At 38.6% G+C, this 476,113-nt stretch overlaps 7 protein-coding genes and 1 long non-coding RNA gene across 21 annotated transcripts; 2 read left to right on the top strand and 6 right to left on the bottom strand.

Annotated features, from left to right (window-relative positions):
* Positions 1–46,330: 46,330 nt before the first annotated feature.
* On the bottom strand, positions 46,331–59,163 carry LOC105711597 (uncharacterized). Its single transcript, XR_010340257.1, has 3 exons — positions 58,966–59,163; positions 54,324–54,467; positions 46,331–46,688 (listed from the first exon to the last, which is right to left on the bottom strand). It is a non-coding gene; the product is annotated as an uncharacterized LOC105711597 (long non-coding RNA).
* A 932-nt stretch (positions 59,164–60,095) lies between these two features.
* On the top strand, positions 60,096–85,375 carry ATP1B1 (ATPase Na+/K+ transporting subunit beta 1). Its single transcript, XM_012444462.3, has 6 exons — positions 60,096–60,332; positions 64,751–64,879; positions 77,772–77,927; positions 80,175–80,359; positions 82,954–83,034; positions 83,938–85,375. Exons 1-6 carry the CDS (start codon positions 60,236–60,238, stop codon positions 84,199–84,201), a joined length of 912 nt encoding a protein of 303 aa, XP_012299885.1. The 5' UTR covers positions 60,096–60,235; the 3' UTR covers positions 84,202–85,375.
* Positions 84,151–231,521, bottom strand: NME7 (NME/NM23 family member 7). 4 transcript variants are annotated; one of them, XM_064370572.1, is made up of 12 exons: positions 231,448–231,521; positions 204,828–204,904; positions 203,541–203,707; positions 192,621–192,731; positions 185,413–185,463; positions 180,299–180,506; positions 176,976–177,081; positions 172,074–172,138; positions 169,603–169,671; positions 165,312–165,413; positions 122,154–122,261; positions 84,151–85,472 (listed from the first exon to the last, which is right to left on the bottom strand). In XM_064370572.1, the coding sequence occupies exons 1-12, from the start codon at positions 231,482–231,484 to the stop codon at positions 85,440–85,442; spliced, it is 1,134 nt and encodes a 377-aa protein (XP_064226642.1). In that variant the 5' UTR covers positions 231,485–231,521; the 3' UTR covers positions 84,151–85,439. The 4 variants fall into 4 exon arrangements, with proteins under 4 accessions (XP_064226642.1, XP_064226644.1, XP_064226645.1 ...); XM_064370574.1 differs by having other exon boundaries at positions 204,828–204,935; positions 231,448–231,513; XM_064370575.1 differs by having other exon boundaries at positions 231,412–231,506.
* Positions 231,522–231,756: 235 nt separating this feature from the next.
* BLZF1 (basic leucine zipper nuclear factor 1) lies at positions 231,757–252,541 on the top strand. Of its 4 annotated transcripts, none has more exons than XM_012444471.2 (7): positions 231,758–232,045; positions 233,205–233,282; positions 239,176–239,615; positions 240,965–241,164; positions 243,131–243,259; positions 244,696–244,915; positions 248,849–249,761. In XM_012444471.2, exons 2-7 carry the CDS (start codon positions 233,252–233,254, stop codon positions 249,017–249,019), a joined length of 1,191 nt encoding a protein of 396 aa, XP_012299894.1. In that variant the 5' UTR covers positions 231,758–232,045; positions 233,205–233,251; the 3' UTR covers positions 249,020–249,761. The 4 variants fall into 4 exon arrangements, with proteins under 4 accessions (XP_064226617.1, XP_012299894.1, XP_064226616.1 ...); XM_064370546.1 differs by having other exon boundaries at positions 231,761–232,065; positions 249,604–252,541; XM_012444470.2 differs by having other exon boundaries at positions 231,762–232,045; positions 249,604–252,541.
* Positions 238,792–292,783, bottom strand: CCDC181 (coiled-coil domain containing 181). 5 transcript variants are annotated; one of them, XR_001106111.3, is made up of 7 exons: positions 286,715–286,834; positions 283,299–284,249; positions 279,103–279,249; positions 261,410–261,564; positions 256,124–256,169; positions 253,712–253,980; positions 238,792–241,223 (listed from the first exon to the last, which is right to left on the bottom strand). XR_001106111.3 is itself a non-coding variant. In XM_064370545.1 (6 exons), the coding sequence occupies exons 2-6, from the start codon at positions 286,829–286,831 to the stop codon at positions 259,159–259,161; spliced, it is 1,527 nt and encodes a 508-aa protein (XP_064226615.1). In that variant the 5' UTR covers positions 286,832–286,834; positions 292,602–292,783; the 3' UTR covers positions 257,721–259,158. The 5 variants fall into 5 exon arrangements, 4 of the variants coding, with proteins under 4 accessions (XP_064226615.1, XP_012299890.2, XP_012299889.2 ...); XM_064370545.1 differs by lacking the exons at positions 238,792–241,223; positions 253,712–253,980; positions 256,124–256,169 and adding exons at positions 257,721–259,318; positions 292,602–292,783 and having other exon boundaries at positions 261,410–261,561; XM_012444467.3 differs by lacking the exons at positions 238,792–241,223; positions 253,712–253,980; positions 256,124–256,169 and adding exons at positions 257,721–259,318; positions 292,602–292,783.
* A 15,944-nt stretch (positions 292,784–308,727) lies between these two features.
* Positions 308,728–331,411, bottom strand: SLC19A2 (solute carrier family 19 member 2). 2 transcript variants are annotated; one of them, XM_021668043.2, is made up of 6 exons: positions 330,975–331,411; positions 320,662–321,264; positions 315,104–315,326; positions 313,794–313,986; positions 313,260–313,401; positions 308,728–311,104 (listed from the first exon to the last, which is right to left on the bottom strand). In XM_021668043.2, exons 1-6 carry the CDS (start codon positions 331,179–331,181, stop codon positions 310,976–310,978), a joined length of 1,497 nt encoding a protein of 498 aa, XP_021523718.2. In that variant the 5' UTR covers positions 331,182–331,411; the 3' UTR covers positions 308,728–310,975. The 2 variants fall into 2 exon arrangements, with proteins under 2 accessions (XP_021523718.2, XP_021523719.2); XM_021668044.2 differs by lacking the exon at positions 330,975–331,411 and adding an exon at positions 323,388–323,468.
* A 26,661-nt stretch (positions 331,412–358,072) lies between these two features.
* F5 (coagulation factor V) lies at positions 358,073–429,652 on the bottom strand. The gene is made up of 25 exons (XM_064370684.1): positions 429,327–429,652; positions 425,241–425,332; positions 417,354–417,476; positions 407,189–407,401; positions 405,791–405,934; positions 402,887–403,108; positions 401,441–401,606; positions 399,100–399,277; positions 396,833–396,932; positions 396,244–396,455; positions 392,770–392,920; positions 390,594–390,806; positions 385,929–389,157; positions 382,462–382,636; positions 375,553–375,789; positions 374,383–374,593; positions 372,784–372,963; positions 370,881–370,997; positions 369,830–369,901; positions 368,808–368,911; positions 368,210–368,365; positions 365,219–365,363; positions 363,131–363,282; positions 360,160–360,342; positions 358,073–358,511 (listed from the first exon to the last, which is right to left on the bottom strand). Exons 1-25 carry the CDS (start codon positions 429,482–429,484, stop codon positions 358,365–358,367), a joined length of 7,080 nt encoding a protein of 2,359 aa, XP_064226754.1. The 5' UTR covers positions 429,485–429,652; the 3' UTR covers positions 358,073–358,364.
* Positions 429,653–431,193: 1,541 nt separating this feature from the next.
* On the bottom strand, positions 431,194–475,812 carry SELP (selectin P). Of its 3 annotated transcripts, none has more exons than XM_012444715.2 (17): positions 475,760–475,812; positions 465,492–465,582; positions 463,411–463,797; positions 459,919–460,026; positions 459,260–459,445; positions 458,551–458,736; positions 457,822–458,007; positions 455,926–456,111; positions 453,406–453,591; positions 449,392–449,577; positions 443,227–443,412; positions 442,133–442,342; positions 440,902–441,087; positions 439,817–439,936; positions 437,408–437,438; positions 436,143–436,198; positions 431,194–432,326 (listed from the first exon to the last, which is right to left on the bottom strand). In XM_012444715.2, exons 1-16 carry the CDS (start codon positions 475,760–475,762, stop codon positions 436,144–436,146), a joined length of 2,493 nt encoding a protein of 830 aa, XP_012300138.2. In that variant the 5' UTR covers positions 475,763–475,812; the 3' UTR covers positions 431,194–432,326; position 436,143. The 3 variants fall into 3 exon arrangements, with proteins under 3 accessions (XP_012300138.2, XP_064226447.1, XP_012300139.2); XM_064370377.1 differs by having other exon boundaries at positions 439,817–439,933; positions 475,760–475,811; XM_012444716.2 differs by lacking the exon at positions 457,822–458,007 and having other exon boundaries at positions 475,760–475,811.
* Positions 475,813–476,113: the final 301 nt, after the last annotated feature.

A 476,113-nucleotide genomic window follows, 5' to 3' on the forward strand; every position in this document is an offset into this window, starting at 1 on the left:
AATATGGAATCAGTGTAAGTGCCTATCAGTGGATGAATGGATAAAGCAAATACGGCATATGCAAACAACGGGATGTTATTCAGTCATAAAAAAAAATCCTGTCATGTTGTTGCAGCAACATGGAAGGATATGGAGGTCATTACGTTAAGTGAAATAAGCCAAGCACAGAAAGATGAAAAATCACATGTTCTCAGTCACATGTGTCAGCTAAAACCTGTATCTCATGAAGATAGAGAGTAGATTGGTGATTGCCACAGGCAGGAAAGGTTGGAGTGGGAGAGGAAAGATGAAAAGAAGTTAATTAATAGGTATAAATATATACAGTTTGAGAGAAGAAATAAGACCTAGTGTTAAACAGATCAGCGGAGTGACTATAGTTTACAATAATCTATTGTATATTTCAAAATAGCAAGAAGAGAAGAATTTGAATGATTCTAGCATAAAGAAAAGGCAAACATTTAAGGTGATAGATATTCCAAGTACCACTGATTTGATCTTTACAAATTACATGAAGGTATTAAATTATCACATGTACCCTGAAACCATGTTCATCTATGAGGCATCAATAAAAAATTAAAATGGAAAATTTTTTTAATTAGCTCTAAAATGTATAAGAAGAAATCTAAGTCAAGTTATCTCCCCTTGTTGAGCCCACATCTGGGAAGCAGCACGGAGAAATGAAATGAACAGGAACAACACTGGAAAGAGAATGGGCTCTGGAATCAAGCAAGCCTTGATGTGAAGGGCAATGGGACCTCAGACCAACACATAAGTGTCAGACACTGAGCTTTCTCAACTGCAAGACACAGAAAACAATATTCACCTCATGGGTCTATTGTAAGCATTAGCCATGATATATTTATCGTGCCTGGCACAGAGTAGGTGCCAAAAATTGGTAGTTATTAATAGACAATTCACTTCACTCTGAGCTTAGTTTTCTTATGTCTAACAGGAAGACAATGATTCCTATGAGAGAATAGATATAAAAAGGATTTCTGAGCTTTAAAATTCTCTGTCAAGTCAAAATTATTATCAATAACTGGGAAGTCAATATATGTAGATATAGGGCATTTGCTAATACATAGATTACATAAAAGTGTATGATTTCGATCTCTGAAAATATTGTAAACCAGGGCTGCAGGGAAGAGGGGAAGCGGCAGGTTGTAGTATTAAAAACAGTGGTCAGACAGGCACATGTATGTTCACTGCAGCACTATTCACAATAGCAAAGACATGGAATCAACCTAGATGCCCATCAATGATGGACTGGATTAAAAAAAAATGTGGTACATATACACCAGGGAATACTACGCAGCCATAAAAAAAGAATAAAATCACGTCCTTGGCAGCAACATGGATGCAGCTAGAGGCTGTTACCCAAAGCAAACTAATACAGGAAAAGAAAACCAAATACCACATGTTCTCATTTATAAATGGGAGCTAAACATTGAGTACATGTGGACACAAAGAATGAAATTACAGATCCTGGGGCCTATTTGTGGGTGGAGGGTAAGGGTTGAAAAACTACCTATCATTGCCTGGTTTACAAAATTATCTGTACACGAAACCCCTGTAAGATGCAATTTACCCATGTAACAAACATGCACATGTACTCCCTGAACCTAAAATACAAGTTGGAAAGAAAAAAAAAAATAGTAGTCAGGATGGGCCTCATTAAGAAGGCAAAACTTGCACACAAACTCGTGGGAGGTGCGTGAGTATCTGCAGGAGGGGACTCCTGAGAGAGAGAAAGGTTAGCGCCAACGCCCTACAATGGGAGCAGGCTTGAGTGTTGAGTTGCTCCAGGCTCTCATGGCTAGAGCAGCACCAGTATAAGGAAGAGTTGATGGGCAAAAACTCAAAGAGGAAACAGCAGTCAGATGATGCTCGGCCCTAGTGCACACGTTAAGGACTTTGACTTTGACTCTCATTGAAAACTACGATAGGGTTTTGAGCAGAGGAATAACATGATCTACTGTTTTAGAAGAATTACTCTGAGAATAAAATTTCCAGTGGCAAGTAGAGAAGCAGGCTAACCTGAGCCAAAGCTACTACAGGGATCCAGGTGGCAGAGAATGGCTGAAAGCCAAATGAGAAAGAGTTGAAGAGAATAAATGGCACAACTAAGAGATAAGCACAACTCTTGACTACAAAGCCGCAAACACAAAATTCAGTGCAGAGCCTGGAGAGTGCTCGTGTGAGTGAGAGGCCCTGAAGCTTAAGTTCTGCCATCAGCCCTGCACACCCACCTCTTTACCAGCCAAGGTCCCTAGTCTTGTGGGTTGGGTGGATGGTGAGGTGCTTACCAAGTTGGGTACCCAGGAGGAGATGACAGTTTGCAAGCAGGAAGAAGACAGATCATGCGTTTCATTGTGAGATTTTTGAGATTCAGGTGTCAGTGCAATGCCCAAGTGAAAATGGGTCTGGCTTTCCCTGCTCCTAACGATACTGCCCAGAGGTACCAGAATGACCTTTCCGGTTTTTTGTTTTGTCTTTTGTTTTTTTTGTTTTTTTGAGACAGAGTCTTGCTCTGTCACCAGGCTGGAGTGCAGTGGCGTGATCTCGGCTAACTGCAACCTCCACCTTCCAGGTTCAAGCGATTCCCCTGCCTCCGCCTCCCTAGTAGCTAGGACTACAGGTGCATGCCACCACACCCAGCTAATTTTTTGTATTTTAGTAGAGACAGGTTTTCACCATGTTGGTCAGGATGGTATCGATCTCCTGATCTTGTGATCTACCTGCCTCCGCCTCCTAAAGTGCTGGGATTACAGGTATGAGCCTCCACACCTGGCCAGGATGACCTCATCTGATCAAATCACTTTCTGGCTTAAAAACCTCAGTGCTTCCCTTTGCCCATATTTCTTTAAAAAGAAATGGTTACTTACAGTCTAGCCCTGGCCTGTCTTTCCAGCTCTGTCTTCCTCCATTCCATCCCTGTCACACTGTTCTGTCTGACTTGCAACTCCCTGTCTACAATGTCCTGCTCCAACTACTGAACTCCTCCACTCCCTACACTGCCCTGATCTAGCTTCTTGAAACCATGTCCCCTCCTTGCACCTCCTCAAAGGCAGAACTAACCACTTCCTCCTCTGCAGACTCAAAGCCCTCTGCACACAGTTCCATGAAACCTGCACCCAGAAACGAGAACCCATAAGCCTGAGAGGCAGGGTCGGCAATGGAGCAATCACGGACTTTAGAATTAGATTGACCTGGGCTAAAACACACACACTTGCTTGCTATATATAACTTTAAGCATGTTATCTAATTTCTCTAAGCTCAGCTTCTTATAAAAGTCATGCCTATTTTGTAGAATTGGTGTCAGGATTAAATGAGATAATTTAAGTAAATCACCCCAAATAGGACCTGGCACACAACGGGTCTCCAAAAATTATCATTTCCCTCCAGACCCTGTTCCTCTTGGAAGGAACATGTTTTATTTATATTCTATATATGCCCCATTGTCACTGGTCACCGGCACATAGGAGGTGCTTGGTAGACGTTAACCTGAGTGAATGGACCCTGTCTTCTCAGAAACATTTACATCTACATTTTAGAAGTAAATGAGTTCAGAGATTAGGATAGAAATTGTAAAGTGGACCCTGGCATGTAAATCCCCTTGGGTCTAATATCAAACCAACTGCTTCCCCTTGGCAGCCACGGCAGAGCCCTTGTCTGTCTCTGGGGGGCATCCGGCCATCCCGCCTGTGAAGATCTCCCTCACTGCTCTTTGGAGCTCGCGTTTCGCCGCGCTTTTCTCACCTCCGTCTCAGTTGTGCTCCCACTCCTCAGCCTTGTTGGTTTTGTTTTCTTCTGCCATTTTCACCACACGCCATATGGCCCCTTCCTTGCCTGCCTGAAGCCTGGAACTTCACAGCCTTCTCCGGGCTTCCCCAGGACAACCTGGGCCCTCTGGGCCTGCTGACCACCCCCTTTAACTAGCAGCTCTGCCCTGACGCTGACTTTGAAACCCAACACTGTTCTAAGGAGAGGCAGGACACAGCCTTTCAGTAAATTCACTTCAGGTGCTGGGTCTGCCAGTTAACTATGAGCCTCGAGTGTTTTGAACAGGTGGTGGTCTTCCAAACACAATATGATCATGTGTTTAATCTTAGAATCGTGAGAGGCTAGTAGGGCAAATACAGAAAAACGCAATTTTACCGATTTTTTTCAACCTCCTCCAGCATCCAGTGAGGCAGCCTCCTGGTGCAGAGGATCCAGTACAAACTCTGGACCTTAGTTTCTTCATTTGGGAAACAGATAATAATACATGTCACACAGAGTTACTAGTTGATGTCATGCCTGTATTTGTTATCTAGCAATGCATAACAAATCGGCCCAAAACTTTCAGCCTTACCAAAGCAATGTTGTTTATTAGCTCTTGCAGGTTTTGTGGGCCAGGAATTTGAGAGCAGCTGAGCTGAGCTGGCCTGACTCGGGGTCTCCCAAGAGATTGAGGCAAGTCTGGTGAGTGGCTACAGCTGGGGTCAATTTCAAGGGTTCTTCATTCACACTTCTTGTTCCTGGGCTGGGAAGACAAACAGCGAGCAGGGGCTGGAGTAGCTGTGGCTCCCCAGGCACCTCCCTCTATCCCTTTGGGCCCCTCCACAGTGTCCCTCCAAATGGACCCTTCAGGGTCTCTGGATTTCTTATGAGGCAGCTCAGGGCTCCAAAGGCACATCTCACTTGAGAGAGAAACAGGTGAAACCGTATCATCTTTTCTGGCCTGGCTGGAAAGTCACACAGTAGTATCACTTCCATTGCCTTTTATTTGTTAGAAGCAAGTCACTACCACCAAACTATATTCTAGGGGAGAGGAATTACACCCCTCCTTCTTTTGAAAGAGTGCTGAAAAATTGTGGACATCCTTTAAAAACACCGTAGTATACACGTCCAGTCCTCAATAAGTAGCAATTTTTTGTATCAGATGAGTTGAAAACTAAGACAAAAAAAGCCTCTGTGCCCTATCATTCCTATCTTCACTTTTCACAAACACACTCACCATGAAACAATGTGAAAGTACTTAGCAATTTAGACAAAAAGATAAAAGGAAGCATAAAAAGGGGAAGCAAAAACAATGATCATTGACATTTACTGATCACTTGCTCTGTGGCAAGCCCAGTGTTAAATGCCTTACATACGTTATCTATTTCAATCTCAGAACAATCCCAGGGGTTTTATCATCAACCCCCTTTTATGGAGGAGAACTCTAGAGTCTACCAATGTTATGTGCATTGTCCAAGATTAGACAGTTTATAGTAAAGACATAACAAGGAGTGGAACGCAGGCGAGCTGACCCCAGAGGCTGTGTGCCCAATCACTGTGCACACTGCTACGATCATCTCAGCTCAGATAAGCAGCTGGGAAACCTTTGGCTTAAATTTTCCCTCCCTTGGAAACTCCAATTTGAGAGGCAGGGTATCTGAGGGAGCAGGTGGAATATAGAATCCAAGAATTCAAAAGGTTCTTGAGTCTGGAAAGAGAAATGCCAGGTTGTTGTTGATGAGGAGCACAAGAAGTATAGGAACCCTGCCAGACAGCCAGATAGGAGGGAGGCCTGGCCCCACTCAGCCACTTACTGGGCTCTCCCCACGTGCTTAACAGACAAGGCCTTGAACAGTCTAACAAGGGTCTCTTCCACCACCACTGTGCCAGCTTAGCTATCTCAAGCTTGTGCAGTTTAGCACCACCTCCTTCTTCTCCTCCCACCAGGAATAATTCAGGGGATTCCCCACAGCCTCTCCTTCAGGATGTGGAAACCGCCCCAGGTGTCCTGAAACTTTGCTGGGTGATTAAACAGGAAGAGATCATTGAACAGGGACTGAAAAAAATTTTGTCATCAGATTCCATCCTCCTAGTAAGGCCTTGGGTGGGGCACTAAGGGGATGGAGCACAGTTCTCTCCAGGGGCCACAAGAACGTCCTGTGGCCCACGTCCCGGACCCAGGCCCACGGAGGTGCTGGCACAGGTAGAGATGAGCTGTGGTCTCACTCGGGGCTCCTGAGACTTAGAGCAGTGCCTATTGCAGTTGGCCACACTTAGGTCCCCACCCTTGCCTCCTCCAGCATCTCGTTCCTTGGATGACTTCTGAGATCCACCCCTGGGTGTCCAGGGCCCTGTCTTCATTTATTACTCTCTATCCCTGTTGTCTGAACTTATTTTAGACTGTAGTTGCCCTCAGTAACTATAGAGACTTTCTTCTCTCCTACTATAGAATAGCCTTCAAAGTATTCCTAACTCAATATATTCAAAGACCATCATTCAAAAAATGTTTATGAAGCACATACTATGTGCCAGACATAGTTCTAGATACTGGGGATTCCACAAGGAACAGGACAGGCAAAGTCCCTGGCCTCCCTGAGCTTACAGTCCAGGGAGCTTTAACAAAAGGAGAATTTAGATTTCACCAAAATATAGCCCAGGTAAGTGGAGGCAACACAGGAGAAACATTCTAAATAATGTCAGTAATTTTCCTTTCACACCTAAGTGCAGCCTGCCAGAGTTTGTGAAGCATGATGGAAGTGAGACACCATGTCTGGCACTGAACGATGACCTGCAGCAAGTCACCTGGCCTCTCAGCCATCCTTCAAGGGTCACCTGTGCAGCCTGGGAATTCACCTATACAGACCTCACCTGTGGCAGGAATGTAGTCCGTGCTTGGCTTCTGTCATCACTCCCTGCCTGCACTTTCCAGACAGAGGATTTGTAGGAGAGGAAAGCTGCCACATCCACCCAAGGTGCTTCCTTTTGCTTCGACCTCTCCCCTGTTTACAACAGTGATCTCACGGACCTTTGCAAGCTCTGTCCACAGATTGCTTCTAGGAGCAGGTGTTTGGCTGTTTGATATCACAGCCTCACTTTAAATTGATCATTTGCATGGTGGGAAGAGCTAAATAATTGAACTGTTAAGTAGGTAAAAGAGTTTTACATTGAGAACAAGACATTTTAAAAACTAGAATGAAAATTTCACATGAATTTCAAAGTTAAGATCATAGGAAGTCAAATAAATTTCAGCTTTCTGGCTGGCAGCTTTAGACTTTGCCTCCACACCCCAACCAGTTCTGCAGGGGATTTACTTTCCCTCTCCTCTGCCCTACGTTACAGATCGCTTTGGAAAGTTCTGATAAGAGATATGCACTCTGATGGTGCCCTTATCTTTGGGATAACCTCTCCCAGATACTCTCTAAGCAGGGATAGGCAGGTGGGAGCTAAAGAGGCAGCTTCGCTCAGCTGTTAGCATACTGTTATAGCAGCAAACCCAACTACGAGTGGCCCTGAGCAACAAGGGCAAATTATTATCTCTCACAATAACAGCTTCCATAGTAAAGAAGCTCCAAGGTTTGCTTAAATGAGAAGCTCAAAAATGTCATCAGGGACCCAGATTTTGTTCCATTTTCTCTCTCTGCCATTCTCAGCTTGTTGATGTTTGTTCTTGTAGTATCCAGACATTCAAGCATCATATACACGCACAATGATAAGGGGAGCAGGAAGAGAGGCAGCACTCCTACTCCAAGTCCTTTATAGAAAACAAGAACTTCCCCAGTAGGTCCTGCCACCCTAGCAGATTTCCCCTGGTATGTATCTCGTTGGACAGAATCATAGCACAAAATTACATGCAGGAGGAATAGAATTTCTGTAACTGGCTTATCTAATCCAGATTCTTCCACCTCCTGAGGTGTCTCTCCCTGAAGAGTGTGGCCACTGATACTGGAGCCAAATCAAGGTTCAGCCAGCAAGGCGGAGTGCAGGGAATGGCTGTCAGCAGCCTTGCAGCCACCGAAATGTGACCTCAACACCTTCATCTCCCCATCACCCACCATCACAAAGAGCCCTGTGGGAAAGCAGGGTGATTAATGGGGGAAAAACGAATGTCAAGTGGCTTTCAGTTCCTGAGATGAAAGAGCTTTGTTATGCTTTTGTTTTTAGTCATCTGGTGTATGCAACACTTCATTAGGCAAATCCAGTAGGTTGCTTTCCCAATTTGGAAAAGTTTTATCAACTTTGTCAACTTGGAAGAAAGCAGCAGAACAAGGTCTGCTGAGCCTGACCTCTTCCACTGAGTGGGCTATGGATATGCCTCCCCACTGAGTGGCTGTGGCACACACTTGTATGCCAGGGTCACTGGGAAGTGTCATCAGAAGCACAGAACAAGAAGGCTGGGTCTTAGTGCTCATCCACTCTCCTGAATGCTATGCATCTAATTACACAGAGAAGCAGGTGGAAGAGCAGACAGGAAAGGGCTTGCTCAGGGTCAGGCAGCAGAGTGGCAGAGGCAAGAGGGGAGCCCCATGTGGCGTTCATCTGCTTTCACAAAGCCTCTTAGCTCCAGCTCAGGCCCACCTGGCTAAACAGCCTTCTTACAATTCTATAAATACCTTCAAATAACCAGAGTCCCAGATCGCAGACCACAAGAATAGGACATGAAGCTGAGAGGCAGATGGGGGAAAGGGAATTGGGGTGACCTTCCTGATGTATAAACATTCCCCAAAACATATAGACAGTGGGCATATCTAATGTTGGAGCTGAATAGAAGGAGCTAGTTCATCTTCTTTAGCTGAATTGGATAAGTTGCAAGACACCAAAGGAAGGAAAGAAGTGAAAAGAGAATTTTTTTTAACCATCCAGTTAAAAATAAATATGATACTAGATCCCAACAGACAAACATGAGTTTAACTACAGAAAAAGAAAAGGCCTTTGTTCTTCCTCCACAGTCTCCATAGACCTAGACAAAGCTGCCCAAATATCTCATAGGCTCTAAAAACTTCCTTTCAGAAGTCCTACTTTTTATTATATCAAGCATATTAAGATACACACATATCACACATTAAAAATAATCAATATACAACACAGTAAGAGTTGTGTTGCAGTTGACTAACTGAAAAGAAATATTTCATAGACATTAACTTAAACATTCATTTCTTTTATATTGCAGTTTTCTTTACATGTTTTGTGTTTACATTTTCACCATGTCTCACACGTTGCAAATATTTTAACAGACCCTTGAAAAGATGTAAATCCTAGACCCTATGCTTACAGCATTAAATGGATAAAATGAGAAACCATGGATCTTTAGACCCTGCCACTCCATAGAGAGGGACTGGTGGGAGTTGAGTTGAGCCAGGCACTCTTAACATCTGTCACCTACCTTAGCAGTATGCCTAACAGGACTGATTCGCATCTGTGCAATACTTTGTACCTTACCCAGATCTCTTGTGTATTTGCTTTCATTTGATTCTCATCAACAGCTTAGGATATAGACACTACGTTAGTTGTATTTATAAGAAAATTTTCATTTACAGTGATTAACTTGTTCAGCATCATGCAACTAGTAAGTGAAGAAACCCAAGTTTAAAGGTCTTACTGCTCTAATGATCGTCTGCATTGGATCACAACAAGCTGCCTTCAATTCTACATTGGCAAACATCTCCTGAGTCTTCCCTATATGACTGAGAAGGAATGAGCCATCTCAGGGTCTGATCCCTTTGGATAAGGTGCACTGGAGGAGGAAGCCTGAAGGAGAGAGAGCAATGCCTGGGATAACCAGCAGGCCCACTAAAGGATTAAGGAGGATCCTATCTTGGTTTGTTTGAGCTGCTATAACAAAATACTACAGGTTGGGTAACGTATAAACAACCGAAATTTATTTCTCTTTGTTCTGGAAGCTGGGAAGTCCAGGATCAAGACACAGCAGGATTAGTGTCTGGTGAGGGCTGCTCTCTGCTTCCAAGATGGTGCCTTGTTGCTACACCCACCAGTGGGGAGAAACACTGTGTCCTCACATGGCAGAAGGGTAAGAACAGGCACCTTTCAACCTTTAGCCCTCTCTTAAGGGCTAAATTACTAAATCTTAGTAATTGCATTCATGAGGGGAGAACCCTTGTGACTTAATTACTTCCCAAAGGCCATATACCTCTTAATATTATTGTATTGGGGATTAAATTTCAAAGTGAATTTTGGAAGGGACACCACCAAATAACAGTAACTCCTAACATGAACCAAAGAAAGGATCCTCTTCTTGATGGTATTTTTAACATGCCAGTAGGTGAGTGGTTAGAAACACAACTCAACACTCTGACCCCCTTCCTGGGGTTCAAGGCTTGAACCCCAGGAAGCATGAAGCCATTTAAAAGAGCTGATCTAAGAGAGTGCTTGAGGTAATCAACCTGTTTTCTGTAATGGCTATGTTGATTCCTAAAAGTGATAAGGCCTGTGTCTGTGACAGTGTCTTGGCACATAATAACCACCCAATCCATACCTGTGGAATAAAAAACTGAATCATGGGTAAATCAAACAGGGGACTTCTCCCAGTCCATCAATTCCACTCCCAGATGCTGCCATTACCTATAATACCAACCATTCCAGTGCCCATTCTAGTGAAAACCAAACCAAAGAAAAATGTAAGGAAATCTATTGTGCATGTTAGAGGCTGGGAAAGGAATTTAGGAACATACCACTAGACTTTTCTTTAGCTAAAGACATGACTGAACCCTATATAATCTCTAACAAGATAGCTGGGATCTTTGTGACATGTCTTATGTTATTGGGCAAAATGGAATCCCACCAAAAGGAGTTTGAGCCCCTTACTTCCAGGAGAAACAGGGTCAACTAGTTGGAATGGGACGTTATTGGTTGGTATTCATCAAGTCCAACCTGTTCATTCCAATAGAATAAAATCAAACAACTTGCTCAAGATGAAAGGCTCAGACTCTGAATTCTGTAATGCTAGCCTACAATCTCAGAGGCATTTAAGCCTGAGCACCTAAGTTTTCTCTACACAAGTTCTATGGAACCCTCTTTTCCTTCCTATTCCATGCTTTGTATCAAAAAGGGGAACTATGACATTGGGGACAGGCCCCACCTCATGGTAATTTCAAAGTTTGGGAAATTACCATGGTATCCAGGGGTTCCAATATTTACTGTACAAGTTTACTGCCAATGATAGAAGCATAGGAGAACAGAACAAACTATCCTGGCTGCCTGTTCTATTCAGGTGCCTAGAATAATCCTGTGCGAAAAATAACGTATAACACATTATAGGTAATGTGTAAGGAGAATCTCAGCATTCTTGTTCACCTCTTTGCTTGGCCAAGCCTCATTAATGACTCCTAAATTATCCTTCCAATTCTCATCCCTTGATCAGATTGAATTCTGTGTGTGATATGCCAATTAGAAATCCAAAGTGGTGGTTATATGCAATTCGAGTGATTGTGCTGGTGTACTCTTTCTACCATTCCTACTATATTTTAAAGTCCTTGAGGACAGAGGCCATCTATATGTTTTTGAAGCCACCACATCTATCACAGTGTTAGGCATGGAATACACACTCAATAAAGATGTACTTATTTTGACCCTGTGTCACTTTGGTTGTATCACTAAGGAAGTTAGGTGGGAAACTGAGTCAAATCTGAAGGTTTCACAATTACTTCAATCAGAACTTCCTTTTAAAACACTGGTTCATCAAGTTCTCTTTTGAAGGGCAATTTATTATATTAATTGTGCTAATCTTGATATTGAAAATCACATACTTGACATGGCATTGTTTATAGTCAGGCACAGTTCTTTCAAAAGCCTGGTGATTTCATAGGAAACCAAATATTCCTCCCTTATCATTCCCCACAAAAGCATTCTTCCCTGTACTCTAGAAATGATATTACGTAGTTTTTAAAAAGTGGTAGCAGGGTGGGGGAGCTGCCATTGCAGCAAGGTTGACTTCCCAGCTTCAACATCACAAGCTCAAGTAGTCCTCCCACCTAGCTCCAGCCTCCCAAGTGTCTGGGACTGCAGGCATGTGCTACAGCGGCCAGCTAATTTTTGCATTTTTTGCAGAAATGGGGTTTCAATATGTTGCCTAGGCTGGTCTCGAACTCCCAGACTCAAGGGATCTTCCTGCCTTGGCTTCCCAAGGTGCTGGGATAACAGGTGTAAGTGACCACATCCAGCTCCAATTTCATTTTCAAATACTCTCCCTCCCCTCAATATTCCAGACACATGACCTGACTTTTAATTCTTTGAACACTCAAGTCTGTTCTTACCACAGTGTCTCAAAGTACAGTATATACCCCTCCTAGAAAGATTTTTCACAACTGATTCCTTGATCCTCAGGTCTTGTTTTAATGTGACCTCCTTCCTTGACCATAAAAGTAAAGTAGGTTTGTCCCTCCACTTTTTGCCTCTTATTATCCAGGTTTCATCCTTTGAAGCACTTATTTGAATTTATAATTGAATATTTTATCACCTTCTCTGTCTTTTTCAGACTATAAACTCCTAAGAGCAGAGATATTTATCTTGTTCATGACAGCATCTCTAGTGTCTATCACACAGCATAGCACCAAGTAGGACCTCAATAACATTTTGTGGTTTTTTTTGAGACAGCATTGCTCCATCGCCCAGGCTGGAGTGCAATGGCACAGTCTAAGCTCTCTGCAACCTCTGCTTCATGGGTTCAAGCAATTCTCATGCTGCAGCCTCCTGAGTAGCAGTTAATAAATATTTTTTGAATGAATGAATGAACAAATGCTTTAAGAGAGATTTATCCTTTGCTGACTTGCTTTCTTATTTGCCCATTTTAAGTTCTTCCTGGAGGCTGAGGAGCATTGTCTTCCATTCAGAGGATTCTTTTAGCAAATACAGAAAAATTAGTTTGGTGGGGGTGGAGGTGGGAGAGAAATTGGGTAGCTAATTGGTTCCTACCTACAGGATAAGGTATGAAATGTACCAAGAATGAAAAAAAATGTGCAGAATACAAGTTGGAGGTCAGGGTGAATTCAAGAACCCAGTTCCAGGGAGTAGAAATCTATCCTTACAATCTAAAGGAACTACTCATTTTGGAGCTGTCCATAGCTCTGTAGGTGAAAGATTATAATCCCTATCAAATGTAGGTCACACGTCATCCCTGGGTAAGACCAATCATGGGTTGTATCATTTTGAAAAGATTACATAAGCCCTACCTAGCAGAAGAGAGTTCCTGAGTCCATCAGGAGAAGACAGTGTAGACCAGGAACTGCCTTCCCCATACTCCTCAGTCTATCCGAGCCCAAAGTAGGGTACCAAGCAGCCCCCTGGCATTCATTGAGTATTGCTGATAATACCTTATTTAGATAGTATGTTTGGGGAGACCGAGCCCCTGGTTTGATTTTGACTTTCCATGGAATTCTAACATCAGGTGTTTCACTACCAAATGTCCCAAATCTCAGCTCAGCATATGTGTACAGAAGAAAGCTGCCACCCTACCACAGTTTATTTTCCCTCTAAGATTCCTATTTTCTTTCTTTCATTTTTTTTTTAAATTTGAGACAGGATTTTGCTGGGTCACCCAGGCTGGAGTGCAGTGATGTCATCATAGATCACTGCAGTCTCTAACTCCTGGGCTCAGGTAATCTGCCCACCTCAGCCTTCCGAGTAGCTGGGACTACAGGTGCTCACCACCATACCTGGCTACTTTTTTTTCTTTGAAATGAGGTTGTAAGTATGTTTCCCAGGCTGGTCTCAAACTCAGATTCCTAGTGTCAATTGTTTTAGGCACTGCACAACTGTCTGGCAGCGATATCACTGGGCTCTGTGGTTTCTAGCAACGCTAAGGGAATGTTTATGAAACACTCTCCATCCCTGGCTAGATCCTTACCTCACAAAGTTGGCAAGATGAGAGTCACACTTTGAAATCACGTTTGTGCAAAAATTGCTGCAATCAGTTAATGACTTCCTGGCTTGAATCCCTTCTTGGTATCCAGAAAGTCATCAACAATGAATCCTGTCTCCTGTCAAATGGGAAGAGACCTTTCTTTGCTACCTATTGAATGTATTCTCTTTTTGAACCAGCTCAATCTTAGGAAATAGTCTTCCCATCAGTAGCAGGTCTCTGAAGAACATTAGCAGAGAAGCTTCTTCAGGAGACAGACCAACCAGAACTGCTAGCCAAACATGCCTTCTTTTTCCTTTCGTATGTGAGAAAGGAAGGAGTTTTTTTGATTTGGTGCTATGGTTTGGATATCTGTTGCTTCCAAAAGTCATATTAAAATTTGAACACCAATGTTGGAAATGGGGAATAATGGAAGGTGTTTGGGTCATGGGGGTGGATTCCTCATGAATAGAGCAACGCCCTCCCTAGGAGGTGAGTGAGTTCTCACTCTATTAGTTCCCATGAGAGTTTTTTGTTTAAAAGACACTGGCACCACCAACCTTTCTCTTGCGTTCTCTCTCACCATGGGATCTCTGCACATGCTGGCTCCCCTTCACTTTCCACCATGACTGGAAGCTGCCTGGGGCCCTCACTAGATGCAAACGCCCAATCTTGAGCTCTTCAGTCATCAGAATTGTGACCCAAATGAATCTTTTTTCTTTATAAACTACCTAGTTTCTGATATTCCTTTATAGCAACACAAAATGGACCAAGACACTCAGCTTCCCAGGCAATGTCAACTTTCCAAACAAAGTCCGTGTAAGATGATTTGGGTAGCAAATTATAGAAGACCTAACCAAAAGTAGCTTAAACAATAAGGACATTTATTATTGTGCATAACATGAAGTGTGGAGGTAGAGCAATTTCAAGGTGGATTAATTCACTGACATAGATACAGCATGGATCCAGCCCAGCTATTCTGCAGTTTTCCTGCACAGTCCTAAGATCTTCTGTGGGTCAGGTCTCATATGCTATCAACAACCTTCAGAGGCAGAAAAAGAGAATGTCCCAATCTTGTGTCCCTCCATCAGATGTCCCCCTATCTTTCCTTGTCAAGAATCAGCATAGCTTACCCCTGATTAAACAATCACCAGACAAGGAAAGGCCACCATAAATTAGCCTAAACCAATGAAGATTTACCTTCTATGGTTGGGTAGAGACCAATTCTTAAAAAGAACATGACTCCTCAAAGGAGGGTTACTAAAATCAGGGTGTTAGAAAGGTAGAAAGGGGGAAATTACTCCCTGGTGGGCAACCAACAGTGTCTGCAACAGAGGAGGTTGGACATGTTGACCTCTAAGTAGCAGGTAATGAGTAAAATTACCAATTTTATGCTTAGCAAAATAAGCCAATGTAAGACAAGGACGCTTCTTAATCAGAGCTACGATTTGGTTGCAGAGAGAAAGCCTTTTCAAAAGCATTAGCTTAGGATGACTTTATAATCATTACCCATACAGGCTGCAACAGAAGCAAAGCACTACCAAAATCTTCTAGTACAGAAGAGGTTAAAGTAGGCTCACCAGTGCAAAACAAACAAAATCTTCTTGTAATGCTAGGTCACAAGGTTTGTACACATCCTAATTCCAGATAAATGTCAAGAGTGAAATGGTAATATTTGGCCTCAATTTCAGTCTCTGTTACAAAATTGACCAATGCCTCCCTCTGGAGAATACAATAGTTTTTTAATGGACAAAAACACACAATTCACAACTTCCGTGGAGACTCTGCTAAGGTTTTATAAAGATTTAGTTTTTTTCTTTTTTTTTTTTAACTTGAAAACTTCTAATTCCTTGCAAAAGAAATAAATAGGTAAGAGAACTGTATGGCCCTGAAGACATGCCAATAAGTTTCCCTTGCCAAGATTTATATTAAACACGAAATTTGATGATCAAATTGTTGTTCACTGGTGACTCATTATTCATTTACGTAACTTTAGGTTGGCCATTCTCTCTCCCCTTCATGCTCTCAGAGGTCTGGCAGGACCAGAGGTGCTAAAAGCTTAGGTCTCCACTGCTTGGTATTCTCAGAAGGGCTGAAAGGGAGTCCTTTGGGCTGAATTATGTTCCCCTTAAGAGTCACATGTTGATGATCTAACCACTGGGACCTCAGAATGTGACTATATTTGGAGTGAGGGTCCTTTAAAAGGTGATTGAGTTAAAATGAGGTCATTAGATTGGGCCCTAATCCATTTTGACTATTGTCCTTATAAGAAGAGGAAATTGGGACACAAAAAGAGACACCAAGGGCACACAACTGAGACACCATGTGAAAACAGGGAGAAGGCCATGATCTGCAAGTCAAAGAGAGAGGCCTCAAGAGAAACCAAACCTCAAGACACCTTGGTGTTGGTCTTCCAGCCCCCAATATTGTAAGACAATACATTTCTGTTGTTCAAGCCAACCAGGCTGTGTATTTTGTTATGGCAGCTCCAGAAAATGAACACAGGGAGCAAAGGGGCATAACCTCAGGAAGCTTCCTTTAATTTCCCTACCTCCTCCATCCCAGGAAGTCTCACCATTCAGTCTTACCTTTACACTGCTGCTGGCCTTCCACCAGCTGCGGGGCCTTCTGCCCGTGACGAATGCAAACTGACGCTCGGTTCCTCAGCGATGAACACTGAACACTGTCCACATTACAAAATCTCTTCCTTCCGTGACTCTGCTTCTCTCCAGAGAAGACTAGGGTGTGTTCTGGACTCAGGCCACGGAAGCAAATTTACCCTATAAGAGCCCGGAAAAGAAGCAGTAAGTCACGGAGCTGCAGTTAAGTTACAAGCAAACTCACCTGAGAAAGCAGCAAGGAGTTTTCACAGGGCAAGCCAATTACCTAAAGCACGTCTCCACTCTGTGTTGTCTAAGAGAATGAGGCTCCTGCCCCTCAGTAAGAGCTGGCTGGAAACAGAGGGATCAGGTAAGTAAATCTTCAGGAGCACTGAGTTTCAAATGTGGGTCCCTGCCAGACAGGGACTGCATGTCCTCAAAGATATTCCTCCCTGTGACCCACGATATCAGCAGCGGGTGGCCCTTTTACAGGGAGAAGTGGAAATACCTATCTACAATTAGGAACTGGGGATTACTATGAGAGAAGGGAGGAAGAAACACACAGTGTCTAAAAGTTAGCAGACTGCCAGACTTAAAGTCCTGCTCCATCATCTACTAACTACACAGCTTGAACACATTTTTCAACATCTCTAAACCACCAACCACTCATTTTAAAAAATGGGAATACGGCCGGGCATGGTGGCTCGTGCCTGTAATCCCAGCACTTTGGGAGGCCAAGGTGGCAGATCACGAGGTCAGGGGTTTGAGACTATCCTGGCCAACATAGTAAAATCCCATCTCTACTAAAAAAAATACCAAAAAATAGCTGGGTGTGGTGGCGAGCGCCTGTAATTCCAGCTACTTGGGAGACTGAGGCAGAAGAATCACCTGAACCCAGGAGGCGGAAGTTGCAGTGAGCCGAGACTGCACCACTGCACTCCAGCCTGGGCGACGGTGCAAAACTCCGTCTCAAAAAAAAAAAAAAAAAAAAGGGAATACTAGTAGCTATCTCAACAAACTGTTGGGTGGAATTATTATAGTAAAGCTAGCAGATTATAGGGTACATAGGCAAGTGAATGGCAGCAGCAACATCAGCAATAGTGTTGATAGTTATTAATAAAACGAATAATCAAGCAGAACTTAGCATTTCAAGAGCTCTGACCACAGGGCTGAGCTCTGCACTTCTTGGTGATAGTAGAAGTAGAAAGGAAGAAGTCAAGACGTGGGTGAGGAAGCTGGGGGCCAGGTCAGAAGGTCCTTCTGGAGTGGAGAATGTTGAGTGGAGCCAGGGTTAGATAAGACCTTCAGATAGAGGGGGAGGTTGTAGGGAACCCTTCTTGTGGTACAGGAGTTTCTCTCCTCTTTTAGCTTAGTATGTTAATGAAATGAGTTAATGCTCTCCCCATTAGAAACAGTCAAGTTACTTCGTCTCAGAAATACTCTTCCACAGGAACAATCACACTTAGAATCTTAACAGTAAAACTACCTCAGACACACGCCACGACAATAGCCCAAGACACAGAGCTCTCAAAAGTACCAGAGCCTGCGATTTTGAGTAGATTGAAAAGTAGGAGCCCCTCTAAATTAGGCCAACAATCAGGCCCCGAGTCGCAGAGTCCTTCTAGCCAAGAAAGTCCATCTGGAAAGCAAGCCACCCAGAGAAAGTAAGCCAGCCAGACACTCGCTGACCAGCCCAGCAACAGCAGTGTGCTTGGTTGCTTCTCGGACTGAAAGCTGGACTAGGGAGACCAGTGCTAGAAAATGAATCATAAAGCATGAAGCACATTTTCTTCTCCATTCACAGAACATTCACACAGTCCCTAGTATCTATAAAAGTCAGCAGCTGTCAGTAAAGAAACGATTATCCAACAAAAAAAAATTACAGTGAAACCATTTACTAGGGAAAAAATTCAAATTTGAACCTCATTATAAATCTGTATTAAATGATCTCCATATGGATTAAGGATTTAATATTTCTATAAAGAAAGAAAAGGGGAGGAGGAGGAGGGAAAGGAGGGGCAGGAGGAGGCAGAGGGGCATAAACAAGCTATAAGAAAATATAAGTGTACATTTAACTTATCTTGGGCTGCTGTGGCAATTTTAAAATATGGCCACAGATTCCATGCTATACCATATTCCATGAAACCTATTTGAATGTGAGTAGGCTTGAGACTGCTTTCACCAACAGAGTAGCTGACGTCCAAGGCTTTGTCACAAAAGGCCTTACAGCTTCCTCTTTGTTTCCTAGAACACTTGCTTTTGGAGCCCTGGGCTGCCAAGTAAAGGTTCTAACTACCCCAAGATCACTGGATGAGCCACCATCCCCACCAAGGTTCCAGACACGTGAGCTACTCCACCTTGGACTCTCCAAACTAGCCCATCCACCAGCTAATTAACATTGAATGACTTCTGTCAACACCACAAGTAATGCAGAAAACCCACCAGCCGAGCCCTGCCCAAATCCTTAACCTACAAAAATTATAAAATATAATAAAGTAGTTGTTGTTTTAAACTATTACATTTTGAGGTCACTTGATATGTAGTAATAGATAAAACTGGACTGGTACAGAAGGACTCCCTAAGCCCAAAAGCTCTTTAGTAATCCAAGGAAAGAATAATAGATTTGAAATTGTAAACTGCTCTATGTCAAAAGTAATCATCACGTACAAAATTAAAAGGCAATGACAAACTTGAGAACCATCCTTGTAATACATCTAACAAACAAGTAGAAAAGCACAACAGGAAAAAAATGTACAAATAACAAAAAGCAGTTATCAGAAAAAAGTTAAAAAGACAAAAATAGAGAAATGATATTTAATTTTAATAGCAATTACTAATAAAATAAATATGAATTAGATAATATGATACCTTTTTGCCTTCAAATTTGTGAAGATTTTTTAAATGATAACATTCAGTACCTACAAGAGTGCACTGTAGCAGAAATTTACATACCACTGGTGGGAATGTGAATTGGCAATCTTTCTGGAGAATAATCTAATTATAAAATCAAATCAAAAGCCTTAAATGCCTTTGGCTCAAGTAATCCGAGTTCTAAACTTAATGAGACATGTGGCCAAACGTTTCTTACATTCTCATCACAGCACTATTTATAATAATGAAAAGTTATGAACAACAAAACATTTAACAGTAGAACTGTTGCTAAATTTCACATAATGAGATACAATGAAGCTATCAAAAGTCATGCTCTCTCCAAAATATTCATTGCCAGGGGAATACATTTATGATATAATTAAAGAGGAAAAAGTAGTTAAAAGTATGCAAAAAGAATAGCCACAGTGTCATTTATATACATGATAGACAGATTTTTTAAATGAATGGAAGGAACATGCTAAAATATTAACAGTAGTCTCTGGATAAAGGGTTTAAATATGATTTCCTTCTTTCTCCTTGTCTGTGTTTTCCTAATTTTCCAACAGGAAACTATATTAATTTTATAATCAGAAGAGCAGTTTTCTTTTCAGTAAATAATTTTTTTGAGTTTTGCCATACCCCAACAAACTTGAACACAGGATTTCAAGCACTTAAGTTTTCCCAGAAGCCAGGAATGCTCCCTCCAGAGACCTGCTGTAGTCTGTTTTAGAGGTGTCTGATTTCTAAGCCATGCCGCATGGATCCCCAAGTTCCAATGTTATCTCTCTATTCTCTCTCCCTTTTTCCCACGATACCTCCTGACCATATCCCCCTACACAAGTAAAGATTCTGATTCCTTAAATGCCCTTCTGTTAGCATGAAAATCACAAAAAGACACCCTTAAGCCAAATAGGGTCTATAAATCTTTCTTTGATGCCCCTTTCCAAAATGTGCTAATTTTCGTCTTACTAGTTGTCAATATTAAAAAATAAGGAGAGATTTTCACTTCCAGGAAGATGGAATTGACATACTTTTACCCTATTCCTGTCACTGAGGGCAACTAAAAATCCTGGACATTATATTTAAAATAAAAATGACTCCAAAATGTAAAGAGAAGAAGCCAGATTAGATAGGGACTTAGGACCTGAGAAACGGCACATTAGTGAGTTCCATGGGTTTTCTTTTTGACTCATACATCCCAGACTTGGAACTGAAGAAGCCCACAGCCCAGAAACATCAACTGGAGCAGACAAAAATAGGGCCAAGAAAAGTGTGCTATCCCGAGCCAGAAAAACAGGAAAAAGCAACCTAGCAAAACAAAACTTATAGACAATAACGGCTCTCTCCAGCCAAACGCTAGGGGGGTAGTGGGGGGAAACGCGGCCCCACTTCACCCACAACAGAAAGCCCACTACAGAACTTCAACTTCCAACATCAGGAGGCTGTATCACAAGGCACCCCAACCACCTGATCGGGGTGGTGTCAGTGAAAGCCAAGGAATGAGCCAGGATTTTCATCCACTATGACCAGGAGGCAGCTCTTGGGCCAAATAAGGGTCTATAGATCTCTGTTCTCTGATGCCCCTTTCCAAAATGTGTTAATTTTCTTCCCAATGTGGGGAGCCTGGAGCTTCACCCCTATGCAGCAGTAAGGAGGCACATGTCTCACTCTCCAATGGGAATGTGTGAGAGGAAGCCTCATGGAGTATAAGAACTTTCACCGCTAGCCAGCAGTAACGAAGACACCCCCACCACTGGAGTCCCCATCCCACCAGCAGTGATAAGGACACCATTTGAGCAGGGTAAGAGGGGTCTGCCACCTTATAACTTTCAGGTCAGGGTAGAAGTCCAGGCTCACCACTTGGCCTTTGACAGGTGGTGAGGGGTCAAATGAGTCCTTATATCAGAACTATAAGTGAGTTTGGCAAGGTCTCAGGATTCGAAATAAACATGCAAAAACCAATTGTATTTCTAGACACTAGCAATAAACATACGGACTCTAAAATTAAAAATATAATATCATTTACAATCGCATAAAAATGAAATAGGTAAAACTCTAAGAAAACATATATAGAGGTTGTATTTGGAAAACTACACAACTCTGATAAAAAGATATCAAAGAAGACCTAAATAAATGGAGTTGGCAAAAGGATAGACTCACATATTAAAGAAACGGAATGGAGAATCCAGAAGGAGACCCACTCAAATATGCCCAATATATTTTTGATAAATGTGCTAAAGCAGTTCAGTGGAGAAAAGACTTTCAACAAGTGATTCTGAAGTAAACAAACATCCATAAGCAAAAAAGATGACTCTGCCTAGGACTCATACCTTGTATAAAAATTTGCTCAAATGGATCATGAACTTAAGTGCAAAATGTAAAACTATAAAACCATTAAAAACAGAAAAGTTTCAGAAACTAAGACTTGGTGAAAAGTTTTAGATTTGATAACAAAAGTCAAAAAAAAAAAGGAAAAGTTAATAAACTGACTTCATCACAGTTTTTTTTTTTTAATTTGCTTCCCTATAAATTCTGTTAAGGGAATAAAAGGACAAGTTACAGAGTGGTAGAAAAAATTTACAGATCACACGTCTGACCAAGGATGAGCACCTAGAATAAATTTTAAAAACTCCAAAATCTCAAAATAATTAGAAATGGTGCACACCTGTAATCCCAGCACTTTGGGAGGCTGAATTGCTTGAGCCCAGGAGTTTGAGACCAGCCTGAGCAACATGGCAAAACCCTGTCTCTACAAAAACTTCAAAACACAAAGATCAGCCAGACACAGTGGCACGTGCCTATATTCCCAGCTACTCAGGAGACTGAGGTGGGAGAATCTGAGCCCAGGAGATCAAGACTGCAGTGAGCCATGATCATGCCACTGCACTCCAGTCTGGGCGCTGGAGTAAGACCCTGTCTCAAGAAAACAAAAAGAAAAACAGTTTTCTCCTGCTATACTCTCAACACTGATCACTTCTAGTTATCAAGATGTGGGGGGTAGGTTTTCTCCACACACCAAGCAATTCTCCAGTCCTATGATTCCATTCAATTCTGACACTATCTACCTGGACATAACATCAGCTTCCACAAGTTAAGGACTAGGTTCTACAGGGCTGTCGGCATTTCAGCTGCCACATTTCAGTCCAAGGTTGTTTATCTGTGCTTCTGACTGACCAACAATAAATCAGAGGTTTCCACAACCTCCCTACAGATTCCATCATTTGCTAAAATGACCCACAAAACTCAGGGAGATACTTTACTTTCATTTACTCAGTTATTATAAAAGGATACAATTCAGGAACAGCCAGATGGAAGATGCATAGAGCAGGATGTGGGGCAAGAGTGTGAAGCTTCTAAGCCCTCTCTGGGCACACCTCCCTCCTGGCACCCCCAGCATGTTCAGCAACCTAGAAATTCTGTGAACTCTGTCCTTTCTGTTGTTATGGAAGTTCAATATGAAGACATGATTAATTAAATTCTTCATAGTTGGTAATAAAGTCAACCTTCAGCTACTTTCCTTTCCCCAGAGGTTGGGATGATGGGACTAAAAGTTCCAATCCTCTAATCACAGGTTGGTTCCCCTGGCACCCAACTCCCATCCTGAGGCTATCCAAAAGTCCCTAGCCATCAGCTATCTTACTACCATACAAAAAGACACATCACTTTGAAGAGACCAAGCGTTTTAGGAGGTGTGTGCCAGGAAAAGAGGAGAAAGACCAAATGCATATTTCTTATTTAAATCACAATATCAAACTTGCTATTGAGGTAAACTGGGTAAGGGTATAAGGCACCTCTCTGTATTACTTCATACAACTGCATGTGAATCTACAATATTCTCAAAATAGAAGGTTTAATGTGATTTCACATAAAAATCTAAATCTCTACCTTCTCTGAAAAAAAAATTGCATTCCAATAATCCACTTCCAAATATGGCTAAAGCATGCTGGAGAGGAGCAGCAGTTGCACCTCAAGCCTGGGCCAGTTCACCCTTTTGCCGGGTCATCCCAGTCCTCATCATTCCCTATTGTCTATCAGCTAGGCTTAGGTTTCTCTGCTATTTATCATGCACCTTGCCATGCTATTTCTCTTACATCCACTCAGAGTCCCCTCCTTGGCCCCCATGGGCATTTGAGTTTTTCACTTTTGTAGAGTCAGATTCCTTACACCAGCAAAGCACAGCTAAGTCATGCTGAGGTGTTAGATCATAGAAACATCTTAACACCTTATGTCTAAAAATGCATACCTGAGACATGATAGAGTGGAAATCCTTACAATTCAGAAAGAACAGAGTTATAATCATGGTTTTTCCCACCTAACGAGCAAACTACTTGAATTTCCACACTTTAACTTATAAAATGATAACAATAATACGTAACTCAATCCAACCCAAACTCCCACCACCGTAGAGAAGGCACTCATGAATGTGTTTTCCTGACAACAGCAGGATGCCTCTCTCTCATGGCTTTGTGATTTCCTCCTTAGTAACCAACAACTTATGCTAAAAGAGATTGGTTCCCACTGGAGTTTTACACATATATTTACCACTGATTGGCAATTAAGGTGCCACTTTGCTAAGCATCTCTCTAGAACTATCTCACAATCCTCACAATAATCCTATGAAGCAGTCACTCAAGTGTGTCATGCCCATCTTACAAATGAGAAATTGGAGGCATAGAATTATTTGGTTATCTGAGCTTCACCCAGTAAGTCTGAATCTAGAACCTATCTATAAAATTACTTTTCCACAACCTCTCATAGTTTCAGGCTTTGGCAGAGCTTGGTAGAGCAAAAGACTTTCCAGACTCTCTCTGGGGACCAACCCGCGCCTTCTGTATCTCTTTGCCTATTACTAAGGTAAGGTCAGGAATGATAACTTCCTGGTCAGCCTCATGTTACATCCTTGGGAAGACTTTGAGAATAGGCATCTTTGTTTCATCTTCCTTCCCTGGATGTCTTTTGGGATGTGTGTGTAACTCAGGGACCTGCGGGCTACACTATGTTTGAAGATTTTCAGATAACATGTGCCAAGCACAGAGTATTATTGAGGATATTTGTCTATACAGCTTTTTTGGCACCTCCTTCACGAGCCAATGATATTTTATTGGCACTAACTTATACTGGCAAAAGGAAGAGGACAAAAAACACAAGAAACAGGCTGAGTGAAATACCAGCTCTCCCCTGAGGACTGGTTGCTGGCTGAGCTGCTCAAGCCTGTCACTCACCGGAGATGAAGATACTCAAGAACAACAAGATACTCCCTGCTTCTTGACAGAGTGTCCAGGACCTTCCCAGGAAATGAAACCAGAGAAACATCTTAGCTTACTTCTCAGTGGTTACAAGCTTGGACTCTTCAGGAAGACAGAACTGGATTTGATTCCTGGCTCCTCTACATCTTGGCTGTGTGAATTTGGCCAAGGTTCATAATCTCTCTTGCTAAGGCTTCCTTTTCATTTTGTGAAATGGAGGTGATAATCATAATAATGCCTTCGTTACAAGGTCTTTGTAGAAAATAAATGAAGCGATGCAGGAAATGTGCTTACTACATTGCCTTATACACAGTAAGCACTCAATAAATGCTGGTGTGTTATGTTAGTGGTGGGATTTGAAGTAAGCCTGGGGTACAAAGAGGATGGTGGTGATATTGCTGCTTCTGGTAGAAGTGGTGATGGTGATGGTAGTGGTGATATCTTAGCAATCATCAACAAAAAAGCAGGAAAAAAAGAATAGACTTCAAAGTACTCCACGGAAGCTCACATCCCACAAAAGCTGTATTCCAGAGAGCTTCTCTGGATTTGAATATTTAAAAATTAAACATTGTTTTTCTATTAGATTCCTTTATAATTCCAGAAACATATTCTGTTTGATTTTGGCAAATTTAACTCTTTAAACAATGTCCTTGTGTCACCTCTTTCTAGTTTTGTGTCATTAGGAAACATTATTCACTTTTTTTTTTTTTTTGAAACAGAGTCTCACTCTGTCACCCAGGCTGTAGTGCAGTGACTCGACCTCAGCTCCCTGAAGCCTCCACCTCCCTGGTTCAAGTGATTCTCCCACCTCAGCCTCCTAAGTAGCTGGGACCACAGGTGCTGCCAGACCCACTATTTTTTTTTTTTTTCCCTAGTAGAGATAGAGTGCCTAGGCTGGTCTTGAACTCCCGCCATCAAGTGATCCTCCCACCCCCCACCTCAGCCTCCCAAAGTGCTGGAATTATACCCCATGCCCAGCCTATTCACTAATTAAAATGTGAACTTTCTTTATCCGTAACATTAGGCTGTGGAATCACCTGAGATAATGTCCATGATAAAATTCATTTTTCATAGAATTTTGTCAGAGAAAGGCAGAGCAATAGATAGATATAGAACAGAAAAGTTTTCTACCAAGTTATCACAGAATCAGTCTCCTCAGTCTCTCCTAGATTTCAGACAGCTGGCCAAATATCACCAAATTAATTATGCTAACAATTGGTTTTCATCTTATTTCTCCCCTACTCAAGAATGCCCAGGGGTCCCTTATTATCCACATGGAAAGCTCCAGTCCCACAGCTGGGCATTTCAGTGTCTCACTTTATGACTCCGCCCCACGCCACTCCCCTTCTCTGCCTGGGCCCTGCCTCCCTCTGTAATGTGCATCCTCCACTGCGCTCCAGCTCTATTGTCTCCTGCTCAGTGTGCACTTCTCTCCTACCACAAACATTTGCTCACCTGGTTGTTTTTTCCGATACTTGTTCGCCTATTTTATTCCTACATACCCCGGTTAATTTTTTTCTTTCTGCACATCTACATTGTCTTCATTTTCTGTAATATTCGTTATTTAAATCCTAGTCGTTCCTAAGGTCCAGCTCCAAATATTCCTTCCCCCAAAGCCCTGGGTGGCGTGGATCACTCAGTGCTGGGATTACCCCTGCACCTACTGGAGCTCTTAGCTTTCCTGTGGGTGGATCTGTCTTCCCGACCAGATTGTTCCTGCTCTAGGGCCAGGGCTAGCCCTTTTATTTCTTGTGCATTGTGTTTTGTTTGTTCTGTGATCCTTTCCAGAAAGGCCTGAGGGCAACTTACAACAAACACACACAGACACACACACACACACACACACACACACACAAGCACACATGCAGGAATGGCAAGATATAAATAATAATACATAGGAGAGGAGGACAAAGAAGGTAATTAAGACTGACTTCCTCCAGGTTCTCTCAGCCACAGATACTCTATCTAAAGACACTCAAACTTAGCAAGGAAAGAACAGGAAGAAAACCAAACACAAGTGAAAAGAACAGAAGTTGCAACAGAAAGAATCCTAGACTTTAAATTTCTCATTCATTCATTTATTCCTTTTTTGCAAAAAAAGTTTTTAAAGCATCTATTGTGTACAACGTACTGGTTATATAACTAGTGCTGTAACTTAGGTGCATCTCTTTATCTATCTAGCCTCATTTGTTAAATAAGAACAATTAAAAATTGAAACGGGGGGTTAAACTTGTTTTCTTTCCCTAATGAATGCACAATAAATTTAAAAGAAAGCATAATTTCCATAGATAACATTGAAAGCCAGGACAGGTCCATGTCTTGAAATCTAAACTAGTTTGAAAATTAAACTTTAATTCCAAAAGAGATCTAGTGTTTTCAGACTTTTTAAATATTTCATTTCTACTTATGAAGAGAATGAAATAAATCTGATTATCAATAAATGCATAAAAATTAGTCAACCTTACTGGTAATCAAGTAATTGAAAATGTACCATTTTGAAGATAATGTAAAGCCACAGTGAAGGCCAGGCTCGGTGGCTTACAGCTGTAATCCCAGCACTGGAGGCCAGGAGTTTGAGACCAGCAAGGTCAGCATGGTGAAACCCCACCTCTACTAAAAATACGAAAAATGAGCTGGGTATGGTAGCGCACACCTGTAATCCCAGCTACTTGGGAGGCTGAGAGTTTCTTGAACCCAGGAGGCGGAGGTTGCAGTGAGCTGAGATTGCACAACTGCACTCCAGCCTGAGTGACAGAGCAAGACCCTGTCTCAAACAAAACAAAACAAAAAACTCACACATACAATGAAATCCCACTATAGACCCACTAGAATGTCTAAAATGGAATATATTTACAACATTTATATTGGAGAGGATGTACAATAAATGGGACTCTGATCAGTGTGTACATTGGTATATAACACTTTATTTTTTTGAGATGGAGTCTCACTCTGTTGCCCAGGCTGGAGTGCAGTGGTATGATCTCAGCTCCCTGCAGCCTCCATCTCCCAGGTTCAGGTGATTCTCCTGCCTCAGCTTCCCAAGTAGTTGGGATTATGGGTGCCCACCACCATGCCTGGCTAAGTTTTGTATTTTTAGTAGAGATGGGGTTTCACTATATTGGGCAGGCTGGTCTCAAATTCCTGACTTCAAGTGATCCACCTGCCTTGGCCTCCCAAAGTGCTGGGATTACAGGCCTGGCAAACATGGTGAAACCCCATCTCTACTAAAAAAGTACAAAAATTAGCCAGGCATGGTGGTGTGTGCCTGTAATCCAGCTACTCAGGAAGCTGAGGCAGGAGAATCACTTGAACCCAGGAGGTGGATGTTGCAGTGAGCCAAGATCGAGACACCGTACTCCACCTTGGGTGACAGAGTGAGACTCCATCTCAAAAAAAAAAAGTTAAGATGAACAAATGGCTATGTACCCTGTGACCCGGGAATTCCAGTCCTAGCTATTTATCAAATATATATGTCTGCAAAAAGCCTTGTATAAGAATGTTCATAGCAGCTTTATTCATCATAGCTAAAATTGGAAATAATCCAGATATTCATCAACAGGATAAACAAACTGTTATATAATCATACAATAGAGTAATAGCAATAAAAAGGTAACAAATTCCTGATACATGAAATAACTTGGATAAGTCTCAAAAAGATTAATTAGAATGAAAGCATATAGTATATGGTTCCATTTATGTGAAATTCTAGAATCTACTAGAACTCATCAGTGGCTGCTTCTGGGGTGGACAGTGAGAGGGGTTGATTGGGAAGAGACAAAGAAGCTTTCATGGATGACTGAAAGGCCCCATGTCTTGACGTGCATTCCTCAAAACCAACTTAAAATCTTACCATTTTACTCTATTCAATTATATCACAGTAAGACAAACTTTAAGAGATAATGCTGAGGGAAATTTTGGAAGATGAACATGCTTTAAAGCTGAATTGTGGTGATGGTTATACAACTGTATGCATTTATTAGAAGTTATTGAACTGTTCACTTGCAGTGAGTGAATTTTGTAATTTGTCCTTTGTATCTCAAAAGTGAAGATAATGCACATAGCTATTGGAATGTGGAGAAAAATAATTACTCACAGATTTGGGGTACAGCTTTTCTTCAGGGCAGTGTGATGATGCGTATCAAGTGTTTTAAAGTAAGTGCTTCCTCTGGCCAAGCAATTCCACTTCAAAAATTTACCAGAAGAAAATAATCAAGGACATGCACAGAGATTTAGTTTTAAAGGTGTACATTGAAGTAAAGTGTTGTTTTTAATAGATAAAAACTGAAAGCAACTTTAATGTCTACCAGTTGCATTTGTGAAATGTGTATGAATGTCTGCATAAATTATAGCTATTATAATATTATGTTAGTATTTATCAACATGGACAACTATTCATAACATATTAATACAAAAAAGCAGATTGAAGAAAATATGCAGAAAGTAATACAATTAGTATTATTTTATGTTATGTAGTACTTTTAGTATTACATAATAGTGTTATTACATATATAGGTCTGTGAGGATATGTAGCAACGTGGTAACGTGGTAGGATTGGGGAGTAATTTTTTACTCTTTCACAATAATTACATGTGCCTTTTACAAAAGATATATATATGTTAATTTTAATCTTCAAAATAATATTTAAAATGACTTAATAATGGGAGAAGACAGAAATCACCAGAACTGTGGTTCATATGTGGTAAATATGGGATAAGGAGGGTCATATACTATATGACCCTAATGAGTTCTAAAAATTTGGTGCAACAGATGTGTGTAAATTGAATTGCATTTTTCCATCATGCTAATGAAAAAATCTGCAAGCAAAGCAAAGAATCATTTGAGAATGGGAATAACTAGTTGTTGGAAGTTCATATCATTTCAACTTTTTGATTTCCTTAAACCAGAAAACAACCAAATAATTATTTTTTGTAATATCCTGATCAAATCATTAATCTCAATCATATTAAGAAAGACCTTGTTCTGTGTTGTATTTTTGCTTTCCACATTTGCAGGTTTCAGTCACCTTCTCCACAATTTTGGGAATAGACTAAAAGGGAAGAATTCACATTTTTAAAGAATCTGAATTGTTAAACAAAAATTAGAGAAGATCATTTTTTTGGACTAAGCTCCTGCACTAAGTCCCAACAGACCAAATGAAAAATCAAAATGGAGTCACCCATGCCAAAATTCCACATCACAAATCTAAAAGTTGTTACTGCCCTTCCAAGAAATCAGAAGAGTTAACAGCCAATTTCCCAAACTGGCCAGTTTCAATCTTTAATTGTCCTGACAATAAAGTTACCTGTACTTTAATTCTTACATAAAAAGGGAGCCTGAAGTAACCTTATGGTAACCAATCAGTTATCTTTCTATTGTTCTGTCTTCTTGTCTCTTCTTTATAACGAAACTTTTAAATAACCAGTCTACCTTTTGTTCTTTGTTTCTGCTTTCTTCAGCCCCTTCTCTCTCTCAAACCAGCCTCCTCTTCTAGACTCATGAGAACACATTCTATTTAATGGAAAAAAGTCTTGCCTGATTCTAGAATTGCAATAAAGTCAGTTGAGATTTTTAAATTTGTTGTAATTTTGTCTTTTAACAGGTTGATTTCTAAAACTACTGACACTTGTATAAAGAGGATCTAACAGACTCTGATGAAGAAACAAAGCAATTTCCACGTCCACAAGAAAAGCAAAGAAAGCAGGCATGTTTCCGTAAAGTTTACAAGAGAGCGTCCTTCCAGGAAACTCACATGAAATAGCATCTAGAGTGTACCTTTCTCCAGAAAGTTTGAGTTCTAGAGAGTGGTCACTTTGGCCCATCCCAGCCCCATCTGAAGAGACTAAAACTCAAGCATAGAGAGGGTGACTTGCCCAAAGTCATGTGGAAAATCAGTAGTGAGGCTTTGATTAGAACCCATTGTCTTCCAAAGTGTCAGAGGCTCTAGTAAATAAAAGAGACAGTGTATAATAAAAAAAAGCACTGGACAGGGAGTCAGGAAACCCAGGTCTTGACGTTGGCTTTGTCACTTAATCAGCCATGTGTCCTTGGGCAGACACCTATCCTTTCAGGAACTATGCCTTCTTACCTGTAACATGAACAGGTTCTAGTTGAAAACAACTAAGGGCTCCTGCAGATCAAACAGTCCATGGTTCTAAGAAGCCTATATCCTTCCCTTCCCTTTGCCCTCATGTGGAGTGCTAGCTGGCATTCTTTAAAAAAAAAAAAAGAAATTAATCCTAAATGCTAGTTGATATGTGACGGGTAGACATTCCTGCCACCCTACCCTCCCTCCATCCATGGTTCCCCTGGGCACAACTGTTCTGTGATCTCCAAGCTATAGAAGCATAAAGGGATGTCCCATGAGCCACCAAGCAAGTGCTGAAATGCTTCCCTTGTTATTGCTACTGTTTAGCTAGATCCATGTTAATCTTTCTTTTTTCTGCACAACTGGATTAACTAGGCACACAGCTGTCTATAGAGAGAACAACAGTGAATATACTTTGAAGAGTAAATAGAAGATTAATTTTTCTTAAACAGACATTAAGTGCCTGTGGATATGTGAAGCCAACAAGAATGATTTTCTCAGGCAGCCTGCCTCTTCCTGGAGCTGGGGTTGCCCAGGTCCCGACCAGGAAAGGAAGAAGAGCTTGGGCATAGAGAGGTAGGTCTTGCCACATTCAGCCAGACCAAATCACAACCCAGTGAAAGGAGAGACACAGGGAACTAGGTTGTGCTATTAATTCAGTTTTGAACTTCAGTTAATTTTATTGGCCTCACAAGGTAGACACGCTGCCAAAATCAGTACAGTAGGTCTGTATGCTAAGGCAGGTTTTGGTGCTAATGGAGGTTTTTATGCCAGACAGTCTGTCCTCTGAATGTTTTCCAATGTCCTTCTGGGTCTTCAGCTGCTACATGTTATAGTTATGATCTTGCTACTGAAGGGCATAGGATTAAATTTTAGCTCCCCAACCCAACTTTCGATAAGGGTCTCCTCTCCTGAAAGCCCTTTACACTATTTGGAAAATCCTTGTGAACTTTTGTATTTTCATTTTATTTAACACATAATGTACAATGAAGAAAATAAACAAATGTTTTCAAATAGGATATTGTTAAAATAGTTCACTTCCTAGGCAGGTTCTAAAAGTAAAAAAAAAGACACTAAAAAAACTGTCTAAAATTTTCTTATCAAATATCTTAATATTTGCATTTCTAGCAAACATCTAGTTAAGCTATTAATACCTAGAATCTTTCTATTAATACAAAGCATTTCCAGCCTTTGGAGAAACAGGGGAATTACTGTTTTCTGATTGGACAAGGTTTTGTTTCATAATCTTAGGGGCACAGAGATGCACCACATTACTGTCACCAAAGCCCAGTCTGAGCTGCTAGACCAAGAAGCATGTGTAGACAATGGATAAAATTAGATCACAGTTGGGTGCCTGTAGTCCCAGCTACTTGAGGGGCTGAGGTGGAAGGATCATTTGAGCCAGGAGTTGGAAACTAGTCTGTCTCAAAAATAATAATAATAATGAGGTCATGAGCAAGTCATGACTGCGGCTAGTAAGTATATGGTAATAGCTTAATGTTTAAGCCAATATTTGTTTTAATGGTGGTGAGAGTAGAAATATAACATGTATTTCAGATACACCACAGGTATGGCATAAGCCTATCACTCTGGAGTTTTTGTTGTTGTTGCTTGGTTGACTGGTTGGTTTTGGGGGTTTTATTTGTTCGTTTTTGTTTTTGACACAGGGTCACTCTCTGTGGCCCAGCTGGAGTGCAGTGGTACAATCATAGCTCACTGTAGCCTCAAACTCCTGGGCCCAAGTGATCCTTCTACCTCAGCTTCCTGAGTAGCTGGGACTACAGATACATGCCACCATGCTCAGCTAGGTTTTTTTATTTTTTGTAGAGACAAGGTCTTGCTATGTTGCCCCAGCTATTCTCAAACTCGTGGGCTCAAGCAGTCCTCTCACCTCAGCCTCCCAGTCTACCATTTTGGAGCACATGACCTATGGTTAAAGTATCACCCTTACATAGTAGCAGCATGCACTAATAATAGAGTTATTTTTCTGTGAGATTCCCATATTATACGACTGACTGAATGCATTGGTACCTATAAAATCTAGAATAGTTAAGCTGTATGGAACATACTAGATCAGCTAGTATAATTCTCATTTTACAAAAACTGAGATTCAGATATTTTTGTTTTCAAGTTTTGCTTGAGCTCAACATGTAACATCAACGGCGATACTAGAATTCAGGTCTCTTGACTCTGGAACAGTTCATGTTCCATCATGCCAGGTCTCCCTGCATACTTGGATTCTGTACTTTGCCCTCAACACATTTACATGAAACTTAAAATGCAAGTCTATAAAGAGGCCAATGTCCACCAACAATAAATCAACCTGTAAATCTGAACCTATTTTTCAATTTCTCACCAGCAATTTGCTTCTTCATTCTAATAGTCTTTCTAAGGAACAGCGGTGGTTTATTCTCTTCTCTTTTTTTCTTTCCTTTTTTGATTAAAGATATTCTGCAATTTAATTTAAAGGCCTAAGGAGGACCCAACACCTTCTTTATCCTGTAGTTGTTTAATAAGCATTCCCAAAGGAGAGTCATTGTTATTACTAACAAACACAACATCAGCTTTCTGAGACAGAAGATATTTATATATCTATCCAATATTAGATAAGAGTTTGTTAAAATAGTTCACTTCCTAGGCAGGTTTTAGAATTAAAATGTCACTCTAAAAACCTCCAAAAATTTCTTTATCAAAAAGTCTTGCAATAGTGTTTTAGATAGACATAGATGTAGACATTTTCTTTCTTGCCTTATAAAGATTGGAGTCGGTCTTCAAAAGTCATGCTTTTCAAAATGACTCTTCATAGCTGGTGAAAGTGGAATAGGAGAACAGACTTGTTGGCGAGTATATGACACAAATAATCAAGCTCTGGCTTTTTACTCTTTTTCTTTTTTTAACTGCCTTTTTAAAAAATTTGACTTGGCCGGGCGCGGTGGCTCACGCCTATAATCCCAGCACTTTGGGAGGCCGAGGCGGGTGGATCACGAGGTCAAGAGATCGAGACCACATTGGTCAACACGGTGAAACCCCGTCTCTACTAAAAACACAAAAAAATTAGCTGGGCATGGTGGCGCGCGCCTGTAATCCCAGCTACTCAGGAGGCTGAGGCAGGAGAATTGCCTGAACCCAGGAGGCGGAGGTTGCGGTGAGCCGAGATCGCGCCATTGCACTCCAGCCTGGGTAACAAGAGCGAAACTCCGTCTCAAAAAAAAAAAAAAAAAAAAAAAAAAAAAAAAAAAAATTTGACTTAATTATTTTGAGATCCATTCATGTTGTTGCATGTATCATGGGTATTTTTTTTTAACTGACTTTGTTTTTTTTTAACTGCAGCCAGGTTGAAAGCAACCAGCCAAGCCCTACACTCAGGGGTGCTGGGGAATTCTGGATGCTCCTCAGCTTCTCATTCACAAAGACTCTGAGCAGCTCTGAGACAGGGCTCCTCTAGAGGACTTTTTCCTTTCCAGTCAAAGGTTTTAGAGAAGTAACAAGTTCCCCAAGTCAACATTTTAAATATGTCTGTACACTTTAGGTGTTTTTCTGTTTGGAGTCTTTACTAGTTTTAACAGCGTCCAAATTAAGGAACTGGGATGAAATTGAGGAAGATTAATCAGCTGGGATCTTCATTTCCTAAAATATCAGGAGCTGTTAGCCAGAAGAACAGCACATCATACTTTGATTAGGAAATTAAAATATTCTCCTAATAAATTATATTTGTAAAACACATTCCAAATTGAATTCCAGTTGCAGAAATATTTTTGGCAAGTAAACAGCAGGGGGCTGAGAGCCTGGTCTGTGCCAGCCTTGCTGACTCCAGCAACCGGGATGGAAATGTCTGACCTATGGGTAAGCAAAAGCCCATGCAAGAAAGGGAAATGCCTGCTGGGCCCTCCAGCCTGCTCCCTCCATTCCAAGGCATAGAGTATTGTGACACTGAGAGGTGAATGTTGGAGACAGGCAGCTGGGGGAGAGAGAAAGAGGTATTAGATGCTAAGGCCATTTATAAGCTACTTCTTAGTCCCCGTGAATCTGAAAGCGGCACAGTAGGGGAATGAGCCTGGGTCAGCCAGAACCGTGCTAAGGGCCACTCTGAGCCAGCCTTTAGAGAAGCGCTGTCTCAGAGCTGCTCAGAGTCTTTGTGAATGAGATGCTGAGGAGCATCTGGAATTCCCTAGCACCCCTGAGTGTAGGGCTTGGCTGGTTGTTCTCAACCTGGCTACAGTAAAAAAAGAAAAAGAAAAGGTTGAGTTTAAAAGAAAATGTCCATGATATATGCAACAACACGGATGGATTCCAAAATAATTATGTCAAGTAAAAAAGAAGGCAGATTATTTGAATGAGTATGCATACTCGTGATTCCGTTAATGTAAAACTCTAGAAAATGCAAATTAACCTTTAGTGACAGAGAGCGGATCACTGGTTGCTGGGGGGTGTGAGGTCAGAGGAAAGGATTACAAAACAACACAAAAACTTTGGAAAGTTTTGGGTGTGATGGATATGTTTACTATCTTGATTGCAGTAATGGTTTCGTGGGTGGTTTACATATATCAAACTTACCAAATTGTATACTTTATGTGCAATTTATTATATGTCAATTATACCGTAATGAAAAAGATCCCTATACAAGCCTAACTCCCAGAGATTCTGATTCAGTTGGTCCAGAGTGGGATCTGGACATCAAAATCTTTCTTCTGAAATGAAAGCCAAGTGCCATGGCATGTGGCTGTAGTCCCAGCTACTTGGGAGGCTGAGGTGGAAGGATCATGTGAGTCCAGGAGTTCAAGACCAGCCTGGACAATACAGTGAGACCCCACTGCTATGAAAAAAAAAAAAATCTCACCAAATAATTAAGAATGTGAAATCAGGCTGGGCACGGTGGCTCATGCCTGTAATCCCCAGCACTTTGGGAGGCCGAGGCAGGCAGATCACAAGGTCAACAGATCAAGAATGTGAAACCAGGGTTAAGGTGTAGAACCTTGCAGATTGTAGATCTGCAATAAGATTGAAAGCCATTTAACATTGCAAAAAATTCAAATCAAAGCTTTCCTGCCAGCCGCAGTGACTTTTGAGAATATAGGCCCCTTATAGGCAAGCAGTTACAAATGCAACTTTCATGTACTCTGCTGAAAAGTCTGCAGAGCCGTTTCTACAATGAAGTATATCACACAGTTCTGAAATAAGTGGGAGTTTGTGCTATTCCACGTTTCAATTATCTTATTATGTCTTACTATGTCTAGTGATGGCATTTGTGGTGGGGGGGTCTCTTTTATGTTCTGGGGAAACCTATCACATTTGGACATGGGTCTGTTTGTTTACTGCCAGGTAGGAAACTGGCTTTCAATTGTCAACCCAATCAAGATTCCTACTTTGCTCACTGTTTTTAGGTTTAAGAAGCTCACAGATTATGCGTATACCAACATCTGCCACTCTCACATTCTCCTCAGACTTCTTTAAGGACTCCTCAGTCAATCTCCTTTCCTCTACAAATCATAACCCTCAGTTCCAGGAGCAAGTTGAATTATAAGATTCATTCTTCATGGAAGCGATAAGTGTATTCTAATCCTAATATACATTCATTAGGAATGAGGCAGCAGACCAGTGTTCAGAACCGTATTGTGCCAGGATGGCTGTTCATTCACATGGTGGCTTGGGCTTTGGAGTTCACTGGATCCAAATTAAAATCCCAGCTCTAGTATTAATTAGCTCTGCGACTTGGAGCAAATTACTGAACCTCTCTTAGCTTCAGTTTCTTTATTTATAACATGGAAATACATCTCCCTTACAGTTGCAATAAGAGTTAAATGAGATATCCCTTAACTTATCTGTTTTCAAATATGTATAGTGAGAAAAAGAAAGTAGCCCTTGACATCTGGGAGCTGCCCTGGTACCACTGCTAGGCCCTGGTGTTCTACCAGCTGGCCCAGCACTCATCGATAGGTCTTTGTGTTCTGTTAAACAGAAACAACCTCACACAGCAGTAGAAACTCTGTGACCACAATGCAGCAAGACAAAAACAAGAACACTCCGATCTTGTATGAACAGACGAAAATGTGAACACTGTTCAAATCTCAAAAATGCTAAACATTCTCCTAGTCGGACTAATAGATGAATGACTGCTACTTCTTTGACAGTCACAGCTTTAGCCTCATTCTAGTCTTCACTCCGTATAGTCTGCATTCCTCATAGTCAGTTATCCCTGCTTTCTGATAGCATCCAATTCAGAGCAGAGCCTGCTTCTTTAAACCATACCCAAAATAACCTAACGCAAGCCCAATCCTTTACTAAGTCCTCTGGTCCCTTTTTACTGAGACACCGCATGGTTGCCCATGGTGTGCATTCTACCTCATTACAATGAGTAATAAGGCCAACTTGTTTACTGACAGGTGTGCTCCTGGTTATCTTTAACTGGAGGGCTAAGTGACAATAATGTCTGTCCTTTGCCAAGAAAAATGCTGACTTCTGGGCTTTGCCCTGCTCTCAGGAAGCTCACAGTCTAATGGAGGAGACCATGGAGCAGCAAGTAGAATTATCCCAAGAGTCATAAAGAGTCAGACAAAATCCAACAGAGTGTCATGTGTAGTAGCCCTAAGACTGTAGGATCCTAAGAATATAAGAGAATGGAAAATACCATCAAGGCCAAATGTATTTATTATTAACAAGAAGATAATGTACACAAATCTTATGATACCATCAAGTTACTTGTAAATATATTGACAAATCTTAAAGGACAAGGAAATACAAAATCCAGTGAAGTGATCAATAAGAATGGGAACTACAGACTTCCACTGCATAAACAGAGAATCAGATGGAGCGACAAAGGCCCTGGGAAATCAACCTCTTTAGTGTGAAAGTCTATGACTCTATAAGCATTAAATGAGGTTAAGTTCCACCATGTGACACCATGTGTCACATGACACATGACACATGGTCACTAAGAAGACCACCTTCTGGACAAAACTAACTTCATTTACCTGTGATGGCAAATGCCTTCCCTGAGGTAGGTACTTGTTTCCTATCAACAGGAAGATTGAGAATTAACTATGGAGATTTGAAAGAACCAAATCATAGTATTGATAATTTTCTATTAAGAAGAAAATTGTATATAGTTGCTACTTTTTATACTTGCAATTTTTAATAGAATCAGATCTATTAGAATGATAGCCTTGTAATGCCGATTTAAATTATAATTCTAGCCAAAGGAATCAGGCAAAAAAAAGAAACAAAGGGTATTCAATTAGGAAAAAAGGAAGTCAAATTGTCTCTATTTGTAGATGACATGATTGTACATTTAGAAGACCCTACTGACTCAGCCCCAAATCTCCTTAAGCTGAAAAGCAATTTCAGCAAAGTCCTAGAATACAAAATCAATGTGCAGAAATCACAAGCATTCCCATACACCAATAATAGATAAACAGAGAGCCAAATCATGAGCAAACTCCCATTCACAATTGCTACAAAGAGAATAAAATACTTAGGAATACAACTAACAAAGGATGTAAAAGACCTTTTCAAGGAGAACTACAAACCACTGCTCAAGGAAATAAGAGAGGACACAAACAGATGGAAAAACATTCCATGCTCGTGGTTAGGAAGAATAAACATCGTGAAAATGGCCATACTACCCAAAGTAATTTATAGATTCAATGCTATCCTCATCAAGCTACCATTGACCTTTTTCACAGAACTGGAAAAAACCACCTTGAACTTCATATGGAACCAAAAGAGAGCCCTAATAGCCAAGACAATCCTAAGCAAAAAAGAACAAAGCCAGAGGCATCATGCTACCTGACTTCAAACTATACTACAAGGCTACAGTAATCAAAACAGCATAGTACTGGTACCAAAACAGATATATAGACCAATGGAACAGAACAGAGGCCTCAGAAGTAATGCCACATGTCTACAGCCATCTGATCTTTGACAAATCTGACAAAAATAAGCAATGGGGAAAGGATTCCCTATTCAATAAATTGTGTCGGGAAAACTGGCTAGCCATGTGCAAAAAGCTGAAACTGGACCCCTTCCTTACACCATACACCAAAATTAACTCCAAATGGATTAAAGATTTAAACATAAGACCTAACACCATAAAAACCCTAGAAGAAAACCTAGGCAAAACCATTCAGGGCATAGGCATAGGCAAGGACTTCATGACTAAAACACCAAAGCAATGGCAACAAAAGCCAAAATAGACAAATGGGATCTAATTAAACTTAAGAGTTTCTACACAGCAAAAAACAACAACAACAACAACAACAATCATTAGAGTGAATCGGCAACCAACAGAACAGAAAAAATTTTTTACAATCTACCCATCAGACAAAGGGCAAATATCCAGAATCTACAAAGAACTAAAGCAGATTTACAAGAAAAAAACAAACAAACCCATTCAAAAGTGGGTGAAGGAGATGAATAGACACTTTTCAAAAGAAGACATTTATGAGGCCAACAAACATATGAAAAATGGTCATCATCTCTGGTCTTTAGAGAAATGCAAATAAAAACGACATTGAGATACCATATCACACCAGTTAGAATGACAATCATTAAAAAATCTGGAGACAACAGATGCTGGAGAGGATGTGGAGAAATAGGAACACTTTTACATTGTTGGTGGGAGTGTAAATTAATTCAACCATTGTGGAAGACAGTGTGGCGATTCCTCAAGGACCTAATCTCTAGAAATAGAGATTCCATTTGACCCAGCAATCCCATTACTGGGTATATACCCAAAGGACTATAAATCATTCTACTATAAAAACACATGCACACATATGTTCACTGCAGCACTGTTTACAATAGCAAAGACCTGGAACCAACCCAAATGCCCATCAATGATATGCTGGACAGGGAAAATGTTGGCACATATACACCATGGAATACTATGCAGCCATAAAAAACGATGAGTCCATTTCCTTTGTAGGGACATGGATGAATCTAGAAACCATCATTCTCAGCAAACTGACACAAGAACAGAAAACCAAACACCGTATGTTCTCACTCATAGGCAGGTGTTGAACAATGAGATCACATGGACACAGGGAGTGGAACATCACACACAGGGGTATGTTGGGGGGACAGGGGGGTAGGGGAGGGCCAACAGGGGGTGGGAAGGTTGGGGAGGGATAACACAGGGAGAAATGGCTGATGCGGGTGACGGGGGGATGGAGACAGCAAACCATCATGGCAAGTGTGTACCTATGCAATAATACTGCAAGATCTGCACATGTACCCCAGAACTTAAAGTACAATAAAAAAGAAATATAATTGAGTAATTAATGTGAAATTTTATGGTTTTGAGTTTTTAAGTTTATTGGAACATATAAGAGAACCTTAGAACCTTATATTCATACATTTAAGGGCTTAAATGTATATGAGTATTAACGTACCCCAAAAAGTTTTGTTTGTTAATACAGACAAATGCATAAAGGGAGAGAAGTAGATGGAGATTATAACTAATAATCATAGCTTAAAATATTTGTAAGTAATTAACTTTATTCATAGGCCCTTTAGAAGTGATTGCTAAACTCTGTTAGACTAAAAATAGTAACAAACCTGCACATCCTGCACATGTACCCCTGAACTTAAACACTGGGGAAAAAATAAAATAAAATAATTACACATATAAGTTGAGCCCAAATAAACTATGATTTTAATTCTATCTTTAAATGCTGTTTCCAACAAACCTGCAAAAGCCACTTTCAGTGACATCTAGAAACTCCTATTGAAATAAGCAATTGCCATACTGTGTGATAAGTGCTGTAATGAGAAAAAGATAAAATACTATATAGGAACCAGTGGGAGAGATGGAATTTCAGAGTGTCTGAGGGACACCTTAAGGAGGAGGACTGGGAAGGCCAAGAAAAAGGTTTGCGGATGCCAGGGGGAGGGGACAGCCAAAGGGAGTTCAGGGAGTTCATTCCTTTACAAATTCTGACTGTGTGCCAGGCACAAAACCAGGGGTTGGAGGGAGAGTGATAAACCACACAGGGCTTCTTCCCACTTGGAGCTCAAGGCCAGAGGGTAAGAGGGAGCTTGGCATCTTGGAGGAAGAGAAAGAGCTTCAGTGTGAGGGTGCAGCCTACCCTCCCAGAGTAGGCTCCAGGCGCTGGTGAGCCTCCAGGTGCTGGCAAATGTAAGGCAAGTCCATAAGATGGTGCAGGACCCAGAAGGCCCTACAACAACTGCTCCTCTTCTTCAGGGGTTCTTTGCTTAATTTATTTTTGCTTTGGGGGTCAGAAGCCTGTTTGTAAAGCATTTAAACTTTGCCGGGACTCAACTACTCAAACTATCAGCCCCTTAGTCCAGTGTCTTCTGAAGCCTAAATAGGCAAAGGCAAGAGAGAAGCTCATCTCTGTATTGAGCCTGAGGTCATGGGCTGCAGGAACTGGTGGGATTTGTTTAGTCAAGACCACTGAAGACCCGCATGAGGAAAGATCTTATCTCAGTGTTGCCATGGGGACTGCTGGCCGGATTGACTGAATGCTCGGCAAATAATGACTCTTTTTTAGAAGAGAAAATAGTTGCTATTTTCTAAAAGCTAAATGTGGAGTGAGGTGGCAGTGAGGGGGGAAACAGAAGGCCTATGAGGGTAAGAAGTGGGGAGCAAGGCCAACTCTGGCTGAAGAATGGAGACAGGCCTATCCAGGACTCAGGAGCTTGAGAGTCATGCTAAACTCCTCCTAGAGTTCAGGCCTCCACCAGAGGATGTGGCTCTATTCACACAAGAATTTTACACAGAAAATAGTAGATCTGAGATTTGCAAAACTCATTTTCAATTTCATAGGCTACAGCCTTCAAATAACTGCAAGTAATATCACATGTCTAATAGTTGTCTCAGAAAGAAGTACCCAAAAGAAATTTTCTCCAAAGGTCCTTCAGAAACTGTGAAATGGGCTCTATTTGAAGAAAACTGTTTCCATCAACATGTGCAGAGCCTCTGCATAAGTGTGCAGCACAGCTGAGCCTCTCATCCCTGGGAACGCAGTCTGGGATTGCCTGGTGGATATCTGGTTATAAGGACTTTGGACATTATCCCCAACTCCCCATGGAAGAATTATCCCTGTATTTCCTACCAACAATCCTGAGCCAAACTGCCTTTGATGTCCCCAGAGTTATCTGATCACCTAGTTGACACTGAACAGAGCAAGATGACTGGGAGACAGCAGCTCAGCCCTGACATCTGCTCAAGGCCAGCAGCAAGAGTTCCAGGAGTTATATGAGCCACTAGGTCGATCCAATCTACCATCTGTCACTGGATTACCTTGCCACCTTGGGTCACTGACTTCCCCACTCTGTGCCATCTGTGAAATGTGCATAATAGCACACCAAGTCCTTCTGTCCCTCCTCCCTCTTCTCCTGTTCTCTCTCCCTCCCTGCTTCCCTCTCTCCTTTCCTCCTGCCTCCCTCTCTCCCTTTCTCTCTCTACCTCTCTTCTTCTCCCCCTCTCTCTCCTTCTCTCTCTTCCCTATAAAAGAGAGATGATGTGTTTGTAAAGTGCTTTGAGCTCCTTGGAGATAGAGGGTCTATAAATACAAGCTGTTATCACTGTTACCATGGAAACACACACAGACAACTGTGCTCTGTTTCTGCATTTGCTGAGCATAATTCTGGCCTTCCTGCCCTGCCGGCTGTTAAACAATCAATGGTTTTACAAAGCTCTACAGCCAGGTAATAGGTGGGGCCTCAAGGCTGAACTTGTTTGCTATTCAGCTCTTCTTCATGTGAATTTTCAAAACCTGTGTTTCTGTTTGCTAAGGTAGAGGATGGTATAAGGTTGGCCAAAGCCAGCTGTTAAAGCAGGGATACAAATAATGACAGGCATAGGTATGCCACCCAACCTGGGGCCCTGATCTGTAACAAGGCTCAGGTAAGGGAGAATTCCAATGAGCTGAGAAGTAATATTCCACCCATTTCCTAAATTTGCTCCAACTCCTAACTCCTCAACTTTAGAACCAGAGCTGGCAAAATGTTGGAATAAAGAGAGTTACGAATTTGCACCTTTCTGCCACTTTGTGACCATCTGAAAAGCAGGGGCTACGTCTTTTTTATTGTCTTCACAGGGCCTAGCACAGTGTCTGCACATAGCAGACATAGCACAGTGCCTAGCACAGTGTCTGCACATAGCAGATGCTGCACAGAGGCTTGTGGAGAAAAAATGAATCACCAAGTGAATAAATGGCTGTTGTTTTCTAGAACACAGGTAAAAGTGTTGCAGAGTGAGGTATGCCATTGAATGTTGGCTTGGACCTCAGGACCTCAGAGCACATCAGTGAGAACAACGATATACTTCTAGTTTTATGGATGGTCCTGGGAAAGTTGCTCTATAACTGAAAGCCCAACATATAATGTCATAGCCTAGTTGTTAACCACACAACGGAAAGATCCAGTGCAAAAAGCGAAGGTGTGAAAACCATAGGAAAAGTCCTTATTCCTTTCAGGCAATGCTGCGATCTCAGGGGTAAGTTTTCCAGGCCTCAGTTAGGAATGTAGTGAAATGGGAATGGGCTTTGGACTCAAACACATTATAACTCAACGTGTGAGCTCTGCCACTTACCGGCATTCCATTTGTAAAACAGAATGGTAGCACTCTCTCATAGGTTTGAGGTGGCTGTTAAACAAAACCAGTACATAAACTATAGCTCAGTGGCTGGCACCAGTCCATGATTAATGCATGTTCATTCCATTAGTTTGCCAATACGCATGAATATTCATTTATTTTGAAGGCTTCACTTACTAGCTTATTCTAAAGGTCTGATAGATGTTTCAGATCCCACTAAGATGAGGGTGTGTGACGGCTCTGCTTTTGGGAAGGGGAATTGGAGAATGTGAAGGGAGAGAGAAACTGCTCAAACACAGACAGGGAGTGGGGTCCAGCTACATAATTTGCAGAGCCCAGTGCAAAATGAAAATGTGGGGCACTTGCTAAAAAAAATTATTAAGAATTTCAAGAAGATGACAACTGAGCATTAACACAAGCAGGGAGTTCCACTCAGCTGAGGGCCCGATGTAACTGCATAGATTGCACACCAATGAAGCCAGCCCTAGAGTCAGGGCAGAGGCAAACTGGTTTCCAGGCTTGGTACAGAAGATCAGACTGATGATATAAGTACAATCAGCGATGCAGTTTCATGGTGTTACCCAAATGCTGTTTTTGTCCTCATGTAGATCTAATACAATCACAGAGGACACAGGTATTTTCCTACAAAAACGCTTGAATACATGGAATTCATATTTTAAGCTAAACCTAACTGATAGTAAAGGTCATTTCAGGAGGAAAACACTCATAAAAACAAGTAAACTCCCATCGTAGTGACTAATGATTGCATAAAACATGTAATAATTGTGTTCAGAGGTTCAAATTGTTCCTGTATCCTTGTTCACAGAGGGTATGGGGGAGAAGTCAAATTATAAAGCATGTAAATATGCATTTGCTATTTATTAAACCCCCTACTGTATACAAGGTATGGTGCTAGGTCATGTAAGGGAAACAGAAAAAAGTTATCGTCAGCCACAATATGATCTTTAATGCTCCTGTCAGGTCTAACAATTTAGGATTCCTTGATAAAGACATAAGGCCTACCTTTAAGAAACTTAAATCTAGTGAAGTAGCAGAAATTAAAATGGGCCAGGAGCCATGGCTCATGCTTACAATCCCAACCCTTTGGAAGGCTGAGGTGGGTGGATCACTTGAGGACAGAAGTTTGAGACCAGACCGGCCAACACAGCAAAACACTGTCTCTACAAAAAATACAAAAATTAGCTGGATGTGGTGACAGCACCTGTAATGTCATCTACTTGGGAGGCTGTGGCACAAGAATTGCTTCAGCTCAAGAGGAGGAGGTTACAGTGAGCTGAAATTACACCACTGCACTCCAGCCTTGGTGACAGAGTGAGAGAGACTCTGTCTCAAAAAAAAAAATTAAAGTGAAGTTGCTCTGTATGGGATATTTATAACTGATTGTATAAGTAAGCATATAAATATTATTTATGTTGTTATATTACAATATTGTATTAGTATAAATATATAACATTTTAATTGTTATTTTGTATAACTTATATAAACTTATATAAATAATTTAAATAAAAACAATTTATATAAAAATCCTAGGATAAAAAAGAAATCTAGGCAAAAGACCATATAAAAATCTAGATCTCTACTAAGCCCTTCAAACACTGGGAACATTGTCTTATTTAAAAAAAAAAAAATCTGACACTAAAACTAAGTCACAGAGTAGACAATGGGTTCTTCCGGAGTCAAGCAACAAAGCTGTGGCAAAACATAGTCCCCTGTCGATAAATCACTGAATTTATTCACAGTGGTCCTCCATTCCCCTTCCATCCTTGGTCCACTAATAAAGAATATGATTTAAATAGGCGATATGCCTCTCCTTTTTCCCAAGGTATAATCATTAATGGCGTTAATAAAAGGTTCTACATAAATGTGTTGACACCGATTTGGGAGCACAGGCTTGGAAAGTCAGATACCTTTGATTAGATTTCAAGTGTACCACTTCTTAGGTATTAGTAACTTGGGTAAATTACATAATCTATTTTCTCATAAATTGCCATATTAATTTCTCTCCAGTTTTGTTTTGTTTTAAGGATTAAAAGCGTCTAGCAGTGGCTGGCACACAGTGGCCATTCACCTGGTAATGTGCTCACTCCCTACCCCCACCTTCTTACCTTCCTTCTGTAAGACCTGCTGTAAACAGAGTATCATGGGGCTGTAATGTCATTTCACTGAGAATTATGGAATACCAAGATGCAGCCCATGGAAGAGTCAACTAACCAGAGATAGAGTCAAGAAACCCAGGATGAATAAGATCAAGACAGGTGTTGAGCTGATTAAAGACAAATGTTGACTTTATTTTCAACTTTGAATATGCTAAATCCCATCATTGTGGGTTTCTTCTGATTCCCCTGGGTGCATTATAATCCCTTATTGAATGTGCCATGAGCAATCCTGGCATTTTATCTGATCCAGGCATTTAAACAGCAGAGTCAAAACAGTCAACTTAAAAAGAGGAGGAGAGGTAAACAAGGCTGGAGAGAGAAGAGATCTAAGAGTTCTACCTGGGTTTTTTTTGCCTCCGGGAAATAGAACGCTGAACTTCCCGAAGTATTTCTGCATTGCTATACAAAAAACCCATTGGGAATTGTAAATGAGAGATTGAACCTAAAGGAAGAAGAAAGATGTTACTTCTCTCGCAGTCTGTTATACTAGAATGTGGACAGAGAGCGCTGCTGCAACATGGCCGAAGGACCCTGCCTGGGTGCTATTTGCAGGGCACCAAAAGCCCCTAATAAACTAAATGGACTGAAAATTCCCCATGACTAGAGTTTCGCATTAAAGAAGGCACTGATCCCCAAGGAGTCTCTCGTGCCTGTGCACACAACAGAACACAGAATTTTGACAGAATGAACATGGGACGTGGGAGTTCTGATGGCAGGGATCCCACTGGCTGAAAATGCAGAAAGAGGATGAAAGCTGCCAAAGACAAGTTAACACACTCCATGGCTTTGCCTGGGCTTGGGGCTCTCATGGAGGTTACAGAGTGTTCAAGACAGCTCAGAACTGCTGTGTGGGGGAAATTCTCAGCCAACCTCATCTTACGACCATCCTTGTCGTCAGGACTGCACAATCCTTCTCACTTAGTGCTTGTGTTTAGTGATTGCTCTGAGCAATTTCAACATTTACTAAGGTAAGAGGGATTTGAGGTACGCTGTTCTAATCTGCAGCATTTGGTTACAAAGAACAAGTTCCCATTCAGGCTAATTCAAGTAAAGAGGGTTTTAATATAGAAATCTCATAGGAATCCAAGGATAGAGCTCCTGGTACAGTGGGCCCCATGAGAAGAGGAGCTGAGAAGATGTTCAGAATTCTGGCAGAAGCTGCTAGCTGTCTTCCAGTGTTCATTCTTCTTTTTTTCTTCTTAGTAATAGAATCCTGTGTGCTCTATGTGGGCACATGGCTGCCGGTTGCACACTACAGTTCCCAGCCTGCGTTGCAGCGAGGTATGACTATGTGAGTAATGAGGTATAAATGGAAGTGAGATGTACAAATTTGGCATCATCTTCTTAAAGACAAAGCCACTTGTCCTGGATTTTCTCCTTGCAGTAAGACGGAATGCAGTTGTAATGTTGACTCGGGCTCAGTCAAGCAAAGGAGGCCACCACCACTGGGGATGTGAGAGTAACAAGACAGGAGAGCAGGCTCTTTCAATAAACACACAGCAGAGCCACCATTCCAGCCTGGATTATTCACCTCCAGGCTGCTACGAAAGAAAGAAAGAACTGTTCTATTCTTTGATTCACTGTATTTTGGGGTCTCTAAATGTAAGCAGCACGGTTTACGTCTTGCCTAACAGAAGAATTGAGGGCTAGATTACAGACAGAGCTGCCCTTGAGTCAGCGCCCACCCCAGTCCACTCTGCTATGGCTGGGTGGACGGGACACCGTGGTACAAACAGCAGTTTAGGTAATGCTTCTGGCACATGTCTGTAGATAATATCAGGAGGCCAGTTTGCTGAAGACGCATTTTAACACAGAATCTGTCAGGTTCCTGAAAATCCTCTACTAGGAGGATATTAACTCTGGAAGCATCATATTCTAAAATCCCAGTGATTATGTTTTCTCAGTGCAAGTCATCAATTCTGTGGCATCCAGTGCTCAGATCATGTCTAATTACAGCACTGGGGAGTTTTATATATACCTGTAGTTCTGATTCTCAAACTCTGACACATAATCAACTGACACTCACCCCTAGAATTTTTCACTCAGTAGTTCTAGATTGGGGCCTGTGAATTTACATTTCTGATAAATTCCCAGGTCATGCTGATGTGCCTAGTCTTGGGACCACACTGTAAGACCCACATATACACTGCATGTACTACTGCCCCATGTGATGTAGGGAAGGCACACAGCTGCCACTGGCATAGTATATAACATCTTTAAGCCAGATGCTAATAGGAACACCAGACATTTTACTATTTTACAATATTCAAAATACAAGGATGCATCTCCAGTCTGTGACTTGGTAAGTAAACAAAAATGTAATTTATTTAACAAATATTTTAAGTACTTATTCTGTATCAGGCACTGGAAGCCTGACAAAAATATCAGGCACTATACAGCTTAAATTCAAGAGGGAAAAGCTATCATTTATTGATTTCTATTAGGTGTTAAGGCCTTAACTGTCTTAAGTTCCCACGATGACAATAAAATATAGATGGTGTTATTTCCATTTCCAAGATAAGAACATGGAGCCTCATATAGTTAGGTAACTTTCACAGCCTCAGATGGCTGTGCCTCTGAAACCCATGCACTTTCCACAACACCACAGTGAAATATAGCTGGCTAACTCTACAAAGGGGCTCTTAGATAAAATTCCCTATATTTTTTCAGCAAAGAATCTCTTTTTTTACTACGATAACCCAGAAAGATCCCTGAAAAGTTGAGGATCTTGAAGTGTAAGGTCTCAAGGCCTGTGATGGGAGGATTATGGATTTCAAGGAGGGAACACTTTATAACTCTTGCCCACAACCCACTTTCTGAACCATCTGGCCAGGTAAGTTGCTTCTAGATTGCGATAAACTTTCAGGGTTCAGAAGAAGTTTACTCTGAATATCAACCTTACATTAAATTATCAAGTCCCTGTTTAAAACTGGAGATTCCTCCTTCAATGATTCATTCAAGATATAATTCTTGAAACTCTTACATTCCAGGCACTGTGCTAGGAACTGTGGATAATTCACAGGTAGGTAATACTTATGTCTCTGTTCTTAAGAAGTTCACAGTTTGAATATAGACCTTTTTCTTAGTTGTTCTCCCTATACTGTGCTTGAGTCCTTCTTAGGGATATTTTATGTTTTGAATACTTCATGGTTTGAATTTTTAATCTTTCTTCATAATCCCAATTCACATATCAGCTCCTGCTGTTTTCCTTTTAGTGGGGCTATTAATGTATAAGAGTTGGCTATTTGGCAAGGTAACATAACGATTTACTTTTAAAAGAGAAATGACAATGGGTATTCAAAACTTTCTTAAAATTATTAAAAAGAGGAGGTAAACCCTCGGGCAATGGGAGAAAGGAAAGAAGCCTTGGAAGAATCTATGATCCTGAAAGAAAGGTAGGAACCTGCCCTCAAGATGAGAGAAAGAAGGAAAGAATCTTAGAAGAAGAGGAGACTTTTGGCGTTGAGTTAAAAAAGCGACTGGGTGGGCAGAAAGAAATGAAGACCAAGCGTTCAGTATAACTCTTGTTTTAAAGGCTTTTCACATCATTTGTTGTTAAATTGCATGTTTAGACCTCACTAAGTGTGGTTGGCCATGTGGATTTTCAACTTCAGAACAAGTATACTCCAATTTTTTTTTTTTAATTTTAAAGAAAACAAGGATGAAAGTTCATCACCTCACAGGTTTTGATAACCTTTAATAGGTGACCATATGTGTGATTAAATTTGGAGGCTGAAAATCAGACTCAAGTTTCCATGGAGGACTTAGGTTTTGTTTCAGAAGTCCCTCAGCAAGAATTTCCTGTCACCACTCCACCTGGGAGAGGAGTTGGTAGTGGGGTGAGGGCAGAGAGAGCGCTACTGGTGACAATCAAGTCTTGGTTTCTTTCTTTAAAATTGTCTGTGCACAGGTGCTACTGTGAACACTGTTTTATTTCCACATAATCTGGACTCCCTAAGCTCAATTAACAGCTGTCTCCAAATTTTCCTTGGCATTTTCAAATCTCAAAGAGCAAAGTTGTTTTATAAGTTTCTTCTCTCTAAATGTAAGCAGACCGAGGTAGCTCTTGAACACAACAGTCTTCTCCTTAAGGCTCGTTCCTGTGCATAGCATGGGCCTCTCGATAATACCTATACTGCACTGTCTTCCCAGTTGCAATGGGCTTCTCAGACACCGTGGTGTGTGCAAATTACCTGGGAAGCTTGTTCACAGGAGGATCCCAGGCCCCCCTCAGATACCCTGATTCAGTAGGGTTGGGATGAAGTCCAGGAATCTGCATTTTAGTGGAGCTAAGCTGGTAAATCTGATATAGACAGTTCACATCAACATATTGAGAAACTCTATAATTGCATTAGGGTTGGAGACAAATGTGCAGGTGCAGCCACATCATGGATTCACCCAAATTTATTGAGTGCATACCACGTACCCATCACCTTACTAGACACGGGGGATACCAAAGATGGTGACAGCTAGTTCTCATAAAATTAAAGTCTCAGCAAATAATTACATGAATGTAAAATCATTATCTGTGATGAATGGCACATGGAAGAGTTAGGCAATGACAGGAAAACCTGTGGCTAAGGGATTTTTTTCTTAGAAGTCAAGAAAATCTTCCCTAAAGACTTCAGAGGTCTTATCTGGCCAAAAGGGGAAAGATAAACATCCCAGACTCAGAGGAACTAGCATGTGCAAAGGTCTTGGGGCCACAGGGAGTTTGCAGAGTCTGAGAAGTAACCTAGTGTCCTTAATAATGTGTAGTCCAATGCTGGTCAACTCTAATACAAGCTTCCCAGTGTCACTGTGACATTCCATCCTTCTGGAAGGCTGGTGAAATTGAAGGACTAATGATCTGCTGAAAGTAGCTATTAATTTACAGCAAAATGGGAACCGCACTAAGCCCTATTGTCAATTAACATGCTGAAACTGGCAGCCAGCTGGCATGCTGGGGCTGAGTAACCACAACCTGCCCTGCCACAACTTGTACTAAGAATGGGCAATAGTTGTCTGAATTCCACAAGCCCCCAAAGAGGCTGGTAGAGATTACAGCCATGATTGCAACAGGAAGTGGAGAAGGGTGGTGGGCGGGCAGAATATTAGCAGAGCCAGCCCTTGCCAGCTGCGCAAGGTCATAGACTGCGCCACGGCATTGTATGCATCTGTTTCGGTGCACTCTTTCTTTAAAAAATATTTTCTCCAGCTCTACACCCTTGTCATTTCCACAGCCGTGTCTCCTGACCCCAGTGGCCTGAACTCTTCTAATTGTTTGCTCTTTGAATGGCTTGTTTCCTTACCACAAAAGAAAGAGATTTGATCTTCTCATTGTAGAATAAAATATGAGATAATGGGCCCCCTCCCAGGATTCATCTTTGAGAAAGCCTTCAACAATATGAACACAAAAGAGCACATCAATACGTGTCAGGTTTCTCTGCATCACTGCGGCAGAGGCACTGACAGAACTTCTAATTTTTAACTGGGCACAGGTGCCGAGAGAAGACTGTATTTCCGAACATTCCATATGGCTAAGGGTTGTCCTGAGGCCAAGTTCTGACCAATGAGATAGGAGCAGAAGTGGCCTGTGACAGTTTTCTAGGATAGATGTTTCCACAAAGGGCGGTTGGCACTTCTGTTTTTTCCTCCTCCAGCCTGGATGTGATGACTGATGTCCATGAGTGCAAGGGCCATGTAGCAGGGATGTGAAAAGATAAGCTGGAAGGGGCCTGGCTCCCTGAGGACTTACTGGAATAAAGCCATCATCCCAGTCCTGGACTACCTACCTCTGGACTTGTAAGTCAGAGAGAAATAGAATATCATGATGTTGAAGCTGCTGTTATTTTGGGTTTCTATTACAGACAAACCTAACCCTAACTGATAAATCTATCCTGTGGATTTTTCTTTCTTTTCTCTTTTTCTTTTTTGATGGAGGATCACAGTGAAGTTTTTTCTTAGAATTCCTCAAATGTAGGCGGTGATATTCTCCATCTTCGTGTGTGGCTGCTTCTTCAGTTTAACCCAGCAGAATCACGAGATGGAAAATGAACATGGACTGGAAGAATGAGGCCTCTGCATGCATCTGTTTATGTACTCTTTTAAAGAGTCAGAGACCAGCCCTGCCCCAATCTCACCAGCCACTTTCCACTCTGAGTTTCCACTTTCTCATCTGAAACATTGCCTCTAAGTTTTCCTAAAAATCTGATCATTTCGAAGACTTGGCATGCTCAGTTTCACCCAACCCCTGCACCAATCTGCCAATGAAGGGAAATTATTATTGGGATGAAGAGTTTGCATCTCATCAATAGGCTATGCTTTAAAAATCCATGCATTACCTGGATTTTTAAAGAAGAACAAGAAGAAAAAAGAAAGGTCTAGGGAGTATATACTTAGGGCAACTTGAATCTATGCTCCCAGGTAAAAAAGTAAAAATTTAAAAAAGAAAAGAAGTGAAGGAAGGAAGAGAAAGACAAAGGGCAGTCTTGGCCCTGTACTTTTAAGTCTTATCTTTTCTCTATTAAAAAAGAAATAGGCCTGGCACAGTGGTTCACACCTATAATCCCACTACTTTGGGAGGCTGAGGTGGGAGGATCACTTGAGGCCAGTAATTTGAGACCAGCCTGGGCAAAATAGTGAGACCTCATCTCCACAAAAAATAAAAAAATTTGCTCGGTGTGGTGGTGTGTGCCTGTGGTCCCAGTTACTCTAGAGGCTCATGTGGGAGGATCACTGACCCCAGGAGGTTGAGGCTCCAGTGAACCATGATCATGCTACTGCACTCCAGCCTGGGCAATAGAGACCCTGTCTCAAAAACAATGACTGCAAAAGCAAACCCTCTTTGTCCCAATCAAAGGCGTTCTCTCATTTTACCCTGATGAAACATATCCTGTGTTTCTGTGTATTTACACATGCTTCCCCTCTGCCCACACTTTTCCTCTCACTTCCTCACACAGTCTAATTCTTCCTTGTTCAGATGTCCCCATCTTTAGGAAGTCACTCCAACTCTCAGGAGGGGATAAGTCTTGTGTGCTCTCCTAGCACCCTGGGCAAATCTCAGGCTGTCCTCACATGAGAGAATAAACTGCTTGACCATCTTGACTCTCTAGTGACCAGCAAAGTGACCAGCACACTGTGAGATTCATCAATATTCAATAAATTAGAAAACAAATATTCCTTCCTTTCTGGTATCATCTCAGGCACTATCAATATTCCTGTTCAGGATTTTCACTTCTTGTACAAAGGGTATCTCTTCTCTAAATTCACACTGTATCTCTTGTTTGTGGTATTCATTGTGAAACACAATCATTTAGCACCTTGCACTGTTGTTCACTCATTTCTGTGTATTGTGCTCCTCAACAGGAATGTGTGCTGCTTAAATGTCCAGACCATATCTCAGATGTCAACTCCTTTGTTATTCCCGCAGTTTCTAATATAATACTATACACACAGTAGGCAATCGACAAATGATTGGTGGATGAGTGCATGAATCAAAAAAATGCTTCTTTAAATTGTGACCCCCATGAAGATTTACATGATTTTGGAGAGATTTTAACATAAAAAAAACCAAACAGCCTTTACATGACAGAACCCATTTGGTGCCATGAGCTATGCTTGCACTTTCTACGAGTATACATTTTCCTCTGGCAGTGGCAGTTACATCTAGTGGATCTGAGCCTGGTCTCTGGAGCTAAACTGTCTGGGTTTGAAGGTAGCCTCCCTTCTTGCTAGTCTTAGTCTATAAGAGACTTGGCTGCTTCATTTGTAAAATGAAGATGATGCTAATAGGACCTACCTCATTAAGTTGTAAGAAATGTAATATAAAGCAGAAAACAGGGGAGAGGGGAAGGTAATCCACATTAAATACTTGGCATACTGTCCGGCTTCCAGTAAGTGTCTGATAAATGCCGTTATCAGTGTGGTTTCTAAGATGATGACAGAAGGTTTAAATGGAACAAAAACTCTTAGAGAAGCCAGGGCTCAATCATCCTGGTCTTTTCCTCATTCCACTTATTTACGTGGGCAGTGTCCTTGGTGGTATCATTGTAAGGAAAGGTATAGCAATGACTTTTAGAACCAAGAAGTCAAGTTCCCCGGTGGGAAGTGTCATGCTACGTAACTGGACAGGAGGCCCATCAGGTACGCAGAATGCATTTCAGTAACATCTTAGTAAAGGGCGTGTGCCTTCTGCTGGGATGACTGGGTGCAATGCCATGTGCATGATAGGTATGAAAGACTGAATGTTATCATTTATTCATCAAAAACATGCTGTTAGCCAGAATACAGATTTTGCAAACAGCCAGTTTTCCTAAAGGATTTGCTCCTTCAGATCATAAAACCTCCTCATTACTCAGCACAGAGACGAGTATAAATTAAGTTGTAAGCTAGTTCATGCAAATTATTTTACATTTTCCTGCCTCCCGGCTCCTCCCAAAAGTAAAATAAATGCAAAACAGTCTTTTTTCATTTCTTCTCTTTGTTTTGATCGCTACAAACTAGCCATGATATTTCCAAAAGGATGTGGAAAGGTACAGTGCCCCACAAAGAAGAAAAGTTGGCATATTTTATGGGGTATAAAAGGTTCTTTATTCTGTGTTTGTTTGCCTACCTGTCAGCCTGCTTATCTGAGAGTGCCTGTCTGCCTTGCACCAGGCAACGACCAAGCAGCCATTTAATCCTGCATGACTCCCTCCTCTGTACCTTGACCACATTGCAGGGAGGAATCTACACCAAGGCAGTCAGGCTTAGGTTTCCCAGCAACCTGTGACCTGGCTGGAAAATGTGAATGTGTCAATCCGATTCCCTCTGCCTGGAATCCAGACTAGAAGCAAAGTAAGCTTTGCCAGTTAGCCACGGGAACCGCAGCTGCAGGATCATGAGGAAGGCAGGACCATAACAACCTCAGCCTTCCTTCCTTCCTGAAGGAAGAAGCAGCATTCAGAGTTCAGTTGAGTAATTTCAATGGGTAAATGCTAGAATGTCCAGAACCAAGATCTCTGCACCCTGGCCCAGGACCATCCCAGGACAGTCCTCGTGAGGACAGTGTTTATACGACCTTGCCCTGGAGATCAGGGATGGCTGGTCCCCTGCCCTTATTGCTTCATGGGTATCCATATCACTTGTGTTAGGTTTTGAGGGAGGGAGTACCTCTGTTTTTTTGCAAGGACAAGAGATTTTTCTAAAACACTTACCTGATGTCACTGTTAGAGAGGCGTTGGCTCAAAAAAGCCATTAAGGCATAGCTTTGTGATAACAGTAGTTGGCAAGACGAGAGTGTCCAGATCATACATAAACATGAGCTCCGCTGAACTCTGATCTCCTCAGAACCAGGGTACCTGTTTTAAAGAGGACATGAGCAAATGAGAAGTCATGCAGATGAAGGCAGCAAGTATAATGAGAGGGTTGGAAAGTTTCTCATACAAGTACTGAAGAAATAGGAGATTTTTTTTACTTGGAAAAGTAAAAATTAGGGAGACAAAGGATGTTTCTAATATATGTAGAGCTTCCACGTGGAAGATACACCAAGCTTGCATTTTGTTCCTCTAAAGGCAAGAATTAGGATTGGACAGAAGTTACAAGGAGCTAGGATTCAGTCCAGAGTTTCCCAACAATGGAATAAGAGCTGCAAGATAGGGAGTACACAGCCTCTGGGGGGTGTTCAACGAGAGAGCAGTTGACCAGCTACCTTGTCCCAGGAGAGGGGAGTTTGGACTAGAGAATATCTGACAGTATCTCCAGTGTTATGCACAATGGATTTATCTACAATGACTAAACATTACCTCTACGCTCTCAACGAAAGCTGCAGAAAGAAGCTGAAGATTAAGCAGACCATAAAATAGACTTCCTTTTTATCTCTAGAAGACTCCAAGTGGTCCAGCAAGAGAAGAGTCATGAAATATCTCACACCCTCTCTTATCTACATTTGTGTCTGGGGCTGATGAGACCATGCCTCTGCCAGGGGAATGATGTTGTGGGATCTCCTGTTACTGAGATTAGCCTCTTAGAAGGGTGTTTGCTCATTGCCTTTTAAGCAGATGGAAAATTCTGGAAAGGAACTTTATTTTTTAAAGCTTAGAGGATGTGCTGGTTGGTGCCAGACAATTTTCCAAGGAAAAAACCCAAATCCAACCAATTTACCCCCACACCCCGGGGCGGGGTACAAAAAAGCAGGCAAGCTAATTCTGAAAGCTCTCACCATAGTTGAGCACCATTTATCCACGGGTCTTCAGTGCTACCACCTACTAATCATGCAAGTAAGTCCAGATGATTGCAGAGACCAGATACCTCTGCAGTCCTGCTAGAACAGACCAAACAAAATCCTTCTCTGTGTGTCTTCTTTTCTGTGTCTGCCTTGGTCACCTCCACTATCCACATGTTTAATAATTTGGCAAAGGACATGGCAGGTGGAGAGAAATCCCAGTATGTCTCTCTATACCAGGGGTGCTTTCTGGACTTCCTCTTAGGAAACAGGAAACAGCATAGCAGAAAACAACTTCTGGGAGTTTGCTAGTCAAGGCCTGGCAGCCAAGGTGATGAGTGGGTAAGCTACCACTCCCACTGATGACAGGATAGTCCACTTACCAACATCCCTAGCCAAAAAAAAAAAAAGTTATTTTTTTTATTTCCATACTATGTCCTCACACAAGACAAGGATTCGATTCCAGAACCAGTAAAATAGAAACATGCCAGAATAGAATGCCTTCAAATGAAAGTAGTCTGTCGTCATCCAGGGTTTAAACTGAAGTAGAGCTAAACTATTGTTAGAAACCAGAACCACTTCGGAGAACGATTTGGTTTTCCGTCAAACATGCCAGGCCATTGTGGAGCACAGAATGAAGCCCTGGAGCAATCAATCCAGCATCCTTCCGTGATGGGTAGGTAAGGCCCTCAGCCCAGCCCCATGTTAGATGCTACGCAGGCATCTACGCCTGTCCTGGCCAAGGTGGCAAGTCTGGCAGCATTTCCCAGTGCTCGCCCTCTCCCAGCCCTCTTTGTCGTCCATTGCAGAGCTGTGCATTCCACTGCAAACAGAGCCTACCATTGAGCCATTTTTCTCTGCACTGCACATAGTTTCTGCTGCCAGGATGAGTCACCATGCAACACATACCCTCATCCCCTCCACGCTGTACTTAAAATACTCCAGGGCTGGTCAAACAGAACCCCACTGTGAGTGAGCACGTGTGTGAAGGTGGGATTGGCAGCTCAGCCCTGTGGAACCCTCTGCAGAGCAGTCTGCATTGTGTTTGGCAGAGAGATTCAGAGCCAGTATTTGGGGAGGGGCGGAGAGAGGAAGGTCTGTTTTTCAAATCTGGTTCCACCTCATGCAGCCTGCCAAGTTGCACCATCTCTTTTGCAGGCACCCTCACTTTAGCTTCTCTAATATTGAACAGAAGGATCTTACTGCTGGGGGTTGATTTGTCCTGCCTCTTCTCCCAGCCTAGCTTCTGACTGGCCATCTTGCTACAAACAGAACTGCCCTGTCCTGCTTTTACCTGCCAGCCTGTCTCTGCCTCCAGCATGGATTTTTTCTTCAATCACAACAGCATCTAGTCATTTCCTGAGTTAGAACTTGTCATCCTTACTGGGATGGAGGTCCCTCACCACTCTCCTGCCATTCCTGCTCTCTGCTTCCCCTCATCCACCCACACACAGCACTAACCTTGGGCAGAACCATTCCTCTTCCTCAGCCTGCACTGAAAAAAAGGGATTAAACATTGTTCTCTTCCTCCTGAGCCTTTAAACTGAACTGAATAATTTCTTTCTCTTTTCTGCAGAGAAACACTGGATTTCCATAGGCATTGACTGAAAAGCTGTCTTAGCTACCCATGGTCCCCACCCTCCTCCACACCCAGCCACACACTCCACCTGCCAGGGGCACCCCGCCCTTTGGAGAACTACACACGTTCCGCTTTCAACCTGCTGCTACAGCACCCTTCACAGAAGGGGCCTTGGAACAAAAGCCCAGATCAGCACAGCCCAAAGGGACAGGATGTGCTTGAGTTATTCATTACTTGAGTTGGAAGAGGTCACAGAGCAGGAAGTACACTGGAAAGCAAGGGGAAAGGTGGCAGAGAGGGTGGGGAATAAGTCAGGGTGACCTTCTAGGGGCTGATGGGAACTCAAGAGTCCTGGTAGGGGGTGGGTATCAGAGTGGGAAGGTGACAAAGTCATAGCAACAGCCCGAAGGTTAGCCAAGGTCAAATGGAAACAGCTGATTATAATTAAGCTAGCTACTTAGTAGCTCCTGCTATGCACTAGGCATGGTGCTTAACACTTTCCCACATCTCCCCTTTTATCCTTGCAATAATGTATCACTTCAATTTTATAACTGAGGGAACAGCCCTGGAGAGAACAAGTGACTTGCCCAAGGTCACCCAGCCAGCATGTTCTGAAGCCGGGAATGTGAATGCAGGTCTGTCTTGCTTTTTACCAGCTTGCTCTGTGTGGTGAAGTGGTTAGATGGGTGGTCTAGTGTGGCTGGGCAAGTGGAGTCTGAGATGAGCTACTGGGAGAAATCTGGTTTCAATTGGGCTGAGATCATGTTCTCCAGCAACAATCCCAGTTCTGGGTGGAAACGCTGAGGTTTTCAGGAAGCCTGGGGGAAGCTGGCTTAGGATGGAGCTGCTGCATTGGCTACGCAGATGTGACCCTCAGGACTTCATCAGTACCTGTGAAGAGTTTCCATGCAGGAAAATGGGGAGAGTAGAGCGAGGGACCTAAAATTTGAGAGAGGAAGATATTCCCCAGAGGAAGACAGTACATCCAAGACTAGGGACCAGGAGGTGCGGATGCCTCATCGGTCTACTGGGTGTTTGCTACACCTCTGAGACCTAAGGTAGGACACTTTTTTAGGAAAAAAGAAAATCTGTCACTGGAGACTCGCTTTACATACTTTGTTTTACCACATGCTTCTTCTGGAAGTGGGGTTGGGAACCAAGGGTGAGGTATAGGAATGGGGTGGGCACAGCCGAGGGCACTCCCCGAACCGCCTCATCCCTTCCCATGGTACCCTTCCCCCACTCATCTCTTTTTCCTGATTCTACCCACAGGTTTTCCTTCCTCTTACAGTAGTGGGCACTCAACAACACATACCCTTCGCAGCAACCTGTCCTGCTGGAAACTCCTCCATAAGGTAACTTCTGCCTGAAGGGGACCAGGGCATCATATCTGCAGGTGCAGCTCTCATACCACCAAGCTGGGGCTTTTCCAACATAAACATTGTAGGGGCTAAGCAAGAGGTGGCTTCCTTTCTCAATAAGTTGTTCTCTCTCGCAGTTGCCCTTGACAGAGCCCTGCGGCCTCCCCCACTGAGGCTGGGTGGATAGGTGGCTGCTTCTCCCCTGAACTTCAGGAATGTTCAGGTTTGCACAGGTCCTGCAGGCGAGCCTGGAGAAGGATTAGTAGGAAAATGCTCATTCTTCATTAGTTCGGGCTTATTTTTAGGCCTGCGAGGTTGACCTTGGGGACAGAGGGATGGCCGGGACAAGCATCCTGGTATTGGGAAATTCTCTGACATGGGGCTGGGACGTCAAGATGGGCCATGGTGGCCCCTAGGGATGGGGCTTCTCTGCTGTGGAAGCAGAAGCATCCCGGCGTTTTCTGCTGTGTCACTGCCCTCAGAGGGATGTATAAAGCTGCTCCGGGGTTCATAGGAAGGGGATGAAACCAAGAGTTTGGCTTTTCAGCGACAGCGGATAAAGGGTGGGAAGATTTTGTCCTGTGAGCTAGGCTTTCCCAAAGGTCCTTTGGCTCCAATAATTTTACAGCAGAACAAAGGGATCGATACACCCAAGGGGGCATAAAAGCATGCCAACGAGAATACCCGTCGCCGACCTGGCATCAAAGAAAGTCCTCGGTGGCTGGGTCACGTGCAGACATTGTCGCCTGGGGTCTAGACTGGCGAAAGTTGCAGCCGGTTTCGATGGGACAGCTCACGGAGGGCTACCCCTCCCGAGCCCTGGCTCCGTGCTACCGCTCCGGGTGGGTTTGGCCATGGTCCAGCTCGAGGTGGTTCGGGCCGCCCACAAGGAGCACAGCCGGGCAGTCAGGAACCGGGGCTGCCGGCTGGGCCGGAACTGCAACCGCAGTGGCGGGGAGTGCGAGGGGGCGGCAGGTGCAGGAGCGGGAGGCGGGGCGGAGCTGGGCAGAGTCCTCGCCCGTCCGGCGTCCCAAAGTGACCTTCCCCCACCCCGCCAGGGCCCAGGAGGGGTGGACCCACAGCCCAGGGAGGCCGGGAGCGCGGGCGGGCGGGGGGTGGTGGTGGCTGGGCCGGGAACGCCGGGCCTGAGTCCTCGGGGTTCCGGGCGACCCAGGTGTAGACCACCCCGCTACGGAAGGGGCGGTTCGCGCCCAGCCGGGGGCGGGGAGGGGGCCGCAAGGCGCTGCCTCAGCGTCCCTCGCCGCCTCCCCCGCCTCCCCCGCCTCCCCCACGCCCCGCGCTCCTGACGGCCCCTCTCGCCCCGGCGGCTCCTTTGTGACAGCCCCGCGCCCGCCCCCTCGGGCCGAGGCCCCGCCTCCCGCGCCGGTGATTGGCCGCCCGGGCCGCTAGTGGGCGGGGCGCGCGGCCGCCGGGGCGCGGTATATAGTAAAGGTAGGGCGGGCGCCCTCAGCCAATTCCTCGGCTGGTGGCGGGCGCGCCGATGCCGGCCCGCAGTCCGCTCGTCCGTCCTGCCCTGTGACTCTCCTGCCCCTGGCCTGTCTCTGCAGCGGTCACGGGAGGCGGGGGCTCAGCACACGTCCCCAGTGGCAGCGGGAGCGCAGCTGCGGGTTCGCGGAGCCCCCGAGCCCCCAGGGGCTAGAAGAGCGCTCGGCAGACCAAAGAAAGCCTGCGAGCGGCCGCGCGCCCACCAATAGGTGCGGGGCTCGGAGCCGCGCAGCCTGCGCCGTCCCTCCCTCCGCCCCCGCCCCGCCGCCGCCTCCCCCTCCTCCCGCTCCTGCCTCGGCTCCTCCGCCGCGCGTCTCGCACTCCGAGAGCCGCAGCGGCCGCGGCGCGTCCTGCCTGCGGAGAGCCAGGCCGGAGACGCGGAGCGGCGCAGAGGACGCCAGGGCGCGCGCCGCAGCCACCCACCCTCCGGACCGCGGCAGCTGCTGACCCGCCGTCGCCATGGCCCGCGGGAAAGCCAAGGAGGAGGGCAGCTGGAAGAAATTCATCTGGAACTCAGAGAAGAAGGAGTTTTTGGGCAGGACCGGTGGCAGTTGGTGTAAGTACGGGGTCCGCAGCTCCCGGCCGCCGCGTCCCGTCTTTCCCGGGAGGCGCATCCCCTGCGCAGGCTCCGCGGCCAGTTCCGCACCCGCCGCGCTGGCCGGGGTGGAGGGGGCGAGGGTGGTGGGCGCTGCTAGGTCGCGCCGGCCTGGCCTGGCCATCCTGTGCGGAAATGCGGAGTCCCCAGAATGGGGCGCATGGTCGGGGCTGGAACGCGACAGGCAGAAGGTTATGCGTATTGTAGCGATCTTGGCTTGGTAATTTGCAGTCTTTCCTACCGTGCCTCGGTGGAGCCCTTTCCTCCTGGGAATGGCCAGGCTCTGCGAGACTACATCTGTCTCTCCTGTATCCTGAGTCCTTAAAGAAATGAGATCTGGGGTCGTGAGAACCTCAAGAGGCAATGGGATCTAATGCAGGCGAGGTTGTGTGTTACAGCATCTTTCTTCTAGTCTAAATACGTAACTCAAAAGAGAGAGGAAAGGGAAGGGTGGAGAGGAATCCATCCACACTGCAGTATTTCACAGCGATGGCTAAGGGTTTCCCTCCGTGACCTCCCCTGGAGTCATCGCCACCCAGAAATGGCTCAGTAAGCTTCATGTCAGGACTCCGATTCTTAGCCTTGGCCCGAAACCTGGCAAAGTCTGGTTGTTTTCAAGGTCTACCCAGACAGATGTGGATCAGTCAGTAGCTTGGGCTGATTATGGTGAAGGGCTAGTCTAATATAAATGCAGAAGCAGCTCATCTTAAAATATTTTGTGCAGCCTGTTGCTTGGTTGGATGGACGTTTCCCATCGAAAATTAGATTCCTTGTTTTCAGCCTCTCTACTCCGGAAGGGTGACTTTTTTTTTTTTTTTTTTTTTTGAAAAAGGTCATTTTGAAGGGCAGAGTTGTAGGCGAATCTATAAGAGTCGTGACTGTGTGAGCGAGCGAGGGAGGGAGGGAGGGAACTCCTCCTGCTACATCACTGCCCCCTGCTCCTCCAACATCATCATCATCATCATCATCATGATCATCATGACTATCGCCAACACCACTAGCACCACCACTGCAGTCATTCACGGAGTCCTCAACAGAGGCCGATTGGTGTTCCTGTTTGAGAGGATCTGTGGGAATCGGCAGGAGAATGAGTCAGGGAAAGAGTGCTTAGCTGACATTTTGAAATGGAAGAAGCTGGAATATATGAATTTTTGTAAAGAAAAAAAAAACGCAGCCTGTGAGTCTCTCTTGATTGAAAAGTAAAGGGTTAATAATGCATCACATTTCAAGGTTAGTCAAGGTGAAGCCTCTTTCTAAGGTGTTACTGGGAAGCATAGGTATCCCTGAACCATGGAAAATGTACCTCTTTAATGGGTTTTAGCTTTTTAAAAAATATTTTGTTTTGTTTTGGGGAGACTGTGTTCTTCATGGAGATTATTGTCATAGTGTCTGAGGCATAAAGGTAGTTTCCTGTGTTTTCTTAATGTGGAAAGGAAAACCTGAAGAACTCTGGGGTGTGTGTAGACAGCTTCCTGGCAGCTCCTTGTAACTTGAGGGAGGCCTGGGAGGTGCACTGCGGTATGAGCACCCTTCTTCCCAGGTTAGCTGGGGCTTCCTTAGCTGGTGTCTGACCCTGCTGCGTCACGGGGCAGGGGCTGCACTGACTCCAGGGACATTGTGAAATTTTCCTTCTTCTCCTTTTCCCCGTCATAAAACATTTATCTTTCCTCATTCCACTTTCATGCTTCTTAGAATAATATTTGCTTTAGAGAGTAAGGCAGTATGGACTGACTCATTCTTTAAGCCGACATTTAATGGGCAGCACCTCCATGAAGGAGAGAAAGAGAGACCGTGTGTGTCAGTATTTATGTCTTGGTATCCTGTCCGGCAAGCAGTCAGTATGCTGATTTATGAATGTGGACCCGAGGGCTGCTGTTCTTGCCTCCCCTTCCCTTCCATGGTACAGGTACGGGGCTAAAAAAAACCCTTTTTGTTTTGTACTAATATGTCTGCCTCTTTCTGGCAATGTAAGAACTGTCAGAGCCTCTCTTAGGTAGAGAAGGTGGCAGCAATTACTGGCTCTTACAGAGAAAATGCCCCTTTTCCAGCGCTGGGCCCAACATGGATGCCCTTGGGGCGAGGGCAGGATGCCCTTGGCTCGGTTTCGCTTCTAGGTAGATTTTCACCAAGATGGACGCAGGAGACTCTCCTGTCACCTGCTGGAGAAATCACAGTGTGCACATCACTTTGTGCTTTCCACCTTTTTATTACAGACATTGGTAGGTTCTTATATTTATAGCTAGGCCTAGATGCCTGCCTGTGACCCTTTGAAGGGTACAAACTTTTTTTTTCCCCAAAAAACCCTCTGTGTTGCTTTTTTTTAAAGTAAGAAAAATTGCATGAAAGGAGAAGCCTCTAGAGCCTGCCCACTCCCCTCATAGTGCCACCGCAGCTAGTTGGTGTGACTTATCTAGCCTTGTTTTTGGGTAGCCCCTGGTGGCCTGTGTCTGGGTGAGCCACTGCATAGGCCCTTCTAGTCCCGAATGCTCCACTCTTTCCCAGTGACCTCACGGCAGTAACTAGGGAGATTTTATCAAGTAACAGGTCAGGGCAAAAAAGGAAAATTCTTCACTTTTCTTAGGATATTGTGTGGGTAGATGGAAAGGCTGTATGTTTCTGAGCTTAATCGGCATACTTGCAAAACGACTTATTTTTCCATTGCTCTATTTGTATTTTAAACTGTAGCATCAGTTATGTGCCCTCCTATGCTGTTAGAATTAGGTATCTGGAGTCCAGGGAATGAGTGTAGAGGTGTTCCAGTTGTTCGAAGGACATGTCGGTAAGCTGAGAGCACCAAGATGAGGTGCGGGTGGGGGACAACGAGAGGAAACTTGAATCAAGGCTACAACAGCTGTCTTGCTGACGGTTACACCAACTCTTGCACCTCTTAGGAGCATTCACTGGAAAAATTTTCCAGATCTCTTGACGTCACAGCCTTGCCATTTGCCTACTGCTGCTTGGATACGGAATGCAGCACTTAACCCTTGTCCTGCGGGTGGGAGTGATTGAGTTGAGCTGTCGTTCTGGATCACACCAGGTTTTGTTTCTTCCTCAGCTTCGCTTCTTGTCGTTGCCTTTTTCTTTGTTCTTTGCTTTTGATAGAGGAGAAAAAGGATTATGATTAAGCCTTTTGGTTCGGGTTTTGTGTGTTTTGCTTGTTTTCACAGCCCTGTTAACTATTTAGTGCCTGATAGGAAAGTTGGGCTTTCAAAGGTAGGGAGTGGGCGATAAGGCTAATTCCTGCAACTGTGTGCCCACTCCCCGCCGGCCTCCTCCTACCACATAGACTTCTTTTCAATGATACTGGTTTTCAGTGGCTTTTCCTCAAGTACCATGGCGTGTAATGCATGAGATCTGGACCTTTTTAGCAGTAACCTAAGGCTCTTTTGTGCAGTCATGTTTCTGACTCGATAACCTTACAGTTCACTTGCTCCCTGTTTTGCATTCACATTGAGTTGTTTGGCTGGCGCGGGGCTGCCAGGCAATGCCTAGTACAGCCTGTTACTACTCAGCTAATCGGGGAGATAATCCTTGTAAACCAGTAACTGATAGCCATCCTCATTCCCATGTTTGTGTCCAGTTGTGTTTTGCTTTTGCAGCTATTTCAGCCTCCATCCTGTTATCTTGTTAACTATGGGAAAAAGAAAACGCAGCCCAACGAGTCAGTCATTCTGGTTCCAGTCAGAAGATGAAATTAAAATGTGCTGGTCATTTTCGCTATACACATTTTCTTCTTTTTTCCCTTGTCTTGTCCTCCGAGGGGAAAGACTGTGCTTAGTCAGTAATACAAACCAAAGGTGGGGTGAGTAAAGAACCGGAGAACATCATCACTGGGTTTCTCAGCATTCATTGCTCTGCCACAGCAAAATAACCCTCAGGCATCTGAGCATTTGGAGAAGCAGCAGAGCTTGGATTGTAGTATTTGAATGTCAAGGGATATGCAAGCAAAGAAAACACAGGTCTCTAAGGGAGTATATTGTCATATTTTAAATTCATTGCATAAGCATCCAACCATAGCTTTAGATTTTATTGGTGATCTTCATTTTTTTTTTTTTTAAATTTTGAGAATAAAAAATACGGATACTTTGTTTTTAATTTAGGGAATAAAAAAAATAAGGATCCTAATTCTAGCTGAACATTCCTCCTACCCTTAACCACCTCCCATACACACTGTAAGTGGAGGGCTGCCCAGCCTCTCGAATTTTACCCTGTGTCAATGGGGGTGAGGTTCACTCACTTGACATTCGAGAAGGAAGAATCCATGCAGGGGGCTGGGGAGGGGGGGACCAGGAAGGAAGTTTATTCATCCATGGGAAGATTAAACTTTCATTCTGAGCATATGACTGCATCACAGCTTTTTGTTTCTATTCTCCTTGCAGTTAAGATCCTTCTATTCTACGTAATATTTTATGGCTGCCTGGCCGGCATCTTCATCGGAACCATCCAAGTGATGCTTCTCACCATCAGTGAACTTAAGCCCACATATCAGGACCGAGTGGCCCCACCAGGTAAAATCAACATGAATAGCTTCAGTTCCTTCAGAGATCGCATAAGTGTCACTTTTTCTGTTGAGAAAAAATTCTTTGGAAAATTACTCTGTAACGTAGTTTTAAACCAAGCATGGAAAGGAAAAAGAGGAACATCTCTCGGCTGCAGCCAGATGTCCTACCCGCATTGCAGGCAGAGCTCCCAGGAGTTGCAGACATCTTATTTGCACAGTTCTAGCGTGAGGGTGAAGAGTCCTGGTGCTTGGCCCAGCCTGCTACCCACCAGCTATGTGACTGAACAGATTGAGTTCAGATGGGGGCCCCAGTCTTCTCATCATTCATATTCTAGGGTTTGGTTAGTGGGATTCTTTCTAGACCTTTTCAACTCTAACAGATATTTTTACTTCTTGAAGGGGACTATGATTCAGATAAATCCTTTAAAAAAAGTTACCTGGGCTCCTGTTTTAAAAGGTTAACTTATTTTTAGAGATGATAAGCTGTGGAATGGGCAGCTACTCACAGGGAGAGGAGGTATAACTTTAGGGGTCTGTTATCCCACCTGCTGTTAATTTGCAGTTTGACCTTGAGCAAAGTCATTCTCTCTTTCACTACTCAATATTTATACCCATTGGTTTAATAAGCATCTCATTTGCCAGCGTTCTGGTCCCATTTTGTAGTTTAATTAACTGTCTCCTTTAGCTCTTAAAAACTTGGGTGAACAAAAAGATTATCATAAGAAAATGTAACCTGACACATGCGTCCCTGCTGTGATTTGGGTACCATCAGTGTACAGCTATACATGTCCACCACCAGTCAGGAAACGCCATGAAAGTCTCACCACCATCATGCCTGATGCTGAACAGGACAAGGCAGTAGAACAGCCACAGAAGTGAATTTACCATCTGACTGTTGTAAAAATCCTTGTCTGGAGAACCTAGAGAGAAAGTGTTGCATAACTTCCGGGTTCTCACTTATGAATGACCTTCAGGCTGCTGCCGAAGGGTGGCAATGACTTGTCCCTTCTCTGCTTTCCCTTGGCAAAGGTTTAGTAACAGCTGTATTTAGGTGACAATCTTCAGATGATCTACGTGGCCCTGAGCAGCCTAGATCAAGGGCCACTGTCTGCCACAGACTTTTCATGCTTACCTAAAGCGTGGGAAGGATTCACAGAGAAAGATTTTCAGAATACAGAGGTGGCAAGCATTGTCGTGTAGCCCTAAGTCAAATAGTTCTCCACTGTAAGAAAAACTCAAAAAATTTCCAGATAAATTTAGATCTGGGGGATTGGGGAAGTGGAAAAAAAAAAATCATGTAAGTAAGTAAAATGAGTTAAACCTGCTTAATAATCCAGTTTCCAGCAACTGTTTTCCACAAGAGGTGGGTCTGAGGAAAGGTCGAAGCAAGAATTCCGAAGTACGCAGGGAAGCTGAAACATGTTTTACGTCGGCCTCGGTGATAGGGAAGCATGGTGTCTTTTCACGTCTCCTCCTACAACATTTATGGTACCATTAGTAGTAGTAATTTTAATTGGTGCAGATCTTTTATTTGTTTTTGTTCTTTGTTTTGCCATTTAAAAGCTATTCCATCATGATGCTATTTTATAAGTCTTTTTTATTTTTTGAGGTATAGTCTTGCTCTGTCACCCAGGCTGTGGCATGATCTCGGCTTCCCTGGTTCAAGCGATTCTCCTGCCTCAGTCTCCCAAGTAGTTGATATTACAGGCGTGCGCCACCACGCCTGGCAAATTTTTGTATTTTTAGTGGAGACGGAGTTTCGCCATGTTGGCCAGGCTTGTCTCGAACTCCTGACCTTGGGTGATCCCACCTACTTTGGCCTCCCAGAGTGCTGGGAGGTGTGAGCATGAGCTACCGCGCCTGGCCTGCTATTTTGGAATTCTTATGCTCAAAGCCAAATATGACTACAAAGTCAAATATTTTCTTTAATTTTCTAGATTTTAAAAAAATGGTCCTTGACTATCAAAACTCTGAGGCGTCAGCCTTTAATAAAACTAAAAATTCTCTTCGTACTCTTTGCAGAAAGGAAAGTTTCACTTTGTAAAAGAAATAGCCAAAGTGCCCGACCTTGTAAGTAAGGACTTGGAAATGACCTTGCCTGTAACTGGCTGAAGTGCTCAGTCCTTTCCATCTCCCTCCCACCCTGCCTCCCTCCCCTTCCTTCCATCCCCTTCCTAAAAGACATGTTCTTAGTACCTATATTTAGTGTGCTCACAGAAGTTGGACTGATCTGACAAACTCTGACTTCTCCAAAGGAATGCTGGTGGCTCATCTTGGAAAAATGCATTCCTGTCCTGTGGTCTGAGTCACAGGAAAAGTCCTCAGTCCTCCATCTTCCCTATTCTTTTGACCCTTCTTTTCCTCATCCCTTCCCCCATCACCTTTCAGGAGAGTCTAGTCCAGGCCCCTCCTCTTCACCTGCCTTACCCTGTGGGGTTTTTTGGTGCCTTTCCCAAGGGACATGACATTCATATGAAAATGATGGTAACCTTGAGCAGGCCAGGCCGCAAAGTGCATCCCCTGGGCCACTCTGATGGCCCTGTGTTGCCTGAAGGGTTTTAACTGGATGCTCCTTGGCATTTTTCAGAATAGATGTTAGAAATTTGTATTTTGCTTAGGAAATAACCAACTCCTTAAGTATGCAGACTACACAGATGTGCTTAAGAATACCCTGACAATTTTTTGACTTCATATCAGTATCTTTAAAGCCTCCATTTTCATGTTGGTTAAAGAGAGAAAATTGTAAATTTAAGTTAGATACACCTAGTGAGTGTGAAAGTTTGTATATGATTTAAAGATATAAAGACTTACTAATAATATTATCAGCTGAATTTGAGGCATGAATGCAAATCCAACATGACTGGGTATTGACTGCCCTTTGTACACCAGAATAGCTTGTAATTGGATTTCTTCTGAATAACGTGTGAATGTGGCCGTATCAAGCAGTGGCAATTGTGCAGTGAGTGTATTTGGGCCTGTATGCCGATAATATTGGATAAGCCAAGAGGCCAAACATGGTATCTCAGAGGAAGGACTGAACTACAGAATGGAAGCAAAATTTAAGAAAAAATGGTGAATGTATGCAGCTTGTTGGCCCTGAGCAATGGTGGCTGTTTAATGCATGTGATATTCTTTACAAACTCTTGTTGCAGCTGGGTCTGGTAGCTCATGCCTGTAATCCCAGCATTTTGGGAGACTGAGGAGGAGGATCCTTTGAAGCCAGGCATTCAAGACCAGCCTGGGCGACAGAGCAAGACGCTATATCTACACACAAAAATTTTTTAAAGTAAGAAAAAAACAGGGGGAATCATATAATCTATGAGAACTAAATGAGATGATAAATATATGTGAAGCAAATAATACTTTATGGTGGCAAAACCAATGGTATTACATGTAGGGTGGCTGTTGAGAGCAACTTCTGTTTTTTTGTTTTTGAGAGGGAGTCTTGCTCTGTTGCCCAGGCTGCAGTGCAGTGGTACAATCTCGGCTCACTGCAACCTCCGCCCCCTGGGTTCAAGTGATTCTCCTGCCTCAGCCTCCTGAGTATCTGGGACTACAGATTTATACCACCATGCCTGGCTAATTTTTGTATTTTTAGTGGAGACCCCCATGTTGGCCAGGTTGGTCTTGAACTTCTGACCTCAAATACAGGCGTGAGCCACCACACCCAGCCCAGCCTCTGTTTTTATAGCCCTGTCTCTCTACTAGAAGCAGCAGTTTCTTCTTTTTGGATGCTGAATTTCCAGGCTCTGTGAGCTTTGAATGATATGATAGGGATGCTTTGCACACTTAAAACCTTAGCTTTCCATGAAAACGTTTAAGAGACATTTGGGAAACATGTTTTTAAAAATTTTTAAATGAATTTAAATGGCATTGTATTTGTGTGCAGTCTCTCCCTTCAGCGAACCCACACTTGTTGGGTTAGCCCCTGCCAAGCTTTTCTCCAGAGGACACCCCCTTAGGCAGTTCTGCAGTGCTGGTCTGCAGCATCGCTTCTCATCTGTTGATGCAGTTGGATCTGGGGAGAGCCACAGCAGTTAGCTGTGCTCAGAGGGCTGAGCAGGCACAGGCACGCACACACACACGCACGCGCATGGATATGCACACATGCGCACGCACACACATACACGCTCATGAATACACACACACGCTCAGGCTCACCAAGCCCTGTCCCTGATTTGACCCTGCTTGCCTTGCTGCCTGTGTATAGTGGTGTAATGGAAAAGTCTCTTCTTCACCTCGCCGCTGCCCTTCCCCCACCGCAGGCTCACTTAGCAACAGTGGAATGAAATGAAGGGCACTGTGTGCAATCGGTGGGTCCGGGAGATTCCCAGCTGGCTTGCTTCCTGGCAGGCAGGTATGAATGTATGCTGCTGTGTTTTCTTTTCAGGTTGTAGGTGGTTTTTTGTTTAGCTCTGCAGTATAGATGGCTCAGTGCTAGCAGACACATTTTCAAAGGGTCATATTCTTGGCTTGTTGGTAACTGGAATCGGGCAGGAGAAGTGGGGTGGATGCAGACCAGCTGACCACACTGGCACCACCAGCAGTTTCAGTTTCATCTTGATTGTGAAGAGGAAATATCTAATATTCAAACCCATTAGGGGCCTGGCGCAGTGGCTCCTGCCTGTAATCCCAGCACTTTGGGAGGCTGAAGTGGGCAGATCACCTGAGGTTAGCATTTCAAGACTGGCCTGGCCAACACGGCGAAACCCTGTCTCTACTAAAAATACAAAACTTAGCTGGGCATGATGGCAGGCACTTGTAATCTCAGCTACTCAGGCTGAGACAGGGGAATCGCTTGAACCCTGGGGGTGGAGGTTGCAGCGAGCCAAGATCGTGCCACTGGACTCCAGCCTGTGGAGCAAGACTCCCATCTCAAAAAAACAAACAAAAAACCCATTAGAGTTCAAGCCATTATTATTCAAATCTCAGCTTGATTAAGTAAAATTCCTGAGAAGTCATTATGTCAGTCTCAGAATAATTCCCCGCAACTACCTCATACTTGTATTACTGTCTCTCACTCACATTTCAAAGGGGAAATTAGAAACTTGTACTTAGGAGGGGATTGTTAGTGCAAAGTGCCAGTAAGGTGTTTCCAGTTAGAATACACTGCTTTGTAATCTCTCAGCTGACAGGATGTATCTGTATACACCCAACTGCCTCTCCCTTGCCCTCTCCTCCTCTCTTCCCACCCTCAAATGCATCCGGTCTACCTGGTCCCAGAATTTGAGGCTGTAGATGCGTTAGCACTGATGGCAATCAGATGTCCAAAAGCTACTCCCCAGCCTTATGAACTTGGTAAAGGATTTGTGGGGGGAACTGTGTTTGGCTTCAACAGCTCAACTACTCAAGTAGTGATTATTTCTAAAGACAAGGGTACAACAGTAAGTCATCTCTTGGGTACACAGGAAACCTAATGATTTACTTTACAATGTTCTTGGAGCCACAGAAAAACAGATCTTACTCTGTATGCCCACTGTACGATGAGTAAGCAGAACAGAGACCTGATAGGTAGGACCAGGTAACAAATCTGTGGGAGTGATAGTGAAAAAAAAAATGCTGGATCTGTGAAGCTTCATTTAATAATTTTTTGCTGCATTCACCCAAGGGTCATAGAAGTAACCTAATGGGTTCATGTGTATCATAAAATCTGATGGGGTTATTGGACTGTTGGTCAGTGCTCTCATGCTAGTAATCTGATGACCAGCTGGTCTGTCTGATGCAGCCAAGACAAGTGAGAAGCTGGGGAGATGAAGGGAACAGGGATGTATCATCCAGTAGCTTTTTCCCCGCATACATGCATGAGTAGATCTTATCAAATGTCATGTAGAATACAGTGTCTTATTTCAGGATATTACTTAACAACTGTTATGTTTTATATCTAGATAAGTCAAATATACTGTATGTACTTGTTCTTCAGTTTGACTTTGAGTGTAATTCATGTAAAATACTAGGATTTATCGATTTATGTTGTTCCTTTATGAAAGTGGCACCTTTCCTTTATGGTACTGAGAATAAGCACAATCATGAGCTATACAAAATACATACCAAGGATTTGTCCCTCTGGAATATGCACTTTTAAAGATAGATTATCCGAACTAAGTAACTCTCTGCTTTCCTGAAGGTAAATCCACAACCATGGGAAGAAGAGGGTGGATCAGAGAAGGGCCCCGGAGTCTATGGCATTTAGCTTAGACAGGAGGAACGATTTCTGTGCCCTGAGTGTTAGTAAACAGTAAACATTCAGATAATCCAGAGATTCAACTTCCAAAGATTTTGTAAAGGGAGCAGATTCTGGGTGTGGGGAGGGTGTGACTGTGGCCCTGCCTGCAGGCGGGGAGATTTATTCCTTGCTAATCTCAGAGCCTGAGTTTAAGGTGGAGCCGGAGGCAGAAGGTGAGTGCAGCTAGTTACAGAAAGTGCAAAGGCACCTTTTTTCCTGTGCCTCTCTCCTTATTTTGCTAGGTAAGTTGATACCAACCCACAGATGTGAAACAAAACAAAACAAAAACCCAGAAATATCTTAGGTCTTACAGAATGGCACTTAAAGGAGAAGTTTCTATCATATATATGATGCATGCAGTGTGTATGCATGCGTATGTATGTGTCTCTGTGTCTATCATATATATGATGCATGCGGTGTGTATGCATGCGTATGTATGTGTCTCTGTGTCTATGAGTGTGTGTGTGAATTCATACGCCTCTGTATTTTTTTTAATTGGAAATTCCTTTTTAACTTGAAATATATAGGAAATGTGTAGGAGGCACACATGATATGTGTGTTTTGTGTGCAGCTACATTTAAAAGTGTTTCTTTGCCTCCTGCGCCCTTCTCAGTCATATGGTTACCTTCCTGGAGGTTTCTGTGGGAAATGATTCCTAGTTAGAGATTTGATCTAGTGATTCATCAGATGTATTAAATGACAGGTGCAAGCAGCTGTGTATTTGAATAACTGTTACAAGGTTGAAATGGCTGCATTCTAGTTTAAATACTTTGAACTCACATGTAGAGTGAGAAATGATGAACTTGCGACATCATGAACCTGATTGGAAACAGAATCCTTCCCTCAAACCTTTTTCCTCTTGTGCTGTCAACACTTACTACAGCCAAACATGGATCTTCCTTATTTCTCAAGAGATGGGGACCAAGGAAAGGTAAATGTGCCTTTGAAAAGCGAGTGGGAAGCCAAAAGTTATTTTTAATCCGAATCTTATGTAAAGTTGAAATACTCATTGAAAACCAAATGTTAAAATTTTACACACCCAGATTATGATTCCTGCCTCTTCGGGTGGCTTTATTAAATAATGATATGTAGCTTAAGGCAAATATCATTATTTATCAGAACGAAGCTGTCTATAGAGCTTGGGGTGGTTAATGTAAATTCCAGTTTAGAAGACTGGAGAGGCCAAAGGTTAATTTGTTTCCTAGAATATAACTGGAAATTGCGTGCCAGCAATTGGGTATTTCTGCCGTCTTTGGCCCTCTGGGAGTTTCCACTGCAAACAGAGCTCATCCTTGTCCAGAGTCATAACTAACAACTTTCGGAAGTGGGCACATGTCGAGAGAAAGTGTCCAGTCTAGTATGAAAATGTGACCCGTGAGAACTCCAGTCATCGTGCAACCCTTGGAGAATGTCATGGTTGGAGAATCAAAATACAGATGCTCTTCGATTTAGGATGTGGTTATGTTCCAATACCCCATTGTAAGTGGAAAATATCCTGAATCAAAAATGCATTTACTAACGCTGTTAAGCCCATTGTGTAGGTGAAAAATCATAACAAACATTGTAAGTTGGGAACCATCTGTAATGAGGTTACCAAATCCAATCCCATTGCTTTCTATCTCTTCTTAACAGTCTGATAATTCTCAAGTAAATGATTTAAAGGATTTGGACATCCTTTCAAAGGTCTTTCATCTTTCTCTTGTGAGTATTTAGTTGTTTTAGAGAAGTAACTTGAGAAGAGGAATTTTTCTAATGGTTTGGAGAAGACCTCATCAAAAACTGTCCTAATTAAGACTATCCAGAACAGAAGAGACCTGGGGGCTGATCTGTGGTGATTTCCAGGAGAAGTTCTCAGGCCATCAGGCTTTAGATAAAGAAAAGAAAGGAGGCAGAGATAGTGGGTGATGAAGTGAGAGAGACCTTGCAGAAATCTGAGGAAAGAGCAGAAGAGCTACCAAGGAGGCAGCAGCCACTAGACTGTGGCGTGGCCTCCCGGACGTTCGTTTATGTACGTAGTAGTGGCGTGGCCTCCCGGACGTTCGTTTATGTATGTAGTGGTGGCGTGGCCTCCCAGACGTTCGTTTATGTATGTAGTGGTGGCGTGGCCTCCCGGATGTTTGTTTATGTATGTAGTAAGTATATGTGAGCTGATTGTGTGACCTAAACCCAGGACATCTGCTTTTTCAGTGGAAGTGACGTTTGGATCAAAAGTTCCGTGTCTTAAAAAGATAGTCATTAAGGCTTATATTAGTTACCACCGTCTAAAACCCCTCAGACTCCAGAAGGAAACCTTAGCTCACAAAAGAGAATAGGACATGACTGAGCTTCCTGGGGTTTATGTCATTCATTCCTCAGTTCTCTCTACGAAGATTCTGTGTTACTTAAGATGGAAGGACAGGGCAGAGGCTTTGGCCTAAGATCTAGTCCAGCTGGGCAAGTCACAGGGTCCTAAGACCCAAAGCTTAGCTGTCCATTTCACCCCTTGAATTCTTGGTTTCATTAGTTTCTGATGCTTCTGTAAGAGCAAAGTCAAGATTCTTCAAGCAGCCTGCATCTATATTTCTCTCACAAAGTAATTTTAAACTTGACTGGGTTTAGATCACGAGCTATGCTTACTGAAAAATCTGGACTTTCAGGTAGAAAGGGATGTGGTTCCATTACTTGGTTTTCATTATTTCTTATTTGCCCCATCTAGAGCGACACAAGGCCAATTGTGTATATAACTCTTCTGGGCCAGTCATACCACTGCATGTAGATTTTCATTTTCTTGGTTTTTTTGTTTGTTTGTTTGAGACAGTCTCACTCTGTTGCCCCAGCTGGAGTGCAGTGGCGCGCTCTCTGCTCACTGCAGCCTCTGCCTCTTGGTTCAAGCGATTCTCGTGCCTCAGCCTCCTGAGTAGCTAGGATTACAGGCATGCGCTACCATGCCTGGCTAATTTTGTATTTTTAGTAGAGATGGGGGTTTCACCATATTGGCCAGGCTGGTCTCGAACTCCTGGTCTCAAGTGATCTACCCAACTCGTCCTCCCAAAGTTCTGGGATTACAAGCATTAGCCACTATGCCCAGCCAGATCCTGGATGATCGACGACAGAGGCACTTACAGGAAAGGTCTGTTACAGGTCTGTGAGTAAACATGAACTGAGTTTTGGTCATGGCCCCTAGGCTCCTGGGGAATGCACTAGCAATATCATTTTGTTAGTAAAGCGCCCAGAGGACTGAGTGCGAGTTGCTGATGTTTTAGGTCTGATACGTGTCCCCTGGTCACTGTTAATAGTGGAGACCATGGACTTGACATCATGAAGGAGTGAAAAGCACTCAGCATAATACCTCCTCCTCCTCTTACTCTTCATTTTTTTGTGTGTGGGAGAATCTGAGAAATGACATCACCATTCCTCATACTCATATTAAAATAATGGAACCTTGAGCAGCCACTGGAAGAGAGAATGCAGGCAGCCCGAAAGTGAGAGGTAAACCACTGGAGAGGCTCCCAAAGCCAGGCCAGGGAGGACAAGGGTGTTTGTGACACTCATTTGCAATCCACGTCCTACCATGTTTACCCTCAGCATGACCTTCTAGGGTCACTCCTCCTTTCAGCTTGTTGGGTGAGACTCTCCAAATCTCAGTATCAGGCTTGTTTATGTTTTGGCTTTTGCTGCATTCCCCGCCTTTACTTGCATAATTGTTGCTTATCACACCAATGTCCCCAATGTCCCTTTAGTCCCCTGGCTGTGGTTCTTCCTGCCCCTCCACCCCACCCTGCAGCCCACCTTTCCTGAAGGTCAGATGAGATCTCTCCTTGGTTTCTGACATTTGATCTCCTTCTGCACCCTTCTAGCCACTCGTCACCCTCCTGCCTTGTCTTTCCCAGGCCTGGAAACACTCTTTAACCTTGTATACCTGAGTCCATTTTTGTCCTTGACCCCCAAACATGATACAGAATACCTGGAGGAGGTTCCTGCAGACCTCCTGCCTGAGTGATAGACAGGCATTCGCCTCTCTCTGTGGCTGCCTGTGGGCTGGCTTTTCTGGTGCCCCTCAGCACGACCATCCCTCAAGGCTCTGTTCTCTCCTGACTCCAGGATTCTCCCATTCTCATGAGTTTTTCTGAGTCTCTGGCTTTGGGCCTGCCTGTGTACTTCCCCAGGTCCAAACAAGTCACCTTGACTTAAATGTCTTATTTGCACCTCAAACCAGGAATGACCCTCCCTGTTGACTTCCAGCATTTCACTGGGGAACTCTGTTTACCACTGCTGTCTCAAGCGTTAACTATCCGTGGAAGCTTCTGCTCACCTCGATTTGTGGGTATCTCTTCTGTTCCCCATACTACTGCTTTACATCATAAATGGTCACAGTGCCAATTTGAACATAGAAAAAGACTGTTCAGAGTATATTTAAATTGCTTTAGAAATACTAAAAATTTTCTATGGCTTGTAGGCATTTTTACAAAATTTTGTAAATTGTAACCTGTGTTTATTTTAAACTGAAGATTTTTATGAGCAAGTTCTGCTACTTCCCCTTCGATTCATTTCCATCACTGTTGAAATTTTTGTCCCCAAGAGTTTTTCAGTCTCCATATCATCCTTTTCAGAATGATTTGTTTGTTTGTTTAATTGTGATAGGATCTCAATAGGTTGCCTGGGCTGGTCTTGAACTCCTGGGCTCAAGCGATCCTTCCACCTTGGCCTCCCAGAGTGCTGTGATTACAGGTATGAGCACTGCACCTGGCCTGAAGATGATTGTTACTGTCCGAAAGTCCTTTGCCCTGGGCACCGTGCCTTGCTCCAGTGATAACTTGTCTTCCTCTGTATCCTTTCCATTCCTCTAGGGAACTGCATGTGTGGAAAAGCATCCTATACAACCCCCAGCCCCAGCCCACCTCATCATGTAACCACTTTTAAAGCATCCTCAGTCACTAGAAACAACTACAGCACGTAGTCTAGCCCTACTGATGCCTGGTTCTCAAGCCCTCCAAATGGTGCTGCTAAACAGTTAATATACTCTAGTTATCAGTTCCACTTCAGTTTAATGTCATTGTCTTCATAGCTGAGTCTCTGTTGTCACTCTCAGATTCTAATTCTCTAGAGAAGCAGTTCTCAGCCAAGGGTGTTAAAGATCTTTTTAGGCTTATTTAACAGATTCTCAAATCTCTTTCTTAGAGATTAGGATTTGGTAGGCCTGGAGGGGAGCTGGTGAGACTGCATGTTTGACAAGCCCCTAAATGATAGTGACATAGGTGCTTTCCTGACCTGCTGGGAGGTGAAGGGGGGAAGCCAGGGCAGAGTCACTCATCAAGGATTGTGATGAGGTGCCTCCTTCTGGGCCCTACACAGTGAGGGGAGATCTGGGAGTGAGGATTAGAATCGGGTTGCCAGATTTAATAAACAAAAATACAGGGTGCCCACTTAAGTTTGAATTTTAGATAAACTATATCTATATATTTTTTGTTTTTGAGACAGAATCTCGCTCTGCCACCTAGGCTGGAGTGCAGTGGCATGATCTCGGCTCACTGCAACCTCTGCCTCCTGAGTTCAAGTGATTCTCCTGCCTCAGTCTCCTGAATAGCTGGAATTATAGGTGTGCACCACCACACCTGGCTAAATTTTTGTATTTTTAGTAGAGACGGGGTTTCACCATGTTGGCCAGGCTGGTCTTAAACTCTGGACCCCAGGTGATCCACCCACCTCAGCCTCACAAAGTGTTGGGGTGACAGGCGTGAGCCACCATGCCCGGCCTTAGATAAACAATAATATTTTAATGTAAGTATGTCCCTTGTAGCGTTGGAGACAAACTTATATTAACAAAAAGTTCGTTGCTTATCTGAAATTCAGATGTAACCAGGCATCTTTTATTTGGCAGTCCTAGAATAAAATGCAGTTGTGATGGATTTTAGAACCCTTGCTCCTGAGTAGTGCTGTGTAGTGTGGTTCACATATCCATCTAGGAAGTCTCATGAAAGCAGAGGCTTTTGGATTTTCAAGACTAAACTTTAGAGAGTGCACACCTAAGGAAGATGGACTTGGAATTTTATCTGCCATTGACATGCTCGACTTTTGGGTTGGGAAGCATTTGTGGTTACCATACGTATGTCCCAAATCTTCCAGCGGAGGTTAAAAGATCCAAAGAAATATCTCTATTAGGTAGGCTTGAGAATTTGGAATGGTTATACATCTACTGACAAGAAGGATTATAAAAGAAGATCACTGCCCAAGGCTTACATGCAATTAGGGAGGGTGAAGCCACCTGCATGCAATGTTAACTAGCAGGGCATTTTAAAAAACTGCGCGTTGGGGTACTAGATACGTAATGGGCTTTGGAGTATAGCACACCTGGGTTGGAATTCCGGTTCTACCACCTTGTGTGCAACCTTGGGCCAGGTGCTTAGCCTTTCAGTGCAAGCAGTGTTTTCATTCACAAAATGGAGGTGATGCCTACCATGAAGTATTGCTGGGGAAATTCACTGATCTGTGATATTAAAGCACAGTCACTGGTACTTGGGGTTGCCTAATCCAAATGCCAGAGGAGTGATTTCATAAGGGCGGCGAGACCCTTTCTTTTTAGCCAGGTGGAGTTAGCAAAGTATGCTCTGAATGTGGAAAGTACTTTTGAATTAATTATCTTGGTTGCTGCCTTCCTACTAATAATTTTCTCTCTGATTTTTCTCTCTACCTGGTCTAGGATTAACACAGATTCCTCAGATCCAGAAGACTGAAATTGCCTTTCGTCCTAATGATCCCAAGAGCTATGAGGCATATGTGCTGAACATAGTTAGGTTCCTGGAAAAGTACAAAGATTCAGCCCAGAAGGAAGAGATGATTTTTGAAGATTGTGGCAGTAAGTAGACTCATTGTAGATGTTTGAGGCTAGTTTTCTTTCTCCTTATTTCTTTAAAGAATTAAAAAATTTCTTTAATTCTTGTTTCCCTCTTTTTTTATTTAATGTTCGAGAGATAATCCTGAAATAATGAAAGATTGTACTCTGGCCATATTTAGACACTTTTTTTTAAAAAAAGAAAGAAGACACAATGAAAAACATGGCCTCAAGTATGACTATTTTCTGCATTGGAAAGGTGTCTTTACTTTAAAACACTCCTAGGCACTATTTTTACTATTCAGACCCGAAGACAACAGTTATGGTTTTCTTTCTCTTGCGCCCACTGAGAAGTACAACTACTTACTTCTTCATCTTCCTCCCAGAAGTCCTCCCTTTAGAAGAGTACACAGGGCCTTCTCCCATCAGAAAGATCTTTTGATATGATTAGCTGTTACTGCACTGGCATTCATGAAGGAGGATGTATGGTCAGTATACTTTTATTGATCCTGTGAAATACATGTTGGGCAGCTGGTCATTTTGGATAAGGAAATGACTTATGAAGGGTAAAGAGAGGCTGTTAGTTTCATTAAGTCATTGACATGAATACATGTCCTCCCTCTTACTAACTGGACTGTGAATTTTCCTGTCCATGTTCTCATTCCTTCCACACACACACACACACACATACACACACAAAAAAAAAAAAAAAAAAAAAAAAAACTCTTGCTGGGTACAGTGGCTCGTGCATGTAATCCCAGCACTTTGGGAGACTGAGGAGGGAGAATTGCTTGAGCCCAAGAGTTCGAGAGCAGCCTGGGCAACACAGTGAGACCCCATCTTTAAAAAAAATACTAAGACAAATTAGCTGAGTGTGGTGGTGTGTTGCTGTGGTCCCAGCTACTCCGGAGGCTGAGGTGGGAGGAGGCTGCAGTAAGGCATGCTCATGCCACAGCACTCCAGCCTGGGCACTAGTGTGAGACCCTGTCTCAAAAAAGTTAAAATTAAAAAGCAAAACAAACATAAAACCTCTTTCTGAGTTTTAATAGGTGATATCAGCCCTTCTGATTCAATTCAAGTATTTACCAACTCCAGTTCTTTATAAGGCAGACTGAGACTTGGTCAGAGTATGAGGTGAATTGTCATTTTAAGTTATTTTGGAAATAATAATTTATAAATATTTTCACTGTGAATTTTTCATATTAGAATTTAAATGAGGTTTTCCTTTTACTTTGCCGTAATTAAAAGGCCCTAGGGATAATCAGGGTAAATCACTTCACATGAGATAGTCTAAATACAGACTCTTCACCATGTGAAGGGAAAATAGTTAATTTGTGAACTTAAAAACTATACATGAATTAACGGTATTTGCATTCTTTTCCTCCAGCATGCTATGCATTAACTTTGAATTCTGTATTCACTTGGTCTTTTTCTGACTTTTATATAAGGAATGAATTAAAAATTCCAGAAGAAAATTTCTCAGTCCAGCAAATGAAATGCTTGATGCATAGCTTTAAAAGGCAAAAACTCAAATCAAAAAAGCCCGGGCAACGTAGCAGAACCACAATCTCTACAAAATTAAAAAAAAACTAGCCACAGGGTGGCGCACGCTTGTAGTCCCAGCTACTCCTACTCAGGATGCCGAGGTGGGAGGATCTTTAGAGCCCAGGAGGTTGAGACTGCAGTGGGCCATGATCATGCTGCCGCACTCCAGTTTGGGCCATGGAGTGAGACCCTGTCTCAAAAAAGAACCTTAAATGGTGGTTGAAAAGGAAAATAGCAGTTATTTCCTATTCCTTCTTTACTGTTTAACATGCTAATTAGGGGCATAGCCCCAGAAAATTCTGACCAAATAAAAACCTTCCAGTTCTGAGAACTGTTGATAGTCCTTTTGTGTTCTGATTATAATATCCCTGTTACTGAGCTAGGCCACTGTTGGCAGTGTAAATGATCCTTTCAGTCTTCTCAGTAGCTGAGTAATCCATTATTTAAATGAAGGGAAATACTGCCCGAGACTAGATGTCCCGTGCCAATCAAGTACTATGTAGCTTCGGTGTGGGGTCATGTACCAGTATTGCATGTCTTTTCATGTGAGTGAAGAGATGGGAGATGGTTTTTCTGGAGATCTTGCTTAATTCAGATCATGCATTAAATGCAGAATAGCACGCTCTCAAAATAGGTAACTATGACAAGGAAGAAAGTTCCTTTTTCTTTCTCAGAACTGCTAAGGGAATTGCTGGTGCAATATAAAAATTGTGTTTTTATTTTTAGATGTGCCCAGTGAACCCAAAGAACGAGGAGACCTTAATCATGAACAAGGAGAGCGAAAGGTCTGCAGATTCAAGCTTGAGTGGCTGGGAAATTGCTCTGGATTAAATGACGAAACTTACGGCTACAAAGAGGGCAAACCATGTATTATTATAAAGCTCAACCGAGTTCTCGGCTTCAAACCTAAGGCAAGTAGTATTTTAGACGATAAAATTTACATGAGTCATTCACACTAAGAATTGATCTGAGAAGACAATGTAAGATAGTTTTAAAGTATACTCAGTGCTGATTTTGAAACCCAGTCAGTAGAGTAACACCAAAAACTTCTGTATGCAGCCTGCAATTCCTGTAGTTAGGGCATTAATTTAATTTTCTAAAGTTAAAAGAATTCTGCGAGGCAAAGCTAAATTCTGAAGTGAGTCTGTGGCCCTGTTCTTATACTCCTGCTCAGTATCCAGATAATACTTTCTATAACATAAACTCTTTAAAAGTAAAAATAGAAAAAGATATTTTTTTCCCTGGTGGTCTAGTGGTTAGACAAAATAAAAAGATGTTTTTTTATTCCATAAAGAATGGATTATTTTAAAAATATATATTTTTAAATTTTTTTAACAAAATTCCATAGACATATTTAAAAAAAAATTTAAACCACCTGCAGGTACAGTCTTTGGTCCTCTTGAAGCCACAAGAACATTAAAAAAAAAGTGATAATCAGAAAAAATACTTGTTTTTTGAATTTTATTGCAAAAGTAGAAGTTTAACATCGTGCAGGCTGAACTTCGCTAGCCATGCTCTTGGCTTCTGTGTTATTGCAGCTTAGAATGGACAAACATTGCTCTGGATCACTTAAAAAAGGCAAATTGCCATTTGGTGAGATTATACTGATTCTTCATAAGAATGGAAAATTGATTGGTGTTTGCTTTTGTAAAGCTCTCCTCCAGATCATGAATTAATGCTGTCCTTTTCCCCTTAAGCCTGGCTGCTTCTGATGGGTTTTCCCCAGTCACCCATATATAAGCATTGCCATTATGAGTGTTGTTTTTAATTTTGATAGAAATTGACTGCAATATATTGAGTTATGTGAACAAACTCATTTCCTTTCTGAAGTGGCTCTTATGTTTATTAATTTTCTACTGAATGCTATTAATTTATTTCTATAATACTTGTTACCCATGAAAAATATTTTCAAAAGAAAATCAACATAGAGATAAAAAGTTTTGTTAACTGAAGGATGCTTCAAAGCTCCTTTATTGCCACCAGAGGCAAAAATGAGTAGGTGGGGTTGGATGGTTTCCTGGCTGGCTGGGTTGATGGATCGCTGGCAGAAATTAATGTACCTCTCAACAGGATTTTAAGCTTCTTTCCACATAGACAGGATATAGTGGAAGAAAAACGGCGAGAACCGTTATGCCACAATGTATTTGATACTCATATTGCTAGGGAAGACTTCACTGACATCAGTCAGCGATTTAGCAGCAAAAGGAGTTGGTGTGGTGTGGCCAAGAGAAGACTGAGCCCATGCTTTCTGGAATACCTTGCTTTTGACATTCCTCATCGTAGACGTTGAGTGGCATTTGAACATCACAGAGGCAGTCTATTGTGATCCCACATCTTTAGAGATAATTGGTTCAGTGATAAATTCAGCTATTGTTTCTTTTCAGTCCTTTTTCTCCTTTTTCCTTCGGTCTCTACTTGGTTATCCATTGCCACTGGCTAAATTCATCACCTTCACCCAAATCTCCAACTATTTTGAAATTGCTTTTTTTCAGAGATCGTAGTATCCCCAGCATCTCACTATCCTCACCTTTTGAGGATAGCTTCTGGGAACTTCTTTTATCAGTCAGCATTTTCTCTACATATTTTTAAAGATAAATATATTGCTGGCAGAAACATCCAAGAGAGTCAAATCTAGATGATCATTTTCTTGCATTCAACACAGAGAAGTACAAAAATAGTAGTTCCTTCCTGATGTGGAACTGATATTTCATCTGACTTTAATTAGACTGTGTATGTGTTACACCTCACATCAAGACTCACTTGCTGATCTGAGTAAGCAGGTGACTGTCTTCCGGCAATTTACGTTCATCACAGTTCTGAGGTAGAGTTGAGCCGTGGACATGGGAGAGGAGGCTCTGGATATTTCACAGCAGCAGTAACGCTCAGACTGTACTCTGCGTCCTTTCAGTGAACTTACCCCCTCAAGACAACCCTTCCTCTTAAGGCAGTGACATCTCTTCCTGTTTCATACATTGGACTTTCCTAAGAAAATTGCAAAGAAACACTCCTTAAATGGCAGTCTCCCCCACTGGAGATTAAAACAACAAAAAAGGAAAGCTTACTTGAAGGCATTCTTGAGAGAAAAGGATGGCATTATTTATTCATGACTCCGGAGGAAAGCCCATGCTTTATAAAAACAAATGTCAGTCATCTTTCCCATATAATCTAATCTTAGCAAATAAAGAACATTATATTTTGGGTTGGCTTTTAGTTTTCAGTGTCTTTAAGCAAAGCTTATAATGGGCGACTATTAAAAAGTTCCATTTAGTATTGGATTGCATCACAGCTTAATTGTAATGGTTCTAAAATTCGGGCACTTATTTTTATTTCAACAAAATCACAAACATGACCTTAATTGGTTAGGGGAGTCATTCATTCTGCTATCCTGATGTCTGTTGTTATTTTGTGACCAGTTTGTACTTGTTTGGACTACAGACTAGTTGTATTTTTCAGAAACTTAAGAAATCATTTACAATCTACTGATCATAATGGGTTTCATTTTTAGCCTCCCAAGAATGAGTCCTTGGAGACTTACCCAGTGATGAAGTATAACCCGTATGTCCTTCCCGTTCAGTGCACTGGCAAGGTAAAGACAAATTTAGGGTTACTGGGGTGGTGGGAGGAAGGACAGGGGAAGAGGGGCGAATGAATGAGACTGTTTAAGTGACAGGTGAAGTTTTAATATAAGAAATAAGAAACATTGCTTTCAAGTATAAGTCTCAGTGACTTGAATTGTAGCTATACTAGGTAAAACCTTTTAAAAGAAAAGAAAGATGTAATCAGAATAAGACTGATGTCAGTTTCTCCATTGGCATAAGAATCTCAAATATCTGAATTTAATACATTGGAATATTTGCTTACAGAACTGAGAGGTGAATTAGCCCACAGAAGTCTTTCTTTCTGGCCCGCAGCATGTATTAAAAATTTGGGGCCAACATTTAAAAAAAAAAATTAATGTCACATAAAATTTGTGTTTTGGGCTTCTCTTTAAAAATATTGAAAGACTAACCATTAGTGCATGTTTCCTTTGGATCTAAAAACTAATGAACAGTTTAGAGAGAAAGGCAGAACGAAGAAAGGGAGTCCCCAAACAGTGCTAGCCCCCAGAAATGAAACAGAGATTGATTTCTCAACAAGAAAATGAGAGGCAAACAGCAAACTTTGGAGATAATATCACTGGTAATATCATCGACGGGGCCAACAGCAAGGTGTTTCTGACTTGCAGTCTTGTTGACCTTGTTTCCAGGAGGCTGCGTTGGCCTGAAGAAATGCTTATTTGGCCCTTGACTCAGCTTCCCCATCCATTTGCACATTGAGAATAGTCTCGTATGGCCATTTCTCAAGGCTGCAATGGAATAGATTGAGTTGATGTTCTGTCCTCTCTCAGAAGTTTGCAAACTACTCTGTAGACTGAATCTTGTTTATTTTTGAGTACACATAGTGATCTATGATGTGAGCCATTAAAATTGCATTTCATTCTGGATTTCAGCGAGATGAAGATAAGGAAAAAATTGGAAATGTGGAGTATTTTGGACTGGGCAACTACCCTGGTTTTCCTCTGCAGTATTATCCCTACTATGGCAAACTCCTGCAGCCCAAATACCTGCAGCCCCTGCTGGCCGTACAGTTCACCAACCTCACCATGGACACTGAAATTCGCATAGAGTGTAAGGCATACGGTGAGAACATTGGGTACAGTGAGAAAGACCGTTTTCAGGGACGTTTTGATGTAAAAATTGAAGTTAAGAGCTGATCACAAGCACAAATCTTTCCCACTAGCCATTTAATAAGTAAAAAAGATACAGAAACAAAAACCTACTAGTCTTGAACAAACTGTCATACGTATGGGACCTACACTTAATCTATATGCTTTACACTAGCTTTCTGCATTTAATAGGTTAGAATGTAAATTAAAGTGTAGCAATAGCAACAAAATATTTATTCTACTGTAAATGACAAAAAAGAAAAAGAAAAATTGAGCCTTGGGACGTGCCCATTTTTACTGTAAATTATGATTCCATAACTGACTTGTAGTAAGCAGTGTTTCTGGCCCCTAAGTATTGCTGCCTTGTGTATTTTATTTAGTGTACAGTACTACAGGTGCATACTCTGGTCATTTTTCAAGCCATGTTTTATCGTATGTTTTCTACTTTATGTGAGCAAGGTTTGCTGTCCAAGGTGTAAATATTCAACGGGAATAAAACTGGCATGGTACTTTTTCTTTTTTTTTTCTTTTTTTTTTTTTTTTGGCTCTTTCAAAGATAATGGCCCATCAATGAACGTTTTTAACAAACATACTCCATAGTCTTTTCCTGTGGTGTTAGGTCTTTATGATTTTTTTTTTTTCCTGGGGCTGGGGCGGGGGGTTGTCATGGGGGAACTGCCCTTTACAATTTAAGTGACACTACAGAGAAACACACAAAGGTGATCGGTTGTGTTGTGCTTGTATTGAATGCTGTCTTGACATCTCTTCCCCTGTCCTCTGGTATGTTCTAAAGCTGTGTCTGAGATCTGGATCTGCCCGTCACTTTGGCTAGCGACGGGGCTAATTAATTTGCTTTATACATTTTATTTTACTTTCCTTTCTTCCTTTCTGGAGGCATCACACGCTGGTGCTGTGTCTTTATGAATGTTTTAACCATTTTCATGGTGGAAGAATTTTATATTTATGCAGTTGTACAATTTTATTTTTTTCTGCAAGAAAAAGTGTAATGTATGAAATAAACCAAAGTCACTTGTTTGAAAATAAATCTTTATTTTGAACTTTATAAAAAGCAATGCAGTACCCCATAGACTGGTGTTAAATGTTGTCTACAGTGCAAAATCCATGTTCTAACATATGTAATAATTGCCAGGAGTACAGTGCTCTTGTTGATCTTGTATTCAGTCAGGTTAAAACAATGGACAATAAAAGAATGAATACATTCCTCATGTGTGTGATTCGCTCTTGTCTAAATGTCCCAACCTGTGACTTCTTTACTTTCCACACCACTAGTTATCCAAAATCTTGAAGAAGTATTGAACCTGAAAGACAAACACACGATTTCTTTAGTTCAGACAAATTTGGCCTTTTCCACTTAACAGAGACTAGAGGTTGGTCAGGACTCCAGACACTGGAATACCAAGGCACACCCGCTCCCAAAGACACTAAGTTAATCAGAGGCAGAGAATCAGTGAAGCTCCAGTTTGAAGTTCCATTTTTAAAATATTTTGCACTTCACTCAGTTTAGAAAACAACATGAAAAGTTGGTTCCTGCTGTTGCTTCACTAGACATGTCTATTGAAAAGTTACCACTTCAGTTTTTAAGAAATGAGGTTAGGTTTGAGGTTCAATAAATTAAGAAGGTTCAGACCTTGCTTTTTGATTCAGGGATTGGCCTAAGTCCTTACTTAGCTGTATTTAAAAATTAGCCATAGTGTGAAAGAAGACAAAAATCAGCTTTCCAAAAAACATTTTCCAGGTATAATTGAAGATTTAGTATCATTTAACCAACATGAGAAATACCCATACTAAAATCAGAACATAGTATTTCTGAAATGGAAACCTTCCACAAAGTCTGTGCGGCCAGAGCTCAGACACATCCTTGACGTGGCACCGCTGCGTTCTTACAGAGACAGACTCAGGCCGTGGTACTTTTGGTGAGAAATACCAGAAACAGCTTCAGTTCCCACCTCTTGCTCCATATTTATAATCACACTGATCTATTTCTCTTGTTTTGCTATTTCTAGAGCAACAAATTGTGTGACATTAGTACCGGAGGAACAGTGACTCCACTTAACCAAAAAAATAGCAAGGGAACTATGAAAAATGGCCTAACTGCTTAACTTTAATAGTTGAAGTCTTTAGGAGAGTTCAATAGTTGAAGTGACAGAAAAATCCTCAAACTAACATAATTACATGAACCTGGGTTTCTCAAAAAGTAACCCACACTGATGGAAATAGAAGTCTGTCTTGCAGAAACGTCAGCTCATTTTGTAAGGTGTATGTGAGTCATAAATTTGTGATGCTTGTGAATAAGAAGGGGAATGGGGCTTTAGGTCTGAGGAAAGAGGAGCATTCATTCAAATTGGAGGGTAGTTTGCATTTTTAAGGCTGCTGTAAGGTCATGATCTTGGTGACTCACTTAACCTGTTTTCATATGTACTGTGTACCCTCTGTTAAGCCACTGTGTGTGTCTGCCTGTTAACTTTCTCCAAGATTCTCTCCAGATTGTGCCAATCTACTTCCCACTCCTGATCTTTAGCGCTATATCACCACTAGGGGACTGGGGAATGTGGTTTGTGTTCTTAGACTCAGCAGACCCCTACCATATACCAAGTACTCTTCTAACAGCTACGGATAGATCCATCAGTGAACAAAACAGGCAGAACTCCACCTTCTTTCCTCTGCTGCTCATGTTCTAGTATTAAGTACTTGCATATTTCTCACACTCTTCAATACATTCATTATTTCTTTTTAATCAGTTTATCCTGACCCTTAGTAGATGACATATTTCTTGGGTGTAGGGACAGTGTCATCTGTCTCCCTTGGGGTGTTCTTACATCCAAGAAAAGGGTTTTCACACAAGCCCTGTCAAATACTTAATTCCTTACACAGAATGTGAAGGGATTGAGTTTTTTCTTTTTTTTTTTTTATTGTATTTTAGGTTTTGGGGTACACGTGAAAAACATGCAAGATCGTTGCATAGGTGCACACGTGGCAGTGTGATTTGCTGCCTTCCTCCCCTTCACCTATATCTGGCATTTCTCCCCATGATATCTCTCCCCCACTCCTCACCAAAGGCAGGCTGACTACTGCTTGGAATGAAAAGCATTTAAATAGTTACTGAAGAGAGAAAAAGGATTCTCTTTTCAACCCTTCATATTCTCGGAAGGAAAAAAACACCGAGTTAGTATGTCCTCAACCCTGGTTAATTTCCCTTGCAAATAAAAGGGGACAGGCCTTGGGCTCAGAAGCTTTGCCATGAGATATTACCTAGCTAGGATTTTTTAAACTTGTTTTCATTGTATTTATTTTATTACCTTCAATTAAGGCTAAGTAGTAAAACAAGTAGTTTAAATCAGAGTAATTTAAAACAAGTAGTTTTCCATTTATGGCAGTAAAATAAATTTGTTCAAATATAGCATTGAATGAATTTAAAGAAAAATAGTAAAATTTCAGTTGGTAAATATGATAAAAAGCATGGAAGTGATAAATGGTTGACTAAAATTTAGGACTCTGCTTGAATGCTTGAAAGTATAGCATTGGCCAGGCACAGTGGCTCATGCCTGTAATCCTAGCACTTTTGAGAGACCGAGGTTGGAGATCACTTGAGCCCAGGAGTTCAAGATCACCCTAGATAACATAAGGAGACCCTGTCTCTGCAAAAAAAAAAAAAAAAAAAACTAGCCGGACATGGTGGTGCACGCCTGTGATCTCAGGTACTTGGAGGTCTGAGGTGGGAGGACAGCTTGAGCCCAGGAGGTTCAAGGCTTCGGTAAGCCTGGGTAACAGAGTGAGACCCTGTCTTGAAAAAAAACAAAAAAACTAACCAAAAACAGCATTACCAGAACCTACCTACTTTGGAACAACAGCATGCCCTGTCTGCTCCGGCTGCACCTAATAGCAGAGGGAACGGTTCTAACTCCAAATTAAAAATGTTATCAGTGATCAGAAACGAAAGTTCAGTTATCAGAATCTTTCAAAGCTCAGTAATAGCTTAAACTCCTAGCTCCTTAAAGGATTAGTAACACTTTGATATCTGTGTATATTTGGCTCACAGAGGAGAACCCAATGACGTTACCTTGAAAATCTAGGACTAAGGGACCTTCTGAATACAGAGGGAAACTATCCAAGGAACAGTCAAGGGCAGTCTTAATTGAGTGAGTAAAGTGATCTTGGTTTCAAATTCAACTGAGAAAACACGACTTTCTCTTTTCTTCTTTCAGAGGGGGCTAGTGTTAACCAGACGTTATCTGTAGTCCTCTGGGCTCTATATTGGGAAGGCTGATCAAGAAATAGATAAGCCTGTTATTCTTCCAACTGATGGTTCCAATTAGCACCCATATCCTACTCATGTGAAACAAAGAGGGTGGAAACAAGGCGGGTACCTTGGTTTACGCTTTAATTCTCTATTTTTCTCCAAGGGACTTTCAGCATCAGTCCTTTCTGAGGGATTAAGTATCTTATTAAGGTGTTGACTCTTACTGACTACAGAATCCAACTCTTTCACTTAGTCACAGAGGGAACCTATATCCTAAGAGAATGCCCATATTGTAATGAAACTGGAACACACTATCTATAGCTAGCTTTATCACAAAGCCTTTAAAACACTTGGATTTCATAAAATCAGGAGTCTCATAGCCAGCCCATAAGGGCTGTCTTTTCCACAGAAACATATGTATTTCCCCTTAGTGTTGACCCTATACAGCCCAGGTAGGAAGTGACACAGGTTAATTTAAAACTCACATATTCAGGCCGGGCGCGGTGGCTCAAGCCTGTAATCCCAGCACTTTGGGAGGCCGAGGCGGGTGGATCAAGAGGTCAAGAGATCGAGACCATCCTGGTCAACCAGGTGAAACCCCGTCTCTACTAATACAAAAAATTAGCTGGGCATGGTGGCACGTGCCTGTAATCCCAGCTACTCAGGAGGCTGAGGCAGGAGAATTGCCTGAACCCAGGAGGCGGAGGTTGCGGTGAGCCGAGATCGCGCCATTGCGCTCCAGCCTGGGTAACAAGAGCGAAACGCCGTCTCAAAAAAAAAAAAAAAAAAAAAAAACTCACATATTCAGCCAGCCACAGTGCCTGAAATAGTCACTACTGGGTATGTCTTTTGGTGTGTTTCAAGGATCAACTATTCCATTCCTGTGAATGAAACATTACCTACGAAAGGTGGCCCTTTTGTGCCCATAACTTGTTATAAGAATTTGATGTTACTTAACAAGTAAAGGAGGAGTATGGAACAGTCTTGCAGGAATAGGACATAGGATCCATTCCTTTTGATAAGGAGCAGGGGTTCTGAAATAGCCAGGAGGTAAAGATTAGGCCTTGGGGAGGTTCTGATGAGTCTGCATCGAAGCCTCTGGACAGCAAGAGAATAGTATAATAGTATATATACTACAGCTCAGGCTGTACTGCAGAAAGTGAAACATAATAGATGGAGAAGTCCAAGCCTACCATAAACCTTTGAAACCTTTGCCTAAAGCAGGCCTTCCTTTTCTTTCATTTGCAAATTTCTCCTGAGCCACCTACTACGTACCCAGCACCGGACTATGAACTGGTAGGGTGGGGTGGGGGTGGGGGGCCAGGGGAGAGTGTCCAAACACACAAGGTCCTCAAGAAATTTTTGCTTTTGTTCTTCTAAACGTCTTACGTGGTCTAAACCATTCTCATCGACACCACTCCTTCCCCTCCTGCCATTCATTTAACATCTTCAGCACATCCAACAGGTAATGATACTTGACCACCTATAGATTAATTTGAAGGCTTGTTCTGTCTTTAGCACTGTCAGTAATTTACATTTACTACTTTGTAGTGCATAGTCTAATTTCATACATAAATCTCATTTCCTTCCCAATAGCTTTGTGAAGCTTGTTATATTCTTTAATTTGTGTATCAGACACTTTAGAGGTGGAATGGAGGCATCTATTTGCCAGTGGTTTTTACTGTCGATTATCAGAAATGCCTGTGGAGTTACATTTTGTTTTAAATAAAGAGTACAGATGAGCTTGAACACTTAGAGAATCTATCCCACTGTTGTGGAGTTCCAGCACCAAAGTAAAATGTGTGTGCCTGTGTTATTATCCTAATCTAGTCAGTTTGATTGAAATGCAATTTTGTCAGTGTTCCAATAATACGATAACTGAGTTTTAAATGTATCAGTGTATTTAGATGACCAACCTTCAACTCACTTGGGCCTCCTACAGCCAAGACTGGCTCCATGGGCCTGCAGCCTGTGCATGGGGCCACGTGCCTAGAAGAGCCCTGTGCTTGGTTTAATGCTCTGCTGTTGCTGTCTTGAAATTCTTAATGAATTTTGAAAAAAGGGCCCGACATTTTTATTCTGCAGCAGTTCTGCTTATAGCCAAGGGCCTCTACACTAGGGTTGCTTTAGCATGGTTGTCCTAATGGCTGAATGAAAAATACGGTTGCAAAGGCTGCTTTTAAAATAAGCAATGAAGAGATCAATGGTGCTAGTTGGGCAGGCTGGGGAAGGTGCCGGGTGAGGCAGATTCTGGAAGGTGTGAGCTGGCAGATCAGCAGGCGTGGAGCAGAGGCCCTGGGATGGTGCCCTGCAGACTTGGGCTGGGGTGGGGAGGAGAGAGGCAGCTCCTAGCAGGGGATGCACAGGTGAGCCTTGAATGAACCTTTGCTGGGCTCCCTTCCTTTTTGTCTTCCCTCTCCAAATCACTACTTACTTCCAGCTCCCGAAATTGGGGCTCAGAAGCGGACAATTTGAGGAAAGGAGCGGTAACTGAAAGAGGTCTAGGGCTCTCTGGGTGGAACGACTCAGAGGAAACATTCACACCTTGATAGAAAGGAGATGAAAAATCCATCCTTGCCTACAGTTCTGGCTTCAGAGCCCCAAGCCCTCGGGCTGCAGATGTACCCCCACAAATCTATTCATAGTCTAGTTAAAAAATTAAGTTGAACTTAGTCATAACAGTATCTTCTTCAGATACTGTTTTCTGCTTACCTTCTCCTTAGGTTTAGTGGACATATTCGAAATGTTTTAAGACTAAATGAGCCGGGTGCAATGGCTCACACTGTAATCCCAGAATTTTGGGAGGCCTAGGCGGGCAGATCACCTGAGGTCAGGAGTTCGAGACCAGCCTGGCCAACATGGCAAAACCACGTCTCTACTAAAAATACAAAAATTAGATGGGTGTGGTAGTGCACGCCTGTAATCCCAGCTATTAAGGAGACTGAGGCAGGAGAACTGCTTGAACCCAGAGGGCGGAGGATGCAGTGAGCCAAGATTGCACCACTGCACTCCAGCCTGGGTAACAGAGCGAGACTCTGTCTCAAAAATAAATAAATAAATAAATAAGACTAAATGAAAATATCACATTGAAATGACTATACATTTTACTAATTCTGGAGACCCAATGTCTTCAGAGTTCTCTTTTAAAAACCTCAAGGCCAGGTGCAGTGGCTCATGCCTGTAATCCCAGCATTTCAGGAGGCCAAGGCAGGAGGATCACTTGAGCCCCGAAGTTCGAAACCAGCCTGGGCAACATAGAAAGACTCTGTCTCTACAAAAAAATTAACAACAAAAAAATTAGGTGGCTGTGGTAGTGCACAGCTGTAGTCTCAGCTACTTGGGAGGCTGAGGCTGGGGGAATCACTTGAGCCTGGGAGGTCAAGGCTAAGATCTTGCCATTACACTCTAGCCTGGGTGACAGAGCAAGAGCTTGTCTCTAAAACATAGATATGTACATATGAAATAAAAACTAAAAAGCTAAAAACCTCTTGATTCCTCTGACTGCCACCCACTACCTGGAAGGTAATTATACCTCAGCCCAGCGTAGAGTGGTGCTGACTTTTCTCTTTATGGAAAATATTTACCGTCTTTGCTAATATAACTAAGGCTGTAACGTTCCATAAATCCATCCTAAAGTTGTGTTTCCTGACTCGTCATTATCTAGCCTCTTTTGTCTTGAGGACGGTTTTGGTTGTAAATGGTCTTCCCCAGTCTCCCAAAATCTGATCAGGTGTCTCTTGCCTTTGTTCCCTTCTCCTGCCTGTAAGGATTTAAAAAGTATTCTCTGAGAGTTTTTTCATCTCAGTGTGAGTCACAGTCGATTTTTCCATGTTTATATTTTAAATTTTACTCTTAAAAAATGAAGTTCTTGCTACATACCAAATGCTTTAACAGACTGTGTGTAATCCTTACAACTACCTTTACGAAGTTGGTATTATTTATCCCATTTTTCAGTTCACGAGACTCAAGTTTTTTGAGCTAATATTAACTTGCCTAAAGGCATATAACTCTGTTAAATGTCTCTGGTTTAGCCTGTGCTGGTTCAGAGCTCACACTAGGGATGCAGCCTGGCTGTTGGAATTTGACTCCTGGCCCTGCCATCTCCTGGTCAGATAACCTTGAGCAAGTTCCTTTCTTGTTCTATAATGTAACAATACCTACTACATAGGTTTGTTGTGAAGCTTAAATGAAATGAATTATTATATGGAAGGCATTTAAAATAGTGTCCAGCATAAATACTGCATAATAAATACCATTATTACTGGTTTCCAAATATTCTCCTATTGTTATGGCCCATTCTGCTGTATGGAAGTGAAACCAAGTATTTCTGAATAACTCCATCATGTGCTGACAGCCAGAACTGTCAATTCCTGCTCATCAGATGATAGCATATGTAATTATTCAGGTCATGAACAGCAGAGGCAGACTAAGGAAACTTCGAAGACTAACATAGTAAACAGACGTGAGAACCACATACAATATGCGAGCCCTGATTGGATCCTGAACACAATTTTTTTTCTTTTGCCACAGAAGACATTTGTGGGTAAAAAATAAAGGTCCGTACCTTGATAATAGTATTGTATTAATGTTAACTTGATTCGTAATCACTTCCTGTGGTGACTGCAGGTCATATCAGTGTTTTTAGGAAACATACACTGAAGTATTGAGAGATAAAGGGGAATTATATCTATAACATATTGTCAAATATTAATTGCAAATAATTAAATTCGTATGTACAGAAGGACAGAAGAAAGGATGAGTAACATGGTGAAAGTGTTAACGTTTGGCAAATACAGGTAAAGGGCTTGCGGAAAGTTTATTTTTTTTTGAAACTTTTCTGTAAGTCTGAAATTATTTCACAATGGAATGATAAAAATATTAATCAGTAGAAAGAAAAGAAAGAGTACTAGATTTGGACTTGGATGAACTGAGTTTGAGTCTAGCCACTATTTCCCGGTGCTCTTAGGCAAATCATTCAAACTCTCTGAGCCGGTTTCCTAGTCTAAAAATTGAAGATAATAAAACCTACCTCATTGGGTTGAGTGGGCATGTAAGTTTCTGGGTGGATTTACAAAGCTTAGCACATTATACAAATAATACTTTTAAAAAAAGGACATATGGCCCCATGTTCCCACTCTGAAATTAGCAGCTGAGGATGGGCTCTGCTACACATTGGCTACAGTGAAGCTTAAGGGATAGGTTTCCTCAGTTCTGAATGCCAAGCAAGCAGAGAGGAAAAACTCAGGTGACCTCGACACTTCCTCTTGGAAATTCATTTTTGCGACTCCGAGAAAAGGAAGGATTTTGACAGGGAACATTCTATCCTTAAATATAAATATACATTTCAAATAAAGGAAATTGTAGTTATCATGACCAGTTCTCAAGATTGGTGATTTTCAACCTGGTTGTACATCAGAATCACCCTATGGATGTTTAAAAAAACAAAAAGTAGATGCTTACACCCGACCCCTGGAGACTCTGATTCATTAGGTCTTGGGTAGGTCCTAGACATCCACATTTTCAAAGCGCTCCACAGACACTTCTGATGTCCAATGGGGTTTAAAACCACTGCCCTAGTACTGTTTATAAGGACTAAAGAAGCTCCTTTATGCATAGTGCTCAACAAACATTAACCCTAATCTGGTCTTTTCCTTTCTCTGTGCCTCAGAGGAGTGACAAACTGAAGTTAGAAATGCAGACCTTGTTGACAATGACTTACAATAAAGTTTCTGAATGACAAAAAAAAGAAAAAAGAAACAGAAAACCACTGCCCTAGATAGTTTAGTCAAAGTAGATGCCTCAGAAATCAGAGCCTGAACCCAGCCCATCTGATACCATTCTAGTGATCTGAGGGAAGAACAGAACCCCGACAATTTGGCATTTACTCTATCCACAGTACCCTGGAGGCACTTAACACGGCGAATGTGCCAAGGAGAAAGGTAGGCCTCACAAGAGGAAATGGGGAATATGGGCAGAAAAGCAGAGTAAACTTTAACAGGGTCACCCTGGGTATGGATAAGAAAAGCAATCAAAGCAGGTTTACAAGATGAGTTTTATAAACAATAAAGTGACTCAGAAAAGGGATCTTGGAGTATGTCCTGGTCATTCCCTGAATACTTGGGCCAAGACTGCTGTCTGGGAGCCCATCAATGCTGAGATGCTGAGTGTCCTCATAAAGGATGCTGTCAGTTAAACCCAAGGAATTATAGTACTCTTTACAAGAAAAACAAACCACAGAATATTTTATTTCCTGGGAAGTTCTTATTGCTATACACATTTCAGTTAGAGAAGCTCCAGGACTAAAATAATAGGGTTAGAAAATACAAACAAAAATTATTTAGAAGACGGAATGCCTTTTTTTTTTATAAGAGCAGTTGAAAAAAGTAAAAAAGCTCTTAGATGGATAAAACCTGAGGGAATATATAATCAGAACTCATGAGATAATGAGGGAATAGCTGGGATGGACTTTGCCACTTACAGTTGGAAAGAATTGGCGAGAGCAAATGCTGAGGTAATTCAAGACTTAAGAGAAAGTTACTTCATATATTGCTTCATTTAGTTTTTGCTGTGAACTGTCAGTATTTCTAGTCTGCAAGTGGATAAAATGAGTCTGAGAAAGGTAATTTTCCTAAATCATGACATTGGTAGGAGGAGAAGCTGGGGATTTAAACTCAGACCACCTGACTCCAGAGCCTATGCCCAGAATCACTATACTCCTGGACCTCCCTTATACTTCAGATTTTCAAGAAGGCTAAGGAAAGTCCATGTGGCATAGTAAGATTCAAGTTCAACTTTAAAGTTTTGATCTACCTTTGAACTCAAGTTCAAATTAAGTAAAAGTCATTAAGAGCTCAGCTAACTTATCTTTTGATTCATCACTTCTGTATGCTCACAGACTTTGGACTGATTTTGAAATAGAAATGCTGGTCTTGCAATATTTTCAGCTAAGCCAGAATAAGATAAGATGTGTTGTTTTCCTAGGAATTCATTTCTCTATTTGTAGTCTTCAAGTTTGAGTAAAACGATGCTTGATGACTTAGAGCAATAAATTCTTAACTGGCAATCAGAAAAAAATAAACTGTACTTCTGTTCATAGAGGAAAGAAAAAGAAGCACTTTTATTAAATTATACTGCTTACAAAGGATATAGAGACTGTATGGCAAACTAGAAAAACCCAGGATTGCTGCTTAGGAGAGTCATGTTCTAAACACTGAGCCAGGCAGTCTTGGGTGAGCCACTTTCCTTCTCTGGGCAACACTTCTCTCAATGGTAAAACCAAAGGTGTTGGATTAGAATTTGATTTCCTCAAAACCTAAAATCCTGGAATGTGAGTTCAGGAAAGGGTTAGAGAAGGGCCTCTCAATCTTTGTCACCTCATGGTGCACCTAGAAAAAGCTCATTCTCACACGGCATCCTGGAGCCAGCACAGGAAGCAGTTAAGGATTGGAGCTGCTGCCTCCACGTCTCAGAGGATCAATTATCCAGCTTGTTTGTGGGGGAGTCCGAGCTTCAAGAACCATAAGTTCAGCCTCATCATTTTTCATATGGAGAAACTAATGCACAGACACATTTTATGAATTTATAACAATCCATAAAATTAAGTAGATGGTATCAATGTATTTTCAGGTTGTTACACTATTATTTAATAAATCTATCCCAAGCTGTCCCCCCTCTTCAGTCCATTTTCCACATGGTAACTGGGGAGATCTCTTAAAATATATAAACCTGACTATGTCACTGCCCATTCCCCTCAAGGGTTGCCTCCTGATGTTTTTAAAATGAAGATCCATATTCTTAAAATAGCCCACAAAGCCCTGCATGACCCAATCTCTATTTCTCTAGTATCATCTCAGGCTTTTTTTTTTTTTTCGTTTTATATTTCTTCTTTCCTTTCCTAAAACATAACAACCACTGCCCTGCATAAGGGCTTTAGCAAGTGCTATTCTCTCAGCCTGGAGTCCTTTACCTTCTTCCTTGGCTGACACTCATTTCAGGCCTCAGTTCAAATGCCATTTGCTAAAGAAAACCTTTCCTAATGCCCCATCTACACCAGGTTCCTCTATTACAACTCATCCTTCTTTTACTACACAGCAATAGTCAGAGTTTGTACTTGTCCATTTCTTTTTTGTGATTATCTGATCAATGTCTGCCTTGCTCACTAGACTCCGAGCCCTGAATAGGATGTGTGTCTGAAAAGGAGCTCTTATTTATTACTGTCTCCTCAGTGCCTACTACAGTTTTGGGTGTATAGGAAAAGTTCAGTGACATATTCCATGAATGAATTTATGGTTTAGTTTTGGTTACAGAAGTCTTCCTGGCAACTTCCATTCATTGCACTGACACAGTTCTGTACATCACATTTCTTGTAATATGGAACATGGATATATGGTAATGCTTTACTTCACTCTAATTAGTGAAGAGTATGGCCATTTACTTAAACTTTTCACTGCAAATATTCTTTTTTCTTGTTTTTTTTTTTCATTTTTAAAAATTTTTTCTTTTTTAATTTTTATTTTTTATTTATTTTTGTTGCAAATATTCTTAACAATTTTTTTTTTTTTTTTTTACTGTGGACCACTTTGAGATCTAATGAAAAAGCTACAGACTATTTTTCCCAAAGAAATGAATACATCCACAACATTTTGCAAACAATTTTAGCCAGTCAGTCCATGGACTAATCCTGTGAATAAATTTCAAACTCCTAAATTTGGCATAAAATAATCATTGGCTCGAGCCTTAGCTACCTTTTCATGCTCATCTGCAATTCTCTAATGTCTTTTTAAACTCTTAATATATCAAATTCCATGTAGCTTCTCAGCATACACACTATTTCCTCAGCCTGGAATACTATTCTATGTTGTACTTTTTAAGCTGTCCTCCAATACTTGGAGCAGATTTCCTGTCTACCAGGAGGCTCATCTGATTCTTGTGCGGAAACCCAGTAAGGATCAACCTCCCAGCATTTACTTTCTGATGGGAAAATGACCTATTTTGATAACAATTTTTCCTAGAGAACATTAAATTCTTTGAGAATGAAGAGTGTGTCTTATTTAGCCACAGTGCCTGGAACAGTGAATGGCACAAACAGGCCTTCAATAAATGTATGTCAAACTGAGAAGTACCAAAAGTATCAACATAGAAGAAGCCAGGCCCTGTGGCGTTCTCCTGCCATCCCAACTACTGGGGGCTGAGGCAGGGGGACTGCTTGAGCCCAGGAGTTTCAGGCTGTAGTACTATGATTGCTCCTGTGAATAGCTACTGCACTCTAGTCTGGGCAATATAGTGAGACTCCATCTCAGAAAACAAGGACGAAAACAAAAAAGCAAGGTAAAGCACTAAGAGAATGCATACATAATATCCCTCAAATGAGAAGACAAACTGAAATACCAGTAAATACAATTGAATACTGGCAATGTGTAATTATCCACAAGGCCATTATATACTATACAACAAAGTTATTTTTTACCCCTAATAAAATGACTAAAAAATATGTAAGATATCAATGTCAATATAGGTTTCTGTTACAGAAAATCATCATGTAAACAATAGAACAGTGAGTTCTTTATTAAAACAATATGAAGGCAATACTCAGAAAATGTACCATTATGATGACTTTATGGAACAATTCAAAGCTACGCTGTGTGCTACTATTGTATAATGTTTTATAGTTCTCTCTGCCTTGTGAATAGTAAGCAGCAGATCTCAGCTCTCGAATGGTGATTGCAGAGTAACCAACAAGTTAATAGGTAATGAGCAAAGTGGAGAACTTTGCACGGAAGGATATGTACACTGATATTCCAAGCAAAGAAATTATTTTTGCTGTTTAAACCTGTGGTTTTTATTCATTTACTCAACAGATTAAGCTATTTCTAACTCTAAGGTTGTTATCAAAAGGGACCAGTATTTATCATGAGAAGAATTACCATTCATTACACAATGGAATATAAGCATAACGCATAATGGACTTTTACAGTGTGACTGGGTAGAATCCAATGGCATGGCCAATTCACACAATTCTGTTTCACTTCCTCTGGCGCTCTTCTCTCTTATGCCAGATTCATTTGTTGTCATAAGGCCAGTTACAGCAGCACAGTGGGAGGTAGGGTGGAGGTGGGGACACATTATCAGAAGCTTCCATGGAAGCACAGTTTTTAAAACTACCCACCAAGAATCCATATGTAGCCTCATTCCAGCCCCTACTCTTGCTCAGACCACAGTGGTAATGACAGAATGAGAGATATCACTCACTAATAGCGTAGACTGTATTCTGCAAGATGACAGGGTCAGTAAAACCAGTAAACAAGACTGTGCTTACAATAAAGATGAAAGTCATCATGTATGCTGACCTGAATTTAAAAACAAAAAATAGAATTTTGGAGGAAAATCAAATTTTTATAACCCTTAGAAACAAAAACAGCATCCAGCACAATTGTGAGTGCACGGTGCATACCACGAGAGATGCGAGCTAAATGAGGTGTAATATGAGAGTATAGTAGGCCTGGGAGAAGAAAGTAAAAAGTGGACGACACAGCATTTCAGAGGGTACGTGTGTAGGTCTGTTGCAGAGACATATTGTGTGATGGTGAGGTTTGGGCTTCTAGTGTACCTGTAACCCTAATACTGAAGATTGTACTCAATAGGCAATTTTTCAGTGTTCATCCCCTTCCCACCCTCACCACTTTTAAAGTCCCCAGTGTCTATTATTTCCCTGTGTATGGCCACGTGTAACCATTGTTTAGCTCCCACTTACAAGTGAGAACACAGCACTTAATATTATTGGAGGGGGAAAAGACCCCATACTGCACATTTGTCTCAAATAATAAATACATATGTGGTTTTCCAAAGAATAACCCATAATTTCCAAGGCAGACTTCCTAGTCCATAGCTATAGCATGAGATGGACATTTAGATGCTACAGTGATTTGGGGTGATTCACATAAGCATTCTGTATAAATTAAGCAAAAATGAATGCATTTATCAATAATTACAGATAGACTCTCCAAGAGTACATCCAAAGCCCTTTGGAGTATGACATAATTTTGCAATAAAATCAGGTGGTCTACCTAAGGGACAGACTATAACATACACACTGTTTGAATCCCAGTGACCTCGTTCCAGGGCTTAAATTAGAGGAATCATATCGAATCCAAGAAATATCATCTTCAAATATATTTCAAAAGTCTCAAATGATGAAACTCAATGAACTTTTAACAAATGTAAAACAGAAACACAAGGGTACCAGCTCTAGGTCTGCCTTTCTGCCTCACTCCTTCCTTCCTTCCACAGCCATTTGTCAATGACCAACTAAGTTAGTGATAACCAGATGCTAGATTCTTGGGCTACAAAGGTAAGACATGGCCCCTGTCCTCAAGGAGTTCACACTAAGGGGAGAACTACATAGAAACAAATACTTACTTTACAGTACACCACATACATTAACAGAAGTATGTATAAGGACACTGGGGACAAAGAGGAGAAAGTATTTGCGACACATTACCATTAACAAGAGAGATGATAATTATGTACTTAGTCATTCACCAAATATTGATTATGCCTCTATTATGGGTAAGCACAGTGAAATCACAGTGAGATAAGAATAATTCTTTGGAATTTCAGGGGCGCCAGACCTTCCCTCATCCCCCTCAGGAACTCAAAGGTCTCCTGCTGCTGACGATGCAGCAGTCTGATAGTTCAGAGTATTTTAGGAAATAAATAACTTTATATTTTTAATCTAAAACTGAGTTGGACAAGTTTATGAATAAAAATATCAGTTAAAAAGGATAAAACATAAGTAGATATCTAATCATTCTAATTACTTTTGAGGGAGGCCAAATATTCTGACTCAATTTCCTATCATATCTTCCCCCATGCTTCATTTTTCTACTCTCACTCCCCATCCTATCATGAACTCTAGAGAAATAATACTTGTCACATTTAAGATCACACAGAAAGGCAGTGAGGTTAGAGAGTGTAAATTCTGGACCCAGACTGCCAGGGCTCAAGTCTGTGCTCTGCTACGTCCTAGCTGTATGACTTCGGGAAAGTTGCTTAACTCTTCCATGTTTCAGTTACTCATCTGTAAATGGAGTAATCAATTAATGCATACAAAACACTCAGACCAATGCTTGGCTTGTGGCTAGGACTCCCTACAAGCTAGTTACTATTCCTACCAAATACATAAAAATACAAAATCCATAAGCAAATGGTATGAAGGAGTTAATGCAAATAAATTTCACAGAAGAGCTATCTTTTAAAATTCATCAAAAACATGACTGTATCAAGTTCCTAACTATATCAAGTAAGCATTTGCCCAATATGAGATTTAAAATTAATGACTATAGTAGTTTAGACTTCATCTATGCTTAAGAAAAGAAAGTGTGACTTTGCTATGGATAAGACACTTTCAAGATGTTGTCTTGTTGCTATCTTTGTGGCTAAATTAACGTTCAGATTAAAGGTGAGAAGGATATAGCAATTGTTATAACTTCTTTCACACTTAGCTCACAGAAAATTGCTTACATAATATTAGCATCTACATAGTAGTGGAAGTATTTGACATTTGACAAAATTTCTTTCAACTTTCTTCTTCTTTTTTTGAGACAGAGTCTCGCTCTGTTGCCCAGGCTGGAGTGCAGTGTTTCAATTGATCTCTGCTCACTGTAACCCCGCCTCCTGGGTTTAAGCGATTCTCTTGCCTCAGCCTCCTGAGTATCTGGGACTACAGGTGCACATCACCACACCTGGCTAACTTTTGTATTTTTTTGTAGAGCCAAGGTTTTGCCATATTGGCCAGGCAATATGGCCATTGAACTACTGACAAGTGATCCACCTGCCTTGGCCTCCCCAAGTGCTGGGATTACAGGTGTGAGCCACTGTGCCTGGCCTTGTTTCTTTAAACGCTTTCTATAACCTGCAAAACCTTCTCAATACATGTGCTCTTGAAAACATTGAGCCTGATATTTTCCTGTTAGACTAGTCCTCTGTTTCCTGTTGTTAAAATAGGACGGCCCATAACTGTCTAAAGGACAAGGAACAGTAGTGGGTTTAACAATTTTCACCCTAAAGCCAAAGTAGTAGTAGCTGTAATATTTTGTGAATGAAAAACAGGATGAATTCGATTAGTGCAACAATATTTTAGACTCCTTTCTAAGTCACCTCCTAGAATTTTTAATCACTCACCTGCGAGTTACTTATTAACTCAAAAACTGCTGAGTCACTGACTGAAAAATGAGGCAGGGAGTAGATCAAAGTCAAGAGTTCAGGGTCACACTGCAGAGAGCAAAGCACAATGACTGGACTGGTTTCATGTTTCTCCTCAGTCTTCCAGAGCCAGGAGAATGAAGGGACTGGACAGTGTTGGTGGTTGGTAATGTGAACACAATACCAGCTGGTTAGGTGAAGAGACACAAAAGTCACAGGTTAAAAAGGGCACTTTGTCTCCCTTCCTTGGTATGTGGATCAGAGCCACGTGCCCGTACATGTGTGGTCCTTAGCATCTTTTCTCAGTTGTTCTCTTTCACAAGATGCCCACACACACAATACATTCTAGACCAATGCTCTTCTGGAAGTTCTTTCAACTTAAGATTACTAAAAATAAGAGCACTAGTGAGCCTATCTATTTGTTAGTTTTAAGTAATATTTAACTGGCTGGGTGCGATGGCTCACGCATGTAATCCTAGCACTTTGGGAGGCTGAGGTGGGTAGATCACCTGAGGTCAGGAGTTTAAGACCAGCCTGACTAACATGGTGAAACCCTGTCTCTGCTAAAAATACAAACAATAGCCGAGTGTGGTGGCACATACTGTAGTCCTAGCTACTTGGGAGGCCGAGGCAGGAGAACTGCTCGAACCTGGGAGGTGGAGGTTGCAGGGAGCTGAGATCTTGCCACTGCACTCCAGCCTGGGTAACAGAGTGAGACTCCATCTCAAAATAAAATAAAATAAAAATAAAAATAAATATTTAACTAAGAGAGGTTAATATTTTAGTTACACATTTCTGTCTACTGCTAGAGGATTATATTTGGTTATTAGAATATTCCCCCAGTGGGTACCTGAAACCACATATAGTATCAAACCCTACATACACTATGTTTTTTCTTATACAGACATACCTATGATAAAGTTTAATTTATAAATTAGGCACAAAGTTAAGAGATCAAAATAGTAACTAATAATAAAATAGAACAGTTATAACAATATACTGTAATTAAAGTAATGCTGTGAATGTGGTCTTTCTCTGAAAACATCTTAAGTACTGTATTCACCCTTCTGGTGATGAAGAAGGGACAAAGCAGACAGCATAAGATTGCATCATGCTACACAGAATGGTGTGCAATTTAAAACATGAATTGTTTACTTCTGGAATATTCCATTTAATATTTTTGAACTACAGATGATTGAGAGTAAATGAGACCAATGAAAAGCAAAACTGCAGATAAGGGGAGACTACTGTGGTACTGACTTACTGAACCAGGACTTTATAGTTCTGATGTGAGCCAGTCTTTTAACATCTTTATATTTTATGACTCTGGGTCCCTTCATGACTCTGAATCACCTTCATTCAATTATATAATACTTATTTTATCAGTTGGGCATGGTGGTGCATGCCTGTAGTCCCAGCTACTCGGAAGGCTGAGAGCAAAGGGCTGCCTGAGCACAGGAGTTCAAGGCTGCATTGAGCTATAATCGTACCACTGCACTCTAGCATGAGTGACAGAGCAAGACTCTGTCTCTAGTTTACAATATGTAGATATACTGTCTCTAATTTACTCTGTGTGCGTGTATGTGTGTGCATATTGAGCCCGTAACAAATATTTTTGTGCTCTATAAAAAGACAGTTGAGAAAAATATATTTAGGAGTCTAAGGGCAAGCTAGTCTATCTGGATACTTGTTATCAAAAAGGTAAGATGTACTGTGGTGAATAGATTGCAATTAATGGAAAAATGGTTGCTAGTATCTCTTTGGATTTCAAGGACCCTTGCTAACCCCTTAACTTCTCCATTATGATAAAAGATCAGTAATTGGCCAAACTCACTTAATACATTAACCTTACTGAAGATCGTCATAGTAAAGGCCTACAAAATAGAGACAAGCTTGCTCAGTGGTGATGAAAATGACATTTTGATTTTGTTTAACAGTAGGCAAAGGGATGTTTTGCTTGTCTAGATAAAACATGTATTCTCACTTCCTATTAGCCAGCTAGCTTTTGGCTCTCAAACTTCAGCTACAAAAGGGAATCATCCATGAGTTTAATTTTACTGCCAGGTGACAGACAGACAAGAGAGTTTATGTGATGAGAGGAGAGGCTGGAAAAGGAAAAAAAAAAAAAGAGGAGCAAGTCCCGATAGGCAAGGTGCTGAGGCTGGCACCTAGGTACTGACCTTTGAATTTCTTGCAAGGGAATATAATTTGCTCTTCAAGCATAAAAGGCTACACTAAAATAATAAAAGCCTTTTCCTCTACCCCGCCATGTTCCTATAAAACTTTATTGATGGACATTAAAATTTGCATGTCATATACTCTTCAGGTATCACAAAATATTATTCTACTTTTTACGGTTTTCAACCATTTAAACATGTAAAAGCCATTCTTAGCTCATGGGCCGCTCAAAAACAGGTAGCAAGGGATTGGCCCTTAGACCAACAATGGCTGACTGCTGGATGGGAGCATTAGAGCTTGGGTGTGGGTCCCATCCCAGGGCTTCTAGGAGAGGGGGGGCCCAGGCTGATGCCACTTCCACCCCCATTGCTCTAGGGGAGAAAGCAGAGCTGGTGCTGTATGAGGTGTGGCTGCAGATTTTGGGCCGGCCCTTCACCAAGGTCTTGAAAGACAAAACCAGCCCTGAGTCCCGGGTGCTTCAGGGGCAGCTGATGAGATGAGCAAAGTGGCAGGATGGAGTAGGAGATCAGGGAAGAGGCCTTGAGGGGATGGAGGATGACTGCACGAGGCTTTGGTAGGACTGTGACCCTCTTAACCTCTACAGAACTTGACCTACTGCTGGTGGAGTGAGTCCAGGGTGGCCCTGCGTGACCCAGGGCTCAGAGATGGACTCAGGTTGAGGGCAGGAGGCTGGAAGAGATATCTCCCCTACTCTCCCAAGGCTGTCCAGCTCTCTAAGCCTGTGATGATTCTTTCACCGGGCCAGACCCACTGACCGCCAGAGTGGGTGCCACTTTCTTCAGGGCTGTGCCAGCCCAGGCACTCATGTGGGAATGAGTGCACCAGTGTCTGGACACCCTGTGGGAGGCAGAGGGCCTCTTGGTAGAGATGGTCATTCCAGACCTTGGTCAGTACCTTCTTCTCTCTGCAGACCCCCTCCCTCTGCCTGTGTCCTCTGTCCATCTGCCTCCTCCCTCGGGTTCACTGCCCCTGCATGACCTGATCTGAAGCCTGCCTCCCCATGGGAGCCCCCCCAATGTAAAGCTTTTTAAATTAACCTTAAAAAATACATTTTTTGAAACTAGATTTGTTAAAGCCTATAATCAGTTGAAAAGAAAAACAAAATTCAGATTTGTGTGGGTTTTGTGTTTGGTGAAAAGATAAGTAGCTTCTGGTAGTGCAATTATACTTGGGAGTTTTAACTTAGCTGGGATATCATTTATAAAAGAGCCTAACAGGTCTGACACAAAACAGGCATGCCATAGAAGTTATAGACTTTCCTTTGACTCTACTATATTTATTTTCTAATGGACAAGTTAAGTATAGAATGGTGAAGATGATAATAATTTAAAAAGATAACAGTAACCAATAATTAATTGAATACTTCCTATTTTTATTGATTTACATATATCACCTAATTTATTTCTTGCTGCTGCTCTCTGAGATAAGTACTATTATTATCCCCACCATAAAGATGAGGTAATTCAGGCACAAGAGTTTAACCAGCTTGCTTAGATAGCTAGAAAGTGGCAGAGCTAGAATTCAAACCCAGGTAGTCTGATTCCGCATGCATTTGCTATACTCAAAGTACTTAACCCAGTCTGGGCATAAAGTGAGTGCTTTCTGTTACTATTACTGCTTTTACTATTACTGGATTTAAGAAAAATATATGGAGTGCCTACCCACTGGGGAATCGAGCAATGATCAAAACATAAAAGGTCATCGTTCTCATGGAGCTTAGAGGTCAGTGGAGGAGATAGCTACTATTCAAAGAATTGTGTCTTGAGAGTCAAAATAGATCACTTGAAGTAGAAGAAAATATCTGAATGGTCTAATTTTAGACCACCAGGTCCTTAAGACTTGCTACTGGATGATCGGAGCATATGCTTCCATTACTCCTATTATCTACTCACCTCAAATTCTGCTGCTTGGTTAAAGCTTTGGAAACTTTACTTTATCAAGTCACTGCCCTGTTCAAAAATCTCTGATGGCTTCCAGTTTTCTAGAGCCTAAGTAGTCACTGTGTGTCACACATACCAAGAAACTCTCATCCCGCATTTACAGCAAACATCAGCAATCCATCATGGTGATTTTTTTTCTATTTTGCTGTGGTTGTATCAATAAATCAAAAGTTGGCACTTGAATTGAAACATGTTTGTCATCCTTGACCTAGTTTGCTGTATAAAAGCATTGGTTTTGGACTTAGACAAACTTGGGTTCGAATTTCAGCTCTCTGCCACTTATTGGTGGAGCGATCTTGGCCAAGTCATTTCACCTATGGGAGGTTCACTGTCTTTACATATAAAATGGAGATAACAGAAACTATTCAATAGAGCTTTTAGGTAATACAGGTAAACAACTCAGCATAGCACCTGGTATATATTGCTTAGTAAATTAAAGTTATTATTTTTATCACCATTATCATAGTGTTCATTATTACCATCAGAAAGCTTTCCAAATTCTCTACAGTCGAGCTCTAATTTACATTTCCAAATTTATCTCCCATACTCTGCCAAAGAACCCTCCACTTCAACCAGAGGAATTCAATGTCTCCAAAACTAGCCTGCCATGCCATGCTCTTTTTCTGTGTGTATAAAAATCTGCCTTATTCTTCAGATGCCATTTCATTAAATTCGTGAAATTTCCCTGACCCCCTCCAGCCACAGTCATACTGCTCTCCATTAAACTCTCACACTTACTGTTTCCAACACTTCATCACATAGTAACTATCTGGCAACATTCTCTTATGCTGGTGTTTAATTTTGTATTACAATTTAGTTTTACATGTTTTTTTGACCTTTTCCATCTAAACCCTCAATTCTTTTTTTTTTTTTTTGAGACAAAGTCTCATTCTGTCTCCCAGGTCAGAGTGTAGTGACATGGCTCACTGCAGCCTTAAACCCCCCAGCCTCCTGACTAGCTGAGACTTTAAGCACATGACACCATGCTTGGCTAATTTTTTTATTTTTATTTGTATTTTTTGTAGAGATATCTCCCTATGTTGCCCAGGCTGGTCTTGAACTCCTGGGCTCAAGTGATCTTACCTCGGTATCTCAAAGTGTTGGAATTATAGGTGTGAGCCATTGCGCCCAGCCAAATAGGGATAATAACTTTTTATTTTTTGAGACAGAATCTCACTCTGTCACCCAGGCTGGAGTACAGTGGCATGATCATAGCTCATGGAAACCTTGACCTCCTAGGCTCAAGCAATCCTTCTGCCTCAGCCTCTGGAGTGGCTGAGACTACAGGTACATGCCACCATGCCTGGCTTATTTTTGTATTTCTTTAGAGACTGGGTCTTGCCATGTTGCCCAGGCTGGTCTCAAACTCCTATGCTCAAGTGATTGCCTCCCAGAGTGTTGGGATTATAGGTGTGAGCCACTGTGCTGGGCAGAAATGTGCATCTTCAAACACCACCTGGTGAAATGACTGCATATTCTTATCAATTAATGAATGAAATTTAAATAAAACAACACGTGGTAGTTAAAATTAAGCCATAGATTAGATAAAATTAAGTTTTGAGATAAAAATCATTTTTAATTCCTCATGTTATGTCAAAGAACTCAGTATTATGAAAAAATCTCTGGCTTTTTACTTTGCATTTGAAAATTAGAATTCTCTACCTTTGTCCATTAGTTCTAGTTAAATATTTTTAAAAATATTTGTGCTTATATATGTGTTAGACTCTATTTCTCCAAATAATTATAAACGATTTTTTAATTTTTCATATATGTTTTCAAAATTTGTATAATTAAAAAAATTTTTGTTTAAAGATAGAGACAGGTCTTGCTGTGTTGCCCTATCTGGTCTTGAACTCCTGGGCTCAAGCAATCCTTCTGCCTCAGCCTCCCAAAGTGCTGGGATTACCAAAAGCAGCTGGCCCAATTTTCTTTAACATAGATAAAATCATCACTCTTGGGACTCAAGTAGTTTACATTCCTTTTTGACCTATGAAATGCGATATATGCTTTCCATATCAAGTTTGAATAAAATTAAGAATCAAAGACTCCATAAGCACGTGTAACTTAGCCCAGCTGCTCCCAACCACCAGATGGTGAGGGTCCAGGATGACACTTCACCGCTTTTTGGCAAAATGGGAAAAATTAGGACAACAAACCAGTGATGAGCCAAGAGTTGGCAGGAGTAGTCCACCCTGGGGAAGGGGAAGTCTTTTCTCACTGACATTGTTTGGAACTGCCTGTTTATGGTGATAATGAAAAGCAGACAAACTATTAGTGGATTCTATTATTGTTTTAAAATGATCTACAGAAGATGCAACTCTGTTTTGCCTGTACCTAAAGCAGATTGCTTCGACCATCATGCCTTTGACATGCCATAGCAATAAAGTGAGCTTCAGATAAAGCTGAATTTATTCAGTTGAAGACACCGTCCATTATCTTACAATGTTCATGATTAAATATCCTTTTAAAACAAAATAATGATGATGGGAAACGAATTTTTCTAATGTCTTCACTTGTTAAATTTTAAAAAGTTTATCATTATGTCTATTCCCAAAGTGGGTTTTGTTGCTATTGTTTATTGCTTAGTTTTTGTTTTTTTTTTTTGAAATGTTCCAGGTCTGTGAAATCCCGAATCTTATGACAGCTTGACAAACATTAATCAACAGAACAACGTGACTTAATGGGAAGTGCACAGTGTTTTTTTGGCTTAGAGCAATGGCTCTCTAAGTGTGGTACTCCAAACCAACAGCAACAGCACTAACTGGGAACTTCCTGGAATGCAAATTCTCAGGCCCTATCTCATATCTACTGAACTAGACACTCTGGAGTAGAGCCCAGCAATCTGTATTTTTAAATAGTCCAGCCACACACGGTGGCTCATGCCTGTAATCTCAACACTTTGAGAGGCCAAGGTGGGAGGACTGCTTGATTCCAGGAGTTCTACAGCAGCCTGGGCAACACAGGGATACCCTGTCTCTACAATAAAATAAAATAAAATAATAAAATAAAATTAGCCGGGCATGATGGTGCATGCCTGTGGTCCCAGCTACTAGGAAGGCTAAGGGGGGATCACTTGAGCCTGGGAGGTCAAGGCTGCAGTGACCTGTGATCATGTCACTGCATTCCAGCCTGGCTGACAGAGTGAGACCCTGTCTCAAAAATACATATTTTTTTAATTTAAAAAGTCCTCCAGGGAATTCTGCTACTGTTTGAGAACCATTTCCTAGGGAACAGGCAGAGAAGATGCAAAAAGTACTGAGATAAAATGCCTGGAGATTCTTAAATGCCCCCTTTAAGGTCACTTTTAGTCCAATGATTCTGTGTCTATTTGTTTTATATGGATTTTCCATAGTTATTCATTAACCAATTTATCCAAAATAAATTAATCTAAAATAATCCTAGAGTCTTCCGTGAATGATTTTATAAGTGCCTATATAAAGTGGGATAAATAATATTAAATATAGTCCTTAAGTTATTAAGCTTGTTGCTTTTTAGATTCAGAAGGCAGCCCCCCTAAAGAAAGGTGGAGCTGGGACTGTACTTGAGAAATGGAAAGATCTACGAACCTGTAACTCCCTCTGAATCTAGCAATGAACATATGCCCCACTATGACGGGATATAGGAGGGAACATGAAATTGCTCCTTATCCAAGATTCCTTTACTTGAGAAAACAGCAAATGCTGATGAAATACTAATTGGGCCATAAAGAATTACACTTTGATAGCTTAATGCCTCTTATATTTTCTTGATGTTTTTAAGATGAATGTAGACTTTTGAAATACAGGTTTGAGAATGAAGAAAATAAATCCATGCAAACTATCTGCTTTCCACATGCACATATTTCAGGTTTTATTTGAATAAACAGCAATGAAAAAAGATGTTGGTGGAAGTGGCCTTTTTAATTGACACATAACAATTGTTCACATTTTTGGGATGCTGTAGTAGACTTTTCTGGCAACTAGCAGGTGGAGGGAATAGTGAGATGTGGTACTTGAAAGGGGCTCACTCTCATCAGGTCATTTGACATTTCAGCCATATAAAAAAAAAAGAGCGGGGATGAAGGTACACTGTCCCCATTCATGATATATTCCCCCATGCAGTTACTCAACAAACTGAAAGCCTGCAATATGTGAGCACCTGGAGATAAAAGTCCATGATAACCCTGGGCCCTCAAAGCACTTACACAACCCACAGGGAGAGACAAGACTTGGTCCCCTGTACAACTCTGAGCCACATGACCATGCTAAATGCTAAGTGCGGATTTGATGAACCTGAAATAACTATTTTAAGCTGCAAGAGAGCCTGGGCCTCTGCCCTTGTTAGCCTCGGCATTCATTCAATGCATGCAAATACATACATATCTCAGGCCTCTTCTCCCTGGGAAGGCAAATGGCAGCCTCAACACTGACTTCCCCCCAAAAATCTGGGTAATCAATTAGGTCATGGTTGGCTCCTTCCAGAGAAGTCAAAGATTGCCTCATTCAGAGACTGGAACTCTCTTGGAAGTGTAACAACCCTTGGCTACAGATCCCTTCAAAGTTAAGAAACTGCTGCTGTTTCCAACTCTCAGCAAGTCCTGAAAGCAAAACAATCCCTTTACTGGCCTGCTCACAGGGTCTACGCTTTCCTCAAAAGCAGAACCAAAGCTGACTTCTATAAAGTCTGATGTATGTCTTCTTTTGAGAACTGTCTGTTCATGTCCTGTGGCCACTTTCTAATGGAGTTTTTTGGTTGTGTTTTGGTAAATTTAAGTTCCTTCTAAATGCTGGATATTAGACCTTTGTCAGATGCATAGTTCGCAAAACATTTCTCCCATTCTGTAGGTTGTCTGTTTACTATGTTGATAGGTTGTTTTACAAGTTAAAAAAAAGTCTGGTGTGCCCTCAACTCACTGGGACAGTGGTTTCTAAATGCCACTTTAACTATCAGCCATATCAGACTATCAGAATCACCTGCAGCATGAAATACAGTAGGGCCCCCTTCTAAGTGGGGAATATGTTCCAGTTCCCTCAGTGGATGCCTGAAACCATAGATAGAACTGAACTCTATCTATACTATGTTTCTCCATATATATATGATAAAGTTTAATTTATAAATTAGGCACAGTAAGAGATTAACAATCAAATAGCATAATTACAACAATATACTGTAATATTTCATCATATACTCAGAACGGCATACAATTTAAAACTTTTTTTAAATTTTTATAACCCTGCTCTTTAAGGTACCATACAATTTAAAAATCATAAATTGTTTATTTCTGGATTTTTCCATTTGATATGTTTGGACTATGGTTGACCACAGGTAACTGAAACCCTGGAAAGTGAAACCATGAATAAGGGGCACTACTCTATCATACCAGACCTATTTAACCAGAATCTTCTATAACAGGGCTCTAGGCTTACACAGTTTTAAAAAACTCTATCAGTGATTTTAATGTATGCCATTGACTGGGAACCGCTGCACTAGGACAGTAGTTCTCACATTTTATGGGCATCAGAAGCACCTGGAGGGCTTGTTAAAGCACAGACTCCCGGGTTGAATCCCCAGCGTTTCTGAGTCAGCTGGCCTACGGTGGAGCCGGGGAATTTCATTTCCCGTAAGTTCTCAGGTGATGCAGATGTTCTAGAGCAGGAGAGGACATGTCAGAATCACCACACTAGGGATCAAATGGGGCCAGTTCTATTGGAAACCTGTTTCCTAGATAAATGCTGCTTGTTGCTGGCCTGGGGAAGATACTCCTATTTACCTACCCAACATTCATTCTCTCTTTCTTCCTTCTAATAGTATCCTGATTTCTGCTAGATAGAGCAATGTTCGCAACTAACAGAACTACATTTACTCACTTCCTTTCTAAAAAGGGTGGCCACAGGACTAAATCTCAACCAAAAAAAAAAATCATAACCAGAAGGTGTTGGGTGAGGGTTCTTCTGGTTTTTGGAAAAGCTTAAAGGTGGGTGAGGGAGGAAGTGTTAGCTCAGCCGGTATTCTTTGCCTTTTGCCCTCACTCTTCTTCCTTTATGTCTGGAAAAAAGAGGTGATAACTCAAGTTCTGACAACCATTCTGTGGCAACAAGACAAAAAGCACATACTAAAGGTGATGGCAGTGCCAAGGACGAGGAGACTGGGTGACTGATGGTATTATGGAGCTGCCATACCAGTCCCACGTGCCTACCTTCAGATCTCAAATGACAGGGCAGAAAAGTAAAAGTTCTAATTTTTAAAGATTATTTTATGATCTCTATTTACTAGTGACCAGAAAATTAATTACTAATTTGTCACACCCCAACCCACCAACATGGAGGCCATTCTGTTCACTTATTTTCTCCCATCCTGCTATTCTCACATGGCTCTGAGATTCTTCTTCCCTTCCCATTTCTAACTACTCCTATTCCTCCTTCAGAACTTCAGAATCATTGTAAACTCCTTTGAAACTTGAATCTCCTCATAGGCCTCTTAGCCTTAAATGAAACCTGGATATCCTCTAAGGGCATCAATTCCTTGGGGTCCTCAGGCAAAGCTTCTCTGGCCAGGAGGGTAGGAGTAGTTCTATCCTTTGCCCCAGGGCTACTTTTTTTTTTTTTTTTTTTTGAGATAGAGTCTGGCTCTGTCGCCAGGCGCCAGGCTGGAGTGCAGTGGCGCAGTCTCGGCTCACTGCAACCTCCGCCTCCAGCGTTCAAGCAATTCTCCTGCCTCAGCCTCCCGAGTAGCTGGGACTACAGGCGTGTGCCACCATGCCCAGCTAATTTGTTTTATTTTTAGTAGAGATGGGGTTTCACTATGTTGGCCAGGATGGTCTCGATCTCTTGACCTCGTGACCTGACCATCTCAGCCTGCCAAAGTGCTGGGATTACAGGCGTGAGCCACTGCGCCCGGCCGCCCCAGGGCTACTTTAAGACCTCCTCCCTTCATATATGAGCTCCTGACTCTTTGAGGCTTATGCCATCTGGCTAAATCTTTTTTCCTTGTCGCTGTCACATCTTCCTTTGGTTCACTTCCCCCATCTGTGAAAGACTTCAGACTTTGAGTCACCATTTTCCTCTCCACCCTGCCTCCTAGCTGTGATCCTAGGTGATTTCAATGCCACTCAACATGAAAGCTTCTCTCGGTTCCTAAAATTACGTATCTCTAGTGACTGATGCTGATCTCTACTCCACACTGGCTACTTCTTTCCATGGCCATACCCTGAACCATGTCATCCATTACTACAGAAAGCTCCACTTCTGCAATGTACCATGACAGCTCCCTCCCTGTTCTTCCTGGGATCTCTGTAGGTACCTCAGAGAAGCATTCAGTTCCTTGGCCCATCTACTTTCTTCTCCCTTTCTTCAAGCACCTCCTGCCATCACATCTTTCCTTGTTTATAACTTCAACCACCGTTGCTAACATCCTCAATTATCTTTCCTCATTGTACCCTCCTGTAAAAACTTCACCCCTGGGTCAAACTGTTCATCAGAAAATAATACCATAATACATGTAATCTCCTAAATCAATTGAATTATAAATACAACCCATAAATATATATTCTGTGATCAGCACTTTCTCCACAGCCACTTCAAAGCTTGTCTACTGTCTGTTATTCGAGACTCCTGGTGCCAGATGTTTTGGAAATTTCAATAATAATCTGGAATATATAGTATATATTATACAATAGTCCAAGGGGTCTGGGAAGTCACTCATCATCAAATACATTAATATTTTTGCAGCAAGGTGAATAGTCACATTAAATAGGTTAAATAAAAATGATACACATGGAATGTTTTGTCAAGCTACTGAAAAAAATTGTTTAATGATATACAACTTGATATAAGATCGGGTTAGGCTTTACCATTAAACTATGAAAACACTTTTGTTTGCAGATATTTATCAATTTTTAGATTTTGGTATCACAGATAAAGGTAGTACTATCGTGTTTGCTTGGGGACAGGCGTTAATCTGGATTCATTACCACAGGTTACCCTTCACATCCAATTAGTCTCTGAGAATGTCTGTTCTATCCCACTAAATGTCTTTTGAAGCTCACTGCCTCTGGCTATCCCTTCTGCCATAGTAATTCAGGCAACCAGAATTTTCTCCTGATTTATCTGAATAGCCTTCTACCTAGTCTTTGTCCTCCTAGACTCCACCCACCTGTTTCCCCTGCCCCACCCCAGGCCTCTTTGATCTGTTCTCTACACTGCAGCCAGAGTGATCTCTATAACACAGATATGATTGTGCTATTCCCCTGTGTAAAGCACTTATTTGGATACCTAATGCCCTCAAGATAAAGTTCAGATGTCTTAATATGACTTTACAAGGCCCCTGCTGACTTCTCCAGCTTTATCTCGTCATTTTCCACCTCCTAGTCAAAGCCCCAGTCCTGATGCACTATTCTTAGATCTCAAAGAGAAAGCTGTTTGCTTTTGTATTTGTACAAGTTGTTCCCTTTGACGATGTACCAGTAAAAATCACAACTCTTCTTCCTTCAAGATAGAAACTAAAACTAAAGATAAATTATGAGTGTCAGTATGTGCAGGGGCCTGCGTTAATCACGGCCAAGAAATTGGGGCCTGTCCAATCATCTTAGTCACCATGCACCTAAGTTTATTTCTTGATTCATTATTTTCCCCCCAGTGTACTACAATAAGAATCCATGCAGAAATAATTATGTATCCAAATTCAGATTTGTTTTGATCAACTACTTATGAAACTGACTTTGCAAAGCTTATGACAGTGAGAGAATCTAACATGGCTGACTCCATCTTGCTTCTAGCCTCACAGGCTGGCTGTCTTCATCATTCCTGGATGTCGGCCAAGCTCACCATGAGAGGAATTTAGTCTGCAGTTTAACTTGAAAACTACCTTTGTAAAACTAATGAAAAGCCACAAGATTAAGATTATGGGAGAGGCCTGAACTCTGCTAAAATGTAGATGTCATTTCTATAATGCTTTACTTCTCAGGGCTCATGTGGCCAGAGGTCACAAGATTTGTGATTTCCCCAGTTGATCCTATAGGTAACATCACTATTGTAAAACCTAAGACTGGTCTTTTGAGATGATTTTTAGATGTCTATTCTGGCAACCGATGGACCTCACCTGGACCCTGACTCATGACTCAACTGATCCTGTGGCCCCACCCAGAGGCAGATTCAGGACAAGAGGACCACTTTCTACACCTCTATGATTTCATCCCCAATCAGTCAGCAGTACCCATTCCCTAACCCTTGGCCACCAAATTATCGATAAAAACCTTAATCTTTGATCCTTTGGGGAGACTGATTTGAGTAATAACTCCATCTCCCATGTGGTTGGCCTTTTGTCAATTAAACTACTAACTTCAATGCTGCAGTCTCGGTGAATTGATTTTGGCTGTGCAGGGGGCAGGAAGAACCCATTGGGCAATTACACTTATACATACAATGAAATATTTTATATGCGTCTTAAAAGTTTATAATCACAAAAGTGATATCACCAAGTTACAGAACATTTAGGGAAAAAATAAAACAGGAAAGACCCATGTTTTCATCATCCTGTAAAATATTTGCTGTACATGCCTGTCTCCTGAAAGGTAAGCTCTGTGAGGATAAGAGCCACATGTATTCTGTTTACTGGTATGTCCCCAGTGAAGTGTTTTAATGTTTAAAAAATATAAATACAGGCCAGGCATGGTGATTCTTGCCTGTAATCCCAGCAAGTTGGGAGGCTGAGGCTGGAGGATTTCTTGAACCCAGCAGTTCAAGACCAGCCTGGGCAACATGATGAGACCCCATCTTTACAAAAAAAAATTATCTGGGCATGGTGGCATAGCCTATAGTCCCAGCCTCTAGGGAGGCTGAGGCTGGAGGATCGCTTGAGCCCAGGAGGTGAAGGCTGCAGTGAGCCATGATCACAATACTGCAATCCAGCCTGGGAGACAGAATGAGACCCTGTCTCAAAATAATAATAATAATAAAGTACCTAAATGAATGACTGACCTATCATTTTGGTATACAGAATTAAAATTCAAACATACTTGAATTTTCTACCATATACCCATTCGGCAACATTGAGGTTTTCAATTTCAGTAAATGCAGTTTTGGTTGTTCCTGTATGAGAAAATCAGAAAAAGAAGGTCCTTGGAAAAGACCACAGGTATAGAGGTGAAGTGAAAGGCAAATAGGTAGATATTTTTTCCCTTCATACAATGATTCCTAAAGATATGTTTTTCAACAAATCCTGGGGAAAGATGAAGTGAGGAGAAAGTAAAACTGACTTTCAGAAGTATCATTGGTGACATGGGTGAGATGACAACACTGAAGTGGAGAAGAGGAGAGGCATACTCGAGGCCGAGTCACAACATCACAAAAGCATCATTCATTTTCACAGACAACGGGGAGTCAACAAATGACTTCGCCTGTGAGTAATATATGCCATACAGCAAAATAAATTTGTCAGTACCTTGTTAGAACTGTAGATGGAAGCCATCTAGAAAAATTTCTGATGAGCAAAGGGATAAATGGATCAATTAAATTAGAATCTCTGCTTGTTATCTTTAAAGGTGTTAAGGTAATGAAAGTCAAGGAAAAATGTAGACGCTGATCTAGATTGAAAGAGACTAAGGAGAAAACTAAATGCAATGCATGGTCCTCACCTGGATCCTTTTGCTATCAAAGAACCTTATTGAGACAATTGGTGAAATCTGAATGCAGTCTAAGGATTAGATGGTAGTAATAAATCAATGTTAATTTCCTTATTTGGAAGCTTGTAATGTGATTACGTAAAAAAATGCTCTTTTATGTTAAAAATACACACTAAAGGATTCAGAAGTATACCCATCATGGTATGTTGTGGTGACTTACTCTCAAATGTTCGTTAAAAAAAAAGTTTATTGTATTGTGCCTGCAACTTTTCTAAAAGTTTAAAATTGTTTTAAAAATGGCTCACACTTGTAATCTCAGCACTTTGGGAGGCCAAGGTGGGTGTATCACAAGGTCAGGAGATTGGCACCATCCTGGCTAACACAGTGAAACTCTGTCTCTATTAAAAATACAAAAAATTAGCTGGGCATGGTGGCACATATCTGTAGTCCCAGCTACTCGGTAGGCTGAGGCAGAAGAATCGCTTGAACCTAGGACGCAGAGGTTGCAGTGAGCCGAGATCGCACCACTGCACTCCAACCTGGGTGACAGAGTGAGCCTCCGTCTCAAAAAAAAAAAAAAAAATTAGAATCTCTGGGGGTGAGTCGGGACATCAGTATTTTACAAACTGGCTAAGTGATTCTAAGTGCAACAAAGGCTAGGAAACACTATTACAGAGTCTTCATTATCATCATCAAAGAAGAAAGGTGACATACTTTTTCACTGAGTGCAATAAGCATAATTTATTTAACTAAACGCTTCCCTTTTCTTACTTTCAAAAACCACTTATTGAAGAGATTTTATATGCCAGGCAAGAAAAATATATCTTCCCTATGTGTATTCACAGTCTCACTGAGCAAACAGACACTATACTGTAATAGTAATAATAATATAACTATTATCATTTGTTGAGCAATTACTATTTGCTAGGCACAATGCTATTTGATAGGGTAGGTACTGTTATCCTCATTTTACGGAGTGAGGACGCTACGCACGGTGAGATGAGTAACTTGCCCAGGTGTATAGAGCTATTTTGGCTCAGCTACACCACTACAGTATAGGAAGGCAAAGCGCTATGAAAAACACACATATGGACTGATGCAGACTATGGGTGCCATGGAAGGTTTCTTAGATGAGGGAAGGCAGGATGTATCGGTAGACATGCATATTATTTCCATTTTTAATGACCACAAATACTCTTTCCATGAACATCTGTGCAGATAACTTTCCATTTTGTAGTCCTGCTGCCACTCTCTTCCTTTGCTTAGATTCTAAGTAGAATTCTGGGACAAAAGTTATGGAAAAACTCTAAGGCTTTCAATATTTTTTGCCCATAATTGTCACCAGCTATATGAGGGTATCTACTTTACCGTAGCATTGCCAGCAGTGGGCATTATTACTTCAAAAACTCTTTGCCATTAATAGAAAAACTAGCATTTCTTTGATTACTCGGCTGAACATTTTCCCATCAATGCTGTCTTTAACATACAAATTTAAGATCTTTATAGTTATAGCCATCAGAGTATAAGAGAACATTAATAGTGAAAGAACATTCTAAAATATCTCATAAATGTCATAATTTATTCCTACAATCACAAAATCAACTGGGTCACAATTAGCAATATTCAAAGAAAACAAATTTCTATGTTCATGCTAAGATATCTGACCTCTCAAACTTCCTATGAGCTCTGGGAGAACAGTAGAAATGAATTGTTTGATCCTATCACAATCCAGCAAGTAAAACATGTTATATAATTGTTTGCTATAAAAATAAATAAAATCATGAAAAATGACAAAATATAAATGGAAGACATACTTTCTGAGCTCTATGCTCATGACACAGAACTCAGTAAACATCACATTAGGGAAAGATTAAAGAGAAGTAGCATGTTCCCCTCTTTCTCTTCTTGCCATATAAATAGGGTAACAACATACTCCAGTTTGCCTGTGATAGTTCTGGTTTATGCCTCTTGTCCTAACATCTTGTCTGATTAGAGCTGCCTTTCCAAGGGTGTTTAATTAGGCAATACATTTTATGGTCACTCTGCATCTAAAGGATGTTCCCTTAATGAAGAGCTGATCTTAGGAACAAAGTACTCACTAACCAGACAACTTGTCTTTTTGTCACTTGGATTTTTACTTTGAAGACTTACAGGCAGATACCTCATTTGGCCTTTACATGTTTTCATAATATTTTACTATCTGAAGCCAAATAATAATCTGAAAATGGTTAATTGCTAAGGGCATCCTTGACTATATCAGCACTCTTTATTTCATTTTATTGATAAAAGAAGTGAGGCATGGAAAGAAAATGTGACTTATTCAAGGTCACATCAAGTAAAATCATCAGCCATGATGATTTAGAGCCATGAAGCTCTAATTTTTGATTTTTGATTCTCTAAACCACAGTCATTAACATGCGATGAAATCTGAAGCTACTGAAGCTCAAATTTTTGATTTTTGATTCTCTAAACCACAGTCATTAACATGCGATGAAATCTCCAGTGTAGTATATCAGAAAAATTTCAATCATTTAGTAAGTGGCTTTCCAAACTGCAGGCAGTAATAATCTATTTCAAACAATATGAGCAAAATCATAGGCATACCTTAGATTATATTTTTTCCTTTTTCTTTTTTTTTCCTCAGGCCCTCTTGGATAATATTTTTTAATGGCTATAAATTTCATGGTTAATAACATTTCATTTTCATTGAGTAAAAGTCTCCGTTCAAACCTAGTTGCTAGGTACAAGCTATCAGAAGGTGAGGATATATTTATTTATAAAATAAGTGAAAATTTAAAATAAACATTTAATCTTTTTGGTTATTAAAAAATAAAGCTTGCTACATTTTTACATTTCACAAATATGTCTACATTTCATACAAAGATGCATAATAGGTAAGATTTTACAAATATCTCGGATTATATCAGAAAATCTTAATGGAGCTAACGAAGTCACTTTCTATAACAACAAAGAAACTTACGAGGATAAATTTAATAGACTATGACTAAGAATCATATGAAAAAAAGTGACTCTACTGCTTGCATAAAAGGAGAGGCATACCATATATGGAGTTGGAGAAACTCACTACTACGGATATGTCATTTCCATATAATTTATAAACATATTGTAATGTCACTCAAGGTCCCTTTTGCATCCTGTAGAGGTGGAGTAAAGACCTTGGTATAAAGTCATTTAAAGTTCATTTGGAGGTTGGCCAGGTGTGGTGGCTCATGCCTGTTAATCCCAGCACTTTGGGAAGCTGAGGTGGGTGGATCGCCTGAGGTCAGGAGTTCGAGACCAGCCTGGACAACATAGTAAAACCTCATGTCTACTAAAAATGCAAAAAATTAGCTGGGCATGGTGGCACACACCTGTAATCCCAGCTATGCAGGAGACTGAGGCAAAAGAATTGCTTGAACTCAGGAGACCGAGGTTGCAGTGAGCTGAGATCGCACCACTGCACTACAGCCTGGGCAACACAGTGAGACTCCCTCTCAAAAAATAAATAGATAAAAAAAATAAAGTTCATTTGGAGGAATACATTTTAGAACACTTTTGTAAAGTATAAATAAGCTACAATAATAAAAACAGTATTTTGCTGGCACAGATCAATGGAATAAAATAGGAAGTTCAGAAACAGGCAAGGGTGTAATGTAAGTATTCAATAAATAAGAAAGATCAATTAAAGGATGGAAGAATTTAACCCATTTAGCCATGGATGTAGCCATTTAAATAAAATACATTGTTTACTATTAATAAACCATATTGTGATAGCTGGCTAAATCCATACCTCACACTATATGTCTAATAAATTCCAGGTGGATTGAACATTTCAATGTATGAAAATGAGAACAAAATATTTCAGGAAGGCTTTTCTATGTACAACTTCCAGGACATAATTTTTTTTAAAAGATTAATAGATTTGATCACATAAAAAATACTCATTAAAATAAGTATGTATTAAGGATATCAACCATTTTTGTCATTTATAACATAATCACTTAATTTCTTTTTAAATTTCATTTAGCTTATTTTGACACAAAAATTTAAAAATATCTAAGAAGTTAAAAAAATAAAATTTCTATGTAAAGTTTTCTTCTTGGATCTTGGCCTACAAATGACATTCTTAACCTTAAACCAGACCCATTTTCACTTATATTTTCTCAGAATTCTGTCATTGTTTCTTGTTTTATGTTAATTTAAAAGATAAGCAGTCAAATATGGCTCTGTCTCATATTAGTTGTCTGGTTTGGGGATGTTACTTAACCTCTCTGAGTCTTAATTTCAGTTTCCTAAAAAAACACATATAATGAACGGAGTTGCTATGGCAATTAAAAGAAATAATTTATACAACGCATGTGTCATCGTAGAATCTGGTTAATAACAGTGCCCAAAATGTTAGCTATCACTTTTAGTGCTATTGTTACAGTGGGTAGATAGTCGGGTATGAGCAGGGCAGGAAAGAGCTCCCCTATCTCACACGAGGAGTGTCGGGAGACCATCAGGTGATGGTCAGGTGGTCGTTAACTGTCTCGCTGAAGTAATAATTGGTCACAGCTGGCACCAGGGAACGGCCAGCTCCTAATAGATAGAAAACACCTAAAACTGGTGATGAGCGGCTTCCCAGTAAGATCCCAGGAGCTGGGTGAGTGGGCAGAAGTAACGCAAGACCCCGGAGGCATGCCAACATATAAAAACTCCAAGTCAAAAGGTCAAGCCACACACTTGTCTTTCCAGTCACCTGCTTAGCCCTTTTCCAGGTGTACTTTCCTTTCTTTTGTTCCTGCTGTAAAGTTTCTAAGTAAACTTTCACTCCTGCTCTAAAACTTGCCTCGGTCTCTCTTTCACCTTATGCCACCTCGGTTGAATTCTTTCTTCTGAAAAGGCAAGTACTGCGGTTGCTGCAGACCCATATGAATTTGCCATGGATAACACTATCACATCGTATATTAGACTCCTCCCCATGCTTTTTAGACACAAAGTCTTTCTATGATGTCCAGGCTGCTGTGCAGGGGCTATTCACAAACACAATCATAGCACAATGTGGCCTCGAACTCCTGGCCTCAAGCAATCCTCCCACTTCAGGCTCCCAAGTAGCTGGGACTCCAGGCGCATGCCACTAAGCCTGGCTGCACTTCTTAATTTCATTGGAAAACAGTTGACCCTTGAACAGTGTGGAGATAAGGGGTACCTACCCCCTGCACAGTGGAAAAATCTACATATAACTTTTGACTCCCCAAAAGCTTAACTACTAATGCTGTTGATTGGGAGCTTCACTGATAACATAGAAAGTCAATATACTTACAAATAAACTAGTATCTGCATGTATTTTATGCACTCATAATGTACCTTTTTTTTCTTTTTTTTTGATATTTCTAGGCTACAAAGTTAATCCATGAGTTTTTTTCAAATTGTCACAAATCTCCAAAAACCTTTCTAATATATTTATTGAATAAATGAGTATGTAAGTGGATCAGCACAGTTCAAACATTGTTCAAGGGTCAACTGTATATATTTTAATGATCAACAATTTATGGTGATGGGATAGTCACCTGATTTAAAAACAAATTTCACACAATTTAATTATTTTAAAATCATAATGTATGCCAACTAGAAAAAAAATCTTAATTCTTTGAAGGCTGCACAGCATGGTACAATTTGGTCTTTTAAAGTTGCAGTCCAAAATCATCAGGCGGCCAAGTAAGAGAGTCTTCCAAGAATATTAAATGTTTTCTTACACATCAGAACTGCTGAGATAATTTATGAGCTTGAAATATAAATAGGATGTTTACCTTCTTTATCTTACCTCTAATAGGCCATCCTCTGGCAGATCAGTACAGTGAACAGCATTCTGGATCTTAGTTTTACCGAAGATTGCTCTGAGAGTTCCGGGGCGTAAATGCCGGGCAATTTCCTAGTAAATATATATTCACATATAGATTAAAGTTAGTCATATGGTGTAAATAAGAAAAACACTAGCTATATGAAACACTAACTTATTTATGAAATACATGTTATATATAGATGGTGCTAATTTTTCCTAGAAATAGCATAAATGTATAAAAAAAAAACCATGAATGTACAAAAACAAAACATTGAGCACTGAGAAGTTTCAGTTCACTCAAGGGTTTTTCTGTGGCCCAATGTAAAGTCTGCTGTCATCTACATATGGGGGGAAATAATAATTGCATTTCTTTTTATCAATAAATTATGGGAATCACACAACATGTGAAACTAGTTCATTATGGTGAAAGATTTGTATTTTATAAAGACAATAGAGATCTTAACAACTTCCATTTAAAATGAATCAATCTGATGGTATTGATTTCAAAAGATTTTTTACAAATGTTAGTTTTATCAACTTAGTGGTAGTTCATCTTGAGGGGGAAAAAATGGTCACAAATAGCCGTGAATTTAATGAGGGTTAGAGAGAGACAAGGTAATGATAATCAGGTATAAAAAGATTTAAGTAAGACAGGAAGAGAGGACCTAGGGGATAAAGAGGTAATAGACACGAAAAGGTGAATCAATAAATCTGAACTCCTAGGGGGATGCGATAATTATTGAGATCAGTATGTTAGAGAAAGGGAGCTGGAAATTTAAAAGATAGTTGAGATGCAGATTACTGTGGGTGGGAGAAGACGGGGCTACAGTGATTGATAATGATCAGTTTTAAGGCATAACCATGGCTGAGGTTAGTTTGAGGGCAAGAATGTTAGAAGAAAGAAAAGCAACAGATTGAGAGGCCAAGGTATTAAATCTTGAGCACTGAGAAGTTTCAGTTCAATGAAGGGTTTTTCTGCGGCCCAATGTAAAGTCTGCTGTCATCTACATCTGGGGGAAAATAATAATTGCATTGCTTTTTATCAACAGATTATGGGAATAACACAAAATGTGAAATTTCATAGAGGATCACCTCTATGAAATAAAGAAAGAATCATTCTTCAAAAAGAATCATGATAGGTATAGCTTAGGGTGCAAAGATTCTGAGCAGCATTCACATTTGTGTTTCCATCACTTAAGGATGTTTTAAAGGCATGTGTTTATTTAATTACTTAAGTTTTATTTCCCAGGTTTCCATCAAATATCAGCTATAAATGTATTATGTTTAGGAAAAACATTTTGACAAAGTAGAAAATAAGGACGTCTTTATATTTTATTTCATATTTATTACCTTCATTCTGTTCTCCATAAATTTTTTAGCAAGTAAGTATACAATATTAAAGACCTATGCAGCCAGCCATGGTGGCTCATGCCTGTAATATCAGCACTTTCAGAGGTGGAAGTGGGTGGAACATTTGAGGTCAGGAGTTGGAGACCAGCCTGGCCAACACGGTGAAGCCCTGTCTCAACATGGTGAAACCCTGTCTCTATAAAAATTAGCTAGGCTTGGTGGTGCATGTCTGTAATCCCAGAAACTCAGGAGGCTGAGGCAGGAGAATCACTCTTGCAGTGAGCCAAGACTGTGTAATGCACTCCAGCCTGGGTGACAGATCAGACTCCATCTCAAAAAACAAACAAACAAAAGACCTACTCTTCTTACATAGTGATAAGCTGCCATTTTGTGACATAAGATGTAATTTATAAAATTATGAAAGGTGAGTACTTATGTTCTTTTTCTTATTTCTGGTCAGGGAAAAACACTTTTAAATTACTCAGTTTCAGTAGACTGTTTTATTAGAACCCATTCTCTCTCAAATTTCGTTTGATGGCCAGGCTCATACCCATAATTGGCACTTTGGGAGGAGTTCGAGACCAGCCTTGGCAACACAGAGAGACCCCATCGCTACAAAAAATACAAAAATTAGCTGGGTGCAGTGGCGCACACCTGCAGTCCCAGCTACTGGGAGACAGAGTGGGAGGATGGCTTTAGCCTGTAAGGGTGGGGCTGAAGTGAACTGAGATGATACCACTGCACTCCAGCCTGGGCGACAGAGCAAGACCCTGCATCAAAAAAAAGAAAATTTTATTTGACTTGTACTACATTCATTAAAATATTACTTTCATATAAGTGTCTGCCACATGCACAGCACTTGGAATCTGAAGACATTTGTGTGTGTGTGTGTGTTTGTGAATATAAATAGGATTAGTTGGTGGTTCCTGGGGTTGTTGTTAATATCTGATCATATTGTATCATGGTCAGAAAATATGGTTTCTTCCATCTGTCTTCGAAGGAATTTTGTATACTAATACATAATGAATGTTAGTGAGTATCCCATGGTGTTTAAAAACATTGTCACAGTTTGCATTCCCTGGGAAACCAACTCTGAAGTGGAGATATGTTGGCAAAAAGTTTAGTGGTTGTGGCCTTAGGATCTACACTTGCAGGGGAGTGAGGAAAACAGGATGGCCTCGGACAATCCTACACACAGCTCTGGAGCTGCAATGGCCCTTCAGAGTTGTCCTGATGGAGACAAAGGGGTCAGGCATTTATCCTCCAAAGTGATAAATTACTAGATGTGGGTCATTCCAGGGAAGGAGACATGACCTTGGGCAAGGTAACTTTCTTCAGCAGACGACAATTCCTGGAGAGAGATTTTCTAGATTACTGTCAGCTCCTAACACTCCCAGCAGCTAAGGTATGAGCGTTTCAGTTCTAAAGGGCACAGGGACATCTGAGTGGCTCTCCACAGAACCACTATGCACACATGTACACACATATACATATATAGCACTTTAGACACTATGGCACTTCAGACTACTACAATCTGATTACCATTCCCTTTAGGTAACTATTTTTATTTTTCTTTCTGGAAGGTTTTCTACTATCTCTTTAACTAGGCCTTTGTCATTTACTGATCATTCTGTTCCCTACTCAATGGTTCAATTTAATCTAAGATATACATCTTCAGTCAGCTTCCACTATTTATTTTTCTCCTCAATTTTATCTCTTCTTGCCTTTATTTCTGTAAGAAGGATGTTGAGATTTCTTGTGTTAACTCTCCTTTCTCTTTTACAGTTTCCATGTAATTATCTTTTCGTGTTATACTCTTGGAGAATAACTCCATTTGATCTGCTACCTCACTAATTTGCTTTTAACTAGGTTCACTGTGCTATTTTATTAATTTATTATGTATTATAAAAACTTCAACAAATAGGTTTTTAATTTCCAGTATCTATACATTTTTTTCCCCATGGATCCAATAATCTCTTAAGTCTTTCTAAGGAAACTGACTCGCCTATTTTACAGTCTGTTTTTGTTAGCTCTATTAATTTGTTTTCTTTAGGTTTAGGTTCTGTTGGTTGAGTTTTGTGTCTTCTTTATGATATTAGAAAACTTCAAATGGTTGGTAATTCCTGGCTGTTTTTCTTTTTTGAGTTCTCTATTTGCTTGTCATAGATGCCGGGGACATGCTGCTAGATATGGCAGTCTGGTTGCCTTTTTTTCAGAAGTGGGTACTACCACTTTTCCTGAGTGTCATTAGCTGCCTTCCCATTGCTCTGCCTCTTTAGCTCAAGCCCCACGTTCAGTGCCTTAGGCTGTGGCTAAGCAGCTGCCTTCTGCTTGATGTAAGCAAGTGTGAAGGCGCTGATGTACTCTGTCGCTCCTCTTGCAGCCCTCCAACTAACCACCCTTCTTACAGTCCCATGCCCCTCCTCCACTTTGCATCCACATGCCTGATGTGTGTCCACCCAGCACCCCATGCCTTCTGGAGCAGTTCTCTCTTGCATGTTTTAGAGTGTCGGTCTTCCCCAACAACCCAATCCTATCTGCTTTGAGTCTTTTAAAGTTTATGGCCTGTAACAAAACTAAAAAAAAGAAAACCCACAAAAACATATATATATATATGAGTATATGAGGTACTCTTTCTTATTTTCCAGCATCATTGGAGACTCACTCTTTAAAACAACACAAAGTAAAACAGTACTTCCTGCAAATTCCTGTAAGAACTTGGGCAGCAAGGAGATGATGGGCACATATAGTCTTCCGTCATCTTGATGAAGTTTCATCTTACTGATGATCTCTATTTCTCCAACCCAACAAACCATCTTTAATTCATTTTTCATACTGCTGTAATTTTGTACCTAAATGCCAATATGATCATGTTATTCACTTGTTCAAAAAATCTTTGAAGGCTCATAATTGCCTATGGCCAAATGTCTAAAGTCTTCAGTGTGGCATTCGAGGTCCTCCTGACTCTTGTCTAAATCTACTTCACTCACACCTGCCCTGAAAGCTTACACATCCCAATGAAAACACTGTTTCCTCTAAGAAAATAAAGCCTTCCCAATCAGAGTAATCCTTCCTTCTTCAATGTTCCTGCAGTGGATTACACTTCCAATATAGGCCTTCTTGATTCACAATTTATATAGTTGTTTTGTGAGCCTATTTTATTAAGATTCCATTAGATTTCAATCCCTGAACACAATATAAAACTTCCTTTATATTCTTTATCTCACTAACAAACACACAGTAAATGTTTGGTAAATATTTGTTGACTGACATAAAATGACAACACTTCTATTCAGAGTGCCAGGATGGAGTAGCAAATAAGAGCGGGGGCTGTGGAAAACGGCTCTCTGGATTTGAATTCTGCCTCTGCCACGTAATAGTTGTGTGACCGCACCACATTATTTAATCTCTCTGTGCTTGTTTTAATGTTCTTATTTGTAAAACAAGGATAAAATAGGATCTCTTTAAGGAGATTAAGATAATTCTTAAAGAGACAAAAAGGCATATTTTGACAAATGTCAAAGATAATCTAACCAATATTATGTTATCTTTAAATAAACATATAACATCTCTTAAGAGTTTTAATCATCATAGTTTTAGAATAAAGGCATAAGTTTAGATTATATCATAATCTAATTATGATCTAATTATTCATTAATAAACCTCAGAAAACATGAAGTATTTTTACTGATATAAAATGTTTTATTTAGGTAAATGATAACAATGAAACCTAAAGATATAAAATAATAGGTGTTTTCTTCATAGCTGCTCTTAAAAATCTAGGCTTTCATTTTAGATCCTCTTTTAAAAAGTATTGATAAATTAATTTTAGTTTTGATTACTATGAAGTATCACATATGCTTATAAAGTAAAAAATACTGAAATACTAAAAAATACAAAAACACTAAAAATGAGAGTGGAATAATAACAGCACGTCCCTCCTCCATTTCCTGGTGGATTTCCCCTAATTTTTTCTAACAGATTTACATTTCTCTTGCTGCTTAAACTCTGGTGAAAACCATACTACATGCATAGTCCCCCTCCCTTCAAGGAGCAGAGATAATTATCAGATCACAAAAGCAACACGAAGTACCAACATACAATTTCATCTAATACCATAAATAATTGTTATTGCAGTATTTATAAATGACAAGTTATGCTTAGAAAATCAGACTCATTACTTAGAGGGTGAGCAGTTGTTCAAACTCCACATAATTCCAGGCATATTCATCCTCCCCTAAAACCTTGCATGCTGAGTCCCATCAAGTCAAATTTAGTTATGTTAGAGCTCATCATAAGTACTAAAAATTCTGCTCACGTAATCCTGCAGTGGGAGGAAGAATTCTGGCTTATAGAATGACCTCTAAATCTAAGACATCAAAAAATGCACCAAATATAGAATAGTGATTGACAAAATACTGAAAACAAAGAAGAGAATGTTTATGTAATGATTCTATGGTGGTGTCATTGTAAAGAATGTCACTGTTTATTGAATAGGTCTATCAGATTGATAAAATATGTCTGGACAAAGAATAAATTACTTTCATAATAAAGCCACTCAGTTTCAGCTCTCCACAATATAGAAAAGCTATCTAAGAATAAAAATGCCCTTCCATTTAAGAAACAAACTAGGAAAAGATTTTTGAAACTTACTATTTATAGAAAAATATCAATTATAGAATATATTCAGATACAGTCATGCATTGCTTAACAACAGGGATATATTTTAAGAAATGCATCATTAGGTGATTTCCTCATTGTGTAAACATCGTAGAGTGTACTTACACAAACCTAGATGATACAGCCTACTTCACCTCTAGGCTATATAATTTTCTCCTAGGCTACAAACTTGTATAACATGTTGCTATACTGAATACTGTAGGCAACTGTAACACAATGATAAATATTTGTGTATCTACACATATCTAAACAGAAAAGGTACAGTAAAAATATGGTCAAAAATGATGTAGACCTATAGATGGCACTTACCATGAAAGGAGCTTGCAAGACTGGAAGCTGTTCTGGGTGAGTCAGTGAGTGAGTGGTGAGTGAGTGTGAGGGCCTAGGGCATTACTGTACACTCCTGCAGACTTTATAAAACACTGTACATGTCAACTACACTAAATTTATAAAACTATTTTTATTTCTTCAATAGTAAATTAACCTTAGCTTACTGTAATTAGTTCACTTTAGAAACTTTTTAATTTTTTTTAACTTTTTGACTCTTTTGCAATAACACAGCTTAAAACACAAACACACTGTACGAGTATACAAAATATTTTCTTTCTTTACATCATTATTCCATAAGCTGTTTCTGTTTTTTAATTTTAATATTTTTCTTTTGAAATCTTTTTGCTAAAAACAAAGACATAAACACACACACACTAGCCTAGGCTTACGCATGGTCAGAATCATCAATATCCCTGTTTCCCACCTCCATATCTTGTCCCACTGGAAGGTCTTTAGGGACAGTAACACAGAGCTGTCATCTCCTCTGATAAAATGCCTCGTTCTGGAATACCTCCTGAAGGACCTGCCTCAGGCTCTTTTACATTTAACTTTTTTTTTTAATAAATAGAAAAAGCATACTCTAAAACAATGATAAAAAGTATAGTAAATATGTAAACCAACATAATTATCATTACCAAGTATTATGTACTATACATAATTGTATATATTATACTTTGATACAACTGGCAGCACAGATTTTTTATGCCAGCATCACCACAAACGTGATTAATGCATTGTGTGACTACGTCACAACAGGAATTTTTCAGCTCCGTTATAATCTTATGGGATCAGCATCCTGTATGTAGTCAGATGTTGATGGAAATGTCATTATGCAGTGCATGCCTGTAATGAGTAGCACATGGTGGTTAATCACTAGGTCACTAACCTAATTCCAGGAAAATCTAAGTACAAGTAAAAAAATATTTTGTAGACTATAGGATAACCATGTTAGCAATGGATAAATATTAAAAGAGGAGCTAGTATAGCTCAAGTCCTGGTAACCCTAAAACAGCTGTGAAGCAATGTTATAATCATTGCCCTCCTTTCACAGGCAATAAGCGTAATAAAACTTAGTAGCAAATGCCAGTGAAGCCACCATCATAACTAAAACAACAAATACTCTCATTTGTATCCATTACTGGTATTCTCCTGCAACAACTCTTGTAATATTAAACAACACATGCTAACTGCTCTCCTTGACTCCTCTGGCACTTCAAAAATAATATCTTACTAAAACTGACCCATCAAACAGCTTTTCCCAGTAGTATGCAACTTTGTACTAACCAAAACAGTTATGCAGTTTTATATTCCTGGGAGATAAGCAATGTCAGACTAATTCAAACTAAAACTAGATAATGAAACATGGGGAAGGAATTGGAGGTAGAAAAGGAAGCCAGCGGAGCGACCCAGAGGCTACTTTCTGCTAAGTCAAAGGATCCTTCTAGAACCTATGCATCAGCTTTAGAAAAAGTAATTGGAAAATTAACCTCAACTACTTATTTATATAATACTAATCTCATTGAAAGAGCCACCTGCGGGTTCACGGAAAATACACTTACTGGCACTGGAAAATACACGACTTGTTTATATATGAGGAATCATTAAAACATCTGGCTTGTGAACTATGACAGGCTTCACATCTCACTTTTCATTAGATAAAAATTAGAGAACCTGAAGAGGGTCACAATTAAATGTTATTTCAGGTGAAATATTTAGACAATTCAATCCTGTCTTTTTCATTAGTTTTCAACAGACCACGTGGCATCGTAACCATTGCCTCTTACTGCGCTGCTGGCGGTTTCAGCCCACAATAGGAACTGGCTGAAGTGAAAATGAAGTCTTATTTGACATAGGTGTTACTTTTAAAAGTAAAATAATGATAACTTGGTTCTCCTCTTTTTAAAAGAATTGGGCATTCTGCGGAAGGATGAGCTCAGCTAAAATAAGAGAAAAGAATCAGGCAACTCTCTTAACTCACTTTTATATAAATTACTTAGTATTTTAGCAAAAACTATGAAGATTCACTTATATAAGTAAAATCTAATAACATAAACATTAGCATAGAGGGTTAGGGTTAGGGTTTTTTGGTAGATATTTTCCTATTTCTGTTTTTCTAAATACATTTTACGAGATTTAACATCTGATGTATACTCACATTACTACTAAAAAATTTAAGAGGCATTTATTTTTAATACCATGGACCTGAAGGCAAGAGAGCCATTCTTAATCTCTCCCCACAAAAGAATCATTCCACAATCTACTCCATCCAGATAAAATAATTACTATCCAGACTTTAAATACCATTTTCAAGAAACCTACAATTCAATGTTCAGAAACCTCCCCAAAGGAATAAAATAATGAAATAGCTGGGACCCACTCTTGGCACTTCTAACGCCCAATTCTTACCAAGTCCTGTCAATACAACTACCAGTATATGGCCTGTATCTAGTACATAAATGTATCAGTCTGCTTCTACATCTAGTCTGGCACCATATTCTCCTGCAGAGAATATTGGGTTTTTAGATTTTATACCTGCTGGTCTATCTGGTTTCCTAGATACCACTACTCCTAGTAAACATATTGTCCAAAAAGCAGTCAGAATAAGCTTTAAAAAAACATAAGTTGAATCACACCACTTCCCCGCCCAAGATCCTCTGATGCTTTCCTTCTTAAGAGAAAATGCAAAATTCTCAGGCTGGGCACGGTGGCTCATGCCTATAACCCCAACTCTTTGGGAGGCCGAGATGGAAGGATTGCTTAAGGCCAGGTGTCCTAGATAACCTGGCCAACATAGCAAGACCCCATCTCTTAAAGAAAAAATTCTCAATATGACCTGACCTATAGTCCTGCATGCTGTGGCTCCTGCTTACCTCCCCACACGCACCTGAAATGATCTAGTCACATCAATCCCTTCCAACTTTTCAAAGGCACCAGGCTCTTTCCTACCTCAAGCATGAAAACACACACTATTTCCCTTGGGCATCCTGGCTCAGAAATTCTCTTCTCTTTCTTAAGAAGTTCATATGCCTTTCAAATGGTTTACAATAAGCAACAGAAATCAGATGTCATAGATTCTACAGAGTGACTCTCTCAACTCTTTATTCTATCCTCCTTCTAGATGGAAATTAGATATCTAAAAATTACATTCCGCAGACACATTTTTGGCTAGGGTTCTTGCAAGGTTGAAGTTCTAAATGAGATTTGGAAGACAGGACAAAGCAGAAGCCATCTTCCTGCTGATGTTGCCGCAGGCAGACAAGGTGGGAGACACAAGTGTTTGGGTAGTGCAGACTCAATGCCTAAGTCGCTGCTGTGACAGGAGCAGTGGAGGCAGCAGCACCTTCAGGATTCTAGGTATGGCAAGGTACTCTTTGAAATCAGTAGCTCCAGTGGCAACTCCTGACTCAGGGCCCTGGAACACTTAAGAAAGGAAGTTTGTAAATAGCTACTTCCTTGAATCGAACTCCTTTGAAAAGAAGTCCCTAGGCTGGTTTCTGTTTCTTGAGCTGAACTCCCAGTGATACTCTGAGGTTCCATCTTTCTTCCTCTCTGTTTTCCCTGTTCGCAACTACTAAGTACCTTTTTGCTATCTGGCTTTCACCTTTACCACTCTATTGAAATGGCTCCCTCCAAAGTCACCTATAATCAATGAGACTTCTAACTTAAAGCTCTTTTCTTTTCTTTCTTTTTTTTTTTTGAGATGGAGTCTTGCTCTGTCATCCAGGCTGGAGTGGCACAATCTCAGCTCACTGCAACCTCCACCTCCTGGGTTCAAGCGATTCTCTTGCCTCAGTCTCCTGAATAGCTGGGATTACAGGCATGTACTGCCATGTCCGGCTAATTTTTGTATTTTTAGTAGAGGTGGGGTTTTGCCATGTTGGCCAGGCTGGTCTTGAACTCCTGACTTCAGATAATCGCCCACCTCAGCCTCCCAAGGTGCTGGGATTACAGGTGTGAGCCACTGCGCCTGGCCTAAAGCCTCTTGTATAAAAGTACCATCAGAAATAGTGGATCTAATACATGTGGCCAATAAACATGAAATAAAGCTCAGCATCACTGATCATTAGAGAAATACAAATCAAAACCACAATGAGATACCATCTCACACCAGTCAGAATGGCTAATAATAAAAAGCCAAAAACAACAGATGCTGGTGAGGTTGCAGAGAAAAAGGAATGCTTTTACACTGTTGGTGGGAGCATAAATTAGTTCAACCATTGTGGAAGACAGTGTGGTGATTCCTCAAAGACCTAGAGGCAGAAATACTGTTTGGCCCAGCATTCCCATTACTGGGTATATACCCAAAGGAATATAAATTGTTCTTATTATAATGACATATGCACGTGTAGGTTCATTGCAGCACTATTCACGATAGCAAAGACATGGAATCAACCTAAATGCCCATCAGTGATAAACTGGATAAAGAAAATGTGTTGTATATGCAGTCATAAAAAGGAATTTGATCATGTCCTTTACAGGGACATGGATGAAGCTAGAGGCCATTATCCTTAACAAACTAATGCAGGAACAGAAAACCAAATACTCATTTATAAGTGAGAGATAAATGATGAAAACATGTGGACATACGGAGGGTAACAACACACAATGGGGCCTGTCAGCGGCCCAGGGCTGGGAGGAGGGAGAAGATCAGGAAGGATGGCTGGTGGATGGATTTAATACTGGGGTGGTGGGATGATCTATGCAGCAAGCCACCATGGAACACATTTACCACATGTACCCGAACTTAAAAGTCGGAAAATAGAGAGGCGTGTCAGCCAAAAAAGAAACAGTGAGTCTAACAAATTGGTCTTAGTACAGTACAGGTATATCCAATTTATAAAATAACACAGAGAATTTTTATAAAATTTAGGTTTACTTGTCCTAGAGTAGCAACATTAATCTCAGCAGTTAGTAGAAATATTTTGGTGCCTTCAAAGGCATAGCTTCAGCTTATCAGGCTGAATTAAATGAGACACTGCCCATAAAATGTCTAATAGTGTCTGGCCAAACTGGAGGCATTCAGAAGACATAATCATTGTCTTCATGATATTATAAATAAACTCATAGCTAACAACAAGGCACTGAAATTGTACTTGTGTTTTTAAAAGGATGTACTATTTCACAGGAATCTCACAAATCCCCTATTATGCCGACAAGGCCGACAGTTTTTGCCTTTTACAGATGTGGATAACTTGATTCTATGGACAACACTGAAGAAAAAGTATATCCAAAGATCCAATCACTTGGGGCAAACTCGCTTTGAAGGTTAATTTCCTAAACTGCCCAGGTCCTCTATGATTCCCTTTAAAGCTGCAGTAAGCAGCTAAGGTTCCAGACCAAGGTGAGCATTTTTTGAAATCATCTAATCTTCTCTTATAATTACCAATAGCAATGTTGTCCAAAAGAAATGTAATGTGAGCCATGTATGTAATTTTAAATTGTCTAGTGGCCACATTAGTAAGAAATAAAATTAATTTTAATAAAATAATGTAACCCTATATATTCAAAATATTATTTCTGTAGGTAATTAATAAAAATTATTAGTGAGCTACTTTGCATTTTTAATTTGTGCTAAGTTTTTAAGTCCTGGGTGTATATTTCATTTACAATACACCTCAGTTAGAAGCAGCCATGTTTCAGGTGGCTAACAGCCACTATATTGGACAGTAGAGACATAGAGAATAGTAGCTCTCTCCTATGACTCAAGTTTAACTTCTCAGCAACCTTCTATGTAAGGGCTGAGCCAAGACTAATATCTGCAATATTAACCTCTCCTATGCTAATGGAAACCTTGAACACAAGCTTGAGGGCAGTCAATCTAGCCATGCTTCTCATGCTGCCATCCTAGGCTATAATCCTATCTATCTCTCTATCTATCCATCCATCCACCCATCCATCTATCCATCCAACCCACTATAATTTATCATGTCTGTTGCCCGCTTATCCGCCACAGCTGGCATTGCAAATGTTCACCATTATCATTAAGGCTCCATCCTCAATTAAATATTTTCTCTCAGCAATTTTGTTTTCTGCTTCACAGAAAAAAAAATTGAGACTAATATCAAGAGATTAATCTCCCTCAAATTCCTACACACACACACACACACGTTATCCTTCCATTCTCTCCTTTCATTCAGTGCCAAAGAAAGTGCCATTCTTCTTCTTTTAATAGTTAACCCTTCCATCTCTTTGCAACGTCTAGGTTAGGAAACTTCCTTCATTATAATTACCTTTCTCCTTGTTTTTAACCTTTCTCTTTTCAATAGTTTATTCTATACATCCTATCAAAATGTTCATGTCTCTCCCATCACTTACTTAAAAAATAGACAATTTTAATTACTGTCCCACCTCTTACCCTCCCCTTTTAGAAGTCTTAATAATCTCCACTTTCTCATTTACTCTTCAGCCTTCTGCCTCACAACACTATCTCAATCGCTTTGGCAAAGGACACTGATACTCTTCTAACTGCCCACAGATTCTCTCCATTTGTGACTTGTCTTCAGCATTTATCACTCTGGACCATCCCCTTATTCCTGAAGCTCTCCATTTACTCGCCCACACGATACCACAATCCAAGTTATCCTCCTGACAGTTCCTCTCGGGCTCCTTTATTTTCACCTTCTTACTGCCTAGGGTCCACTCCATATTCTCCTCTTACCTTCTGGCTCTCCCTGGGGAATTTCATTCACTACTATCATGTCTCAATAGATGACTCTTTAACTGCTGCCCAGTTCTCTTTCCTAAGTTCCAGGCTGGACTATACAACTGCCTAATGCTCACTGTAGCCTTGAATTCCTGGGCTCAAGTGATCTTCCTGCCTCAGCTTCCAGAGTAGCTCAGACTACAGGTGCATGCCACCATGACTTGCTAATTTTTTAAAAAAACTTTTCTGTAGAGATAAAGTCTCTGTATTAACCAGGCTAGTCTCAAAGTCCTGGCCTCAAGAGATCTCCAGCCTTGGCCTCCCAAACTGCTGGGATTACAGGCATGAGCTATAATGTGCCTAGCCCCCACAGGGCTCTTATACTCAGCTTGTCCAAAACTAACCTCATTGTCTTTCTCCCAAAATTCCCCCTCTTTGTAAATTCCCTCTCTTCATAAATGGCACCACTATTCAACTAAGTTATGTAGACCAATAGCTTGGGAGTCATCCCAAGACTCCTCTCTCTCCGCTTTGGGCCCCACATCCAATTTATCACCAAATCACATAGATGCTATTTCTTTAGCACAGCATTCTTTCCTTACTTTCCAAGTCTACCCCTACTGTCACAGTTCACCTTCTCATCTTGTTTAGGTTATAGTGGTCTAACAGGCTATATTACCTCTACCATTAAAAATGTACTGTTTGTTTACCCTTCTGTCTTAACTCCTTAAAAACAGGACTATGACCTTTTTATATTCAACACACAGAATCCTCATGAAAGATTCATTGCATAAAATATTAATGATTTAGTGGATAAGTAAATGGATGAATGGAATTACTAACATGCCCAAATTTATACACCCCATTAACTTTGTTAATGATACGGTAGAGAAACTAGACCTCTCGGTTACCAACCGTCTGAGCTCCTTAGGCTATATTAGATCCTTCAGAAGTGCCTATTTTAAGGAACTCCGAAGAATATCTTTTTGAAATCTAAGTAATCACCATTTATCTATTTTGTGAGTTGGTGGTTTTGTAGATCAGATATTCTCAAACTAGGACACACCTGTCTGAGAATAGAATCGAGAACTCTAAACTCTAATCCATACCTCTGAAAGTAACTTGCTCTGTGACTTTGATTGAGGATAATATTACTGTTTCATCAGAGATACAAAATGCCATGTGACAAATATGTGGAATCAGACCAATCCACAAGAATAGCATTAAATTTATAACTGCACGCTCATAAATGACTTTTCCAGTTGAGATATTAAGACTACATCTGAATTTCCCAAAGAACTATTTAATCTTCTGGTGACTATTCACAGCACAGAAAAGACCAATTCACACTAAACATTAGAAATCCCACATAATAAATAATCTTTCATCTTATTTGTTAGACTTGTCTATTACTATTATCTATTTTTAAATATATACACCTCTATAAAACAATAACTCACATATTTATATATGATCTTGAGGCAAGACTCCCATTTATAAAGAAAAGAATAAACTCTGTTCACTATACTTGCAAGTCAAGTGTATTTTCTTAGTTATACAAGTATATTTTCTTGGTTATATATTTCTTAAGAAAAGCCCTATGTGTACAGATTATACTGCATTATTCTATTAATGAGAACATTTAATAAATCAGAATATGCCATTTCTTAGATAAAGTTACTGCCTTCAGAAAGTATATTGTTTTCCTTCCCTAATACTTTGCTGTAAAAATATTTTTTTTTATGTTCTAACTATAATAGCTTTTTGAAAAGAAGAACTTTTTTTTAGGAGTTATATTCTAAAAGGTAACTTTATCCTCCCCCAAAATTCATTTTTTTCTTCCTAATAGAACTGTAAACTGTGACTATGATCTTGAAACACACCTACATTGTTTAAAAAAAAAAAAATTCAATATCCTTAGTCATTCTCTTCTAGATTATCTGATCTCTGCTTTTCCCTGCAAACATAGTGTTCAGAATGCATTATAAAAATGCAATTTTCTTATACTATTGAAATGAAGCAATCTTTTAAAAAATGAGTAACCTTGAACTTCAACTAGTCTGTATAGTTGAGTATTTTTCCTCAAAAAATACTCAACTATTTGTAAAATTCTGTGATTATCACAGGAAAAGTAATTTCAAAACTGTCATTTGATAGTAACTGGAATGAACACTGGGCATCTCTAATCCTGGTCTTTTGATAGCACCTCAAACACAACATGACCCAAATCAAAACAATTATATTCCCCTACGATGTTCAGGCTAGATAACATAGGGCTATTTCCAACCACTTCATTCATTGCCCACAACCAATTGGTCACTACCTAATTTGTTGATTTCATTTGTTAATCTGTCCCTCTATGTATTCAGTAAGTATTTATCGATACCTATAATTTGTGAGGTACTGGGCTAGAAATAAGGAAATGAAAATAAAATAGTATTTTTATTCTAAATGATCACAGTCTTACAAGAATTCAGACATGTTAATAAACAGTCTATGATGTGCTAGTAACTGTTTAACAGTTTTAAAAAACAAACAACAATAAAAAACTGATTTGTATTTTTTGCTCATTTTCTTGGTGTAAATATTCCTACTATGGCAGAACATAGAATTGGGAAGTGATACCAACAACTGGATCTTGCAAACTGGTGCAAGCTGACTCCAACACACCATTGTAAAAGCACTCACACTGTCACAAGAGTTCTACAAGAGATGTATGCAAAGTGCTATATGGGAGCACAAAAGGAGGAACTCTAGGGTATCCATACAATGTTTCACAGGATCCTCTTGTTCCGTGAACTTCTTTCCATTCTTCGTAGCTACTTTAGTTTAGCAAAATGCAATGAAAGTCAGTATGATACAATTTCTCCCTGATTCAAACACCTCTGATGGCCCTCCACTGTTTATAAAATAAGTCCAAACTGGCCATGCATGGGGGTTCATACCTGTAATCCCAGCAGTTTGGGAGGCTGAGGTGGGTGGATCACTAGGTCAAGAGATCGAGGCCATAATGGCCAACACGGTGAAACCCCATTTCTACTAAAAATACAACTGGGTATGGTGGCACGCACCTGTAGTCCCAGCTACTCGGGAGGCTGAGGCAGGAGAATCACTCGAACCAGGGAGGTGGAGGTTGCAGTGAGCTGAGATCATGCTATTGCACGTCAGCCTGGCAACAGAGCAAGACTCCATCTCAAAAAAAAAAAAAAAATCCAAACTTATAAGACACAACAATTCAAGGAACTTTTTCACCTTGCTTTGAGCTACTCTTTCAGCCTCATTCCTTCATACACTGCTACATGATTTATGCTTTAGAAAATATTTAGAAGTGAAAAAGGCAGAAGAAAGAAAAACAAAAATTTGTAATTGACCCAGGATAAAAAGAGAACATACATATTGGTCATGACAGTAAACCTCTTTACACAACTTGCATTGGGTCTTGTGTATTCTCTCTGTGATACTCAAAATCCCTGTCACACAATATGGGGTGAAGCTTATTAATACTTTTGCATCTTGCCATAATATGTTCATCCTGTTCCTTCCCTTAGCATGTTTCTCCTCTTCTTATCTGGTCAATGAAACTCTACACTTCTAGAAAAAGTGTCACTTCTATGAAACATTTCTCAATCCCTAGCTAGAGTTAATAACTCTTTGTGCTACAAAGGGTATTTACCACAGTGACTTATATTGAAACTAAAATTTTATGTTGTCTATCACTCTGTAAGAGCGCAGATCAGAACTGTCTTGTTCCCCACTATGTCCAGATGCTAAGAGCAGTGCCAAATACATAATAGGTGTTGATTTGTTCAATTAATATTTATTTAGCATGTAAAAACTTAATTGTGAATGTCTCTTCCTAGAGTTGATAAATACATTGGAATTAGAGACTGTGCCTTACTCATCTTAGTATCCCTTACAGCCTTCAGTACATCTCACACAGGGAAGTACTTAATATGTGACGTTTGCATCGGACTGAATCTTCTCTAGGCCTTTCAATTTTTTAAGTATTCAAGAACTATACACCAGTATTTATGAAATATATGTATTTCTAAAAATATATAAGTAGAAATGCATCAAACAGACTGAATTGCAAAAGGGGTAAAGATGAACTCTGGGCAATACAGGAACACGAAACAGAATTTACAGTGGGGAATCGTAATACAATTAGACTACTTCTACTTCAAAAGGGAAGAGATGTGGCCACTTCTCTAGTTGTCGCTTTTAAGCAGTACTTCATTAGGTTGAGAACTGAAACCTGACACCCACACAAATAAGAAAATAGTACCACAGACAGAACTGCAGGCTCTAGACACTATTTTGCAACTCATTTGGAAAGGCTTCATAAGAACACACAGGGTAAGGATCTGAATACTGTATTGCTCTGAGGGGCTTGACTGTGTATAATACATTTCATCCTTAAGATTCATTTAAATACCTAAAGGTATATTTTGTAAAAAGTTCATCTTGGAGAGTATATCAGAAATAACAAGCTTCAAAGACAAATGTCTATGAGTATTTTACTGATGGTTTTTGTTTTGCTTTGCTTGAATGTGTGAGTGTTTTATTTTATGGCATGGGGCAAGAATCTGATCTCACGTGCTTGTTTATTTTATAAATTTCAGGCTAAAGCTGTATATATAATCACGATTTATACCACAAAGCTTTGGAAATGTGATCGTTCAATCACTTCTATGTAGCAAATTCTTGGAAATGAATCCAGGTCCTGCCTGTGGGTACTCCCTCATTAACCGTATCCATCCATTTAACTGAATGTCCATGCTATTCTCAATCTTCACAAGAAGCACACCTGGCTTGGCTAAGAGGCGAAGCACACTGCTCTGCATTTGCAAGGGGACATACAATAACCACATTCCAGCTATTTTTCAGAAAGTTTAACTTTGAACCAACCTATTGTCGTTCAGTATTAATCAAAAGCTTGACTTAAAGAACACGTATAGAGGATTGCTTAAGGGAATACAACAAACACTTCATTTCCTTTAGAACTCTATTCCTATATTGCACTAGCTGTGGGATCAGATCATTTTGACTTCTCATATAACTCGTATCACTGGGGTGTTAACATAAGCATCTTAAAAGGAATAATCTAAGAAACTGGTTGTTACTGAGGACATTGAGTGTTGGATCACATAGAAGGTTCATTTGAGATTCATTAGAGAATTTTCTATTAGGTATCAGGAAAAGTTGGCTTTTTGTGAGCAACTCATCTGCTTATGTCACGGATACTGTCAGTCACATAATTTGATTGGGTGTTAAGTCTAAATGCTGAGTCATAATGTGGCTTCCCATAACAAAAGTACAGGGTTACATGTCACACATTTTATTATTTAGAGCCTCATTTGCTCTCTGTCCTGATTTCCTTGTTCACTTTATCTTATTATATTGTATAAATTTTATAAATGGCCTTACATTTTTACTCAAAAAGGAAGTTTAAAATAAATAAATGAGCATAACAATGACAATGCTGTAAGCTTTTACGAAAACACAGAGTTAACTTATACATATTAGCAGGTTATTTTAACTATTATAGTGACAAGTAACTACAGATACTTTTTGTTACAGGCACTCTTAAACAATGAATGTTTAATAATCACAAAATCACCATTTTATGCACTATTTCAATTTGCTATTTAAACTTATAGAATACTGGTAAAATTTTTTGCTTTATTTAATAAGCTATTATTATCAATGCAAGTCCTACTTTAAAATCCCTGCCATGGGCTCATGTAATTCACTTAATTTAAAAAATAGTCCTTTTTCTATTGAATTCTGCTTTTACAAGATAAAAAGCAGGTTTTGAAATACAACAAATTAACATACTATCAAGATTTGTCAGCCCTAGTATTTCTTAAACTACTATAGATAGAAACAGTTAACCAGTTTTGCTTTTCTTGTATTATTTTTGATTGGCCTGACTCTCAGTATAGTATGCTTAACAAACAAAATTCTCTGCATAAGAAAAAAAAATTAAAAAGACAAATTACTGTCTTGGCAAATATTCATTCTCAATTAAAATTCATGTGAGTTGCTTTCTGTACTGTTTGTACAACTAATGTCTCAAATGTGACATGACCATAACAGAATATGGCAGTGTAAGCTGGTAAGTCAAACTGATAAATTCTGTTCATTGCAATGCCTACTGTTTATGAGCTCCTCAGGCTAATTCATGTTCCAAATATTAAGTAACCCCTTTGTATACTAATGTATGTCAGGAGCCAACAAAAGTTTTGCTATTCAGAGAAAATAATTTTCAAAAGAAACTACAAAATAATGTAAGCCAAAGTCTAGTAAACTACTTCTGTAGTTTTAGAAGGTCAAGACAAGACAAATTATAAATGCACATCTTTTATCCTCTGACCTAGCAATTTTACCTCTAGAAATTAATTCCAAGTTTAAAAACTTATACAACCATTTACGTATATGTCTGGTCTCTGCAATATCCTCTTACATAAAAATTAGAAAAAAAAAAAAAAAAACAGTAGGGGAATGGTTAATCCATATGCTGGAACACCATGCAGCTGTTAGCAACCATGTTATGGGAGTATGTTTAATGATATTAGAGAAGACTACAATCTATTTTTTAATTTAAAAAGGATGTTACAAAGTAGTAATTATTATATTATCTCAATTTTATTTTTATAATATACATAAAAAAGACAATGGCGTGAGGCCAAAATGTTTAGTGTTTATTTCTGAGAAGTTGGCAAACAAGAATAGTTTCAAAATTTTTAGTCTATTATGTCTTGATTGTTTTTTATAATTTTCCTTTTTTTTTTGGAGGTGGGGCAGGGGTGATAAACATGGACTACTTTAGTAATTGGGAAGAAAACAATGAAAGTGTTATTTTTAAAACTTATATTTAAAAATGTTTTACTTCAATACTCGTGGAACAGAGATGTCTTCTTTAGTTTGCCTAAATTCACTTGTGAGAAATTGGAGACTTGGGGACCTGGGGAGAAAGGTATAGGCCAGGTTGACTCATACTAAAAACTATGGCTCTTATCACAGGAAAGAAGCAAGTGAACTGTTTCTAACAAAACCACCAGAAAAATGAAGTCCTAATCAGACCCTTCAGTGTTGGCAATCAAGCTCTGAAGTAAGCATAATTTTCCAGGATATGCCTTAATGCATTTTCTGTTTGCGGATACAAAGGGAAGCAACAATGCACTCTCCCCCTGCAATAAGGAGCATGGGTTTGTTCGTTGCCATTAAAGCCTGAGGACTCAGACTCATGGCTTGTTGATAACTCTTACTGGTCCATTTTTTGAGTTCCATCAAACAAGAGAAGGAAAGTCTTTACAGGGTTTATATTGAGCACATGCATAATTCTTGACCCTGAAATGTGTTACCTATAGAATCTGAGAGTTTACTGGGAAAACCATCTTCTCCTCAAACCTAGGTGTCCCAAATAGGAGCAGAAGTTAGAAAATGACTATATTATTTACATGACTAAAAATGTATTATAAAGACGTTTGCTTTTCAGCCTGAATCTAGTGAAAACAGAAGTAGAAGTTATTCACAGAGAATCTCATCCAGTCTGGTATTAATTAAAATGGATAAGCTAAAGTCCATTCCTATTGATCAGATAGAGGAATCAGAAAAAAAGACATCTAACATCTTCAGTCATTCCATCAACACCTCAGTTCATTTCTTAGTGCTATTTGCATGTTGCAGAAAAGGCAGCATTTAACAAATTTAAATCTTTTACTCTTTTTCTGGAAAAAAAAAAAAGGCATTATCAACAGACATTTGCTGAAGGTTTGCCAGACACTGGTCACTCAGAGTGTGGTCTGTGGACCAGCTGCATCACATCACATGGGAGTCTGTCATAAATGTAGAATCTCAGGCCCCACCCCAGACCAAATGAATCCCAATTTTCAGTTCAACAAGATCCCCAGGTGTTTTCTATGTACAGTACATGGAAGTTTGAGAAGCACTGTTTTAGAGCATTTTTCAAGTAATGGAGATACCAAAAAGGTGTAAGGATACTCCTTTAGTTAGTTCCTAGACTGGGAAGTAAGGAATATACATAAAAGATACATACATACAAGGAGCATATGCCAACTGCCAGATGAGAGGTGTAGACAATTAATGGCATAGGAGTTTAAAGGAGGGCAAAAGTGATTCAAGGTTGGAGCAGTTAGAGACGTCTTAAAGGAAACACAGTATAGTTGGTCCTCTGTATCCACAGATTCTGTATTCATGAACTCAAACAATCTGGGATCAAAAAATATTTGGAAAAAAACTGGAACTGTACTGAACATATACAGACTTTCTTCTCATCAGTATTCCCTGAACAATACAGTATAACAAAATTCACATAGTATTTACATTGTACTAGGTATAAGTAAACTAGAGATGATAAAGGAGGGTGTGCATAGGTCATGTGCAAATACTACGCTATTTTATATCGGGGACTTGAACATCTCAGATTTCAGTATCTGAGTGGTCCTAAAACCAATCCCCCTCAAATACCAAGGAGTACTTTACTTGGAAAATAAGAAAAAAGGGAATATGGTATACTCAACCCTCCTTTGCATAAGTTTACTCTCTAACAGTTTTGAAATTCTATATACCTAGAGCTCTGGGTATAGTGATGGTGCTGAGAGGAACTATTTGGTCTGAACAACTTAGTTATGGTAACTTGAAAACAGCATGAACAAGGTACAAATATACAAGCTTCTGTGAATGAGGGCAGGCTCTTTTTCCCAAACTGTGCGTATTTCATTTTTTACAAAAAATATATTAAATTTAGGATTTATTAAGAATGTAAGAAAACTCTTTTGTGAAGCACTCCTGAAAGGAATTCTTTTGGAAAATATAGAATTCTTTTATAATATAAATAGTCAATTCCTGAATTACATATACTGTGAGTTAATATTTTCATTATATTTCAATTAAGTGCTTTTAAAAAGATCATGCTTGGCCAGGTGCAGTTGTTCATACCTGTAATTCCAACATTTTGGGAGGCTGAGGTGGAAGGATCACTTCAGGCCAGGAGTTTGAGACCAGCCTGGGCAATACAGCGAGACCCATCTCCACAAATAATAATAATAAAGATTATGCTTGTACTTACTTACTATATGGAATCAATGGTTATTGTTTTGCTATCTAGTGTCACTAAACAAAAATCAACATACAAAGATGAAAAGGTGGCACATGTCTGCATGATTACACTTAAGGGCCCCCAAAGTCTCTCTTTTTGTCCTTGCAAGAGGTAGGATTGTTTCACTGGGATATAAATAAAATGTCTTAGTAACAACATCCTGAGAACACCATGGCTCAGTACTACTCGTGCCAACTTAACTGATCCTGGTCTGAAACATGGCACTGGCGTCAGTGGCTTTTACTTATTGATGGATTTGTAAGGTGACAGACTCTTCCATGTCCAAAAGCGGTTGTTTCCCAGGGTCTCAAGGTTTAAAAATATTTTCCTTCCATCACAACACAAAGCCTCCTGTCTTTAAGCAATGCCACTGAGGGGTGACATTTGAAACTGACAAGCAGCACATGTGCATTACGGAGATAAGGCCTGGCACATGTTGCTGTGGCCTCCTGGGATTTTGAAATGCTAGCAGCTCCAGCTGGTGGCTATGCCCCATTCCTAATGTGCACTTTTTAGAGAAACTTGAGCCCCTCCTTCTGACTGTGATAGGGACATGTCTGATTGGAAAAGGATTGCTTTTTAAGATATTCAGAACAACAAATCTATTTGTTCTATGAATAGAAACAGAGTAGAAAGAAAGAAAAAAGGTAAAATGTTAAGCTAAGAAATTTTAAAGAAAACAGTATCCTTTGTTAAAAAAAAAAGAAAAATAGTGAATGCAGCCAAAGAATAGTAAAGAAAAAAAAAATCGCTAGGGAGGAATATTTTTAAAAAGAAAAAAAAAGTAACTGAAAGGCAAACTTTTTATGAGAATCGTTCAGATAAACATATTGAAAAACAGTGAGACAAACAACACTGATACGAGGAGGAAATGAAAATGAGTGAAGGAATGGGGAACAAAAGCCAGCTGAATTCTAAAGTTAAATAAAAACATAGAGACAAAAAAAAAAAACGGTAAACTATGGAAGAAGGTAGCTATCAGAATTTCTCGATCCCCATGGGGGCTAAGGTGGCACCCATGGAATGACAGGCAAGGGACAAGAAGATGAGTTTGGGAGTAGGGAGGGCGACAGAGTCCTGTTTAAATAATATTTACAGGAGGCCACTGGTCTGCACTGAGCTCCTGCAAGAAGCCCAACAGACCAAACCAAAATGGAGTCACAGATGGTAAAGTTCCACGTTACCAAGCCAAAACTAAGTTTACCTGACCTTCTGAGAGATCAGGAGAGTGAGAGATGATAGCAAAATCTCCAAGTTTAAGCGGGCATGATGAGAAAATCCTCTCTGCTTCAACCTTTACAAGGAAAGTAATTTCGAAATGACCAACCCACTTTTTGTTTTCAGTTTCTGCTCTCCTCAGTCCTATTGTGACTATAAAACCAACTGCTCGGCTTATTGCAGCACTCATTCCATTTTACAGAATGAGGTGTCGCCCAATTCTAGAATCACAAATAAAAGTCAATTATATTATTTAAACCAACTTTATTGTAATTTTGTCTTCTGACAGTCTTTAGTCATAATAGAAGATGCTAAGGCCAGAAAAACAGGCAAAGTTAAAACTAAATTCAAAATGTTAGGAGAAGACTCAGAAAAAGTAAGAAATCCAAAAGGATACTTAGGCAAATATCCTCAAAGAGTTAAAATTCCATGGGTGACAGTTTCATGATTGGTTACTGAAGTGAACTGGAATATTGTATAACTAATCTTTTGAGGTTGGTGTTTAGAATGTTACCACTCTCATCTACAACATATATATTAGTACTATTATCACAGAGAGAAATTGTGCAGGACAGACCAGAGACTAACTCAGTCAGAGAATTATATTTTTAAATGCTTTAAGGCCATTGAAAACATGTTTCTTGCATTATACGTAATTATAATTTGGAAATATACTCTTGACATTTTGAATCACAGACAATTCAAGATGGAAACAGGTAGAACAGAGTTAAGATCCTGGCTTTACTTTGTAATAAGACTATATCTTTTGGAAACAATAAAAAGATACTTTTTATATTATTTAATTTTATTTTAGAGAGAAGAGTCTTGCTCTGTCACCCAGGCTTCAGTGCAGTGACACAATCATAGCTCACTGCAGCCTCAAGCTCCTGAGCTCAAAGGATCCTCCCACCTCAGCTTCCTGAGTCGCTGGGACTACAGGCATGTGCCACCCCACCTGGTTTATTTATTTACTTATTTATTTATTTTTATATTTATTTTTCCCAGCTGGTTTTGAATTCCTGGCCTCAAGTGATCCTCCCATCTCAGCCTTCCGAAGTACTGGGATTACAGGCGTGAGCCACTATGTCTGGTCGAAAGATAGTTTTTAAAAGAGTTTTTAAAATTAAGTTATTTGAGCCTCATTTCTTCAACTATAAGATGAACATCAGAAAATTTACCTTGAAAGGAATTGAGGATTAGAGCAAATGGAGTTATCAAGTTTCTAGGTCATTAACTGGATATAGCAGTCATAACAAACAGTTCATGAGAGGTGTATTTAAACAATACAAAATGTATATTTAATTCATCTTTTACTAACATTCATTCTTTCAAAAATATATACTGAGTTCTTACTATGTACCAGACACTTTTCTGAATATATCAGTGAAAAATCAAAAGTCCCTTCCTTCCAAGAGCTTGCATGCTAATGAAAGGAAACAAAAAATCAAGTGTTCAATAGTAAATGGTATAGTATGTTTAGAAACTAATACTTGTTACAGAAGAAGGTAAAACCAAACACAGGAGGGTAAGTAATTGAGTGTTAGGCTGGTACAACTCTGTGGGTGGGGAAAGGTAGGCTTTGATCTCTTTGAGAATGAGACATTCAAGCACAAATACTACTAAGCACAAATAACGGAGGTAACTAAGTACCAATTTGGATTTCTGCAAATAAATTGTGAATGATATATGGATGGTGTGTCACTGTTGTTACTGTTATCCAAAGGCATGAGAAAGCTAAATTTGCTGTAAGAATCTTATCTTGAAATGTTCTCACAACTATATTCCATTCTCCACGCTATTCTTAACTTCTCTTCTGCCTATCACAGAAGAGTATTTGTTTAAAGCACAACCATTTCTTTTGAACATGTAGCAGCAGCACTTGCTACGGCCATGTTCAAGGTTATCAGGCTTCAGACAGGCTTCCTTCTCAAAGCACTCCCCATCTCTCATATTGCTTCCTTATTCTCACAGTACTTATTTAACTCATTTGTAGTCTGCTTTCCCATTAGAACAAAAACTTTGTGAGAAAAGAGATTTTTGTCTGTTTTTTTCTTTTTGTTTCTGTTTTGCCATCGTGTAGTATTCCCATGGCTTGGCATTGTATGACACATAAAAAGCACTTGATACATGGTTGAATAAATAAAAGCAATAAGAACTATTTTTAGAAAGGAACCACAGTTTAGAAAGTCATTAGGATAGTTTCACAATTAGTAAAGGCTTGAAATTTAGAGATTTAATATTTGCAACTTCAACTACTTAAGAGAAATTCTAAAGGTATGTGATGTACACTAATTTGTAATACTGCAGAGGCTGGTGAGTGGGAGCAAATCACTTAGCTAGTGAGTACACCCTACCAAGTTGCTCACATAACATGGGGCTTTGTCACTCTCTGCTGATGACTGAGCACATCGCTACGCAGCAAGTTATTTTCTAGAATGGTATGAAAACTGGAGATTCAAGGTATCAGGATGCAGTCCTCTTGTATATAAGAGCATCTGATATAATTAGAGAAAATATTTGACATATTAAGATGCTGATTCCTAATTTAACAGTAAAGAGGTAGCCTGATAGAGTAGCCAGAGTACAGAAAGGGGTTAGAAGATTTGTGCAGATTTGTCTTAAGCTGAGTTAGTGACCTGGACAGACCACTTCATGTTTTCAAGCTTCTGTTTCCTCATAGATAAAATGAGGTTACAATAATATAAGTAAATAAGGGTACCTATATTTCCCCAAATTAGCCTTAGGACCAAAATGAAGTACTCTATATTTAACTGCTTTATAAACTGAAAAAGAATTTCAGAAAAATATACTACTCGTCAAAATAAAAACTATGCTTTTAGATTTTATTTAGAAAAATTTCAGGTTTATAGAATACCAGAAATTTCTATTCATATTCATAATTAAATGTGTAATTCTGGATGGATCATTTCTGATGTCTATTTAGCTCTATAATTATGACCAAAAATTGTGTATTAAAAACCATTGTGTGTGTGTGTGTGTGTGTGTGTGTATTCTTAGATGTCAACATTCTCCAGGAGAAAAATAAGACAAAACAAGAAAATATCTAAAAATTAGAGGTACAAATGGCACAGTGATAGACATACGGATTAATGAAATAGAACTGAGAGCCCAGAAATAAACATATACATCTACTTTCAACTGATTTTCAACAAAGTTGCCAAGGCCAACCAATGGGGGAAATAATAATCTTTTCAATGAATTATGTTTCAACAGCTGGATAGCAATGAGCAAAAGAATACTTAATATGTGTTAGCTAACATTGTTGTCACTCTTGTAATAGTGACAATATTGTTAATATTAATAATAGTGTTAATATTAATTGGTAATTATAAAATATAATTATCATCACTATTTAATGATACTTGGCACTCTTCCAGTATGATACTGGCCAAGGTTTCAAGGTTCAGTGGCATTATTTTTGAGAAATGAAAAATAGACATAATAAGATGTAGACACATTTAGCTTTAAGTACTTTTTAAGTATTATTACTGTTAGTCACATTTTATGAAATAAAAATAAAGTCAATGAAAGAACATCTTTTTTGTTTTATAATTACCTAGGTGGCCTGTCTGGTAAATTAATTCTTTCAGAGAAGTCTTTTTAAAAAGGGAAATAGGAAAATCTTTGTGTAAAAGTTGAGCGAGGTCTATACACGTGATTTTTAACAGCTTTACTGATACATAATTCATATGCCAATATGAGTCACCTGTTCTAGGGAGTTTACATAAATTATCTCACTTATTCTTTAGAATAGTAATTCCATGAGGTAGATATCATTATTATTACAATTTTACAAATAAAAAAATTAAGGTTTTCAAAGGATACCACACTTGCCAAGACCAAAGCTACTGAGTGGTGAAGGTAGGATTTGAACTTAAGACAGATAAGAGAACCCAGAGTCTTTATTATTTTTTTTTAAATTTTTTAAATTGAGATGGAGCCTCACTATGTTGCCCAGGCTGGTCTCAAACTCCTGGGCTCAGGTGTTCCTCCCATATCAGCCTCCCAAGTAGCTGAGACTAAAGGTATATGTCACCGTGCCCAACAGCACCCAGGGTCTTAACCACTTTGCTATACTTCTTGGTTCCTATTGTCTATAATAATAAAAATCATGTATCACATTTCCCAGTGCTGCAACTTTTAAAACTGCATATTATACCTCTAACCCATACAAAGGTAAGAGGAAAAGGTATAATTCACCAGAAGTACTAAAAGTTTTCCTCAGTTAAAATTCAGAATTTTAGATTTGGAAGGAGAAGCATAAATCATTTAGTTTGATGACAACTTAGTGCAAGTGATACAGTCTTTCAGACTTTGGCCTGAAAGACTTTTTATCATTAATGTTTTAGGAAATAAAGGAAATTCAATGATGATGAGATTTCCAAGAGTATGATTGATATAGAACTTATTAATTCATCATTAATTCATTCACTTATTCATTAGTCATTTTTCATCTCAGTTGACAAATGTATACTGAAAGTCAACTAAACACCAAGCACCCTGCTAGGCTACAGACTCCAGAAATTAAAAAATGAGTATGATGATCCCAATCCCCAAGGGGTTTACAGTCTGGACTTGAGGGCGTGGAGGAACAGGTGTAAAGTAAGAATTACTATATAATGTGATAAGCAATACTCAATAAACATGACAGGGAGTTACAATTCTGTTGGAAACATCAAGGAGGCCTTTACCAAGAATATCATTAAATTAAGAGATAAGCAATTATTTCCAGGAAGACATCTTCCCTCCAGGAAGAGAGTAGGGGAATTTAGCATTGTGTGGTTGGATATTCAAGTCATTTAGAATTGCCTGGAGCACAGCCAGTGAGAGTAAGAGACAGTATTAAGCTCATCTTTTTATTCTGATGTTTTGACATCTGGGCCCTTACTGATCCTGAGGAGACTTTCCCTCCCAAGGTCAGCCAGCTCCTAGAGATAATAAAGTGCTCCCCTGTGAGATTGCCTTTCATATACAAAGCAACCAAGCCAGACCCCATCACCTCAACCTCCTCTATCACACTCTTACAATCTGGATCAACATTCCCCTGCCCTAATCTTCTCAGGGACAGAGTCAAACAACTTAGAGCAGCCCTGTACACCCCACATTTCACTGAAATCATTCGAACTACACAATCCTGAACTTGCTTGCCCTTCCTTGCCCATTTCTTCCAAAGGAAATCACAATAGAAGCTCTTGCCCATATTTCCACCTATTCTTCTGTTTTCTGACCCACCCTCATATTTCCTTGTGTGGCCCTGCATAGTGCAGTATGCACTCTCCTCTTGGGGATTGTAACTATCTTTTCAATGGCAATAGTCTGATCCGTTGGCTTCACCATCCCTGAATGATAATGAAACTGACATTTTAAAACAAAGATTCAAGCCTGGGTGCCACGGCTCACACCTTGGAAGGCTGAGACAGGAGGATCCCTTGAACTCAGGAGTTTGAGACCAGCCTGGGCAACATAGAGAGACCCTATCTCTACAAAAATTTAAAACATGGGCCAGGTACGGCGGCACACTCTTGTAGTCCCAGCTACTTGGCAGGCTGAGGCAGGAGGATCACTTGAGTCTAAGATGTGGAGCTATAGCAACCTATGATAACATCACTGCACTCCAGCCTGGGTGACAGAGACAGACTGTCAGTGAATGAATGAATGAATAAATGAATAAATCAGATTCAGTAAGTGCCGCTACATAGAGAGAAAGGGGCAAGACCATGTAAAGTGTTGTCTGCTTTGCTGAGGAGTTTTAACTACTCAGTAGACATTGGAAGCCATAAAACAGTGTTAAGCAGGGGCATAATATGACCAGATTTACATTTTAAAAAGATCACTCAGGCAGCAGTGTGGTTACAGAATTGCAGGGAAGTAATTCTGAAGGTATAAAGACCAGTCAGGAGGTTCCGGTATAAAACAGTCAGGAAGTGATGAAAATCTCAATTAAAGTAGGGGAACTAGAGATGGACAGAAAGGAGTATTTATGGGATGGTAAGAAGGTATCTTGAAGGGCTTGACTGACTATGATAATGGTTGGGGAAAGGCAACAGTAAAGACACACTTCAAGGTTTCTGGCTGAGCTGGCTGTGGCTGGCAATGAATTTATGGAGATAAGAAAAGAAGCACAGAAGCAAGTCTGCAAGGAAAGAGAAAGAGACCTTCTTGCCTGTAGGACTGTTCTTGTAGGGCTGCTAACAGCCAGTTAGAAACATGGATCTGGTGCTCGGGAGGTGTTCTTAGACTGGAAACAAGATTTGAGAATTACCAGCCTACTGGTGGGGGTTAAAGTCTTAAAAGTGGATAGACTTACCAAAGGAAGACATGCAGAAAAACATCCAAGTTCAGGTTGAAAACAGAATTCCTAGAACCACAACTTAAAAGAGAGGTAGGGAAAAAGTGTTTGCAAAGGAAAATGGAGGTGCTAAAATAATCTGGGGAGTCTAGCAGCATTATCAGCAACAATGACATAATCATCACCATCACCACCAGATGGCTAATATTTCTTCAGCATTACTGTTTCCCACATCATGCCAGGCGTTTTACATGTATTGTTGATTTGCTGCACATAGTAATCAATAGTTTGGATATCTGTCCCTGCCCAAATCTCATGTTGAATTGTAATCTCCAGTGCTGGAGGTGGGGCCTGGTGGGAGGTGTTTGAATCATGCGGGCAGATCCCTCATGAATGGTTTGGGCTATCTTCTTGGTGATAAGTGTGCTCTCACTCTGAGTTCAAAGGCGATCTGGTGGGTTAACAGTGTGTGGTACCCCACCCCCAACTCCTTTGCTTGCTTTTGCCATGTGACATGCCTGCTCTTGTTTTGCCTTCTGCCATGACAGTAAGCTTCCTGAGGCCTCCTATAAAACCATGAGCTAATTACATCTCTTCTTTTTCAAATACCCAGTCTCACGTATCTGTTTATAGCAATATAAGAAGAGTGTAACACAGTAACTCAGTGAGGTTTAAGAGATGATGACATAGGCCTACAGAAGTAAAGGAAGGCCTATAAAATTGTTCTCCTTTACAATATCTCTGAAGCATGGCTTCTTAAACTGACATAATGTGTCTGGTGAAGAATGATGAGGTTCATAACTTTGAAAAGGAGAGCTTATTTCTCATAAAAGGTTGTTGCCTGAAAGGTGGCCATTCCAACAGGCTAGGAAGCATAACCTCTGGCCAGAAGCCAGAAACAGGCACTTGGAGGGAGGGGTAAAGGAAACACAAATTTATGCTGAGCAGTTTGGCTAAGTACAAATATTCAAAGGGTTATAGGAGGAGCCATGGATATTTATGAAGGGAAGGCATAGGTATGCACAGTAGGCCAATGTGCACGTAACATGTGTCCCATTGAGAGAAGAGAAAGGAAGAAGCCTGTCACGCAGGCAGGCAGGCAGGGTGGGCCCTTAGTTGAATTCTTTCAAACAAAAGAACAGCAAGCAGGCACAGATAAGGGAAGCACAGGGTGGCTTGCCTAAGACATGCCCACAGCCACACAGATAAGAAAGGCTACACAGGTGACTTGCCCAGACATGCCTGCAATGGAAAATTTCATCCCCTGACGCACGTGCAGTAAGAGGAAAAAGCAATATGGAGTAACTCAAGCTAAAGCCTGCATGCACATTAGGAGAATGGGGTGGAGCTATCAGAAATTCATGCCTTATGCAAATGAGACACTCAGTCCTCATTGGTTTCTTATAAAAGTCTTTGCATTCAATGGTAAAAACAGCAACCCTCTTCCAGGCCCTCACTCCATAGCAGAGAGCTTTCTTCTTTTGCTTATTAAACTTTCATTCCAGCCTCACTCTTTGTGTTCATGCTCCTTAATTCTCTTGGTTGTGAGACAAAGAATTCTGGGTGATACCTCACAACGAGAAACTACTACATTGTGGTGCACTAGCGAGACTGCAACACCATGTTCACTCTAGGGTAAGGTTGTAACATTTAAATGTATTACAATTTGGCTTTATAAATCAAAAGGTAAAGCAGAGGACATAAAGGCCCTCTGTGCACACTCTATGTAGAATGGCCAGAACCACTCTGTGGTTAGTGGTCTCTAATCAGGAAGGAATACTGGTCAGTTGCCCTGTCAAAACCACAAAAGGGATGGCAGTAATGGTTGATGTGGTTGATATCAGCAGTGGAGTAAGTTTTTCAAAGAGCTAGTTTCTCTTTAACCCCTAGGGAAGGCTAAAGGTGGTTAGCAAAGGGGTGGGTATAATGAGATATATCTGACCCCTCATCCCATCATGGCTGAGATCTTCTTTATTTTTGTTTTTTGTTTTTGAGACAGGGTCTTGCTCTGTCACCCAGAGGTCAAGGCTGCACTGACCTTTGGTCAAACCATTGCACTGGTGACTACCGATATGCACCAACATGCCTGGTTAATTTTTTAATTTTTTGTAGAGACAAGATCTCACTACATTGCCCAGGTTTGTCTCAACCTCCTGGCTTCAAGCAATCCTCCCACCTAAGCATCCCAAAGTGCTGGGATTCCAGGAGTCACCATACCAGGCCAGGGAACTTAGTTTTTAAGGTTTCTCTGGGGTCCCCTTGACCAAGGGGGGATCTGTTTAGTTGTACAGGGTTTGGGGTTTTATTTTTACTTTCCAAATGCCTCAGTACTATCTGCCTCTCCTCCTAAACTTTCACTCAGTCCATACGACATATTGTCACGTAACTCTTACTCTGATCATATGACACTGCTACTTTGTCAGTAACCTTCAATGGTTTTTCATGTTTATTAAATAACAAAATTCCCACTCTGGGACTCATTATGATGCGAATATCTCTCTAGCATTATTGTCTACTATTATACTCTATCCAATGCTTCAAATTAAATTACTCAACCTGGCCATCTCTGTATCTATGTGAGATAATCTGTCATTTTAAAAGTACAGATTCTCATTTTAGATCATAGAAATTCTACGCATTCCACAGGGTTCACCTTCTTTCAGATATCATACTCTCCGTGAAACCTTATGCACTTACTCCAGAGATGTCAGCACTCCTTTCTTTGAAAATCCTGTTCACCACTTGTGCCTCTCTTAAAGCATTTATCTTACTCTCAGATTTATTTTACCATTGTCTATAAACTTATCTTTTCTTATAACAGTTTGCAAGCAAAATCTAGTAATGCCTTGATTACCATTCCATCTCAACAAACAATTATTGACTTGATTTTATTCAATTTTGAACTATATCAAAGCCCTCAAATTTGATATTTGTATTCCTTGGGTAAGCTTACTGTCCTTACAGCTGGTGTAATTCCATTGGAAGTTTCTTTTCTTTCTTAAAGGTCATAAAACAAGGATGGCCAAGATCTCATACTGAAAACAGTTTTCCATCTAATTTTGTTATCAACTCTAAGACCAAAGCAGGAAACCTATGAATATATATTTACTATTGTCACACTAATAATTAGTCTAGCAAAATAGTATGCTTATGTTATCGTTCTTTAGGATAAACTGACAATGTAATGTTGGAGTTTACTTAAAAAACAATAATTACTATAACCACATTTTTAGTTTTTTCATTTATTAATTCCCTACTTTGTATGATCAGAGTCAGTGTCAATTGATTTCTCATGATCTTATGTAATTTTAGCTTTAGCACCATCATAACATATATGTATGAAAAGAATACGGTTCCAGATCTCAAGGCAACATCTGGTGCTTTCTTTCCTCAATTACTCTCCTAAAATCAAGACATAGGAACAAGGTTCCCCAAAACTCATTCAAGTCTTTCCATCTTGCCCACTATGTGTCAAATAGCTGTGTGCTGCTCTAACAGCATGTATCCTCGCCTCTGAGAAAAGTAAGAAAAACCCATATTTATGGAATATTCTAAGAAGTTTGCCCACATTAGTGGATGTAATCCTCACATCAGTTTTATTCTTTTTCCATGTTATTGGTGAAGAAACAGATTATATTTTACAGATGAAGAATCTTAGGCAGCCTGGCTCCAGAGCCCAGTGAGAACTCACTCATTACCCTGAGAATGGCACCAAGCCATTCATGAGGGATCTGCCCCCAGGACCCAAATGCTTCCCACTAGGCTCTGCCTCCAATGCTGAGAATCACATTTTAATATGAGATCTGGGGGAGTTAAGCAAACCAAATTATAGCACCCCTGAATTCTATTCCCAAAAGCCATAGAGGTCTATAGACATCAGGATAAAAACCCTGCTCTAAGATTAGTCTCAGGGTATACCCAAGGGAGAAGAGGATCAAAATTAACTACACCTTCACTATCACAGCAGCAAGAGGAAAAAAAGAGACAATGAAGAAAAACAAAACAAAATGATTTTTCCAAATTCCTTTAACGAAAGACAATCTTTTTCACCGTATAATTAGAAAATAGTCTGAAAAACGCAAGTATTTGTGAGCTTTGGTTTATCAGGATGAATAACTTTTAATAACAAGACAATGTTACTTTCTAACACTGATGAGAAATTCAAAAGCAGGAAAGCTATAGGAGCCTCCAAATCACTGCAAAGATCTAATGCAGAGGGGAAGGGAGAGTGGTGGAGTGAATAGGCTGGAAATAAAGAAAACAAAATAATGAAGGCTAGATTTATGTAGTCCTGTTTATCTTTTTCTCTTCCCTAAAAGGTAAAAGCTATGTTTCAGAGTTCTTTATGTTCTCTTCAAGGTCCCTGAAAGCAGCTTAGCAAGAATTATGGTCAGGAATTCCTCCTCATCCTGGTTGTCATCTGTAACTTTTGGCAACAAAATTGGAAAATACTTCATACCGGATGCCTTCTTTTGGAGACTCACAATGCATGTCAGCATTTGAAATGTTCTAGAGTCCTGTAGTACACAAATCTGCTTAACTTCATTTAACCCAGTATTTCTCAATCTTATTTGAACATACATTTTTTTCCATTTAATATATATGTCTATCATGGCAATTATAAGACTTTATTGCAATTATTGACTATACAATTTTTTTCTTCAACTAGGACATAAATTCTTCTGGCTCAGCAAAGGCGTGTTGTTCATGTTTTCATTGCTAGTACTAAAAACTATTAATACTTCATGCACTTACAAAGTCTGTAAATATTTGGTTGGATAGTGGTTGGTGGGTTGGCTGACTAAATAAATGAATAAGTCGGAGACGAAAATGCTTCAGGCCAACTTTACTGTGTATATTATCTCCGTAACATGTAAGGAACCTTTAGAAGCCTTTTGAATTAAGTTTAATAGTGAAAAGGATAACAAAGAAAAAATGGCTATTATTGGTTAACTCCCCAGTGGAAATCTACATACATAGTTATATTTTAATCAAAATAATAGTAAAACCTTACTGAAGAAAAGGAAGGTACATTTCTAGTCTAATCACTTCTGTAGCTCTGAAAGTAGAGATTATGGTGTTAATAATTCAAACAGCCATTTCATTTGCATTCTGTGTAGTATTAAGTGTAACATTTCAGCAAGTATCGCAATTCTTAGCAATAAATTGTTAATTGGTAAAAAGGCTTAAAAGTCAAAACTGGAAATAATCCCAAATAGTCTCTAAATGTTACCTTTAATTACATAGATCAAATTTATGGGTGGTAATAAAGTAATACAAAGATCCATAGATTTACAGGTTTGGAAAATATACATATTGGTTGGATTTCAATCCTGTAAGGTTATAAAGAATGTGTTTCCATAATCCATCTGTTTTTAGATTTTAATCAATTAATTCCATTCACATATGAATTTCCACAGCAGAACTAACAAGAAAGCAACATCTGGTGGTTATAGCAAGGTGAAATATAGTATTTTTTTGTTTTTACAAAACTTGAGTTTTGGAAAATCCACAAAATTAACACTGAAAAAGCAGCATAAGACCTCATTATGCTTTAAGAACAAAACCAGACACACTTCAGACCTTTTTCATCAAAGACCAGGAGGCTCCAAATTTACTAAAACCTGATAGATGCCAAAGTTAAAACAGTTTAAATTCAAGATTACATGCATTTTTGCTATTTCTACCTCCTACTTTTGCGAGTAAAAGCTATTTATATGTACGTAACATTTAAAACTCTGGAAAAGCTCCAGAAAAACATTTAAACAATGAATAAAGGCTTTGGTGTTTTAATTGCTGTTTCTGTATATATTCCAAAATAAAACAGTCATTTCTAATTTCTTCATCTATAGTAAATAAACTATCTACTTGCTCATGCCCATGTCCAAATTAACAAGTTCTTCTCCAGTTTTCCTTCCAAAATATATTTCAAAACCTTCCACTGTTACCATCCAAACCCAAGGCCCCATTTCTCTAGCCCAATTTACTTTATTCTCCTCCAACAAATTTTCCACATAATAGTAGCAGAGCTTTTTTAAAATACAAACTAGATGTCATTAATCCTTTATTTTAATTTTCTGTGGAGCTTCCTGTTGCATGTAGAGTAAACATAAACTAGTTAATGTGGCCTTCACACTCTGGCCCAAACAATGTCTAGCTACCTGGTAGGCTACTTTCCTCTTTGCATTGTAGGCTACAGCCAAACCAGCCTTCCTTGAATTCCTAGAATATGCTAGGTTCTCCCCAGATTTAGGGCCTCTACCGGCTTCGGAATAAATAAAAATCTTTCAGGAATTTCTCTACCTCAACTAAGCTAGAGCCTCCTGCTATTAATACAATTTCTTACACAATTACCATATTCGTCTAAAAGACTTAGCATAGTGGTAATATATACAACTATGTAATCATTTTTTTAATAATAATATTCCTCACTAGACTATAAATTCCCTGTAGGCAGAGCCAATGTCTCTCATGCCCAGTCCTGAATACTCAACACCCACAATGTATTTAATAATTTTAGTTAAATAAAACAGACTAAATCCCAATCTAACAAAAATGCAGGTAAAGGGGAAAAAATCCCTTAAAGTGAAATTTATTTCTAGTTTATCCAGTCTGTATACCATAGGGAATCTCTTGAGAGTTTTAGTCATAAGACTTTTCTATATTCTCCACTACACTAGAAGATATGCCTGAATATATGAAAGTATTGTTGATATTATTCTAATTATTGCTTCCATTCCACAAATGAATGTGCCAACCTAGAACCTAGAGAGTATCCCAACGCTTGGTTCCTAAGTGAGGTAATAGTAAACACTACTGTGACAAAATAATTCTGTATCAAATGTGTTGGTGCCCCCTGGGGGTTGGAACATTGGTATTCATCTAAAAACTATGAAGTTTGTTCTTTAGATAGTCCTTCTGTGGTAGGTTCAAATGCTCTAGAACAGATCACTCTTAATATTTAAATACACACACACACACACACACACACACACTCTCCAACACAATAAAAGAGTACGCTGTAAATGCAATGTGCCAAAACAAAAACGACACGTTACTACAAAATAATAGACTTGGCCAGTTACATCCTAATCACAAATAAAATGGGGGAAAGGAAAGAGGGGGATGGGGAGGAGGTTCTGTAATCATGGGCAATATGATACCTCTAGAGAATCACACGTTGAACAAGCTACCCTGCCCCAATCATTCTCCCGTTTCTGCTTAGTTCCCTGGCCACATTGGGGCTTCCTTCCCCTTTGCTTGCAGGCCACATTAAGACTTTTAGGTCTATTCCAGGTCACAGGACTATCTCTTATTCCTACCCTGTTCTACTGACTCCCTCATCTAGATCATAAGTTCTTTTCTTTGTCATTTTACTTTTGCAAGCTCCAGTTCAGCTCTATATCATCAGTTCTTTCAGATCAAAGAATCTCATGTTTTCCCTTTTTTTAAAAATTCCAGTTTATCAAAGCATAATGCATTGGTTAGAAGACTATATGAGAGGATAAAATTTCCATATTTGGTGGACTGTATGATGAAGTAATGTTTAAAATAAATCTGGATACATAATAAACATTTTTGTAAAATAATTTACCACAGCACTATTCATCAAGTATCTGTTAACACTGCTGTTTAAATGGTTTTTTATGGGAAAACATTATTTTGTTCCTACATACACAATATGTCATATCGAAGAAGCTGAGATGGTATAAAGTTCCTTTTGCCTTTAATCCAATTAGCTAGTGTTTTCTTGGGTTTTGACTTTCTATCCATAACATAAGTAATTATGATACAGGTAATATGAGGTAAAAACTGTCATCTATTTTATTGCTTTTGGATCAGCTTACAGCTAAATCACCTAGAAAAAATTTCTTAGCAACCTCTACTTTTAAAACTTAACAGAGAAAAAGTATTTCTTAATCTAATTTTAAAAAGTCATTAGATTTGCACGTTTTATGCCCTGGTAATACTGGGATAGGGTCATGAACATGGAATAAAACAGCATGACGTAATGGCTAAACACATGGAGTCAAGAGCAACAATGTCAAGGTTTGAATCCCAGTTATGAAACTTAATGGCAGGAACAACCAAAAAACGAGAAAAATCTTCATGTAAAGTTAATTTAGTTAAAAAATCCACACATTACAAGAAAAGGATATGTAAAATTCCAAACCTCTGACTTGTGAATTTGAATCACATCTGCTTTTTCAGGAAAATATTGCTGTTGATTCACTATTATTATATTCGAATAAAATTTTAATTTTCATAGAAAAGTATGATACAATATTTTTTCATTCCGTAGTTTAATGTCAACTGCTGTTTATTACTCTCCTATTAGGATGCATTGTTACTTCTTTTTATATTCACAAAGAGAGTAATTATTTTCAATAAATGTAGAGATTGAACATTATTTAACACCAAAGCAAAAGAAATCCAAGACACATAGCTATTCTGAAATGTAAGTATTTTCCAGTATGTAATTTGCACTAATTTTATTAAACCCCTTTCAGCCATCTACTCTTCAAGAGAAATTCTTTTCTTTAGCCAGAATATTTTATTAAGGGAAAATGTTTATTTTAAAAATGAATTGCTATTTATTTTGCTATTTAATTAAATTTGTTTTACATAACAAGTTTACTTAATAAATTATTTAATAAATTGCTATTAATTTTTTAAAAAGTCATTTAAATATAATACATGAATAGACTGGCACACCTGCAGTTTAAGGTGAGATTACTATTTAATGATCAGTTCTATCTCATCCTAGAGCTAGATCATACATTCTTCAAAAAACAAACCTGTATTGGTTTGATCATTAATATAAACCTAGCAGCACCTGGCAGTTACTAGCATGCAGTAAGCATTCAATATCCATTTGTTAGAGAGGTGGAGAGAAAAGGGGGAAAGAAAAGAATGGAGAAAAAGAGTCAAATGAATTTAAAAATTCTGAGACCAAAGGGAAAGAGCCATTTTATTGTCCTCAAAACATAGTTTGTCTGTAACTACTATAGTATTTCTTCTGATTTGAAAATACCCATCAAAATCATACAGTCCTGCTTGACATCCTGGATCTCCGCTTAGAAACAGAATATAACTCAGGAGTCTGAGACACAAGAGGAGAATCAGTTCTTATATGTATAGGCCTCCTCATTTAAAAGTTCATTAACTTTCAGGTTTTAAGATAAAAAGTATTTTTCTTATCATAACGGTAATATAAGTACTTTAAAGAAATTTTCCATAATATAGGAAACAGAACTAAAACACTGTCATGTTTCCAGCCCCGAAAGACAACCACTGTTAACATTTTCAGTTCCAAATTTCAAAATCCCTGTGGTGCAACTTTCTACAATGCTATGAGGAACTTACAAACAACGAGAATGAACAAAAAAAAAATAGTAGAGAAATGGCTTCCATGCTTAATGAGACAAGATTCAGGGCCCTGAAAGAGTTTTGAGATTGAGCTATCATGAGGTTATGAGGTCCCTAAGGAAAAATAACGTGTTCTAGTCATCTTTATTGTGCCCCAGCAATAGGACCCAGGAGTGAGCCTTAGCACATACTATTTACTCAGTAAATGTTCATTGAATAAATACCTAGGAAAAAAATGGGAATCATCATTTTTTTCTTTTTGGGACTCTTCTTTCTATGATCATGCACCTGCTCACACCCAACTCCTCCCCAATGACCCCATCGTTTATCATTCCTTGCACTGTACTTTAGTTCCAGCAGGAATAAAGAGCTTGCTGTGGCCCCAAAGTTATATTGTTTTAAGCATTCAAAACTTTAACCATATCATTTCCCACCTTCATCACTAAGCTAAGTTCTAATTCCTTACAATTCAGCTCAGAAGCCATGTCTCCCCGGACCTTTACCACATATCTTAGTCATTTTCTTTTGCTATAATTAAATACCTGAGACTAGGCAAATTATAGAGAAAATAAATGTATTTCTGCTGGGAGAGAGCATCTGAAAATATTTTTTAAAAGCTATTTCTGTAAGAAATAACTGTAAGTGCTGAAGGCTGGAAGATCCGAGAGCATGGCACTAGCATTTGGTGAAGGCCTCACTGTGTCACAACATGAGGAATGATATCACATGGCAATAGGGCAAGAGTGTGCATATCAGCTCAGGCCTCTCTTCCTCTTCTCATAAAGCCACTAGTCTCACCATGGGGGCCTCACCATGGTGACCTTATCTAACCCTATTACCTCCCAAAGGCCTCACTTCCAAATAGCATCAACATTTACATATGGAGATTAAGTTTCCAACACATGAACTTTTGGAGGAAACATTCAAACCACTGTGTCACCCATCCCCAGGCTGAGCTAAGTGCTATAATTCTGGGTTCTCACAGCACCTGCAAATATCTAACAATGCAATTGCCATATTATGGTAATTAGCCACTTATAGTTGTCTACTCACAGACTTAGCTCTTTGAGGCTTTATATATATATATATATATAATAGACGTTTCATATACATATATATAACTTTATGTAAAATATATAACAAAAATAAAGATTAAAAAATAATTATATAAGGGTGTATATGTATATATAATTTTATATTTATATATTTATATTTATTACACATAAATATCATTCATATATATGTGTGTGTCTGTGTGTATGTATCTGTGTGTGTGTGTGTGTGTGTGTGTATATATATATAATTTTATAGCGGTAGGGTCTTACCATATTGCCCAGGCTGGTCTCCAACTCCTGGTCTCAACCAATTCTCTTGCCTTATCCTCCCAAAATGCTGAGATTACAGGTGTGTGGCACCATGCCCAGCCTGGGCTTCTATTTTTATATTCACAAATACTGACATGGGCTCAATAAATATTTATTGAATTAATGAGAGAACAAAACAATGAATCATCTTATTTCTTTCCTTTTTTGGTTTTAGTTTTTGTCTCTTTAATTTACTCCTGCTTATTAGATCAAGCTGATCACTCTCAGTTTTACTTACCTTAAAATAAAAGTACAAAAACCCCTCTTGGCCATCAAACAGAAATCAGAAATTTAAAATGTCAAAAATGGCAAAAACTGAGTTATGTTTATTCATCTAGCCAAAAAATAATCCCTTTCTAATGTCCTATGATTAATTTTCAATAAACAGCATCAGTACCACTATCCTTCAATGTCCTCTGCAACACAGTCACTTTGTAGTCATTACTCTATCACAACCACACGTATTATTTAAGTTTCTATTCTTTGTCCCTGAAAAGATATAAAGGAGGTCCTGCCAACTTTGTCTATTGATGTCTGCATCTTTCTATTTCTAGATCTTCTGTCTTAAATCTCTTCCAATTTAGTTTGATCTAGTTACATCAAACTAACAATTCAGTACAGTCAAAATTAAGCTGCATACAAGGAATTCCAATTTCCTATGATATGAGATTCAAACTAAATAGAATTACAATTTTTAACCTGGCTTCTAAGGCTAAAATCACACTCATCCCTAGCAGAATTCGCTACCATATTTCATCTATCTAAGAAAATGTATCTCCTTGTGCTTCCAGCTCTGGACTTCCCACTGAAGACAAGAAAATATTCCTGCTGTATACGATAGTAAATTTGCAAATTCCTTCATTGGCATTTTTGTACATGCTTTAGATCTTTTTCCATTCTCTTTGTGCCCTAATTTGTCTTTTAAACCCCTGTTTATATCTCTCTTCCTCTAAGTTTTCTTAGCTACCTCCAGGTCATATTAACGGCTCCTTGACAATTCAACATTTGGATTTTACTGAAACAACAATATCCTTTTTTATATGTAGCACTGTAAGTTTTCTAAAAGATTTTTATGTATATACTTTTAAATCATTGACAACAGGAGTATGGTTCTCCCCTACTGGGCTTAATCTAGCAGCACTTTCACACAAGATGATTTCCTAATAGGTGCTCTGGATTTATTGTCTTACATCTAAGGGTGTTCAATAAATGGCTGGGCATGGTGGCTAACGCCTGTAATCCCAGCACTTTGGGAGGCCAGGACTGGCGGATCACCTGAGGTTGGGAGTTGGAGACCAGCCTGGCCAACGTGATGAAACGCTTTCTCTATTAAAAATACAAATTAGCCAGGTGTGGTGGCGGGCACCTATAGTCCCGGGTACTCAGGAGGCTGAGGCAAGATAATCACTTTTCAAGCCTAGGAGGTGGAGGTTGCCCTGAGTCGAGATTGCACCACTGCACTCCAGCCTGGGCGACAGAGCAAGACTCTGTCTAAACAATAAATAAATAAATAAAAATAAAAATAAAAAATAAATAATGTCCTGAATAAAATTAAATTGAATTGGCTGCTCATCTTCATAAACTATTTATAAATAATAGTAAAATAAAGGAAACAGTACATTTAAACTAAGGTTAGTGTTTAAATCAGTAATACTTCCCATAATCCTACCTAGTTTCTAATATTTGCATGGAGCTTTATCATACTGCTCTAATGTTATTTCTGCTTTTCACCCTCCCACACCTATACACACATACATACACACACTGTTAAATGTCCATAGGAAGAAAACTCAAAGCAAATTGAAAAGTATACTAGTGAATACCAAGTTTCACCTAAGTCTCATTGCCCATATTTATTTATGTATTGGTATGCTGCCACTGTATTATAACAGCTTTATTTATGGCCCCCCTATGTTAAAGGATATATAATACCTTATATAATTTCTATTATGAAGCTTGCAAAATGTATTTATCTGGACAATTTAGCAAGAAGAAAGAAAAAATGCTATAGTAAATGCTTCTGCCTATTCTATACTGTCACTAAGTTAATTTAAAAAAATCTCTTTCTTGGAATGTTATGTAAAAATAAATTATGTAGGCCAGGCACGGTGGCTCATGCCTCTAATCCCAGCACTTTGAGAGGCTGAGGTGGGCGGATCACGAGTTCAGGAGATAGAGACCATCCTGGCTAACACGGTGAAACCCCGTCTCTACTAAAAATACAAAATATTAGCCGGGTGTGGTGGCACACACCTGTAGTCCCAGCTACCGGGGAGGCTGAGGCAGGAGAATTGCTTGAACCTGGGAGGCAGACACACACCTGTGGTGGCACACACCTGTAATCCCTGCATTTTGGGAGGGTAAGGCAGGAGGATTGCTTGAAACCAGGAGTTAGAGACCAGTCTGGGCAATATTTTTTAGATATATCCTCTCTTCTCCATTCCTATCACCATTTTAATGTAATGCTTTATCATCTGACACTTTCAGTATTTAGAATTATCTTCTAGTGTATCTTCCTTGCAAAGGCCTTCTTGCAGTGAGCCAAGATTGCACCACTGCACTCCAGCTTGCTGACAGAGTGAGACTCCCTCTCAAAAAAATAAATAATGTAAAGTGCCATTTTTAATAAAAACTTTGTATATTATATTCACTTTTATATTATTTACTTTAAGGAACAAACTAAAAATTTTAAACCTGTGAAAATAGTGAATAGATAACATACACTCGGTTAATATTTTAAACAACAACTTACAGGATCAGCAGGTCCACAAAATTCTCGAAATGTCTTTGTAGCATCATTCTGTTGAATCTCCATTGCTACGCAAGGGCCAGAATACATTTCTGTCACCATGTCCTATGATATGTAATATAAAAGAATGAAAAGAATTTAACAATCTTTACCACTCCTCTTTTAATTGTGTCACCATTCCACTAATGTCCTTAAAGTCATCTGTGACTTCTTCCCCACTTATATCCCACACAACAAGCAGTTCCCAAATTCTGTCCATTTTTCCTTGAAGAATATGCTTTCTCTTCTCCATTACTATCACCATTTTAATGTAATCCTTTATCATCTGACACTTCCTTTATTTGGAATTATCTTTTAGTATACCTTCCTTGCAAAGGCCTTCTTGAATACAATGTTGTCAAGTTCACATTCATATATATATAAATCTATAAATTTCAAAGATTTTCTCCTGAAAAACCTTTTAAAAATCATAATGCCTTCTAGCAATAAGAAATAATAGAGCCAGATTTATTCTCCCACATTAAACATCTAGAAACTAGACAAAATATATGAAACAATAGTTTTCATACACTGAATGATGGGCAGCACAGGACTACGACCTCTGAGAATATGGAAACAGATGAGGTGAGCTGTATAATTGCTCTGTCTTACTGTCTAGAGGCAGTTTCCAGACCTGTAGACCAGGTAGAGGAAACACAACAGAGCCCAGTATTCTCTGAGTTGAATAGACAAAGACTGGACTTCGGGGAGGCCAATGCAGCTCTTGTTTTCAGAAAAGAATACTGGAAAAACAAGGGAATATGCAGAGAATAAGCTACAAGATCTGCCAAGGAGTTCCCATGAGTCTTTGGCTACTAATCTGTTGCATGTGTAGAGAAAACTACTTGAGGCTGGAATTGCCAGAAAGTAGATCAAACAAATCAGAGAGAGCCCAACGCTGAGAAGAGTTTTTCTACCAGCCAGAGTGAAACGCCCTTTCATATGATACATGGAACATCAGGGAGAGTCCTCAGAAGGGTACCATAGTAGTCGGCCTAAATTAGCCCTAGATTATAAGATGTTCTGTACCCATCCCACAAAGCTTAAAAGCAAGACTCAAAAGTCTCAAACTGATTCCAAGTGATTTAACTAAGTGCCAGAACAAAATTGAGCACTCTTTACAAATCTACCATGTAACACTGTAAATTTTACAATATATAGCATCCAATAAATAATTACTAGGTAGGCAAAGATGTAGGAAAATACTAACCATTACCAGAAGAAAACTCAATAAATAGACCCAGCAATTAAATACATGATATAATAACATAAGGATATTAAAACAGCTATTATAAGCTCCACATTCTCAAATTATACAAGGAAATATGAACATGATGAGGAGAAAATAAAAAATATTAAAAAGACCCAAATAGAACTTCTAGAGGTATAATCTAAGACATCTAAATTGAAAAATACACTGAATGGGGTGAACAGGGTAAGACACTGCAGAAGAGCAATACATTTGAAGATATTCAATAGAAACTATTCCAAAATAATCATAGGGAGAAAGAAAAATGAACAAGAAGAAGAAAGACCTGCTGTGCAACCATGTTAAGCTATTATATGTGTAATTAGGATCTCAGAAGAAAAGATGATAAACAGAAAAAATATTTTTTTAAAATAAGTGCTAAAAACTTTACAAATTTGCTGAAACCCATAAACCTATAGATCCAACAGAACCCAAGAATAATAAATGTAAAGAGAAGTACACTAGGATGTATCATGACAAAATTAGCTAAAAACAAAAAACCTTATAAGCTGCCAGGGGGTTAGGGGAAGGACATTATATAACAGCAGGAAAAGGACATTATATAACAACCGAAAAATGTCAATCTGTATTCTATACCCAGGTGAGAAAATGTTTTTCAAAAATGAAGAAAAAATAGAGTTTTTTAGACAAAAAAAGACCTGAGACAATTCACCATCAGAAGCATTATATCATAAGAAATATTAAAGGAAGTTCTTTAGGCAGAAGGAAAAAAGTACCAGACAAAAATATAAATCTATACTAAGCAACAGTAAACATGTTGAGTATAAATATAAAATGCATTTTATTTTTTAGTTGCTTTATTTTTTTTTGAGACAGAGTTTTGCTCCGTTGCCCAGGTGGAGCACAGTGGCGTGATCTCCACTCACTGCAACCTCAGCCTCCTGGGTTCAAGCTATTCTTGTGCCTCAGCCTCCTGAGTAGCTGGGACTATAGGCACCTGCCACCACATCCGGCTAATTTTTGTATTTTTAGTTGCTTTCAAAGATAATTGTTCAAAGCAAAAATATTAGTGTTGTATTGTAGGGTTTATAGCATATATAGATGTAAAATATATGAGAACAACAGCACACAGAATATTAAGGGAAAAACAGAAGTATACGTTTTAAGATTCTTAGATCTCTATATAAAGTGGTATAATGAAAAACATGGTCAAAGAAAAATGCCTCTCACAGTGTCCAGAACACTCAAAAAATAATTTTTTCACCCTCCTGAATAGGAAACAACATTTTAGGCAGAAGTGAAAATAGATATGAAGACTGAGGCAGAAGTACAGTAGGGATATATGAAGATCAGCTAAGAGGCTAGGAGCCGAGTGAGACTATGGGAAAGTAGTAAGAGATGAGGCCAAATCGTGTAGGATCATGTGAACCATTTTAACGACTTTGGAGGGTTTATAATACACAACACCAAAGTAAAATAATGTATTACTGAATATATTTGAATATTGATGTAGAAGCAGTCATCTTACCTAATAGAAACTACAGAAGCTAAAAGAGGAGGAAAAGAACTTCATAACTGAAATGGTACTCATAACTCTACCCATCGGAGTTCCTGAGTATATCCCCCAAAGTCATTTTGCTATTTCACAAAGATCATGTGTAATTGAATTTTTATGGATAATTATGTTGAGTCTGATTTTCTGCCTCATGATATTGAAGAACCGCCTACACATAAATGTCAAGAGCCAAATTTTCAGGAGGAGCAGAAGGCATAAACAAGTTTTCCAAAAAGAGAAGAGTAAATTTCGTGTTTTTCTCCCTCCCTTCCTTGTTTCCTTCCTTTCCCTCTCCCTCGTTTCTTTCCTTTGTTTCTTCCTTTCTTCTTTTTCTCCCTCCCTCCTTCTCTTTTTTCTTTGTCTCTCTCACTTACTCTCTTTCAGTGTTGATTACAGATACAATTGAAAATAGACATACAAGGCTATTTCAAAATGTATAAAATGAAAAAAAGCATGTTAAGCAAGTAACTTCATCAAAAGCATAACATGTTCCTTTAAAAACTGACTCAAATTTTTTAAGTCACCCTAGTTTTTAATTAAGTTGCAAATTTTTTAAACATGAAAGAACCTTTTTGTTTCCTTTACAGCCCTTTGACTGCTTAGGTAGCTTTGACTCCTTAAGTAGCTATGAGTAGGATCATTTGAGTTAATGTCTATCTTCCTTAGAGAATAAACTCCATAAATGCAGGCAGTATGTTTTTTGTTCATTACTGATTATTTGTCATATATCAGATAATATATGTAATAAATGGATCATAGTAACCCTATGAGATAGGAATTATCACCTCTTTATGACTGTAAATGTTGAAGCAGAAAATATAGGTGTAAATGATCAACATGGACTCTACTGCCAAATAATTATGTCAGACTAAATAATAATAAAAACAGTAATAATAGCAGGTAATATTTACTGAGTACTTTTAATATGTGAAACTGCTTTACATAATTTTCATTTAATTCTCACAACAATCTCATGAGGTAGGTAATAGCATTATTCTCATTTTATAAATGGATTAATCAAGGTTTAAAGAGGGTAAATAAATTGTCCATGGTCACATAATAGAGGATTTCGGATCTGAACCTATTATCTGACTCCACAGAATGGGGAAGAAAAAAGAAGAGAACTGAGTTTAGAAAGCTGCAGGCTTGGTGCAGTGAATTTTGGGAGGTATGGAAAGTATATGGAAATAACTGACTGATCAACATCAGGTTACCTCAGATTACTTTTTGTCATATTGATGAAAGGCAGAGATAACTTTATTATTAAGCCAAATAAAATTAGCCTGTTTGGGAAATTTGGCTTGCTCTCTCCTGATTTCTCAGAATGTCAGATAACAACTTAGTTTGGTGACACAGAACTTTAGCATGAATGACTGTATTGATTTTTAGTCTGGTCAGTTGGGACCTAGTACAGGGGCTTAGTCCAAAACACTGTATCCTGTACTTTTTATTTAACAGTACATATGCTTTACATTTACTTTTATACTTACATGATATTCAGTCACTACTCCTTTATAAACTTCATAGAATTCTTCAACATTAACCCGATCCATATTGAACTATATTAAAAAACAAAACAAAACAAAACCATAAACCAACCAACAAAAGAAAAATGAGCCACACTTAGCACTTAACACTTGTAATCTCTTTACTCTAAATTGTAAACTTTACATAAATTTTTCTTTAAAGAAAAAGTGTTATTAAAGATCAGCTCATCAAGAATAATAATGGATAACACCACCATTCTAGGTTCTGAATGTGCATCATCTCATTTAGTCCTCACAACAACCCCACTGCATAGGTAATATTAATAGCTCCAACTTACAGATGACACTACTACGACTCAGAGGGGTTATATAACCTCCTCAAACTAGCACCCTATCTCAAACAGTCTGACCTCATTGATCATATTCTTACCTACTACACTACCCCTATCTCTGAATAAAAACTCATCGTTGATACAAAAGAAGATTTATACGCAATATTAATTGTACTATTGATAGATTAGTGGTACAAGAAAGAAATACTAAAGAAAAGTAGTTCAGATTTTGTAGAGGGGAAAGAAAATAATACAATTTTTCTCCCAAGCATTCAGAAAAATCCCTAGTTAGTCTAGTTCGTGATAAAGCACTTATACAAGTCATGTGGACTTCCTGCTACTCTTCAAAAAGAATTGTAAGAGTATGCTTACAAAATAAGTCTAGAAGGACTTATTCTTATCAAGGCTGAATTTAAATTTGGTTAGAAATAAAATTTCATTAAGTTCCAAGGTTCTCAAAAACTAAGACCTTATTTTTTTAGAAAATAGCCTCAGAATTCCCAATTTCATTTTCCCTCCATTTTGCTTTTTTAATGTTGCCAGGATTGAAGAACACTGAGAACTTGCTGCCTATACAGACAATAATTTAAGCTGTGAGGATTTATTTTTATGGGCAACATTACTATAATAGGGAGGAAATTCTGTTGAATTTCAGTGTTTTATCCTACATTCACATATCTTTTGTTAAACGCAACAAAATACTAACAGAAGATATCATTTATTAAATACTTAGTAATTTGAGCCAGAAATTATTATTTTGTTTAATCTGCAGAATAAGCCATTTAGGCAAATAATACTGCTTTCATCGCCTAGATTGGAAAATGGAGAATAAGAATGTTTGACATTTGGCCAAGACCACATGCCTAGAAAGCTGCTGACCCAAGATTCAGAAATAGATCTTTCTGACTCCAAAAGCCAATGGTTGTGCTTGCCACTACACTACCATGCCTCACCTATAGGCTCAATTAATCATTTTTAAAATTATTTTTTTCATTAAGTACAAACTATACCCAATCACCAATCACTGTGCTAAGTTGCAGATCTAGAATTAGGTCAGTGTTTAAAACTAACATTTCTATATTTTTAAAAATAGCCTTATATGTCATCCTACAATCTCGTTAATATATTAACAAGCTAATACTTTACTTTTAGAAAGTTTGGCTGACAATGACTTTATAATTCTAATAACATTCTTCAAATATCAATTTTCTCATCAATCTTCAAGGTTTGCTCGATGACTTTGAAAACTATTTCCTTTTTTTTTTTTTTTGGCTTATTGACACAAAATAGACAGAACCCGTTTGTGTCCTGATCCTTGATTTTGGGTAATCTTAAGACTTTGCAGAAAGCTGTTTCTTTTCAGAAAAAGAAAATACAAATAACACTGGTAAGGAAATTCTCAGCTTCAAAATGGCTATTTTGGTGTTTCTCTATCAAAAAATCATAAACTTGCTGGGTTTCAAACACTGTAAAAAACAAATTATTGATCTAATTTGTATAATAATCTGTTACCCAATTTCTAGTCAAATGTACGGATGAGTATAGCACAAAGGTATGACCTCTACCAAAGCGAGTGTTGTTTCTCACTGAAAGGTTTCCGAGAAAGGTATGAGCAGCACAATTGTGAACAAGTGTGGGCTCTGAAGGTCCAGTGGTACAAGTGCCAACAGCGTTGCAGGAATACACTAACTCCAAAGAAGGTCTTAAGGGAAAGTCCAAAAACCAGCAAAAGGTACTGGTTGGGGAAAAAAGTCTGAACTTACTCTCTCCCTTCATTATCTGTTTCGTTAAGAATCCAGAAGACAGAAGACTCATCACAGTTTCTCACTTTGTTTCTATTTTTTGCTTACAGTTTTTGGTCCTTATGTATTTTGCAACTAAAGTTTCAAGAATTGTATAAACTTACCTTATACGCTTAAATTAGGTGTATCATTTGAATATTACTTCTCTCAGTAAAACATTATATAGGAAAAATCACATCAAAAAACATTTTTGACTATAGGAAGGTTACTGAGTTCAGTAAGTGTGTCTTTTATTTTTAATGTGGTTCATGAATACACAGGGAACATTCAATGTAAAGCATTTTACAACTCTTTTTGAAAAAATCCTCACAAATATTATGGTTCATTGTAAACTACCTACCATCTGCATAGCTGAGATTTCAAAACCTGCATCTCGGATAGCCATCAGGATCTTTCCCAAAAGTCCTGAAAATGAAAGACAATGAGTGAAAAAATACAAAATTTTAAGACATTTTAGTTTCTTAGAAATGCAAGTTTTTTACAGCAAAGTACTTTATACTCCATATTTTAAAAAAATCATATATTTTGCAAGAGAAACTAAATCCCTAATACCGAGCATTAAATCTAATTATTTGATTTCCTTAGTAAGTGCTTCGAGAATATCATCAATGGTTCTGAGGATTACGCAAAAAACTTTTAAGATACTATTTTGCCTTTAAAGCCCTGAAGTCTAGGGATGTAGAGAACATAAAAATCAAACAATTGTAAATGGCATTATTTAATACAGAGAAATGAAATGCCAAAGTAGCAGATACAAAAGGAATTCAAACAAAGAGTTCAAAGAAGGAGAACAATCAAATGACAACTGAAGAGATAGGAAGAAGCTTCAAGGGGAAATGAAAGCATGAATGGTCCCTAAAGGCTGTGGACAGATGGGCTTATATTCAGAGGAGAGAAGGCATACATCTCGGAAAGTGTGAGCATGTTTACATGACAGTAAGAAGACAGAAAAGAAAAACAAATTGAAAAGGAAAATGGATTCAATTCAAATTGATAAAGGCCTTGGATGTCAACATGAGGAATACAGTCTTTATCCTATAGATGAGTGATTTTTTATATTGGAGTCTCTAGTCTCTAGAGGGTATGGGGCTGAGTTTGAGATTCCATTTGTTTCCTATAAAAGTCTAAGGTTTTGTTTTTTTTTTCAAGTCAACTAAAATTCTGTCTCTGACTCTGTTTCTCTCTGTCTCTTACACATACATGCACATAGGCACATATATGTATATACAAACACACACTTATACCATATTTTGGATCATCTGGATCTTATCCAGTAACCCTATATCACCATGTACTATTAGTATCTGAATGTGCATTTGTATTTACTATCTTACTATAGCCAAGAAGTGCTATTTTAATTGTAGCAGGCTGAGGGGTGAGAAAAAGAGGTGGATCTGTTTCTCAAATGATACATCTGTAACAAATGAAGGTCAAATTATATCATAGCATGCTGTAGAAACAAAGGTTTCTCAGAAGCTTGTAGACAGAAAAGTGGTGGATGAATTGAGTCACTGCAGTAGAACAGGTTCGTGCCTATCTCAGAGTCTGTACTATATTCATGTTAAGCTTGTTTTTATGGCAAATAATATCTTTTGTCATGTTAATGCTATTAAGTTAAATTCTGTTTTATAGTTTTGCTTGCTATGAATCTGCAAATTATTTTAGCTATACAGTTGTATGAGCAAAAGTTTGTATTTAGTTTTATATTTGGACATATTTAGGTTATATTACTAAAAATTAAAATAATTTACGTCAGCCCTGAGAGTCCATGAGAATAATTTTCCTTCAAAAAGAAACACTGCCAAAAGAAACAAGAAGTCACTAAAAATGGTGAGTGAGAAAATGCAAAATAAAAGTAGTATTTTAGGAAGATCACTAATGCAACAGTGATGAGCAAACTGGTCTGAAGAAAAGAGTAAGTAGTGGAAACAACAGCAAAGGCTTTTGAAATCATTTAGAATGCTGGTTGGAAAAAATAGGCCATGATATCTTCAAATACTTTCCTCTTATTTTGAATTTCAAAGCTGGGATGGCAGCAGTAGAGAAAGAAGGAGGTAATGAATATAAGATATTTCCAAACAAGAAGCAATAGGATTAAACTGAATACAGGGTATGAAGATGAAAGAAGGGTAAAAGATGATTTCAAGATTTTGAATCCAAGTGAATGGAAGAATGACATCACCTTTAAGAAGAAAACAAGTAATGATGAAACCAAATTAACAAGGGGAAAGACACTGAATTATTTTGGACATAGAAACCCAAAACATACTACATAGCATTTATAGAGTAGAAAACTGATCAGAACTTGAGGATGCAGCATATCCTCAAGTAAAATAAACTCCCTGCCCAAAATTAGTGATACAGGATTGCATATCAATAGATAGTTACAAAGATAGAAAAAGAGGTACAGAGAGGTTAGAACTGAAATGATGCCAAGAGGCATTTGGAGACAGTACTTTAATAAAAAGAGCTGGAGAAGAATACATATTCAAGGCAAAAGGAGCATTGAGCAAAGGTGCGGCTGGAAAACAAGTATCTTCATCTTACTGAATAATAGAGTGGAGAGGAAATGAGACAGAAGAGAAGGTAGGAGAGGTGGCAGAAGCCATGACAGAAGGACTTATAGACCATATACAGAGGATCTTTAATTCATCTTGAGTTAATTTTTGTATATGGTGTAAGGAAGGGGTTCAGTTTCAATTTTCTATGTGGCTCCAAATTTTCCCAGCTATACATGCAATTATTAAGGTACACAACTGGTATTTATTCTAGTTTCATTTCATTTTATTTCAGTCTTCTTGCAACATATTTTTCCTTAGAAAGGATTAAATCAGATAAACTACGTTGAATAAGACATTTTAAGGTGAAAAGGATAAGCTTTTAAAATGTTGGTGCCTATAAACAAGAACTTTTTCAAAACGTGAGTATACTGTGTGTGCACGTATATATGTATATGTACATAAATATACATGGGGGTATGTGTGTGCATGTGTGTGTGCACAGACTGAATATTCCTTACAGAAATGCTTGTGACACGAAGTGTTTTGGATTTCAATTTTTTTTATTTTGAAATATCTGCAGATACATATTTGTTAAGCACCCCTAATTCAAAAATCCAATAAATATAAGCCAGTGGTTGAAAATGCTACAATGACCATTTCCTTTGAGCTTCATGTCTGTGCTCAAAAAGTTTTAGAGTTTGGAGCAATTTGGGTTTAGATTTTTGGATTAGGAATACTAAACCTGTATAGACATTCACACACACACACACACACACACAATCTCCCCAGTTAAGAAAAAATGACTGAAACATAAAATCCCAGTTTTTTTTCCATAAATTTTCAATACCAGTCATTTCAAATATTACTATTACTTCCTATGGAATTGTTACTAACCAGGTGCCATGTGACTTTTTTGTGGCTACTGCTATTGGGGCAATAGAGTATAGAGGGAAGAGCACAGAGATTAAAAACAAACAAACAAACAAACAAACAGGGTTTGCATCCTCAATTTCCACTCTAAATTAGGAGAAACAACTTAATCTCACGGAGCCTTAGCTTGCCTATCTTGAAAAGAGCAATGAATTTACCTACTTGACATACTTGTCAAGATTAAAGATAATGTATAAGGAACCAGTCTGTTACCTGGCACATAGTGGTAAATTCTTTATAAGTGTTTGTTACCCACGCTGCATGTTAGTTCCGTATAATTATGGTCCTAAGGATTTACAATATATTAAAATACTTCCTAAATAATTAAACAAGTATTAGTTATGCAGCAAGATCTTTAAGGCTCATATCCTTCCAATAAGTAATTCTATTTCTAGGAAACTAGCCAGAGGAAAAGATTAGAAATATCATCAAATATTTACGTATAACGATACTCTTCGAAGTTTTAATTTTAATATCAAAAAAACTGAAAACAACCTAAGTATCCAAATATATACTACATCTATACAATTGCTGTTAAATATTAAATATTAAAATATTAATGAGGACTTAAGCCAGAAATGCTTACAAAAATTATATTTAAACAACGGCCTATAGACCTGTATCTCACCCATTACATTCATGTACATCAGTGTACACACATGCACATACAAATGCAGAAAAAAAGGATTTGGAGGAAATGCATCAAAATATTAACAAAGACTATCTTCAGGTGATGGGAATACAGTAATTTTTTACTTCATTTTTTAATGGTTTCCTATTTTCCAATTTTTCTACTATATATATGAATTACTTTGATACTTGACATAAAATTTTAAAATCCATTCATTTCTGTATACTATTTAGTATATTCTAGTTTTTTAAGGGTGATCTTTTTAATCATACTCTATCTTACTTCCAAAAAGATTTGAGATACCTAAAAAAAATACATACACCAGTCTAAAATAAATAAAATGAAGAAACTGAGATAAAAGAAAAGAACTTGCAAATTCTCTCTCTCTATATATGTACATATGCAAATGTGTATATACATGCGTATGTCAAAGAACTGTTTGAGATACAAAGAACTGAAGGAAATTTCTCCACCTTTCTCAGGAAGGGTATACTGGAGTTATGGCAGACATTGTTTTAAATTGTACAACAGAAGTGCTACTAGCCGGGCACAGTGGCTCATGCCTGTAATCCCAGCACTCTGGGAGGCTCAGGTGGGTGGATCATCTGAGGTCAGGAGTTCAAAACCAACCTGACCAAAATGGTGAAACTCCGGCTCTACCAAAAATAAAAAAAATTAGCCAGGTGTGGTGGTGTGTGCCTATACTCGGGAGGCTGAGGTGGGAGAACTGCTTGAACCTGGGATGCTGAGGTTGCAGTAAGCAAAGATCGTGCCACTGCACTCCAGCCTGGACAACAGAGTGAGACTCCATCTTAAAAAAAAAAAAAAAAAAAAGAACAAGTATTTAAGTGAATTAAGTGAATCACTGTTTGTGATTGGCAAGTCAGGAGGCTGACTAAAAGTCAATGAACCAAGACCTGTAACAGTATAAATGAGCCTGAGCATGATCAGCAACTCACAGAACACCTCCTAAAAATGCACAAAGAAAAAGACAAATAGAGATTTAGATAAATTTTCCCTTATATTTTGTCACCTTTATTCAAGTGCCTTCCAAGAAAAAAATAAACGAAAATACTAAAAGTATACATTAATTTCTACACATAAAGTACATCAAGAAAATAAACATTGCTCTCCTATTAACAAAATGTGTTGGATAAAGTGTATTCAACATAGCACTTACCTTCACTGACAGCATGGGGTTTAACAATGCAACAAGTACAATTCGTAAATTTAGCAGTGTTTGCCGGCCCACAACCTCCACTTGAAGGAAAAAACAACTCCATTTCCTAAAGACAGAGAGAAATGACCTTGACAAATGTGATCTCTTATCTTGAACTTACAAGATATTTCTGTGGGGGAGGAGAATCATGCAATTACTTTTAGAGTTTCATCGTATAAATTCTTTGTTTCAAATTTTCTAAAAATGAGTTTTACAAGGACAAACTGATTAAATTAACCCTGTTTCAACACTTAAAACCGGAAGAACATATAAAGAAGTATCAATCAAAGTAATGAGAATATGTGGCATTCTGTTCCAGGATTATAATGAACAGAGTTTTAATAAATTTTGAATATTGGAAATATGAATATAAAGTTCTTATTTTCCCCAAAGCATTAGTCAGTTAGACACAAATTTAATTTTAACTTTTTCATTAAAATATGTAAAATAAGATTAAAAACTAGGAAATTTTATAGGAACAGAGATTAATATCAGGAATCTTGAGAACCACAGCTACTTAAAACCAACTATAGACCTAGTACAAAATCAAATCAAATGAACCATGTTTTATAAACAAATTCAGTCTGTATTATTCACTTTGCATGTGGTTCACTAAAATGACAACCCAACAATTTCAACTAGCCACAAAGATGGTCATGCTTTTAATTCCTTAAAGGCTTTTCTGCCTCTAAACTTTCACTGCTATTATTTCTACTATTCCCTGTAAAATCCTCTAACCCAAGCTCCAAAGAACCTTAGCAATGTGTAAAGAGCCACTTCAAATACCACTTATCATTAGGAGGCATTTCCCGATGCCTCCTGTCAGCAACCTGGACTCCCCAAAGTTACGGTTATTTGGGTATTTGTCTTTCATCAAATTATACATTTGAAAAAAAGGAACTAAGTTGCATAACTTTACAGGACCCATAGCAACTAAAACAATGCCTGGCTCAATGCAAATAGCCCTTGGTATACACAAGAGATTGGTTCCAGGACCCCTGTGTGTACCCACATCCATTCATACTCAAATCCCGCAGTCAGCCCTGTGGAATCTGCTTATAAGAAAGTCGAATCTGTAGATGTGGGTTTCACATCCTGCAAATACTGTATTTTCAATCGTTCTGTTGAAAAAAAATCCACATTATAAGTAGACCCGTGCAGTTCAAACCTGTGTTGTTTATGGGTCAACTGTATTTATTTTTCATTAAATTTAAAATGAAAAGATTACAGAATGTGTTAATATGCCACATTGATCAGCATTTTTTAAACACAAGGGCAATGAGGAATTATTCAAATATTAGTGTATATACTTGAGCATTTCCAGTGGTAAGACACTAGAATAAAAAGTGTCCTACTCCTGAGATATCAAGTGCCTTTCTATCATATTGCTGCCATTATTTATTACTCCTCTTGATCAATAACAACAGCAAATACCACTTTTAGTCCTTTATCAGATGCTTTGATTGCATGGTCCAAGAGAACCTTTACAGTAGAGATGAAAATTCAAATACCTACAGGGATCTACATCCTAGTCTTTGCTATTGTAAACAGTGCTGCAATGAACATATGTGTGCATGTGTCTTTATAACAGAATGATTTATAATTCTTTGGGTATATACCCAGTAATGGGATTGCTGGGTCAAATGGTATTTCTATCTCTAGATCCTTCAGGAATAGCCACAGTGTCTTTCACCATGGTTGAACTAATTTACATTCCCACCAACATGTAAAAGCGTTCCTATTTCTCCACATCCTCTCCAGCATCTATTGTCTCCTGGTTTTTCTTTTTCTTTTTTTTTTTTTTGAGACAGAGTCTCACTCTGTCACCCAGGCTGGAGTGCAGTGGTGTGATCTCGGCTCACTGCAACCTCCACCTCCTAGGTTCAAGCAGTTCTCCTGCCTCAGCCTCCCGAGTAGCTGAGACCTCATGATCCACCTGCCTCAGCCTCCCAAAGTGCTGGGATTACACGCCTGAGCCATTGTGTCCGGCCTCTATAATCATTCTTAAGGCAACAGCCAGAATGATTCTTTTAAATGGCAAGTGAAACATATCAGTCCTTTGCTCAAAACCCTAAAATGGCTCTATATTTTTTCAAAGAAAAATCTGAAAGTACAACTACGGCCTATAAGACCATATAATCTTTCCCCTAATTACCTCTGTAACTTCATCCCCCTCTTCCTCCCTCTCTCATTCCTATCCAACCACACTGTCCTCTTTGCTGTTATTTTACTATTTCATACAGATATATGCTCTTCAAGGAAAAGCAAGATAGTTAATGTGGCTGGAACACAGTGATTAAGATAGAGACTGATCAAAGATACAGTTAGAGATATACAGGGGCCAGACCAGATAGAGCATTGGAGGCTACAATAAAGACTTCAGATTTTATTCTAGAAGAGACAGAAATTCACTGAAGAGTTTTTGGCAGGTGAATGTTAATCTGATTTGTCTTTAAAATATCACTAGGCATAGTTGATTTTACTTGGGCAAGGTAAAATTTTCATAAATTGAGTGAAAGGAAAGAGGAAAAAGGAATTTGGAGGCTACTGTAGCAGTCCTGGCAAAATATAATAGTGATTTAGATCACAATGGTCAGATTCAGGGTTTATTTTGAAAGTAGAGCTGAAGAGACTTACTGAAGAAATTGTAAGAAAAAGAAATAAGTCAACTATTATAAAATTGTCTAATATTGTTTCATTGCAAACATGACCAGATCAAAAAGTATCTTAAGTGAGACACTTCTCACAATGCTAAAAATAAACTTATACTTCATTAATTCAACCTCAGCATAAATCCAATATGATGCTTTATTTATATGGATTTAAAAATAAGGAGTAGTCGTAGAGAAACTTTCATAAATACAAGCTATGTATAGGAAAATAATAGGATGTCAAGCTTGAAAGTACAGTGTTAGGTCTGAATCAAAAAGTACTATCTCAAAATGAGTCTTCTTTTTAATATCTACTAGCCATAAACTGGTATTCTTACATGAATTTGATAATTCAAACATTTAGGAGTCTCAGTAATTTAAGTCTTTGGAACAGGAGACAGGATGAGAAGTGTTTTAATTGGAGAAAAGTTACGTTGATTATGATCAGATCACCAGTTGACAAAGGAGATATACTGAAACACTGTTTAATACTAGTCAAAATGTCAAAGGCTTTTTCTACTACTAGATCAGTTGCATAAATCCACCCTAAGTCACCAGTTACAGAAATGCCTTACTTTGATAAAATATGTAACAGAACTAGAAGACAATTAAAATATTTTTAAAACACCTTACTCTGGCAGCAGAAGCAAAAGAATCAGGGCCATGTGCTGCATTTCTTATGCCATCTGTTCCAAAGAGGGCTCTAATGCTTCCAGAAGCATCTGTGCGTGCCACCCCAGAGTTTGCAGGTCCCAGTAGTCTTTTCCATTCACATATAGCATCATCTCTTAAAATTTCCATGGCAATAACAGGACCAGTTGTAATAAACTGGATCAGCTCACTACAAAACAGATAGAAGATTAGTTTGCTTCTTTCTTTGGTCAGCCTAGGTATCTGTCTTAACAACAAGAATATATTTAAATTGGGTTTTTTCAACATAGAAAAGAATATTATACTCTCAGAACCATTGAGCATAGTTAATTTAATATGGGCAGGAAAAACTTTTCATAAATTGAGTGTCTTCCAGTGGCTCAATTCACTTCAAATCACTAGTAATGTCAAACTACTGTTGGCATAAAAATCACTGTTCTGTTGAATTAAGACTATTTCATTGACTTAAAATGCATATTGTTGGCCTATGCTTTTCCCAGTGCTCTAACAGGTACAGTGGATTTTCCTTTTTATTTTCATGTGTTTACCACTGCCGTCAAGTACAATTTCACAATATGTAAATTGATAAGAGGGATGGATGCCTTGTAACTTACAGTAAGAATTTATTTCTTTTTGTGTAAAACTATTAGAATTCAAAGACTGACAAAGAACTCTCTCAATCAATAAACACTGAGTTGGTTTGGTGATTTAAAAAATCTCAGCACTTTGGGAGGTTGGGGTGGGTGGATCACAAGGTCAGGAGTTAGACACCAGCTTAGCCAATATGGTGAAACCTGGTATCTTCTAAAAATACAAAAAAAAAAAAAAAATTAGCCAGGTGTGGTGGCGGGTGCCTGTAGTCCCACATACTCCAGAGGCTGAGGCAAGATAATTGCTTGAACCAGGGAGGCAGAGGTTGCAGTGAGCCGATACTGCACCACTGCACTCCAGCCTGGGCAAAAGAGTGAGAGTATTAGTATAAAAAACTACTCTGGGTTATTCCTATATTAAATTACTAAAGCATACACATAGGTTCTTGATTAAAAATCCAGCACTGCGTCACAGTCCCCCAAGATATAAAAAACAATACCTCATTCTATTTTCCACTACTATATGTGTACTGGATGCAATGACAAGTTTAACTATGAAATAAGTGACATTGTCTTTCTAACTGTGTTAACCAGGGACAAAGTACTTTTTAGAGTAACCCCATGTTTTTCTCTCCTCCACAGTACAGAGAAGAGACCCTCCTGGAGGAGGAACATGGTGTGACAGGCTCATTTGTGCTCACTAACTTACGACTAGTTTTTACATACTTCCTTCCACCCTGCACCATGTTATGTAAGTCAACTCTCCTCAGTACTTCCTTTTTAAATTGCTCCCATTCATTTTGAAGAATATTTCTAAGAAATAGCATGTACAAAGAAGTATTCATATCTTCTACCCTAAGAGGTGTATAATACCTCCTCATACATTTTCTGCCAGATCTTTGCTGCCAAAACAAACAAAACCCCCAAGACCAACCATTAGATTAAAAAAACCCAAATCAAGGGACCAAACCATGTTTAGTCATTCAACAAGCATTTATTGATTACCTACAACATATCAGTATCTGTGCCATAAAACAAGATCCCTCCTTCAAGACACTGACAATTTAATGCCCTATTAATACAGAATTCTCAAAACACACAACAGAATAAGCCTATGAAAACTGCATGTAATAATACAGGGAATGATGTGCCTGATCATAGATACTGCCTCATGAAACTCTTTCTAATTACTTCACCGAGTCTTTTGTTACATTGTTCTCATTAACAGGCAACTAGTTAATTCATTCCTTTAAGAAAATTTACTACATGCAAATCACATATAAATCATTAAATTAGGAGTTGTAATTCAATACTATAAACATATACAAAGTTTACACTAAAAGATAATTTCCACAAATTTTCTAGAAAATTGTATATAGCTATTCTAACAAGGCTTGGGAATATTTTATAATGCTTGATTTGAAATAATCTAAAGCATAATAATTTTCTTATATAAAACTTTTTTTTAAAACCCACTACTCAGTACAGGATACCAAATAACATGTCTACTGTGGCCATTTGGTTTGGCTAATATACCACTCTTTCTTATTAGAAATGTAAATACTCTGTTATCAGTAATAGTAATACGAGTATGCAAAATATTCACTTAAATTTTATTACTTCTCAACCATTTAGAATATATAGATTCAGTGTAACATATATTATTTCTTATAGGTCAAGGAACAAAATATATATCAAACTATTTAGCTAAAATAGAAAGGTTACATGAACATTGCTTTATATATACAAGACTACCAAAATAGTTTAAAAGTACAACAGGCTACAGTAACCAAAACGGCATGGTTCTGGTACAAAAACAGACACATACCTAAATCACTGGAACATAATAGAGAACCCAGAAATAAAGCCACACATCTACAGCCATCTGAACTTTGACAAAGTCAACAAAAATAATCAATGGGGAAAGGATTCTCTATTAAATAAATGGCACTGGGATAGCTGTTTAGCCATAAGCAGAAGAATGAAACTGGCTCCCCAACTTTAACCACATACAAAACTTCAAGATGGATTAAAGACTTATAAGTAAGACCTCGAACTGTAAGAATCTTAGAAGAAAACCTAGGAAACACCATTCTGGACATTGGCCTTGGGAAAGAAATTATGACTAAGTCCTCAAAAGTAATGGCAACAAAAACAAAAATTGACAAATGGGACCTAATTAAAGAGCTTCTGCACTGTGAAAGCTTCTGCACTATCAACAGAGTAAAAAGACAACCTACAGAATGGGAGAAAATATTCACAAACTATGCATTCAACAAAGTACTAATATACAGAATCTATAACTAACTTAAACAATCGAACAAGCACAAAACAAATAACCCCACCAAAAATTGAGCAAAAGACATGAATAGACACTTCTCAAAAGACTATACAGCCGGACATGGTGGCTCACATCTGTAATTGCAGCACTTTGGGAGGCAGAGGCAGGCAGATCACGACGTAAGGAGTTCGAGACCAGCCTAACCAACATGGCGAAACCCTGTCTCTACTAAAAATACAAAAATTAACTGGGTGTGGTGGCATGCACCTGTAATCTCAGCTACGCAGGGGGCTGAGGCAAGAGAATCGCTTGAACCTGGCAGGCAGAGATTGCAGTGAGCTGAGATCACACCACTGCATTCCAGCCTAGGTGACAGAGAGAGACTCCGTCTCAAAAAAAAAAAACATCAACAGCCAATAAACATGAAAAAACGCTCAGTATCACTCATCATCAGAAAAATGCAAATCAAAACCATAATGAGATACCATCTCACACCAGTCAGAATGCCTATTATTAAAAAGTCAAAAAATAATATGCTGGCAAGGCTGTAGAGAAAAGGGAGTGCTTATACTCTGTTGGTGGGAATGTTAATTACTCCAGCCATGTGGAAAGCAGTGTAGATATTTCTCAAAGAATTTAAAACAGAGCTACCATTTGACCTAGAAATTCCGTTACTGTGTAAATACCCAGAGGAAAAGAAATTCTACCAAAAAGACATGTGCACTCATACTCTCATTGCTGTGCTATTCATAAGAGCAAATACATGGAATCAACTCAAGTGCCCATCAATGGTATATGGGATAAAGAAAATGTGGTACATACACACAAAGAATTCTACACAGCCATAATAAAAAATAAAATCACATCCTTGGCAACAATATAAACAGAGTTGGAGGCCATAATTCTAAGCAAATTAATGCAGAAACAGAAAACCAAATACTATATGTTCTCGCCTACAAGTAGAAGCCAAACATTAAACACACATGGACACAAATATGGGGATAGTAGCCACTGAGGACCACTAGAGGGGAGATGGAGGTGGTTTGAGTAACTACCTATTGGGTACTATACTCAACTACCTGGAGGATAGGATCCATACTCAGCATTACACAATATTCCCATGTAACAAATCTGTGTATGTACCTCCTGTATCTATAATAAAAGTTGAATTTATTTTTTAAAAAGTTCAAAAAAACAACAGATGCTGGCAAGGCTGTAGAGAGAGGGAACACATACACTGTTGATGGGAATGCAAATTAGTACCTCAACCACTGCAGAAAACAGTTTGGAGATTTTTCAAAGGACATAAAACAGAACTACCATTTGACACTGAAATCCCATTACTGATATATATCCAAAAAAAAACAAATCTTTCTGCCAAAAAGATACATGCACTTGCCTGTTCACTGCAGCACTACACAACAGCAAAGATATGGAATTAACCTAGGAACCCATCCGAGGTGAACGGGATAAAGAAAATGGTACATATACACCATGGAATACCATGCTGCCATTAAAAAAGAATGAAATCATGGCCTCTGCAGCAACACGGATGGAGATGGAGGCCATTATCCTAAGCAAATTAATGCAGAACAGAAAACCAAATACCACATGTTCTTACTTATAAGTGGGAACTAAATAATGGGTACACATGGACAATAATATCTACTGATGGCAACCATAGATACTGGGAACTATTAGAGTAGGAGGGAGGGAAGGGAGCAAGAGTTGAAAAACTATTGGGTATTATGCTCAGTACCTGGGTAATAGGATCATTTGAACCCAAAACCTCAGCATCACACAATATACACGGGTAGCAAACCAGCACATGTACCCCCTGAACCTAAAGTAAAAGTTGACATGAAAAATAAAAATTAAATAAATTAAAACCCCACAAACACAAAGGCACAACAAAAATATTCAACATCAAATATAATTATCACTCCATTTTTAATCAACCAAAAATTTTAAAAAGTTATCCTTCTTGTAATGTAAACAAATGCTCCTATTTGCAACTGATTAAAGATTTTTAATGACAAAATATAGGAATTCTTAATAAAAAGACAGAGAATATGATTCTTTGAAAAGATTTCCGTGCAATTGTAAGATGCTGCTATGGTCCTTTTGACAGATTATTCTCACATGATACATTTTTTAAATGTAACTCCTTAGTTTTCTAGGATATCCCCCTTTATATACCACTAATCCCCAAATTAAGGACCTACTTGTAAAAGGGCCTTGACTGATGATCTACGTGAAAATCCAATGCTTCTTTCCTATAAAATAATCAAAATGAGAATAGTTAAGAATTATAAAAGAAAATCATTATTATTTTAGTTTATATTAATAAAATAAAATAAAGATAAAATCCTCTCGATTTATACTTATTTATATTTGAATAATTTTTTACCAAAATATTCTGTCAAAGTCTCTCTTTTTAAATATTTTGGAAGTATGAGTAACATCTATGTAAATTAAAATGAATGTAAAAAGCAGTATTTACTTTTCTACTTATGTTACATATCATTTATCACCTTTTTTTTTTTTTTTTAGATGGAGTCACCCAGGCTGGAGTGCAGTGGCATGATCTCAGCACTCACTACAACCTCCGCCTCCTGGGTTCAAGAAGTTCTCTTGCCTCAGCCTCCCCACTAGCTGGAATTACAGGCATGTGCCACCACGCCCAGCTAATCTTTGTACTTTTAGTAGATACGGGGTTTCACCATGTTGGCCAGGCTGGTCGCTAACTCCTGATCTCAAGTGATCTACCTGCCTTGGCCTCTCAAAGTGCTGGGATTACAGGAGTGAGCCACCATGCCTGGCCTCATCTACCTTCTTTTTCACAGCATCCTGAACATTCTAGAAATGAATTTGACCAACAAGAATATTTTTTCTTTAAAGTCTAAACAAGTTGCATCAAAAAATGCAAAGCTATCTTCTAATCGAAAATTTGTCACTTTCTCCCACATTAAGAGTTTAGGCGAGAATTTTAATTTCATGTTTATAGCTTTTTTTCTTAGCTAGGTATCTCCAAAGGAAAGACTATGCAGTTCTGCTTTTAAAAGCTGCCTGAGAAATTATGTGTATTAATTTGTTTTTAATTTATTGCTTGCTAATGCTTTAACTGATATCACTAAAAAAGGGGGTGAATATGGAAACATTTAGATCTCAGAGTTTATTAATGGTAACAGGGATTCACTTTTTACATTTATATTACCACTAAAGAATATCTACAGAGGCAATAAAAGAATAATGGACTTTAAGCTGATTAGCTAAAAGTCTAAAAACCTTTTTATTAAGGCAAACCAGGTGTCTCTCTTAAAATTTTGCAGTTTTCTTAAAGGCTTTGAACTGAGTTCACAGTATGTGACAAATATACGTAAATATCAACTACTTTTAACACTGGAAAGTGTTCCCTAGCAAAGAATCAATCTTTCAGTCTTGAGACTTAATTTGGTATGCAATGCTTTTAAGATTTTATCAGCATATTACAAAATGAATTTATATAACAAGTTATATCAGACGTACTCTCATTCTAACCAAATGTACTTAAACATTCCTTTGGCTGTGAAGAGATTATGAAATCTGTAATGACAATACAGAGAATAAAATTCCTCCCAAGACATGAGGAGGAGAAAAAAATCAATTTTTTTCTAGAGTCGATTATGGCCATGATTAAATTATTATATTTATTCCTTACAATGGTATATTGAAATAGGTGTGATCACCTTCATTTTACGTATGAAAAGAATAAAGTCCAGCATAGTTATATAATTTGTCCAAGTCACAAAGCTAGTAAGCACGAGACAAGAAGATTTGAACCCAATTGCAAATCTCTCACTGCTTATGCTTTCTACTACTAACTGCAGAACAACATTCTAGAGGGTAAACAGAAAACTCACAAAAAAAGAGATACGTATATATTGCATTATAGTGTAAAACGGGGTAAAACTGAATGGCTGAAAAACTCACATAGAGAGTAAACTGGAAGAGTTAGCAGAATACCAAAATAATCAATTCTAAACTTTTCAAACACAAAAAAAACTGAACTACAAGAAAGGAAAAAACAACCGTAATTTTTAATATCATTGAAAAGAAAAACCCCACTCCATTACTAAAAATGTTTCATTGTTTTTATCCAACGTGTCCCTGATTCCACAGTTATCTCCATTCCAAATCTAAAATTGAAAGCAGGATGAGAGTTCATCAGTGTTTTTCCCATCATTCTTACCTAATTCTTCGCTTAAAAGGTTTAGAAGGAGATAGGTATTAATAAGTGAATCACTATCTAGAGAAGTTTTTTGTTATTGTTTTGTTTTTATGAAGAAACAAACCATTATTTCACAAAGATCTACCCATTAACTCTTTCCAAAAATATTTGCTTAATGCCTACCTTGACTGAGGCACCGCTCCAAGGACTAGAAATACAAACTTATACAGAACTCAGCAGCTGACTTCTGGATATTGTCATCATGGAGGAACTGACATTTGAACAAACAATTTTAGAAAAGATTCACACATTGTGAGAAATTCCTCCATGTGAGTTTCTCGCACCCTTCTAACTTGTCTTACCGGGTATGCAAAGAATATAAGGACCTGACTGTTCTTTATCGTTGTCATTTCTCAGGGTCGTGTTTGCAACAAGCAACCTTGAGGGATAAGGTAAATTCTCTATTCAGTAAAAAGAGTACACTTGTTTATTGCTTGCTAATGGATAGCCCCGGCTGGTAACCCAGGTTGACTCCTCCTCAGTTGTGATGCAACACAACCCTCTATGTACACAGTATACAACTGGGCCTAAGTCATTTTATTCCTACAGGATATGGAGGCAAGGGAAACCGCTATACACTCAATGCTCATGCTACTTGCTCTACCATAATAAAGTCCTTTGTCTCTGACCCAGAAGTCTCATGTCATCTACTAACATCCAAGGAAGAGTTATAGGCTAACTTCCTAGCTTATAAATTGGATGAAACCCCAAACTCAACATACTAATAAAAATATATGAAGTGTATGAATGAATAGATAAGCAGTTAAGTTTTCTCAGGAATTAATTTCCATGAGATATTTGAGTTGGTTCTGAATGATGAATAGGAAGGGACTAGGCAGAAGACAAGGCAGAGCATTCAAAACAGTTCAAAATTATGTACAAGAGAACTGAGATGTGACAAAGCTCAGCATATTCAGGGAACTGAAACCTAAGTATCCTCTTCAGCCATCACAGTAGGTGAATCCAGATGACTTAAGAGTCTTTTATACTCCATCAAAGAGCTTGCCTGCTTGTCCATTTTTTCCTGCAGATGGTGTGGGGATCACCCCAGCGTTGAGACCCCTAAGTGTCTCCGCCATAATGGAGTTTGAGCCCAGACATGTTTCTCCCTGCTGGAGGCAGTCGAGCTGAGGGAAAGAAGGAACTGAAAGGAGTTTGATATTGCAAAAGTCTATCTCTGGCTCATTGACCTAATATTATGGCTGGGTGAAGGCTGTGTGGTTTTATTAGACATTGTGTTTCTTGAAGTTTTTGTACTGGGCTAGTTTTATCACTTTGTTTACCAAGTATTCACTGAAGCTTGTGACTATTCGCATGCCATTTGAAATTGTTGTCCTCAAGATTTATCGCTTGCTTAGACAGTTGTAAAATGTTATCTTATTCCCTAAGTAGAAAAGGTCATCTGTTTGTTTTATAATTTTTTGGATCAATCTTTATATACTAGTTTTATCTTGATCCCCAGGCTTGCAATGTTCTGTTCCCCTTTGTTGTAATGATTTGACATCAGCCACTGCGGGCTGAAAAGTATATAATGAGACCCTGCGCACGAAATAAACGGCTGACTGGGGTATTGCCTCGTCAGTCCTCCAGACCCCATCTTTCTATCATTCTTTTCTTCCGTGCACTCTCTCTTCCAGGTATTGGGACCCTCTTGCAGGTCAAGAGACCCTGGTAGACGTGCCGTTCTCACAGACCCCAACATCTGGCGACCATGAAGAGATGGAAGCCAACATCATGGGAAACCAGTGATGGATTTAAGGAAGGGAATGGTAGCATGTCCAAATTTTCATTGTGTAAGGTTCATTCTAATGGCAATAAGAAAATGGCATGGAACAATCCTGAGGTAGGAAATGACCCATCAAGGAATAGAAGGTAGTAAGTCTAGAAGTAGACAGTCAGTAGCTTATTTTGATACTCTGAGAGCCTGACTATGAGCCTGTAAAATGCCTAAACTAAGGGGCTGAAACAGGAATTATAAGGAGAGAATGGCTCCCAGAGATATACAGAAAACAGAAGTAAAAAGACTTACATATCAGGCAGGTATGAGGAATGGGGGAGCAGCAAGATGACTCTAGGATCACTTTCAGATTGACAGTGGTAGAGAGAAGTCAAGGCTGAGATGTATTTGGAATTCACCTATAAGTAAGTGGTAGGTGATGACTGGACATGGGTGGCACTACTCAGGTAAAGTTATAAAGAAAAGAACATACACAAGCTGGATGCAGTGGCTCATGCCTGTAATTTGAGCACATTGGGAGTACAAGGCAGGAGACTCACTTGAGGCCAATTTGAGACTAGCCTGGGCAACATAGCAAGACCACGATTCTTAAAAAACAAAAAAAAAAAGGCACACAATCTGGAGGAATACCTAATTGAAATCATGGTGACAGTCACTGAGATGGGGAAGAAAACGGTCTATAGAGCTAGAGCCCTGGATGATCACTCACAGAGATGTTGAAGAAGTCATCCCAACTGTCAGGAGACAGTGGAGTAGAAAGAGACTATAAACAAGTGCCCAAATCTTTAACAAATGTGGAGTTTGTGAACTGGAGAATGGAAGAGGCTCAGTGATGGTAGTACAGCTAAATATCACGAATTTCCAAGGATGAGGAAGAGTAGAGATTTTTAGGAGCGAACTAAAACACTGACACCGTATAATGATCCTGTGACACAGAAACATTTAGGAGTGAGCAGCCTTCAGGGCTAAAAGAAAAGGTAAGTCCCTAGAGAAGGGTCAGATTTCAACTAAAGTAAAAATGTAGGGGCGAGGATACACTCTGTTAAGACACTGTGGACACAGGGATATTTCTTCACAATGAAACGTGATTTCCAGAGGGGCCAGGGAAAATGGTTTGGTAAGAGATTTGTGGTCAGAAGACTATGAGAAAAGGAAGCGCATAACAAAAAATGAATAGGTGTGTGGACGAGTAATTAGAAGTGCTTGCATCTGTGGTACTCCAAAGAATGAAATGTTTCATAAGTTAGCATGGATGGAATTAACAAGACTTAAGGTTCAAAGAAACTAGCAAATGTACATCCTATGGTACTCTTGAAGTGTTCACTGGTTTTAGCATCTTTCTTCATGTGCTACAGGGCCATTATGAAAAACAAGTAGCCTCTTTACCACAGGAAGTTGGACACCAAGTTATCAAACACTGGAAGTATAGAGACACTAAACTCACGTAACCCTCACAACAACTTTATGAGATAGATACTATTATAACTCCCATTTTGCAAATGAAGAAATAAGCACAGTGGTAAATTGTTCAGTCACACACCTAGTAAGTGGCAGTTACAAGCAATCTGGTCTAGATGCTGTGCTCTGAAATGTAAGCCACCTGTCTCTCTAGAAAATAGGTAAACTAGGAGATCATACATAAGGGAAAAATTCTAATTAAACATGTCATTGTCAGGGTAAAATGGAGGGTGTTTTGTTAGTTTCTCAGAATCGGATGTATTGAAGCTGACTTGAATGTCTACTGCTCCCCATTGTCTGTGCTTTCACAGAAACAAAAATGCAACGGACCAGAAATGAATAAATCAAGAAATGAATGATTTCTTGAAGCATAAAGACATCTGACCAAAAACAAACAAAAACTAGTGAAGAAACATAAGAACACTGTTGGAGCCAGATCTGCCTAACTCGTGTCCCTAGAGACACTCTGGGCTACTGTGTTACACTCAGCCAACCAGAGTGTGACCCCAGGAAACAAAGTCCTCTGCCCTATACTCATCTCCCTTCTTCATCTTCCAGAATGTTTCAGTCTTTGCTTTGTCTACTTGGTAGGTAATTTTTTAAAACAAGTGTCCAATATCATGGAAAAATCATTAGGTTTTTTTCCCAAAGGATCTATTAAAAAAACTGAAGAGAAGGTTTTCCCTATCTTCTATTCTTCATCTGTACATTGTTAATATTCTCCTTGCCATTCTCACAATAGAAATACAATTTTAGCCTGGGGTTAGAGTTACTTACTTCATGATAGAAAGGGCTAAATTGAATGTGTAAGTCTCATTTTCACTAAATAACTTAGAAAATATCTGGTCAAATAGATTGGATTGCTTTTTAGAAAGGTATATTTAAAAAATAAATAAATAAGCATATTTACCTATTATTTGTAATAAGAAGAGCTAAATGTAAACATTTCCAAATACATCATCTTTGGAAATCTCAACATCTTCTTGTCAAATAGAAATAATCAGACATTCATTTTCTCTATTAATTTTATACAGTGTGTTATACTTCTATATTAAGAAGAGATCATAATTATTAGGCATTGGTGTTATAAAAGCAGATGAGGTTTTGAAAGACAATAAATAGTTAAATGAGGCATGCATAATTTGACGACTCCTAATTACTTAGGCTTCAGTGGTTATTTATGCATCTGATTACTTGTCTTATTGTTCTTTTCTTTCTTCTTCTTCTTTTTGTTGCCTGGTGTAATGCCTACATCACAGCTGAATTTCTATCCTGTCCTAATTCTGCTTATCTTTAAGAAACAGCACTTCTGCAATAAAAAGTTCCCTTTACAACCAGACCAGTTGAGACTGGTGAGAACCAAGATGGGCAACCAAATTACATCAAAAAGACCTCGGGCTTCATTATAATTTGATTTTCATGCCATATGACATTCCCACCAGCACTATGACTGTTGCGAATTGCCATGACAATGACCGGAAGAGGTCACAAAAAGACAAAAAGGAAGGCAGCACTCTGATTCACCACCAATTATGAAACTAGTGGAAGTTCACCACCAATTTCCAGAAAAGACATCATATTGCTCCTCTTGCTTTTAATGTCCTTTATTAGAGAAATCTTTTATTTTAACCCCCTCACCCCTCACTAGTTGAGAAGTTGATTTGTGAGCCATGCTCCTGTTTCTCAATTCCATGGGCACTGAATGAAGCCTGCACTGCCTGATACTCACTTTCGATTTTGTGTATGGGTTTCATAACACTGAACAGGGAAAAATCCCATCTTTTGGGGAGCCAGTTTTGTCAGTAACATTTTAGATAAACTCCTATCAGTTCTCATTTTGATAAGGTTCATATTCTATTCTCTGTCATTCAGTAGGAGGTTTTTTTATTTTAAACAATGACATGAAAGATAGAAAATGATTTTTTTAAAAGGAATCAAACATTACATAACTGAAAATGATAAATTACCTTGAAAGCATCATCATTTTGAGTTTCGTTATAGTAAATCCAGCTTTGTTTATTATTTCAATTATTTCTCCAGCCTTTGATATTGCATCTGGTTTAATTAGGGCTAGCGTTCTATAAGAAAACAAAGAATAGGTTTGCAAATCAAAATAGTTCAATAGTTTTTATTTATAATTCCCAAGCAGTGGCAGTTACCTCAACAATTATCCCAGATCATCAAAATTCGAAGTTAATTATATAGAGAAGATTATTAAAGACATCTCTTAAAGGCTTATACAAAGCTTAGTATTTTTCCCATGAACATCAAAATTAGATACCAAACTTGGGAGAGGGAGAAGCTTAGGGGAAAAAAAGCAGTGTTATTTTTAATATGCCCAAATGAGAAAACACAGGCATTTAGAATTTCCGTTTCTTAGAATACATTTTATACAAAGGACTAATCTCCAAAAAGTTGCATTTAATATATTATGAGCCTGGTTTTCAGTCTCTTAGACTTCAATATCTGTATGCTATATAGTCAGTTCAACATTGATTTGGAAATAATTATAAATTTTTCTATTGACTATTTATTCATAACATGGGTGATTGCATGAAGAACCAAATGTCTTCTTATACAGCAATGTATATGAACAGATAATATGCTCACTTTTAAAATCATGTTCTTCTCCAAGAGATCAGAACAATGCATTCTCCCACTCTGAAGATTCAGAAGTAAGAGAAATTTGGAAATGAAGGTCACCTGAGTGTCCTCATTTTACTGAGGAAAGTAGGCCTACCAAGGTAACATGCCAAAGGTCACACAGCCGGTCAGCAGCATTTTAATACTGTTAAAAGGGGGCATCATCACCAAATCCTCAAGAATAATATTTGCAAATGCAGCATAAAAACCATATTAGCTGGAGTAATTCACCTTTTTTAATAAAGAATTGCTGTCACTTTCTCCTCTGCATTTGCAACATTCTGATAACAATGGCATTAATTCAAGGATTCCATAAAAGGAGAATAGTTGGTCTTTTCATTGTTGGATTTTTTTTTTTCACCAATAAGACAAACTTAGCTCAGGATAACATTCATACATCCTTACTTAAATTGGATACAGCTTACAGCTGAGAATTAAAACTGTAATAACAAAAATTGTTCATCTTAGTGTGTTTATTACAAATTAGACCAGATAATCTTTTTCTTTATTTTAAAGCAGATAAGTCAGTTATATTACTTTATATTGTCTGGCTTCATTGAAAACATACTTAAAACTCTTCACTTTTTAATTCATATTATTTAAATACTTTAAGACAAACTAACCTATAAACTGTTTATGGTAAACTCTGGAAGAACATTTCACTAACCACATCTCTTAAAGAAGTATAAAACATAGCAGTAGTCATCAATGTCTATAAACAAGAAGCAATGTGAAAAGTCTAAAATTGACAAACAACTTAAAATGTAATTTCATTTTTTCTTAAATACCTACAAGAGACAAAGTGTTGATTATATGATTAATAACGCAAAATAAATTCCTCTGTCATGTCTTTGCTACTTAATATTTCAGTAAGTAATAAGTAAATTGCATTTTGGAGGGAAAATAAGATATTGGGCATCATCTGTGTTAATTTAAAAATAAAGATAGCACATGAAGAAACAAGAGGACAAAGATATATCAATAGTGCCTCTGTTATCTGTAACTGCATAACAAACCGTCTAAATATGTAGTGGTGTAAAACAACAATTTCTCAAGGTTCTGTAGGTAGGCTGTTCACCTAGGATCATTCATACAGCCATATTCAGCTGGTGGGTCAGCTGGGGGCTGTACTTAGCTGAGACAACTAGGCTTTTCTTTCCTGTGGTCCTTAAGGAGGCTAGACCGGGCCCCTTCAAATACCACCACACAGCAAGCAATGTACAGGCAATTATCAAGTATCCCCTTGAGTTATGTTTTCTGACATCTCTTTGGCCAATACAAGTCACATGGTCAAGCTCAGGGTCATTGTGAGAGAAGACCACGAGGCATGATTTATTGAGAGCCATCAGTGTAACAGTCTACCACTTAGTAATTCTCTTGCCTGCACTGAGGCAAGCGCTATAAGATGCAGCATGAGATACTCTCAAAAGAAAACAAAAAATTATAAAAACCATTATTTAAGATTAAAATTTCTTAGCAATACACAGTAACTACTTCTTGTGAAAAAAGAGTTTGGCCACCCTTCACAAACTCAGGATACAGATTTTCAGAAAATAACAATTATCACAGAGCTAGGCAATAAATGTCTTCATATACCATCAGGTTCTGAGCAAAAATCACTGCAAATGTTTCTGAGAAAGATGACAGATTGCTGTACAATAAATGTCCAAGATAGTATAGTGCTATTGCTATATAATAAAGTCTTAGATAATACAGTGCTATTAAACATCTTAGATAGTACAGTGCTATGGACTCTTTAAATGCCATTGACGAAAAAGAATAAATGTGTAAACTTTAATTTATATAAGTATTCTAAAAGGTATTCATTATTTGTGTTAAGTATATAAAAACCTATTCTAAACACCAAGGCTAAATTTATAGTTTTTCTCATGCCTTCCTTACAAGCATAAAGTGTGTGTTTGCCCCATGGATAAAGGAAAACTGTCTCAAATGAGGCACCTGTAATTTGGAGGAAAATTCAGTGAGTCAAGACTTTTGCTTGGCAATAATAGCAAAATTATTCAGAACAATTCTTACACCCAAAACTAAAAACACTGATATTTTTAAAAATCTTTTTAAAACTGAAGATAAATTGACTAGATCATAAATAATTACTGAGACAAAAGTAAAAAAAACGGGGACCTAGAAAAGTAAGAATGAAAGTTGTTTTTGACTTTACAGCATTGTCTATCTGGAAAATCTGAACTTTGATTTGTAATACATCATTGGGAAAAGGGAACAGTACCCAAGAGATGATCCTTCCTAAAACAATTTGGGTCCAAAGGCTATACCCCCTTAGGGCGAATCAGAAAGAACCAGGTCTTGAATGGCAATAGAAGTTCACATCATCTAGGCAGTCTCAAAACTTACAGTTTTTGAACTTGGGTAATGGTCATACAGACTGCTAATGCCTCCAGGAAAAAGACAGAAGCAAAGACAATTAATTCCTTCCTAGAAGTAATGTCATCCTGTACCTCAAATAATTCATATGAAAATGCATATCACACATATATTATGTTTATACATGCAATACACCCACACATACACACATGGCAATCATACTCACACAAAATTAACTACACACACATACACACATATAGGGAAAAGGCCAACATGAGAGAAAACCAGGAAAAACAATAGAAGAGAGACCCACAAATACTTCAGACACTAGGATAATCAGATAAAGACTGTAAAATATCCATGCAAACTATGGCTAAAGGACTAAAAGACAAGCTACAAAATATCAGGCAATAGAAAACTAGAAGCTATAAAACTGAAAAGTAGATCTGAAAAAGAACATATTAGAATATCTTATGATGAAAATACAGTAACGTAAATAAGAACTAGATAAAGGGTTTGACAGAGAAAGAATTCTGAGCAAATTTGGAATGAAGCACAGAAAAACAAAAAGATACAACAGAGATAAGACAATACTTTCATGAATATAAGTGAAATAAAGACATTTTCAGATGATTGCAAAGTGAAAGAGTTTTCTATCAGTAAACATACTCAAAAGGAAATTATTTTTAAAAAATGTAACTTAAGCAAAGGTAAAATAATCCCAAACAGAATGTCTGAGATGATAAAAAGGATAAAAAGTGAAGAAATCTAAATGAATACTGATTATAGTAAACAGTAATAGTAAATCATTGGGTTCATGGGAAAAAAAAACAAAAAAATAACAGCAAAAACAGCATATAATTCAGCAAAAATCCTAGCAAAAATTGAGCTAAAGTCTTCTGAGATTCTTAGATTTTCAAAAAGGAAGATGAAAGTATTAATTAGATTTAAGCTTCACCAAGTTAAGTACACATAATGTAGTTTCTAGCGTAAATACTAACTGTATATAGAAAAAAATGATTTAAAAAATCCAAAAGCAATCCAAACAACCGAAAGTAAGATAATAAAACAGGCAGAAGATGAAAGCGCAAGACAAGACGGGAGGGAGAGTTAAACGTAAGCATATCAGTAGTTACATTACAAATAAGTTCTCTACAGTAGATGCAGGTTATAAAACTGTATTTCTAAAAAAAATTTTTTTAAAGGATAATCTGATTGGATTTTAAAACCTAGATGACGGGTTGATAGCTGCAGCAAACCACCATGGCACATGTATACCTATGTAACAAATCTGCATATTCTGTACATGTATCCAGGAACTTAAAGTTTTTTTAAAAAGATATAAAAAACAAACAAAAAAGCCAACAACTAATGAAAGGCACACTTAGAATAGAATACTGCAAATCTAAAGTAAAAAGAATGGAAAAAGTATACCATGAGAATGTTAACTAAAAGAAAGCCAGTACAGCCAAATTAATATCAGAGAAAGCAGGCTTTAAAGTAAAAAGCATTGGTAGAGATAAAGATAGTCTCTTCATAATAATAAAAGGTTCAATTTACCAAGAAGATATAACAATTTAAATCATCTAGTAACATACCCTTAAAATTATAAAGGCTAACATAACTACAAGAGGAAATAGACAAATGATAATTACATTAGGAAATTTTAACAAAACCTTGGCAATTGATAGAATAAGCTGCCCCAAAATCGGTAAACGTGAAAGATTTGAACATCTCAATTCACAGACTTGACCTAATGGACGAATATATAAACTACACAAAACAACTGCAGATTAAACATTCTTTTTTCTTTTCTTTTTTTTCGAGATGAGAGTCTCACTGGGTTGCCCAGGCTGAAGTGCAGTGGCGCCATCTCAGCTCACTGCAACCTCCACCTCCTGGGTTCAAGCAACTCTCACACCTTAGCCTCTGAGGAGCTGGGACAACATGCGCACGCCACCATGCCTGGCTAATTTTTGTATTTTTTAGTAGAGACAAGGTTTCACCATGTTGACCAGGAAAACAGTAAAATAGAAATATATATAAAAATACCAATAATCACAGCATATGTAAATGTACATGTACTAACTTTACCAATGAAAACATAAGGGTTCCAGATTAATTTTTCTAAAAAAAACCTATATACTATTTACAAGAGACATAAGACATATCTAAAGCATAATAGGGCAAGCCTAAAAGAGATGGCAAAAAGATATTAATTAACCCAAATACACTATCAATCAAACCCTTTCTAAAGAAAGATGGCTCAAGCTAGAGCTAAAAAGGAAATTCAAGTCTAATCTGTTAAATGACCAAGAACCATATGATTGAGAATTATAGAATGGAAAGGCAGAATTTCATCTTATTTTAAAGAAAAAAAAAATCTCAATTTCTCCCAAATTCAATACTGGGAAAGCATTTTTCAATATATTATTTGGGAGGCAGTTACGCTGTTGTTGGGTCTATCGTATAATCAACAGCATGCCATCTTGGACAATGATACTATAGATAAGTAAAGATGAGAAAAAGATTAGGGGTGAGTTTTTAGCAAGGCCTTTGTTACTGAACTAAGGTATTCTTCTAATGCATTACGATGCCTTTCAGCAGCCAAAACTCAACTATTTACCACCGGTCCTAGGACAATATACAAAGTAACAGTAATTGGTATTGAGGGAATGGTTTCTTCAAGGTGACAGCAAGACCGTATTCATCTGGTCTCTTCCCCAAGAAGCAGCCATATTCTACTAGAGCGTGGCAGCCAATTGGCTTAAAGGTGTAAAACCCAGAAAACCACCAGGAATGTGTTCCCTTGCTCCTCATGAGTAAAGTGACTTCTACTCCGTTCCTATGAGAAAGTGCTCTCTCTCTCTCTCTACTCTTCCATTTGTTCTTCCACATCTGGCCCTATTTAAGAGTTTTCGGTTATATGTGGCCCTACCTCTTTTCTCTCAGACCTGCAGGCCTTCAAGTAAGAGAGAGTATATTGTTCCCCTGCTTTCACATGTGAAGCACATCTGAGTCAGAGTGCAGCACTCTCTAGTGCTCTCTCTCCTGTGCTCCATGGGCTGGGAGGCAGGAGGAGAGCTCTGGGCAAGTATGCTCTCAGTTTGTTCTGTAGATCCACCTGTCCCTCAGGCAGGCCTCAAGTTCCAGATCAGTGTAATTGATAAAGAAAATAGGAACAGAAAGAAAACCTCAACTATTCTCAAACACAGTTTTCACAAGACAGCCTAAGTAAAATTAATACTTAATATTTTGATATACTTCTGTCTCCTGTGTTAGTTCTTCATCAGTTAGTAATTTGGAGGGAAGAATGGAGACTAATTGAGCTCAATAAATGACAAGAAGCTGTTTTAAGGAAGAGTGAAAAAGATAATAAAAGAGAAGAGAAATAAGAGATTTATGAAGGAGACAAGTAAATTGGTAAGATTAGGTCCCCATGTGGATTTAGGGATAAAATAAATATGGAACTCAAGGATAGCTACCAATTTTCTAAGTATGTGATTAGGTGAATGTTGTGTTAGTGAATACAGAAGTAGGCTTTTCAATGAAAGAGAATTAATTTAATTTTAGATTTGTTAATTAATTCAATTTTGGATTTTTCAGTGCCTGTGAAAAATCGACATGGAAAGGTTCAGGAAAAAGCTTAAACATATGGTTTTACAGCTAGGCTGATGACACAAATTTGGAAAGCAACGCATCGTTGAAGTCATGGAGTACATAGAATCCCCTGGGAGAGAATATATAATGAGAAAAAAAGGGCCATGAACAGAACCCTGGGGAATACCAGCAGTCTTTTTTGCCTCTGAGAAGAAATAGCCAGATGGGGGTAGAGGTGGTGAAGTGCCATAAGAACCAGGGGAAGACAGAAGAATAATTTTTAAAGTTTTCTAAACTTCATTTATCCCAGTTGGGATAGAAGAAGGGAAGAGATACATTTTTAGCATTTATTAAAATTTTTGTGTATTTAATTCATTCATACATTAATTTTGATATTTCAATACTGTAATCCTGCTAAAGTATATAATACCTGAACCCTGAGGTTGTTTCAAACTCGATACAACCAAGATTTTATGACATTTTCTCCCAATAAAATTTCTTCAACTATATATATGATGATATTACCAAGTCTTCACATAGAAAAAATGTATAGTTCATATGAGTCAAATTCTAATATTAGAAAATGTATGTTCATCCATAAGAATTGTTAAACCACATAAGTCTAGAAAATATATAAAGTATTATTTCAGTACCTTTAAAAAAATTATCAATTAAGCAAATTCTTAGAATTATTAGGCTGTATTTAAAAACTCAAAAGGTGATTTAGGTCAATCTCCCTACCTCCAAAGAGAAGTATTCTTAAGCCCCTTCTAAGCACAGGTCTCACCTAAAATATGGCCTTTTACTCACATACCATTTCAGTACGTCTCCAAGAGGACAGGAAAATGCATACTGTGCTGAGTTCCTGCTGTTACGGAGCCTCAAATATCTTGGACTTAGACCTTGGGATCACAGATTTTACATCATTGACTTCATAATTTTTCTTATAAAAAATAGCAGTGTCTTCCTTTCACTGAAAGTTAAAAGATGGGCTCAAGAATCTCATGTATTTAGCATGTACTATAATGTTGTTCACCTAACCTAGTAATGCCCTTTCTCCCTTTGATTAGATGGTTTGCTTTCTGGCTGAGACTCAGAAGGAATGGGACTGCTGAATGTAAATATGTGGCTCAGTACTTAAAATTAAAGAATTTTTAAATAGGATACTGGCATTATTTTTCATTAATTTTTATAAACTTCTTACTATAGCTATAAAGCTGTCAAAGTAAACATTTAACACCTCATTTATCACATGGGGAATAGCTTCCTATTCATATAAAATTCCCCTATCATTCATGCACACACATACATATATATATTGACTCTTTATATGAAAACTTTTTAATTATTTCTGGTTTGAGGTAATACATTTTTAGAAAGACACAAATTGTATTGTGTCTCTACATCTAAACAACAGAGTCATAAAGCATCAATTGATTACTAGCTAAAATTAAAATCAAAGACTGACTCATTGACAACTTGTAACCTTTATCCATTTGATTAGAGGATCTTTATGTAGAGAGGCTAGAAATGTGAACCAAATGTCAGATTTCTACAGTCAAAGGGAATTGGAAAGCTGAAGCTAGCTCATGAGTTAAACTGAATTATATTAAGTTATCTGGATAACGGCTCCCCAGTTAGCTGATAAGCTCCATGGGATCAATTTCACTCATCCTCCTCACTATCAGCTTTATTACAGAAAGAAAAGACTTTAACATGTAATTAGTTCATAAATTTTCCTCAACACTGTACACAACTGAGAACTAGACTAAATCAGTTATTATACAGAAGGTGTTTCTGTAGAATGCTGATAGACATATACATATATTTCCATATCCTTACTTTTTGCCATTTAAATAAAACAATACATTTTTGAAACTCTTGGGTTTCGAAGAAATTTATTTAAATCACCCAAATGGCTGCTGGATTTTTCTAACCCATATGGAGTTAAGAAAGAGTAAGAAGAGAAAATGGTGACTCAATTTGAGTCAGTAAAATATATACTGTATATATTTTCATTAACTATATGAAGCCCAAATACTTCAAATTTGTCTTTATATTAAAATAGAATTCTTCTGTTTCTCCATTTTAAAATCAGTCCTATTCGACAGCATTTGCCCTATTAATTAGAGGTTTAGTAGAAAGAGAATGAATTTTGGAGAAAAAATATGGTTTCCCTTTACTTTCCATGTGTGACTATGGACAAGTTACTTACCCATTCTATAAAACAGATTTAACAACATACACTTCTGTCAAATCAGAATTAAAATATATACATAGTAATTTTAATGGCTATAATTTTATTTTTATTAGGTCAGACTCTTAACCCTGCCTCCCTAAGTCACTTATCTTGCTAGTTTAAATAAATATTTAAAGTAGTCTTCCAGTGTAAGCAAGATGGCAAAACCCCATCTCTACCAAAATACCAAAAAATTAGCCAGGCATAGTGGTGCAGGGCTGTAGATCCACCTACCCAGGAGACTGACCTGGGAGGATCACTTGAGCCTGGGAAGTCAAGGCTACAGTGAGCTATGATCATGCCACTTCACTTCAGCCTGAGTGACAGAGCCAGCAGACCCTGCCTCAAAAATAATAATAATAAAATAAAGTAGTCTTGAACTGAGGTGTAAGTAAAGTGTGTATTGTAATGACTGGCATATAGTATGTGCTCCATAAACGAATGCTACATACATTTATTAGTTTTAAATAAAGGAATTATGGTTGGCATTTCTGTAATCCCATAGACTTTTACATAAGATCTCATAACATTAAAAGATCCCTATTTAATATCTGAAATTTTTGTCCTATATCAAAAGGAGTCTTTGGTCTTCCTTTTTTATGAGGCATTCACCGCCCCTCTGATCCATCACCATTTGTGTACTAACAGCCACACTGAGAATCCAATCACCTCAAGAATTCTAAAGCGCTCGTATAGAAAAACTATGGAAGCCACAGAAAGAGATACCATGTTACTATGAGAGTGACTCAGATGTTATGCAATCAGCTAATCATTTGAGTAGTAGATTTCAAAAAATAGTTTGATTGATTTGTTTTCCCTATTGAATTAAATCATTTTTGGAGCCTTTCATACAGTCTTAACTTCGACTAATAATCCCTATTTTAATTACAATACAATCACTCTGCAGGAAAAAAAAATCTCCCCAAACTATATAAAATATAAGCTACAGCAATCAGAGCCAAGAAAGATGACAAAGGAATTAAAACTTCATTTCAAATATAATTAATTCTAGTCTCAGAAACTTGAAACTCATAAATGTAGAGGCTGAAAATTAAAATGCCATTGTGCTAATACTGAAAATCAATATTCGGAAGAAAAACATTATCAAAAGTCCTAGTTTTCTGTAAGTCTAACTTTCAATTGCATCTCCAAATTGTTCTCTCTTCAATTTTTTTTCTTAGCCTCTTTTACAGATGACTGTATCTCTTCTAAATCAAAACTGAGAAAATGAATGATGAATGCAGCTTTGACAAACAACAGAAGAATAGAGACACAGGTGGAGGCATCATGCTACAGTTTCTCTTTCACAGAACGAGCCACATGCAGTGGGAGGAAGAGAAGGAGGCGGGATGCCAGCCATTGGGAAACTCTTCCTTCAACATACCATACCTCCAGACATTTCGATGACATCAATTTATTCACTCATTTATTTAAGAAACTTTCGTGGGTCACACTCTGTGAATAATTTACTGTTTGAGGTATCGCTATAACAGCTTTTAGGGATACAGTTACAAACAAGATAGATCAGTCTCCCTGTATCACAATTTCTTTATATGGTTTCTTTCCTTTTTCCTTTTTACAACACTCATATTGTCATTTTTCAATTGATCAGTTGATCAACATTTATTAGATATATATGTCTGTTAACAAAACTCAAGAACAGACAGCATTAGTTACAAAATATCTGGACAAAAACTTCCTGGTCAACTATATCAAAGATCATCATTTGAAAACAGGGAGAAAATGAAAAAAGGAAAGAATAAATAATAGATTTTAAATTGTGATTTATTAATTCATTCAGCTAATACAGAGAAGGTGCTTGCATTATGGAAGGAGATGTGCTAAGTGCCACAGGAGACATAAATATGAATTAAGTCAGAGGAGACATAAACAACTATGATATTATCAATTTTTTTTCAATTAAAAAAAAAAAAAGACAGAATGAAGACAACCATTTTCCAGGTCCTATCTGTCCTCATATGGTTAAACACTCCCAGTCTTAATTCTGCTTGATTTTGGGCCTAAAGTCAGAGAATGGAAAAAGATTATATAATTATTTTCTTACTTTTCTTTCCTACTTCCCAGCTGGCGAGCTGTATATTGATCTCCATAGTCAATTAATACCAATTGTCGAGAAAAGACGTTCACTTTGTTGCCTATAAATAAATCTTCCAAGTGCAGGTTATCATATTTGGTCCGCTTTAAAAAGGTGCGATGATTCTTTACATCATGCTAGAACCAGAAACAACAATATAATGAACAAAAAAAAATTATTAATAAGGAAAGTTAATCTTATCATAAGGTAGAAATAATTCTTAATGCTGTCTTATCAAATATAGGTTATATTCTATTTTTTGTTACAAATATAAATCATAATTTTTTATAACTTCCATATTTCCAAATCCAATCCGGTAATGACATAAAAGCTTCTTATTACAAATTTAATACTTTAAAAAACCTGAATAGAGATTTGTTTATTACCAAATCATTTCAGTAGAGTAGTCCTTACAAAATGCTAAAGAAAGAGTCATACACCCAAATTTCTGCTTTCTTGTGTACACAAAATCCCAATACCGAAAAGATTCGCTTGTTAAAAGTGTTCCCAATGAAGGGACACAAAGAAATAAACAAAACCCTCTTAGCCTGATCCTCTTTAATTTGACTTTTTGTAGCAATAACAGCTTTCAATAATGAGGACATATTTATGACCATGATAATGCTTATTTATAATCACTTATTGGTTTTTCCTTATCCAAACCATGAATAATCTCACTTCAGTCTTTTTTTTTTTTTTTTTGAAACAGAATTTCATTCTGTCACCCAGGCTGGGGTGCAGTAGTGTGATCTCAGCTCACTGCAATCTCCACCTCCTGAGTCCAAATGATTCTCTTGCCTCAGCTTCCCGAGTAGCTGGGATTACAGGTACATGCCACCACGCACAGCTGATTTTTTGTATTTTTAGTAGAGATGGGGTTTCACCATGTTGGCCAGGCTGGTCTCGAACTCCTGACCTCAAGTAATCCACCCACCTCGGCCTCCCAAAGCGCTGGAATTACAGGCGTGACCCACCGCACCCAGCCCCCACTTCAGTCTTTTGACAAAAAAAAAAATCCTGTTCTTGACATTAAAAATAAAGGCACAAGTTAGCTCCTTATATTGGAATTACAACGAATATTTTAAAAAAGAATTTCCATATATATATACATATATACACACATACACACACACACACACACACACACAAATATAAATGTGTTTTTAAAAAGCAATTATATAAAAGGCAATGCTATTCCTCTCCCTATCCCACACTCACCCCCTTTGCCAACATTCAAACAAAGAAAGGCTAATTTACCATTTCAACAGATCCATCCCCTGGGTAAAATAAAAGTTCATAACGTCGAAGAAGTGAAGCATTTGGATCATACCACTCTGCAATGAAAACGAATCTTTCACTATGATTCTGCAAAGAAAGAAGAATTTTAACACTAACATATAAAGAACAAGCACTCTTCTATAAGTCACACAAAATGAGAGCAAGAATTCCCAATTTGCAAGAAACAAACTTACTTCGACCTATTATATTGATTTTTTCTGCTTTTCAACAAAATATCAGTTATTGACACATACTCAGAAATATTTCCTTTTAGTTTCTCACTAAATATCCTTAGACATCTCAAAGACGACTATGGATTGCTTATTAATGTACAGCCATCTAATCATCCTGAGTGAATTAACATTTTCTGAGAAAATGAGCTCCTGATTTTACTATTGTAACAGTCCTTCTGAAAGCAAGTTTACATACGATTAATAAACTAATATAAGAATAAATTTCTGAGGATAGCTCTCAATTTCATGAAGTTTTGACTTTCCTAAATTTTAGAATCTAGTAATATAAGAATATTGTCATTAAAATTACAGCAAACATCTTTTTTCTCCTTAGTAATTTCATATGATAGTATCTTTTTATAGAAATAATGTGTTAGTCTAGGACCTCTGAGAAACAAATGCAAAGACAAGATTGAACATGCAAGAATTTCATTAAGGAAAAATTCCTGTAATAGAAAATGAGGAGGGAGTCAAAAAGACTAGAAAAGGCAACAGAAACAACGTAAATTTGACACAGTGGTGGAGAGAGGCAAGGAATGTTAGGTGGGAGCATCCTGGATTGCTATACCCTAGAAAGAAGGCTTAGTAAGCCTATCAAGAAGTGCTAGGGCCAGGTGACTCGCAAGGATAGGGAGGGGCCCCCTTTAGTATCCCTGCTCCTCTCAGTCACTGGCTGGTAGCAGTCTTCGGAAAGCAAGTTCTCAGCACAAAAGCAGCAGTGGATTGCAGAGAACAGCAGCTGGAACCCTTGGTCACTTAAGTTGCCTGCAGTTGGAGGCACTAAGAATGTGAAGTACATTCTTAGGGCTACCACAGAAAGCAGAATGAAAAAAATAAGTCAAAGATGGGTTCTTTTTCCTTGACTATTAAGCAGGATTTCCCATCATATATGTTAGTAAAAATACCCCCACCCCAAAGGTCCTTCATTATAATAAGCAAATAAAAGCATAGGGAAGAAGGGAATCTAGGAGTTTCATTGCTAATTCTGGATTTGCCATCTGATGCTCTGGTTAGGGTAAATTTGGGGGTTCTTCTTCATGTTAATAATTGACTTACAGATGGTAGAAGTTCTCTGTCTAATTATGCTTATGATATATCCACAAACTATAATGTAGTGAGTAGTTTTTAAGACACTTATTTTTCCCACAATTGTCCAAAGACACATTTAAACCATGCTGATAATGGAAGAGAAAATATATTTAAAATAAGAGACATACTATGACATTTGTAAAAGCCTTTCATCATATATATTTTTCATATTGATTATAACAATACAGCTTTTTTGAGTGTAGGTTTCACTGTGCATTCTAGTATTGTATTCATCTATAAATAAAAATTTAAATATTAGGTTATCAGATTTTTTATTATTCATACTAACATATTTATTTAAATATTTAATTAAAATATTGCCTTCAGCCTTCGACAAAGTTCAACAGCCCTTTATGCTAAAAACTCTCAATAAACTAGGTAAAGGAACGTATGTCAAAATAATAAAAGCTATTTATGACAAACCCACAGCCAATATCTACTGAATGGGCAAAAACTGGAAGCATTCCCTTTGAAATCTGGCACTAGGCAAGGAAGCCCTCTCTCACCACTCCAGTTCAATATAGTATTGGAAGTTCTAGCCAGAGCAATCAGGCAAGAAAAAGAAATAAAGGGTATTCAATTAGGAAAGGAGGAAGTCAAATTGTCTCTATTTGCAGAGGACATAATTGTATAATCGGAAGACCCCATTGTCTCAGCCCAAAATCTCCTTAAATTGATAAGCAACTTCAACAAAGTCTCAGTATACAAAATCAATGTGCAGAAATCACAAGCATTCCTATACACCAATAACAGACTTAAAGAGAGACAAATCAAGAACGAACTGCTATTCACAATTGCTACAAAGAGAATAAAATACCTAGGAATACAACCAACAAAGGATATAAAAGACCTCTTCAAGGAGAATTACGAACCACTGCTCAAAGAAATAAAAGAGGACAAACAGATGGAAAAACATCCCATGCTCATGGTTAGGAAGAATCAATATTGTGAAAATGGCCATACTGCCCAAAGTAATTTACAGATTCACCACTATCCCCATCAAGCTACCATCGACCTTCACAGAACTGGAAAAAAACACATTAAACTTCATATGGAACCAAAAGAGAGCCCACATAGCCAAGACAATAGTAAGCAAAAAGAACAAAGATGGCGGCATCACGCTACCAGACTTCATATTATACTAGAAGGCTACAGTAATCAAAACAGCATGGTACTGGTACCAAAACAGATATAGACCAATGGAACAGAACAGAGGTCTCAGAAGCAACGCCACACATCTACAACCATCTGATCTTTGACAAAACTGACAAAAATAGGCAATGGGGAAAGGATTCCCTGTTCAATAAATAGTGTCGGGAAAACTGGCTAGCCATGTGCAGAAAGCTAAAATTGGTCTGCTTCCTGATACCTTACACTAAAATTAACTCCACATGGATTAAAGACATAAACATAAGACCTAACACCATAAAAAACCTAGAAGAAAACCTAAGCAATACCATTCAGGTCATAGGCGTAGGCAAGGACTTCATGACTAAAACACCAAAAGCACTGGCAACAAAAGCCAAAATAGACAAATGGGATCTAATTAAACTTCAGAGTTTCTGCACAGCAAAAGAAACAATCATTAAAGCGAACTAGCAACCAACAGACTGGGAAAAAATTTTTGTAATCCACCCATCTGAAAAATGGCTAATATCCAGAATCTGTATACAAAGAACTAAAGCAGATTTACAAGAAAAAAACAACCCCATCAAAAAGTGGGCAAAGGATATGAACAGACACTTCTGAAAAGAAGACATTTATGTGACCAAAAAACATATGAAAAAATGCTCAACATCACTGATCATTAGGGAAATGCAAATCAAAACCACATTGAGATACCATCTCATGCCAGTTAGAATGGCAATCATTAAAAAATCTGGAGACAACAGAAGCTGGAGAGGATGTGGAGAAAAAGGAACACTTTTACACTGTTGGTGGGAGCGTAAAGTAGTTCAACCATTGAGGAAGACAGTGTGGCGATTCCTCAAGGATCTAGAAATAGATAATCCTTTTGATCCAGCAATTCCATTATTAGGTATATACCCAAAGGATTATAAATCATTCTGTTATAAAGACACATGCACATGTATGTTCATTGCGGCACTGTTTACAATAGCAAAGACCTGGAACCAACCCAAATGCCCACCAGTGATAGATTTGACAAAGAAAATGTGGCACATATACACCATGGAATACTATGCAGCCATAAAAAACAACGAGTTTGTGTCCTTTGTAGGGACATGGATGAATCTGGAAACCATCATTCTCAGCAAACTGATAGAGAAACAGAAAGCCAAACACCACATGTTCTCACTCATAGGCAGATGTTGAACAATGAGAACACGTGGGCACAGGGAGAGGAACATCACATACTGGAGTAGGTTGGGGGGTGGGGGGCAAGGGGAGGGACAGCAAGGGGTGGGGAGGCTGGGGAGGGAAAACACTGGGAGAAATGCCTGACATAGGCAATGTCGTGACAGAGACTGCAAACCACCATAGCATATGCATACCTATGCAACAACCCTGCGGGATGTACACATGTACCCCAGAGCTTAAAGTACAATAAACAACAACAAAAAAACATTTAAATTTTAATAAACTTCTAAAATAAATAAATGCTCTAAACGGAAAGGAGAAAAAGAGTTCTCTGGTAAAATTATGAAATTCTCAGACAGAAGCTATATCATTTATTTCTATGGAAACTCCAATGTGGTTCTTCTAGTTCTGGGACTTTAAAATACTCAAATAAATACTTAACAAAATAAAGATCTAAAGGAGTAAATAAATGTGCACAGCAATTGATCTTGATAAAATGGCAAAAATCCACTCTTTCATATTCAAAAAACTCTCCCCAAAACTCCAATAATTCGTAAGTCTGTTTACTTATATTTCCAGAAAGATTCTCAAAGAGGACATCTTTTCTTACTTTTTTGGATAAATATGGCTTCTCTGACTAGCATCTTAAAAGAATATACTTGATAAAGTAGTAAGTAACTTCAGGACAAGAGTTATCCGTCAGAGATTACTTGCCAGCAATTAACTGAACTGCATTCCAAAAAGAGAGATGGCTCTTAATCAGTAAATAAATTCTGCATCTAACTATAGTGGCATAAAAATATTTAAGCAATTATAAACTTCTCACTTAATATTCAGTTAGAAAATTGACTTTATTATTGAGCTAGAAATCATCTGATAACACAGAAAATAACAATATAAATGCTATCTTTGAGTTTTTCCAAACAAACAACTGTTGGTTAGGTCACAAGCGCACTGAGCCAAGTCTTGTTATTCCTTTATCCCATAGCTATTGCACCACTCAGCCTAAAGTGGATGTGCTAGACATTTTCCATTTGTCACTCCGGACCTTCACTCTGCTCTCTCCATCCTGTTCTAAGCCTGGTCAGCTGACCTGCATGAACTTCATCAAAGCATCCCCTTGCCTTTGGACTTTTACATGGGTTTGGCCAGTAGGAGCTAGTGGCTACAAATCAAAGAAAGAACAAAGAGGCCAAGATATTTATTCTACTTCCTCCTCCTCCTCACTTTGGTTAAGTTTCTCCTCTGCAATGAAGACCACAGCTCATGTCAGACAGTCTTTCCATTATAGCTGCTTTCTGGTAATTCTCTCCCTTTTCCCTGATAGATCAAGAAATAGTAAAGGCTCCACGTTGTCACTAACCCCAACTTCTTCTTCCTGTACCATCCCTTGTTAGTTTCTCTTAACTCTGCCCATACCTTTGTAACTAGTCCCTTTAGTAAACTCTTCAGTTATCCCATTTAAGTATTGACATGGTTTAGTTCTGGGTCCCCAGCCAAATCTCATCTTGAATTATAATCCCCGTGTGTCAAAAGAGATAACTGGTGGCAGGTGATTGGATCACAGGGGCAGTTTCCCCCATGCTGCTCTTGTGATAGCAAGTTCTCAGGAGATCTGATGGTTTTAAAGGTGGCAGTTTCCCCTGCATTCTCTCTCTCCTGCCACCTTGTGAAGAAGGTGCCTGCTTCCCCTTTGCCTTCTGCCATGATTGTTAACTTTCCTGAGGCCTCCCCAGCCATGAAGAACCGTGAGTCAATTAAACCTTTTCCTTCATAAATTACTCAGTTTCAGGTATTCTTTAAAGCATTGTGAAAATAGACTAATTCAGAGAATTGGTACCAGCAGAGTTGGGTACTGCTATCAAAATAACCTGACAATATGGAAGCATCTTTGGAACCTGGTAACAGGCAGTGGCTGGAAAAGTTTGGAAGGATCAGAAGAAGACAAGAAGATGTGGGAAAGTTGTGAACTTCCTAGAGACTTGTTGAATGGTTTTGACTGAAATCCTGATAGTGATATGGACAATGGCGTCCAGGCTGAGGTGGTCTCAGATGAAGATGAGAAACTTACTGGAAAGTGGAGTACATGTCACTCATGCTATGCTTTAGCAAAGAGACTAGTGGCATTTTGCCTCTGCCTTAGAGATCTGTGGAACTTTGAACTTGAGAGAGATGATTTAGGGTACTGGCAGAAGAAATTTATAAGCAGAAAAGCATTCAAGAGGTGACCTGGCATTTTGTGAAAGCATTCAGTCAGATATGTTCAAAAAGAGATAGTTTGAAATTGGAACTTATGTTTAAAAAAGCAGCAGAGAATAAAGGTTTGGAAAATTTGCAGGCTGACCATGTGGTAGAAAAGAAAAACACATTTTCTAGGGAGGAATTCAAGCTAGCTGAAGAAATTTGCATAAAAGATGAGGAGCTAAATGTTAACAGCCAAGATAATGGGGAAAATATCTCCATGGCATGTCAGAGATCTTCGTGGCCACCCCTTCTATCACAGGCCTGGGGTCCTAGAAGAGAAAAATGGCTTTGTGGGCAGGGCCTGGGGCCCCACTGTTCTGTGTGGCTCTGAGGCATGGTGTTCTGAGTCTCAGCCACTCCAGCTCCAGCCAAGGCTAAAAGGGGTCAGGGTATAGCTCGGGCCATTGCTTTAAAGGGTGCAAGACCCAAGCCTTGGTGGCTTACATGTGGTGTTGGGCTTCCAGCTATGCAAAAGATAAGAGTTGAGCTTTGGGAACCTCCACCTAGATTTCAGAGGATGTATGAAAACATGTGGATGTCCAGGCAAAAGTCTGCTGCAGGGGAAGAGCCCTCATGGAAAGCCTCTACTTGGGAAATGAAGAGGGGAAATGTGGGGTCAGAGCCCCCACAGGGGCACTGCCTGGTGGAGCTGTGAGAAGAGGGCCAATGTCCTCAAGACCCCAGAATGGTAGATCCACTGACAGCTTGCACCATGTGCCTGGAAAAGTCACAGGCACTCAATTGCAACCTGTAAAAGCAGCAATGGGGGCTGTCCCCTACAGAGCCACAGGGAAGAAGCTGCCCAATGCCTTGGGAGCCCATACTTGCATCAGCATGCCCTGGATATGAGATATGGAATCAAACGAGATCATTTTGGAGATTTAAGATTTAACGAGTTAAAAACAAAACTTTAACAAGTGCCCTGCCAGGTTTTGGACTTGCATAGGGCCTATGGTCCCTTTGTTTGGCCAACTTCTCCCATTTGGAATGGCAACATTTACCCAATGCCTGTGCCTCCACTTCTAAGATACAGAAGTAACTAACTTACTTTTGATTTTAAAGGCTCACAGGTGGAGAAGACCTGCCTTGTCTCAAATGAGACTTTGGACTTTAACTTTTGAGTTAATGCTGGAATAGGTTAAGGCTCTGGGGGACTACTGGGAAAACATGATTGGTTTTGAAATGTGTAAAGGACCTGAGATTTAGGAGAAGCAGGGGTGGAATAATATGGTTTGGCTCTGTATCCCCATCCATATTTCATTTCGAATTATAATCCCTACATGTTGAGAAAGGGACCGGGTGGGAAAAGATTGAATCATGGGGGCAGTCTCCCCCCTGAGTGAGGGAGGACTCATGAGATCTAATGGTTTCAAATGTTTCCCCTGCATGTTCTCTCTCTCCTGCCACTTTGTGAAAAAGGTGCCTGCTTCCCCTTTGCCTTCTGGCATGATTGTAAGTTTCCAGAGGCCTCCGAATACATGTGGAACTGTGAGTCAATTAAACTTCTTTTCTTTATAAATTATCCAGTCTCAGGTAGTACCTTTACAGCTGTGTGAAAATGGACTAATACAAATATATATATATATATATCTGTGTCCTGCTAGGACCCAGAATGATCCTTTGGGATATAGGTCCTTCCTGTCTCACATTGCCAGTTCCACACCATTTTTGTTTGGGAGGAAATGGGAACCTTTGGTCACTTGTGTTTTGGTGTCATATCTAAGAAGGCTTCACCTGACCCAAGGATACAGAGATATATTTCTATACTTTCTTCTCAGAGCTTTATAGTTTTAGCCCTTACATTTAGATCTATAATCACTTTGAATTCCTTTTCATGCTGTGAGATTAGTCTAAATTTATCTTTCTACATGTAGATATCTAATTGCCCTAGCACCATCTGTTGAAAAGACTACTTTTTCCTCATTGAATGGTGTTGGCATTTTTGTCAAAAATCAATTTGCCATGAAGGGTTTATTTCTAGACTCTCAATTCTGTTCCACTAATCTATATGTCTATCCCTACACCATTACGTTGTCCTTTTTTTTGAGACGGAGTTTTGCTCTTGTTGCCCAGGCTAGAGTGCAATGGTGCGATCTTAGCTCACTGCAACCTCTGCCTCCTGAGTTCAAGTAATTCTCCTGCCTCAGCTTCTCAAGTAGCTGGGACTCCAGGTGCATGCCACCATGCCCAGCAATTTTTTTTGTATTTTTAGTAGAGACAGGGTTTCACCGTGTTGGCCAGGCTGGTCTCAAACTCTTGACCTCAAATCCACCTGCCTCAGCCTCCTAAAGTGCTGGGATTACAGGCGTGAGCCACTGACTCTGGCTCACATTGTCTCGATTACTGTAGCTTTACAGTAAGTTTTGAAACCAGAAATTATAAGTCTTCTAGTTTTGTCATTCTTTTTCAAAACATCTTGGCTAATCTGGGCCCTTCACATTTCCATATCAAATTTAGGACCAGCTCATCAATTTCTGCAAAAATGCCCACAAAGCCCTCTAAGATCTGGCCTCCAGTGATCCAAATGACCTAATCTCCCGCAACTGTCACTCTTGCTTACTTTGCCTTAGCCATACTGTTTCTTGAACACGTTGCATGCTCCGGCCTAAGAATCTGTCCACTGACTGTCCTATTTCCTGGAATACTTTTCTCCAATATTTATATGGCTTATCCTTTCTTACCCTCAAGACTTTGCTCAGGTATCAGCTTCTTCTCCACAAGACTAACTCTGGCCACCTCCCTTTAAATTATATTCAACGCCACTATCAATACTCCCAGCATTCATTATCCTGTTCATTTTTTCCCATAGCACTTATTTACCTTCAAATATAATGTATACTATACTTAATATGTTTATTGCTTATTGCATATCTGCCCCAATAGAATGCAAGCCTTTTAGGGCAGAGATTTTTGTCTGATTCATGGATGCATCCCAAGGCACTAGGTATATGCACTGCATATAGTAGATATCTATTAAGTATTTGTTGAATGGATAAATTTAAAAAGCAGAATTCTACTGGCTATCATGAATTGAAATGCTATGCATTAAAAGTTGAATTTATTCATGCCTTCATTCATTCAACGTATTGAATGGCTTCTCTTTGCCAAGCACTGCAAGAGACATGGGGGATATTCAAGACAGAAGACAGACAAGGTCCTGTTGATATGGAGCTTACTTACTAATTTTCTGTCTCCCTTTATAGAATGTAAAAATAAAAAAATATATATAATTCTTGTAATAATATGTTATAGCCAGGCATGATAGCCCATGCCTGTAATCGCAGCTTCTCAGGAAGCTGAGACAGGAAGATCACTTGAGCCCAGGAGGTGGAGTTATGACTGTACCACTGCACTACAGCCTGAGCGACACAGTGAGACATCTCTGTGTCTCTTATAAGTGTGTATATATATATATATATATATATAAGCATATATATATTTATATATATAAGCATATATATAAATATATATACTTATATTTTTAGAGACATCTCTAAAAATTTAAGTATATAAATAAATAGTGTTACAAAAACAATAGAATAAATAAGTAAACATGCCAATTATTAGGGGCAGTGAGCTAGGGAGTACTCCTTCAACTAGAATAAACAACTACACTCAATCTGAGATGTCAAAACAAGATGAGGAAAAGCCAGTCATGCAGAAACCTGGGGTAAAAAAAAAAAATTCCAGGTAGACAAAAAATATAAAGCTCTGGGAGGAAGATGGACCTTGGCAAGTTTAACAAACAACAAAGACAGTATGATTTGAAGGTGAAGTCTGAGGAGATACAGTAGGACGGGATTCTACGGTATCCATCCATTGTGGAGGCCCTAAACCTGCCTAACATTTGTAGTAAATTAGATGCATCCTGGAATAGTATTTTTATATCACCTTCTCTCTCCTGTGCTCCCTCCTCTCATATTCTTTTTTCTTTCAAGAATAAGAGTCAATGGCATAGATGAGCAGTATCACTGCTAAGAAATCTGAAAAGACTATTCTTTAGTCCATCTAGTACTCTTGTGCAAACAGAAAAAGTGCCTTCCTCAGAACATCTTATTGCTACCTATTAGAAAAATATGTAATAAATAAGAATATCAGCAACTGACTCATAATTGTACAATGTCCTAGATGCAGTATATAGCAGCCCTGGTTGCAGAGAGAGAGAAAAGTAGCTCTATGCAAAATATGCAAACCAAACTGTTTCCATTTATTCCTGTATGGCATATACCAAATGCTGCAGATGCTACATATACATATATATTTACATGCATTGCAAATTATGACTATTCCCCATTAGCTACTGTTGGCTACTGATTCTGACAGCATTTTCCTCATGAGAGAAAGAATGAGTCTTTTTGGATATTAGTCAATGGAGAAAATATTGTGTTTACAGTAAAGTGATACAGATTTAAGTGGCTGTAACCACGAATGTAACATTAGGAAAGTGGTAAAAGTCGTGACTACATCCTCAAGTGTTAGAAACAGTGATCATTATACGGTCTATCCGAAGACGATATTAGGACAGTGTTTTCTTTGGAATGCATTTGCCTATATTACCTCATGTAATTCAAACATTATTTTTATTTTGTAGTTTCCTGTTTATGTTTTTTAAATAAGTTAAAGGATATTTTGGTAAAGTAACAGATTCCAAAAATTTTTAAAAGTCCACATTTTCACGCTTTTTCAAGCTTAATCCCAAAGATTAGTTTCATCATTTAGCCTAAAGTTTTCTAATTTAGGAAAGGAATAATATGTGTCTTTGACTTTAAGAGAAATCATCTGTGATACTGTGTACATCTGTGATTTCTAGATGAATAGCATTCGAATGCCACATCAGTATGATTAAAATTAATAAGCAACTAATAAAATCCATAAAGGCTAGCTTTTCCTAGAGGTGTGCAATGATGGAAGAGTGCCACCTAGCGTTCATGTGGATTCAACATATCCTGGCCAAAAAGCCATTTCACAAATACCCTCAATTTTTGCCTTGTAGTTATTCATTAAATCATAATAATTTTGTAGAGGCCCTAATCAAGTATCAAAATATGAATTATGAACTCCTAAAAAATGTATATCGCCCATATACTCTAGAAACTGAGTTTTCAAAAAGGAAGTTAAACTTCTATCTATAGCTACATAAAAGCAGAAAAAGAGTTACTAAAAAAAAAAAAAATACTAAAAATTTTAAACATCATGACCCTAAGTAGTAGGCTAGGAAGAACATAAGGCTCTAGGCTTAATAGGTTCAAATTTGGGCCCTATCACCTTCTAGCAGTACAATCTTGAGTGTTTTTAAAAACTGAGGTTGTCCTTATATGAAAAGAATTTAATATATACAGTAGGCATTCAATAAATGATAGATATTAACTATTAAGAAAAAGAGCTTTCACATTCTGACTCATAAGTTAATAAGCTTCTTTTTTTAAAGAAAAGTGAAAGCAGGTTCATTAAGAAAGGAATAAAAGAATGGCTACTCCATAGGCAGAGCATCCTCCTCGTTTTTAATATATCCCCTCCAGTCATCAGAACTTTAGGAAACATTTTAACGCAAGGACAGCTTATGCCAGGTTAATAATTTCATTTCTCTTTAATTCCTTGCATAAAAGAGGACCTAATCTTAGGGGTTTCTTTTTATCCTTTGTCCAGTCAGCCCCAAGTAGGTTTAAAGTTCTTAACTTATTGATGAAATTATCAGATTCAAACAGCCACTCTTATGAAAAATGAGTGGCATTCAGAGAATTCTCTTCCATTGCTTTCTAACATCTAATAAATTCTCTTCACTTGCTAACACCTAACAAATTATATAACAGTATTTTAAGTGATTAAAAGCATTAATTTTAAAAAAGCTATTAAATCATTTCAAGAATATCTTCCTCATGACATTTTTAAAAACATTTAATCTAAAGTGTGCATCTATTTAGTATATATGTGTGTTGTATGTATTTTAAAAAACCCTCTTTTTTTAAAGCCTTGGATTCATTTTATCAAGCCCCTTAAAAATTTTCTAAAATTAAGTCTCTTTTTAGCTTTATCCTGTCTTTAAGGCTACAGATTTCTTGTTTGTATTAGTAGGAATGTAACCATATAACAGGAACAATATCTCAAAAGCTCAGTCTATTAATTAGGATAGTTTTCTAAGCAAACTATTACTAAGGGACTACAAAGGAGAGTATGAAATAAGCCCTGCTTTCCACAGTGGCTCACAGCTGTAATCCCAGCACTTTAGGAGGCCAAGGCAGGTGGATCACCTGAGGTCAGGAGTTCGAGACCAGTCTGGCCAACATAGTAAAACCCCATATCTACTAAAAATACAAAAAATTAGCTGGGCATGGTGGCAAGTGCCTGTAATACCAGCTACTCAGGAGGCTGAGGCAGGAGACTCTCTTGAACCCGGGAGGTGGAGGTTGCAGTGAGCTGAGATGGTGCCATTGCACTCCAGCCTGGGCAACAAGAGTAAAACTCAGTCTACAAAAAAAAAAAAAAGAAGGAAATGAAGGAAATGAAGGAGGGAAGGGGAGGAGAGGGGAAGAGAGGGGAGGGGAGGGAAGGGGAAGGGAGGGGAAGGGAGGGGAAGGGAGGGGAAGGGAGGGAAAGGGAGAGGAAGGGAGGGAAGGGGAGAAAGCCTGCTCTCAAGGAGCTTACTCTCCTCAATACATTACTGAGTCCCAACTCAGAGAGCCAGACGGCAGGATACAGAGGTATTAATAAATGCCCAATCCATGTCTTTGAAAGAAGATGAACTCATTCTCCACGAGCACTGCCTTCCCAGAAGACTATAGCCTGTGCAAAAGGCAGAGGGGATCTTGAAGAAAGCAGGAGTGACAGGGGCACAGATGCCTCTATTTCTCCTTGGCCCTAGATGTTTCTCTCTTTTGTCTCCTAGATTTTGGATGTCTGTCCCTCTCCCTCTTTATTGGTCCTGGATTTCTTTCTCTCCCTCTCTCTAGCTTCACTTTGTATATCTTTCTTTCCTAGAGAACTAGAAGGATATTTAAGAAAAGAGAGGAAAAAAAGGAAGATAAGACAATCAGAGACGAGGTTAAAAAAACAGAAGTGAAGTGAGCACTTATTGATATGGTATTAAATAAATAAACTTTGCAATTTCTTTCCTTCGTTTGGAAATTAGAACTACGTCAGTGTGGAACAGTCACACACACATACAGACATTCACATCACATCTAGATGGGAGCACGACACTTAAGGGAGAAGACGTGGGCCTTTCAGTATTTCCCAACTAGTTTCTTCACCTATAAATTTGGGAATAAGACTAGATAAATAGTTCATAAACATTTTACTGTTCCCTTTTCATTTCTTAACCTATAGTAAGAACCAGTTTCCATTAGGACCAATACACATCCACACCCACACACAACCACACACACACATACCCCACCACTGGAAAAAGTTCTCAAAAACAATTCTTATTCTCAGTATGTGAAGTATACTGATATTTTTATACCTTTTTTTAAAAGCTGTCTATTATTTGCAATTTAGAGCTTACAATCCACTAACACATCACAACCTCAATTTCAGAATCACTGCTCTTAACAAAAATCAAGTCTCTTTCAGCTCTAAGACTTTGTGACTTGAATGACGAGTGGATCAATGAAGAAATTAAAAAGAAAATTGAAAATTTTCTTGATACAAATGATAATGGAAACACAATACACTATTAGCTATGGGATGTTACTAGCTAGGGAATTCAGTGAAAGCAGTCTTAAGAAAAAAATTTATAGCTCTAAGTGCCTACATCAAAAGAGAGAGAGAGAAACTTCAAATAAACAGCCTAATGATGCACCTTAGAAAATTACAAAACCTGGAGCAAACTGAACCCAAAATTAGTAGAAGAAAAGAAATAGTAAGATCAGAGCAGAAATAAATGAATTTGAAATTTTAAAAAACATGAAAGATATATGAAACAAAAAGTTGATTCCTTGAAAAGATAAACACAATTGATAATCCTTTAGCCAGTGTAAGAAAAATAGAGAGAAGGCCCAAACAAATAAAATCAGAGATGAAAAAGGAAACATTACAAATGATATTACAGAAATTCAAAAGATCATTCATGGCCACTATGCCAATAAATTGGTAAATCTATTAAAAAATGATAAAACTTAGCAAGATGGAACTAGGAAGAAATCCAAAACATGAAGAGACCAATAACAAGTAATGAGATCAAAGCCACAATAAAAAGTCTCCCAGTAAAGAAAAGCCCAGGACCTGATTGATGGTTTCACTATTGAATTCTACTAAACATATACAGAACTAATACCAATCTTATTCAAGCTATTCCAAAAAATACAGGAAGAGGGAATATTCCCAAGCTCATTCTATGAGCTCAGTATTACCCTGATACCAAAACCAGACAATAACACCTCAAAAAAAAAAAAAAGAAAGAAAGAAAGAAAAGAAAAGTACAGGTCAGTATATTTAATACTGATGTAAAAATCTTCAAAAATATTAGCAAACTGAATTCAGTAACACATTAAAAATATCATTCATCATGACCAAGTGGGATTTATCCCTGAGATGCAAGGATGGTTCAACACATGCAAATCAATCAATGTGATACATCATATCAACAGAATAAAGAACAGAAACCATATGATCATTTCAACTGATGCTGAAAAAGCATTTGATGAAATTCAACATCACTTCTTCACAAAAGCATTAAAAAACTGGATATAGAAGGAACATATCTCAACATAATAAAAGCCACATATGACAACCCCACAGCTAGTATCATACTGAAAGGGGAAAAACTGAGAACATTTCCTCTCAGATCTGGAACACGACAAGGGTACACACTTTCACCACTGTTAATCAACATAGGAGGTCCTAGCTAGGGCAATCAGATAAGAGAAAGGGCATCCAAATTTGAAAGGAAGAAGTCAAAGTATCCCTGTCTGGAGATGATATAATCTTACATTTGGAAAAACTTGAAGACTACACCAAAAGATTCTTAGAACTGATTAATTCAGTAAAGTTGCAGGATACAAAATCATACCAATATCAGTAGCATTTCTATATGTCAACAGTGAACAATCTGAAAAAAAATTTTTTTAAAGTTATCCTATTTACAACAGCCACAAACAAAATAAAATACATAGGAATTAACAAAAGAAGTAAAATATTTATATGATGAAAACTTTAAAACATGGATAAAAGAAATTGAATAAAACACTAAAAAATTAAAAGATATTCTATTCTATGTTCATGGAAAGAATCAATATTGTTAAAATGTCCACACTACCTAAAGCAATCTACAGATTTAATACAATCTCTATCAAAATGTCAATGACATTCTTCAAAGAGTAGAAATAGAAAAGACAATCCTAAAATTAATACAGAACCACAGAAGACTCAGAATAGCCAAAACCATCCTAAGTAAAATGATAAAAACTGAAAAAAAAATCACATTACCTGACTGCAAATTATACTACAGAGCTATAGTAACCAAAACAGCATGGTACAGACACATAGACTAATGGAACAGAATAGAGAACCCAGAAACAAATCAATACACCTACAATAAACTCATTTTCAACAAAGGTTCCAAGAACATATGTTGGAGAAAAGACAGCCTCTTCAGTAAATGGTGCTGGAAAAACTGGGTATCTATATGCAGAAGAATGGAACTAGATCCCTTTCTCTGGCCATATACAAACATAAAATCAAAATGGATTTGGATTAAAACTTAAATCTAAAACCTCTAACTATGACACTACTAAAAGAAAACATTGAGGAAAATCCCCAAGACATCGGTTTGGGCAAAAATTTCTTGAACACCACCACACAGGCACAGGCAACCAAAGCAATAATAGATAAAATGGAGCACATCAAGTTAAAAAGCTTCTGCACAGCAAAGGAAACAATCAACAAAGTGAAGAGACAACCCACAGAATGGGAGAAAATATTTGCAAACCACCCATCTGACAAGACATTAATAATCAGAATACACAAGGAGCTCAAACAACTCTACAGGAAAAAATCTAATAATCTGACTAAAAAATGAGCAAAAGATCTCAATAGATATTTCTCAAAAGAAGACATACCAGTGGCAAACAGGGATATGAAAAGGTGCTCAATATCATTGATCATGAGAAAATGCAAATCAAAACTACAATGAGGTATCATCTCACCCCAATTTAAAAAACTTTTATCCAAATTGCAAGCAGTAACAAACAGCAAGGATGTGTAGAAAAGGGAACACTCATACACTGTTGCTGGGAATATAAAATTAGTACAACCACTATAGACAACAGTTTAGAGCTTCAAAAAACTAAAATAGAGCTACCTTATAATCCAACAATCCCACTATGGGGGAAAAAGAAATCAGTATATCAAAGAGATATCTGCACTCCCATGTTTATTGCAGCACTATTGACAATAGCCAAGATTTAGAAGCAACCTAAGTGTCCATCAAAACAATAGATAAAGAAAATGTGGTACATATACCCAATGAAGTACTATTCAGCCATAAAGAACAATGCGATTCTGTCATTTGCAAGAACATAATGGAATTAAAGGTCATTATATTAAGTGAAATAAGCCAGGCACAAAAAAACAAACATTGCATGTTCTAACTTACTTGTGAGATGTGAAAATCAAAACAACTAAACTCATGGAGATAGAGAGTAGAAGGCTGGAGAGGTTGTGTAGGAGGTGAGGATGGTTAATGGGCACAAAAAAACCAGAAAGACTGAATAAGACCTAGTATTCAACATCATAACAGGGTGACTACAGTCAATAATAATTTAATTATACATTTTTAAATAACTAGAAGAGCATAATTCGATTGCTAACCCAAAGGATAAATACTTGAGGAAATGGATACTCAATTTTCCATGATATATTTATTATGCATTGCATACCTGTACCAAAATATCTCATGTACATACTTAGATATTAAAGTATTAAATATATATTTATATATTATGTATAGTGGGTGTATATAAATGTATATATATGCACACACCCCTAATATATCATGGGTGTATATATATTATATATATATATATATATATATATATATATATATATACACACACATAGATATAATACACACACACACACACACCCCTGCTATATAACCACAAAAATTTTGTTTTTTTTTAAAAGACTGATTTCATGCCACATAAGGCTTGTATGATCTGGTCTCAGGCTACTTCATCTGTCTCACCTGCCTTTGCCACCCTCTCCCTCACTTTCTCTGCTCCAGTTACACTGGCCTTCTCACTGGTTAATCAATAAACCAAGCAGGCTCCTGCCTCCGGGTCATTGCATCCTGCTAAGATTCCCAGGGCTTTCCATGTCATCACTTCATTCAGGTCACCACTCATATGTCAGCAATGTAAGGAGGCTTTTCTGACCAGCCAACTAAATACCAATTTCTCCACCCTCCGTCTTGTTTGATTTTTTTTCCATAACACTTATCAAAACCTCACATTATACTACGTTTGTTTATTCTGTGTCAACTCAGAAATTTTAGCTCCATAAGCATGGGACTTTGTCACTGATTGCCCAGAAGAGTGCCTGGCACTCAAGAGAAACTGAAAAATAATTGATTAAATGAAGCCAGAGCTCTCTCTTGGAATAAAAGAGTCCATTATTTTTGACCCAGAATTCTAGACTTTTTTCTAAAGGTGAATAGCCCTTGATCAAAACTCGTTGTCCACTCCTGGTCTCTACCAAGTAACTAGCAGGGAAATTCAGTGGAAAGTTACCTTCCTTGCTTTTCAACTATCTTTGTAGAGGATTAGCCTTCTTCCTTGGATGTCTGTGTCTTTCTGCTCCCTGATGATATTGATATCTCTTCCCTGTAAATACAGTACCTGCTTCCAAGGACAGTATCAATTAGTTAAGAATCTTAAATGCCTTTAAAAATAGAAAACATTCTCTAAGTGGCATGCACTATCATTATTAAAATAGCAGCTTTGCAAAGGTTTTGTCAGGTGCTAAAATGAAAAAAGAAGAAGATGAAGAGCGTAGGGGGACATAGAGCAACTAGAGGTGTTACTTTAGTATGGTGGACAAGGAAGTCCTCTCTGATGAGGCGGCATCTGAACATAGTTCTGAAAAAAAGTGGAGGAGGATTTCAGGCAAATGGAATAGCAAGTGCGGCTGAAGTGTATGTAAAACTGGGGGGAAAAAAGATGTAAACCAAAAAGAATTGCTTAAAAATTATACAAACAAGAACTACCTCAAGTACTTCTGAATAGTCACCAACTTTGTATATACTGTGTCCACTCAAAATCACCCAAAGGGACATCTGGGTCAATGAACAAAAATGTTTAAAAGAAAGTGGGGTGGGAGAAGCATCTATTAAGTTCTTAATTGTACAGGACACTAGGCTGAACCCTGAACAATGAACCACAATGACAGAATTTCCTACTTAATCTCCAAATGCCTTCCAGTACGTTTAGGGAATCAATGTTGGCATTAATATGCATAAGTTTAATTTTGGATTTATGCATATTCACGTTAAAGAAAACCTGAAGCTCGGTGAATGAAAAATAGCACAGAGAAAAGCTGTAAAGTCAAATAATCTTGTTTTTAATTCGCATTCTTTCTATCATTAGTCTCTCTTCTGTGTTCCCACATTCAGTAGGTCTCTATCTTAACACTTGGAAATAACAGCAGGAGCAACAGTAATAACAGCCAACATTTATTGGAAGCTGTGTATAAAGCATGGTAGTCTCTCTTCTGTGTTCCCACATTCAGTAGGTCTCTATCTTAACACTTGGAAATAACAGCAGGAGCAACAGTAATAACAGCCAACATTTATTGGAAGCTGTGTATAAAGCATGGGGCTAAACAATTTATCATTTAGCTATAATAAGATCCCTATTAGGGAACTAGTACTATTACTATCCTCATTTTATAAATGAAGAAACTGAATTTCTCTAAGTTAGTATTACAATGTTACGTGTATCATGTATTTCTCTTCCTCTCTTTTTTCTCTTCCTCCAAGACTGTGAGCTTTTTAAGAAAGAAATCTAGTCTTGTTCATCTTTGTATCTTGGATATATGTAATGTTGCAAGAACTCAAAAGTAGGGCAGAAAGATTCGTTCAAAAGCTTCTGTTCTGTATCTGAATATAAATGCTTATTATTTCAAGTTTGATTTCAAAAGTGTTCTAATAATGCATGCCTCAATGTACGTGTTAAGCATATTGGGAGACAAGATAAAATCATAAGGCCAATACTAATTTTTATGTGGAAATGCTACAAAAAAAGGGATCATATTATTACAGAAGTCATTCTTTCTTTGGATAAAAACTTGAAAATTTTTAATTATGAAAAATATTCAGATAGCTAAGATATACAGATATTCACCTTTCAGAGATTTCAGTGCATACAGTAAAATCCAATAAGGTTCCTAAAAAGCAATATGGTTTAACATAAATGGTAAAACTGTACTTCCCACTAGATGAAGGGATTTTCAGTTTTTCTAGACCTAAATTTCTGAGCCTAAGTGGCAAGAAACAGCTGGGTCTGAATGGTCTCGTTGCACTTTCACAGTCAAATTATGGAATAATAAAATCTCACATGACCAGCAATAAAAGTAAATGTTCCCAGCTAATCCATTTAAGCTGAGTAGAAATTCAGGAATCTCACAGCTAATACCTGCTAAATACATATCAGACATGTTTAGCTGTCCCTACCCCCAAAAAATACATGACCATTATTGAAATTGGTCGCAAAATTCATCTGTGCCATTTCCCATGCTTCCCTCCCTTTTCACCAGTTTTTTCTTGTTTCCATTAGGAAAATGAATCTATAAGAGAAATTTAGGAAGAGGAAATTTAATATATAAGAGTAAATTTTTCGACATCCACAAAGTTGCATTAACACCATTAACCTCAAATATTTATTTCTGAAGGCTGTTTTATATTTTAATCTCTTCCATTTTCCTCAACTATCTTCTCGTTAGGCAGCAATCTGGTTAATATGAAAATAATACATTTCATATGTATATTACAGTTTATAAATTACTTTCATATCAACTTACTTGATTTTCACAAAAAATGCTTTAAGGTAATCTAAACAGAAAGTATTATTTTGATTTTATGGATGAGAAAATAACTATCCAGGGGGAAAGATTACATAACACATAGCTCATAAGTGCTTAAGCCAGGACTGGAATAAAGATTGAAATTTTAGATTTCTAGCTCTACATCAGTTCGTTTGTACTTCAACGTACCGCATCTTGAAAATAAGTACACAAGAGAAGACTGGAAAATCTGCTACAAGTAATAGTTAAAGAAAGGCTAACTTATTCTTCACTACAGGCAAATAATACATCTTGAATTTTAACAATTTATGAGAGATATAAAACAATAATTACAAAGAAATATTGTAGGTATTAACAGTGCCTTTCATCTACAGAACATACAGTAATTTTTAACATTTCTCTCAATATTCTGAGCAAAGCAGATGACAGTTTTATTAAAAGTTCAAATCTATTGTTGGACATATATATGTAATATATAGAAATACCAGTTTAGAGTTTAGAAGAAAAAGGCACCATGGTACACTGCTATCAGGGTATTCATTGGCAAAACTATTTTGAGAGTAGTCTCGCAATGTATATTGAAACCCTTAAAAATGTACATGACCTCTCACACCCCAGTTATTATTCCCTTTTTAATTTATTGTAAGGAAATAATTATGGATGTCTATAAAAATGTGTTCACAAAAATATGTTAGTTATCGTGTTAACAGAACAAATTAATAAATGGATTGGTTAAGTCACAGTAAATGAAAGAATAAAATGTAAAATTGTCCTTCAGTATTTGCAGGTGATTGGTTCCAGGACTCTTGCAGATACCAGAATCCTCAGATGCTCAAGTCCCTTACATAAAATGACATCCATTTGTATGTAACCTATGTATATCCTCCAGTATATTTTAATTCATCTCTAAATTACTTACAACACCTAATACAATGCAAATGCTACGTAAATAGTTGTTATAATGCATTGATTTTATTTGTACTTTTCATCATTGTAATTTTTTATTTTTACTTTTTTCAAATATTTTCAATCCTCAATTGGTTGAATCTGGATACAGAACCCATGGATATCGAGGGCTGACTGTAGTTCTTAAAACTGATCTGGAAAAATGTACAAGATATGTTAAGTGGGAAAAAACAGATTTCTAAACAATGAATATAATAGAATCATATTTTAAGGGATAGATATGTGTGTGTGTCTTTATATATATGACTATATATGTAACAAGGATACTACATCAAAATATTAATAGTGATTCTATACAAGCAGTGTTATTATAAATTTAATTTTATTATTTCTACTTCTATAATTTCTAATTCCTAAAAATGACTAGTTATCCTATAGTTCTACAACAGAATAAGTTAAATATCTTTATAAATAAATATAAAACATATATAGCATATAGATTTACCTTGTATATATTGGAACTATGGAAAACAAAAGATAAAAGTTAAATTTACATCTATCGGAGAGCTCTAGAGCCATTATGTGTGGATATGAAAATACATTTTAAAGTGTCTAAAAATATGAAGAAGGCACAGTATACAAGATGAGTCAGTGAAGAGAACAATAGCAACTTAATAAGGCAAAGTGTCTAGCATCAGAAAATAAATGTGAATTAAGCAGTACATTTTAATAGCTACAGTTTCTCACATATAATTTACAGAGAGTTATAAAATATTGACAACTTTGGAAGTAAAGTAGTTTAGACAGTTTTTGAAAAGAAGTTAATACAAAGTTCATTGGGAATGCTGGAGGTATTTCTGGAAAATAAGATACTTCAATCATATGCTCTAGCACAATGAAGAAAGATACCAGGTGAGGATCACAGCGGCAAACATAATTCCCACACTGAAACTATAATGCATACACACCTGGAATATATAGTTCTGCTTGCCACACCTTAGAATAGATATCATAGAAACAAACAAGAAAAAGTCCAGAAAACGGAAAATAAAGTATGAAATGCCAACTGTAAGGGATGAAATTAGGAGTCTCTGAGGTTCAAAGACAAGAGCAGGTCAGAAAAATATTTCCCAAAGTTTATAAGATCATAAATGTTACCGATAAGATAAAAATAAGCACCAATAGATCAAATTAATATGGCTAAAGTTTAAATAAGGCAGATCCAAGGAAAATAAAATATTTTGATGGAATAGGTAAATATACAAGATACATAATCCTACTGCATTTAGAATAAAATCTAAAATCCTTCCCAAGTTCCGTAAGTCTCAGTATTCCTGGCTCCTTCCTGCCTCTCAGGTCTCTTCTCCTCCAGCCATCCTTTCATTCTATAGCCCCAGCCACACTAGCTCCCTCCTACTCTTCTAAGGCACTTCTGGGCTTGCTATTGACTCTTCCTGGAATACTCTTCTTCTAGGTTTCCCCACCTGGCAAGCTCCTTTTAATCACTGAGATCTCAGCTTAAAAGTCACATCCTCATGAGGACCTTCCCTGATTGTCCTACTCAAGGCTACTCGCTCTTGGAACCAACTAATATTGCATTACTTAGCTAAATTTCCCTCATAGTACTTATCATCATATGAGGTGATCATTTATTTATTCATGCAAATTTTCTCCAAAACTAAAAAATAAAAAGAATTAAAAAGTTTTATCATCAAGGAGGCTTTCCCTGATCACCCCAGGCTAGTTCAGATCACTCTATTTTATTACTAATTTCCACCTCACCTTGTCATTTTTCTCTTGTCATTTTTCTAACCCAACTCACACTTGTAATTTGTTTTCCAATATCTGTTTTTCTCCATAAATTCCATGAGGTAGGAGCCACTGTGTGCTATCTTATTAATCAATGTATAGCCACCAGTTACCAGCATACGGAAAGCACTCAATAAATACTTTCTTCAATAGATGAATAACTGGTGAATGAGAAAGAATTGGGAATAAAAAGGCAGAAAAAGGAAAGCAAAAAATAAAAAGCTACATGTAAGGAAAATTATGGCATTATATTAACCACTTACTATTCAGTTCTGCAAATATCACTGTTTCCTATTAAACAAGAATATAACAGGCTCTAAACTGCATTTGTAATACAAAATACAGGAAAATAAACTTTTTTAAAGTTTCATATCTGCAATTTATGCCCTATACGTTCTGATTCATTTCTAGTAAATGAAATCCTGTGGATCTTTGGAACTGCAATTCTCCCAAATCAGCAATTCAAGTAACAAAAGGAATTCTGGATGAATAAAAAGCAGATGCTAGCTGGGTGCCATGGCTCATGCCTGTAATCCCAGCACTTTGGGAGGCCAAGGTGGGTGGATCACCTGAAGTCATGAGTTAGAGACAATCCTGGCCAAAATGGCAAAAACCTGTCTCTACTTAAAATACAAAAGTTAGCCAGGCATGGTGGCATGCACCTGTGGTCCCAGCTACTTGGGAGGCTGAGGCATGAGAATTGCTTCAACCCAGGAGGTGGAGGTTGCAGTGAACCAAAATCGCACCACTGCACTCCACAGCCAGGGCGACAGAGCAAGACTCTGTCAATTAAAAAAAAAAAAAAAAAAAAAAAAGCTATTAGGAGAAAGTATTATAAAGTTGGAAACTGAAAAACATTTCATAGGAAGACAGTCTGAAGACTCCTACAAATTCACCCCCAACCAATCAGCAGTGCCAACTCCCTACCCTCCTGCCCACAAAATTATCCTTAAAAACCATAGCCCAGGCAGGTGTGGTGGCTCACACCTGTAATCCCAGAACTTTGGGAGGCTGAGGTGAGCACATCACCTGAGGTCAAGAGTTCAAGACCAGCCTAACCAACATGGAGAAACCCTGTCTATACTAAAAACACAAAATTGGCCAGGTGTGGTGGCCTATGCCTGTAATCCCATCTACTCAGGAGGCTGAGGCAGGAGAATTGCTTGAACCTAGGAGGCGGAGGCTGCAGTGAGCCAAGATCACGCCATTGCACTCCAACCTGGGCAAAAAGAGTGAAACTCCATCTCAAAAAAAAAAAAAAAAAGAAAAGAAAACCATAAAACTATAACCTCCAAGCTGTCAGGGAGGTGGATTTGAAAAATATATCCCTTCCTTCCACTCAGCTGCCTTGCCTCCATTAAACTCTCTCTGCTGCAACTCCTGCATTCTCAATGCTTGGCCTTTCGAGGAAGTGGGAAAGAAGTACCCATTGGCCTGTAACAGGAGAGTAAATAAGAGTCTGGCAAGCAACAAGGTGGTGCAGGTATTCTGTGCAGGGGGAATTGCAAGTGCAAAGTAGAGAGAGGAGACATACTACCAGTTTGAAGTTGCTTGGTATGTTCAATGAAAGGCTAAGTAGCCAAAAGGCAAGAAAATTAAAAAAATATATATATATATGGGAAGGGAAAGGCAAAAGTTAGACAGAAAAGTGCTTGTTCATAGAGGAACTTGCGTGCCATTCTAGACATTTTACTGTAGGAAATGGGGAATCTAGAGTTTTAAAGAAGTGAGTAAATCAACAGGTTGGGTTTTTAAAAATTCCTTCTTGTGGCAGAGAAAATAGTGGGTTGGAGAATTTCCAGACCAGACTTTACAAGACACTAATAAAATAATCAAGAAATGAGGAGATGACAAACTAAAATACGATCTAGTAACCAACTGAATATGGGAAGAATAAAAGAGGGAGGAATGTAGGATAACTCTTATTTCTAGTTTAGGTTATAATATATAGTATCATTATTTAACTTGGTGTAAATAGGAGAAACGAGGAGGAAAAATAGCAAATTCAGTTTTGGTCATATTAAGTTTGAGGGACCTTTGAGACAGACATGTTCAGGAAGCAGTTGAGTTAGGCACTAGTAGATCTGAGAGAAAAATTGATATTTAGAAGCAAAATCAAAGGCATTAGTAGAATTTATGTGAGCGGACAAAATCACACCAAAGGAAAATGTATAAACTAAGAAATGAAAGTAATTAAGAGTGAATTTTCAAGGAATGACATTCAAAAGCCAGGCACAACCAGTGAAAGGAATTAATTCTATAACCCTCAGTTGTCACAAAGAGACTAAGCAATATAAATTTTGAGAAGTAATTACTGGATTTGGCATATAAAAGGCCATTAGAAACTTAAGAACAACTTTTCTGAAGCCATTAAAGAAGCCAGGTAAAAGACTTTTCTCTGTTTGATATAAGTAAAAACACTACGCTTTCAAGAAGTTTGTTGATAGATAGGAGGATTGGGAAATAACTGAATAAACACAGGATGAAGGACATGCTTTTGCTTTATTTAATTTTCATAAGATGTGTGACTTGAGCACTGAGGAGAAGAAACTGAAGAAGAAGAGGCTGAAAGCACAGGAAAGAAAAAAGACAACTGGAAGCAAAATGTTTTGTAACAGACGGGAGCAAATGAGATCAAGAGTAAAGACAGATGGATTATCCTTTAATATCTCTTTCTCTATAATAGAAATACAAGACTAAAGTCTGGGCAAAAATATAGATTAATGTGTAGGCTGGGAGCATGAGGTTGAAGAAATGGCCTATTATACTCCATCATGTTTAGAAAGGAGAAATGAGGAGGACAAGGGACAAGGTTTTATAAAGGGAAGGTTTGAAAATGTCTTTCAGAAAATGTGCAGGGGAAAACTCGGGAAACAAAAAGGATTGCTGAGCAGTATGAAGAAAAAAGGGGTGGTGGGTGGGGCTCTGTTTCTAAATTCATAGCTGTAACTATCTAAAGATCTTTCTATCCTCCAGTCCATTATCCACAAGCGCTTAAAAGATACGGTAGTTAAGTGAATTAACTAGAACCCTGGTACTCTCAAACATGTGGGTGAATTAAAATCACCTGTAGGTTTATTTAAAATGCGAATACCGAGTCCTATTCCTATTCATTCAGAATTTCTGGGGCTGAAGCTCAAACAGTGAATTCCAGAAGCTCTCCAAGCAATCCCAGGGAAATTTCTGTTTAAAAAAAAAAAAAGAAGAAGAAGGAGAAAGAGGAGGAGGAGGAGGAAAGGAGAGGGTATGGGAGGGGAGGGGAGGGGAGGAGAAGAGAAGAAGGAAAAGGAGAGGAGAAGAGACGAGAGGAGAGGAGAGAGGAGGGGAAGGGAAGGGAAGGGAAGGGAAGGGAAGGGAAGGGAGGGGAAGGGAGGGAAGGGAAGGGAAGGGAAGGGAGGGGAAGGGAGGGGAGGGAAAGGGAGCAAACAAGCACAGACCTAGAAGGTAACCAACTGGATAGAAGACAGCTGATCCAATATATACCTGTTAATGGCCCTCGTACGAGCGTGGGGGAGTGCTCTGCTACTCAGAAAAGCAAAGACTTCAAGATCTAGGGAGATTCAGATCAGTCTTGAGTCTCACCACCCAATACTCTTAATAAAGCGCGTTAATGATACTCTGAGCTTGAAGAATGCCATGATGAACAATGCAAACACAAAATGTTTGTTCGAAATACTGTCTCACCTTAGGTTACGAGACTCAATGCCTTATCCTAAATTTTCTGTTTCATTACTCTGGAGATTTAGTATCACTAGTGGAATTCAGGGTGCTGCAAGAAATACGGAGAGCGAGGAGACTGCAGGAACAACCCGTGGGAAGAGGGAAAGAGATAATGGGGAGAAAGTGGGAAGGACAGGACAACTCTTAAGTGCCCATCCGCCCAAAGACTTGGAACGCTACGTAACTAGGACCCCAGAGCCGTTCTTCTGGCCTCCCCGGGCACTCACCATTGTCTCAGGATCTCGGCACTAGAAAAAACGTACCGTAGAGACAGGAAGACACCACCACCACCACCATCATCCGGTTACTCAGGCAACAGAGCCCCGCCCACTGCCGCAAAGTGCGTGGGACGCCACCGCCCCACCTCTTCGTCCTTAGTAGCTGACAGGAATCTCAGCTGCGTCCATCCAATCGCCAGACCCGCCCCTCCATGCTGTTGCCGGGGCTACGTGACGCCGTTTTCCTGTTTCCGGCAATTTTACTTCCGTTTGTTTGACATAAGACCCGGAAGTTTAACTGAATATTACGCTTGGGCTCCAAAAGTTGCAGTACGGTATTTTATTTTAAAGTACACATCTGTCCGCTCTTCATTTACGCAGGCCTTACACTGTGTGTTCTGTGTTACTTGAGTTTAAACTCACTGCAGAATGTGTTTACCCTTCTCTGTTGGAAACGTATTCCGGAAGCGAAACCCTGAGTAATCGGAAGTGGTTAGAAGTGAGAGAGCCGCTGGATATGTGGAGGGACTGGGCGGGTCGGCTTCTGAATGGAAGAGGTCTGTGAGAAGTTAACCTGGTGATATCGATCCGAAGAGCCTGTCAAGTGAAGCCACCTGAAATAGGGATAATAAGAATCTTAGAGGTAAATCCAAGAACAAGCAGGTATAACTAAGAGAATGTTGGAAAGGGTCGGAAGTCTGGGTTGGAGCTTGGTGGCCAGTAGCTGTAGATTTAGGGAAAGATTGTTCCGGAAAGGCTTTTTCAGACAGGGATGGAACTCCGGTTTCGACTTCCCGGGACAGCAAAAGTTGACAGCCTCGTCGCTTCCCGGCCTATCGCTTTCATACCTGCCCACTCCCCCTACTTACTTCTTCACCCCCTCCCCTTCATTTGGCATTTGCCGGCAGGCACTCATTGTGCCTGTATGTTTCACAGAGCAACTATCAAGGGCAGTTTCAGGGATCGTTACTCTTACGAAGGGTTACTTGGAGACCTCTTTTCGGAGCAATAGACTTTAAGTGTAGAAAAGTTTGTGACTGTTAAGGAAGTTAGTCGTCGGGTTCACTAACTGAGCTGACTTGTTTCTAGTACTGGCGATCTTTTTTTTTGTGGTGAAACCAGTTTTCATCTAGTGTACAGCTTGTCATATTTATATCACTGCAGTAGCATCACCTTCTTTCTCATATGTTCTCTGGTAAATCTGAGTCTGTACTTTAAGGCAATGCATACATTTCTGAAAGCATGTGCTCAATGTATGTTTCTCTTTTTACTTTAGAAGCTACACTATTTTAACTTTTTATTACCAAAAAAGTATAAATTATGCTATCTTGAGTAATATTTTTGTCGCTTGTTAAACATCTAAACAGAAGCTCCTTTTGGGGTGGGTGGGTGTGTGTGTGTGTGTACAAATTGCGTCAGTATGTCTCCTAAGAAAATAATTACTTTAAAATTCCTCTTGTCATATGGATATGAATTACACAAAGCCACCACAGTAACTTCATTGCCATTGCTCGCTAAAATTCAGGACACACCTCTGACAATTAAGAGTGTATTGGTGAGGATGGTGAAATGGAGTATTTGGAAGTAAACCACCCCTACTTTTTTTTTTTTTTTTTTTTGAGACTTTTGGAAGACATAACAATGTCTTCTGTGAGAATGGGATGTAAGGGATATTTCCTTTTCTAAATGCATGTGTACTAAATATAGAAGCAATTAAAATATCATAACTTTTAAATTAGAGGTACTCAATGAATGTGTTTATATGATACTGTTTAAATTCTTTCATATGCATACATTTCTAGGTTGTTCAGAAGTCTTGGAGTGCATTTTCAGTGGTTAAGGGAAAAAAATGACTACTCTTGAAAGTTTAGAAACCAAAGGTAAGTGGTTTTTTTATGATAATTGTTTTTAAAACATGAAATTTATGATGATGTGAAAGGAATGTTTTAGCCAAATAAGTTGATCTCATGGAAGCCTTGTACTTTAAATATATAAGTGAAATTTAACATCATTAGTTAGAATTTGTTAGGTGACTACTCTTAAACATTTAATGTTAATATAGAGTTTTTAACAACTTTATTCCCTATACACTAGAAGATTAATATTTAAATAAGAATATACATTTTTTAAGATTTCAGTAGATAGACAAAGCAACTAGCATGTATCAAATGTTTCTTTCATGTTGTGTTAGTTTGCTAGGGTTGCCGTAACAAAGTACCACAAACTGTGTGGCTTGAACAACAAAAATGTATTGTCTCATAGTTCTGGAAGCTAGAAGTCCAAGATCAAAATGTCAAGGCTATGCTCCTTCAGAAGGCATTAGGGAAAGATCCATTCCAGGACTCTCTCCTAGCTTCCAGTGGTTTGCTGGCACTTTTTGGTGCTCCTTGTCTTGTAAACACCCTTATCTCTGCCCTCGTGTTCACATCGTGTTCTCTCTGCGTGCATGTTTCTGTGTCAAAATTTACCATTGTTATTTATAAAGGCAGCAGTTACATTGAAAAAGGAACCCAGCCTACTCCTGTATGATTTCATCTTAACTAAGTACATCTGCAGTGATCCTGTTTCCAAATGAAGTCTCATTCTGAGGTAGTGGGGGTTAGTGCTACAACATATAAAGATTTGGGGGACACAATTGAATGCATAAATTGCTAAATACAATAGTCACTTTTTAGTCCTACCTGGCTTATCCTCTCTAATATTTGATACTGTTGACCATTCCCTGCCTTTTGAGATACTTTCTTTTGATGACGACCATGACATCACTTTTATTTTCAGCCTACTCTGTAGCCTTTCACTGTCCAATGCAGTAATTACATGCATCTATTTGAATTTAAATTCATATTTTTAAAAAACTAAAAATTCAGTTTCTCAATAACACTTGCCAAACCTCAAGTGCTCAATAGGCAATACGGCTAGTGGCTGTTTCCATCATTGAAGAAAATTCTTTTGGACAGCTCTGCTGTAGCTGTATCTTCTGTTTCTTTTTCAGCCTCCTCTCCTTCTTATCTTTTAAGTATTAGTGCTTTTCAGCATTCTCTCTGTTCTACTCTCATGGCTTCGGTAATTATCTATAGGAATGACTTCCAAATCTATAGCCCTGAACTCTTTCCTTCTGATTCATACCCTTATAAACTACTGCCTACTGACCATCTTCACATAGCTATAGGCAACAATTTTAACATGTCCCAAAGTGAACTTCTCCTGGCCCAGCTTATTCTTTGGATGGGGTGAGTTCCACATGCTAGAACCATCAGCAAAAGATGGAAAACTGTTTTCTAGATGCCAATTTTGCAGCAAGCTGACTTCAGCAGCAAGCCTTCTCTAAAAGCAGGTTGAAATAAGTTTAGGAAACAAGGCAGAAAGATCATACCAATAAATATTTAATTGAATTTAATTCAGCTGTGCTGTTAACAGCATTTCATAGGTCACCAGAAGGCTTTTATACTATTAGATAAGCAAGTTGGAGACTGTAATGAAAGTAATAAACTGGAGATTAATAGTAAATAAAAGCAATTAAATAACTAATGTGAAAGCAACCAACATGGGCTTGTCAAAAAGCAAAAACTAAATACAATATTATGATTAGTCATTAAAAGTACTGGCAAGTCCTCTTCAAAATTAAATTACTTTTTAATATTTATTATTACTTGTTTTTAATTAGAATTAGAGTTATAAGGCACTTACACAAACATTATTTTATTTGATCTTAATTATCCAGTAAGGAAAATAATTCTGTTAGCCATATTTCTATTTAATATATTATCTGTTGTTAGTGAACAAAAGTTACTTGTATTGCCTGGTCTGTGAAAAGGTGTACTTGGTTGACATTTGTCAGTTGTCTGTACTTCCTGTAACTGCCTCAGGAGAGAAGTACAGTTGTTTGGTATAGCAACAGAACTTCCTCGCAGAAGACATTTGAGCAGTCATCATAAGATGGATGTATCATGACTGCTAGGGCTGTTTCTGAAAGGGAAACACACAGTAAATGGTAACAACTAGGAAGTTAAATTAAAATCCAAAGCTTTTCTTGGATGTGGTATTAAAATTAAAAATAAAGCTATTAAAGTCAAATAGTTTGGTAAGAATAGACCAAATAGAAAGGTCTGTTTAAGACATTTAAATATTTCTGATTCCATAAAATAGTATCACATTAGTTCTGTAGAAGAATAGGTATTAGGCAAAAAAGGTATTCCATGAGCAGATAAATTTGAGAAATGCTGTATTAAAGAGAGGTTATACTATAGGACCTTTCAGAGTCTTATAGTATAACTTTAATACTAATGTACACTGAAATTCCATAAACATACGGTATGCAACATTGCCCACACTTATTTGACCAGGGAACTCTATCCATAGAGCCTGCGGCAAGAAGAATGTTTAGATTCCACTTCAGGAAATCTTGATGTAACTCCTAAGTCCATTGTATGTAACTTATTTTACTAATTTAATAGTAACTAAACTTTATTAGGTGATATGGGTGACATTTAAAAGACTCTTGATTTAAAATTACCACATGACAATCCCTAATTTGTTTTACTGTTTCATAGCTGAATTTGTGTATGTTCTGGAAAGTCTGTCAGACTATAACCAAGTTAGGAATTAATGATTTAGGGTAGAGGAAAAAAAAATAAAGCAGTTCTTAAGTGGGTTAGTTTTTGGATGTTAAAATAAAACACTCTAGGTAGTGTATTAACTGATTAGTGAAATTTAGTAAGCATTTATTCATTTTCTGTGTGACAAGGACCATTTTATTAGCTCATGATACAAAGATTAGGAGGCAGTCCATACCCTGAAGAGCTCCCAGCAGTCTAGTCTACAAGAGAAATAAATTATTTTTTAAAATATATACTACCGTGTTTGCATTACTCTGAAAGCACTAAGGGATGGGAGGAGGATGAGGTTAAGTGCTTTGTCCGAGGTCACACAGTGCATGCCAGTGGGGACTTAAGTTATTTTAACTCAGACTCTGGTGAGTTAGAGTTCTTTTCAGTACTCCATTCTGCTGACTTAGAATACCTCTCATCATAGATTGATGATCTTATGAATAAAAGAGAGATATTTGTTCAATGACAGACTGTAAAATATTTTTTTGCCCCAATATTCTATAGCAAGGGTTGGCAAATTGTGGCCCTCAGTCTCCTGATAATGTTTGCAAACAATTTGATAATATGTGGGTATTAACACTACTTAAGCCAAACATTATCCTGAATAAAAAAAAAAAAAAATCTGTTCTTCCCTTTATCAGACCTATGTTATCAAAAAACTGTATTCAGTTATTTTTATTGTAGTTTGAATTTCATCAATAAAGTTTTTTTTCTCTTATTATATAAATAGTTATATGGTATCCTCAATTTCAGCTTTTGGTCCACAAAGCCTAAAATATTTACTGTCTGGTCTTTACAGAAAAAGTTTGCCAGCTCCCATTCTAGCATGTTAGAATAGTGACCTTATTTGTTCTTTCCCTGTATTTCACCAATCCTGAGAGGCAATAAGAATGAGCAAACCTTAGATATGTTTTAATTCATTGATAATTGATCACAGGTGGAAGTGATGGTGATGAATAATTTAAGGATTGTTTTGTTGGTTCCCTTCAAATAGTGGGGAAGAATAAGGATTGATGTTTTTCTTTACTTAAGCATTACTTATAATTATGGAGTTAGTACCATAGGTCCTTGTCTTCCCACTTGAGATGAGGTAATTATTCATAAGTATGTCACTATTCATAGTGCCTAGTGCATTTGTAATAAAGGTTTCTATGTGTGTCACAAGGAAAAATAGAATTATGAAAGTTAACAGGAGAGAAAATGTAAAGCCCTGGCTCTTAGTGCCTGCTTACCTATGCACATTAGCTGGAATCCTAGTTATTACTGAGAGGGAGCTCTCATAGATGCTTGAGTAAGTAGAAGAGTTTAAATAAAGAGTAAATTGGGGTTGAAACAAGTTGGTTGAACTTCTTGATTTTCCAAAAAGGTATTTTGTTCAAAAAGAGATTTCTGTTAAATACCTTTTTTTTAAAATTTATATATATATATATTTTTTATTGCATTTTAGGTTTTGGGGTAATGTTTCTTTGCCTTTTAAATTTAACATTAATCATTTTGTAATTTGTTCTTGAATCTCCGTTACTTAAAATTCCAACTCAAAAATGTTACAGCTTGCCTAGAAATCTTATTTGAGCATAATGGAAGTAACACATCTGTTTTTTATTTCCTCAGCCTCAGTGGGCCTGAACCATGGCTCTAGTGTATATTTTTATTGTTGATTATTTTTATTAATTTATAGTTAATACATGATTCTACGTTACTTCTTAAATGCCAGAATGTCTTACTGACAAAATTAGACAAGTTAGTTAAGTTTAGAAAAACTTAAAATCAGATTTTAAGAATATGGGTAGATGGGGGTGATGGCTCACACCTGTAATCGAAGCACTTTGGGAGGCTGAGGCCAGAGAATTGCTTGAGCCCAGGAGTTCAAGGCCATTCTGGACAACATGATGAAACCCTGTCTCTACAAAAAAAAAAAATAAAATACAAAAAATTACTTGGTCATGGTAACACATGCCTATAGTCTCAGCTACTTGGGATTCCGAGGTGGGAAGATCACCTGAGCTCTCGAGGTCCAGGCTGCAATGAGGTGTTATCGTGCCACTGCACTCTAGCCTTGGCGATTCTGAGACCCTGTCTCAAAAAAAAAGCATACAGGAACAGTCCTTTATTTTTTAAATGACTCAGTGGAAATTATCCTTGTGAGTGCTACTGTGCTTTTTTTGTTGTTGTTATTGTTGTTATTGTTTTATTGCATTTTAGGTTTGGGGGTACATGTGAAGAACATGTAAGATTGTACACACAAGATAGGTACACACATGGCAGTGTGATTTGCTGCCTTCCTCCCCATCACCTATATCTGGTATTTCTCCCCATGCTATCTCTCCCCAACTCCCCACCCCCTGCTGTCCCTTCCCTATTTCTCCCCGCCACCGCCGGACCCCAGTGTGTGATGCTCCTCTCCCTGTGTCCATGTATATGGCACTTTATTGGGAATACAGTACACTCACAATAAGTTGAAAGCCACTAGAGGGAATGAGAGAACAATAAAATAATTTGGGAATGATATGGTGAAAGTGAGGTGTAAGGATGTTTAATCTGCCAATCCAGTGTAGTTTCACTTGTGTAAGCAGGACATAAATTGTTAGGCCTAAGAATAGGATTGAATCTTTACTTAATAAATGTTTCAGTGTAACGTATGTGTTACTTCCTCTTACTCCTATGCAAAGCATTCTTTGCCAAGAGTTCACAAAAACGGATGACTCTCTTATGATGTATGTAGATGGTTTCAAATATGCATATATATATATAGCTGACATTTATTTTTAAATAACATTATTGAGTGTCTACAGTATGCCAAGCATTTGATCTTATTACAGTTTTTCTTACCAAAATTCTGTAGCAAAGTTGTTACGATCTCCAGTTTGCAAATTAGGAAGTAAAGAATCATGGAAGATTAAATTATTTACCCAGGGTTATACTGGGAAGTAAAAGTCAGAACCAAATACTCTGATTCCAAATCTTTTGTCTACTGAAGGAAAGTTTAAACATGTAAGACTTTATTCATCCTTTGTTGACACTTGATTGTTTTGAAAATTACTTTTTCTCTGATTTTTTTGCATTCTTTTTAGTGCCAGTAATTTTGAATATAGGGTATAGCATGTCTTAGCATTTTCTTGGCATTTTTTCTTGGTAAGTAGTTTTTGTTTTGTTTCTTTTTTGTTAGTCACCCTTACTTCATCCCCAATCCGAGGAGCAGGAGATGGAATGGAAACTGAGGAGCCACCTAAATCTGTTGAAGTTATCTCTGGAGTCCAATCTAGAAAGCATCATAGTCTTCAGAGTCCGTGGAAGAAAGCAGTTCCATCAGAGAGCCCAGGAGTTCTTCAGCTAGGGAAAATGCTCTCTGAAAAAGCAGTGGAAGTTGAAGCTGTAAGAATATTGGTTCCCAAAGCTGCTATAACTCATGATATCCCCAACAAAAATATAAAGGTTAAGTCTCTGGGACATCATAAAGGAGAATTCTGTGGTCAGTCAGAGGGAGTTATAGAACCTAATAAGGAACTCTCAGAGGTAAAGAATGTATTGGAAAAGCTCAAGAATTCTGAAAGAAGGTTACTACAGGACAAAGAAGGTCTTTCAAACCAGCTCCGTGTACAGACAGAGGTAAGAAGTCTTAATTGATACAAGGAGTACTACTGTTTACATCTGGACCTTTTAAACCTGCAGGTTAGAAAACTACATTTCTTTATTTCATCATAGCTTGTCATTTCCCTAAAATGCTTCCTCTTAAATTTCTCATTCTCTCTCAGAGCCTCTAGAGAGACTTCATGTTGGGAACTTATACTCTAAAACCTCATTGAAGATGGAGGTGTGAGGTGCTTTGCACAAAACCACCAATCAGTTGTAAAAATTGGTTACAATTATAAACTGCCAGACCAAAGACTAACCAAGTCAGGCATAGTAATTGACCAGTTAGCAGTCTTTGTTTTAAGGATCCATAAATTCCAAGTAGTTTTTCCTGTGTATGCAGGATACTTGGAATAAAGAGAATGGTGGTTTAAGTTACCATGTCTTCACTGTAAATGAAAAAAATCTGTAGTGATTGTGTTGCTTTAATCTTTGCATCTTAGTAAAAATTGCCTTGCCACTTCCCTTGTTTCTCTGTGAGACCATATATCTTTTGGCTAGAGACAAGTCTTCATAAGTGACACCACGGTTAGTGGTTCTTATCCAAATAAATTTTTAAATAACTAATTTATCATTACAAAATGTAGTACAAATTTATGTGTAAAAATTGTAGATAATACAGAAAAACTCAATGAAAATAGTGCCACCTGAATCATTCCATCCAGCTAGACCTGCATAACCATATACATTTAGTTCACTTTGTATTATAACCCACTTTTTTCAGGTATTAATGTTCTGCTATGTCACTGAATATAGTAATTACAATGTCATTAATAGCAATAGTGTTCTTCAGTAGCTATACCAAGTACCAATATCTGTTATTGGATATCTGTTTTAGTTTTTTGGTCTTTTCAATAACGAGGTAAAGAATATAAAAACATACTTAGAAACATACTGGATTACTTCCTTTGTTTAATTTTTTAAAAGCAAATTCTTAGGATGCAATAGACTAACCTATAAAGTTGAATAAAAACATAATACATTCTCTGTCATATTTTTTATCAAAATGTATTGGTTTTGTTTTCTTTTTTTTCCTTTAAGTGTTGACTGGAAGCAATTCATTATTTTCCTAATTATTTTTACTCTTATTACAAGAGGCTCAGTTTATTACCACATGGACTGTAGATATAGATGTATAGAGAGAAGTAGAGAGATATGGTTTGTATATTGGATAGAACTTAAATATGTAATTTTACTTTTTGATAAAAGCTTTAAGTCATGGAAGTCCAAATTACACAGAAACACAGTGTATTTTGGTTAATTTTGTTACATTAAAGTTAGTGATATTACTTTGAGCTTGTTGCATTGATTATGTTCTCTTCTAGGTAAATCGTGAGTTAAAAAAGTTACTAGTGGCTTCTGTTGGGGACGATCTTCAGTATCACTTTGAACGTCTAGCCCGTGAGAAAAATCACCTTATTCTAGAAAATGAAGCCCTCAGTGGAAACACAGCTCAGCTTTCTGAACAGTTAGAACGTATGTCAATACAGTGTGATGTATGGCGAAGTAAATTCCTTGCAAGCAGGTATTTTCTACAGCAAATAGTATTTCATTTCCTGGTGTTTGCTCCATCAGGCTTTTGATCTGTAACACAAGAAAGTAGACTGTAATGTGAAAATTTCTGATTAAGATCATGAAAGTACTTCATTTAAGATGTGAACTCTCTCTCCCCTGGATGGTCACACAGTCTCCCTAAATGAAGAAGTGATAAAAGGATCATCCCTAATTACTGAGTTCTAGGTTACTGTTTAGTAAAAATACAATGTTTAAGACCGAAACTAAACTGTAAACTCAGACATCTAGTAAACATTAAAATCACAAAAAGCCAAACTAAATTATTTTTCCCCATTTAAATATGTGGACTCCCCAAGATAATATTATTCATTCTGAAGGCTCTCTTTTGATAGTTCTTTTGACTATATAATAAAGCATCCCAACCTTTTTCTCTCTATGCACAAATAGAAAATTATAACATTTTTATGACATACTGGATGTGGCTACTCTCCAATGGCAGCGAAAACTCTGGGGTCTTCTTCCAGGCCTCTCGACACACTGGTGGTTGGGAAACTCTGCTATGTAGTATGATTCTTTGTCTCTTTATCCCCTCCCCACCTCAACTTACTAGTTACTGGAGAACAAGATCTGGATGTTGTGTATTTCTGGTACTTAGCAAAATACTTTACAGAGAGTATGTTTTATAACTGTTGATTTAAACTGCATCATCTGGAGATTTCTCACACAACAGCCAAAGGTTTCCAGGCTGTATTTAAAGAACCATTGATCATGATGAATACATTTTTAGGAAAATGTTTTTTCTTGTCTTAATATCTGTGACACTTTCTAGTAGTTGTTTACTCTCTTTAACAGTCTTTTATTTATCTTTTAATTGTGCTAGTTTAGTATGCTATTTGGAAAAATGGAACTATTCTTAGAATGAAACTTAATTTAGTCAATTCTTATTGAACATTTTCTAAGAGGCAAATCATTTATATATTATACAAATTACTTCAGTATGCAATCCTGATCAACACCAATAGTAACATTTCATTAAATTTTGAAACAAAAATTAAATAGGACTTTATTGATATTTTAATTAATGTAATCTTCCAATGTCAAAATTGTTTTCATTTTAAGGAACTTGGTAGTAACTGCAGTCTCAGACTTAAATTTTAATATTCTTAGACTTAAATTTTAATATTTTTTTTTAGCTGATTAACCATACTGGAACATTTTGCTTCAGTTCCATCAACAGAAAACTGGTTAAATAAAATTTTATATATCCAATCAGTGGAAAACATGATGCTAATTTTTGAAAAAAGGGAATGAGATAGCTCTTTATGTGTGTGCTAATATGGAAAAATCTTTAAAATACATTATTAAATGAAAAAGTAAGATTTAGAAAAGTTTGTATTCAGTATCTCTTTTTGTATATGTTGTATCACATATGTATATGTTAAAATATACATAAATTTTTTTTGAGAAGTGTAAAAAACACTTTGTTGATTGCATATAAAAGGAGGATAAGGATCCCGGGCATAAGGAAAGACTTTATATAAGTCTATATTAACATTTTTCTGAGGGCAAGGAGGCAATTGAATGGTAAGAAAATAATTCAGTTTTCTTTGCCTCTTTAAGTTTTTCTGTATTTAAAAATGTTTAATAATTTTCTTTCAAATTTTGTTCAATCTAAAGTAAGATTGAGATGCACTCAAAAAGTCATTATATAAGACAGTTAAATGATTTTTGCCTTTTCATTGTATAAATGAATATTTTAACTGAATCCCTTTAATGAACTCTAAGCTCATAAACATTTTTAATGTTCTTTAGTCAAAATTTAAAAACTGTGAAGTAACTATACTATGTATTCCAGGCTATATACGATGTTAAATCTTCCTTAGCTTTTGAAAGTGACAGTCACAAAGTAATATATTCAGTTCTTTACACTATATGATTGTCAGCAAATTTATACGTAAGATTTTAATCTTTTTCAGGGTAATGGCAGATGAGTTAACCAACTCAAGAGCAGTTTTACAGCGTCAAAACCGTGATGCACATGGGGCTATACAAGATCTCCTAAGTGAACGGGAACAGTTTCGTCAAGAAATGATAGCTACCCATAAGTATGGCACTTGTTTACATTCTGAACTCTTCTGCTTTTTCCTGCAATTTATGTTATTGTAGTTTTGTTTTGTTTTAAGTTTGTCTACTTTTGATAACTTACTGGGCATATACTTTTAGTAGCAATTTAAAATAGATGCTCTGGGAAGGGGGAGGACTGAAAAAATAGAAGGCATGCTTTTCACATTCTTAATGGGGGAAATAATTAGTTACATCTCTAGTAGAAAGAGTCTCTGGATTTAAAAGCACTTTTATTATAGTTGTAGTCGTATAGTTTTTGGTAGAAGCCAAGCAGTGTACTTGTCTCTCCTACGGAAGGAGATCTTTTGGAAGACTTCCTGCAGTATTCAAGCTTGTTTTCATGTCCATATCCTCCAGAACTATCAAAAGTGATGGTCTTCCTTAAAAGCTTTTTGCATTTTTATATAGTTGATTTATTACAGTTAGAATCAGTGTCAAAGAGCAAATTATAGGAGAAATTAGAAGAATGAAAACACAAGAAACCTCTAGCCAGTTTAATCAGGAAAAAAGAGAAGATGTACATTACCAGTATCAGGAATGAATGTGAGTACACTATAGACTCTATACACATAAAAAATATAATACAGAAATGTTATGAACAAATCCATGTCAATAAATTCAGTAATTTAGATGAAATGGACAAACTCCATGAAAGACAAACTACCAAAGGTTCCTCAAGAACAAATAGATAACCTGAATAGCTTTAACCTATTAAAGCAATATAATTTATAGTTAAAAATTAAATATTTTCCACTAAAGGAAATTCCAGGGCAGGTCTAGATGGATTCACTGATGAATGCTAGTAAACATCTAAGGAAGACATAAAACCAAATTTACAAAAATTCTTCTAGAAAATAGAAGAGAAGGAAACAATTTCCAACTCATTTTATGAGGCGAGCATTGTCTTGATACCAGAACCTGAAGCGTTAGCTGAAAACCACAAACTATTATCTCTAATGAACATAAATGCAAAAATCCTTAACAGAATTTTGGTGAATCAAAACCATCAATATAGAAAAAGGTTTGTGCATTATGACCAAGTAAAGTGAATCCCAGGAATTGTAGATTGGTTTAGCATTCAAAAATCAATTAATGTAACTCACCAAAAAAGAAAAACCATATGAATATCCCCATAGTTGCACAATTCATATAAGCAGTTCCTATACTAAAAGGTGAAAACTACAAAAAGTACTATTTGTTAAATGATTTTTCAGACAACGACCTAGTAGTTTAATGTATGCTTTCCATAATCTAACATACTTGACCAGACATCCTAATTTATGGAACTCTCAGAGAGAAAGGTATCAGAGAAAGATATTACATAATTTCAGAAATATTTTTCATACTTATTTACTATTACTGATGTTTACATTTTGCTCTCTTACTAATGTTCAATGTTCATGTGTGTTCTATGCAGATTATTGGAGGAGCTCTTAGTCTCCTTGCAATGGGGAAGACAGCAGACTTACTCCCCTAGTGTACAACCCCACAGCACAACAGAGCTAGCATTAACAAATCACAAGTTGGCAAAAGCAGTAAATTCTCATCTTCTGGGAAATGTTGGCATTAGTAATCAAAAAAAGATTCCATCAACAGTTGAAGTCTGCAGCACCCCAGCTGAGAAAATGGCTGAAACGGTAAAATATTTTCTCTTTTGTAATCTGTGGAACTTCTAAGACTGTCTTCTTACTGAAAAGTGACTATATTATCTTGGAAAGTGTTTGGCATTAGGAATTAGGAAATGTGGGATCAAACCACTCATGCCATTGAGTGTGTTATCTTGGAAAAAGTTATTTCCTCTTCTGAGCTTTATTATTTTCTAACATTACTGTGTTATTAAGGACAAAAAAGTAATTGTTTGGAAAGAGGTCCTATGTTTTAGCTATTGAGTCATTGATAGTCCTTTTCTTGAGTTCATTTTGATATAAAAACCACTGGGTAGTAGAATTTTAAATGTAGTAGATTAAATTAATAGATTAGTAGATTAGATTACTTCTGATCTAAGAAGTTACTTAATTCCCACATATAGATGGAAATATGTCAAATACTACAGAACAGATAGTATAGTCCTGGATGAATTCAGGGTCCATGCAGCTGGCTTGTCAAACACTCATCTCACATTTCTGTGACAACAACCAAGTTCACCTGCGTTACAACTCCCATGTCTCCATCTGGGTCCCTGCCAGTCACCATAACTCTTGCACTATTAAAATCTTCAATGCAACATCTCTCTCTCTGCAATCTATGATCTCAACTTTTTTCCTTTCCACTCTGATTCTTCATTCTGGCTCCCTGGATGTGAACACATCTTTGATCACATAAGTGTTTTTATTCCCTTGATCCCTATGTTTGTTTATCTCATCAGCTCACTCTTCTAGTTTCTCTTCCTGCTGTAGCTTGCCTAGACTCTATTTGTAAGTGCCTTACTGCCTTATCTTCCTCTCCAAGTATGCTGAAAACCCCAGTCCTGTGTCAGTTCAGTTGTTTGCCTTTTTGTTTCAGTGCCCATCAAATACTACCTCACATTCAGCAGATGACTTTCCTTCCTAATCCACAGAAGAAAAAGAGGACAGAGGCAGCAAACTGCCTGAAGGTCCCACTTGATATCTAGAAGCCTATCTGCGTGGCAGTTATCTCTCAGAGGAAAAGGTGTTCTTCTTCTCCTAAGCCTCTCCCCTCTAGGCTCTGGCTTCCCCCGCAACAGTTATTCCTTCTCTCTGTTGGCTCTTTCCTTTTGTCTTAAGAACATGTCCAGGTGTAATTCATCTAAAAAAGAAAAATCTTCCCTCTATTATAAGATCTCTGGATATGGCTTTATCACTTTCCTTTCACATCCAAGAATCTTGGACAAGTTGTCCATACACTTTTGTACTTAACACACCATCCATTCCTCAATTCCTACCATCACTTACATCTGTAGACTTTGCCCCACTGTTCTCAGTAAGTACTCTTAAAAAGGTCAAGAACATTTACTATCATGTTATATTGTCTCAGCATTCCTTCCTTGAAACTCCCTTGACCTTTGTGACATCACTGTTTCTTGGTCCTGATGCTACCTCTCTGAGGTCTTCTTCATAGACTTTTTTCCTCCTTTAGATGTTTATGTTTCATAGGAATCTATGTTCCCCTTTTCAAACTCCCTTCGTTTCCTAAACACCATCCTCTGGCAGCGATTCGCTATTTTTGTGACCTTTGTTTCTAAGTTTTTGAGGGGGTGGGACATCCTCTTCCTGTGACTCCTCTTGAGCTTTCTTTACATAACATACTTTCTGTATTCTCTAGGTGTTATTCTGTTACGATAGCTTTATGCTTGTGACTTCCATCAGAGACTTTTTTCTGAGTCTGAGAGATTTATGTCCAGCCAGGCACTTCTATCTGCTTGTTCCACAGAGAGCTAAAAATAGAACCTCTGTTCTCCTTGCTTTTGCATTTGTACAGCGCCCCCCGCCCCCCACAAAAATCTGCTTTTCCCGTACTCCCTCTCTTAATCTATAGTGCTGTTTTCAGGATTCCATAAAAAACACATATAAAGCCTGTAGCAGTTTCCAATGTATTATAATTTCTCAGTAAGTGGTAGCTATCATTTTTTACCATTTCCTTCATTCTCCTACTCCTGTTGATTTTACAAATCACCAGGTTTTTTCTAATTTATCCCCTCCCAAGTTCAAACACCTGACTTTCAGCCTAGCCCATTTCAATAGCCCCCTCACTGATATCCCTGCCTTGCTTTGTACTGCTCCTGCCCACCCACTGCTGCCAGAGAGTTATTTCAGAAAGCCAGTTCAGTCATCAAATAGCTCCCAGTCTCACTCTTTATTGAATCAGAATTCATCATAATCTTTTTTCCATCTCCTCAAGGATCATTTCCCAAGTGTCACTATCCCCTGCACTTCACATTCCAGCAGGGTTTAACCACTTTTCATGATGCACACAGGCCACTGTATCTCATGCCTGTGCACATACGTTTTCTAGTCTAGACTGCCCTCCCCGCACCTCTTTTGTTGCCCAACCTCTATACCACCTTTAAGAACCTGCCTTCTCTGAATCTTGCTGACAATCTGAAGTGTTCCTTCTCCAGCCTTCCATTGTACTTTGCACTTATATCTATAATTGCTCTTTACCATATTCAATTGGAATAGTTTGATTCTCCATCCCCTTCCCAAACTGTAAGCTCCTTAAGGGCTGGGGACTTTGTATTTGTATGTTTCCTCAAGGTCTGGCATAATCCTTTGCATATAGTAAGTGCTCAGCTATTTACTGAATGAGTCAGTACCTAAAATTAATCACTTCTATTCAAAACTTTGTTTCTCCTCTTCTCTTCTCTGTTGTGAAATTATGTCACTGCCTACTTAGTTGCTGCCAGTAGCATTTGGTGTAGTTGACCACTCTCTCTTTCTTAAACTACTCTTTCAGCCGGGCACAGTGGCTCATGCCTGTAATCCCAGCACTTTGGGAGGCCGAGGTGGGCAGATCTCGAGATCAGGAGTTCAAGGCCAGCCTGGCCAACATAGTGAAACCCCATCTCTACTTAAAATACAAAAATTAGTCGGGCATGGTGGCATGTGCCTGTGGTCCCAACTTCTCATGAGGCTGAGGCAGGAGAATTGATTGAACCCAGGGGGTAGACGTTGCAGTGAGCTAAGATCGCGCCACTGCACTCCAGCTTGGGCAACAGAGTGAGACTTCGTCTCAAAAAAAAAAAAAGAGAAATACTCTTTCCTAAGTTTATATAACCTTACACTTTACTGGCTTTTCTCTTTTATCCAACCATTTTATTTCACTATAAAATGTTAGGTATCCTAAGGGCATGATTTAGATCCCCTTCTTCTCCCAGTCCTTTATCCACCACATTCTCCTATTTAACAAAACTGACAGCCCTTCTTCCTTCCTTAGTGTCTCTTAAAATTTTCAGTCCCATTGCTTCAAGGTGCCATCATTTCTTAGCTAGATTATTACAATAACCTCTCTTTTTCTGTTCTTCTTATGTCTGCTTATACCTACTGCTTCCCCCGTCCCCCACACTGTGTATAGAATGATCTCTCTGAAAGGCACCTTGCTTAAAATCCTTCCCCATCACTTTCAGGCTAAAATACAGAAGCCTTTCTGTTCATACTAGTGTGTCAGTTTCCTGCTCCTGAATTCCCTTAGCAATTTGTTTATCTCTCTAAAGACTCATAATGTAATAACATCTTTATAGTATTTGGGAACTTATTTTCTCTTCTAAATTTATAAGCAACGTTAAGGTAAGCCTTCATCTTTGCTTATCCTCTAACACCAAACCAAATTCCATAAAAATAGAAGGATCTCAAAAATTGGAAAAGCAGTCTAGTTGAAAAATAGATGTGCTAAGTAGGTTAATGGCTCTTAAATGATGCTAGGACATTCTTAGAGTAGTGATGGCTCTCTGGGTTTGGTGGTAACTTACAAGGAAAAGAAAAAAATCTGCAAGACAACATGAGTGCTGGGGAAACAGGCATCACTAGCCATTCCAGAAATCTGCTTTGAACAAGTCGTATGTAAGAAAGAGAGAGAGCACTTTTCCCAATTCTCACAATTCTTTCCAATTGCAGGGCTTGCTACCTTGGTACCATAACCCAAACACATCATGTGTTGATGACTGGGAAAATGTGGACATGAGAATCAACAGCTGTGGGCCAGACATGTTATCCCTACCCTTAACTGGAGAATGTTTTTCAGCTCAAGAGTTCCTATTTTGGGTCTCAGTAAAGGAGACAGATTAGGAAAAATCAGAGCAGATGAAGAATTAGGAGAGCATTGTCTTGTGGAACCCAAGAAACAAAAACCATGGCTGTAATCATAAAATATTGCATATAAATTAGAAAAGATAAATGAAAAGCCATTGATACTACAAATAAAAACTGATCAAGGACTTTGAAATATCATTTCTATAGAAAAATAAAAACAAAATCCTGATTCTGAGCAGCTGAATGAAAGATTAAGAGGGGAAGTAGTAAGTCCATTTTGGTTAAGGAAAAAAAAAATGACATCACTTAATGATATAATTGACATACTAAAAAACTGACATCTCAATGATATAACCTCATTTTCTTCTGTTTTCATGCTTTCCTACCAATATCTATAAAACATTAATTTCATCATTTAAGAAAATAGGTAAGCTAGATAATAATTAGATATTATTTAAGGAAAGAGATAAGTTCTTTTCAATTATATTCATCGTTCAGATTTTTTTATGATAGTTACATATTACTGAAGTGAAACTTTATAGGTAGGCATGCATCAATTAAATCACAGGCTTTTGCCATCTATACTGCATACATCTGACATTATATCTTATTTTCCTTAGGTTCTACGAATTTTAGATCCAGTTACCTGTACAGAGAGCTCACTTGATAATCCATTTTTTGAGTCTTCAGCAACCACCTTACTTGCTACAAAGAAAAATATTGGACGATTTCATCCCTATACGAGATATGAAAATATAACTTTCAATTGCTGTAATCACTGCCAGGGAGAACTCATTGCCCTTTAACAGTCAATATGTTGGAGGCATGCTACAGGTATTTGCTTATTACCCAAGAGTCATTATTATTTGGGAGCTGGGGTTCTTACAACGCTAGAAGTAATATCACTTCCTATTTACATAATGTATATACCCAAAGATGTTTTATGTACTAGACTCCAGATTAGCCTTTCTTAATAAACATCTCAGGGTAAGAAAAGAATGAAACTATATAGATATATTTAAAATAGAGAATACCTTCCAAGCAATATATGATAGTTTTCCTAAAAGACTATAAAAGAAAAAGATTCTGTAACTCTCTTTTAAGCACTAAATTATTGTTTATCTTACTGGATATTTTATATGAACAGTGTTAATTCAGGTGCTCTAAAGCAAGGGTAGGCAAACTACAACCATGAGTCAAATATGGCCACACCCCTTCATTTACTATTGTCTACGTTGGTGTTACACTACAACTGCAGAGTTAAATAGATGCAGCAGGGCTTGTATGGCCTGCAGACACTAAAATATTTACTATTTGATCCTTTACAGAAAACGTTTTCTCACTCCAATTCTAAAGTAATTGTAGTAGGAAGCTGCAGAGTTTTCTTTCCCTTTATGGTAATTTTTTGAGCTACAAATGAGCCTTGCAAAAATGGGGGTAGGGATTAATCTTTTAAAAATAAATGCTATATATTAGGAATATAAAAAATATTTTAGAACCAAATTAACAAGTACTTCAGCAAAACATGTTAGTTTTATGCAGGCGATTCTGTATTCTGAATGGAGACAATCTGACATGTATAAAAGAAACAGATTCTTAACTATTGACTCTTATTTAGCAAACGCAACACACAAGAATATCCAACTTGATATTTATAAAAGGTAGACTTTTTCTAAAATATTGTATAAGCTCAAAGAAAAAATGCAATTAATTACTATATAGTATGTAATATATAATATTGTATATTTATGATGAGCCATCATAAATGCCCATTGCTTAGCCCTTATGAATAATCAATACTTATATCAAATTATACAAATTTGTTGCAGAAGTGCCTGTCGATAGAGAAATCTTCAAAAGACAGATCTGGTCAAATAACACTAATTGTAATGTCAGTGATTTCTTTGGCTGATTTATCTGAGTTATATTTAGTTTTCAAGTGGCAATAAATTTCTCTACTTTCTTTATAGTGAATATTCCTTTTTCCCCCCAGAATTATTTGCTTTGGTTCAGGTCTTTGTCTAGCTTAACTACTTGCAATTGATTCTTCAGCCTTTTCATTTAGGATTACTTACTATAAAACTCTCAGGAGAAAACATGAGGGGAAAGCTTCACAACATTATATTTGGCAATGATTTCTTGGATATGACACCAGAAGCACAGGCAACAAAAGAAAACATAGATAAATTGAACATCAAAATTTCAAACTTCTGTGCATCAAAAGATGCAGTGAAAAGGCAACACAGAGAATGGGAGAAAATATCTGCAAATCATATATCTGATAAGGGTTTAGTGTTCAGAATATATAAAGCACTCCTACAACTCAGCAACCAAAAAAAACAATAAAAATTAGCAAAGGGGCTGGGCATGGTGGCTCATGCCTGTAATCCCAGCAGTTTGGGAGGCTGAGGCAGGCAGATCACCTGAGGCCAGGAGTTCAAGACCAGCCTAGCCAACATGGCAAAACCCTGTCTCTACTAAGAATATAAAAAATTAGCCATGCATGGTGGTGGGTGCCTATAATCCCAGCTACTTGGGAGACTGAGGCAGGCTTGAACCTGGGAAGCAGAGGCTGCAATGAGCCAAGATCACACCATTGTACTCCAGCCTGGGCAACAAGAGTGAAACTCCATCATCTCAAATCAAAAACAAAAAAATTTAGCAAAGGACCTGAATAGACAGTTCTCCAAAAAGGATATACAGATGGCCAATAAGCACATGAAAAGATGCTCAACATAACTACTCATTAAGAAAATGCAAATTAATACCACTTCACATCCATTAGGATGGCAATTATCAAAAAAGCAAATTACAAATGTTGGCAAAGATGTGGCAAAATTGGAACCCTTATGCATTGTTTGTGGGAATGTAAAATGTTAAAAACAGTGTGGCAGATCCTCAAAAAATTAATTTAGATTAATTTCCTTAATCTAAATGGGTCCAGGTGCTGGGGTGATTACTCTTATCTCCTGCTAAATCACAGAGGTTTAGGGAGTTCCTTCCTTCAGACCCCCATACAGTTACCATGTGGCCTGACATTTCTGTTTCTAGGTAGATTCCCAAAAGAATTGAAAGCAGAAACTGGAATAGAGATTTGTACAACAGTGTTCACAACTGCATTATTCACAATAGCCAAGAAGTGGTTATAACCCAGTGTCCATTGATGGATGAATAGATAAATGAAATGTGGTATATACATGTAAATAAATACTATTCGGCCTTAAAAAGGAATGAAATTTGATGCTACAACGTAGATGAACCTTTAGAATATTACACTGAGTGAAATAAGTCAGACACAAGAAGTCAAATATCAAATGATTCCATTTATATGAGTTTCTAGAAGAGTCAAACTTGTAGAATCAGAAAGCAGAATAGTGGTTATCAGGGACTGGAGAGAGAGTATAGAATGGGGAGTTTTTATTTAGTTGGTATAGAATTATAGATTGGGATGACAAAAAAGTTCTGGAGATAAACAGTGATCGTGGTTGTACAACAGTGTCAGTCTACATAGTGCTACTGCATTGTACATTTAAAAAACAATTAAAATGGTAAATTTTACATATATGTTGCCACAATTATTAAAAAATGAAAAAAAATTTTTTAAATGTATATATACTATTGTAACCACAAACTAGAGGCACAGTTCTGCAACTGTTGGTTTAACAGTGTCAGTAACAATAATAAAGATAAGAGAGCTAAATTTAAAAAATAAAAAAGATCTCAACTGAGCAATCTAACATAACACCTTAAGGAAACAGAAAAAGAAGAACAAACTAAATCCAATGTGAGCAGAAGGAAGAAAATTAAGATTAGAGTACAGACAAACAAAATAGAGAACAGAAAAACGAGATAATCAAAGAAGTCAGAAGTTAGTTCTTTACAAAGAAAGACCAAACTGGCAAATCGATAGCCATACTGACTAAGAAAAATAAAACACATAAAACTAAAATCAGAAATGAAAGTGGGGACATTATTAGTAACCTTACATAGATAAAGAAAAACTGCATACTAATAAACTAGGTAAAATCCTAGAAAGACATGTATTAGTCCATTCTCACAATGCTATGAAGAAATACCTGAGTAATTTATAAAGGAAAGAGGTTTTCAAAAAGGGAGAATTATTCTGAGGCTAGACTGTGTGATGCTTTATACAGTGCACTTAAAATTTTTTTTTCCACACAAGACATTTCTAAGTGTCTAATTTACACTTTTTCTTAAAAAACCACAGTAGCTTCTGTTGGCAATAGCTATTAATGAAGAAAGCAGAATTCAATTAATCGAGAAGAAAAAACTTTTGCTCAAAAAGAAAAGGTCCTAGGAGAGAGATAAAAACATGAATGCCTTTTAGGTATAAACATGCACACATACATATACATATCTTGGATGTTAGCTTTTAATTAAGCTGAATTTTAACGATTGAGCTCCTAAAAACTATATTTTCCTTCCCAGAGGCCTGTCAGCAGCAATGGACCCAGGACCTCCCATTTTCTAGTTTACATGGTATCAAAAGGAGTAAGACAGATACACTAGAAGTGGAGACAAATTTTGGACAACATAAGGGGGAGTGTTTTGAGTCAGGAAAAACAGACTCAAAACCTTATCTCAACCAAAGTGCAGAGCGATTGTATGACCAAGCCTCATAGCTTCCCTTGGCAGTACTGGACAAATGGCTTAACTAGCCCAGATAGGAAAATAGTAGGCTCCTGGCATAAGATTCGGTTAACTCACCCTTTAAGCGTGTCCGCTCCTGATTGCCGTTCTTCCCCAATAGTGAAAGGGACATGCACTTCTGAGCCCAGGACAGCCTTCAAGAGGGTCCCCAGGAAGTCTCAGCTGCAGCTGCTGGGATCCTCCTGAAGACTGTCTCCTCACAAGCTGCTGGCCGCTGCATGTAGCACCATCCTGGTCACTCCTGGCTGGTGCACCAAATCTTGTTCCCAGACTAAACTGAGGGTCAGGCTGCTGTTTCTCGTGGCCCAATAACGAGTGCAAATGACCTGGGGAGGAAGAGAGTTTTTATTTCTGCAACTGATTACAGGGAGAAGGCCTGGAAATTATTGCCAGACCAACTGAAAATTACAAAGTTTTCCAGAGCTTATATACCTTCTAAGCCATATGTCTATGTGTAAGTGTGCATTCATCTAAGGACATAAGTGATTAACTTCTTTTAACCTATTAATAAGTTCTGAGTCCTGAAGATCTTCCTCTGGAACCTCAGTAAATTTCCTTAATCTAAATGGGTCCAGGTGCTAGGATGATTACCCTTGTCTCCTGCTAAATCACGGAGGTTTGGGGATTTCCTTCAGACACCCCAATAAACTTGTTTGTGGAGACCTGGGGAGTTCCTTCAGCCCCACAGTAAAACTTGTTTAATCCAATATGGGTCTTGTTAAGAATTCCTTCATTATTTTGTCATGCTTTAAGGCCCAAGAAAGGCCTAGGCAAAACTATTGATGGGCTTTTGTTACATCCCAGCCTTTGTATAAGGGGCCTGGCTTTTAATATTTAACTTAACCCCTCAGTCAGTAGTGAAACAGTTGTTATGGAGACCTGCATTAGTGAGACCTGGCCTGCCACAATCCTGTGTTCAAGTATTGAAAGACTATATTATTAAGATGGCAGTACTACCCAAAGCAGTCTACAGATTCACTGAAAGCCCTTATCAGAATTCCAACAGCCTTTTTGCAAAAATGGAAAAGCTGACCATCAAACTCATATGGGATTTATAAATGCCCTGAATATCCAGAACAATACGGAAAAGGCCAAAGTTGGAGGACTGACACTTCCCAGTTGCAAAACTTACTATAAAGCTACAGTGATCTAAACAGTGGGCTACTGGCGTAAGTACAGATCATACTAACATACAGATCACTAGAATAGAATCGAGGTTTCAGAAATAAACCCATATTCTATGGCCAACTAACTTTCAACGAATGATGCTGGAATAACTGGATATAAACATTAAAAAAAAAACTTGAACCTCTATGTGATATTGTGATAGAAGCAGAAATACGGATTTTGGTCTTGTACCAGTTTCCTGGTACATAGCTCCTAAAACCCTTGGAACATCCCAAGTCCCCAAGTCGTGTCTTTGTATGCTAATGAAATGACTAATGGCTGGGGGATCTGGAATGGGGAGGGTAGTTGCCAGGAGGAGCCAACCAAGTAATTAGAGAGACCTCCAAGAAGCAGGACATCTGAAGGTTAAGCTGATCACCAGTAGCCAGTGATTTAACCAATCATGCCTTCATAATGAAGCCCCTCACTCCAATAAAAACCCAAAAGGACGGGGTTTAGACAGCTTTCTAGGTTGCTGAAAATGTGCAGGTACCCCAAGATCATGGAAGCTCCACGACCCTTCCTCCATACCTTGCCCCGTGAAGCTCTTCAATTTGGCTATTCCTGAGTTGTATCCTTTTTAAAAGAGATAAATGTTAAGTGTTTCTCTGAGTTCTGTGAGCCATTCTAGCAAATTACTATGGGAACTGTAACCTGGGGACCTACTATTTGTGACTAATGTCTGAAATGGGGGGGCAGTTTCATGGGACTGAGCCTTTAACCTGTAGGATCTGCATTTACTCTGGTTAGTGTCAGAATTGAACTGCAGAATACCCAGTTGGTGTCTGCAGAGAACTGGGAAATTGCTTGGTCTTGGGGAAAACCACCTAAACTTCTGGTATCAGAAGTAATGTACTGAGTATTGGGAGTACAGAAGGAAAAAGTTTGTTTTTTCTTACTCTACCTCATACCATATATAAAAATTAAGTAAAAATGTATCAAACCAGCGGGATGCAATGGCTCATGCCTATAATCCCAGCACTTTGGAAGGCTGAGGTGGGTGGATCACCTGAGGTCAGGAGTTCGAAACCAGCCTGACCAACATGGTGAAACCCCATCTCTACTAAAAATACAAAAATTAACAGCATGGTGGCGGGTGCCTGTAATCCCAGCTACTCAGGAAGCTGAGGCAGGAGAATCGCTTGAACTCGGGAGACGGGGGTTGCAGTGAGCCAAGATCACGCCATTGCACTCCAGCCTGGGCAACAGAGCAAGACTCTGTCTCAAAAAAAAAAATGTATCAAACCTAGATATAAAAGCTGACACAATAGTACTCTTAAAAGAAAACACAGGGATACTGACCTTCAGTTTGGCAATGGTTTCTTAGCTATGATACCAAAAGAAGGAGCTACAAAAGAAAACATAAATTAGACTTCATCAAAATTAAAAATTTTGTACATAAAAGATATTATCAAGAAAGTGAAAATACAACATACAGAAAGGGATAAAATATTTATAAATCATATATTCTATAAGGGTCAAGTGTAAAGAATATATAGAGAACTCACAACAACACAAAGACAATGCAGTCTAAAAAAAGGTAGCCAACGGATTTGAATAAACATTTCTCCAAAGAAGATATACAAATGGGCAAAAAGTACTAAGATCAGTTATTAGGGAGATGCAAAGCAGAACAATATGATGCCACTTCACACGCATTAAGATGGTTAATATAAAAAAAAATAAGAAAAACAAGTAATGGAGAAATTGGAACCTCTGTGCACTGTCGGTGAGACTGTAAAGTGGTGTAACTGCTGTGGAACACAGTTTGGCAGTTTCTCAAATAGCTTATCATAGACTCACCGTGTTACCCAGCAATTCCACTCCTAGGTGTATATGCAAGAGAATTGAAAACAGATACTCAAATACTTGTGCATTAATGTTCATAGCTGCACTATTCACTATAGCTAAAAGTTGGAAACAGTCTCAATGTCCATTACCTGATGAATGGATAAACATAATGTGGTACATATACATATTACTTTATTCCATAAAAAGGAATGAAGTACTATACCATAAAAAGTACTTTATACCATAAAAAGGAATGATACATGCTACTAATACTAATGAAGTACTGATACATGGATAAACCTCCAAAACATTATGCTAAGTGAAAAAAAGATCCAAAAAAAATCACATAATTGCATGATTTCATATATATATGAAATATACAGAATAAGAAATCCATAGAGATAAAAAAAAAAAAAAAACCATAGTATTTGCCAAGGGTTGGGCATGAGAGAAATAGGGAGTGACTGCCTACAGGTATGGGGCTTTCTTTTCAGGCAATGGAAATGTTTAGGTAGAGGTGGTGATTATGCAACATCATGAAAAAATGTCATTTAACTATACACTTTAAAATGGTTATTTTTCAATTATGTCCATTTCACCTCAGTTGTAAAAAAAAAAATCTGAGGACAAAAGTTTTGTCCACTAAATCGAGATTTCTATTCATCATTTCTTACAGCTATCCTACTATACTGTAATAGTTATATCCTGTCAAATGTACATTAATATTTCTATCATTTAGAAACACTACTTCATTGTCCATTCTAACAGCCTGCCTCATCCAGCTCCCAAATCTTTCCTGACTGGATTTCTTACTGTTGCTCAGTTCTGTAGCCTTGCATCCTTTCTGAAATCATTTAGTTATAAGTAATGCTCAGTACTATATTAAGTGTTCTGGTCTATATATTTTAATGTCAAATTGGCTGTTATCCTTAAGGATAACTATAAACAACACAAGACCAATTATAATGAAATGTTAAAGTGCCTGGTATAGTTCAAAGTGCTGTAACAAGTAGAGAAAAGACTGAATAGCTCTCTCTAATTTCTAAATTAGGGTCAAGTGATTAAGATACAGATAACCAGTTGATAAGAACTTTTTTTTTTTTTGAAACAGGGTCTCACTCTGTCACCCAGGCTGGAGTGCAGTGGTTCAATCTTGGCCCACCGTAACCTCCACTTCCGGGGTTCAAGTGATTCTAATGCTTCAGCCTCCTGAGTAGCTGGGACTATAGGCACGTGCCACCATGCCCAGCTAATTTTTGTATTTTTAGTAAAGATAGGGTTTCACCATGTTGGCCAGGCTGGTCTCAAACTCCTGGCCTGAAGTAATCCTCCTGCCTCAACCTCCTGAGGTGCTGGGATTATAGGCATGAGCCACCATCCCCAGCCAGAACTTTGTCTTTTAAAGCTTTGCCAGAATGCTTACAGTGACTGTCCATTCTCCATCACACTTGTATGCTTACCTTTGTCCCCCACCCCTTACAGGCTCTTACACATATCAGAAGTACTATTCCTCTACACACTGGATTCTTGTATACTCTTAAATCTCACATATTCTACGAAGGAATGTAATCTTTATAATAAAACTAAGAGAAAGGATTTTGCAACCATACAAATCAAAGTCTATGTGAACCATACAAACAAAGTCTTCAGGAGGAAACTACACTTTAGTTTCCTCCTCTGCAGAATGACACTAATAGGGTTGTCATAGGATTACATTGTTTATGTAAAGCATTTATAATACATTTTAATATGTTTTAAGCTCTCGATAAGTTGGCTACTTTTGTAACATACCTAAAATAGTATTACACATAATTGCTATTTTATCATTTCAAGTTTTATTTCAGATTCAAAGATACATACATACGTTTGTGACGTGGGTTTGTTGCATGTTGCTCAGGGTCTGGGTATGATTGATCCCATCAACCAGGTAGAGAGCATAGTACCCAATGGTTAGTTTTTCAACCTTTGCTCCCTTTCCTCACACATAGGGGTCCCCAGTATCTACTGGGGACATCTTTATGTCCATGAGTACCCAATGTTTAGCTGTTGCATATAGGGTGTGTTTTTTTAAGGTACTAACAGATGGAATTAGGCCTACCCTATTGCTTAGCTTGCCATGATTATTCAAATCTAAAGTTGACATAAATTGGACTTTAAGGCCTTAAACCAGGCTTGTTTAAGGAGTCACTCCTTCAGCCTTATGAAATGTTCTGTTGTAATTTTTTAACAATAATAGGAAGTGTGAATAGAAATCTGTACTTTCTTGTGTTTTCAGCTAGAAATGTTAATAAAATAATTTAGAAGTAGAAGAACATAGAATTAATTTGTTGTTCAATGTGTTGCACAGACTAAGAGATGGCACAATACATTACAACACTGTGAGAAAAAAATTTATTTTGTTCTAGTATTAAAAAAAACAAATTTACTGTCAATGAAAGATAAATACCATTTCCATAATTTAGACTACAACCAAAGTACACAGACCATAAGAAAATATATCCAAAATTTTGGTAGCAGCTTCCCACTGAAATGTTTAATAGAAACTTTCAGTTATAATGATCAGTAAAACGAAAAGATTTGGCTTCTGACATATATAGGTGGTGCTGTAACTGTTTAGCACGCTTAGCTTCTAGTCGGAGCTGTCTAGTTCTCTCTCTGACAGCTTGTTGCTCTGCTATTTTTTCAATCCGTTTCCTTCTTAGCCATCTGTAGAAAGAGGCATGATCAGATTTGGTGCGTATCAACCTGAATACACTCTTCATGCTATAAAGTTACTGCTATAGACAAAATAGATGCACATTTTTTACAATGAAATACTGTCACAACACAAGTATTAACTGAAAAATGTAAAGCTTACACCCCAGGCTCATACAAGAAAGGACAGTTAGATTTGGAGTCAAATGTTGGAAATTGTCTTATGATGAAACTGCCAACTTAATTGGCTTTTTAATAATAAACACTATTTTACATGTGGTTTGGTCCTATTCTTTTTTTATAAATAGGATTTCTTACTGTGGTAGATTCCAAATAACTTATTCTTTGTAACTAGCTGTATTCTAAAACATTACTTAGCTAGGTTAAGAATGCTATCATGCAGAAATGCTGCTTTAGTCTTCTTACAGGTAAATTGTAGAGCTTTTAAGTCCACAAAATAGTGCTTTCTTAAAATGAAAAATAAGCCAAACATGAAAACATCAAAAGTAGGAAAGGAAAAGTCCACATTCTAACAAATTCAAGTCTTGTTTAAATAACAGCAGAAAATAACTGCATACACACATATAGCTGGTATGTAAGTATGTATTTGTATGTTTGTGTATATGTATGTATACATGTGTATATATATATATATATACATGTGTGTGTGTATATATATATATATATATATGCACACACATACATATGGGTTTTTTTCAGAAATCTAAAGACCTAAATAACTGTATTAGAATAAAAGAGACTTAACTAAATACCATAATCTGATGATATATGGTCCTGAATTGGATACTAGTTTAAGTAAATAAACTGAAATCATTTATGGGTCAATTGGGGAATAAATGAATATGGGCTGGATATTAGGTACGATCGTTAATAAAAAGCAGATTGCAGAATAACATATACAGCATGATCTCAACATTTTGCAATTGTAAATATATGTACAGAGAAATACTTAGACAATATGCATACTGGTGCTAATAGTCATAATTTCTGGGTGATGAAAATGTAACTTGAAACTTCTCCATTTCTACAATGTACATTTACTGTTTCTGTCATAATAAAAGAGTATGTTAGACAAAAAAAAAGAAAAAGGAGGCTGGGAATGGTGGCTCACATCTGTAATCCCAGCACTTTGTGAGGCCAAGATAGGTGGATCACTTGAGGTCTGGAGTTTGAGACCAGCCTGAGCAACATGGTAAAACCCCATCTCTACCGAAAAATAGAAAAATTAGCCAGGTGTGGTGGCACAAACCCGTGGTCCCAGCTACTCAGAAGGCTGAGGTGGGAGATCACTTGAACCCAGGAGGGTGAGATTGCAGTGAGCTGAGATCGTGCCACTGCACTCCAGTCTGGGTGACAGGAAAAAAAAAAAAGGAAAAAGGAAGGAAAAAGAAAAGAAGGAAAGAGCAAAAGAGATGAAAGAAGGAAATGAATTTCAAACAACTGGACTCAATATTCACTTTGACCCCCAACTCTCCCCACGCTTGCCAGCAAAAATATGAAGCCACACCCATATTCTCAGATTTAGGCAAAGCAGTGTCTTACCCAAATAACTAAAAACATCAGGTTTGCCTTAAATTATCAAAATATGTACCCAAGTCTCCTTTTTCTTTGGTCTATACAGATTTTCCTCCTCAGTCCACCTGCCCTTCTTTTACTGGTAAATGCAACTTTTATTGGTTGCATTTATTGGTTGCATTTATTGGTAAATCAGTTTTTCTGAGGGCTATGTAGGAGAAGCTGTAATCAATCTTCAGCCCTTTTCTCACAAAAATAAACAAGTACACAATAAATGATGCATCAAAGGTTATCACACTGGTGCCATAAGAAATAATTTAAGTACTGAAAAGTATCTTGAAGAAAAATTGGTGTGCATATATATATATAACTTCATATATATATTATATATATAATGGAATTAAAGATTTATACATTTTCAAAAGCATGAATTTAAAATTGAATAGGTAGGTACTGTAAGAGAAAACATTTTGAGGTCTTTTTTTTTCAATCTTGATTGATGATATAACTCTTTTAAAATGACCACGAGGAAGAAGGGCAGGGGGAAATGCCCTGCCTTTAACTTACTGTTTAAAGGCCCTTTCAGGGCCTTCTGCTCCTTTAAGGAAGAATAAGCATTCCTCTTGCTTTCTTAGTTCTTCTGTCTGTCTTTCTTTCATCTGCTCTTGGTGCTTTTTTTTAAGCCATAATCGAAAAGCCTGTTGTGGATCTCTGTTTTCCTGCTGATTAGAAAAACAAGTTTTACTTAATTTAGATAAACCAGAACTACCTTTTGAAGCCCTGCCTATAGGACTCTACAAGAACACATGTTCTACTCTTCAATTTTTCGTAATAATGCCAGCCTTAATACCTACATTCCTAGTATCCAAACCAAGTACAACACATTTAAGTTTTAAGAATATCTTTCAGAAGTTACTTACCTGCTAAGCCCATTTTTCAAAACTGTAATTACAATTGTACAGGGTAGCCATAAGAATTTTTAGTCATAAGAATTTTCTTACAAGGATAACACCATGGTATGTAAAGATGTCACTGCATAAGTTCATAGCAAATAACTTTCAACAGTGGAGGGAACCAAAATAAGAAATTAGAAATAAAAATTATAAAGATAACCAAAATAAGAAATTAGAAATAAAAATTATAAAGATAACCAAAATAAGAAATTAGAAATAAAAATTATAAAGATAAAATATGAATTATACAAATAATTATTAATGGATTAAATTATCTGATTATGAAAAAGGATAAATGACTGAATTGGAGACTTTTGCATCCATTCATGATAGAGTAATTGGTATCAGATTAACCCTTCTGCCCTAATTAGCCATAAAACTAGACAAAATGTACGCGGGAGCGTGGTTACTGAGAGAAAGAAAAATACATGATATAACCCCCATATTCACCCTGGCTCTGTACTTGGTGGCACTTTCCTCACCACAGTATAGGAAGGAGAAGCCATAGCATCAAGCAGTCAATAGTCTCACTGGGCTCAAGAAACAGAGATAGGAGTCTGGTGCTGCTGAGACAGCTGAATTTCCAGGGCAGGGTACCCGATATGAAGGAATCATGTGTAGGCATGCTCCATAAGTCTGTGTGGGGGTTTCCCTTGGGCCTTGGCAAGGACGGGGCTGTGTATGTGTAGAGTGAGGCTCTGTAAGGTCTAACAGAGAGTAGCTGCTGTTAATGAAGAAGATACCAAAGGTTACACAGTTTTGGAGACGTTGGAATTCCAATCCAACCAGAGTGAAAATACTTTATTGCTTACCTTGATCACCCACTTAGAACCCTAAAAGGGCCATGCTTTGGAAGTAAGGGTCATGTCCTAGCATAAGGACCATGCTCTAGGAATAAGGACAAAACCAAAATAAACCCATCCTAATAAAGCATAAATCCCAGTCTGACAGGATCGAGAGGATTCAATACTGATTTAACTGCCTACCAGAACCAAATTCAATACCCTTTAAAGGAAAACAGCATATTTTAGATTTTCTTGCAACTTTTTTATTGGGTAAAGATCCACAGTCTATTATCCAATAAAAAAAATCACTGGATATCTAAGGAAAGAGGAAAATGTGACCCCTAATCAAGAGGAAGAGGCCTTTAATAGTAACAGATGCTAAGATGACATGGATATTGGCATTTATATACAAACAGGTCTAATATTTAAGAAATGAAAATGTGAATATAATGAATAAACAGAGAATCTCAGTAAAGAAATGGAAACTTAAAAAAAAAAAAAAAAAAACCACACACACTAATTCCCTGAATGGGCTTAACAGTTGAATGAACACTGCAGAAGTACTGATGCCTAAAGATGGACCAATAGGAATTATGTAAACTGAACAAAGGAAAAAAATTTTCAGTAAGCAGAAGTTTAGTAACAAGTGAGATAATAGCAAGTGTTCTAACATGCGTAAAATTATATTTCCAGAAGAAGAAGAGAAAGAAGATGAGGCAGGAAAAAAAAAAAAGTGGCTGAGAATTTCTCAAATCTGGTACAAAACATCAACATAAAGATCCAAGAAGCTCAGCAAAACCCAGGTTAGGTATATTCACAGCAAATCACACACGTAATAAACTTCTAAAAGCCAAAGCAAAAAAAATGTTAAAGCAACCAGAGGAAAAGAACATATTACATACACAAGAACCATAACAAGAATGATGTAGCTGACCTCTGAATAGAAACAATGGACGTTCAAAAAATTGAACACCATCTTTAAAATGGGGGAAAACTACCTGTCAGCCTCAAATTTCATAGCTAGTAAAAGGAAAAAAATATTCAAAGGTAATTTTTCACACATTCAGTATATATAATATGATCAGAGCGATGCTTTTTGAAAAGCATGCAGAAGCATAGCTAAAAAGTATATAGAAAATAAAGAAAATATAAAGGACTATTTTTTAAACACGTGATTAATTTACAAAAAGGCAGAAAAGGATAAGTAATTGAACAAATAACAAATATCAAGATGATACAATTAAAACCTACCAGATCAATAATTATAATTAAATAAGAGGGAGGCTGGCAAGATGGCCAAAAAAAGCTCCTGTCTGCAGCTCCCAGCAAGATCAATGCAGAAGGCAGGTGATTTCTGCATCTCCAGCAAAGGTACCCAGCTCGTCCCATTGGGACTGGTTAGAAAGTGGGTGCAGCCCACAGAGTACGAGCTGAGGCAAAGTGGGGCATTGCCTCACCCGGGAAGTGAAAGGGGCCAGAGAACTCTCTCCTCTAGCCAAGGGAAGCCATGAAAAATGGTGCATTCTGGCCCAGATACTATGCTTTTCCAGTGGTCTTCACAACCTGCAGATCAGGAGATTCCCTCAGGTACATACACCACCAGGGCCCTGGGTTTCAAGCACAAAACTGGGCAGCCATTTGGCCAGACACTGAGCTAGCTGCAGGATTATTTTTTCATACCCAGTAACACCTGGAACGCCACAGAGACAGAAGGCTTCACTCCCCTAGAAAGGAGGGTGAAGCCATGGAGCCAAGTGGTCTAGCTCAGCGGATCTCAACCCCATGGACCCCAGCAAGCTAAGATCCCCTGGCTTGAAATTCTCACTGCCAGCACAACATCTGAAGTTAACCTGGGGAGCTCCAGCTTGGTGTGGGGAGGGGCATCTGCCATAACTAAGGCTTGAATGGGCAGTTTTTCCCTCACAATGTAAACAAAGCTGCCAGGGAGTTAGAACTGGGCAGAGCCCACCACAGCTCAGCAAAGCCAGACTGCCTCTCTAGATTCCTCCTCTCTGAGAAGGGCATCTCTGAAAGAAAGGGAGCAGCCCAAATCAGGGGCTGATAGATAAAACTCTCATCTCCCTGGGACAGAGCACCTGGGGGAAGGGGCAGCTATGGGTGCAGCTTCAGCAGACTTAAATGTTCCTACCTGCGAGCTCTGAAGAAAGCAGCAGATCTCCCAGAACAGCATTCGAGCTCTGTTAAGGGACACACTGCCTCCTCAAGTGGGTCCCTGACCCCTGTGCCTCCTGACTGGGAGACACCTCCCAGCAGAGGTTGACAGACACCTCATACAGGAGAGCTCTGGCTGGCATCTGATGGGTTCCCCTCTGGAACAAAGCTTCCAGAGAAAGAAACAGGCAGCAATCTTTGCAGTTCCTTAGCTATTGCTGGTGATACCCAGAAAAATAGCGTCTGGAGTGGACCTCCAGCAAACTCCAGCAGACCTGCAGCAGAGGTGCCTGTTAGAAGGAAAACTAACAAACAGAAAGAAATAGCATCAACATCAACAAAAAGAACGTCCACACAAAAACCCCATCTGAATGTCACCAACATCTAAGATCAAAGGTAGATAAATCCATGAAAACAAGGAAAACCCAGTGCAGAAAGGCTGAAAATTCCAAAAACAAGAACACCTCTTCTCTTCTAAAGGATCACAACTCCTTACCAGCAAGGGAACAAAACTGAATGGAGAAGGAGTTTGATGAATTGACAGAAGTAGGCTTCAGAAGGTGGGTAATAACAAAATCCTCCGAGCTAAAGGAGAATGTTCTAACCCAATGCAAGGAAGCTAAGAACCTTGAAAAAAAAAAAGGTTAGAGGAATTGTTAACTAGAATAACCAGTTTAGAAAAGAACATAAGTGATCTGATTGAGCTGAAAAACACAACACGAGAACTTCGTGAAGCATACACAAGTATTGATAGCTGAATCAATCAAGGAAAAGAAAGTGTATCAGAGATTGAAAATCAACTTAATGAAATAAAACATGAAGTCAAGATTAGAGAAAAAAGAATGAAAAGGAACAAACAAAGCCTTCACGAAATATGGGACTATGTGAAAAGACCAAACCTACATTTGATTGGTGTACCTGAAAGTGATGGAGAGAATGGAACCAAGTTGGAAAACACTCTTCAGGATATTATCCAGGAGAACTTCCCCAACCTAGCAAGACAGGCCAACATATAAATTCAGGAAATACAGAGAACACCACAAAGATACTCCTTGAGAAAAGCAACCTCAAGACACATAATCATCAGAGTCACCAAGGTTAAAATGAAGGAAAAAATGTTAAGGGCAGCCAGAGACAAAGGTAAGGTCACCCACAAAGGGAAGCCCATCTGACTAACAGTGAATCTCTCTACAGAAACCCTACAAACCAGAAGAGAGTGGGGGCCAATACTCAACATTCTTAAAGAAAATAATTTTCAACCCAGAATTTCATATCCAGCCAAACTAAGCTTCAGAAGCGAAGGAGAAATAAAATCCTTTACAGAGAAGCAAATGCTACGGGATTTTGTCACCACCAGGCCTGCCTTACAAGAGCTCTTAAAGGAAGCACTAAATATGAAAATGAAAAACCGGTACAAGCCACTGAATAAAACACACCAAATTGTAAAGACCATAGACACTATGGCAACTATTGGGCAAAATAACCAACTAGAATAATAATGACAGAATCACATTCACATATAACAATATTAACCTTAAATGTAAACAGACTAAATGCCTCAATTAAAAGACAAAGACTGGCAAATTGGATAAAGAGTCAAGACCAACTGGTGTGCTGTATTCAGAAGACCCATCTCACATGCAAAGAGACACATAGGATCCAAAAAAAAAGGGATGGAGGAATATTTACCAAACAAATGGAAAACAAAACAAAAAAAGCAAGGGTTGCAATCCTGGTCTCTGATAAAACAGACTTTAAACCAACAAAGATAAAAAAAGACAATGAAGGGCATTACATAATGACATACTATCCTAAATATATATACACCCAATACAGGAGCACCCAGATACATAAAGCAAGTTCTTAGAGACCTACAAAGAGACTTAGACTCCCACACAATAATAGTGGGAAACGTTAACACCCCACTGTCAATATTAGACAGGTCAACAAGACAGAAAATTAACGAGGATATCTAGGACTTGAACTCAAATCTTGACCAAGCAGACCTAATAGACATCTACAGAACTCTACCCCAAATCAACAGAATATACATTCTTCTCAGCACCACATCACACTTATTTTAAAATTGACCACATAACTGGAAGTAAAACACTCCTCAGCAAATGCAAAAGGACAGAAATCATAACAAACGGTCTCTCAGACCACAGTGTAATCGATTTAGAACTCAGGATTAAGAAACTAACCCAAAACCACACAACTACATGGAAACTGAACAACCTGCTCCTTAATGATTACTGGGTAAATAACTAAATGAAGGGAGAAATAAGTAAGTTCTTTGAAATCAGTGAGAACAAAAACACAACATATCAGAATCTCTGGGACAAACCTAAAGCAGTGTTTAGAAGGAAATGTATAGTCCACAAGATAAAGCAGGAAAGATCTAAAATCGACACCCTAATATCACAATTAAAAGAACTAGAGAAGCAAGAGCAAACAAATTCAAAAGCAAGCAGATGACAAGAAATAACTAAGATCAGAGCAGAACTGAAGGAGATAGAGACACGAAAATCTCTTCAAAAAATCAATGAATCCATGAGCTGGTGTTTAAAAAAAAAAAATAGACCACAGATCAGACTAACAGAGAAGAAAAGAGAGAAGAATCAAATAGAAACAATAAAAAATGATAAAGAGTATATTACCATTGATCCCACAGAAATACAAACTATCATCAGAGAATACTATAAACACCTCTATACAAATAAACCAGTAAATCTAGAAGAAATGGATAAATTCCTGGACACATACACCTTCTTAAGACTAAAACAGGAAGAAGTCTAATCCCTGAATAGACCAATAACACGTTCTGAAATTGAGGCAGTAATAGCCTATCAACCAAAAGAAGCCCAGAACCAGACGGATTCACAGCCAAATTCGACCAGAGGTACAAAAAACAGCTGGTACCATTCCTTCTGAAACTATTCTAAACAATAGAAAAAGAGAGACTCCTCTCTAACTCATTTTATGAGGCAAGCATCACCCTGATACCAAAACTTGGCAGAGACACAACAAAAAAAGAAAATTTCAGGCCACTATCCCTGATGAACATCGATGTGAAAATCCTCAATAAAATACTGGCAAACCAAATCTAGCAGCACATCTACAAGCTTATCCACCACGACAAAGTTGGTTTCATCCCAGGGATGCAAGGCTGGTTTAACATACTCAAATCAAAAAATGAAATCCAGCACATAAATAGAATGAATGATAAAAACCACGATTATCTCAATAGATGCAGAAAATGCCTTTGATAAAATGCAATATCCCTTCTTGTTAAAAACTCTCCATAAACTAGGTATTGATGGAATGTATCTCAAAATAATAAGAGCTATTTATGACAAACCCACAGCCAATATTATACTGAATGGGCAAAAACTGGAAGCATTCCCTTTGAAAACCAGCACTAGACAAGGAATTCCTCTGTCACCACTCTTATTCAACATAGTATTGGAAGTTCTGGCCAGGGCAATCAGGCAAGAGAAAGAAGTAAAGGGTATTCAAATAGGAAGGGAGGAAGTCAAATTGTCTGTTTGCAGATGACATGATTGTATATTTAGAAAACCCCATTACCTCAGCCCCAAATCTCCTTAAGATGATAAGCAACTTCAGCAAAGTCTCAGGATACAAAATCAATGTGCAAAAATCACAAGCATTCCCATACACCAATAACAGATAAACAGAAAGCCAAATCATGAGCAAACTCCCATTCACAATTGCTACAAAGAGAATCAAATATTTAGGAATACAACTTACAAGGGATGTGAAGGACCTCTTCAAGGAGAACTACAAACCACTGCCCAAGGAAATAAGAGAAGACACAAACAAATGGAAAAACATCCCATGCTCAAGGATAGGAAGAATCAATATCATGAAAATGACCATACTGCCCAAAGTAATTTACAGGTTAAATGCTATCCCCATCAAGCTACCATTGACTTTCTTCACAGAATTAGAAAAAAATTACTTTAAATTTCATATAGAACCAAAAAAGAGCCTGCATAGCTAAGACAATCCTAAGCAAAAAGAACAAAGCTGGAGGCATCACGCTACCTGACTTCAAACTATACTACAAGTCTACAGTAACCAAAACAACATGGTACAGGTACCAAAACAGATATATAGACTAATGGAACAGAACAGAGGCCTCAGAAATAATACCACACATCTACAACCATCTGATCTTTGAAAAACCTGACAAAAACAAGCAATGGGGAAAGGATTCCCTATTTAATAAACGGTGCTGGGAAAACTGGCTAGCCATATGCAGAAAACTGAAACAGGACCCCTTCCTTATACCCTATACAAAAATTAACTCAAGATGGATTAAAGACTTAAACGTAAGATCTAAAACCGTAAAAACCCTAGGAAAAAACCTAGACAATACTATTCAGAACACAGGCATGGGCAACAACTTCATGACTAAAACACCAAAAGCAATGGCAACAAAGCCAAAATTGACAAATGGGATCTAATTAAAGAGCTTCTGCACAGAAAAAGAAAGCATCATCAGAGTGAGCAGGCAACCTACAGAATGGGAGAATATTTTTGCAAACTATCCATCTGACATAGGGCTAATATACAGAATCTACAAGGAACTTAAACAAATTTACAAGAAAAAAAACATCGAAAAGTGGGCAAAGAATATGAACAGACATTTCTCAATAGAAGACATTTATGCAGCCAAAAAACTTGAAAAAATCTCATCACTACTGGTGATCAGAGAAATGCAAAGCAAAAGCACAATGAGATACCATCTCATGCCAGTTATAATGGCAATCATTAAAATGTCAGAAAACAATAGATGCTGGCGAGACTGCGGAGACGTAGAAACACTTTTACACTGTTGATGGTAATGTAAATTAGTTCAACCATTGTGGAAGACAGTATGGCAATTCCTCAAGGATCTAAAACCAGAAATACCATTTGACCCAGCAATCCCATTACTGGGTATATACTCAAGGGAATATAAATCATCTACTATAAAGACACATGCACATGTATGTTTACTGTAGCACTATTTACAATGGCAAAGTCATGGAACCAAGCCAAATGCCCACCAATGATAGACTGGATAAAGAAAATGTGGCACATATACACCATAGAACACTATGCAGTTATAAAAAGGAGTGAGATCATGTCTTTTGCAGGGACATGGATGAAGCTGGAAACCATCATTCTCAGCAAACTAACACAGGAACAGAAAACCAAATACCACGTGTTCTCACTTATAAGTGGGAGTTGAACAGTGAGAACACATGGACACAGCAAGGGGAACATCACACACCAGGCCCTGTTGTGGGGTGGGAATGAGGGGGAGGGAACTTAGAGGACGGGTCAATAAGTGTAGCCAACCGTGATGGCACATATATACCTATGTAACAAACCCGCACATTCTACACATGTATCCCTTTTTTTTTAGAAGAAATAAAGGAGGAAAAAATGAAAGGAGGTACAAATATTAGCAAAGCATTAGCAAAGTGGCCTTTTACATCATATACAAATATTTATAGTCTTCTTATATTCTGCCAATAACCTTACAGAAAATATTAGAGGAGAAAGAATATAGGAATATGTAGAAGAGTACGCTGAGCTAAACAGGAATGTTTAAGACTATATGGAGATATCCCCTTTATCATTTTTTATTGTATCTATTCATTCTCTCTTTTCTTTTTTATTAGTCTGGCTAGTGGTCTATATTGATCTTTTCACAAAACCAGCTCCTGGTTTTTTGAAGGGTTTTTTGGTGTCTCTATCTCCTTCAGTTCTCCTCTGATCTTAGGTATTTCTTGTCTTCTGCTAGCTTTTGAATTTGTTTGATCTTGCTCCTCTAGCTCTTTTAATTGTGACGATAGGGTGTCGATTTGGATTTTTCCTTGTTTCTCACATGGGCATTTAGTGATAAAGGGGATATCACCACCGATTCCACCGAAATACAAACTACCATCAGATATTACTACAAACAACTCTATGCACATAAACCAGTAAATCTAGAAGAAATGGATAAATTCCTGGACACTTACAACCTCCCAAGACTAAACCAGGAAGAAGTTGAATCCCTGAATAGACCAAAAACAAGGTCTGAAGTCGAGGCAGCAATTAATAGCCTACCAACCAAAAAAAGTCCAGGTTCAGAGGGGTTCACAGCTGAATTCTACCAGATGTACAAAGAGGAGCTGGTACCATTCCTTCTGAAACTATTCCAAATAATACACAAAGAGGGAATCCTCCCTAACTCATTTTATGAGACCAACATCATCCTGATACCAAAACCTGACAGAGACACAACTAAAAAAGAAAATTTCAGGCCAATATCCATGATGAATATCGATGCAAAAATATTCAATAAAATACTAGCAAACTGAATGCAACAGCACATGAAAAAGCTTATCCATCATAATCAAGTAAGCTTCATCCCAGGGATGCAAGGCTGGTTCAACATATGCCAACCTATAAATATAATCCATCACATAAACAGAACCAAAGACAAAAACGACGATTATCTCAAGATGCAGAGAAGGCCTTAGACAAAATTCAACAGCCCTTTATGCTAGAAACTCTCAATAAACTAGGTATCGATGGAACATATCTCAAAATAATAAAAGCTATTTATGGCAAACCCACGGCCAGTATCATACTGAATGGGCAAAAACTGGAAGCATTCCCTTAGAAATCTGGCACTAGACAAGGGTGCCCTCTCTCCACTCCTATTCAATATAGTATTGGAAGTTCTAGCCAGAGCAATCAGGCAAGAAAAAGAAATAAAGGGTATTCAATTAGGAAAAGAGGAAGTCAAATTGTCTCTATTTGCAGATGACATGATTGCGTATTTAGAAGACCCCATCATCTCAGCCTAAAACCTCCTTAAGATGATAAGCAACTTCAGCAAAGTCTCAGGATACAAAATCAGTGTGCAAAAATCACAAGCATTCCTATACACCAATAACAGACAGAGAGCCAAATCATGAGCGAACTCCCATTCACAACTGATACAAAGAGAATAAAATACCTAGGGATACACTAACAGGATGTGAAGGACCTCTTCAAGGAGAACTACAAACCACTGCTCAAGGAAATAAGAGAGGACACAAACAGAAAAACATCCCATGCTCATGGTTAGGAAGAATCAATATTGTGAAAATGGCCATACTGCCCAAAGTTATCCTCAATGCTATCCCCATCAAGCTACCATCAACCTTCTTCACAGAACTGGAAAAAAACACTAAATTTCATAAGGAACCAAAAGAAAGCCCGCATAGCCAAGACAATTCTAAGCAAAAAGAACAAAGGCGGAGGCATCACGCTACCAGACTTCATATTATACTACAAGGCTACAGTAATCAAAACAGCATAGTACTGGTACCAAAACAGAGATATAGACCAATGGAACAGAACAGAGGTCTCAGAAGCAACACCACACATCTACAACCATCTGATCTTTGACAAAACTGACAAAAACAGGCAATGGGGAAAGGATTCCCTGTTCAATAAATGTTATCAGGAAAACTGGCTAGCCAAAAAAAAAAAAAGAAAACTGGCTAGCCATGTGCAGAAAGCTAAGATTGGACCCCTTCCTAACACCTTACACTAAAATTAACTCCAGATGGATTAAAGATTTAAGCATAAGACCTAACACCATAAAAACTCTAGAAGAAAACCTATACCATTCAGGTCATAGGCAAGGACTTCATGACTAAAACACCAAAAGCATTGGCAACAAAAGCCAAAACAGACAAATGGGATCTAATTAAACTTCAGTTTCTGCACAGCAAAAGAAACAATCATCGAAGTGAACTAGCAACCAACAGACTGGGAAAAAAATTTTGCAATCCATCCATCTGACAAAGAGCTAATATCCAGAATCTACAAATAACTAAAGCAGATTTACAAGAAAAAAAAAAACAAATAACCCCAACAAAAAGTGGGTGAAGGATATGAACAGACACTTTTCAAAAGATGTTTATGCAGCCAACAAACATATGAAAAAATGTTCAATGTCACTGGTCATTAGAGAAATGCAAATCAAAACCACATTGGTGAGTTAGGCTATAGCTATAGCAGTAGAGAGAGAGAAAGATTAGAGATATGTTTTGGTGTATTAATTGAAGGAACTTGATAATTGATTAGATAATGTGTGTAAGGTAGAATGAGATGTAAAGAGAATACACCAGGTTGAGCAACGTGGTGGATGTTGGTGCCGGTCTATGAAGTAGTAGAGAAGATACTGATTTAGGGGAAATTATCATTTCCATATTTAAATTGTTGAGTTTCAGGTACCCACAAAATATCCAGGTGAAGATACTGAAGATTAATTGGAGAAATTTGTCTAGTGTTCAGGAGAAAAATTGAGACTGGAGATATGAATTAGGAGATTAATGATTTCAGGGATGGAGTAGTTTTTGCAATAAGGATATGGCCCAGAAGTATGTGGCAAGTGTACTGGAGAAAGACACAGAAGGTGAGAGAATCAAAGGTCTGTGGGGCTGGTTGTTCAATGGCTCTTCTATGTAGTTATAAATATACCTTGGGGCTGGGATGGAGAGGAACATTTAGCCTGGAGTGACCAGAGGTGGTTAGATAACTAGCTTTAATAGAGCCAAGTGATACAAATATCAAAGGAGCATGGGTTTTCTCAGGAAAGTAGAGAAATACAATTCAGAAGAGGTATGGGGGAATGAAGAGAATATTAATTTATTTGACCACCAAAGTAACTGCTTCTGTTTCAAAGAAGATGTGGCTTGGGGAAGAATCAGAATTTGCTTAAGAGGAAATTTAGGGCCAGATCCCTTTCAGTGACTTGGGAGGATGGAGGATATTTGGGAGTTTTTATATCATTGAATGGGAAAGAGAACTAGCAAGGCTTATGAAGGATGGGAGAAATTTGGGATTGGGTAAAGGAGAAGCACAGCATATTGCTGTAGTGATCAGAGGTGTAAGAGGGGACAAGAGGAGTTTATGTTTCAGTCAGTGACCATGGAAAACACAGCTATGACCATACTGCTGATAGCTTCTTGGATGATGACAGGCCTTCAGGCATCATGGCATTCAGGCTATTATAATTTTTTAAATGGGATATTTGCAAAAATAAATGTACAGTATGTTCTATCGTGCTGTAATCTTGGATTGTATTCTCAGAAAACATGAGTCATACTGAATATAATTTATTTTAAAAATTTTAGGCTGGGTGTGGTGGCTCATGCCTGTAATCCAAGCACTTTGGAGGCCAAGGCGGGCGGATCACCTGAGGTTGGGAGTTCAAGACCAGCCTGACCAACATGGTGAAACCCTGTCTTTATAAATAAATAAATAAATAAAAATTTTTATGTATAAGACATCATGGTTTATATTTCCCTTTGAAAATTTATTGTGAATATGTAGTATTTTTTGCTACATTTCAAGTCTATCTCAAAAATAGATTTTAATGAGAAATTGTATCACAAACTAATAGTATTCTGAAGTACTTTTATGAACTTTGCCTCTACTGAAGCTGAAATATAGCATAATTTGGTGGTTGATTAATGTGGCTTATTAATACATTGCTATAATAAGTACATTATGTTATTTCTGTGGGACATTGTGTATAATGTGAGTCACAGTTTCCAGAAAATATATTTAGCATTTACAGATTGTGGAATGACTGTTTTACATTAAATGAATAAAAGATCTTAGGTAATGTAATTTTTATTTCCATTTTTAGGAGAAATAACTAAAACTGTCTTTCCATCATTGTTTTGAAATTTGCTTCTCTTGCTCAGTGATATATATGTATACACACACATGAAAATGTATCTATGTATACAGTCTATCTAGGTCAACCATCCATGGGTACTTGTATACCTGTGTATTCTGCATTTGCATGTAGTGTTGTTTAATGTCAATATGGGCTAGTTGGTTGATAGTGTTAAGATCTTCTGCATGCTTATTGTCTTCCCCCATTTTTTCTATGAATTACTGAGAAAGTGGTGTTAATACTTTCATTGATCTTTGTGCCCTTGCCTATTTCTCTTTTGGTTGTGTTGACTTTTGCTTCATGTATTTTACAGTGTCGTGAGTATACATTTAGGATTTTATGTCTTCTTGATGAATGACCTTTTCCCATTATGAAACATCCCTAATATCCTGAAGTCTGTATTGTCTGAGGTTAATGTAGCCATACCAGTGTTCTTATGCTAACCATTTGCATGGTATACCTTTTTTCATATTTTACTTTCAATATATCTGTGGCTTTATATTTAAAGAGTGGCTTGTGCAGATGGCATATATTTGAATCTTCCAGTCCAGCAGTCCACTCCTTTTATTTAGTATTCACTTGTATTTAATTATTATTTTAATTATACTTTTATAAGTTCTGGGATACATATGCAGAACGTTCAGGTTTGTTACATAGGTATCTATGTGCCATGATGGTTTGCTGCACCCATCAACCTGTCATCTCCATTAGGTATTTCTCCTAATGTTATCCTTCCACTAGCCCCCAACCCCCAACAGGCCCTGGTGTGTGACGTTCCCCACCCTGTGTCCATGTGTTCTCATTGTTCAACTCCCACTTGTGAGTGAGAGCATGTGGCATTTGGTTTACTGTTCCTGTGTTAGTTTGCTGAGAATGATGATTTCCAGCTTCATCCATGTCCCTGCAGAGGACATGAACTCATCCTTTTTTTATGGATGCATAGTATTCCATAATGTATATGTGCCACATTTTCTTTATCCAGTCTATCACTGATGGGCATTTGGGTTGGTTCCAAGTCTTTGCTATTGTGAATGGTGCTGCAATATAATCCTTTAGTTATATACCCAGTAATGGGATTGCTGGGTCAAATGGTATTTCTGGTTTTAGATCCTTGAGGAATTGCCACACTATCTTCCACAATGGTTGAACTAATTTACACTACCACCAAGTGTAAAAATGCTCCTATTTCTCCACATCCTCTCCAGCATCTGCTGTTTCTTTTAATGATCGCCACTTTAACTGGCGTGCGATAGTATCTCATTGTGTTTTTGATTTGCATTTCTCTAATGACCAGTGATGATGAGCTTTTTTTCATGTTCTTTGTCTGCATAAATGTCTTCTTTTTTTTTTTTTTTTTTTTTTTTTGTATTTTTAGGAGAGACGGGGTTTCACCATGTTAGCCAGGGTGGTCTCAAACTCCCGACCTCGGGTGATTCACCTGCCTCCACCTCCCAAAGTGCTGGGATTACAGGGGTGAGCCACCGTGCCCAGCCCCTATAAATGTCTTCTTTTGAGAAATGTCTGTTCATATACTTCAATCACTTTTTGATGGAGTTGTTTTTTTTTCTTGTAAATTTGTTTAAGTTCCTTGTAGATTCTGGATATTAGCCCTTTGTCAGAGGGATTGCAAAAATTTTCTCCCATTCTGTGGCTTGAAATTCTCACTGCCAGCTGGTCGCCTTTCCTACTGGGAGTTCAGTAGGCTTAAGCAGATTCCATTTGAAGGGCTGTAAGAATCTGCGTGTTCCGGTGTTGAGAACCTAAGCCCCAGTGGCCTGGATTTTCGAGTGGGATCTTCTGATCCATGGGTTGCGCAGTTCTAAGGAGAAAGCACAGTTTCCCCTGCTGGACGGCATGCTCACTCACTGCCTCCCTTTGCTGCGGGGAGAAGGTTCTCCTTCCCTGTGTAGCTCTCAGGTGGGCCGCTGCACTACACTGCTCTTCCTTCTGTCCATGGGTCACGCCAGCCTTCTAGTCAATTTTGATGAGAGAACCTGGATACCTTGGTTGCCAGTGAAGGATTCACACACTTATTATGGTTTTTTTCATAGGAGCCTCCAAGCCCTGCTGCTTCTAGTCAGACATCTTGGTTCCCACCACTCCTATTATTTTTACCTTCTTTCCTTTTCTTAATGAATTGTATTGAAACACCAGAATACAGTTATTTAATATCGAACTTTACATGTTTCTGACGATAACAGGTATGCCTACAGTATTTCCCCATTATAGTGTTTACAATTCATATTTTGTTAGGAATTTTAAAAAAGAAATTATACCTTTCAAGATAATATTCTTTTATTACTTATTGATGTGATGAATGATATTAGTAGATCTGTTATTACTGATCCATAATTTCATTCTTAAAGTAAACCTTACTCAGTATATTTTTATTTTACTATATGGTATCAGTCAAATTTCTCCATATTGTCTCTTTTAGTTTATGTTTTTTCTGCCTTGCCTGTGAAAGTACTGCCCATCCCAAGATTTTAAAAGCTAAAAACTTCCACAAATGGCAAAATAAACACTGTAACAAAAAATATATTGTCAGACACTAGGAAAATATGTAATAGATATAACAGACAAATAATCAAAATCTCTCATACACTTTGATAAGAAAAACCAAACTAAAAAGGGAAAAAGATTATAAACAGGAAATTTACAGAAGAATACACGCACTATATAAATAGAAAACCGAATTGTTTTTCCTTCTCATTCACACTCAACACAGAATCTTTCACCTCTAGTTACCAAAGTAAGGGAGGGTTCCCACTTCCAACATTGACCAGTTCTGTAACACCAGCTGGGTATCCTACAATTGAATCCAATTCTGATAGTATATCCCTAGAGTTGGCATTAAATCCCATGTGTTAAGGGCTCAATTCCTCAAGATTGCCTCCACTTCAGATATCAATCAAAAGCCTAGATTGTGACCAGTGCTTTTGTCTGACCAGCTATATATTGCCAGGGTGGGGAGTGGTGGGAGCACGACCCTCTCCTCAGGGTTGATTAATTTGCTAGAGCAACTCATATAATTCAGGAAAACACATTTACAAGTTTATTAATAAAGAATATAATAGACACAGATGAAGAGATATATAAGGCAAAGTACTTGGGAAGGGGTATGAAGCTTCCATGCCCCCTTGGGGGCACACCACCCTCCCAACACCACATTTCCCATACCCTGGAAGTTCTCTGAACCCTGCAGCTCGGGGATGTTTACGAAGGCTTCATCACTTAGTCATTGAGATTATTCACTCAATCTCTAGCCCCTTCCCCCTTCCTAGAAGAAAGGAGATAGAACTGAAAGTTCCAAGCTTCTAATCATGGCTTAGTCTTTCTGGCAGCCAGCCCCTATCCAGGAGCCCATCAAGAGTCATCTCACTAGAACAAATAGAATCCTATCACCTAAGAAGTTCCAAGGGATTAGGAGCTCTGTGTCAGGAGCCAGGATAGAAGGTCAATTATTAGAACAAGAGATACATGTACAATGCCTATCATTCAAGAAATTAAAAAGGTTTTAGGAGCTCTGTGCCAAAAACTAGGGGTAGAGACCTATATCTAATTATTTCTCACACACACTCATATACAAGTATGTATATTATTAATTTGAAGAAAAAAATAAGATGATAAACCACATGCAGTGTTAGCCATTCACTGTCACACACTGTTAGAGGAACTATAAATTCATATTCTCTTTTGGGAGGTTACTTTTGCACCTTCAACCAAACATTTCACTCTCAACCTTCAATAATTATAAATCCCCTCTGAAGAACCTCTCCTACAGATTACTGATGTTCCCACAGAATGTACATCTTCACTACAGCACTGTTAACTAGCGCAACATTGGAACCAACCTAAATATCTACAAATGAAGAATGGTTTAATCAATTAACACGGTAGTACCACATAGCTTTTTGAAAAGAGAGATTTCAACGTAATGGCCTAGAAAGATGTTCATGATGAAGTGAAAAAAACTGAATAATAAAACTTTTGACATTTAATATATAAATAGAAGTAAGATATAAAAGGATTTACACCACACTGTTAAAAGTGGTTATCACTGGAGATGAGTCTGAAAGAGCTTAGGGTCAAATTTTCAACTTTTACTTTACATATATGTCTTTTTTTAGTAAGGATATGGATGATTTTTAAAATTTTCTCTTAAATTTTGTTTCAATTTTTTTAAATTAAATAATTTGGTGTCTTTAATTTGCTAAAGATTTACATAAGATTTCTATATGTCTAGTCTTAAGTGAGATGAGTCTGTAGGGTTTTTGGTGTGTGTGTGTGTGTGTGTGTGTGCGCGCGCGCGCACATCTTTGTCCTGTTTGAATACCAAAGTTACATCTTGAAAAAAATGAATTAACAGTTTTCTACTTTCTATTCCATCAAAGTCTGAACAAAATAGGAATCATTTTATTTTCACAAGTCCTCTTAGAACCTAATTGTAAAGTTAACTGTATGTTGTATCTTTTGCAAGGGTAGTTCTTGAACCACTTTTCTACTTCTTCCGTAGGCTGTTAGTCTGATATCCAGACTCCCTTCTGTAAATAAGTTCAGCTTTCATATCTGTATGAACTTATTTTTCAGAGAAGTTTTACTTACTCTACCATTCATGTCTTCAATTTGCTTTGCTCGCTGAATTCTCCTCATTTCTAAGACCTGCGCTCTTTTCTTTTGCAACCATGCTTTAAATACCATGTCATTCGCTCTCTTTTTTTCTTTCTCTTCTTCTATTTTCCGTTGCTCTTCCTAGTAAAAGAATATGAAAAGACATTAATGAAAGATTAATAAAACTGTATGAGTTATCAAAGTAGAGATAGATTTTGAGATCTGAAATTAGGATTCCCTAATCCTAAAACTTTCCTTCTAGGCCACGCACAGTGGCTCACACGTGTAATCTCAGCACTTTGGGAGGCCAAGGCAGGTGGATCACTTGAGGTCAGGAGTTCGAGACCAGCCTCGCCAACAAGGTAAAACCCTGTCTAGAAAGATATTCATGAAAACACAAAGTTAGCTGAGCATGGTGGCACACACCTGTAATCCCAGCTACTTGGGAGGCTGAGACAGGAGAATCGCTTGAATCTGGGAGGCAGAAGTTGCAGTGAGCCAAAATCACGCCACTGCACTTCAGCCTGGGTGAGAGAGAGACTCCATCACAAAAAAAAAAGAAAAAGAAATCGGCCTTCTTAAAATATAGGGCCTTTTCCCTGCTTACAGGGGAAAAAAATTTAGAGTTTTCAGATAAACTGTACAGATAAAGTCTACAAGTACACAGATGTATAATACACACAAGTTCAGGAACACCTTAGATCTCTCCTCTAGCTACTTCTTACTTTTTGGTATTAAATATATCAAATTGAAGCTATGCAAAAGAAAAAACACACACTCCAGAAGCAAATGTCTTATACATTTTTACATTAAGTTTGTTAATTGTGATAAATGGCATAGTGATTATGAAAGAAAACTCCATAAGCATTTAGAGCTGTATATCAAAGTATGTAAATGAGACATTACATGCTGTGTAGGGTCTTGCTAGACAGCCAAAAAAGAAGAAGAGAGGAAGCAAATATGCCAAAATCTCAGTGGCTTTTGAATCTGAGAAATGAGGATACAGGAGTTAACTGCACCTTTTTAAATGTTTGAAATTTTTTGTTAAAATGTTAAAAAATATTTTTCAAGTAGTTCATATTCAAAAAGAAACATTTTTGCTACCAGAAAAATATTTAGGCACTTGGTTAACTATTAAGAACACAATGGGGCAGGCAAGTGGCTCACACCAGTAATCCCAACACTCTGGGAGGCTGAGGCAGGGGGATCAATTGAAGCCAAGAGTTCAAGACTAGCCTGGGCAACATAGCAAGGCTCCGACTCTATAAAATAAAGTTAAAAAAAAAATTAGCCAGACATGATGGCCCAAGCCCTTAGTCCTAGCTACTCATGAGGCCGTGGTGGGAGAAGAATTTGAGCCCAGCATTCAGGGTTACAGTGACCTATGATTGTGCCACTGCTCTCCAGCCTGGGTAACAGAGCAAGACCCTGTCTCAGAAAAAATAAAAGGAAAATAATGTTTTTTTATCTGAATTATTTGACTAATGTTGTAAAAGAGAGTTAAACTTGAAGGGAGATACCAAAATCAGATATACAGAACCATAAAATATTTATAGTTACTGGGAGCAAAACAACATGGCATAGTGGAAATGCCACCAATTTGGAAGTCAGATCTGACTAACAATCCTTCCGTGATAATACTATGCCAATTTGGGCAAGGCACTTAACTTCTGTCTCAGTATTATCACCTACAAAATGGAGTTGCACTAATGAGATCGTAAATCTCTTTAAATACTAAAATTTTATCCTTTAAATCAGCTGATTTATACAAGTTTATGGTTAAATTTTCTTCAAATAATGGAATTCTGAGTGTTTTCCTTACATTTTGACAATATAGCAAGACTTTCTAATTCAGAAGGATTAGAATTGATTGATCAGCAGGAAGGGAGAATGGAAAAATTCTATCAAACAGCATAAAATATATTTGAGAATATCTATATACTATTTTCTGATCCCTAAAGTATCTATATTATATAAAATAGAAATGAATTTATTAAAGATTAAATTTTACATTATTTATACATTTCCTTTCCACACAAAGGACTTTGGATGCCTTGCATGAATACAGTATGATAAAAGATGATTATCTTTCCAAGGGAACATTTAGGTATATTACACAGACGCTATCAGCCAAAGCACTGATAACACTGTTCTCTTGCCAAAGAGAACACTGAAAGGATGCCCTTACATTGGAAACACAGAGTATTTCAGCCCAACCAAGCAAATACAGGCATAAAAAAGCAAAGCCTTCCCATGAAACCAGCTAAAACATGTTAAAAGCCTTAGTACTTGAAGACCATGCCTTGAACCAAGTTAGTTACAGGATACGGACGCCACAAAAGTGTGTGTCATTCAGAAAACAGAATCAAAATGAAAACAGAATTATCCATCCCTTACACCAGTTAAAGACTAACATCAGTTCATTAGTAAAAAGGCAGTGACAACTACATAAAATCACCTGTATAAGTTTTGTAAAAATATACACACGTACCCATATGTGTTTGTGTACAGCAAACATATAGATGTCACGCTCAAAAAATTATTTTGTATTGTCACAAAATTCTTACACTTTTAAGTGTTGTTTTATACCTGAATCAAGTGAACTTAGTTTCACTATTAGAGCTATTAGTGACCAAGTGAGCAAAGCTCTATAAGCATGCACCCTTTTAGGTTCTTGTCTAAGTGTGCTAGAGGTTACATATTCTTATGAAGTCATTTTTCACTTTTTTTTATTTTTGCTAATGCCAATTCCTGATTTAAATGCCAGAAATTTCCTTGATAATTTCCCATATAAAGTAGATAACACGGCCAGACACGGTGGCTCACACCTGTAATCCCAGCACTTTGGGAGGCCGAGGCAGGTGGATCGTCTAAAGGTCAGGAGTTTGAGATCAGCCTGGCCAGCATAGTGAAACCCCGTCTCTACTAAAAATACAAAAAATTAGTAGGGCGTGGTGGTGGGTGCCTGTAATCCCAGCTACTCAGGAGGCTGAGGCAGGAGAATCACTTGAACCCAGGAGGCAGAGGTTGCAGTGAGCCAAGACTGCACCATTGCACTCCAGCCTGGGCAGCAAGAGTGGGACTCTGTCTCAAAAATAAATAAATAAATAAACAAACAAATATATAAAAAATAATAAAGTAGATAGCACACCATTTCTCAAGGGTGCCAGAGAACTGGGTATTTTTGTTTCAGTTTGCTACTAACAAGTACATATATACCTTGGTAAAGTTATTTAAAATTTCTAAGGTTTTCTTATCTGCAAAATCATCTGTAAGAGGTCACTTCTCATGTATTATCTGCTGAACACTGTATTTAGAATTAGACATTTTATATGGCTCAGCTTAATATCATTAGGTTTCCAGTAAAACAAAGAATTGGAGCACTGATATAAGAGGGTCATTTCTGTACCATTTGCATTATTAATGGAAGGCAAAAACCCCTGACTCTCAATGTCTTGTAAATTGACAAGTTCAAATTTTCCATCTCTCTCTACCAGTATTGTCCTATCCTTGTTTTCTTCACAGCTTCCATTAGTAAGTGACAGGAGCACATTGTCTTGTTCAAAATAATTGGAAATACAGTTTAAATCCTGGAATTTTCAATTATAAGATACATAGAGTTTCACATATGAACAAAAATGAAAAACAAAAACGCTTAATTTGGGATTTCATATGGCATTTTGGAGACGTTTCATTAACAATATTACGCTATATTCTTAATTAAAACTAAAATCCTGGAAATAAAGGAATTGTAGGCATAGAAGATAATATGAAACACATGCAAGTAAAATAATTATAGTCCAAGTTTTCCTGTTGTCTCTTAAACCTCTACATTTGGTGCCTTCATTTTTCCATCTGACATTTTATTTTCAACTATCATATCAAGATTACTTTCAGCAGTCACTTAACGTCTCTGAGTCTCACCTTTAAAATGAAAGGAACAGATGAAATCATCACTGAGACCTCCACTAACACAGATCAGTCTACTATTCTTTGTGATCCTTACAAGGACCAAAGTAATCACAGTGTTCATTCCGTAAGTACACATTTTTAACACTTAATCTAACAGTAGATATATAAAGCAAGCAAAAAAATCTCCAATAGTTTGAACAACTGTTTCAATTCCAACTACATTTACAAAGCAGGAAAACATCCTCTACTTTTAATACAATGTCCACTTAGGTTCTCACCTCTCTTTTGAGCTTTTCTCTCTTTTGTTCTAGTTGTTTCTGTAGTTCTTTCTGTCGAGGGGAAAGACAGTATGTTGAGGTCACTGGTGAGATATGTGCAGACTGTGTCCTGTGATTAGATTTCCCATTCCCTTTACTTTGATCTGAGTTGGCAGCAGAGCTTGGACAAGTCTTGCGGTTGAGCGGTGGCTGAGGGATATAAGCCAGCGGATCTCCTATTGATGAGTGAGTGACAGCATGAATCTTTGCTGCAGAATCTGCTTTCTTGATGCCACTGATAGAGGAATCGGAAGATCTTGGTAACAACTGCTGAGGGTCACTTTCCGTACTATTTGCATTATTAATAGGAGGCAAAAATCCCTGACTCTCAATGTCTTGTAAATTGACAAGTTCAAATTTTCCATCTCTCTCTACCAGTATTGTCCTGTCCTTGTTTTCTTCACAGCTTCCATTAGTAAGTGACAGGAGCACATTTTCTTGTCCAAAATCATTGGAAATACGTAGCTGTGACAGTTTTCCAAACATATTCCTTTCATTTTCAACATAATTTTTGTAAGTATTAGTGTCTTCTAGTGGAGGAACTTCCAAATCAACTAATTCGTCCTTGAACTTAAGTTTCCGCTCCCTTTTATCATTCACAGGTTCTTGATTCTGTAGAAGCCTGTTAGCTTGTACAATTTTGCCCATAATATATTTCCTCACTTCCTCATCCTCTTCATCCCCGAAGTCTTTCTGGCTTTCTATTTTGGATTCCTGGAAAGAGTTTTCACTATCTGAATCTGATATGGGATCTGAAGGTTGACTACTTGGTACAGAAATGAAGTCATTTCTTCTTGGTGAGATCTCATCCTGCAAAGATTTGTCAGGATCAGAAAGCTGTTTGGTGTGTTCTATTACTGTTTCATTCTCTTTTAAGTCTTGGTTAATATTCTCTTTCTTCTCACAAGCCATCTAAAAACAAGATATTTTTCAGTCAAAATTGAGATTCATTTATAAGTAGACAGAAAATGGTATTTTCCTGTTCATGTAATTTATTTTATGAATGGGAAAATTTAATGCTTCTTCCTCATAATTTGCTCATAACATTCTAATTCATACTTATGAGTATCCAAGGGAAATATATTTGACAACAATTCAGGAAAAATTCAACTTTAAATTTGAATTTGATGTAGTTAAGTACTACATTGATTTTTATACATTTTTATGCCAATGCATCAAAAGATAAGCACAAATAATAATATTAATATTCCTTCCCCTATAAAATTTTCCTCTTTACATTTTAGAAAAACAGTTTTCAAAAATGTTTCCTCCTTGTAATATTTGCAATCTTCAATCAAACATCTTTCTCCCAGACCATTTCAAGGATGAATTATTTGGTCAAGTCCTAATCACGTGAGGTTCTTTTAATCTTTTCAGACTATTATTGTCACTATAACCTGCAGGACTTATCTAAATTCCAGGTCAATTTTTATCTCTAGATCAGATTTTCCTTCTTCAACTATGCTCAGAGATTTCAGTAATCCATGCTAACCACTATGAGATAACCTGGCCTTAAAAAAATTAATTCCACATGAACCATAAATCAGTACCAGTGCAGCACAAAACTCTACTCCACTTCTGATGTATCTAACTAAAAGCTTTTATAAATACATATATATATATTTTTTTTGTCAAACAGTTCTCTCCCACCTATCCTAAAGCAGTTCTATGGGAGCTACTACATGCTGCTCTCTTCAACCCCTTAAAATTACTTTCCTCCTTCACTTGCTCATAGGTCATCCTGTGTGATAGGGAAGGTCATCTTGTCTGATAGATGTCTAATAAGTAAATAAACCTGGCCCATTAAAATGACTGCCAAATAACTATGATTTAACTAAGATATCTGTATCACAATTGTTCATTTTAGCCTTATTTGATTCTCTAGTTAATTCTTTTTTTATATTTTCAATATCACGAGGATGGCAGATCTCTGGTTCATTCTTATAGTCTCGGTTTCTGAACTCTCCTTTAGCTTTTATTACTTTTCTTTTGAAAACCCACTTTTTACAAATAAATCTTCCCCTGACTTTCCTATGGGTCACTAGCTCAGTCACCCCCTTTTCCCAAAAGCCTCAAAAGAAGAGGTTATCATAATCATCCACTAGAATGTATAAGATTCATGACAGCACTTTTATTTTATCCCTGCTCTATATATCCCTAGCACTGAGAACAGCCTCTGATACATGATAGGTGATCATTAATTTTGTTGAATTAGAAAATGAAACAATAAATCATCCTTATTACCTCTCTAATTCTATCACACTGTGCTTTGGAACTCACACCCTTCCAGTCTGGAGAAATTGGTTCAACCTTACCACTCTGGGTATCTGCCTCTACTCATTCTGCTTATTTTTCCATTAGGATGCATAAAACTCTCATTTAAAAGCCATCTTAGAAAAATCTTCACTTTTGACTCTGTTTCCATCTTCAAATATTGTGTATCCCATTTGTCTTTTCGATTATATAAGAAAGCAAAATGGAACTAAAAAATCTGTATTATAAAACTTGCGTTTCCTCATAGTCTTTTCCTTAACACCTTTAAAACTGGCTTCTGCTCTAACAACTCTGATCATTATTATCCCTCGGAAGTCACCTATTTATATCCCAGTGTTAGTCTTTTTCCTGATTACTGACCCACTTATTGATACTACCTTATGTATACACACATATATATACACACATACATATGCATATATACATATATACATTGTATAGAAATACACATACACAGCATACATATGTAAAGAGAAAGAGAAAGAACCTACCATGATGTAAGAACTGGTTAATTTTCCTGGATTTCCCTTCTAAATCTCTGATAAATAGTATATAACCACGCTTAATGGATCCACTTTTTCCTATAGCTATTCCTGTGACTCAGACTTTGATCCTTTACTTTTTTCTCTATATTCATTGCCAAGAATAGCTAATTCCGTCTTAAAGTTTCAAATACTAGCTAAAAGGTCATGTGTTTAGAGGATTTGCTTTATTTTTCATTTATTTTTATAGCATAACCCTATGATTTGACCCAATTTCACAGAAAGTAGAAATTAACTGTATTTTTTTTTACTTTCAATGCAAAAAATCACGATTTTGCCATTTATTTATTTCTATTATTTATATTATAATGGTCATTTTAGTTTTATTAAATGCTAACGTAATAACTGTTCTCTCACTAACCTGGTCTATGCCTTAGGATTACAACATTTAAGCAATCTATGCCTCAATTTTCTTACATTTAGGATGAGGATAATAATAATTTGCCCAATGTACATCAAAGAAATTTTGTGAGGTTTAGATGAGATAATAATGTGGAAATCTTAAAGAACTGCAAAGCATTTTGTAATATAATTATTATGAATTCTGTTGGCAATATATACCTCTATTATGCTGGCATCACTTTTTTCATTTTCATTAATTAACCACTCCAGGTCCTTTTCAAAGTCATCTTCGTATTCTTCACTTTCTTTTGAATCAGCATCTTTATTTTCATTCATTTTCTGTTTGTGAAAGAAAATGCTACAAGATTTTAAAAGGTAGGGCATATGTTATGTTCACCCTAGAAGAAGAATGAAGCATGGAGATTAATGCTGTAGGTAAGCTAATTAACACACAGAAACACAAAATGGAATGTTCAAAATGAACATGCACCTGAATACATCATAAAAGAGAGATTTGCAATGGCAAGACATTTCCACAGGTCAACATTCCTAAAACTCTCCCACCTTCCCCTAATTACCCGAACTCTAATATATAAGGAGTCTAAAAAAAGGCAGATAAAAGACTAATGCTTAGAAAATGATTTTTCCATATTCTTTGACAATCATTAAAACCTTTGCCCAGGCCAGAGAAGATAGATTAGTTTTTTAATCTCACCCACTAAGAAAACAGTTCCCATCCTCAGTTTCCCAATCCTTCTAGTAACTTATATGGCATAATTATAATTTGTGATCTGAGAGCTTTTTAATAACAACTGATTCTCAAATATGATGAATGCTGATTTCCACAGGAATCAAACTTTTGTCAACTCTAAATATTTTGTTCATTAAAAAAAAAACTGTGATGATACCTAATACAATCTAGAAGTGAGTGACAGTAAATAGAGTTGTCAGATGAAAGGTAAAAATGTTTCTCTGTTCCAGGTGACAAAGTGAGTGTGTGTGTGTGTGTGTGTGTGTGTGTGTGTGTTAAAGTGGTATATGAATTCAGGCATTTTTGAAAGAAGTAAGCTAAAATTATCTTTTAATTAAAATCAGTTCCTAGGCCTCCTATTTTTTTTCTGTATATAACTTTTTAAACAAATGGAACATATAAATCTTTACCTACAATGTGTCTGTATATCTGTGTGAGTGTTCCGTGTGCGTGTGTGTGTGTATGTGTGTGTGTGTGTATTTTTTTTTTTTTTTTTTGAGACAGAGTCTCTCTCACTCTGTTGCCCAGGCTGAAGTGCAATGACATGACCTCAGCTCACTGTAACCTCTGCCTCCCAGGTTCAAGTGATTCTCCTGCCTCAGCCTCCTGAGTAGCTGGGATTACAGAAGGGTGCCACTATGCCCGGCAAAATTTTTGTATTTTTAGAAGAGATGAGGTTTCATCATGTTGGCCGGCTGGTCTTGAACTCCTGACCTCAAGTAACCCACCCTCCTCAGCCTCCCAAAGTGCTGGGATTATAGGTATGAGCCACAGCACCTAGCCCATCAAAGAAATTTTGACGAACATTTGTTGAACACCTACTGTTTTCCTGTATATATTCATAATGATTTATAAGCACCTTAAGATGCTTGCAGTATGCTAGAGAAGACAAAGCTAAATAAAAAGCATAAATAAAAATGTAGACAACTGGAATAAAGGATATGTAAGGAAGAATAAAAAAACAAGTAACTCAATACAAAATGGAAACTATCAAAGGAAGCTGGTATGGAGTTTAAATACCAGTATGAAAGTTCATCAATTATTCCAAGCAAAGAGAACAGCATGAGAGAGAACAAACAAACATGGAAGCACATGGGACTGTACAGCATGGCCTGAACATAGTGTGTTTTGAAGAAGGGTCTGGAAAGAGTATGAGTGTTAGTTTGATGTCACATTATCTTTCCAAAGAGAAAAAGGTTGGGGAAAATTATTAATGTAGATGTAACTGCCATGAAATCACAAAGGTAGAAATACACAGCAATAATTTGCATACTTTCAACTACTGACTTAAAAAAGAACAATGCTTTCTAAATTTTCATAGAATTTTAGGTCCAATCTCAAAAGAAGTGCAGAAAATCAGATCTACAGGGGCCCAAATGCTTGAGACCCTGTTTCTATACTTTACTTACCTTGCTCCTGCATCAAGACTAATTTGCCTAATATTATTTTTGGAAGTAGAAAGTCCAGATGTCAAGAACACATGAGACATAGGCACATTTTTAAAGGTATAAAATGAGAAATATTATAACTGAATAAATAATCCACAAACTTAGTTTTAGCCATTAGTTTCACTTTACTCTCCCCAAATCTTTGCCCAGACTATCTAACCTGGTACAATTTTACTAAAGAGAGATTTACATTTTTTCTTCCCATAGTTCACCATCAAATGATAGTGCAGCCATGTGGGACAGTAGCTTTTAACTAGCTGCACAAGTACTAGACTAGTAGAGATAAGGCTTTTCATACTATGTGTAAAAAATTTTAACAGGTGTTAGTGAACAGTAGAGTTCACTAAACTCTGAGTTTTAAAATGATTTTAAAAGAATGAGTTAAAAGAATGATGAGGATACTAAAAATATAAATGAGCTCTAAGGTTGAGACATATAGATAATATGTGAAGTATTGTGTCCAGATTTTTGTACTAGAGTTTAGAAAACAAAACCAAACTAGAAGACATTCAGAGTCTAGCAAACCAGGAGAAAGAAACATAAAAGAGGAGGAAAAGGAAGAGTAAAATCCTTAAAGTCAGATACTGAGGAATAATTGAAAACTCTGGGAATGTTAACCTAAAGAAGAGAAAATTCAGAACAACTGCTTTACAATATTTTGCGGGAGAAATGGACTTGCATAATCTCAAGGAGTAAAACTAGTAACAAGGGCTGGAAACTCAGGGGCGAACTTTGGCACAAGGTAAGACAGAACTTACATTTTCAACCCTGTCCTGAGTGAAATTAGCTGCCTATAGAAGTACTGTATTTCCTGTCAATATAAATGTTTATACATAGCCCCAAAGAGGACTGTGGAAGGAACGTTTTAAAGGACACAAGCTTTAGGAAAGCAATTGAGCTACATGACCTTTAAGATTCTTTTTAACTCTAAGCGTCTTTTTTTCTATAAGATGCAAATTAGTAATTGTCAACTCACAAAGAGCAAGAGAATTTAAAAGCAAATGCAAAGTAGTATGATAAAGCTTAATCTAAAACCAATGATCAGTGTCTGAATGATTAAATTCGAGACTTAAAAAAACCAAAGTTCTATTTTTACACTGTTGGTGGGACTGTAAATCAGTTCAACCATTGTGGAAGACAGTGTGGCGATTCCTCAAGGATCTAGAAATAGAAATTCCATTTGACCTGGCAATCCCATTACTAGGTATATACCCCAGTAATGGGTATATTGGGTTATATAAATATAATTGGATTATATAATATATATATTGGATTATATAATATAAATATATATTGGATTATATAATATAAATATAATATAATCATTCTACTGTAAAGACATATGCACACGTATGTTCATTGTGCCACTCTTTACAATAGCAAAGACCTGGAACCAACCCAAATGCTCATGGATGATAGACTGGACAAGGAAAATGTGGCACATATACACTATGGAATACTATGCATCCATAAAAAATGATGAGTTCATGTCCTTTATAGGGACATGGATAAATCTGGAAATCATAATTCTCAGCAAATTGACACAAGAACAGAAAATCAAACACTGCATTTTCCCACTCATAGGTGCGTGTTGAACAATGAGAACACATGGACACAGGGAGGGGAGCATCATGCACTGAGGTCTGTTGGCGGGCTAGGAGACGGACAGCGGCGGGTAGGGAGGTTGGGGAGGGATAACATGGGGAGAAATGCCAGATAAAGATGATGGGGGGATGGAGGCAGCAAACCACTGTGCCATGTATGTACCTATGCAACAATCCTGCATAATCTTCACATGTACCCCAGAACCTAAAGTACAATTAAAAAAAAAGTTCCGAAGTGTGTTTCATTAAAATGCCGTCTTTTCTCTGGATAGTTATTGATGTTGGTTCTTTTTCCCTCTCAAAGATAAAGTTAATTCTAGGTACACTTTAGGTATGCTGAATTAATAAATAATCCACAAACTGTTTTAGCCGTTAGCGTCACTTAATTCTCACCAAACCTTTGGCCAGACTAAGTTATTACTGAATAACTGTTAATTACTCAACTTAATTATTATTGAATAAAAACTGTTAACTGTTCAACTGGATAATTTTTTTCTAAAATATTCATTGGACTATAATTTCTTCTAGATATTTATTTAAAACTAAAATTACAAAATAGATTTGCTAACGCACTCAAAAGCAAGCCCTTCAATAATATCTAAATCAGGTTGAGGGCAAATTCTGAAGTTATCTTGATAAAATAAATCAACACTTTAGAGTCAGTTTCACTTTCTAACTGCAAGACAAGCTAAATTAAGCTATTATTTCTACCTGCCGACCAATTAAAACCAAGTGCACCATGAATGATGCAGAATAAACTAAATCTCACTGTAATGCAAAATATTTACAGTAAAAATAGTACTTTTCACAGTCGCAATCCCTTGGCATGGTGAGTTTTCCTTTCTTTAAGTTACATAAATATTATAAGAATATTTCTTTGGAACTCTTCAGTCCTTTCCCTCATTTTATGATAAACCTAGTTCCGAACTCATAAATGAATGGCTGCCTGAAGACTTTAGTAGATATGTTTTATTGTTTACAGAGAATTCCACCCACATGAAAACTAAAATTTAAAATGAAAGCATAATACCTGTATAATAAATTAAAAACACAATAATTAAAAATTTAACAGATTAGGGGTCTTTACGTCATACTATTATGCCTTAATTCAAAGGGAAAAAACACCATAGTTAAGGTAACTCTGAGAAGTAAATCAAGTCTCGTTAAATCTGAAGTGAAATTATTTTCCTATAACTTAAAAAACCCTCATGACTGATTCTCAAGTAAACAAAGAACATAAATTTCAAACTCTGGTTATCAAATCCCTTAAGCCTTTTTCAAATGCGTCACAGGATATTCAACCCCTTCAATTCTTTTAATCTTCATCTCCAGGGTACTGTCCATATGGTACACAGTCAACAAGCCAGAACAAAAATACATCTTACACAAACAAAATCACTTAACACTACCTACTTTATGATTGTGAGTTTCACACATTTAAATTTCAACATTTATCATCAGTAAAAATATAGGTAAGTGGCTATATTTACCACTTACGGAAATCAATTCCTCCCTGAGTAAATCCCATGTGGTGAATCCCATGTGGATAGTTGGACTGCAGATCTTTCAGTGGGAATCTTAAGCCAAGTACATATGTATACATAATTTTGATAACTTTCTTCCACAATGCAGAATGTTCAAAAATAGTTTAATCTAAATAATTGATTCCCATCTTACAGCGTTTTAAACATACGCTTGTTTAAAATCTAAGAACTGAAAGCATGTCAAAGAGAATGCCCTTGAATATAAAATAAGTACTTAAGCAAAAACTAATCCATAACATCGTGAAACCATCTGGCCCATTATTCCTATGTATCCTGCCAAGACTGTGATCCTATAAGTAAATTAAAAAAAAATCATAACCTGTCACAAAGTGTGATGATAGATACTTTATGAACTTTAGGTGATAATTTTAATCTGCATTCAGGATCCCAACGAAATGAATACCATTGCCTCCTCATGGAGGCTACAATTTCAGGGGTGACTTTTTCTCCCAGGGACAAAATTATTACTTTCCCCATTCAAGAACTTTGAGAGGGGAAAGAATATGACAAAAACTTAGTCTAAGCTACCCTCAGATGAGTTTCCTTCATACATAGTAAAGCAAGGTGTTGCCAGACTTCCCCACCAGGGCCAGACTCGGTGGACCCCGGACTCCAGAGGATAAGGTGCCACCAGAAAGCTTCTTCCGTCACTACCTACCTTCCCTCCCAGCTATACTAGACGTTTATACCTTTACTCTCTTTCCCATCATTAATATTATCGCATCGTCCTTCCCCTCTCTCCCTCTCTATCCCTCCTGCCTGTGTAAAATGCGGCGGCTGGGGTCACAGAGATGGCCGGGGGAGTTCTCTCCTCGTCTTTCAAAGCTCTTCACATTGAGGCCACGGAGACCCGCACCTGCCTCCGCGGCAGCGGGGACCAAACTGCCATGGCAACAGCGTGCCTATGCGTCCTCCATCCGGGCTTCTCTAACAAGGAGCGCGACATAAACCCGCGCAGGCGCAGGCGACATCCTCAGAACACCTACCCTTCCCGGCATCCATCCCGGTGCTTGCAGAGGTCTCGTCAAGCTGCGGTTTCTAAGGAGACGACCAAGAAATCCACGCATCACTAATGTTATTAGAGACTCGCGAAGGGCTGCTGCGTTGATTGTGAAATTTCCCGCTTGTAGCTGTGATGAAGAGCACCTTTTCTCCAAGAGAGGCAATGTAAAATCAAAGTTTTACATAATCTTCAAATTATAGAGTAAGGTTTTTTAAAATGTAAGATTAAAATGAATTGTAATAATGAGTGCACCTCCTAGATGTAGTGTAGTTGTAATTACGTAATGTTTCTACTGCTTCAGCACTTGAAAAAAGACTCCCTCCCCCCAAGAAGGTTATTCAGTGTTAAAGGTTGAAGGAATTTTAGTCAAATCTCCTCTAACGAGTGTAGCATTGTAGAGTTACCAAAGCTGGAAGTGACCCTAGGTTTCAGAACTCCTAGGTTAATAGTTTTTTCCTCTGACCATCCCCCTAAATTTGTGTTTTTCAAATAATGAATAACAGCATTATTATTTTTTAATTTCAGTGGGTTTTGGGGAACAGGTCATGTTTGGTTACATGAATAAGTTCTTTAGTGGTGATTTCTGAGATTTTGGTGCACCAATCACCTAAGCTGTTCAGTGTACACTATATCCAATACGTAGTCGTTTCTATTTATTTTTTTGAGACAGAGCGAGACTCTGTCTCCCAGTCTGGAGTGAAGTGGCACGATCTCGGCTCACTTCAACCTCCATCTCCCGGGTTCAAGCAATTCTCATGCCTCAGCCTCCTGAGTAACTGGGACTACAGGTGTGCCACCATGCCTGGCTAACTTTTTGTATTTGTAGGAGAGTCAGGGTTTCACCATGTTGCCCAGGCTGGTCTTGAATAACTGAGCTCAAGCAATCCCCCCACCTCAGCCTCCCAACCAATATGTAGTCTTTTATCTCTCACCCTGCTCCCACCCTTTCTCCCAAGTCCCCAAGTCCACTGTATCATTCCTATGCCTTTGCATTCTTATAGCTTAGCTCCCACTTATAAGTGAGAACATAGGATGTTTGGTTTTACATTCCTGAGTTACTTCACTTAGAATAATGGTGAAGTAACCTCCATTTCCATCCAGGTTGCTACAAATGCCATTATTTCATTACTTTTTATGACTACAATTCTGTGGTATGTATATATACCACATTTTCTTTATCCACTCGTTGATTGATGGGCATTTGGGTTGGTTCCATATTTTTGCGCGAATTGTACTGCTATGAACGTGTATGCACATGTTCACATAATAACTTCTTTTCGTCTGGGTAGATACCCAGGAGTGGGATTGCTGGATCAAATGGTAGATATACTTTTAGTTCTTTAAGAATCTCCACACTGTTTTCCATAGTGATTGTACTAGTTTACATTCCCACCAGCAGTGTCAAAGTGTTCCTTGATCACCACATCTATGCCAACATCTATTTATTTTTATTTTTTTTTGCTTATGACCATTCTTGCAGGATTAAGGTGGTGTTGTATTGAGGTTTTGATTTGCATTTCCCTGATCAGTAGTGATGTTGAGCATTTTTTCATATGTTTATTGGCCATTTGAGTATCTTATTTTGAGAACTGTTTATTTATGTCCTTATCCCACTTTTTAATGGGATTATTTTTTTCTTGCTGATTTGAGTTCCTTGAAGACTGTGGATATTAGTCCTTAGTCAGATGCATAGTTTGTGAAGATTTTCTCCCACTCTGTGGGTTGTCTGTTGACTCTGCTGATTATTTCTTTTGCTGTGCAGAAGCTTTTTAGTTTAATTAAGTCCCATATTCTTACCTTTGTTTTTGTTGCATTTGTTTTTAGATTCTTGGTCATGAAGTGTTTGCCAAAGCCAATATCTGGAAGGGTATTTCCAATGTTATCTTCTAGAATTTTTATGGTTTTGGGTCTTAGATTTAAATCTTTAGTCACACAATCACAAGGTGAAATCCCACAACAGGCCATCTGCAAGCTGAGTAGCAAGGAAGCCAGTTCAAGTCTCAAAAACCTCAACAGTAGGGAAGCCAACAGTGCAGCACCTAGTCTGTGGCCAAAGGCCCGAGAGCCCCTGGAAAACCACTAGTGTAGGTCCAAGAATCCAAAAGCTGAAGAACTTGGAGTCTGATGTTCGAGGGCAGGAATCATCCAGCATGGGAGAAAGATGGAGGCCAGAAGGCTCGGGAAGTCTGGTGGTTCCACGTTCTTCTGCCTGCTTTTATTCTAGCTGCGACGGGCAGCTGATTAGATTCTGCCCACCCAGATTGAGTGTGGGTCTACCTCTCCCAGTCCACTGACTCCAATGTTAATCTCCTTTGGCTATGCCCTCACAGATACACCCAGGAACAATACTTTGCATCCTTCCATCCAATAAAGTTGACACTCAATATTAACTGTCACACTTCCTGAGGACTCCTCTTCAAGAGAGTGTGTTTTTCAGCTCCTTCAGCTGTAATTCCCTGTTATGATAATAGAGCCTGATTGATATGGGGGTGAAGTGTGAAGGAAGAGAGTCATTCTAGAGTCTTACAATTAAATTTCAAATTTTTGGTTGGCCTGTGTCCCTGGGCTGTGACTTTTACTAGGTTTCTTAGGTTCTCCCTCCATTCCAGTAGGTGGGACAGAAAGGCTAGAGAGGGAGCTAGAGTTGTAGAAACTGTCCTTCCCCTATGTAGGATAAGGCCATGGTAATGTCTTTTTCCTGGAGTGTAGGCCTTTGTTATAAGAATGTTCTAGGCCTACTTTTATAATGGTTACTTTCCCTGTCTATCTACAGAACAAACTGAAACTACGCCCACTAAACACAAATTTCCCATTTTCCCTTCCCTTCAGCCCCGGCAACTACCATTCTGCCTTCTAACAATGTAGTCTTTTGCATTTGCCATGTTTTTGAGGTTCTCCATGTTATGGAATGTATCAGTATTTCATTCCTTTTTATCACAGAATAAAAATCATTATATGGATATACCACATTTTATTTATCTACTTACTAATTGGTAGACGTTTGGGTTGTTTCTGAAATATTATTGCTATAAAAATGTGCATACAAGTCTTTGTGTCAATATATGTTCATTTATATTGGTTAGATTTCTATGCATAGAATTCTTGGTTTGTACGTAATTTTAAAGAAGGTAACAATCTGTTTTCAAAAGTAGCTGTACCATTCTATGTCCCCACCAGCAATATAGGAGAATTCCAATTTCTCTACAGCTTTGTTAATACTTGGTATTTTCTGCTTTTTTGTTTACAGCCATTCTAGTGAATGTATACCGCTATCTCACTTGGCATTAATTTGCATTTCCTGAATGACAAATATTGTTAAGAACTTTTCATATTCAGATTGAGTATGTCTTATCCAAAGTGCTTGGGACTCAAAGTATTTTGGATTTTGTATTTTTCTCAGGTTTTTTAATATTTGTAGAATACATATCACATAAACTATTCCTAATCTAAAAATCTGAAATCCAAAATGCTCCAATGAGCATTTCCTTTTCATACAATTGTTGCTGGGCTAAATGGGTAGGGGGACATTGCAGATGTGGAAGTCCAGTTCTCCTACCATCTGCTTGAAGTTTGTTTCCAAAAAAGTTTTCTTTATGGCCCTAGGGTCTGTCTCACCCTCATATTTGAGTTCTGGACTGCTGCTGGGGAAAATCACAGCTCTGTATGTTTTTGGTTTTCTGTGGGGGAGAGTGAAACCAGCTTGCTTCTATACTGCCACTTTAAAACCAGATGTCTGCCCCCCCAAAAAAATATTTTAATGGTAATAATTAGCATTAAATTTGCTTTTAGGACCATCGTAAGCCACAAAGATATCTATAGTAGCACAATTTGTAAATGTGGTTGATAGGGAGTGGCACATAAATAGAAACCCTAAAGACTGAACATGTAAAATCACAACTACTTTTATGCCTGTCTTTATCTGGTCTAACATGGCAGTAAACCAAATATGTTTTCATATAGTGACAGCAAAGTGTTATAATGATTGCCACCTCTTTTTTTCTTCTTTTTGAGGAAGTAGGAAAATGCAGAGCAGAACAAATCAGTTCTGTTTCAGACTCTACCCCTTTCCTGGTTCTAGGCTAAACAACTCCCAAGTCAAAAGTATAAATGAATGACATCACAAAGAATTACACAATAACCAAGCTGGTGCAATTAAAAAGATGACATGAAAACTGTAGAGAAATTTTGTCAAGATATTGTGCTAATAGGGTAAGGAGTGAATGAAAGGACATAGGAGTCAAAGATGACTTACGGCTTTTAGCTTGTGCAAATGAAAGAACGGCAGTTTACTGAGATCCGAGAGAACCAGGGAAGATGACCAGAAATCAAGAATTTGTTTTTTGACTATGTTATGATTAATTAAGCAATCAAGTAAATATGGAACTAGGTAGTTGAATATGTAAGTTTGAATTCAGATAATAAAGGACTAGACATATATAAATTTGAAAGTGATCAGTGTACACAGAGTTCATAAACCCAGGGTGAAGACGGAGAGGAAATGTAGATAAGAAGACAAAAAGAGAGAGAGAGATATTAGAAACCTTAGCCCTAGGTTTACATCTTAGGTTACACCTAAGTTTAGCTGTCAGGAAGAAGAGGAGGAACCAGAAAAGGAGATCCAGGAGTGACTGTTGAGGTAAAGAAAAAGAACCAGAAGCAGCATGTTCCAGAAGCCACGGGAAGAACATGTTTCAGTAAAAAATGCTCAGCTATGCCAGATCTGCTGTTGACAGGTGAAATACAAAGAGGATCAGGAATCATCATTGTGATAGTAGTTTTAGTGGAATGATGGGGATTCTAAACAAAATAGGAGGGAAAAAAGTAGACGCAGCAGTACTAACAGTTATTTTCAAGGAGTTTTACTTTAAAGAAGAAAGGAGAAATGGGGCAGGAGGTAAAATGGCACAGTAATTCAAGTAGAGAAGGTTTAACATGAAACTAATGAAGTTTAAGTTTCAGAGCTTCTCACATGTGCAGGCCATTTCTATGGCCCTGGGAGGGGTCTAACAATGTATTTATGTAATATGTGAAAATAAGTTTTAAAAAAAATTTTCCAAAAGTAAAACATTTTAACTAAACTAAGCCATTTTCTCCTTCCATTCCAACTTCTCTCCATCAAACATTCCCGCTTTGGTTGGCTGCAGACACTTCTGGATTCTGACAAAATGAGAGTTAAATTGGTAATATGTTTAATTTGCATTTATGTTTTGTTTTAATTTTGAACAAAACATCCTTTTCAAGTATAACAAAAACAATAATTGAATTGAAAATTATTTTCCTTTTTCTCTTAAATACTAGAGAACTGGAGTGACAGAAAATAAAATGACCCATTTAAGTCTAAAGCACTATGAAAAGTACCAAGAATTGGCTGGGTGTGGTGGCTCACCCCTGTAATCCCAGCATTTTGGGAGGCTGAAATGGGCAAATCACGAGGTCAGGAGTTGGAGACTAGCCTGGCCAACATGGTGAAACCCCGTCTCTACTAAAAAAATTAGCTGGGCATAGTGGTGGGCACTGTGATCCCAGCTACTCGGGAGGCTGAGGCAGAAGAATTGCTTGAACCCGGGAGGTGGAAGTTGCAGTGAGCCAAGATGATGCCACTTCACTCCAGCCCTGGCAACAGAGTGAGACTCTGTCTCAAGAAAAAAAAAAGAAAAAAAAAGAAAAGTGCCAAGAATTATACATTTCTAGTCATTAATTTATGAACTAATATAGTTATTCTTGGCTGTAGTCTGTGTTTTTTTCATTTTTTGAAGAAATACATAATCAATGTGAAGCAAAATAGACTGGAGAAATAACTGCAACAATGAAAAAAAAAGAAATGCTATGACATAGGAAGATGAATCAGCAAAACATGCACTCTTTTATAGTAGATACCTACAATATTAAAGAACAAAATCTCTTTATTACACAGGGTAAAATGGAATTCAAAAAGACATTGTATTTCCATTGCAATTCTTTAGACTTTTCCGAAATGTCGAAACAGCCGTAATTTGGTTACTACTAACCTGGAACAGCAGTAAGTCATTGTCTCTGAGAAATACAGTATTGTCTGGACACTACAATTTAACTGCATCTTGATGCACGCTAAATAGTAATGTATGTGAAACTTCTCTTTATTTCCAGACACCCCCCTCCAAATGATTTTTTATAAGCTGCTAGATTTTCATATAACCCTTTCCTAGTCTAATATACAAATACATGGTTATTCAGTCTCTCCGAGAAGAATGTGGGTGACACAGAATCTGCCACCCTAATGGGGAGGCCATATCTTTTGGTTTCTTCTGCTTCATAATAGAGCGAGGAGCTCCCTGACTACAAACATGGATCAGAGCCTTTAATCTTGGAAATGCTGCTCCTAAGCTCACTTTTCTTTTTGTTTTTGCTCTTTGCCCTCATCCTTCCTCAACGATTTTCCACATTTCTTACTTTTCATTCTCTACACATCTACACATAATTCATTTTTTGTGGGTTTTTTTGGCATTAACAATAGGCATTTAAAAAAGCATAAAGTGAATGCCCCTCCCTACAAGTGGGCATCAGAGACAAAATGTGTTCCTGGGATCACAATTGCCACAATAGTTTCAAGAGTATTAAGACACTTGCATACCTGACAAATCCCAGTTAAATGAATTTTGAAATTACCTCCACCTTGCTTGTGGTGGGCTTCTTTTCAGAGGGACAGTAGACTCTACCATCTGTATGACACATGTAGATTCTCAATAGTCTTAATCAAATTGTTGCTTTTGATATCCCCTCCTTCTTCAGGACCCAATAGATGCTTTCTTGAAACAATTTTAAACCCAGAACTGACTTTTTCCATTTTTAGAATGTAGTGATTATAAAACAAGGCTATTTTTGCAGTAGTCAGACAAATGCACAGCCTCCTTCTTTTAGATGTATTTTTTAACTTCATGTTTTTAATAAGGAAAAAATGAAATCTCTATTTCAACACTATTGGAATACATATAGGCAACACAGGTAGAATGGATATTCTCTGTCTTATTATGCCATGGAATAGCAATATGGCCACTCATTTTCTCTCTTTAAATAATATAAAGTCCTGTATAGATAATTCAACACAAAACTATTTGCCAACTCTAAAAAGGTATTACAAAATATATAACATCTTAATATTGTGATGTTTTATTCATATATTTTGCAGACCTCAATTAATTGAAATTTATACTGGGGATTAATCAGACAAGAAAAAACTGAAAGCTTGCAATGAAAGGAGGAAACTATTAAATTGCTTCTGCTCAGCAGAAAATGTTTTCTTCAGGGTCCTCAACCATGAATGCCTAAATTCTGGGCAGGGAAAGCAGGAGTATAATAAAAATACTAATCAAAATTCACAGGAAGTTCACACTGCTTTTTCTCTTTTAAAAAAAAGTTATATTTGATACATACGAAAGAATATATAAGCATATAAATTTAAAAGTATGAAATAATAAAACCCACCTATAAAATTAAAAACATTACTAATATTCACGATCTGCCCATTCCATCTCCCTGTCTTACCAAAAAAGGTAACCACTATCAGAAATTTTAAGTATATTATTACATTCCTTTAAAGAAAAAGTTTTATCAGTTATGCGTGTTATTCTTAACCAATATGTTGTTTGATTTACATACTTGATTTTGAGCTTTATTTTTGAAATGGTGTAATACAACATAGATAGACAGCTACTTGTTTTTTCTCACTCAACAGTTTATTCTCTAAAATTTATAAATATTGCTGTATGCAATTATATTCATCTGTTTTCTGTTTTTGCCGCTGTATAACATTCCATTATCACAAGATACTAAAATTTTTCTATTCATTTTCCTGTCAATAGATATTTGGGTTATTTCAAGTCTTGTAAGTTTTTGTTTAAATTTTTTCTTTTATAATTGAGATTTTTTTCAGTCAGTACACAGCCATTATGGATAATTTGTAAACAAGTCCTAATGTAAGTTTTCTAAAGCATTATTCCATTCTTTTATAAACAGTAATTTGAGTGACTGTCCAACTTAAAGCTAGAGGCAAACTTTCCTTAAAAAAATATATCAGGCACTAGTAACTTCAAATACTGATAAACTGTTAGGTTTAAAGCCCACTAATTAACAATTTAGTATCATACATGCTATATTTCAAAATTTCTAATCTTTCACAAAACTTTAACATTTCTGATATACAGAGAGCCAAAATTAGGGAGCAGTTTTCTTTAGGGGAAATTCTATTTTTTTAAAGCAAGAACATGGAGATAGGCATTAAGTAATTTAAAATATTAAGATGTATTAGTGGATAATTGTGACTCCTAATGGCCATTTTGTTAAATTCATAAGATAGAAAAACTGCCCTCCCTAGCGGCCAATAAAATGATAAGTTAACACAGTTAACACCCAATACAATCAAATCCTCCCTTATGTTGACATCCTCACATTTTCGGTTGTACAGAAAAATTACAACCAGCACATCATTTCTTTTTTAAAAGTGCATACATGCAGGTGTGTATGTGTGCACACACACACTTGCATGCTCATACACACAAACTCCCTTCTAAATTATGTATTTTTAGAGCTATTCTAAAAATCTTTTAATTACAACGTAGGTAATAAAAAATATTTATCCAGATTATAATAAAGAAGATAGAGGAAACTTAAGACTTGGTAAATACATTAATCAGATTTGATTTTTTTCTCTACTTCTTAATTAGAGGCTAGACCCTCCTCAGTTTTAGTTTCTCTACTTTCTGTAGGAAAATTATCTTTAGTTTCTTAGATAGCCATTTTAGCCTGTTTGCCTTTTGCTCCCCATTTTCCTTTGCAAATTTTTGGCTGAAGATTTATCCTTCCTTCCTCCCTTTTTGGTTTTGCTTCAATTTTTGCAGGAACTGGCTAGGAACCTTGCAAAACTATTCTAGAGCTCCTCCTTAACTCTCACTTCAGTTAAACTGATCATCACCGTGAGTTTCCTGGCAGTGGTTTACGGTGGGAAACACAGATGCACTGTACAACCCTTCACAAAGCCAGATTGCATGGTTGCTATATCTAAGCACCATGCATAAGCCCAGTTTATACACTCTTCATGTATACTATTTTAAAATATAAACAAAATAGATAATCATTAGTAGTTATTAAAGTTAATGACTGTTTAGTGCTGTGATTTCAATGTACCCTCCAAAACCCATGTTGAAACTTAATTCCCAATGTGGCAGTATTGAGAGATGGGGCCTGCACTCATGAAAAAATTTATCCATTAACAGATTAATGAGTTATCATGGGAGAGGAAATGGTGGCTTCATAATAAAAGAGAGACCTAAGCTAGCACATTGGCATGCTCAGTCCTCTTGCCATGTGATACCCTGCACTGTCATGGAACTCAACTCTGTATGAAACAACTCTGTAGAGAGTCCCCACTGCAAAGAAGGCTTTCACCACATGCAGCCCCTCAACATTGGACTTCTCAGCCTCCAGAATAGTAAGAAATAAATTCCTTTTCTTTACAAATTACCCAGTTTCAGGTATTCTGTTATAAACAAAAGAAACTGGACTCAGACATTTAGATTTATCTAAATGCTTATCCTTTTTTCTCATCCTCACTTCTTGTATGTGAGACTTTCCTGTTAGGGTCTTGTTCCTTCCTCCTGAGATAATCCATTATTAGCATGAACTTTTTCCATTTTTTAAATCTGAAAATGTTTTTACTCTACTCCAGTTCTTAACAGATCACTCTTCAGTATTATTTTCTTTCAGTAATTTTATTACTGTTGCCTTCTAGCTTCCATTGTTGCTCTTGAGAAATGGTTATTAGCTGATTCTTTTGTACATGATCTGTCTTTTCCCTCTGGCTGCTTTTATGATCTCTTCCTTGTCCTAAGTTAATTGCAATTTAACTATTATATGTCTAGTAGTTTTTAGATACCCTTCTTGGCATACACTGTGATTCCTGTATCTGTGGATTCATGCTTTTCATCAGTTTTGCTAAATTCTTATTCTTAATATAGAATATTTCTTCTCCATTTTATTTATTCATTCCTTCTGAGGCTGTGATATAAGATCTTTTCATTCTGTTCACCATATATCTTGACCTCTTCTTACATTTTTTAATCTCCTTGTATCATTGCTGCATATAGTTAAGTATTTACTTAACATCATTAACAGGTTCTTGGAAACTGCAACCTTAAGAAAAATGATGTACTGTATAATTAAACCAATTTTACCATAGGCTAATCGATAGAAACAAGAGTTAAGTTCCTATAGCATACAGTACATCATTTCACTTAAAGATGCAGTTTCCAAGAACCTATCCATGGCATTGAGAAATTACTGTACTAGGTAATTTCTTCTGTTTTACTTTCCACTTCACTAATTTTATCTTCAACTATATTTAATCTGCTGTTTAATCTAGCCATTGAACTTTTTAAGTGTTTTAGTGTGAAATTTGATAAATATACAAAAAGAACATAAATATATAATTAATATCTAATTATATAGCAAATATACATATACCATATTCCAAGTCAGCAACACAAGTACCATATAACTCTTTGTGCCCCTTCTTAAGTATACCTTTCTTCATCTTTCTAGAAATAAACACTTGCTAGATTTTTATAATTATTTGCTTTATATTTTTACCACCTATGTATGTATATTTAAACAATAGTTTGAACAAACTGTATTGATAGATTCTTTTGTGTCTTAGTTCTTTTGTGTCTTTGTGTTTTATTTAAGATTGACTAAAATTATTGCTTGTAGTTCTGGTTTATTCATTTTCATTCCTGTATAGTCATATTTTAAGTACTCACTAGTCACAAGTGGTTAGTGGCTACCATATTGAAAAGTGCTGCTCCAACCAAAGGCTGGGGCAAAAGTTATTGTGATTTTGGCCATTTAAAAGTAATGGCCAAAATCGCAATTACTTGTGCACCATCCTATATATATGTAGGAGATGAATTGCTGGGTCATAGGAAATGCATATATTTAACTTCAAAGGATAATGCCAAAATGTTATTCATAGGGGTTGTACCGATTTACATTCCCACCAGCAATTTATAAGATCTTATCCATGGAATTTTAACTTCAACATTTCTATTTTTTTAAATGTTTGCCAGTTTATTATAAAAGATATAAATGAACAATTCAATAAAAAGGCTCACAGGGGAAATGTAGAAGGGTCCTGAGTGCAGGAGCTTCTGTTCCCATGGAGTTGGGGTAGGCACTCTGCTGGCACAGGGATGTGTTTACCACTTTGGAAGCTTCCCAACATTTCTGTTTTGAAATTCTAAAATACCTCTTTAGGTTCTTTTTCAAGTCAGCCTTGTCACATTTTTACTTTCTTGGTACTTGCTCATTTCTGTGATTTCATCTTTTATATCTATATACATATTTATTTTATACTGCATATCTCTTATAATTCCAATATCCAGAATCATTAAGACTCTTAATCTATTTGTTGTTTCTGCTGACTCTTCCTCATGGTTGCTTATTTATGTTTTTGATGATTTTTTAAATGTCCTATTAACTTCTCATACTCTACTGTGGTTTTTTTGGGGTTGTAAGGGGATAAAAATATGCATATGGGATTAGAGTTGGCAAATATTAAAATAATTACTCATCCTCATTTGTACTGCAGTGAGCAAAAAATAAAAAAGGGCAATAATTATTCATTATGCTTTTTTATTTCTCCAAATTTCCTACCATAAACACATAATGCTTTTGAAACTATGAAATAATAAAATAATCTTAGAACCAGAATATTTGCCAAACACAAAATCAATTAGCAAAATTTTATTTGCCTTCAAACATAAAATCAATTAGCAAAATTTTATTTGCCTTATGAAATAAGATTTTAGATCATTTCTAAGAGGCTAGTTATTCAAAATTAGTGTCCCCTTCTCTGTGCTTTCCTATTCCACACTGTGCATAACTCTATCAATGCAGAGACTTAAGAGGAAATGATTTCTTGAGGTGATTTTTAAAATACTGCTTCTGATAGACGCTAGGGAGCTCCATCTGGGAGCACCTTAGCCCCGGTCGAGAATCCCCGGCTTAATGCTGCAATCCTTTCATCATTAAACATAACCATGTCTTGTTATTAAAATGGATATGGAGACATGACTTATGGGGAAGCATATTTAGGTATGGCATTTATACCTGAGGAAAGGAACTCAAAATGCAGATAAAATAGTAGGGTGGGGAACACAGGATAAAAAAGAAAAATCTGTAACTGAGAATTAATTACAAGGGTTGGAGACAAAAACAGACCTTCGGGCCTATTGCTGGTTACTTGGATAATTTCCCATTATGGCTATTCTCTAGGATATCGCTTTTTACTTTGTCAAGCATAAGACACAAGCAAGAATTTCCAGGTAGCTGTTTTCTCCAAGTGCTCGATCCTAGAGACAAGTACTGATCTAGAATTTAAGGTCCATCTTTGTCAACCCTCCCAGAACATCAGAAGTCTTCCATGGTTTTTGGTATCCTGTGGGGAATAATGGTCAAGTTATGCAGTTTGAAATTAGGAAAAAAAAAAAAAAAAAAAGGAAGAGGCGGAGAAGAGGCAGGAGCAGATAGAACTATATCAAAAGATAGAACTATATCAAATAGATGAGGAAACTTAAGAAGTTTTAAATACTTAAACATTAAATAGTTTGTTAGTTTTTGTTAACATTTCAGCATTTGGGACAGCACTTGAGCCTGTGATTCCTCTGAAAGACTTTTCTGGAGGATAAGATTTTCCTTTGGAAAGGGTTGTTTCTCCCCGCCACCTTATTCACTTACTTTAAAGGAAGACAATTTGATAACAAACTATTTCAGTGGGTGATTTGTAGCGGTCAGTAACACTTAAGACGTTTAAAAGGTCACAGACAGCAGCCAATGCCCTTCCCAATACCTGATGTTCACTGAGGTTTTCCTTCATCCTGGGGTTTGGCGTGGGTTTTGGAGGAGGAGTTTCAGAAAACGGTCAACATCAGCACAGTTAGGGCTTTATAAACAGGCTCTCCAGAATTCGACTCCTCCTCTGCACTGGCTCGTCTTGAGAGCCTCTTCCTGGGAAACCCAGGTGGTAACACCATCCCAGCGGAGCAAGCCGCAAATCGCCTAGGGGCGGGCGAACCGGTAGTGCGCAGGCGCGGGAAGGGGTGCGCGGAGAAGGGTTCGCCGAGGAGTATGCTGCGCTTGCCGCAGGCCTGGCAACCTGCTTCCAGTCTTTGGCCTCACGCCCAGAAGGAGGGAATCCTTGGCCGGGAGATCGGGTTCCAGGTTTTCTGTCTCACTCCACGCGCACAAATTGGACGCCAAGACACCTCACTCCTTTGCCACTTACCCACCTATTGTGGGACAGACTCAGCAAACCCATCCGGCAGCTGCTCTTGCCCTGCCTAGCATTGTTTTCTGAGCTCTGCTTTCTGAGCAAGGTCTACTGCCCCCATCCCTCCACACTGCTGTTGAGACCTTACAGACTTGATAGTGGAACCGGGACCAAAGTGACTATCAATTTGCCAAGTAGGGTGGGAATCAGAATCCCTGCGTATCCACTTCATAGATGTGTAATCTTGGCGGGTTAAACTTTCTGAGCTACTTTTTGAAACGTAAACACACGTGGTAGAATGTTAATTTAGCAACCTCAAATCAGTCCTGTCTTCATTATTTCCGCTGCCTTAAGTCATAAAGGGCTTCCTTACCTACACCCAGCCAATTGCAATGGCAATTCAGCTAGCAATTTTAGGTAGTATCTTCCCGTACAATGCATCCTATCCACCTCTGCCAGATTAAATTTCTTAAAAATAAGCTTAGTCATACCTCCCATCCCCATCTCCAATTAATAATCCTTATAAAATGACTCATGCGGTCTTCCCAACTCTATCTCATCCTACTCCTCTACACGTATTCCTTGTTAACTGTACCCATCTCCTGCACTTTCTGGCATTCATACACTTTCTCCACTACACAGTTCCCCTTTCCACATTTCTGTTAAAATCCTACCCATCCTGCATGGCCAACTTAAATGCCACCTTCTTCAGGAGGCCACTCGATTTTCCCATTGTCCTCATTCTCTTCCAGACCCAACCCTTTTGTTATGATACCTGACACATCTTGTATTGCAGTTGTGTACCTCTGTTATCCTTTCTACTTAACTTTCCCAATTATACATTTACGGGTCCTTAAAGAAAAGAATTGTGGTTTTTTCCCATCTCTGTATCCCCACAGGTGCTTTCCAAAATATGAACCAAAATAAGGAGGAGATTTAGAAAGCTTCTGATCATTTTCTTTTTGATTGAAATATTCAAAGAAAAGTTTCTTTTGAGAGTGCACTGTTGAAACTGATAGCTACAAATTAGTTGTAAATGGAGAGTAAGGGGAAGGAAAGTCATTTCTTAAACCCCTACTCAGTGCCTGCAGTGCGACAGGTGCTTTCACTTATCTTTGCTCATTTCTTCACAATTCCATGAGGTATCATTCCATTTACAGATGAGAAAACTGAGGCTCAATAGAGTGATTTTGCTAACATATCACAGCTTTGAGTAGCAAACCTAATGTTTTTAACTCCCTTCTGTATTACTTATTGAAAAAATAGAGGAATTAATACTCCTATAAGGACCTTTTTAAGAATCAAAGATGATGATGTTAATAAATGCCCTTCCTAATGTATAACATGTTAAACAAATATAAAGTATTAATTATGGGGAATATAATAGGTAAAATAGATATCCCATTTCTATCATTTAAGAACAACAGTACCTTGAATAAGGCATCCAGTGGACTAGAGACCAATAGGCATTTTAATCTTAATATTTTACATTGATGTGCTTTTTTTTATTTTGAGACAGTCTCTTTCTAACCCATGCAGGAGTGCAGTGGTATGATATCAACACACTGCAACCTCTGTCTCCCAGGTTCAAGCGATTCTCTGCCTCAGCCTCCCAAGTAGCTGGGACTACATGTGCACACCACCAAGCCTGGCTAATTTTTCTAGTTTTTGTAGAGACAGGTTTTGCCATGTTGGCCAGGCTGGTCTCGAGCTCCCGGCCTCAGGTGACCCACCCGCCTTGGCCTCCCAAGGTGTTGGGATTACAGGCGTGAGCCACTGTGCTGTCTGATGTGCTTTTTAGAAATGACAACTCCAATTATGTAGGCTGCATTTAAAAATACAATAAAAATAAGGCTGGGCAAGGTGGCTCATGCCTATAATCCCAGCAATTTGGGAGGCAAAGGTGGTAGGATTGCTTGAGGTCGGGAGTTCAAGAACAGCCTGGGCAACATAGTGAGACCCCATCTCTACAAAAAAATAATTCACTGGGTGCGTTGGCACCCACCTGTGATTTCCAGCTACTTGGGAGGCTGAGGCAGGACTGTTTGAGCCCACAAGTTCAAGGTTGCAGTGAGCTGCGGTTGCGCCACTGCACTCCAGCCTGAGTGACAGAAAGAAATCCTGACTCCTTAAAAATGTAAAAAGAGCTTTTAACTACTATATTGGCAGGTGGCTACGATGAGTCCATCACATTCTGTTTATATAATTCAATGTTCACATGACACCAAAATCTGTTTTGCAACAAAAGACAAAAATAAGACACGGTCCCTGCTCAGAAGGCTTCCAATGTGAAACGTAATAAGACACAGGGAATGAAACTGTAGGTCTATACAACTATATTTAAAAAATTTTTTGCATGAAAATTTTCTAAGACTTTGGTGATAAGCAGTGAAATCAATGCCTTAAGTAGATTTTGAAATGGTATCTTAAAGACTGGTACTCATCTGGGTACTGTAAGGAAAGACTGATTTGGTTTCTGGGATATAATGGACAAACGATTCTCAACTCATGGCCAGAAGATTCCTCCCTTGGTATTAGAATAATTTGAGGTGGAACAGAGGTTATGAAGTTTCAGAACAAGGTGGTACTTTCTGCTCTTGCTTTTTCTTTATTTTAAAAATTCAGTTAACAGCAAAGAGAGTGTATGTCTTTTTTTTTTTAAGAAGGAATGCTTTAAAAAGAGATATGAGCAGTGCCAACATGAAGACCAAAAAAATAAACAGTGCAACGTGGTGCCAGAAAAAAAAGGGGAAAACATCTGAAATAAGGGGGAAGAGTCAAAGGTCAAGATCACAAAGCAATGGAATAATCAAAAGATAACAAAAGGCTAACTAGGCAGGTTAGACGAGGGGAAGACTTAATATGAAATTTGTCCTAGGTGAAATTATTAAAATATTTAAAGATATAATCTAAAGCTCCTACTGAAACAAGATAAATTTAAAACAATTTTGATTAAAAAGAGAAAATATACTGTAAAATATTTATTTAATAAAAATAATTTTATAATCTATACAGAATTGAAAAAGTACAACAAATTATTTTCACTTATTTGTAAAACTGCATACAGTACAACTTGCACGTTGGGTTCAGCATTCTACAGATATGGCCACATACCAAGATGTGAACATATTCTTGACTTATATAAGAAAAGGCTCAGGTTGTTTGCCACAAACTTTGATTTAAATTCCAGGGAAATATTGCTTTGGTAACGTGAACAATTTGTACCACGTTCCATTAAAAGAAAGATTTAATTCCTCAAACAGCACTTTTCTACTTGTTTCAGAGTAAACAATTCCCAATATAGCACAAACAAAGCAAAAAAACAGACACAATATAAAATTGGAGGTTGCAACTTTTGTGACATCACTTCCCTTTCCCTTCCTTAGCTAGTGTTCTTTTCCTTTTCCTTAATTGTAAAGGATGGTGAACAGAAATGACCTATTCTTATCCGCATCCATTTGCTTCTAGGATTCCCGCTTAAACCAAATGAGTACATGAATTTTGCAATCTTGATACACTATTATTAACACTTTTGCTGTGTCATTTGTACAAAGTTAATACCCCAGTTAAAAGCACCTATCTAGATCCTTTTCAAGATAAGGCAATGAAGTCTGCTTTAAAATAGTTTTCATGTCTCACGTGTACTAGCAGCCCCTTGGTAGACTGATTTCAGAATTAAATGCATACAGAACATCTTTTCAAGTAACTTGGTAATGAAATCACTAGCAATTTTAAGCAAATATTCAAGGTGATCTACCTTTAGAAACAAAGGCAGATTTAAGGTTAAGAAATGCAGGAATCACATCTATCCTTGTTCCTGTCCCATTGAAATAATTAAAAAGAGGCTCAGTTTATGAAAAAGGCTTTGGACGAATCCAATTCCTATTGACATCTTTACTTGGATAGGAAAAACAAATTAATACAAAAACTATAAATAGGGATGAAATTATTTAAAAAAAGAGTTTTCATTTTATTCTGGAAATAAAAGAATGCAAATACAAGTGGGCTACTTCTATCTTTAGCCCACATATGAACTTTTGATCTTGGAATTAATAGCCCTTCATACTGAAGATTTAAAGACAAGCAAACCCACCTTAAGCTTTCTTAGGTCTCTTCATTTAGCAGGCTTTAAAACTTGCCTTATTTTCTAACTAAATGAGCTTCTCTGGGAAGCATATGAATAATGCAAAAATATACTTCTAAACAAATGCTACACAAATACATAATTGTCACGATGGGAACCAAAAACATTCACACAATGATTTTTTAAAAAATAACTTAAAATTAGAAATGACACATACACCTTAAAAGACAGAACACTAAACCAGAGCAAACATTGCCAGTGATAGAAACACCAGTGTGCACGAGTAACACAGAAATAAGAATTGAATACAGGCAGATGCTTTTAGAACACATTTCCATCCATCGTGACTTGTAACATTTTGTGGCCTCTGTGAAGCCCTGGTCCCACCAGGCCAAACATCTGGCTAAGTAGCTACAAAACACCAAGCTCACTTGCTAATAAAGTATACAACGCCCTGTGCTGCTTAATTGCTCTTGACTGCTTGGTTTTTAAAATCAAGTTCACTTCTGAATAAAAAAAAAGTCATCTTTAAATTAGCTCTCATAAATAATCCATGAAATAAACTTTACTTCTGGCTCCTCTGAATAGTATCATGTTACTCCAGGAACACAAGGTATTAGTCCAAGTGGCTGCTTTGAAGCCATGAAATGCACATTCATAAATATATGTCTACACTTTAAAAAATCAAATACATCCAGGCAGCTGCTGTGCAGAGTTCTTGGTATAAGAAGAAGCCCTTCAGCAGTGTATTATGAAGTGGTTACTTGAGAACTTGATTCTGGATCTTCCGGCTTTCTGTATTTCTTCATAATACTGACTGCACCATTGGCCAGGAAAACCACAGCAATGAGTGCAAAATAACCAGCATAGATCAAGAACTAGAAGGGGGAAAAACAGTAGTGTATTGAATTATCAGTTACAAGATGATTACTCTGTAACAAAGTATATTAAGAATTTGTCCATAAAGCCTCAAAAAAACATTGCATACTTACACCATGTGCTAGACCCTGAAGACACAAAGCAGCAGCACAGCATGGTGGTACTAAATGAGGCCTGACTGCCTGAGTGTGAATCCTGACTTCATCCCTTACAAGCTTTGTGAACCTGATTGAGATACTTCATCTCTGAGCCCTGACTTAGTCACTTACAAAATGGAATTCATAATAGTTCTCACTTTACAGGGTTGTTGGGAGGAATCAGTGAGATCATAAATGCTTATCAGCACAATGCTAATGCTGGTAGTACTACTTTTATAGTTGTTGCTGTTATTGTGATAATTCAGTCCTGGTCTCTACCTTCAAGCTGATAGGTGGGTACAAATAGGCCAAGTTCTGAAGATCAAGAACTTCTCTATTCTTCCCCAGAAGGGGGCAGTAGAAGGTCAACTATATTCCATTATAGGATTACTTTTTATAAGAACTCTTCTCTAAGTCAGTTTTTTTTTTTTTAACTTTAAGTTCTGGAATACATGTGCAGAACGTGCAGATCTGTTACATGGGTATACGTGTGCCATGGTTTGCTGCACCTATCAACCCATCATCTAGGTCATCTAGGTTTTTAAGCCCTGCCCACATGCATTAGGTATTTATCCTAATGCTCTCCCTCCCCTTGACCCCCACCTCCCAACAGGCCCCAGTGTGTGTTGTTCCCCCGCTGTGTCCATGCGTTCTCATTGTTCAACTCTGACTTAGGAGTGAGAACATGCGGTGTTTGGTTTTCTGTTCCTGTGTTAGTTTGCTGAGGATGATGCCCTAAGCCAAATTTTCATGTGACTATATGGTTTATTAACATCATCATCAACTTCTTCTTAAAATAACATACTAAATACTCATAAACTGGTTCAAAAGTACAATAAGACTATGGCCTTAAATCACTGAGCAGTTTCTTTCAACGTTGGCTACACTTCTGCAGGAAGCCATTAATCGAGCATGGCAGTTAGGGTTTCGGCACCACCCATAAAATCCTATTATTCCACATGTTTAAATCCACCATTTCGATAAGAATCTGCTGACAAATTTCCACTTCAAATGACAGCCATGTTTCCCTCAACTGTAATAGTCCTGGGAACTCTCCCTTATAGAGGGAGGATGGCAGGCACTTAAGTTTCTCTCCGACTTTCCATCCTGAAATAAGTTTTGGGGTCAGATGTTGGTCTAACTCCTAGCTCCGGAACACTATTACTGATGGTACTGGACAACTCAGTTAACATCTCTCCAGACTCATCTTCATGTCTAAGACAGCAACCCTGCAAATCTTATCTAAAGCACTTGACACATAGAAGGCACTGAATGCACACTGTCTATTATTACTACTTCTCTCTTACATCTCTTTAGTAAAAACAAAGATAATTATAGCTAACATGTTGGGAAGAAATCAGTAGGGTTGGAATAGGGGTGGGGGTAAGCACTTCTTGATTCATTCAGTTGCCCATTTTACCAAAGTACAGAACAGGATGTACTTAAAACACAATGCATGAAGGAATACACAATTCCTGAATGTAAAAAAGTATTCACATTGTTTTTGGGTGTTGGTGCAAGTTTCTCAATAGATCATATGTTACAAATCATAATGCTGTTCAACAGCAAGGCATTACCTTAGTATTTGGGTGAAGGGTGTTTTAAATAAAGAAGTAAGGAGACTTAAAGAGTTGTGAGATGAAGCAGGGAATCTCAAACATGGGATACAGTATTCCAAGCATTGATTTAAGTATAGAGGGAAATAATGGATGAGGAAGCAGAAGGTCTTGGCCTGTAAGGAATCAATATTACCTCTCAGCTGAAATAGCACCACTGGGCTGATGAGTTACACTCAGGAATGTTCTAAGACCTCATAAAAAAGATGACAATCCCAACACCTTCCAGGGAGAAAAGAACTAAGGATGCAGGAGAAGGTGCTGAATGAAGGAAGGAGAGTACACTTTTATTTTACATCTGTTCCCTATTGTTTGAATTTGTTTTCATTAAGCATACATCTACTTCTGTTACCCTGATCAAGTCACACATACTACCTTCAATGTCAAAGGAAAGCTCTTACCTGAGTGGTAATTTCTAATCCAAGGCCACTGGCATCTACCACAATTAGAGTGAGCAGCGTCTGCAGTGCCAGGGCAATGAAGGTATTTACGCCAAATACTAGGGCATAGCGTTCCATGCTGAGGTTTGCAGCAATTTGAAAACTAAAAAAAATAAAAGAAGGGTGAATAGATAAGAATTACTTCCTGAGTACTTAAAATTTTTATTCTATATAAAAGTAAAATTTTTTACTTTAAATGTGAAGAGTCCTTCTTTCTACTGTCAATTGCCTTTCCAACCAAATGAAACATTTTGCTGCTAAATGATATAAATCTCATGCAAACATCTGAAAACAGTAGGAACATACAAACAAGGGAACAAACAAACCTTGCCTAAATGCCTCCTCAGGAGAAAAACTGGTAATACACATATAATACAATGCTTCCTCCCATTTGCCTCATTTAACTAGAAACTTTAATATTTTGGTTTGTAAAGAAACCAAAAAATATATCCTGTTACAATTTTTCCTAAGGCTTCTATAAGCCAAAATACATACGTTGCTATCGTGATGAGTAACATGTAGATGATTCTGAAGACAACATAGGATGCATAGCACACCCAAATGTTACCCACAGTGTCCATGATATACACTGCAGCAGCAATCAGGAGAGAAAAGAGAGATAACATCATTTCTCCCCAAGTTGACCAGGATATTTTAATGTAACCAACAGCAAACACAGCAACAGCACCTACAAAACAAACAAAAATCCAGTTATTTTTGCTAAACAAATGCTATTGCAATAAATTAAAAACTCAGCTTAGATTATTAAATTTTAAAATATGCAAACTTATAAATAGGATTGCTCAAGATTATGGGACATTTTGAAACACACACAGAGATTTCTGAACTTGATGGAATCAATAAAATGGGGCCACTGAGATGAAAGACCAAATGAGGAGAGGTGGCAATGAGATGAAAATGCAGGACAAAGACACAGGGACATTGCTAAGGAAAAAAATACTGCAGCTGAAGCAGAGGCAAGAGTCAAAAAGAACCACGACTTCTAGTTTGCCAACATGGCAGGATGAGTCATCTCTCTTTCAAACCAAGGAGCAGTCTAGAACATGGCAAAAGGGCTTCTCTGCCTTTCGGTCAAACAGTGATGATGATAATGATAGCTATAATGTACAAAGTGTTTTCTGAGTGCCAAGACAGTTATTAAGTGTTTACAGAAATCATATAAAACCATCCAACAACCTCAGGAGGTAGGTCAATAAATTAGAAATGAACAATAGAATGAGATGGTCAAATACACAGGCTCTGAAGCCAGCCTGCCTGAGTTCAAATCTTGACTTTACTACTTACATGCTATATGACCTTGAGCAAGTTATTAACCTACCTGTCCCAAGTTTCCACTGCAAAATGGGGATAAATTCCACCTATCTCAGGAATTTTTTGAGGACTGAGTTAATGTATATAACGTCCTTAGAACAGCACCTAGCACATATTAACATTCAATAAATATTAGATATTATTATAAACTACTGTATATTGCTATTCAAAATTTCACATCAAGTGACAAAACTACCCAGTAAATACAGAGATAATGGAAACTTGGATAAACAATTTTGAAAATTATTATACTAGGTTTCTCCAAAGCTTATTAAACATTTCTTAGTCATAGTCCTGCTCCGCTTGAGGACTTCTAAGTTGTCCTCCTAAATTGTAAAATCAGAGCTCAAAATAAGTAAATCATTTTTTGAGGCTACTTTAAAATTTGGAAGGGGTGAGTAATCTGATTACGGCTGGCTTAGCTACCAGAGGAATCCCTTCCCCACCACCCTCTATCATCCTGTATTGCTTACCCAGTAAGGTTGAAACGGCCTCTACACCACCATTATAGATAGCAGCATAGCGAGAAGGCATCACTTTCTCCCACAGGCCCTGTGTGTAGTTCACAACTTGAAAATAGCCACAGGTAGAGAGGGCCCACCACACAGACCAACAGAGTAGAGGGCGAGAGGAGTAGCATATCAGGAAATCATTCCACAGTACTTTCAACACAAGGAGACGGTCTGGCTTGGGTTCCTACATAGCAAAAGGAAACAATGCTCAAACTCCAATGAAGGTAATTATATAGAAATCAATTTACTAGAAAAATATGTTCTCATAGGATTTTTGCTTTAAATGTATTATAGCATTAACACAGCTGTATGTAATCAACCCAGCAAAAGATGCACTGTTTACAAAAGGAACACGATGAAAAGAGATTGCAGGCTTCAGCCAATGGGTGTCTATAATCCACATCTCCCATACACTGGCAAACAACAGTAATAATAAGCAACAGACTGGCAACCCTATAAATCACTATTCAGTTAGGCCGCCTAGCCTTATAATTGACAGATTCATGTAACAATAATTGTTAAGATAGAAATCTTGAAACGTAGGAGACCAAACTATTAGGAGCTCTCTCTAGGTGGTGGGTTCTTAGTGATTTAAATTTTCTTCCTTAAACTTTTTATATTACTTAATATTTAAACAATGAGAAATATTACTATTATAATAAATAAAGCTACTGGGCTTATAATAGAGTGAAGGAAGACATTACTGTGCTATGCACCATCCCAAGTGAATATGAGATGTCAGACACTCTGTGAGATACCTCTGACTTCAATTGTATGAAAGGACTAATCTAGCAAAGGTTACTGTAATCCCTGAGCCTTGCTCAGAACATGGGAAGGCCAGGTGTGATGGCTCATGCCTGTAATCTTAGCACTTTGGGAAGCCAAGACAGAAGGATTGCTTGAGCCCAGGAGTTCAAGACCTGTCTGGACAACAAAGTGAGATCCCACCTCTACCAAAAAAAAAAAAACAAAAAAAAAAAAAACGGAACACGGGAAATTTTACTTTTGTGGCTAACTAACATGGAAAGGCAAAATGAGAGCCATGGAAAGATGAGTATATTATGATATATCACTGAGTAAAACAACAGCAAGTTACAAAACTACATGTAGATTACAATTTCATTTACTATAAAATGTATATATACATTATGTAAATATGCAAAGAAATGTTTGGAAAAAAGTTCACTAACCTTTGGGTGACAGCAGTTCAGGTGATTTTTAATTCCTTTTATATAGCCTTCTGTAATGTTTAATTTAAAAAAGTAAGTATATGCCAGGGACAGTGGTTCACACTTGTAATCTCCACACTTCAGGATACTGAGGCAGGAGAACTGCTTGAGCCCAGAAGTTCCAGATCAACTGGGCAACAAAGTAAGATTCTGTCTCCACACACACACAAAAATGTTAATTAGCTGGGTGCAGTGGTATACACATGTAGTCCCTGCTACTCAGGAGACTAAGGTGGGAGGATCACTTGAGCCTAGAAGATCAAGGCTGCAGTAAGCTGTGATCAAGCCATTGCATTCCGACCTGGGCAACAGAGTGAGACACTGTCTCAAAAAAACCAAAACCCATATATATATATTTATTTATATATTTATATATGTTTATATATATTTATGTATATTTTAATATATATTTTATAAATACATTATAAATATGTACATTAAATATGTATTATATATTTATATATAAATATGTATCATTTTTATAAAATTAGTACAGATATTTTCTCACCTTATATACAGTAACAGTGAACATCAACATTAGGTAAATAAAGGCCATTTTCTCCCTCAAAGGCTAGAAAACCTCACTGGACTGAGAATCAAGTTTCATCGCTCTTCTATCTTCTCATACCAGCCCAAAGCAACCCCAGTGTGGTGGTTCCTTCTTTGTGCTGTTTACCCCAGAGGGGGACATCCTTCGAGTACCAGTACTACAGCCCCCTTCCAAAACTCATGGAGGAATACTGAAGTTAACCAAGATAACTCAGAGAAATGACACTTGAAAATTCTACTTAATGAATTTGCATATGATAATCACCTCGAAGTACAAAATACTGCTGTTATGAGACTGATTTCTTGGCATTGTTTATGAGAGCAAACCTTGTGAATTTAAACAAATCACAAGACAATTGCTAATCATATCTAATGTACATAAATTTGCTGAGAGTAAGTGAATGGTACCAAGCATATTTTCTGAAGTCTTTATTAAAGATCCACCAATTTTATTGAACTACATCAGAATTTTACTATTTAGTTTCAGTTGCTTAATCAATAAAACTTGGATAAAAGCATCTGTGATATCTAAAACTTTCAGGGATGCTGGAAGGATTATAAGGAAGTATATTCTTGGAAGAATGGAACTATTAAAAGAATTCACAAGTTTCTATTCAAAATCCTAATAAGAAACCCTTAGTTTCCTCCTCTAAAAATGGAAATGATAACAATAATACCTATCCACACAAGGTTATACAGAGTTACACTAGATAATGCATGTATTTATTATAGAGGTGCTCAATTAATGTTATTTTTATTGCAATAGCCTAAAAAGTGATGGCATACATAAAATAATGCCCAGTATAAACAACCTTGAGAATTTTAGATTACATAATAATGAATTCTGCCACACAGAAGTTAATAACTACTCAATCTATTATCTGGCCATGCTAGAAAGCTTTAAATACTCAAAATAACCCTGTAAGGTAGATATGTAGATAAGGAAACTAAATCTCACAGAATTAACTTGCCCACATATTATAACTAGGGTTTGGACTTCATTTTCTTCATAACTCACTACACCCTACTGCTAGAAATGACCTGTCAGCAAGTACATAACGAATCCAGCTCTGCTTGTGAAAGAAAGTCACCAGCTTTGGTGGTTATTCTTTCTGCAAGGTTAGCACCCTTTGCCCCAATGCAATAGGCTGTCTTTGAAAAGAACTGACAAATACTCTAAGGCAATTTGTAAAGTGGGCTATCACTTAAACTCCTCCTACTTCATTTTCTCTTTCTATAAAAATCAAGATAAAACCACCTACCTACCAACTCTTCAATAATTACAATTATAATTTATGGTTTAATTATAGGTTTTGTCAACTTAAAATGGCTCTGCCATCCCTAATATCCATATTCTGAATTTCCTTTACCCTTGCCAAAGAAAAGTAGCAGCTTTTTAGGGCCAGTGAGTGCAGATACCAAGCAGCACTGCCCACGTGCTATGATATCAGCAGTAGAGCCTAGGATATCAGGGAACTGACTTGAATCCTAATTTTGAAAACTGTGTAACTGACATGACTCCGACATTGTTACCCTAGTTAAAAGACTTCATGAAGAAAGGTTTAGAGAGAACTGGATCTCATATACACTTTAAAATTATGTTCAGGAGTATATGTGGCAATTCTGCATAAGTCGCTAATCTCTGATCATAATCCCTATCTCTAAAAGAACAGTCTTGATGAAATCTAATCTCTTTTAATTTTAAAATGCTCTGATTTTTCTATGACCTGTGGTTAGAATCGTTTCTAACTCTAAAACTCTACAATTCTTCAGTATATAAAATACTGACACATTGCATATCTATAAACAAGTATTTCAATTTGATCTAGGAGAGAGTTTTTTTAACTACAGGTCACCACTCATTAGTTGGTAATAAAATTGATTTAGAAGACAGTTAACTGAATTTTAAAAAATAAAAGAATGTATCAGATTAAAATATTGTGTTGTAAAACTTGTTTCTGTTATATATAAAATGTATACATATCTATGTATGTACAGGTTTTCTATGTAAAATGTGTTTTCTTACTGTGTTTCTTATCTATATTCAAAAAAGTTTATAACTGTCTATAAAAATTTTTAGAACTATGGACAATAGGTTAAAATCTAAAATATATATTTATACACACATTATATGTATATATGTTAATTTTAGCTAAAGCTGCTGTAACACATTCAAAACAGATTTAAAAAGGGTCTTTTTTTCCACATCATGAAATCTATGAAATGATTATACCTCTTTCCCTCCCCCATCAACCCTCTGTTGTTCTCCAACATCATCTAACAAACTATGAAGAAATCAGCATTTTATTGCCACTAAATCCTTGGTCATTCCGATAAAAACTGCTCATAGGTGCCCTAGTAATCAAGGTGAGTTTCATGATGAGAGTCACCCAGGCTATAGAAGTTTACCCAGGCTCTTTGGGATGATAACCTAAATTTCAAGTAGTAATTTGAGAGCTGAAGAATGGGGATAGAGAAAAGAGTAATTTTCAATGAGGACATTAGATGCCACATTGAAACAATTCAATTAACTCTGAATAGAGAATGAAAGACTTTATTCATAATGGTTCTTTATTATCAGCCAGCCTACAAAAATTATGGAGCTCAGTCTGACTGAGGCCACCTACAAAGCTGGAATGTTAATAGGCTTATTTCCAAACACGTCCCAGGAAAACTAAGACTACAGTGTGGCTGGAATTAACTTTATTCCTCACAACTTATAACCTGATAGAAACAAAAAACTTGTATATTTATAAAAAAAAAAAAAGGGTGGGTGTCTAGGGGAAGGAATTCATCTTCCTGGCTAGACAGAACAGATGGATAAATTATTATAATGCGATACCTCTCTCTTCCAAGAGGCAGCTTCATAACATACTTTTAATATTTATTCCATCATCACCTCAAACTGTCCCCTTGTGATCTCTTCATCTGTAGTATTCATTACTACCTCACTTCAGCAAATTGTCATTTGAAAAATAAGTAACAGATATCCCTTCTAGCATGGAGGAAAATAATTTCCTACCCTTAAATACTTTGGGCTTCACGGCTGGGTAGGCACTCACACCTGTAATCCCAGCACTTTGGGAGGCTGAGGTGGGTGGATTGCTTGAGGTCAGGAGTTCAAGACCAGCCTGGCCAACATGGTATAACCCCATCTCTACTAAAATATAAAAATTGGCTGGGCTTGATGGCAGGTGCCTGTAATCCCAGCTACTAGGGAGTTTAAGCAGGAGAATCGCTTGAACCCCGGAGGCAGAGGTTGCAGTGAACTGAGATTGTGCCACTGCACTCCAGCCTGGTGAAAGAGCAAGACTCCATCTCAAAAAAAAAAAAATACTTCGGGCTTCAATTCAGAAACTAGAAGTAGATATTAACCATTTATTAAGATCCTTTCATCTACTCATTTAGCAAAAATTTTCTGAGTGCCTTATTTATATACCAAACACCCAAAAGATGAAGACACAGCCCTTGCAATCCAAGACATCTTTGACATGAACAATATGATGCTGTATCAGTCTGACTTTGGAGGTCATGCACTCCAGGGGAAAATAAATTTGTTGTCCCTAATATAAATAAACAATAGCTTGAATGAATGAATGAATGAATAAAGCAATGAACCAACTCAGGATAAAACATGAATCCAAATGAATGCAAGATCTACCAAGAGGGAGTTTGCTGTTTTTTTCACCATTGGTCCAGCCCCCAAAGTAGCAATTACAACATATTTAAGGCTGAGCTTACCGGTTCCTCCATGGGAGGCTCCTCCATATTTAGAGGGATTTTTGACTCAATGTCCTCCCAGCCAGGAAGGTGGTTGGAAGCTGTGGTGTCAGTAACAATGCCACCATTTTGTACCTTGATGCCATTCACTCTCTGGCAGGTAGAAGCGATGTGGTGAAAGAAAAGGCTCTTCTGTGGCATAGGTAAAAACCAGGCCACAGCGAAAGCCACTGAAACACAGGTAAGAGAGATGACATTCAGGCTGAACAGGGACCAGCCTGCCACTGAGACAAGGATTTGCCCTAGGACAGAGCCCACTGTAAAGCCCACCAAAGTGGCACTTCGACAGTAACTTGTGACTTTCTGGTACATGCCCAGGTCTACTACACTGTAGATGTAAGAGTAATAGGCAATTTCAGTGGCTGTGGCAATGCCATAAAAAAATTCTAGGAATTGAATGGCCAATAGTCCTTGGGCATAGAGCAGCATAAACCATGTAACAATAAGGCTGAGCCCCTGCAGTAGAACAACAGGTTTATAACGGAGGTAGTCTGTGGCAAGGAACACAGGAAACAGCAGCACCAGGTAAGAGTAAGTCCATACTGGATAAATTTCATTGAAGACCTGGTAGAAAGAGAAGAAAAGCCCATTAGTGATCAAAGGACCTGGAATAGTCATAAGAATTTATTCTTGCAAAACAACTTACAAACACCTCAAAGATCTCATCCTTATCAATCAAAGAAAGCTTGACAACAATAGTTCAGATAATTGTTTGAAAATATCTTTTTTCTTTCTTTCTTTTCTTTTTTTTCTGAGATGGAGTCTCGCTCTGCACCCAGGCTGGAATACAGTGGTGCGATCTTGGCTCACTGCAACTTCCACTTCCCTGGTTCCACTAATTCTTCTGCCTCAGCCTCCCAAGTAGCTGAGATTATAGGTACCCACCATCGTGCCGGGCTAATTTTTGTATTTTTAGTAGAGATGAGGTTTCACCATGTTGGCCAGGCTGATCTCGAACTCCGGAGCTCAAATGATCCACTCGCCTCGGCCTCCCAAAGTGCTGGGATTATAGGCATGTGAGCCATCTTGCCTAGCCTCAAACTCTCTTGATACTTGTATTGTCAGTTTCCCCAGTTAACTCATTTACCGGCTCTTCACCATGGGGGCATCTCCTAAGAAGATTTTAAAAATTTGTTAGCCAGTTGGGCATGGTGGCTCACGCCTGTAATCCCAGCACTTTGGGAGGCCAAGACGGGCAGATCACCTGAGGTCAGGAGTTCAAGACCAGCCTGACCAACATGGAGAAACTCTGTCTCCACTAAAACTACAAAATTAGCCGGGCATGGTGGCATATGCCTATACTCCCAGCTACTTGGGAGGCTGAGGCATGAGATTCACTTGAAGCCAGGAGGCAGAGGTTGCAGCGAGCTGAGATCGCGCCATTGCACTCTAGCCTGGTAACAAGAGCAAAATTCCGTCTCAAAAAAAAAAATTGTTAGCCAACTTGGTGGCACATGCCTATAGTTGCTACTCTGGAGGCTGAAGTGGGAGAATTACTTGAACCCATGAGTTTGAGGATCACACCACTACACTCCAGCCTGTATAGCAAGCAAAACTCTGTCTCTTAAAAAAACAAAAACAAACAAACAAAAAAAGATGCCCAGCCATAGATTATTTTTTAAAACTTCCCAGTAGATTTTTAAATGAGCCAAAGTTGAGAACAACTACCTTACAGGCTTTTTAAGGATAGACCCTACATTCACCTATATAACCTGTCTAAAAGCCAGCATACTGTTTGGAAGATACTAGTTTCAATAAATGCTTTGAAAATGGAATCACTGTCAATTCTTACTTGTAGACACAGGATAGGGGGCCTTTATCCTACTATGTCAATAAGCTTCTCTGATTTTAAGTTTTGTTTCTTTTGGGCAGAAGAACAAATAAAGAGGGTCAATCTGTCCTACAGTCTTGACAGAATTAACTCTCTAGATGGGAGGATTTTAGGCAACTTTTATGTCCTTCTTTTTGCTTGTTTGTAAATAGAAAAAAAATAGAAGTTTTTTCTGTTTTCGTTTTAGTGCATATTTTAAAATTTGGATAGAGTAGGAATAATCTTTGAATTAAACTTTAACCCCAACGGGAATTTCACTTCCATCACTTGCTGTGTGATTATAGACAAGATTCTTTAGTTCCCCTTAGCCTTAATCTTCATTATCAGTAAAGGAGGGTTGTGTCTGTTGCAAAAATTGAATGAGAGACAATATGGAAATTACTTGCTCCACCTGATTTATTCACAAGGTCTGAAGACTAGAGGACAAGCTGACAAGGACATCTGAGGCAGTATGAATTTACTAAATTAATTGAACTATCATCCCCATTCTTCCAATAACAATCACTGTAGGAGATTTTTCCTTCCTTTTATCAGTGGCCTTAACTTTTAAGTGTTTTTTGGAAGGCATTTTTGGTAAAAGGCTGAATACTTTGTGATGGAGCAACCTAATCCTAGACTTCCACATTCTGAGACCAATAGTAACTTTCTTTTTACATCTCCTGTATATCTTAGTTCACTCAAGTCTCATATGAGATAACTGTTCCAAGGTTTTAGAGGCACAATAAACAATTGTTGCAAAATCTCTTGCCAATGCAGAGCACAGCTATAAAAGTAAAACATAATCCCCATTTTCTGAAATACATTCCAGACTTGACTTCTGACTATGTAGCAAAAGTGATCTGTTTAATGGCCTCACCTTCATGAAGTTGGTCTAATTTGTGTTGGTAAACAGTTAGCAAGCTCCGCTTGATCAAGAAATTTTGTTGCACCTGACTATGGGCCTAAAAGAATAATCAAGAACTGTCAAAACGATTCTTATTCAAAACTGTGGAAATTTTAGCAAATGAAGAACAAAGTGCCCTTGGCCACATTAGGTAACTCTAAGTAGAAAAACAAAACAGGCAAGGGTAATCTTGAGATTTCACAGTTGTATTCTAATTAACAATTTGCCATTCCTTTGTGGCCTATACTTTTACAGATACTCTGTCAGTTTTTTGTTTTTTTGAGACAGAATTTCACTCTTGTCACCCAGGCTAGAGTGCAATGGTGCAATCTCAGCTTACTGCAACCTCCACCTCCTGGGTTCAAGCGATTCTCTGGCCTCAGCCTCCTGAGTAGCTGGAATTACAGGCATGCGCACCACACCTGGCTAATTTTTTGTATTTTTAGTAGAGACAAGGTATGTTGGCCAGGCTAGTCTCAACTCCTGACCTTGTGATCCACCCGCCTCGGCCTCCCAAAGTGCTGGGATTACAAGCTTGAGCCACCGCGCCCAGCCTGTCAGTTTTCTAAAGTTTGAAACTACCTCCTCTGTTTGACTAAGCATCACCTTCACATTTTCTCCAACATAGCGCCATGATGCTACTAGCCATCAAACCTTTTCTTTAAAAATGTTCTCTACTGCTCCCTTCAATAGCTCATCTTCTTTTGTTTTGGGATTTTGGATGACCTCTTCACTCCAATAATATTGTCTGTGTTTAGACATGTTACATAACTTTTAACAATAGTTGTCCCAAAATGATTAACTGCTAAGTTTTCATTGTCTAAGTTTCCTCCTTTAAATTATCAATTTAAAGTATCTTTACTCAGGAGTCTAATTCTACTAATACAAAACTACAATTTAGATAATGAAGATGGACAGTAATACTGCCAGCCTTGCAGTAACAACTAAAAACAAAAAGAAAGGCAAGTAGGGGAAAGCGGAAAGACCAGATTGGTTCTCTTTAACTTATTCTAAATAAGAAACCTGCATTTTCTCCTTTAAGAGACATCCACGCAGGATGAATGCCCCTCTCACTATTACCAGCATCATAACAAACCTCTACTGCTGTGCTACACACCATGCTAAGCACTTTATCTAAATTCTATTTAATCCAAACCACAAACCTAAGATAAATGCTTCTATCATCTGTTTTACAAACAAGGAAAGTTGGTCTTAAAGAAAGGTTAGGTGAATTGTCCAAAGTTATCACAGGTAGGATTGGCAGACGAATGATCCGAATTCATGTGTGCTGAATCCATCACACTAAAATGCCTGGTTTCTTCAATCAGAAAACGGCTATTAATCAACGACTACCTTTCAAGGTTAATTCTAATAACTGGAGTAGCTTTTCCAATCTGCACTGAAGTGCTTTTACAGGGCATTCATGAAGAGATAAAGGCCACAGTCTCCAGTACTTAACTAATGGGTCTCCAAAGGAGATCCTTTTCTCTTTTGGTGTTTCCAATGACAGTAGAAAATGCTTCCTTGATGGATCCAAGATGGCTGATCACTAGCAGCTCGGGCTCCTGGTTCCCAGTGAAAGCGCAGAGAACGAGAGGACGCCACACTTTCAGACGAATATTTGTGGCTCACGGACCAGGAGATTCCCAGCAGAGGAGCCCCACGTGTTGCCAGGGCGACTCTTGTGGCCGGCGCAGCGGTTTTGCTGGTGCCTTAGCGCGCCAGTTTTTGGTGCAGAGTCCGGAGATTCCCGGGCAGAAAAGCACCATCAATCTTAACACCGCTATTTTGGCCGGCGCAGTGGACTGCTCAGATTTCGGCGCTGGGAATCAACAAGTTGGACGTCTGCTCAGAGACCTAGTTAGAAAGTCAGTAATTACAAAGACAACAGACGGATAAATATATAATGAAGGGAAGAAACCAGCGTAAAAAGGCAGAGAATACTCAAAATCAGAATGCCTCTCCCTCTACAGGGGATCGCAATTCCTCATCAGTAACGGAACAAGGCTTAATAGATTACGAGTGTGTTCCAATAAAAGAAGCAGGCTTCAAAACGTGGGTGATAAGAAACTTCTGTGAATTAAAAGAACTTGTTCTAACCCAAAGCAAAGAAACTAAGAACCTTGAAAAAAGGTTTGACGAAATGTTAACGAGAATGGACAATTTAGAGAGGAATATAAGTGAATTGATGGAGCTGAAAAACACAACATGAGAACTTCGCGAAGCATGCACAAGTTTAAACAGTCAAATTGATCAAGTAGAAGAAAGGACATCAGAAGTTGAGAACCAGCTCAGTGAAATGAAACGAGAAGACAAGATTGGAGAAAAAAGGATGAAAAGGAATGAGCAAAGTCTCCAGGAAATATGGGACTATGTGAAAAGACCTAATTTACGTTTGATAGGTGTACCTGAATGTGATGAAGAGAATGAATCCAAGTTGGAAAATACTCTTCAGGATATCATTCAGGAAAATTTTCCCAACCTGGCAAGGCAGGGTAATATTCAACTCCAGGTAATACAGAGAACACCACAAAGATATTCTTCAAGAAAACCAACCCCAAGGCACATAATTGCCAGATTTATTAGGGTTGAAATGAAGGAGAAAATACTAAGGGCAGCCAGAGAGAAAGGTCAGGTTACCCATAAAGGGAAACCTATCAGACTTACAGTAGATCTCTCAGCAGAAACCCTACAAGCCAGAAAAGAGTGGGGACCAATATTTAACATCCTTAAAGAAAAGAACTCTCAACCCAGAATTTCCTATCCAGCCAAACTAAGCTTTATAATTGAAGGAAAAATTAAATCTTTTGCGAACAAACAAGTACTTAGAGACTTCACCACCACCAGGCCTGCTTTACAAGAGCTTCTGAAAGAAGCACTATACATATAAAGGAACAACCAATATCAACCTTTCCAAAAATATATCAAAAAGAAAAGAACATTAACACAACGAAAAATTTACACTAACTAATGGGCAAAACAGCCAGCTAGCATCAAATGCTAGTATTAAAGTTATATATATTCTAATTGGATGAAAAGCCAAAACGCATTGCTATGCTGCATCCAGACCCATCTCACATGCAACGATACACAAAGACTCAAAACAAAGAGAAGGAGGAAGATTTATCAACCAATCAGAGAGTAAAAATAAACAAATAAAAAGCAGGAGATGCAATTCTCGCCTCTGATAAAGTAGACTTTAAAGTAACAAAGAGCAAAAGAGGCAAAGAAGGACATTACATAATGGCAAAAGGATCAATGTAACAAGAAGAGCTAACGATTTTATAGATCAACGAGACAGAAAATTAACAAGGACATCCAGGACTTGAACTCAGACCCGGAACAAGTAAACTTAATAAACATTTATAGAACGCTCCACTTCAAATACATAAAACATACATTACCACCTCACACCTATTCCATAAGTGACTACATAATTGGAAGTAAATCACTCCTCAGTAATCACATAGCATTTCATAGGTTTAAATGAAATATTGGTTGGCTGCTCGTTTGTTATTTTCTTCCCTTATTCCTTCCTGTTTACATCAAGTATAATTATTGGTATAAAAGAGGTTTTCAATACCCATTACTAAACTGCATTCTAGCCTGGGCAAGAAAGCAATACTCCCATTCTCTCTCTCTCTTTCTCTTCCTTTTTCTTCCTCTTCTTTATTCTTTTTCTTTCTTTCAAAAAAAAAATAAATAAATAAAATAAAATCACTACCCAAGAACTTGTCTGTCCTTGAATATGTAGTTTTGTGTTTCTTCTCTCTCTTTCCTTCCTTCCTTCCTTCTTTCTTTAAAAAAAAAAAAGAAAGAAAAGAAAATGCTTCCTTGATATTTTGGAATCTTGAAGGGAAATATCCTACAGACAAAAGTACCAACTGCAGACCCTTATTAATTGTCCATACTCCAACTTCTCACTTCAGGTAACATCTGCCATGTGAGCAAAGGGAATTGATTATAACCAAGGTGCCTTCACAACTCTTTGGATCAGCGCTTGCTCATGCTTTCTTGAGACACAAAGTCAAGGGAAAACAGATGTTCATTTTTAAGTTCTAATTTAGACTTTAAATTAGAATCAAGTTTTATAAACAACTAATGGGCACTTATTTGCACAACATTGTTTTCAACCAGCATAGAGGTAACAAAAAGAATAAGATGAGGCTGGGCACTGTGGCTAACACCTGTAATCCTAGCACTTTGGGAGGCCGAGGCGGGCAGATCACTTGAGGCCAGGGGTTCAAGATCAGCCTGGCCAACATGGCAAAATGCCATCTGTACCAAAAATATAAAAAAGTAGCTGGGTGTGGTGGAACAAGCCTGTAATCCCAGCTACTCAGGAAACTGAGGCATGAGAATCGCTTGAACCTGGGAGGCAGAGGTTGCAGTGAGCCAAGATAGCAACACTGCACTCCAGCCTGGGCAACAGAGCAAGCCTCTGTCTCTAAACAAATTGAGATCTTCAGCTCTCCAGGAGTTCTGAACCTAGTAAGGAATATATAATATATACAGTATTCATAATGGAAATGAAAATATAGGGTTGTTTCTTCAAGAAGAACCTTAAAGGATGAGAAAGCTAAAGGCTAACAAAGATATCAACAGATATATATGGGAAGATTATTCCAAGAAGAGAATAAGTCTTTGAGAACAGGCCAACAGATGACAGACTGTAGATACGCTGGCCTTAAGACTATTCGATTAATATGAATGGAGCTTGGGTATGTGGAAGTGGTTAATAACATCTGACTTGTTCATCCAATTGGAATTGTGTTAAAGTTATAGATTAACTTCAGGAAAAGAACATTTTTATGATGCCTTTTTTCTCATCCAAGGACATAGTATGTCTGACCATTTTTTCAGACCTTGTTTTATGGGTATGTGGAAGTGGTAAGGGGAAGAAGGGTTATAATAGGAGATAAGGCTGTTCAAGGAGGTAAAAATCAAGTAAGGCTCGGAGTATTAGGCAGAATGGTGGAATGTTTAAAAAAATCTAAGAAAGGTAGTAAATAGCTGTCAAACCACGTTACAATGATGAAAGGATAAAAAATGTTTTTAGAGATAAAGATCTGTTTTACTGAAACTCTGGCCTTCAACTATTAATATATAGTCAAATTTTAGCCACTTAAAACTTATAAACTGGTTTCTGTTTTAAAGTTAATGCCTTTCCTAAAATCTAAGAAAAAATCTTTTGAGAGTAGAGAGAAGAAATTCTGTCTTTTTCCCCCTCCTCTCCTTTTGTTTTAGGATTTATTCAAACCAACTTGGCCCTTCTGCAGTCTTCTAGGGGCAAATACAAACTTGTCACTGAATATGACTTAACATTAGCTTTGCTTAAAAATCATGTAATATTTTTTATTTAACTGTCCATTGCGAAAAGCAAGCACTCAGTAAGTAATGAATAAGTTGTTCTATTTATTTCAATTAGTTATACAAAAAATATAGTTTGTCACAAGGCAAGCAGAGGAGAATCAGCCATGATCTGGTGGTTCTTGGAGAAGACACCCCTTCCTCAGACTACTAGATTTCTCTTCAAATCCCACGCTTTTCCTAATCTAATTTGCAATAACAGAAGTATGCTTATGTTTTTGTTACACAATCAGCAAATATTTACTGCACCTGGCATCTCTGCTTTATTTTTGTGCCCCTGAACATACTTCACTCACCCTGAAAAGCTTTCTGATAGGACAGAGCACATTATCTTGATAACACATCACACAGCAAACTTCTACCCAGGGCACATGACAAACCAGATCAGCTTTCAAATATCAACACAGGGAACATGTTTCTCTCCTGTGTTTCACTATCAGGAAAGGTGCACGAACTGTGCAGATCACATGGCAGCTCACATGAAACTTAATTGTCAGCTGTTCACAGCAGTATCAATTCTGCCTCAGTGCCTACGCCTCAGATTCAGTGGTTGTTTTGGGTTTCCAGAATCAAGAATCATATTTTCTCATCAGTGCAGTAATTTCCTTGTAAAATCATTCTGTTCACAAAAGTTGGCCCTTTTGACTTTTTTATTGTTTAAAGTAAGTATTAAAATTCAAATAGGTAATGAATAACTGTTACAGTCCCTTATGTACTGATCCACAAGACTGAAAAACGGCTCAGCCACTCAGCTCAGCCACTCTACCCCACAATGGGCAGGTCAATAGGGTAATTTAAGGCTAAGCAAAAAGTCAGTGATACTTGCTAGAGGTGAACCAATGTCACACTCTCAAGTGAAACCCTCAATTCAGAAGTCAATCCTAATTCTTAAATTTCCCCTCAAGTGCCCTTGAAAATGAAGGAGCACTGCAACAACAAACTGGACTATGAGTAATTGTATCTTGCCAGTGTGCAAATGACTGCGGTAGTGCCATCTCTTGTTCTGACCTGTTATGCAGGGTTACTGAGTTCCTACTCGAAGTGACTGACTACTAACTACATCGAGAAGAGTAAGGTTTAAATGGGAGGAGTATTTTACAACAACTGGAGCAAGGGGGCAGGATGGAAGGAAAAGAAAGTGTAAGAAAAAAGAAACAGCTAACAAGTGCCCACTCAGCTGATAGGGAAAAGAACATGAGACCTCAGCTTTCACCTTTGTATTCAAGGAAGAAGGTATTGAATCTGCTTTATTTCGGTTTTGTGGAAGTACTTTGGGTTTAATTTCTTTTTCAGTTTATATGTTGTCTTCTGCAAAAATTAACTGCTGGTTTTGACCATGCACTTTAAAACTTCAGCACATTTCTAATGTACACTAAGCACTTTCGAAGTATTTTATTTGTAAGTCCTCATCTAGGGAAAATCAATCAGCAAGAAGCTCTTGATGATGTGCTATGTGCTCTCAATTACCCTGAACACAGAAGCCTTCAAATAAACCACCTTGTATCTGAGAAGCAAAATTAATATTTGTGAAGCAACAATTCACAATACAAGAAAAAATATAATTAAGAGCCAATTATACCATCTGCCTTTATCCCTGGAGGTGGGGCTTAAGGGAGAGAGGGGCTGAATATTCTTGGACACAACCTCACCCAGTTAAAAATCAAGACAAATTAAGATGTTCTGTACTTCTGTCCTGTCCTTACTTGACTAAGCCCATCCATCTGGCCAAAGGTAAACAAAGCAAGGGATGGGCAGGAAGAGGGTGAAACAGGTAGAGGGAAGATCCTTTCAGAAAAGCAGTGATTAACCACTTTGTCAATGAATATTTACTAAGCCATGTCCAAAGTACAGCTTGCTGTCTTCACTTCTTTGTCAAAATATTGCCCCCTTGCCCCCAGCAGGAACTGCGGGACCAGTCTGGGCAGAGTCACGAAAAGCCACATGACAGCATACTGCCTGAAGCACAAGGCACGGGGCCTCTGGACCTGTTTTGAGCCCTTCGCAGAAGACGAGCCCTACAAAGCCAAAGAAAACAGGAAACCATGAACACAACGAAGAGCACGAAGTCGACTTGCAACTAGAAAAAATCAGAAATCTCTGCCGAGAATGGCTCGAACGCTTTTCTCAGTCTTCTGTTCCTCCGCCGCCCAGTCGCCCGCCCGACCCGCGCCCTGCGCCCGCCGAGCGTACCTCCCTCTCGGTCAGGTTCTTGTCCGGCCCCAGGAGGTACGGGGTCAGGAAAGGCTCGGACGGCCTGAGACTGGCGAAGAAGCCGTAGGCGCAGAGCAGCGCGGTGGGCAAGAACCAGCACTCGCGAGGGACCCGAGCGGTGCGCAGGAGCACAGTGGCCGCCGCCGCCGCCGCCGCCCGCCGGGACACCGGGCCGGGCACATCCATCCGGGGCGCGAGGGGAGGGGACCCGGCCCGGTCCCTTCCTTCTCCTCCTCCGCCAACTGGAGTGAGGGTCAGGCACTGCCCCAGCGCGGGCACTTGAAACCGCGAGTGACGCCTTCTCCTTGTAAGGCCAAGCTGTTCTGGATTCGCCGCCACCTCCGGCTACAAGACCCTCACCCTTAACCTGCGGCAGACGCCTCCAGGGTCGCCGCTTGACCGGGCTGCTTTAGGAAGACCCGTCCTAAGTCCCGCCCTCCGCCGCCGCCTCCAGGCTGGGAACCAATCACAGCGGACGCCGGGATTACCTGGCTTCTCTCCCATTGGTTGTGGGACACATGACGTAAACGGGCGGCGGCCGCAGCACGCCAGGCCGCGGACGTCCCTGGGCTCTGGCGCGGAGAACCTATGGGACTCCTGTCCTAAAGCGACGGCTTGCGGCGGAGCGCTAGTCAGGCGGCCAGCTAGCGTTCGTGTCACACCCGCGGTCGGCTCCGTCACCTTCGGTGGTGGCGCTCATCCGTCAGGAATGCGCCCTGTGAGCCTAGTCCCCCACTGGAAGAAACGCGCTGTTCTTCCCAACCACCGTTTCTCATTCTTAATCACCGTCCCTCGAATGCCCATTCAGGTTCTGCTCCCGAGAGACAGTGACGGGGCCAGGCAAAGATTTCACCTTGGGGACGGGGGAGTGTTAAACCTTTTCTCCAGCAGCTTTCGTATTGTATTCATCTGCAGTGGAAAGATGTCAGAGGCCCAGGATCTAAGCGAGAGAACGAAACGAAGAAAGTAGATTAATATTGCGAGAATAATGAACAAGCTGGTCACTGAACAGCGGAACCGCAATGGAGCCCCAATTAAAGGGTTTTGACTTTATGCCTCACTTTTTGCAAGCATGATACAAAGAAAACAACCAACTACGCTGCTGTTTATAATTAAAAGGAAGGTGGACAATCCATAGTCATTACAGCTATCGCAAAACATGATCGATTTCTTCATTTAAAAACAAAAAAGAGGTCTTGGCATAGTTTTCAAGGGCAAAGCATGACAAGAATCTCCAGTGCTTTCTTTCATAACCCTCGGTGTGCCTTTTTCTGCCTGACTCATAACCTGGCTCTATCCTAATCCTTCCACTGCAAAGATGCAGCATTTAAAGCAGTTATTCCTGTGCAGTATTTGTAGAGTGAAAGATCCTGCCAGAAGCTCATGGAAACATTTTGGAACTATCTTACTTTTTACTGTATGTTATTATCCATCTAGCACAGTTTTCTTCCTGTGGTAGCAAATGACACTTTTTTCAAGCATCAGCAACAGAAGTGAGTCTACCAGATGGAGCAAGATACTAGTAAAGGGAAAGATTTGTTTCTAAGACTGCACAAATAAATGCACTCAGATTTGTGTGTTAATCTGTGAAGAAATACAATTGGTAGTATTTACTTCTCTCAGTGAATCTCAAAGCTTGGTCCAGGAATCCCTGGGTGTCCTTGGGACCCTTTCAGAGGTTCCCAAAATAGTTCAAAACTATCTTCATAATTATGCTAAGACTTTATTTCCTTTTCCACTCCAGAGGCTATATAATGTGTGATGACATCATCACTCTATAGGATAACAGAATATGTGCTTGTGTATTCTTGTGTTTTTAAGACTTTCCATGTTTAATTTATTACCATATGATAATTATCAATAGGTGTAATCCACAAAACCCAACAGGTTTTTTGGGGGCCTCAGTAACAAGGGTCCTAAGACCAAAATGTTTGAGGACTTCTAATTGACATTATTCAGTCCCCTCAACGCCAACCTTTTTTTTTTTTTTTTTGAAACGAAATCTCACTGTCACCCAGGCTGGAGTGCAGTGGCATGATCTTGGCTCACTGCAACCTCCGCCTCCCAGGTTCAGGCAATTCTCCTGCCTCAGCCTCCTGAGTAGCTGAGATTACAGGCATGTGCCACCATGCCCAGCTAATTTTTATATCTTTAGTAGAGATAAGGTTTCACCATGTTGGTCAGGCTGGTCTCAAACTCCTGACCTCATGATCCACCCTCCTCAGCCTCCCAAAGTGCTGAGATTACAGGCGTGAGCCACTGCACGTGGCCACGCCAACCCTTCTTATCAGGACTACAGAGCCAACACAGGTGGTTCTCTTGACAATTGCTTTTCATTTACATTCAGTGCTTTAGTAGAAGAGAAGAAAGAAAGAGAAATCAAACCAGAGAGGCCTCAGAAAGAGAAGCCTACTTATTAAAAACAGCTTTGTTGGCCAGGCACAGTGGCTCACACCTGTAATCCCGGCACTTGGAGAGGCCAAGGCAGGCAGATCACTTGAGGTCAGGAGTTTCAGACCAGCCTGGCCAACATGGTGAAAACTCGTCTCTACTAAAAATGCAAAATTTAGCTGGGCAAGGTGGCATGTGCACCTGTAGTCCCAGCTACTCAGGAGGCAGAGGCAAGCGAATCACTTGAATCCAGGAGGCGGAGGTTGCAGTGAGCGGAGAGCAAGACTAGTCTCAAAAAACAAAACAACAACAATAAAAATAGCTTTCCATCCCTTCCCTGAGGCTTGGGGACCTAAACTATGTTAATCTGTAAATCACTGCTTCTGTAACTTTTTCTTGGTATAAATCACATAGGCATCTCGAATCTTCTTTGCAATGAGGTTGCAAATAAATAGTAATTGTCCTTGAATTGGGTAGGTGTTTTCTTATTATTTTTGTCTAAGAGGTCATTTCAATAGGCAGAATTCTAAGAATGATCCCCAGTGACACTTGCCTTTGTATAACCCCCACCCATTTGAGTGTGAGGTGGAACCTATGAATTTGATGAGGCAATACTCCTGTGATTATGTTACATTTGAACAAATTGAGATTTTCCAGGTGGGCCCAATCTAATCATAGGAACCTTTAAAAGCAGAGATCTGCCTCCTGCTAACGGCAGAAGAAGTCAGAGAGATTTGAAGGACGAAAAGGATTTGACGCGCTCCTGCTGGAGGGGCTACACGCCAAGAAACGTGGGCCTCTTGTAGCAACTGAGACTAGATCCTGGCTGACGCCAGCAAGGAATTAGTGTATCACTCCCAGGTTCGCAAGGAACTGAGTTCTGCTAGAAACCTAAACGAGCTTGAAAGTAGGATTCTTCCTCCTGAGAAGAGCCTAGCCGAGTCAGCATCTTAATTTCGGCCTGTGAAACCGTAGGCGGAGAACCCGTTCAAGCCCACCTGGATCTACAGAACTGTGAGCTAAGCTAATATGATAATATTTTAAAGCTGCTAAATTTATGGTCATTTGTTTATTTGTTGTGCCGCAATAGGAATCTAACAGAAAGGTAAATCGAATATATTTTTTTAATTGAGGCAATATTCACATAACATAAAATTAACCATTATTCTATATTAAGTGCACAACTCAGTGGCATTAGTACATTCATGATATTGTGAAACCGTCACTTCTGTCTAATTCCAAGACGTTTTCACCACCCTATAGGAAACTGGTACCCATTAAGCAGTCACTCCTTTTAGTGACTGCTTTTAGTCCTCCCTTTAGTCCCTGGCAAACACTAATGTGCTTTTTGACTCTATGGATTTGTCTTTTCTGGAGGTTACCTATGATTTGTGACCTTTCATGTCTAGCTTCTTTCACTTAGTATAATGTTTTCAAGATTCATCCACATTGTAGCATGTATCAGTACTTCATTCCTTTTTATGGCTAAGTAATATGTGTATATACAATATTTTGTTTATCCATCGATTGATGGATATTTGGATTATTTTCATTTTTGTCTATTGTGAATAGTGCTGCTATGAACATTTCTACACAGGTGTGTATTTAAATATTTATTTTTATTTCTTTGGGGTAGATACCTAGGAGTAGAATTGTTGTTGTGTCATTTGGTAATTCTGTGTTTATTTGAGAAACTGCCAAACTGTTTTCCACAGGCTGCATGATTTCATATTCTCTTAAGCAACGTACAAAAGTTCCAATTTCTCCACATCCTTCCCAACACCTATTTTCCTTTTTACAGTAGCCATCCTGGTGGGTGTGAAGTGGTATCTCATTGTGGTTTTGATTTGTACTTCTCTAATGACTGATGTTGAGCATCTTTTTATGTATTTGTTGACCAATTGTATAACTTCTTTGGAGAAATGTCTATTTAAGTCCTTTGCCCCTCTTTAATTGCGTTTTTTGTCTTTTTGTTGTTGAGTTAGAAGAGTTCTTTATAAACTCTAGATACTAAACTTTGTCAGATATGATTTGCAAATATATTTTCTTCCATTCAATAGGGGTAAGTAGAATATTTAGGAACTTTTTATCTATTAATATAAAAAAGCATGGAGGGGTGTGTTTTGCAAAAAGTAAGATTACACTGTATTATACAACTATGTTGTACACTCTTCTGGCTCTTAGTTTTCTCACTAAGGAATAACTCATGAAGAACATTCCAGGTGTTAAGGTATACCTCTAATTCTTTCTATACCTACATAATATCCTATTGCAGGAGTGTGCTGCTATTCAGCACCTACTTGTGGCCATTCATTCTGTTTCTAGTTTTTGGCCACTGCCAACAATGCTGCCGTTAACATTTTTGTACAATATATGTTTATGTATTTTTAATTTCAATTTAAAAGGATTTATTCACAGGAATAGGATTTCTGGGTTAAAGAGTATATGTGTTTTTAATTTTAATAGATATTGCTCAGTTGTTTCACATTAATAACTTACGTTTTTACTAGCAATATATGAAAACATTCTTTTTGTACTGCATCCTTGATTACAGTTATAATCAGGCTTTCAATTTTTGTTTATCTAATGGGTATAAATCAATGGTTCTCAATCTGTAATGATTTTGTCCCACAGGGGACATTTGGCAATGTTTGGAGACATTTTTGATTGTCATGATGGTGGGGGTGGGTGCTACTACCTCCTATGGGCAGAGCCAGGGATTCTGTTAAATATTCTGCAATACTCGAGTCATCCCCCACAGCAAAGAGTAGTAGTCCATCCCAGAATGCCATTAGTGAGGAAGATAAGAAACCATGGTATAAAGATACCTCATTGTGGCCAGGCGTGGTGGCTCACACCTGTAATCTCAACACTTTGGGAGGCTGAGGCGGGCGGATCACGAGGTCAAGAGATCGAGACCATTCTGACCATCATGGTGAAACCCCATCTCTACTAAAAATACAAAAATTAGCTGGGTATGGTGGCCCATGCCTGTAGTCTCAACTACTCGGGAAGCTGAGGCAGGAGAATCACTTGAACCCCGGAGGTGAAGGTTACGGTGAACTGAGATCATACCACTGCACTCCAGTCTGGTGACAGAGCAAGACTCTGTCTCAAAAAAACAAAAAACAAAAAAGATACCTCATTGTATCTTCAGTTTGAAAATCTTTTCCATATGTTTGTCAGCTACTTGGATTTACTCTTCTGCAAATAGCCTATTTATATTCTTTGCCCATTTTTTCTTTTGGTGGTTTCTTATCCTTTTCATTAATTCATTTAAAAAAAGCTTTTTATATTTTTTAATCATTTTTTATTTGAAAACATTTTTCAAATATACTTTTTATTGACTTTTGTAATATCTTTGCTAGATGGTAAAATCTTATTTTAGACCATAAAACAAGATCTGAAAAAATTGTCAGACATACTATGTCCTTGGATGAGAAAAAAAGCATCATAAAAATATCCTTTTCCTGAAGTTAATTTGTAACTTTAACACAATTCCAATTGGATGAACAAGTCAGACATTTTTAACCTATGGAATAGTGCAGGCTAGAAAGGAGCATTGACCCATACCTATTGTGTGACATAGAATTTTAGAGCAAAAAGAAGCATTAACATGCATTACTTTTCAGAGGAGGACACTAAGTTACAGAGAAGTTAAGGGACATATGATATGCTAAAATTGGAAACATTCTTGGCCCAATTCGAACTTTGTTCTAGAAATGATGGAATTCAATAAAAATAATTACAATCATAAACTATTAATTTTGGAAAAAAACATTGAAGTTGAGACGAAGAAATGTAAATCAGTTTACCAGGATAACCTAGAGAATTAGCCACAAATTCTAAATAGTCTTTGGTCATGGAAACTTGCAGTTCAATACTATTCCTCCACACCATGTAACCTCTTAAGTGCTTTCCTAGTTAATGTTTCTTTACTTCCAATATACTGGTACCACAGAGCAGTTCTGGAAAACAGAGTATTGAAATGCCTTCCAAAGATATTTACTAGAACTTGGAATCTTACTTCATTCCTATAAGTATGAGAGGTACAAATACACATTTTTTTCTCAATTTATAGATGGGAACACTGAGGAACAAAGGATCTCAGTCCTTCCAGGTCACATTTATTTCCTCAACATGAGTATATTGACAGCCTGTTGTTCAAGGCCTTGCACTTGGTACTGTAGCAAAGATAAGACAATCCCCAACCACAGAGAGCAAATATGGTGAATTAGTAGTCAGTCACCCAAGTTCCACTCCAGGCTATGCCCCTGAAATGCTCCTGAACTGATGATTTATTTCACAAACAGAAATAAATTCTGTTCTGACAATAATCATGAACTAAATGACTTGCTGTGCCATCCGGTAAAATGCCAGTTCAGCTCACAAGTGACTCTTCTTTGTTTCTTAAATGCTTGACCCAGAATTTTGAATGCAGTCATCAAGACATCGCCCCACAGTTGAGCTGTGTCATGGAGCAGCCAGCCCATCTAAAGGGCTGCTTACTCGTCAGCCTGCTCAGCCTGTGTGGGCTGGGAATGTGATACCATGCAGGGGAGGCATTGCCACCCTTGCATGGTACCACATACCCTTTGGGAAAGTGCTCTGGCCCTACCTCATATATACTCTGTGTCACCATTCCTCCCTCCTGACTCTACCTGTCTTCTGCCATCCTTTGACATGTAAATTAGAAAGCAGTCATCACCTATTGATCTCAAAAATGTCATCCTGTGTGAAAAGTCAGTGCACTCTAGGAGAACAAACTGGCTATTAACCATAGTTCAGTTATTATTAAACCACTCTCTTCATCCTCTGACTTGCATTAATTTGATTGTAGTTTCTTGCCTCTAGTCTCTCCCTACCTCAAGCCAATCTTCATACCACAGTATGAAGAATCTTCCTCAAATCTGATATCACGCTTGCCCATATCTCTGATTGTTTTAAGAATTGCTGGTGCATAATAAAGTAGAAACTTATCATTTCTGACTTCTGCTAACTACTTCAATCTCATTTTCCACTAATCTCCATTAATGCTCACCAGTTTCATCATTCAGATATCCTTTACCACTACCACCTTAGTTCAAGCCATCATTATTTATCTTCTGAGCTGCTACCCTAGCTCCTAACCCATTTCTCTGACCACAGCCTTCCCCTACTAGTCTATTTACCCAGCAGCCAGATTGACCTCCCTAAAGCCTAAATCAGATTATGCCACTCTTCTGCTCAGATCCCCCCAACAGCTTCCCATCAAATTTTGAATTAAATCCTAATTTACTGTGGTCTGTAAGGCCCTACCTAATATATTCACTCCATCTCAGTATATCTCTAATCTCATCTCCTATGACTGTCCACCTTCCCACTCTGGGCTAGTCACGCTGGCTTCTTCATTGTTTCTTGTATGTACCAAGCACACTCCCACATCAGGACCTTTACCCTTGCTATTCCCTCTGCCTAGAACAGTCTCTTCCTAGATATTAGTATGATACCCTCCCTCACTACTTTGAGGTTTCTGCCTAATTATCACCTTATTCTACTTTAAATAGCACACATTCCCATCCCAGCCACCTTCTATTCTTCTACCCTGCTTTCTTCATCTTAGCATTCATCCCCACTTGCTATATTGTGTAATTATTTAAATGCATGTTTCTGAGAATGAGCACAACAATAAGTGCTCCATAAAAGCAATGGCTTTGTTTTTGTTTACTGCTCTAGAACAGTGCTTGGCAACATGCTCATACTTGACACATACTTGTTGAGTGAATGAAGTAAATGTCAATTCCTTTCTGCACACTTCTCTGACACCTCTTGGGCAATTGCTCTATTTTCTGTTCCCTTGGAAATATGTATATATCTCTACTATAGCTATCACATTTTATTGTAACTTTTTTTCCTCACCAGTCTATAAAATCCTCAAAAACAGATGTCTTATCATATACTTCCTAGCACAAATTTGGTGAAAATGAGTAGAGTGAATGAAGGTAGAAGAAGAATAGCAATACAGCCACACAGAAGCTTCTAGGATGCAAATGTTTGAGCCCTCATTAATCCCATCTTCAGGAGGCTACATTGGTACTAAATGTGGTATTTATTTCAATAGAAATGCTCAAGGCAAAAACAATCTTTTACTGGTCTACAAGTTCCCAATTTCCCTTGGGAAAATACTTGGGTATTTTTCTGTAAACTATTTGGGTGGCTGAAGCTTTAAAAACAAGCTAATCTATAATAGTTTTGTCATAAGGCCGTATTGCAAACACTGATGACATGTGGAATTTAATAAGAATATGAAATAGATATTTGTAGAAAAAAGACTAACACATTATCCACCTGAATTCCATGAGTTCTGTGTACCTCACTCATACAGACTTTAGGAGCCAATCTAGGGGAAATTTTGTTGTTATCAAAAATGGCACTGCTTAGGAATTGAGAATGCTAAATTCTCACTCGGGTTTTTCTATAAATAGCCTACATGACTTTGGATGAGTGGCTGCGTGTTGCATCTGAGGTTCCTCTAACATAGATGTTAGGAGTAGATGATCCCCATAAACCTTCCAGCTATAAAGTTCTCTGACTCTATTGATTTAGCTGGGAGACCGTTCCTAAGTAACAGGAACAGATCGAGTACTGGAAAAAAAAAGTATTCTCTCTCAACATCGATAACCTTGAATGTGAGGGTATGATGACAGAGTTTTGACACCTAGCAGTGCCTGGACCCGGGTCTTAAATGCCATTTGTACTCCTGCTTCTATAGACACACTGCTTTCCCCAAACTTGCAGAAACTAGACCTCTGTTAAGTTGGAAGAGGGAAAGAGTTTGAGGCACTAGCTGGATTTGAGAGATGTGTTTATCTGAGAAGGGCTTAGTCAGAAGACTGCAAACTTGCCAACATTGTGGTGATTGCTAAGCTCTGCTGTTGGATTTTTCTCTGAGAATGAGAATGAATGTGGCCCAGCATTCGGGGTGTGTCCTTTGGGAGTTCCCAGGGGGCTTCCAGAGATTATCAGAGGCATAATGGGAACAGACACAATTACCTATGAGGTGGCAGTTCTGGAAGCTCTATCTGTGACTCAAAGCAGCCTCCTTGTTTCCTCACATCAGACAGACTTCCATTTAGAATGGGGTTCATGTGAGACCAGAAGGGGCTGGACTATTTAGCCAAGACAGGGGTGAAATAATTTATTTTCTGATATAGTTTATCTTAGAGAACGTATCAGAACTTTTTTGTGAAAGTGTGACGAGTCTTGCTTTGTAAAAGCATGTCACCTCTTATGGTAATCTCCAAAGCAGCATTTACAATCACATGTGAATGAGTCATAAGTTAAGAAATCTTGAACGATCTGTAATAAGGGTATGTTTATTTCTCTCATCAAATATTCATTTATGGCACATGATGTACTCAAGGAACGGATATTAAATGCTTTGAAATTCTCAAAGCCACAGAGACAGGCTGTACCTGTGAATGTTTCTATTATGTCATTCTCCTCCCTCTTTCCCTCTTAATGAGGTATAAATGCATTCAAACATACAATCATACACTTATTTTATCTCCTCTCAGTTATGTGTTCTCTATGTGGTTTGGTGAAATACCTTTAAATACTCTTCAATAATTAAAGGTTCAAAAAATTTCATGTAAAATTCTCCCAGATAGAAGAGATTGGTAAGGAAATATTCTTCCCAAGTCTCAATCTGAATACAATACTGATTCAGGACCCCTCTGCAGGTTCTCATAACTGCAAGTTCCCATTATGCTGTTCAGCTTTTGTGTCCTTAATTCTGATTTTCAAGATGAGGGATATTGGCTGGAATATATACTAACAGTGAGAAGACTTCTTCAGTTCTTGGTGAGACATTCAGGTATTACCAGAACATGACTATTTAAGCCATGTGTGAGCATGCTTCTCACTTTCTGCCTGGTAAACAATTTTTGGTTTTTGTGTACATGACTTCCTCTCCCACTAAGTTTAGGGACTTTTGTGATTAGAAACTAAGTGTGGTCTTTTTCTTTCATGATGCCTCCTGGTGTTTTAAATATAAGAGTTGTCCAGTGTTTGGTGGACACATTTCTGATTCCTCATGAATTGTACTTTCGACCTTCCCTAATGCTTTCTTGCCGCTCATTTACAGGTACTGTAACATTCCATTTAGCTATAAACATTCCATGCTTATAGCTAGCCCAGTCCTTCTATTGTGGTGTATAGATCCTTGTGAAACCATCTTTAGAGTCTGTCACGAACCACAGCGTGAAAAAGACCTATCTATCTCTGTATTACAGTGTGAATATCCTTTCAGGAGAGGGCTTCATGCATGCTTTTGCCTATAACTCATATCAATTTCATTTCTAACCTCTCCTTCTCTAGCTCTCCACTGCCATTCTAGAGCAGAAGCTCTTTCTATTTTGAAATACAAAAGAAGATCTACAGATTCAGGACCTTTGTATCTGGGAGGCCCACCAAGAACTCAGCTTCAGTTCTTTATGGCAAAGGATACTTTGATATATCCTCATCAGTGAGGACAGGGACTTTATATAAGGAAGAGAAATTAATGAAACCTGTGAGCAGCTGAGTATTCTGATCTCTTACCTCTCCACTCTCACCCTATCTAAAACCTCATCACCTGGCTTGGCATATATAGAGCTTAATGGTGAGTTGCACCAGGCTGACCTAGGTTTTAGGACCCAGCCACCATTATAACTTTTAGCAACCTAGGACAAGGTACCATTCCCTTCTAAGGCTCAGTTTTCTCATGTGAAATGGAGATAATAATATCTACTTCTTAGGGTAGTTGGGGGGATTAAATAAGATTATATGTGATAAATGTTCTGCATAGTACCTAGCACAAAATTGATCTTAAAAAAAGATCTATTATTATCTAAGTACCATAGTGGGCCAGCTTCCAGGTACTTAGGAGAGATCCTTGCACAAAGTAGGAACTCTTTAAATACTTGTGCAGGCAGCAAATGCCAGTTACATTTTCAAATTTAGCTTTTGCTTATTTTGTCAGAGATTAGAGTATATTCATGAGCAGAGGAAAAAGAAGAGATCCAGGGTTAAAATATTTTCTTTAAGCAACTTTATTGAGGTATAATTTTTGTCTAATATCACCTATTTTAAGTATATATTTTGTAAGTTTTGACAAACATATGTAATCATATAACTACCACTGTGAGATTTGGGGGGTTTTGAAACAAGTCTCTGAGGTGTGGAAGGTGCTGGGATCTGAAATGTAAGGTGTAACCTAAGAAAGGAAAATTCACCCTGTGAGAGGTAGTCGAACCAGAGTGACTCCATTTTGAGTGAAGGCTAGGAAAATGAGGCTGAGACTTGCTGGGCTGCATTCTCAAAAAGTTAGGCATTCCTAGCTTCTAGATGTTTATGGTTAAGGGAACAAATTAATAATGTTTACTAAACCAGGCCTAGGAGTGTCCAGGTATCTCAATATCTGGAGAACAAAGGTATTTTTAATTTTGCTTCAAAGAGAGTAATATCAATTCTTGCAAAATATAGGAATTAAGAAATCACAAACCCTTGTAGCAAAACACATCTTTCCATGTATACAAGCATTGTACCTAGGGTGGATGTGTTCCTCTTCTTCCTTTCAGGAACATCCTACTCTGTCTATAGAGTAGCTGTTGTTTCACCACTTTACGTTCTTCATAAACTTGTTTTCGCTTTGCACTGCAGACTCACCCTGAATTCTTTCTTGTGTGAGATCCAAGAACCCTTTCTTGGGGTCTGGATCAGGATCCCTTTCCTGTAATGGCCTAAGGCTCCCCAGGGAAGGAGGTAAGGTGGATGAAAATGTAGATAAATCAGCACTAGGAGGGGATAGGAGATGACATGGAAAACATTCCCTAATGTTATCTATTTTTCCAATATGAGAAGAGGCAAGGTACATGCTGAGAAAAAGGTGAACAAGGATGAGACTGGTTCTACCTTAGAATATGAAAGTTTAAGTAGCATATATGGGGAGCAACTGACAAGGAATATGTGTAGAAATTGCCCAGCCTCTATGCTACAGCCTGGGTTTGGCATGGAGAGTGTAAGGGCTCAACTAATTCAAGGTTGGGACTTCTCAGGGGTAAGAATGAAGAGCAGAAAGCCAGAGACAAGAATTTTCCTCAGGGTTTTCAAGTATTGTTGGTGAACCATGGGTGTATGCAGCTTCAAGACAGAAGGGAAGCCATGAGGGGGCCCAGAGGTATGATGTAATGAAGGGATTGAGAGAGCTGGATTTCTCCATGAAATCTGAGAGTGAGTGGGGTGTGAGTTCACATGAGCTGAGATGCACAGGGGATTTCTGGCTAGTTGGGTTTAACATTCCATGGAGGACATATTCTGAAGGATGGTGTGTTAGTCAGTTTTTATACTGCTAATAAGATACTACTGAAGAGTGGGTAATTTTTTTTTTTTGAGACAGAATCTCACTCTGTCGCCACGTGCCAGTGCAGTGGCGTGATCTTGGCTCACTGCAACCTCCACCTCCCAGGCTTAAGCAATTCTCCTGCCTCAGCTTCCCAAATACCTGGGACTAAAGGCACGTGCCACCATGCCCAACTAGTTTTTGTATTTTTTAGTAGAGACGGGGTTTCACCATGGTGGCCAGGATGGCCTCAATCTCTTGACTTCGTGATCTCTCCGCCTCAGCCTCCCAAAGTGCTGGGATTACGGGCATGAGCCACCATACCCAGCCAGACAGGATAATTTTTAAAGACACAGTTCTGCATGGCTGGGGAGGCCTCAGGAAATTTAGAAGGGAAAGCAGGCATATCTCAAATGGCAGCAGGTGAGAGAGAGACAGAGAGAGAGAAAAAGAGAGAGAGAGAGAGAGAGAGAGGGAGAGAGAGAAGCCCAGGGGGAACTGCCATTTATAAAACCATCAGATCTTATAAGAACTCTCTCACTATCATGAGACTAGTAGAGAGGAAAAACAACCCCATGATTCAATCACCTCCCACCAGACTTCTCCCTCAACAGCTGGGGAATATAATTCAAGATGAGATTTAGGTGGGCACACAAAACCTAATCATACCAGGTGACAAAGTTCACGCTGTGCTCACAGAAATTGCCATACCACATACAGTGGAATACAAAGTGCATCTGTTAAAGATGGATAGAAAAGAAAGGATTGTTTTGACAATACTGGGCTTTTTTAAATTTTTTATTTATTTTTATTTTTATTTTTTGACAGAGTCTCGCTTTATTATCCAGGCTGGAGTGAAGTGGCATGACCTCAGCTCACTGCAACCTCTATCCCCCGGGTTCAAATGATTCCTCTGCCTCAGCTTCCCGAGTAGCTGGGATTATGGGTGCCACCACCATGCCCAGCTAATTTTTATATTTTTAATAGAGACGAGGTTTCACATGTTGGCCATGCTCGTCTCGAACTCCTGACCTCAGGTGATCCACCTGCCTCAGCCTCCCAAAGTGCTAGGATTACAAGCATGAGCCACGATCGACCCAGCCCAACACATGGCTTATAAAAAGCACTCCCGGTGTTTCAGCAGGTGGTGTTCTTACCCACAGTCTTTGGGAGGCGGCTACTACATTGTGTACTGCCTAATTCATTAGCAAATCCTAGTGACTTTGTCTTCAAAATGTGGCCGGAATTTCACCACTCTTACCATTTTTATTGCTACCACCATTTATGAATATCTGTAACTGCAGCTAAATTGGACTTATTGCTAATATCCTTGATCCCCTATAGCCTCGTCTTCTTATAGCTGTCAGAAAGATCATTTTAAAGCACAAGTCAGATGATATTCTTCTCTATTCAGTTCTATCCAGTAACTTCCCATCTCATTCAGCTAATGAACCCAAGGGCCGTTAGACCTCAACGGCCACCCTCCATCTCTCTCCACCTTTCCCGACCCATTTTATTCTTTGGACTCACCTTCTGCTCTCCCCCTGGCTCAGTTGGCTTCAGCCCCCTGGTTCTCCTTGCTATTCCTGGATCACCCCCTGCATGTTTTTACTACAAGACATGGTTCTTTCTGCCTCCTAAGTTTTTTTCCTATATGTCTGTGGTGTTTACTTCCTCACTTCCTTTGCTCTTTGCTCAAACATGATGCTAGGGTCTGCCCTGACCATCCTTTTTAACGTTGACTTCCTCCCCACCACAAACACTGAGCTCCCCCTATTGATTTATTTTTGCCATAGGACTTACTACCTAATATCCTATATATTTTTCTTATGGTTTATTGTCTCTTTATTTCAACTTGTGAATAAACTCCATTCAAGTAGAAATTTTGTCTCTTTTGTTATCTTCAGTACCTAGAACAGTACCTAGCACGTAATAAGCAATCAATAAATTAATTGACTGTAAAGATATTTGTTCATGACTATAAAGCAAAATTTTAATTGAATGCAGGCTTAGATACTAAGAAAATGGATAACAAGACATGATAAAAAAGATAATTTTCTCTGGGAAAAAAGAAAGAAAATGAAAAGAAGAGATGAAAAATCAAAAAGCTGCCACTCTTTGTTAACAGATCCTTAATAGTTCAAAAACGGAGACAGGTCAAACGTCAGAGAAAGAAAATAAGTAAAATAAGGATTTCAGAAATCATCAGGAGGCCTTGTATTCTAAGTACAGATTCCAGGAAAAGCTTGTAATCTAGTTTAAGATCCCTCCACATCCATGCAAGTTTATACCGTAAGGAACTGCAGAACCTCGTTAGAAAGGATGTTTAAAAAGCATGGCATTAGGGTTAAGTAGTCCAGTATGTTAAAGGAAGCTAAACAGGATGACAAGATGTATTTTGCCAAAATAGTTGATGAAAGTCATTACATCAAAAGAAGTTCTCTTATACTTTAAACACCTCTATGCAAATAAACTAGAAAATCTAGAAGAAATGGATAAATTTCTAGACACATACATCCTCCCAAGACTAAACCAGGAAGAAATTGAATCCCCGAATAGGCCAAAAGTAAGTTCTGAAATTGAGGCAGTAATTTATGGATTAAATGCTAGTCCTATCAAGCTACCATTAGCTTTCTTCTCAGAATTAGAACAAACTACTATAAATTTCAATGGAACCAAAAAGCCTACATAGCCGAGATAATCCTAAATAAAAAGAACAAAGCTGGAGGCATCATGCTACCTGACTTCAAACTATACTACAAGGCTATAGTAACAAAAACAACATGGTACTGGTACCAAAGCAGATCCATGGAACAGAACAGAGACCTCAGAAATAACACTACACATCTACAACCATCTGATCTTCGACAAACCTGCTAAAAACAAGCAATGGGGAAATGATTCCCTATTTAATAAATGATGCTGGGAAAACTGGTTAGCCATATGCAGAAAACAGAGACTGGACCTGTTCCCTACACCTTATACAAAAATTAAAATGGATTAAAGGTTTAAATATAAAACCTAAAACCATAAAAATCCTAAAAGAAAACTCAGACAATATCATTTAGGACATAGGCATGAGCAAAGACTTCATGACTACAATACCAAAAGCAATTGCAACAAAAGCCAAAATTGACAAATGGGATCCAACTAAACTAAAGAGCTTCTGCACAGCAAAAGAAACTATCCGGGTGAACAGGCAACCCACAGAATGGAAGAAAAGTTTTGCAATCTACCCGTCTGACAAAGGTCTAATATCCAGAATCTACAAGGAACTTAAAAAAATTGACAAGAAAAAAAGAACCCCATCAAAAAGTGGATGAAGGATATGAACAGATACTTCTCAAAAGAAGACATTTATGCAGCCAACAACCATGAAAAAATCTCATCATCACTGTTATTAGAGAAATGCAAATCAAAACCTCAGTGAGATACCGTCTCATGCCAGTTAAAATGGTGATTATTAAAAAGTCAGGAAACAACAGATGCTGGTGAGGCTGTGAAGAAATAGGAATGCTTTTACACTGTTGGTGGGAGTGTAAATTTGTTCCATCATTATGGAAGACAGTGTGGTGATTCCTCAAGCATCTAGAACCAGAAATACCATTTGATGCAACAATCCCATTACTTGGTATATACCCAAAGGAATATAAATCATTCTACTACAAAGACACATGCACACGTATGTTTATTGCAGCAGCACTATTTACAATAGCAAAGACTTGGAACTAATCCAATTTCTCATCAATAATAGACTGGATAAAGAAAATGTAGCATGTATATACAATGGAATACTATGCAGCCATAAAAAAGAATGAGCTCATGTCCTTTGCAAGGACCTGGATGAAGCTGGAAGCCATCAGTCTCGGCAAACTAACACAGGAACAGAAGACCAAACACCATATGTTCTCACTCTTAAGTGTGAGTTGAATAATGAGAACACATGGACACAGGGAAGGGAACATCACACACCAGGGTCTGTCACAGACTGTGGGGCAAGGGGAGGAAGAGAATTAGGACAAATGCATGCAGGGCTTAAAACCTTTATGACGGTTTGGTAGGTGCAGCAAACCACCATGGCACGTTTACACCTATGTAACAAACCTGCACATGTATCCCAGAACTTAAAGTAAGATAGAAAAAAAAAAAAAAAAAAAAGAATTTATCTTAGTATAAAAAAGGAGGAGAAAAAGTTGTATTTTGTGAGTGTCAAAAAAGTATAATGAGTAAAGTATTAGAGAAATAAGGGCATTGAGGAGGAGGATGGGGAAAGGTAGTTAAATATAAACCTGGTTTTATTTGCAAAGCTTTAATCTTGATAAATGGGACCTTCTTAAAGCAAACACCTTGTATAGGGAGCTCATATTTGTGTTTCAAAATCTGGGTTATAGTCCAAATGATTTCAAATCAGAGAGAAACTTCTTGTTTAGAGTCCGTTGTACTTACTATTAATATGACAACAAACCACAAAATATTAAGAAGTCAGCAATTACAAAGAAAATAATAAGTAATTATTCAAACCAAGCCTTAAAAACTGAAAATGTGTAATAAGTTTATTAGATATTTGAGGGCTCTGCCAGGGACTATTCTTTGCAGTAACTAAAACTTCCTTTTCTATCAATGATTAACAAGAAATATTTGTTTAATAGACTTGAAAGACTCCAAACATGCTATGTTCATTTTCAAGAAAGACGACTATTAGAAATGGTTAATTTGTGCTAAATGAAATATAAATAAGAATTAGATTATACAAGTTTGAATGTTGAACTTCACCATATGTTCTATGAACTGGATTAAGATGTTCTGCCCCCAACACAGAAAGGTGCTTTTTTCCAAAAAGCAGGAAAGAAATTAGATTAATAAAAATTTTCTCTGCATTTTTTCCCATTAATTGTTCTGAAACATTTGGCTTCTATTGCCATTTGTGTATGACAGAATCTTGTGCAAGAACATAATTTTGTAAAAATGTAGTTGTTATACCTTGCAGAGTACACAATCTTGGGTTCATTATCACAGAGTAGCTATCAAAATCATATCTTAGAGAAACAGTATTTATGATATGAGCCTTTGCCTGAATGAAAATGATTTTTAGAGACTGTAAAATCTACCTTTGGCTTAAGCCAAATCAGCAAAGAGCCCTGCACATGGACCACACAGCAGTAGCTTCTGAAGACTCGTTTTTACTGGACTGTTCTTTGGTGGGAGGTCCTCAGCACCGCCTGCACAGGAAGTAGCCTATATAATTTGCTCTTGTTAAAGGCATTCTGCACGTCGCATAGTGACCTCCTTCTGTGGACTTTAGGGAGAAATTTATTTTTAAGTTTAGTTTCAATAAAAGTGTATTCCTTTTGAACATTTTTGGGGGACACTATACTGTATAACTGATAGGGTTTTTTGTGCATTAGCTATTTAAAAAGTTCAGGTAAACCCAGGTTCACCTATAGCAAAGTCAATAGCTTTATGATATGCATTTTCCTGTTAGCTTCTTTCTGCTTCCTGTTTATGTTTCTACCTCCATATTTGCTTTCTTCCCTACTTCTAACATATGTCATCTAGTAGTATTTTGTGTTTTGTTTTAAGCAACCTTAAGTCCTGGGGGCACAAGATGGGAGATAAATATATTCATTTATACATAAATAAAATTACATTGTATTTAGTCATTTGGGTTTTATTTTCTGCTAAGAACATTGTGTTTCACAATTATTTTGCCACCTGAAGAAATACAATGTTTTATTTAAAATTCTAGCTGCTAGGAGTACAGAGAAGATTCTTCATGATACTGACAAATATCAAACCACACTATCATCAATAGCCAACAATTTTTAATTGTCTACTTTGCATATTGCAGACAAGTACAGTTTTCACATTATCTACTGTAATCTAGCATGCTGACTGTTCTTTCTAGTTTAGTTTCTGGCACAATTTATTTACTTCTCCCATTTAAACTCCTTCATTGGCAATGAACTGATTTATTTTGTAGAGAATTCTTTTACTTTATTTTATTTACATCTTCCAATTTGTTTATGGATAGTTTATGATAATTTCTGAATCCTATACTAGGCCTGTGGGCTCAGGATATAAACCAATGTCAGTAGTCCCTACCCCTGAGAAAAACATAATTAGGTCAGTTAAATCCACTGAAAAAAGTCCATGCAAGCTGTTCAATTCTTTGTTTAGCCTGAATAATTAAAGCTTGACCTCTGTGTGAATGTCTTCAGAACTCTGGCTAAGTACAGTTGAACTAGACATGCCATCTACTGGAAATAGCATCAAATAGAGCTGCAATAAAAAGTAATGAGCAGTGATGGTGGTGATGGCTGTACAACAATGAGAACGTGCTTAATGCCGCTGAACTGCACACTTAAATGGTAAATTTTATGTGCATTTTACCACAATTTTTTAAAAAGTAATTAGCAGTATTAAAAAGTGTTAGAGAATAGTAGGAATTAATATTAGTAATTAATACCATTATATTCATATTATAGTATATCATATTTTTGTTATAATGCTAATGATATATACTGATAAAATGCCTATTATGTGCCAAATACTATTCTAATCATAGAATTATAGCCTTTGTCACTATTTCTCCCAGACTACTCATAAAAGTTTTTAAAACATTTTTACTTGTCGTGTCTGTAACCAAGATTGCTACATTCCAGACTTTCAGAAAGCTTTTTTAATCAGCAGGAGGGAACTTCAATACAAGGTGGAGATAACTAAAATAGTAAAGCCATTACCAAATTTCCTGTCAATGAAAAGCAGGTGGGAGTATGAAATTAACTGGACTTCATTCCCAAGACATTGAGAAGCTGCTTCTAAGTGTGAAACATGAAAGTACAGATAAATTGGAGGTGGTTTAGATATAGACCAGTGGTAAAAATAAAACTATTGCACAAGAGCTTTGAATGATGTCATTGTCCAAACATCCTCGATGACCCTCTCATCTCTCCCTTCATCAGTTTCTCTCGTACAACATAGTTTTACCTGTCTTCTCCCCACTCCAGTGTCATCCTCTTACTACCCTAAACAAGTCAGAATCCTGTTCCTCAAGGGTGTCTTCCATAACATTTCCAAACGTGACCCACTTTTAATCTGGTCACCACCATCTATTATTCACAATTTGGAGATTAGGGATATGTGTGGTATTTGTGTGTATCTCTCTTCCCACCCTCAGGTCATCAGACCTACCCAGGTAACTATTATATCTTTTGACCTTGCATGTACACTGGTTTATGGGCATGGTGCAGGAAATGGAGGGAGGTGGATAAGTCGTTATTAGATGGTACAGAGAGAGTAGGGAAAATGAGTAGGTATGTTGTAAAAAGCTTACTGGGTCCTGAATTTGAGCATAAAGCTTTTATTCTTCCTGGTTTTTATTGATCCTTATCCCATTCTTCTCTTCTTTGGAGTTCTGCACAGGGCGCCTTCACACATATCTAATATGAAATCTAGGTTAAATCATCTCCAAAAGTTTTCCAGGTCTGATTCCATCCCACAAAGCCTAGTCATCTAATTGTCTTTTTCTTTACTACTCAGGTTGTAATCTGTTAGGCTTGGTAGTCTCATAGTGTCGATTTGCTTATGTTTGTCTTCTCTCTTCAACTACATGATGTATTTGAATAAGCCAAAGAAGTGTCTTTTATATCCTTTATATACTCACTCCTATAATGCCTGTCATAGTGGTTTGTTTTATAGATAGAATGAGCTTAATACTTTTTAAAAAATTAACATGATGATACATTTGGAGAGGTTAATATCAAGTTTTCTTTATATATACCAAATGCAAAATACATGTATATGTTTTGGTGGGGACAGTTCATACAAGCCAGAGATAATAAAACCTTAAAGCTCTGTCGTCTCTTCCAGCAATTTAAGTACTTGGATATGGAAAGCCTTGTTATCTGGGCATTGACCATGTAAATATCATTCCACATATAATCATTTGTCTTTGTCCCCAGCTTTCCCTATCTCTAAGCTATGAGAACATAAGAACTTGGGAGAATTAGGCATTCAGAATTTTCCATAAAATACTTCTCCATTAGGAAAAAAAAAAAAGAAAAATACTAACATGGAACTGTCATATTTTTAAGTATGCGTTAGGCCCACTGCATTAGGGAATGTGCCAGTATTTTGTAAAACCAAAATTCACTGCCTAGTGAATTGTTCCTTCTTGGTCTGTCCAGAGAAGGAAATGGTGAAATATTCATGGCTTTTGGAAACATCCAAGCTATTTGGCAAGAGTTTTTCCCTGAGTTTGCCAAAATGGCCCTAAACTCAAAATACGGTATTTATTCAAAATTACTATTAAAATGGCATGACTTTTATTTAATAAATTGAAAGAATCCTGGAGAAATAATTTCATGTTTCTTCTAGCCTTTTCATATTTTTGATACTTTCACAGCTATTCTTTTCTAACTTGCAATTAGAATGACTAATAATATTTAGAATGTTATCTGTTGGTTTCTCTTTTTAAGTTATGATTCTACCATGAGTCATTTAACTTTTTTCCATAGCACCCAGTTATAACAGACAGTGGATTATGTTATGTCACTGGAGGATACTATGTAGCCAAAGTTGTAATTTCATCTAAGTGACCTCAGAGAGAAATACAAAATGGAAATTCTTTTTTATTTCAAAATAAGAGGGATTTTAATATTTTTACACAGCATCAGATAATAGCCCAAACAAACATATTATTGATCCCCAAACAAGTATTTTCCAGATCAATCAATAGTCATTATCAATTAATATTCACATCTACCTGTCTGGGCAATGGATTAGAAACATTATAATTTCCATTTTATGGAAGAGAAACCAGACTTAAAGGCTAGGGGTATGATCATTTGGTTTCTGGTTTCATTTCTGACACTAACAAGCAATATCCTTGGGTAAGTTGTTTAATCCTTGAGGCCTTATTTTTCTCAAGGATAGGATAATGAAGCTGGACCTTAGGCTCCATTCCCATCCCTTCCCTACCCCCCATTATTTCATATGATTTTCTTGCCTCTATTATATCATAGTAAATTCTAGATCAAGAGAGATCCTGCCCAATTTCACAGTAGAGAAGCCCAGGACTAATTGTGTAATGTGTGGGGCTCATTGCAAAATGGAAATGTTGAATTCCTTCTTAAGAAATTAAGGATTTCATCATGGGTATTGACCTGAAGTTTTCTTTTCTTGCTGAGTCTCTGCCGGGTTTTGGTATCAGGATGATGTTGGTTTCATAAAATGATTTGGGAAGGATTCCCTCTTTTTGTATTGTTTGGAATAGTTTCAGAAGGAATAGTACCAAGCTCCTCTTTGTATGTCTGGTAGAATTTAGCTGTGAACCCGTCTGGAGCTGGATTTTTTTTGGTTGGTAGGCTATTAATTGCTTCTTCAACTTCAGCCTTTGTTATTGGTCTATTCAAGATTTCAAATTCTTCCTGGTTTAGGCTTGGGAGGATGCAAGTGTCCAGGAATTTATCCATTTCTTCCAGGTTTACTGGTTTATGTGCATAAAGTTGTTTGTATAATCTCTGATTGTAGTTTATATTTCTGGAATCAGTGGTGATATCCCCTTTATCGTTTTTTATTGCATCTATTTTATTCTTCTCCCTTTTCTCTTTTATTAATCTGGCTAGCGGTCTGTCTATTTTGTTGATCTTTTCAAAAAGCCAGCTCCTGGATTTATTGATTTTTTTTTTAAAGGGTTTCTTGTGTCTCTGTCTCCTTCAGTTCTGCTCTGATCTTAGTTATTTCTTGTCTTCTGCTAGCTTTTGAGTTTTTTTGATCTTGCTCCTCTAGCTATTTCAATCTGGATGATAGGGTGTCGATTTTAGATCTTTCCTCACTTCTCATGTGGGCATTTATTGCTATAAATTTCCTTCTAGACACCGCTTTAAATATGTCCCAGAGATTCTGGTACGTTCTGTCTTTGTTCTCATTGGTATCAAAGAATATCTTTATTTCTGCTTTCATTTCATTGTTTATCCAGTCAACATTCAGGAGCCAGTTGTTCAGTTTCCATGAAGCTGCACGGTTCTGAGTTAGTTTCTTAATTCTGAGCTCTAATTTGATTGCCCTGTGGTCTGAGAGACTGTTTGTTATGATTTCTGTTCTTTTGCATTTGCTGAGGAGTGATTTACTTCCAATTATGTGGTCAATTTTAGAGTAGGTGCAATGTGGTGCTGAGAGGAATGTATATTCTGTGGATTTGGGGTGGGGATTTCTGTAAATGTCTATTAGGTCCGCTTGGTCCAGATCTGAGTTCAAGTCCTGAATATCCTTGTTAATTTTCTGTCTCATTGATTTATCTAATATTGACAGTGGAATGTTAAAGTCTCCCACTATTATTGTGTGGGAGTCTAAGTCTCTTTGTAGGTCGTTAAGAACTTGCTTTATGTACCTGGGTACTCCTGTATTGGGTGCGTATATATGTAGGATCCTTAGCTCTTCTTGTTGCATTGATCCTTTTACCATTATGTAATGCCCTTCTTTGTCTCTTTTGATCTTTGTTGGTTTAAAGTCCATTTCATCAGAGAGTAGGATTGCAACTCCTGCTTTTTTTTTGCTCTCCATTTGTTTGATAAATCTTCTTCCATCCCTTTATTTTGAGCCTATGTGTGTCCTTGCATGTGAGATGGGTTTCCTCAATACAGCATGCTGATGGGTCTTGACTTTTTATCCAATTTGCCAGACTGTGTCTTTTGATTGGGGCATTTAACCCATTTACATTTAAGGTTAATATTGTTAAGTGTGAATTTGATCCTGCCATTTTGATGCTAGCTGGATGTTTTGCCAGTTAGTTGATGCATTTTTTTCATTGTGTCGATGGTCTTTACCATTTGGTACATTTTTGGATTGGCTGGTACTGGTTGTTCCTTTCCTTGTTTAGTGCTTCTTTCAGGCAGGCCTGGCGGTGATGAAATCTCTTAGCAATTGCTTGTCCATAAAGGAATTTCTTTCTCCTTCGTTTATGAAGCTTAGTTTGGCTGGATATGAAATTCTAGGTTGAAAGTTCTTTTCTTTAAGGATGTTGAATATTGGCCCCCACTCTCTCTGGCTTGTAGGGTTTCTGCCAAGAGATCCGCTGTGAGTCTGATGGGCTTCCCTTTGTGGGTAACCCGACCTTTCTATCTGGCTGCCCTTAGCATTTTTTCCATCATTTCAACCCTGGTGAATCTGACAATTATGTGCCTTGCTCTTCTTGACAAATATCTTTGTGGTGTTTTTTGTATTTCCTGGACTTGAATGGTGGCCTGGCTTGCTAGGTTGGGGAAGTTCTCCTGGAAAATATTCTGAAGATTGTTTTCCAGCTTGGATTCATTCTCTCCGTCACATTCAGGTACACCTATCAAAGATAGATTAGGTCTTTTCACATAATCTCATATTTCTTAGAGGTTTGTTCATTTCTTTTCACTCTTTTTTCTCTACTCTTGCCTTCTGGTTTTATTTCATTGGTTTGATCTTCAATCTCTGATATCCTTTCTTCTGCTTGGTCAATTCAGCTATTGAAACTTGTGTATGCTTCGCCAAGTTCTTGTGCTGTTTTTTTTCAGCTCCATCAAGTCATTTATATTCTTCTGTAAGCTGTTTATTCTAGTTAGCATCTCATGTAACCTTTTTTCTAGGTTCTTAGTTTCTTTGCATTGGGTTAGCACATGTTCTTTTAGCTCTGAGAAGTTTGTTATTACCCACCTTCTGAAGCCTGTTTCTGTCAATTCATCAGATTCATTCTCCATCCATGTTTGATCCGTAGCTTGTGAGGAGTTGTGATCCTTTAGAGGAGGAGAGGCATTCTGGTTTTTGTTGTTTTCATCCTTTTTGCGCTGGTTTCTTCCTATCTTAGTGCGTTTATCTACCTGTGGTCTTTGTAGTTGGTAACTTTTGGATGGGGTCTCTGAGTGGATGTCCTTTTTGTTGATGATGAAGTTATTTCTTTCTGTTTCTTAGTTTTCCTTCTAACAGGCCTCTCTGCTGCAGAACTGCTGGAGGTCCACTCCAGACCCTGCTTGCCTGGGGATCACCTGCATGGGCTACAGAACAGTAAGGGTTGCTACTGGTTTCTTCTTCTGTTATCTTCGTCCTAGAAGGGTATCTGCCAGATGTTGGCCTGAGCTCTCCTTTATGAGGTGTGTCTTTGGGTATATGGGGGTCGGGAACTGCTTGTCTGTCCCTTATAGGAGCTCAAGTGCTGTGCTGGAAGCTCTGTTGTTCTGTGCAGAGCTGCTGGGCAGGTACTTTTAAGTGTACTGCAGCAGAACTCATAACCACCTCTTTTCCCAGGTGCTCTGTCCTAGGATGGTCAACTTTATTTATAAGTTCCTGTCATGCCGCTGCCTTTTTTCATAGATGCCCTACCCCACACGGAGTAGTTTGGTCACAGTCTGCCAGCAGAGGTGTTGCCGAGCTGCTGCAGGCTCTGGCCAGCTGCTGTGTGAACTGCCTTGGTAGTGGCAGACTGCCTCGGTAGTGGTGATTGCCCTTCCCCCCACTGAGCTGGACTGTCCTGGGTCCTGCTGTGCTTGCTGTGAAACTCTCAATCCAGAGCATTTCAGATTGCTTGTTTTGTGGGGGTGGTACCCACTGAGCCAGATAGCCTGGTCCCCTGTCTCTGCCCATTCCCTTTCAGTTGAATGGGCAGCTCTGTCTCCCAGGTGTTCCAGGCGCCAGTTGAAACAGCCACCCAGATTTGTGTTTCTGTGCACCAATGTGGCACCGGCTGAAACTGCTGTGCTGAAAACTTGTGGCACTTTTAGGCCCAGGAATCTCCTGCTCTGTGGGCAGTGAAAATTTGTTTGGAAATGCAGTGGGCACTCACCCTCTGTGTTGTTCTTGCCAGGAACTGCACTCCAGAGCTGTTCCTATTCGGGCATCTTGGATCCTCCCCACTCTTTTGCTCTTAACAGAATGGAAATCTTAGAAATGTTGATGGGACAATGACATGAATCATGACAAGAAAGAAATAATGGAAATACAAATATTAGAAAGCCAATGTTTGTGGATGTTTTAAACTCTCATATACATTCATAGGGCTTACTCCACAGGTATGTGCAACAGGTAACTCTGGTCGTTTCTAAAGATGCTCCCGATGAATTATGCCTCCTGGTATGTCTACCCTATGTAGTTTCCTTCTACACTGACTCTTGACTGGCCTATAACTTGTGTCCACAACAAATAGAATGTGGCAAAAGTGAAGCCCTGTGTCCCAGAGATTCTGGTATGTTAACTTTTTGTTCTCATTGGTTTCAAAGAATTTATTTATTTCTGCCTTAATTTCATTATTTACCCAGTAGTCATTCAGGAGCAGGTTGTTCAGTTTCTATGTAGTTATGCAGTTTTGAGTGAGTTTCTTAATCCTGAGTTCTAATTTGATTGTACTGTGGTCTGAGAGACTATTATGAATTTCATAGACAAAATCGTATATATTTATGGTATATATAACATATTAGTATATGTACACATAATGAGATGATTAGATCAAGCTAAGTAACATATACATAACCTTGCATAAATTTTTTTTTGGTTGCTGTTTTAATGCTAAGTTTTGGGGTGGCTTATTTCAGACAGCCTCAGCAGTGACTGTCTGTCTCATGTGACTTTAAGGATGTCTAAAGGTTTCCCAGTTGTGCAATATCTACAGGATCATTGAATGCCAAGTCCCCAGGGAAAAGAATGATGAAAGGGGAAGTTGTTGGAAGAAGAGAGGAGGAAGTTGAGGCCATAGAGAGGAGGGCCCTAAAAGAAAACTTTAACTGCTTGCCAGTTTGGCCAGCAGTCTATTGGAGCAGGAACAGCTGCATTTAGACCAACAGTTCCAATGCTCTGTTTTATAGCTCTGAGCCTTCCCTTAGGTGAACTTATGTTTTGAAACTGTGTGTCATGTAGTACCAGCTAGAATAAAACCAGCATTATACATTGAGTTCTACCTTGCCTATTTTATTTTAGTTCTGTTCCATGTCTAATGACCACCAACCTTGAATATCAATGTGTGCAGTCCATAGGGAGACCAGGACAGAGTCACAAGTTCAGTGGGGCTACTGGAAACATGCTCGGCTGTCTCTTTACTCGTGGAAAGTCAGAAAAATCATTGTTATATAGGAAAGACAAGATATTTTAAGTACTTATTTCATTTGATAACATTGTTTTTCTCTTCACTGTCAAGAAAAACCATTTAAAAATCGTGTCTTTGCTTTCTTTGCTCTTAAATCATAGTTATTCTAAAGAAAAATGTAGAAATGAAAGTTATCTAGGTCTATCAATTCTTATTTAAAGTAATGTCTGCTTTATTAGTGTATATAGGATTTAAAAGAGTTATAATGAAGTATTTTAACCACATAAATATTATTTCATAGCATTTTTAATCATTGTGAAAGATAAGCCATTTTCTTGTTGGTTCTCAATATTTTCCTATCTGTATTCAAATTAATGCAGAAGTAATAGCCGTTATCTTACTTACTGGTAGCAAGGAGTTACATTATAAAAGCTTCTTGTATAAAATTTTATTCACTAATAGAAAAAAAAGAAAAAATAATGGAAAACTGTTAACATTTAAAACAGCGTAGAATACATTGCCCATTCTAAATGGTTTGAAGTCTTAAAGAGTCTCTTCCTGGGTTTTTGAACATTCAAGTCTAGTAAATATCACAGCCAAAGAGTTCCAGGCGAAGTGCAATACTTTGATTCCATGTTTTAGGAATGACACGGATAAACCTGGAAATGATTGGGGGGTTGAAAAAGTTCTTCACATGTCCTTTGGTATTAGTATTTCCTTCAAAAATCTGAAAGCAAAATATGAGAAAATCTTTAATGACAGTATAAATGGATATATAAAAATCTTACAGATAAGTTTTTAAAATTTTTACTTAATAAGATATTTGGTGCTATCCCTATTGAATAAGTTTTTTTGTTTGTTTGTTTTTGTTTTTTTTAGACAGGGTCTTATTCTGTTGCCCAGGCTTAAGTGCAGTGACACAATCATGGCTCACTGCAGCCTTGAACCCCTAGGCTCAAGTAATCCTTTCGCCTCAGCCTTCCAAATTGTTGGCATTGCAGGCATGAGCCATCATGCCCAACCCAGGTAATTTTTTTATCCTATTAGCTCAAAATGAGTATGTCAAAGAACACATAGAACACCAACACAAAGATGATCCTCTACCAGTTACAAAATCACATGCCAGATAGACTCTGTTAGGGATTTCATTTCACCAGTGATCTGAGTTAAATTGGGGAAAAATAAACAAGCCACACATGGTGCTGTGGAGCAGCTGCAAAACCAGCTCTGTCCTCAGCCCCTTTGTATTAGCCGTGTGACTGAACAAGTTACTTATTCTCTGATTTTTCATTTTCTCATAGGCAAAATAAGGTTAATAAAATTTTAGCTCATGAAAGTCATTGTAAAGATTTAAAAATGAATGTAAACATAAATGCATAGTGTCAGGAAGTGGCCACCAATAAATGGTTAATTATTGCTAACATTTAAAATAAAATGTGACCATGCATTTAAATTTATTTATCCTTGTTGGCATGTACCTTATATCCTCAACTAAACTGTGTGACTACCCCGCCCCCCCCCCCCACTAATCATCAACAAGTTCCCCAAGGTTTATACACAGCAGAAATGAAATCACTATTCGTTTATGACAATGATGTTTATCCTCCTATGAGGGTAACCTGGTGTATGTAGTGAGAAATAAACAAACCAAAATAGACAACCAGGAGTTTAAAAGGGAGAAAGACAGGTTCAAATTCATTAACTGAGATAAGTGCTGAGCATTTGATGAAAATTCATTAAATACGAGTTCCTTTCTCCTGTGCTGTCTCTCTACTGGCTTGAGCAGTTTCCATTCCTGGAATATTACCCCCATCTCCTTAGTTTTGCCTCTGGTAGTTTTTAAACCACATAACTAGGAGGTAGAGGAATGTAGAACTGTAGTGGAGTAGTTTGTTTTGCAGGAAATCTAGTCTCGTCATCAGTAAGGACATCAATTATTTTCTGTTTAATAACAGTCTCATCATCAGTTAGGATATCAATTATTTTCTGTTTAATACCAATGTAACACAGAGAGGTTTATGGCATTGGGCATTTGATCAGTCATGAATAACAAGTACATCTAAGGTAATGCTAACATGTTGTTATTTCACAGTGAAAGATTTTCTGGATCCCTTCAGTATCTTTCTCAATTAGAACTAGCTAAACCTTACAATATTTTCTGGTGCTTTGTCATCACTGTTTCACAGGTGGCTCTGTCAAAGCAGAAAGGTCATGTGCATGGTCTCTGTCCTGAGACCAGGCACCTCAAGAACTAAGATTCAGAAGACTTAAAGAGGTGGTACATATCAGTGCATATTTGTCAAATGCAAAATACTGTTATTCTCATCAGAGCACAGTCTTCAGATTGCTTTCTCTTTACCCAGATGCCACTCTACCTTGTCGACCATGGAGGATTTCAGCCTGTAAGGTTTCCATTCCACTCCCTGGTCACTGTAGTGGATGCTATAGCTCTTTACATACATTTCAGAGGACAGCGACTTGCAGCCCTGTGTTATAATCGCAGTTATCTTCTTGATTTTGAGTAGATCAATTTGTAACCACTGTTTGTTGTTGTTTGCCTGTAAAAATGACAAAACCACATAGATAAGGAAGATGTTAAAACCTTTGTTGTTGTTTTTTTTTTCTCTTAGACTAAGATACCAAAAAAAAAAAAAAAAAAAAGCACAGAGCTCAAAAGGATTTTGTTCTGTCTTATCCCTTAGGATTCACTGTCTCCTAGAAGCTATTCCTCTTTTTTCTTTGTGGCCACATGTGTATAAATTTCTATTGAAGTATTTCACACATTGTACTATAATTGTTTCCTTCTTAGTATTCTTTACTGCTTGAGGGTAGAGGCTTAATTAGTTTTGTTTTCTGGTACTCACCACAATGTAAGACATTCAGGTGGTGTTCAATAAATAGTGGAATAAATGAATAAATAAATGAGTTTTATTTGGAAAAAAGTATTAAATTGCTAAGTTATCTGTAAATATTACTTTCTTAAGCAATATGATAATATTGCTGAAGAGTTATCTGGGAAATAATTGGATAGCATCCTCTCTCTAGTTCACTTATTTTACAAAAACCAACTTCTCTTTCCCCTGCTAATGTCAAATAGCAGAAATAGTTCAATTTCTTCTGATATTTCAAATAAATGTAATATTTGAGAGACCTGATAAAACCGTAAGTAGAACTTGATACACAGTACAGGTATTGTTTTGTCTCCAGCCTGAAAAATGCCTAATTATAAGGTTGGTGATATGCATTTGGAGAAAGAGCAGAAGGTTTAACTGAGTATTGGAATAATCTGAGATAAATTTTTACCTTTTGGAGATTTATCATCTACCATAGACTCCTTCAATCCTAAAGGGAATAACATTGACATGTTTCTTCAACATCACCCCCACATACATAGGTGTATGTGTATATATAGGTGATATAGGTATATGTGTATTTATACAAAAATCTACCTGCCTTATGTATTTTAAAAGAAAATTAACTGATTTAGAATGATTATATGAGAAAACTTTTAAGTCTATAACATCCTGTAATGACATCTGGGTGGTATCTTAGTATGTCTTCAAATCAAGGTTGTACCAGCGATACAGAGTGTAAGTAGCTAGAAGGGTTTTGTAGGTATAACAGAGGTAGAGATATTTTAATTATGGAGAGAATAGCATCTATGCACATGCCTGTATGTGTCCAGCTTTGATTTTCAACCTCTCTAAAGAGACCATATAAAGGTATTTCATGTGAATGGAAGGTTAAGTGAAACATATTTCTGATCCAGAATTCTAACTTTGAAATAACAGCATTAAAAATCAGCATTTTATCTTTGAAGCCTTTATTATATCACAAAGACTAAGAGCAAATTATTGAGTGTGCAAATTTTTTTAAAAGCTTGTAAAATAAAGGATAGGGTGACAAGGTTATACCATGAACAAGTCTAAAGAGTCATCTGGAAAAGAATTGAATAACATCTCTTTAACTATTATTTATATTGCTATGTAAATTATATAAATATAATGTAATATAACATTATTTTTATCATTTTAACTTCTCTGGGTATCAGCTTTCCCCTCTGCAAAATTGCAAAATGAGGTGTTTGGGCTGCTTCAAATGGTGGAAGGAGCATGGCCTGTTTACTGGGAGAATGGGATTCTAGTCCTAATCTGCTACCAAACTAAGCCAAAATTATTTAATCTCCTGTGTATTTAGACTTAAAAGGAAAAATCTAGACCGGATGTTTTGCTTCTTGCTACTGTAACATTCTGTGATTCTGTGATGGGCCAGAATGAGTTTCAAGACACAGATATCAGTTCCCAAGACTGTGGAATCCAATCTTTTCTATTTACCCCACTAGCATCACAATTCTTTTTTTCCGTTCTGGTGGCCTAATTTAAGGATAGGTGCTGGAATTCTATAGAAAGTCAGGGAATTGGAGTGTAGATATCTTAAGGGAGGAGGTATGAGGATAGAAAGTAGGGAATTTAGATTTAGTTGGCTGAAGGGATCATCAAGTTACCCATGCCATTTTGATATCTCAGGTCATTTGAAGAATTAATAGAAATGAGGCAACTATCAAGAGTTACCCCAAAATTAAATCACCTGAATTACTCAGTGGGCTAATATCAGGGGCAATGTAACTCTCTGGAAGGTGTCTGTTTAATTTAAATCACTGATTTTATGATTTTGCAACATTTTGCCATGCTTCTAGTTGTCTCAAGGAATATCACAAATCTCTTACAATAAGGCAGGTGGAGAAGAGAACAAAAATGTTTAAATGACATTTCATTTTAAGAAAATGAAAAATATTGACAAATTGTAAAGAAAAAATAAGAGATGATGTTGCAAATCTAAATCATTTGTTTATCACTAATGTAAGCTGTCTAAATGAGGAGTTGGCAAGCTGTGGTCTATGGGTCAAATCTGGCCCACTACCTATTTTTTGTAAACAAAATTTTATTGGAACACAGCCAGCTCATTCATTTACATCTTGTTTATGGCTACTTTCCTGCTATAATAGCAGAGTTGAGTAGTTATGGCAGAGAATGTATGGCCCACAAAGACTGAAATATTTACTATCTGTCTCATTGCAAAAAAAAAAAAAAAAAAAAATTGCTCATTCTTGGTTTAAATCAAGATTAGACCAAAAACCACAGTGATGATAAATGACTTCTCTCTGAGCCAGAGTTATAGTTGAAGCTATCAAGTCCACAGACAACCTAGGCTCTTGGACCTAGGATTTTAATCTGCAGAAACAGATTAAAATACTCCTGCTTCCCAGATCCCCTATGTTTGCTATAGTGATGGCCTTTGTTTTCTTCTGGAGTGCTAAGAGAAAACCATGCATAGAGTATACTTCACCTTCGCTTGCCAGGCATTCACACGTCCCTGAGCATTAAGACGGGCACGGAAGGGTTCCCAGTAATCTCCCCACCAAGATTTTTTAAACGAAGAAGCCGTGATTTGCTTGTTTTCTATCTTTCCACTTTCCATACCCAGTGGTGTGGAACATCCTATCAAAAGAAGAGTAATGTGATTAATTACACACCAATATTCCCTGCATGGCATTTTGCACTACAGAGTAGATAAGAAATAATATGACTAACAAGTAATGACAAAAACAATAATCACGACAATGAAGATTTATTGAATCCAAGTGCCAAATACTGTTCTCAGGCTTTACATGTATTATTTAATGCTCATAAATATCTCCACTTTAGTACAGCATAACACAGGAACTTGTCTAAGGTAACACAGCCAGAAGAATCAGAAACTGATTTGAGCTCAGATAATCTGATACCAAATACCATGTTCTAAACATTTAAACTCACTTCCTCCTTTTGAGAGTCATGGAAACTTTGGTCTTTGCTTTGAGGTGCCAATAATCCTAAACTATCCACATATAAAAAAACACTCTGTTTCTTCTAATAAAATCTACAAAGAAGATACAATGGACCCTCAGTCACTATTTTATATTTTCTGTTTCAATCCTTAGAGGGGAATTCAAGTTATATACCCTTTGGAATTTTTCCAAGGTATAATTTGAATATCATAGGCAGCAAGGTAGACCTGTGACTGTAAGAAATACAGCTAGTGAGTGAACCTGGCTGACTGCCCATTATCTCTGTGACACTTTGTTCTTGCTAGTAAATCATGCAGAAATATTCTTGAAGTGATGCCTTACTTTTTCCATGAAAAAAAGAGCCCTAAAAATAACACCCACTGCTAATAATTACCTAAGTATAAAGAAAATGAATAAGAAGAAACTAATGCTTCTTGTATTAAAAAATTGATGTTTTAAATAAACAGAGTTGAATGTCATATTTTAGGGTAGTTTATTAGGATCTGAACAAATCCACCATTTATACCATATGGAAAGAAAAAAAAAAACACAACGACTTATGGAACTGTTTCAAGGAGTGGTCCTGCCAATATGAGATTTATGTTTTATTTGGGAGACGTTACAGACTACTGCCATCTGGACATTGGCAAAATACCCATGTCCATCCAAGGGTATATTATCTGCTTCAATAAGAAACTGATTCCAGGGTTCAACCACTTTCTCCAATGTGAATCATGGCTTCTTCTCTCCACCCCAAGGGAAGTACTGCAGCTCCCAACAGGTGCGCTGCAGCAGGTTTCTGGTGTGCCTATTTATTGACTCCTCTTCCCACCTCCAGCCCTTGAGTAGCCAAGTGGAGCCTGGATCAGCCAAGCCTTAGATTTATTGCTTCATTCTTTTATCTCAGAATGCCAGGCAGATATTATTTTCTTTGTGTGCTTTGAAGTAAAAAATATTGGAAAGCACTGTTTTAAGAGTCCAAGAAGAACAGTTAAGACTCTTAAACATCCTTGTTATATATAGTAGAATTTTATTATGACCATTTATGATTACCTAGATTTATTTATATCACAGGTCACATTACATCCCCTGAGAAATAGCAGCTAACATATAAAATACTTGAGTGTCTACATAGGGTATGAAAGAAAATATAAAGAAGAATCATGGTTTCAGGAAGTTGGGAAGCCAACTCAGTTTTCAAAAACACTCATTGAACACCATATATATAGTAGTGATGTTGCCAGATACTGTCATGAAGTTGAGGTCTGAATAACCTAGAGGACTTTGGAAGAATCAGGCCTAGTTTGAATCTCAGGTAGATCTTATTGAAAACAGGCCTCTCCAAGGGCCCTTCCTTGGAGAATTGGGATGTGTCTATATAATCCAGGTACTTTCTTCAGAGAGATGCTGTCTGCCCTATGACTGGCAGAACCAGTCTTGGTCTAGGTCACACTGAGAGTTTACTTGAGTAGAACCTCTGTTTCACAAAGGTTTTCCCAGAAGCCTAAATCACTAAAGAGAACTAAAAATTCTACTCATTCTCCTATACCACCCAAATCTTCATTCTTTGAGTGGCAGTGAGAAAATAACGCATCTTTGTACCTTACCATTTACCTCACAACCTTGCAGCTCTAGTCGAAGGGTAGGTCTGTTATAGGCTCGAGTTGGAGAGATCCTAACATATCTAGCCACAATAGGTGGGTCAAACTGATTCTCTTTTATTGTAGAAGCATCGGAATTGCCATTGAAATACTAGAAGGAAAGAGGAGGGTTTCGTTATTTTAATTACCTGTAATTATCTATAAAGTGACTTTATAATAAAATTTTGATCTAATTTAATATTGTAATATTACATTTTCATGGGGCCTGAACTAAATCAATTTGGTCATAAAATGTACTTGGGGATAATTCCACTTCCAGGAAGATTGTGTATATGTACTTTGCCCTATTCCTTCTGCTAAGTACAACTAAAATCTCTGGACATTATAGCTAAGAGAAGCATAAGAAGACCCTGAAAAGATCTCAGAAGGCAGACTGGCTAGAGTTCTCAGAAGGAACAAAATGGTGATGGGTGTTCTGAGGTTTTTTTTGCCTCATAAATCCCAGACTTAGAGATGAAGAAGCCGGCAACCTGGAAACGTCAATGAGTATAGACTGAAAAAGCCCGAACAAAGCCTGCTTTCTCTAACCAAAGTACCAGGAAAGGGCAGCCTAGTGAGATATAATAGAAAACTTGTGGACACTGACTTATCTCCTTTAGCCAACACCACAGAAAAACCTGGGGCCCCTCCCCAGCCCACAACAGCAAAGGCTCAGCTGGGAGCCTAGACTTCTTTGCTCATGAGGCTAAAGAGGGAGGCATCCCATCACCTTCATTGGGGTTGTGTCAGAAAAGGCCATGTAGGGATTCAGGACTTTCATCTCCAGCGCCTCATGAAGCTCCTGCTTCAGGTTTCTGCAGGTTTGGCCTGTAATGTCAGTGGAGGCCAAATGGGGACTCTCCTTTCCACCCAGACACAAAGAAACGATCCCCTCTTAGGTGGCAGCGGAGTGGGGAACCTGGACTTTCACCCCCACCTGGCAGTAACCAGGCTCTGCCCTATACCTTTTTCTGCCAGAGCAATGTCAGGAAAAGCCAATTTAAAAAAACCCAAAAAACATGTAATCCCAGCACTTTGGGAGGCCGAGGAGGGTGGATCACGAGGTCAAGAGATCAAGACCATCCTGGTCAACATGGTGAAACCCCGTGTCTACTAAAAATACAAAAAATTAGCTGGGCATAGTGGTGCGTGCCTGTAATCCCAGCTACTCAGGAGGCTGAGGCAGGAGAATTGCTTGAACCCAGGAGGCGGAGGTTGCAGTGAGCCAAGATCGCGCCATTGCGCTCCAGCCTGGGTAACAAGAGCAAAACTCCGTCTCAAAAAAAAAAAAAAAACCAAAAAACAAACAAACAAAAAAAAACAGACGATTGGAGCAGGTATCAGTAATATTGAAAACATAAAAATAGAGAAAAATCAATAAAGCAGAGCTGGTTCTGTGAGAAGTTTTTTTAAATCGACAAATCTCTAGCAAGATTCACAAAAAAAGAAAAGATGCAGATGACAATATCAGAGATGAAACAGGCAAAGTCACTACAGAGGTGAAAAACTATAATAAGGGCATACTACAAACAACTCTGCACACATAAACTTAACAACGGAGAGGGAATTGACCAATTAATTGAAATATACAAAGTATTTTAATTCACCCAATATGACACAGATAATTTGAATAGGCCTGTAACTATTTAAAACATAGAATTTATAATTTAAAAACTGCCCAAAAAGAAATCTGCAGGCCCAGAGGATTTCACTGGTGATTCCTACCAAATATTTAAAGAATTAATGCCAATTGCAGACATTCTCTTCTAGAATGTAGAAAAGAGCATGCTTACCAATAACTGTGGTATCAAAAACAGAAAAAGACAATTAAAAAAAAAATAAAACTATATACCAATATCCTCTCATGAACATAGATGCAAAAATCTTTATGCTGTGGACTCAACTGCAATGTGTGGTTTCTCTCATAATACTGATTAGTAAGAACCATAATTTAGGATTTCAATGGTTTGTTCTGAGACAATTATAATAATTATTAAAAAGAGGTAACTAATAATATAGTAAAATAGTAAAAAGTTTATGTAAAATATAAGCAGAAACAGATTCAAGTTTATCAGTATAATAGCGGCAGGCGACTCCCTGCATTCAGATAGGTTTCTTGGGGGAAGGGAGGAGGGAGGAGGGGAAGAGTTAGGGCTTCTGGCCAAGCGCCTGGAAGATCCAGCAGGAGGATATCATTCCTCAGGCATGGCCCCCAAAAAGTCTGAGAATGACACTGCCTCAGAGGACTACTAGCATCAACACTACTATTTACTTCAGGTACACTGAAATAAAGAACAAAACAAAATACAATAGTAAAATTAAAAGTCTTGGTAGCCAATTTTTTTTTTTTTTTTTTTTTGAGACGGAGTTTCGCTCTTGTTACCCAGGCTGGAGTGCAATGGCGCGATCTCGGCTCACCGCAACCTCCGCCTCCTGGGTTCAGGCAATTCTCCTGCCTCAGCCTCCTGAGTAGCTGGGATTACAGGCATGCGCCACAATGCCCAGCTAATTTTTGTATTTTTAGTAGAGACGGGGTTTCACCGTGTTGACCAGGATGGTCTTGATCTCTTGACCTCGTGATCCACCCGCCTCGGCCTCCCAAAGTGCCGGGATTACAGGCTTGAGAGTAGCCAATTTTTAGCATGAGCTCCTTGAGGCACAAGACCAGATGTTCTACTCTGCCATATACCATCGGCCAGTCTGAGAAATCTGGGTATTTTGTTTGATGATACAATGATTTTTTAAAGTTTTGTGGAGTTTTGAAGTTTCACTAAACCCGCTTCTCTAATTCATAAGACACAGACCCATCATATTAATGCTTTACTCCATATGACCCTTAGAAAGCCATTCACATTTCTAACACCCAGGAAGGTATTTTTAAAAATATATAAACACTAGGCACAGTCATAATAACCCTAGGCTGAGTCTAGGGATTCAGATAGAAATATGCATACAAACCATCACATTCCTTGTGCTGTTCCCTTTGAAGATCTGCCAGTTGATCTGGTTGGAACTGTAAGCTACATAGAACTCTGTGGTATAGCAGGACTTCAGGTAGTGTTTGGCACCTTGGGTCTGGATCCCTGTGATTATGACTTCCTTTTGCATGTCCACCTGCCATATAGGAAAGCCGGTAAACGGAACTGTCCTTGTGAGCAAGTCACACACTGCCTAAATTCATAATACAATCAGCTTTCTTCAGAACTAAAGAGCCAGCACCTAAGATCTTAGCAAACTGATAAAATGACTACACGCAATCCATATTTGGGCACAGAGTACCTAGATTTGGATCCCAACTCAATGACTAATTAGCTATGTGTTATTTTGGGAAAGTAGTTAGTATCTCTGTGCCTTGGCTTTTTTTTTTTTTTTAACTTTAAAACAAGATATTACTAGAACCAACCTCAGAGGTTGATTTTAAGAACCTAAAACTTAGAATAGTGCCTAGCCACTTCCCCTAACAACACTGCAAGAACAGTAGCAAGAAGAATTACTAAATCGCTTTCATTTTTATTATTACAACAGCAGTAAATATTATCAGTCTATTAAGACAAACCTGGATCCAAGGTTTAGAGGCAAATTCTGCTGCAAGTTTTTCTACACTCCAAGCATTATAAGATCCACCATTGTTTAATCTTGCTAATCTGGGCTCCCAGTAACCTAAATTCAGTGAAGAAAAAGATTTATTCTGAATTCTTTTTAAAAACTCAGCAATTTCTCGAGTGAGTTTAATCCAGTGGAAAACCAGATCCTTGGAAGGCCTGTGTTGTAGTCAGGAGTCTAGGCGTGGGCCTCAGCTACTGGGCCAGTCCTTGATGATGAAATCTGGACTTCAGGTCTGTGTTTGGTCAGCTGTCAACCACCACCTATCCCCTTTCTTGCACACAGGTCATGTTTGGTTTTCTTCTGTTATGTTGATGTGCCTAATGCTGAATGTACCTGCCTAACAGGAAGACATGGAAGGGGTATATGGGAGCCTCATCATCCTCTTGGTCATGACTTCTTGATCTTGGGAAGAGCTTTGAGGCAATGTGAGAAAACTTTGTAGGCGTTCCTAACACATAGTGGGGGTTCAACAAAGTTTTCTGAATGTATGAATGGTTGCCACAGCCAAAGGGCCATATTAATGGGGATTATAATATTTGGCTGATAAGACCCTATTAATCTGGCTGAAATACATGCATGGTCAAAACCAGAAAAGGTGACTGAGGAGAGTTTTGGAAATGGGCACATGGTCAAAAGAGTAAGCTATCTGATCTTTGCCAAATCCCCTCAGAGAAGCTGGGCTCCTTATGTAGAGAAACCAATGACCTCCAGCTGCCAGTTTTTCCTGGAAAAGACTTTTCGGGAACATTATACACAAGAAGGGGTGGCAGTGATAAGAGCACACTAACAGGCCTTTAGCTGCTGCCATAGTGTTCCTTCCTCTACCAGATGAGTACCCCAATGAAGCTGCTTCACTGTATTGCAGGAGAGAAAAGCATAAGGAGAAGAACTGATGCATAGATATGGTTTCACAGGCTGCATGCTGCACAGTTGTAGGAGGTACCATTCACAGGCCATGGTGCTACAACTTACCCAGGAACTCTGAAGCCTTGATCTGTGAATCAGATATGATACCAGTGCTTAGTCCCATTGGCATCTTACATTCTATGAAAAACAGAAAAAATGAATACTTTTTGCTTAGAAAATATATATAATAAAGTAAAGCTCCATGGTTAGAGATTATGTCTCTGACAGGTCGGAATTACATATTTTTACCTACCTCGTGTGGCACTGATTTAAATATATCTGATTATAAAATGGTAAATGCACTAACAAGACTGGTGCATTAATAGATACAGTGGCATCCTAGAAGAAAACAACTGAAATCCTGAAATTTGATTGATTTTTAAACTAATTTTCTTCGGCTTTCATCTTAAATTATGCTATTTTATAACATTAAGTACTATCCATGGCCAGGTGCAGTGGCTCATGCCTGTAATCCTAGTACTCTGGGAGGCCAAGGTGGGAGGATTACTTGAGGCCAGGAGTTTGAGACCATGTTGGGCCACCTCTTCTCTACAAAAAAAAAAAAAAAAAAAGTTGTATCCCTCATGAGACTATGTACTTGAAAGTTGACCTCAAAGTTACAACGTTATTTATATCGAGGAAGGGACACCAGCCACAGTGCTACCTGGATGTTGGCACAGTGCTCTGTACTCAGTGGGTGCTTAGTAATGGTTTGAAGAATGGATGAATAGATGGACAGATGAAAACTGTGTTTCCTAAATGCTGAAATGCCGAGTTTAGTGACTATCTCAGTCATTGTTAAATTCCTGTTACCTTTTCCCTCCTTAACTCTTGGAACCTGGAGAATTTCTTACATGTACTTTCTCATGGATCACAAATCATGAAGGGCACTTTACATATGTTTCCCAATTGAGAGAAATGCTTTTGAACTGACTGATGTGTTTTCAATACAATCAGACCATGGGCCAGAATAAAAGCAACTATGGCTACAAATTATGCTTTTGTCACATCAGGGTTCTTAGAGTTGAATATTTCCAGTCTAAAAGTTGGTAATATTCTAGTAATAGGTACTCTCCTGCTAAAAAAAAAAAAAAAAATCACATGGCTCTTGTGATACCTCTGTCCATGATAAGAAATGGAGTTTGCATCCCTGCTCTCTGGTTTTCTCCAACCTCTGTGTTTAGGAGCCACCAGCCGGGTTTTGATGCCTTCATTTCAAGAGTTTTAAATGAACCTAAAATAAAAAGTTAAGAACAACATTACATATGCAAAAATTAACAAGATAATATTGAGGTTGATAGTTATCTAAGAATCCTAAAATTCCTGCTTCACAAGAGACTTTCAAATAGAATTTAACCATTTTTCTTTAGGTAGGACTACAAGTATAACAGATAGAAACAAAACAATAACACACAGAGATAACTAAAAGAAAATTTTTAATCTCTACCACACCTCACTAGAATGAACTTTCACTTATCTAAATATAATGTTACAAGTTAAGTCACATATAACACAGCTTCACAGCCCTAAGTATCGAAGTGACCTTGAGCGATATCATTGGGCCTCAAAATATCGTGCATGTTTCATTTCCCTCTCTTCAGTTTGCATTTTTCTCTTTTTTATGTAAGAAAATCAAAATAAAACCTTCTTCCTCCATGTTTTCAAATTTTCCATAAAGCTTACATATTTGAATAGAGATTTTAAAAGTATCATACATGTTTCCGTCTCTTCATTTTGCTTTTTTATCTTTTATATATAAGAAAATCAAAATAAAACCTTTTTCCTCTATGTTTTCAAATTTTTCATAAAACTTACATACTTGAATAAAGAGTTACATAAATTGTTCACAGAAAAAAACACTGAAAGAATGAGATTTCTAAAACCTCTGGCTATCCATTCTCGTATTTAATATTACCCCCTGGCAGTTAATATTTAAATTCTGTTGACTGTAATTTATGACTGTTTCCCAGATTGTGGGTGAAAATGAATAGATATGGTTATCTTCCTCAAGCATAATGAAAAAGATCTCCAGTTTTTCTCTCTCCAGTACAGGTATTCAGATTTGCAGATTTAGAGTTGCCAGTCAATCCTAGCTTCTCAGTCTGTCTGCAGGCTCATGGGAAGGATGACTGACTGATCTGCTAATACTCAGTGAAAAGATGAACGAATTTGACTGAATCTCCTCTGTCTCTGATATTAACACAGCAGGTCTCTCTAGATGTATTAGTGAGTTACTGGCATGTGAAAAACCAACAAGAATCCTCTTTTTTGCCCTGCTCTTAACCAAACCAGTCCCTATGGACTTCTGTGCCTGCATCTGAGGCAGATTCACAGAACTTCCTGACCCAAAGTGCCGTTGAGGGACTGCCTTCACTAGATCCTCAGGCAGCATGTGTTAGGTTGGTGCAAATTGTAATTGCAGTTTTTGCCATTACTTTTAATAGAAGGCAAAATAGAAGGAAGCTCTAAATTGCTTTGTTATTCTTTAATAAATAAATACCTTTGTTATTCATTTTATTTAAAAAATAATTATTTGAAAAAATTTTTTCCTCTTTAAGCAGGCTATAAGTCAGTTTCAAAATATGATTCCTGGAGTCACTTGCCCAAAGATATTAGGGTGACAGAGCCTAGAGGAGGAGCAGAACTGAAGAATCTGGAAACCTTCCCAGCAGAGATAACTATAGCTGCCTGAGCCCTGTGGGATTCGTTTTTTCATCTGCTTGAGACTGTCTCTGTATAACATACAGTGTCTTGGGAGAACCTGCATATTATATAGCATCTCTGTAGAACCAAGTGGGGTCACACAATTAGCCTGTGTGGTGCTGCAAATAGTTCATAAATTAGGTGACATTTTTGTATTCCATATACACTTTGGGTCTATGGCTTTGCCTAGGCTCTGTGCCAGAACCACTGTGTTCTGACCCATTAGGAAGTATATGCACAAGGAGGAAGTGAGGGGTAATGATTGCCTCTTCCCTGTATTTCTTAGCAGGGACCTCTTTCCATTACCCAATCATTACCGGGCAGAAGGGGCCAGACCCCTAACTGGTGCTGTTTATTGCCATTTTCCAGCAAGGTCTGGCCGTGAAAGTGAACCACGTGAATGTCTTGAGAGCCGCCTATGTTCAGCAGGTGTAACCTCACCCACTCTTGCTCATACATTCTCAGACCAGGCAAGCTGTAGATCCTCCCATTAATGGCTGAAAGGACAAAGAGTTGCAATGAATTAGAAATCTGTTGACACTGAGAGGGCAACCGGCAAGGAAATATGAGGCAACCCACTCAACACCTATCTTCCTCATGGTTCTGCATTCCCAGGCCTACCCAGCCATGGAAAGGGCCCTCCTGTATGTCATATCAGGGAGAGGCTGAAGCAGACCCACCCGTCTTCGTATCATTCACACCAGCCTACAGCAGAAGTCGGGGGGAGCTCCCTTTCCAAGCAGTTTATTACTCTTTTCCCCAGCTTTTACACTCTGTGCTTTACCCATTTACCCTTTCCATTAACAGTCTTAATTTTCCTTTACTACAAAAAGGTAAACACGAATATGGGCAGACAAAGTAAACCCTGGGGTTAGAGTCAGTAAGGAGGTACACAGCATGTCACCTTAAAGCCTTCTAAATGCAGAGAAAGTTTCAGTTTATAAAATTAGGAGTTTATCGCTGGCGTGCCCAGCAACCACACCAAGTCATGTTTATTCTCTCATTGGTATGATAACTCCTCTGCCCACTTCTCAGATTAGGTGTTTAGTGTTCTCAGGCTTTATCTACTCTTCCTGCAGTAAAATACGTGGATTTCTTTTTAATTCCTGAGAAACCTGATCACCTCAAAAATGTAACACAAAATTTTAAAGATAAAGTATATTACAACCAAACATTAACTGGAACCGAAGTAAGGGAAGTGCTTTGTTTCCTTCTTCTTAAATTAAAGGAACTGCTCTGAAATTTCAGAAACCAGGCAAATGACTTTTTGGAGAGGGAGAGGTTGAGGTCATTTGGCACCTTAAAATTATATCAGGTATGAGAACACCTGTCTACATACTCATAACACAAGCTCATACCTTCCTCCTCTCAGTTTCTGTTTCAGTTGCTAACTTACAGGGCAAATTTCTGAGTGAATTTCCAAGTAGGCACACTTTTCCCAGTGTGACCACCCAAATGCTCTCTTGCCACTATTCTCCTGTTACTTGGGTACCTAGTTTCCTGTCTCACCTGCTAGCTGCTGAGAGCTAAAACTATTAGAACCATTCTTGGTCTTTTCTTTTATATAAACACTTGGGCCTTTAGAGATCCAGAAACAAGTTGATTAACTTTCTAAATTGCAGAACAATGGTAATTCCTTTTCAGTATATGTTACCAACTGAAGCACGCTGGCTTTTTGTTGTTGATGTTTTCTGCTGTTGTTCTGCAGCAGCTTCTCTGAGCTATCTTTCAGACTCTCTCTTTTCGCCTCACCCACAGTGTCACCTGCCAGATTACGTCAGCCCTCTGGGATGTGAAGGAACTGGTTTTAGTTGTAGCACCGGGGTATCTCAGAAGCATCTCATGTCTAATCTTGTGAAGATCTAAGGGCAGGAATCACTGTGACCAGTGTAATTTAATTAGTCAGAGGAAAATACCAGGAAACTCATGGGAGTTTTTCACTTCTGTGGCTGTGAGTCTCCAAGACATTCTGGACTTCTTTTCATAGTACCAGCTCTTCTTTTCATCAAAGATCATAAATAGCAAGACAAATTCTCTCATGTCCACAGGCATGTTGCTCTCCTTATGAAGTATCCCTTTTTGGCAGATTAGGAGGGGACCTATCAAGCCCGAGTGAATATCTTTTTCCTAGAAAACAGAGTAAATTGTTTGTATTGTTCCTTTCTCAGGAATTTCTTTGCTCTTCTGATAATCACTGATCAAATAGAAAAGGATAGTTTCTGATAGGCTCAAAATTTGAAGATGAAGATTATAAATGAATGGCTTAATAAGCCTGGATATTTATTACCTAATTCTGTCGTATCCATAATCCTCCTTCCTCTGATAGATCCTTATTCCAGTAATAATGATGATAATAATAATATTGATAATATAAGGGATACTATTTATTGGGAATCTACTATTATGTTAAATGATTTGCCTGCAATCTCTCATTTAATCCTGACAATTATCTTATATGGTAAATATAAATTCATTCATTGAACAAATATTTACCAAGTGCTTACCATATACTATATACTGTTACCTCATTTTTAACTTCTGACACCAGGCTAAGACAGGTCAAGGAATTTCCTAGGATTACACATTAAGTGACAGGGTAAAAATTTAAATCTGAGTCTGTGTTCTTTCCACTATGCCTGAAATGAAGGAGTCGTTTTTCTTTTTAATGCAGGTATATACTGTGTACGACGTACTGTTTTGAAGTGCATATACACTACAGAATGATAGAGGAAGGAGTCTTGACATTGCATTTCTTTTCATAAAGAAAGAGCAGAAGGTAGCTAACACTTGTTCAAGAAAATTTCAAATGAATGCCATCTTCTGTAAATGTAGGCACTCTGATTCATGGCCAGTCATTCAAGTAATCCTCCCTCCTCTCCACTGAATAAATGTTTCTCTCTCTGTCATCGAAGAGCTACATGGAGAGTTCCCGGTTATGATAAATGTAGACTGTTAACCATACCCTTATACATTCCTCATGAAAAGCAAGACAGACATTTAGCAAGAAATAACCCTGACTCTTCTATTTGGTGGACTCAGATTACGACATTAGGGGAATGAGAAAAACTTTCAATGAAAGTACCTACTGGGTTCACGGCTGAGTAGTAGGTCCAAGCCCGACAGGCAGAGCCAGGACTTTCTGGCCCTGATCGCTCAGTGGCATGCCATACGTAGGTATAACTGCTGTTTGGCTGAACAGCATTATCGTCCTGAAACCATGCAGGAGAGTCATCTTCATAAGTCTTTCCCTCTGATGATTTTTCGTAGGAAAGTCCATGGGCATGTAGAGAATATGGTCTGGATGCTAAATTTTTAAAACGAACCTAGAAAAAAGAATGATCCACCAGTATACCTAAGCATAAAAATCTAAACTAAAAAATTTCAGCATTATAGCTCAAAGTGGCTGGTTATAAAGCCAGAGCTAAGACATAAGGTACAAAATAGCTTATGTATATTATTTCATTTAATTTTCACAACCATCCTGTGAGATATGGCCCAAGCAGTTTTACTCCACAAATACCAAAACACGTTTGTTCTTAGGCTCAAGGCTTAAGTATCGACATTGTCTACTAATGAAATGAGAGCAACAGGTAGTGGAGATGTGAAGATGAACGAAGCTCGATCTTGTTCATAAGAAGCTTTTAAGCTACTGGTAAAGAAAGGCATGCACATGGGCATCCACACTACAAATCTAGAGGCAACACGTGCTGTTTGCAAAGTCTAAATGGGTTCAGATCACAATGCGCTGGAGGAACAATTTGGTTGAATATTTAGGAGAGGTTGGAACAATTATGATAAGTTTCTTAGAGGAAATGGAATTGGCCATCATAGAATGAACAGTTCAGCAGAGGGAGAAAGACATTTCCGACTCCCAGAAGGGCAGAAGGATGCCTGTGCGTAGGGGAGTAAAGGAAGAGTTCAGAGAATAGTAAGAATCTGGGTGGGGCTGGGCTGTAAAATGCACAGGGAAGGTGGAACCTGGTGAGAAATGAGGCTGGAAAAGGACTAGGTCAGGGCCAGATGGTAAAGGACTTAAATGCCATATGAGAAGTCTTCACACCCCAGCAGTCAGACCTGTGAAGCTCCTCCCAGACTTTCTATAACTTTTTTTTTTTTTTTTTTTTTTTTTGAGACAGAGTCTTGCCCTGTCATCCAGGCTGGAGTGCAATGGAGCGATCTCGGCTCACTGCAACCTCCACCTCCCGGGTTCAAGTTATTCTCCTGCCTCAGCCTCCCAAGTAGCTGGGATTGTAAGCACGTGCCACCATGCCAGGCTAATTTTTGTATCTTTATTAGAGACAGGGTTTCATCATGTTGGCTAGGCTGGTCTTGAACTCCTGACCTTGTGATCTGCCCACCTTGGCCTCCCAAAGTGCCTGGGATTACAGACTTGAGCCACTGTGCCTGGTCCCCCTTCTATAGCTTCTAGTGATTAAAGACCCCATAATTGTCTTTTTCTTATTTTATTCTACAAAGCCAGCATCACCCTAATAACAAAACCTGGCAAAGGCACAAGGAATAATGAAAACTACTGGCCAATGTCTCTGAGATATATAGACACAAAAATCTTCAACAAAATACTGGAAAACCAAATCCAGCAGCACATTAAAAGTTAATTAATCACAATCACGTAGGCTTCATTCCTAAGATGCAAACTGGCTCAACATATGCAAATCAGTAAATGTTATTCACCAAATAAACTGAATTAAAAACAAAAACCATATTATCTCAATAGACATGGAAAAAGCTTTTGATAAAATCTAACATCCCTTCATGATAAAAAACCTTCAACAAACTAAGCATTGAAGGAACATACTTCAAAAATAATAAGAGACGTCTATGACAAACCCACAGCCAACATCACACTGAATGAGCAAAAGCTGGAAGCCTTCCCTATGAGAACTGGAACAAGACATGGATGCCCACTCTCATCACTCCTATTCAACATAGTACTGGAAATTCTAGTAACAGCAATCAAGCAAGAAAACAAAAGGCATCCAAATAAGAAAAGAAGTTAAACTATCTCTCTTCATTGTCAATATGATTCTTTACCTAACCCTAAAGACCCCATGGAAAGGCTCCAGGAACTGATAAATGACTTCAGTAAAGTTTCAGGATGCAAGATCAACGTACAAAATCAATTATACAAAATACAATGTACAAATGTACAAAATAGCATTTCTATACATCAGTAATTTTCAAACTGAGAGCAAAATCAAGAATGCAATCCCATTAACAATACACACACACACACACACACAGACACACACACACACACACACACACACACACACACAAAATACCTAGGAATACGTCTAACCAAAGAGGTGAAAGATCTCTATAAGGGGAATTACAAAAAACTGATGAAAGAAATCATAGATGACACAAACAAATGGAAAAACATTCTGTGCTCATATATTGGAAGAATCAGAATTGTTAAAATAGCCGTTGTGCCCAAAGCAATCTACAGATTCAACACTATTTTTAATGAGCTACTGATATCATTTTCCTTAGGATTAGAAAAAACTATTCTGAAATTTCATAGGGAACCAAAAAAGAGCCTGAATAGCCAAAGCAGTCCTAAGCCAAAAGAACAAATCTGGAGGTATCACATTACCTGACTTGAAACTATAGTATAAAGCTACAGTACCAAAACAGCATGCTACTGGTACAAAAACAGACACATAGACCAATGGAACAGAATAGAGAACCCAGAAATAAAGCCACATACTTACCATCACCTGAACTTTGACAAAGTCACAAAAGCAATGGGGAAAGGACTTCTATTTAATAAATGGTGCTGGAATAACTGGCTACCCATATGTGGAAGAATGCAAGTGGACCCCTCCTTTTATCATATGCAAAAATTAACTCAAGATGGATCAAAGATTTAAATATAAGACCTCAAACTATAAGAATACTGGAAGAAAACCTAGTAAACATCATTCTGGATATCAGCCTTGGGAAAGAATTTATGACTAATTCCTCAAAAGCATTTCAACAAAAGCAAAAATTGACAAGTTAAAGAGCTTTTGCTCAGAAAAGAAGCAATCTACAGAGTGAACAGACACAGAATAGGAAAAAATATTCACAAAGTATGTATCTGACAAAGGTCTAACATCCAGAATCTATAAGATAAACAATTGAATAAGCAAAAGACAAATAACCCCATTAAAAAGTGGACAAAAGACATGAACAGACACTTCTCAAAATAAGACATACAAATAGCCAACAAACATGAAAAAAAAAATGCTCAGCATCACTAATCATCAGAGAAATGCAAATCAATACCACAATGAAATACCATCTCACACTAGTCAGAATGGCTATTGGTAAAAAGTCAAAAATAGATGCTGGTGAGGGTGTGAAGAAAAGGGAATGCTTATATACCTTTGCTTAGAATGTAAATTAGCCACCACTGTGGAAAGAAGTTTCTCAAAGAATTTAAACAGAACTACTATTTGACCTAGCAATTCTATTACTGGGTATATAGCCAAAAGAAAATAAATTGTTCAGCCCAGCAAGGTGACTCATGCCTGTAATCCTAGCACTTTGGGAGGCTGAGGCAGGTGGATCACCTGAGGTCAGGAGTTTGAGACCAGCCTGGCCAATGTGGTAAAACCCTGTCTCTACTAAAAATACAAAAATTAGTCTGGCATGATGGTGGGCACCTGTAATCCCAGCTACTTGGGAGGCTGAAACAGGAGAATCGCTTGAACCTGGGAGGTGGAGGTTGCAGTGAGTCTAGATCACACCTCTGCACTCCAGCCTGGGTGACAAAGTGAGACTCCATCTCAAAAAAAAAAAAAGAAAAAAAGGAATACATTATTCTACCAAAAAGACACATGTACTAGGATGTTCATCACAGTATTATTCACAGTAGCAAAGACATGGAATCAACCTAGGTGCCCATCAGTGGTGGACTGGATAAAGAAAATATGGTACATATGCATTGTGGAATACTATACAGCCATGGAAAAAATTGAAATCATATCCTCTGCAACAACATGGATGCATCTAGAGGCTATGATGCTAAGTGAATTAATGCAGAAACAGATAACCAAATACCGCATGTTCTTTCTTATAAGTGGGAGCTAAACGTTGGGTATTCACGGACAAAAAGATGGCAACAATAAACACTGGGAACTACTAGACGGGGGAGGGAGGGAGATGGACAAGGGCTGAAACACTATCTATTGGGTACTATAGACACTACTTGGATGATGGGATCAATCATATGCTAAACATCAGCATTACACAATAGACCCAGATAACAAACCTGCACATGTCCCCTGAATCTAAAATAAACGTTAAAATTATTTTAAAAATACACAGTTATTTGCATCTAGTCAAATCCAGGGCTAAAACAAAGATTCCATATTTGATTTTTTTTCTTTTTGCCTAAGGCTCCAATATGACTCAATGCAGCATTGTTACTGATCCTGTCTTTATTCACAATTGTGATGTTTTATTATGGCTTTCTTACATTAATTTTGATTTTTAAAATTTTTAAAAATTTTCAGTTGCTTTAGGGATACAAGTGGTTTTTGGTTACATGGATTAATTGTATAGTGGTAAAGTCTAGGATTTTAGTGAACCTGTCACCTGAGTACTGTAGCTTTTCATCCATCCCCCCTGTTCTGTCTAATAGGTAGCTTTTCATCCATCCCCCTGCTCTCTTTTGAGTATCCATGTCTATTATACCAATCTGTCTGCCTTTGCATACCCATAGTTTAGCTCCCATTTATAAGTGAGCACATGCAGTATCTGGTTTTTGATTCCTGAGTTACTTCACTTAGAAAAAGATTTTTAAATCTGTTCTTAAATTATTGTTTGACTTGAAAAAAGACCCCCTAATCATAAGAGAGAATATTGCCTCCCATAGCTTCATGGAAAATTTAGAATAGTTAAGATTCTTATATTCCTATGTACTTATGTTTTTAAAAAGAACAAATGGTCACTGAAAATTTTGTGAATGCTTACACAGACATAGTAGATCATATCTTTGAATATAGATTAGCTTACTTTAGCATCAGAGGTCTTTCTGGGTTTTTGAACATGAGAGGTTAGAAAAAATGGTGGAAATATGGAACGGAACAGAGGCCTCAGAAATAACAGCACACATCTACAACCATCTGATATTTGACAAACCTGACAAAAAAAAAGCAATGGGGAAAAGATTTCCTATTAAATAAATGCTGTTGGGAAAACTGGCTAGCCATATGCAGAAAACTGAAACTGGACCCCTTCCTTACACCTTATACAAAAAATTAACTCAAGATGGATTAAAGACTTAAACATAAGACATAAAACCATAAAAACCCTAGAAGAAAACCTAGGCAATACCATTCAGACACAGGCATGGGCAAAGACCTCACGACTAAAACACCAAAACTAATGGCAACAAAAGCTAAAATTGACAAATGGGATCTAATTAAACTAAATAAGTTCTGCAAAGCAAAAGAAACTATCATCAGAGTGAACAGGCAACCTATAATATGGGGAAAAATGCAATCTATCCATCTGACAAAGGGCTAATATCCAGAATCTATAAAGAACTTAAATTTATAAGAAAAAAAAAAACCCCATCAAAAAGTGGGCAAAGGATATGAACAGATACTTCTCAAAAGAAGACATTTATGCGGCCAACAAACATATGAAAAAAAGCTCATCATCATTGGTCATTAGAGAAATGCAAATCAAAACCACAATGAGATACCATTTCACACCAGTTAAAGTGGTGATCATTAAAAGAAATAGCAGATGCTGGAGAGGATGTGGAGAAATAGAAATATTTTTACACTGTTAGTGGGATTGTAAATTAGTTCGGCCATTGTAGAAGACAGTGTGGCAATTCCTTAAGGATATAGAACTAGAAATACCATTTGACCCAGCAATCCCATTACTGGGTATATATCCAAAGGATTATAAATCATTCTACTATAAAGACATATGCACACATATGCTTATTGCAACACTGTTCACAATAGCAAAGACTTGCAACCAACCCAAATGCCCATTGATGATAGACTGGATAAAGAAAATGTGGCACATATACACCATGGAATACTATGCAGCCGTAAAAAAGAATGAGTTCATGTCCTTCGCAGCAACATGGAGGAAGCTGGAAACCATCATTCTCATGCAAACTAACACAGGAACAGAAAACCAAAAACCGCATGTTCTCGATCATAAGTGGGAGTTGAACACTGAGAACACATGAACACAGGGAGGAGAACATCACACACTGGGGCCTGTTGGGGGTTGGGGGCTAGGGGAGGAATAGCATTAGGAGAAATACCTAACGTAGATGATGGGTTGATGAGTGCAGCAAACCACCATGGCACTTGTATACCTATGTAACAAACCTGCACGTTCTGCACATGTATCCCAGAACTTAAAGTATAATTTAATAAAAATTTTTAAAAATGGGGGAAGTAAACTTCCTTACAAAAGCAAGCTAAAATCCTGGATCTGGAGAAAAGATTTTGAAAGAAATGACTAGGACTAGGAAGACACTTGAAGAAACTTGCTCACTTTTGTAGGGTATGGAGACATCTTTACTTTCCTTACTCATTTTATTTTATTTCACTTTATGTTTTCAAGAAAACACCAGAAGATATTTCTAAATTACTATTACTGTTAGCACTACTACTGCCGCCACCACCACCACCACTACTGTGGAACCCCATTCAATTGCTTTTGAATATATTAATTTTCTATGTTAACTTTAGATAGGTTAGCTTTAGATAGAAATTACAGAGAGATTTTCCACAATTATATAGTTTTCAGCATTTTTTTTTAAATATGAAATTTTTTTTAGTCTTGAAGATTGCCAAATTGCTTGGCAAACGGTCTATGAAAAGAAATTAATTATTCATTAATTCTGGAAAATAAACAAATCACCAATAGCTCTCTTGCCACCTACATCTTCACCACCCTCTGGTGCTTGTGGAAATTCCTCTGATGATCTTAGCAGTGCTCCAGAGACTTACTTGGATGACATCATCCACTTCAGCTCTGATAATAGGACCAAGAATTCCAAGATGCTCTTCATACTCCCCTTGAGGATCGCGTTTGGTAAAACTGCTGTCGAGGTACTTTCGAAAAACGACTTTCTTATATATGGTATTTTCTGGAGTATTGTCAATGTCTTCAATATCTCTTTCACTGGAACAACAATAGTATTTGTGTAAAAAAAGAAATTAAAGACTGTTCAAAGAATTTAGGAAATTGTCTCTTTTTCTAGATATAGCATCTAGCATAGAGAAGGTCTTGAATAAATACTTGGTGGACAAATGAGTAAATATATAAGTGGATAAAAGCAAAGGCCAGTAAATATCTTTGAACTCCTAACTCAAATATTTTATAGGGAAGTCTTCCTGTGACATTTTAGTCTAGGTCAAGTCTTTCTATATCAGTTCCTTATATTTCTATAGTATTATTATATTATATATAGTAAATTCCTGTAGTATTCTTATAGTAGTTTTATAGTATATATAGTAGGTTATATATATTTGTGAGATTATCTATTAATATCTGACTCTCACTCAATGTAAGTGCCATGAGGTCAGACATTATGCCTCATAATACTTTGTCCAGTGCTAAGCACATTATCTGGCACACAGTAGAAACTTAATAAATTTTTGTCAAGCATATAAATGAATGCACAAATATAATCATGTTGTTAACACAGCAAATTCTAACATCAAAGGCAGATAAAGCCATATAAATGGGACAGTGCCAGAGCTTGGGGCTATCACGTGGCAATGGTCAGATTAATACAAAGGTCGCACTTGTGAAAGTCACTGGATGGATGAATGTTTTATATCCTGAAAGTAGCCACTCCTCTCACTTTTTTTTTTTTTTTTTTTTTTTGCTAATGTACATTATTCTCAAGCTTCTTGACATTGGTGTGGACAAAGATTGTTTGGATATGACCTCGAACACACAGGCAACAAAAGCAGAAATAGACAAATGGGATTGCATCAAACTCAAAAGTTTATGAGGAAAGGAAATAACAGAGTAAAGAGACAACCTGTGGAATGAGAGAATATTCTTGAAAACCAGATATCTGATAAGGAATTAATATTAAAAGTATAAGGAACTCAATTCAGCAAAAAATAAAAATAAAATAAAGCCTGATTTAAAAAATGAACAAAGGTCTTGAATAGAGATTTCATAAAAGAAGACATACAAATGACCAACAAATATATGAAAAGATGCTCGACATTACTAATAATCAGAGAAATGTAATTTAAAATCACAATGAGGGCTCACCTCACACAATTAGGATGGCTATTGTAAAAATGATAAGAGATAAATGTTGGCAAGGATGTAAAGAAAAGGGAACTCTTGTACACTCTTGGTGAGAATGTAAATTAGTACAGCCATTATGGAAAACAGTATGGGAGGTTCCTTTAAAAATTAAAAATAGAATTACCATATGATCCATCAATCCCACTTTTGGGTATATACCCAAAGAAAATGAAATCAGTATGTCAAAGAGATATCTGCTTTCTCATGTTCACTGCAGCATTAGCCACATTAGCCGAGATATGGAAGCAACCCAAATGTCTATCAACAAATGAATGGATCTCTTTCTTTTTTTTTTTTGAGACAGAGTCTCACTCTGTCGCCAGGCGCCAGGCTGGAGTGCAGTGGCACAATCTCGGCTCACTGCAACCTCCACCTCCTGGGTTCAAGCAATTCTCCTGCCTCAGCCTCCCGAGTAGCTGGGACTACAGGCGCATGCCACCACGCCCAGCTAATTTTTGTATTTGTAGTAGAGACGGGGTTTCAACATGTTGGCCAGGATGGTCTCAATCTCTTGACCTCGTGATCTGCCCGCCTCAGCCTCCTAAAGTGCTGGGATTATAGGCTTGAGTCACCGTGCCTGGCCATGAATGGATTTCTTAAATGTGATCGACATAAACAATGAAATACTATTTAGCATTCAAAAAAAGAAAAAGAAGAAATGTCATTTGCGACAACATGGCTGAACCAGGAGGTTATGTTAACATAAAATAAGCCAGGCACAGAAAGACAAGTACTGCAGGATGTCACTTATTTTTTAATTCCAAAATAAAAAGTGTAATTAAAAATTATAAATAAATAAAGCCATTATTCCCATCTAGCTCATTGGCTCAGTCTAGGGCCAAAGCATGTCAGATTCTCCCACTGACTCTCACATTTCCCAAGCCTGTGGAAACAAGCCAAACACTCATCCATCAAACCCATAATATTTGCTATATACCATGAGCCATCAACAGAGAATCTCAATCTGCCTTTCTTCTGGTCTACCTCCCCTAATAATCCCATCTTTCCAGACTCTGAGCATAACATGCAAATTCACAGAACACAAGGGAGTGAGTAAAGCAACTTTGACTGCCATAAAAGTGTGTCGTGAGCCTCTAATGGAATACAAGATTTTGAACGTGGTTCCATCCCTATGCACTCTGGACAGGCCCTACATCCTACTGCCTTGGGGCCTTGCTTAGAAATACTCAGATAACTAGTTGTTCTCATATGGTATTGAGTGCAACATTTAAATAGGAATTCATAGGAAAAAGTGTTTTAAACAGAGTTCTAATGTGGAGATGTCAGGCATCAGATTAATGAACTCATTTGCATAAGTTGCACCATACATTGTGTTTGCCTACTGTAATTACATTTCAGTTTTTTAATTTATTAGTGTAACAGCTTTTGTAAAAGCTATGGGCTATGTCTAGACAGTCGAAGTGCAGTCATCATGCTGTATCCCTGAGAATTTGGAGTTAGCTAAGCCTTGCTCCTCTCCTCGCTCTTTTATCATGCTGTATCCCTGAGAATTTGGAGTTAGCTAAGCCTTGCTCCTCTCCTCCTCGCTCTTTTATCATGCTATATCCCTGAGAATTTGGAGTTAACTAAGCCTTGCTCCTTTCCTCCTCGCTCTTGTTTCTTTCTATATCTTCATCCCAGAACAAAGAGCCCAGCTCATCATGGCTTTCTACCTCAAGCAAAACCGAATTGTAAATAATCTTTTTTAAAAAGTGATTTGGATCTCTTAGAAATTCTGATGTAAATAAGGAAATGCCAATAGGACATCATATTTGGGTTTGGATTTGAGGCTAACTTCAATGAACTCATAATGATTAGCATATAGCTATGGATAGGTTGGGCTCTGCCTGGAGCAAGAAGAGTCAGTAGAAACATGGGTAGTAAGAGGAGAGGACACAGAAGAAGGCTTAATTACAGAATATTATAAAGTTCTCACAGTGACTATTCTTATACTGTCCAGGGTCATTTAAAGTAAAGAAGCAGTCTTGGAATTGACAAAGGAAATAGTACAGACCAACTTGCAACAGGGAAACCAAACTGGTCTTAGTATAATTTGCCCAGAATTATCTCCCTGAATTTCTGTAGCTACTTTTTTCAACAGTAATGGGAAAATGAGAATAAAAAGGGAGAAAACTGGCCAAACCGTTGTACAAATTCTGAATAATCCCAGGATATTTCTTCAGCAGCAATGTAATAATTTCTTCTGTTTCCATTGTTGCTGCGGAGGTACCATGCTGCAATGTTGTCAGGATTTCTGGAGGCATTGACGTTTGTCCTAACATCAGTTTTGTAGGGGTCATCATAGGACACATAATCCGTTTCAGTATAGTCATCTTCACTGCTCTGGACCTCTTCCCTTGGAATAATCTCGATGTAATCTGCACCGTCTTTACTGAGGCCAACTATAACCAGTGGATTAAATTTCTTCAATAGAAATGTATCATTGAGAGTAGGAGATGAAGGAGATGGCGTGCGACCAAGGTCTGAATAAGGAAAAGTCTCATTAAATTCTGGAATAAGCAATGACTGACTAGATTCAGAAGGGTAGAATATCTGATTGAGGTCTGGAGGAGGTGATATCTGCCTGAGATCAGGGAGAAGGATGGTCTCACTGAGGTCTGGAGAGAGAGTCACCTGGGTGAGGTCTGGGGAAAGGGATATCTGACCAAAGTCTGAGGAAAGGTCTGTCTCACCAAGGTCTGGAGAAAGCATCATCTGGTCGAGGTCTGGGGAAAGGGGAATTTGACTGAGATCTACAAAGAGGGGCATCTCACTGAGTTCTGGAGAGAGCTTTGTCTGGCTTAGGTCTGAAGAAAGATTCATGTGGCTGAGGTCTAGAGAGAGGTTTGTCTCACTGAGTTCTGGAGAGACAGTCGTGTGGCTGAGGTCTGGAGAGAGGTTTGTCTGGCTGAGTTCTGGAGAGAGAGTCATGTGACCGATGTCTGGAGAGAGAGTCGTCTGACCGATGTCTGGAGAGAGAGTCGTCTGACCGATGTCTGGAGAGAGAGTCATCTGACCGATGTCTGGAGAGAGAGTCGTCTGACCGATGTCTGGAGAAAGAGGGATCTGACCTAGTTCTGGGGAAAGGTTTGTCTGACTGAGTTCTAGAGAGAGATTTGTCTGGCTGAGGTCTAGAGAAAGGGTTGTATAGCTGAGGTCTGGAGAAAGAGGCATCTGACTGAGGTCTGGGGAAAGGTTTGTCTGACTGAGTTCTGGAGAGACAGTCGTCCGACTGAGGTCTGGAGAAAGAGGGATCTGACCCAGTTCTGGGGAAAGGTTTGTCTGACTGAGTTCTGGAGAGACAGTCGTCTGACTGAGGTCTGGGGAGAGGTTTGTTTGGCTGAGTTCTGGAGAGAGAGTCGTCTGACTGAGGTCTGGAGAAAGAGGGATCTGACCGAGTTCTGGGGAAAGGTTTGTCTGACTGAGTTCTGGAGAGACAGTCGTCTGACTGAGGTCTGGAGAAAGAGGGATCTGACCCAGTTCTGGGGAAAGGTTTGTCTGACTGAGTTCTGGAGAGACAGTCGTCTGACTGAGGTCTGGAGAAAGAGGGATCTGACCCAGTTCTGGGGAAAGGTTTGTCTGACTGAGTTCTGGAGAGACAGTCGTCTGACTGAGGTCTGGGGAGAGGTTTGTTTGGCTGAGTTCTGGAGAGAGAGTCGTCTGACTGAGGTCTGGAGAAAGAGGGATCTGACCTATTTTGGGGGAAAGGTTTGTCTGACTGAGTTCTGGAGAGACAGTCGTCTGACTGAGGTCTGGAGAAAGAGGGATCTGACCGAGTTCTGGGGAAAGGTTTGTCTGACTGAGTTCTGGAGAGAGGGTCACGTGGCTGAGGTCTGGAGGGGTGATTGTCTGCCAGACTTCATGTTCTGAGGAAGGGGACATTTGACTGATATCAGTGGGGAAGGACTTGTGATTTTGGTCATAGTCAAGCATCTCACTGAGCTCTGGAGAAGAGGATCTGTGACTGGGGTCTGAAGTAGAGTTCATTTGATCAGGGTCTTGAATAGGGAATGTTTCATAGTGTTCCTCTGGGGGCACTGGCTGATAAAGATCTGGAGGAGAACTTGTCTGACCAGTGTCATTTGAGGAATTCTGATTATGGTCAGGAAGTGAGGGTATCCAGCCAAAATCCACAGAGGGCGATGTCTGATTGAGGTCTTTGGGAAGAGATGTTTTATTGGATTTATGGTGCAACAAGGAATGATTAAATCTTCTTTCTGAAAATGTATCGTAGGCTTCACTTCTTAGAGAGTGAAAGGTCCTTGGAGATAAAGGACCAAGGTGTGTATGCTTCTCTTTTCTCTTTTTTCGTGTCTTAATGAGAAACTGGCTTTTCTTCAGTCCACTGTTTCCTCCATCCTGTCTTACTTGTAGAATTTTGTGTCTAACTCTAGGAAACTCTGGGTGGCCACTCGGCTTTCCAGGCTTGTTGGTAAGAGGGGTGCTTTCTCCCCAGGCACGTGAGGCATTCTGAGGGCTGATCAGCTGATTGTTAACAGCTGTGTCTTCATCAGTATCTTGGATTACTTCATAGCTACCTTTCTCAGAAGCCAAATGCCATTTCCCAACCAGAATCTTAGATGGGTTCTTTTGTTTTAAGAGTAACAGATCACTAGGAAGGTCCTTCCGGGGCCTCATTCTGGAAGAAGAACCATTGTCTTGGCTTAGATGCCTCCCAATTTTATCTGCTGGTGATTTCATCCAGGAGAACCTGTGCTTTGCCGCTTGGTCTCTTTTTATCTTGGGTTCCTTATGTTTAGGATGTTCTTGACTTCTGAATTCTCCTGCACCAAGTGAAAGTAGATGTATCCCTGTGACATCTGACTGTACAGGATCCTCTATAGGGTTTTCAGAATAAGGGCTGGAATGCTCTGCTGTGGAAGAATGGAAAACTGAGTTCTTGCCAATGAGGTGTCTCTGTGGGGAACCAGCTATAGTGGCTTGTTGGTGAGAAGGGGTTTTCTGAGGTTCTGCAAGGTTATTGACAGTGAGCTTACTAATATTCGCTGGGGAAGAATAATTTGAACCAACAGTTCTATCTGTGTTTGGAGAAATAAATTCACTGGCATTCTCCAGAGCTAGGGCAGTAAGATTGAACTCTTCTTCTTTCTGATTCAGTGATGAATTTCTCAGTGACCTAATCCCTAATGCTGAAGCCAGCCTATTCTGGTAATCATAGTCGGCATCGCTCTCTTCATCTTCATTTTCTGAAGGATCGTGCATTTTCCTTGTAGCTATGACCGAAGATTCTGGAGGTTCATAAATCTCATATGAGTCTTCATAATCATCTCGAATACATTTAACATCCCTGAATTTCAGCCTCAGCTTTTTGCTTCTTGGACTGGAATTCATGGTAGTTAATATCCAAGTTCCTACAGCAGAGAGACAGAGAGAAGAGAGATCTGGAAGTCTGGGAAAAGACATGCAAACATAAGAATCCATTGTGGCAGGTCATTTCTAATAAACTTTAGTCAGGGACATTCGAGTATGGGCTGTGGACCACTGCTTGTCTGTGAACTGTTGGTTACTGGGTCACAATAACATAAGGAGAGAAAATGAGAATGAAATGTTTAAGAAACTTTTTTTTTCTAAAGCAATTTGACATTGCTGTGAATCTAAGCACATGACTAGTGCATTTATTTCATTTAACAGAATACAAACCAAAAGTATTAGTTAGTGGAGATTAGGGAGGAAAAGGTCTTTCAGGACAGGTAGTATCTCACTGTTTTAGAATATATTAAGAAAGGGGCGAATCAAAAATAAAATGGACTTTTAATGTCATAAATAACAGCACATCTTATTTTAGAAATAGAGTTAAGGGGATGATGATGAGGTCTATCCCCACAAATAAGAGACATTTAGATGTTTCTAAGTAATAAGTAATTCAGGAGGGCAATTTTGAATCTTTGAAATGACATGCATTGCTGGCAGACTAAAGATTTCTTGGGGTCAGGCGCGGCGGCTCACATCTGTAATCCCAGCACTTTGGGAAGCCAAGGCAGGCAGATCATAAGGCAAGGAGATAGAGACCATCCTGGCTAATATGGTGAAACCCCATCTCTACTAAAAATACAAAAAATTAGTCTGTAGTGCCAGCTACTCAGGAGACTGAGGCAGGAGAATGGCTTGAACCTGGAAGGCGGAGGTTGTAGTGAGCCGAGATCGTGCCACTTCACCGCAGCCTGGGTGACAGAGCAAGACTCCAGCTCAAAAAAAATTTCTTGGTGAGTCTCCAATAGTTACCATTGCTGGTATCTACTGAGTGCCAGGCACTTGGCACATATTACTGTTTTAGTGGTCAAAGTAACTCTGTGAGGTGTGATTTGTGGCTCCGCGAGGCCACGTAACTTGTGTAAGGTTACACAGCAATTGAGTGGCAGATCAGGACTTGCACTCCAGTCTGACAAACTCCAAAGCTGGTGCTAAAGCAGCCTCTAAGGCACTGTACCTGAGGACCAAAGAGGACTGTCACAAAAAGACTGAGAAGGGCATTTTGATAAAAGAAATGCTCTTTTGTGGCCAAAATATTTATGCTTCTTCCTCAGAGTTATGCCCTATTTTTCTGCTGTTGTATGTCTTTACTTCCTACTTTGCCCCGAGAAGGAGAAATGTAACCCACATTAAAGGACTGGATCCATTTAAGTCATTAATTTCTCCAAGAGAAATCATGAGAAACATTGAAAGAAAAGCCTGCAGAGGATCAGGGAGATAAACAGAGGAGCACTGGCGCCTGGAGGGCCGCGGCAGACCTTCTTAGACCAGGAATTCAAAGCAAGCCGCCTCTCTGAACGTCCAGGCTCTTACTCACCAACATTATCCATTGTGACCGTCACAGATTCTCCACGCATGGGGAAGAGGGTCAAGGTGTCCTCGTGCCTCTTTCCATAGATGAATGAGTGCCCGGTGAAGTGGATGGTCAAAATGTCATTCTGCGTCCCCACACTACAGAAGTGCCACTGGACAGTGTCATCAAAGCAGAATCCAAGAGTAGGTATGCTCTCGGGCACATAGCCATTGATAGCTGAAAGAGTAAAATCTGTTAAAATTCCAGGTCTATGCCAACGAAAGGGCCTGTGTCTCATTATACCTAAGATAAATGTCTCTGTCAATATGGCTGTGTCAAAACAGTGATTATCCAAGATAAGCTTTATCTGATCTAACATGTGACTAGAAGATCAAACTCGGAATTCTCAAATGAGAGATTATTCTCCTAAATTGGCCAAAAGAGAACTATCAAGAAAAAGGTAAACCTTCCATTTATATTGATTTATTCATTCATTTGTCAAATGTGTAGTAAATATTTTGTGCTCCACTCTCTGCCTTTAAAGATACTCCAATAATTCCACTTGGAGGCCTAATATAAGAAATTCATCTTTTTGATAACATTAGTCATTGGATAAGAAGTAATGTCCCTAAAAGTAAAGACCATTTAGCATATTTTTTAGTTTTTATTGCTCTGTCTTAGAATCTATATAGTATCCACAGTTTTGAGTATCCAGTTCATACATTTTCATTATTGTTAAAAGGGACACAGCTGTAGGCAATATTTTTATTTACTTATATACTAAGCATGGTAGTAAAAAATCAAAGGTTTGATTTCTATGAGGGCAGGGCTCCTATCTACCTGGATTACCACTCTCAGCCTTAGTACCAGTATAATGACTGACGTTGACAAATATTTAAATACCTACTTAAATCACTTAAGTCACTTGAATAACTTCCATGATGTATTATTATTAGTTTGTGCCTCATTCTAGATGTTTCTCTAAATCGTCTATAATTGCATTGTTCAATATGGTAGCCATTGGCTACAAGTGGCTATTGAGTACTTGAAATGTGGGCAGACTGGACTGAGGTATGCTGTGAGTGTAAAATATACATTGGATTTCAAATACTTAGTAATAAAGTAAATATCATTAACTTTTATACTGATTATGTGTTGAAATGGTAATATTTAGGATATATTGAATTAAGTAAAACATGTTACTAAAATTAATAACACCTATTTCTCTTTTTAATGTGGCTATCAGAAAATTTTAAATTACGTATGTAGCTCATATGTAGTTTCTATTGGACAGCACTGATCTAGAATGATGATCGATTCACTGCCAAAAGGAAGTGATGCAAAGAAAGCTTAGAGTAATTTTCTGTTTGCATTATTTGTCCTGGCACCTGTCCGCTCTGATAATCTGTAGCTGTCAGTCTTCTGAAGCTGTATGAACAGAACATGGAGAAATCATCCTCACATGTGTGATTACCGACGAGAGAGGGTGATTACCATGACTCTAGACTCTTAGAGGGGACTCACTAGGGGGACCCTGGCTGTTGTGAAGTTTGCTTCCAACTGGCTCAGTGACGCTTCCCTCAGACTGCCATGGCAGTGCTTTTGGCTAGTGAACTTTAGAACTGCAGCAAATGCCGGAACCCTCGTTCAGGAAATTCCTTCTGTTCTGAACTTCTTACTGACCACTTTAAACTTCTTCATGCATTGCCTTTCCAAGACACTTAGGTCCCTGTACTCGTTTTGCTCTGCGTGGATGTGTCCATCTTTGGATTACTTGCCTGGTTTCTGCCCTGGCCGGATAGAATATTCACCCTGAACTCAAAGTTCTTGGATGCTACTGACATGGACTGTGACATCTTCCATTACCCCCAGCCCCTCACCCTGTTACTCACTGCCCAGAGTATGTCTGTGTGTGCACACGTGCATACGTGCACACACACATGTGCGCATGCACACATACCCACACGCTTGGAACAGAAGACCAAGTCCATTTCTAAGGATAGCAAGCCTTTGACCTCTTGCTTAAAAATTTTGCTATGATGTCACCCATGGATTTCATCACCAAGTCTTTGGACTGGAAGTGAGGATTGGAGGTGCTCTTTAGCGAGTAGATTCTAATCCATGCCTCTGACTCTAGGCACAGTCATACTTCAACCACAGGAGTGAAAAATTGATGAACAAAAATAGTACTATGACTTACTGCTCATGACATTTGATTCGTAAAACTTGGGGTCATCACGTTTCACCTCATCAGGATTTTCACAAAACTTGTTGATGTTGTCCTCAAGGTACCAGCTTTTGTTCTCATCAAATACAGCAAACACAGCCCTCTGTTCGATGTCTGCTGCCCTCTGGAGGACAAAACAGCATAGTACTGGTACAAGAACAGATGCATAGACAAATAGAACAGAATACTGAACTCAGAAATAAGGCTGCCCACCTACAATCTGACCTTCCAGAAACCTGACAAAAACAAGCAATGGGGAAAGCCTTCCCTATTTAATGGTTCTGGGATAAGTGGCCAGCCATAGGCACAACATTGAAACTGGACTCCTTTCTTACACCATATACAAAAATTAACTCAAGATGGATTAAAGACTTAAATGTAGGCTGGGCACGATGGCTCATGCCTGTAATCTTGGCACTTTGGGAGGCCAAGGTAAATCCCAGCTACTAAGGAGGCAGGCTGAGGCAGGAGAATAGCTTGAACCCAGGAGGCAGAGGTTTCAGTAAGCTGAGATTGCGCCACTGCACTCCAGCCTGGGTGACAACGTAAGACTCCATATCAAAAAAAAGAAAAAAAAAAAGATTTAAATGTAAAACCCCAAACTATCAAACCCTGGAAGATAACCTAGACAAAACCATTTGGGACATAGGCATGGGCAAATCTTTCATAATGAAGACACAAAAAGTAATTGCAACAAAAGCAAAAATTGACAAATGAAATCTAATTAAACTAAAGAGCTTCTGCACAGCAAAAGGAACTATCAACAGAATAAACAGACAACCTACAGAATGGGAGGAAATGTTTACAAACTATGTATTGACAAAGGTCTAATATCCAGAATTTATAAGGGACTTAAATTTACAAGAAAAAAACAAACAGCCCCATTAAAAAGTAGGCAAAAGACATGAACGGACACTTTTCAAAAGAAGACATACATGTGACCAAAGAGCATATGAAAAAAGCTCAACATCAGTGATCATTAGAGAAATGCAAATCAAAACCACAGTGAGATACCATCTCACACCAGTAAGAATGGCTACTATTAAAAAGTCAAAAACTAACAGATGCTGGCAAGGTTGTGGAGAAAAAGAAACGCTTCTACACTCTTGGTGGGAGTGTAAATTAGTTCAACCACTGTGGAAGACACCATGGTGAGTCCTCAAAGACCTAAAGTCAGAAATACCATTCAACTCAGCAATTTTATTACTGGGTATGTACCCAAAGGAATATGTCTGTTATATTCTGTTATAAAGACACATGAATGCATATGTTCATTGCAGCACTCTTCACAATAGCAAAGACATGGAATCAACCCAAATGCCCATCAATGATAGACTGGATAAAGAAAATGTAGTACATATGCACCATGGAATACTATGCAGCCATCAAAAAGAACATGGTTATGACCTTTGCAGGGACATGGATGGAGCTGGAGGCCATTATCCTAAGTAAATTAACACAGGAACAGGAAAGCACATACTGCATGTTCTCACTTACAAGTGAGAGCCAAATGATGAGATCACATGGACACATATAAGGGAACAATACACACTGGGGCTTATTGGAGGATGGAGGGTGAAAGAGTGAGAGGCTCAGGAAAAATAACTAATGGATACTAGGCTCAGTTCCTGGGTGATGAAATAATCAGTACAACAGACCTCCCTGGCATACGTTTACCAGTGTAATAAACCCGCACATCCTGCACATGGACCCCTGAACTTAAAAGTTAAAAAATGCTGTATTCAGTCATTAGTGTTCTAGCAAATTACCTACACCACTGAGTTCTCGGAAACCAAAGCAACACAGTTCTTGGAACTACAGAAGCCATATATTTCAGGCATTTATGAGAGTCCATTTTGTATACAGCACATGTTAGAGCTGAAGGTAATATGCAAATGCAAACAGAACAGATCAGAAAATTCAGAGATTAAAATATCCCAAAAGAGCCGGGCATGGTGGCTAATGCCTGTAATACCAGCACTTTGGGAGGCTGAGCGGGGTGGATCACCTGAGGTCAGGAGTTCAAGACCAGCCTGGACAACATGGTGAAACCCTGTCCGTACTAAAAAATACAAAAATTAGCCAGGCATGGTGGCTCACGCTTATAATCCCAGCACTTTGGGAGGCCGAGGCGGACAAATCATAAGGTCAAGAGATTGAGACCATCCTGACCAACGTGGTGAAACCCCGTCTCTACTAAAAATACAAAAACTAGCTGGGCGTGGTGGCACATGCCTGTAGTTCCAGCTATTTGGGAGGCTGAGGCAGGAGAATCGCTTGAACTTGGAGGCAGAGGTTGCAGTGAGTAGAGATCGCACCATTGCACTCCAGCCTGGTGACAGAGGGAGACTCCATCTCAAAAACAAAATAAAACAAAAATACTAAAATTAGACAGGCATGGTGGTGGGCACCTGTAATCTCAGCTACTAGGGAGACTGAGGCAGGAGAATCACTTGAACCCAGTAGGCAGAGGTTGCAATGAGCCAAGATGATGCCACTGCACTCCAGCCTGGGTGACAGAGCAAGACTCTGTCTCAAAAGAAAAAAAAACACCCAAAAGAAAAGTCTCATTTCACCATGACAACTGAAAGTCTGTCTATCTCTGTAATTGCACACCTTTCAACATGAACGATTAACTGAATATGATCTGAATAATTGCAAAGGATAGAACAGAAGGTTGCGATAGAAAAGTATGCTTCCCCTACCTGTTTCCTTTCCTAGCTCAATAAATCAGGATCTTCCGTGTGTCCAGAAATTCATTTCTGATTTTTTCTAGACATATATTTATGTTGTATGCCTCGAGATAAGACCTCTTTGGTTATAGTTTAGCATAACTGGGAATTTTAGTTTAATAATATGAGACTGTAATTCTTCAGTGAAAACTCAGAGATTCAGGATATTTGTTCACATTGTTCTGTATACTTTAGTCTCAGCAGAGATGGATCATTATCTGGGTTCAATTTCACTAGGAACTATGTCTCTAAACGTGGTTGTTTTCAGAGAATCTCTCCCCTCTCTCCCTGTTGCAGGTCTCTAAAAATAACAAAGACTGGTAAAGAGCTATACACTTTTACCAGATGGTATCTCACTGAACCCGCAAACAGACCTGTAACATTTTAAGGAGGGGTATTGCCCATTTGACAAAAGGGAGAAATTAGGAAAGGCTAATCAACTTGCTCATCACACCCAATACCAACAGACCTGGGATTTGAAACTAAGAAAAAATATGTTACCACACTCTAGTCCTGCCTTCTGAGGCAGGACTGATAAAAAATAGACAAGACAAAAAACAAAGAATAAATGTTATCACGCTGGTGCCAAAAGAGACTACTTGATATTTACTGTTTTCTTGAAGGAAAAGCCCCACTGTGTAGCCAGGAGGCCTAATATGTTCTAGTCAGAAGAAATTCCCAGAATCTCTGAAAGGTTACTTCAAGAACAAAATACCTGTATTCCTCGCTTGTCCAGGGATCTGGTCTTGCAGATTAGAAGTAGTCCTATTAGCCCAGAGGCGATGTCTCTCATGATGTCCACGTTACTGTAGTATGGTCTTGTTAAGCACTGGGCATCGTTTTCTGTGGGTTCATCTAACTCTAAGATGTTCCACTTATAAGTGTAGGTTTCCCCTGGTTGAACTGCTCTGATCATGGTGTTACTGCCTGAAAGAAAATATATTCAAAATTATTTTCCTTTGCAAAGTTATTTCATGATAATAAATAATTGAGCTTTCATTAGAATCGATCACTATTGCAAAAGGAATTCTTTGAATATTCTGCTTGGAACCTGGATAGCATGTAGCCATTAGATACTGCTCCAGTAGAGGCTGCTATGACACTAATAAAAGACACCATATTTTGCAACCATTAAGGGATGAAATTCCTGAAGTGAAAAGGGTTTGGCTGTGATTTTTAGGATACTCCTACGTGTATATTCCCTGACTGCAGTAGTGACACCACTGGGCAAGGAGAATAGCAGAAACACATGACAGCCTCTCAGAAGTCACTAGTGGGATTCAGTAAACGTGAAAGATTCAAACCTGGGGTGAAGGAAGAGTTGACTTCATCTTCATAAGGCGAGAAGGTCACTCCATGAGGGTAGATGCCGTAGGGGCGGCTGGCCATATTTCTGAACACGATCTACAAAGTTAGATCAGACTTATTCTAGGATTTCAGGTTGACCATGAGAACTAATATAAGACGCTAGCTTTGCATATTCACCTTTTGGGTGGTGTGTGTGTACACACGGTGGGAAAATTAGATCTGTTTATCTGCAGTAACCTCCCGTCGTCACCTGGAAGGAGCATTGGAGAGCATATTCCACTCACACGTTAAGGTGGAAAGTGGAAGTGAAGTCTGACTTTAGAGGTTAGGTTAGGAGAAGTGACGTTCTCCTCACAGTATCACCCTCTCCAAGCAGGTCCCTGTTCCCCTGTCCTTCTCCTTTCAGCTTGGGCCAAATCTCATTTTAGTCTGCTCCTCATTTCTAGACCATGATCCCCTTCCCATGCCTGGCAGATTTTTTAGGATACTGTCTTTGAAGTCATCTTCTCAGCTGGGTGCAGTGACTCAAACCTGTAATCCCAGCACTTTGGGAGGCCAAAGCAGGTGGATCACTTGAGCTCAGGAGTTCAAGAACAGCCTGGGCAACATGGTAAAACCTCGTCTCTACAAAAAAAAAATACAAAAATTAGCCAGGCATTGGGGTGCATGCCTGTAGTCCCAGTTACTTGGGAGGCTGAGGTAGGAGAATCTCCGGAGCCCAGGAGGCGGAGGCTGCAGTGAGCCATGATCACACCACTGCACTCCAACCTGGGTGATGGAGTAAGACCCTCAAAAAAAAAAAAACCCCACTTTCTTGAGAGGCACAGACAAATAGCCAGATCCTGAACGTCTAATAAGGTATGTCTACACTTGCTAAGAGCATATAAAAGAGGTCAGAAATGGAAGAAGGGAAAGACACATGAAGAAAAAAGAAAAAAAAACTGCTTTTGTCCTTTGGGTATTTTAAATGAACAGAATAGACCTTGTCAGATGCATTATACACACAGGAGTCCTAGATAGTCTCTTTAATCTACAAAAGAGAACCTTCATCTTATCTTTTATTTGGTTGATTGTCAAAGCCTTTGGATCATCCTTTGTCAGTAGATTATCTGCATTCTAGGATTTTGTCAAAGATTGCAACCCTCAATTCTCTGCTGTCCAATTCTTATCTAGCTTGGTGAAGTGACATGACATTTAAGGGGAATTGTTAGGAAAACTCCGTGTTCTTGATGCATGGAGTTAACCTTCATACGAGTCCAACCATACCTAGACTACATTTAAAAATGTTTGAGTAAAAATTATTTCTGCTCAATTGTGTTCACTGTTATGTTCTTAGCTATAATGAGAAACATTATTTTTAAAAGCTTTGCAACTTTTATAAGAATTTTGTTAAGGATACCATCCACTGTATCACTCAGCAGTCTCTTTTGAAGAATTCATTAAAGACGTTTCTCTTAGATCTTAGTATCAGGGTAAAGGCCGGGCACGGTGGCTCACACCTTGTAACCCTAGCACTTTGGGAGGCCAAGGTGGGTGGATCACCTGAGGTCAGGAGTTCAAGATCTTAATATCAGGGTAAATGGTGCTTTCTTTTTGTAGATGATGTAAACCTCACCCTGACATATTTCCTTTTTTTTTCTTTTGAGATGGAGTCTCACTCTATCACCCATGCTGGAGTGCAGTGGTGCTATCTTGGCTCACTGCAACATCTGCCTCTTGGCTTCAAGTGATTCTTCTGCCTCAGCCTCCCCGAGTAGCTAGGACTACAGGTGTGTGCCACCACATCTGGCTAATTTTTGTATTTTTACTAGATAGGAGTTTCACCATATTGGCTAGGCTGGTCTCGAATTCCTGACCTCATGATCCACCCGCCTTGGCCTCCCAAAGTGCTGGGAATACAGGCACACCTGGCCATATTTTATTTTTCACACTGGCTGCTATAAAGCTTAGGACAAAATTTGAAGACAGGCTTACAGGGTCGCATGGTATCTACTTATCTGTGGCTTTATTTTCTTTGTCCCCATATTCTATCCCAATTACATAGACTCTTTGTTTTATGCCTTTATAATTTGAGAAATTGTCTCAGCTCCTTTGTATTATTGAGTAGGCTATAAATTAATGCAAATACTAAATAAAAACTAAAAGTTGCATTTGAATTTAAAATTATATGAATGCCTTTTAATTTTAAAATTAAAAAATAATCAGGTACTTTGTAATATTTTACTACTTAATTTCTCAATGATTCTGTATTTCGGTTACTTACTTTGAGTGTGTCTCTGACCTGGGCTCTGATAATAGGACCCAAAATCCCATCTTCTTTCATATGGGGATTCTCTATATGTTTGGTGAAGGACTCATCTTCGTACTGTGTGTACATAACTTTCTTATAATGTTTTCCAATTCGGTTTGAGAAATTATCCAAATGTAGAGACCTGTATTTTCTTAAGGTGAAATAAAATTTTAAAAAATTAAACCACTTCCTCAAATAGAGATCTCAGTAGGATGGGGAAACTCTTGTGCTGAGAAGTTCTGCTCTCAGATTAGCTAAAATGCTAGTTCTCTAAAAATTTGTTAGTGTAGTTTGCAAAGTCCTGATGTTTTCTGTCAGTTGAAAAACTGGAAACTTCTGAGTTGTCTCCTGCATCACTGATAAAAGTCATAGGTAATTGGTTAGAAGCAGCTACTTAGATCTTACTGTCATTCTCACTGTGACAGCAGACCTTTGATATCTCTGGGAAAAGGCGTATACTGGATGAAAGGATACTACAAATTTTTCTAAAGTCTCTCCTATCGCTTAATCTATGATAGCCTTTTTGGTTTTGAAAGTATTTCTTAATCCCTAAAAGCACCTTCTCACCCCAGGAAGCCTTTGCTAGCACTATTAATTATAGTTCTATGCTACTGGGCTTTCTTTCACCATCTAACCAATCCTCAGAGATGATTAAAAAACAACCTCCTTCACCCATTTTTCGTAGCTACTGAGATAAATACTTTGGGAGCAGCAACATGAACCACTTTTCCCCTGCCCTCTGTATTGCCTTAGTTTGCAAAAGCAACTATATGCAGCCAAAAAGCATATTTTAAAAAGCTCAACATCAATGATCATTAGTAAAATGCAAATCAAAACCACAATGAGATGTCATCTCACGCCAGTCAGAATGAGGATGATTGAAAAGTTAAGAAACAACAGTTGCTGTCAAGGTTATGGAGAAAAAGGAACACTTATACACTCTTGATGGGACTGTAAATTAGTTCAACCATTGTGGAGGACGGTATGGCAATTCCTCAAAGACCTAAAGTCAGAAATATCATTTAACCCAGCAATCCTTCAAAATAGAGTATCTGTCTATTTTATGAATTTATTTTGCACAGGAAAAAGCAGTGACTGTTGCCAAACAGTCCTGGATTCCTATCTCCGTTCTGCCACCAATTTTATACCCTTGGCCAAATTTCTTTTTGTTTTGTTCTTTTCCTGCTTTAATTCTTTTTCATAGAAAATCTATTTGCATAATTTTTATTACAGTGAAAACTCGTACTTACATCTGATACCCTCAATGTGACCTCCCTAGCCGTCCCTCAATTTTCTTGGTGGCCACATATGAATTTCATGTGTATAATTTCAGAATATCTTTATGTACATAAATGCAAATGTGTCTTACAAATAAGCAAATATAAATATTCTTATCCCCTTCATGCCTTTAACAAAAGGCAGCTATATATACATGCTAGATTACATCCCAACTTTTTTATTTAATAACATATCTTGGAAAGCTTTTTGTATTAGTACATATAGAGTGTCTGCATCCTCTTTTTTTGATGCTTAGTATTCCATGATATGAATACATCATAATTTATTAAACTAGTTTCCTATTGATGGACACTTTGAGTTGTTTCCAATCTTACTACTACTAACATTGCAGCAGTGAATATGTTGTACATACGTCATTTCACCTGTGAACAAGTATATCTGTATAGTTAGATTTCCAGAGTGAGATAGCTGAGTCAAAGGGTATGTGCATTTAGAATTTTGATTCATATGCCCAAGTTATCCTCCAGAATCCCTTTACCAATTTAATCTTCCACCAGCAATGTATGATAGTGCTTATTTCTCACAGCCTTGTCAACAGATGATGTCATCTGGATTTGTGAATCTGTTAGATAAAAATAGTATTTCTGTGAAGTTTAATTTGCATTTCTCTTATTATGAGTGAAGTTGAGTAACTTTTCAAGTGTTTAAGAGCTATTTGAATTTCCAAATCTCTTAATCTCTCTGACCCATTTACTCACCTATAAAAAGAAATAAGAGCAGTATCTGGTTTGTAGAATTGAAGTGAAGCTTTCAGAAAGGGTTTAATACAGTGCTTGGCAATGGCAAGCATTTAATAAGCGGTAGCGGCTGTTGTTATTTTTATTATGATTAGGCTGAATTTCTTTGGGGATTTGGGAGTAATTCAAGATTAATTTTTACAAGAAGACTTAACCAGAAACCAATACATGTGTCCTTTTGAGAGCTGTCGACTTATAACATTTCACCCCCAAGCATTTATGGCCCTATGGAATGTATCTTGAACCTTTGCCCAGAGGTATGAACCCCAACAACTCACTTGTCCATATTCGCTGGTATTACAGGTGCGTAGTCCCAAATGATTTCCTCTGCAGCAATGAAGTATTCCCACCTCTTAATGTGCCGCCTCTGCTCACGAGTTATTTTCTTAAGTCTTCTGGTTTTCTTCGGGCAGTTTTTAATGTCAATGTAAGCCTGCATCCCAGCTGAGTTAGGACAGCAAGACAATGAAATAACTTGAGAGAAGAAATTACGGTTGATGGAAATGCATATCCTTGAAATTAATTTATGGAAGATTTATATTAATATAGAAACAGTGAAAGTAATGCTAAGGCGACTTTTGAAGATTTTAGTTTGGAACTCATTCAGTGGCATCCAGGAAAGGCAAGAATTTAAAAAGGGAGGAAGAGAGGAGGGGTTAGGCAAAAATCTTGGAAAGATTCCCTTTATTTCTTCTTGAGCAGGCAAATTTATTATAATTTTCAATTTCTTAAGACCCTATGAATTATGTCTTGTTGAATTCTCATATTTCTGTCATCTGTCCCTTAATCTGTAAAATGAAGAAAGCACTAGTACTTAATGAAATTGTTGTTAAAAATTAAATATTAATAGCAATACGTAATGTACTTATCCTCAACAAAAAACAAAAGTTTCATTGTTTTAATATTATTGGGAACTCTATCTTTCACGGATATTGGGATGGTTTTATTACTTCAAATATAATTTTGGCTGTCCATGTGAAAAGAAATGGAAATGATCTCATGAAGTATCTCCTCCTTATATGTGTTGCTTGTGATGATTCCTATAGTGATATTATTTACTTAGATTTTAGTCTCCGTTTACATGAACCCTCCTCTCAACAGTTTTTCAGCAAAAATGTGTAGTAGAACAGTTATTTTGTTTACACAACTCACATAACCTGGGCTGATTTATTTTCCCATTTGAATTCGCCAGTGTCCTTTAGAGCTCACCCCTCAGCTGTTAGATATCAGGTATGATCCATTCAACACACACTCATTGAGTTCCTCTCCATGCTAGACTTTTTATTCATGCCACTGTAAAGGTTAATGGTTTCAAGCTAAACTTTTACACTTTCCATAACTTAGTGCTTCTGTAAATTTGCAGATGTTTGTTTTGTGCTAGCATCTAGGTCTTTTTCTCTGACTATATATGAAGTAATCCCAAGAAAGAATATCTCTATGTATGGATTTGTTTCCTTCCTCCTTTCTTTTATCAAGGAAGTTAGAGACCTTTTCAGCTTTTGCTTAATTTTTTTAAAAAAATCTTTGTCAATTCTTTTACTTTCTCCATCCCCGAAAAGCAAGTTATAAATCTAAGAGCAGAGCATCTAAGTTTGGTTGTTAGGAACCAAGGCATGTTTGTCTGGGGTGCAGGTGGCTTGAAAGGGCAAGGGAGAAAGAGGAGTTAGTGCCTGGGAAGAAAGGAATCTGTATTCAGAAGCAAGACTGTCAGGAGAGTTGCTTGCCTTGCAAATGTTTTGGGGTGAGAGAAGATATGATCCACTTTCCCTCTGGGCTCACAGTCATATTTGCGGTAGTGGATGTAGCACTGACGAGGGTGATGGCTGAGACCTTATGATGGTTCTGCTCCAGGACCTGGCCGTTGAAATGAATGGAGAACAATTCTGGCCCCGAGCTCATTCCAAGCAGATGCCAGCTGATGTGTTCATAGGCACAAACCGTTATATCTGAGAAACAGAGAGAGATACAGGCCAAAATAAGCATTCAGTCAAGTATTCTGTGATCAAACATTCACTCACCAAATGTATTGAGCACCTGCTGTGTGTCAGGCATTGTGTAAAGCTTTGAGGAAACAGACACTCCAGTGGTAGTTTCTGCCCTGCAAAAGCAGACATCCGAGTGACCAGCAAACAAGCAGTCACAACTCACTGTGATAAATGGCATTATACAGGTAAGAACAGAGCCTAGAGATGGTGGATGTAAACTCAGAAACACAGGGATTGCTAAAGGATTAGTCCAAGAAGGGAATCAAGAAGCTAACCAACTGTCCTGGTCTCAGGGGTTTCCCAAGATTTAGGACTTTCATTGTTAGAACTGGTAAAAAGTCCATGGCAAAATGGAATGTTTGGTCACCCCAATCTGATCTCGGCTAGAGAGAGTCAAGTCACTAGAACACCTAAAAGGGCTGAGATCAAGCGCTTAATCCTCTCAGCTCTCTAACTCGAGGTTGAAGTGCTGCCTAAGAGAAGAACATGTGAAGATGATGTGAGGATTTTCAATTGTTTTTTTACTCACTTTTTGATTGTTTTTTTTTGTTGTTGTTGTTTGTTTGTTTGTTTTGAGACAGAGTTTTGCTCTTGTTACCCAGGCTGGAGTGTAATGGCGCGATCTCGGCTCACCGCAACCTCCGCCTCCTGGGTTCAGGCAATTCTCCTGCCTCAGCCTCCTGAGTAGCTGGGATTACAGGCACGCGCCACCATGCCCAGCTAATTTTTTGTATTTTCAGTAGAGACGGGGTTTCACCTTGTTGACCAGGATGGTCTCGATCTCTTGACCTCGTGATCCACCCGCCTCGGCCTCCCAAAGTGCTGGGATTACAGGCGTGAGCCACCGCGCCCGGCCACTTTTTGATTGTTTTAATGACAAGTCAATGAAATCACTTTGCAGATTACACACTCTCCTTAAAATGCAATGCATAAGTCCTCGTTATGCCGGGCCACTGGGAGCTTTTCATGGAAGAAGTAATGATAACTGAATATAAAAGCTTAGTTTTGTTCCTTCTTTGATCCTACAGTCACTGGGAAAATGTTCATTTTCTCTATAGGGAGACTTCATCCTTGGCTTTTAGGTTTACATTTTACATTTCAGTTACATAATGACTAGATACCAGATACTGGGGCTAAGAATCAGTTCCTTATCCACACAAGGGCTGTCGTTTTTAGGAGATCATTGCAACAAAGTCAGGATTCCTTGTATCGCTGGTAAGAAATAGAAGCTAGCGTCTGAGATCAAAAAGCTAGAAGGTAGGAGGCTTTGACGGAAGCTTTTATCCACACCAAGGAAATGCTCATGTTGAGTTCAGCAATTAACATATCTGTATTAGCATTTATCATATGTATTCAATTTATTCTGCTTTGTAAGGCAGATGGTTTTACCAACGTTTGCTATTCTTAGTTTCCACTAATGGTCTTTCCCTACCCTGTCCCATTTACCCCCAGTTATTCTTTTGGGAACTATAAATTCCTGAACTCTAAGCTTAGATCAATTTATTTTTATTTTTGTGCATATGGTTTTGCCTTTTTTGGCATCCATATACTTACACAGATTGTTCATTCTGCCAGGAAATAGTTATTAGGATAAATGGGTAGTCTGCTTTTGTAAGTAAGCACAGCTAATTGTCAAGGGCCACAGAAGGTAGAGAAGTGAGTGAGGTCTGAACTCAGATTATTTAAGGTTGAGGCCAGTCAACTAAGCCCCAAATTTTACAAACTCCTGGTACTGGAATGCGGATCGATACTGAGAGTCATATGAGTATATTTTCCAAAAACCAAGTGGAAAATGTAGTCAAATAAAATAGAATACAATTTTAAAACACTACCCAGACCCCAACTCTTAACAAATACTGTGTTTTAGTCAGTGAAGCCATTTGCGGTTTTCAGATGGCATTAGAGAATAACCTGTAAGAAGTTTAGTGTTTTGAAATATGGCTTATTTAGTAAAGTGACATTTGCATTTTTTAGTGTTTTTCCCTCAGGCTAGTATAATATATGCTGGATCTTTAGTTGTAGGTCAGTTCTACCAGACAGAAATAGAAAAGATGTGGTCTAAGTGGGAGTAAGTTATTTTTTCTCTTAATGGTTGCTATGATTTTGCCTTCTCACAAGAGTCCAAATGCAAATGGAAAGAGAAAACATTCTAGATGCCATTGAGTATGACTCTTCTATCACCTTTTAAAAAGCTGGTTGTATTTTTGTATGTTGGGGATTACTTCTAATCTGTTCATCTTCACTGCAGTTGTCTTTATGCAATCTTTCTGTTGACCCTTCCTGCTAAGGGTTGTCCTTGAAGAAGGCATGGTCATCATATAGTAGGAACTGCAGAACTCAGAGAGAGAGGCTGAGCTGATACCCTGAAGGTCTTTTTGAAAGTACAGGCCAAGGTGAAACCTAATCAGATCACTGTATCTAACAAGGCTGCACATTTCTTATCTAGCTTCTAATTTGTCTCTTGTATTTCCTGTTTTTTAAGAAATAGATGAGAAAATATTACCTTCTTGATAAGGAGTTGCAAAATATTGAGTAAGATCAACTTCCCTAGTGCCTTGAAGAAAACAACAGGATCAAAAAAATTGGACCAAAGAATTACTAACGATTTTACTCTTGCTGAATGGTGCACACCCCTCACGTTACCTGGCATTGTCCCATTCGCATATCCATTGACGGTGTACATTAGGGATGATGACTGGCTCCAGCTCTTGCTTTCATCAAACACAGCAAACAGTAGCACAAGTTGCTTGTCAAACATCTTCTGTGTCCCATCTTCTGTTAGGGTCCCTATGAAAGGAAAGACATATTTTCAGTAGCACTGCAGATAGAAGACTCATTAGCTTTCCTGGATAGCCAAGAGTTTAGGGCAAGCAATCAACCATAATGATACCAACTTGAAGAAGTTCTTATTTTTAAAAATAGCATATTTATCAAGTGATAATGGTTCTAGGATTATTAAAAATCTTGTGCCACACTGTTTTCTTTGACACCTTGTTGCCTTGGGGAACAGGGCTTTACTTCATCTGGTTTGGAAAGAAAACACTTGGTGACTCTCAAGACTTTGAAAGTATCCATTTCCTCCAGCCTCAATAGACCAGAATATAGATACATTAGCTCAGTTGGTAAACACATCATGCCCCAAGTTTAATGCTGTCATCTTATTTGTATATGAAAGGGGACATTAGGGAACTGGTTGGAAGTATTAGCACTAATTTATTCTCACTATGAGAAAAACTTGCTGCTGATGATGGTAAAATGAAAGAAGAGCCTTCGTTAAGTTTTAAGTTTTTTTTGCAGTACCATCACGGTATCTTGTGTATACCAGAGAATGAAAAAAAAATGCATAATGAGTAAATACAATGGGAAGGTATGTAGGTATGGTCTGGGTGTATGTACAGGCAGATGGTGAGTCCATCACGTTATTTCCCACGCTATGGCTCACTGTGGTTGTTTGCTTGTTTTAATGAAAGATGGGCTGGATTCTCATGGGGTAAAGCGAAGATCCAAGCTTGCTTCTAGGAAGCCCAGCCAATAAAAGTTATTGTAAAGTCACTTAAGTGTGTTTGAAACCTACCACCCAATGTGTTCAGCTTGTTTATAAGAGAGGAAGCTGGCATTTCACATGTTTATAGACCAAATTACCAGCCCAAACCTCAGCTATGTCAGATACGTTAGCCAAAGTTCTTTCTAAGAGCTCTTTCAGGAGAGTATAGGCTGCTGTATACTTTCTAAAAGACTTCGGCCTTGAGGTAAATGTTACAGATCACACAAACATGACATCAGAACACACTCTCAAACAGGAATTTGCTTGGGAGAATCCTGAGGACTGAGATGAAGGAGGAATGAGAAGAGGCAGAGGTGGATCCACACCCTGAAATAGCAGGTGTTTTTTCTCCTGCCAGGCAATGATCTGTCTCCATGCCCTCTTCCTCTGCTTGATGTGCAAGAAGTTACCAAGATGTTCCCAAGCTTTGTCCCATGACAGAACTCCTGACCATTCCAACATTTCATTGTTGAATCTTTTGGTGGAGGTGTTCTTACCTTCTTTACAGATGAGCAGAGGTCCCACCAGCCCAGAGTTGAAATCCTCGATCAGATTTTCATGGGAGTAATAGATGTGTGTGAGGCACGGAGGGTCATCGTGGGTGGGCCCACTGTCCTCGCTGATACTCCATTCATAGGTGTATTCTTGGCCTGGAGCCACAGCATCATCCATCTTCTCCACAGGGAACGTGTGGTCAAGGTAAGAAGCACCTGGAGAAGTAGGCGCCATCAAGACATGTGGGCAGTTTCTGAAGACTGTGTTTTCACCACCCTCAAATCTGGGGATAGCTAAGATGAGCTCTCCGGAGATGCGTATGTCCTTCAATAGTGAACTTTTACTATTTGGGTAGATTCATGTATCCCCATTTCTACGCCCATGTAGTTATAAAGGCTTTGATACAATGGTGACCTTAAGAATAACAAAAGTTATTTGTAAATTAAGGTTTAGCAAGTTAATTTTCCAGGGTACCCAAACAATTATTATTTAAATATAATCAGAGAATTGAATCACCTTTGATCAGTAAATCATCTCAGAATATAAGAATGGGTTATATCTTCTTTGTGGTATTTAACAAGACATACTCAGCCCATTAACACGAAATGGGAGGATAGTCAGAGCTGTTGTTATATTGTTTTGTTTTGCTATTTCAGATCTTCTTTCCAACTTCTGTGATCCTCAGCTCTATTTCATCTCTTTATTTCATCTTAGCCATCTGATTATCTCAATTTTTCCCCAGTGCCACAGCATCTCACTCCCATATGCAGTCTGGTTGTCTGTATGAATACGAAATGTGTCCATCCTCTGAAACTTAGATGTCTTACTTCTGTTCTTTGTGCCCCCAAAGACCCACCATTAATGCCTTCAGGTATATTGGACTTTCCCTATTGGTAGGAGAGGGAGAGAATGAAGAAACTGGTCTTCCTTAATGAAGAGAGGGAACTGAGTTGCTCAATATTAAAAGTGTAGAGGGTTGGGTGGGGCTTTCAATAATAAAATGGAGCAAGTGAGGTCAGGAAGGGGAGAGGTGAGTGCCATAGATAGCCAAGTGGGGTGGGCAGTTTCCTCTGCCTGAGGAATTCCTCATTTAATTAGGCGAAAGATTCCCTATCATCAGCTGGTGCCAGAATTTCTCTTTGGGATGCAGTTATTTTTGTTTGGTACAATCAACTTGATAAATTATTTAAGAAAAGAAGGTGAGACCATCAGTGTAGATGTAGGCAGACAACAAGGATCTGGGGGAAGAAAAGCCTGAAATGTTTTACATGATGGGGTAAAAAGCCATTAAAAACTATTCTTACCGAAGCAACTTTACTTTGTGAGAAACTGAAATGCTTAGTCCCTCCCCTCTCCTTCCCTCCCCTTACTTTCTCTTCCCTTTCTTTTTTTCTGTTCCTAGTTTCTTTTCTTTTCCCCTTTCTTCCTTTCTTTCCCTCTTTCCTTCCCTCTTCCCCACCTTCCTCCCCCCTCTTTCTTCCTTTCATTATCTTTATTGAGGTATAATTTGCATACAATAACATTTACCAGTTTTAAGTATAATATTTGCTGAGCTTTGATTTTAAAAAAGTACACAGTCTTAGAGCTGTAGTCCCAATCAAGATAGAGAAGAGTTCCATCATTCCAAAACATTTCCTCGTGCCATTTGCAGCCAATGCCCTCCAGGCCCAGACAACCACTAATCTGCTTTCTTTTACTATAATTTGTCTTTTCTGTAATGTCTATCAATGACATCATTATTAAATACCCTTTTGTGTGTGATTAGTGTTAGCTGGTATGGTATATATTTTTCCATCCTTTATTTTTTACCTATCTTTGTCTCGTTTAAAGTAGATTTCTGAAATTCTGCATACAGTTTAGCATTGCTTTTAATTCAATCTTATTTGTTTCTTAATTGTCGTGTTCTTTCCATTTACTTTTAATGTAATTAATGATATGGTTAGATTTAAAACTGCCATCCTTATATTTATGTTCTCTGTCTATCTGGTCTTTATTCCTTTTCCCTTCCTTCTTGTTTTCTTTTGGATTGAGTGCATTTAATGATGTTTGGTCTCCATTGTTGGCTTGTTAGCTTTGCTTTATTAGTGGTGCCTTTCAGTGTACAATATATAGTACATTTTTAACTTGTCACAGACTTCCTTCAAGTAATGTTATACTATTTCACTTATAAGAAGCTTGGAATATTTCTTTTTCTTCCCTCGCATTCTACTTATAAATACATAATATACCCCACAATAGATTGTTACTACTTTTACTTTAACATTTAGATAACCAATTGTCATTTTAACAGATTAAAATGGGGAAAATTTTGTCTATATTTATTCATTTCTGGAACTTTTCATTCCTTCTTATGAATCTAAATGTCTCTCTGATATAATATTTCTTCTATCTAAAGGAATTCCTTTAACATTCTTTTCTGTTCTGCTAGTGAGAAATTATTTCATGTTTGTAGGTCTAAAACACTCTTTACTTTGCCTTCGTTTTAAAAAGATACGTTTGCTTGATGTAGAATAGTAGATAGATTCCCCTATCCCCCACCCTCCCAACACATTAAAGATGTCCCTAATTGTCTTCTGTCTTGGTTAGTTTCTAAGGATAAGTCTGCTATCATTTCTTGTTTCTGTTCCCCTGTATATGATGTGTCTTTTGATCTCTCACTGCTTCCAGTATTTTCTCTTTATCGCTGGTTTTCAGCAACTTGATTATGATGGGGATTGGTGTGGTTTTCTTCATGTGCCTTCTTGGTTTTTTCAAACCTCTTGAATCTGTTGGTTTGTAGTTTTCATTACATTTGGGAAGTTTCCAGTCATTATTTCTTCAAACGTTTTTTCTGTCCCTGCTACTTCTGGGATCCAGTTACACATACGTTAGATCACTTGATATGGTCCCGTAGTTCACTGATGCTCTGTTCGCTTTCTTCAGACTTTTTAATCTCTGTATTTCATTTTGCACAATTTCTATTGTGATGTATTAATATGTTCTACTATGTTCTTTCACAGTGTCTAATGTGCTGTTAATTTCATCCAGTGTTTGTTTTTATTAGTGGTGCCCTTCAGTTTACAATATATAATTTTTTATCCTGTATTTTTTACCTTTATTTTCTATTTATTTATTTTTTACTTTCCATGTCAGCGATTGTATTTATCTACTTCAGTTCTGTGTATGCATATTTATATTCTCTATCTCCTCATCATGCTCATGCTTTTCTCCACTTTCTGGGACATATTGGGAAGCTTTCTGATAGCTGTCATAATGTCTCTGCCTGCTGCTTCTGTCCTCTCTTTCACTTCTAAATCTGTTAGGTTTTTTCCTGGTGATGAGTCATCTCTTTCTGCTTCTTCTAATGCTTGTATTAACGTTGTGAAGTTACTTTGTCGTTTGTCGCATTCTTGTTAACTAGCATTGAGTTTTATTCACAGTTAGGTTACTTGAAATCAACTCGATTCTTTCAAATCTTATTTTTTATTCTGTTACCTCCTCAGCAGCCCGTAGTCCAGACTAATTTAATCCACCTACTGTTTCTAAATCCTTCTGAGAATTCTATCCAATGCTCATTTATTAGGGGATCTTACCACTTTTGATGGTAGGAACATAAACTATTGCTGGCCCTGTGTTAGATCCAGGGACTGTGCCACCTGTTCCTTTCAAGTGACATGTTCCTTACCCTCAGTCCTTTCCTCACATGTATGTGCAGATCAGTACTCAACTCGACAGATCCTCTCTGTGGATTCTCAAGAGCTCTTTCTCTGTGATTATACTGTCCTCTCTAGAATTCTGCCCTACAAATCACAAATTCTAGCCACTTGGGCTTCTCCGAAGTCCAAACTCTGTTTCCTCAACTCATAAAAAAAATCTGGGTTTGTGAACTTTGTGCTAGCGTAAAGTGGACTTCATTATGTCTTCCCCCAACCCACTCCGAAGGATGGCTTGACACTAATAACTAATAATTACTACAGGCCGTACTTTCACTTGAATAATAAAGTTGTCAGGAGCTGATAAATGATAAAAGCTTAACTCACTTCCTGTAAGTTATAACACAATTCTAGTCTATAAAAGAAAAAAAGTTTATGGAGGAAGCATCTCCACTGATAAACAGGAAGCATTATCTCTGAAAGATTACAAAAGAGCTTTGGTAGCAGAGCACAAACAGGACTGATAAGGAGAGTTGCCCTCTCAGGTCAGACCTTGTGTGTTAACAGGAATAGCACGGCTAGTTGGTGAGCGGCACTGTCTCTCTTGAATCAAGCATGACAGCCCTTCTTCAATGCTTCTTGCTACATGGCCTCATAAAGTTGAAAAATGATGTTTCTGGACACAAAGCTTCCACTGTTTCAACTGTTAAAACATCACAGGGGTTTCTATAATAGAAAATGACAGTCTTTCCACTGCCTTCACAAGCTCCCAAAAGGACAAAACATTATACTCTTTGCAGGGCAGGAGATAACTTTTAAAGTTCTTCTTTCCTTTCTTTTTCTGGGTAAATGTGTGCTCACCCTTCACACGCCAGCTCAAATATCATCTTACACCTTTCCTCATCTCTGATTATAATCTATGTTTGTTGGTTGGTTTTTTTTAACAGTACTCATCACGAATTGTAATTTAGTATTTGTGAGATTATATGGTTGATGATACTTTCTCCTGCTAGATAGTGTGCATGGAAACAATAACCATGATACAACATGGAGAGAGAAAGGTGGGAGAAAGGTCAGAGTTGAAATGTCTTGATTGTTGTATCATTTGCTAACTGTGTGAACTTGGGAAAGTTTCTTGAAGTCCCTTTTAGCCTCAGTTTTTTCACTCATAATTTAAGATAATACACTCCTTTTCTTCTAGAGATAACATTATCCTTTTTGATGGGTTATGAGGACTGGAAAATATCTGTGAAATTTCTGGCACCTAACAAATGCTGTGGTAGCCTTTGGGAGTACATGTTCAGATTTTGGTTTAATATTTTCTTTCCCAGCCATGTTGCAATTAATACAGCCTCTTTCCTTTATGTTCTACTTTGGATAAGATATATCTTAAGTGTTCTTGGGTTCTGGTACCACATGTGAGTAAGATAGAAATTAGTGGTTTTCTTAGTTCGGCTTACTGTAACAAGGTACCCTAGACTGGGTGGCTTATAAACAACGGATATTTCTTTCTAATAGTTCTGAAGGCTGGAAGTTTAAAATCAGGGTGCCAGCATGGTTGGGTTCTGGTGTGGGGTCTCTCCAGGTTATAGACTGCCATCTTCTCCTTGTATCCTCACGTGGTAGAAAGAGGGCAAGTGAGAGGGTCCCTTTCAAAAGGGCACCAATCTCATCATGAGAGCTGCATCCTCATTACCTAAAAATCTTCCAAAGGCCCCACCTCCTAATGCCATCACATTGGGGGTTAAATTTCAACATGTGAATTTTGGGAGGACACAGACATCCAGTCCATAGCAGTGATGTATCTATTCCAAAGGTGATAAAAATGGTAATAAGTAAGACGAGGTACCTGATCAAAATTATCAGCAAAATCAATAATTTTAAAACAAGAGGAAAATAACGTATAGTCCCTACTTTCCAATCAGTCTTTAGTCTCTCAGTTTAGTTCAGTAATGATTAATACCGTCATCATCATGACCATCATCATCCTGTAGCTTCCAGACTCGGTGCTAAATGCCAGAGTACAAATGTAGAGAAGACAGGGCCTGGGCCCTTGAGGGGCTCAGCCTAGTTTACTGTAGGGTACATGTTGGTGCCCTAATTTTGATAGGTTTGTCATCTGGATTTCTTCTAGGGCTATAATTAGAACACACTGTCAATCTGGAATGAGAACCAACCAATATAAGCATCTAAAAATTGCCTAAGATGCTACAACACTTGTGCTGGATATAGCAGGGTGACTGATTTTCTAACAATATTGAGCTTATTTGTAAATGATCAATGTTTCACATCTAAGTTTATTTTAACACAAAGTGGCCTTAAAAAGTTACTGTATATATTTGAGTACATGATATTTTGAGATAGATAATGAAAGATTACTCTAGTCACACAAATTAAAGTCTATCCAATTGACCAAACTAAATTACTCAGAATTTCACATTCATCTGTCAGTTAAATATAAGATGAATTTCAAATAATTAAATGCATGATGTCAATTAAGTTTAGTATACTACTAAAAATTGAATTATGAGCGTCTTGAAACAAATAGCGAACAATATAGACTTACACATAGGATGTATTCTCTAATTACACTGAGTGAGGACTGCTAATGAGATAATTGGGGTATAATTTTATCAATGCTTTTATTCTTTTCACTTCAAATTATTTTACCTTTAGTCTAGAATAAAATAGGTTTGTTATATCTTTGATTTTGCAACATACATTATTATAAAGTATGAAATACAAACAGCTATTGAGAGGAAGCATTTGTGAAACGCACTTTTGGTGAATGTATTTTGACTTTGTAATCAAAATTAAAAATTAAAGCTCTAAACTGCAAAGAAGAGAAATGGACGAGGACTACTATCGTGCTAGAGTACAAAAAGTCCTTGTTCAGCTTCTCGCTAGAATAAATTCTTTACACAAGGGTAGCTCTTCATTTGTATTTACTCCGTTCTGTTCATTTTCTGCTCAGTCAATAGTCAGCTTTCTATTGTATTTACTCTTGTCATAATGTACTAATTACTTGCCAAAGCCTTTCAGTATTTTTTTAAAATGTAAAATGGTGCATATAAGCGTTGGAAAAGTGAAGCTACATAAAGAGTCTTTTTGGTTACCCGTTAGGGTGCTCATTCAGTAACTCTTCCCTTGTTACTTATTTTTGTGAACAACTCTTTTCCTCTCCTAAGTTAATAAACTTAGTGAATGCCTCAATGCATTCGAAGATTCAAAACATTCTTCTAGAAGCTATAAAGTAGGCAATGGGCAAATCAATGCTGATGTTTTATAAAGAGCTGATTTCATTGCACAGGACTTACAAGTCTCTTTGGAAAAGGGATCTACGTTTTTGCGATTTATAAAATACAGAAACTATAGCCACTATAGTTTGTTTCAGGTGTTTAGAATATACTCAAGGAAGTGTCAACATAAGGTCAAAATATTCAGATGAAAGGTGAAAAAATGTAATCACTTACATTATGTCAAGCATTGGAATGTTTTGGAAAAATCTAGAAGAGTAAATTTTCTTACAGAGGATTTGGCAACACTTACAAATAACAGTGTCTGGCAGAAAACATGTTTTATTTGGACAGCTGGCTTACCAGCAGATGGCTACATGTTATAGAACTGATTTTGTAACATAATATTCATATGCAACTCATACATTTAAAATATGAGAATATAAATAAAACAATAATATTAAGTTTTCCATGAAACAAGCTTTTAAAAGGTACTTGAACAAAACAACTTTGAAAATGTTACTGAACAACAAACTTTGCTCAAAGATACAGCATTATGGTCAAACAATTTGATGCAGGCTAGTTACAGAGTTTCTGAAAATTTAACCTCAAATTGAAACCCTTTTAGTGATAGTTTTTAAGTGATTAGTTACAGATATTTTATTCCCTGATTTAAAAACAGTCTTATTAAATACATTTTTAAAGGAAATGTCCTTATAAGCATTTTTACAAATCCCCATTTGTCCATTCTGTCAAAAAGAGTCACCCAGATTTGTCTTATGTTCTGTTGTGGTTTCTCAAGTCTTTGGAATACTGTCTGAACCCCCTACCACCCATCTCCCAAATATCTACCTCTGAGATAGAGGAATCTGGATTCTCATGTAACTGGCTCAGCATGCAATTAGTTTATCCCCACTCCTGAAAAAATAGCTCAAACCATAGAGGGAGGCTATAGGTGAGGGTGAGTGTCAGTCATGGAGAAGGAGATGTTTTATTTTAACACAGAGGGAATAATAAAGTCAACTAAGGTTGTCTTTTATCATGAAAGATACTATCTGTTTACTAGATTCGCATCTCATTTCCAAGGTCAGATTTTACTTTTCCTACCTATATGTATTTATCTTTCTTAGAGTCATAGGACCAGAGGCAATATTATATACCAATAATTATGTCTCCAGTGGAAGTTGTGGGAGCAGTTTAAGCAAGCGTTCACAAATAATTGCTGGCTGTGGCGAATAGAGGGACGAATAAGCAGTAAAGGAAGAGGGATAATGTTGCAAGGTTCGTTCACTGTGCAAACAGCCCAAGTAGGGTGCAAAGTCTACAGTTCTTACCTCCTCCCTTGTTTGAAATGAAACCTGCATGTGACATTTTGATATTTTGAGGTTTCTCCCCCTTCTTCTTTACATTGCTGAACTCCTGATGCAGTCATCTGGAAGTCTCATAGGTAGGTGAAGTGGTTTTTCACTATGTCACTGTATGATTGATTTCAATCACTGTATGATTTTAAGAATGTAGGAGAAACTCCTGTGCACATTGCCTCACCCAGAGTCTTGCCAAATTCACTTTTGAAGAAATCTCAATGCCATAGTTAATGCTTCACTGTTTTTCCTCAAACCAAAGATTAAGTGCTAATGCAAATACTCCTAAGGAAGGCAGTCTGTTGACCTATTATCAGTCAATTATACCTCAGTGGGAATGAGTTCGACAACAGTTTACATAGAAAATAATAAATGTAAAAATCACTTTCTGATTTTTTTCTGAAACTAATAAGTTTTCAGATAAATACTAAATTATTTGAACACATTTTAATTGAAGAATTATCTTTACTATCACAGCTAATATTTATTGAGTACCTGTTATATAATAGGCATTATTCTAAGATTTGGGGACCACAAACCTGTATGACATAGATATGATTATTATTCCCATTTTACAGACGAGAAAGTTGAGGCACACAGAGGTTAAATAACTCCACAAAACTCACACAGCTAGTATCTGAGCCAGGATTTGCACTTATCAGTCTAGTTCTAAAACCTGCACTGTAAACCACTCTCCTACTCAATTCTTGTCTCAAAGGTATGATGGCTGAAACATGTGGGAGAAGGAAAACTCTGAAATTATTTTAAAATGTCATTATACCAACAACTATTACCATATGGATACAATGTTTTTATACCAGAGCCTGATGGAACTCTGCTATGCTTACAATGATCTGAACATCAGCAAAACGGGATAATCAGACCCATATTAACATCGCGTACTTACTACTCAGTGGCTGATAAAATAATTTGCATCACTATTGTCTTTATGATTATTGCCATCATTGTCATCATTCTTTATTGAGAGTGTTTCAGATCCCAGGAACCATGTTTAGCACTCTATGTAAGTGATCTCATTTAAATTTCAAGCAGTCTTATGGGTGGTTATAATCATTTCCATTTTATAGTTGAGAAAACTGAGTCTCAGAGATGCTAAGGTCATGGAATCAGGAATGATAAAGCTAGAATTTTAGCTTGTCTGCCTTTAAAACTTATTTTCTTAACCTCTTCACTATGTCCAAAATTCTAATACTATTAATACTTCTCGCCTCACCACCACCAAATACCACTCATTGAGTGTCATCTATGTGACAGGAAGCCTCTATCAGGCTAGTCCTATGTCACTATGTCAGTGCCTCATGGGCCAGATCCAACCAGCTGCCTGTTTTTGTAAATTAATTTGTGTTGTCAGAGGCAATTTTACTCTGGTGTGTGACTTGAGGGAAAGAATAAGGTAATAAAGTTAGTTAGCTCTGGCATCCATGACCAAAGCCGTAAAAAACATAATCAAGTTGTATTGTGACACAACCTTGCTCATTCATTTATGTATCGTCTGTGGCTGCTTTTGTACTAAAAGGCAGAATTGAGTACTGGCGACAGCGATCTGATGACCTGCAAAGCCAAAATAATTGACTATCTGGCTCCTTACAGAAAAATTTACTGACTCCCGCCTTAAACCATCTTGCAATGTACGTATTATTATTCCCATTTTAAGATGAACATATGAGAATTCAGAGAAATTAGGTACTGTGTCCTCCCAAACATTAAAGAATAAGAACCCAGTGAAAAGTGTAGGTCTAGAGGACTCCAAAACGTTTTCCTTTTCTTCGCTTGAAACTTACAACAACAATTTTTATAATTACCAGTTGGAAGAGATTTCCCTAACAACACATGGTTAACAATTGGGTTTTAAATGTTTGATGCTGGTATTAAAGACTTTAGACATTTTCCCTTAGAAAAATATTAAATTTCTCTTACCTTCTGATAATTTGCTGTACTTAATTCCTTGAGGGTGGATGCTTAAGGGCTTATCTGCCTTATTCTTAAAGTGAACTTTTATGATGTCTCCGACTTCAGCATATAAAGTAGGCCCAAGAAGTCCTGTGAAAACAAAGATTTAAACTATGTCTGTATTCAGGATCACCAAGGGCAGAGCTGCTAAGCAAGAAAAACAAACAGATGATACCAAGAGCGACTGCTACCATTCCTCCTGGTCTGGAGGCTGACCTGCTTATCGTCGATCTAGAAGGTTTCAGCAGCTCATTAACTCAACATTACATGTGCACAGATGAAAACAGAATGGTAGAAACACTGGACCCAAAAGAAGTCAAAAGAGTAGGAGAAATAGTTCTGACCATGTCTAGCCCACTTTGACCCACTGTCGTTCCTTAGAGATAACTGTCTTTGCTTACAAAAGATGTTCATTTCAATTACAGAGGGTGATGTGAGAGAGTAGTTACTTTAGAATTCTGTGACATGGGAGAGCTCAGAGACCTAGATAAATTGAGGAAGCAAATCACACAGCTCTCTAGCTCTGAGGCAGGAATAGGCTTGATATATCTAAGGAACAGTAAGAAAAATAGTATGGGAAGAAAGAAGAGAGGAGGTGAATGGAGGGTGTGCAGAACAAGGGGGGCTATGGTAGGTACTTGAACTTTCTTCTAAGTAAAATGGGACATTGCTGGTGCATTTCCTTTTTTTGTTGTTTTGTTTTGTTTCTGTTTTTTGTGTTTTTTTTGAGATGGAGTCTCTCTCTGTCTCCCAGGCTGGAGTCAGTGTTATGATCTCAGCTCATTGCAACCTCCGCCTCCCGGGTTCAAGCGATTCTCCTACCTCAGCCTCCAAGTAGCTGGAATTACAGGCACACACCACCACACCCAGCTAATTTTTGTATTTTTAGTAGAGATGGGTTTTCACCATGTTGGCCAGGCTGGTCTCGAACTCCTGACCTCAGGTGATCCTCCTACCTCAGCCTCCCAAGTGCTGGGATTATAGGCATGAGCCACTGCGCCTCTTCTAAGTGAAATGGGACATCACTGGAGCATTTCTAAGTAAAATCGGAAATCACTTTGTGCAGCAGAGACATAGTATGATGTGTATTAAAAGTTCATCCTAAAACAAAAAGTTCCTCCTAGCTGCTGTGTAGAGAATAGTCTGTATAGTGACAAGAATGGAAGCAGAGAGATTAGGCGGTGTAGGAAAGAGACCGCAGTGTACTGTGTCAGCACATGTAGCAGGACGTGATTAGCAGTGATTGGATTCTGGATGTTTTTGTAGGTAAAACAAACAAGACTTGCTGATGGATTGCATGTGGCTTGTGTGAGAGAGAAGCCAAGGATGACCTCAAGGTGTTTTATCAGAACGGCTGGGCAAATGATGTCATTAGTTACTCCAATGGAGAACACAGCCGGGACAGTAGGTTAGGGGTGTAGAAATCAAGAGTGCGGTTTTACTTTCTACATGCCAGGCGCTGCGTTGGAGTTTCTGGCTACATGGATCGAATACAGTCCCTGTCCTGAAGGAGCTCACAAGCTAGTTTGGAGAAGATGTATGATAGGGGCAACTGCTGAGCTATGAGCAAACTACTACGGAAGCCGAGAGGATGAAGCACAAATTCTGTCTGGGGAGTTGGGGAAAAAGTTGATAGCTGAGTCAGAATTTGAGGAATTATGTATATCAGCCCTCCGTGACCATAGTTCACGTTCGTGGTTGTACATCCGTGGAGTCGACCAATTTTGGATCAAAAATATTAAAAAAGCAACAATAAAAAATTACACAGCAGTACAAACAACACAAATAAAACTATAATGTAATAGCAATTTACATAGAATTTACATTGCGTTAGGTATTATAAGTAATTTAGAATTATTTAAAGTATATGAGAGGATATGCATAGGTTATTGTAAATACTATGACCTTTTATATAAGAGACTTGAGCATCTGCAACTTTTGGTATCTGTGAGTAGTCCTGGAACCACTCCCCGCAGATACCAAGGGGTGATTGTACTAGAACTCCCAAAGTGTAGTCCTTGGAATCTCTGCATCATAATCACCTAGGGTCTTACTAAGAGGCAGATTCCCAAATATCACCTCAGCCTCAATGAACCTGAGCTCAGGAGGTGAAACTTGGGAATCTGGACTTTCACATGTGCTCCTTGGTGATCTTGATGTCTTTTAAAGCTTGAGAATCTATCACCAAGAGCCTCATTCCAGACAGATGACAGAAATCAGCTGCTGTCATTTCTGAGCCATTCATAAGCATCACAGGATTGGCTTCTCTCCATTAGAAATCCTAGAAGCAGAAGAAGGAAGTCACAGCACTGGTGGAATTCAGCCAGCATTTGTTTGCAGCGGTGATGATAATTATAATAGAGCTTTCATGTTCTGTTTCCCTTAATACGTTCAAGCACTGTAAGTCCCTACATTAATCCTCACATGTTTTTGAGGTAGATATTAAGATCCTCATTTTATAGATGAAGAAACTAAGCCTCAGTGAGTTTAAATATCTTGCCTAATGTTACACAGCGTCATGGTTTAAGTTCAGTATGTCTGACTCTAGCTAGTGACTTAAGCCACCTCTTTATACTATACTTCCACCTTGCATTTATTCCTTTTTTCATTCCTTTATTTATTCAGTGACTATCGAGTGCCTATATTATCCTAGGCTTCAGAATTGCAATGGTGCATAAGAGAGTAAAATAGATACACCCACTCCCTGCCTTCAGAGAGCCTATAAAAGTAGAACATTTTATAGTTCTATAACTTTATAAGTTTTTATAGTAGGAAAGACAGATTTTTAAACAAATGATTACACAAACATTCGATTTAAACCTGTGGTAAATATTATGAAAGAAAAGGATGGAATACTCTGAAGAGTATTTGACAGGAGAAATCTAGTCCAATCTTGGAGGCGAGTTGGGAAATTCTTTCCTGAGAAATTAATGCTTTAACTGCTGAAGTCCAAAGGCAGAGAGGCAAAGGGATGGGCAAAGACATTCTAGAAAGTGGGGGTAGCATGTGCAAAGGCCCTGAGGTGCCAGAAAATGTGGCCTATTCAGAGAAGTGACAGATAGCCAGCCAGGAGGCAGAGCTTAGTATGTGAAAGGAAGGAGCAGAAGATGGAGCTGACGGCATCCTCAGAGGCCCATCATGCAGGCCTTTGTAAGCTTCTTAGACTTTTCCCTTTAGCCTAAGAGTATCTGTAAGCCATTAAAGAGTTTTAATCAAGGTGTAACATGTACCAGATTTTGGTTTTAAAATCTCTGGCTGCATTTGTGGAGGATGATCTGGGAGGAAACCAAGTGGAGAACATTCGAGAGAACAGATAGAAGGCTCCAGGAGGGCTGGGCGCGGTGGCTCACGCCTGTAATCCCAGCACCTTGGGAGGCTGAGGCGGGTGGATCAAGAGGTCAAGAGATCGAGACCATCCTGGTCAACATGGTGAAACCCCGTCTCTACTAAAAATACAAAAAATTAGCTGGGCATGGTGGCGCGTGCCTGTAATCCCAGCTACTCGGGAGGCTGAGGCAGGAGAATTGCCTGAACCCAGGAGGGGGAGGTTGCGATGAGCTGAGATCGCGCCATTGCACTCCAGCCTGGGTAACAAGAGCGAAACTCCGTCTCAAAAAAAAAAAAAAAAAAAAAGAAGGCTCCAGGAGAGAGATGGTGGTAACTGAGATAAGATGAGATGATGAGGAAAGAATATATTAGCAATCTATTTAGGAGATTAAATAGCTGGAACTTGAGGATGGATTGGATGTTGGGTGGATAATGAGACACATCATTTGCCATGGATGACTGATGAGGTTATGGTTTGGGGAGCTGGGTGGAGGAGGGTGCTATTCTGGGAGAGGGAGGACACCATGGGAGGGCTTTGTTTGGTGGATGTAGTGGGCAGAACGATGTGCTCCTGCTGAGATGTCCACATTCTAATCTCTGGGACCTGGGAATATGCTACTCTATATGGCAAAAGGACTGTGTATCTATAATTAAGAATCTTGAGATGAGATTTTCCTCACTGTCCAGGTGGATTCCGTGTAATCACAAAGGTCCTCATCAGGGGGATGCAGGAGAATCTGAGTTAGGAAGAGCCTGGAAGATGCAACTCAGCTGGTTTTGAAGATGGAGGAAGGGGCCATGAGCCCATGAGTGTAGGCAGCTTCCAGTAACTGAAAAAGACAAGGAAACAATTCTCCCCCAGGGCATCCCAAAGGAATGCAGCTCTGCCAATACCTTGATTTTAGCCCAATGAAACCCGTTTTGGACTTCTGATCTGCAGAAATATAATCCTAAGAGAGTAAATTTGTGTTTTAGCCACTAAGTTTGTAGTAGCTGGTTAGAGCAGCAATGGTAAACTCTGATCCCTGGGACAGAGGTCCTACCTCTCCCTATCCTTATCTTGCCACCCACGGTTGTCCTATCTCTTTCCTTGAACTACTAGGCCTGGAGTTTATGCTGACCTTGTGCCTGAAGTTTCTTGTTTGTTTTTATGTTAGCTCTACACAGGACTGTGGAGGTCACAAAGTTCAGTCCTTATTTTAAAGACAGTTAACAAAGCCTGGGAAGTAGGAATGGGGGGCAAAGATGACTTGCCCAAGGTCAGCCAGTGATCTGGTAGCATTCCTGGGATCAGAACTGAGATCTCTGGACTCCTGAGCCAAAGCTCTCCCTGTTTTTTCATGGCACAGTTTCATGCCCCCATCTTTATAGAATAGTCCAGATGTCTACACCTCTTTTGACTCCTGACATGTCTGACTTCACTGTCTGACCCTACTCTTCTGGCTGCTGATGGAAGTTTCCATGGACTATTGGAAACTCTGTCTTGGCTCCTGATGGAAATTTCCGTGGACTATTCCCACCTACCCCAGCTGCCAAGGAGCCCAGCAGGGTGCTGACTATGCTGCCAATTGTGTGCCACGTTTAGTTGCCATGGTTCTCTTGCTTGGTTGATTTGTTTGTTGGTATCACATGGCTGCAAATACCAGATGTCCAGAGTAAGTCTCCTAAGTTATTTAACCCAATAAGACCTCTTGCTTTAGTGGACAGTTTGGAGTATTTATTCAACCTCCCCTCCTGCCTCTTCAGAATTAAGGCAAAACAAAAGGATGTTTTCATAAATGCATACTAAATACTTTCAAGCATGTAGGAAAACACATGGCTAAATGGTTTTCAAGCTGCTCTTTAGCTCCTCCATCAGCCAGATGGCCTAAGATCCTTCCCACCCTCTCCTCAGTGCCTGAAGCTGGACTGGGGAAAGGAGTGGCCTACTTCAGAGCTTGGGGACGCCCGCACAGCGTGTGCCCAATTTAGTGCAGTTGTGGAGCTGGGAGGGACTGCAGGAGGTCGGTTAATCCAAGCCCCTGCTCTTAGGTGAACAACACATTACATTAACACAAGGCAGTTACTACTGCGGCTATTTCAAAACTCCTTCAGGGACAAACATGTTATAATTTGTCCCTGAAAAATGTGGAGACTCAAAACTAACTAATTTAATTAATTAATTAATTAATTAATTAGAGATGAGGACTTACTTTGTCACCCAGGCTGGAGTGCAGTGGTGTGATCATAACTCATAACATCCTCAAACTCCTGGGCTCAAGTGATCCTCTTGTTTTAAGTGATCCTCTTGCCTAGCTGGGACTATAGGCATGCACCATCACGTGCAACTGATTTTTGTGTTTTTAGTAGAGACAAGGTTTCACTACGTTTGCTAGGCTGTCTGGAACTCCTGATCTCAAGTGATCCATCCTCCTTAGCCTCCCAAATATCCATATAAGGTGGCTCTTAGCATGAGCCACCACGCCTGGTCTCAATACACAATTATTTAAAAGTAAAATAATATTTAAATGCAGAGTTGTTTTAAATTAAATAAATAGATAAATGAACACATGTGAAGAATATATAAATGAGTAGAGAAATATAGATAGATAGATATCCATAATACAATGATATATATGATCTGAGGCATGATTGCTAATAGCAGCAACAATAACAATGTAGCTAACTTCTACTGAGTGTTTATTATGTGTCAGCATTATTATAAATACTTTGTACTTGTTAACTCAATTGATCCTCATAATGTCTTTACAAGGTAGGAATTAATTCAAGGTACTGGGGGTATATAGAAGAGGGAAGATTTAATTCTTCTGGTATTGGGGTGATGTCAGTGTAACTTCAGACAGAAAGTGGCTTCAGGGTAGGTATTAGTGAAAGCCTTGGTTTTGGATGAAACTGGAACCCTGGGGAAGAATATCTGGTGGGAATACTGAGCAGGAGTGGTAAGAGAAGTCTGAGCAAACTCTGGGGAAGTGGCAATAGAAGAAACAGGTAAAAAGAGAGCTTCAAAAAGGGAGATGGTTAAATGTCCTAGTAACGTCTGGTAGTAAAAGAACACAGGCTCTGGCATCTCAAGTCACGAGTTCCCTTTTGTGAGAGTAATTTTAGTAGACTCATTCATACTAAAGCAGATTCGGGAAGGAATATAGGCGAAGAAATGTAGAGAATGATATACAGTCCTCATGCAGAAGACTGGTAGTGAAGGAAAGGAGAGGAAAGGAAAAGGCAGGCAGGGTCAAGGGGAGATTTTTTTTTCCTTTTCCTGGATAGGCATTAACCTGAACATGGTTTGCTTTGGTTTTGTTGTTGATTTTTAACTGAAAGGAAGACTCCCATTGAGTAAAGATGGAAGATTAAGGGAAATGAGAGGAGGCAGGACAGCCTGGGATGATTCTGGGAAAGACGGCAGGTCTACATTTGACTGGGGAAAGCAACAGGTGAATTACTGACAAGGGGACTCAACTGGAGGAAGTTCTCCCTTGATGGTCTCTGTCATCCCTGTGTAATATACTATCATAGGTAAGATATTAGAACACGATTCAACCCAGTCTTCTTGATAAAAGAAGAGAGGAGGAAAAAATATTTTCTTTAAAAATCATGGCTATTGGCTGGGCGCGGTGGCTCACACCTGTAATCCCAGTACTTTGGGAGGTCGAGGTAGGTGGATCACAAGGTCGGGAGATTGAGATCATCCTGGCCAACATGGTGAAACCCCATCTCTACTAAAAATACAAAAATTAGCTGGGCATGGTGGCATGTGCCTGTAATCCTAGCTACTTGGGAGGCAGAGGCAGGAGAATAGCTTGAACCATGGAGTCGGAAGTTGCAGTGAGCCAAGATCGCGCCATTGCACTCCAGCCTGGTGACAGAGCGAGACTCCGTCTCAAATAAATAAATAAAAAGTTATGGCTATTATATATATCACACTAAATAAACAAGAGAACAGATGGGAAAGAGACGCAAAGGAATCAGTCCTACATAGTTCCTTTGAATGAATCTAGGGAGCCAAATGAAAGCAAAAATCATTCTGTTAAGGCACATCTGTGCTCATTAAACTAGACCATGCTCTCCATGAATGCAGGATATGAGACTGTCGTGTCCACTGTTGCATCCACAGTACCCCACTCAATGCCCAGCCCATACCAGGTACTCAGTAGTAGCTTTTAGATGAATCGATAAAAATTCAAACACTTTAACGTTTTATTTAGCTATTTTAATCAAGGTTAAAAACAGAACCAGCTTCATGGGTATGTGACCTGGGCAGTTTCACAAGGCCCATGCTCAGAAGGGCTCCCGGCTTGGTTTAATGCATTACAGTCACTACTTTGAAATGTTCAATGATATGAACAAGAGGACCCACATTTTCGTTTTGCGCTGGGCCCCACATGTTATGTAGCCAGTACTTGTTTAAAAAAACCCACGATACATTTCTATAAAATTTCAGTAAATGAATATTTTAGATGCATATGAATGCCAAATTACCTGTAGAAATTTATCTTTAAAATTTAAAAAAGTATATTGCAGGCTTACCTGAAATGCTAGATCGTGGCTTTTCTTTCTTAAAATATGGTTCATACTCTCTGTAGACAATTTTCTTGAAGGAAGTTGCAGAATGATTCAAACTGGAAATAAAATACAAAAACTAATTTGAAATGCATATTCAACATCCATTTCTCACATTACAAAAAAAGTAGTTCTCGCATATCCTCAGACTTCTATTAGAATACTAGTATCTTTATTGTATTTCAGAAGCCCACAGTTTTATAAACATGATTGATAAAGTTAATGAAATAATTATTGGTCTCTTCAAAAATATCCTGTTGTGATACCTATTGTTCACAAGTTAATCTACCCTCATATCATTTCTCAGAATCAGTTTTCTAAAAAGAGAACCCAAATCATAGTGTAAACCCAAACTTTAGGTTTAGATTTTACATGATTGAAGTATGACCAAATCCTTTATGAATAAATATGTGAGCTGTTTTTCAACTGATCAATCAAATATAGTTTTAATCTACTGAGGAACATCATTAAAAAGTACTGATTTGATGGAATTCATTTCTAGTTGAGAGGTGAGAGATGGCTACTTGGGTAAAAGCCCTGGGATTCATACTGGAAACAAACCAATGAAAAAACTGTTTTGGAAAGGGTAAGTAACTTGTCCAAGAGATACAGCTGATAAATGGCAGAACCAAGGTTTCAAAATGTGAAACAGCTGCATTTATCATTAAAAACAACAAATAGAGGACAGACAGCAGCGAGAGTTGGGAGTGGTGGGATGCTTTCCTGTTGTTGTTACCGTTCTGTGCCTCTAAAGGCACATCATTCTTATCCTTGTCTCAAACTCAATGATGAGGTTAAAGGAAAGAGAATTTGGAGAAAATACCCAACAAATGTCTAAGTCAGTTGATCAGACTGGCTTGGTTTTGCTTCCTAATGCGGGGACAGTGGCCCAGCTGTAATCAAGACATAACACCACCCACATATGCCATGCCGTGACAGCACAGTGGCCGCGGTGTGGGCTGTGAATTCAGTGTCTGGATTTGAATCCTAGATCTACATCTTAGTGTTTTACCTTGAAAAGTTGACTTAATCCGTTTGTGCCTCAGTTTCTACAACTATAAGATGGGATTAATACTGAAATCTTCCTCGCAGGATTGTTGCATAATATTAAATAAGTTGATATGTGCAAAGGCATAAGAAGTGACATACTAGAAACACGCAATACATGTTAGCCGGTGACATTATTTTGTAAATGTAATAAGAGTTAGTCTTTAGCTTTCAGGTTTTCACAGAAAGCAAAAACAAATGTGTAATTATAGTAATGCTCACAAATATTCATATGTGGAAGACAGGAGCTGTGTTGGTATGTGGGGACGGAATTAAAGGAGGCATGTAAGTACTTTTAGAATGGCTGGATCTAGAAGGTAGTGGATTCTCCATCACTGACGGCAATCAAGTAGGAATTAGACAACCACTTGGTAAGATCGTTGGTGCCGAGGGCAAGGGGAAAAGCAGAAGTCAAAACATGGAAGTTAAAACATGGAAGTAGAAAATGAAATAAATGACCTCTTAGAATTTCTATAACTCAAGAATTCTAGGATTCTATATGCTAATGTCCCGAATGTGGAAGTCCATTTTTATTTGTTTACTTTTAGTACAGTTGAAAAGTTATTGTCCTCCCCTGCCTCAGATCGTTAAATACAGAAATGTAGATGATAGTATAAAATCTTCACTGAAAAATATCAGTCTCTCACGTGGAGTAATTTCAACAGAGAGATGTTTTCTAACATGTTTTATGGTATATGCTGTGTATTCATACTGAAGTATGTCTATTTTGATCTGAACAATTTTTATTGGAAAATAATCTGATTAAAAAGTTACAGATGATATGATTTCAAACAATGTATATGATGAGTTTTCAATTTATAAGGACTGTTTAAAGATGATTTGTTCATAATCACAAAATTATATGAAGGTAGAACCCTAGAAGGAAAATGTATGTATATCTTTTCTTAAATATGTCTTTGTATATACATGTGAGGAACTAAACAAATTTTCTTACGGAATTTTTGAAAGTGCTCACCTTAGACTTGGAGCAAGAATAATAGATACATTTTACCTTTAAAAGGCATTGTCCTGCTAATATTATATGAAATAAGTAGACAGATTTCTGCTTTGTGCTAAAATACACTTTGGCAAAAGATGGAGTTGTCTGCGTTGATATTCCTCTAGTGAGTATCGTAGCTCTAGGGGCAGGACAAGTTAGAACAAGTTCTTAGTTTAATCAGCCAGATAGACGGATTAGATGTATCGTAAGAAAATACTAGAGAGAAATAATATGATTTGGGGTTAAACAATATTGACAATTTGTCTAGGTTACCTTTCTATGGTTTTGACTCAGCAATTGCTACCAGAGGAATGATTCTCCGGAACTTTGAAAACCTACCCACAGAGTGAGGGGACAGAATGACCAGTCGTGGTTCCCTGTGTACTTACCGTGTGAATCAGACCTTTGCCCTATGTGGTACTGCCTCCAGCATTTTGCTTGCTATTTTCAATGCTAACTACAGACAAAAGAAAAACTCCCAAGCATAAACACAGCATGGTACAAGAAAGCCAGAAACCAAGTTTGCATTCCACTCAGAAGCAGGCAAGATTAGTGTTAGAAGCACTGTTATTTCCTTTGGGGTTTTAGCTTATGGCAGTTCCCTAAGGGTGTGAGTGTGACCTAGATTATTAATTTAAGGTATAATATTTAAGATGATTATTTCTGAAAAGGAGGGAGCTCTTATTATTATAAGACCAAAATGGTATGTAATACATTCCAAAATAACCCAATTACAGTGAAAGTTTTGAAAGGGTTAAATTATACACTAAAAGATCTCAAAATATTGCATTACTTTTTGGCAGATTGCTTTGGTTTTGTAATTGTAAAAGAGGAACACATCTTTCATAATAAACCGTGATGTAAGAAAAAAAGTGAGTCAGTCACACTAGCTGGTTTACTATTTTAAAAAACTAACTGGAAATATTGAATAGGCTCTGATTTTGTTAACTTCTGAGAAGTCTTTTTTATAACATTGAATTAGAAAAAATGGTTTGCAACTCAAGGATAGTATTTTATATGAATTAAACCTCCTCTTAGTTACATACGCCTTTAAAGAGCTAGGGTAAACCATATCCCAGGATATGACTAACAGAGAGAAAAAAATTAAGAGTCACATTCAATAGGATAACTAAGTCAAATATGAAGCAGAAAAAAGGTAAAAGTACAAAAATGTTGCATTTCCATGAACTGATGATATTTTGAGATGGAGTCTTGCTCTGTTGCCCAGTCTGGAGTGCAGTGGCGCCGTCTTGGCTCACTGCAACCTCCTCCTCCCAGGTTCAAGCTATTCTCCTGCCTCAGTTTCCCGAGTAGCTGGGGCTATAGGTGTGAGCTAATTTCTTTTTGTATTTTTAGTAGAGATGGGGCTCCGCCATGTTGGTCAGGCTAGTCTTGAACTCCTGACCTCAGACGATCTACCCGCCTCGGCCTCCCAAAATGCAGGGATTACAGGAATGAGCCACTGCACCTGGCCAGACTAATGATATTTTGTAAATCATTTATAAGGCAGCAACAAAATTATATGACAAAAAGCACAAGGTGTTCATTTTTAGTTTTAGAAGATGAAGCTATGTAGACAATGGAATAAATAATATGTAACCAGGAGTCTCATGAAAATACCGTACAACTAAAACCCTGGAATGGGAGTTTGCAGGAAGGACTAATGAGGGAGCAAGTACCTGGTGCCTTTGAATTAACCGACACATTAACCCAACACAAACCTACTAACAAAACTGTATTGAAAATAAACCCTTGAAAAGAAAGCAACATCTAACCAATCAAATGGAATGTTTTCTATACCCTCAGAACGATAAACTATATTATTGGAGGCAAAATTAGCATCCACCCAGTTTATTTAATTCGGTATACTCTCCTGTTAGTTATATTTACTTACCCGAAGTTAAAAAAAAAAAAAAAAAAAGCATGACATTGCAAAGGGAATGTCCTCTAAAAGAAATAGAGCATCCTCTCTAGAGAAGCCCACCCAGACTCCACACCTGAGTTACCTTGCGTTCGTTGGCTCAGGTCGGTAGCTCCAACTGATGCCCTGAGCAGCCACGTAGAACTGCCTCAGCTGTGCCGCTTCTGTCCCTTGGCTTCCCCAGCCTACCCAGCTGGTGCCCAAGACCACCAGGACCCAGACCTGTGGGCAGCCTGGGAACATGCTTCCTTTCCTGCTCCCGCTGGCTGCCACCACCCCAGGGCCTGGGCAGCGCTTGCCGAGCTGCTGACTAACCCCACTCTGGGCTGTCCCAGTTGCAATGAGCTCTGGAGGCTGTGGGTGGCAGCGTCCTCCTCCCCTGCGGTTCCTCCAAACTGCAGCGGCAGCCTCTGGCTCTTTCTCCCTCCCCTTTTTCTGGGGCTTTTCCGGGCAGGGGCTTGGTGAGATCACTGCTCCTGGTGACCAGAGGTATTAGGGAGAGCAACCAAGCTAGTGACTGTTTTACTACAGGTGAAGAAAGGGCAGAGATCAGTGGCTCTAGCAGGTGGGACAATGCTCAGGGATTCATGAGCCAGACGAAGCTGTATTCCTCCAGTTCCACCCGCCAACACCACGGGAGCAGTCGCCCCTGCCACTCACCTGAAGCCTGCTTGGGTCCAAGCTCACACTTGTAGAACCTTCTGTGCAGTGCAGTGGTACCCGACCACCTTAAGCAGATGGCTCCCCTTTTGATCTGGGGAAAAGGGTATTGTGCCCTGTTACCGGCACTGAAACACTATTTTCAGGTGGTGAAGAAGCAGGGAACAAGCACATGAGCAAGGCCTACTGCTCTGAATCCGTTTCCTGGCTTCTACCAAGGCACAGTTCTGCCTTGATAAGAGCCTGTCACCAGCTAAGCCACAGCATAGCAGAGGGCTTAAAGAGCTTGGCTGAAAACAAATCAGTTGTCCAGATTTCAGTTTCACTTACTAGCTGTCTTGTCTTGGGCAAGTTACTCTCCCTCTCTGTTCAGTTTTGACATCTGTGAAATAAGGATGACAATAAGAGTTTTTCCTGACAGGGTATGTTGGGAGGATAAAATGCAACTGTAAACTATAGTTCCAGCACTTAGAAAGCACATAGCACAAATTTATTACTATGATCATATTTTCCTGTCTCCAGGGCCCCTTGTATTTTGTATTTCTTGAAGGATCTGGCTGTTTCATATCACCTTCAATCTTACTTTGCTGTTCATAGAGAATCTGAGATTTATATTATCTGAAGCATCATAATGACTCGTCCTGGGTTCCCTGTATCTGCATGGCTCCAAGTTTCTGTCTTATGCCTTATGCATTCAGTACATTCAATAAATTGTCATCTGGCCTCTCACATGAGGTCTCTGTTAATGATATCAGGCTCATAAACAGCCTCCTCCTCCCTCTCCACTCGCCACAATATTCTCTTTGCTCCTGTGCTGGTATTATTCTACCAGCTTAGAGGCTCATTTTCTTCCTCCTTACTGGGCCATTCTTTACAGTCCAGGGTTCTGCCTATCTCCCAGATTCTGGGCTCAAATTGACTTTTCCATCTTAGGAACTATTACAACACTATTCAAATTATATAATCATGTTAATTGCCTTTGATTATTCCTCGTAGGTATCTATTATCTCCCTAATTGAACAGCTGCTTACACTTCTTTATCTGTAACATTATCAATGGCTCCCAAAGCTGGTAGAACATCAGAAAAAACGTCCCTGGGGAACTTTTACAAAATGCAGATTCTGATTCAGAAAACAGGGTTGAGACCAAAGTCCTAGAATACCTAGCCTGGTGATTGACATATAAATAAGCAGTCAGAGGTGCTATTGGCGGTGTATCAGAGAAACTTTGAGAGCACTGTGCCCCTAAATCCTAAGGTTACTACCAAAATTGTTGCGACATTACTGTAACCTTTGATTAGGCTGCTTTTTTATTTGCATGTTTGCTTATGTATACACAGTCTACGTGACATATTTATTGCATTACATTTCACAGAGACAAGATGAGTCCTGTAATTTTTGGTTCTCTATTTTTTTTACATCAGTTCCAGGTAAACACTGTACGACTTTCAAAGGCCTATTTACCAAACATGTGATTTAAGGAACATGTAAAACACATTTGTTCTTCCCTATAAAACATTAAGGTGATGAAAATGTTTTCTGTTTTTCTAATTTTCTCTTGGAGTGGAGGGTGTGTGATACACATTTGCTGACTGACTGAAGGGTGGAGGTATAAATGGAACAACCATAATTATGTGCTATTACACTGATGGTAAACAATGGGATATATACAGACCTTACTGAACAAACGGTCAAATGGAGGGGCATGGCATTTGGGGAAAATTCTTTTAATTATACATTTGAATATCGGTCTTTGAGTCCTTTGTGGGACAGTGACTGGTAGCAGGAAGGCCCACAATGACATGTGACCTCCCGGCTTGATTCTTGGCCTTCTGCAGCCTCTGGTGCCATCCAGAGGCCTCTGGAAGCCTCAGCAGCAGAGATCCAAAAGGCCTCAACAGCAGAACCACTGGAGACTCCAGAAGATGCCAAAGGAATTCCTTCCAGTTAGAGATGCCACCTGCTTTCCGACAAAGTAGAGAAAGCCTTCCTTCAATCCAAAAATAAAGAGGTATTTTTATTTCTCCACAGTCTGGTCTTCTTGTGAGTCAGATGCTCCAGTCTCTTTGGTTCGCTGGTATTTCAAGTGACAACTGAGTCAAAGCACAGAGACGACTGCAGAAACATTTGCTCCTGGCTTCTGCGGCTTGTATTACAGGAAGAGGAGAGGTGGGGCAGGAAGGGATGGTAGGTCGAAAGTTTGAGATTGTACCACAGTCCCAAACTCAGGAAACAGGGTTGGTCCAGAGGTGGACCAACAGGCTGGTCCAGAGCTAATCTAAGGTAATTCCATGTCCCTGATTCACAGGTGTTTATGAAAAACTGCAGCAAATGAATTATATTTAAGTCAAGTCTAGCAGGAAACTTGATGTTCACAGCAGGATCATATGGAGGCTAAATGAGGTGAGCAGGAGAAGGACGGGTCTCTGAAAATGAGACCAAAGAAATTTAAATAATTATTATTTCCTTAAAAAAATAAAAGAAATAAAAAATTTGCTCATCCTATCTACCCCCTGAGGCTAAGCATAGTCTTTTCTTTATAGACTTTAAATATTCTGCCAACCGAAATAAAGATGTTCTTTGAAACCAATGAGAACGAAAAACAATGTACCAAAATCTCTGGGACACATTTAAAGCAGTGTGTAGAGGGAAATTTATAACACTAAATGCCTACAAGAGAAAACAGGAAAAATCTAAAATCGACAGCCTTACATCACAATTAAAAGAACTAGAGAAACAAGAGCAAATAAATTCAAAATCTAGCAGAAAAAAGAAATAACTAGATCAGAGCAGAACTGAAGGAGATAGAGACATGAAAAACCCTTCAAAAAATCAATGACTCCAGGAGCTGCTTTTTTGAAAAGATAAAAAAAAAATACTACTACCCAGACTAATAAAGAAGAAAAAAGAATCAAATAGATGCAATAAAAAATGATAAAGGGGATATCACCACCAATCCCACAGAAATATAAACTACCATCAGCGAATACTAGAAACACGTCTATGCGAGTAAACTAGAAAATCTATAAGAAATTAATAAGTTCCTGGACACATACGCCCTCTCAAGACTAACCCAGGAAGAAGTGGAACGCCTAAATAGACCAATATCAAGTTCTGAAATTGAGGCAGTAATTAATAGCCTACCAACCAAAAAAAGCCCAGGACCAGATGGATTCACAGCCAAATTCTACCAGAGGTACAAAGAGGAGCTGGTACCATTCCTTCTGAAACTATTTCAAACAATAGAAAAAGAGAGAATCCTCCCTAACTCATTTTATGAGGCCAGCATCATCCTGATACCAAAACCTGGCAGAGACACAACCAAAAAAGAAAACTTCAGGCCAATATCCCTGATGAACTTCGATGTGAAAATCCTCAATAAAATATTGGCAAACCAAATTCAGCAGCACATCAAAAAGCTTATCCACCATGTTCAAGTTGGCTTCATCCCTGGGATGCAAGGCTGGTTCACCATACACCAACCAACAAATGTAATTTATCATATAAACAGAACCAATGGCAAAAACCACATGATTATCTTAATAGATGCAGAGAAGGCCTTTGACAAAATTCAACAGTCCTTCATACTAAAGACTCTCAATAAACTAGGTGTTGATGGAATGTATATCAAAATAATAAAAGCTTTCTATGACAAACCCACAGCCAATATCATACTGTATGGGCAAAAACGGGAAGCATTCCCGTTGCAAACCAGCACAAGACAAGGATGCCCTCTCTCACCACTCCTATTCAACATATTATTGGAAGTTCTGGCCAGGGCAATCAGGCAAGAGAAAAAAAATAAATAAAGGATATTCAATTAGGAAAAGAGAAAGTCAAATTGTTTCTGTTTGCACATGACATGATTGTGTATTTAGAAGACCCCATCATCTCAGACCCAAATCTTCCTAAGCTGATAAGCAACTTCAGCAAAGTCTCAGGATACAAAAATCAATCTGCAAAAATCACAAGCATTCCTATACATCAACAACAGACAACAGAGAGCCAGATCATGAGTGAACTCCCATTCACAATTGCTACAAAGAGAATAAAATACCTAGGAATACAACTTACAAGGGATGTGAAGGACCTCTTCAAGGAGAACTACTAGCCACTGCTCAAAGAAATAAGAGAGGACACAAACAAATGGAAAAACATTACATGCTTATGGATAGGAAGAATCAATATCGTGAAAATGGCCATACTGCCCAAAGTAATTTATAGATTCAATGCTATCCCCATCAAGCTACCATCGACTTTCATCACAGAATTGGAAAAAAAAACACTTTAAATTTCATATAGAACCAAAAAAGAGCCCACATAGCCAAGACAATCCTAAGCAAAAAGAACAAAGCTGGAGGTATCACACTACCTGACTTCAAACTATACTACAAGTCTACAGTAACCAAAACAGCATGGTACTGGTATCAAAACAGATGTAGACCAATGGAACAGAACAGAGGCCTCAGCAATAACATCATACATCTACAACCATCTGATCTTTGACAGACCTGACCAAAACAAGCAATGGGGAAAGGAGTCCCTGTTTAATAAGTGGCGTTGGGAAAACTGGCTAGCCATATGCAGAAAGCTGAAACTGGATCCCTTCCTTACACCTTATACAAAAATTAACTCAAGATGGATTAAAGACTTAAATGTAAGACCTAAAACCATAAAAAACCCTAGAAGAAAACCTAGACAATACCATTCAGGACATAAGCATGAGCAAGGACTTCATGACTAAAACACCAAAAGCAATGGTAACAAAGGCCAAAATTGACAAATGGGATCTAATTAAATTAAAGAGCTTCTGCACCACAAAAGAAACTATCACCAGAGTGAACAGGCAACCTACACAATGGGAGAAAATTTTTGCAATCTATCAATTTGAGAAAGGGCTACTATCCAGAATCTACAAAGAACTGAAACAAATTTACAAGAAAAAAAAACCCACAACAAAGTGGGCAAAGGATATGAACAAACACTTCTCAAAAGAAGACATTTATGCAGCCAATAAACATGAAAAAAAGCTCGTCATCACTGGTCATTAGAGAAATGCAAATCAAAACTACGATGAGATATCATCTCACACCAGTTAGAATGACAATCATTAACAAGTCAGGAAACAACAGATGCTAGAGAGGATGTGGAGAAATAGGAACACTTTTAAGCTCTTGGTGGGAGTGTAAGTTAGTTCAACCATTGTGGAAGACAGTGTGGCAATTCCTCAAGGACCTAGAAATAGAAATACCATTTGACTCAGCAATTCCATTACTAGGTATATACCCAAAGGATTATAAATCAATCTACTGTAAAGGCACATGTACACATATGTTTATTGCAGCACTGTTCACCATAGCAAAGTCTTGGAACCAACCCAGATGCCTATTAATGATAGAGTAGATAAAGAAAATGTGACACATATACACCAAGGAATACTATGCAGCTGTAAAAAAAGAGGAGTTCATGTCCTTGGCAGGGACATGGATGAAGCTGGAAACTAACATTCTCAGCAAACTAACACAAGAACAGAAAACCAAACACCACATGTTCTCACTAATGAGTGGGAGTTGAACAATGAGAACACATGGACACAGGAAGGGGAACATCATACACCAGGGCCTGTCAGTGGCTGTCAGGCTAGGGAAGGGATAGCATTATGAGAAATACCTAATGCAGATGACAGACTGATGCATGCAGCAAACCACCACGGCATGTGTATAACTATGTAACAAAACTGCATGTTCTTCACATGTACCCCAGAACTTAAAGTATAATAGAAAAAAATGCTGCCATCCAGGCTTTTTGTAGGATACTCAGCTACCCACTGAACTTTCTGGGAGAGGTATACCATCAGATTATTTTTGTTTTCCCAGCAGGTAGTATAGGGAATTGACTCCATAAGAGTTTGTAAACATTTTTCAGCAGTCCTGACTTCTGCTTTGCAGACAAGGCCCCATCGTTACCACCTAGCAGCCAATAATGGACATGTCACACATCCTGAGATAAGTTATGTCTTGTTAGGACATTTCTGTCCTGGGGGAAATGGAAATCCTTACTTGAACTCTATTGTCACTCCATTGTCATACCTGTGTATGACAACACAATTTCCTTCATGCCTGAAAATTTAATACATGCTTAAAACTTAATACATGATTATTTAAAGAAAAGTTTATCTTCATAGTCTGACTTTTTTCCCTACTGTTATATTTCCTTCAAAAATATCTTTACAGGTACCTTACCTTAAGGACTTGGGTCGAATGCAGCATTTGTAAAAACTCCATATGTTCCTAGGTGGCTAAAGAATAGAAACACAAGCATGACCACCATATACTGCTGAATTCTCAACAACACAGTCCAACACATAGTATTTCCAGAAACCATGAATTACCATTTACCCCTGGAATTCTGCTTTAGAAAGGAAAGAATAACAAACGCCAAAGAAATATTCGACATCCCACTTAACAGCTCTGGGTAATTTGCATTGCATTTTGTACCCACGCTACGTTATTGTCGATGCTTCATGTACTGAATGCCTGTTATACCCTCTAAGGTGCTGCAACCCCTTCTAGGTGAAAAGAAACAGTTACAAAATTCTTGGCATTAACACTTGATAATCTAGCAATAGTTTTCAGAGGGGGCACTGTGCCTCCTAGGGCTGCTTTTTATTTTTATAACCATCAAGAGTTCTACTGATATTGAGTGGGTATGGGGAAGGGGTGCTGGATGTCTATGACAATAGAGTTCATATGAGGATTTCCATTTCCTCCAGGATGGAAGTGTCTTAAAAAGATATCCAGCACCCCTGCCTCCTGCCCACTCAATGTCAGTAGAACTCTTGGTCTTTATAAAAATCAAAAAATACCCTTAGGGGGCATACTGTCCCTTTTTGAATACTATTGCTAGATTATAAATAGCAGGAGGTACAGGATGTGAAAGAATTGTCCTACACCCCACATAACTTTGGAATATCTGCTCAGTATTCATACAGGTTAAAAATCTCTAAGCGTGGAATTCAAGTGCTTTACATGTAAATATTAAGCATTTTTTGCATATTTAAAAAGTGCAGTTGCCATATGAACCACTGGACAATTATCACAGGTTTTAGGACTCTTTACTAGAGTTGTTCACCATTTTGAAAAATTCGATTGGTGTTGGCCACACCTCTAATGCTCTTTGACTCACTAATACAACATTCCTCCATCAGTCCACAGGGCTGTTGCTTTCCTAGTGATTCTGCTGGAAGGTGCATGCTTCTGAAGACCTCATTGCATGCGCTCGCATAGCACCTAAGCTTTTGCATTTTGTTTTTATTATAAATTACTTTTTGATTTATTTCTACTTTATATTATAATTAGAACGTTTGTGATCTGTGTATTTTACCTCAGAATAGAAAAGAAGACATTGTAAAAGGAAGCAGGCATTGTGTGTGATCATTCTGGTATTACAGTGAATTAGAAAGTCAAACTAGCAAAATTTACTCAATTATAAAACATTTCTACCTTACCTGTGAGGATTCAAGGGGCACTTCCCATCATCTAAAATAAGTAAGAAGACATGAATGAATTATTTACAAAAAAAAAGAGATGAAAGAGAGAGTCATTAAGGATATAAATTATTGGGGAAAACCAGTGGACTGATTTTCAGGTAGGCTCATTATAAGGGGAATATTGGGAACAGTCTCTCCCTGAAAGGTGGAAAGTGTTTTAGGCTAAATTAAACATTCAACAATATTTAACTCTAGAGTCCTCTCACTTTCTTCCTCCTTCCTTTCAGTAAATACATAAATCAATCTCTTTTAGGGCATCTTGTGTCACATGCCCTCAGGCCTCAGCTGGGCAAGCTAACCACGTGCACAAATCCAAACAAACAAAACAGTGGATGTTTTTCCTCCTGGGTTGCATATTTTTATCCAAATGACAGACTCTCATAGTTGAATTTTCAGCCATGGCTGCAGCATTTTCCTCTTATTTGGCCATAGAAAACTTGAAAGCCTAAAACCAAATTGGGAGAAGCCCAGGCAAAAAGCTCCCATCCCCAACAAATGAATGTATTTATTATTAAAAGTATTGGAGCATGGGTGGCTATTTGTCCTCTTCCACTGTTAGAGGGTCCCCTGGAAATGTCTCAACATCAAAGAAAGAACTTGGGGAAAACATCAAGATTTATGTGATTCCTATGTGATCATACAGATAAGGTCAAGGAGCTCTTGCCGTTACCTCTTGGGTTTGGTTGAGCAAGCACACATTCTGCATGGAGAGATTCACTGTAGCTCTCAGTACATCTCTTTGGTATTGAAGCAGAGGATTGCCCTTTGTCTACTGTATTAGCCACTCACAGGAGGGAATATGAAGGAGATTTGGAAAAACAGCCTCGGTGTTTTGGTAGTATTGTAAATGGAGAAAGAATAAGAGTGGGGAACACGTGGTTTTGCCTCTGAGCAGTTAAGAATAGGTGTGGAGACCTATGTCAACAATAGAGAAATTCAGTGAGAACTTTTTCAGATATTTTTACATCGCCACTTTGAATTACCTGGATTTGAGCATTAATGTTCTCCCTGATGCCCCTAGTTACTTTCTATGAGGACTGATGAAGAAGAGCTCCATTAGGTTTAAACAAAACTTTATGAACTTAAAGGCAGGCTAAGTGTCTGGAAGTAGATTGAGAAAAGATGTTTTAAACCTAAAGAGATGTTCTCTTCTTTAATTCCTGATTAAGGTTATTTTTCTGATGAACGATCTGATGAACACAGTTTCCCTTACAGAGAGTTTTCATCTATTTGGTCTTCTCTTCTTGAACCCTGCATCAACTTCACAAGTTTTCAGGAGAAAAAGCAAATCTCTTACCTCATCACACCAGGTCACCAACACAGGGGCAGCTTCTTCTGCCTCTAGCTTCACTCCTGCCTCCTCCATAATCCCCTTTTGATTCCGATGCCCTGAACTCCTAAACTTACCATCTCTTCAGTGATCTCACACTTTCATGTCTTTCTACATGCCATTTTCTCTGATGGAACTCTGTGTCCATTTTCCCCTTGGCTAAACGCCCCTCATTCTTCAAAGCTAAGCTTGAAAAAGGCTTTCTGACCTGCCAGTCTGGTTTAGGCATCTCTAGTCTACATTCTAATAATGCCCCGATTGTATTTGTCTCCCAACGTATTTACCACACTTCACTGTCAGTGCTGATTTCACCTGTCTCCCCTACTGGATTATTCCTTCCTTAATACCAGGGACCATCATTATGGGTCTCACACTCTAAGAGAGATGATCAATAAATGACTGCTACATGAAGAAATGAGTGAAATAAGGAAGCATGGCACCGTTCTAATTCGGTTCAATGATAGCCTAGGGAACTTAGACCAGAGGCCCCAAATGCCAAACTGCAAAGTAGGCTCATTTCAATTTTGGGAGAGGGCTTTTGAAAAATTCAGATTTCTGCACCCACTCCCAAGTCTCCCCACAGAAGGAACTTCATAAAAATATATTCCACTTAAAAATAATCATCATACACTTAATATTATTTTTAAATGCTCTATCGTTACAGTAAAAAAAACCCTATATGTATAACTTTAATCATTTCATTTATTATGATAGTTGAACTAATTTTTAAATTACTCATGATTATAAATAATTTTGAAATGAATATTGTTGTATCTAATAAAAATGACACTTGATGAACATGTAAAAAAAATTCTACTTATTTTTAAGTAGAATATATTTTTATGAAGTTCCTTCATATATTTTTATGAAGTTCCCTAGGTGATTCTGGTGAGAGCCAGTTCTCAAGATCACTTATCTTGGCTTAATTTTCTTTTAACTCAAATATTTTCCAACATGAACTACTGAAGTTGTGGTTTTACCTCCCCCCCTAAATTACTGAAAAATAAAAAAGCAAAGGAGGATTCTTTTCTATTTACCTTTTTGTCTGAAACGTTTTCTTAGCAGAGCCAGGAGTGTCCCACACGTTATGAGACCTGTTACAGAAGCCACCCCTCCACCAAAGTAAGTCAGGGCTTCCTGGATAGTCAGTGGTCCTGCTGCAAAACAAACACACACATATGCAAGATATAAGAAGCATATTATGCAAAAGAACAGTCTTTCTCTCCCAGAAAGTTTCCAAGAACTCTAAGATGTGAGATCAGATAGGATCACCAAAGGCCCTGGCAATGCTGACAAACTAACATGAAAGAATATCCAGAATTCATGAATCCACTGCAACAGAATGGAAAGTGGGACCTTATTTTATTCCTAAGGCTTAAATATAAACTGTAATTTCCAAAGGAATCAGGGTAAGAACCAATAAAAGACATAAGAAGCCTATACATGTAAGTTTAGGCAAATAAAATAAAACATGGGTAATTTTTCATCAAAGATTCAGATGGAATGATAGATTCTTTGGCAAAGATTCAGATGGATGAAAATATGGAATGTTTATATTACCACATACTTTGCAACTTCTAAATTTATCAACTTCTCTAGCAGGTTTCACATTTAGTATACCTATTATTCTAACACATCTTGGACATCTGCAAATGTAACAAAAGGAAGTCAAGACAAGCCACGAGGGGAAAAAACCAGGGGCTGAAATACACTTTGCAAAGAGATGGAGCTTAATTAAGGAAGATCTGCAAGGGTGTTTTTAGAGTTAGGCGGTAAGCAAAATCTTCAGAGATAATAAGTTAGAAATCTGCATAAAATAACTCCCAGTTTAAAACATTCTGAAACTTCAAGGTCTGTTAAACAGAGATTATAGCGAAGTGAAAGGTTTCATTTCACGAATTGAACACTGAAAAGGAGTGGTGATCACCTGCACAGTCACTGGGTTTAATTTCCACCACTCTATAAGGCAAGGAGATTCTGCCCGATTCGTTGTGAAACACTTATTAAGTGGGGGAAACTCTGTGCTGGAAAGCAAGACCACTGTGAGAAAGACACAGAGAAGAAACACTGATTTTGTTATTTTCCACATCAAAGTGACTTCTCGACCCACACGAAAATGTACCTTGGCAGGTTGGCACGGTAGTTGACCAGTGACCATTCTCCTGGCATGCTGTTTGTGCTGAGCCATTAAGTAACTGGCCCTCTAGACAATGGAAAGAGCAGATCGATCCATAGCTGAAGTTTCCCCAGAGGTTGGAGCAGTTCATCACTACTGGCATATTAACCTGTAATTCTGAGCATTTCACAGCTGCAGAAAAGAAAGAATGCAAGAAAAACACATTGAAGGCAAAAGAAATTATGGTTTCTTTTGTATCCTGACTAACATTGCCAATAGATGAGGCAGAATATAAAAGGTCATAAAGGATATGAGCCACTTCCAATATTCACAGTAGCTCTTTCAACAGCACATATATGAAAATATTTTCCCAAAGGGTGATAGCCAAAGAACCACGATGGAAAGATGGACACATAGTAGCATCCAATAAATACCTGCTAATGCGTCGGTAAATCTTGCCTTCAAATATACTATTTAAAAATTTTTGGTTCTTAAAAATACTATTGTTCTAAATGTTATTACTACGTTTGTGATCAACTGGCATGTCAGTATGTGTGTATTAAAATACGTCGCAAGTGTTCAGCATATCGGGAAACTGTACGTTTGAGAGCAGTAGACAGTCATCCTCCTTAAACTACTTTTTCAGGAAACTTCAGGTTATTCCTTCTAATTTATGGATAAGAAATTATATAATTCAAATAAGTTCATTAATCACTACTGATCAATGAATCAGTAGTGACATTTGCAAAGCACTGTGCTATGTTTTGTGAGGGATACAAAAATGAAAGAAACATAGGACTCAATGCTTTATGTACAGGGTGATAGCTCTTCAGGAAATACCATGTACGGCTTAACTTTTTTTTTAAGCTCAAATTATTATGAAAATATGGGATGTTTATACTGTCACATAATTTGCAACCTCTAATTTGCCAATTTCTATAGAAGGTTTTACGTTTAATATACTTATTATTCTAACACATCTTGGACATCTGCAAATGTTTCTTCCTTTAAGGCTCTGAGTACTTGTGTATTAGCTTTAGCTTGTGACGTGAGGAAGGGCAGAAGTGATGTGCCTGTGACACATTACTTCTAATTGGGATTGGTGTGGATTTCATAGGGGAGCTGACACTTGCATTAGTGGTTGTGGTTGGGTGAGACTTCAACAGACAAGCACAATGGCTAGCTTGAGTGCCTGCAGGAAGGCAGCATCAGAACTGCCGGTTCTTTTGCACCTTACCTCTGCATGCTGGAGTTACTGCTGTCCATTGTCCTGAAGGTCTGCAGCTGAGAGTGCTATCTCCTATGAGTGTGAATCCAGCATTGCATCCAAAGTAACAAGTGGTATTAAAACCAAAGGTTCCCAGATGATGCCTACAGAACATGGTTCCCTGCCCAGGAGTGGTGAGGGCTGGGCATTGCACCTCTGGAGTAGAAACTGATGCTATGCCTGTTGTGAGAAAATATTTCAATTCAGAGAGCTTCCAATTAAAAGAAGCGTAAGAGTTAAGGCTGATGTGGAATAACTGCTTTTCACTCCCTTCATAACAAGGGAGGCTCTACCAAGACCTGTTTAAGGAAATTAAGAAAAACTAATAGTGTCAGAGATAGAAAACCAGATGAGGAAAATTATTTAAAAGCATCCTTGAGGAGAAGATTCTCCTGGCCAAAAGAAGAAATCAGAGGAGTCATGGTTATTGCTATATTAAAAAGAAGCAAAAAAAGCTACAGAAATATAAGAAATTCAGTAGAGAGCCAAACATACATGGTCTAACTGCCTGCCCAACCCTGCCTTATTGGGAAGTGGTACTGTTCTCTGGCTAAAGGTCAATGTGAAAGTTGAAATTTACTGCAATGATTGCTTTCTGTCTCAAAGTATTTCTCACATTTGAAAGATCCCACCAGCTTTGTCATTAGCTTGCCACATGGCAGGAAGATGATGATTGAACTCTCTATACCTCAATTCCTAGATTTGAAAAACCGGGCCGGTGACTCTACCCCAGTATGATCTCTTTCTCTCAGCAATAAATTAATGGAGATCATTCAATTTGATCAAAAAAATACTCTTTCAAAAAAAGAAGCCATGAAACAAAATTCCTGCTTAGGAATCAATATCCCTTTTATTCACAAACATAAAAATATCCTGTCACTCCTTAGACATTTTTAAATCCTTCAGCTATTTGCTAAATCCAAATAATAGAACAAATGAAGTAACTATTATTTCTTTAAATCTATGTACAATGATCTAGTTCACATATAAGAACCAGATGATTGTTTGTTGTTGTGGAATAAATTTCCGAAAGTAGAACTGTCTCAGCAAGTATATATCATTACCTTTGCAGGTTGGTGGAGTAGCTGACCATCTTCCAGAAATTGTGCACTCCACATTATTAGGCCCCTCCAGCTTAAAGCCCTTGTTACAAGAGAAACGGCAGGTTGAGCCAACATTGAATCCTCCACGAGTGTCAGAACAATCCAGGTTACCCTGCTCTGGGGCGAAGAGTTCTGGGCACTTGCTGGCTGGAGTATCAAATTAAGAGTGTCACAATCTCCAAGTTTATTCAGAAGTTCTGTGTTACGCAAAGTTCATTCACTTATCTATTCAAAAATATTGATTAATCACGTATATTCCAGGTGTTTTGCTAGGCAGCATCATTCCACAACATATAATATAGGTCATTTGCTGCAAAGGGCAGTGGGAGGATGGTGAGCTTACAGGCAGGAGTATAGGTACAAGTCATGAACACAAGGAAGTCAAAGATTTAGGCAGCCACGCTCAAGAACTTACAATGTCACCCTATTTTCTCTACACCCTCTGCTTCAGAGACCTCGTAGCCTGCCACAGCTCCCGCTATCTCATTTGAATGATTTGAATGGGTGCAGTCCAGGGTTTGACTTCCGCCTTTCCTCTTGCCTGAAACTACTTGTTCCTGTATATCATGCCATCTCTTCAAATTCAACACTCCTAAAACTGCAATGATTGCTTTCTGTCTCAAACTGTTCCTTCCACTTGAATCCCCTTGCTAATTTTTTTGTTTTTGTTGTTGTATTTTAATATTACCGATCCGGGTAACATAGGAAAGCTCAAAACCTCCTGGTCAAGATAGATCAGTTCCTTGGAATTCCCTGAAGTGACTTTGTGTGTTACTGCTTCTGGTTCCTGGCCCACATTTCCCTGAGTATTTTTCCATTTTCATGGGATAAAATCCCACCAGTCCTCCAGGATTTAACTCAATTTAACCTCTCTGAAGACTCCGCTGATCACTGCAGCCTGAACTCTTCCCCTCTGAATTCTTCAACTTTTTGTCTGAACTCATGTGCTGTCATGTCACATGTCATACCCTCCCTCTTCTGCTGGGTGGAAAGTGTCTAAAATCCAAGAATCATCATCCTTGAGTCTTCCACAATTCCCACCACAGGATCTCAAGAGGTGGTGCTCAGTAACCACTTGCTTCATGAAGAAATAAATGAATTTAATTTTTAATACACAATTTACCCCCAAAAAGTGTTTTTACAAACTATTGCAGTTACATATTTTTTTTAGCATTATGCCTTTCTCCCCATTAGCTTCTCTAACATAAGACTATTATTTATCAATAAATGTTGGGTTATTGACAAATGAAGTAACTATTATTTCTTTAAATCTAAGGCTATTCTGAAGTCAATACCTTGGTCAGGTAAGTCACAATTTACTTAGCTAGTTTGATTTTTACAAACCTCTTCAAGTCCTATGTGCTGCCTCATGGAAAACTGATGTACAGTATTTGGTTTTTATATACTGGCCCATGTATTTTTCAGTAACAAGCCATTCATTGAAGGATTATGGATTCCTATTGCATGAATCCATTCAAATAGCCAGAGTAACATAGTGAATTTCAGTTCAGTACTCTCAAATTGTTGAGTAATTAACGACTTCATATCTGACACATCAAGTCAATTTACCAAACATTTTTGAAATATGTCTATTGGTGTAAGGCCTAGACATGAAATCATCTGTGAACATTTTCACAAAAATAACTTTTTCATAATCTCCCAGAATGACAACTTTAAACTGAAGAATAAGTATATTGTCAGCTGCATGAAAGCAGGGACCTTGTTAGTTCTTTAAACACTGTATCCCAGAGAACAGGGCCTGACACATAGTAGGGGTTCTACAAATACTTACTAAATGAATGAATACAGTAATGAAGACAATGTACTTTAAATGGATTCTAAAATGTATTCCTACCTGGCTTGAAAAGAAACAAGAGGAATTACTGTTTTTAAAAATTCACTGAAGGGGGCCCTGGTATAAAATGAGAATTGCTACAGTATTAAATTCATCTGGGGGATAGTGCTTTGCTTTCAGTTTTGTCAGTCATGTTCAGCCAATGTTACAGATCCTTGTATAAGGATACTTTTGTATTTATAAAAGTCTCTTAACCCTTTCAGGTAAAAATTAAACTTGACCCTTACATACTGAGAATTTGGCTCTGGATCATGTAAAAAAGCGGGTTTTCCTGTTTGAGGGGCAGCCTTGATGAGTTACATGGAAGCCTAACTCAGATCTGGCATATGGTGGGCACTCAGCAAACATAGGATGAATGACATTTGTAGAGTTATCAAGAATGCTGCTGGACTGGAGATTAGTGCAGATGCAGAGGAAAAGACTTATACCCAGGAATGGCCTTTGTGCATAACTTTGAGAAGTGGTTATATTCTTGAACCTACTCTAAAACTTTGGAGAAAAATCCTGAATAATTACAAAAATAGAAAACAGATAAGGGTTGCATTTATTGCACGCTTAATACTCTATTTTCACTGACTACCAAGGCAGTTCTGTCACATACAGGTCTTCATTGCTATTTTCCTATAGTCCATTGAGTAGGTATACATGATTGTATCTGAGTTCATAAACATATCGATTTATATTATTTCAGATAGATTTAGTAAATTCTCTGTTTCCTTTTATTATATCATTTTACTTGAGTTTGATAGAATTTCATCAATAATTTTCTGGAAAGAAGATTTAGTATAAATAATAAATGTAACTGAGTTGACTCTTGTAAGCTCAAACTTTACAAATAAAACTAGAAAGCCCCATGGAGTCAGAGAAATGTTGGGGGAATGAAGGAAAAAATGGAGATGTCAGCTGGGCCAGAACTTTAGGGGGCACCAGTTCACCATATTTTAGGACATGGGTAAGCAGGCACATGGCAGAAGAGCAGAGTCGAGGTTGGGACTTGGAACCAGGACCCCTCCCGACACAGTGAAAATAGGCATTAAGAGTTGGGTTCAGCAGCCAAACATGGTCGCCAGAGGGTCAATGACAGTGTTCAGGGATTAGGGACTCAGCAGTCTTTATCATGGAAGTGGTTCAATAGGCAGGGACAGGAGGGACACAGAAACTGTATACAAGCAATCCAGCCTGCAGTTGGTACAAGAACCTCAAGCAGTGCTTTGGTTTATGGAAAGGACTTCAGGTCCTGAAGGGCAAAGACAGAGACAAGCCTGAAAAATAATAGACCCTCTGTATCCAAGGGCTCTGCATCTATGGATTCGACTAATCGGGGATCAAACATATTCAGGAAAAAATAAATTCTATAAAGTTCCGAAAAGCAAAACTTGAATTTGACATGCACTGGGTGTGTTGAATCCACACAGATGAGGTGATATATAGGCTTTTGCATTAGGTATTATAAGTATTATAAGTAATCTAGAGATGATTTAAAAGTATAAGGGAGGGTGTATGTAGGCTATATGCAAATATTATGCCATTTTATGTAAGTGAATTGAGCATCTGAGGATTCTGGTACCTGCAGGGTGTCCTGGAACCAATTCCTTCTGCAGATACTGAGGAAGAACTAAGCAGAGGCCACATCCCTGAGGGCCCAGGAAACTGGCATTCTAACTAAAGTAGAAATATCTGTAGAGCCGTCCCCCAAAACAAAATCTCACATTGCACTCTGAAGAGACAGCTTGAGAACTCCACCTGCCACACTGCCTCTGCTTACTTGGAGGCTCCTGAGTCCATCATCTGATATATCCTAGAACTCTGCAAAACACTATTTGAAAACTGGGGTTCTTGGGGGCAATGCTGAGGGTGAAAAATTAATGGGTTCAGGCATATGGGAAAAGAAGGGGAACCATTTGCCTCACTTTAGAGCATAAATCTGGAGAATGAAGTAGAAACCCAAGTGAAAAAACCAGAGCTCAAGATCAGAATCAGTCAAGGTTGATAATTCTCAGAGTGATAGTGGGTTAAAGCTGCTGTTCATGGTCAGGGTTGGGTCTAGACAGTGAGTCGGACTGGGCCTGCAAGGTGGGAGGGAAATGCCTCCTCCTGCCGGGAAGAGAGGGCTGGAAAGGAGTGAGGGAAGCAAGAGCTACAGATCTAGCAGCCATGTTGGTTGCATACATGATTTAAAATATGAATGAGATTTTAAAAGTTTTTTTTTATTCTTTAGCCTAAAAATCTGGGAAAACAGAATTTATGATAAATGTCAATGGGACAAATGAATAAGAGTGAAGAATAAATGAATGAGTGATAAAGCACAAGCCCAAATGCTATCCCGCATAAATGTTCTAGAATGCTCGGGGAAGCTGTAGTACATCTTTTTGACAGCAGATGGTAGCATTTTATGTCTTTCACCCTACAGAGTTCTTGGCCAGGGAAGAGACCTCAAAGGTGGTGGTGTCCACTCCTCTCCTTTTGGAATTGAGAAAACAGGAGGCTAAGGGTGTGACGAGACTTTCCTAACAGCACATGACTTGGAGAGACAGCAATATAAGTCTTTGGATATTAATCTAGTGCTCGTTCCACAAGAAGGAATAAATAATATTTTAGCTGTTTTCATATTAACACTAGGAGATTTCTACCAACTTATTCTCTGATCTGATCACCAGGCACTGCCATTTCTAAAGTTCATTTAGCAGTTACAGCTAAATTCACAAGTGACTTACCCAGGGTTCAGAAGCCCTGCCACTGGGTGATAGTGTAGTTCAGTGGTCAAAACACTAGCGCTATAATCAGCGTAGGCCTGGGTTTGCATCCTGTCTCCATACTTCTAGCCATTGACCTTTGTGAGCTGCTTAACCTCGCAAAGCCTCAGTGTCTTCACCTTTAAAATGGTCATAGTAATAATCAACTTAAGGGTTTCTTTGTGTGGACTTAATGTGATGATGCTTATGAAATAGGTGGTACTACCTTAAGCAATAATTATTAGCAATTATTGCTGGTCTCATTATTACTAACTCTACACTGAACAATACATTAGAACAAGGGTAACTTTTGCAACTAAACAGGAGCTATGAATTAATTAATTCAGTGCACTTCTATTTTAGAACGTAAAATATACTAGATACTTTGCCAGCCAGATGTCTCGGGAGAGTTAAAGACAGATAAGATCTGGCCCCTGTCTTTGAGAATTCTACTAATTTACCGAAGCTTGTGTTTGAGTAAATTTTACTGGTAAATGATCAGCTTCAATTCAACAGATATTTGTCACACGTCCATTTGTATTCTGCCTAGCTGCTGCAGGGAGTATAAAGATGAAGAAGGCAGCCGGGTGCAGTGGCTCATGCCTGTAGTCCCAACACTCTGGGAGTCCGAGGTGGGTGAATCACCTGAGGCTGGGAGTTCGAGACCAGCCCGGCCAACATTTTTTCAAAAAAAAAAAAAACAAAGAGAGAGATGAAGAAGGCACAGCTCCTACAGCTTCTGCCTTCAAGAAGGTTCTATTCCATATAGAAGTATAGAAGTGGAGGGAGGAGGGAAGTACACACATAGTCATGCTAGGGTTAACTCTCACCCATCCCTGAATAAGCTCAGTGGCTGGAATTTAGTAGGTGCTCAGTTGAAGGTGAGCATAGGAATGAAAAAATGAAGAATGTAGCTGAAAAAGACTCTGTAAGGAAGTAAAACTTTCAGCGACATAGAGCTGAGCCTTTTCACTTACTGACAGTGTGACCCTGGATGAGTTGTTTAACCTCTTTAGGCATGTGTCTCTTCCTTATCTGTAAAATGAGATGATGCTGCCTTTCCTCATTATTTTAGTATTGTGGTAAACAGAAATGCGATAATGACATGAAAGCACTTCCTGAAACCGTGCAATTTTTTTTTTTTTTGAGACGGAGTCTTGCTCTGTCACCAGGCTGAAGTGCAGTGGCGCAATCTTGGCTCACTGCAACCTCTGACTCCCGGGTTCAAGTGATTCTCCTGCCTCAGCCTCCCAAGTAGCTGAGACTACTGGTCTGTGCCACCATGCCCAGCTAATTTTCGTATTTTTAGTAGAGACAGGGTTTCATCATATTGGCCAGGATGGTTCCGAAACTGTACAATATTTAATTAAAGCTATTAAAATATTATTTAAAGAGGGAGAAATTTTTGATCTAGATTACCATGGTTGTGGAGAGTGTTATTTGTTTCAGCTCAAGAACACTTTTGTATAAATCACCGATGATTCTCCATTCTCTGATGTCATCTTAAAGCCATAAGAAAGGACAGGCCCACACGCCTACCTTCACACGTTGGTGGGGAGTCTGTCCAGTGTCCCGATGGAGTACAATCCAATCTTTCTGGTCCAGACAAAGAAAATCCCTCATCACACATGAACTGACAGGTGGATTTATAACTGGAACTTCCAAGAGGTCGAACACAGGTCATTGTTCCATTCTGAGGGCTTAGCAAAGGTGTGCAGGGAATGGCTATCGTAGGCATGGCAGAGGAGAAAAGAAGAGATCGTTTTATAATTCAGCAACCTGAACTCTGTAACTGTGTGTGTGTGTGTGTGTGTCCTTAATATACAAGGATGGCATTTGGCTAAAACTGTTTGAATTTCATGATGCTTTATCACCAGTTAGAGGTTCTAGAGGCATAAAATAGCAGCAGCTTACAGTTGATTGACATCCCGAAGTGCTCAATCACAAACAGCTTTAGAGGTGACATTTTTTTTTTTTTTTTTTTTTTTTTTGAGACGGAGTTTCGCTCTTGTTACCCAGGCTGGAGTGCAATGGCGCGATCTCGGCTCACCGCAACCTCCGCCTCCTGGGTTCAGGCAATTCTCCTGCCTCAGCCTCCTGAGTAGCTGGGATTACAGGCACGTGCCACTATGCCCAGCTAATTTTTTGTATTTTTAGTAGAGACGGGGTTTCACCATGTTGACCAGGATGGTCTGGATCTCTTGACCTCGTGATCCACCCGCCTCGGCCTCCCAAAGTGCTGGGATTACAGGCGTGAGCCACCGCGCCCGGCCCTTAGAGGTGGTTTTTAAAGGAAGGTGGTGCTCTGTTTCGAAAGATAGTGGTGCAATTCATTTTGGTTTCTTCTGGACAGGAGTAGAAGTGGTTGCTTCCTTGATACCTTCTTCAGAAACACCCCTAATGGCCTTACCAGAAAACAAAGTGGTGGAATCTGGGTCCGAATTTTGGCTCTGTTACTTGCTAGCAAGCTATCTCTAGACCAACCTTTCTGAGCCTCAGTTACTTCACCCTTGAAATGGGAAAATGTATAATCTTTGCCTGTAGCAATTAGTTATATACATTAATTAAATCAAATGTAAAAATTAAATTTAAAATAAAATTTAAAAATCATGGACATACAGGAGATATATAATGTAATTGGCTTTTTGCAAGTGCTAATTTGTACCTCCTCCCAAGAGCATTGTCCTGTGTTGGCCAGCCACAAATGACTCTACATGTTCACTTTCAAAAAAACAGTTAAATTAGGTCTCATAGTTCTTTGCCAAAGTTTATGCACATGGAGTTTGAGGTGCTAGAGGACTTACTTGGATTGGAAGTCATGCTCTGTGACTTTTAGTAAGTCACTTAACCTCTCTGAGCCTCAATAGCTCCACCTTTAAAATAGGAAGATAGCATCACATAGCTCCCAGGATTTTTACTAGTGTCAACAATAAAAGCACTGTGTGAAAATGTTTTTCTTTTTTAACTTTTAGGTTCAGGCGTACAGGTACATGTGCAAATGTTAATAGCTGTCAAAATGTTCCTCTGCCAGTGATTGAAACCATAAAGCCCAGATTCAATGTGTTGACATTAAAAAGTGTAGACTAAGTGAACACATGCTTCAGGGTATTTCTCCCTCGCTATTTGACCTGGTTGAGCAGTGCATGGCCTTATACCAGAGACAGCTGGGGTATGGCTGTACTAGGGTCGTTTTTCAGCCACTGACTTAAATGCCATGAGGTTCCAAGAACACTTTCTACACCTTTCTCTTCCCTTCATTCCTTCCTCTCTCCAGCTACATTCCTTTTAATGTGATCAACTTGTCCGAAGATCTGGTTCTTTTCTGCCACTTGAAAAGTCTTTTTGTAGTAAGTGTGTATGTGCGGCTGGAGAGGACACAATTCAAGAAGCCTATAAACCACAAGGACCAATGGGGGAAAGGGTGTGGATGAGGACGTTGGTGACATAGAGCCCATTTCCAGCTCTTTTGTGGCTTTGCCTTCTGATATCAGGGGTAGGTGTGGAGGGGTGGGGGCGACATTAAAAAGGGAAATTATCTGATAACACTCTCTCAGAAGTATTACAACAGCTAGTGGATTGCACACCGCATGGTGCCTTCCTGCCCAGCCCGCATTTGGGTATTTCACTTGATGTGCACCCGGTACAAGAGGAGAAAGTTCAGAGTAAACAAAGAACTAAAAGCAGAAGGGAACTGGAAGGTCACAGGAAGCCGTGGTGAGTGGCAACCTCCTTGCTGTGAAACACCCAGAGGTAGGACAGTATGGAGCAATGAACTGTAATCTGTGCCCTGCCCCGCCCAGGCTTGCCTGGAAGAGTTTCAGTCACTGTGATCACTGTCCTCAGGGATGCCTAGTTCTTCCCACAACTTCTTTGTGATATATCCAGGCTTCAACATAGCCAGTATGAGCACTTAAGGGGCAAGGTCACAGCCCCACCCTGTTCTCTCTAGACCCAGCTCTGAAGGTGCACCCAACCCTAAATCCAGAGGCTTGTCATCCTCTCTGGTGCCTGGGGATGAAGGACATTCAATTCTGCTGTTTGTTCACTCATTTGTTCATTCATTCATTTACTGCTGACCTAGCTTAACAGTGGTGTGTGTGTGTGTGTGTGTGTGTGTGTGTGTGTGTACATGTGTTCGTGCTTTTGTGTGACCTGAATAGCAAGTGGTTTCCTTTTCATAAAAAAAAAAAAAAAAAAAAAAAAAGTAGGCCGGGGCGCGGTGGCTCACGCCTGTAATCCCGGCACTTTGGGAGGCCGAGGCGGGTGGATTGTGAGGTCAAGAGATCGAGACCATCCTGGTCAACATGATGAAACCCTGTCTCTACTAAAAATACAAAAAAAAATTAGCTGGGCATGGTGGCACACGCCTGTAGTCCCAGCTACTCGGGAGGCTGAGGCAGGAGAATTGCTTGAACCCGGAGGTGGAGGTTGCGGTGAGCGGAGATCACGCCATCGCACTCCAGCCTCGGTAACAAGAGCGAAACTCCGTCTCAAAAAAAAAAAAAAGTAACTGCCTGCTTTCATTCAAATGTTGCAAGTCTATACAAAGTGAAAGGTATGGCAAAGAATGTAGAAATGTCTAGTCTTTTACCCACTTAACTTTATTGTTATAATTGTATATACATCATAAAAATATTCATTGCATAGGGAGAAAAGTAGATGGAAAAAATATTGGAAAAATTCATACCAGAAGGCTAACAGTGTCTATTTTAGGGTAGGAGTGTTTAAGAGGATATTTTATCATTTCTTTATTATAAATGAAAATCTTGCTTTTAAAAAGCAGCATTTTTTAAGGAATTAACTAAGGAGTTAGATATGTTAAGGGGAAAAAGACTGGGGAATATAAAAAATATACATCTATCCTTCAATTCACAAACATGGATGACTAGTACCGGTTCCAGTTCATACAAAATGTTGACAGAACACACTGGCTTTTCAAACATCAAGTACAATGCAGATGGAACGTTGACACTGAATCTGCACGTTTCTTCTGAGAATCCTGTAACCCTCAGGACATAGACGAGTTTTTCTCTTTTTTCTATCACTCTTCACTTTATTCTAAGTATATTTCTCCAATTTTATACAGATCTTGGAGTGTTTGCAACTGGGTACCTGTAAATTCTGTCCCTCCCATTTTACCATTATACCCTAAGATTCCTAGAAGTGCCAGACCAGCTTTGGGACAACCGCTCTGAAGCAATTTTTTTCCCACCTGGTCTTCTTTCCAGATACTCCTTTTGGCCAGGTGAGAAGGGTTTACCTGGTTTGTGACAGGAACCTTCAGGTCTGGGTAAAGACCCTGATAACGAGTTAGCAAGGCCATGCCCTACCGCCTGTGATCGGACATCCTGACACTGGTGTTATCTGCTTAGCCCCCGGAGGCATTTGCATTTGGGATCTTTGGGTTCCAGGACAAGATGATGAGTGAGAGTATTAATTATTTTTCCAGTCTGTTTCAAGGTGGATCTTATATAGTTGCCACCTCTAAACTCCAGCCTTTAAAAATATTGCCTACGATGTATTTCCAAGATGTTAGAAAGAATATACTCTTACCTTGGCATTCTGGAGCAACAGAACTCCAGCTTCCAGTAGCCAAGCACTCCAGCTCACTCGCTCCCACCAGGAGCAAGCCTTCATTGCAGGTGAAGCTGCAGACTGACTGGTACCTAAAGGCACCGAAGGGGTGGGAGCAGTTCATCTGGGCCTCATTTTGAACTGGGAGATCCTGGCACTGCAAAGCTAAGGGGTGAGGAAGTAAGGAATAAAGAAACAGTAATACACATGTACTCATTGATTTTGAGCTGTTAACTCTTTCTAGTGTTAAGAACAGGGTTTCCTGAATTGGGTTTATTTAACATAGAAGATGAGAAAAAGTATCATTGAATTATAATGGCACATGAAGGATTTTATTAGGAAATGCTGAACCGTTGTTGAGCATCTTGGCAGCGTGTATCAATAACTTGTAAACTGTCATACATTTGGACCCAAGAATTTATGCTAAGTATGTAATAAGATGCATGCCAAAAAAATCTACTCAGAGATTTTTATCAAGACATTATTTGTAAGAGTGGAATATTGAAAACAAATGCCATTAATTTGGGGTGGAAAATTGATTATGGTGGATCCATGACAAGAATGTTAAAGGCCACTAAAAAGAATATACTGGAAGGATATGGGAGGGGTCTCAATGTATGATGTTAAATAAAAAAGCAGAATAAAAATTATAATATATACCATGATCTCAAAGATGTAAAATAGATAATCATATATGAAGAGAGCACATATATATTCTATGTGCTGTCTCTTCTCATCTTTAAAATGGTAGTAATAATTATAGCTACTCATAGAGTTAGACTGAGATCGTAGAAAGTGCTTAATAAACATTAGCTGCTATTATTAGTAGCAGTGGCAGTAATAGATAGCAGTAATATTAAGGCCATGCATCAGATGCAGACCTTGAGCTCAGGAGTGAAAAACACTCAGAAGGCCTGTGAAGGGCGTTACTGAGACCACATCTTTGGATACTTAAGAGAATATCCAACTATCTTTTCTTGATTAGACATTTACCTTCCTGGAGACAAGAATTGCTTGAATAATTCCTTATGATCCCTTTGAAGTGTGTCAAAGAGCCCATTGCATCTTTTTCTCTCCAGTGAAATATATAATACATTCCATAACTCAGACTAGGTCTCAACATCATGGTGTATAGCCAACTATTCCATTGCCTTCCTCTTCTTCTTCTTTTTTTTTTTTTTTAGCTTTTCAATTTTTTTATTATGGTAAAATTTACATAGCGTGAAATTTAATTTACCATTTACCATGTCACCAATATTAAGTGTATAGCTCAGTGGTATTAAATACATTCATATTATTGTGCCACCATCACCGTTATCCATCTCCAAAACTCTTTTCATCATTTCAAACTTAAACTCAATATCTATTAAACCGTAACTCCCTACATCCCTCTCCCCAGCCCCAGCCCTTGGCAACCACCATTCTACTTTCTGTCTCTATGACTTTGACTACTCTAAGTTCCCCATATGAGTGGAATCATACAGTGTTTGTCCTTTTGTAATGCTTATTTCCCTTAGCATAATGTCTTTAAGCTCATTCACATTTGTAGAATATGTCAGAATTTCTCTCCTTTTAAAGATTGAATAATATTGTGAGTATGCGGAATATTTTTTTACGTATCCGTTCATCCATTGATGGGCACTTAGGGTGCTTCCACATTTTAATAGTTGTGATTAATGCCGCTATGAACATGGTGCACAAATATCCCTTCAAGACCTGCTTTCAAACCACTGCCTCATTTTAAAACCAGGGTATACTTAGACCCAGGGGAGTCACATAAATTTCTCAGAGGTCTCAGTAATTACAAACACAAAATGCCAGTATTACACTTCTGGAACATGACTTGTGTGTGAGGTGCCCCTTGTAAAAAAAAATAACAATCCTAGTGAAACACGCTACCCCCACATGAGTGCCTTAGTATAAGAGCAAAATATTAGAAAACTAACATATTGAAAGAGGATCATTTTGTCAAATTAGACCACAGACATATGATTTATAAGGTAATATCATCATCATCATTTTCCCTATAAAGCTCATAAGAGTTTTTTAAAGTTGCTTTTACACACATTAATGCACAGCTACTAGTGAGGCAGGTAGGTAAGGCAGGTAATAGTAGCCCCATTTTACAGAAGATACTGAGCCTCAGAGAGTCTACAAGCTTAAGGACAGGAAGTGACAAGACTGAACTAAACACCTTGTCCATTACCCTTCCCTCATGCATGATTTCTTCCCCCAAGCCCCATCTTCTTCATTCCAGTGTACCCTATACGTGCCCATCAGAGCATTTCTCGCCTTGACTATACTGTAGTGGACATGCTGTGTCTAAGACTGGCTTCTCTCATCATGTCATCTCATCCCTGGTCCCAAGTACAAAGGGTACAGCACATAGTAGGTTCTTAGTGAACGTCTGATGAAGAAAGGCATGCAAATGCTCAGGGCAGATGCTGATGCCTCTACTGAGCTGAGACACACAGAAAAACATTACCACTCTCACAGTACCTTGACAGACTGGGGCTGGCGCTGTCCACTGTCCCAACTTATCACACTGAACTGTGTCAGCTCCTCTCAGCATGAAACCTTCAGCGCAGCGGAAGCTACAGTTGGTGTCATACTGAAACGCTCTCAAGGACGAAGAGCAATCCATGCTTCCGTGGACAGGACTCTCCAATGCCTTACACGAAATGGCTAAGTGGAAAAGGTACCTTTTAAAGCCGGGTAGTGGAAGGTCCGGGTTCTTCCTCAGAAAAAAATCCTGGATGCTACACCTCTCCTATCCACATTGTCGATTTATTCGGAACCCTAAATCCTTCATTTTCCAAAAGGAAGACTGCCTGGAACACCTTCCCATGCCTCTTTGCCTGACTCACTTTCACCTGCCCTTCAGGTCTCGGCTTAGACTGATCTTTCCTTAGGAGGCCCTCCCTTCCCACCCTAACTAGGGGTAGAGGCCCCTGCAGTGGGCTCCCACGGCCACTGTTCTTGGGCTGTTCATACATGACTGTCATTCTTCCCCATTAGACCACGGTCTCCTGGAGGTTGGGCTCAGTCATGCATAGTTTTATTCCAGAGCTGAGCAGAGTGTTTTGTACATTGAAAGCGCTCGTTAAATATTGACATGATCTGTGAAATGGAAAATGCTGGACTTAACAGGGAAAAAAGGCTGGGCTAATAGCTTATTGTTGACACTGTTACCTAATCCTATAAAATGATTCTGGCCGGGCTTTGTCTCTAGAACACAGGATGTCATCCTAATGGATTTCAATTGCCAAGTGAGTGCAGCCAAAGTGAGTTCCTGAGCACAATTAAGCCCTGAGTGACCTCAGTTCTGTTAAAGATTGGTTTCCTCATGTTCTTCCTTGATAAAGCATTTCATCTCCGGGCTAATCCCGAGGGTTTTCAGAGTGTAAAGACCACCTCTTTGCTTTGGGCTTTGACCTCTAGTTTTTACAGAATCAAGGCATTTCAGAACCAAAAATCCAGCTGGGTACAGTGGCTTGTGCCTATAATCCCAGCCCTTTGGGAGGCTGATGTGGATGGATCACTTGAAGTCAGGAGTTTGAGACCAGCCTGGCCAAACATGGTGAAACCCTAGTCTCTTAAAAATGCAAAACCTAGCCTGTAATCTCAGCTACTCGGAAGGCTGAGGCAGGAGAATCGCTTGAACCTGGGAGACAGGGGTTGCAGTGAGCTGAGATCGTGCCACTGTAATTCGTCCTGGGCAACAGAGTGAGACTCTATCGCAAAAAAAAAAAAAAATCCTCTAGTGCTTTTCTCTTACCTTGTAAGCAAGAAAAGTAAGGTTCAGAAGTGTTAAGTGACTTCCCTAAAGTCTCATAGCCAAACAGTAGCAGGGTCGGGCTGTTATCTAGGTCTGGGAATTCACTGATCCATCGTAAATTTCCTAGCCTCCCATTACCACTGTCTGCCTCACAAACTGAGGGTGGAAACAATTGCACAGAACTCAGTTTGGTGGTGTTATATAATTGCCTGGGATTGTATCACACACTCTTTTTCAGTGCAGTGTTCCTTTCTTTGTCAAAGACTACCCTCAAAGACTACATGGGGAATCACTCTCTTTAGCCACTGCCCCCAACTCCCTCTCAAGTACAGGACATGGCCCTATACCTCGGCTATGTCAGTAGAGCAGAAGCTCTACGCTGGGTACTTTATACATGCTATTTAATTTTATGCTTTTTATGTACTTAATTCTCACAAGCACCTTGGAATTCTTAGCTCCATTTCACAGATGAGAAAACCATGGTTCCTGGAGGTTGACCAGCCTGCTCCAGTTCAAGAGCTTAGAGGAGATCATCCTGGCACTAAGAGCCCTTGGCTTCTCTACCATGATGTGACTCCTTCTTGGACAAAACGGAGGTTGCTAACAAAAAGTCCTACCCTCACAGGTCGGCAAGGGTGCAGACCACTGTCCAGAGCCAATGCAGTGGAGCATGTCCAAGCCCCTCACTCTGTAGCCAGGTTGGCACTCAAATTTACAGCTGGAGCCATACGCAAAAGCAGCACGTGGATGAACACAGTCCATGGTTCCTTCACTGGGGGCTTCCAGGTGCTGACACTGCATAGCTGGAGAGAATAACCAAGGATAAAGAGAAAGGTACTGAGGAAGGAGAAAGCCACAGATGGAGAGCAATAGGGGAAGCACCTCTGAAATGGAGGTGAAGCTAGCGAGACGTAAAGGTCAAGAGACCCTAATGATGTTTGTCCAGACTTGGGTTACCAGTTCCCAGGGTGCCCTGAGTCTGTTAGAAACAAAGATTCCTCCAAGCTGTATTCTTAATGTCCTCTCTTCCCTATACTTCTATAAACCTGTCCCAATCCGTCTTCTAGTGTCCACTTATAGATGTAGAGGCTACCCTTTCTGATCTTATGTGGAAATTATGAATGAGGCCATTCTGAAACTGCCTGTCGGTTGTGAGTTTTGTGAAAGAAAGGAATTTTTTTCTTTTCTTATCTCAGATATACCCAATCTAGCTAAATGGCGGGTAGAAAGAGAATTAAATTTTGGCAATGCAGGCCAGCTTCTCCATAAGCTGGTCAGTTTCCTCTATGTGCTAAGTAAGGACTGGATGCAATGGATATTATTTATCTCAACTGCCTGAAACTCACCTTTACACACCGGGGGTGGGGCTGTCCATACCCCCGAGGCTGTGCATTGCACCACTTCTGCTCCAACTAATGCAAATCCCTCTTCACAGCCAAAGCTGCAGCTAGACTGATGCTGGAATTCTTTTGCAGAATGAAGGCAGGTCATGTTTCCTCGTTCAGGAATCTTCAGGGGTGGACACTGGACAGCTAAAAGCAACCACAGAATAATAGTGTGAGTCCTTGGACAACTTTTGTCCAGCACCTTGGAAGCCTTCAAATGCTACAGCAGTTACACCTTCCCAAAGTGGCAGGCAGGGTGATGCACTAGAATGGTTAAATGGTATTTTCAATAGCTGTTTGGAAAGATCCAAACACCCTCGTTTTTCATTTAGAGAAGTTAGGTAAAATGATCAAATTCATAATACTTAACCTCTAAGTCCTCATCATTGTACTCTGTTTACTTTATAATTAACGAAGGAAAAGGGGGTCCCTTTGTAAGGTTTTTGCCTGCGAATCAACAATTAAACTAAGTCACTGTACCCATAAAACAATCCCATGAAAATCGAGATTAGCATTACTCTGGTTGACAGTTAACGGGGAAAACCAGAATTTTCCATCTAACGTAATGGCCATTATTTCTCCCATTTTTAAATAGAGAAAGCTCATTCCATCCTCTTCTCCCTGAAAATTCTAGTTGTCAGTGAGGATGAAAAGAATAAGGTCTACATACCTAAACACTGGGGGGGCTTATTTGTCCATGTTCCAGTAGCCAAGCATTCCAGCTTGCTGGGCCCGTTCACTTGGTACCCTTCCGTGCAGTGGAAGCTGCACTGTGAGTTAAAAGAGAAGTTTCCCAGAGGGTGGCTGCAGTTCATGAGCACGTGTTGAGGGAGCTCAGGTTCTCCACACTCTCTCACTGCAGGAGACAAAATAGTGATTTTTATTTTCAGTGTAAAATTAACAGCAATGTCAGGTTTGCTGAAAGCTGTAACTATCTTTGTAACCCTCTGAACTCTAATTTTCTAAACATCTAACCCAAGCTATCCATCTCTATTTGGTCTCTTTGTATTGGCAGCATCTTGGGAAATAGTCATTCTTTCACAAGTTTTTCTTTCAAACAAGTAAAATTAGCATGAAAGTGTTCTGTTGGTTTCGCTTCCTTTTCCTCTTCCTTTCCCTTTTCTTTTTTGAAATGTATGAGTCAACGTTTTCTACCAAGAATAAAATGTTTTAATGTGGAGTATGTGTCTAGGGACACTGGGAGGGGACAGATGATGGGCGGGGGGTGCTATCCTCTTCTCACTGGAGAGCCTTCAACATGATTTATTTACTTCTTGGCATCATCTCTAGCATAAAACCAAAATAATATCAGCAAACTAGAAGCCTCACCATATTCGCATTCTGGCCCATAGAATCCAGGGTAACAGGAGCAGGTGTAGTTCCCGATGGTCTCGAGGCACTCTCCCTGTTTGCTGCAGGACATGTCCCGGCAGGAAGCTGCGTAGATATGGCGGATCAGAGTCACGGACATTCACAGGTGTGAAGAAAGGCTGAATTCTCATTGGACCACAGACTCATCCCCTCTCAGGTAGGACCGAGCTAGCCAGACAAACAGAGAACCACAGTGTCTTCTAGAAAGCCACCCTGTTCCCCGTGAAAAGCGTTGTAGGGGCCAGCTGGAGTATTACATGGCTCCCATTTCCTACTGCATTTAGTGCTCCCTAAGGAGGGTACTGCTGTGTGTGGACACAGAGGGACAAATGGAGCCACCGACAGATGTGTGGGCAGAGAAACCCTATGTGGTATAAAATAGGTTGTGGTTTTCAAACCAAGCATTATTTTATTATGGAAGCTCCAATGTCACACATTACAACGTGGAGGTTAGGAACCAGACATGGGGCATGGGGTCACACAGGTGTCATCTGAATCCTGGCTCTGCTGCCTACTTGCAGCAAATTTGACTGTGGTCAAATGAGAAGTAACCTTAGGCAAGTTAACTCTCTGAGCTCAGCTTGTCCGGTGTTAGGGACCAAACCTTTTCACCTTTCATTGGCTTCAAATCTATGGTCAGAATCACACAGTGGAGAAGCAGAGGAAACAAATGAGATGTTTAAGACCTACTCGTGGTAAAGGGACGAACAATTTTATGAGGTGATGTTGTTTCATGAGTCTAAATACACCAGACCAAGATAATGCCGACCGTGGCTGACCTGCTATGTCCTTCTCACCAAGACAGTGCCACTTTGGTGATAACATAGAGAAGGGCCAGGGTGTCCTTCCTGCAAGAAAGTATTGGAGGGTATATGCGCTTGGCAAGAATTAGTATTAGAATTGACACTTTGAAAGCACTGAGAATGTTTTTATTAATGAGGTCACCGTTGGGGGCAAGGTCTGTGGTTGGACTGTTTTCTGGTGGTTATTTCCTCTGCCTTAAGCCCTGTCCACGTGCTGGCTCACTTGGAAGTATATCACACAAGGATATCCATATGTCGTGTAAATATGCCGTGCGAGATGACCCCAATGTTTCCTCTCAATTCTGATATACTGAAATTCTATAAACTGTGCAAGCTTCCGTAGGAAGAAGTTCCTGTGGCAGCCAGTGAATTTGGTGAAGCTGCGCAGAGACACTGGGAAGGGTTCACATAAAGAGAAGATGCAGGAGGCAATAGCAGCTACATAGATACAGCTTTGGTCCATGTCCTATTCACTCTGCTCCCTGACCTTACCCCACCAATGCCTTAATGCCTTATGGTAGCAACACTATGTCCTTGGAGAATACAACTGTTTCCCCAATTACAGCTTCCTTGGGATCTTAGAACTCCAGGGAAAAAAGAGACAACGTTCTTCATTCTATCCCATTTCAGGGTTTCCTGAATAGACAGGTTAGCAATTTGTCAGTTCCTTTGGATCTCCAAGGAGAAGAAGGTTCATTCACGATGACTCAATGAATAAATCTTTTTTGATATCCTGCTCTGAGGTCTAATAAATCCTGAAACGTGGAGAATTATTCAACAATCAAACTTAATTTCTTATTATAGTATACATATCTATTTCTCATCTCTATATCCTTTACATCTTAGATGGCAAAATGACAGTCAATGGTAGTGGCTGCCTAGAATACTACATCGGTGGAGATAAAACCCATCTGTGTTCAGGTGAAGTTGTATTACTTAGTGATGTCTACCATTATTGTGGGTTAGAGGAGGGGCATCATTTATGACAATAATTTTCAATCTCTTCTCTATCTTGCAATTTTTTTGGTAAGATTATTGAGGAAGACTGTCTTGCAGAAATGTGTCTTGAAGGTTGGCTGAGAAGGGGAAGTAGTGGCATATCGAAACAACTAGTGGCAGTCAAGGTAATCTGATGAGAGATAATTCTAGGGAGGCATAGCCCAGAAAGGGTAGACAGCTGACTGCGAGAGCAGTAGGATAAGCTAATATCCTGATACTGTCCATCCTGGTCCAGGAATATATGGTTATTTATTTATTTATCAATGCATTATTTATAAAATAGATCTGATTACATGACAATGCATGCATCGATATGTTTTCCCCAGCTAGGAGGCTTGGGGAGAAGAGGGGAAATGTAGAAGGCTTGCTTTATGCTATGTATTCTGTACCATCCATGTACTGTTGAGGGCTGCTTCTGAGGGAGAGGTGTTTAAAATCTAAAGAATTCAGAATATGTGTGGCAGATGATTGATCAAAGAAGCTTCGGAGTACGTAGAACCTTCCTGCTCAGGGCAGTCCATGCCATCCTTAGGCACAGCGTTCATGTGCTATGAAGGACAGGACGGGCCCCTCTAGACAGGGAAGCAACACCAGAAAGAAGGAATCAGCTCTGACACTAGGCTCATGACTAGAGGAAGACCAAGCTTTCGTGAATGTCTGCTTACTCTGGAACTGGGAAAGTTGAGAATTAAAATACACTCAAAGTATTTCACCTTCAATTACTTCTTTCCATTTCCTGCCCACCCCCCACCACTACTCTCCCACCAAAGTTCAGTGGATCTAAAGATACATTGTTGTTGAAGAGAAACTAAAGCATTAAGAGGAAAAAAAAAAAAAAAAGAAAGAAAAAAAAGAAGAAAAAAAAAAGAGAAAAAAAAAAGAAAAAGAGAAACTAAAGCATTTACAATCCTTAGTTATAGTCTCAAATTGTCTCATAAAAATGTGGAGCAAAGAATGTGGTAGTTTATATGTCTAAAAAACTCTGGAATCAACACGAATTTGAAACTGTTCCACCATCAACTAGCTTAGAACCTTGGGCAGATTACTTAATAGCTCTGAGCCTTTCCCTCAGCAGCAAGATAAGAGTAATAGAAAAACCTGATTGATGGAGTTGTCCTGAGGACTAACGGTGACTAATATTAAATGAACAACTGGCACGTGAGCTAAATAAACTAAAACACAATGCCTAGAGCATACTGACATTCAGTAGGTGTTAGTCGCAGCTGTGTCACCTAGGGGCAGGGCTAAATTTTCTTCCAGTTTATACTCTCTGTTATACAAAGCACGGGGCTGAACAAAAGCTCTAGACCTAAAATTTGGGAGACTGGTTTCTGGTCCTCACTTTGCTTCTGTCCTGCTCCACGGCCTTGAGAAACTGAAGGCTCGTGAGTGTCCTTTTCATCAGTTGTAAGATGAGACAGGTGAGCTGGATGATATTAAAATTTCCCTCTAGTTTTAAGTAGCCAGTTTTCTCTAATTCTGATCTTACATTCTTCAAGGTGCTCCATAATGCTGACTGACTAACAGTTTACCCCTTGATTTCAGGTCCTGCATTTGTACCTTGGTGTTGACTCGGTGGCTACATTAGCCAACCAGAGAAGGCGTTTTCTTTTTAAACAGAAACGTTTCAAAGCAGAGAAGGCCCTACCTGTATAACACAATGCGCGCTTTTTCTTCAAGCAATGCTCATCATTCCACTTGCCGGGGGCTGATGGACTCTTGATGTAGATCTCCACGCAGTCCTCGTTGTTCCTTTTGTTGTTAGGCTCATTAACAGCCCAGTTCTCAGCCTCGTCAGTGAGAGCCTTTTTGGTTCCCACCCAGGTCCATGTCTTATTAATCTTTCGGATCCCGATCCAGTAATAGGAGCTGTAGTATGGTAGGACCTCATTGAGGTAAGCAATTTCATTTTGATTCTGGATGGCCACTAAGTCTGTGTAGCGATTCTGGCAATATTTACGGGAAATATTCCATGAGTATGCTTTTGTGCTGTAATGATAAGTCCACGCTGCCACTTCCTTCTGGTTTGTTAGTTCTAGAGTAAAGGAGAGGGAGTGCCGGGTTAGCAACCCTTACCAAAAGGAGGTGATCCCAAGTATGCTTCTGCATAGTCAGATGAGTTTCTGACCAGCAGACGAATACCCAAAACTCGACTGGTTTATATCTAATGTAGCTGTTTGAAGGAAAAAGGGGTGGTTTCCACCTTTCAGTTAAAAGTGTACATGAAGTCACAGGAAAATATCATCTTCTAAGTATCCTTGATGTTAAAGATTTGGAATCATAAGATATCAGAGTTGGGAGGTACCCTGGAAGTCATCTAATTAATTCCTCTTTTTTTTTTTTTTTAAATGAAAGAAGGAGACATATTAAGTCATTTGCCCAAGCTCAGATTAAATGACATATAAAATGTCTTAAGGGCAGGCTCCACCTCGTCACATGGAAAATAATATGCTTTATGATCTGGAGCCTACCAGTTGGTTCAGCCTCATCGCCCACCACATTTCAAAACAGAATTCCTACGTCCTTGAATTTGCACATGCTCTTCCCACTGTCCTGGCTGTCCTCTCCTCTTATGTCTGGTAAACTCTACTCCCCCTATTCTCCATGGCTTTCCCAGGTGGACCCGGTGTTCCTTCCTCCAGGCAGCACCTCATCCCTGTCTGCATTGCCCTCACTGTCACGTATGGTAACGTCTGTTTCTTTGATACAGTCTACATCTGCCAGGTTGCAAATCTCTGATGGTGTTTTCTTTTTAACTTTGGATCTTTAGCACAGAGCCTAGAGTTTTGCACTTAATAGGCCTTCAATTAATGCTTGTTGAATGAGAGAAACACAGCAGGTTTGTGACAGAGCCAAGGTGGGCAATCAGATATCCTGATCTGCGATCTTATACTCATTCCATTTCTCTTGGCTATTTCTCTTCCATTAACCTCTACTTTCTCCATGTCTGCATACTCACGTATTAAGATAGGGCTCAGAACAGCCCTTCTCTACAAGCGTTTGCGATACCAAATGAAATAAAGAATGTGTCCTTCAACAGTGTGAAGGTACTAGTGACTGCTATCATAGCCTGTGGGAGTTCAGCCGGGGCAGGAGAGGCCAGTTCCCACGTGAAGAGGTGTACAAAGCAGCAATCAGGCCTGGAAATGGGCTTCTTTCCTGTTTATTTAAAGGCTTGTTTCTACTCAACTCTCTCCTCTGCTGCCTGCATGAGGATTAGTCACACTTGTACCTCCCTTGCCGACATTTCCAGGGCATTGTTTTGCCTTAAAGACTTTATTCTGATATAGCCAGGGCTGCATTATGACTTTCATAGACTTTAGGCAACTTTGCCTATGTAGGCTTTTTCCTCTATGCTAACATACTCAAAATTCTATTTTGCAGCTGCACTGGTAAGAAGATGAATACATCACTATATATTAAAACTTTTTTTTGACTTCAAAGAAAATAATTATAAAAGAAATTCAAACATGTTTGTGGATCCCTAAAAATTTTGTGGGTCTGTGTCTACTGTGCCTAGTGGATAAATTGGTCCCAGATATATCATTTTAAGTTCTTTCCTATGCACTTTCTATCAATATTACGGTGTCAGGTACATTTTCTTCCAGTAATCCGGACTTGGACAGTTTTCCCATGCCTCAAACCAACTGGCTACATAGGTTCTTGCACATAGCTCTGGGCTGTACCCTAATTACTTCGGGCTAAGTGAAAAGTTAGCATAAAGTTTACCAGAGATCAGGGCACTGAAGCAAAGGAGCTGGGCAATTCCAAAGACCACTCTCAGGGATCTCTGGTACAAGATGGCTTTTTGGCAGCTGGCCTGAAACAAGAAGAGAACACTTTCTTTTAGTATCCATATGCCACCAACGTGGCCAAAAATAATTCTAGTTAATAATCATTTGGTCGAAGTACAACTGTGCCAATTTTCACCGGATGGGTGGGTCAAGCCCTCTGCTTCCTTCTTGCTTCGCATTGCCCTGCTTCTAAGTTCTACCCTGGATGAACACTGTAGCAAGGCTGGTGACAGAGTTCATTTCTTCATTCATTCAACAAATATTTGTTGAGTACTTTGCACCACCAATATTTCTATTTGAAGATACATTTTAATGTGTATGGAAGAAAGCTAAACACGTTAATACGGCTGTCATTATTATTATAAAACAATATCTTTTTAAGAAGTGGTATGTCACACCCAAGAATAATAGGAAGTCACATGACAACTTCCTGACCCACATAAATATTGTCTAACCTATACTTGGAGGTGCGGAGCATCAACTAATTGTGTTATGCTATACTATCTATTTTGTATTCTTGATCTATGTTTTATCTTCTTGCTTTTTCATTTCTACCTACGTCTACGATACTGTTCAATGTTTAATATACATATGTGTGTATATATTTAATATTTCTTGATATATGCATTAAACTTATTCCCCTTGGATCTATAGTAACTATTGTTTCTCATGAACCCTCTTCTGTTGGGATTTCATCAAATCTACGAACATTTTAAAAATGTTTTTGGGGCCAGGTGCTGTGGCTCACACCTCTAATCCCAGCACTTTGGGAGGCTGAAGCAGGCAGATCACGAGGTCAGGAGTTCGAGACTAGCCTGGCCAACATAATGAAGCCCTATCTCTACTAAAAATAAAAATAAAAATAATTATCCAGCTGTGGTGGCGCATGCCTGTAGTCCCAGCTACCTGACAGGCTGAGGCAAAAGAATAGCTTGAACCTAAGAGGCAGAGGTTGCAGTGAACGGAGATGGCACCACTGCACTCCAGCCTGGGCAACAGTGTGAGACTCTGTCTCAAAAAAAAAAAAATGTTTTAGGATGACTAAGTTCTAGTGATGCTCATCTTGTCCAGCTTCTTCATGTTGTACATGAAAATACTGAAGCTTGGAGCATCTAATTAACATATTCAGAATAACAGTAGCAGAGTCTGACTTTGAAATAAGAGCTCTTTCCACTTTGCCTTTTTTTTTCTTCTTACATTCATTAACCTCCAGGCTTCTAAATCCGTGCTGCATTGCTGTTGTGGATGATAGAGCATGCGACATCACCAAGCCTAGCTGCTACATTGGTTCCCCTCCAAAGCCACTCCAACATTACCACCAACATAAAAGCAGTGCATTTGCTATGGATTTGTAGCTTTGTCACTATTCTAGCCAGACTGCTACCGAAAACCTCTCCTGTATAGAAATCGCAGATTGCCACAGACCAAAATGTGGCAATCTGGTGTGGAGTTATGTGTGTGTTTGTATGTCATGCCCCAGGATGGATGATGTAGGGTGCATGGGATGGTGCGGAGTTGTGTGTGGGTTTGTGTGTCACACCCCAGTGATGCATGATGTAGGGTGCATGGGACAGTGTGGGGTTGTGTATGTTCATGTGTCACATCCTGGTGATGGACGATGTAGGGTGCATGGGATGGTGTGGAGAGACGTGTGTGTGTGTGTGTGTGTGTGTGTGTGTGATGACCCAGTGATGGGTGATGTAGGGTGCATGGGATGGTGTGGAGTTGTGTGTGTGTGTGTGTGTCATACCCCACTGATGGATGATGTAGGGTGCATGGGACAGTGTGGGGTTGTGTATGTTCATGTGTCATATCCTGGTGATGGACAATGTAGGGTGCATGGGACAGTGTGGAGTTGTGTGTGTGTTCTTTTGTCATGCCCCAGTGATGGATGATGTAGAGTTCATGGGATGGTATGGAGGGGTGTGTGTGTGTGTGTGTGTGTGTGTGTGTGTGTGTGTGTTTGTGATGCCCCAGTGACGGATGATGTAGGGTGCATGGGATGGTGTGGGGTTGTGTGTGTGTTCATATGTCACATCCCAGTGATGGATGATGTAGGGTGCAAGGGATGGTATGGAGTGTGTGTGTGCATGTGTTCATGCACTATTGACTACAGCCTGACCAGATACCAGGGAGAACTGAGCGCAAACCAGTTGATGTGTCCCAGAGAGTGGAGTCATCTTATAAGCCTGGAACTTTTCATCTAGGAGCTTCTGAATATTGGCTATGATAAGTAGGCATATTTTGTGTTTTTATAAGCTGTTGATCTCTTCAGGACCTATGATTGAACACTGAGAGTATCATAATGTTATGATTTATGGTGCTGTTTATTTGCACAGGAAGTAGAGTGATAGATAATCCCTTAGTGCGAACTTAGTGCCGCTACTTTCTCTGAATTGTGTTGTGTCACAAGCTGTCCTTACTACCACATTTCAAAATGTGCTGTTCTAAATGCTGAAGCAAAAATCTTCAACCCAGGATAAGGCTGGCTTCCCAAGGGATTCACAAGCAAAGAGAGTGTTAATTAAATCTATATTCAGATTCTCAACTTCCACATATATACTTTCCTAAAAGCAATCTGCCTAAAATACACCTTTCTCCCACTTTACAAGAAAAAAATTATACGTTTCACTAATCTCTTATTTATTCTGGGGTTTTGCCCTTGGATATAAATACATTCATATGACAGGGATGATTCAAAATATTGGTATAGGTATAAGAATTGAATGCTTTAGATGATATTGCAAGAAATCCTTTTTCAAATCTGGTGATTTCCACTTATTTCCTTTCATCAGCTTTGAGGGAGCACTCGATTGCCAGCTTTGACTACATTTTGATAGTAAATCACTATATAATTTGGGGCATATAACTTGGAAGGACTTCAAGGAATTGAGACATTGCTGTAATAAAACTTCTAATTCAATCTACTTATGAATGAAGTTTGTCCATGGTTAAATCCTTCAAAATGAAATGTAGAATAATATTGATGCTGATCATGTCTAATTCTGTTGATAGATAATATTCATTCATGGATACTTGAACAAATAGGGAGAAAGCTCCTCCTATCTTAGAGATGATTTTTCAATAGCAATTTAAATATAAAGGCTTAAGTTACTTCTCAAGGCTCATAGTATATTTACCTTAGTTTATTTAAGTGTGTACTAAAAGTAGTTGTCAGGCTGACTCAATCAGAGAGAGAAACATTTTAACATATAGAGACTTATGGTTTTAGAAAGTTAAAATTTTATATTACATTATTATTTTGCAAGAAAATACTTTAAGCTTAAAATGTATTGTCTTAGGTCAAAATACTATAGAAGCAGGGTAGAAATAAGTATTAAAGGAGAGAAAGTGAATAATATAAAATGTATTGTTATTAAGAGCTTGCTTGTGGTCTTTTAAGTGATGAGGATTGCAGATGAGGCTAGGACTTTATTCCCTTGGAAAAACGTTCAGAAATTATGTAACAATTTTATTTTTAAAGCCTAATTTTTGTAATACATTAGAAAATCCAATCTTTTTTGCTTTTAAAATTTAGGATAAAAAAATTTTAGCTTTCCATTTCAAAAGATGTAAGAGGTAACGTAGTGTTCCAGGATATTTTTGGAGTTATAGGAACAAAAATATCGCTGCTGAAGAGCACAACTATGTAGCCGTCATAAAGGGAACCCCAATGCTTGCCCTTGAACTTGTGCTCTATTTCCACGCAGGCAGATTGGAGGAGGAGTGCAACGATTTTAAATGTAATGGTGCTTTTCCTGTGGAAGTGGTTTTCTCCCTGCACAGAGTATCTCTAGGGGTTTCTCTGGCTTTGGGCCCAGCTCACAAGGGTGTGTGGGGGAGTGAGTACGAGGCTCTGGCCTCCCATCACAGTGGTCAGCTCTACCCACTGTTTCCCATTTTGACTTGTTTGTTTAAACTTTTAAATAAGATTTGGTTTAAACAAAATTTCCAAAAAGAGATGTTTTCCATTTTAACCTGTTTGTTTGTTTAAACTTTTAAACAAGATTTCTTTTAAGGAGAATTTCCTCGCCAACTCTACCACACAAGACAAAACAGAGAAAGTGAGAGAGGGCGAGATAACTGGTTTCAAACACTTTAAGGCTTTAGAGGACTGGTACAGTGCTTCTGACGAAGGCATATAACGTCTAACGAAAATGCAAGTCAACGTGCATCCCTGCTTTAAGCTGACATACTTTTCTGTTTCTTTTAATCACCAAATACCAAGAGTCACCTCTTACAGGTTATTTAAGAGCGGTAGGAGGGCCGGGCGCAGTGGTTCACGCCTGTAATCCCAGCACTTCGGGAGGCCGAGGCGGGTGGATCACGAGGTCAAGAGATCCAGACCATCCTGGTCAACATGGTGAAACCCCGTCTCTACTAAAAATACAAAAAATTAGCTGGGCACGGTGGCGCGTGCCTGTAATCCCAGCTACTCGGGAGGCTGAGGCAGGAGAATTGCTTGAACCCAGGAGGCGGAGGTTGCGGTGAGCCGAGATCGCGCCATTGCACTCCAGCCTGGGTAACAAGAGCGAAACTCCGTCTCAAAAAAAAAAAAAAAAGAGCGGTAGGAGACCGTAAAGGTCACTTCCAAGCCAACTCAGCATTTATCTGGTGCTCTGCAGTCGGTCTTTCAGACCATGAATGCCTAAGACGGGGCAGCCACCACTCCCCAGCACTGAGACTCAATGAGTATAAATGATTTGCCCAAGCTCGCTCACCTGAATGTGCATAGGGTTAACCCAGTAATTCTTATTCTTCCAGGGCTTATGAATTTTGAAAATCTGATAAAAGCCATGGTCAGACTTCTTCAAAACAAATGCATACTTGTAGTATCTTAGATAATCTCGGATGGTTCACGACCTACCAAGTCTGTCCGTGTTTAATGGAGCCCAAGTTCAAATCTCTGTGTTAACTGTAAGAATTTTGTGTGGAGGTATGTAGAATGGATGATGCTTTAAAAATCTTCGAGTAGCAATTTTCCTCTGAAACCTGCTTGGGGTGGGCAAGCCTCACACCTGCTCCTACTCTGCAGTACACTCTTCAAGATGCTGCTGGACGTAGGAAGCTAAAGAGTTAAGGACTCTGTCCTGTGTTACTAAGCAAGTTAAGTGCTAAAACAAGAGGAAATTTATTGCTCTCTAGAAGCATGCACACGCTCTGCTGGTCTTTAATTTTCTCTGGAAGCCTGGTTCAACTGGAAGTTGCTAGGAAGGAGTCCGAGACTAGGTTATTAGAATAACATCCTGTGCCTGTGTAAGCCTTCATTAAGCACCATGATTATCTTTAATTTTACTTTTTAAAGCAGTAGGCTGGGTACACAGAGCTTTGGGAGGCCGAGGTGGGCAGATTATTTGAGGTCAGGAGTTCGAGACCAACCTGGCCAATGTGGTAAAACCTTGTCTCTACTTAAAATACAAAAATCAGCCAGGTATGGTGGTGTCTGTAGTCCCAGCTACTTGGGAGGCTGAGGCAGGAGAATTGCTTGAACCCAGGGGGCGGAGTTGCAGCGAGCCGAGATTGCGCCACTACACTCCAGCCTTGGTGACAGAGTAAGACTCTTTCTCAAAAAAATTAAAAAACAAACAAAAAAACTAATAATGATTATAATGATTGCAGGGTGAAGAGAGAATCAGAGAGAAAGTGGAAGGAGCAAATGTATTGCCTTGACCTAACTTTTCACAGAAGGAGGTACCAGAGGCTAGTAGGTGTCACATGGCTTGCCATGTCCCAGGTGGCTTACAAAGTTAGCAAGAATAGTGCCACAGCAAGGGGATCCTGTTCTCCTTGCCTACATTGTAGACCACAGCTTTGTGCTGTTAGAAAGGCAGAATCCATGTCCTTCCCTTGACCCTTTGTCCTCCTGCCCACATCTGCCTGATTTCTCTCCTTCCTCTATAGCTAAACTTTCTTAACCTCCTTGCCTCCCTTTTACTCTCCAGCCCACTGCCCCACACCCTATCAAAGTGTTGCTGCAAACTTCTTTGCTGACATCCTTATTACCAAACCAAATGAAGACTTTCCACCCTTATCTTCCTTGACCTTTCTGTAGCAATAAATACCACTGACTACTTCTTTTTGCCTAAAATGCTTCCCTTAGCTCTGCTGTTGTTCTTATGCTCTAATGTTTGAGAAACTTTCTGAGTCTTCCTCTGAATCTACCTCAATCCTCTGCCTTTGCTTGCAGAGGTAAGGGTTTCTCTAGGTTCCCACCTCCATGACCCTATTATCTTTTCATTCTTCTGCTTTACTGGGCTTCCTTATGGTCATCTGTTTCCAATGTCCTCTAATCAGCATCTCCATTTCTGAATATTCTCTTGAGTGGGAGGTCCACAACTTAAATGCACAGCAAACATGTGAGCATACAGCTGGAGGAAGCTATTGACAGAAGCTTCTCAAGGTCGAGGACTATGACTTACTTAGGTCTAAATCTCCAGTCATAGATGGGCACATACTCAATGTTTAATAAACGTTCTATGGATAAATGGATGAATGAATAATGGCAGAGGAGTAACTGAAAGTAAGATAAAAATATGCTAAATAGGGAAATTGGGGGAAAATACATGATAATTATAACTGAGTACATTATTTTTACAGTAGTGATAATACCTAAGTGAACAAATAAATAAAATGGTGAAAACGAACACAATTCTAGTCCTCATAAAATGCACATCCTATTGGTAGAGATGACAATAAAACAAACACTAATAACTACACAACAGTACTAAACAAATAAACGTGAAAAATATGAATAGAATATAGCTGTAAGTGCTAGGTAGGGAATGAAAGTTATGTAATAGAATGACTGTGCCACTGTGTTGGTCGGGAAAGTCAGGGAAGACCTCTTTAATGAGATAATGCTTAAGTGGAGGGAAGAATGGCCACAAGAAACCAGCCAGTGAGAAGCAGGAAGAAGAGCATTAAAGGAAGAAGAAAAAGCTATTTCAAAGTCCTTAAAGTGGAAGCAAAGTGCAGTATGTTCAAAGAACTTGAAAACATTAGTGTGGCCAGAATGGAATGAGCAATGGAGAGAAAAATATGAGATGGGGGTAGCGACTGATCACATCGGGCTTTGGGATCCAAAACAAGGGATGAGGTTTTATTCTAAGTGCAATAATAAGCCAACGGAGGTGGAGTGTGGTGGCTCACGCCTGTAATCCCAGCACTTTGTGAGGCCAAGGCAGGCAGATCACTTGAGGTCAGGAGTTCAAGACCAGCCTGGCCAAAATGGCGAAACACCATCTCCACTAAAAATACAAAAATTAGTCAGGCGTGATGGTGCATGCCTGTAATCCCAGCTACTCAGGAGGCTGAGACAGGAGAATTGCTTAAACAGAGGTTGCAGTAAGTTAAGATGGCATTACTGCACTCCAGCCTGTTGAAGATTGGGAAGTCCTAGAGGTTAATTGAAAAGGTAGTTTGAGACCAGATCTTGTGGGTCACAAATACCATTTGGCAGAAGGGATCTAATGCAGGGTTCTAAACAGAGAAGCACCATGAACACATGCACTTAATGGTGGTATGATTTTTGCGTGGGGCTGGGAGACAGGGTCTTGCTCTGTCACCGAGGCTGAAGTGCAGTAGCATGATCTCGGTTCACTGAAACCTCCGCCTCCTGGGCTCAAGTGGTTCTCCTTCCTCCTTAGTTGGCTCCCAAAATGCTGAGAGATTTTGGTATGAAAGTGGTGTGATTTTTTTTAAATTAGAATCTGGGAGATCGAACTGCAAAAGAGGTTATTTCAATGGTCCCAGTGGGAGTTAAAGAGGAACTGGTTTGGTCTGGCATCAATGGGAATGCAAATGGAGGAGGTAAATATGAGAGTCGTTGAGGATGCAGAACTATACAGCTTGCTGGTAGCAAAGCCCAGGTGTTACAAGCTATTACGGCTCATACATTAGTTCCCTTATGTTTCTGGATGGTGGTGGTGGTAATGGGGTGGGACAGATATTAGTAGCTCAGCTTAAGGGTGAGAAGGAAAATACAGTGAGAAAAGGGGTTGTCTCTAAGCCAAAGAGCAAATTATGAATGTAGACAGAAAGGGACCCGGGACATCAACACTTAGAATCAAAGCATATACTTAATTTAGACTACTAATTGCCATTATTTTGAGTGAAATAGCATTTAAAATAAAGCACCATACTTAAATTTTTTAAAAATGTCTGTTAGGTCAGAGATTAGTTATATCTACAAATAGAAAGGATTTGCTCTGTATTTGACCTCATAAAGTTTCTGATTTGCTTTTCAATCAGAGAGATTAGACACCTAGAAGACAATATAACGAATGCCATTTATAAAACCACTGCGTGCCTGCTCTCGAGGGTTAGGGCCAGTGTTTTTTCTAAGCACAGCTTTTTATGTAGTAAGTCATTTTGATTCTTGAGGATTTGATTAATAAGCTTCTACTTAAAGATCTCTGAAGATGCACATTCTAAGAGCTGGTGGCCACCCCAGGAGAGTCTGAACTATTTTAGTTGCATTTTGAAAAACAAGTAATGAAAAGAAGAGAAAGGACTGGAAGCCACAGAGCTAAAATGGTTAAAAGGTATAAATGGAAGAAAATCCAGAGCTGCTCCTTAGCCCACTAAAACTTTTTTTTTTTTTGAGATGAGTCTTGCTCTGTTGCCCAGGCAGGAGTGCAGCAGAACTTACACAGGTAGTGTGAGGTTTCTGAATCTTTGGGGCCAAATGTGCTCAGAGGAAAGGGAAGAGGTCTTGTCTTTGAAATACTAAAAACAATTCCAGGGCTGGAGTCTTAGCACTTCATTGTGGAGCTTAAGCCTAGTTTGAAGGTGCCAACGGAGGGGCTTCTAAACATAAAACCCGGAGGCCATAGAGAAGGGTTCTTACCCTGGGATCCACATGGAGGTCTGAGAACCTCCTGTGGTTATCTCCAAAGGTTGGTGTTTATGTGGGTGTTTTCACTGTCATCTGGGAAAGACAAATTGTAACTTTCGTCAGAATCTCAAAGAACTCTATGATCCAGTAAGTTTATAACTTTGAAATAGAGGAGAATGCCAAGGAAAGTAGAAGGGAGAGAGGAAGAACTGCTCATTCATTTAAGTTGACTGGTTCAGAAGTATGACATGCAAAAAGATAGGACAAAAGTAATCTATATCCTTATGTCATTGTGGTTCAAACTTAGGACAGGCTCAAACTCCTTCCTCTCGTTCCTGTTTTTCCCAACGCAGAAACCCACATTACAAGTTTTTGAAAAGTGTGCTATAATAAAGCAAAAAAGTAGGACAAATCAGGTCTAAGCAGTACTTTTTCTGGAGTCCTGCAGAAAGGTACTCAAAAACAGAGACCTATCTGGTTCCTCCACAGCCACAGACTGCAGGATTTCGAACCCTGGGACTATATGCCATACTCTTGAAAAGTTTGGGGAAAAATTAGAAGTAGTCTAACCATGTGCATCTCATCTAGGATAACGGTGCTGAGTTCAAAATGCCTAGCTATCCTTGGATCTTCCCTGAATCCTAAACCCCACTATTCCTAAGAATTTTCTTATTCTTGTAACAATAATGGCTAACATTTACTAATCACTGACTATTTGCTAGGCTCAGATCTGGATGCTTTTCAGCAAAATCTTATTCAATCCTCACAATGAAACTATAGAGTATTATTACTATATCCATTTTATAGAAGAAGAAACTGAGTCATTTACAAGATTGAGATTTAAGGCAGAACTGGAAACTATGTGGATATTCCAGATCAGTCCCAGAAGATTCATAGGCTCACAGAAAGAATTGGGAAGGATGGGGATGAGAAACTGTTCAATCACAAGCTTGACCCAGGGCACTTGCCCAGTCTTCCATTTATCCCAGAGAGAAGTGCAATCTTGAAAAATGGGGTACTCAGAGAGCCCCTGTAAATTCTAGTAGGAGGAACTGCAGCTGTGGAGCCAGAGGACAGGACCCAGATCCCAACATCACGTAGCCTAACAGTGCACCCTGGATAAAACACTTAGCCTCTGTAAGCCACAATGCTTTATTTGTAAAATGGAAATAGCAACTCCAACTCACGAGGAAGGGTCAAAGTGGACAGCAAGTTCAAAAGCACTCACAAAATCTAATAGACAATTCAACATAAAACTCCATGGCTATTGCTGTTCCTTACTTTGTGAACCTTTACCTGTCTGACTTAGCCCCAAACCACTCCAACTCACTTCAACCACTTCCCATGCAGACAAAAAGTGAACTCACCATCTCCTCTGTGACTCTGCTGGTTTTCTGCCTTCTGCCCAACCCAGACTTCTTATAGACTCACTGCCTCCCCTCAGTGTCAGGCTGTTTAGAAAAACAACTTCCTATTCATTTTCCAGAAATTCACCACAGCCCTTCCCATGAAGTTAGAATGTTGATAAGGCGAGAGTAACGTTGGCAGCTTAGAAATAGTGGTTGCCAAGAGGCAAGAGGTCACCCCCTTCCATGGGAGGTGGTCTGGAGACAGGGGCAAAGTGAATCACTCCTGACACCCCAGACTGAACAATGTGGAACAGTATTCACACAAAGATTTCCTTTGATTATGATATAAGCCCCAATTTAAAGTCGTACATT

Source organism: Aotus nancymaae, unplaced genomic scaffold, assembly GCF_030222135.1.
Source record: "Aotus nancymaae isolate 86718 unplaced genomic scaffold, 86718_ANA_hifiasm-v0.15.2.pri h1tg000108l, whole genome shotgun sequence".
Classification (NCBI taxonomy): Eukaryota; Metazoa; Chordata; class Mammalia; order Primates; family Aotidae; genus Aotus; species Aotus nancymaae.

What these genes read in the sequence shown, in the direction of transcription:
- ATP1B1 (XM_012444462.3), top strand. Translation starts at nt 60,236, where the DNA reads ATGGCCCGCGGGAAAGCCAAGGAGGAGGGCAGCTGGAAGAAATTCATC. An exon ending in TTCTCGGCTTCAAACCTAAG is followed by an intron (nt 80,360 to 82,953) that starts GCAAGTAGTATT and finishes TTTCATTTTTAG; the next exon opens with CCTCCCAAGAATGAGTCCTT. An exon ending in CCGTTCAGTGCACTGGCAAG is followed by an intron (nt 83,035 to 83,937) that starts GTAAAGACAAAT and finishes TCTGGATTTCAG; the next exon opens with CGAGATGAAGATAAGGAAAA.
- NME7 (XM_064370572.1), bottom strand. Translation starts at nt 231,484, where the DNA reads ATGATGGTGGTGGTGGTGGTGTCTTCCTGTCTCTACG. An exon ending in CAGTCAAGGCCCTTTTACAA is followed by an intron (nt 180,507 to 185,412) that starts GTAGGTCCTTAA and finishes TCTGTTTTGTAG; the next exon opens with TGAGCTGATCCAGTTTATTA. An exon ending in TTTGTGGACCTGCTGATCCT is followed by an intron (nt 122,262 to 165,311) that starts GTAAGTTGTTGT and finishes TATATTTACTAG; the next exon opens with GAAATTGCCCGGCATTTACG.
- BLZF1 (XM_064370546.1), top strand. Translation starts at nt 233,252, where the DNA reads ATGACTACTCTTGAAAGTTTAGAAACCAAAG. An exon ending in TGAAAGTTTAGAAACCAAAG is followed by an intron (nt 233,283 to 239,175) that starts GTAAGTGGTTTT and finishes CTTTTTTGTTAG; the next exon opens with TCACCCTTACTTCATCCCCA. An exon ending in GAAATGATAGCTACCCATAA is followed by an intron (nt 243,260 to 244,695) that starts GTATGGCACTTG and finishes TGTTCTATGCAG; the next exon opens with ATTATTGGAGGAGCTCTTAG.
- CCDC181 (XM_012444464.2), bottom strand. Translation starts at nt 286,879, where the DNA reads ATGCCCTACCTTTTAAAATCTTGTAGCATTTTCTTTCACAAACAGAAA. An exon ending in GTGATGCCAGCATAATAGAG is followed by an intron (nt 284,250 to 286,714) that starts GTATATATTGCC and finishes TCTTGTTTTTAG; the next exon opens with ATGGCTTGTGAGAAGAAAGA. An exon ending in GAGAAAAGCTCAAAAGAGAG is followed by an intron (nt 279,250 to 283,298) that starts GTGAGAACCTAA and finishes TTCTTTTACTAG; the next exon opens with GAAGAGCAACGGAAAATAGA.
- SLC19A2 (XM_021668043.2), bottom strand. Translation starts at nt 331,181, where the DNA reads ATGGATGTGCCCGGCCCGGTGTCCCGGCGGGCGGCGGCGGCGGCGGCG. An exon ending in AGAACCTGACCGAGAGGGAG is followed by an intron (nt 321,265 to 330,974) that starts GTACGCTCGGCG and finishes TCTTTCTACCAG; the next exon opens with GTCTTCAATGAAATTTATCC. An exon ending in TTACTCATCACGATAGCAAC is followed by an intron (nt 313,402 to 313,793) that starts GTATGTATTTTG and finishes TATTTTTTTTAG; the next exon opens with TTTTCAAATTGCTGCAAACC.
- F5 (XM_064370684.1), bottom strand. Translation starts at nt 429,484, where the DNA reads ATGTTCCCAGGCTGCCCACAGGTCTGGGTCCTGGTGGTCTTGGGCACC. An exon ending in CAACTCTTCCTTCACCCCAG is followed by an intron (nt 396,456 to 396,832) that starts GTTTGAATCTTT and finishes ATTTTCTTTCAG; the next exon opens with GCAGTAACACCATGATCAGA. An exon ending in CCTCTAAACCTTGGATCCAG is followed by an intron (nt 368,366 to 368,807) that starts GTTTGTCTTAAT and finishes CCTATATGGCAG; the next exon opens with GTGGACATGCAAAAGGAAGT.
- SELP (XM_012444715.2), bottom strand. An exon ending in CTTCAGTGCCCTGATCTCTG is followed by an intron (nt 463,798 to 465,491) that starts GTAAACTTTATG and finishes CCTTTACTCTAG; the next exon opens with AACTAACAAACCAGAAGGAA. An exon ending in CCCACCCCCGGTGTGTAAAG is followed by an intron (nt 458,008 to 458,550) that starts GTGAGTTTCAGG and finishes TATTCTCTCCAG; the next exon opens with CTATGCAGTGTCAGCACCTG.